Below are 576,716 nucleotides of genomic sequence, written 5' to 3' on the forward strand. Positions count from 1 at the left end.
AGAGCGGCAATGATCATGAAATAAATCGCGGGAAATCATTAGGGGTGCGCTACCTTAACTGGATTTTTGCTAAGAAGAGACTTTCTTTTAACGAAAAACATGAAAGCAAAGTATCGTCATTGATAAGCCTGTGTGGACTGCACAGGCTAATCTATGATGACACTTTTTGCACATGCATTAAACCCCCTTTTCCCAGACCGCAACCCTTTGAACTTATCCCAACAAAGAAATCTCATCAATGTTGTAATCTTGTCTAGATTAAAGCTACACATTTTGTGAAGGACCTTACTATCTAAATGATGTTTGGGACTGGCAACATGGGACTTGGAACACGATGCCAAATGTACAAACTTCAACTCATTTCAAGTTGTTTATGTATTAAACCATAGGAAATCTGATCTTGTATCCTACTATTCATTTAAGCTACTACAATTTTAAGTAGGACTTTCATTTTAAGAACTTTCACATCTATTTTATGGATAGCATGTATTTGTCAAACACAATTTTGCAAATTGCATGTTGACCATCATAAACTATTGAACTTTGCTTATGGCATTATTGTGTAATTTGCATGTTAAAGCCTGCATATAACTGGTATGGCCACAGCAATCATTCAGTATTATCCCTGCATATCACTTTGGTACAAGTTTAGAGTTTTAATATGAACCTTGACCTCAAAAATGACATTGAGCTTCAAAGTAGACATCAGGTTATTGCGTACAAAACACTGTGTTAAAAAGGAAAACACAAGTGCCAAATAATTTCTTAATCCTTCAATACATTGTATAGGATAGCTGTCAACCATGATTTTTTTTAATTTCAGCCTTGCTTGATTGCCTTGCTTTTTTCTATTACATTTTGTCTTACAATGCCAGTACTTGCAGATAAACCATTCCCACAGATATAAAAGTATTTTGACAGCAAACATTATGCAAACCATGATGGAATATTTAATTTTTTGAAAGAAAATCAGAAGATTTGTTGCAGTTAATTGTTTTTTTAATGCTTTTAATAATAATTTCATGCTATGACCACTCTAGCTCTAAGACATGTCTTAGCCCTTATAAAACAGACATGGTACTTTGATATAAAAGATTTACAAGAGTTGTTTAAGTGTGCTTTTCTAGTAATATTCAAGAAACACTTAAGCTTATTAGTCCCGTTTGTATATATTTCATAAAGTTGTAATTTTGGCCAAATCTAGTTTTTGAATGGTTTGATGTTTATTGTTGTTTGGGATCACCATAGATGCTCAGTGCCTTCCCCAGGAATTTTTTCAGGCGCCCCGGGGCCGATCGGGGGTGGGTTCGGGAGGGGTCTCCCGACGTTGATTTTTTTTTTAATTTAACGTGTCAATTCACGTTCTGTGGTGCGTTATAACTCAAAGAAAAACAGCGTCAAAAGACGTCATTTGGTGCGCTATGTGACTCTTCAAAAAATCCCCCAGTCATTTAAAAATATTTTTGTTTATATTGTTTAATTGTTTTAAAACTTTTCCGCACATATAGTAAAATCCCGACTCGAACGATTCCCCAATACATCCGTTTCAACCCGACTCTATTACTGTATACTTACTATTTTTCAAGTTTCTATTTATTTGCCGATAATCCCGTTTATTCCGTTTTTATCAATCTCTTTCTGGTAAATATTTACGATAAAAGCTTTCAGTTACTTCTTTAACACAAACCTTGCCATTTTTTAAGTGACTATTTATAGATTTGATGAAATATTGCCTCTGAATATGCGTCAATCCCCTGACCTGTTGTGTGCTTGTTAAAACGCTCAATACACGCCATTTGTATGCAATAGACGCGACGTTGTACATGCTGCATAATTTTCGCGCTCTTTTTAATTGAGAAAAAGATTCGACAAAAAAAAATTGTACTGCTAATTTGAAGCAAAAATATTTAACGTTGCGGTAACATTTACATTCGGAAGTGTGTTTCGGATTAAAAACGCGTTAACATCGACTTACGGGAATGGGTTTCGGATTACAAATTTAATTATTCCCATTTGAGATTTCAACATATATTTACCGTTGCGTTATAAATTCAACGATAATTTGTTTAAACACTTTACGAGTCGAATAAATATTTTGACGGAATTATGCATGAAATTCACGTTGTCCACGAGGATCACGACCGGTTGCCATCATCAGTCTTCTAACTATCGATTATCGACCGAAACATTTACAAGTGTGCGTAATTAATTCAACGAAAATTTGTTAAAGCGCATTTCGTGTCGAATAAATGTCAGAAAAACAAGGTGAATCAGTTCTATAAATGGACATGTTGAAATATACGTGTACTGGAATTAAATAAATTGTTATCGCATAATTGTAACCGAGAGTCATTTGCACAACTTACTCGCTATAATAATTAATTGTTTACCACTTGCAATTAATTTCTCGTATTAATTATGAGTCATAGGTAACACTTGTTTACAGTAAAAAGGTGTGATGATGATGCCCGAAACCGTCTTTACTTTAATGTTCTGTACTGTACTAATTATTGGTTTTATATTACTCAAATGGTACAACTTCTTGCTAATCAAGCTGCGATAAACTCTTACTTCATGCCCGACGTCAATCAAAAATAATGGTCGATAGTTAACCCCGCCCTCATAAGCATTCGCGTAACCGATTGGACGATGAACTTCACAGTTTGACGACTGGAAAGTAACCAGATACATCCTTGTCAGCATTTAAATGACCGTGTAATGTGGCTAGAATAATCGATACGCGCGTCATGCTATTCTCTTATCAGTGTATTATCCATTACCCCATGTGATGTTTATAGCGATTACTTGTGAAATTAGGTGCCGAGTGCTCTTTTAAAACAGGGAATATTGATACACTGATAGGGAGACCTTGATTTTTTTGGACAATCTCCACTTTCTTTTACTGAAGAATACACTGATCGGAATTTCAAGCGCCCCGGGAACTCTGATTTCGAAATTCAAGCGCCCCGGCAAGGGGCTCTTAAATGGCCTGGGTAAGACCCTGATGCGGTAGAAAAGACGAACAAAATTTGTCTCATTTGTAAATGTGTTTTGTTTTCTTAAAAGCCACCATTTTAAGAAATTCAGCCAAATCATACTAAATATATAACTGCAGTTTGAGAGCAACACAAATGTCACTGTTGGGTTATTAAACATACTTTTAATTTTTCCCTAATAGTTAAATACCAATTTTCATTTGGTTCATGAATTGGTACCAAAGACTGAAAGAACTGCTTCAAAGCATAAGTTACAGGTTTTCCCTGTTTTAGTTGTTCGCTTGGGAACGATTTATGGTTTCAGAGAAAAGCGTTCATGCGAAACACAACTTCTACAACTGATTGATGACCTGGCATATAATATGACATCTGGACAACAAACTGATCTAATTTTGCTTGTTTTGAGCAAAGCGTTTGACAAAGTGAACCATCTTAAACTGCTTTTCAAATTACAGGAACATGGTATGGATAAAGCTACTCTCTCATGGTTAAAATCATTTCTTATAGGTCGTACTCAACGTGTTTCTCTAGATGGAGAATTATCATCCGAGGTACCAGTGACATCTTGGGTACCACAAGGGTCTGTGCTTGGTTCGTTACTTTTTCTTCTCTATATAAATGACTTACCTCAATCTATTACTTGTCAAGTTCGCTTATTTGCAGATGACACTGCCGTATACCTAACAATACGATAGACAGCAAAAAATGCTTCATAATCGCTAAAACCGATTATAAAAAACAATTAAATATAACAAGAAAAATCTTTTTTAAAGGTATCGGCGTAAATTCTTACTTTGAAATTAAGTTTGAAATTTACATTTCTAAATAATTAAATTAAAAAATAAGTTTTACTATTGTGTATTATTGAAAAACGGGTTAAATGCATGTGTGTAAAGTGTCATCTGAGATTAGCCTGTGCAGTCTTTTGACAAAAACATCATAAAAGAGAAAAGTATTGTCCCTGAATAGCCTGTGCGGACTGCACAGGCTAATCTGGGAGGACACTTTTTGCACATGCATTAAACCTCCTTTTCACAGACCACAACCCATTTGTACTTTTCCCAATAAAGCAACCCCATCAATGTTGTCATTTTGTCTAGATTAAAGCTACACATTTTGTGAAGGACCATACTATCTAAATGGCGTTTGGTGACTGGCAACATGAGCCTGGAAAAAAATGTCACCTGTACAAACTTCAATTCATTTCAAGTCTTTTATATATTAAACCATTGGGACTCTGGTCTAGTATGTTACTAGTCATTTAAGAAACCACAGTTTAAAGAAGGACTTTGATTTCAATAAATTTCACATCTATTTTTATGGATAGCATGTATTTGTCAAACACAATTTTGCAAATTGCATGTTGACCAGCATAAACTATTGAACTTTGCTTATGGCATTATTGTGTCATTTGCATGTTAAAGCCTGCATATAACTGGTATGGCCACAGCAATCATTCATTATTATCCCTGCATATCACTTTGCTACAAGTTAACAGTTTTCATATGAACCTTGACCTCAAAAATGACTTTGACCTTCAAAGTAAACATCAGGTTATTGCGTACAAAACACTGCCTTATAAAGGAAAACATAAGTGGAAAATAATTTCTTAATCCTTCCAAAGCATTAGATAGGAAAGCTGTCAACCATGTTTTTTTAATTCATCCTTGCTTGATTGCTTTGCTTTTTCTTGTAAATTTTGTTGAACAATACCAGTGCTTGGGAAAGACTTCTAGATAACAAATTCTCACAGATTTGAAGTAAAATTTGACAAGAATTTCAACAACAAAGAGAATATTTACAAACCATGAGGGAAAATAAAATAAAAAAAGAAAGAAAATCAAAACATTTGTTGCAATTAATTGTTTTCTTGTTGCTTTTAATATTAATTTTATGCTATGACCACTATACCTCTAAGACATGTCTTAGCCCTTATAAACAGTCATGGTTCTTTGTTATACAAAATTTATGAGAGTTGTTTTAAGTGTGCTTTTCTAGTAATATTTAAGAATCACTTAAGCTTATTACTCCCTTTCTGTATATATTTCATAATGCTGTAGCTTTGTCTAAATCTAGTTTTTGAATGGTTTGATGTTTATTGTTGTTTGGGATCACCATAGATGCTGTAGAAAGGAATATGTGATGAATAAAATTTGTCTGATTTGTAAATGTGTGTAAATGTGTTTTTCTTTCCATGATTTTTTGATAGCCACCATTCTAAGGAATTCAGCCAAATCATAATGTTTATATAATGTTTATATTAATTTTATGCTATGACCGCTATACCTCTAAGACATGTCTTAGCCCTTATAAACAGTCATGGTGCTTTGTTATACAAAATTTACGAGAGTTGTTTTAAGTGTGCTTTTCTAGTAATATTTAAGAATCACTTAAGCTTATTACTTACTCCCTTTCTGTATATATTTCATACAGTTGTAGCTTTGTCTAAATCTAGTTTTTGAATGGTTTGATGTTTATTGTTGTTTGGGATCACCATAGATGCTGTAGAAAGGAATATGTGATGAATAAAATTTGTCTGATTTGTAAATGTGTGTAAATGTGTTTTTCTTTCCATGATTTTTTGATAGCCACCATTCTAAGGAATTCAGCCAAATCATGTTTATATAACTGCAGTTTTAGAGCGAAAGTCATAAAATATACTTAACTTTTTCCATAATACTTCTTCGAGATTAAATAACAATTTCATTTGATTCGTGATTCAAAGACTGAAAGAACTGCCTCAAAGCATTATACGGTACAGGTTTTCCTATATATGTATTTTCAGTGGTACAGTTGCAATACTTGCTCTGCTCATGCTTTCCAAACCTTATTTCTCAAAGTGGTAATATTTAATGTACATTTTATTATCCTCGCTATAACAAAGGAAAGTAATGTATTCTGGATTCACCATTAATGTTTGTTCGTATATCTTACTGTAGAAAAACAACTTTTTCAGGCAAAGGACTCTCAGCACTTTTCAACCAACAACATTTAAACTTGCATGTATTTTTCCTAACGATGCACAGCTGTGCATGTGCATTTTGTATTATCTTATGATCAAAAATCTTTATTTAAGTCCCTTTTTTCAAATAATCAGGCGGGGAAGACTTGTCACAAATGCAACACTAATATTTTACCATAAGCTGTTTTGATTCAGGTTAAATGTGATCCTTTGTCATTGCATAATCAGTTGTGTGTTTCTGCTTTATAAAACAAACAATATGTACTGAAATAATTTATTGCATATATTGCTTGTTTATAAAAATATAAAAGTATTGCATCTACACATCATTTAAAAAAAACTGATGTTACAAAGCTACAAGTAAACATACATGTATATTTGAACTATGGTAATAACTGCATAAGTACAAAATGCTGCTCAACTACAAATATGTACATCAAAAGAAAAAGATTTGAGTATAAAAAAAGAAATAAATACATAGTTGATGAACTATTCCTGACAAGCAAATACTAGTAATATCAGGGCGTTTTATGTAAAATGGGGCAAGCAATCAACCGCAATGCGGTCCATGATTCTGATGGCGCATTTGAGAACACTTGAAACCGTCTGCTACTGCATATAAGGGGAAAATAACATACTTAATTAAAACATGTTATTTCCTCCATTTTGATACATTCTCTTGGACCATTATGGTGCATGCAACATATTTTTTCAAGTTTGTTTATGCAAAATCAATAAAGTCTGCATGTTTTTTGTTCCACACAGAATGGCCGCAATCCTTGTGTTATCCTTTTAACACATATTTATACTTCCAATTTTTATTTAAGTAACTAATGAATCATCAGGGAACTACAATGCAAGGAATAGCATTAGCCCAAAAAGCACAATTATCAGCTGCCATTTCTAACAAAATGGAAAATCTACCTACCTTGTAAATTTAGATTTATAAATTAAAGTAGTATTAACAATCTGATGCAATATTCATCAATTCTGAGATTACATTAAACTTTAGATATTGCACTAAATAAGACAAGCATTATAAACGCCAATTGTTTGACATGCGGTACAAGATCTTGTACATGAAACACTAAAAAATGTAAGGAATTGCAAGCCTTAAAAGTATGGCTTGATTATGATATGACATCATAAATTAATGACATTTTGATTTAAAAAAAATGAAAATAATACAGTCAAAAAACATAGAATAAAACACAAAATGCAAGAGGAGACATTTTTGGTTTAATTATAAAAGTGCTCTTTTTAAATACAAACCTATGTTTCAAGTGTGCCAAATAAAACAAAGAAAAATCTCAAACTAGAGCTTTGTCACAGATGTGACGAATACCCCCACATGCCGGATGGACACAAAATATTTTGCATGTTGTCTTCACAAACAAACAGCAGACACCATGCTCAATGTTTAAAACGCACTAAGTGACCTCGTGACCTAGTTTTTGATCCGGCATGACCCATATTCAAAATTGGCCTAGACATCATCTAGATACAACTTCTGACCAAGTTTGGTGAAGATCGCATGAAAACTACTTGAATTAGAGAGCGGACACCATGCTCAATGTGTAAAACGCACTAAGTGACCCCGTGACCTAGTTTTTGACCCGGCATGACCCATATTCGAACTTGACCTAGACATCATCTGCAAACAACATCTGACCAAGTTTGGTAAAGATTGGATTAAAACAACTTGAATTAGAGAGCGGACACTTAATACGGACCGACAGACAGACCGACTGACAGACCAACAGATAAGCTCACTCCTATATACCCCCCTAAACTTCGTTTGTGGGGGTATAACTACTCAGACCTATGTTTTGTTATGTGAACTGAAACAAACTTATTTTGTATGCAGACACATCAAATATTAACATAAATTATTCATAAACATACATGTAAATGCTGTTGTTACAGTACACTGTAGGTTAGTTTCAGAACAACAATATTATTAACACTATTTTCAACTCCACTTGAAATATTGCAGGTGGAAAAGCTAGACATTGCAGATTTTGAAAAAAATCTAATATACAAATTAAAAAAACAACAACTAAACTATGTTAGCATGAACAAAGAAACTACTAATATTGATCCTATTTCACAGGTTAAATGGATTGCTAAGTTTATCAATATAGCATTAATAACTTTAGAAACAAAATTAAGTAATAACTGTATTTTTTCATATGCCTTGAAAAACATCTTGTTTACTGTTCCTCCTCATGTCGAATGACAGTCTCACCTGAAATGAATGAGAAATGGGGTATGATTCATAATCCTTACTCATGTATTACACTTTGATAACATTCCATAAAACAAAAACACAAAAATCATTTTGTTTTCTGATAACTAATCATTGATAATTTTGGTAGACATGATGTCTAAGCTAGAAGTGTGACAACAATGCCCCTAATCCCTTAATGTATTTGGACACACAGAAATCAGAGAAAAATGAGGGAAATGAGAGATGCTAATACAACATACAAAATACTTGTGTAAATATAAATACAGCAATATTTAAAAAAGGAATAATGACTGTAAAAAGGAAATATGTACCTTTCTAACTGTTGTTACCCTTCATGCCTATTACCTTATTGTGACCTTGACCTTGATCTTGTCCCACCTTATTTTAGAATCCCACACAATAATAATAAGCCAGACTCTAACATGTACTTGATTATTACCCATGATATGTCAGTTGGATAAGGTTATCAAAAAATTATTTCTTTTGAAATTCAAAAATGCACAATAAAGTTATGGTCCAGACACGAAAGTCTATGTTCATTACATCCATATAAGGAATAATTATGCACAGGCTCCAGAGTTCAGTGTTATGTTGACCTTTGAACTAATAATATGGTTGTTGCATGCCCACTACTTACTTATCATCTTCATACAAAGATCTGAACAATTTATTTTAAAATCCCATCATCAACAACATAAATAACCCTAAATACTTATAATCTCCTATAATCTAATTAAATAAATTTTGTTCATGTTTTGGGCAAGGACACTCCTCTACCTCAGCCACAAAAATTCTTAAGAACAATATTCCTGATTTGTTAGCCAATTCCATCAAAGTGATACACAATTAGTTTTTTACATGTGGCATGTGAAGTGTGAAAGAATCAGACATAAGGAAGACCTACACTTGTATTTCAACGTTTCTTTTGCTTCTGATTAATTGCAGCTTTTGTTCTTTTCATAGTTAAGTTTTCATTATCAATATATAGAGTCACAAAACTACCAACAACTTTGCTTCATGCCAGTGTTCGCAATAAGCACAAGCCTGAAGCCCTGCATTTGCAAATTTTGAATTTGGCTTGCTCATATATTTCTGCTCATAAAGAAGGGAATTGTTATATTTTCTTTGTCAAAAGAAATAATAAAACAATATAAGAATAACAGGAAAATTGGTCACACTGCTAATTTAAGTGAATGTAATGTTGTTATTAAACAGCAACTCTAAATGTTGTTTTCAAACCAATTATTCTGGATTCTCTCTAACCAAGTTCTCATGTTTCTTAAACATCATGTGCACAGGTTCTGCCCATGAAGCGAACTCAATGGTGACTATTTGATGGTCTGCCTCATAAGTGGAAAAAATAATTTCAGAACAATTTTGAAAGAAAACAATTTTATTTCCTTATAAAATTAGCATCTACATTACTGGTATCACCCAGAAAGTGGTTTTTTAGTCACAAATTATTTTATGCAGTCATACTGAATTTTTGTTTTAACAAACATACCATCAAGTTGTTTGAGCTGCCTGAGAGTTTTCTGTACAGTGGTCTGGTACGTTCCCTCGTCTGTAAGGCGGTCTGCAAGAGGATTCCCCATGAAGGTCAGCATCTCCAGGTTCTGTAACTCTGTCTGCAACGACCATACTAAGGTCAGGCAATTTTCATAAATACTAGTGTGAAAAAAGTAAAATTAGTGTTGCGCAAATTTTTTGAATACATAAATATTAACTTTTCACAGGGTTAGTCCTTACCATATATAACAATAAACACTAATTGTTGTGAGAAAAATACAACAACTTGGCATCTGCAAAACTCAAAATAAATCTTGTCTTCACAAAACATGTACAATGATGTGAAATTGACAAGAGGGCAAATATGACCCTAATATAAACCTAATACATTCACTTGAGTTCAAGGTACACCAATTGTTGAAAACTTGACCAGATGACCTAGTTTCTTAAATTTTCAAACATGGCCTTCATATTGCCAGTTAAAACATTTGACCAAATTTATGATCGAATCATTAGTATGGCTTCTAAAGAGGAATAAAGTTTATTCTAAGCTTCGACCTGATTTTGGACACATTAACAAGATTCCGGTGACCTAGTTTTGGGGCACAAAACAGCTTCATACTCATACTAAGCCTCATGCTAAGATTTTGTGAAGATTCACATTCTAATCAAATTTAATGGATATTAAGCCATACATGTGGATTTAATATGGTTACAATGATTTTCTATGATTTGATCTAATAACCTGGGTTTTATAACTCACATGACCCAGATTCAAACTCAACCTAGATATTGTCAAAATAAATTTGGACTTTACAGTAGTTACAAGGTTTTTTTAGGATTTGACCTAGTGACCTAATTTTGAGATTTGAACATGGCCGAGATATTATACATTTGAACATCTGACCAAGTTTCATAAAAATTCCATGAAAAATGAAGAATTTATAAAAGTAGCATTATAAAAGTTGAAGACACACACCACACACTGCACGGCGACTTCGTGCTCAGGGGAACACAAATTGGCCTTAACAAAATAAAATTTAAATGGAGTAACGTTCCATTTACGTTAAAATATATGGACATACTTCCATAATTTGATAAAACAACCTGTAGTTCAAACACTAAAACTGTTATTACCAGCATCAGTAGAGCGCAGGTACATCTTACCAATGTAAATGCTATGACAAATATATTTCTATGAACCTACCAGTTTGTTGAACTCTGTTAGATCTGCCACCTTGTTGTGGATCATATACAAGACCTGCAAAATAGTGCAGAAAATGATCAATACAAAATTTCTTGTTGGGAGTATTCTCACCCTTTTTACAAATATGGTAGTCACATTATTTTGTTTTTGATTTCATTTTACCAAATACTTTCATTCATTTATTGTTATCATAATGTGGCAAATGTACATAAATCATTTGAGCCTGACTCTGGGAATACTGCTTTATGCATGTGCCCGAAGTGTTGTCCCATGTTAGCCTGTGCAGTTTGCACTTTCTCAGTTGGGATTTTCATTAGAAGATACTTTGTTTAAATGAAAAATTCCATAAAAGTGTAAAGTGTCAACCTTGATAAGCCTGTGCAGACTGAACAGGCTAATCTGGGACAAGACTATATGCACATGCATTAAGCCCTATTTTTCCACAAAGAGGCTCATCAACATACATCACAATATGTCTCAGTACCATACAAAATGCTTAAGGACAAAACATTTATCTACATAAATTCATGTTTTATTTAAACAAATGTTGCCCATTCTTTGCCCACGCACCCTGAGTTTCTTGAGAACATTGATGCCTTTCAGCTTCTCGATGACGTTGTAGGAGATCCAGAGTTCCTCCAGTGTGTCACCTACAGCTTCCTGCAAACAAAAAGTGGGCCGCATTCTGGGAAAACTGGGCTTAATGCATGTGTGTCAAGTGTCGTCTTAGATTAGCATGTGCAGCACAAACTAATAAGGGACACCACTTTTCATCTAGACTGGAAGTCTGTTTACAAGAGACTTCTATAACAAAAACTTTTATAAAAGTGGAAAGTGTAGTTCCTTATTAGCCTGTGCACATTGCACAGGCTAATCTGGGACAACACTTAATGCACATGCATTAAGCCCCGTTTCTGGACAAAGAAACTGGTTTTCATGAACATGTTTCTTGTAGCAGCTTAGTATTCTCAGATTTTCCCTTTTTGTTGAATGCAGAGTAACTAATATAAAAAATGTTCAATCCATTTGATGTTATTTCTGATTTTTTACAATATGTTTGACCTTGCTGGTGAATATCTTTGATTTGTACAAACATTCTAGGCTGGTGTTATTAGAATCATTTGTATGAAATAATTTTGTTGAGACAAGAAGTGTGTTTCTGCTTAGTCAGTATCATCAAATAAATACTTACTAAAACAGGTAGATCATTACACTATACTCAATTTTAATATGAAAATGTTCAGTTTAAAAATTTCATGGCAAAAAAAGATCTGTAGCAAAATTTGAGAGCTTAGTACATTGCTATCAGGGAAAATTGTGTTTTTTAAGTAATGAACAACAATAATGTGGAAACTTGTTAATCTATAAGTCTAATTCATTTTAGTACTTGTATACATTTTGATAATTGGACAAACTGATATCAGTTTGGTTCATTTTTGTCATATGGACCCTTTAAAATAAATCCACTGAAATTAAGCCATTATGGCTTATCAGTGGACATTCTAAAAGAGGCCGGCAAAGAACATCACTCACCAGTCCTGTGAGAGACTTGATGTTATTTCTACCCAAGAAAAGGATCTTCAGGTTTTCTGAAATAATTTTTTTTTAGAATTTGTGAATTTTAAAACTCAACTTTTTCTTATTTAAGGAAACTTTTCATAGATTTTGGCATGTATTGAAGTTTGTCATTAAATGCTTTACATTGATAAATGCAAACATTGGATCTAAAAACTCCAGTAAAAACCAAGAATAAAATTAAAGAAAGAAAAAAAGTAACCCTCAATTGGGCTTGAACCCCTGACCCCTGGAGTAAAAGTCTAACGCTTAGACCACTCAGCCATCAGTGCTCATACAATGAATAAATATTAATGTATTTTATACTTTAAACATGTATAAGCAAACCTCATAGTGTCACAAAATAACGAAAACAACAGAACTCTCCAAATTATTTAATCCTTTCGCGTTGCAATTCTTTATAATTTTCAGGTTTTTGAATCGTCAAAAATTGCATATTATGAATTTTTTAGAGCATGGTAAATGTTAAGTATTACTGTTTCCTTACAAATATCATAACTACAATGAAAACTTGCAAATCTGAAACTATTTCTTTTAATTTTGTCAATTTGCCGAAACGTAAAAAGGTCCCTTGAAGGCAAAAACATAGTCTGTTTAAAAGTACAATTATTGTATTCTAATAAATACAAAAAAGTAAAGTTAAAATTATATTATAATGAAAAAGAAAGTTGCATACACATGCACTAAATTTTAATTCAGTTATGAAATTGATCGTTATAGTTGAATGTACCGGTATTAAACAATTAATTATAAGATGTAAAAAATAAGTTAAACCAATTAGAAGGAACACAAAATAAACAGCACTCCAAGGGCTGCTGACACTTTGATACTTACTGAGTCCATTCAGATTTGCAATTTTCTCGATCTGGTTTGTAGACAAAGACAATTGTCTGAAACAGGAAAATGTGGGCAAGTGTCTAGAAAAGGGATACATATTTTGGTCTCTTATTTTTCAAAGATGGAAAATAAGCAGTTGTTACAAGAATAAAGCAGATGTCTTAGCTTACATATCATTAAAATTCAACTTTGTTTTATATGGAAACTGTCAGAAATCAAGGGTTGAGGGTGAGACTGATGTGCTGAACATTTCTTTATTTGATACATATAGAAGTTGTACACTTAACCCTCAAAATGGGAATAACCCCTGGTCTAAAGATGTTTGCTATTATGGTAACTGTGATTAAACTTAATATATGTGATATCAACCTATTTGATTATAGAATCAAATTCTCTAGACTCTACACTCAAACTATGAATATTTCAATTTAATGTGTTATATATGGATTTTTAATCATTTCATTCCAAAACATTATCCGTTGCATGTGATGGATTCCTTTCATATTTTTCACTGGTACAATAGCAAAACCCACGTGAGTTGTTTTTAATAGTCTGAAAATAAAGATACAGCTTGGAAATTCATAGACACTATTAAGGCCTCATAAACAAGTTATCTCAGGCACTACATTTTTTATTGAGGCATACATTTCACATCATAAATCATAAATAATGCTTGTAATCAATAGTCACTTCAACAGTGATTATTTACAAGCATTTTATACACAATCCAGTTCACATTCCTTGCAAATTTGATCTACATATAATATACAGTAATCCAAATTTTCCTTTATTTCATGAAAAAAAAGAAAATTAATTTAAATCATAATATTATAGCAAGGTTAAACCTGAACACAACTTTAAAACTGTTTGTTGTAAAAAAAATGATCAATAGAAATGTTTGTGAAAACAAAAACAACCATTCAATGAAGGTAAATATTATTTCTTAAATATCAAATTCAAAAGATTGATTTTAATTTACAAATTCTGATAAGCTTAAATCAAAGAATATTCAACAAGTTTTACTTAAAAAGAATAGGACAGTTCTGTGGTTCAAGTCCAACAGTGTCCTATAGGACAATTTTGTGGTCCAAATCCAACAAAGTCCTATAGGACAGTTATGAGGTCCAAGTCCAACAAAGTCCTATCGGACAGTTATGTGGTCCAAGTCCAACAAAGTCCTATAGACAGTTATGTGGTGCAAGTCCAACAAAGTCCAATAGGACAGCTATGTGGTCCAAGTCCAACAAAGTCCTATAGAACAGCTATGTTGCCCAAGTCCAACAAAGTCCTATAGGACAGTTTTGTGGTGCAAGTCCAACAAAGTCCTGTAGGACAGTTTTGTGGTGCAAGTCCAACAAAGTCCTAGAAGACAGTACTGTGATCCAAGTCCAACAAAGTCCTTTAGGACAGTACTGTGGTCCAAGTCCAACAAAGTCCTATATGACAGTACTCTGGTCCAAGTCCAAGAAAGTCCTATCGGACAGTACTGTGGTTTAAGTCCATCAGTCCTTTAGGACAGTACTGTGGTCTAAGTCCAACAAAGTCCTACAAAGTGTGAGAAGTTTCTTGTAAAATGAATTGAAAACATTGAAAACCTTTTAAAATGAAAAGCTTTAATTACATATCCATTGTGAATTTTGTTTAGACACAAACATTACATAATGGTACTATTCCTGTTATTGTAGACAAAGTTTAGTAAAAAATCTGCCAAAAGATCTAGAAGCAGCAAAATAAAATCCAAAATACTCATAAGTCGGCCATTAAAAATTTGGTAGATTTAATTATGTAAAACATTGCAAAATGCCCTCCAACAAAAATTACAAAGGTTTACCAAATGCACTATTGCCATCAAAGTCATGCAATTTTTATCATGATAGAAACTCATTTGCCTCCTTTCATGTAAAAGTTCATGTAACTCCAAACTACTTATGACCTAGCTAGCAATTAGCAATTTTAATGTAACAAGTAACTTGCTCATCACATTAGTCACCTGCAAACAGATTGCACTTAAAATTTACAACATGGTGTGAAAAATAACAAAAAAACACACAAACAAGACTCTTATATGACACAACAACATCCATAAAACAATTCGTGAACTATAATAAGAAGCATGACTGACTGATGGAAAGATGTCGGCATAGAAAGGGTTATCATATGCCTTCTTTTTAGGATATAAAAAACATAAAGAACTGCTCCCTAACAAGCTCTGGTTTAGATCACAACAACACATAAATCTGGCAAAATACACTATTTTGCTCAAAAGTCCATAGCAGCCTGATAAACACAATTAATTTAAAATTTCAAGCCTGAAGGCATAATGATTTTTATCATGATTAATACTGGTATTATTCATAATATATAATAAATTATATTCATATTGTAAAGCACATCGAACACACATGAATAATTTCCCATTTACCAAATGAACCATTTTATTTAAAGCAGTGTTCATTACTGAGGCGAATCAGGCGATGGGTCCGGACTTTTGAAAAGGGTTCATGTGACTACCACACAGGTTCACAAGACATTTGTTACATACCTTGCTGTAACAGAAAATAAACAGGTTTGAGATCAGATATTATTGGTAACTATTATTTAAAGCAAATGAGGTAGGTTCATTTCAAGGAGTACAATTACAAGTCTTGTTGTGGGAAAACTGGGATTAATGCATGTGCGTTAAGTGTCCGCACAGGCTAAATTCTGCCTAAATTGGATTTTCCTTGAGAAGAACCTTCTTTTCAACTTTAAATTCCATAAAAGCGGAAAGCATTGTCCCTGATTAGCCTGTGCTGACTGTACAGGCTAATCTCAGATGACACTTAACAAAGATGCATTAAACCCAGTTTTCTCAGAAACAACGCTCATATCTAGCATGAATGACCATAAACAAATCCTAACTTAGTTGAAAAAACTTTTTATAAAAGGAGAAATTTTACAAGCTACAAGCAAAGATACAAGCTAAAATTATTAATATCACAATTCAATAATTTTCTAAGGTGCATAGTTTTCTTATTACAGTATTAAATATATTTTAAAAACTAAATGCATATGATAAATTCATTTTTTATATTGAAAAGCATATATAACTGCTGGAAAAACAATGATTTCTTTACACAGCAGTTATGGTGAATATTTAATATAGCTAAACAAGTGATATAAATGTACTTAATTTTGAATACTTTTTGGGTTTTCATAGACTTCTACGCACTAACAAGGTGATAAATGGCAAACTCAGCAGTGTATCCACTGGGGGCTGACGAGGTCAAAGCGTAGTCCGTTTCGCTACGACGTCGGGTATATGTTTTACTACGAAAACATGGTGTAAATACACTACTTTCATAGGCGAGTTTCATATTTTCTGGTGTTTATGGATTAGAGAACGGAACATCCAGTAATGGTAGGTACTTATTTTCAATAACAAACTAATAACAAATGCGCGTAGTTGCAACCTTTAAGTTTATTTTGTGCTAAAATCGAATTATTTTGATTTGAAGCAATGCATAAGATGGTTATTCTGTTAAAATAGCCAATTACGGTAACTTAAATTAAATAAAACTACATTTTACTTTGATTCAGTGTACATTACACATTTTAAAGTACAAAACAGGTTACGAACATATATTTTAATTATTCAAATGCTTTGTTTCGAAGGAAATTACAAGTCGCTTTATGTAAAGGTTTCGCACAGAGTATGTATTGGTTGCGCAACGAAGTACAAATATAATGCATAGGTTGCTCAACGAAGTTTCTGTATCCATTTCAGGACATATCACATGCAGTTTGCAGTTACTGCAGACTGCCATTTCCCAGTGCAAAAGATGCCGTGCTTCACTGTGCGCATGAACATCCAAACGAAAAGGTTGAACCCGGTGAAAGCCTGCAGAGTCCCGGCAGAGCCCCGGTAAACCGTCACTACGCCGGCACTCACCGGGGTTATACCGGCATCAGACCCCGGCAGAGCTGCGGCAACGCCCCGGTTTAACCGGGGACAACCGGTTCATCCCGGAGGTATTAAACATTTTCATACTTTCCCGGTGGAGCCCCGGTCGTCCACGGTTCATCCCGGTGGAGCACCGGTTCATCCCGGTAGGGCCCCGGCTCATCCCGGTAGATGCCTGATCACGCACTGGGGCTCCGCCGGCATCATAGTGAGACTGGGCCTTAACCGCATTGTAACACGAGGTAAACTTACCGGCCGTCTCATGTACGCAGTTAACAATAACCTGTGACAGAAACCCACTGCCACACCTTTACAACAATATATTGATTATGCAATTGCGGATTTGTGCCATTGGGGCCCTACTTTCCACACCTTACGGCTGTTACAGGTGTGGATTTTACAGGTACAATCATGTATACGAACATGAAATTCACCTCAAAATTAGTTGACGATAACCGATTTTCAAGAAAATCGCTTTGATATACAATGTAAAAATCAAAATCCGTATGAGATAAATAATGATCGAAGTTGGGACATGGGATTTACTTTGACATAAGCAGAGTTTCGAGATAAGCGAGTTGGGGATAACGAGAACCGAATGTTATTTGATAAAGAGTACCGTATGCTGAAAACCTATCGTCGGTCTCTATCAAAATAAACGTATAAGGGATTGTCACGAGGAGAAGATGAGTCATTTTTATTGAGACCGACGACATTAGGTACTCGACTCTCAACTGTCATCTTATATATGGATTTTCGAGTTTAATCGTTTCCTTTGGCCTAGTCGTGAATGTAATTATATCATAATAATGTGCATTACCATGTCGACTGTGCGCTTCGGATCATGTTGTGCCGTTGTTACTTACTCTGTCTCAAAGGAAATATCCAGCCACTCCATGACTCTATTAAAAAAATTTTTTTCTTTATTTTGCCTTTGAGAGATAACCAATACGTCTTCTGTGAGAAACGCATGCACGCTAAAGCGTTGTCGTAGCGAGGCATATACGTATACTGTCAGAGACATGATCATGCCTTATAATAATATTTAGCCTTTATTTATGATAACTGGGTCACCCTACACATTTCTAAACACACCAGTGGCTTAACAATACATAGATCAATATGGAAATTGTAAAATTGTGTCAATTATACACAGTTGTAAACCTTAATTGCATTTTTTAAAGTGAAACTTGACTTCGGTTTGATAAATCAGCGGTATATTTCATGTTTAACCGCATAAACCAGACACATCTTGGATTATAATTCGATGTAACAGACCTATGAAATGACATTGTGCTTAAATTCAGAGTTTTGTTATTACAAAATCATAATCTTACATGTTTTAAACAAAATGTTCGACTAATCCGTTCTCGATGTCATGTGTATTTAAACAATGTTTTCGTAGTAAAACATATACTCGACGTCGTAGCGAAACGGACTACGCTTTGACCTCGTCAGCCCCCAGTGGTATCTTTAATATTAAGTTATGAATATAAAAACAACACATTTATAGCAAAACTTTAACATGTCTGAATAAAACCTGTTATTTTAAGCAGTTCAGTTTGACATTCATATTTGCAGTTAAGAAACTAGCAGGAGTGATGTGTTTCTTATTAATTACTACATGTAGTATTTTTTCAGCTGGATGTGTATATATATATATATATATATATATATATATATATATATATATATATATATATATATATATATATATATATATATATATATATATATATATATATATAAAGTGAATAGTCAGATGTAATTTGAATCATCAAATATTGAGTAGTAAATAAAGCTAAGAGCAGTTGAACTGTTTGCCTCGAAGTATCCATATTTTCGCCATTACCAATACATTTACCAGTATATTGAAAAGAAACACATACTGCTTACAAGGGTGAAAATCTAGATACCAGAAAGAGTTGCCAAAAATAATTATTTTGTCAAACATATTTTGGCTTTAAAAAACAGGGTTTACAAAACTTAATTGAGTAAACACATGTTTATTAAAAGATGGTATAAAGTGGTTTGAGTTTAAAGAGTTCAGTGTGAATTTGGCAAGCTTCACCTTGTGTGTGCCTAAGTAAAAGTAAATATGAATACATGTAGTCAAGCCATATGTGTGCTAAAGTCCTAGAATAAATGTAAACTGTTCCACTTGCTTACGTGCAGTTTGTCAGAGTTGACAGAGAGGCATCCATTTTCTCTATCGATGGTATCTGACAAATCAGAGAAACCTTGGTGGCTTCATTCGCTTTCTGGCCCGTCTTTTCTTCCTATGTTAGTTGACGCAAGTTATGTGTTAGCCATATATTAGTTAACAAAATCTCAATATGTCCCCTTTAGCCATTAGTAAATTAATAATTGTTATTGTGAAACTGGGATGCAAAATTATATGACATAGACCATCTATTATCCTATAAGAGCATTCATAAAATCTGGCTCCATCCAATGATTGGTTATTTCTTACTTCTGTAATGAGTATAAATTTTTGAAAATATAAAATATTTATTTTTATTGGTGTTAAAAAACTAAGGTACACAAAACATTCCTTAAGGCAGTTCCTAAAAATTTAGAGACCCCTTCACATGAAACTAACAATATACTATTGCAGTGATCTTCGGAAAATCATATGTAAATAAATATAACCAGCCAAATGGAATCGATTAATGATAGCTTTTGCTTGTATATACCATGTGGTAAAGCTTAAATTATTACATGAGATACTTGAAACGTATTTAAAATAATTTAAATGATTTTTTTTTAAATGAAAGATACTCCTAAAGTGAACTTGAACCTCAAAGTCAAAGATAAGCATATGACATACTGTAGTATAAAGTTATAAACCTACAGAGTGCTTATTATGATTTGATGTTTGGCTCTAATCACTAATGAATTATGGTGTTTAAAATCTTTTCATAAGGCGCAACACAATTGAAAACTTAAACACATACTTTACATTTTGAGCAGGGAAGTATTGCATAAGATTATTTAATTGTTAACAGAAACTTATTTTTTTAAGCACTTACATGTATTTTAAAAAGCCATCAGATTATCATAATTGGCACTAATTGACATCATACATAACCGGTATGTTAATAAAATGTATCAAGACAAAAACTGCCAATTCATTGTATTGATTCAACCTTACAATGCTCCTTTTAACCACTTTCATCTACACATGAAATTATTGTCTGTAACAGTTATGAATGCCTATTTACCCAAACAAAGAGAATGTATTAAGTGTCCACTGACTTTTGTATACATCTGCCAGGTTTTATGATCATTTTGCTGAATTTGGTCAATTTCACTAAATTACCCTATGGTACTGTACATATATAAGTAAAATTGTTGAATAGAGATGCGGACGATTTCCGTCATTGAATAATGTTATAGATACCCATATTTAAGTCATTTAGGTAATAACATGAGCAGTGTTTTTCTGAATTTTGGAAATGGGACACGATCTTTTGCATCAATTGGGAAAAATCTATTTATTTTAAATATAATTGAGAAATTGAGTTGTTGTTCTTGTTTTTTGCTGACATAAAATGCTCTAATATCTAAAAAAAACAAGTGCTTGAAACATTATATGTGCTAAGGTTCAACTCATAGATCTGCATAGAGGAACTGAATGCTTCAATTATTAATTTTTTATTATTATTTTTAGGGGGTTTGGGGCTTCAATTTGAAATTTAGGCAATCAATATTAAGCAGTGATATGGATAAATATGTTATAAAAATTAATTTAATCTGCCTACCAACCAATTTTTGGAAGTTATAGTGGAACAGATAAGATACTTTTTGAAAGTTTTTCAACATGACCATTTGTAGCCAACACTTTCCCACATCATACACAGCTGAGGACAAATTTTAAGAATTGTCAGTGTTCTTATTAAATATATAATTAACATGCCTGTGCAAAATTAATAAGCGTTTTTCAATACAAGCAGTCATGTGTGCAAACGTTATTAAAAATATTATTTTAGCATTAGTATCGGATTAATTCAGTTGGGTATAATATACATGTGCACCGGGTTTTCAATTATTGCATTACTCACGAATTTGGCCAATGCTTCTTTAATTGTAGTCCCTTTCTGGTTCTGTAAAAAAAGAAGCTTACATTTCTTAACTGCACCAGTAAATTAGAAAGCAAGTTGTTATGAATCCATCTCGTAGAAGCGAAAGATAGTCGCGTCAAATTGTACGTACCATCTTAGCGTCTGATGTTGCTATTCAAACTGTGTAAAGTCCGGCTTCCCAAGTAAATATTACCCACTACTTCTCGAGGCTGTAAACACATGTTGTTCTCTTATAAACATTGAGGCAAGATTAATTTATTTTTAAGAATAAAAAACATACGTTGCTTAGATTTTATACTTGTTTGTGAATGTGTGAAAATGGTTGTAACATATTTTAAGTCGTTATGCAAGTATGCATTTGCAGTTTTCTTGTGGACGCACTTGCTCACATACAGTCTGTCAAGTACCTATACAAACTGTATGTATATGTAGTGAAACAAGGTCCCTTCCACCAGCTTTGCTGTGGGGCTAGCTCTTTAGCAAGGCTGTTAGTGTGTCTGACTACCACTCTGGAGGTCGCAGGTTCAATCCCCAGTTGGAGGTCAGGATTTCCACTTTAATGGCGATGAGTTGAACGATTCAGAAAGTGGGTGTGAGCTGTTTAATGATTTCTGGGAGAGTCATGCCGTGTCTGGGCCTTGAAACATTTAAAGAGGGAGGAGAGTAGTGAAATAAGGTCACTTATAACAGCCTTGCTGTGGGGCTAGCTCTTTAGCGACCCGCTTAGAGTATCTGACTTTAAGTAGGTTAATGACACAGGTATTTAATATGCTGTTGGCTCAAGTATTCACTAGGTTGGTAGAGACATATAATAACATACCATTGTATTTACTAGGTTGTTGACAAACATATTTACAAGCTAAGTTGAATACATAGGTAAAGAGATCAAGCCAAAGGCTTGATTTGTTATTGTCGGCTTGGGAACTACTTCAATGTATCGCAAGTTATGGAAAATATACTGAAACATACCTGGAAATTTTAATGCTAAATTGGTCGTTGTTGGCCAATTTATTTCAAATCAATTATGTTCATTTTTATGTCAATATTCTGTAAAATGGCCTCTATATCATCGAAACTCCTACTGAAAAAAAAACATGTTGATGCAGGTTTTGTTCAAATAGAATTTTGTTTCGTATTTTGTAGCGCATTTTACGACATCAATTTTTGGGCGGGAAAACAACTCCGGTACAGTCTTAATTTGCCGGGTATGTATTAGTATATATTTTTTGTACCCGGGGTACATTTAAGCATACTTAAGAGTAACCGGGTTACATTATAGTAGTACCCAAGCTGACAATGACCAATCCAGCTTTACTAAGTTGTACACATACCTATTAACTAGATCATGTATAGCCTTATGTTAATATTTTTTAAGTTATCGACATATGCATTAACTAGGTTGTAGACAAATGTATTAAGTAGGGTGTAAAAATATGCATATGCTAATACAAGGTTGTAAACAAATGCATTTTACTATGTATGTAAGTAGGCACTTACAATGGCGTATACATAGGCATTTGATATGCTGTACACATATGTATTCACTAGGTTGTAGACATGTGCACTGACTAGGTTGTAGAAATTAAAGGGTGTAGACATGTGTTTTTTCTTTGTTGTAGACATTGCCATGTACACGATTTTAGACATATAGGTATTTACTAAGGTGTACACATAAGCATTTTCTAGGGTGTAGACATATGCATTTTTGTTGTTGTAGATAAAGGCATTTTCAACATTATAGCACAGAGCAACTTTCTCCATTGTAGACAAAGCATTTACTAGGTTATAGACATAGGCATAGACCTGGCTGTGATTATACGTATTACCGGTAACTAGGTTGTAGACATTTGTAATTATTAGATTGTAGACATTTGCAAATACTAGGTTGTAGACTGGGTATTTTATATGTTGTATACATAGACATCCACAGGGTGTAGACATTGGTATTAACTTAATTGTAGAAAATGGTATTTACTAAGTTTTAGACACTATTTAATAGGATGTAAATAAAGGCATGTACTATGTTGAATACATATGCAATTACCAGTTTGTATACAACTGTATTTACAAGAGTGTAAACACAGGCATTTACGAGACTGTAGACATAGATGTTATGTAGGTTGTAGACATATGAATTTCATAGGTTGTAGACATAGATATTAACTAGGTTGTAGACCTATTATTTTACAAGGCTGTAGACGTATGAATTTACTAGGTTGTAGACATAGGCATTTACCTTGTCATGGACATAAGTTTTTACTTGGTTGTTAACAAAGGTATTTAATAGGTTATAGACATTATGATTTGCAATAACTAAAATATATAATTAATGAATAATTATGTTGTAAATTGTTTAATGATAATTGCATGCAAAATGTGAGAGTTGCACAAAGAAGATTTTATATGTATTTATATGTAATTTTAAACAGAGATGAATGACTCTTTTAATACATGTAGTAACATAATCATGAAACCTTGTTGCCCTTGCAGATAATGATTTTGCACAAGTTTTGCAAAGATCACACTAAAATCTAACAAGAGTTTCACAACCAAGCTTTCACATCTAATTTTAAACAATGGGCAGTTACTCTTTAAAAACACGATTACCAACATGCACTGTAGCACTTGGGTATAATCATTCTGTAAAAGATTATGACAAAAATCTATTGCAAAATTTAGTTGTGCAAAAAACGTTTTTATGAAATTTTAAACAATGGGCAATTACTCTTAAAAAATAACAAAATGGCAAAACCTTGAAAATATGAAATGTAGCATTTTAAGATAATCGTTCTGTTAAAGTTTGACACAAATATCATCCAACATTAGACAGACATAAACAAGAACACACATATGCATGCAGGCTTGTCTAACATGTCTTCATCCCTGTGCCTTTTGGCCAAAGTAAGTTCATTCATTATAATTATCAGCCAATACTTTTTCATATCTGCATATAAAACTTCCACTGCACTGACATCAAAATATCTTATTTTGGAAAGACTTCGAATAAATAATGCTTTAATACTGTAATGTTACTGCTAAACGTGATTTTATATTCAATCTTCCATAGTATTAAAAACATTGAAAGCCTTGGTCAAATAAAAGCGAGTAGTTTGGTAAAACGAAAAAAACAAAAGTTGGAAAAAATAATTTATTTTGTACTACAATGTATATATCTTTAACATTACAAAAAAGAATTATAAATGAGTAACATACACTCTGTCTTTAAATTAGTGGTTAATGTACATGAAAATATATTTTTTCGCAAAATAATTGTGTTAGTTCTTGCTACAGACATCAACTACATGTATACAGACATTTATTTGTTGCACTTTAATGAAGAAAGTTTGCTTGTAAGAACAAAATGTATTTACATGGAATTGTAAAGCACACAGAACAGTTATGAACACTAGCTTATTGTTTGACCAAAAGAGGCATAGAGGTACAAGGAAACATTAAAATCAAACTGGCGATACAGAAACATTTATGTCAAAAAACTGACATAATCAATAGAAGACTTGAGGACAATAAATATTATATAACAACAGAAATAAACTTAAATAGTCAAGTTAACAAAAAGCAAAATACCCAATTGTTTCCATAAACAAATAAAAATAGTGTGACATTTACTGTATAGTTTATTTTTCAGAATATTCAAATAAAGACAGAAACCCTTGGGCAACATCAAAATAAATCATTGTTATGTTCACAAAGAAAAAACTAAACTGTAAACAGGTATGATAAGGCCTTACTGATGAAAATAATCATTAATGCATGAAATATGAATGCATTCTGAATCAATCATGATTCAGCCTTTACAATAAAATGGCAGGTAACACAAGTCTATAGGGAATGGTTGGATCAACATCCCAATGGGTAATGGTGAGTGAAATGTGGTCTGTCATCTATTCATCATCACCATCACTGCGAATGACCGGCACACCTATAAATAAAGAGCAAGTTTCTAGTTATTCTAAACAAGCTTTCTTTATTTAATCAGTGACAGTTTCTGCAGCTTTTACTACATAAATAAATGCTAGTGCTTCTTATAATTGTGTCGAAAATTCATAGAACCAATAAAAGTCTCATATCAACATTTTAAAGTGTATATCATCTACAAGTGTTCATATAAATTATTTAAGAAAAGCAAATGGCAGTTTCTTTATATATTGAAAGCAGATAGGTATTACGTGTCTTTTACTGGTATCAGATATTTCCATGGAACATGCACTACACATATTATCCACCATAATCAAATTATCAAGTAATTTATCTGGTCTTTGTACTTGACTACTATTTTATTTTTTACTTAAATTATTACTTTAGCTTATAAAGAATAAAAAAAAAATATATAGTGAAATCAGTAATAATAATGAAAACTTTCATCCATATTTGAGTATTATCACATGTTCAAAGGTCAAGGGGAACATGCTTAAAGTGTGAGAAGTTCTTATTATCACTGAAATGAACTGAGTGTACATGTAATCAGCAACAAGACTGGGAAGGTTTATACCATCAAGTTTCTTGAGTTTCACAAGTTTCTCCTGGACCGTGGCCTTGTAGCCCTTCTCTGTGTTGTTGAGACTTTCCTCCAGGGGGTTCCCCGTGAACACAAGCTCCTCTAGGCATGGTAGGTCTCCCTACACAGAAACAATGATGGCTCATGTAGAGCTGGTGTAGGTCAATCAAGGTGTATAATACATCATTGCATTTGTGGTGTGATGCAGGAAAACTGGGCTTAATTCATGTTTTTAGTGTCATCCCAATTGTGTAAAGTTCCATCTCATGTGTGTTTGGTGTCATTCCATGTGTGTAAAGTGTTAATACGTGAATGCAAAGAATCATCACATGTGTGTTAAGTGTCAAAAATGTGTGTAAAGTGTCATCCCACGTGTATAAAATGTCAGCCTATATGTTAAGTGTAATCAGCAATCAGTAATGTTCCAAATCCAAATGTTTTAGGATTGTTAAGCCTAAGAAATATTTTACGCTATAAATGTATTTCCTGAGCAACAAAATCAATTGAATATTTATTGATGATAGAAAAAATAAATTCTTTAAAGTGAATAAACACACCACTATTGAGGAGAACAAAAAATATGAACACTTTGTGCTTAGATGAGCTTATAGGAAGGAATGCTGGATGGTCTTTTTTCGGTGTACGGAAGAAACCCCCTCCAGAAGAAACCCCCTTCGCTAAAAACGGCAGGGCGGAAGAAACCCCCTTTAATAGTTTGCATACACGGAAGAAACCCCCTCGCTAGTTTTGCAAAGGCGGAAGAAACCCCCTCGCTAGTTTTGCATAGGCGGAAGAAACCCCCTTCCATAGCGGAACAAACCCCCTTCCAGACGATTTAGTTACATTCAAACGCACGGTAATTGTTTACAGAAATTCACTTTCATTTTCAGAAAGTTCCCGGGAAGCATGATTGCATGATTCAAATTTTTTTTTTAAAGACGAATGCTTCGGTTATTGAAGGAAAATATGTACGAAATATCTTCGTCACTATCGGCTCTGGGCGCTAATTTTGTGTTTTTGTTATTTTTATCAATCTAGTACAAGTTAACGCATATAAAATGGTATAATCTCACCGAAACGAGTGCAAGACAAAAAAAATTTCATTGGAGCATTTAATTGGAAAATGACATAAATAGGCTGTTTTCAGTCTAATTTGTCTTTTGAAAATTTCATTCAATTAAAATAGTTACCAATTTTGAGAATTCTCCAAGGTCTTTGACTTCATTGTTTGACATGAATAACACCTGCAAACAGACAAACAATTTTGAAAAAAAATTAATTTACATTTTTAATGAACGAAAATCCATGTGAATAAACAGATTTAAAGAATACTTGGTAGTAGTGAAATAATACAAATTGCACTGTTTCTTTTTTAACCTGTACTATTTATGCAATACAAATTATTTATACTTTTCTTAAGAAGGTATTCTTTGCTTTAAATCTTCAAAATGCATAGTATGTACTGATTGGCTAAAACAATACTATGCAATTTGAAGTAATGAAGTCTATGAAAGGAAAACATGTTACCTTTAATTTCTTGAGCACATTTATACCCTTTAGCTTTTCAATTTTATTGTATGATATCCATAACTCCTCTAGAGTGTCTCCAACTGCCTCCTGTAAACATGACATACAGGTACTTTCACTAAACTGCTACATCACAATTTGAGTCCCAGACATTGGTTCCTATATTATTTCGACACACAGACAGTGGTCCTTATGTTATTTGACATCCCAGAAAGTGGTTCCTACAGCCCCCACCTTGGTTACTACAGTACATTGACCGCACAAATATTGGTTCTAACATTATTGCCCCCACAAACATTTGTTTTTGTGTAGTATTTAAGCCTTTACCACTTACATATGTATTTTGAGGCATGTGTAGTCCTTTAGAAAGTTATACATGTATTTAATAAAGACCTTTCTCACTTCTAACTAGATTCAAGTTTCTTAGGCTTCATCTCCAACCTTAGATACTGATGAGCAGCAAACAGCAAAAAACCTGTTACTCGCAAGCTGTTTTGGTTTTATGCTGTTTGCAAATAGCCATTTTCACTTTTTTTCTAAATATTTGTTGTAGTTATGATATTTGTGAGGAAACAGTAATAATGAACATTTACCATGCTAAAATATCATTTAAACATACATCTAAATATCCATTATATGCATCTTTTGACGATTTAAAAACCTGAAAATTATAAAGCGTTGCAATGTGAAACAATTAAATAGTTTGAGAGTCCTGTTGTTATATTTTGGGACACTACGAGGATTGCTCATATAAAGTATAAAATACATCACTCATTGTATGAGCACGGATGGCCAAGTGGTCTAAGCCATAGACTTTTACTTCAAGGGTCAGTGGTTCAAGCCCAGTTGAAAGTTACTTTTTTCTTTATTTAATTTTATTCTTGTTTTTTTTACTGAAGCTTTTTAGATCAAATGTTTACATTTTTACATTTATCAATATAAAGCATTTAATGACAAACTTCAATACATGCCAACATCTGTGAAAAGGCCCCTTTAATATTGGTTGTCATAAATACTGTATGTGTGATTTACTATGAAAACGATTTCTAGGCCGTTTTGTGAATATTTGCAACATATAATATAGAACTGGAAATTTATTTGAAGTCACCACACTTAACAAATAATAATGGATTATCTGTTTTTAAAATTACAGTTTGTCAATTTAATTTTTCACCTGTAACCATGTTCAATTTTAAATTCCTTGTAAATGTTGTTTGAATTTTGTGGAAAAAATGTTAGTTTACTTACCAGCCCTGTGAGGGATTTGATGTTGTTTCTTCCAAGGGAAAGGATTTTTAAATTCTCTGAAAATATACATCAATGATTACAATTTTGAGATGACAATAACAATGTTTAGCACACAAAACATTCTTAATATCAATTTAGCTACCAAAGTTACACAAACAAATAATTGCTATACTGCTTTCCAGAATGCAAGCGCTCACAAGTAAATTTTGGCAATTTAGAACAATCCACATGTTTTATAACACAAATTATTAATTTCCGAATGCTAATAGTATGACAGGCATCCATACCAGACAAATTTAAGTCGTAGTACAGGCATTTATATTTTCCAAAAATTAGCTTCCAAGTTGGAAGCTTCATGAAACCATGCTTCCAAACAAGCAAATTCGTTGAATTGATATCCCCCGCCATCATACTTCTGGATACAAAAGTTTTCAGGATGGATGGACAACGCCAACGTGCATCTCTTATCCATACTCATACCAAGCTTCAATGAAATCCGTCAAAGCACTTCCAAGATATGGCTCCGGACACACAAAAAAAGCATTTTTTCAAGATACAAAGGGCCATAACTCCGTTATTATCCGATGGTGTACAATGCCATTTGGCATGCATCATCCTCTTATCTCTATATATACTCATACTAAGTTTCAAGGAAATCCCCCAAAGTACTTCTAAGATATGGCTCCGGACACAAAAGTGCCGAAAAGACAGACAGAAGGACGGAAGGATGGACGGACGGACAACGCCAAAACAATATCCCTCCGCCTATGGCGGGGGATAATAATACAAACCCCAATCCTGTTAAAGAAAACAACTAAACAACTTTTGGGGGGTTTGGAAACTTTTTTTTTGAGCCAGCAGAAATGAGATGTCAGATTGAATGTTTGTCATACGTTTTTGGGGTTTTGTTTTGGGGAATTCATCATTCAGTTAAAAAATACATACTCAGTCCATTTAAGTTGGCAATCTTTTCAATGCAATTGGTAGACAATGAAAGCCTCCTGAAATTGAAAATTACATCTATAAATTATTAATATCCATAAAATATTAATATCCATAAAAGCATAAAGTTGACCATAGTTTAATGTATTGTGTTTTCAATTTGCTTTAAAAAATTAGAATAAAACAATTTTTTAGTGTAGACTTTCAAAAGATATCATTATGTGTGTGCTGTTTTAAGAGGTGTTGCTGCAAATTTGCTAATTTGTTTCTATCAAATAGATTTTGTTCAAAATGTTTATACCAGTAATACATGCACATACTGTATGAAAAGTGAAATAAAAACAGGTTCATTGGCTTTGTTTTGATTTTATTCAATATTATATAACCTATACTTTTTCATTAAAACTGAAAAATCTCTAATTGCGTCAAAATAATTAATAACCTATGAAATTGGCAACATGTACCGGTAGATATTATATACATGTAAGCTATTTAGATACATCACATACAATGTACCATTTAATTAAACCACACACTTCCAATACAATGGAGTACACAAGTTAAATTTTAAGAAATTGAATTTTTTTATAATGTTTATGTCACCCAAAAACTGGACAAAGTTTTACTATTTTGGATTGGAATTTTAAAAAGTTCTGTATCATAGAATTTGGCGAAACTCCTCAAATATGTTCATTTACGTGATGTCATCATAAAACAAACATAAAATAGTGGGTCACCGCATTTTAACAGAGAATATTTTTTTAACAATCACAACCCTCTATGTCAAATTTCATTTAATACTGCAATTTAGCAAACCCAAGTACCAGAACATACATAGCTAGAAATTATCATGCATACACATTGGAAATTGTTTACAATCTTAACTGGGATACAATAGCTTACCAAAAAAAAACAATAATACGTACAATATTTAATCACAAACATAAGACCTGCAGTTTCAAACTCGACCTTAATCATCAGTAACTTAATAGGACTTAGTCAAAAAACGTGTGCATGTTTCAAAGTTAGTGATTTACTGCTTGAAATTGATAAATGTTACTATGTAAGCAACTGAACTTAAGAGATCAGTTTAAAATAAGAATGAAATTAAAGAAAGAAAAACAGAAGAAATCAAAGTTTACCGCACCTGGGATAGAACCACTGACCTTTGTATAAACAAACCTTGAAATCTTGGCTTGTGATAATAGCAATAATCTGTGTTGCTATAAATATATGCTTGGCTTTTTATTTAATGCTCTCTGGTGGTTTATAGAGAAATATCAGTGAATTAAAACTGATAATTTCACTGTTTCAAACAGTGAAAATTATCAGAGAAAATTAATGATAAGTTTCATTGTTTATTGTGGAATGACGTCATTTTTTGACGAAATGACGTCATTATCCAAGCGAAATTCTTTGGTTAAACACTTTAACAATGTATATTAACTGTGAAAAAAAAGCATAAAATAAAAAGAAAATTTGTTGGATTCGGTGGAATATCGATTTTAATTCACTCATGATCATAGAAAAAATATATTTCATATATATGATCACTCGTGAATTAAAATTGATAATCCACCGAATCCAACAAATATCCTCTATATAAACTACAGCAACACCCCTTAAGAATGACGATTGGTCCCATTCACTGATAAAGTTTGCCGGACCAAGCAATGAGAGCATGGTGGATATTTTGCATTGTCCACTATTTAATCAGAAAAATTGATAAAATCCAAAAGACTTACGTGCACTTGACCAGTGTGGACAAAGATGCATCCATCTTTTCGACAGGCGGCAGCTGGGAAATGAGGCTGACATGCTCGGCTTCACTGGCCTTGACACCTTCCTTTTCTTCCTACACAGTCAAGACAGGTTTATACGATTTATCCACATTATAATTATTAAAAATAATGAAACATCGAGAGGCAAACAGAAGAGTTGATGGTTAATTCATCTGAAACAATTGTATCACTACCACTACCAGCTAGGACACTTTCACACATTGACAAAATGAAAATTTACACATGCTTGTTTCTGATTTAATCTGTATTCAAATTTCAAAGAGTTCAAATTAATACTCATGCCACGGAAATTTTTTGAAGAACAAACAGAGATAAAAACGAATTGAAAATGGCCAAAAGATTACCCGAACCACAAAAATAAAAAAGAGCACAATGTGTTTAATACTCACAAATTTCGCAATAGCGTCTTTGATTGTCGTTCCTTTAGACTGAAAATAAATGAATTCATTGAGCAAATAAAAAACTAAAAGCATGGGTAACTAACTAGTCACATTATATTTAAAACAAACCAAATATTGCATAAAGTCGAATAAGAAAACATTTCACTCACCATCTTGAACACTTGACGTTGTAACTAATGACAACAATAATTTGCTAAATCCCGTATTCGCCGGATTTTATATTACATATCAGGTACACACAAACACACACACACAGCGATTTAAGTGTATCGATAATAACTTAATGGAAATATGGCAAGCATCTGGTGGGTGGCAAGCTGGTAAACTTAAGTTTTATCATTCAGGCATGAGCAATAACTAACTGTATGATTCGGACAGTAACCTTTACTGACGTTGATAAAAGAATCTATTCTTTGCCCATGGAGAATTTCATATGTATACAATTGATTCTCACTTCAAAATATTTGTGAAGTGTTAAATTAAAATAATATGTTTCTTAAAAATAAAAATAAATCTCAGTAACTAAGTGATTACAACAGTATAATATTTACAGAATCTACACGTCAAGGTAAGTAAGTCCCTACAGAAAAAGGTCGAATCCAATGACCGAGATGTCGATGTGTACAAGGCATGGGATTGCTCCGGTTATTGCTTAACAACCGTGTGTTTATGTATTTATTTTATTTTTATTTTGTCCTCTTACTAATTTTATTATTTATTTATATATTTATTTATCAAAATCATGGCTGGAATATCTATTCCATGAAGATGCTTTAAAACACCAGTGGTGAATTGGGTGTTAGATCGAGTTGGTACTTTGTCCTTGGCAGCAGTTCCCTCGGAAATACAGGCACAACTGGTTCTCACATGACACTAAACCAAACAACACCTTGGCACCTGCTTCTGTTGGCGGGCGAAAGGAGGAAATGGGACTTGCACATTTCGTTCGACTGGTTCTAAATTATTGTAGAGATGGTCGCAGCTAAGATTGCCTAAATGCCACTAAAAGGAAATAGCGAGGACAAATCAAAAGAAAACTAAGCCGAATCGGTCGAAGTACTGAATGACACCGACCGCACCGTCCACGCCAGTCTCTAGGGTGGATGCAATAAGTTAGCTCCTGGGTATAATCCATTGATCAAGTTGGTGACAAAGGGAAAAACCATAGGAACATCGAATGTAAGAACACTAAATGCGTACGGCAATGTCCATGGAATGACGCAAGAGCTGAAGCTCCACCGCTGGGACATCTTCGGATAAGTCCATATCAACGGACACCCAGAGAATTCGATACTTTTTGCTATGACAGCTCTGGGAGTCCATATCCACCTCTTAATAAAAACATCCGCAGTTCACCGCACCGGATCAGTGCGCATCACTAAACAGATGGCGTTCGTAACAAATAAAGGAAAGCGATTACCAAACTTTAAAACACATTCAATTTACCTGAATGGTAACCAACGGAAGTTATCCTTTGCACGAACCCTTCAAAACACGACAATGTTTAACTACACTATTCGTGTTGACATTTTTATGGCGATATTTGGAACAGTGTAAATATTAGAAAATCGTTGTCGAATTAAGCTACAAAACAAATAATAATGTGCAAAAGATTGGTGTACTGCAACCTAACAGATAGCGACATTTTGAGTCGGCAACATTGCGACAGTTGTCCAATATGGTGGATAGAGCGTACGAAAGAATAACAAAGAAAATAAAAAGCAATTATTTCTTGCTTTTATGATACCACTTGCATGAGTGAGTGCTTAGACAGGTAAATGTTGTATCAGGGTTGCTTAGCCCTTGAAGTGGTGATCAAATTTTGCACCTTAGCGCAAACGAAAGCGTCTTGCAACCCCTTGGGTTATAAAGCTGAGAGTGGAATTATTTCAACTAATCATCGGACTAGCCGATATAAGGTGGCTAGGCTTCGGAGAAACATCAACAGACGAAGGGTACAAGATATGGTTCAGCGGTGAGGATTTTATGCATCGCAACAGAGTTTTTTTAATTGTTAGAAAAGAGGTTGTCATTAGCGTCATCAGTTGCACCCAGTCTTAAGCAGACTAATTTCCATCCTTATTTCAGCGAGACCTCACATCATCATCTTCCAGGTCTACGCACCGACAGCTGACAACAAAAACAAGGAGATTGAGCAGTTCTGTGAATAATTAGAGCGCATCATAGTCAAGATCCCAAAGAAAGACATCCTCACTGCCCAAGGCAACTGGATTGCCAAGGTTGGACTAGTCGAATACCAAGATTAGGTAGATTTAGCTTATGAGAGACCCATGACAGAGGGTTGAGAATTCTTGAATTCGCCAGAAGCCACCAACTCAACCTGGCAAACACACCCACACAAACCGTCCATAACAGCGACCTGGCATGCGCCAAACAGGCAAGTAAACAACCAGATCGATTTCATTGCGCCACAACGGTTCAAGTCCAACATCAACAAGGCGAACACAATAGCGTTTGCTGGCACGGCGCAGACATCGACAGTGATATGACTTGGTGCTCACCACCATCAAGCTGAAAGAGCAAGCGCATCAGCAAGAACCCTCGTGTTAGATTTGACTCGGAGAAATTGAAAGATACAGTGATAGCCGAGGTAATGTTTCAAGCACAGATAGGTGGCAAGTTTGCAGCCTTGAACATCTTGGACAATGGCATCGGCACCATAACCAACGACATCAAGGATGTCCTACTGTCATCGGTCAAAGAGTTTCTCATGAGAGATAGAAGGAAGAACAAGCCATGGGTGACGACCGAAATCATGGACCCTTGTGACAAAAGAAGAGAGCTGAGGCATGATGAGTACGGTACACCAACTTTAACTGTAGGCCAAATTACCAGAAAGCGAACAGGGAGGTTTGGAAGAAGATGAAAGGAGGAGTGGACTGAGGAGGAATGTATGAACAACGACAAAAAGAGATGACCACGGGCAGATGAAAAAAGGCCTACAGCACCACCAAGAATCTCATAAATACCAGTTAGCCCAAAGGCCAGTATTAAAGCAGACACTGACGGGAATCTCCTGATCGAAAATGCCTAAGTCCTAATCAGGTGTGCTGCAAACTTAAGTGACCACTAAAACTACCCGCTTGAACCAGACTCCATTCTCCTTCTGAACGATCCCATACCAGAAGCAAACAATCAAAATCCGCCCATACTCAAGTCAGGTGTGTTGGAGGCAGTACGTAGTTTTACGACAGGAACAACTCCTCCTGGAGTGGACAACTTCAATTAAGCACAGAGGAGAGGCAACGACTGCAACAATTACGGCACTATGCCAAAAGATCTGGGAGGAGAATAAGTGGTCCATGGAGTGGACTCAGTCACATGTTATTCTTATACCGAAAAAAGGCAACCTAAATTTGTGCGAGAATAACCATACCATCAGCCTTATCAGTCATCCCAGCAATGTCATGTTATGCATCATCATTAATCGATTGAAAAGTAAGGCACAGGAACTGCTGGCCGAAGAGCAGGCGGAATTCAGAGCTGTGGGAGAAAAGTGGGACAGATCTTTAAATAATTAAGGCAGGTCATTATCGAGAAAAACCTGCAAGACAACTTCATCGACTTTGAATAAGCTTATGACCTTGTGTGGCATAATATGGCCTCTGTCATATCACAGGTGGTTAGCGTGTGGCTATGATATTAATTAGTGAAAACATCATTTTGAATGATAAATTATCAAAAAATCACTATCATATATATATATATATATATATATATATATATATATATATATATATATATATATATATATGTATATGTATATATATATATATATATATATATATATATATATATATATATATATATATATATATATATATATATATATATATATATAATAACAAGGTATCCAACTCGAAATCACCCGAAAACGGGGTGCATCGTTTTGAAAAGCCATTAATTCATCAATTTTGCAGCGATTTTCATGAACCCGGTCTTATGCAACGCAGAAATGAATTTCCTTTTGTGTGTCATATAAAGATTAATCAACATTCACGAAGGGATGGTGCAAGTCATCCGGGAACTCTACGTGAACGCCAGCATCCTAAGTAATTCTTAATGGACAGCATGAGGACTTCTTTAGAGCATCTGTGGGCGTCTCTTCCTTATTCATGAGACTCTCCATTGCCACCACACCTCTATCTCCATCGGTGGAAGACTTATCTCCAACTTGAGATTCGCGGATGATATTTACGTCATGGGTGGCACCAACAGTGAACTTCAAGATGTCGCCAATAGAGACTCTATAAAAGAGCATGACAGAACAGACCTGAAAGGAAGATGATTTCTGTATCGTCGTCCCTCATTCCCCCCATCCCAACGCCCAGACCGGTAAATTGAATGATGATATGATGATGATGATGATGATGATGATGATGACGATGATGATGATGATGATGATGATGATGATGATGGTGGTGATCATGATGATTATGATCATGATGATCATGATCATGATTATGATGGTAAAAGCTTAAAGAGCTAAAATGCAGTTAGTGTGTTATTTGTTTTACACACTATAAAATATTCCAATAAAATAATTCATTAAATGTTTCATATCTGGATATATTTTGAGTTTATAACAACACTTTATTGATATCTATAATAAAACACTTCTTCTCAATCATTGTGTGGCAATCGTTTTACATATTTAGAAGTACTTTAAAAGTACAACATAAAAATATCCAGACAGCCACTTGACCTGTGCCCTCCTACAACAATGTTCTCAGTTAGGGCTTTTATGTTGAATGATCTCAAACAAATAAACAAATAATCACAATTGAGTGCATAATATTTTATTAATAACACCCACCCCCCCCCCCCCCGTTATTTCGCCATATATCTTTCTACCAAATAAGACGGTATTTAGAAACAGTGTAATTGTGTGTGTAACCTTAAAATGGCGGATTCTTCAAAGAGGAGAAAGAGTAAGAACAGTATGTATTCATTTAATTTATGTATAATCTTTTCATTGTGTACGACGATTATACACATAAGTTATGTCATACGTTGTTGCAATTAACTTAGGTATTTAACTTGTGGTTACATGGAAACTAATACTCCAAAACCTTGAAATGTGTCGCCTGAATTACGGTTAAAAAACACTTATTATAATCTTATATGTTCAATTACTCTTAGAGGAAATTTTACTTTGACATTTGCTGGGACGGTGCTCTAGATGTACACAAAATAGAAAAGTGATAACACTGACACAAAAGTGTCATTTGCAAATTATTAGAATTATGTTTTTATGTTTTATTCAGATGAAAGTCAATGGTTCCAGCCTTCAGCCTCAGGCGCAGATGCAGACCAGCTCCTCAGCTTTGAAAAGCTAGACAGAGCATCACCAGATCTATGGCCAGAACAGAGTACGAATGCAATTTGAAGATGATAAACTTGTCTTGAAATGGCATATTTTAACAAATAAAATCCTATGAAACATAACTAATTTTTCAGATATGACCAGAGCTCCAGATAAGGTTTTGTGAAATTCTAAATCTTAACGTTACTACCAGATTTTCAAAAATAATTCTTAACTCTGAAATTTTATTCTTAACGTTACTGCTAAGTTTTGGAAAATAATTCTTAACTTTTCTAAATGACCTTAAAATAAATAATATTGGTTATTTTCATGCAAAAAAATCAAAATATACATTTTAAACGAGTTCAACAGTGTCTATTCAGTATTATACAATTTTATTTTTCAAATACCTTCATATGCCCAAACTGTGCTTAGATTGCATGCCTTCAATGATGTTTTACATATTTCACAATTAAAACGGGTCTCCCCTTCAATCTTTTCAACGATTGGCCACAGGAATTGTCCCTTCCACTCGTTTAATGTTTTTTGTTTAAGTTTGGACCCGTCGTGTCGCGTTTTTTTAGCTTTTCCAACTGTTTCGGCAACTGAACATACAACATCGTATAAGATCTTTTCTATAATGTCTTAACATTCAACTTCGGCTCACTTTGCGTACAATATGTTAAAAGCTTGTTTTTGCACGCTTTGCAGTTTTTTAGGACGCTCTCTGGGCGCCGCCATTTTATATAAGCACCGAAAAGATCTTTAATGCGCGAAAAGAACTAAATAAAAATCGATACCAACTGATGTAAAAAAAAATATTCGTAACTTGATTTTGTAATTCGTAATGGTACGACAAGATTTTAAAATAAATACATAACAGACCTGAAAATAATTCGTAAATACGAAAATATGACCCTTATCTGGAGCTCTGTATGACATAATTATATATATATATATATATATATTGTGAAATGTTCCTTATTGCAATCTTCTTAGCCTTATCATGCAGCAATTATTTATATATATATATATATATATATATATATATTTACAGGGATCATATTTTCCCGCAACATTAATCGGTCCGGATTTAAATGGGGAAAAAGTGTCCGAAAATTTATATCTGAAATCATGACAAATTACGTTAAAATATATACCATTGATTTTGCTATTCATGAAGATGGTATAATAAATGTACAAGTTAAAGGCCCTAAGGCATTACTTTTAAAAGGAACATACGAGTTTTCTCATTTTGTTTTATCATTTACTAAGGGATTAAATGATTTGAAACCACGCATCTAAATTTTCGGTCTTGGGTTATTCAACAACAAACAATAAAGAACACGAATTATTTAGATTCTCACACGATTTTTACTGAAGATTTATACAATGTATATTATTTTTCTTGTGAACTATTTTATGTGATTTCCGCCCATAAAAACTTTCGGCTGTTCTGTCGATCAGATCCGCGACTTTTATTTATTTATTGCCGAATTATTACGCTGGTGGAAAATGTATCGGCATATTTTGTTTAATTACAGCGCGTGCTTTCAGTGTATGAGGTCAGCCCACAATTATTGCAGAATATCCGATTTTCTTCTTTGTTTATATGACAGTTTAGTGTATCATGCATGAAATGCACAATTTCCACGAGGATAAGATCGAGGTTTGTATCTCCGAAGTAACTGTCAACAATTTTTCCTGGACGAGTACACCTTACGGACCGATTGTGATATAAGTCAGTGAAATTATCGATTGATATTGACACGGGGTTTTCACGCGTGACTAATACACAGTCACGCAAATCTTCGAAGCTTGGGGCCATACTCTGATGCTAGTCGGCTGTTGTGCAATAATCTGGTCTTGACCGATTTAGAGACTGCAGCGAATGGTTTATCACACCTTATCGAAATAAGAATGTAATTAGGGTGTGCACTGTGTAATCGATTTCATGACATGGGAATTTAGCAAACAGAATCAGACCGACTGTTTGGGATTTTCAATCGGTCTTTCATGACCTCAATCGGTCAAGGACCGACAAAAATATGATCTCTGTATATATATATATATATATATATATATATATATATATTAGTGTTAGTTTTTTCCAGGCCGTTTTAGTGTGGCGAATCGCCATGCCCCTTTTTTGTAGCGCCGCGCTGCCCCTTTCAAAGCCATTTAGCGCCACGCTGCCCTTTTCAAAGGCCGCCGCCCTGCCCTTTCATGAGCACCCGCTGTTTTCTGCCCATATTGATAACATCTTAATTGCCCCTTGACCAAATTTCTAAGCCGACTAGTATCAGATTATGGCCTCCGAGGCAGCGCGTTTGTGAATTAGTCATGCGTGAATAACCCCATGTCAGTATCAATCGATACCACTAATCGGTCGGTAATGTGTACTCGTCCATGATAAAATCGTGGACTGTTACTTCGGAGACTTTTGATGAAAGCTCAATGTTATCCTCGTGGCATTTCATACATAATTCAGTTATACACATGTATCAAAACATATATTTTTACACATAATTACATTTAAAAACACAAATTAATTATTTATCGATATCGTCTTTAAGATAATTAATTATTGAATTAATTACTGAGACGTATACTAATTAAACAAAATGCGAATCGCGTATTAGGTGGACGTCTTAGACGATTTTACGTTGCTATGCGCACCTGTCGCTTACATCATTTGACATTTTGACAACATGGCGGACATACAGAATTAAATTGTGACTCGGCAAACATGGCAAATAACATCGTAAACGATCGAATTAACGATGGAGATTATACATTCTGAAGGAATTAATGAAATGTCTGTGATAATCAACGATGCATAAACATGTTTTTGATAGCAACAACATACTTATTTGTAATCTACTCAGTGGGTGTATCACGATATTTCACGGAGACGAGTGCTTGCATATTGTTTGCGATCAGTTTACTCGCAATATTAAACATCTGACAAGATTATCGTTAGAAATGGGATAAGACAAACATGGTTTCATTTATATGTTAGTGGATCTGTGTATAATCAGATTCATATGTTCAATTGCTTTATTATGTTTGTCGTGCTGTACAGTGTATTGAAACAGCATGGAACTTAAATGTACATTGCAAGGTAAATATATTAATATAAATCAAAGTAGGTTAAATGCATCAATTACTATATACCATTAAATGTGCTTGTTTATATTTTATGTTTTTCCACAACTGCCTCTGATGCGATTACATGTTTCTCCCTCATTCAGGTATTCATGGAACGTTTTTGCCCTTTTTTGCCTAAACTGCGCGCTTCAATGCCCTTTTTGAAAGTAAGGCGCCATGCCCCTTTGCCCTCCTGGGAAAAACAATATATATATATATATATATATATATATATATATATATATACAGTGCTCCAGCTAGGCCTATATTGAAGGGAGCCCCGCCCTGCCCTTCCTAGGGCCCCCCTGCCCTTTAAAAAAAATGTTAACAAAATTTACATATGATGATTAATAAATCTCTTATTTCAATACATTGTAATAAATTTATTCCTCATTGTAGACATTATATTAATTTTGAATTGTTTAATAATAATGGGAATAATATATTCTAACAATTATTAATAAAATATAAATTAACATGCAAGAGGAAGCATTCCAGAAACGCCCGTTTGATTATGAAAAAATGCTTTTTATGGGGGAAACCTTTTATTGGGATTTTTTTGAAGCAATTGGGAAATATGTAGCTTTATCCTAATTAAGAAAGAGCTGTTTTCCAGTACTTTATAAAGAAGGAAAATAATAGCTGTCATGGATAATATGATCAATTGATAGATTGAAATTAATTTTAAAGTAATGACTATACCATTTGTCATGAGTGAAAAAAACGCCAAGGGAAGTTATAGTTAAAATATTCCTATTTCATATTTGTAACGAATTTTTGAAGTAGAAAATATAATTTTTGCAAATTTTTTGGTTACCCTTTGGATATTGGCATTTATAACAGAACATTATTTTGCCATAAAAACTACGGACCACACTAAAATGTGGCAGATTCTTTAATTACACTTGATCAAAGAAAAGTTGACAGTTATATTTAAACTGGTAAACTTTTATTACCAATATTGTTTTACTTCAGTTCCAGGTGTGTCAGAATTTGCTGCTGAGAAAATGGTAGGTATTAACTCTGGCCTTTTCCTAGAAATAATGAGACAAAAGGTATGCAAAGAACATTGCTCTTCATGAACATATCAGTTTTTTAACCAGGTTTTCCGAAGGAAAAAAATGGTTCTTAGATTGGAGAATGTCAGCTGGCGGGCGGGCGGAAAAGCTTGTCCGTGCCATTACTTTGTCATTCATTGTGAGACTTTAAAATCATTTGGCACATTTGTTCACCATCATTAGACGGTGTTTCGCGTGAAAGAATTCCGTTGATACATGTATCTCCAAGGTCAAGGTCACACTTTGAGTTCAAAGGAAAAAATGGCCATAAATGAGCTTGTCCGGGCCATAACTATGTCATTCATTGTGAGATTTTAAAATCATTTGGCACATTTGTTCACCATCATGTGATGGTGTTGCACGAAAGAATTACGTCAATATCTCCAAGGTTAAGGTCGCCACAACTAAAAATAGATTTATTTTGAAACAAAGGGGGTTAATTATAAACAATCAGTTCAGTTTGAGTTGTCTCCCTTTATCAGACTTTTTTCACATTGAAAACCTGGTTTTGTGACAATTTTCAGGGGTGTGATTTTTCCGCGGATCCGCTGATTTCCGCGGATCGGGTTGTCCCGAATGTCACTTCTGAGATTTGCGTAAATTCGTTTTAAAAAATGTAGGGGAGAGGGGCTTCCACCGATTCCGCGGACGTATTTCATAAGCGGCCCGAAATATTCACGGCCCGCGAAATCCGTCCGCATTTTACACTGGTAGATTCTGCCTAAGCATTTTTAAAACAAGCCATATAATTGGCTGTCGTTTCCCATTCTTCCAATTAAAATCGTGTTCTTAAAATGCGCTCTGTGATTTGTTTGCAAATGGCGCCGTTGTGAAGAGAAAATTAAGATTATTGAAATAACAAATAGCAATCGAATAAACGACTGACATCACCTAGTCTGATCGGAATAATGAAATGTGTTTGTAAAAAAAAGACCAAGTTTTAGATACAAGCAACACATATTTTGTTAAGAAATGTGCCCACTGAATTTGTGTCACGGAAACCAGTGTTTGCAAATTAAAGTTTAGTCTACTCGAGAATTAGAACAATTTAGAAGAGTATCGTTCGAACATGGAAATAGACAAACATGATTTGATTTTTATATGTCTGTGGGTCTGTGTATAATCAGATTCATATGCATATTCTGCTTTATTATGTTTGTCACGCTTTTCAGTTAACTGAAATAGCTTTGAACTGAGTGAAGATGTGAAATGCAAGATATTGAAAGGTAAACAAATTAAATATATTAATTTAACTCAGTTAATACATCATTAACACCAGAAGAACACTCAAGTGTGTTTGTTTATATTTAGTCTATTAACTGTAATTTAATACATTGAAAAACTGCTGCTATTGATCACAATAAATACTTACTTAACAGTTTACTTTGCATCCTCAGTATGTTAAATGTGAAGTTTAACAGGTTTTTATAAAGAAATATTGTTATGAAGTTCAAAAAGTTGTTTATTTTAATGTTTGTTTTTATGTTTGTCATTGCGTTATGCGCGCCATTCGCGTAGTCAAAATCAGTCAACAGAATTTTCCTCCCCTCTGACTTTGCCTCAATCACACCCCTGATTTTGTCCCTTGTTTTCTGTTGTATATAGCAAATACATGTAACAATTTAGCATGGAAAATTGTAAGTTTGTTCTATACAGATTTCTAAAATCATCGATTTAAAGTTCTGTTATAGGGAAATGTAAAACTCCTTTAAATTGAAAGGACAATGCAAACATTAAAACATTTCCATATAAGGGTTCCAGCTATCCATCGCCATTGGCGCCAAAAGGGACAAAATAAAAATTCTGGCGACAAATTTCCTCAAATGGCAATTTTTCGATAATCCACATCTTTTCTGCAATATTTCCTTAAAATTACATAAGACGCTGTGATATATGCGATACTGCTGAAATCAATGGAGCATGCTGACTATCGCAAAGTAGCATGTAATGGTGACAGAGGTTTTTATCTGATTTTGGGGAAAGGGCCTGGCCTTTTTTGAGGGGAAAAAAATCGCGCAAAATGCCGGATTTTGGGGGAAAAAATCACGCGAAACGCCGGATTTTGGGGAAATTAAGGAAAGTCTTAAATAATCAATTCAACATATTTTGCTGTCTTTAAAACAAAATCAAGGCAACAGATAATTTAATTATGCAATATGTTATATTTTCTACACTGGATCAGGTTAACTAATGTATTTAAAGTTAAAAAAAAAAAAAAAAAAAAAATTTTTTTTTTTTTTTTTTTTTATTTAGGGGAAAAAATGAAGTCTGGGGGAAAATTTACCTGCTGAGGGGAAAGGGCCGATTTTCGGCGGGTCCCAAAGAAGGAAAAAAAAACCTGGGTGATATTAAGCATAAATAAGTTTGATATTTATCATATTGATTTTTTTTAAAAGGTTTCAACTTTTGTTGACTTATATTTGTTGAAATCTCATGACACAAAGTATTGTCTTGGTTCACATGTACAAGAAGTAAGCTTTTAAGATTTCACTTGCCTCTCTTTGTGGGAACCTCAGCTGTCTAGAGATGGATCGCCCCCCAAATGGATGGCCGACCTTGAAAATGAGGATATCAACCTCCTACAAGGTGAGTACACTAACAGCTATATTTAAGTTGCATTATCAGGGTGCTGGATGACATGACTTTGTGGGGTTTCACCTTTTAACTTTAATGGATTTAAACATGAGGGACAAAATGAAATGACGTGCGTAATGTCCATATTGCCATCTTTCCATGTTTCAAGAAAAAATATTAAGAACTTTTAAAGTTATCTCAGGATCCAGAAAAGTGTGACGGACACACAGAGGAGCGCAAACCGCAAGTCCCCTCCGGTGAAACCGGTAGGGGACAATAAGCTTCGTTGGAGTTAGAGAAAGGACTGTTTGTTTAAGGAAAAAAAATCACTGGTACAATAAACAGCTAGAGGTTTTATTTCAGAAACTGATCTGTCAACCACTGATGTCTTGAACTTGCGTGTCTTTATTTAAAAAAAAATATTGCATATATTTGTGTTGCTATACTATGCTAGTTATTATCCCCCACCATAGGCGGAGGGATATTGTTTTGGCGTTGTCCATCCGTCTTTCCGTCCGTCCGGAGCCATATCTTGGAAGTTCTTTGGAGGATTTCATTGACACTTGGTATGATTATATATATGGATAAGAGGATGATGCACGCCAAATGGCATTGTACACCACCTGTTAATAACGGATATATGGCACTTTGTATCTTGAAAAAATGCTTTTTTTGTATGTACGGAGCCATATCTTGGAAGTGCTTAGGCAGATTACATTGAAACTTGGTAGGAGTATATATATGAATAAGAGGATGATGCACGCCAACTGGCATTGTACACCATCTGTTAATAACAGAGTTATGGCCCTTTGTCTCTTGAAAAAATGCTTTTTTTTTAGTGTCAAATATAACACTTTTGTGTCCAGAAGCATATTGGCGGAGGAGATCAATTCAACGAATTTGCTTGTTGTTTATTATTTGTGCTTATACTTCATCATATTGAAGCTGAAATATACATACAGCATGTATCTAACATGTGTCATTATTTCTTTAACATGCTAATTATTATATCTATTATTTAAACTACAAATATAGCCGGTAATTTAACTTGTCTCTTGATCTGTACTTCGTCTTGAAATTACCGGTATATGTACAAACTTGTACCTGTAACTAAATCTTCATTGCAACATTATTTGTAAATGTGTTATTTATAATTTACTGTATATTTGTTTGTACTTTATCATATTGTTTCAGAGTTTGGGAGTCTGACCACAAAACAGCTGATGGAGAAGGTGAAAGGTTTGCAGAACTTGGCTTATCAGCTGGGACTAGAGGAAGGTGGGTTGTATTCCTTGGTGCATGAAACAATTGTGACCACTTATAAATAAAACAGCTGAACACCTTTTAATATAAAAGATGTTTGTAAATGTTATACCAATAAACAGTCTCTTTCATTAAAAGTGCATATTTTGTTTATTTTCATAAATCTTGTATGTAGTATTTCTGAAATGTATGTATGGTTACATGTCTAAGAACCAAAGTCTGGCTGCTGTTACACATGTTCAAAGTTTGAAGTTACCCTCTGTTCCACATTTTCATGATTAAATAGTAGACATACCAGTCATTTTATTTGAATGTTAGATGTATTCTTCATAACTTAAGCGAAATACAGGTAAATATTTTGTTGGTTCACCTTTTCATTATGCCCCCCTTCGAAGAAGAGGGGGTATATTGCTTTGCTCATGTCGGTCTGTCGGTCGGTCCGTCCACCAGGTGGTTGTCAGATGATAACTCAAGAATGCTTGGGCCTAGGATCATGAAACTTCATAGGTACATTGATCATGACTCGCAGATGACCCCGAATGATTTTGAGGTCACTAGGTCAAAGGTCACAGGTGAAGGTCACAGTTACTGGAAATAGGCATTTTAAGGATTTAGCATGGTTCGAACAAGGGAAACAACTACCGTTTATGCATGTTCTTTTTGTTACAGCATTTGCCTCCCTTGTAATATATTTAAATTTTACCAAATGTAAGGCAAACTGCATTTTTGTAATGCATTGTATCAATAACCACCACCGTTTATGCATGTTCTTTTTGTTTCAGCATTTGCCTCCCTTGTAATATATTTAAATTTTTCCAAATGTAAGACTAACTGCATTTTTGTAATGCATTGTATCAATAACCACCGCCGCCACCACCACCACCACCACCACAAAAAAATGTATTCACACAATGGCTGCTACTACAACTTATAGCCCATATAGGGGGGCATGCATGTTTTACAAACAGCCCTTGTTTTAAAAAGTGCTAATTATTATTTAAATATTTTTTCAGCTAGAGAAATGACTAGAGGGAAATACCTGAATGTGCTACAAAAACAGAAAAAATGAGAGGCAAGCTGTAGATAAGCAGGTACACCTGCCTGCAATCGACTAACTGACTGCTTATAGGTGTTGCCAACTCACCGGTCCCTGATGGAAAGACTGGGACCACATATCGCTCCAAGCAATGCACAGAGACTGAATCTTCATGTATAATATTGACAGATGACTTACGAGAAATGCAGAGTACAAAGACAACCATTTGTTCCCCATATTCATGGAAATTATTTCATTTTTTCATGTGCCAAGTAAATATTCATAGGTATTGAATTGACTATTATTAACATTTATATCTTGATAGAGGACATCAAGAGAAGGTTGGGGGAGCAAGAACTATTTTGAACTCAACTGTCCACAACATGCTCATGGTGAGCTTATGTGATCGCCTTTTGTCAGTCGTCTTGATATTGATATTAGTCAAGTTTCCGGCATAAAGTGTTCGAAGAATTAAAATTAAATTTCATTATAATCTATTATAATGATAAGACTTTAAAAGTAAGTGCAGAGTACAAAAACCATATCTTTTTCTTTAATATTTATTATGGGCTTGCTCACCCTTGTTTCATTTTATTGTTCAATACCGGTACATAAAAGTAGGTATATAACTGATTGTGTGGTGATTTTTAACCTACCACCGTTTTTACTTACCTTCATTTTTCTTTGGGTATATTGTTCCTTTTAGTTAATAAATTAAAAGCGTCCATTTATTTCCTGTAAGCATTGCCGAGGTTTTATTCATTGTTGAAAATATGCCTAGAAATGTATTGTTGTGTGTTGTTTTTATATCCATTTGTTTAATAAATGTATATTGCGTTGATTAAGACAAGAACCTCATTATTATGCTATATAATTAAGTCAAACCACTAATACGAAGATCTCAACTATATCACTTTGGAAATGTACGAGTAACGCTGCATGAGAAGACAGTATAAAAGCGCGCGATTTCTCTCTAAACGGTCAGTTCTGCATTTGACTTCCTCGAGTTAACATCGCAAAAATAGGTAATTATATTATATTATTAACATACATTAGGGACTTAGGGCACATAGAGACTGGCTATCCTTTTCTGACGTTCTGAGAGCCTTGAAGTTGGATTCCTACCCCTCAGCAGCCCGGGTCGCTAATTGTTGATATATAAGTCACATACCTTCACACAACACTACAAGGCTCCATACCTAGGGTAACGAGTCACACAGACTCGGAGTCATAACAAAGTGTCCCGAGACAAAAGGTCTCCATACATAGTCTCGAGGCATAGGTCTCCATACATAGCTCTGAGACAAAGATCCCCATACATAGTCCCGAGGCATAGGTTTCCATACATAGCTGCGAGACATAGGTCTCCATAGATATAGTGTTTTTCCCAGGAGGGCAAAGGGGCATGGCGCATTTCTTTCAAAAAGGGCATTTTAACGCGCAGTTTAGGCAAAAAAGGGCAAAAACGTTCCCTGAATACCTGAATTACGGGGCAACATGTAATCGCATCTGAAGCAGTTGTGGAAAAAATAACATATAAACAAGCACATTTAATGGTAATTGATGTATTTAACTTACTATGATTTATATTAATATATTTACCTTGCAATGTACATTTAAGTTCCATGTTTCAATAAATTGTACAGAACGACAAACATAATAAAGCAATATATGCATATGAGTCTGATTATACACAGATCCACGAACGTATAAATGAAACCATGTTTGTCTTATCTCATTTTCTAACAATAAGCTTGCCAGATGTTTAAAATAACATTGCGAGTAAATTGATCGCTAACAATATGCAGACACTCGTTTCCGTGACATACATCCACCAAGTAGATTACAAATAAATAAATAATGTTGTTGCTATCTAAAACATTTTTATACATCGTTGATTATCACAGACATTTCATTAATTCCTTCTTAATGTATAATCCCCATCGTTAATTCGATCGTTTACGACATTATTTGCCATTTTTGCAGAGTCGCAATTTAATTCTATATAGTCCGCCATGTTGTTCAAATGTCAAATGATGTAAGCGACAGGTGCGCATAGCAACGTTAAATTGTATACGCGATTCGCATTTTGTTAAATTAGTATACGTCTCAGTAATTTTTTCAATAATTAGATCTAATTATCTTAATGACGAAAGCGATAAAGAATAAATTTGTTTGTGTTTTTAAATGTAATTATGCGTAAAAATATATGTTTTGAAATAACTGAATAATGCATGCAATGCACAATTTCCACGAGAATAAAATCAAGTTTTTCATCAAAAATCTTCGAAGTAACGATATCGTGGAGGAGTAGATATACACATTGCCGACCGAAAAGTTCGCTTTTTATAACATAGCCTCTGGCATTATCGATTGATACTGACACGGGGTTATTCACGCATGACTAATTCACAGCTTTGGAGCAGTCTACCTATAAATCGAGCACTGTAATAGATTAAATCTGCTCAAATAATATAGTCGATTAGACGTTGACGTCTCTCGAGTAAATCAAGCACAGTCGGAGCGTCACAGACAATCAAGGACGCTGATTTTGCGGACCAAGTTAGATCGTAAGGCAATAAAGATGTTATCGATAAGGGCGCGTGGCCAAATTTGCCTTTGAAAAGAAGGGCGCGTGGCAAAATTTGCCTTTGAAAAGGGCAGCGTGACGATCCGGGAGGGCGGCGTGGCTTTTCGCCACGCTAAAATGGCCTGGGAAAAACACTACATAGATAGCTCCGAGACATAGGTCTCCATACATTGCTCCAAGACATAGGTCTCCATACATAGCTCTAGGTCTCCCTACATAGTCCCGAGACATAGGTCTCCATACATAGACCCCAAGGTCCAAGGCGTACATAGTGAGGTTCGAGGTCATTTGATTATAGCATTTGATTATACTTGATTAATTGTTTCAAACCAATCATTGTATAAATAGCCAATCATAAAGCAAGGTAGCTTGAGGAAAATCAAATACTATTGTATTGTGCTTTGAGTTATTGTCTGAGCCATACTATAAAGACCGACGCTCGGTCGAAGACACGCTACAATTGTTATAAAAATGTATATATCAATAGAGGATATCGACGTTTAGTTTTTTCACTAAATAATTCGAAAATCTGGGACAAAACAATACTTTGTGGACATTTGGCACTAGAGAAGAAAGTTACACAGCTAACAAAAAATACATGGTAATTTTTTATTATTATTACAATTTTCAATTAAGAATGTCAAATGTCAATAAGAGCGGTGTGTAGCAGAGTGGGGGTAGTGCCTGCTATCTGCGCCCACGTCTCTTCATGGCGGCGGTGCACTGGGGACAGTACCACTTTCTCTTGGGCGACTGACTCACACCCACACACTTGTAGTGGAACCACTCTATCAGGCACTGGGAAAAAATTAACTATATATTGAATTCTAGCAAGCGAAAAATACAGAGCTGTGGAATACAAACATAAATCAACAGCTAGGCAAAATGTACTTGATCAGATAAGGCATTGACTGAAAAACACCCATGGTACATAAAATGCTCAACGGTCAGTGTATTAGAAAGAACTTTACTAAAAGCACCATAAACAACATTGTGTAACACATATAAATTAACTTAAGGTCACCAAAGCATAATTTATAGTGTCCCCCATGCCAAAGGGAGGTAAAGGTTCCATCCCACTCTGGAAGTGTTCTGGATATCAGCTTTCAGGACAACAAAGTTTGGTTCTACCATTGAAACTAGTTCAATAATGTCTCAATAAGCCTAAGGCTATCCATTTAAGGTAGCGCACCTCTAATGATTTCCCGCGATTTATTTTACGATCATTGCCGATCTTCAATGATCGCTTATTTCCGAGAGATGCATTATATTTCTTTCAAACTTCAAATTTTGATATATGTTTAACTTATTCATTTAGAATACATTATTTTCACTATAAATATTGACTTTTATCCAATTATCATCTGAAAAATACGATTTCGCGATTTCTTCAAAGATCGAGCGAGCCTTTTTACCTGTTTACTTATGAATATTGAATTTAAAGTTGCACTGATGTGAAGTTGTCGTGGCCGAGTGGTTAAGGCGATGGACTTGAAATCTTTTGGGATCTTCCCGCGCAGGTTCGATTCCTGCCGACATCGCATACTTTTTGCGACACGTTTTATTTCTTTTCTAACGTAATTTGATTTAATATAGCACATAAGCTATGTTTATTGTTAAATATGTTGAAAATTGTATGCACATCCTTCAATTTTAAAATTAAAACAACGTTATGGCTAAATTGATTAATTTACTGCTGAAAATACGAATGATGCATGTTGCATTTTTATTTTTATTTAAAAAAGTAAACGGTAAATCTGTCTATTTTTTTGGTATTTTTTTCTGTATATAGTGTTTCTATAAAAACTAAGTTTAAAATATAACTTAAATGATACTATTTTGAATTTTATGACACTTTGTTTTTAACCGACTCAATTTTTACTTGACTGAAATCACTTACATTTCATGGCGCTATTTCATAGATTAAAATTTGTAAAAAATAAATGTCTGTAAAATAATACTTATTTCATCTTGTTTAAACTTTAAACACCTTTACTGCATCTGTACACACCAACTGCATGCCCATATTTGGAAATTTGAATGAATTATGGAGCTTTTATATACCCCAGGGGTGAAAATAAACTTGACAAAAGCCAAGCGTCAGGGTGGTTTTGAAAAAATCGGTATATTTTTTTAAAAAGCATGGAAAGCCTACCTACAAATTTGCATGTAGTTCAGTGAAATGATGCTGATTAGGAAAATAATTAATTAAATTATATTTGGATATGTGCCCATTAGAGGTGCGCTACCTTAAAAGCTAAACTAAATAGGCTTAAACTGCACAAATAAACATAAACACGTATGCTTGATCTGGAACTGCATAACATAGTAGCAATACATGTTACGTAGTGTTTACAAGTAGGTATGTTATGTAGGGCAAGAAGTTTTTTTAGCTCATCTATTTTTTGAAAAAAAATTATGAGCTATTGTCATCACCTTGGCGTCGGCGTTGGCATCCGGTTAAGTTTTGTGTTTAGGTCCACTTTTCTCAGAAAGTATCAATGCTATTGCATTCAAACTTGGTACACTTACTTACTATCATGAGGGGACTGGGCAAGCAAAGTTAGATAACTCTGGCATGCATTTTGACTGAATTATGTGCCCTTTTTATACTTAGAAAATTGAAAATTTTGGTTAAGTTTTGCGTTTAGGTCCACTTTTTTCAGAAAGTATCAATGCTATTGCATTCAAACTTGGTACACTTACTTACTATCATGAGGGGACTGGGCAGGCAAAGTTAGATAACTCTGGCGTGCATTTTGTCAGAATTATGTGCCCTTTTTATACTTAGAAAATTGAAAATTTTGGTTAAGTTTTGTGTTTAGGTCCATTTTATTCCTTAAGTATCAAAGCTATTGCTTTCATACTTGAAACACTTACTAACTATCATAAGGGGACTGTGCAGGCAAAGTAATGTAACTCTGACTGGCATTTTGACAGAATTATGTGCCCTTTTTATACTTAGAAAATTGAAAATTTGGTTATGTTTTGTGTTTAGGTCCACTTTATTCCTACAGTATCAAAGCTATTGCTTTCATACTTGCAACACTTATTAACTATCGTAAGGGGACTGTGCAGGCAAAGTTATGTAACTCTGACTGGCATTTGGACGGAATTATGGGCCCTTTATACTTAGAAAATTGAAAGTTTGGTTAAGTTTTGTGTTTTGGTCCACTTTACCCCTAAAGTATCATAGATATTGCTTTCATACTTGGAACACTCGCAAACTGTCATAAGGGTACAGTAAAAGAACAAGTTGCATAACTCTGGATGTCATTTTTACGGAATTATGGCCCTTTTTTGACTTAGTAACTTTGAATATATGGTTAAATTTTGTGTTTCGATCCACTTTACTGCTTAAGTATCAAGGCTATTGCTTTCAAACTTCAAATACTTTCATGCTATCATGAGGTTACTGTACCTGGCAAGTTGAATTTTACCTTGACCTTTGAATGACCTTGACTCTCAAGGTCAAATTATTTAATTTTGCTAAAATTGCCATAACTTCTTTATTTATGATTAGATTTGATTGATACTTTGACAAAACTACTCTTACCTGACATACCACAATAGACTCCACCCAAACCATCGCCCGTGCCCCCCCCCCCCCCCCGAATCCCCCCCCTATTTTTTAATTATTTTATTTTTATTTTTTTAAAGATCATCTCACAAATGACCACCACACCCTCACACTATACCCCCCCCCCTCCCCAATTTTTTTTTTAAACGGTTAGAAAACAAAACTATTTTGATTATTTTATGTTTGAAATACCGTCCAACCATCGCATCCAAGAATCCCCCCCTCCCCCCACCCGAATCCCCCCCCCCTAATTTATTTTTAATTTTTTTTTTTTTTTAAGATCATCTCACAAATTACCACCACACCCTCACACTATACCCCCCAACTCACCCCCCCCCCCCCAATTTTTTTTTTAAACTTAAAAAACACAAATATTTATTTTTATTATTTTATGTTTGAAATACCCTCCAACCGTCGCACCCAAGAATCCCCACCACCCCCCCCCCCCCCACCCCCCCACCCCCGAATTTTTTTTTTTCATTTTTTTTGCATTTTTGGAACATAATGTAATAAATGTCCACACCCCCACACAATGCACCCCTCTTCACTCCACCCCTCCCTCCTTTGTGATTGAAAATGAGAGTCCCTTCACCTTTAAAAAGAAAATAGATGAGCGGTCTGCACCCGCAAGGCGGTGCTCTTGTTTTATTTTGTCTTTTTTATTGCTTTTTTAATTAAAAAACAAATTATATTGTGTGTTTTGTTTTTACAGAAAATTGTCTTGAATTGGCAAAAAATGTTTATATTTTAAGTTTTTATGTGTCTTTTTTTGGACAATCCATACCTCTCCCTTATTACAGAAAAGCTTCCTTTACCATTCATGTTACCTCATGCTTTCTTCCATGTCAAATAGTTCATGTATTTTATTTACTAAAACAAAAATGAAAAGAGTAAAGCAAACACAAATATGAATGAGAACACTCAAATGTGATTTGCAATCCCCGTATAACTGATGTCAAGCAAGAAACTACTAAGTCAAGAAATCTCTATGTCTACAAAGATTGTCAAGAAGGTCATCATGGCCATGAAGTGCTCACATGAGTTCAAGATGAACCACTTGTTCGAGAGTTTAACTAATGACAAAGTTTTGCTCCCCACTTGACCCAGATTTAGATAATCATTCTGACCCTGTTTAATGAAGATTGAGTCATTAATGTGGCTTGCTACGTGGTTTTGGGGGTTTTCATAGGTTTGACCTCGTCACCCTAGTTTTTGAACATGCATGTTCTAGATTCAAACTTGGCCTAAATATTGTCATGACAAACATTCCTACCAGTTTTAATAGTGATTGAGGTATAAATATGGCCTCTAAAGTGGTTACAAGTTGTTGTTTTTTAGATTTGACCTGGTAACCTAGTTTTTGGATGTTTATAACACTGATGTAAACTCTGCCATGATATTGTCAAGATAAACATTCTGAATAAGTTTCATCACAATTGAGTCATTAATATGGCCCCTACAGTGGTAACATGAAATGTTTAAGGACCAGCCCTGTTGACCTTGTTTTTTGGATTCTTCATACTCGGTTAAGCTAAAAGTTTTTATGCTTTTTGCAAAGCTCTGGGCACAATATGAAGAGAATTTCTTATTACAATCCTCTAGTCAATTATTTAACAGAAAAAAAACAATTGCCTGTACAGTACAGGACAATATATACAATACAATATTAAACATTATAATTATTTCAGTACCATAAATAAGTTCCTATTCACATGAAATTACCCTGCAATAAAAAAGCACAAGGGTATACATACATCATCATTATAACATCCAACATGAAAATGATATTAGCTCAATAAATAACAAGAGTTCTGCGGTCGGAGACATATACCTGCCCCCCCCCCCCCCCCAAACTGGGCTTTGAACTAGTGACCCCAATTTCAATAAGGGTCATTTACTGTCCAAGGCCAATGCGCATGTAAAGAATCAAGCCAATTAGTTGATGAGTTATTGATTGGAAACAATTTTCACACTTATTGTGACCTTGACCTAGTGACCCCAATTTTGATAGGGGTCATCTACTGTCCAAGGCCAATGCACATGGGAAGTATCAAGCCAAACGGTCGATTCGTTGACGAGTTATTGATCAGAAATGCTTTTCCCACTTATTGTGCCAGTGACCATGAACTTTGACCTAGTGACCCCAATTTCAATACCGGTCATCTACTGTCCAAGGCCAATGCACATGAGAAATATCAAGCCAATCGGTGAATCAGTTGACGAGTTATCGATCATAAACAATTTCACACTTGGTGTGTAACAATTTTACACTTAGTGTGTAACAGTGACCTTTGACCTAGTGTCCTCAAGTTCAATAGAGGTTATCTACTGTCCAAGGCCAAAGCACATGGGAAGTATCAAGCCAATTGGGGAATCAGTTGACGAGTTATTGATCGGAAACGATTTCACACTTAGTGTGTAACAGTGACCTTGACCTTTGACCTGGTGATCCCAATTTCATTAGGGGTACCGTAATTACTCTATGTTTTCGGACACCCCTTTTTTAGCAAAAATAATTATTTTTCATGACTCTTAATTTTCTGACATACAGGTTTTCTTCCATAATTAATGTCTCTAAGTTTTTGGACAGTATATTTTACAGCGCTATTTTACCAAATTTCGGTCCAGTTTTCGATATCTAATGACATTTCGATCATGGGGTTTAACAACCAGATTAACATCATAAAACATGGCAGGTGCATGCCTGAGGGCAACGGACCATTACATTTGCGTAATTGGGTAAATAACCTTGTAAACCAGTATTAAACAATGGTTTCATCCGATAGCATAAGCGTTATGACAATTACCAGGGGTAGTGCCAATAAGCAGTTCAAATGTCTACCGCAATGGTACTACCCCGACTCGGTAAAATAACTGTGACAAATACTAAACACTTCAAAGTGTGATGCACCCTATTGCAAGTTTTACGAACAATGTTAGGCGTTAGACAACTATCGCAAAAACAAACAAACAAAAAATTCAAAGAATTCATAGTTTGCTTTATTTATTGCGTTAATTACTGGTTCATACTAGCGAGTTTCCTTACATCACATGCTCATCTTAACTCGTTGGTCAAAATACAACCTTGTAGTAACTTTCTGTCAAATAAATCAAAGACCTATAATATCTATAGGTCTTTGAATAAATTAAGCATTTAAAATTCAGTGCAAACATATATAACTGTAATTTATACTATACGGCATGGTATTTTACAAGCGCGTGCTATTACCGGTAGTCGTTGATACAATTGACGCTATTTTCGGACACTTCAATTTTCTACTAAGTTTTCGGATACCTGTATTTTGTGAATATTTTTCATATCTAAGTTTAATAAAAAAAATATTTGTAAGTGTCCGAAAATATAGAGTCATTACGGTAATCTACTGTCAAAGGCCAATGCACATGTGAAGTATCAAGCCAATTGGTCCATTGGTTGACAATTATTGATCATAAATGATTTTCACACTTAGTGTAATAGTGACCTTAACCTTTGACCTAGTGACCCCAAATTTAATAGGGGTCATCTACTGTCCAAGGCCAATGCACATATGAAGTATCAAGCCAAGCGGTCAATTGGTTGACGAGTTATTGATTGAAAACGATTTTCACACTTCGAGTGACCCTGACCTTTGACCTAGTGACCCCAATTTTGATAGGGTCATCTACTGTCCAAGGCCAATGCACATGTGAAGTATCAAGCCAATCGGTCAATTGGTTGAAGAGTTATTGATTGGAAACAATTTTCACACTTAGTGTTATAGTGACCTTTGACCTAGTGACCCCAATTTCAAAAGGGGTCATCTACTGTTCAAGGCCAATGCACATGTGAAGTATCAAGCCAATGGGTCAATTTGTTGACGAGTTATTGATTGGAAACGAACTGGTTGACAGACAGACAGACCGTCCAACATCCAGCAAAACAATATACACCTTCTTGGAAGATGGGCATTATTAGCAATTCACAAGAAATTATCCTATATTCAACCCACATAAGGGCATGCAAACATCATTATTATCATCAGCACCACTAAGAATTTCCAAATTACAATAAATTTGCCTACAATCAAACTGCAGATATGCATACATACATCATCGTTATCACATCCAACCATATCGCAGTACGAGACCTGATTGCACAAGCAGTATCTTGTTTCGTCTTGCCAGTTTACTGGCTCCCCGTTCTCATCAACAATCTGCAGCTCGTTGGTCGGCTTTTCTGCCGGCGTCGGCAATGTGTCAACAGACGTCGGCTGCTGGGACAGTGCCGATATCACCGTCTGTAATATCAGAAAGGATTTCAAAGTATGAGGTGGCAAACATGATTGCATATTTTGCCACACAAATGTAATTAGAGCTGAGAATCAAAGATGACTAATACCTTTGGAAAATTATAACAGCTATACATTATAACAGCAATAGTTGAGGGCAATTACATAGGACTGTGTGGATCAATGGGTGTGAATTTAACAAAAGCTTTGAATATTCATATTTAATGGTGACATATTTAACATTTCAATTATTCACTTAACAAAAAGTCCAGTTGGTATACAGATAACATACTAATGCCATGAATACTATGTTTAGCAATACCAGCATGTTCACAAATGTTTAGTACCTTTATTTAAATGTTCAGTGTACAATTAATACAGAATATAAGTACACGAGTCTGTGGCTTGAAATGCATCACAATATGTCAATATGAAACTAGTTTAATTGTATTAAACGAAATGTGAAGGCAAATGTGTTTTGTTACAATACTTTAACTTCCTGAACTTGGTATATGATGCACAATTCATTGCATGCTTGACGAGGCATTTCTCAGCTAAATATTGGAAGGAATTTAACTTATTTGTTTAGTATGTTTCATTTACAAGAGGGCCAAGATGGCCCAAGTTCGCTCACCTGAGAGGAGTCGGTTCATTCAATCTTTACCAAACGTCAAACTTGACCTAGATATTGTCCAGAAAAACATCCTGGTCAAGTTTCATCATTATTGAACCAAAACTCTGGCATATAGTGTTTTTGTAAGATTTGACCTCGTGACCTATATTTTGAGTTGACCCCCCCTTACCAAACAGCAAACTTTGCTTACAAAAATAAATATTATGACCAAGATTCATAAAATCTGAAACAAAATTGTGACCTCTAGAGTGTTTACAAGGATTTTGTAAAATATAATGAAAATTTGGACAATATAAGGGCATTAACTATGTGATATATATAAAACCAATCTTTGTACCAAGTTTCATGATGATTGGGCAAAAATTGTGACTTCTAGAGTGTTCACAAGCTTTTTTTACTATATAAATATAAGAAAACTGCCCCCCCCCCCCCCCCCCCCCCCCCCCCCGGCTGCCATGTTATTCCACTGACCGGACACATTTTCAAACTCAACTCTTATATCAAGGAAAAAAAAATCAGACGAAATTTCATGAAAATTGGGCCAAAAATGTGACTTCTAGAGTGTTCGCATGTTTTCACTATAAACATATAGAGAAACATTTCCCGCCCACTGGCTGCCATGTTTTTTCACCGATCTGGACCATTTTCTAACTCGTCCGAGATATCAATAAAACCAATGTTTTGACCAACTTTCATGATGATTGGGCAAAAATTGTGACTTCTAGAGTGTTTACAAGGTTTCTCTATAGCCAAATAAGGAAAACTGCCGCGCCCACAGGCGGCGTTGTTTTTCAACGGACTGGAACCACTTTTGAACTGGATCAACATATCATTAAGGCAAACATTTTACAAAGTTACATGAAGATTGGGCATGAAAAGTGACTTCTACAGTGTTTACAAGGTTTGTCTTTTTTTTTACCTAGTGACCTAGTTTTTGACCCAGCATGACCCAGTTTCGAACTTAATCAAGATATTATTGGGACAAATCTTCTGACCAAGTTTCATGAAGATCGGACATGAAATGTGGCCTCTAGAGTGTTTACAAACCAAATGTGGTAGACGGACGGACGGACGACGGACAAAGACCGGTCACAAAAGCTCACCTGAGCAATCAGGTGAGCTAAAAAGAGGTGCATTATCATTAACTGCTTTTTGGTATTTTTGGTTTGTGTTGGAATTTTTTTTGCTTTATCTCAAATGTCAACAAGGGCTGTTTGTAAAACATGCATGCCCCCCATATGGGCTCTCCATTGTAGTGAGAGCCATTGTGTGAATATGTTTTTTGTCACTGTGACCTTGACCTTTGACCTAGTGACCTGAAAATCAATAGGGGTCATCTGCCAGTCATGATCAATGTACCTATGAAGTTTCATGATCCTAGCCATAAGCATTCTTGAGTTATCATCCGGACACCATTTTACTATTTCGGGTCACCGTGACCTTGACCTTTGACCCTGTGACCTGAAAATCAATAGGGGTCATCTGCGAGTCATGATCATTCTACCTTTCAAGTTTCATGATCCTAGGAATAAGCGTTCTTCAGTTATCATCCGGAAACCATTTTACTATTTCGGGTCATCGTGACCTTGACCTTTGACCTAATGACCTGAAAATCAATAGGGGTCATCTGCAAGTCATGATCAATCTACCTATCAAGTTTCATGATCCTAGACCTAAGCGTTCTTGAGTTATCATCCCGAAACCATTTTACTATTTCGGGTTACTGTGACCTTGACCTTTGACCTAGTGACCTGAAAATCAATAGGGGTCATCTGCAAGTCCTCATCAATCTACCTATCAAGTTTCATGATCCTAGGCCTAAGCGTTCTTGAGTTATCATCCGGAAACCATTTTACTATTTCGGGTCACTGTGACCTTGACCTTTGACCTAGTGACCTGAAAATCAATAGGGGTCATCTGCGAGTCATGATCAATCTACCTATCAAGTTTCATGATCCTAGGCCTAAGCCTTCTTGAGTTATCATCCGGAAACCATTTTACTATTTAGGGTCACCGTGACCTTGACCTTTGACCTATTGACCTCAAAATCAATAGGGGTCATCTGCGAGTCATGATCAATGTACCTCTGAAGTTTCATGGTCCTAGGCCTAAGCGTTCTTGAGTTATCGTCTGACAACCACCTGGTGGACGGAATGACCGACCGACAAACCGACAGACCGACATGAGCAAAGCAATATACCCCCCCTTCTTCGAAGGGAGGCATAATAAATAATGTGGAATAAAAATATATTCAGTTACTATTCAGCCAATTCATGGTTTGTATCAATGTACCCCAGTTAGTCTAATTGTACTTGTTTTGTTTACTATATTGAGGAGCATCCGTTAGGTTCCCATCAAATCATCAACTTGGACTTTGAAAGTTAGAAGGTGTACTGAATCATCATTGTTTACTTAAAATTATTTCAATAATCGACATTTTCTTCATTAATAATATCCTGGTGCATGAAGAGTAAATGTTACAAGAGCACCGCAGAACGGGTGCCACGCTTGGCTACTGGTGCAGTTTTGAATAAATGAAAGCTTGTCAGATTTTTTTATTTTTTTTTAAAGGTCACAGTGACCTAGTGACCCAAAAATGGGTGTGGCGTGTAGAACTCATCAAGGTGCATCTACATATGAAGTTTCAAAGTTGTAGGTGGAAGCAATTTGATTTAAGAGCCAATGTTCAAAACCTTAACAAAATGTTAAGGTTTTAGCACGACGTGGACATCGGATGGCGGACAACGAGCTGGCTATGACAATACCTCGGGTTTTCTCCAAAAACACCAAGCTAAAAATTAGCACTACATAAAAAAACATATCTAACGAGGTTATTTCTACATTTACGAACACACAAAAAAACTGCTTAAAACATTTTCATTCTAAATGGTAAACAATTGTTTCAATACATGTACAGAGAGATCAGTGCATTTTTCATTTCATTGAAACCTCAAAGCGATTTAAATACCCTTTTTTATGAAAAAAATGAACACAACACGTAATTATTAATTTCTTCGAGGACTTTCAAAGTCTATAACATAAGTATTGTTAATGTTTTTATCAGATGTAAATTGGTCTTGTGATAAAGACCGCTCGTATGGTTTTGTTGAAGTTCGGTGTTGATTCTTCCGTTGTCTAGGAACTTTTGCCCCTTGTTGCTTACACTCTGTTGAATTTTTGTCCCTGACATTGTCTTGGAGACACTTTTGAGCATATTGTCTGTCAATGAAGTATTCCTCGTCAGAATGGGAGACATCACTGTCTGATCCACTGAAAGATTCCATTCTGTATTTGTCAATGCTATGGTTGTCCAACCTACGTTTGTAAATGTTATGTTCGTCGTCCAGCTTTGGTTTTTCAATCCTGCGTTCATATGACCCCTCAACACTAGTTTCATGATCTTTTCTCTGTTTTGCAGTTTTCTGAAAGGAAAGGCTTCGTTTTGCCTCCTTCCTTTTCTTGACTCTCATTTTCTCAATTCTTTGTGCTATCCCCAAATTCAATGATTTTGCTTCTGAGGCAGGTGTGCCATGAAACGCGAACCAGTCAGGATTAATGCGTTCAAATTTTGCTGCACTGTTTTGTACGTTTTTGCAATTAATACCTGACCACATGTTTTCAGAGATCCTCGAAGGCAAACCTGGAGAACCACCCTGGCTATGCAATCTGGTACTCAGGCTTCTTACCTCTGTATTGTCTTCCCCACCGGAGAGTGGTCTTGATTTTCTTCTGCCAGTGTTGGAAGCAGTATTCAGAGATGCTCTGGCAGAATCAGAACTGTAGGAAGAGTTTTCTGAAGAATATCGGTTGATAGAAGACTTCAGTCCAATAGAATCTACAGAACTTGTAATGTTTTTAAAACCACTGTCATTTTGATTGATAGGTGCTTCTTTCTTGTCGGTCAAAGGCCGTTTGTAAATTATTTCAGGACTTTCCAAACTGTAGGGCTTCATATATTTAACAGGTTTGATTGGTGTAGGAAGAACGTTCTGTGAAATTCCCTCAAACAAAGCTGCCTTGCTTTCCCTTCTCCTGAAAACTCCACTAGAGACAGTTTCATTGTTTTGTTTGTGGTGTGTGCGTTTTCTTGAATAATTGTCTACATTTTCACCTGACACAACAGGATTTGCTTCCGTGGACTGAAAGCCTGATGAAAGATTCCTTCTTTCTTGGATGCAGTTTTCATCATTTTGAGAACCACTGCATTCTGTTCTCATTTCTTGCAACTGTCTGGGTTTGTGCCCAGCAGTTGTCGCTGGATAGTTTGTCCTCTTTTTACCTGAGTGACTCCCATACATGTGTCTTTTCCTTTCTATCGAGCCACAGTCCGATGGCATCTGCTGCTTGCCTTCCTTTCCCATTGGCGGTGACAACAGATCTATGTACTCTGAGTCATTATCTACATCAATGCTCTCCTTTGCAGTGCGTTTTCTGCCGATTCCATTCTTATTTTGCACGATGTTCCCTCTTGCAATCCCATCATCAGTTTCTTTGCTTCTGTGAGCTTCAGATGCTTCAGTATCCACCTGTGTGACCATTTTTCTTTCCTCAAGGTTTTCAGTAAATAAAAGTTTTTTGTCTTCTCTGGCTGAACATGTAAATTGTGTACCCTTGTCTTCGAATGATCTACCTTTTGTAACCACAATCCCATACTTCGCACAAGGTCTTTCAACATTTGTTGCAAACTCTGTAAGCATGTTAAGTCTTCCATGAGCATGCTTTCTATCCAAATCTACTTCAGCCCAATTTTGTTCTTTCTTGATCTCTTCCAGAAGTTTTGACATCTTGTTTTTGATATTGTCAGAGAATTTTCCATGCTCAATTCCCTTGGACACATTTCTCAACATAGACAAATCACTTATAGCAGCTTTTTCCTCCCCTTGGCATGCAGAATAATTCGATTCATGGCTTTGGTTAGGGACTTTTCCTTTTACTGGAGATGGTTTTATGATGGTCACTTGATCTAAGGGGGGCAGCTCTGATGTACCCATTTTTAGTAAATCCATGGAAGTGGGTTGTCTTCTCTTTATATCAGGGGACACTTTTGGCTTGTATTGGTACACATCTGTCAGGAAAGTGCTCCTGGATTGATCCTTTGTACCTAAAATAGACAATACTCTGTGTGTAGCATTATCATTCTAGATATTTATATAAAAAACAAGAGATGTGTTTGTCAGAAACACAATGTTCCCTATTGCGCCGCTTTGATTTTTTTTTCATTTGGCAGGTACTGATAATTATCTCCCTTTAAAGCTTATTACTTCCCTTGGATTTGTTTTTGACCTTTGACCTTGAAGGATGACCTTAACCTTAACCTTTCGCCACTCAAAATGTGCAGCTCCGTGAGATACACATGAATGTCAAATATCAAGTTTCTATCTTCAATATTGTAAAAATTATCGCAAAACTTTAACTTTGGGACAGAATGACAGACAGACAGGCCCAAAACAATATGCCCCCGATCATTCAATCATGGGGCATAAAAAAAGCAATAACAGTTTAATGTTAGAACCACTTAGCTATAAAGTTTTTATTCACTTTATTTAACAATCCAAAACATAAATAAGTATCATTCTCTTTTGAAATCAGGCATACTCAGTATGTCTAAATAATGAAGGGCTTGTACGAGAGTCATCTTGTTTAATTTTAAATGGCATGGATATAAAACTGAAAGTAAATTACCAGGTAGCATATTAAGAAAACTCAGGGGCAGAGAGCTTGCAAAGAAAGGATGCCTTGATGCCTCAGCAGCAGTCAAACGATCCTCTGCAAAATGCAACAAACAAACATTGCCATGGTGTTCTTAGGGAAACAACCTAAATATTAGCTCTACGGTATAATTTGCACATGGTTTAAACATACTGGCAGCACGTTTAATTGTCATATTGCCTAACTAATGTCCATTTATACATGTGACAATTTGACATTTTTTAGATTTTTATATCCCATTACTCTGTGGACATGCACCTCAATTTCATATAAAAAACAAGAAACCGTCGGAGACGGGTGATGCTCCCCAAAAGTTTTTTTGTCACAATATTGCACTATATATTCAGATAAAAGGAAATGTCTTGAGGGCACAGTAGTTGGGGGGGACAAGAATTTTTTTATAGAAAATTTCAAAGGGCCATAACTCTGTGAAAAATCATCCGACCAGAACCCGCTGATAATATGCACATCTCCTCTTGGTAGTGAAGCTTCCCATAAAGTTTCATTGAATTCCGGTCATTAGTTGCTGAGAAATAGCCCGGACAAGAATTGCACTATATGAACAGTCAATGGAAAATTTTAAAAATTTCATTTCAAAACTTTTAAAGGGCCACAACTCTGTGAAAAATCATCCGACCAGACCCCGCTGATAATATGCACATCTCCTCTTGGTAGTGAAGCTTCCCATAAAGTTTCATTTAATTCCGGTCATTAAATTTTGGGGGAGCATAAAAACCAGACAAAACAATACAATTTTGCCACCTTGTGTTTAATGCAAAATGTTAACACTTTAGGTCTTTGAAATTCTTTATGTGTCATTTGAGTTTGGTAGTTGATCACTAGCAGTTTATGTTGAAGAACTATAATGGAAGCATTCATTTAACATAAGCAAGCTAGCTTTTATCCAATCAGCCTTAACCCTTTCCCACTAAGAAGCAAAGTGAAAATGGCTATGTGCAAACAGCATAAAACCAGAAAAGCCTGCGAGTAACTCGCAGTCTGTTCTGGTTTTATGCTGTTTGCTGCTCATCTGACATCAGTATCTAAAGGTTGGAATTGAAGCCTTTAACACTTAAATCTAGTTAGAAAGGTTTTCAATTAAATTTAACTTTAAGGGACTAAAAATGTGTAAAAATATGTATCAAAGTGGTAAAGGGTTAAACAACACAAACCACAAATCTGAATCAGTGCTCCAGCTAGGAATTAAAAAGGGCAGGGAGGGGGGCTATTTTGTCGTTTCTGAAATGCTCTCTGTTGCATATTCAGTTTCATATTAATAATATGTAAGGTTATATTATTTCCATTATTATTAAACCATGAAAAAAATCTACATTAAGGGATAAATTAATAACAATTCTATAAGTGAATAATTAATATTATATATTCCTCAATCAAAAACAAAAAATTAAATAAAAGGGCTGGGCGGGTCCTCAGAGGAGAAGGGCGGGGCATCAGAAGGGCAGGGCAGAGCGCCCTTCCATTTAGGCATTCCTAGCTAGAGCACTGTGAAGCAATCTATGATTAAATCCAGACCTGGTCTGTATGCTAACAGTCCAGCCAAGAGATTGGCAAAGCTGAGGTCACCACAGTTGAGATGTTCGTGTAGCCGTAGTGTGGCTGAAAACATCGATGTTAGAACATTAAAACACATGGACAATATTTATTAATTTCAACAAATGGAATAGAATTTCATGAAGTATAATTGGTTTTTATGAAAGTGGGATCAAAATAAACTAGGATATGGGTAACAGTAATTAAATACTTGTAAATCAAGACAAATTTCACCTGTTTTCACCATGTTCATTATAAAATGGATTATCCCTTCATCAAATGCGTGTTAAACACATTAGATAAGCTTGATACAGGAAAATATTTTTTTCGATTCCAAAGGATGTAATTTAAGGTTTTTCAGCAAACTCTTTCAATAGCCATTTAATGTTTTCATAAATCAATAAAATTTCAACAGATTGTAACATTTGTGTACTTTCACCGACCTACAGGGGTAAATGATAAGGAGCTGTACCAAGTATGCTTCTATTTTGCTCCACATCTCTCCCTAGCACTAATACAATTGAAGATACAAGTAGGTATACATGACAAAATATGTTGTTTCTTGGTGCTTATGAGGCTGGATTATGTAAAGTAAAAAACAACTGGGTGACATTATTTTGCCTAAGTAACAAAGGGTTACTATTTGATTTGAAAACACTGTTATACAAACCATTCTGCCCGTTGGTATCTTCTGTAAACTGCTCATAAGTGTGAAAGTACTTCCCACGTCTGAATACCTGACTAGGCAGTGGCCCGAGAAGTTTCACAATCTGGAAATACAAATACTTGTTCAAGGACTTGTTCATATACAAGAAATGTGTTCATAAGCTATATCCAAATAAACACCACTTTTCCTCACTAAAAGTCTTTAAATTCATTGAGCTTTCCCCCAAAGAGACAAACCATTAACAAGAGCACCGCCTTACGGGTGCAGACCGCTCATCTATTTTTCTTTTTAAAGGTGTAGGGACCTATCACAATTTCAATCACAAAGGAGGGAGGGGTGGAGTGGAGAGGGGTGTATAGTGTGGGGGTGAGGTCATTTATTACATTATCTTCCAAAAATGCAAACAAAAAAAATTTGGGGCGGGGGGGGGGGGGGGAGATTCTTGGGTGGGATGGTTGGACGGTATTTCAAAAATAAAATAATAAAAATAAATACCAGTATTTGTATTTTTTAACCATGTTTGAAAAAAACAAGAGATGTGTTTGTCAGAAACACAATGCCCTCTATTGCGCCGCTTTGAAACAAAAATTATTTTGTTGTTTTTTTTACCTTTGACCTTAAAGGATGACCTTGACCTTCAACTACTCAAAATGTGCAGCTTTATGAGAACGCCGCTTTGAAATATTATTTGTTTGACCTTTGACCTTGAAGGATGACCTTGAAGGATGACCTTGAACTTCCACCACTCAAAACGTGCTGCTTCAAGATAATGCCACTTTGAAATTTTTTTGTTTTGACCTTTGACCTTGAAGGATGACCTTGACCTTGAAGGATGACCTTGATCTTGAAGGATGACCTTGACCTTGAACTTCCAGCACTAAAAATGTGTAGCTTCATGATAACCGACGCTTTAAATTATTTTTTTGACCTTTGACCTTGAAGGATGACCTTGACCTTAATCTTCCACCACTCAAAATGTGTAGCTTCATGCCACTTTGAATTTTTTGACCTTTGACTTTGAAGGATGACCTTGACCTTGAAGAATGACCTTGACCTTGAACTTCCACCCCTTTAAATGTGCAGCTTCATGAGAACGCCGCTTTGAAATTAAAACAAGGGCTGTTTGTAAAACATGCATGCCCCCCATATGGGCTGTCCGTTGTAGTGGCAGCCATTGTGTGAATACGTTTTTTGTCACTGTGACCTTGACCTTTGACCTAGTGACCTGAAAATCAATAGGGGCCATCTGCTAGTTACGATCAATGTACCTATGAAGTGTCATGATCCTAGGCAAAAGCGTTCTTGAGTATTCATCCGAAAATCATTTTACTATTTCGGGTCACCGTGACCTTGACCTTTGACCTTGTGACCTCAAAATCAATAGGGGTCATCTGCCAGTCATGATCAATCTACCTATGAAGTTTCATGATCCTAGGCATATGCGTTATTGAGTTATCATCCGAAAACCATTTTACTATTTCGGGTCACAGTGACCTTGACCTTTGACCTAGTGACATCAAAATCAGTAGGGGTCATCTGCGAGTCATGATCAATCTACCCATGAAGTTTCATGATCCTAGGCGTATGCGTTCTTGAGTTATCATCCGGAAACCATTTTACTATTTCGGGTCACCGTGACCTTGACCTTTGACCTAGTGACCTCAAAATCAATAGGGGTCATCTGCCAGTCATGATCAATCTACCCATGAAGTTTCATGATCCTAGGCGTATGCGTTCTTGAGTTATCATCCGGAAACCATTTTACTATTTCGGGTCACCGTGACCTTGACCTTTGACCTAGTGACCTCAAAATCAATAGGGGTCATCTGCAAGTCATAAGGTTTCATGATCCTAGCCCCAAGCGTTCTTGAGTCATCATCCGGAAACCACCTGGTGGACGGACCGACCGACTGACAGACCGACCGACCGACATGTGCAAAGCAATATACCCCCTCTTCTTAAAAGGGGGGCATAAAAATAATAATTGACATTTGACCTTGAAGGATGACCTTGACCTTGAAGGATGACCTTGAACTAGAACTTCCACCACTCAAAATGTGCAGCTTCATGAGATACACATGCATGCCAAATAGCAAGTTGCTATCTTCAATATAAAAAAGTAATGGCAAATGTTAAAGTTTTCGGACGGACAGATGCCATATATTTGACATTTTACCTTGAAGGATGACCTTGACCTTCACCTTTCACCACTCAAAATGTTCAGCTCCATGAGATACACATGCATGCCAAATATCAAGTTGCTATCTTCAATATTGAAAAAGTTATGGCCAATGTTAAAGTTTTCGGACGGACAGACACCATAAATTTGACATTTGACCTTAAAGAATGACCTTGACCTTGACCTTTCACCATTCAAAATGTGCAGCTCCATGAGATACACATGCATGCCAAATATCAAGTTGCTATCTTCAAAAGTGAAAAAGTTATGGCCAATGTCAAAGTTTTTTTCGGACAGACGGACGGACGGACTGACACCCTACTGGGGGCATAAAAATTATTTTTTTGGGGTGGGGGTGGGGGGGGGGTATAGTATGAGGGTGTGGTGGTCATTTATTAGATATTCTTTAATTAAAAAAATAATAATGGGGGGGATTGAGGGGGGATTCGGGGGGGGGGGGGGGGGGGGCATGGGGGATTCGGGGGGCATGGGGGATGGTTTGGGTGGAGTCTATTGTAGTATGTCAGGTAAGAGTTGTTTTGTCAAAGTATCAATCGAATCTAATCAGAAATAAAGAAGTTATGGCAATTTTAGCAAAATTTAATAATTTGACCTTGAGAGTCAAGGTCATTCAAAGGTCAAGGTAAAATTCAACTTGCCAGGTACAGTACCTTCATGATAGCATGAAAGTATTTGAAATTTAAATGCAATAGCCTTGATACTTTAGAAGAAGTGGATCTAAACACAAAATGTAACCATATATTCAAAGTTACTAAGTCAAAAAAGGGCCACAATTCCATAAAAATGACAACCAGAGTTATGCAACTTGTCCTTTACTGTCCCCTTATGATAGTTTGCGAGTGTTCCAAGTATGAAAGCAATATCTATGATACTTTACAGGGGTAAAGTGGACCAAAACACAAAACTTAACCAAGTTTTCAAGTATAAAGGGCCCATAATTCTGTCAAAATGCCAGTCAGAGTTACATAACTTTGCCTGCACAGTCCCCTTATGCTAGTTAGTAAGTGTTGCAAGTATGAAAGCAATAGCTTTGATACTTAAGGAATAAAATGGACCTAAACACAAAACTTAACCAAAATTTTCAATTTTCTAAGTATAAAAAGGGCACATAATTTTGTCAAAATGCAAGCCAGAGTTATCTAACTTTGCCTGCCCAGTCCCCTCATGATAGTAAGTTAGTGTACCAAGTTTGAATGCAATAGCATTGATACTTTATGAGAAAAGTGGACCTAAACGCAAAACTTAACTGGACGCTGACGCTACCACCAACGCCAAGGTGATGACTATAGCTCATAATTTAAAAAAAAAAAAATGAGCTTAACATGTAAATCTTGATTCAGTTGTGCCACATGAAAGTTATCCCCAAATTTGGTTTTCAAGTTTATTTTTTCTGAGTTTTGAAGGCTCTGCCTCCCTCCCCAACTGCTTAAAAAACACACCTGTATATTGTTTGTCTTTTTAAATGCCATTCAATCTAACAACTTGACAGCATGAATAATATGAAAAATAATAAAGTTACAAAAACATACACACTCAACTATTTTGACTGATATATCAAGCTTTTCGCAATGGGGCTCAACAAAAGTCTAAAAAATCCTTTGAGTATTCCAAATAAAGCAAATGGCATATTTTCCACTAAACATCTATTTCCATCTAAACTGCATAAAGCAAAACCTAAATAAATGTGTTTATTTTATGCTTTCGGATGATTTATAGAGAAATATCAGTGAATTAAAACTGATATTTCACTGCTTCAAACAGTGAAAAATAACAGTGAAAATTATCGATAACTTGCATTGTTTTACCGGAACTTTTTTTAGATATCTTTGCTTTCCCCATAACGGCCCCCATGGGCGACTACTCTGCACTGAATGTTTATAAAAACATACGGATCAGCTTCCTTTGAAAAATACATGTAATAACTTTTCGAGGCGCCCAATGGTGAATTATATTGTCTGAAATGGCAAAAATACAAGAATAATCATTACAAAGCATAAAATAAAAATAAAACTTTTGAATTTTGTAGAATATTGATTTGAATTCACCCGTGAAAATATTATTTTCTATGATCACTTGTGAATTAAAATTAATATTCCACCAAATCAAACAAATATCCTCTATGTTTACCTTTATATATTAGTACAAAGTGATTAAACTCAACAACTTACCTGTGTAAGAATCTCATGTTTTGATGTCCCCAAGAATATGGGATGTCCTATGTACAGCTCTGCCAGGATACACCCTAGGGACCACATGTCGATCTCCGGACCAAACGGCAAACCAAACATCACCTGGAAATGACAGGGTGCAGAGAGAGGCTCATGCAGTAAGGACCAGCTGCATGAGTTCACTTAAAAGTTAAGTTATAGAGAATACATGGTTGGTGTGGAGATGGAGAAAGTTTATCCAGTGAGGCTTATTAATAGAAAAAGAGAATACGGCTTTAGCGAGCCCTATTTTAGGATAAACTTTCTCCATCTTCACACCAACCATGAATTTAATTTATCCTGCTGACACATTTTATAAAAGCCCATTAATAAATTTACATTACAAAATAATTATTCAGGTCGGGCCTCCTACTTGTACACATCATTCCGGACGGCCACCGAATAACTACTGATAGTGTCAGGTAAAAAATAGTTCCACATTAAATTTTCCTTTTAATACTTTCCTGTACAAAATATGATAAGAAATAAGAAACAAATTTAGTATGTGATTTTTTTTTAATCAAAATTGAAAAAAAGCAACAGCAAAATATAAACTGAATTATACTGCCCCACCTAGCCAGGCCAAATTTTCATATCTGAAAAAGAATCTGATCGCGCTTCGTCCAATAAACAAATGGGGTCCACATTCAGTCTTATCCAACCGTGATCAAAATCAAGTTGCAAAACAACAAATAAATAAAAAATGAGTAGAATTAAACATTGCACACAATTGCCTTTTATTGGATTAATGAAAAATCATCGATTGCAACTAAAACCGCACTGCAGATTAAATTAATTACTTTCTTTGGGAATAAACAGGAGTCATCAAAAGTCTGAATTAAGTAATGACATGCTGACCTCAATGAAAACTTAAATCCAATCCATACAACAATAAAATTAAAAAGATATGTACTTCCATATTCCGGTCTTCCATCCATTCACCTTACTTTATTATGAACCACACTATTTGTTGGAAACGTTTTTATCAAATGCTAACCATTGTGACTAACAATTTACTAAATCAAATTACTGGTTGGAACTATTAATTTTATTCCTATTGAAGTTTTTAATTAAGCATGACAAACACACAATTAAAAATGGATATGTTCCATGATTTAAAAAGATATTTTAATGTTAAACCACAACGTCTGATTTGTCGTCCTTAAAATTCTGAGATTCTAGCTTAAACTGCTGTGTTTCATCACAGAGATTATGTCACATAATATACTCCATATATTGCATATTCAATTAAATGAAAATAAAAGTACGGAAAGCTGGTTTGGAAATACATGTTAGTGAAGGAGCAAATTAGTATAATATTTATATAAATGCTAACACAAATCTGAGCTTAGCCGGACATCTGTAATCTTTAGCAGCATAATTGTATAATTAATTATATTAATCGGCGTGTAGGAATAATGACTGACGATAGATCACGGTCACATGATCTACTGCCCGATATAAACTAGTTTATTTGGTAACTGCTTTATTAGGTTACTGTTTGCAACATTAACAGGATAAATAAATATTAACAATTTTTGGAAGTAGTAATTGATTATTAAAGCCTAAAGTTTAACCAATCAACTGTATTTTATAACAAACCTATTGATTAATAGTGTTTTTTTGTATAATCCTATGGCTCAGTAAATAAACTAAACTAAATACAGTGACGCTGTTTTATTTTTAAGTATAAATTAAAACCCTACCTCAGGTGCCCTGTAGAGCGGTGTTTGCAGCTCAAAATCCTTGTAATACAGTGACATCTCGCTGTGCACACAGTGCAGGGTGTTACCGAAATCCACAATGTGTACACTGTCAACATCCCTAGCTGTAATGGAAATTTTCATGTATGAAAAAGTCGGGCATATCATAAACAAAGCGCTATCATAAAGCATTGATATGATAAAATATATCCCAACAAAATCGTGAGAATAAACCATTCTTAGAAGAAGTTGAAGAAATGTTAACATTTTAATACTGACACTTTAATGTTTAGTATTATCAACACTCACATTAAAGTGAAACAAATCAATACAACTTCGGCAATAAAAAATTTAAAATATTTTTATTTAGAGTAAAAAAACTAAATACTTTTCTGACAGCTTTTGAACAATGTTATTTAACAAATTAAAATACTCCATCATTCATATTATACCGGAATTTTAATTGCGCAGGTATCTTAACTACATTTTGATGAGTGTTTCTCACAGTTGTTCTAAAATACTTTAGGTTAAGATTTCACTACAGGAACAAAGGGGTATCAACTGTAATTCTAGCAGCCAGCATACATTTTGGAGGCGAATGCCTTGTGGAATCCTACTCATTAACATTACTGTCACATGACCAGCATCATGTTAAAATGGGTATTATGCCGTTTAAGGCCAGCATAGGTCCCAAACTGCCTGCACATCCATGCAGCCCGGTCAGTAGCTACCACGTCTGCTGACGAGACAATGAAACCGTGTGTGGCGTTAACCCTTTCCCTCTCAGAAGCAAAGTGAAAATAGCTATGTGCAAACAGCATAAAAACAGAAAAGCCTGAGAGTAACTCGCAGTCTGTTCAGGTTTTATGCTGTTTGCTGCTAATCAGTATCTAAAAATTGGAAATGAAGCCTTTATACATTGTACCTTGAATCTAGTTAAGAAAAGTCTTCAATTAAATTTAACTTTCTAAGGGACTACAAATGGGTAAAAATACGCATCTAAGTGGGAAAGGGTTAATTGAACACTAAACAACGTCACCATGTTTCAGCAGTATGTTGTCTGGTTTCAGGTCTGTGTGTATCAAGTTCTGCTGATGCAGGAAGCCCAGGGAGCAAAGGAGACGAAGCCCCACCCTCCTGATATCTTGGAGACGCTAAGATGCACAATAAAACAACTGTCATCACTTAATTATTTATTTATATTTACATTTTCAGTGTTGTTTTTTTCATTCAAAATCAGGTCCGGTAATCGGCCCCATTCCCAATGGACAACAAGTATATATTTTTCCCAAATGGAAGCTAAAAATTCCCAATGAAAGGTTTAAAAAAAATCTCAATATTTTGTTCAACTCCCATCCATATAAGTTCAACCTTAGGAAAAATAATACTGAAAACACTTGTATTCTCAATTTTGAAGCATTTTTAGCAAAACAACAACAACACTAATTTCCATATTTTGGTCAAAACGCCAGATTTTTCCCAATCCAAATGGTCCCGGCCTCATTCCCCAAATGGTGAAAAAACACACTGATTCTGACTTCAAATCTACTGTATGTCTACTTGCATTTTGTCAAAAATTTCATTCATAGTGAGTTGGCACGAAAAATCTACTGATAACCAAAGAACAGTATTCCCTTACACTCAAGATTGGGTCAAGAAAATACATTTCAAGATTTTGAAAACACTACAGGGGTCACACGAGGATTTAAAGATTTAAAGTCCAGAAGTGGACTCCTTACTTGAATAGTGTAGGCGGTGTTAATTTTCGTTCAAATTTGGGGCCAGTATTAAGTCCTATTCCAGGAGTGGACTCCTTATTTGAATAGTATAGGCGGTTTTAATTTTCGTTCAAATTTGGGGCCGGTATTAAGTCCTATTCCAAATAAATAAAAGTATATACATGTATCAGTGTTTTTTTTTTAAATTAAAAATTTACTCTTTTATATGTAATGATATTTATTATATGAATACACATGATGCATGAATGTAATATTCACAGCTGAATGTCTTTGTCCTTTTTCTTCAATATATATCAATGATTCTTTCAACATTAGTTTCAGACAGTTCAGCCTTCATGCACAGTCTTAGTTTTCCTAGCCATTTTGAGTCTAATTGGAATTTTTTAAATCGATAAAATGGAAAATTTGAGCATTTTTTATCAATAAAATGGACCAAATTGGAATGTTTTTATCAACGAATATTGACACAATATAGATACATCAGGCCTTTTCCTGGCCATTTTGAGAAAAAAATGCAATTCATGTTAAATTAACTGATTTTGGATAAACTAACTTAATATAACTCTTTATAATAATTCAAAATCATATTAATTATAGTTATATACTTTATTAGTTGTTTATGAAATAAATTTGAGATATATCAGGGCTCAACATTAACCGAAAAACAACTTTCCCTACCGGGCCAGTAGATCTACTTCCAAAATCTACTTGCACTGAACGTAAAGCAACATGCCCAAACATGAAATATCGCATCAACTGGAAACCTTATATTGTTTAATAAACCAAAATGATACACCACAAAACCTTTTTTATTTTTAAACATATAACAAAACGATTACAGCAATTAAAGTCTAAATTAAATGCTCTTTGTTCTTTTTTGCACTTTTCCGGGCAGACAACTAGATTATAAAATAACTTGCCCAGACCCAACTTTTACTTGCCAAGGGCAATAGGACAACCATTAATGTTGAGTCCTGCATATTTATCATAAGACAGTTATTTTACTTTTGGAGGGGATTTTTTCAAAAAAATGTGGAAAAAATAAATATTCTTTTTGAGGGGAACATCGGCCCCGAAACTGCCATAAAAAAACACTGTATATTTTCCCAAAATGGTGGGAAAAAACACTTGTAGAAGTACCAAATGGTGTCCCAAGAAATATTGCATGTTTCTTCCAATTTAAACATAAAAGATTTAAATATAAAAAAATACATGCATATAATATATTTCTTCGTTTTATTATTCATGACCCATATTACACAAGTCCTTTATTGAAAGTCAAGTATTTAGCTGTGATCAAGATTAATAACAATTTTTTTAATAAAGCGCCATAAATGAGTTCTATTTATTTAAAATGTTTTGATTTCACTGTAAAGTTGGTTGAAAAAAAATCATTTGCACAGACCCCTAAAACATATGATTGGACAAGTCCGACTTATGATTTGCCACCACTTCCCTGACGCACCACGACGTAATATCAAGCATGATGTTAATGAATGTAGAAATTGAAAATGGTATATTTTTCAAAATGTTTAAAGTAGAATGATACAAATCACACATGAAAGACTTCATTATTATAGTGAACAATGCCCAAAAGTTTGCACAAGTATGCGAAGCCTGTAGGCAAGTTTACGTCAATAGACAGTCCCACACACAAAGGCACAGTCTGACCCCCATGATGTTTTAAATATAACCCACTTTATTTGGTTACAAACGGCAAAATAAATAGGTTAATAATCAAACTAAGATATAGTAATTGACATCAATGTCATGCATACCTGAGACTGTGGCCTGTCTTGGAAAAGGCTGGTCAGTGGCATAGCCAGAAGTGGTTCAAACACCAGGCAGTAATGGCTGTCAAACGTCAGGGTAGCCTGTAACAACCCAATTGTGTTTAATGTGTAGAGTAAAACACTGTATAATGGCCATTATTTGTAGCATTTTAATGTTTAGATAAAAACATTGTATAATTGCAATTATTTAAAGCATTTTAATATTTAGAGTAAAACATTGTATAATTGCAATTATTTGAAGCATTTTAATGTTTAGATAAAAACATTGTATAATTGCAATTATTTGAAGCTTTTTAATGCTTAGATAAAAATATTGTATAATTGCAATTATTTCAAGCATTTTAATATTTAGAGTGAAATATTGTATAATTGCAATTATTTGAAGCATTTTAATGTTTAGAGAAAATTGTATAATGGGGATTTCTTGATAAATACTGACAATAAGGAGTAAATGAAGTCATAAAATACCGCCTGTAATATTCACTTTTCATAACTACATGTAACAATTTTATAACCTCATATAAATACACAAATCAAGTGATTAATTTCCAGTTGGCAACCAAAAAAAATGTGTTGTTACATTGGAATCAAGTGTAAAATTTAGCAAACAATATCTTTCTACAAAATTTACACATATCTAAACCAACAATTTTATAACCACAAAGAACAGTTTTTTTAAAGTTTTAAAGTTTTTTAAAACTAACTATTAATTAAGAAATGTGTACTGATGATTTGAATCAAGAAAAAATCAATCTTACTTTAGAGAATCACATAGTTCTGAGCATGTAAAACAACTTATGTTATTGTGGAATGTCATGTTAAACATTCTTGGTAGTAGTATAGATGTATTCTATTCTTAATGACATGGAGAAATCAGCTTTGATACATATGAGCCTTGCTCACTGAAAAAGGGGGATTAATGCAGGTGCGTAAAGCGACATCCCAGAATAGCCTGTGCAGTCTGCACAGGCTAATCAGGGACAACACTTTACGCCTTTAAGATATTTTTCTTTTTAAGAAAGTCTCTTCTTTGCAAAAATCTAGTTAAGGCGGAAAGTTTCATCTTTGATTAGCCTGTGCGGACTGCACAGGCTAATCTGGGACAACACTTTACTATGCACATGCATTAAACCCCCTTTTCAAAGAGCATGGCTCATTAACATGTACATACCACACTAATCAACCCATTACACACCTGTTCCTTAGCCTGCTGTTTGATATTGTCTACAAAAATGAAGATTTTAGAACAAAATTTTCTCCTAAATAGCTAAAGGGTAAGTTTAATTAGTGGACAAATCTCTGTGGCAAGTTACCTATTATGGGAACTTACCAACAGTCTCAGAGTCTGAGAATGATTGAGAGGGTCCATCCTTGCCAGTCTCTGCAGAACACTGCTCTCTTGAAAACCGAGAGCGTAGAACTTTGAATGCAGAACCTTCACAACGACATTCTCTCCGCCACGAAACAGATCCTGAAACATTTAAACAGCAACTCGTCAGTTTAGGCTGGTGTATTCAAACAAGTCTACTTAAGAAGTTTCTGCAAAAGTCACAAATCCATTATTGGCCACAAGGTCTAGTTTTCAAATATTAGATCACTGGCCCTATTTTTATTTAACTGGCCTGTAAAATAAACCTTAGGTAATTTACCAGAATTTGATCGCATTTACTGTGATTATTCTAGTAGAAATTATAAAACTAGAGCTTTGTCAAAGACGTGACGTATACCCCCACATGCCGCATTGACACAGACTATTTTGCATGCTGGCTTCACAACACAAGAGAATCTAATTTATGGCGATTTTTAAGAACTATAATGCCATTATCATTTATAGCCATTTTGACCTTTGAACTCTTGAATTCTTTCACATGACACGCCGCCCAATGACTGTGAACAAAATTAATATACACAGTCATTTTAAAATCTCATAATGAATGACATAGTTATGGCCCGGAGAAGATCATTTATTGATATTTTTTACCTTTGAACTAAAAGTGTGACCTTGACCTTGGAGATATGGACGTAATTTTTTCGTGCGACACACCGTCAAATGAACTTAAGAGCAAAATGATTTAAAAATCTTACAATAAATGACAAAGTTATGGCCCGGACAAGCTCACTTATGGCCATTTTTGACCTTTGAACTCAAAGTGTGACCTTGACCTTGGAGATATCAATGTAATTCTTTCGCGCGACACACCGTGCAATTATGGTGAACAAATGCGCCAAATGATTTTAAAATCTCACAATGAACGACATAGTATGGCCCGGAAAAGCTCATTTATGGCCATTTTTGACCTTTGAACTAAAAGTGTGACCTTGACCTAGGAGATATTGATGTAATTCTTTCGCACGACACACCGTCCAATAATAGTTAACATATGTGCCAAATGATTTTTACATCTCACAATGAACGACATAGTTATGGCCCGGACAAGCTCATTTATGGCCATTTTTGACCTTTGAACTCAAAGTGTGACCTTGACCCTGGAGATATCAAGGTTATTCTTGCACGTGGCACACCGTCCAATGATGGTGAAAAAATCTGCAAAATGATTTTAAAATCTCACCATAAACAACATAATGATAATTACATAGTTATGGCACGGACAAGCTCATTTATGGCCATTTTTTACCTTTGAACTTGAAGTGTGACCTTGACCTTGGAGATATCAACGTAATTCTTTCGTGTGACACAACATCCAATGATGATGAACAAATGTGCTAAATGATTTTAAAATCTCACAATGAATGACATATATTGGTACGGACAAGCTCATCTATGGCAATTTTTTATCTTTAAACTCAAAAAGTGACCTTGACCTTGGAGATATCAACATAATTCTTTCGCGCCACACACCATCCAATGATGGTGAACAAATATGCCAAATGATTTTAAAATCTCACAATAAATGACAAAGTTATGGCCCGGACAAACTTTCGGTTAAAAACGCACTAAGTGACCGCCTATCCTAGTTTTTGACCCGGCATGACCCATATTCAAATGCTACCTAGACATTATCTAGATACAACTTCTGACCAAGTTTGGTGAAGATCGGATGAAATTTCGGGACAGACAGACAGACCGACAACGTGACTCCTATAAAGCCCCCATTACCAATCGTAATGGGGGTATAATAACTGGCCCTCTTACATTTTTACTAGCATGGTTTTTGTTTTAGAATTTGTAGCCCTTATCAACACCAAACAAGGCAGTCCAAGAGACATCTTTATCCCACACCCTGAAGTGGTGACATTCATTTTAAGTCAGCATAATTGACTCATGACTTCTGTACATCTTCATCGATTTTTCCCTTGTTTATAAAGTACCGGAAAACGACATTTATCCAATTAGGAAAAACGACAAATTTCCCAATAGCTGTAAAAAAAATTCCCAATTTAAGATTTCTAAATATATATATATTTTTAGAAATCTTCAATTGCCTACCCTATGCAGCTCTACAGCTTGAACCTGAGTTAATATAATATTGACAACTTGACTGTATTTAGTTATCAATATTAAAGTATTGGGGTTCAAAACCTCAAATACACCTATTTCTCAATATAAAGACTTCACTGCCCAAATTTTCCCATTTTCAGTCGTTATTGTGCACAATTTTTAACAATTTGGCTGGTACCGGTACTATTCCCAATTGGGAAAAAAGCAGATATGACTAACTTATACCAGAATTTCATTGTCTTTATGGCCTAAACATTTAATCAGGTTTCATGAAAACCATTCAAAAGAAAAGCAAATATAAAATGGATATAAAGAAGAAAGGCTCAAACATTTGACCTTGAAATATGACATTGACCTTGAGTCTGCAAGACTGACTCAGGCTTTATCCAGATGGTTTTTATGACCTAAACATTTAAACAAGTTGGACCAAACCATTAACCAAGTTTCATGAAAATCATTCAAGAATAAAGGAGATAGGAAGATGACACAGAATTGATGGCTAGAACTTTGAATTAGAACCAAGAACTTGAGCTAGGATGACTAACTCATCCTTTCTGCATTATTTATCGTAACATTTGAGGAAAGTTTCATGAAAATCCCTCAAAGGGTACATGTCTAATGGAACAGAGACAAGTGTTATGGACAATCTAACAGACTGACAAATGGCATCAAAATATCCCAATTTGCTTTGCGAAAACGGATTTATCTTGCAGCTATTTTCCTTCTTTATAAAGTACCGGAATAGGGCACTTTCCCAATTAGGAAAAAACTACAAATTTCCACATTGCTGTCAAAAAAATTCCCAATTGATGGTTTCCAAAAAAAATAATTTTGTTTTTAAATAAATAAAATGCAAGATTTAGTTAGTTTCCCTATGCATCTCTATTGCTTGAAACTAAGTTAATATAATATTGACAACTTGACAACACTTAGTTATCAATTTTAAAGTATTTGGGAGCAAAAAGTCAAAAACACAAATTTCCCAATATGAAGTTACGCCGCAAATTTTCCTAATTTCAGGTTTTTTTGCCCTCATGTTTCCCCATTGGACTGATTCCGGTTCTTTTCCCAATTGGGGTAAAAAATTTGCTGTCATGAATAACATGTTAAACAAGAGGGCCAAGATGGCGCTAGTTCGCTCACCTGAGAGGAGTCAGTTCATTCAATCTTTACCAAATGTCAAACTTTACCTAGATATTGTCCAGACTAACATCCTGGTCAAGTTTCATCATTATTGAACCAAAACTCTGGCGCATTGAGTGTTTTTATTTGTGTAAGATTTGACCTGGTTACCTATATTTTGAGTTGACCCCCCTAACCAAACATCAAACTTTGCTTACAAAAATAAATATGACCAAGATTCATAAAATCTGAAACAAAATTGTGACCTCTAGAGTGTTTACAAGGATTTCGTATAATATAATGAAAATTTGGACAATCTAAGGGCAATAATTTTGGCATTTATTATGTGATTTTGCTCATTATCAAACTTGACTGAGATCTTTCATCAACTTTGATAAAGAATGCTTGAGAAATGTGAATGCTAGAATGTTTACACACCAAATGTGGACGAACGAACGGCTGACAATGACCAATCCTAAAACCTCACCTGAGCAATCAGGGGAGCTAAAAAGTGTGTTTCACAGATCGGAGCCATTTTTCAAATTGTCCGAGAAATCAATAAAACCAATGTTTCGACGAAGTTTCAAGATGATTACGCAAAAAATGTGACTTCTATAGTGTTCGATCACAAGGTTTATCTCTGGTCACATAAGGAAAACTGCCCCACCCAATTGGCGGCCATGTTTTTTGACCGATCGGGACAATTTGCGAACTCATCTGAGATATATATAAAACCAATCTTTTCACCAAGTTTCATGATGATTAAGCAAATAATGTGACTTCTAGAGTGTTCACAAGCTTTTTTTACTATATAAATATAAGAAAACTGCCCCTCCCCCGGCAGCCATGTTATTCAACTGACCGGAACCATTTTCAAACTCAACTCTTGTATCAAGGAAACAAATGTTCTGACCAAATTTCATGAAAATTGGGCCAAAAATGTGACTTCTAGAGTGTCCACATGTTTTCACTATAGAAAAATGCCCCGCCCATTGGCATCCATATTTTTTCACCGATCCTTACCATTTAAAATCTTGTCCGAGATACCAATAAAACCAATGTTTCGACCAACTTTCATGATGATTGGGCAAAAATTGTGACCTCTAGTGTTTACAAGGTTTCTCTATAGCCAAATAAGGAAAATGCCCTGCCCACTGGCGGCCATGTTTTTCAACAGACCGGAACCACTTTTGAACTCAATAAACATATCCTTAAGGCATACATTTTGACAAAGTTACATGAAGATTGGGCATGTAATGTGACTTCTACAGTTTTTACAAGGTTTTACTCTTTTTTTACCTAGTTTTTGACCCAGCATGACTAAGTTTCGAACTCGATCGAGATATCATTTGGAAAAATCTTCTGACCAAGTTTCATGAAGATCGGACAATAAATGTGGCCTCTAGAGTGTTTACGAACAAATGTGAACGGATGGATGATGGACGGACGGACGACGGACAAAGACTGGTCACAAAAGCTCACCTGAGCAATCACAAGAGCTAACAATTGCTTTGTAAAACAGATTCCTGTACCTGAGCCAATACCACCACGGATGACTGGCCATTAGAATCAAGGATCTTCTTCACTTTGTAACGCAGTCCCATGATGCAGCTGCTCTGCGGGGTAAAGTGGCCCGCAGCATTGGTGTGGATGCCATACTCTGCAAAATATAACATCTTTTTTTTTCTGAATTCAACCATTATAACAATTATATCATAAAACAATTATGATGAGCAATTAAATGGGCACTATTGTGTACAATCTTACATACCAGGGCTATTTAAGCGTAAAGTGAAACTAGGGTTCAGTGAAATGGGACATACATGGTAAATAAATTGTGTGGAAATAACAGTTTATGTATGACAGTATTCTACATGTATAAGTTTATTTGCACAATGATGTTTATTAAATTTTAATATAGTTATCCAGTTTATAGTGCCGTTGCATGGCAATAAAATTAGACTAACGCTGAAAAAAAAGCATATACATTCTAATAAAAAAGTAATTTAGAGTGTTATTAAATTTAAAATCATTAAATGTGAAAAATGTGTTCTGAATTTCTTTGTGTAAATGGCACCATATTTGTGAAGAAAATCACGGCTGTGAATGATATAAATTTGAACCATTAAAAAACAAAGCTTTACAAAAATGTCAAACCTGGAAGATCAGGCACTGTGTCTATTTTGATGAGGTGATAAAGTCTGTACAGTCCACCACCAGCATATGGCGCCAGACGAAATGCAGGGGCTTCCACATGCTTTGTCTCACCACCTCTGTAAAACATCATTTGAACTATGTGCTATTTATATCAGTCGGATTCGCTTTTTCGCATTTGCATGATTGCGAGCGTTTACGAATAGCGTTCTGAGAAAACTGGGCATAATGCATGTGCGTAAAGTGTCATCCCAGATTAGCCTGTGCAGACTAAACTTGATTTTCGGTACAGAGGGACTGCCTTGAAACTAAAAATACCATAAAATCGCAAAAGGTCGTCCCTGATTTGCCTAGGCTAATCTGGGACAACACTTTACGCACATCATCATGCATTTAGCCCCGTTTTCTCAGAATGCGTCTCATTTCAATTTGAATGAAAATCTGAGTTTACAAATGGATCAGCGCAGTGTAAGAAATATCACCGCATGTACATTTGACTGTTATATTCGATTAATTAATTTTATTAATCGCCTTTCCGCTAACATACAATGAAAGTACCAGAAAACCAATCTGAGTGAATTGAACATTTATTGAAAAATGTTGTCAACTTGAACAAAAAAACTAAATTAATCTTATTATGTAATTACAGGTTCCCTTCTTCCCTGCTGGGCAAGCAAGAAACCACCAAACATGAAATGACGTTTCACACCAAAAGGGCGCTAGACACGGGTGACATTGTCTATCATGTGACTCAGATCCCAGCTCCCATTTGGCTAAACCGTTACGCAAAATTAGGCAACCTATTACCATCCACCCCGCATTTTTGACTCAGGTTCAATTCATGAAACATTTTGTGTGCATAAAATTGCATAAATCAGCAGCGTGTGTAGATTTGACGCCTGCCTTAGAATTAAGAACAATCTGTGGAGACAATTTAATACACTCCGAAAATATACAAGTTATCTTGATTTTTCTATTAAAATAAGAGAGCCATGATGGCCCTGTATCGCTCCACTGTTTTTTTATAACTCCTTCTGAAGTGTTTGTTTTCGTTTTGAAAACAAGACTTCCGGTTTCAAAAAGGAGAAAGTGCTCATGAGAGTAATTTCTCCTTTAATCACAATGATTTCTACCCCACCCAGCCAATTTATAAATAGTTCTTAAAAATATTATTTCTCGTCTGCAATCTCTTTCAATTTGGGACAGTCCAAAATGTGTTGTTTCGTAAAGGGTTAACATTTATGGATAGTTAACATGTTGGTCTACCTTTCACGCTCGACATGTATGCATTTATCTCTTATAATTAAAAAGTTATTCCAAGTGTATTTTGATAAACTTTTAGTTTGAGAAGAAAATAGTTTATTCATCCCATAATGAATAATTAAAATAGCAAAAACGCATCAGGGCTCTCCGAAACGCTTAATTATGCATATTTGTACGCATAAATTTGAAAAAGGACGCATGTTCCAAACCAAACAAGAGTCCCTGGTACGCACGTTTTTTTGCAATAAAAATGTATAAAAGCATTGAAAATTGCGTCATGTCAAGCAGCTGAAATGTACCGAAATTGTCCGCCATTTAAATCTGGACTGGTTTTCAATTTGGTTTCATTGTCAGCGTAAGCATTTAAACAAAAAGTGAAACCCAGTCTGCACTATAGTAAGCGACCACACGTGACTTTTTTGTTATGGAAGCCCGCATGCTAGCTGGGCCAATCAATATCAATCTCGCTTACACCTGAGATAACTTTGTTGAATGAAATGTTAGAATGGACGGAGCTAACGGTTCATAATCTGAGTTAGACGCAATATATCGAGAGTAAGAAAGCACGTGCAACATTTATAGTTTGCACAATAATTTGACGGGGGCAAACTTATATGTTGGTTATTACTATCATATTGCTCTGAGGTGGCAGGAAAAAGCAGTGAAGATGCTAATGCGAATAAAAGAAGATGGCCCAGATGTGGAGCAATTCGCAGCATCAAGAAGTGTGCAGTTTTTTTGTGAAAAGAGGAAGAGAAGAAAACAAGAGCACCGCATAACGGGTACCACGCTCCGCTGCAAAAGCATGTCAGAATTTTTTATTTTTTTTAGAGGTCACAGTGACCTTGACCTTTGACCTAGTGACCCAACAAGAGATGTGTTTGTCAGAAACACAATGCCCCCTACTGCGCCGCATTGAAATAAAACATCTATTTATCATTTGGCAGGTATAGAAATCATCTCCCTTTAAAGGTTAATACTTCCCTTGAATTTTGTACAATCTAACCGGGGATCCCTTTTTAAAGCTTATTACTTCCCTTAAATCTGTAATTTTTACCATAGACCGTAAAGGATGACCTTGACCTTTTACCACAATGTGTTTGTCAGAAACACAATGCCGCCTACTGGGCCGCTTTGATTTATTTAACAAAAATATACGTGGGCAGGTCAGATAACTATGTCCATTTAAAGCTTATTACTTCCCTTTACTTTGTTTTTTCAACCCTAGACCCTGAAGGATGATGTTCACCTTGAAATTTTACCACTCAAAATGTGCAGCTCCATGAGATACACATGCATGCCAAATATCAAGGTGCTATCTTCAATATTTAAAAAGTTATGGCCAATGTTAAGGTTTAAGCACGACGCCTACGGTGGACGGCGGACAACTTGCTGGCTATGACAATAGCTCGGGTTTTCTCCGAAAACAGCCTCGCTAATAAAATGCTGACAAGACTGATTACCTCAAGGTGTTTGAAACTGTTAACCTTATGTGAATCTTATAATTGTTTAAACTGGAACACCATCAGAAGGGTTCATAACATTTTAGTATTATTTTAATATTATAGGTCAGAAAGTCAATTTTTTGTGTTGTGTTTCTTACTTAGTTTGTGCATGTTTAAATTTGATGTTTGACAATTTGTTGTAATGAAACAGACAGTGCTTGCTGATCTAAATATTACTATTAATTAATAAAGTGTCCAAACTATGTGCCCTGTTATGTTTTTAATGTGCACAAAAATGTATATGCATGGGGTTAATGGCATTTGATAAAAAATGTGTTATGTTAATTGTATCATGACCACTGATTAAAACTAGACATTCAAGTAAGGACTAGTGTAATGTGGGTTTTGAATAATAAAACCAATAAAAAAATATGTATATTTTGTTGAAAATTTGAAGATGTGTGCAAAATACAACTGGACTCCTACTTTTTTTTTTGGACTCCTACTTTTTCCAAGGAAGGAGTCCATAGACTCCTGTTTTAAAATCCTAGCAAGAGCCCTGCGCATAACATGCAAAGTTCAACGACTTCCTGTGGCCATGTTTATTGACGAATCAAATTTTCTTGAACAACTTTTAAATTGCCCCAGGGGCATAATTTGAACAAACTTGGTAGCGAACTATAAGATGTCACTACATACCAAATTTGGTAGCCCTAGGCCCAATGGTTATGGACAGGAAGGTTTTTTAAGTTTGCACAAAAGAGGCTTTATAAAAGGATATGTTCAATTTTGTGACCCCTGGGACAGGTTCAAATTTGAGCCCAGGGGAATAATTTAAACAAATTTGGCAGAGGACTATTAGATGTCACTACATACCAAATTTAGTAGCCCTAGGCTCTATAATTATGAACAAGAAGATTTTTAAAGTTTGCACAAAATAGGCCTTATTTAAGCATATGTTCATTTTTGTGACCCCCGGGGCAGGGTCAAATTTGACCCCAGGGGAATCATTTGAAAAAACTTGGTAGAGAACTAAAAGATTTTTATAGTTAATTAATACATACCAAATTTGGTAGAAATAGGCCCAATGGTTATGGACAAGAAGATTTTTAAGTTTGCACAAAATAGGCCCAATATAAGCATATGTTCAATTTTGTGACCCCTTGAGAACGGTCAAATTTGATCCCAGGGGCTTAATTTGAACAAACTTGGTAGGAACTATTAGATGTCACTACATACCAAATTTGGTAGCTCTATGCCATACGGTTATGGACAAGAATATTTTTTAAGTTTGAACAAAATAGGCTTTATTTAAGCGTATGTTTATTTTTGTGACCCCAGGGGCAGTGTCAAATTTGACCCAGGGGCATAATTTGAACAAACTAAGTAGGGAACTATTAATATGTCAATACATACCAAATGTGGTAGCACTTGGCCCAATGGTTATGGACAAAAATGTTTTTTTAAGTTTGCACAAAATAGGCTTTATATAAGCATATGTTCAATTTATTGTCCCCCAGGGCGGGATCAAATTTGACACCAGGGGCATAATTTGAACAAATTTGAAAGAGGTTCACCCCAGAAACATTTGTGAGAAGTTTTATCAGAATTGGACTTGTAGTTAAGGCGAGGATCTTAAAAGGAAAAGTTAACGCACGCACCCACAAACGCACGACGGACACAGGACCATGAGATAAGCCCCGCTCTTTTGGTGGAGCTAAAAATGCGTTCTATCAATGACAACCGCAATGTGACTGCGTTGTCATTATCATTCGTATTAAAATCCGAAAAAGACCATCTCCGAATTATATATCAGCGACACATAAATAAAAATATGCCTACCGATTCGGCGAATGAAATGCAGATTTCCAATTATTTAGACTCATCGACATTTGTTTTGTTTTTTACTTTGTTCATATATATTCAGTACTACTAAAACAAAACAATACATAAATAAAAACCAGATTGTTGATGTTTATGTTTCCCGGTAGGTGAGAAATATATTTTATTTATAAAATCTACTAAACGTAGGTTAAATATAACTAAAATAATGCTTATGGGTTACATAGAAATGCAACTCGTGGTTTTTGGAAACCGCTGAGATTTTTTCTTTGGTTTATGATATAACAAATTTAAAAGATTAAGGCAAACTGTATAGTTATTATTCTGTACAAGTCTAAAAACAGAAGATATAACAATTAAAATTCCCTAATATTCAAATACACTTGTAAAATATTTAACAAATAACAATCCGGGGAATCAATTGATGGAATAAAGCGAATTCCATGGAACATAACTGCCTCAGTTGATTAATTTTATTATTTTTTCGTTAGTTTTTCCCCGACTTTTGCATATGGATATTGTTTTGCCTTGTCCGTACGTCAGTCCGGAACATGTTTGTGTCTGGAGCCATACCGTAGAACTCCTTTTCCTAATGTTATTAAACTTGAAATGATGGTTAATATATATAAGATAATGATGCACGGTAAATGTCTTCGCAATCTATATGCAGAGAAGGGAGATGTGGCTCTTTTGTTTGCAAATTTCGGTCCGCCCGGGACACTTTTGTGTCTAGAGTCATACCAACCACCGCGCAGAGATTTGACTGGAAAGTTTGATCAAATTGTGTATAGGAACATGGAACGACAACTCTGCGTTAAGATTGGAGTCATACACCGACGTTTCCTAAGGCCGAATAACTTACTGCATTACCACCCGCCCTTAATATTTAATTTCATAGAAATAATGCGGCAACACGTTCGTATACAGTTTCTTTTCTTTATAAAATTAGTATTCGTCATTCGAGCAAACATACTTTAGTAAAAGCCTCTTTCCACCAGATGTTGCAACCATCATTGCGCTGTACATAATGAAACTGGTTATCAATTCGAATTGTTTAACCTTGGCGAAGATGGAAAGGGGGGAGCGCTCTGCTATAAATATAATCAATGCAAGATGTAAAACAGATGATATCAAACCTGGTATACATACTACCGCATACTTATATGACTTTCCGTGTAAGACATTGTAAGACGAATAATGTAAAAGAAGACCTTAAAGGGACCTTTTCACATATTTTGGCATGTATTGAAGTTTATGATTAAATGATTTATATTGATAAATGTAAACATTGGATCTCAAATCTCCAGTAAAAAACAAGAATAAAATCAAAGAAAGAAAAAAGGTAACCCTCAACTGGGCTCGAACCACTGACACCCGGAGTAAAACTTCTAACGCTAAAACCACTCGGCCATCCGTGATTTTACAATGAATGATGTATTTTATACTTTATGTAAGCAATCCTAGTAGTGTCACAAAATATAATGACAACAACAGACCTCTCAAAATTATTCGATCGTTTCGCGTTGCAACGCTTTATAACTTTCAGGTTTTTAAAACGTCAACAATATCTATAATGGATATTTTAGAGAATGGTAAATGGTCAGTATAACTAATTCCTCATAAATATCATAACTTCAACGAAAATTGCGAATCTGAAACATTTATTTTATTTTTGTCAATTTGCCAAAACGTGAAAAGGCCCCTTTAATAGCAAATGGTCAAATAGTGTTGTTTTCAGCTTCAGCGAAGATTGCATTAGATTAAACGTAAATAGGCGCTGCTGTTACCGATGATATTGGATCCAACGTACGTGAGGCCTTTTCCCTTTTGTTCTGATTTTCGATCGTGACAAGCTGCCGCCATTGAGTGTTCATCGGATAAAGGGGCCCCGATGCAGTTCGCAACACCTGTCACCGCCGTATGAATGCTTGTGATCGATTCAGTTTTCGTTTGTGAATATCTGCTCATAGTGACATAGTTTTCTATATCATCGTGTTAGACCATTTTGTGATCTCCAAATGAAGGAACGGCCCGGAAGTTTTAGCAGGCAAGATGGAAATTGGTTTCATCTCCATGGTAATAGTTGTGTGCGTATTTTGCACAGCCTCTGCGAGAGGTACAGCGTTGACTTTCGAAGTTCCGGACCAAAAGCGGTTCTGTTTAATTGAGCTTTTCGAAGGCCCGAAAGATTACGTGTTAGAATACAAGGTATTGAAGGGGGGTCAGCAGGATATCGACGTACACGTAAGAAGTCCAAACGGGAAAATAATTTACCGCCAAGACAAGGCCAGCGAAGGTCGATTCGAGTTTGAGACTTCAAGAGGGGATTACCAGATATGCTTTAGCAACGAGTTTTCGTCCTGGGTCCACAAGGTAGTTTACGCCGATTTGAGGCCAGCGGACGTACATTCGTTAGCAGGGGAAGCCAATCAGCAAATACCTTTCGTGCGGACTTCCGGTGAGAGCTCGTGCGATGAAATCCACGAGACTCTGACGACGGTGATGCGATTTCAACGTGACTTCCGGATTAAGGAATCCATAGGACGCCATATCGCGGAGACGTTACTTTCGAACGTCACATGGATGTCCGTCTTCCAGACGTTCGCCGTTCTTATTACGGGCCTCGGACAGACGTTTATTTTAAAGAGATTTTTCACAGACAGAACTTCGGAGCTTGGAATTAAAGAAGGGACATAACTCATGTTACAATACTAACATCCAGAGAATAGCTTTAGATTTAGCTTAGTGTTTAAAATATTATTCGGCGGTGTTGCAGTTTATTTCTGACTGAAGAATCAACGTGGACAGATTAATTTATAAGTTTCTACTTTAGAATAAATACCATACGTTTGTGAATCCAATCTGTTTTATGTTTGTTGTGATGTACATTTATATACTTAATTTGTCAATGAGTAATTCCATACCCAAAACGTGCTTTACACAATATGTTTGTAACCATGGCAGTGACTGTAAAATACGTTCGTTAAACCTTTTTGAAAACATTAATTTTATAAAATTCATTTGAAAGGAATTATTTAACGCTTCCGAAGTACATGTATACATTTTCAGAACCACCGTTCCATTTGCCAAATCTAAGTGCAAGCACCATGTAAGATAATTTATGTTGTCCTTTGAATGTACGTAACTAAATGCTAAGATTTTTTCATGTAACATAAATCATTCCTTGTTAAAACATCAAAGCATTTCTTGTACGACATTGGTTTGTCACACGGCAGAACTCAAGTGTAATGTATAGAAGAGTATATTTCTGTCGCAGTAAATCATTAAATGTTGTGGAAGAGTGTGTGATTTCAACACAGTTAAGCAAGAAGGTTTGCGGCCGAATCTTCATTCCTTCTTTTTTTCATCGTGATAGTACGTTATATTGTGATGTTGTGATAAAAATAAGGTTATTAAGGAGAATGTAATTCGTGTTGTGGACAAAACTTAAATGTTGTTGTGGTATGGTATTGCTTGTTGTATTATGTCAGATTTTTTGTGGAAGTGCAGTAGATGGTTTTTAAATGTTAAATTTGGTAAATTAGTTAGTTTTAACGTATTAATTGCATCAAATATGCATTGGATTGAATTACAAGTTTTTGCAACATTATCTGGATCCTCTCCCAAAAGTAAATTAGTTGTTGATGTGCTAGTATATTATTGTATATTATTTGTTGTTTCGGTAGTAAATAATTGCTGCTACTGTGATAGGAAACTGGTTATTGTCTTGGTAATATATCTGACTTACTGTTGTGGTAGTAAATAAGTTCCCGTTGTGGTATTATATTAGTTGTTTTTAGTATATTAATTGTTGTGTTGGTAGTATATTAGTTGTTGTTGGATATTAGTTGTTGTTGTGTTGGTATTTTTGTTGTTGTCGTTGTTATAATAGTAAAATAGTTGTTGATGTAGTAAATTGTTTGCTGTGGTAGAATATTAGTTGTTGTTGTGGTAGCAAATTAGTTGCTGTTGTAGTAGTAAATTAGTAACTGTTGTAGTAGTAAATTAGTAACTGTTGTATTAGTAAATTAGTAGTTTTGTAGTAATAAATTGGTAGTTGTTGTAGTAGTATAGTAGCCGTTGTTGTGGAATAATACTAGTGTGTGCTGTTGTGGACCATAAGTTGTTGTTTTATAATACCACTACACCAGTAACTAATTTCCTATCACAGTAAAAGCAACTTACTGCCAAAACAACAACTTTCCTAATAGGTTGACTTAATTTTATAGTTGTATTATACATTTACTTTATTTGTTTGCTGTATTTTTTTGTTTACAACCATTGATTGATTCACTCTATAAACTGATCTTCTTGTTGTTTTTTCAATATGTGTCATATTCACCAAAAATGACACTGAAAGATGCATCCGATGTTTTAGCATGCTGATTTAATATATTGTGACACTTCCCTGCAAATAAAGCCATGTAAAATCAATTGTTTAGTTTCTTATGTTTAACTATAAGCAGTTTGATATCGAGAGCCAACCCGCTTATCCCGTAATAAACATATCGGTACTGGAGATTGATATTGATAAATATGTGTGTGTTATATATAGTATGTTGGTGTGGTATGTTATTATAATACATGCATTAAAATGGATCGTTTCCCCTCGCCACTTTAATAACTGGTCGGAGGAAAATCTTACACCATATCGACGTAAGCCCGATTATGTCAACAACATGATTGATACACTTTCTAGTCCGTTTCCTGCGAATGATCTGTATACGCGATGTCTTTTCAGAAATCTGCAGCCTTTTCATTGTATATTTAATTGTTTCTTATGTCTTTTTTTTATGAAAGTACATTGCATGCCGTTGTTCCCTCCACGGTCGAGTTTTTCTGTCTACCAACAACGAGCTATTGAAGTTGTATGCTTGTTCAATTTTATCGAGAAAAAGAGAATAACAAAGCCACAGATATATTAGCAAGCGAGGAATTCTTATTATTATGTACTTTTGTTTAATGCCAGTGATGCTCGATTGGTAATTGTGGGCTCGGGTACTTCTTTAATGTATCCCGGGTACGGAAAATTTACTTAAATGTACCCAGGGTACGAAAAATATACTGAAACGTACCCGGGAATTCTAACGCTAAATTTGACGTTGTCCGCTATTTTTTTCGAATTAATTATGTTCATATTTATGTCAATATTTTGTTAAATGAACTCGATATTATCGAAACTACTATTCAACAAGAAACCGTCGGAGACGTGGGATGCTCCCCAAAGGTTTTTTGTCACAATATTGCATTATATATTCAGATAAAAGGAAACGTCTTGACGGCACAGTAGTTGGGGGGGGGGGGGACAAGATTTTTTTTTTTTCAAAGGGCATTTACTCTGTGAAAAATCATCCGACCAGAACCCGCTGATAATACGCACATCTCCACTTGGTAGTGAAGCTTCCCATAAAGTTTCATTGAATTCCGGTCATTAGTTGCTGAGAAATAGCCCGGACAAAAATTGTGCACGGACGAACGGACAGACGAAGCGGCGACTATATGCTCCCCCCCCCCACCCCCCCAAAAAATAAATAAATTTGGGGGTAGCATAAAAAGCATGTTGAGGCAGGTGTTGTTCAAAGAGAATTTTATTTCATATTCCGCAGCGCAGAATCCATCGGATTTTGGGCGGGAAGGAATCTCGGGTACAGTCTAAATTTGCCGGGTACGTGTTAGTATATTTTCCGTACCCGGGGTTAATTTAAGTATACTTAAGAGTACCCAGGGTACATTTTAGCAGTACTCGAACATACAATGACCAATCGAGCGCCAGTGACCAATTTCAGATGTCGCATTTGACAGGTTTCATGGATAGGATCGGTACTGTTGTTTAGAAACATCATTAAATCCAATTCTAGGATCGAACTAACATTTACGGTCGCAAAGTGAAAACAGTGTCAATCCCATTTATGCATCGTATACAAACTAAACAAATAAACCAAGTTTGAATTATATTTAACGATTCAATGTCTAATTCAGTTTGGGGCTCGTCGATTGGGCATCCGTTTTAATTAATTGATTTTAGATACTATTACATACTTCTTTATTTTATAGAGAGTAATTACGAAAGAAGTTTATCGCATTTCATGGGGGGGTGTCTGGAAAATCACTCCTTTAGCATAAGCATCGATGCATCAAATGGTAGTATGAATACAGTGATTGTACATCGGAAATGCCATATGTACATGTGAGGCGTTGCGTCTAAATATTCGGTACACACGCTCCACTCGACATTTCTCTTTTCTACATCACTACAAACACGGAGCATTGACAAATAACAACATTTAATGGAAGATTAATACTGATTGGTACAAATCAGACAATAGAAAATATTTTTCAAATGGAAAAATACCAAAAGGATGTAAAACAATTTAAGTTCTATTGATATATACGAGCAAAACAACTACACACCTGCAAAGACCATCGTTTAAACATTAAACACAAACCTCGTTTAACATTTCATAGAAACAATAAAACATATGAATTTTACAAATTGCCTCAATCCAACTTTTAAATTACAGATGATCGTGCATTTAGTGTATAAAAATTCCAAATGACAATACATTAATACCGCTATCCTTATTTTGACCAAAGTGCATTAATATGTTTTTAGGTATCATGTGTTCTGTGTAAGTTTACGTCTTTAAATTCGTGGTCGTAATTATGTATTTTCAGCATTAAAATAGCAACAATTCAAGCAATAATATACTTTCACACATTAACAGTGATAAAATAGACACTAAAAGGCTACCTCTTATACGTGCATGCATAGGTACACCTTAAACATAACGTACAATATACTTTATTCGAATTTATATGGACAGGCTTTATTGTCGCGTGCTATAGCCTATATATGAACGCGTATTCACGCAATTTAGAAAATTACAGTGTGGCTAAATATATGTGTTTTTTTTAATTTAAAGACAAAAACATGTTTATAATAAATATATTTTTCATTTTCATTTTCAATATTTCAAATTAAATAAAATCCATAATACTGTTTACATGCAAGTTGTAAAATATCGCTCTATACAAACATACATGTTAGAAGATAGTGAAACGTAGGTTACACATACTTCCAAAGGTAAATTTTCATTTGTGATTCTTAATAAATAACATTCAAATACTGTTTCTACAATAAGTTTGCCTAAAGAAAATACTGACAATAGAAATGAACACACAATAATTGCATCACGCAGACGAAAGATGAGATCGATGACGGCAGTTGGTGGAGTTAATGAAGTTTGAAGAGCCGATTCGTTAAGTGCATGTCATCCACATATCTGCAACGAAACAACGGGATAAAATGTGAAAAAGATACGACCAGATCCCATCCCTACCACCGACTTATAGGCAATAAGTTACCACTAGACAAATGGGTATGGTTGTAGGGCAAAGCGTTCTGTAGGCCGTTAGACCAACAGACCGACCGGTGGACAAATGCAAACCAATATATCTCGATTTCTTGGAGATGGCATGATTCATATTTTAAGTTTTTAATCTTTAATGTTACAATTTAGATTTTGCGATTACATAACATGATGATTGAACGAGCGGAAGTATTTAGTTATATTGGCATGTTCGCATTTTTTATTAAACATTATTATGTGTTTAGTGTATTGAAAAAGTACAGTATACACAATTCATAGAATAAATCTTTTAAAATATCACACCTAAGAAAACCTGGCCCGCACTAACCGGAAACATTTAATTAAAGCAAGTACCACTGTAGCGTTAAATGTCACAACGTTGCCGAAAGTTGACGTTTGAAAAGTAAAATAATGCACGAGATCGTTTGCTACCTCTTCGCGAAAGCGTAATACAATTTGTCAACATATGTTATTATTTGGTTCGCCTTTCCGGCAGGGACCTTTCGAAAGGACTTGTTAAAAAATAATGAATTGGAACGAACGGAGTATATTTAGATGTATAGTTTCCGGGGTATACATTTCAAAGCACTTGATATTAAGTGCAATTTCTATTTGATGTGTTGTACTTTGTGGGTTTGTATATCCACTCAAATGCGCCGTTAAATTGATTTTATCAACATTTACTTAATTCTTATCTGTCGCTGAACAGTAGCTACATTTCGTGTTGCGTAAGCTCTTGATTTCGGCCGATTTCAAACCAACTTTTTTCACAGGTACACGGCCAATGGATGCCTTTACATCCGTGAGGGTGGAGTTTATAATAGTTCATTCAATAGTATCCTTTTTGACATGGAATCATTTGTCAGAGCATAAATTAGGCGAACGGCGTGGAACAATCAAATACACGTATGCACATCATGTTATGGTTTTATTTCTTTTGGTATATAGTTCTTGAATAGTGAGACCAAAGTATGTGACAATTAAGTTTATTTGTGGAGGACACGAGTTTTTACACACATATCCTGTATTATCACATTCACGTGCTTAGCATGGCAAAAACAATAAAGGACAATGCTCTTAAAGAATATACAATGTCCGTACATTTGATCGAATATTTGACTGGGATTACTATCGACAATTGACTTTTTGCGATCAACTTAAATTTATTTTTGAATTGCAACAGATCTTTACAAATTGCAACAGATCGTAGAGTCTATTATTGCATAAAATCTTCCACGAACCCCAATATGTGAAGTAAAAAAAGATCATATTTGTCCCGCTGTATTAGGATATAATACGATATCAACGATTTGTTATGATGGTCAAATAAGCGACGATCAGTATTCTTTGCAAACGAACGACTTTAATTTTAAAAGATTTTCGATAGTTACGAAACTAGTACACTAAAAGTATGTGTGCAGTATTCCATCCGCTCGTCACATTTTGGCATTCATGTTTTCGTTTTCTATCTCCATATGTACATTTGATATAAATCGTTTCAGAAGCGCGATTGGTTTGTGATAATTTTAGGTTAAGTGTGCGGTGGGGCTAGACCTCAGTCAAGTTTCAACCTGCAATGGTAATCCACGATTGATTATTGTATTTTGATAGTTGTTGTTCTTTTATTAAAGGGATCTTTACACATATTTTGGCATGTATTGAAGTTTGTCATTAAAAGCTTCGTATTGTTAAATGTTAACATTGAATCTAAAAATCTCCATTAAAAAAAACAAGAATAAAATTTAAGAAAAAAAACGTAGACCTCATCTGGGCTCGAACCATTGACCCCTAGAGTAAAAGTCTAACGCTTAGACCACTCGGCCATCCGTGCTCATACACTGAGATATGTATTTTATACTTTATATAAGCAATCCTCTCGAAGTGTCAAAAAATATAACGACAACAACAGAACTCTCCAAATTATTCAATCGTTTCGCGTTGCAACGCTTTATAATTTTATCTTAAATCGTCAAAAGGTGCATATGATGGATATTTTAGAGCATGGTAAATGTTCAGTACCGGTATTAGTGTTTCCTCACAAATATCATAACTGCAACGAAAATTTGCGAATTTGAAACAATTTTTAATTTTGTCAATTTAACAAAACGTGAAAAGGTTCTTTTAAAATAAGAGATAAGTAAGAACAACATTCTTTTCCCGTAATAGAGTTTTATTGTCTGTTATATATATTAACAGGAAGCTAAAGACAGTAAATTTTTTATTTATGTAATTGTGTGTGCAAGTTCATCTAAAACAAGAAACCGTCGGAGATGGGTGATGCTCCCCAAAGTTTTTTTGTCACAATATTGCACTATATATTCAGATAAAAGGAAACGTCTTGAAGGCACAGTAGTTTGAGAGACAATTATTTTTTTATAGAAAATTTCAAAGGGCCATAACTCTGTGAAAAATCATCCGACCAGAACCCGCTGATAATATGCACATCTCCTCTTGGTAGTGAAGCTTCCAATAGAGTTTCATTGAGTTCTGGTCATCAGTTGCTGAGAAATAGCCCGGACAAGAATTGCACTATATGTACAGTTAATGGAAAAGTTAATGGAAATTTTCAAAGGGCCATAACTCTGTGAAAAATCATCCGACCAGAACCTGCTGACAATATGCACATCTCCTCTTGGTAGTGAACCTTCCCATAAAGATTCATTGAATTCCGGTCATTAGTTGCTGAGAAAAATAGCCGGACAAAAATTGTGCACGGACGGACAGACAGACAGACAGACGCACACGCGGACAGACGAAGCGGCGACTATATGCTCTCCCCAAAATAAATTTTGGGGGAGCATAAAAACAGTTAGAAAACTTCACCTTCATTCGTGGCACAATTGTAAATGCATCAATTGTTCGTGTGAATATCATGGGACCGTTGGTTGTGTTATCTTTAGTAAAGAGCATGCTATCAATAATTGAACAGCAGTAAAGAAGAACAAATCCTAGCTGTGTATACTTTGTCAATAAAAACGCTGATTAAACATGCAGCTATGAACATTGACCCGATATAGAGGCCAATTCAGAAAACGAATGGGCAAAATGTATTGATTGAATTTGAATCAACGTAAGTGTTAGTACATGCATTTATTTTAATTGAGTTGCTTACAAAGAAAACATTTCAAATTAAATCCGATAAAGTTTTAACACTACTTTAAATCGATTTTTATTTTTTGAATTACCGATATACATTTAATACATGTTCATATACATGAATCGATTTAGACTTGTTTTAACCACTGACTTTGCTGTCAGGTCTGTTAAGCATTCAACCATAGACTATTTGGACATACCATAATCAACCGAGTAAGAATTGATTGCATTCAATTGCACAATATTTGTTGCACTCACGCATTATTACTCGTATAGTGTATTTTATTTTAGCCGTGTCGCACAAAAATGGTTAGTTTGCCATATGCGGCCAGCGTATGGTCCAGCGTAGCTCCAGATCAGCCTGCGCATGCGCAGTCTGTCTGGTCAGGAGCTACAGTGTCTGCTATAAAGTCGCGCAAGGTTTCGTTATCTAATAAGCGGACATTATGACTCCGCATGAGTGTGAACTGGTGCAGAGACATATTTGGAGCTACAATGTTCGGATATGTCATAAGGACCATTTTCGCACGACGCGGCTCATTTTAAGTGGTAGTAAGAGTTGCTTCCAACTAATACATGTCGTATGAGCTTTCAACTTTATGTCAATCATACGACAGTCTTAAATAAATGTATGGTTCATAAGAACACTATTGTCTAAGTTTATCATGTTTAATACGCCATCATGTATGTTGTACCAATTGGAAATAATGGTATTAGTTTACATTGTTTTAGAGATTATTAAAATCGCCTTCGGACATTAACAAAATCCGTGGAATTTATCCATAAAATGTAAAAGAATGTTGCGGCGCATATGTATACGGGTTCTATGCTTATTATTACCGCATGCACGTTATTGTACAACTCTCCAACTCGTACCTACCTCGTCATAGGGCTGTTAACAAGAGGGAACCGTTTCGGGGAATTCTCCGCAATTAGGGGTGGCAGTGAATAATAGGTGCCCCAGTTGGGAGGGTTCAGCTTGTAGACGCTTCCTCGGGACGGCAGCATCTGCCGCAAGGTGGAGTAGTCCTCACAGCGCGTCGACGGATGTGACGTATAGATGAATTCAGAGTGCGCTCGCTCGAAGCTTCGGAGTGGCGGGTCCAGGCTTGGAATCCAGTGGCGGTCGGGAAACGGAAGTTGCTTAGGTGCCAGCAACTTGTGCCTCGGCACGGGAGCCGTTGAACGTAAATCCGTCGGAACGTATCGTTTTGTTATCCACACAGTCTCAACTTCCGGATTCTCCTCGCCTTCTTCAAGCTCCTTTTCTCTCTGTTCTAATTCTTGTTTATAGCGGCTGTAAGCTTGCTTGTACGCGCCAAACGCTCCCATACTGAGCGCCGCCATTTTGCTACTGTTGTGTCGTTAAGGCGACGTCGCTATTCGGAACAGTTCTTAAACGATCCAGTGTGACATAACGTTCACTATGCGCCGTTGAAAACTCAGACCTTTAAATCGATTTACTTACAGGAGATTAAAGAATTAAAGTATAAAAGCACGGTTGGGTTTTAAAGCATTTAAACCTACTGTTGAGCGATAATCGACCGCATTGTTCGATATTTGGGCTTTGACTAATGAATAAATTATATCTGTCGTTTGCTTAAGAATAAATTCGTTATAGGTATCGGCTGTGAAAAATTCTAACGCAACCTTTTGTTTGTAGTTTATTCAGTGATTGACGGTTGACTGTTGTTTATTACACTCACGATAACAGTATACAAGTAAACACTGACACAGACTGCTACTTTCAACAGTTACAAATTATTTCCATTATGACTGTAGCAACTAATAATAATAATAACAATAATAATAATAATAATAATAATAATAATAATATAATATAATATAATATAATATAATATAATATAATATAATATAATATAATATAATATAATATTATATAATATAATATAATATAATATAATAATAACAATTATAATAATTATGATAATAATGATGATAATAATAATAATAATAATAATAATAATAATAATAATAATAATAATAATAATAATAATACTTAAATATAATAATAATTATTATAATAATAATAAAAAAAATAATAATAATACCAACAACAATAATAATAATAATAAAATACTTTTTTAAGCCCATACTATGAAATGAAACGTTGATGGTGCGGACAAGATTGTAACAATATGTACGAGGTATTTTGTAAGCAATATTTCATGGTAAAGAACCATCCGTCGTTATATAAATAATGTGACAAAGTAACAATTCAATAGCTTTAAATCATGTAAATGATATGCACATGGTTCCCATCTGTCAATAAAAGCATGTGCGTAAAGTTTCGCCCAAGGTTAGCCTGTTGATGCCAATCAGGGGAGGCAATATCAACTTAAACTTGATTTTCGTCCAGAAGAATTTCCTTTAAACGTAAAAATGCCATACAACCGGAAAGTGCCGTCTATAATAAGCCCGTGGGGACTTCACAGGCCAATCTGGGAAGACACTTAACGCACATGCAACAATTAAAGCCCATTTTCCCAGAACAAGGTTCAACTATAAGTATTCGATTTCACACATGGGATGCAGAAGACGAATATCCAAGAGTAGAATACCGCGGTGGTGCCGATTGCTGAGATTCTTGGGACGAAAGGGATGATGACGAAGCAGCAGAAGACGGGCGTTTTTTGGACGAAACGAATCGGGGACGAATCGTATAGTGGAATAACGCACACAGACATGTTCCTATTACCAGGCCGACAGGATACCCGATAATTCCTAAATGTGAAACAGGACACATCAAAACACAGAAACTACATGTAGACAAACTGTTAAAGAATAAACACGAATTCTAACATGGTAACATATTGTAATGGAACCAATATTCACATATATTGAAATATTCCGATTTATTGACAAAGTCTTCCGCATCAATACTGCCCTAAACAACCAAAAAATGGTTATTTGAATCACAAGAACGATATAAAAGCTAAACACAAGAATTATCAAACTTGCTGCATGGAGCGAATAAAACGTGCAAGGAGAACATAAACGTTGCCCCAGTTGCGTCCCCTGCGCATTGCATTTCTTCTGATCAACGGAAACCATTTTGCTGAAGGGTTGGCTATTGCGCAGAGTTTTGAAAGAAAGCTGCGATTATTGCCGATTACATACCCGTCTCAAGATATCGTTCTTTCTCGTCGTCTCGGAAAGGGTCTGGCACCGGCACGTGGATTGGTTCCCCGTTCATCTGACACAGACAAAACGACTGGTCGCCGTCACAGACCTTAAAAGAGATCATTCAGTGAAAATAACGGTTTTTTTATTAAAGATTAATTACTACTGCACAAGCAATTCACGAGGCTTTATTGTTTTCTCACAATGGAAGTCCGCGTTTATTGAAATCGTGTTACACATGTAAGTTTCACCGGCTACCTGTTGAATAGGGAGCTCACAGTTGAGCCCTATAACGTCACCAGGACAGTCGCACACGTATCCGATACTATGACGTCGACAGACGCCATTGTTTTGACACGGCGATGGATCACAGTAATCGATTTCTGAAAGAAATAATCAAATTTATGATAAATCAATAATTTCAAAAGCAAGCAACATGTGAATTAAATAGAATTGTTCACCAAATTTCGCCAAGGAAAAAATTAAAGCTCGTCATTTCCCAGCCATAATTTGACCACACGGGTGCGCTTTACATTTTCTCGAAGTATTCAAGAACACAAGGAATTTAAAAGCTCTTCGTTAAACGCAATCGTCATTACTTATATTCAGTAAATAAATTACTAGTATTAGGAAAAAACGCTATGCAATACCTTGTTCACAGTTTTTGCCCGTATATGTATTCTGACATCTGCAAACGTAGTCGCCGACAAGGTCTTGACACGTGCCGTCATTCTGGCACGGAGAGCTTGCGCATGCGTCCTCATCTAAATATATAATAATTATATATTAATTCGCGCTCTGAGAAAACGGGGTTAAATGCATGTGCGTAAAGTGTCGTCCAAGGTTAGCCTGTGTCGTCCGCACAGTCTAATCAGGGACGACACTTTTCGCATTCACTGGCTTTTCGCTAAGAAGAGGCGACCTTAAAGCGAACAATACAATTTAAGAGGAAAGTCTCATCTCTGATTAGCCTGTGCGGACTGCATTGGCTAATATGGGTCGACACTTTACGCACATGCATTAAATCCCCTTTTTACATAGCGGTTCTCATAATGTATTTGAAATTTAATTTTAAACGTAAATTGCTCTACCTTGACCGTATTGTGCAGGCGACCAGAAAATGTTTCATTTTCTAAGGCTCGCGCTCCTAAAGTATAGCAATTTTCTTACAACGGAATAGTTCGTGTTATGATTCACAAACAACGCGTGATTGTTAATTTGAATAATTTCGATCATTTAGTGGCCCGCCAGCGGCTGGATCTGGGAGTACGCACTGTTGCCTGAGGAAATATTGGACAGAACACACTTAAAGCGAATTGCAATTTGATAGAGAATATGAGGATAAGGCCTCGCCCCCCGCCCCAACCCCCTCCACACACACGCTTTACGGACCCGTTCGGTGGTTACAAGTTTTGGAAGTTATGCTATGACATCGCTATTTATGTATGTATTAAAGATGTCCATTTAAAGACGAAAATAAATAATTAAAAAAATAATAAGCCCATTCTTATTCGTCATGTGGTTGTCGTGGCCGAGTGGTTGAGACGATGGACTAGAAATCCACTGGGATCTTCCCGCGCAGGTTCGAATCCTGCCGACAACGTAATTGTTTTGCCTTTCGCGGACACATGTGAAAATAAACGAATTTATAAGCGCAGTTATAATTGAAATAGAGAATACGAGTCGTGTTCTGAGAAAACTGGGCATAATGCATGTGCGTAAAGTGTCGTCCCAGATTAGCCTGTGCAGTCCGGACAGGCTAATCAGGGACATTTCCCGCTTTTATGGTATTTTTAGTTTCAATGAAGTCCCTCCTTACCGAAAATCAAGTTTAGGCGGAAAGTGTCTTCCCTGATTAGCCTGTGCGGATTGTACAGTCTAATCTGGGACGATACTTTACGAACATGCATTAAGCCCAGTTTTCTCAGAACGCGTCTCATATGATGATATGCCCCTTCCCTTCTACAGGGACGTTTTTTGTACAAAGATTGATTGAAAGTTATGCTATGAAATCGCTATTTTAGGTCAGTATAACAGATGTCCCTTTAAATAGTGAAAATACGTTGTTGTTTTTAACTTATGTTTTTTTTTTAAACAATTCATATTCAAAGTTTTTCTTTAGTATTCCGCTTTTCCGCCACATTCAATGCAGCCTCAATCTGTTGATCATTGAACATGCACATTTGGTTTTAGTCACACCTAAATTTGGGGTTTACTACTAAGCTGTGTGATTTAGTCTCTTTTTATGAGGTATGAATCATGAATTGCTGGAATAATAACAAGATTTTACATTGTAAAACTTTAAAAACTGTATAAAAATATCGCCGTACTAATCTGACAAGTAGCTCCACTGTAGCCATGGAAACAGTCGCAGTAGAATGACGTCACGTTGTGGCGACACTCGCCGTGACCTTGACACGGATTGGAGGAGCAATGGTCGGGATCTGAAACATGACCTTCAGGTTTAATTTCATGAACATGCTTTTTAAATGTAAAATTAATACTATTTAATTTAGGTTAAAATACCGTTCTGTTTTAATCTTAATTTTAATCACAATAAAACGGTCCACTTAAGACATCGCACCCATCGTCAGAACCGACGGTCGCTCAAATCCGCAAACTGAGCTTAATGCATGTTCGTTAATTGTGATTCCAGATTAGCTCTGCAGTTCGAACAGGCTAATGAACGACGATACTTTCCGCTTTTATGGAATATTTTATACAAAGGAAGTCTCTTATAAACAAAATTCCAGTTGAGTCGAAAAGTGTCCTCCCTTTGTTAGCCTACGCGGACTGCTAATCTGGGATGACACTTTACGAGCCAATCGTATTACATCGACTATCTCCGGATTCCTCCGTAAGATAGGCAAATTTAAGGAATACATCGTCTGCTGATCTGAGTGATTCCGAACATGCACTAAAGCCTCGTGTTCACGGAGAGAGGAGCGGTTGTAACGGAGAAGCGGTATATTCAGTACATTCCGACAATGAGAGCAAACATGTTTTTGAACAACAAACGTTGAAGATCTAGTATGACTAACATCCGATAGTCAATTAAATGCGTATGGCTTGCTTACCCGAACAGTTTTTGCCAGCAAACCCGGGTCTACAATGGCACGTGTAACTCCCATAAGTATTAGAGCACTGAGCGTTGTTTGTGCACGGGGAATTCAGACACTCGTCAATGTCTGAAATCAATGCAATATGCCTATGTGTGTCAGATGATAAAAGCGCGCATTTAGGTTAAGAACCCTTAAATCAATATAAGCATTACATTTGACTTAACGCAAATACAAACTTAATTAAGAGGCATTGTGACATTGTTGTGTGTTTTTTTCCGAATAATACTGACACATATTAAAACAAAATTCTGTCTCATATTGAAATAGAATTGCCCATCCCCGAAAATTATTTTGTGGTAATACCTCAGTCACCAATAGAGACCGATAACCGTCCGATCAGCGGACGACGTATTTTTCCGCTCATCGGGCTGGCGTCCGGCCGATGATCGCACGTACACCGGGCAATTTTGTCGCATCGGGCGGCGTCCGGATTAATTTTTAATCACACAGAAAATTTTACCCGTAGTCGGGTCCGGGAAGTTATCGAGTTGAGATCGAAAAGGATTGGACGATAAACACACGGTTATCGCTCGGCGTGCGCCCGACATAGGATTCATTGTACGTGTATTGAATCATAACGAGCGCCGTCCGGCGTCCGTCGGTCATCATGCGGAGGCTTTCCGGAAATCAGACGGTTTCCGGCCGATGTATAATCCCCAGGGAAATACATTGACTTTTGCTGATATACGTTCCATGAACCCACTGTCGGAAAATTTTACCCGTGGACGGGCCCGGGAAGAAATCGAGATGAGATCGAAAAAAGTTCGGAGATAAACACACGGTTATCGCTCGGCGTGCGCCCGACATCGAATTCATTGTACGTGTATCAAATGTAACGAATGCCGTCCGGCGTCCGGCGGTCATCGTGCGGAGGCCCTCTGGCAATCAGACGGTCGCCGGCCGATGTATATGCCCCTGCGAAATACCTTGACTTTTGCCGATACACGTTCCATGAATACGATGTCGGGCGATCTCCGGGCGATAACCGTGCGTTGTTCGTCCGATCTTTTTTTATATATCTCAACTCGATTCCTTCCCGGGCCCGACGTCGGGAAAAATATTAAGTGCGACTTAAAAATTAATCCGGACGCCGCCCGATGCTACAAAATGATCCGGTATCGTAGGGCTCATCGGCCGGGCACAAGCCCGATGAGCGGAAAAATACGTCTATTTGTGAATCTTTCAAAGTCAAAAATTTACATTTAGACTTTTGACAAGATGTCCAGCAAGCGGTTCCAATGCAGTCCGAACAGACTTATCAGGGACGACACTTTCCGCTTTTATGACAGTTTTCGTTTATATGAAGTCTCTTCTTAGCAAAAATCCAATTTAGGCGGAAAGTGTCGTCCCTGATTAGCCTGTGCGGACTGCACAGGCTAATATGGGATGATACTTTACGCACATGCATTGAACCCCTTTTTCACAGAGCACGGCCCATATTCTCACCGAGTTCACAGACTGTTCCGTTGAATCCGCCTGCACAGCTGCACGTGAAACTCGTGACAGAAGGCAGGCACGTGGCGGAGTTGAAACATGGCGTTCCACTGCACGGGCCTGGTGTTATCGGCAGGGTTGAACTAGTATTGGGATCTAAAATATTGTATAAAATGAGAATCTCAAATGCTCAGGTTTATATTTAATATACACAATAGATTATATAATACTATATAATATGCTAAAAGTTGTTTGATCAAATATAGCAGACAGACAGACAGATGGTTTATTCAGACTTATACAAATGAACATCATCTTCATCTTCAACACACACACTATTCTCTGTCACGCAACTAGACATAACAACATAACATTAAATAATAGTAATTAAAGAATACAAACAATACAATCGATGGTAAGAGAACGTAGGCTCTATCAAACACGGCCGTTAATAAACTTCTTTTAACAAAAGCTTCTTTGATAAATTTACACACATTTTATAAATCATGGATTTGTTACATTATAAATTATTGATGTGTCACATGAAACTAGTAACTTGTTGAATTTATATACAGATGGCTTATATATTTTTTATTAACTCAGTATAACAGCGACATATACATATAAAATGGTGTTCATCTTGTAAATCAAAATCATTAAAACATAGACAACAATGTTCATTTCGTGGAATGTTATTTTGAGCGTATCGCCCAGTTTGTACTCTCAAATTGTACTAATATTTATGCACAGACAAAATATATATTCATTTACCTTATAAGAAATTGTAAACACAGATATTTTTCAAAACCATGAACCTGAAACTTTATGAAAAAACCCTGACAAAGACGATGCGTTAACGTTAAACTGACAAAGTTGTTTGCGAGTGACCAAGATGCAATATTTGTTTGAAATAAATGTGCAAACAACATTATACAAAACGAAAGAAAATGCTGAATGATAAATGTCTTTTTTTATGATGTTATCTCTCTGACAAGGAAAGTGCGAAATAAGATAGAAATGATGATATATAAGTAAACGTACGTTCGTTTATCACAAGTAACAGTTAAGTTTTCAACGCTTAGTTAAAACAGAAAGCACTATTTAACTAATTGCTATATATAAACACACACAATTTGCAAAACAGTCACGTTGTCGGCAGGATTCGAACCTGCGCGGGAAGATCCCAATGGATTTCTAGTCCATCGCCTTAACCACTCGGCCACGACAACCACATGATAAGTACGCTGGACCACTTTCCGGATTGATAAGCATCTCTCTTCACTTCATATAATCAAAATTACACAAATAAAACTATTTAGAAAATATCTTTAACAGATAACACACACGCACACACGTACACATATCTATACACAAACGCACACGAATGATAAATGGAGAAATTAACCCATTATGTCGTGTGGATAATATAACGAAATAAATGCATACTTACATGTAGTGGTTGTAAAACCCGCACTGCTGTTAGCTAGAAATAACATCACAACAACCTTTAGAAGTCGAAGCATCTTTTGTATTATTTTGTAAACCCAAATATAAAATTAAATTATTTTTGAAGTTGCACAATTGTTTTAATTACTTGTATTTTCCACTAGACAAATGCAATAAAAGAATTAAAACATAAAATGTTTAAAATTACAATCAACTTTGGTAGACAAATATTGCTAACATATGTGTTTTTATGTATGTAAGTATTGTTGCTGTTTAGTCAACAAAGATGCATCAGTTATTTGCCGAGCGAATAACAGTCAAGCGGCAAAAATCTTTTTATATATACGCGCGAACTGATTTTCTGTATACGGTCTAAAAATAACATTTACAGAAGGTAATTTAACATCTTGAGTGGATTGTTTTAAGACGTTTGAACTCTTCCGGGATTCAGTACGTTCCTTTCCTTATCCGAATGTATTCTACTAGGAACGTGCATCAATCAATCTTCTGAAATATAAACGTAATTGATATATATGCTATACTAATCTTTACGGTATGTGCGGCTTAGCGCATTTGCGTAGTGTCATCCCAGATTAGCCTTTTTAATACGCACAGTCAAATCAAGGACGACACTTTCCGCTTGTATGGTATATTTCGTTTAAAGGAGGTCTCTTCTGCGGTAAAATCCATTTTTTATGAAAGTGTCGTCCCTGATTAGTGTGTGCGAAATTCGTAATATGCAGCAAATTGAAACGATAACGATAGCTCTAGGTGCGGTCAATTTGGACCCCAAAGGTTCAACACATTGTGTTCAGGATCTAGTGGACTCTCCCATCCTTCTAAATTGGATATTTTTTTCAAAATTAGGGATGTCTAGTATATTTATTTCTATATTTAGAATATTTCTTACAGAAATTCCTTTAAGCAAACAGCGCAGACCCAGATGAGACACCGCACCATGCGGCGTCTCATCTGGGTCTACGCTGTTTGCCAAGGCCTTTTTCTAGACGCTTGGCATAAATGGGTAAATATAGCTTATGATAGTAAAAATAACACCTGAACAATTTTATACCAACAGTAACAAAGCATGCAAGCTTTAATATTTTATACAATAAAATGTGCATACGTTGAAACGTATAGGCGAACTAACGACGGGCAAACACACAGACAAATCACATCTACTTCGTAACGATGATATGATATATTGTTTGACAACTCATTGCTGACATTTTCAAAATACAAGACGCTTGCGCGTGAAACAGAAGTCGGTGTACAGTTAGCGATTGGACAAAAGTTAAGCGTAAGTTATCCGGACCACTTCCTGATGGTTTCATATCAGCACGTTTTTAAATAGGTCTACTTATACGGAAGCCTCTTGTTCCTATTTACATTAGTTATCAGTTATCGTTTTTAAACATGTTCATTGAGACAGGGAAACACCCGTCTTCAGACAGGGTCGACATTTCAATGTAATGGCCCTTCAAATGTTACAAATTGGTTGTATCAGCATGAAAGTGTTTGGCTACAATTATCGTAAATCAAAGATTTTGAATGAAGATATTTTTTAAGATTTCCTGGGTCATAAGTTAAGTAACGAACAATTTTTTTTCTCTCGAGGGGAAGACAATTCCAATTGTTCAAGTTTTTTTGTTTTATTTTGTCTGCATACATTGCCTATGTTGGTGCGGAAATTCTATAGATGAAAAAAAAAACGGGCTAAAACACAATATATCATTTAGTGCAAGAAACTTCCTGAAAACTCCACTTACTTAACGGACAGCTTCTGTCAATGGTCGTTCACCCACACATTGATACGCGGCTACTGTTAGAAAAAAAACTATTCTCATTGAGGGTAAATGTCGTCCAAAGTCCGATTAGGACTAATACACTAAAAATAATATTAATTACAAGACTATTGCCAAGAAATAAAAGTCCCCTACCGGCTCCACCATTGTCAGAAATTTCACCATTGTCAAAATATTTTTTATTATTTGTTTCCATAGCAACCACAATTTTTGACGTAGGAACAAAATGAAATGACGTGCATAATGTCCATATTGCCATCTATCCATGTTCCAAGTTTCATGAAAAAATATTAAGAACTTTTAAAGTTATCGCAGGATCCAGAAAAAAACACCATTTTCAGCATTATTTCTAGTCTATTTGTTGCCATAGCAACCACCATTTTTTACGTAGAAACAAAATGAAATGACGTGCATAATGTCCATATTGCCATCTATCCATGTTCCAAGTTTCATGAACAAATATTAAGAACTTTTTAAGTTATCGCAGGATCCAGAAAAAACACCACAGAACTATTTCTAGTCTATGTGTTGCCATAGCAACCAGAATTCTTGACGTAGGAACGAAATGAAATGACGTGCATAATGTCCATAATGCCATCTATCCATGTTTCAAGTTGCATGAAAAAATATGAAGAACTTTGAAAGTAATCGCAGGATCCAGAAAACCGCCATTTTCAGCAGTATTTCTAGTCTATTTGTTGTCATAGCAAGCAGAATTATTGACGTAGAAACAAAATGAAGTGACGTGCATAATGTCCATATTGCCATCTATCCATGTTTCAAGTTGCATGAAAAAATATTAAGAACTTTGAAAGTAATCGCAGGATCCAGAAAAAAACGCAATTTTCAGCAGTATTTCTAGTCTATTAGTTGCCATAGCAACCAGAATTCTTGACGTAGGAAGAAAATGAAATGACGTGCATAATGTCCATATTGCCATCTATCCATATTTCAAGTTTCATGAAAAAATATTTAGAACTTTTAAAGTTATCGCAGGATCCAGAAAAGTGTGACGGACGAACGGACTGACGGACGGATACAAAACCATAAGTCCCCTCCGGTGAAACCGGTAGGGGACTAAAAATATTTACTAGTACTTAACACTTGAAAACAACGACAAGGGCCTATAATTCTGTCAATATCAGGTCCCAGCAAAAATATTCTACGATCATCTACACGTGTAGCTGTGAAAGTTTGAGCAACACACACTTAAAAGTTAAGAAGAGGTTGAGGACACACTATTTGGGACTAGATTATATTGTTAAAACTAACAAAGGGCCATAATTCTGCCAAACGTGTTTGCAACCATCAACTTCACATTAAGGATTAATCGAAATCCGCCGAACAGTTAGCGAAATTGAAAAAAAAGTTTGAGGGACACTATATTGTAAAAAGGCAAAATGTCATTATTTGCCAACAAATGATTGCAGCAGTAATTCATTTCCTTAAGGTAACGCACCCCGAATGATTTCCCGCGATTTAATTTACGATCATTGCCGATCTTCAATGATCGGTTATTTTCGAGTGATGCATTTTATTTTTTTCAAACTTCGAATTTTGATATATGTTTACGTAATGCCTTAAGAATACATTATTTTCACAATAAATATTGACTTTGATCCAAATATCATCTGAAAAATACGATTTCACGATTTCTTCAAAGATCGACGAGCCTTTTTACCTGTTTACTTATGGATGTCTTATTTAAGCTGGCACTAATGTGAAGATGTCGTGGTCGGAACTTAAAGACCTCGTGAAGAGGCCGGTAGGACCTGTAAATAAACTCTGATATAAAAAAAAATGATGTCGTGGTCGAGTGGTTAAGGCGATGTACTAGAAATCTTTTAGGATCTTCCCGCGCAGGTTCGAATCCTGCCGACATCGCATACTTTTTGCGACGCGTTTTATTTCTGTTCTAACGTAATTTGATTTAATATAGCATATAAGCTATGTTCATTGTTAAATATGTTGAAATTTGTATGCACATCCTTCAATTTTTTAAATTAAAACAACGTTATGGCTAAATTGGGTGATTTTCTGCTGAAAATACGAATGATGCATGTTGCATTTTTATTTCAAAAAGAAAACGGTAAATCTGTCTATTTCTTGGTATTTTTGCTGTATATAGTGTTTCTATAAAAACTAAGTTTAAAATAAAACTTAAATGATACTACTTTGAATTTTATGACACTTTGTTTTTAACCGACCCAATTTTTACTTGGCTGAAATCACATTTCATGGCGCTATTCCATAGATAAAAATTTGCAAAAAATAAATGTCTGTAAAAGAATACTTATTTCATCTTGTTCAAACTTTTAACACCTTTACTGCATCTGTACACATTAACTGCATGCCCATATTAGGAAATTTGAATAAATTATGGAACTTTTATATACCCCAGGGGTGAAAATTAACTGGACAAAAGCCGAGCGTGGGGGTGGTTTTGAAAAAATCGGTATATTTTTTTTAAAAAGCATGGAAAGCCTACCTACAAATTTGCATGTAGTTCAGTGAAATGATGCTGATTAAGAAAATAATTAATTAGATTATATTTGGATATGTGCCCATTAGGGGTGCGCTACCTTAAGGTCGTTCAGATGTGACAAGTAAAGCAAAATCGGCCTCACAGTCAAAAAGGAGTTCAAACAATAAAATTTGGGGGACTAAATATTCGATTTTCGAAAAAACATACAAAGGGCCATAATTCTGCCAAAATTGTTCGCAGTCAAAATTTCTTTATTCAATATCATCTTCACATGAGGTCTGTAAAAGTGTGAGCGAGATCCACTAGAAAGTCGAAGTGGAGTAGAAAACACAAGATTCGGGACGTTCTTACGAAACCGTTTTAACGACGTACACGTGCATTGCTTAATACCAACCACTTTGATAAATCCGTCGGTAAAAGATATAAGATTTAAAGTGGGGCTAGAAGTTTCGGGTAAAATCAATGAATAAAGAACGAAGCGTCAAGAATATAAAAATCGGTATAACACTTGATGCAGCAAAATCGCGATGGTGTAGTGGATGAGGTGTCCGCCTAGCGATCGGGAGTTCGTGGATTCGCTCCTTACTCGGGGAGCGTTTTCATTATCTCCTCCATAGACACCAAGTACTGGTTCTTCCCAGGAAACGGACTCGATAATGTCCATATCTGCTTATAATGCTCGTGCGCATGGCTAGATAAATCCTTGTTTGTAAACAACTAAGTATACGGCACTCGTTTTATCTGAAGATCCTCATTGAGCTGTAATGGGCGGAAGATTCCTTTCAGTTGAGGTGTTTATATTTAAAATGATATAAACTCATCATATTGACAAGACATTAACAACATTTGTACACGTTTGGAGAGCCACTCAATGTACTTAAGATAACCGTCAAGTATCTTATACTAATAGACAGTGTATGTTTAACCAGTGTTTGTTTATTGACGAAAGTAGGATTGAAGAATTCTACCCAAATATCATCAATGGCGATCAAGAACCGTAGTTTTAACTGCCAATTCTCTTTTAAAGTCTTAAAAAACTTAACTATTGCCGCAACAGATTCCATAGTCATCGCCTCTTACACGGCTTCACATCCCCTCATTTCACTGTCAACACAATAGCCAGTCTAACCTGTATGCTGTGTCATCTGCCCACACATAATGGTATTTAACCATACCATGTGTGCATACATAAATCCTTTCGGACACTCTGCCCCATAATAATCCTTGCACTCAACCGCGATGCCCACATCCCTTTTTCCACTCATAGGCGATATCTTTGTCCAAAAAATAGTGTTCCAGTGTACATCCAACATCATCAATCCATGTTCTCTAATCCCCCAGCTAAACCAATAAGTAACAACAAACGTTCCATGTGTATTCCCTGCTTTTATATTTGCGACCATATACAATGTATGTACATATTGACATTTTGTTGTGATACTTTTACAGGGAGCTATCAACTGCCTCCGTTGTAATCCATTAACAATAACACCATTAACAATAACAACATAAGCTAACTGCCTATTTATGTACAAAATAATTCATTATCACCTGAATGAAATACGAGATTTTTTATGTACATGGTATAAGAACGGAGCCTATTAATTCAGAAAATAGTATATTTTGAAAATACAATCACAAAGATGCAGTAATTTATCTTTTCATTCAGAAAATAGCTTAACATGTTCTTTTGAAAACACAATTACAAAGACACAGTATTTATCATAAATGTGAAATACCTGAAGTTCATCTGCAATATTTACACAAATGTTTCAACAACAACTCTGAGAAGTTTTTTCATGAACAGCATGATATTAGAACTGACATAGACAAGATGCAGTGGTTTGTGAGAACCCAGCACACACTTTATATTTCTGAATATATCTGCAAAGAAATACATGTACATATAACATGACAACAAATCACTGAATGATAGATGTCTGTGTCTTTGTATTTTAATCTCAATGGCAAGGAAAGTGTGTATACCATGTAAACTGATGTTGGATACATGTAAACTGATGCTGGATAAATGTAAACTGATGTTGGATACATGTAAACTGATGTTGGATACATGTAAACTGATGCTGGATACATGTAAACTGATGTTGGATATATGTACACTGATGTTGGATGCACATACAGTTTGTAAACTGATGTTGGATACATATAAACTGATGTTGGATATATGCCAACTGATGTTAGATATATGTATACTGATGTTGGATATATGTACACTGATGTTGGATACATGTACACTGATGGTGGATACATGTAATCTGATGTTGGATACATATTGAAGTTATGAATTTCTGAATATATACAGGATGAACAATTCACATAATGTTACTGAGATCTCGGGAAAATACATTTCCTATTTGATGACATATTTTTATTTTTACTTTTATAAAATCTTAAAATATAAACAAATTTTTAAGTATACACAATTCAAAATGATTGCCTAGGACTACTAAAACTTGTCATACAATTCTATAACATAGGAGCTATTATTTCATGTGTTAACAGTTAAGAAAATTAACTCTTTAACCACGGACTCTAGATCAATATACACTCCGTGCTTTAACTAATGAATTAATGAAATTGTTATTATCTACAGGATAAAAACCATGTATTTTATAAAATGCTCGAGTGTAAAAGAAGACTATAGAGTTGTGAACTGGTAAATGTTTGTTTGTTTTTGACAAGTATTACTGAAATATCTTCATGGTCAGTTTACCAACTCACAACTTTCCTGGGTTAGCTAGAGTACCAGAGCTTGATGCACTTAATTATGCCAATAACTGAAACTGACCTATGTATATGAATTCGAGGTATAGGAGATAACGGCCATAGAAATGATCTCATAACTATTCATAACACAAGTTGTGTCCAGGCCGGGGATCAAGCCTGCGTTCCTTGGAATTGTAGGCCAGAACTCTACCTGCTGAGCTAGCTTGACCCCTTACTTTTATATGAAAGGTAAACTCAATTGTTCTCTACTATTTCGCAAACTTCATAAAATGTTAACAGTAAATTATCGTAACATTTGGAGGTTTTAACTAACTTGTACGTGCGTATGTATGTAGAGACCCAATCATGAAGACAAGTTACAATTTGAATTGGTTTGCAAAACATAATATTTCACTTAAGGTAACAAATGAAGAATGATTCAATACCAGTGTGAATAAAAATACATTTCGATACACCAATTATTTCTTATGCAAACCTGTACAACTTTACTTACAAAGCTCCTAACGGACCCTGAACAGTGTCAAACAAGGTCAGTCAATTAATATTGGGCAAAGCACAGCTCTATCCAAATATATATTTGCTACCTTGCATCAATCCTTTGCAGGGTCAGTAAGAAGTTGTATAACAAAGTACGTGAGTGCCCTTCATTCTATATCATCAATGTAATAACAGGAGAAAAGTTCGCTGTCTTATAAAACGTATAAAATTTTTGGATCTGGATCTGGATAGGTACACAGCAGGACCTTTCGGTATACATCCATGACATCTTTTAACGTTACTTTCCTAATAACAAAAGCAACAACCCTAATATGGGCAGAAAAACTCAGAATGAGACCTCAGCCAATCTGAAACCAGATTTCTGAACAAGGTAAGATAAAGCCATTGCAAGAATCCATAGTCTACACATTTTGTACAAGAAAAGAACTACAAAAACCAGGATAAAAAATGCTAAAAATTTGAGTCCACATGCACTCATACAAGTACAAGGTTCGTTTCACAACCTCCCAATACAGAAATCAGCAGTTGAAATTTGCAACTGTAATAGTCAATTAACTTGTGGATTACTTACTGAAAGTGCAAAAATCCATGATATTTTTGGGGTGTTTAAAAGTGTCACAAGCTATTTCAACACATGTGATGAAACATTTACCAGCTAATTTTCATGCAGTGTATTTTATGTAAAAAGTATCTGGGTTTGACGTGTTGCAATTTGCCCTACATTTACATTTATACATGAATTGTACACTGTTTTGTTTTAGAAACTATGAATGTCACTGACATAATTCTTCAAATGGAAAAAAATGTTGCAAAAGTATTAAGAAAGATGCCATACAGTAAGATGCAAGATTTTGATTTATGAACACTAGCTGCGCATATTGTGCAGAAAGTTATCAAATGTATTAAACTGGTTCAATGTATGTTATACTCATGCACACTAGCACTTCTCACAGCAGAGACCTATTCCCCTCTGCATTCCATACAGTAATTTTTACCTACTTGTGACAAATCAGACCCTGGGGTGTGGCAAGTTTGACCTCACGGGCATTATCTGAACAAAGTTTGAAGAGAACCACTGATATATATTTAGTTATTTATCTATATAAACTTTTTGACCCCCAGAGTATGACAAGCTGATTCATACATTACATATTTACACACTAGACAACACACTGGACATAGAAAGCAATAATACAAGATAATATATTATAAATTCATTACATTACAATGTCCAGCAGTGTAACACAATGGCAAAGACAGCGTACAGTTCTGCGTTGAATCACTATCAGGAAATCGTTTCATTTTCAGAAATTCTCTCCGGACTCAATTTCTTAGATGCTACATTGCACAACCCTATTACGGTACCTACATTTCCCCCAGCCCCTGTGGTCCCAGAGGTGACCCCTGGGAATTCACAACCCAGCCCCTGGCGATGGGGCCGTATGGTAGCGGTCACAGGGGTTCTGATCCCCGCCCCATTAAGACCCAGCCCTTGACCCGGTGTCCAGCCCATCTGCTGTAACATACGGTTACCAAGGTTGCTCTCCGGAATGGGCTCTGACTGAATGCTGAACAAGCCTGAAGAAAGGAGAACATATATGACAAGTGTATGAATGCTGAAAAAGCCTGAAGAACAGTAAGAAAAATGTGAAAGTGTAATTGCTGTTAGCTTAATGGAGTTTCATTGAAAAGCAAAAGGTCTCAATATCATAAAAAATATTAATATCACTCAATTATTTTAATGATATTTAATATTCATTCTTTTATCAATTCTTTAAACACGGGTCATATGAACACATCCGAAATTAATTTCTAGAAGTCTGCATAGATAAGGTCACGATAGTGAATATCCAGCATGTCTATTAAATTTCCATATTATGTAAATATGTACCCACCATATTCTGCCTCATTGATAGGAGGCGGGGTTTTACGCTGTCTCTTACTGTCTGTGAGGGCGCTGCTGTTGCTGCTGTTGTTGTTGCTGCTAGCAATCCAGGCCCCTAGCTTTCCCTGCATGCTGTTCCACTTGTGTCGCTCCTGGATGAACCTCTGTACAGTGTAACCAGGTATCTGGAATATGTACAACAGTGTAACCAGGTATATGAAAATGTCTAAAAAAGAAGTAACAGCAGTTTGAAAATGTAAAATTTGTAACCAAGTATCTTAAAAATGTACAGGAGGGCCAGGGACCTTAAGGCGCTCACCTGAGACTCTAAGGATCTAAACTATTCTAACAAAGTGCCAGATGATTCATGAAGATTGGACAAAAAAGTGACAAGAGTATTCACTTTTTTTTTAATATGACCTAGAAACCTAGTTTTTGAGCTAAAATGACCCACTTTCAATAGGACAAATATTCTGACCAAGTATCATGAAACTTTTTGCTTAGGTGAGCTCAAAATCTTAATGCAAGCACTGCATGCATGCAGTGCATTGTCAAAGAGTAAGAATCAGCCATAAAGTTTAAATTAGCTGTAAATTAATATACAAATGTTAAGCACCAATCTTGATATAAAACATGTATTGCAATTACTCTAAATTTTCAGACACTTAAAAATAATTTATTTGTTTAGTGTTTGAAAATGTAGATACTGAAAATATTCCCAAATTACTGGTGTCAGAAAATTTAGAGACAAAAATTAAATGTTCGAAAATCATAATTATATTATTATACAGGGGTCAAAGTTGGAAATTTTGAAAATCCTGAACTTAAAGCTGGGGGCCTGGAGGCCCCCGGGAGCTCCTGGATTCGATGCATTTAAAGGGTGCCTGTAGCTGTTCTGGTGATTCTATTTCCTTATAAAAAACATACACAAATATTTAAAAATCTTCATGTATTTGATAAGGAACACACAAAAGTTAGTCAAAAGACAATTCATTTTCTATTTATATTTTCAACTGTATGCAAAGGAACTTTTTCATCATACTTAAGCAATAGTGACAAATAAAAACACTGTCTCATATAGTTTTTATTGCTTGCTAACTTATGTTACTAACATCCGTTTCTATTTACATTATTTACAACACCATATCTCTGTAGCATATTGTCAATGGCTACTTTATTATTCTCAACATCAAAATATTGGACAAGAATATTCAACACTGTCATTATTTTTTTTCGTTGCTTCGTCGAGATTTTTAGTGATACAAATCTGTTTTTCATTTTCAGCTTCAGTTCCTCCTTGAACGATTTCGCCAGTCTTTGTGGATTAATGTATGTCACACTGGTAGGCGACAAAGTAATTCTCTAAGGCTGGTTTGTCTTTGGCTAGGCACTTGGACAGTTCTAAAATATCACTCACAAAGGAAAATGGAAGGCAATGCTCACTGAGAAAAGCTGACACATGCACCCTCTGTCTGGCAACTCTGTCTTGCATGGACTTGACTGCAGGTGTTGCTTTTGAAGAGCACGGTAAAACCTGAAAGTCATTACAAATTACCGCATTATATTTTTCACACATACTTTAACAATTCAATAATACATATTTAATACATGCAGAATCAAATGGTTGTCACATTTATATTCACAGATGCATGCTGCCATAAGCGTCCACATACACCTAAGAAAATTGGGTATTGTGGCTTTTGCTAAACGGTTAAAATTGAAAATTTCGGCATGGGTTTCCCTGACTTTTGTTCAAATTTTTGTTTGTGATCGCTAAATAAACGTATATTTTTGACAGGTTGTCCATAAGTTTTACAAAAAGTAAAAAAAAACATTTCTTGCTGCTGGGCTCATATGTAGGGGACAATAAAACATTTCATTTAACTAAAAAAAGACCTGTCCCAGTCAGCAAAAATGGCGTATTTGGTCGTATTTTCAATTACTGTTAAAATTCTTTTCCTGTTTTATGCTTTATTCAAAGGTCAAAATGTTTTAAAAGCTCACAATCAATGAATCATAGGTTAGTAATAAAATATGTTGGCAAATTTGCTAGATATATCTTTAATGCAAACAAGCCAAACAGTAAACATTAGCAATAGAAAATACGACCAAATTCGGGGTGTTATTAAAAAAAAAAAAAACCTACCTGGCTGGTCTTGATGGTTCTTATATTCTTTATGTGATTAGGGTCCTCTGCGTGGAGACGGAATGCCTTCTTCTCACTTGACTGATAATTCAGGGTTTTCTTACAGACTTCAAAAACCGCTTTTCCACAAGATTCCACTTTCCTCAACCAGTACCCCCACTCCCAGCCCGTAGAGTCTTTCTCGTGTAACCATTCCCAGCGCCACTTATTTTTTGCGAATTATGGTCGCTTCGTGCCACTACCAGTTCGTGCCACTGATATTTCTGTTGAAAAGGGATAGCGTTTCGTCCCACTGATAATATATAGCCGGGTAGGTGTGAATAATACCGTGTAGGTGTTAATCAAAATGGGAAACTTTTGCACCTGTGATGGTCACCTCTGTGCCATGTAAAAACAACCTTTTTTTAATTTCAAGATTATTTATTCACTGAACTGCTAAACGTCCGCGTAACATTTCGTGGCTTTGTTTCTGACACTGCACGTCTAGTATGTGCGACCACCATCACTGCACTAGAAAAAAAAAAGACAATAAGTATTAACATTATTTATATAACAAGTAATAATTCATAATAATTGATATTGATACTAGTATTCTCATTTACAATGGTATTCTCGTTTATAATGGTATTCTCATTAATACTGAGTGAACATTTAATTAGTATGATTGCTTATAATGTACATACCTTTGCTAGTTAATAACTTTACTAATTGACCATAAAAGGCCTGGCTCGCTAATTAATTGTTTGCACGTCGCTACTATAACATTTGAATGCCTTTAGCGGCTAATTAATAGTTTGCGAGTTGCTAGTAAAACATATGCTTTTCTAAAAGTAAATGACCAACATTTTATTATTTCTTTATTGAAAATAAATTGTATTATTGTTCATTCATGCTTTCTAATTATTGTTAAATGTAATACATATACATGATGCATAAAATAAAACACTTCATGTTTTATATTTATTGGACATAATGCACATGGTGCCTAAAATAAAAATAAGAGCATGTTATGTTTTATATTTATTGAACACAATGCAGTCTGCGAACATAATATAATGATCGCAAAATTAAAATAACAGCACTATATATTTTTAATTTATTGAACATACATGTAATGCACATGGTGCATAAAAAAAAAACGACAGCACTTTGTGTTATAAATTTATTGAACACAATGCACTATGCAAACATATTTTAATAATAATAATCGCATAATCGGCAAAACATGCTTTTGGCAAAATAAATAATATCATTAATACATATACACAGTGAGATGAATATTAATAACTGAAACACAAAAACGGTAAAATAAACAAGAAAATATAATTATAATTGTTAACACTGTTGTAATTTGCTACATCAATATACACCCCATTATGATTCACACCTATACGGTATTATTCACACCATTCTGGCTATATATTATCAGTGGGACGAAACGACCAATCCCTCCCAGCCCCTTCCTACAGAAATATCTGTGGCACGAACTGGTATTGGCACGAAACGACCATCACCCTTTTTTGCACCTTTTTACTCGTCCTTGTCCGAGTTCTTTCACGTTATATTCGACAGGCAAGTATCTCATTGCCATTTTTCTCAACTAAATCTAAACACAACTTCTCATTTGGCATTAAATATACGCATAAAGTCCGATAATAACCAAGTAATACAAATAAAATTCCAAGAGAATATCTGTGATTCCATTTTCTATTGATATGTAAACACCGCGGTAATATAGACTTTTTCTATTGGATACATTGAATTATTTCGACCAATGAAATAACCCAATATATACATGAATGCTGAGAATAAACGCCGGACGTATGGGATGCATTAACGCTGGCATTATGGCCAATCATGTATCTATGGACATAAGTCCACAGTTATGTAATGAACCCTATCATTCACAAATTAGTACAGGAAAGAAATGATAATTATATCATTTAAAAAAAAACTTAGACAAATCAATCATTTGATTTATAAATAATCAAAATAAAAAATCTGTACAGTAACTGTGAAAAGAACTAAAATTCTTGGTAAGGAAATATATAATCTGAGATTTATAATTATATAAACTACTTTCCTTGTAAATAATTGTCTCTAACAAATCTCTATTTTTAGTAGCAAATAATTAAAAGCCACTACCGTGACTGTAGATTCACCACTCAAAATGTGCAGGTCCATGAGATACACATGCATGCCAAATATCAAGTTGCTATGTTCAATATTGAATAATTATCTCCCTTTAAAGCTTATTACTTCCCTTGGATTTGTGTTTTTGACCTTAGACCTTGAAGGATGACCTTGACCTTTTACCACGATGTCTTTGTCAGAAACACAATGCCGCCTACTGGGCCGCTTTAATTTATTTAACAAAAATATATAATTTGGCAGGTCAGATAATTATGTCCATTTAAAGCTTATTACTTCCCTTGGTTCTGTTTATTTGACCCCGTGACCTAGTTTTTGACCCGGCATGACCCATATTCTAACTTGGCCTAGATATTGTCTAGATACAACTTCTGACAAAGTTTCGTAAAAATCGGATGAAAACTATTTGATTTAGAGAGTGGACTCGAAGTGTGACAGACTGACAGGCAGTGCGAAAACTATATAAATAGTATAAATGCTTAAAAACATTAAACATACTTTGTCCTTAATGTTGGGTGAATCGATTGTTTTCTACCGGTATACATGGTTATTTGCCCAATTATGCAAATGTTATGGTCCATTGCCCTCATGCATGCGTCTCCCACGTTTTATGACCTTAATCCATTTGTAAAAATCTATGATTAACGTGTTACAAGATAAGCGAATACAGTGCCGAAATCTGTTAAAATAGCACTATAAAGTATGCTGTCTGAAAATTTAGAGTCATTAATGAAAGACGAAAACGCGCATATCTGAAAATTAAGTCACAATTTAAAAAAAATTTGGGCCAAAAAAGAGGAAGTCCGAAAAATGTGAGTGTCTGAAAACATAGAGTAATTACGGTAATCTGTAAAACTAGAATTTTACTTAAACTGAAACTTGCAATAAAATCTAACCATCTAAATGTTGTACTTACTTTGCCACGAAGCTTTCTTCTCCCAAACCGGATGTCCCTGCCACACTATAAACATAAAAAGAAATAATTTTATAAAACAAAACAACATGAGCTGCATAGTGAGAAAACCGGGCTTAATGCATTTAATGCTTTTTCCAAACCTAAATGAAGATTTCGAAACCTAAACACGGACCCTAAGTTCAAGGTCAAGGTCAAAATTTGTGTGCGCATGGAAAGGCCTTGTCTATATTCACATGCATACCAAATACGAAGGTTACATCTAAAACGACATAGAAGTTATGAATTTTTTTGAGTGGAAACGTAATTCTTAGATGATTCAAGGGCCTTAACTCAAAATTGCCAGGGTAAATTTGGCTCATTATAAAATTTAACCTAGATTATATTGCCTTACACATTTTAATAAAGTTTGTTGAAGATCCGATGAAAATTGCTGTAGTTATTGAGCGGAAACGAGAAAAAACTCAATTTTTTTATGATTCAAGGGCCGTAACTCAGGAATGTCTTGGTCAATTTGGCTGATTATCGATCTTGACCTAGATCTTATGACCTTACACATGTTCATGAAGTGTGGCAAAGATTCTATGACATTTGCTCGAGTTATTGAGTGGAAACGAGAAATTTTTTTTTTTTCTATGAATCAAGGGCCGTAACTCAGGAGTGTCTGGGTCAATTTGGCCGATTATCGATCTTGACTTAGATGATATTGCCTTACACATTTTTATGTGGTTTGGTGAAGATCTGATGACAATTGCTCGAGTTATTGAGCGGAAACGAGAAAAAACCCAATTTTACAATGATTCAAGGGCGGTAACTCAGGAGTGTCTTGGTCAATTTGGCTGATTATCAAACTTGACCTAGATTTTATGAACTTACACATGTTCATGAAGTGTGGCGAAGATCCTACGACATTTGCTGGAGTTATTGAGTGGAAACTAATCCGGACAGACGGACAGACTAACTAACTAACTAACGGACGGTGTGATTTTAATATGCCCCAGAACCTATGTTCTGGGGGCATAAAAATTCCATAAAAGCAGAAAATGCTGTCCCTGATTAGCCTGTGCAGACTGTACTTATCAGGGACTTAAGCCCCATTTTCCCCAGAGCTAGGCTCATATTAACATTAATATTTGCATGCTGGGAAATTTATCGTCTGCTAAAATGTTGTCTGCTTAATTTCTACAATTAGCATTTCTTCGCTTTAAAAAAAACAACAAAAACTATCAGAATAGCAAACAGTTTGGATCCAGATGAGACGCCACGTTCTGTGGCGTCTCATCTGGATCCAAACTGTTTGCAAAGGCCTCCAAAGTTCAGTTCCCACACTGAAAGAGTTAATTAATACCTGAGTAAATCCTCTGAAAAGAAACAGACTCCCATGCTGCCAGATTTTGTACAATGTCCATCAAAAACTCACCTTTCTCATAATGCGGGTCATACGGGCCTTGAAGCCGACCTGCGAGGACCGGGAAAGATGTTGGAAGGAGCCGTTGAGGATCTGCTGGAACTGCTTGTCAGACACCATGGGCTCATCGTCGCTGGTCACACCCTCGTTCTCCCACCATGGGATCACGCCCGGGATGCCACTTGCTGGGCCCGCCTCGTGGAAGAAATCACTCTGCTCGTCATCAGCTGGAAGTGGGGTGATTACTTAATCACTTTGATAGGCATGTTAACACATTTGTTTTCCCTTAGAAAATCTAATGAAATTAGAGACCCCTTATTGATAGATACAAGTCTTTACTGATCAGCAGCAAACAGCATAAAACCTGAACAGCATGCTAGTTACTTGCAGTCTGTTTTGGTTTTACACTGGTTGCATATAGCCATTTTCACTTTTCTTGTGAGTTTGAAATGAATATCATCCTTCGTTTTTAGAATGTTAGATAAAGTTGTACATAAAATATATATTATCCGAAAGGACTATATACTAATAATGCATGAGAAAATCAAAGCATTATTCTTAAGTGTTTTCAATCAAGTGGGTTTAATGCAATACAGGATAAGCTTTATTTTAACCTCAAGGGTTGAAATAGGCCCATTTTCTCTACACAAGTATAGTTTTATCAGGCAAGGTTTTTAATCCTGATCGTTTCATACCATGTACAGATGTTAATCAATCATAGCAAACCATGTGTGCCTTGCACCTGTGATTTAATTCTTAATCTAGGCCTTTTTCTTCTACTATCACAGTCAGATAGTCGGACCTGTTCAATGAACAATTATGCATTGTTTTTTCCCAGTATAAATGACAAACAAAATTTCCCACTGTTAAAACATCTGTATTTTTGTTTTCTCAAAAATGCAAATAAAAATGCCCATATGTTTAATCATTAAAAGCTTATTGTCAGACTGACAAAACATTTGGATGTTTTCAATTTTAATGTTGGATAAAAAGAACAGCACTTCATTGCTTGATTTGCCCCCAAAAAATAAATGTTGCATTCAATCTTAATTTATATTTTCTTGTAAATTTTTAGAATTTAATATGCCAAGCATCCATGCGCATACATCCTGTTACCTTATTTACTCATGACCATTATGAATACCTCATGTCTTGATTGGACAAAAAATAGAAACATATCCTGAATTCAGTAACTGATGTCACATGCAATGGTGTACCTGTATGTTTACCTCCAAACAATGGAGAATATTTGTTTTTAAAGAATCATTGTTATCGTCATTAATGCTGGAAACACTGTTAACAAGAGCATGGCATAATGGTTGCCACGCTCGGGTACGGGTGCAGTTTTGAATGAATGAAAGCTTGTCAGATTATTTTTTTTAAAGGTCACAGAGACCTTGACCTTTGACCTAGTGATCCAAAAATGGGTGTGGCATGTAGAACTCATCAAGGTGCATCTACATATGAAGTTTTGTAGGTGGAAGCACTTTGATTTTTATTTAGAGCCAATGTTCAAAACCTTAACAAAATGTTAAGGTTTTAGGACGACGTGGACGACGGACGACATCACGAGTTGGCTATGACAAAACCTCGGGTTTTCTCCGAAAACGCCGAGCTAAAAATGTACATCATTTGTGTTTATTGTTTTCTTACTCATAACGTCACAAGGTATGATGGCCCTACAATTTTTATGAAATGTCAAGATTTTAACGTTATCCATTAAGGCATGAAATTACACATTTAAATCCTTACTTTGGGTACTGTAATTGTAATTTAGTAATTTAAACACTATAACAAAGAATGTTACTTGTTTTCATACATCATTAAGACTAATACTCTACCCTCTGCAGTGACACAATATTCATCCCCTGACAGTGACTCTGTGCTGCTACTCAATGTAGAACTGCTGCTGTTGTCCCTGTAATTACATGCAAATGATCGTTCATTTGAGCCTCATTCTGGGAAAACTGGGCTTAATGCATGTGAGTAGTGTAGTCCCAGATAAGCCTGTGCATTATTGGCAACACTTTCCGCCTTAACAAGACTTCTCTGTAAGAAGAGACTTCCTTCAAATTAAAAGATTCATAAAAGCAGAAAGTGTCGTACCTGATAAGCCTGTGCGAATTGCACAGGCTAATATTGGATGACACTTTATGCAAATGCATTAAGCCCTGTTTATCCAGAATTAGGCTCATAATCTTAAATCATGAGACAGTAATCATAGTGCTGGTAGAGAATACTTACAACTATTGATGACTTCACAATAGTACAAGAAACATCTGATTTCTTACTCACATCATGATAAGAATAAGTCTAAGCAATGTCCTGATAAGACAAATTTGCTTCCAAAGTTATTGTATATAGCATACATTCAGCTTGACAGCAAAAATGTATCACACATTTTAATATCTTATTGTGGTAAATACCAGTTAACCTTTGTCAAGCACACAATAATTTTGCTTGATTAAATTGTAAATTTCAAAATGGAATCTTATTAATAAAACATAACAATTCCAACATACTGAGAGTTCATGGTTAGATCCAAAGAAGTTTCATCTTCTTTATTAAAGCAATCATCGGCTCTGAAATCAGACTTTCTGGAGCTGCGTTTCCTCTTGCCAGGTACGGCTTCCTCTGTACTCCCTTCTTTGGCAGTGTGGGGGAAGGTGCCCCCGTCCATGGGGCTTGTACCCATGCTGCAATGAGGCAGCTCCATTCCCTTGCTCCTGGGCCGTATGTACTTGGGTTTGCCTTTCACTGGAGAATCGTGCTGGGAGGAGGTCGGATCTGGATCTATAGCCATTGTTTTGTACTTTTTACGCCTTCTTTGCGGTCGTATTGGCGAAAACATGCATTCATTTACAGAGTCAGATTCCACCTGAGGTATGTGGTTGATTCCTAGTGGTAAAGTAAGCCGCACAATGTGTTTAGCAATAGTCAGGTCATCTGAATCACTCTGTGCACAGTTCTCCATGTAGTCTTTTAGCACCTCATCAATACTGCTCTGAGATGTCTCGCTGAAGTTTCCGTTTTCAGGCTGGTGGCGTTTGCGCCTCCCTCGACGTTTTCTCGGATGACGTCGTGAGCTCGACGAGGACGCCCCGTGACCCCCGTCACTCTTAGAGCGCTTGTGGGTCGCAGCGTCCTCTAGAGCCAGACTGAGATCATGGACCAAGTCGTCCATTTTTCCAATAGAGCTGGAGAACACTCGCAGCCTCTCAAAGTCATTCACAATGTTACTCTCCATCTGGATAGTTGCTTACTTCCCTGAAGTAATGATTATTTCTATAATAAATATATGCATTATAAATAAATACAGTAAATAAACAAAAACTAATTTCAATTCTATAGGTTTTTATGAAATAAAACAATCTAGATATACCTATATTTACTTTTGCAGGTTTCTCCCAAAGATATTTTATTTGAAGAATTTTATTAAAAATAAAATGTATAAAAAAATTACTACTATTTCTCTGAGGTGTATCAATCATGAGTACCATAACAAGAATAGTTTACCATATCTTCATTAAAAATGTCAAGTGCACTCAAAATAACGTGAATGCTTCACACATGTAAATAATTAATAAAATACAACAGCTAAAATCCAATCATTGTTCTTGGATTATCACATGTTCAACTATTAAATATCAGGTAGATTAAAATTGTCAGGACTTTCTCTTGACTCAACATCAAGGATAACCATAAAATAGTTCCTGAAAAGTCCCCAAACAATCTGCTAGTCTGAAAGGACAAGTGGAAAAACAAAAGGGCCAAAGACCCTACAAAGGTTGCTCAGCTGACAATTTAAGTAACTGCCGGTAAACAAAACAAGAGCTGTCAGAGGACAGCGCGCTCTACTATTCGAGTGCTTGACAGTATAACGTAAGCCATCATGGGGAAATTGTTCATATTCAATAATTTATAAGACGATCTTTCAAAAAAAAAAAAAAAAAATTTTTTTTTGGGGGGGGGGGGGGGGGTGAGGGGGGTAGGGGGGGGGGGGGTGAGAGGGGGGTATAATGTGGGGTGGGGTAATTTATTAGATGATGTTTAAAAAAAATCTATTTTTTTGGGGGGGGGGGGTGGGGGTGAGAGGGGGGTATAATGTGGGGTGGGGTAATTTATTAGATGATGTTTAAAAAAAAAATTGGGGGGGGGAGAGGTTGGGGTGGGGGGTCGGGGGTGAGAGGGGGGTATGGGGGTATAATGTGGGGTGTGGTAATTAATTAGATGATGTTTAAAAAGAAAAAGTTGGGGGGGGGATTCTGGTAGGCGCGTGGGGTATTGTTTGGGTGGAATCCATTGTGGTATTCAGGTAAGTGTTGTTTTGTCAAAGTAATAATTAAATGTGATTATAAATAAAGAAGTTATGGCAATTTAAGCAAAATGTTCAATTATCTAAGTTTAAAAGGAGCCATAATTATGTCAAAATGCTTGATACAGTGGTCTGCTCTTGTTTATAGGTTGGGGTCATGTTGGTAAACAAGTATGCAACATATAAAAGCAATATGTCAAAGGATATAGGAAATATTTGGAGTAGTACGAAAACTTTAACATAGATTAGATTTATCAATAATATGCATGTTCTAAGTATAAAAGGGGCAATAATTATGACAAAATGCTTAATAGAGTTGTCTGCTCTTGTTTATAGATTGGGGTGATGTTGGTAAACAAGTATGCAAAATATCAAAGCAATATGTCTAGTGACAATGAAAATAAAAAGGGTAGTACGAAAACTTTAACATTTGCTGAATATTTTAAGTGGAAAAGGGGCCATAATTATGACAAAATGCTTGATAGAGTTGTCTGCTCTTGTTTATAGGTTGGGGTCATGTTGGTAAACAAGTATGCAAAATATGAAAGCAATATGTCAAGGGACAAAGAAAATATTTGGGGTAGTACGAAAACTTTAACATTTGCACGCTGACACAGACGCTGGGGTGAGTAGGATAGCTCTACTATATATATTTCATATATAATAGTCGAGCTAACAAAGAATCGGTGAAATATCCTGCAATATGGCTAGATTTCACTTCCAAATCAAATAACCACATTTTACTGTAAAGTGCAAAGTATAGCGATTCTTACACACTTTTTATATGGTTCTGTTAACAGAGGAGATAAATCCTTCTTAACTTAAATTCATGCAAACTATTGAATATGCATTTGGTTTTTGGCTTTCCAAATATGCAAGTGGTTATATGTTGCAATGAATGTAATTTATGATGAAAGGAAAACACTCCTTAGAAAATGAGATCTTCTTGAATCATTTAAGCTTTTATGAGTACATAAGTACAGTTCAAAGTTCTTCATAGTAAAACCAAATTCCATTTAAAACAATAAGTCTTTAGTGTGTCCATAAAATCAAAATAAATCAACCTAAATACATGTAACAAACACAATGGTTACAATTGACATCAATTTGTGTGTCTTTGTTGATAAATGCTCAACACAAAAAGTTGATAAAAAAACAAAATAAAACTGTAAGCCAAAATTTTTAATTGATGATTCAATTTATCTTATGGTGGTTCCACAGATAGTCAATGTACATGTGTAACGTGATTGGTTGATAAGACAAGAGATCTATCTTGCTAAGGATTCGGCAGATAGTCAATGTATAAATAAGCATATTTTCACATTCAGAATACTCTGCGTTTTCTATTGGAAAAACTTAAGCATTTTCATAACCAGTTGACGTGTTCTAAATTTTAATTGATATCATCATTCTGTGAGCACACAATATCAAGTAATTTTTTTTTTGATAGGTATATGGACGATGCGGACCATGGACCAAAGGCCCAGACCATACGGCCCAGATTTGCGGATCATACTGCCCAGGTTTGTGGAATATACGGCCCTGATTTGCGGACCATATATATCTTTACACCATCTAGATTATTTTAATACACGAAATACTACACTGCTTAGTATGCTGCGATATTAAACATCAGTTATAATTAAAAAAACGGATAATGAAACGTTTGGATTAATGATTATTTCAATAAAATTATTCATATTAGCAGATTTGTAACTCAATTCAAATGTACATGGATCATCAATTATTCATTTAAACAGTAGGCATCATGCAAACATGCACTTTTATTGATAAATATATTTTTATTTTGATAAAATTGGACATTAATACTCATTAGAATTAATAAATGCCGCTTGGTGACAACGTTAATAAAAATTTCTTACATCACTAAAATATTTTTTCGAAAAAATAAACGTGTTTTATCTTAACAAATAAATGCAAACAACACATGTGTTAACCATGTTTCTTTATAAAACACTTGTTTATACATATATAATACATGTTATTAAAATTTAGCATTCAAACGTATATTTTAAAATGGCAATAGGAGTATAACACTTGCATTAATGACTCGGATGTTTACATCTCGAATACACCCTATTTATGACACTTACTGATTGATGTTATCTATTACAGTAGTTGAGAATATACCATAATTGATAAACACGTCTGTAACTACCAATTAAAGGTAAAGTGCGACAATCTTTATCATTGTAGACAATATCGGCTTATTTTTGCAACTGGGGTACGCACAATTTATGACACATATTGTTTGATGTTAACAATTACACTAATTGATGTGTCATTAAACGATGACATAATAGAACAATTGCCGTTTATTGCCACATCCTTTTTATATTTAATATTTTCTCACAATCCTGAATGAACATCAATTAGTATTTACTTATTGATTTTGACAATCCGTATGGTCCGTAAATGTTCAAATTTAAACAAGCAAGTTGTCATAAATGTCATTACAGCCACTTTAAAATTTAAACAACTATGTTGTCATAACTAGCATTACATCCACTTCAATATTTTTAGTTATTTATTTATAAAATACTGAGAAAGCGGAACACAAAATGAATATTAATTCAGACATGTTCCGTATGGTCCGCAAATCTGTGCCGTATAGTCTGCTTATCTTGGCCGTATAGTCTGCTAAGCTGGGTCGTATGGTATGGGTCGTATGATCCACAAATGGTCAAATTTAAACAAGTATGTCGTCATTAATGTTATTACAGCAACTTTTAATTTAATTTTTATTAAATTGATCGATACGTTATTGAAGGAAGTGGGACTGGGACATGAAATGAATATTAATGTAGACATGGTCATTTATGTCATTACATCAAGTTAGATATTTTATTATATGCATTAATACAATATTGATGGAGTGGTTTACAAAATTAATATTAATTCTGACATGTTCTGTATGGTCCGCAAATGTTCAAATTAAAAAAAGAATGTTGTCACTAATGTCTTTACATGAACTTCAATATTTTATTAAATGTATTAATACAAAATTGAAGGAGTGGAACAGGAAATTAATAGTAATTATGGCATGCTATTTACACATGTATCCGTATTTTTGTCATTGAACACCTGCCATTTATTGCAATGCCTTTTTTTATCAATACTTACTGATTAAGACATGATGCGTCTGCACATGTTCAAATTGAAACAAGTACGTTGTACTAAATGTGATTACAGCCACTTTAATATTTTAATTAATTTATTGATACAATATTGAAAGAGGTGAAACAAGAATGAATATTAATTCAGACATGTTCCATATGGTCCGCAAATTTGGGCCGTATAGTTTGCTTTTCTCGGTCAAATAGTCCGTGTTATTACAGCAACTTTTGATATTTTATAATAATTTTTATTAAATTTATTGATACAAAATTGAAGGAAAAGGAACGCGAAATTAATATTAATATAGACATTGTCCGTATGGTCCGCAAATCGGGGCCGTATGGTCCGCAAATGTTCAAATTTAAACAAGTATATTGTCACTAATGTTATAACAGCAACATTTAAATTTTTATTAAATTTATTGATACAATATAGCAGGAGTGTAACATGAAATGAAAATTAATTCTAACACGTTTCTGTATGGTCAGAAAATCTGAGCCGTATGGTCTGCAAATGTTCACAATTTTAACAAGTATGTAGTAATTGATGTCATTACATCAACTTTAATATTGTAGCAAATGTCTTAATACAATACAAATGAAGTGGAACATGAAATGAATATTAATTTTAACATGTTTTGTATGGCCTGCAAATCTGGGCCGTATAGTCCGCAAATCTGGGCCGTATGATCCGCTAATCTGGGCTGTATGGTCCGCTAATCTGGGCCGTATGGGCCATGGTCAGTATAGTCCCTGATTCTTTTGATATATTTATAATCTGTTTGTGGTAATTAATTCCACAAAAATAGTCTATGTTGCTCATTTACCCATTAAATTGCCACCTGCATTCCAGATGACTGAGTTTACATTAAAAATGCTGTTACCAGTTGCAACTCTCAGCAACCTAGTGGGTCAATGAATAGCTGGGAGTTGGATTATTGCACGGGTACGACTAAAATGCGTATATGACTCATATCCGCAGATATGACTGAAAAGTGCGGATATGAGCAAATAACGTTTTTTTTTATGCGTTTTCCTTTATTTTTTGATATGCAAATCATTCTATGAACAAAATTACACTATGTGCATGTATAATGTTTAAGTCAAATGAATTTTAAAGTGTTTTTCATTGGCATTTTAATTACAGTAACTCCCAATTCATATCTGCGAATATGAACGATCGGTCACCAATTCTGAAAGCAACATCCATACCGAAATTGAATCTGTATAGCCGATATGTGTACGATTATTATATAAAAACATATGGTCTATATCTTCCGACAAGTACATACTTTATTTCACAGGATTTACATAGGGAATGTCTTCATATTCGCAATTTTCAGTCATATCTGAGGATATGAGTCATATACGCATTTAAGACGGACCGTTATTGCACCTACTTAGAAAATGGCTAGGAAATGGAGTTACGTTTCGAAAAACACCACTTAGCGTATTTATTACCTCAATGTCAGCTTATGTTAAAAATGGCAACTCATAGTTCCTTAAGTAATGTTTATTTACAAAAAGCTGTGAAACAGTAAGCGGAGATTCGGAAGCTCCGGATTTGTTAATCCTTTGTTGGGTCCTTTATACCTTTCACACTCACTAATGTTCCTGACGAGCACCTTTTCCCTGCCTATAATACTCGAAGGAGCGGTTGGCAGTATACAGAGATAGATAGATAGATCGATAGATAGATAGTTAAGGACATATCCGAAATATATATTCCGAAACGTAACGATAGATTGTGCAAATATATTTATTTCGGATCGTTAAGACAATACACATTCTTTTTTTGGAAAAACATGTAAAAGATTTATGAACAAACCGTTTGCATATCTTAAAAAAACAAAACGCTCAAGCCAACATCATAATTTGTTCAGCTTTCGCGCAGAACTGTCAGATTTCATGGCGGCCATGTTAGCACGGTTTGATTAATACTATTTAATTCAGTACACTATCCGGTTGGTTAATCGATTTCATGGCCAAACAGTACACTTTCAAAAATGACAATTTTCGACCAAAATAATAACGACAAATAATGCAGTAATGAGGAACAGTATTGTTTGATTTATAATGAAGAACAAGTACATAAATTAACACAGTGCATTGTAGTATTTAAGAGCACATTCTGAAATGCCATTGGTTAATCATAGTTTGTGAACATTATGCCCGTGATTGATTACAAATCTATTTAAATTGATATATGAGGATAAATAAATAAATGGCGATGCGTGCGTTGGTACACACTGGTTGTGCCTTTTAATTAATTAGTGGTTAAACATCAATATAGCTACTTAGGTCGACACCGTTCTCTACGTATGATTTACAATATTAAATACTTCAGTGCACACAATGCCTTGTGAATGATTGACGAGGCACTTCAGTGCCCTGTGCTTGATTAAAGAAACACGTCTTGTGTCATGATAATAATTAGTCAAGCACTGCAGTGTCTTGTGATTGAGGCAGTCTGGTTAGTACACTGGTTGGAACACAAGATTCTAAGCTAGGCGACCCGGGTTAAATCCCCATTCATGTAAGCATGCAGATGATGTGAATTTGTTTCGTGGTCACCCTTCTTCTTCCCATTTATTGCAGGGCTCCTCTGGAGCATCATCACATATTTGACTATTCAATGAGTCTTTGACCTGGGTAGAACCCATACTTGGTGTCTATGGGGGAGATCTTAATAACAATCCCAGATGGGATTGAACCCGTGACCTCCTGATCGCTAGGCGGACACCATATCTGTTACATATTGTCAAGAAATATGTTAAAGGGACATTACTGCGTTACACTAAATACTAGATCCCATAAGAGTTATCTCTACTGTTAATCTTGTGTTGTTCAGATCGCACTGTGATTTCATGTTCAAAGGTACATTAAAAGGAAAAGACGAAGAAACCAAATGTAATTATTTAATGTTATGGGTCGGCGAAAAGGGTCGTTCAATTTACAGTACATGGACACTAACAAATGACCATCAGAAAGACTTGAAACATCATTTTGAACAATTTGAACAATATTGCAAACCAAAATCGAACAAAATTTACTCCAGATATGTTTTCAAGACAAGAATGCAAAAGGATGGAGAAACATTCGAACACTTTACTACAGATTTGCGATTATTAATAAAGGACTGTGATTACCCTGCTGGAATAATAGATGAAATGATACGCGACCATATTATATTTGGAATCCGTTCCCAAAAACTCCGCGAAAGAATGATCAGTGAAGGAAATGATCTGACACTTCAAAAATGTCTGGACATTGCCAGGACATATGAGTTGACGAAAAGCCAGGTGAAGTCGATGGGCATTAGTGGTATCCGTGCTGTGGCCAGTGCCAGTGGAACTAAACGTCCAACAACAACCAGCTTCAAGCCGAAATGGAAGGGACATAAGCCGAACAACGCAAACAGGGGAAAATGTGCAAACTGTGGTGGTAGCAAGCATCCTACAAAAGAACTTTGCCCGGCACAGGGAAAGAACTGCAATTATTGCCACAAAATGAACAATTTTGCGTCAGTGTGTTTCCAGAAGATTAAGGACAACAACACCAGAGCTAAACATAAAGCCAGAGTTAATGAGGTAAATGACTTTTCTGACTCAGATCAAAGTGACACGCATGATCAATACTCTATCAATTCGGTCATTTATGATAAGCAAAAGAATCAAGCTCATGTTAAACTGAATGTTGGTCCAAAAGAAACAAAACTAATGTTTAAAATTGACTCCGGTGCACAGGTTAATATCATTCCATTACGTAAATTTGCATTGTTAGGGATTAAAGGTCCACTCAAAAACACTCACATCAAGCTATCAGCTTACGACGGAACATCACTTAAGGTTCAAGGCACGATTCGTCTTCAATGTAGCTACGATGGTAAAAAGTCATATCTGGATTTTTACATTGTAGACAGCCCCTCCAGTCCCATATTAGGTCTAGACACATGCATGTCTATGAATCTAATCAAATTTGTGTCAGGAATTGAACATAAACATTTTTACACAAAAGACACGGTTGTATCTAAATACTCTGATGTATTTACTGGTCTAGGAACTCTCCCAGGGGAATCTGACATTTGCATAAAACCCAATGCTGTTCCAGTTATTCACCCACCTAGACGTGTTCCTGTAGCAATCAAAGACAGACTCAAAAGAGAGTTAAACAGAATGGTTAAGGATGGTGTCATAACCAAAGTTACTGAGCCGTCCGAATGGGTCAACAGTATGGTCACTGTTGAAAAGCCCAGTGGTGCTTTGCGGGTGTGTATTGACCCAAAAGACCTCAATGACGCTATAATGAGACCACACTATCCATCAAGATCAATTGACGACATTTTGCCTGACCTGACTGGCGCTAAAGTGTTTTCAAAATTTGATGCACGTACAGGCTACTGGACTGAAAAATTGAACAAAAAGTCATCTTTCTTGACAGTGTTTAATACTCCATTTGGGAGATATAGGTATCTCAGACTACCATATGGGATAAACTGCGCACAGGACATTTTTGTTCGGAAAATGGACGAATGTCTTGAAGGTTTACAGGGCATCAAGGTAATTGTTGATGATATTGTTTGTTTTGGAAGTAACAGACTAGAACATGACAAGAATCTCGATATATTGATGGACAGGTGTCGACAGATTGGTCTAAAACTCAATGCTGACAAAACTGAAGTCGGACAGACAGAAATTCCATTCTTTGGTCACGTACTGACAGAAAATGGACTGAAAATTGATCCTTCAAAAGTAAGGGCAATTCAGGAAATGCCATCTCCACAGTCAAAGTCTGAACTTGAGACAATACTTGGAATGGTAAACTATTTGCAAAGATTTGCACCAAATCTTGCTGAAATGACTAGTCCAATGAGACAATTGTTAAAAAAGGACAGTATTTTCCGGTGGGACCCGGAGCATGAAACTGCCTTAAACAAAATAAAAGAAGTTATCACTCAAAACCCAGGACAAATACTCTCGTACTTTGATCCAAAAGTTGATGTTGTGTTGCAAGTTGACGCATCACAAAATTGACTTGGTTGCGTTTTACTGCAAAACGACAAACCTGTTTGCTTTGCCTCAAAAGCATTGACGGAGACAGAGCGAAACTATGCGCAAATCACAAAAGAGCTCTATGCTGTGTTATTTGGCATGACGAAATTTCATCAAATGACATACGGACGACACATACTCAGTAATAGTCCAAAGTGACCACAAACCACTTGTTAGCATAACACGGAAAAGTTTGCTAGCAGCTCCGCCAAGATTGCAGAAAATGCTATTGCAATTGACCAAATATGACTATGAAATAGTGCATATACCTGGAAAACAGATTCCAGTGGCAGACACGCTAAGTCGCAATTTCTTGCCCGACGAACAGACTGACGTTTGCCAAGACATGGACTCATATGTTCATGCGATTATGCAAAACATTTCTATGAGTGATCAGAAAATCCAACTGATAAAGAGCAAAATTGAATCTGACTCTGAAATGCAGTCACTTAAACAAACCATTCTAAATGGTTGGCCTGATAAAAGACAGGAATGTCCAAAATGTTTGTTACCATATTGGAATTTTAGAGATGAATTGGCATTCATTGATGGTTTATTGTTTAAGGGAAGCAATGTCATCGTTCCAAAGGAACTCAGACAGTTGATGTTGGACAAAATACATGACTCACACTTAGGAGTTGAGAAATGCACACAACGGGCACGAAGTGTTATATTTTGGCCAAATATGACAAAAGACGTCAAAGACAGAGTTCTCATTTGTCCTATTTGTCTAGAGCACAGAAACAGTAACACAAAGGAACCTATGATTCCAAATCAAATTCCTGAAGGACCATGGCAAGTTGTCGCCACTGACATATTTCACTGGAATGATTGCAACTATATTGTATTAGTTGATCTATACCGCAGATATTTTGAATGTAGTTTACTGAACAATATGAGAAGTGAAACAGTGATACACAAACTTAAGGGTCATTTTGCCACACATGGTATTCCTTTAAAAGTGATAAGTGACAATGCAGGTCAATATACAAGCCAGGAATTCGACAGATTTTGTAAAGATTGGGATTTTGAGCATGTCACATCATCTCCATTACACTCCCAGGGCAACGCTGTTGCTGAAAGATGTATTCAGACAATCAAGAAGATTTTCACAAAATCTGTACAAGCCAATCGAGATCCTTATCTTGCAATTCTCGAATACAGAAATTCTCCACTTGCTTGTGGACAGTCACCTGTTTAATTACTCATGAGTAGGGAAACAAGATCAATATTGCCGGTAACACAAAAACATCTTGAGCCCAAAGTACAAAATCACAAACAGATCAAAGACAATATGTCAAAATCACAAAATACTTCAAAGGCAAGATACGACAAACACGCAAAACCACTCAAACATTTATCACAGGGCGAAACTGTCAGAATCCAACAAGATAAACGTTGGAAACCAGCTTTTGTAAGAAAACAAATACATGACAGGTCGTATATTGACGAAACTGAAGATGGTGGGGTTTATAGACGAAATCGTGGCCATTTGTTAAAAACAAATGAAAAACCATTGCATATTTTCGATCCACAATCACTACCTATCAGTGACAATCACAAAAATATCACACATAGTGACATACAACAACCACAGCAGCAACAACAACAACATCAGCAACAAAAACAGCAGCAGTTACAACAAAATGCATCGGTACCAAAAGATAGTAGTAACCGAATACAGGCAGATAAACAATATGTCACTAGATCGGGCAGAACCGTCAAGCCGCCTCAGAGGACAGACCTGTAAAATAACTGTACATGTAATTTGATTTTATAATATGTATGTTTAATATAATATGTGCATGTTTTTTTATCACAATACTTTTATATGTATTTTCATATGTATAAGTTATCATATTCTCATTCTGCAGTCTGCAATTATTTTGTGAAAGTATCAAAGTGTTAAGAAATCGGGAAATAAACAGGTGTATTTTGCTAAGTTTCTATATATTTCTTTTCCCGTGAGAACGTAATATTTTGGAATATATTTCTAGTGTTAATTAGATTTATCAACAATGTTAAGATGAGGCTAGAACAGCGCCACAATCTATGTCATTTTCGAGAGAACTTGAGCAGTGTTATCAGGATGTAAACATTCGCCAGCAGTGTGTGAGATTTGTAATCAGCGCTTTACCAATTAACGTTAATGTGAAACATTTGTTATACCGGGACACACGATTTGTAATACGATCACAATTGAGATACAGATTAAACATTTTCCCAGGAAAACATTTATTTGAAAAGAAGGGAGATGTTACATATTGTCAAGAAATATGTTAAAGGGACATTACTGCGTTACACTAAATACTAGATCCCATAAGAGTTATCTCTACTGTTAATCTTGTGTTTATATGAATATGCTTAATAGTTTGTTGCACACTTGTAGTTTGGATATGAATGAATAAACATGTAACCATATACGCCTTACGTTATATTAATAACACCGGCTAGACTACAACAATATCCACTACATCAAGGCGATCCCTACTGGACATTTGGATTATTTGTAAGGGTGCTCTGCTCCCCCACACAAGAAATCTTTCAGTGTCAACTAAATGGCTGGAAATTGCAGCTATAATTCAAAATTATAATTTGTCCCAGCTTTCTTGAGTTTAATAAGTTAGTTAGGTAGGAGTGTTGTGACACTCTCCAATCCAGACATAATGCACACTATGGCAAGAAAGGGCCCTAGGAACTCCAAGTACACACACTGTCCTGGGATTGATAATTCAAGCACTTCATAATTGATTAATCAAGAACTTTAGCACATGGTAATTGATTAAAAATTATACTTAAGCACACACAGTTTTGGAATGAGAATAACATTAAATTATATTCTTCTATTCACACTTTGCCTCAACTTTTACTAACATTACAAAACAAGTACTTCATTCAAAGATTATTAAATTACTACAGTACCGTAATTGTAATCCAGTGAACATCTTAATTTTGTGTGATTGCTGGTATGCTAAGACAATGGATTTGAACTGAAGTTTCAATGGTAAAAGGGAATTGATAGTATATTGAGTAATTAATATCTCTACGAAAGTGCTTCATGCCAGTCAGTGCCTTATACCCTAATAATTCAATAGATGTATTTCAGGGATGCGTTAAAAAAATAATTCAAGAATGCACTTTACTGCACATCACAGCTTTTTTAAAATGAACACTGCAATACAAAATTCACAGAAGGTACATACAACTTGAGTGTGTTCTAAGAAATAGAAATGAAGTCAAAATAAAAGTTTCAATTTTTTATTTGACATAAAAAACTGCATCTTCAGAAGTACCACAATAAATCTCAAATGCATAACACCAAAATAAAGAACAAAGTAATATCATTTTTAATTCATTATGATAACATCATTTTATTCTTCAAATATACCATAAACTAACATGACAGTAAGTGTATAACACTTCAAAAATTAATGGTAACAAACACACAGCATAAAGATCAGTGGACACTATAAAAAACACATTTTTATAATATGCCATCAGTATAAGCAAGACCCAAATGCTAATACATGTATCTGTTTCTAACATGAGGCAAAGCAGGTAAAGATATTATTGCAAATGTACACATTTATTAACTGATGACCCGAGATAATACAGGTAGCAGTAGCATAATATGTATAATACATGGAGTATGTTAAAAAAAACACAAAAACAACAACATATTGATCACAAATTATATTTAAAGAGGCATTATTTTACCTGATTACAAACATCTGAAAACCAACCATATTTGTGTTTATTAATTTTTTTTAAATTTAATCAAACTCTTATGAGAATAAAAGAATTATAACATCTGGAATATTAATTTTCAACTTTTCATTTAATAACAGTCAACTAATATCACTGTTGGAAATAAAGTATTATCAAAGACTAAAATTACCTGCTTTTAGCTGTAAATTATTTCTTGTGTGACTTGCTTTGCGTTTAAAATCTTGCTATACAAATACCATGCCTCAGATTCGTTACATTTATTCTATATCATTAACTGCCTGGCATTTTTATTACATAATGTCAATTAATGATCCAAACAACCTAATCCCCAATTGGCAAACTTATTTCCATTAATCCCAGGAGCACAATCCATGCTGCCACCCTCCATTGAGTAACGGTATTCCATCTGTGCTGATACTGTCCATACAGCATGATCAACACAGACTGCAGCATCTTCAGCTTTCTGACATCCCAGTCTGTGCTGATACTGTCCATAGAGCATATTCAACACAGACTGCAGCATCTTCAGCATTCTGACATCCCAGTCTGTACTGATACTGTCCATAGAGCATGATCAGCACAGGCTGCAGCATCTTCAGCATTCTGACATCCCAGTCTGTACTGATACTGTCCATAGAGCATGATCAACACAGACTGCAGCATCTTCAGCATTCTGACATCCCAGTCTGTACTGATACTGTCCATAGAGCATGATCAACACAGACTGCAGCATCTTCAGCTTTCTGACACCCAAGTCTGTGCTGATACTGTTCATAGAGCATGATCAACACAGACTGCAGCATCTTCAGCATTCTGACATCCCAGTCTGTACTGATAACTGTCCATAGAGCATGATCAACACAGACTGCAGCATCTTCAGCATTCTGACATCCCAGTCTGTGCTGATACTGTCCATAGAGCATGATCAGCACAGGCTGCAGCATCTTCAGCATTCTGACATCCCAGTCTGTACTGATACTGTCCATAGAGCATGATCAACACAGACTGCAGCATCTTCAGCATTCTGACATCCCAGTCTGTACTGATACTGTCCATAGAGCATGATCAGCACAGGCTGCAGCATCTTCAGCATTCTGACATCCCAGTCTGTACTGATACTGTCCATAGAGCATGATCAACACAGACTGCAGCATCTTCAGCATTCTGACATCCCAGTCTGTACTGATACTGTCCATAGAGCATGATCAACACAGACTGCAGCATCTTCAGCATTCTGACATCCCAGTCTGTACTGATACTGTCCATAGAGCATGATCAACACAGACTGCAGCATCTTCAGCATTCTGACATCCCAGTCTGTACTGATACTGTCCATAGAGCATGATCAGCACAGGCTGCAGCATCTTCAGCATTCTGACATCCCAGTCTGTACTGATACTGTCCATAGAGCATGATCAACACAGACTGCAGCATCTTCAGCATTCTGACATCCCAGTCTGTACTGATACTGTCCATAGAGCATGATCAACACAGACTGCAGCATCTTCAGCATTCTGACACCCAAGTCTGTGCTGATACTGTCCATAGAGCATGATCAACACAGACTGCAGCATCTTCAGCTTTCTGACACCCAAGTCTGTGCTGATACTGTCCATAGAGCATGATCAACACAGACTGCAGCATCTTCAGCATTCTGATATCCCAGTCTGTACTGATACTGTCCATTGAGCATGATCAACACAGACTGCAGCATCTTCAGCATTCTGACACCCAAGTCTGTACTGATACTGTCCATAGAGCATGATCAACACAGACTGCAGCATCTTCAGCATTCTGACACCCAAGTCTGTGCTGATACTGTCCATAGAGCATATTCAACACAGACTGCAGCATCTTCAGCATTCTGACATCCCAGTCTGTACTGATACTGTCCATAGAGCATGATCAGCACAGGCTGCAGCATCTTCAGCATTCTGACATCCCAGTCTTTACTGATACTGTCCATAGAGCATGATCAACACAGACTGCAGCATCTTCAGCATTCTGACATCCCAGTCTGTACTGATACTGTCCATAGAGCATGATCAACACAGACTGCAGCATCTTCAGCATTCTGACATCCCAGTCTGTACTGATACTGTCCATAGAGCATGATCAACACAGACTGCAGCATCTTCAGCATTCTGACATCCCAGTCTGTACTGATACTGTCCATAGAGCATGATCAGCACAGGCTGCAGCATCTTCAGCATTCTGACATCCCAGTCTGTACTGATACTGTCCATAGAGCATGATCAACACAGACTGCAGCATCTTCAGCATTCTGACATCCCAGTCTGTACTGATACTGTCCATAGAGCATGATCAACACAGACTGCAGCATCTTCAGCATTCTGACATCCCAGTCTGTACTGATACTGTCCATAGAGCATGATCAACACAGACTGCAGCATCTTCAGCATTCTGACATCCCAGTCTGTACTGATACTGTCCATAGAGCATGATCAGCACAGGCTGCAGCATCTTCAGCATTCTGACATCCCAGTCTGTACTGATACTGTCCATAGAGCATGATCAACACAGACTGCAGCATCTTCAGCATTCTGACATCCCAGTCTGTACTGATACTGTCCATAGAGCATGATCAACACAGACTGCAGCATCTTCAGCATTCTGACACCCAAGTCTGTGCTGATACTGTCCATAGAGCATGATCAACACAGACTGCAGCATCTTCAGCTTTCTGACACCCAAGTCTGTGCTGATACTGTCCATAGAGCATGATCAACACAGACTGCAGCATCTTCAGCATTCTGATATCCCAGTCTGTACTGATACTGTCCATTGAGCATGATCAACACAGACTGCAGCATCTTCAGCATTCTGACGCCCAAGTCTGTACTGATACTGTCCATAGAGCATGATCAACACAGACTGCAGCATCTTCAGCATTCTGACATCCCAGTCTGTACTGATACTGTCCATAGAGCATGATCAGCACAGGCTGCAGCATCTTCAGCATTCTGACACCCAAGTCTGTACTGATACTGTCCATAGAGCATGATCAACACAGACTGCAGCATCTTCAGCATTCTGATATCCCAGTCTGTACTGATACTGTCCATAGAGCATGATCAGCACAGGCTGCAGCATCTTCAGCTTTCTGACATCCAAGTCTGTGCTGATACTGTCCATAGAGCATATTCAACACAGACTGCAGCATCTTCAGCATTCTGACATCCCAGTCTGTACTGATACTGTCCATAGAGCATGATCAACACAGACTGCAGCATCTTCAGCATTCTGACACCCAAGTCTGTACTGATACTGTCCATAGAGCATGATCAACACAGACTGCAGCATCTTCAGCATTCTGACATCCCAGTCTGTACTGATACTGTCCATAGAGCATGATCAACACAGACTGCAGCATCTTCAGCATTCTGACACCCAAGTCTGTACTGATACTGTCCATAGAGCATGATCAACACAGACTGCAGCATCTTCAGCATTCTGATATCCCAGTCTGTACTGATACTGTCCATAGAGCATGATTAGCACAGGCTGCAGCAGCTTCAGCATTCTGACACCCAAGTCTGTACTGATACTTTCCATAGAGCATATTCAACACAGACTGCAGCATCTTCAGCATTCTGACATCCCAGTCTGTGCTGATACTGTCCATAGAGCATGATCAACACAGACTGCAGCATCTTCAGCATTCTGACATCCCATTTAGTTTCTGTCCCGTTAAGTCTGTGCAGAGTGCATCATCTTCAATATTCTGACATCCCCGCCCGTGCTTTTACTGTCCATTAAGTTTACTCCAAGCAGACTGCAATTTAATCAGCATGTTTCTACTGTTGATCAGGCCTGTGTCAGGCGCATCATCGCCATGATGACACTCCAGTTTGTGCTGTTCCATGAGACATCATCATCGACGCTACGGTCTGTGCTGTTACTGCCCATGCAGCCTGTTCCACGCAGACTGCAGCATCATCAGCATGCTAACATGCAGGTAGGGGAGACAACTGTGAAGCTGGGGAAGAGTTGGGGGCCCTGAAATGATACAGAAACAAACATACAAACTTATTTGTATTTTTTGAATGCATGTTGTTGTCCTTGAAATGTTCAATGAGTAGTAAAGGAAATATGCAAAACATAATTCTATACACCATTTAATAATAGGCATGAAATATAAAATATATAATCAAGACAGTGTTTTTTTCAAGGCTAATTGGGGGCAGATATTCGGCTCCAATCCCTGACTCCAAAGGTTTATACATTTCCCCCAATAATTACCTTTAAATTACCTTCTAAATGTTAACTTAATTTTGAAAACAAGATGAATACATTTTGACAATTACCAAGTTAGAGCCATTTTATAAATAATGCTGCTACCACCGTTAGTTTTCAATCAAATGAAGTTTGGAAGCAATATAACTTTGTATTTGTAGCAAAGCATTTTGATTAATGTTTTATAACAAAGCATAATATAAATATGTAATAATGCTTATCTGAATTATTTTTCCCTTGTGTAATAAAATTCACCATTTAAAGGGCCCTGGCACCATTCTTACATAGGTAATGTTGCATTTAATGAACCCAGCTTATTACCTTGGAGATTGAGTTGTGAGAGTTTGGTGCGGCAGGGTATGTTGTACCAGAGCAGAAGTGCCATGAGCCCTTTGTCAGCCCGACCCTGTACACTCTCTCCCTTCAAGTATCGAAGAAAGAAATCCATGTTATCTGAAAATGGACAATGGGCTCTTAATTGTATGTTACACACATGACATGGAACAGTGGTAGTTAACAATTGCAATGAACTCTTTTTTCCCCTTTAAGTATTACTACATTCACATCATGGAACTCAGGAAAAAGGAGTCAGAGTGAAACAATTGGTTTTGTTGTTCAATCCTTTCCCCCATAAGAAGCAAAGTGAAAATGGCTTTTGCAACCAGCATAAAACCAGAGCAGCCTGCGAGTACCGTTAACTCGCAGTCTGTTCGGGTTGTATGCTGTTTGCTGCTCATCAGAAACTAAGGGTTGGATATGAAGCCTTTTAAACTTGAATTTAGTAAGAAAGGTATTTAACTTAATGTAACTTTCTATGGGACTACACATGCATCAAAATACATATCTAAGTGGTAAAGGGTTAACTGTTGTAAACAGGGCCTTTTTTCCTTTCTAGTTCGGCCAGTTCAAAATCACTCTGAAAGTCTTTACAATCTGTCAAATTTTCCCTGAAACAGATTTTACCAAAGGATCTTTATTTTCTCACTATGATTTTTCATAAATCTAAAAAAAATCCCCATAATGAGGATTTAAGGTTACATCTCTAACAGGTGATAAAAGCCTTGAAAGAAAACAACTCTGTCTTGATTAGCCTTTAATTGGTTTCAGATGGCACATCAGGTTCTATATGACACAGATGGCACATCAGGTTCTATGTGACACAAATGGCACATCAGGTTCTATGTGACACAGATGGCACATCAGGTTCTATGTGACACAGATGGCACATCAGGTTCTATGTGACACAGATGGCACATCAGGTTCTATGTGACACAAATGGCACATCAGGTTCTATGTGACACAGATGGCACATTAGGTTCTATGTGACACACTGAAATTAATAGTTACTGTAAAATTGATCTTTTGGAATGTCACCAGTTTCCATAGGGAACACGTCTTGAAATGTTGCGATTAACTATGATCATGAGCAGTTGTTAAGATATATTTAAATATTGCATGACCCTGTAACCTTAACCTTTGACCTACAAATCAAATCTGCAAATCAATACCAGGCTTTCCTTCATGACTAAGCAGCATAATAATTTATATCATACCTATGTTAAAGCATTCCCTAGATATCATATTTAAATGGTTTTAATTGTACAACCCTTTACACCTTTGACTAGTTTACCTTAAATCTATTGTTGTCTTACTTTTACTCAAGGAACCTGATTCATACAAATTTTACATTTAGCAGGTCCAAGTCATGCAGAAACAAAATGGTCTAAGGACAGATCAATGATTTATCCAACCAACAGACTGGTACAAAGCAATTTAGACCGGCTTCTTTGAAAGTAGGAATAATTGTTATGATACCTACTGAGCTTCTTTTGCATCAATGTTGGTCCTTAGTTTATGGATTTTTGTTTATCAATTGTTTGATAGAGCCTCTTCCTTGCAAAACTGGGCTTAATACATATGCATCATCCCAGATTGTAGGCACATGCATATGAGGGAAACACATTACGCCTAAAGTGGAGCTTCCTTTAGAAGAGACTATCTTCAAACAAAACATTATATAAAGTGTTGTCCCTGATGAGTCTGTGCAGCTGCGCAGGCTTATTTGGACCAACACTTTATGCGTGTGCATAGGGCTAAAGTTTCCAGAACAAGGCTCAATAGATCATTTGGCAAATTAAATGTACCTGTCAACCTCTTATGGAATATGTTCTTCAGTTTGCTAGACACAGCAAGAATGAAGTCGGGCTTGAGGAGTTGTCTCCCTTGAAACTCTTCACTTCCTACCGTCTGGAACAGGTGACTTCCTCCCTCCAGGGTTAGAGAGTGCTCCATGTTGTAGTAGGCGAAGATCAGCTTCAGTTGGCTGATACCCATGGACGTGGACCGGAACTCTGCCCTGCGCGTCACCTGATGGTAAAACATGGAGGGTTGAAATTGAAAAATGCCAACACTTTCCTGGTAAAAATTGCTGTAGCAAGTTATAAAGCATTGTCACTCATTTTTAAGGAACATTTGAATACTTGCCCACTGTTGATCCCCCACTCTGCTCTTACTCTTGTTATCATGTATAATGTTATGAAGTTTCATTCAAATCACTTGACTACTAATGGATTGTACTATGTGCAAGAATTTTAAACAAAAGGCTCTTTTTCGCTATTATCCTTATGCAATGTTTTATTTGCAAGAGAGAGCACAGAATTTTGAAAGTACATGTAATGAAATCTGGTTTTAAAATAATTCGAAGTTTTCACAATAGTTTAAGTTCATTTTTACAAAATACTGAAGTCAGTATTAATACTGGACACTTTCATCCATGTATTTGAGTACACATTATGCTATTTATATCTCCAAACATTCAATTAGATTTATATAGTTAAGAAGATCAGTAAAACCTCATTCTGGGAAAACTGGGCTTAATGCATGTGGTGAAGTTCCTTCGCAGATTAGCCTGGCAGTTTGCACAGACTAGTCAGGGCCGACACGATATCTGCTTTTATGAATTTTCTCATTTTTAGGTCTTTTCTGAATGAAAATCCAGTTTAGGCAGAAAGCTACATTTGCTACACATGCATTAAGCCCCAGAATGACTGACCTGGTCCAGGTCTATGTGTGTGGAGATGGCCTCTGGTTTCTCCAGCGTGACACATTCATACAGTACGTCTGAGAGCACCTGCAACAGTCCGCTGGCCTGAAAATGATAACAGACAGCTGAATAGTTTGAGGACCTTATTAATGCATGCAGAATCACAAGTTGCTATTAACCTTTTACCACTTAGATATGTATTTTCACGAATTTGTAGTCCCTTAAAAAGTAAAATTTGATCGAAGACCTTTCCTACTAGATTCAAGTTTTAAAGCCTTTATTTCTAACCCTTAGATTCAGATAAGCAGCAAACAGCATAAAACCTGAACAGACTGCGAGTAACTCGCAGGCTGTTCTGGTTTTATGCTGTTTGCACATAGCCATTTTCACGTTGCTTCTAAGTGGGAAAGGGTTAACCAAAAAAGCTAGAGCATTTTGCATGCACATTTAAGGGCGGAATCTAGAATATTTTGCATACACATTGAAGGGAGGTACAAACATGTACATGATTAATGTACACATGGAAAAAAACACCAGCTAAAATTAACTTAACTATGATGTTTTTGTTGACACATGAACATTAAAAAAAATAAAAAAACATTTTGGAAAATGAAGACTACTCACATCATGTTCCTGGTCCCTGAAGAAGTAGTCAGTTAGTGCAAGCACCTTTGGATCTGCAGTGAATGCTTTGATCACATCAGGCTGGCAAAAACAACAGTAAACAGTTTAACTATAGGGTGCAGTAAAAAGCAATCTAAATTAGAAGGTTTGACCATGGAAGATCACATTCTTACATCCATTTGAGAGCAAAAAAGTGCTGTTAGAATCTGAGCAAACCTAGTTGGAATTCAGTTTGTCTAAGGAAGTGGGTATACTTTTATAATAAAACTTGGAATACGTGTTTATGTAGAATTTAGTTCTTAAAGTGAGAAAAACTCTTCATTTATTACATTTAAATATATAATAAAACAGATACAGATTTTTTTCTTGGCGAACCAAACCAAGTATATGTAAAATATATATATTTGAAAAGGTGTTACTTTGAGCAACAGTTACAGACTTACAGTAAATACATAAATAGTGCACATCTCAAATTGATAATGGAAATATACGAGCCCCCTTCTGGGAAAAGTGGGCGCAATGATTGTGCATAAAGTGTCATCCCAGATTAGCCTGTGCAGTCCACACACCCATATCAGTGACAACCCTTTCAGGGACGACTGTATGCTGACTGCACAGGCTAATCTGGGACGAAACTTTACGCACATGCATGAAGTCCAGTTTTACCAGAATACGGCTAATATTATGTTACAATCACGAACCCAGTACCTTCACACATGTCTGAGAAGACTGGTCAACAGTGAGAGACCTGGCCAGCATGCTCCTGTACCCGTTAGGATCCTCTACGTACGACAGATGCCCTGCCCTCTGCTTCACATACAGGGTGCCGTTGTGCTTCAACAGGGATCGCAGATTCTCCCAGTTCTTGTTACAGTTGAACACTATAGGCCAGTAGCGGGGTCCAAGAATTTTGATTTCAACTAAAAGATCTAGGTCTGGGAGGGTGCAAGGAGCCGTGGTTTTGTAGGATTCGTTGCTATAGTGTGGGGTGTCTTTAAACTTGATTTCTACGGGCACATAACAGGGATGCCCCGTATCGACATCCCTGGGCAACATTGTTCGCAACTCTGAAGCTAGCACGTATAAATGTCTGAAAGCCTGAAGGTGATACCGGTTATCGTTGCTATGGGTCGGGAATTTTGGAAAAAATGCACACAGCATGACGGCAATAGATTCCGGCCTAGTGCTGAGGGTGTACTTCCCTCCCCCCAGATACAGCAGACCGATAGCCATGCTGATGGCCATATGAGAGCCATACATCACATACTGGTTGTACGGGGGACCCACACGTGCTGAAAACATCCTACAGTGCCTCATCACCTCAAGGTTTCCCGTTCCTGCCATAACCATTGCCATAGCGACCAGAATTGTAATCATACAATTTTCCACGGTGACTTTCCCAGCCTGCTCCGTGAGGTGAGGTACTGTGGCCACTTTCAGTGACTGGGCCATGCACTGCAGCAGAGTCTCCAACGCCGTCTGGTTGGCGGAGCCAGCAAACTTTAGACCAATCACCATCGACACACCAGCCACAACGTTACAAAACGCGTGACTCATAGTTTCAAAATCGATGTTACTATCCTCGTCCTGAACGTGGTTCTGCTGGAAAGCATAGTCATACAGGATCTGGGGTATAGTCTGCTTCAGGAAGTCCATGGTGGGTAGGACCGTGTCCCACATGACAAGTCCGCGGGCCAAGGTCCGTAGCAGCAGGAAGTCCGGGCGGACCTGGTCCAGCATAAACTGGGAGTTGGGCACCTTCAACCACTCAGACACCGCACTGAAATACAGGATAGGATATATTTTGCGTATAAGTCTCCCTCTGAGAAAACAAGGTTCAATGCATGTGCGTACAGTGAAAGATACCATTACAGCGGAATGAATCGTCCTAGGCTAATCTCAGATGATACTACACACACATGCATTAATCCCAATTTTCCCAGAAAGAAGCCATAAAACGACACTTTCTCACCGATAAAATTGGCTTCCTTCGTCTAACTCAACATGCTAAACCAATCGCGTAATAGTACCAATTATTAGCAATCGTAATTACTCGGCATAAGCTTTGAAACAACAAATACATTTGTCTCTGCTTTCCGCTTAAGGCTGAGTAGTTCTGATATACCAATTTCCTGTACATTTCCAAAAAGTGGCAAACGTTTGTGTTTACTAAATTCTTAAAACACATTAATGGTCGAAAACGGCAACACTGAACAGTGTTTTGTTGGATTATTACTAGTTATAACATTGCAAGGACATAACATGTTTAACTAAACTAATATCTGGATTATTTGATATAATTGAAATGTTAAACAAGATAGTTGTTTCACAGAATTGGTCTATGAATTTGAAACTGACGATGAATTTACTTTAGTCCACATTCGTCTTTTTTTTAAAGACCAGTTTATTAAGAGACCACTTTTGGTTACTCCCCTTTGTGGTCTCTTAAAACAAGATTGATTGTAATTGCTTATAAACATAAAAACACATTTACAACTTTTTTTTTCTTTAAAATTGTAATAATTAGACAATCATACACGGAAGAGCTGGGCTGGATGTCTATAATTGGCCTGCTGCCGACATAACTGCCCTAGGGCCTTTAGCTGTTTGATGAAAACTGTTAAAGCTTAAATGAAGTCATAAATCTAATGTACAAGAGTTTCCGTTTCACTAGATATTTCCATTATCCAAATGTGCGCTATGTGTCATTATAATTATATTCGATTCTTTTGATGAGTTGTGGCTTAATTTTATTAATTTTATTGATCACCATTGGCTAAAACTTAATGTTGACGCCATTTTGTTCAGTTGAAGCCACGTGATTCGATTCTTTTCAGATATAAGCCATCAATATATAACAAAGCTATGTCTGAGACAGAAATTGTCAAGATGTATTGTGGCTAATGTTGACCTTCAAGAGATGAATTTGACATATGATTTTTGATCTCTAAGTGTTTTAGTGTGATCTTCACCTTTGAGGAAGGGGGATGGGTGTTACATGCACTATGTTGTCTCATGATTGTTTATATTTGTGTCAAGTTATTTCAAAATCCATCCAAGTATTGGCAAAGACCAGAATTTTAAAGCTGTTGTTTTATGACAAAATTTGACCTCTGACCTCTTATTGTGACCTTCACCTTAATTGAGGCAAAGAGAATGTTACCTGCAACATATCATCTTATGAAGAAAATTTATTATACTTTTGTACAGGTAAGTAAAATATCATCAATATATGGCACAATTATGTCTGGGAAACAAAATTGGTCACACTCAGAGCTACAGATAAGCTTTTTGGGGTAATTGGGTAATACCCTTCAAAATAAGAATGAATTGGGTAATGGAAAACGTGATTGGGTATCCAAAAGTATGATACCCGCTCATATAAAAAATAATTGGGTATTTGTACCAAAACAAACAACTGAATTGGGTAATTGCAATAAAACATGAATAAAGCATCTCAAAACCGTACCTACATAAAGTCACTGTTATGTATTCAATTGCAGTAGTATAGGTTGTTCCATCTTTCTGCTACCAGATTCAACAATCTGAAGCCAATGGAATTTCTCAACCTACTCATCGAATGTGTTTCTACTTGTTTTTGTTCCAATATGGGCCAGTACTTTCGTTTTGGAAACACAACACACCCCATCATAGGGGGCTGGAATGGTGTTTGAATAGTATAATATAGTGTATTTTGACCGAAAATGCCCAAAACCAAAATTAAATATAATAATAGTAACACGGGTTTCAACTCAATTTTTTTTTATTTTCTGACAGCCATCAGAGTCCGGTTGCATTGCCAAAAAAATAAAACAAATCAATAATGTCATTAACTATACCCTTTGCAATTGTTTTAGATTTGGATTTATTTACCACAACACAGGAATCTATATGTTTTTTTTTTTGTATTTTTTGCGGAACTTTTCGTCTGCTTCGAGATGCCATTTTGTTTGAATCGCACGTGTTATCATCTAAACGATTGGTAAATACGTTACCAGATAAAACAAGCGCTTGTCGATTAAGAATCGAGTCAAAACGGCCAAAACAAAACGGGATTTTTCATTACGCATATAAGGCGGCTCGAATTGGGTATCGGCGATTTGTTTTGCGTACCGGTACGCACAGATTTTGAAAAAATTGCGTATCCGACTCTTTTTGATTGCGTATTTACGCAAATACGCAGCTTATCTGTAGCTCTGGTCACACTAGAACAGACAGATGGACTGGAAAACAGTGCAAATGCTAAATGCTGCCTTATTTAAATAGGGGATAAAGTTGAATGTTGAAAATACAAAGTGAGCATGCTGTACTATGCCCAAATATGAACCCTGACCTTAAATATGACCTTTAAACTAGGGACATAAATGTTCCACATCACATATAACAAGACAAGATAAAATGGATAGGTGAATTCAAACCATGAATGTACGAATGGACAGAAAAGTACCATGCTTAACGCCTCCCACTTTTAGTGGAGGTGGGTGGGGGGGGCATAAAAACAGTCTCTACCTGTTCTTGGTGTTGAAGTACAGCATGCCAAGGGCCAGTGTGGCCCCCGGAGAGGTGACGTCCACATTCACCAGGTTCCCCTCCTGTATCTGGTAACTGGGCGTCCGGTACCGCTCCTGGCTGGGACCAGTGAGTGGCCGCTTGTGTCCGCCCACCATGAAGTGGTACAGGGTGTCAGCCATGCTCAGATCGCTGGTACCCACGGTTTCCTGACCTTTTCCAAACATGACAAGACCCAAGGCCAGGCCGGCTGCCAGGGAGTAAGACTCCCGATCTGTACAGTTCTCCATCTCAGGGCCAGGCGGTCGGCCTATAGATAGCACAGATTGTGTTTTTTTAATTAATATAAATGTGTATTATTCTAAATACTAAGCATTAAGCAAGAGGATCTTGAGGATCTTTGAATGCTTACCTGAGAAACTGTAGGCCTTTTAAACAACATACCAATCAATAGACCTGTTTTTCATTTCCCTATTAGCCCACCCAGTGTGCATATTTAAACATAAATATTCATAATCATTCTAATTCTTCATAAACAAGTTGTCAGATGATGTAAATACTTTCCGTGAAAAGTATTGGCATTCCTTTTCATTTTTCAATATAGCAATAGAAGTCATAGTTTCGCGCCAATATCACAGTATGCTGTTTGACAAAAATGATTTCAACAACTTGAACTTGGTTCATGTGCCAGTGTGGCCTTTAAAGTCTTAAAGTTGCATGCAATTTCACCTTTGATTTTAATTGTATCAATTGAATTGTATTTGTCTAAATTTAAATCAGTATATGAAATGTCTGAAAATTACCCCCCCCCCCCCCCCCCCCCCCAACCTTAAAGCAAAAACCGCAATGGCAATTAAGACAAATTTGGTCTAATTTTACCTTCACCCATGAAATGCAGAGAAATACTTGAACAAAACCTGTAAGAAGTCCTGCTAGAAATCCTATTTCTTTAAAACACGGCAATCCACACCCACTACTCACCTATTTCCTGCAGCAGGATGTCGGCAGTGTGCAGGTGGCCGGTCCCCTGGAAGAGGAGTCCAATACCCAAGATGGCCGCCACCTGCACGTTGTGGGAGACATTGAGCTCTGTGGAGGTGGGAGGCAGCATGGCAGGCAGGTGGATACTGAGAATCTTGCATGTGGCTAGATCCATCGTGCTGCGGCTGTTGGGAAATGGAGAAATGTATTGTTGTTTATTTTATCGCTGTTTTCAACAGTATTTTTGTCATGTGACGGTGGTCAGTAAAAACTCCTGGTTAAACCTTTACCACTTAGACGTATTTTGACGCATTTGTAGTCCCATAAAAAGTTACTTTTAATTTCGTACTAAATTTTTTAAAGGCTTCATTTCCAACCCTTAGTTACTTATGAGCAGCAAACAGCATAAAACCTGAACAGCCTGCGAGTTACTCGCAGGCTGTTCTGGTTTTATGCTGGTTGCAAAAGCCATTTTCACTTTGCTTCTTATGAGGGTTAAGCTGTTTTATGACAATAAGTGATCACTGTCCTACAGTACAGCCAATGCAGAACAAACATTATCCTCGCTCACGCCACGGCCAGAAAATTAGTACTCAGCGGCCGCGTCGTGTGTTCACGCGGCGTATCGCCGAGGCACTCGGCAACGATCCCCGCAATGCAGAGTCTGTATTAACCTCGCATACTTTCGCGGCATAAATCAGCCGCATAGGTACACGGATGATCAAGTGCAAAGATATACAACTACATGTACATTTGTGCTGCGTCGAAACCTAGATTTACGCTGCTTTCATAGTTATTATTTTCACGTTATAATAAGCGGATATGATTTTTATATGATGCTTTATAGACTATTTATATAATATCACGTCCTCAAATTTATTCGACATGTAATGCGCCGTAACAAATTATCGTTGAATTAATTACGCACAACTGTAAATGATTCGTTTGATTCTCAAATGAGCATTATTCAATATGTAATCCGAAACATGCTTCAAAATTTTAATGCTAACGCAACATTAACAATTAAATCATAGCGTCAAATAAACAGTGCTTTATCCTTTGTCTCTATAAAAAGCGCACAAAAATTATGCAGACACGTAGAACGTCGCATGGAAAGTGTGGGTGTATTTTGTGTTGTATAAAAACATGAACATCACGTCAGGCGATTTACACGTGTTCAGTGGAAAAAAAACGGCCCGATTGGACATTATTTCATCACATCTTTAAATAGAAACAAATGCCAAAATTTATTTGACACTTAAGAAAAATGGCGTATGTTTGTATTTCTTGAAATTCATGAGAACTTTTATCGTAAATATTTACCAAAATTTGCTTTTAAACTGGAGTAAACGGGACTATCGGGTAATGAGTAGCGACGGGAAAAATGGTAAGTATGCAGTTATAGATACATTAAATTAATTATGATTTTAGATATTATTATAATTGTTCTTTTAAAATTTATTGACTCACTTATCATTTTTAAAAGATGTTTATTTTATGATGCGCATCGACTCGGCATCATGTCGCCGATCGCTTCTTGCCTCAGCGGACATATGCGAAGCATCGTGGCGAAATGCGATGTGCCGCCGCGGCTTCAACAGCCGACTCGGCATCCACTTGTTGCGCCTTGACGCAGCGGATCGCGAAATACGTTTGTTCTGCATTGGCTGTACTGTACATGAATCAGAGAAAAGAGGGATAATGATTTCATGACCAATCCCATCACTATTATGTGGTTTTGCCAGGGATTAATCCCCAGATTTGTAGTCTATCTCTATACCTATATCTTAGCTAGCAGGCTTCGAAACGTATAATCAAGTAAGGTGTGCATGCAAAAACTAGCCTAAATGATCAACACTATGGAGGCATTTATTAAATATTGTCACATATTGGCTCCAGTATATTGTTTTGAATTTGAGAGTTTTCAGTTTTAAGCACATACTTCTAAAACTTTCCGAGTGACAGTCATTTATAAAAATGAGATTTTACATGACATTCATTTCAGTTCTGATACCTTAAGAAACATTGACATGCAGTCATAATTACTATACATGAAGTTTAACCAGGGCTATTTGTAAAACATGCATGCCCCCCATATGGGCTGTCCGTTGTAGTGGCAGCCATTGTGTGAATACGATTTTTGTCACTGTGACCTTGACCTTTGACCTAGTGACCTGAAAATTAATAGGGGTCATCTGCGGGTCACGATCAATGTACCTATGAAGTGTCATGATCCTAGGCAAAAGCGTTCTTGAGTTATCATCCGAAAATCATTTTACTATTTCGGGTCACCGTGACCTTTGACCTTGTGACCTCAAAATCAATAGGGGTCATCTGCAAGTCATGATCAATCTACCTATGAAGTTTCATAATCCTAGGCGTATGCGTTCTTGAGTTATCATCCGAAAACCATTTTACTATTTCGGGTCACCGTGACCTTTGACCTAGTGACCTCAAAATCAATAGGGGTCATCTGCAAGTCATGATCAATCTACCCATGAAGTTTCATGAACCTAGGCGTATGCGTTCTTGAGTTATCATTAAACAAGGGACAAAATTGTCACAAAACCAGGTTTTCATTGTGAAAAAAAATCTGATAAAGGGAGACAACTCAAACTGAACTTTTGAAATGAACAAACAAAATTAACCCCCTTTGTAAGTTTGTTTTAAAATAAATCTATTTTTAGTCGTGGCGACCTTGACATTGGAGATATTGACGTGATTCTTTCGTGCGACACACCGTCCCATGATGGTGAACAAATGTGCCAAATGATTTTAAAATCTCATAATGAATGACATAGTTATAGCCCAGACAAGCTCATTTATGGCTATTTTTTACCTTTGAACTCAAAGTGTGACCTTGACCTTGGAGATATTGACGTAATTTTTTCGCGCGACACACCGTCTAATGATGGTTAACAAATGTGCCAAATGATTTTAAAATCTCACAATGAACGACAAAGTTATGGCCCGGACAAGCTTGTTCCGCCCGCCAGCCAGCCAGCCCGCCCGCATTCGCCAATCTAATAACCAGTTTTTTCCTTCGGAAAACCTGGTTAAAAACCATTTTACTATTTCTGGTCACCGTGACCTTGACCTTTGACCTAGTGACCTCAAAATCAATAGGGGTCATCTGCGAGTCATGATCAATGTACCTATGAAGTTTCATGATCCTAGGCCCAAGCGTTCTTGAGTTATCGTCTGACAACCACCTGGTGGACGGACCGACAGACCGACCGACATGAGCAAAGCAATATACCCCCTCTTCTTCGAAGGGGGGCATAAATATCTATTTCACTAAAATTTATAAAATTACAAATGTGAACATGGGTATTACGCCATATGAAGCTTGTGTAGCTCCAGACTAGCATGTGCAATTGCTATAATGTCACACACAGTTTTGTGGCTTATCAGCAGACAAGGTCGGGAGCCACACATTTCGTAATACCCATTTTCGCATGATGCAGGTCAAATGAATGACATCAAACTCTGACATAATAACCACTGTGTCTAATAAGAAAAGAAAGAACAATCTGTACCTGGCTGCAGAGAGTCCTAACAACAGACCAATGGTTGTCATTTCATGGCCCTGAAATACACAACACAGTTCTAAACATGTAGATTAGGCTGTGGTCATTGATTCTTATTAACTCTTTTCCACTTAGATATGTATTTGAACGCCTTTGAAGTCCCTTTAAAAGTTAAATTTAATAAAGACCTGGCTTACTAGATTCAATTTTTAAAGGCTTTATTTCCAACCCTTAGATACTGATGAGCAGCAAACAGCATCAAACCTGAACAGACTGCGAGTCACTCGCAGGCTGTCCTGGTTTTATGCTGTTTGCAAATAGCCATTTTCACTTTGCTTCTGAGTGGGAAAGGGTTAATCCAAGTTACAAGGCACTAGCAGTATGTATAATTTGAAATAGGAGCTTCTCTTAAATAAATCACTACTAGGTAATAATTTAGGGCAAGAGATTTACCACAACCATAGTCACAATACATTACATATAAAGATTATAAATGGCCTTAACTAAGGCTTTCAACAGGTACTCATAATTATTAATTAATATACAGCATGCATTCTACTGTTTCCCATTTTAAGCAGTATCCAGGTGTGCAATGGTTACAAAGGTTTCAAGCCACTTGCATTGTCTTATAAAGGAACTTTTAAGCAAGTTTTTAGTCCAAAACCAAATTTTGTCGCTAATAATCAGCATGTTATTGGAATGGAAATGTCCAAAGAGACAATGATGTGAATTACAATAACTGAAAATAGGTAAACACACATAAATGCTGAACATTTAATCTTCTTTAATAATGAAGTTATTGGTCAGTAAGACACATGATGTTTAATAATCATGTATTATAAACCCTTAGTTAATAATAGATTTTGATTAGCTGATAGACCATAACGTGAAGATTGACAATAATCCCCTCATTTTCCAAAGACCACTCACATAAAAAAGAATTCAAACAATTTAGCCAGACAACATATACCTGGTACTCGTTAACTACATTGGCATTATTTTACACATGGATTGCTTCCTATATTTGCATTCAGTTAAGTTCATGCCCGTATTGCAAATGTTTGATGAGACCATAACCATTTATTTAGTAAGATACACTTCATTCAATTAACCCTTTCCTACTCAGAAGCAAAGTGAAAATGACCATGTGCAAACAGCCTAAATCCAGAACAGTCTGTGAGCAACACGCAGTCTGTTCAGGTTTTATGCTGTTTGCTGCTCATTAGTATCTTAGGTTTGGAAATGAAGCTTAAAAAACTTGAATCTAGTAAGAAAGGTCTTTAATTAAATATATTTTTTCTGAGGGACTACAAATGCGTGAAAATAGGTATCTAAGTGGTAAAGGGTTAAAGTGGCTTTAAAGCTCAAACTAATAAATTCTTTGCAATCATAAATTAATATATAAATGCATAAAGGTAATTGCCAGGTAAATATTGTCGAGCTGAACCCTGGCACAAATTTTAAATGAAATTTATGAGAAATCAAGGAATACCTTGCTGAGATAGTCATGCTTGTTGAGTATGTTCATCTTGACCAGGTGTTTGTTCAGTCCAAGCGCCATGAGGAAGCCTGCATACTCATTGGTCAGCTCGTTAGTTTGTGGTCTGTTGAACACGATCCAGGACGAATCTATCTGAGAGAAGTCTGCGATCCTGAGTCCAGCTGCCACACCATTGTGGAACTGGGGCCATGCGGTCATGTTGGGAGGGGTGTCAATGTGGGACAGGTCTACTGTAGTGTTCCTGGGGAAGAGAAGGATAGGGTGTAAAACATATTGAGAGGAGTGTCAATGTGTGATAGGTCCACTGTAGTGTTCCTAGGGGAGAAAAGAGTAGGGGGTATAACATGTTGAAAGGGGTGTCAATGTGGGACAGGTCCACTGTAAATTTCCTATAGAGTAGGGGAGGGGCAGAAACATATTGGAAGGGGTGCAAATGTGGGACAGGTCCACTGTAGTGTTCCTAGGGGAGAGAAGGCAAGGGTGTAAAACATGTTGGGAATGGTGTCAATATGGGGCAGGTGCACTGTAGTGTTCCTGGGGAGAGGAGGGGAGGGGGTAAAACATGTTGGGAGGTGTGTTAGTTTGGGACAAGTCCACTGTAGTGTACCTAAGGGAGAGAAGGCAAAGGTGTAAAACATGTTGGGAAGGGTGTCAATGTGGGGCAGGTGCACTGTTGTGTTCCTGGGGAGAGAAGGGGAAGGGGTAAAACATGTTGGGAGGGGTGTTAGTTTGGGACAGGTCCACTGTAGTGTTCATAGGGGAGAGAAGGCAAGGGTGTAAAACATGTTGGGAAGTGTGTCAATGTGGGGCAGGTGCAGTGTAGTGTTCATAGGGGAGAGAAGGGGAGGTTGTGAAACATATTTGGAGGGGTGTAAATGTGGGACATGACCACTGTAGTGTTCTTAGGGAGAGAATGGGAGGGTGTGATACATTTTGGAAGGGGTGTCAATGTGGGACAGGTCCACTGTAGTATTCCTAAGTGAGAGAAGGGGGTGGGGTAAAACATGTTGGAAGAGATGTCAATGTGGGACAGGTCCACAGTAGTGTTCCCGGGTAGAGAACGGGAGGATGTAAAACATGTTATATGGGATGTCAGTGTGGAACAGGCCCACTGTAGTGTTCCTTGGGGAAAGAAGGGGAGGTGTAATATATATTTGGAGAGCTGTCAATGTGGAACAGGTACACTCTAGTGTTGCTTGGGGAGAGAAAGGGAGGGTGTGAAACATGTTATGAGGGATGTCAATGTGGAACAGGTCCACTGTAGTGTTCCTTGGGGAGATAAGGGGAGGTGTAAACTATATTGGGAGAGGTGTCAATGTGGAACAGGTCAACTGTAGTGTTCTTTGGAGAGAGAACTGAAGGTTTAAAACCTGTTGGAAGGGGTGTCAATGTGGGACAGGTCCACTGTAGTTCTTGGGAGAAGGGGAGGGGGTAAAATATGTTGTTAGGGGTTTCAATGTGGGACAGGTCCACTGTAGTGTTCCTGGGGAGAGAAGGACAGGGTCAAAAGTAAGCTGCTTTATGGTCAAATTGGACCTTTAAACTTAAAGTGTGACCTTGATCTTTTAGTTAGGAGACAGTGTTTACATGTGACACATCGTCTTATGATGGTTACATTTGTACCAAGTTTATCCAAAATCGAAAAAGTAATAGCAAAGACAGGAAATTTAATGGTCAATTTGACATTTGACATTTTTGTGTGACCTTGACTTATGAGGTAAGGGGACAGGTGTTACATGCGAAATGTTGTCTTACAATGGCAGACATATGCACCACTTAATTTCAAAATCCAATAAATGTCAAAGTTATAGCAAAGGCAGGAGGTTCCCACAAACGCACAGAGTGACTACTATATGCTGCCTTCTTCCAAGGGAGGCCTCAATATCTATGTGGGTTTGACCATTTGTGTCTTTTGTGTGTACAAAACAATGAAAATTCTATAAATAACAAGAGCTGTGTTTGTGAAACACAATGCCCCCTATTTGCTTTGAAGCCATATATTTGACTTTTGACCTTGAAGGATGACCTTGACCTTTCACCACTCAAAATGTGCACCTCCATGAGATACACATGCATGCCAAATATCAAGTTGCTATCTTCAATATTGCAAAAGTTATGACCAAGTTTAAATTTTGGGACAGACACACACAATTACAGACAGACAGGCCAAAAACAATATACCCCCAATCATTTGATCCGAGGCATAAAACTTTAGTTTTAACTATAAACATTTAAAAAACAACAACATATAATCCTAGAATGGGGTCAATTTTGACCCCATGATTTGAACAAACTAGTAGAGGACCACAACGATGTCGCCGATAAAATATTAAAACCACTACAAGACCATGCATGCCAACTAACAAACCTCTGGGTCCTGCGATTTCAGAGATGATTTCTAAAGTTTTCAATATACACATATATTCAGACCCTAGAGGCATAATTTCAACAAACTTGGCCAAGAACCCCAATACCATGCTAAACACCAAATATCAAACACCTGACCCAAGTGTCTTGGTAGATTTTAAAATTTATTTACTACCTTTTACATGTATATGAATGTATATACCATGTACTACCAATGACAGAATCATAATTGTTAAAGAGAAGTTTTCATAGTTTAGACACCTGACAACTTTCTTCAAAATATTAATAGGCTAAAAAAATAATTGCTTTATTTTATTCACACAAGCAAAATAAAAACCATGCCTCATAAAATGGATGATTTATGGATAATTATCAAGCAATTCCGTACCATTAAAGAGTGTTTGTAACACCTTTATTGAACGTTTGGAAAATGTGTATATAACTAACATGCTGTTTGAATGTTGGAGTAAAGTATTAATGCCTCAGTGGTGTTGTTGAAGCATGTTAGATTTTGCTTCCTTAATCCTTTACCACTTAGATACATATTTTTACCCATTTGTAGTCCGTCAGAAAGTTAAATTTAATTGAAGACCTTTCTAGGTAGATTAAAGTTTTAAAGACTTCATTTCCAATGCTTAGATACTGATGAGCAGCAAACAGCATAAAACCTGAACAGACTGCAAGTTACTCTCAGGGGTTCTGGTTTTATGCTGTTTGCACATAGCCGTTTTCACTTCGCTTTTAAGTGGGAAAGGGTTAAACTTGGGCAAGGCAATATTTTGTATTAACCTTTTCTTCTTGCATTTATAATAAGTTAAGACCATTCCTGATATTACATTCTTACTATTAGACAATTGTTAAAATATACATTAAACAACTGCAAACAAGTCCCTTTAACTGAATACATGGTTAATACCACTGTTATCTGCCAAATGTTAAACGTTATCTATGAACAAGATCATTTTGTGACTTGACTATGGACCTTGTACTTAAGTGTGTATTTAAAGTGGGTTGTGATCTTTAACAGCCAATATTAGGCAGCCTTTACTAGCTTAAGTTTCAGTACATTGTGTATAATACTGAAAACTGTGCCTGTCGATTCGCAACACATTCTGGTTTTGATATCACAAATTGTATTTCATAAAAGTAGTCAAAATAATAGCGAAAACACTACTATTTAATAGAAGACAGTTCTCAACGCCTTTTGAGCATGGCAACTTTTGTAGATTCAGTTCATAAATCTTCAGATTCAGTGAAGGACTATTTGTGTGACCCTTGTGAAAGTAAAAATATAGAAGCCAGTGCTGCAATTTTTTGTGAAACATGTTTGAGGTGTTTTTGTGAAAAATGCATTCATTATCATGATCAAATATTTGTAAACCATTTGAAATATGGAAGAGGGGAAACAAATAAATGGCCTTTAACAAAGACCACGGAGGATTTGCTCCTGAAATGTGACCTTCACAACAACAAGAAACTGAAAATGTTTTGCCAAGACCACAGTCAGCTGTGCTGCTCTGATTGTGTTTTACTGAATCACAGGTAAGTAAAACAGGGAACTAAGCCAAGACCACAGTCAGCTGTGCTGCTCTGATTGTGTTTTACTGAATCACAGGTAAGTGAAACAGGGAACTAGGGCTACTGTAATTACTCTAATTTTTCGGACACAATTATTTTTTGTGACTCTTAATTTCGGATATTTTGGTTTTCGTCCAATGACTCCACATTTTCTAACAGTATCTTTTAAAGAGCTATATAACCAGATTTTTTGCCTGTTTTCGCTTATCTAGTGACCCTTCAATCATGTGTTTTTAACACCGCATTAATGTTTTAAAACACTACAAAATTAATATAATGCCTAAGCCCAATGGACCATTACATTTGCTTTATTTGGTAAATCACCATTTACACAAGTAATAAACGATTGTTCACCCAACAGCATTTGAAATGATATCGTTTTAAGGAAGCAGTAAGTTTTTACCCTTTAAATACCATTTGAGGTAAGAGATTGCAGAGATTTCAACTGTTTTTTTTTCAAAGCAGAGATAGAAGAGCACAAACCAATACAATAATTGCACATTAATTTATTATTTTTATTTCAATATAATTATTGACAAACAAACATAATATACCTGTCTCTGAATTTTGGGACACCTGTATTATTTTTTTCATTTTGAAGCCATATATTTTACCTTTGACCTTGAAGGATGACATTGACCTTTCACCACTCAAAATGTGCAGCTCCATGAGATACGCATTCATGCCAAATATCGAGTTGCTATCTTTGATATTGCAAAATTTGACCCTTGACCTTGAAGGATGACCTTGACCTTTCACCACTCAAAATGTGCAGCTCCATGAGATACACATGCATGCCAAATATCAAGTTGCTATCTTCAATATTGCAAAATTGTGACCTTTGACCTTGATCTTAAAGGATGACCTTGACCTTTCACCACTCAAATGTGCAGCTCCATGAGATATGCATGCATGCCAAATATTGAGTTGCTATCTTCAAATTGCAAAATTTGACCTTTGACCTTGACCTTGAAGGATGACCTTGACCTTTCACCACTCAAAATGTGCAGCTCCATGAGATATGCATGAATGCCAAATATCAAGTTGCTATCTTCAATATTGCAAAATTTGACCTTTGACCTTGAAGGATGACCTTGACCTTTCACCACTCAAAATGTGCAGCTCCATGAGATACACATGCATGCCAAATATCAAGTTACTATCCTTCAATATTGCAAAATTTGACCTTTGACCTTGACCTTTAACCTTGAAGGATGACCTTGACCTTTCACCACTCAAAATGTGCAGCTCCATGAGATGCACATGCATGCCAAATATCAAGTTGCTATCTTCAATATTGCAAAAGTTATGGGCAATGTTAAAGAATCGGACGGATGGACGAACAAACGGACGGACAGACTGACGGACAAACACACAGACTGACTGACAAACAGAAAGACGGACAGTTCAAAAACTATATGTCACCCTTCAGGGGCATAAAAAAGTTATGGCGAGAGTTAAAATTTTCGGACGGATGGATGCCATATATTTGACCTTTGACCTTGAAGGATGACCTTGACCTTCCACCTTTTTAAATGTGCAGCTCCATGAGATACACGTGCATGCCAAATATCAAGTTGCTATCTTCAATATTGAAAAAGTGATGGCCAATGTTAAAGTTTTCGGACGGACAGACAGACGCCATATATTTGACATTTGACCTTGAAGGATGACCTTGACCTTCACCTTTCACTACTCAAATTGTGCAGCTTCATGAGATACACATGCATGCAAAATATTAAGTTGCTATCTTCAATATTGAAAAAGAGATGTGTTTGTCAGAAACACAATGCCCCCTATTGCGCCGCTTTGAAGCAATATATATGACCTTTGACCTTGAAGGATGACCTTGACCTTTCACCACTCAAAGTGTGCAGCTCCACAAGAAGCAAGTAAGAGATTGAATAGAGAAATGTATTTTTTTTTTTTAATGTTTGACCTTTGACCTTTCACCACTCAACATGTGCAGCTCCTCGATATACACATTCATGCAAATTATGAAGTTGCTGTGTTCAATATTAAAAAAGTTATGATAAAACTTTAATGAAGGTTAAAGTTTTAGGAAAGAAAAATACAATGGTATTTGACCTTTGACCTTGAAGAATGACCTAGACCTTGACTTTTTACCACTCAAAATGTGCAGCTCCATGAGATACACATACAAGCCAAATATCAAGTTGCTATCTTCAATATTAAAAAAGTTATCAAACTTTAACCAAGGTTAAAGTTTTGGTGACAGAATGACAGACAGACAGACAGACAGGACAATAACAATATACCCTCGATCTATCGATCCTGGGGCATAAAAAGTTATGGCCAATGTTAAAGTTTTCGGACGGACGGACAGACGCCATATATTTTACATTTGACCTTGAAGGATGACCTTGACCTTCACCTTTCACCACTCAAAATGTGCAGCTCCATGAGGTGCACATGTATGCAAAATATCAAGTTGCTATGTTTAATATTGAAAAAGTTATGGCCATTAAAGTTTTTGGACGGACGGACATACTGACACACTGACTGACGGACAGTTCAACTGCTTAATGCCACCCTACCGGGGGCACAAAAAATAATTTTTAAGAGTCAAAAACTAAGATTTATTACAGTACATGTAGTTGAATGAGTACACACTATTAAAAAGGGAGGTTATTATCACTTACATCAATCAAATATCTTAATTAGGTAAAAGTTTCAAAGCTCACTTATTTAAAGAATTTCAAGAGTTGTTTTCAAAATTTTGAAATTATATTACTGGAATAATATTTGTGGACATTTTTTCTACACATCTAGATTAAAAAATGGGACATTCATTGTTTATAATTCACATTCTGTAATTAATGATGGTTTTCACTGGTAAGGGACTACTAAGAAAGAATTATATTCAAAATATACATAAATATGAACACGCCTACTTTTGAAGCACTGTCAATTTGACCCTTATTATGTATATAATTTATTTCACCTAGATATTTTATGTCTACTTTATAATTGATTACTGAGATTTATGTTGCTATTTCAGACAATGTAGCAATGTGGCTCTAATTTCTGAATCAGCCAAAAAGCTGCCAGTTGATATGAAGCTGTTGTCAATCAAAATTCAAACAATTCTTGCTGAAATAAATAATTTAAAGAGAACACAAGAGGACAGCCTACAGTCCGTGGAGGGATCATATGGTAAAAAACTGCAAGAAATCAGAGACCTGCGTAAGAATTTAAATGCTGCCTTGGATGCACTAGAAAAAACTACTTTGAAAGAATTGGATGAAATAAGGACCAAATTGCAAGTCTCTCTTAAGAAAGATGTTGACAACTGCAGCAGACTGAAAGATGAACTCCAACAACTCAGTGAAGCTGTACAGGGCCTTTGTGATAAGAGCAAGAAAGAAATGGAGTTCATAGCCAGCAGGAAATGTCTGGACAAAATACACGAGTCTGAGACATATCTAAGAGAAAACCCTGTGAAGGTTCAGAGTTCACTAATATTCCAAGCAAACACTGACATTGAGCTGTACCTGTCTCAACAGTCTAGTCTAGGGAGGATTGTAGACAGTATGCAGTATCTCACACTCAAAATGATTCTCGATAAGGTGATGAATGTGAAGAGGAAGTCCGAGTATAATGTGAAAATACCAAGTGACCCAAGTCAGACTTGCGATATTGAAGGCATTTGCAGCCTGCCTAGTGGTCAGGTCATTGTTGCAGATTACAATAATAAGAAGGTGAAACTGTTGGACAAAAGTTACAATGTGTCCGGTTACTGTGATGTGTCTGGTTGCCCATATGACATTTGCCAAATCACATCCAGTGAGGTGGCTGTAACAACATCTCCTTATGGTGCAGGTGTTGTGCACTTCATATCTGTGAGCAATGGTCAGCTGGTGACTGGGAGGAAGTTACAGTTACAACATGATGCTGTTGGCATTGCCCATCACCTGGGAGCATTGTACATCACCTCTTTCACTGCTCTCTACCACTACAATATGACTGGGACACTTGTGAAAAAGCTGTATGAGGATACAGGAGGTGCAAATGCAGGTAAATGTATTGTAAATAAATTTGAATATTGAAGACATTGAACATTTTATACACATTTATATATCATTATTTAAACATAAAATATGATTCCTGCTGTACTGTGAATATTAAAAACAACAATGAACTTTCATTACATTATTTTTAGATTTTTATAAAGTGTTTGTCATTATTTATTTCCTGTTAGTATCTAACATGTTGTATATTTGTAGTGTTCAAATGTGCAGTTAGTCCTGATGGTGAACGCATCTTTGTCATTAACCACACAAACCACAAGCTCCTCACACTGGCCAAAGATGGAGCCGTATTGTCGGCTTTTACTGACTCTGATCTACAGAATCCACGTGGTCTAAATGTCACACCTGCTGGACAGGTCCTTGTCTGTGCATACCGCTCCAATACTGTGATACAGGTGGATCATGAGGGAAGAAAGAAGCTGGCGACTCTTGTTTCAAATACAGATGGAGTGAGAAGACCATCGTCCATCTGCTACAATACCAACACTGACCAGATCATTGTGGGAGAAATGAATAACAACAAAATCATTGTTATGGACTTGCAATAGCTCTTCAAGTGGACAGGAACATATTGATATAAAAAGTATTAAAAAGTAATATTTCAATTTTTTCTGTGATTGGTTCATTAAGTGATGACAGTTTATATCTAGGTAAGAAGAAGAGCATATTCATAGAGTTTTTCTTTCATAATTAACAAGTTAATTAACTGTTTTTGAAAATAAAATATTTTAATGCACGTTTGTATGTAAGCCCCAATTAACACAAGCAAATTCGTTGAATTGATATCCCCCGCCAATATGCTTCTGGACACAAAACGTTTTCTGGACGGATGGACAACGCCCTTTGAGCTCAATGCATGACCTTGACCTTAGTCCCTAGGATTATGGGTGTTGAATGTGAAGCACCCCCAGATGATTGAGAATAACTATGGCAAGTTTCATGACTCTGGCTCATGTGTTAATGGAGATAAAGCTCTAAGCTTATATTCAAAAGCATTTTTTCAAGATACAAATGGCAATAACTCCGTTAATGACAGATGGTGTACAATGCCATTCGGCGTGCATCATCCTGTTATCCATATATATACCCATACCAAGTTTCAATGATATCCACCAAAGCACTTCCAAGATATGGCTCCGGACAGACAACGCCAAAACAATATCCCTCCGCCTATGGCGGGGGATAAGGCGGGGGATAACAAGCACGTATGACATCTATCTATGCTGATGCTGATTGGTAATTAGTCCCCTACCTATTTCACCGGAGGGGACTTATTGTTTTGTCTCCGTCAGTCCGTCACACTTTTCTGGATCCTGCGATAACTTTAAAAGTTCTTAATATTTTTTCATGAAACTTGTCACATGGATAGATGGCAATATGGACATTATGCACATCATTTTATTTCGTTCCTACGTCAAAAACCTGGTTGCTATGGCAACAAATAGACTAGACATACTGCTGAAAATGGTGTTTTTTCTGGATCCTGCGATAACTTTTAAAGTTCTTAATATTTTTTCATGAAACTTGTAAAAATGGATAGATGGCAATATGGACATTATGCACGTCATTTCATTTCATTCTGACGTAAAAAATTCTGGTTGCTATGGCAACAAATAGACTAGACATACTGCTAAAAATGGTGGTTTTCTGGATCCTGCAATAACTTTTAAAGTTCTTAATATTTTTTCATGTAACTTGAAACATGGATAGATGGCAATATGGACATTATGCACGTCATGTCATTTTGTTCCGACGTCAAAAATTCTGATTGCTATGGCAACAAATAGACTAGAAATACTGCTGAAAATGGTGGTTTTCTGGATCCTGCAATAATTAACTGTTAAAGTTCTTAATATTTTTTCATGAAACTTGAAACATGGATAGATGGCAATATGGACATTATGCACGTCATGTCATTTTGTTCCTAAATAAAAAAATTTGGTTGCTATGGCAACAAATATATATATAAAAAAAATCTGGAATTTCTGACAATGGTGGAGCCAGTAGGGGACTTATATTGCTTGACAATAGTCTAATTTTGTCTGGCTTTATGCCAGGTGTTGTTTGTCACAAAACAATTGCTATAATTACAGTAACATATAATTTATGATATATAATTATTGCGATCTATTAATATTCGAGTATTTGTGCCATTTTGGTATATATGCGCCAATGATAGCCTATTGAAGTCATTATTCTACAAAGCTAATGTTTTAGAAGAAGAATACTCTGGAATTCAATAAATTGTTACAATTAGTTGGACACATTTCTTGACAATTTAATGACTTCAGGCTTACATTTGTAATGTACAAGTGAATCAAAATATTGAGGTTTATTTTATCACTTAAGTAATACTATGTACAATTGTTTTTTGTTGCTGTTGCTTTCTTAATTTTGATGTCAAATCCAAGGCAAACTAAATATTAATTGTGGCAGTAAAGTTGTGTTCATTTTTTGTAAAATATATATTCATTGCAGATATAATTCTCAAATTAATACAAAATTATACTTTGTGGATAAGAAATAACATATATAACTAAAAATGCAATGGTTAAATGGTGGTTAGTGTTATGAATTATTATAATTGGGGTTATGAATTATTATAATGAAAAATGAAAAAAATACATTTTCATTTGAAACCATATAATTGCTGTTTTTAAGATTATACTTATTATATCTCAAAATTTCAATAATTTGTCTAATTGTTATCAATATTTGTTGAAATGAACTGTTAAATGGTAAACGTATTTTGTATATTTACTTACAATTAAGCACTTCAAAAATGGCTGTAGCAAAAAAAATAATTGTGGTGATCATTAAATTTCTTTAACTATATTTTATGCTGATATAGTTTTTATTGTTGTTATAAAATTCCAAGCACTTTTGTATAGAAGAAACAGAACTAGACATCATTAAGATAAAACTTGAGACCAAGTTTGATGAAGATTGGATGAAAACTCCCCTACTTGAATTAGAGAGCGGACACCATGCTGAATGTATAAAACGCACTTAGTGACCCCGTGACCTAGTTTTGGGCCCGGCATGGCCCATGTTGGAACTTGGTTTAGACATTATCTAGACCAAGTTTGGGGAAGATCGGATGAAAAATACTTGAATTAGAGAGCGGATACCATGCTGAATGTTTGAAACACACTAAGTGACCCTGTGACCTAGTTTTTGGCCCGGCATGGCCCATGAGGGCATAAAACGCTTATGTTTATTTTTATAAGCACTGCCAAATATAGAAAAGCCAAAACTTACATTTATTTCTAATTACAATCAAGTTTTACAATTGACAAATAACAACAATCCATACAGAATTCCAACACAGTATTGTGACTTTACTGATAAGATAAAAAAAAATCCTTACAACAATCAAGATAAACATTTTTGTGTGCATTACACAAGAGCACAAAACTTCATGTCACCTGGGAGGAGCCTTTCCAGTGAGACAGAGCTTTGGAACAGGAAGTGTTTCCGTGGGAACAGGGTAGTAAGTGCTCATCGTGAACATCCCTCTGAAAACATACAACTTCTATGCAAAATAAATGTGGCAGCTCATAGCAAACAGCAGAGAAGAAAATTAATTAGAAAAGTTTAATAGAACAAGGAGGTGGTATATATAATAGCAATAACATGAACAGATATCATGAACACTTGAAAATAAATATTTGAGTTTAAATACCCACTGTTATCTTTTAAGCTGATATTTAGCATATTTAGGCTGTCAACCAAGTATGATATGACTACTCACTTATATGAGCTTTTTAAAGCAAAGTGACCAAGAAAAAATCAACATACACATTTTTCATAAGCTGTTCACAAACAAATTTCAGATGCATATATGACCACATTTTGGTAAAGTATAGAAAACAATTTCAAAACGTAGAGAAAGTTGAAAATTAGTATTTTCAAATTATAGGATTTATTTAAAGAAATCATAGGAAAATATAGAAATAAAGGGAACTGTTGAGTTAATCAATTAAACAGCAAATATAAATCAAAATTTTATGTCATTTTAAACATACATTTTCACATGCTATCTGCATTTTAATACGGCGGTCCTGAGTTTCATTACAATCTTAGTTAGGCATGTTAATTTTGTGGGTGTGTTAATTGTTTTCATTTTTTATTTCATTTTCAACAATATTTAGGTCATAGGTCTTAGTCTTTGGGTAAGTTTACCTACTTTTTCTAGGTAATCTGGTTTGCCACTACTAAATGGCCATACTTATGTCAGTAATTGACAACTGAACTAATTGAATCATAAGAAGAGGGAGGAACATTTCCATGACCAATCCGTCCCAACAAAAGTTATGTGTCCGTTCCTTAAATACAATCTACCTAAATCTACATATAACTTATCCTCTAAATCAGTCTCCCTCTTTTGAAAACGAGGTTTAATGCATGTATGTAAAGTGTCGACCCAGATTAGCCTGTGCAGTCTGCACAGGCTAATCAGGGACAAAACTTTTTGCCTCTAGATTTTCATTTAGAAGAGACTCACTTAACAATTTTTTCCCCATAAAAGCAGAGTGTTCTCCCTGATTAGCCTCCAAATTGTACAAGCTATTTTGGAACAAAACTTGACACACATGCATTAGGCAACATTTTTCCAGAGCATGGCCCTAATTTCCCTTAATGCCCAATGGACAGTGCCAACGTGTGTAAGCAGATGGAGCAAAGGTGATCATCCTTCTCCTCAATGATAAGGAGCTTTAATGAATGTGCGTAAAGTGTTGTCCTAGATAAGGCTATTCAGGGGCGACACTTTCTGCCTAAATAGATATTTGCTAAGCAGATAATTCCTTTAGAAGAAAAATCCATAAAAGCAGAAATTGTCATCCCTGATTAGCCTGTGCCAGCTGCACAGGCTATCAGGGACAACAATCTCCGCATAAACAAATACAACCCTCACCTCCCAGTGGACAGTGCCATTGTACGTATGCAGATGGAGTACAGGTGACGCTCCTGCTCCTCTATGAAGTCGTGGTCGCTGATCTCCGGTTTCTGGGTAAGCGCTATGGTTACTGGCCTCGACGACTGCAGCATCCTACGTGCCTCCTGCACCCGCAGGTCCTCGCTGAACCGCAGCCGTAGGTACTGAAACACAAAACAACAGTACTAGGAAAACTGGGCTAAATGCATGTGCCTAAAGTGTTGTCCCAGATAAGCCTGTCCAGTCTGGATTTTGGTTTCTTTATATGGCATGACTTCAGAGCTTTTACTTCCATCCTATAAAATAGCTGTACTTCCATCCTATAAAATAGCTGATAGGTTTCAAGGTTTCGCTAACAATTCTAAAATACTTTGCAGCTTTGATTCCAATCTTACTCAACATTAATCAAGAAACATGTCCATGGCATAACACCTGGTTTTCAGTATTTAAGACATTTACAGACCTGTTTACCCTACCGATGGCTTCTCAGTAGTATTGAGGGCACCTCTCAGTAGTTTTGGGCTGTTGTCAGTAGTTTTAAACTTTTCAATCATTTTGAGCATTAAAACACCATGACTGGGTCACATATTAGTTTAACGGTACATAAAGCATTAGATGAATCTAGTTGCTAATAATCAAATCTGTTAAGTGATTGTTTTGCTTTGATTTGTAACAGCCTGTGCCATTTGGTTTGGGAAAATTAGCGCGATAAACCACGAAATTGGAAAAAATAGCGCGATAAACCATGAAATTGGGAGACATTCAGCATGATACATATGATTATAAGAAACAGAATTAAAATTGTTTTTAAGTGCATGTTTGACAGCATTTTATATTATAAAGTGCTGCTTCAATGTCTTCTTACAATGAAGACAATATTTAGTTTATATCCATCCACATGCATATTAAACTTGCAATAATCTATAGATTCTTAAATACACCATTTGATCATAAGCTGTTATAGAAAAGCTATTAATTTAATTCAGTATTTTTTATATTAATTATCATTAGGGGAAAACAAACAAATATTGACAAACATCCTTTAGTGTTCTTGTTGTGTTAATGATATATTAAATGGAGTTAAAATAATATATTTTATTTGTTTACCCAAAGACCTATAGAATCTATAGTTCTTTGGTTTACCTTTCAATATTTTGCACTTGACAACCTCAGTTCAATGCTATTTCATTAAACTGTACAGCGTAATAAATATAATAAAGCAGAATACGCATATGAATCTGATTAAACACAGATCCACTAACATATAAATCAAATCATGTTTGTCTCTTTCCATTTTCGAACGATACTCATCTAATTATAATAAATGCTTTAACTTTGACAATTTTCCAACACTCGTTTTCTTGACGCACATTCACTGTGCAGATTTCTGATAAATATTTTTTTTAAAACTCACATGTAGTTGACACACGCATTACATTATTCCCTAATGACCATATGATATCCGTTGTTAATTTGAATGGTATTTATTATTTTCGCCGTTAATCGCAATTTCTTGTCTGCTTGCCGCCATCTTGGACGTGTCTAAAAACAGGCGTGCTCAATCCTCATACGTCGACTATCGTCGGTATTCTCCGCAATAGAGAGAGAGATGTGTATACTGGATAGCAACGTAAAATCGTATATATTCGGTTAAATTCGCGAACCAATACGCAAGTCAGTTGTCGTTCGGTGACGACTCGACAAGCTCGATCAGCACTCGTTCCCCGGGAGGCTTGAATTTCAACGTTTTTACTACGCAAGCGCCAAAATGATTATGATCGATACATTACCCGTTAAGACCGAAAATAAGCGAAAATACAATTAAAAACTGACATTTTACCATTTTGATCGATGGATCCGTAGTTTTTCACTACAAATTCGTAGTGCGTAGTTTAGCCAAATAATCCGTAGTAACTACGGCGAATCTGTAGAAGTAAACAGGTCTGCATTTATTGAAATGATCTTACTACACAATTTTCAGGACATAACCTCCAGCCAAATTCAAATTGTTGATCTGAAAACCGTTTTTCCAATTAACCCTTTCCCCCAAAAGAAGTGAAGTAAAAATGGCTTTGCAAACAGCATAAATCAAGAACAGACTCGAGTTACTCACAGTCTGTTAAGATTTTAAGCTGTTTGCTGCTCATCAGTATCTAAAGGTTGGAAATGACGCCTTTAAAACTTGAATCTAGTAAGAAAGGTCTTTAATTAAATTTAACTTTCCAGGGGACCAAAAATGTGTCAAAATACGTGTTAAGTAACACTGACCTTTGATCCATCTGGTCCCAAATGCCATCCATGCTAGACTTGCAAGTTATCTACCTACACACACAATTTCAGTAAAATAACAACCATCCCAACTAAAGTTACAGGGAGTATACAAGTAACATTTTGGTTAAGTTAAAATAAATTTCTTGTTCGTAATGGTATCACAATGACAATTTTCAACATGCCCACCACGCACTTCATCATCAAAGTGTTCCATGCCATCATCCTCCTCCTTCGTGTTGCTAGGAGACTGGGGGTTTGGCTTGCGCTTGAAGATCCCTGGGGGTGGGACCACATCGTCCCGGGAGTGCAGGGACAGGAGCTTACTGATGTCCTCACGACCTTGAAATGTGAAGGAAAGTATATCACTGACCCTCGTACGACCTTGACATATGGAGGAAAGTAAATCACTGAACCTCATACGATCTTGACATGTGAAGGAAAGTATATCACTGAACCTCGTACAACCTTGACATGTTAAGTAAAGTATATGACTGAACCTCGTACGACCTTGATATGTGAAGGAAAGTATATCAATGAACCTCGTACGACCTTGACATGTGAAGGAAAGTATATCACTGACCCTTGTACGACCTTGATATGTAAAGGAAAGTATATAAATGAACCTTGTACGACCTTGACATGTGAAGGAAAGTATATCACTGAACCTCGTACAATCTTTACATGTGAAGGAAAGTTTATCAATGAATTTCATACGACCTTGACATGTGAAGGAAAGTATATCACTGAACCTTGGATGACCTTGACATGTGAAGGAATGTAAATCACTGAACCTCGTATGACCTTTACATGCGAAGAAAAGTATATCACTGAACCTCGTACGACCTCAACATGTGAAGGAAAGTTTATCACTGAACCTTGGATGACCTTAACATGTGAAGGAAAACTGGGCAAAATACATGTGCAAAATGTTTGGTACCAGATTAGCCTGTGCAGTCCACACAGGCTGATCAGGGACAAAACTTCCCACCTATACTGAATTTTGATTTAGAAAATAAATCCTTTAACAGAAAATTCCATACAAGCGGAAAGTTACGTCCCTGATTAGCCTGTGAGGACTGCACAAGCTAATCTAGGACAACAATTGACCAACATAAATTTAGTCCAGTTTTCCCAGAAAAGAATCAAATGATTGTTCATAATACTCTTTTATTTACACTAGCAATTACTTTGCCACTGTCTCACGGCTTATAACACAATAGAACAACAGAATAGGGTTTGAGGCAAACCAGATTTGTCACAGATTCCAACATTTAAGAACATTATTCAGAATGTATGAACGTTAATTTAATAGCTGACTACTGGTTTAAAATGTGTAGATAGTATAGCATCATAATCATATGATAGGATCATAATTTGGTCATACTGTGATTTATCAAACATTAGGACATAACACTTCTTTATAGTCTGTATTTGAATATTTCAAAATTTAGATAGACTGCTCCCTGAGATTCAAGATAAGAAAATGTTCAGCTGAAGTCTTTCAAACGTTTGTTAAACAGTAATAAGATTCTTTATCTTAACCCTTTCCCTTATCAGAAGCAAAGTGAAAATGACTAAATGCAACCACCATAAAATCAGAACAGCTTGCAGGTAACTCTCAGTCATTCAGGTTTTATGCTGTTCACTTCTCATCAGTATCCCAGGGTTGGAAATAAAGCCTTAACAACTTAAAAGTAAGAAGCAATACAATACTTTTTTTAACACAGCAAGTATTATGTTGGCATTATTCATTACCAATGAGGGTATAGGCTTCCTCAGGCCAATCGGAGGGAGGGTTACACCGGCAGTGGAAGATTGCCTCTCTCAGTGGCAGCACTATACCTACTGGCAGGTACATCAGCTCCTTCTCTGTCATACCTGAGGACAGAGGGGCAGTGTTCATGATCATGTTTTTTTTTAGTCTTTTTGTGAAGAGGAGTCTGGTCAAATCAGGATTTTTTAAAGCCATAAAATGGCAAATTTTGGAATTGTTATCGACAAAATGGGCAAAGGTGGGATTTTTTTTCCCAACAAATATTGACAAATCAGGCCTATAATTCAAATAAGGAAAACAAAATCATATAATTTAAGTTATATACTTTTAGCTGTTTATGATGTAAAATTGAGATATAATAATCATTAGACACTTTTTTCTTATTTATTTTTTTGGTAAATTAGGATTTTTATTTTTATTTTTGGTTTGGGATCGGGTCCATTTTACTTCTTTTATTATTTAGCACAATACTCCCTGATGATACATGATGTCATACCTTAGGAAGGACACAGGGGCAGTGTTCATGAGGGGCAGAGGTCATAAAACATGTTCAGCGAAATCTTATTGCCTCTCTGAATGGCAGTGCTATACCCACATATGCTGCTACATTAACTCCTTCAATGTCATACCTCAGGACATAAATATGTTTTCTTAATTGATAAACAGGGAATTCCACAGTCTCATTAAAAGAGGGAGGATAAGAATTTGTCTAATATTATAGTTGTAAATACAAATAAATTGATACTACCATGTGTTTACAACCTTGTTATCCACACAAAATTCTGAAATATAACTAAGGGAATTGACACCCTCTGTTACCCATATCAAGATCACCAATATTTTGTTTAGGCATTGTTTTTTAATTTGTGTTTACCATACCTTGCTATGCAAACTATCTTAGGGATTAAACACCCTCTTTTACTGATACATAGCTCTACAACAAAACTTCTGAAGTTAATGACACCTATTGGCCATAGAAGGATCTGCAATATAACCAATTGACTTACCACCAAGTGTTTTCCAATCCTTACTTTGAAAATAAAATAAAGAGTTAACAGCCAATCTCGGCTGTACTTGCTTTTCAACCTCACTAAGGGAATTTACACCACTTGTTTAGTTTAAACCTATTTATTTTAGCTTGATTGCATAGACAGCCTTAAGCTCATTGAAGAAAATGCTCTCTAGTCTGTTTCCTGGGACTAAGAACCAGTACTTGGTGTCTTTGGAGTAGATCTAAAGAATGCTCCCTCAGTTGGGACCCCGTGACCTCGCGGTTGCTAGGCGGACACCATTTCCACTACGCCATGGCAACACCACTTGTTTGGCATATAGAGATCTGCAACATTAATTAAGGAGCACACAATATGTTGTTCATACCCAGCTGTGTCATGTAGAGTACGACTCTCTCCAGGAAGTTCTGTGTGGGGCTGGATCTGCAGTAGCTCTTGGACATGGAGATGTCACAGGTCGGGGCCCGGTGACCTGCAAACATACAAGATAAGATTGATTGGTGGGGCAGAAATTATATTCAGTTCACAGATCAGAGCTACTTTAAACACCATAATTACAAATTCTATAATTATTTTCGAGTATTTTTGTCCTGATATTTTCATTCAAAATGTTCACTAAAATATTTTTTTTGTTCATTAGAACTCCAGTATGTTAAATTATTGCTATGCAAGTTTTTATGTTTATTTAAGAATTGTTCACTTGAGGCGCTAAAAAGAATTATCAAAGTCTAATTTCCCAACTTTTGTCGTTAACAGAATCATTCAATCATTGTATTAGTGTTTGTTTGTCAACACCAACAATTTAAACCAATAAAAAAAAAATTGTGCGATTTTCACAAATATATGAAGGCCAGTAAAAAATTAGTTCAAGATTGGACAAAGTCTCAATTGATTTCGCTTATTTTTACATTTGACATTACATGGTGACATTTACCTTTGTTTGTTACACTACATCTCATAAGGCAGATAATTTTTCAAGGTTATTTTAAATACTTAAATTTAACCTTTGATCTTCGATTTTGATTGTGATTTTGATTGTGAGCTTCAACAAAAGGATCTGGTTTTAGCACGCGACTTTCTGTCACATCATGTTTATTATTATATCATTTTCCAGCATGTTATTTGAAAATCTATCCATGCTGGACAAAGTTACGCTCAAGAAAAAGTAGAAATAACCTAAATTCGAGCTTTGGAACTATATCATGACCTTTAATTATCTTCAACCTTGGGACCTGGCTCTTGCACGCAAAACTACGTCTCATTATGATGATAATTTGAAAATCCATCCACCCATACTGTTGAAAAAAACACTAAATTTGACTATTTACCTTACATTTGTTACCTTTACATTGGGATCTGATTCCCATGCCTTAAATTTGTTACCTTTACATTGGGATCTGATTCTCATGCCTTAAATTTGTTACCTTTACATTGGGATCTGATTCCCATGCCTTACATTTGTTACCTTTAGATTGGGATCTGATTCCCATGCCTTAAATTTGTTACCTTTACACTGGGATCTGATTCCCATGCCTTAAATTTGTTACCTTTACATTGGGATCTGATTCTCATCAGACTAATTAATTATGCCAAGATATTTGAAAATCCATCAACACTGGACAAAGAATGCTCAGGACAAAGTGTCAAGTACAAATTTCCTAAATTTGACCTTTAACCTTGCGTTGTGACCTTGACCTAGGGACCTAGTCATTATATGTAACAATCTGTCAAATCATGTTAATCACAATGGTAAAAAAACCACAAATGATGGGACCAAAAATGTGACTCTAGTTTTAACAAAGTTTCACTATAGCCATAGAAATAAACTGCCCTGCCTCCGGGCAGCCATGTTTTTCAACCAAATCAGAACCATTTTCGAACATCTCTGTGATATCATAGGAACAAATGTTCCGACCAAATTTCATGAAGATCGGACACTAAATGTGGCTTCTAGTGTAATGAAGGTAAATGTTGACGATGGACAACCCAGGACGGATAAAAGGAGATCACAATAGCTCAAAAAAGCAAACAGCATGAAACCTGAACAGACTGCCAGATACTCGCATTCTGTTTGAGTTTTATGCTGATTGCACATAGCCATTTTCACTTTGCTTCTAAGTGGGAAAGGGTTAAGAAGCTCCTTCCAGTTATCTTGCTGATATAAAATTCAACTAATACTAGAGAATATTGAAATTACATGGCAAGTACAGGGTCTATAAAATGTTAAATTCTACCAATGTTATTGCAGTTGCAATTTTTTTATTTGAATGTGGATAGAAGCAAAATAAATAATGGTCATTATTACATTCTACAGTACAAAATTAGGAATTATAATGTAGTAGGTTGCCAAGATGGAATGATAGCTTTTGACAAGACATCATGATCTGACTCAAACAGAACAGATGCACAAACTTTAACACATTTTTGCCTATTAATATTGATCCTCTTAACTTTTTAAGGATACTGGAATAAATCATGCAACACACAAAACACTTCACCAAACTACACCATGATGATAGTGACACAAGCCCAGATGGATCAACGGAGATTGATGCATGCAATGCAATAAATATACAGCTTTTTAAAGCTTTAATCTATTTAAATGGATGGTTGCATTTAAAATGGGATGAGATAGATATTGAATGGCTGTACAAAGGATGGGATGAATATCGATAGGATGGCTGTACAAAAGATGAGATAAGACAAAAATGTAATGACTATACCACAGATGGGATGTGTAAATCTGTAAGAAGGCTGCATTTCATATGATAAAAGATACCTACAAAATGGCAGTAGATAATGCGGACAGAGATAGGTGCAGATAGCTATATGATGACTTCACCAATGATCATGAGTTAAGTTTAGAAGCTATGGCAGTATCAAATATTGAATGAGAAAGCTATAGGATGACAGCTTAAGCTATAAATACCGATGGTATTGTGTGTAGTTATGAATGCTGATGCTATTGGGGGTAGCTATTAATGCTGATGCTATTGGGGGTAGCTATTAATGCTGATGCTATTGGGGGTAGCTATTAATGCTGATGCTATTGGGGGTAGCTATTAATGCTGATGCTATTGGGGGTAGCTATTAATGCTGACTTATTGGGGTAGCTATGAATGCTGATTCCATTGGGGGTAGCTATGAATGCCGATGCTATTGGGGGGGGGGGGTAGCTATGAATGCTGGTGCTATTGGGGGTAGCTATGAATGCTGATGGTATTTGGGGTAGCTATGAATGCTGATTTTATTGGGGTAGCTATGAATGCTGATGGTATTTGGGGTAGCTATGAATGCTGATGGTATTTGGGGTAGCTATGAATGCTTAAGCTATTGGGGGTAGCTATGAATGCTTAAGCTATTGTGGGTAGCTATAAATGCTGAAGCTATTGGGAGTAGCAATATGCTGATGCTATTGGTGGCAGCTATGAATGCTGAAGCTGTTAGTGGTAGCTGTTAATGCTGGTGCTAATGGGGTAGCTATTAATGCTGATGCTATTGGGGGTAGCTAGGAATGCTGATGATATTGGGATAGCTATAAATGTTGATGCTATTGGGAGTAGCTATGAATGCTGATGCTATTGGGGGTAGCTATATATGGTGATGCTATTGGAAGAAGCAATGATTGGTGATGCTATTGAGGGGAGCTATGAATGCTGATGATATTGGGGGTAGCTATTAATGGTGATGCTATTGGGGGAGCTATAAATGCTGATGCTTTTGGAGATAGCTATGAATGCTGATGCTATTGGGGGAAGCTATGAAAGCTGATTCTATTCGGGGTAGCTAAGGATGTTGATTCTATTGGGGGCAGCTATGAATGCTGATGCTAGTGTGGGTAGCTTTGAATGCTAATGCTATTCAGGCAGCTATAAATGCTGATGCTATTGGGGGTAGCTTTGAATGCTGATGCCATTTGGGTAAGCTATGAATGCTGATGTTATTGGGAGAAGCTTTGTAGGCTGATTATTTTGGGTGTAGATTTAAACGCTGATTCTATTAGGAGAAGCTAAGAATGCTGATGCTATTAGGGGTAGCAATGAATGCTGATGCTTTTTAGGGTAGCTATGAATGCTGATGCTATTGGGATAGCAATAAATGCTGATGTTATTGGGGGAAGCTATGAATGGTGATGTTTTGCGGTAGCTATGAATGGTGATGCTATTGGAGGTAGCTATGAATGGTGATGCTATTGGCAGTAGCTATGATCGATGATGCTATTGTGGGTAGCTATGAATTCTGATGCTATGGGGGGTAGCTATGAATGTTGATGATTTTTGGGGGAGCTACAAATGCTGTGATGCTATTGGGGGTACCTATGAATGCTGATTATATTAGGGGCTAGCTTTAAATGCTGATGCTATTTGGGGTAGCTATGAATGCTGATTATTTTAAGAGGAACAATGAATTATGATGCTATTGGGGTAGCTATGAATGCAGATGATTTTGGGGGTAGCTATGAATGCTGATGCTATTGGGGTAGCTATGAATGTTGATGCTATTGGGGAAGCTATGAATATTGATGCTATTGGGGGTAGCAATGAATGCTGGTGCTTTTTGGGGTAGCTATGAATGCTGATGCTATTGGGATAGCTATAAATGCCGATGCTTTTGGGGGGTAGCTATGAATGCTGATGCTTTTGGGGTAGCAATGAATGGTGATAATATTGGGGGTAGCTGTGTATGATGATGCTATTGGGGTAAGCTATGAATGCTGAAGCTATTGGGGGAAGCTATGAAGGCTGATTCTATTGAAGGTAGCTATAAATGTTGACGCTTTTGGGGGTAGCAATATATGCTGATGTGTTTGGGGGTAGCTATGAATGCTGATGCTATTCGGGGGAGCTATGAATGCTGATGATTTTGAGGGAGCTATGAATGCTGATGCTATTGGTGGAAGCTATGAATGCTGATTCTATTGCGGGTAGCTATTAATGCTGATGCTTTAGGGGGTAGCCATGAATGCTGATTTTATTGGGAGTAGCTATGACTGCAGATTCTATTGGGGGTAGCTATTAATGCTGATTCTATTTGGGGTAGCTATAAATGCTTATGGTATTTGGGGTAGCTATGAACGCTGATGCTATTGGGATGTAGCTATGAATTCTAATGCTATTGGGGGTAGCTATGAATTCTGATGCTATTGGGAGTAGCTATGAATGCTGATGATTTTTTGGGGAGCTACAAATGCTAAAGCTATTGGGGGAAGCTATGAATGCTGATTATATTGGGTGTTAGCTGTGAATGCTGATGCTATTGGGGTAGCTATGAATGCTGATTATTTTTAGGGTAGCTATGAATTCTAATACTATTGGGGTAGCTATGAATGTTGATGCTATTGGGGTTGCTATTCGTGCTGCAACAATATGCCAATAAAAGCTGCGCCATGAGCGCATGATACGCCCGTCGTTCGCCAATGAAGTAGTAAGGTAATAAATAACCCTTTGAATCATTTTTTTACTTCAGTTTATTTGTATTTGAATACATGGTTTATTTTATAAGTACATGAGCATGGAAATCACGAAATTTTGACGAACAAAGTCCCATAACTCTGGAACGACAATTCAGAATTCCGTCAAAAACGAAAGGGGATCAGGGTTTATCAATATTAAGATTGTGTTGAAATTTGAAAAAAATCCATCGAAGGATATTTGAGCTACAGTAGGACATTCAATGAAATCACGAAATTTTGACGAACAAAGTCCCATAACTCTGGAACGACAATTCAGAATTCCGTCAAAAACGAAAGGGGATCAGGGTTTATCAATATTAAGATTGTGTTAAAATTTGAAGAAAATCTGTCAAAGGATATTTGACGTAGCGTACGACATTAACAGACGGACGGACGGACGGACGGACGGACAGACGGACGCGGGGTATACCATAATACGTCCCGTCATAGACGGGCGTATAAAAAATCCATCGGGGGATATTTGAGCTACGGTAGGATACATGAACAACAATAACATTTAAGGTCACAGTGACCTTGACCTTAGAATGAATGACCTTGAAATGACCAGTGGTCATCTAAGTGTGCTTGCAAACCTTCATGTCAAGTTTGAAGACTCTATGTCCAAGCATACCAAAGTTATAACAATTTTAACATTTTAACATTTAAGGTCACAGTGACCTTGTGTGACCTTGACCTTAGAATGAATGACCTTGAAATGACCAGTGGTCATCTAAGTGTGCTTGCAAACCTTCATGTCAAGTTTGAAGACTCTATGTCCAAGCATACCAAAGTTATAACAATTTTAACATTTTAACATTTAAGGTCACAGTGACCTTGACCTTCAAATGAATGACATTGAAATGACCAGTGGTCATCTTCTAGTACTGGCCAATCTTTATTTCAAGTTTGAAGACTCTAGGTACAAGCATACCAAAGTTATAACATGAAATAAGAACTTTAACATTTTTACATTCAAGGTCACAGTGACCTTGACCTTCAAATGAATGACCTTGAAATGTCCAGGGGTTACTTACTAGTTCTGGCCAACCTTCATGTCAAGTTTCAAGACTCTAGGTCCAAGCATACCAAAGTTATAACAACTTTAACATTTTTACATTCAAGGTCACAGTGACCTTGACCTTCAAATGAATGACCTTGAAATGTCCAGTGGTTACTTACTAGTTCTGGCCAACCTTCATGTCAAGTTTCAAGACTCTAGGTCCAAGCATACCAAAGTTATAACAACTTTAACATTTTTATATAGCTACAGTAGGACATTCAATGAAATCACGAAATTTTGACGAACAAAGTCCCATAACTCTGGAACGACAATTCAGAATTCCGTCAAAAACGAAAGGGGATCAGGGTTTATCAATATTAAGATTGTGTTAAAATTTGAAGAAAATCTGTCAAAGGATATTTGACGTAGCGTACGACATTAACAGACATACGGACGGACAGACGGACGGACGGACAGACGGACGCGGGGTATACCATAATACGTCCCGTCATAGACGGGCGTATAAAAACCGTATTGCAATATATTGTCAGTTCAAAAACCCGTATTGCAATACATTGCAATATATTGCTAACTTGTACCAGAATTAAAATTCGCCAGCTAATCACCAAAACCAACTTAATTACATGAACATGACCTTTGTATTGTATGTTTAGGTTCTAGTTATTATACCCTATTGGCAATTCTAGCCTTTTATACAAAATGCTTTATAAACACAATTAACTTTTGTTTGGCTTTACAAAACATTTTGTTATGAAAGATTAGTATCGTCATTTTTATAATATTTATCATGTAATTGTGTTTTTTTTCGTATTTCTGTAAGTGTCATCTTAAATTCAACAGTATGACATGCAAAAGCAGATCTTGCAGACTCCCATGTAACAACGCTACTCCATATAATAGACTTTTTAGAATGCTATTTATACGTTACAATTTATTTTTACTAAAAACTGATTTGTTTACCTTGATTTCATTATTTGTGGATTAATTTTTGTAGAATTTTCGTACCGGTATGATGAAAATCGTATCGCAATACAATATGCGGATTGCTTATTGCGATATATACCGATATACCGGTATATTGTTGCAGCACTAGTTGCTATGAATGTTGATGCTATTGGGGGTATCTAGTAATGCTGATGCTATTGGGGAAGCTAAAAATGCTGATTCTATTGGGGGTAGCTATGAATGCTGATTCTTTTGGGGGTAGCTATGAATGCTGATTCTAATGAGGGTAGCTATGAATGCTGATTCTAATGGGGGTAGCTATGAATGCTGATTCTAATGGGGGTAGCTATGAATGCTGATTCTAATGGGGGTAGCTATGAATGCTGATTCTTTTGGGGTAGCTATGAATGCTGATGCTATTGGGGGTAGCTATGAATGCTGATTCTATTGGGGGTAGCTATGAATGCTGATGGTATTGGGGGTTGCTATGAATGCTGATTCTAATGGGGGTACCTATGAATGTTGATGCTATTGGGGGTATCTATTAATGCTGATGCTATTGGGGAAGCTATAAATGCTGATTCTATTGGGGGTAGCTATGAATGCTGATGCTATTGGGGGTAGCTATGAATGCTGATTCTAATGGGGGTACCTATGAATGCTGATGCTATTGGGGGTAGCTATGAATGCTGATTCTTTTGGGGTAGCTATGAATGCTGATGCTATTGGGGGGTAGCTATGAATGCTGATTCTATTGGGGGTAGCTATGAATGCTGATGATTTTGGGGGGTAGCTATGAATGCTGATTCTATTGGGGGTAGCTATGAATGCTGATTCTTTTGGGGGTAGCTATAAATCCTGATTATGCTATTGAGATTGCTTACCTTCGGATAAAACTGTAGAATAAATATCACCACGTTATTAAAGATACCACCTTTAATCATTAAGTTATTTAAAATGTTTTAGTGATAAAGAATATTAATCAAAAAAAGAAATACAACCTTAAAAAACTGCACCTTTTATACAAGATCAAACTAACAATGCAACAAAGAAATACCCTCATCAAAAAGATGAACTTTGAAAGCTTCAAAAACAAAAATTAGCCCAAACCCTAAGTAAAATTTACAACTAAGACCAAGTAAAAATGTGTCACAGATGTGTCCACGTTACATATTTTGTCACAGACACTGATGTACCCACAACATAAAGTGTGAATAAATTCAACCAAGCAGTTAATGCTTTCGGCACGCTAGTTGCATATGTGCGAATTGTAAGCATTGTGTTCCCTAGTACAATCATAACAATATAAATTATATCATCATAGTGTGTAATCAAAATTAATCTTTATGATTGTGCAGCAATATTATCTATTGAATAAATGATATTGCTGATATGAACAACAAGAAACCGTCTGGGAGGGTGATGCTCCCCAAAGGTGTTTTTTTGTCACAATATTGCACTATATATTCAGATAAAAGGAAACGTCTTGAAAGCACAGTGGTTGGGGGGACAAGAATTTTTTTATATAAAATTTCAAAGGGCCATAACTCTGTGAAAAAATCATCCGACCAGAACCCGCTGATAATATGCACATCTCCTCTTGGTTGTGAAGCTTCAAATAAAGTTTCATTGAATTCCGGTCATTAGTTGCTGAGAAATAGCCCGGACAAGAATTGCACTATATGTACAGTTAATGGAAAATTTCAAAGGGCCATAACTCTGTGAAAAATCATCCGACCAGAACCCGCTGACAATATGCACATCTCCTCTTGGTAGTGAAAGTTCCCATAAAGTTTCATTGAATTCCGGTCATTAGTTGCTGAGAAATAGCCCGGACAAAAAATTGTGCATGGACGGACACACGGACGGACGGACAGACGAAGCAGCGACTATATGCTCCCCCCAATTTTTTTTGGGGGGGAGCATAATAAAATAAGGATAAACTATTAGAAAACATAATTTTCCAATCTAGCTCACAAAGATAAATGAACACATTTATGTTATAAAGTGTATGTAACTTTTATAATAACTGTTAAAATTATGTGTCTAAACATGATACTTTGATTTTTCTCTTAAAGAAGAAATTCATCACAAATAAAGTTTTTTTTTTGCTTTGCTCAAAATACATTAAAAACCAACAGTTAATATACTAGTACAAGAGGACCATGATGGCCCTGAATCGCTCACCTGACTTACATGATGGCCCTGAATCGCTCACCTGACTAACCTTACCACATCAACTTAAATTCTATCAGCCCATATACAATCCCAAGCCAGATTTCATTAATTAATACATTCTGACAAAATTTCATTAAGATGTGATGAAAACTGTGACCTCTTTCATCTACACAAGGTTTTACTAGCATTGGCCCCGTGACCTAATTTTTGACCCCAGTTGACCCATATACGATCAGGGCTCCCCCTGGCCCAAAAATTTCTATAGACAAAATTTTAGCCAAATATAATTTTTTTGTAGCCAAATTTTAGAAACTGTAGCCAAAGTTTTAGCAAAGCATTAGGAACCACCTGTTGTAAGTCTAGGGTGTAAAAGAAGAAACTACAAAACAAAGCTTTAATATGTTTATTAGTATAATCATCATGTGTGCATAACAAAAATAAACAGTTTACAACCAACCATTTATAGAAGTACATACATCATTACTCAAGTACATGTTCATAAAAAAGGAATATGATAAATTTACATTATATGAGCACGTGATATCCTGAACAGACATTTTAGCAGAAGGCCATAATCCACATCATGTGTGCATAACAAAAAAAACAACAGTACAACAAAACATTTATAGATATACACACATCATAACTCAAGCACATGTTCATAAAATAAGCACATGATAAATTTACATTACATGAGCACATAATATCCTGAACATACATTTTAGCAGAAAGCATAAACCGCCTCAACTTCAATCCAGCCCAAATTTTGAAAGCACGTTTGAAATCAAACTTTTCCATTGGTGGGCTGTCTATGGACAAAATCAACAAGTTCTCCAAGTTTTCAATTTTAATAGAATTTCTGAGAGAAGTTGAATGTCCATTCCCTTTCTACCAAGCAAATTAACTACATTCTCATATATGCTCTCTGCATTTGCTCTTTGAAGTTCAGCCACACCTAAAAAGTAAGTATGTGGCAAAGCCATTCCAAACTCATCAGTTTCCAAAAGTCTAACATAGGTCACTAAATTTTGCTTCACTGAAATGTCTGTACTCTCATCGATCATGATACTGTACTTGCATGATGTCTGTATCTTCTGGAGAAGATCACTCCTCAGAACGTCTGCCATACAGTTTTGAAATTCCGACACACTGGAGCTGTGTTCATATGACGTGTGGCTGTCAACTCGAAGGTCATTGAGTTGGGTTGCACCCTGAAAACATATTAATACTAATTTGCATCCTGAAAATATAATTTATGATTTCAAGTATATTTTGCTCAATATTTGTAGCAAACTTAAACAAAATCTAATTTTATCAATCAATTTAAAACAAATCAAATTTGTTTTAAAGATGTTTTATTTATTTTTTTACCTGCAAGACACACAATCTGTTCAGCGATGATGCGAGACTATAATGTGCAGCAAAGTACACATTGGTCATAGCCGACACTACAGCCGCTTCACTTTTGGTTATTGCTGCAGCCTGCGCATTTGTCATTGATGTTTTCAGACTTCAAGCTTGTGAGGCCTCTTTATGATCTGAAATAAACAAAATTAAATATGCTTAATTTCAAAACAAAAAGCTCATTTTTAAAAGTGTCAATATATATTTATTATGAACATAACAAAATAGTATTGTTATTTTTAATTTATTATTAATAATATAAAAATTGTTCATGTATATTCATTTTAATATTGATTGTCATTCTTTTGTATTACCTTTTGATTTTTCGTGTTTTGAAATGTTGTCTTTTTTCAACATACTACACCCAAAGTGAATGAATTTGATTTTTGAAACTGTATGCATATTTTGCGATACATTGTTTTTGATTTTTTATTATAGTCTAACCACTTGAATTCCGAAAGCCAAACATCTTTGAATGATCTATTATCAGATTTGATTTTTTTTTAGACCGTGTCATTAGATTCGTAGGAGTCCAAAGGACGCTTATTGCCTATGGTCGCCATAATGGCAGTCACAATTTCTGACACTTTCGCCGAAAATGTCAAGGGTTTTATAGACCAGTTCATTGTTATTGTTTTGATTCCGGATTTTCGCGCATGCGCATTGCACTGATGGGCAAAAGCACTAGTTACAGTAACTCAAAACATATGAATAACGACACTTGTTTAGTCAATAAATCGAAAGAAACTTCGAAAAAAACAACACCTAACTAATATATCAAAAATATAATATTTAGTGCCAAAAGTATGTATTAATACATTTATTTGCATCTTTAAAAATGCGCCATAAGTGTCAAAGTAAAGATGGTCTGAAGACTGAAAGACCGATAATTTGACACAACAAAGAGCTCAAAGCATTAGCCGTATTATTTTTTTGCAGGAAAGCTTCAATAAATTACAATAATAATACATCTTATTCTTTAATAATAATTATCAATGGCATGAGTACGCTAGTGTGATAAAAAATGAGTGGTAAAAAGTGTAAGGGGTGCATATTTACCCCCGTTGCTGTCAAACTTAAATTCTTGTTTTTATAATGTCGTTCGTTTATTGCCGTAACATTAAATCTTAATACGGATCGAATGACATCGTTTTAATTAACCGATACCCGCTAAATACGTTAACTTTTTTTAAGGTAAATTTTTTAATTATTAAATACTTTATTTTATATAAATTAATCGGGCTAGTATCTTTACGGTGTACAATTTCTGATAATCTTTATTGGACATGACTTTTAATTTGTACAATATGTAACATATCTAATTTAAGCAACTGTTAAGCATGTCAGCGTTAATTATTCAACCAAATGACTGCTTAATACTACCAGAAAGGGAAGACATGGTGGCGTCATCAGTTGTGTTTAATGACTAGACTGTCATCTGCCACCCAGTGTGGTTTATGACAACATGTTGTTAGTTGAGTCTGGACAATATCTGATCGAAACGAGATAATCGGTTTATGCAGAACAAAGGCACTTTGAAAGGGGCAATTAAACACTGGAAAATAAAGGCTTACACGATTTTAAGATTGATGCACACAATCAAATGAAAAATATTGCATTTAATTTAATTAAATGTTTATTTAAGGTGTCAACGTGTTTGTTTTCCCAAACAAATACCATTATGGTAAATTTTTATATGTTGTATATTTGAAATTGATCTATTTATTGCTTGTTTTCAATCTTACTTGTTTCAGTAAAGTAAAACAACTTGTTGGCATGTTGAAAAGTAAAATGTTAATATAATCGTTTAAATATAAACGATCACACTCTATTTCTCCCCATTGATTGTGTCTTTCTTTTGCCTACCAATGCAGTCTGGATGTAAACACGCAGGTGCGCGTGACGTCACTCGTGAACTGGTCTATACCCGTTCATCTATCGTCATTCACAATTGTAACACATTTAGCCTTTAATCATTACAAACATTACGAACTTCTCGAAATTAAAATCAATTATCAACTTCTTTACTTACGTTCATTGTGTGACTAAGTTGATAATTCGCTAACGGCTTTTACTCAAATTGATTGAAATTGGAAGCAATCTTTAATCTTTAATCAGATGTAATTGTTTATTTAAGCCAATAAGATGTACGATTACCCCATTGTTTTGTTTTCACACCAGTCATTTTCCTTTGTCTCGATGACCGGTTCTGACCTGTGTTAATGCCGCCTGCGTATCAATTTTTCGGGTCAATAACACGGCGATGTATTGAAGCACAGTCTACAGCTGAAAGAGTTTATTATCTGGGACGGCATTTGTCAGGAAAAAAATCGTTCGCCGAACGTTTTCGCGAAACGATTATTTTATTTGCTGAATTTGCTAAATTTTCGCCATTGGCGAACGCCAGCGAGAGCCCTGTAACGATTCAAAATCAGTTATTATCAGGATAAACATTCTGACCATATTTCATTAAGATCAGATGAAAACTATGACCGCTATTGTCTACACAAGGTATTTCTATGATTTGACCTAGTGACCTAGTTTTTGACCAAAGATGACCCAAATACAATCCCAACCCAGATTTCATTAAGATAAACATTCTGACCAAATTTCATAAAGATTGGATGAAAATGTGACCTCTATTGTCTACACAAGATTTTTCTATTATTTGACCTAGTGACCTAGTTTTTGACCCCAGATGACCCAAATACAACCCCAACCCAGATTTCATCAAGATAAAAATTCTGACCAAATTTCATAAAGATTGGATGAAAACTGTGACCTCTATAGTCTACACAAGATTTTTCTGTCATTTGACCTAGTGACCTAGTTTTTGACCCCAGATTACCCAAATACAATCCCAACTCAGATTTCATCAAGATAAACATTCTGACCAAATTTCATAAAGATTGGATGAAAACTGTGACCTCTACTGTCTACACAAACAAATTATTGACGGACGCACCGACACACGCACGCACGCACACACGCACAATGGACGCCGGACATCACACGGTCACATAAGCTCACTTCGTGACAGGTGAGCTAAAAAAGTAAGAGATTTATGTGTTTTACTATTGTAGTTAATATTTATTAGATTAATAAGAAATTAATGTGTGGCCAAAAGTGTCAGAGGAGATAAGTTTACACAACTTTTGGGCTTAAACATTCTATAGTTCAAAAACAGACACACTACCATAATTCTGCTGAAACTGATCATAGCAAAAGTTCTTTCATTATGATCATATACATATGGGCCGTGCTCTGTGAAAAAGGGGGTTTAATGCATGTGCGTAAAGTGTCTTCCCAGATAAGCCTGTGCAGTCCGCACATTCTAATCAGGGATGACACATGCCGCTTTTATGATATTTTTCGTTTTAAGAGTGCCTCTTCTTGGCAAAAAACAAGTTAAGACGGAAAGTGTTGCCCCTAATTAGCCTGAGCGGACTTCACAGGCTAATCTTGGACGATACTTTATGCACATGCATTAAACCCCCTTTTTCACAGAGCATGTCTCATATACAGATCTTCAGCTGTGAAAGTTTGAGCAAACTCTGCCCTGCTATTGAAGAGAAGTTAATAGCACAAGCTTTATAGCCGAGAAAAAGACAAAGGGGTCTAAATGCTGCCATAACTGGTCGCAGCTAAAATACCTTCCCATACGATCATCTAGACATTAAGGTCATTCAACTGTAAATGTTTGAGCGAGATCTACCTAGCATTTCAAGAGGAGTTGAAACAAGAGCACCGCATAGCGGGTGCCAACGCTCGGCTGCGGTTTTGAATAAATGAAAGCTTGTCAGAAGAATATTAGAGGTCACAGTGACCTTGATCTATGACCTAGTGACGTGTAGAACTCATCAAGGTGCAGCTACATATGAAGTTTCAATGTTGTAAGTGGAAGCACTTTGATTTTAGAGGCAATGTTAAGTGTTAAGCACGGCGGACGCCGGACGGCGAGCTGGCTATGACAATACCTCGGGGTTTCTCCAAAAACAGCCGAGCTAAAACGAGTTTCCAGATGTACCGGTATGTACGTACAAAGGGACGGACAAGTGCAATATTTGTGCCTTCCACTCATGGGGGCATAAAAATGTACCCATTATAACGGGCAACAAAATACAGATAAAGTGATGATTTTTTTGGAAAATAAATGTCAATCAACACACACAAATTAAATAGTGTACAATTATAATTAAATCATTTCCAAATGTGACACACTTCTAAAGGGGTACACCCAGCAAATATGCTACAATGATTGACAGTAGTTCAAAAGCATCTGTGTGAGTGTCTTTTACAATGGGAACTCACCTGAAGATGGCACTTTTCTGAGGCACTTGTCTATAGCCTGCTCTGTGCCCATGTGTTTGTTCAACAGTAATGCATACAGCTGAAATGAAAACATCTCATATTTAATGCCATGTCAAATAAGTAGCTGAAATGATTAATGGTGTATACAAAAAGCAATGTATAAATGTAAGGTTTGATAGAATTAGTCCATGTCCTAATGGCCAGCAACATGCTAGACTCAAAATCATATATACATTGTTTTCTTCTTTACATTTCATATATATCAACAAGGTTAGGTTGTGCATACTATGAATTATTATTCCTTTATAGTGTTTATACGCACCTAAAGACACTCAACATTGGAACATCTTTATAGACACCAAGGCCTTCGATATGTGGTTTTTTTGGCCGAATATTGGCCCCGTCCTCCATTAAAAAAGTATACTTTTTTCCCCTTTCTTTTTTTTTTAGAAAGAAGTTTCTCGTGAAAATTAATCTCAATTTTATTTCAATTTCATTAATTCAAAAGTACTAAATTATGAGAAAAAATGAATATAGTGCAAACAAGTACATAAATTGTGTAGTAATGAGAGAGTAAGTAAATCAAATTCCCCATACAAGAGACAAAATTGTCACAAAACAAGGTTTTCAATTTGATAAACAGTCTGACAAAGGGAGACAACTCAAAATGTGCATTGTTACTGATTGTTCATAGTTACCCCCCCTTGTTTCAAAATCAATCTATTTTTAGTCGTGGCGACCCAGGTTTTTTTTCCCACTTTTTGGGAAGATAGCCCATGGCTTTGGAATTGGGAATTTTATCGGCATTTTCATGAAATTGGGAAAATAAATTTATTAGCCTTTTTTTCACACGAAAAGTCAACTGATTAGGGAAATACTTAATTTGATATCACTCTTTATAATCATTCAAATTAAAAGAACACAATCATATAATACTTTGTTAGATGAAATTGAAACAAATTTGAGATAAAATACGCATATGACACTTCTTTCTAATTTTTTTTTTATTTTTTATATTTTTTTTTGGAAATTGGGAATTTTTTGCCACATTTTGGGAAAAAAGTATACTTTTGGGATTGGGAACATAGCCGAATTTCGGCTATAAAATCGGACAAAAAAAACCCCTGGCCTTGGACATATTGACATAATTCTTTTGCGTGACACACTGTCCAATAATGGTGTACAAACGTGCCAAATGATTTTAAAATCTCACAATGAATGGCATAGTTATGGCCTGGAGAAGCTCATTGCCATTTTTTACCTTTGAACTCAAAGTGTGATCTTGACCTTGGAGATATGGACATAATTATTCGAGCGACACACCGTCTAATGATGATGAACAAATGTGCCAAATTATTTTAAAATCTCACAATGAACGACAAAGTTATGGTCCGAACAAGGTTGTTCCGCCCGCCCACCCGCCAACATTCGCCAATCTAATAACCATTTTTTTTCTTCGGAAAACCTGGTAAAAAAAGGGAAACGCAGGGAAAATTCCCCCTCATGAGGAACCTGGGTACCTTCCCCTGATGGCCAGAGAGGGCCCTGGACACCATGCTCCATTTGTTACTGCAGACATAGAGATATTCTAACAAACACCATGTTCTCTTTGTTTTTGCACAAAAAAATAGATTGTCACATTTTAACTGTATGGTAAGCTTCTTATTGAGTAAAGGAGTAATATTTGCATTTCAAGAAAAACATTACTACAGAAATGGATGGTTGGAGAAAAAATAAGAGCCAAGACACAAACTTGTTTATTGGCAATATAACGGAACGTGTTTTACTGGATTTACAGTGTACTTACAGACACTATGTTCTGCATGTTGCTGCACACATTGGGGATGTAGAGCTGGGCAGGCGGGGACAAACCCTCCAGGGATTTCAGAATCCAGCTGTACACAGATGGCACTTCTGTGCTGATGAACACTGCTGGATACTGCATCTTGTCCAGTTGATCTGTTACCGTGGAAACAAATTTAAATAAGCCTCGCTCTGTGAAAAGCGGGTAAAATGAATTTCCATGTGTCCAAGTGTCAACCCAGACTGCACAGGCTTATCAGGGATGAACCTTAACACCTTAACTTTATTTTCTTTTAAGCAGTCATCCTTAAAAGGACAAGAGATGTGTTCGTCAGAAACACAATGCCCCGTATTGCCCCGCTTTGACATTTAATTATTTTTTTTGACCTTTGACCTTGAAGGATGACCTTGACCCTGAACTTCCACCACTCAAAATGTGCAGCTTCATGAGAACGCCGCTTTGAAATAAAAAATTTTACCTTTGACCTTGAAGGATGACCTTGACCTTGAACTTCTACCACTCAAAATGTGCAGCTTCATGAGATGCACATGCATGCCAAATATCAAGTTGCTATCTTGAATATTGAAAAAGTTATGGCCAATGTTAAAGTTTTTTTCTGACGGACGGACAGACTGACTGACATACTGACTGACGGACAGTTCAACTGCTATATGCCACCCTACCGGGGGCATAAAAATATAATAAAAGAAGAACAAGTTGTCCTTTATAAGCCTGTAAAAACTGCACAAGCTAATCTGGAATGACACTTGACGCACATTCACCTTTCACACAGTGAGGCTCAAATTAATTATTCTTACAAATATCTGAACAGTTAAGATTAGGACAATCATCTTTTTGACCTCAATAACCATTAATTTACAAACAATAATAGCCAACACACCTTGGATCATAGCCAACACACCTTTGATATTAGCCAACAAACCTTGGAATTTATTCTAGTTAGAAACTCAGATAACCTGATTTGTTAAAAACACCAGTATACCTTTAACCTTTTTCCACTCAGAAGCAAAGTGTAAATGGCTTTGTGCAAACAGCATAAAACCAGAACAACCTGCTAGTAACTCACAGTCTGTTCAGGTTTTATGCGTTTGATGCTCATGACTATCTAAAGGTTGGTAATGAAGCTTTAAAAACTTACATCTATTAAGAAAGTTCTTTATTTTTATTTGATTTTCTAATGCGTCCTAGTGTGTTTCTTAGTAGTTAAGGGTAAAAATACCAGCATACCTTTAACCCTTTCCCACTCAGAAGCAAAGTGAAAATTGCTTCTGCAAGTAACTCACAGTCTGTTCAGGTTTTATGCTGTTTGCTGCTCATCAGTATGTAAGGGTTGGTAATGAAGCCTAAACTTAAATCTAGTGAGAAAGGTCTTTAGTTTAATATAACTTTCTAAGGGACTACAAATGCGTTAAAATACGTTTCTAAGTGGTAAAGGGTTAATTACACGCAATGATCAAAGGCCTGTAAGTCAGGAATTATACCTAGACCATTGCTCAAATCAGGGATGTCAACATTGCAGTAGCAGTATTTCCCTCAAAAATAACTATGCCTTAAGATGAGAGTCTATAGACCCATGTATAATGCATGTATCAATGATACAGAAGACCGCTTTGTTTGCTAACAAAATTCTTAACTTGTTAGCTAACGAACAAACGTAAACACTGGGAAAATGTTATCATAAAAGTAAAGGTTCTTTTTTTTCTGTACAAAGCCCTTTAAGTCATGATAACCATAACTAGATGTGTTTCTAAGTAAATGGATGCTGATACCTCTGTTGGTTGTGAGAAACACCCATGAAATTAATACAGATAGGAACTCAAGCTGATGAAATGAAGTATGATATAGTCTGGTTGAGTCGTGGGTAATTTTCATAAAGTTGTTACATCACAAATATTTTATACATATATGACTATGAATCATTATGAAAATAATAATTAACCTTTCTTGTTTAAGATTTGTTGCTTTTTTCCATATGTTTATCGTCTTTTATCATCAAAATAATCGACTGTGTTGATAGTGTAATACTACCATCATGAAAATAAGCTTCCGGTTGATTCGTGGGTTCTGATTGGCCGCCAGAATTTCAAGATTTGCATACTATAAATAGCCTTTAAACTGACCTTGCAGGACAGGTTAATTTCTTGTGAAAAAATATCAACAGACGATGAAGCATGGTAAATACTTCTAAATAAACGATTTTGTGTTATTTTGAAACACTATATGAACAGTACATAAATGAGGAAATATTTCATACCGACCTATCAAGTTATGATGAATTACACTATTTACTTGTTTTTGACACATTTTTGATCGGAAAAAATAGTGACCGTGTCAAAACATTTTTCCGTAACGAACTGCATCATGTGCGAACATTCTATCGCGAGATTTCAGGCGATTTCTATACCCACGAATCAAACAGAACCCACGACTCAACCAGTAACAACCATATCATCACTACAGCAGCCATAATTTGTGAGTTCACCCATTACATAAAATTTTGACAGCTGGATGGGTAGCATGAATGTTGGACAAGAAAATATGAGCCTCAACCTGGGAAAACAGGGCATAATGCATATGCTTGAAGTGTTGTCCAATTTTAGCCTGTGCAGAATGCACAGGCTTATCACAGGACTACACTTTTCCCCAAGAGTGGATTTTGGTATAGAAGAGACTTCCTTCAAACGTAAAAATTCAATAAAGTCTGAAAGTGTAATCCCTGATTAGACTGTGTGGAATGCACAGGCTAATCAGAGATGACACTTTACACTCATGCATCAAGACTCATTTTCCCAGAGCAAGGCACATATCTTAATCCATCCTTAGTATTTAACCCATTTATGCCTTGCATCTAGAAAAAAGGCCTTGGCAAAAAGCGTAGACCCAGATGAGACGCCGCATGATGCGGCGTCTCATCAGGGTCTGCGCTGTTTGCTTAAAGGAATTTCTGTAAGAAATATTCTAAATATAGAAATAATTATACTCAACATCCCTAATTTTGGAAATAAATTGATCCAATTTAGAAGGATGGGACAGTCCACTAGGCATAAATGGGTTAAAGTAAGAACTGTAACCCATACTCTGTTGCCAGTGTTTGTACCTTCTTTAATTTGACTAGGAACAATGGGTAGAGCCAGCAGCTTGGGAAAGTCCCGCGTGTAGTAGTCCACGTAGAGGTGACAGCGCAGGTCATGTGACAGCTGCCATAGCAACACTGACAGGTGGTTGAGATCTTCAAACAGCAGGGTGTTCAATTTCAACTCCTGTAGAATATATTAAGATAACTGGAGTTTTATAATCAATTTATCATAATTTAAAACAAATGTTGAACCTTTTTTGCAACAAAATGAGACATTTTATTTTTTTGCTCCATTATTGTAACCAGCGAAAAGAGAGGCAAATTTTGATAAGCACATGTGTTCTGCAATTTTTTTTTTTTTTTTCTTTGTTTTGTGACGATAATTTTTTCCCATAACATTGGATAGCAGAGTTCCTGCAAAGGATACTATTATTGTGATTTTATCGCATTATTTTCACAAATATTGCCTTTCAATGGGTCTAGTAGCTTTTTATGTCGTTCATAAAAATGTAGGAGAATAATTCAAATGAATAATCCTCCATTAATTACCATACAAATAAGCCTTACTTCATAGACCAGAGACAAGGGCTTAATGCACAGGTGTCAAGTGTCATCACAAATTAGCCTGTGCAGTCTGTAAAGGCTTATCAGGGATGACACTTTCCGCTTAGACTGGATCTACAAACGCCTAAAAATACGTATCTAAGTGGTAAAGGGTTAAATGACCAATTCTATAAGCCTAACCTCATAGACAAGATGCAGGGCAGTGAAGCACGCAGGCATGTAGGCAAATAGGATCCCTGAAGTGCTGATGGTGGAGGCGTGGCTAAGAGGGGTGGAGTCAGGCACTGGTTGGCACGGCGACAGACCCAGGATATCCCCTACTGACTCCTCCATGAACTGGTGCAGTTCTCCACCCAGGAGGTACTCCCAGTCCTGCAGATATATATGATCCTGGCTCCAGGAAATCTGTGTTAAATGCATGTGCGGGGCATGTGCACAGGCTAATCAGGGACAACAATTTCAGCTAAGACTGGATTTCATTTCAATTTATTTTTTTTTAAGAAAAATTCCATTAAAGCAGCAAGTGTATTGTGCCTGATTAGCCTGTGCAGACAGCACAGACTTATCTTGGACGAAACTGCTAACATGCATTATGCCCCTATTTCAAGTCCTGCAGATACACACATGATGGACGAAATATTTTATAAAACTTTTCCTAGATACAATTTTTTTTAGTGTTAGTTGTCTCTAGTTTTAAAGGCTTCATTTCCAATCCTGAGATACTGACGAGCAGCAAACAGCATGAAACCTGAACAGACTGTAAGTAAATTGCATGCTTTTCTGGTTTTATGCTGGTTGTATATAGCCATTTTCACTTGGCTTCTGAGTGGGAAAGAGTAAGGACATATTTTCAGATGGGACTTTCATACAAAAATGCAAACTTGAATTTCATATGAGACTTATGTTTGTATTATTTCTTTGCCATGAAACTTTTAAACTCATCAATGATAACTATATCATTACACTCTGTTATCTAGGAAATGTGTATGGGGCATTTATTTGGCATGGTTTTTTATATACACACTAATGCTTAATCAATGATAACTATATTATTACGCTCTGTTATCTGGAAAAAATGTATGGGGCATTTATTTGGCACCGTTTTTTGTATACACACAATTATGCTTAATCAATGATAACTATATTATTACGCTCTGTTATCTGAGAAATATGTATGGGGCATTTATTTGGCGCGTTTTTTGTATACACACTAACGCTTAATCAATGATAACTATATTATTAAGCTCTGTTATCTGGGAAATATGTATGGGGCATTTATTTGGCATGGTTTTTTGTATACACACTAACGCTTCAATGATAACTATATTATAAAGCTCTGTTATCTGGGAAATATGTATGGGGCATTTATTTGGCACGGTTTTTTGTATACACACTAATGCTTAATCAATGATAACTATATTATTACGCTCTGTTATCTGGGAAATATGTATGGGGCATTTTTTTGGCACGTTTTTTTGTATACACACTAATGCTTAATCAATGATAACTATATTATTACGCTATGTTATCTGGGAAATATGTATGGGGCATTTATTTAGCACAGTTTTTTGTATACACACTAATGCTTAATCAATGATAACTATATTATTACGCTCTGTTATCTGGGAAATATGTATAGGGCATTTATTTGGCACGTTTTTTTGTATACACACTTAGGCTTATTGCTGCAAAACGGACACTCTTCTATGCAGGAAACACCTCATTAGTTGTGACAGATTAGTGTAAACTTGTCAATCAAGAATTGAGTTGACAAATATTTGTTTTTCAATTTAAAACTAAACAAGAGCTGTCACCATAGGGTGACATATGCCCCCTATAAACGCTTTGATAGAAGTAATAGCATTTTTCGAAACCTAAACGCAGATTTCGAAACCTAAACGCGGACCCTCAGTTCAAGGTCACAGGGGTCAAAATTTGTGTGCGTTTGGAAAGGCCTTGTCCATATAAACATGCATACCAAATATGAAGGTTATATCTCAAGGGACATAGAAGTTATGGGCATTTTTCGAAACCTAAACACAGATTTTGAAACCTAAGCGCGCACCCTTATTTCAAGGTCAAGGTCACAGGGGTCAAAATTTTTGTGCGTATGGAAAGGCCTTGTCCATATACACATGCAAACCAAATATGAAGGCTTTATCACAAGGGACATAGAAGTTATGAGCATTTTTCGAAACCTAAACGCAGATTTCGAAACCTAAACGCGGACCCTAAGTTCAAGGTCAAGTTCACAGGGGTAAAAAATTGTGTGCGTATGGAAAGGCTTTGTCCATATACACATGCATACCAAATATGAAGGTTATATTTCAAGGGACATAGAAGTTATGTGCATTTTTCAAAACCTAAACGCAGATTTCGAAACCTAAACGCGGACCCTACGTTCAAGGTCAAGGTCACAGGGGTAAAAATTTGTGTGCGTATGGAAAGGCCTTGTCCATATACACATGCATACCAAACATGAAGGTTATATCTCAAGGGACATAGAAGTTATGAGCATTTTTCGAAACCTAAACGCAAAGTGTGACGGAAAGACAGACAGACAGACAGACAGACAGACGGACAGTCTGATCACTATATGCCACCTTTTCTTCAAAAAGGGGGCATAAAAATACTTTTTAACTTTAAATTTGTTACCTTTACCTTAAAATTCAGTATTTCACAAAGCCTCGCATTGAGTTCTAGACATGCCAGAAATAACAAGACTATTGCTAAGCAATATCGTCCCCTACCAGTGAAACTCCAACATTTTCAGCAATATTTCAAGTCTATTTGTTGCCATAGCAACCAGAATTCTTGACGCAGGAACAAAATGAAATGACGTTCATAATCTCCATATTGCCATCTGCCCATGTTTCAAGTTTCATTAAAAAATATGAAGAACATTTAAAGTTATTGCAGGATCCAGAAAAGTGTGACCGACTGACTGACTGACAGACAGAGCGCAAACCAAAAGTCCCCTATGGTTTCATTGGTAGGGGAAAAAAAGCAATAAAGAATTATCTGTGAGATAGTGAACCAATCTCTCCTTACCTCATCAGTGCCATGGTCTGAGGTTCTGGCTCGTTTGGCTGACACAGGTGACAGGGAACTGGTCTCCAGCTCCTACAGAGAAACACATACATAGATTCTTCCAAAAAAGACCCAAAAATGGGCCATAAGACATTCCCGAACAGTGTACCTCCAGAAATGCCTCTGCTACCTTATAGTTATACTCTAATGGGGAGTCCGATAATGAGATTATGAAACCTGGTGGGACTTTAGAACGGACATTGAAGCTCTAGACCGTACTAACTGCAAATGCACAGGCTGGTCTGGACCATACGCTGGCCTCACATGTCTGATGAAACCATGAAACCTTGCTGGACTTTATAGACCTTGCGTGACTTTTTTTAATGGTATTGGCCCTTTGTATTGGGAAAGATCACATCCTTTTTATTAAAATTGGGTAATGCATATCATAAGTTTTGTTTACAAATAGAATACAATTGAGAATAAAAAGAGTTTTTGAGATTATAATGGCTTAGACTAAACTTAAAGAGTTTGACAGTAAAATGAACTGACATTTTAAATTAATTATATAAAAAACAAGAGCTGTCTCCATCGGAAGACACATGCCCCCGAAAACATTTTTTCGAAACCTAAACGCAGATTTTGAAACCTAAACGGGGACCCAAAGTTCAAGGTCAAGGGAGTCAAAATGTGTGTGTGTATGAAAAGGCCTTGGCCATATACACATGCATACCAAATATGAAGCTTACATCTGAAGCGACATATAAGTTTTTATAATGAGCAGTTTTCGAGCGGAAACTCAATTTTTTGATGATTTAAAGGCCGTAACTCAAAAGTGCCTGGATAAATTTGGCTGATTATCAAACATAACCTAGATTTTATTGCATTACACATTTTTATGAAGTTTGGTGAAGATCCGATGACAATTACTCGAGTTATTTAGCGGAAACAAGAAAAAACGCATTTTTTCGATGATTCAAGGGCCGTAACTCTGTCTGGGTCAATTTGGCCGATTATCGAACTTGACCTAGATGTAAATGCCTTACACATTTTCATGAAGTTTGGTGAAGATCTGATGACAATTGGTCGAGTTATTGAGCAGAAACAAGAAAAAACTTTTTTTTTTGATGATTTAAGGGCCGTTACATAACTCAGGAGTGTCTGGGTCAATTTGACCGATTATCGAACTTGACCTACATGGCCTTTCACATTTTCATGAAGTTTGGTGAAGATCCTATGACATTTGCTCAAGTTATTGAGCGGAAACGAGAAAAAACCCAATTTTACAATGATTCAAGGGCCATAACTCAAGTGTCTGGGTCAATTTGGCCGATTATCGAACTTGACCTAGATGTTATTGCCTTACACATTTTCATGAAGTTTGGTGAAAATCTGATCACAAGTGCTTGACTTATTCAGCGGAAAAAACACATAAATTTATCATGCTAAATGCTTGAAATGCACAAAGTGACCTTGTGACCTTTTTTTTGGACCCGGCATGACCCATATTTAAACTTGGCCTAGAAATCTTTTAGACACAACTTCTGACCAAATTTGGTGAAGATCGGATTATAACTTCTTCAATTAGAGAAGGGACACCATGATCAATGCTTAAAGTGCACTAAGTGACCTCGTGACCTTGTTTTTGACCCGGCATGACCCATATTTGAACTTGACCTAGAAATCATTTAGACACAACTTCTGACCAAATTTGGTTAAAATCGGATGAAAACCACTTAAATTAGAGAGCGGACACCATGCTAAATGCTTGAAATGCACTAAGTGACTCCGTGACCTAGTTTTTGACCCAGTATGACCCATATTCGAACTTGACCTAGACATCATTATGACACAACTTCTGACCAGATTTGGTGAAGATTGGATGAAAACTACTTAAATAAGAGAGCGGACACCATGCTAAATCCTTAAAATGCCCTTAGTGACCCGGTGACCTACTTTTTGACCCGGCATGACCCATGTTCAAACTTGACCAAGATATTGTCTAGATACAACTTCTGACCAAGTTTGGTGAAGATCGGATGAAAACTATTTGAATTAGAGAGCGGACACTGCTGTGGACGCCGCCCAGCAGCCGTCAAGGGTGAAACTATAATACGTCCGTTTTTGAAAACAGGTGTATAAAGAGACATTTCGTGAGGTTGCACATTTTTACACATACCGTGTTTTTGCACCATTTTGGGAATGGGGCTGGGTCCCTTTGCATAGGGGAAAATCACGGTGTTTTTCCTCAAATCAGGAAATTGGTGTTGCTGTTTTGCTTAAAGATGTTTCAAAATTGAGAATAAAAGTGTTTTCAGATTTCATTAACTAATATAGCTGGATCAGGGATGCACTAAATGTTGAGACTTAAACAAATTTTTTTCCCTGGAAAACTTCAAATGGGAATTTTTAGGTTCTATTTGGGAAAATATATATGTTTTTCCATAGAGAATGGGCCGAATTCAACTCCAAAAATTGAACACAAACAAGAGCTGTCTCCATCGGAAGACATATGCCCCCCAAAAAACGCTTTTTCGAAACCTTAACGCAGATTTGGAAACCAAACGCTGACCCATAGTCAATTTGGCTGATTATGTAACTTGACATAGATCTTATTGCCCAACACATTTTCCTGAAGTTTGGTGACAATTCCAGGACGATTACAGGGTTTTTTTTGGCCCGATTTTATAGCCGAAATTCGGCTATGTTCCCAATCCCAAAAAGTATACTTTTTTCCCAAAATGTTGCAAAAAATTCCCAATTTCCAAAAAAAAAAAAAAAAAAAAAAATTTTTTTTTTTTTTTTTTTTTTTTTTTTTTAGAAAGAAGTCTTATGTGTATTTTATCTCAATTTTAATTCAATTACATGTAACAAAATATTATATGATTTTTTTCTTTTAATTTGAATGATTATAAAGAGTTAAATCAAATTTAGTATTTCCCTAGGCTAATCAGTGGACTTTTCGTGTGGAGAAAAAGGCTAATGAATTTATTTTCCCAATTTCATGAAAATGCCGATAAAATTCCCAATTCCAAAGCCATGGGTTATCTTCCCAAAAAGTGGAAAAAAAAACCTGGATTACTTGAGTAGTTAAGCGGAAACGCAATTTTTTATGATTTAAGGGCAGTAACTCACAAGTGCCTGGGTTAATTTGGCTGATTGTCGAACTAAACCTACATTTTATTGCCTTACACATTTTTATGAAGTTTGGTGAAGATCCAATGACAATTGCTTGAGTCATTGAGCGGAAACAAGAAAAAACGAAAATTTTCGATGATTCAAGGGCCGTAACTCAAAAGTGTCAGGGTCACTTTGGCCAATTATCGAATTTGACCTAGATGTTATTGCCTTACACAGTTTCATGAAGTGTGGTGAGGATCCCGTGACATTTGCTCGAGTTATTGAGCAGAAACAAGAAAAACAAGCAAATTTGTTGAATTGATTACCCCTGCCAAAATACTTCTGGACACAAATATTTCTGGACGGATGGACAACGCCAACATCATCCTCTTATCCATTTATATACTCATACCAAGTTTCAATGAAATCCGTCAATGCACTTCGAAGATATGGCTCCGGACACACAAAAAAAGCATTTTTTTAAGATACATAGGGTCATAACTCCGTTATTATCCATTGATATACAATACCATTTGGCATGCATCATCCTTTTATCCATATATATATATATACTTATACCAAGTTTCAATGAAATCCACCAAAGCACTTCCAAGATATGGCTCATTACTAAAAAAGCATTTTTTTCAAGATACAAAGGGCCATAACTCTGTTATTAACAGATGGTGTACAATGCCATTTGGCATGCATCATCATCTTATCCATATATACTCATACAAAGTTTCAATAAAATCCGCCAAAGCACTTCAAGGAAGATATGGCTCCGGACGGATGGACAACGCCAAAACAATATCCCTCCGCCTATGGAAACAATTTTACGATGATTCAAGGGCCGTAACTCAGGAGTGTCTGAGTCAATTAGGCCGATTATTGAACTGACCTAGACATTATTGCCTTACATATTTTGATTGAGATTGTTGAAGATCTGATGACAATTGCTCGAGTCATTGAGCGGAAACGAGAAACTCCCAATTTTACGATGATTCAAGGGCCGTAACTCAGGAGTGTCTGGGTCAATTTGGCCGATTATCGAACTTGACCTAGATGTTGCCTTACACATTTTCATGAAGTTTGGTGAAGATTTGATGACAATTGCTTGACTTATTGAGCGGAAACTAATCCAGAGGGACGGACGGACCAACACACTAACGGACGGTGCGATTTTAATATGCCTCCAGAACCTATGTTCTGGGGGCATAAAAACACACTGACATACATACCTTTTCAGTAATTGGCAGCTTTCCAACATCATATCCCATCATGCCGAGCAGACAGGAAGTGAACATGGCCCACTCTGTCTGACTCCCAACTGCCCCGGGAGAGTTACGCACAGTCAACCATCGACCAATCATCTGCATGGCGAGGTCTCGAGGCAACATGTGCTTCAACGCTCGTAGACAGAGATCTATACCAGAGGAGTTTGTCATGTCCGGTAACGTACATCGGAACATGTGCCCATTCGACAGCTCAATGGTAAACCTGGCCTTCACATTATCCCTTAACGCGTGAATCAGTGCACAACCCAGTGGAAACTCTTCGAAATGTGACGTCTCATCCAGCTCAGTGGCAACCGGAGAGATCTGATTGAGCTGAAAGTCCTCGTCAAATCGCGTTTCCATGGCGCTAGAGGGGCGGCTGGACGTAAAGACGCCCCCTCGTACCGGGCTATGCAGCGGGGTGGTCTGTCTCAGCAAGCTGTTACACAGGCTACCAATAGGCAGGATGGGAACATGGAGCCTGTTAATCCTCGTTATCCCACTGTACACATAAAGCACCCCGCTGATGTCTAGAATTATCAACAGGTCTTTTCCTTCAATAGGAATTGCGTCTTTACACGGAATGATATTTACAGTCCCAAACACGATTCTTTTGAGATCGTTACTTTCCTCAAACTTCACACATCTCAGCTGCTGCCTGTAGGATATCAAGTAACACATGTACTGCTGCCCACACAGGTCCCGCGTGAAGAACGCTTTTGACGACTTCCCGAGAGACCCGTCGCGTATCGCTGGGGCGTTCTCCGTCCAGATATGCTCAAGACAGATCTCTGGCGTGATTGGTTCAGCCCATTCCGTGGCTATGGCCTCGTTGATGACGGACATGTTGGCTGGGGAGCGGTAGAAGCTGCCAGACGTACGTGGCGCCATCTGAGGGGAGGGCGTGTGAAGACGGTGCAGCGAGTTGTCCAGGAAAGGGGCTGGACTTTGGGAACGTCTGCAGAAAAATAGAAAAGTAAATTTGAGCCATGCTATTGGAAAAAGAGGTTAATTGCATGTGCGTTAAATGTCGTCCCAGATTAGTCTGTGCAGACTGCGCAATAAGGGACTACGCTTTCCGCCTAATCTGAATTTTTTTAAGGAGACTTTAAAAAGAACAAAAGACCATAAAAGTGTCCCTGATTTTACAACTTGAAATTAAATTAACATACTGAACAAATCTTAAGGCTAAGAATGATTAGATCTACACTCAATTCTTCCTTTTTGGAACAAATGAAACAGTATGCAATGGATGCTGAAAATGACAAATTACAAATGGAATAAGTCACTTGATTTGGATGTTTCTAATAAAATTGCTGTATCAATAAAAATCTCATTGAAATTTTCTGCAAAAAAATTGCACTGTGAACAAGAAACATACAAGAAACCATCGGAGACGGGTGATGCTCCCCAAACGTTTTTTTGTCAAAATATTACACAATATATATTCAGATAAAAGGAAACATCTTGAGGGCACAGTAGTTGGGAGGACAAGAATTAAAAAAAAAAAATTCAAAGGGCCATAACTCTGCGAAAAATCATCCGACCAGAACCCGCTGATAATATGCACATCTCTTCTTGGCAGTGAAGCTTCCCATAAAGTTTCATTGAATTAAGGTCATTAGTTGCTGAGAAATAGCCCGAACAAGAATTGCACTATATGTACAGTTAATGGAAAATTTCAAAGGGCCATAACTCTGCGAAAAATCATCCGACCAGAACCCATGCACATCTCCTCTTGGTAGTGAAGCTTTCCATAAAGTTTCATTGAATTCCTGTCATTAGTTGCTGAGAAATAGCCCGGACAAGAATTGCACTATATGTACAGTTAATGGAAAATTTCAAAGGGCCATAACTCTGTTAAAAAATCATCCGACCAGAACCCGCTAATAAGCACATTTCCTCTTGGCAGTGAAGCTTCCCATAAAGTTTTATTGAATTCCGGTCATTAGTTGCTGAGAAATAGCCCGGACAAGAATCAACTATATGTTCAGTTAATGGAAAATTTCAAAGGGCCATAACTCTGTAAAAAATCATCCGACCAGAACCGGCTAATAATATGCACATCTCCTCTTGGTAGTGAATCTTCCCATAAAGTTTTATTGAATTCCGGTCCTTAGTTGCTGAGAAATAGCTATGACAAGAATTGCACTATATGTACAGTTAATGGAAAATTTCAAAGGGCCATAACTCTGGAAAAAATCATCTGACCAGAACCCGCTGATAATATGCACATCTCCTCTTGGTGGTGAAGCTTTCCATAAAGTTTCATAGAATTCCGGTCATTAGTTGCTGAGAAAAAGCCCAGACAAGTATTGCACTATATGTACAGTAAATGGAAAATTTCAAAGGGCCATAACTCTGCGAAAAATCATCCGACCAGAACCAGCTAATAATTTGCACATCTCCGCTTGGTAGTGAATCTTCCCATAAAGTTTTATTGAATTCCAGTCATTAGTTGCTGAGAAATAGCCTGGACAAGAATTGCACTATATGTAAAGTTAATGGAAAATTTCAAAGGGCCATAACTCTGGGAAAAATCATCCAACCAGAACCCGCTGATAATATGCACATCTCCTCTCGGTAGTAAAGCTTCCCATAAAGTTTCATTGAATTCCGGTCAATAGTTGCTGAGAAAAAGCCCTGACAAGAATTGCACTATATGTACAGTTAATGGAAAATTTCAAAGGGCCATAACTCTGTGAAAAATCATCCGACCAGAACCGCTGATAATATGCACAACTCCTCTTGGTAGTGAAGCTTCCCATAAAGTTTCATTGAATTCCGGTCATTAGTTGTTGAGAAATAGCCCGGACAAAAATTAAGCACGGACGGACACACGGACGGACAGACGAAGCGGCCACTATATGCTCCCCCCCCCCACATTTTTTAGGGAGAGCATAAAAATCATGCTTTTTTCTTGATGTGAGTAAAAGCCTTGCATTCCATTTTGAGTAATAATTAACAGAATAAGTAATATATAGGGTAAGGTATTGTCCATTCTTAACTTGATACTGATACAAGCTTTTTCGTTTAAAAGAAATAATATTGACGGTTAAGGGCCTAAATTCAGCCCATCCAAAAGGAAAAACTCACGGAACATGTAAACCAGTCTCTACCAACCTGTCCATGCAGGGCTGAACATGTAAACCAGTCTCTACCAACCTGTCCATGCAGGGCTGAACATGTAAATCAGTCTATACCAGCCTGTCTATGCCGGGCTGAACTTGTAAACCAGTCTGTACCAATGTGTCCATGTAGGCTGAACATGTAAACCAGTCTATACCAACCTGTCCATGCCAGGCTGAACCTGTTAACCAGTCTATACCAACCTGTCCATGTCAGGCTAGACATGTAAACCAGTCTATACCAACCTGTCCATGCTGGACTTAACATGTAAAACCAGTCTAAACAAACCTGTCCATAACGGGCTGAACATGTAAACCAGTCTATACCAACCTGCCCATGCCGGGCTAAACATGTAAACATACCAACCTGTCCATGACAGGCTGAACATGTAAAACAGTCTATACCAACCTGTCCATGCCAGGCTGAACATGTAAACCAGTCTATACCAACCTGTCCATGCCAGGCTGAACATTTAAAACAGTCTATACCAACCTGTCCATGCCAGGCTGAACATGTAGACCAGTCTATACCAACCTGTCCATGTCGGGCTAGACATGTAAACCAGTCTATACCAACCTATCACGTACATAACATGTATACCAGTCTATACAAACCTATCCATGCCAGGCTAAACATGTAAACCAGTCTATACCAACCTGTCCATGCCGGGCTAGATATGTAAACCAGTCTATACCAACCTGTCCATGTCGGGCTAGACATGTAAACCAGTCTATACCAACCTGTCCATGCTGAGCTAGACATGTAAACCAGTCTATGCCAACCTGTCCATGCTGGGCTAGACATGTAAACCAGTCTATACCAACCTGTCCATGCCAAGCTAGACATGTAAACCAGTCTATACCAACCTGTCAATGCTGGGCTAGACATGTAAACCAGTCTATACCAACCTGTCCATGCCGGGCTTAACATGTTAACCAGTCTATACCAACCTGTCCATGCCAGGCGGGTTCATTATGAGAGGACTCTGGGAATGCGACATCAGGTGGGGGGTCCGGCCAGAGTAGCTTCGTAATGGCGACACCATCGGTGACTGGGCCGATAGGTTGCCATAGTAGCGGGACATGCTGCTGGACTGGTTGAGATTGTGCACTGGCGTGAACATGCTGTTGGTCTGCTCCCACATCGCTGCTATGGCTTCACATTCCTGAAAAACACAACAAAATGTTGGGATGGAGAATGGGCCCTTTATTGGATAGTCATCAAAATCGGCATTTTGACCATATCAGAATAATACTTCACAACACTAACACGTAAGGAACTGACTTATATTAAACCTAAGATCAAAGCAAACCTGGTTTGACATTTACTAGTAGAGGGCCTTCTTTCTAGCAAAACTTCTATACAAGATCTATATAAAGAACAAGAAAGGGTAAGCAAGGGCAGGAGACTGAGGTCAAAATGCAAGTTTCTAACCCTGAAAAATACATGTTAAAAATATTATTGTTCTTTCTACACAGGTAAATAATGGACATTCCAGTATCAGGGTCTACCCCAGGCCATTTAAGCGCCCCTTGCCGGGGCGCTTGAATTTCGAAATCAGAGTCCCCGGGGCGCTTGAAATTTTCCGATCAGTGTATTCTTCAGTAAAAGAAAGTGGAGATTGTCCAAAAAAATCAAGGTTTTCCTATCAGTGTATCAATATTCCCTGTTTTAAAAGAGCACTCGGTACCGACTTTCACAAGTAATCGCCATAAACACACACACATGGGGTAATGGATAATCCACTGATAAGAGAATAGCATGACGCGCGTATCGATTATTCTAGCCACATTACACGGTCATTTAAATGCTGACAAGGATGTATCTGGTAACTTTCCAGTCGTCAAACTGTGAAGTTCATCGTCCAATCGGTTACGCGAATGCACATTATTTTTTATTGACGTCGGGCATGAAGTAAGAGTTTATCCCAGCTTGATTAGCAAGTAGTTGTACCATTTGAGTAATATAAAACCGGTAATTATTACAGTACAGAACATTAAAGACGGTTTCGGGCATCATCATCACACCTTTTTACTGTAAACAAGTGTTACCTATGACTCATAATTAATACGAGAAATTAATTGCAAGTGGTAAACAATTAATTATTATAGCGGTTACAACTATGTGATAACAATTTATTTAATTCCAGTACATGTATATTTCAACATGTCCATTTATAGAACTGATTCACCTCGTTTTTCTGACATTTATTCGACACGTAATGCGCTTTAACAAACTTTCGTTGAATTAATTACGCACACTTGTAAATGTTTCGTCCGATAATCGATAGTTAGAAGACTGATGATGGCAACCGGCCGTGATCCTCGTGGACAACGTGAATTTCATGCATAATTCCGTCAAAACATTTATTTGACTCGTAAAGTGTGTAAACAAATTATCGTTGAATTTATAACGCAACGGTTAATATTTGTTGAAATCTCAAATGGGAATAATTAAATTTGAAATCCCAAACCCATTACCGTAAGTCGATGTTAACGCGTTTTTAATCCGAAACACACTTCCGAATGTAAATGTTACCGCAACGTTAAATATTTTTGCTTCAAATTAGCAGTGCAAATGTATTTTGTGTCGAATCTTTTTCTCAATTAAAAAGAGCGCGAAAATTATGCAGCATGTACAACGTCACGTCTATTGCATACAAATGGCGTGTATTGAGCGTTTTAACAAGCACACAACAGGTCAGGTGATTGACGCATATTCAGAGGCAATATTTCATCAAATCTATAAATAGTCACTTAAAAATGGCAAGGTTTGTGTTAAAGGAATAACTGAAAGCTTTTATCGTAAATATTTACCAGGAAGAGATTGATAAAAACTGAATAAACGGGATTATCGGGTAATAAATAGAAACTTGAAAAATAGTAAGTATACAGTAATAGAGTCGGGTTGAAACGGATGTATTGGGGAATCGTTCGAGTCGGGATTTTACTATCTGTGCGGAAAAGTTTTAAAACAATTAAACAATATAAAAAAATATATTTTTAAATGACTGGGGGATTTTTTTTAAGAGTCATAGCGCACCAAATGACGTCTTTTGACGCTGTTTTTCTTTGAGTTATAACGCACCACAGAACGTGAATTGACACGTTAAATTTAAAAAAAATCAACGTCGGGAGGGGACACCCCGAACCCACCCCCGGGCCGCCTGAACAAATTCCGGGAGAAGGCACTGAGTATAGTTTTTTCAAATAACAATTGTTCGTTTATATAACTACAAACACAAACAAGAGATGTGTTTGTCAGAAACACAATGCCCCAAATCGCGCCGCTTTGATTTTTTTTTTCAATATATCATTTGGCAGGTTTAGAAATTATCTCCCTTTAAAAGCTTATTACTTCCCTTGGATTGTATTTTTTGACTTTTGACCTTGAAGGATGACCTTGACCTTTCACCACTCAAAATGTGCAGCTTCATGAGATACACATGCATGCCAAATATCAAGCTGCTATCTTCAATATTGCAAAAGTTATGGCCAATGTTAAAGTTTTCAGACAGACGCACCGACTGACAGACGGACTGACGGACAGTTCAACTGCTATATGCCACCCTACCAGGGGCATAACAAACTCCAGTGGAATACGCAAACACTCACCGTCTGTAGGACTTTGCGGACCTTCCACGCCGAGTGTATGCCTACCATGGTATCATAGGTGAGGACGAGGGAGGGGTCGTCACTAGAGAACACGATGTGCTGGGTGTTGTCTGTCAGGTATGACGTCTTGTTGGCTCCCAGTGTTCCTGTGGGAATATTTGAGCCTTATTCTGGGAAAACTGGGATCAATGCTTTCAGATTAGCCTGTGCAAGCCACACAGGCTTTTCAGGGACCAAACATTCCGCAATGTTGGTGATTTAAAAAGTTCCTTCTAAGCAAAAAGCAAGTTCAGGAGGAGAGTGATGTCCCTTATTAGCCTATGTTGCCCGCTCAAGCTTATCTGGGACAAAAGCTTTTAGCCCAGTTTTTGTAGAATGAGGTTCATTTGTTCAACTCAATTTTCAAATGACTCTTGTAATAAGAGCTTGAAAATGTCACAGTAGTGGCAACCCCCCCCCCTTCCCTCCTTCCCCTGAACACTGCATGGTGTCATATAAAGTAAGTTGCAGTCAACTTATATACAAGAGCACCGCCTAGCGGGTGCAAACCGCTCATCTATTTTTCTTTTTAAAGGTGTAGGAACCTATCTAAATTTCAATCACAAAGGAGGGAGGGGTGGAGTGAAGAGGGGTGTATAGTGTGGGGGTGTGGTCATTTATTACATTATCTTCCAAAAATGCAAACAAAAATGCAAAATAAAAAAATTATTGGGGGGGGGGGGGGATTCTTGGGTGGGATGGTTGGACGGTATTTCAAAAATAAAATAATAACAAGGGACAAAATTGTCACAAAACCAGCTTTTCATTGTGAAAAAAAAATCTGATAAAGGGAGAAAACTCAAACTGAACTTTTGAAATGACCAAAAAAAATTAACCCCCTTTGTAAGTTTTTTTTTTTTAAAAAAATCTATTTTTAGTCGTGGCGACCTTGACATTGGAGATATTGACGTGATTCTTTCGTGGGACACACCGTCTCATGATGGTGAACAAATGTGCCAAATGATTTTAAAATCTCACAATGAATGACATAGTTATGGCCAGGACAAGCTCATTTATGGCCATTTTTGTCCTTTGAACTCAAAGTGTGACCTTGACCTTGGAGATATCGACGTAATTATTTCACGCGACACACCGTCCAATGATGGTGAACAAATGTGCCAAATGATTTTAAAATCTGACGATGAACGACATAGTTATGGCTCGGACAAGCTCATTTATGGCCATTTTTGACCTTTGAACTCAAAGTGTGACCTTGACCTTGGAGATATCGACGTAATTATTTCGCGCGACACACCGTCCAATGATGGTGAACAAATGTGCCAAATGATTTTAAAATCTGACAATGAACGACATAGTTATGGCCCGGACAAGCTTATTCCGCCAGCCCGCCAGCCAGCCAGCCCGCCAGCCAGCCAGCCAGCCCGCCCGCATTCGCCAATCTAATAACCAGTTTTTTCCTTCGGAAAACCTGGTTAAAAATAAATATTTGTGTTTTTTAACCATGTTTGAAAAAAACAAGAGATGTGTTTGTCAGAAACACAATGCCCCCTATTGTGCTGCTTTGAAATTTTTTGTTTTTGTTTTTTTTACCTTTGACCTTGAAGGATGACCTTGACCTTGAACTTCCACCACTCAAAATGTGCCGCTTTATGAGAACGCCGCTTTGAAATTATTATTTTTTTACCTTTGACCTTGAAGGATGACCTTGACCTTGAAGGATGACCTTGAACTTCCACCACTCAAAATGTGCAGCTTCATGATAACGCCGCTTTAATTATTTTTTTTAACTTTGACCTTGAAGGATGACCTTGACCCTGAACTTCCACCACTCAAAATGTGCAGCTTCATGATAACGCCACTTTGAATTAATTTTTCTTACCTTTGACCTTGAAGGATGACCTTGACCTTGAAGAATGACCTTGAAATTCCACCACTCAAAATGTGCAGCTTCATGAGAACGCCACTTTGAATATTTTATTTTGACCTTTGACCTTGAAGGATGACCTTGACCTTGAAGGATGACCTTGACCTTAAACTTCCACCACTCAAAATGTGCAGCTTCATGAGAACGCCGCTTTGATTAAAAAAAAAAATTGACCTTGAAGGATGACCTTGACCTTGAACTTCCACCACTCAAAATGTGCAGCTTCATGAGATACACATGCATGCCAAATATCAAGTTGCTATCTTCAATATGAAAAAATGTATGGCCAATGTTAAAGTTTTCGGACGGACAGACGCCATTTATTCAACATTTGACCTTGAAGGATGACCTTGACCTTTACCTTTCACTACTCAAAATGTTCAGCTCCATGAGATACACATGCATGCCAAATATCAAGTTGCTATCTTCAATATTGAAAAAGTTATGGCCAATGTTAAAGTTTTTGGACGGACAGACACTATTCTTGGGTGCGATGGTTGGATGGTATTTCAAACATAAAATAATAAAAATAAATATTTGTGTTTTTTAACCGTTTCAAAAACAATTATTTGGGGGGGTGGGGTGGGGGGGGGAGGGGGGTATAGTGTGAGGGTGTGGTGGTTATTTGTGAGATGATCTTAAAAAAAAAAAATAGGGGGGGGGGGGGGAGGGGGGTATTCTTGGGTGCCATGGTTGGACGGTATTTCAAACATAAAATAATAAAAATAAATATTTGTGTTTTTTAACCGTTTCCAAAAAAACGATTTGAGGGGGTGGGGTGAAGGGGTATAGTATAGTGTTAGGGTGTGGTGGTCATTTGTGAGATGATCTTAAAAAAAAAAAAAAAAATTGGGGTGGGGTGTGATTCTAGGGGGGGGGGGTGGGGGGGGGGGGTGGGGGGGAGGGCACGGGGGATGGTTTGGGTGGAGTCTATTGTGGTATGTCAGGTAAGAGTAGTTTTGTCAAAGTATCAATCAAATCTAATCATAAATAAAGAAGTGATGGCATTTTTAGCAAAATTTAATAATTTGACCTTGAGAGTCAAGGTCATTCAAAGGTCAAGGTAAAATTCAACTAGCACGGTACAGTAACCTCACGATAGCATGAAAGTATTTGAAGTTTGAAAGCAATAGCCTTGATACTTTAGAAGTAAAGTGGATCGAAACACAAAATTTAACCATATATTCAAAGTAACTAAGTCAAAAAAGGGCCATAATTCCGTAAAAATGACAACCAGAGTTATGCAACTTGTCCTTTTACTGTACCCTTATGATAGTTTGCGAGTGTTCCAACTATGAAAGCAATATCTACTAGAAATGGCGCGGCAGAGGCCGACGCGTATCCCCACGCCGAATGTTTGACCTAGGTGTGCCCCAGGGTTGGTAATGGGGCCATGCATAGCTGAGATTGACCGTATTGTCATAAGAGAAGTTCATCATCAATAAGAAGTGAATTGGTGTAGAAATGAAGAAGTTATAGTAAAAGGCAATTTTGGGTGGGTGTGACATATGTGGGCAGGGCGCCCCAGGGTTGGTAATGGGGCCATGCATAGTTGAGATTGACCGTATTGTCATAAGAGAGGTTCAGTATCAATTTGAAGTGAATCGGTGTAGAAATGAAGAAATTATAGTAAAAGGCAATTTTGGGTGGGTGTGGTCTATGTGGGCGGGGCGCCCCAGGGTTGGTAATGGGGCCATGCATAGTTGAGATTGACTGTATTGTCATAAGAGAAGTTCAATATCAATTTGAAGTGAATCGGTGTAGAAATGAAGAAATTATAGTAAAGGCAATTTTGGGTGGGTGTGGTCTATGTGGGCGGGGCCCCAGGGTTGGTTATGGGAACATGCATAGTTGAGATTGACCCTAATGTCATAAGAGAAGTTCAGTATCAATTTGAAGTGAATCCGTGTAGAAATGAAAAAATTATAGTAAATGGATTTTTTAGGTGGGTGTGGCCTATGTGGGCGGGCGCCCCAGGGTTGGGATTGGGGCCATGCATAGTTGAGATTGACCCTAATGTCATAACAAAAGTTCAGTATCAATTTGAAGTGAATCCGTGTAGAAATGAAAAAATTATAGTAAATGGAAATTTTTGGTGGGTGTGGCCTATGTGGGTGGGGCACCCCAGGGTTGGGAATGGGGCCATGCATGGTTGAGATTGACTGTATTGTCATAGGTGAGGTCCAGTATCAATTTGAAGTGAATCGGTGTAGAAATAAAGAAGTAAATGTAAAATAACCTAAAACAAGAGCGCCGCATGACGGAGCAATATACGCCCGATTCGTGTGCCATTGGAGATGATACACTGATGATTGATGTATTTGTTTTGGAAATAAGCAAAAAAAAATTTCAAAAATCGCGAAAAAAATAAACCCGATGAAAATATCGCAAAATAAAACTGGATAAAAATATTGCATAAAAATATTGCATGTGTTAATCGGTTGCATGTCTCCAATCAGACCTGACTGATATATAATCTATATACTACCTCTGACCAAGTTTGGTGAATTCAACTTGAACTAGAGCTTTGTCACTGAATGTGACTTATACCCCCATACCACTTTGACGCAGGATAAAAAGTTGTTTAAAAGTTTCGGATGAATACAATTTGAATTAGAGTCCGGACAAAGTGGCGCCGTTGAAAATGCACTAATTGACCCTATGACCTAGTTCTTGACCCGACATAACCCATATTCGAACTTGACCTAGATATCAACTAGATGCAACTACTGACCAAGTTTGGTAAAGATCGGATGAATACAATTTGAATAAGAGTCCGGACAAAGTGGCGCTGTTGAAAATGGACTAATTGACCCTATGACCTAGTTTTTTACCTGGCATGACCCATATTCGAACTTGGCCTAGATATCAACTAGATGCAACTACTGACCAAGTTTGGTGAAGATAAGATTTATACAATTTGAATTAGAGTCCGGACAAAGTAAAATGCACTAATTGACCCTTTGACCTAGTTTTTGACCCAGCATGACCCATATTCGGACTTGACCTAGATATCAACTAGATGCAACTACTGACCAAGTTTGGTGAAGATCGGATGAATACAATTTGAATTAGAGTCCGGACAAAGTGGCGCCGTTGAAAATGCACTAATTGACCCTATGACCTAGTTTTTGACCCGGCATGACCCATATTCGAACTTGGCCTATATATCAACTAGATGCAACTGCTGACCAAGTTTGGTGAAGATCGGATGAATACAATTTGAAATAGAGTCCGGACAAAGTGGCCCCTTTGAAAATGCACTTATTGACCCTATGACCTAGTTTTTGACCCGGCATGACCCATATTCGAACTTGGCCTAGATATCAACTAGATGCAACTGCTGACCAAGTTTGGTGAAGATCGGATGAATACAATTTGAATTAGAGTCCGGACAAAGTGATGCCTTCCGCCCGCCGCCCGCCCGCCCGCCAAGGGGTTTCACATAATACGTCCCGTATTTTATACGGGCGTATAAAAATGAGTGATAATTTCTGACGCGGCCCCACCCCAACCCCTATAACTTTTGACCCAGGGGTCAGATCAAAATTCCAAATAGTGCACCGTCGCACATATGCTCATAGCTACCATGTGTGTAAATTTCAAGGTTCTAGTGCTTTTAGTGTAGGAGGAGATAGTGGCCAGGACGGACAGACAGACGGACGGACAGACGGACGGACAGACGGACGGACGGCGGAGATCACCACAATATCCCCACCTTTTTTTCAAAAAGCGTGGGGATAATGATAGTTTAGGGGTAAAGTGGACCAAAACACAAAACTAAAGGGCCCATAATTCCGTCCAAATGCCAGTCAGAGTTACATTACTTTGCCTGCACAGTCCCCTTATGATAGTTAGTAAGTGTTGCAAGTATGAAAGCAATAGCTTTGATACTTAAAGCGGGTATATACGATTTTTTATATGCGTTTAATTGTAATATATTGATAAAATATGTTACAATAACACAAAATAGGCAAGAAAAATTATACATTAAAGCCGAATTTCATAAAATGCAGCAAGGACAATTTAGTGCCCCTAGCCGATAGTGACGTACATATTTTCCTACAATAACCGAAGCATTCGTCTTTGTATTATAAACCGTTAAACTACGAGGGGTGTTCTAGAAGTTCGTGGATTTTCGCTATAACTTATTAGTTTGCTGGTAAAAGTCAATGAAATTTACATATTATACAAACCAATTATCACGGACTTTGTATATAAGCTAAAAATGCATGAATTCCATAAAGCGCGTTTGAAACGCGTTGCCATAGAGACCTCAGTAACGACATGCGGCGCACGTGTGTATTTTATTATAAGTATGGGCGTTATGCCAATTTAAATTTGGTTTAAATGTCGTTGATAAACAGAATTTACGGCAAATTTCACGCTACAGCGCCTAAGTCCTCCTTACAGCCCGGATTTGGCCCCTATGGACTTCCGCGTCTTCCCGGAAGTAAAATCACAGTTGCGCGGTATTCGCTTTGCAAGTAAACAGGAACTAACAGTTGCAGCAAAGCGAATCGTGTTGTTTTTTGACGCTGACTGGTCAAGACACTTTTGACAATTGGATTTCCCGACACATAAAGTGCATTCGCGTTGGAGGTGATTATGTGGAAAAGATTTGACAATTGTTAACTTCATAACGTCATTGACGTTAATCAGAAACGTTACACGTGCGTCGGTGTGTGCATTGTGCACATGTTTAAATCTCTGATATATATTTATTGTTTTATGTATTTCCATGATATTTGGAGAGTAGATTTGGAAAGGACGAAATATTCTTAACATGCTATTTGTTTGTCCATTTATGTTACCAAATGAAAGTTATAGCAAAAATCCACAAACTTCTGGAACACCCCTCGTAAGTTTAGATGCACATCGTACATGTATGGTATACATGCTGGCAAATTCGGCTGAACAGCCGCTTTCAATTTCAGAATTAAATATCTGGCTTATTTCGCATTTTTCGACACATGTTCTTCTTAACTTTTATTTTAATTTATATTGAAATGTATATATAATAAGTTTTTTACACAGTTTATATAAATTCATAAATATTTGACAAAATTGTATATACCCGCTTTAAGGAATAAAATGGACCTAAACACAAAACTTAACCAAAATTTTCAATTTTTTAAGTATAAAAAGGGCACATAATTCTGTCAAAATGCACGCCAGAGTTATCTAACTTTGCCTGTCCAGTCCCCTCCTGATAGTAAGTAAGTGTACCAAGTTTGAATGCAAAAGCTTTGATACTGTAGGAATAAAATGGACCTAAACACAAAACTTAACCAAATTTTCAATTTTTCTAAGTATAAAAAGGGCACATAACTCTGTCAAAATGCCAGTCAGAGTTACATTACTTTGCCTGCACAGTCCCCTTATGATAATTAGTAAGTGTACCAAGTTTGAATGCAATAGCATTGATACTTTCTGAGAAAAGTGGACCTAAACGCAAAACTTAACCGCACGCCGACGCCGACGCCAAGGTGATGACAATAGCTCATAATTTTTTTTTCAAAAAATAGATGAGCTAAAAAATAATAATGGGGGGGATTGAGGGGGGGGAGGATTGAGGGGGGGGGGGGGGGGCGTGGGGGATGGTTTGGGTGGAGTCTATTGTGGTATGTCAGGTAAGAGTTGTTTTGTCAAAGTATCAATCGAATCTAATCATAAGTAAAGAAGTTATGGCAATTTTAGCGAAATTTTAAAATTTGACCTTGAGAGTCAAGGTCATTCAAAGGTCAAGGTAAAATTCAACTTGCCAGGTACAGTACCCTCATGATAGCATGAAAATATTTGAAGTTTCAAAGCAGTAGCCTTGATACTTTAGAAGTAAAGTGGATCTAAACACAAAATGTAACCATATATTCAAAGTTACTAAGTCAAAAAAGGGCCATAATGACAACCAGAGCTATGCAACTTGTCCTTTACTTTCCCCTTATGATAGTTTGCGAGTGTTCCACGTATAAAAGCAATATCTTAATGATACTTCAGGGGTAAAGTGAACCAAAACACAAAACTTAACCAAATTTTCAAGTATAAAGGGCCCATAATTCTGTCAAAATGCCAGTCAGAGTTACATAACTTTGCTTGCACAGTCCCCTTATGATAGTTAGTAAGTGTTGCAAGTATGAAAGCCATAGCTTTGATACTTTAGGAAAATAGTGGACCTAAACACAAAACTTAACCAAATTTTAAATTTTCTAAGTATAAAAAGGGCACATAATTCTGTCAAAATGCCAGTCAGAGTTGCATAACTTTGCCTGCACAGTCCCCTTATGATAGTTAGTAAGTGTTGCAAGTATGAAAGCAATAGCTTTGATACTTAAGGAATAAAATGGACCTAAACACAAAACTTAACCAAAATTTTCAATTTTCTAAGTATAAAAAGGGCACATAATTCTGTCAAAATGCACGCCAGAGTTATCTAACTTTGCCTGTCCAGTCCCCTCATGATAGTAAGTAAGTGTACCAAGTTTGAATGCAATAGCATTGATACTTTATGAGAAATGTGGACCTAAACGCAAAAACTAACCGGACGCCGACGCCAAGGTGATGACAAAACCTCATAATTTTTTTTCAAAAAATAGATGAGCTAAAAATAGATGACTGGTGCTGGAATGGCGAATGTTGATCAGGTCAGGCTTACATGATTGAAAATAGGGCAAGCTTTAGGGTTTACACTTTTTCTAATCCTGAACCTTCAGGCTATTATTTTTATCTTGTTTTCATCAAAATAGCTGCTTAAAAAGATGAATAAATGCTTAGCTTAAATATAGAGTTTATGCTGTGAAACTAACTTTAATTGTCTTGCATGTTTGTGTATTGCCCAAACATATATTTTCAGACTTTAATCCTTAAATAACACTAAAGAATGCTGTAAATATGTAAGTTTACTGTGTCCATTTTTGTTTGACTGCAGTATCAACTTTTAGAAAAGCCAGTGTGTCATGCTTACGTCATTCAGTTCAGTTTGCATTTGAAAAAGGAATTGATATGCAATCAGAATACAAATGTATTGATTGTAGTGAATGATTTATGCATTGACAGAGTATGGAGTGCTTGCCTCAAATCAAACCGATGATATTAGCCAGAATATATTTCAATTTTATGGAACATTACAGACAAATTAATGGTAATTTTGTGGATTTAGTCTTTTTACAGATGTGAGTTGATTCCCTGTAAAATTATATTTGTTTTTAAATTTTGGTGAAAAGAGTGTTCCTTCGATGGTTGTCTCTAATAAATTTGACCCATAAGGAAAAACCTTCTTTTATCGAGCGTCAATGAAATATAGGCTAATAAAGAGGTTGTATACAACTATTTAATGAAGGCCTCATTCTCAGAAAAACTGAACTTAATCAAGTTAATGCATTTATGCTTAGATGTGACTTCTTCAAATGAAAAATTGAATAAATGCGGAGTGTCATTCCTGATTAGCCCGTGCAGAATGCACAGGCTAATATGGGACGAGACTTAAACACACATGCATTCAGCCTGGTTTTCACAGAAGGTGACTAATATCATTACCATTTCACTTCTCAAGCCTCTAGACTAGGCTCTCGTACAAACCTGACTTGATGATGACGGGTGCCACTTCATCGAGAGGGTGTAACATGCTGAATACAGTGGTCTGGTTGGGAGCGTCTCTGCAATGAAAGTGGACAGAATCATTAGGTACACACAGAACTAAACGAGCCTCATACTTGGAAAACTGGGCTTAATGCAGTCCACACAGGCTCATAAGGTACAACACTTTCCGTCAACATTTGATTTTGTTCAGAAGAGACCTCTAGACCATAACTTCCATAAAATTGAAGTCCCTGATTAACCTAAGTAGATTGCACAGGCTAATCTGGGGTGACATTTTATATGCATTAAGCCCTATTTTCCCAGAACAAGGCTCAAATGGAAGTCAACAAAAATGTTTGGCCCAACTATTGCCTTGAAAATAAGCTACTTTTTTAATGGATTACTGATCCAGTTGATAATTTACAACAGCTTAAATTTAAGTTTACATTGTTATCTCAAAAATATTTGTGTATCCAACAAGCATATATTGATATCTTGTTACTCAACAATTCCATTTTTCTATTTCAAGAAACGGTGGCCTTGACCTTATGCATGTTGCGTTCAACGCTAGCAGGTATATACATAAGAAGTTTGATAATATGTTACCTGTCTACATATAGTCGAGCTAATAAGGGGCATAACTTTTATAATATTGAACTAAAGACGGTAAAAATAGCTCAATCATAACTTCAAATCTTACTTAACATGGAATTGTATTGTTTTACATTGCAATGTGTAGGAGAACGTCTATGAACAAAATTAGCTTCTACAGACAGAAGGCCGGACATCCTTGTTTTATCCAGTATACCACCTCTACTTTGCCAAAGGGGGTATGATTAAAATTGGGCTGTGTTCTGTGAAAAGGGTGTAAATGCATGTGCGTAAAGTGTCGTTCCAGATTAGCCTGTGCAGTACGCTCAGGCTAATCAGGGACAACACTTTCCGCCTAAACTTGATATTCGGTATGAAGAGACTTTCTTGATACGGAAAATATCATAAATGCAGAAAGGGTCGTCCCTGATTAGCCTGTGCCTACTGCACAGGCTAATCTGGGACAACGCTTTACGCACATGCTTTAAACCCCTTTTTCACAGAGCACGACCCATGTATAAGCACTATTTAATCATTTGTGCAAGCACTACCTACCTTTTAGATGTGTGAAATTCTGATGGGGACACTGTTCTTTCAAAGAGTAAACCATTCTTGATTGACCAAACGTTGGCCACCTGTAATATTAACAACATAAACTCATATATTGCCAAAATATACTTGTTTAAGTTTTAAACATTCCGCAATAACAATATACCACTATAATAATACAAGTTTGAAAGAAATCAGATGACAAAGATTTCAACCAGTAGATATGCTTAGTTTTCGAAGTATGGTTTTTGCCAGGCAAAGGACTAGGTTCACGAAAGTGCCTATTTGGCCTTGTATTTTCGAAAAAATCAAATGCAATGAAATGCTTTATTTGACACTGTTTTTATGTTGTCTAAGATTCATTTATACAATATATACAGAAACTTTTTGTGTTCGTCGTCTTTTCACCAATATGAACATGATTGAATTTTAGCAGTATGCCAAAAAAATCTGTTTTTTAGCAAAAATGCTACATGTTAAGGCTAAGAAAATGTGTTCAGCCAAATGCGACATCAAGATATTTCGTTCATTTAACCTATAATGTTACTTCTTTAAGTGGGTTAAGTTTGAAGGTGTCACAATTGGCAGAAAATATTTAAAACATTTGAATATTGTCACTGCTTATCGTGTTTTTAAATCCGCCGCTTCAGACGTAAACATGAATTATTACCAATTTAAATTTACACTAACCATTAGTATCAATGTTGTTCTTTTCCAAACAAAATTGAGTCTAATCGACACATGTTTATTTTGGTCACTGATTTTTGTTTCTGAAAATAACTATCCGAAATAATATTTTTCACGGGAAACAACTCTACTAGTCCGTGACTAACAGAGTACTGTACTGACTACAGTTGACAGCGTTGTTAGCAACCGTTTAACTTTGCATGATTTCTTGAATTTACCGCGATGAGACAATGAGGTAAACACTTTTTTCATACATTTTATTATAGTCGAATCATTAAAGCTCCTAAATATTTCAATCCATTAATCTATTTGTAAAGAACACTGTTTTTTCTTGCGTTGCGTATCGTTGCAGACGACAGGTATACTAGACATGATAATTTCTGTGTTACGCTTAAATATATGCTGATTTCTTTGCATTAAAGTGATGAAAACGTATTAAATTAGTTTGAGAAATGTAAAATAACATGTTTAAAAGAAAGAATAACATGTTTAAAGGAAAATTAAACGATACAAGTACGGTTTTCGTTTTCCTTTTTCTTTCAGCCATAACGATGTAGCGTTATATTTCATCTAAAATGTAATAGAGACCATGGCGTAGTGGTAGTTAGTGGCGCACCACGCTGGCGAGCATAGATCAAATCTCGCCTCCTGCAGGTATATTTTTCCAATTTTATTTTTATTTGACATTTACTCGCATTTTTAAGTTATACAAAAAAACACACAATCATTAATTGTTAAGTGTAAACTTTCTTAGTGTATTTAAGTACTCATTTGCAGTTTGAAAAAAAAAATCATAAAACAATTATTACAGTTCCTTTTATTATAAATACTGATAGGGTCGAACTAACTAATAGGGGTGTATTGTTTATATTTGAAATATGTTTTATTGCAGGATGCATCAGTCCAAGTGCATAGTTTGCAAATGCAAACTTAAAGTTCGTCAGAGACGGCCTGTCAACAAGCATCTAAGAAAGTATCTTAGAAAAACTTTCTTGATTGAAAGCAGCGAGTCTGACTTCATCTGTGGCAAATGTTCGCGACCTGCATACCGACAAGCTCCATTTCCGGTGTTACATCAGGCCAGTCTCCAAAATGGTGGACAAGAAAGTACGTGCTGTGCAGGAAGTCCGCCGTCTGTACGACTTCGAGTTCAGACAGCCTCGAAAAGCCACGCGTACTGCTTCATTTGTAAGAGGCCTGGGCCAAAACTTATCGTTGTGCCACAACAGCTAAGAACAGAAGTGTTTGTTAAGCACAATATTTTAATAACTGCTCATAGTAGATGCTGTCCATGCCATTTAGACTTTTCATTGTCTCAATTCCATCCAGATACATTTATTAACTTTAAATCAATGGACGACGCCTTTGTAAACAAAACAACAATTACAGAGCTTTTAGATACGGTACGTGAGTTTGCCATTAAATCATCAGTTAAACGAATGTCCTTTGAAAATATTGAAAATTACTCTGATATTGATCTTCAAAACATGACTGGCCTTAACAAGGAACAATTTTTGGACTTCCACAGCATGCTGAAAAAGCATATTAGAGAAACTCCAGCTAGATCGAAATCAACAACGACCGGTATTTTTTTGTTCAAAATGAAAACCGGAATCTCTAATAGTTTACTCGCAACTCTCTTTGGCATTTCAAAATCAAGTGTACGAAGGGCAATTGAAGCTGTAAGGACGATGTTAATGCAAAACTTTGTTCAACACTATTTAGGTTTTCAGCACATCAGTCGTGAAAATGTCATTGACACTCATACAAGGACTTTAGCTCAATCTCTTCTGGCCGAAAATAATGATCAAGTAATATTAGTTATTGACGGTACGTACATTTATATACAGAAAATTTCCGATTTTCAATTTCAACGGCGTTCATACAGTGTGCACAAAGGCCATTCTTTAGTAAAACCAATGGTTATAGTAACAACTACTGGATATTTTGTAAGCATACTCGGGCAATATTTTTCGAACTCAAAAAATAACGACGCATCAATTTTAAATCATATTCTTTGAAACAATATAGAAGAAATCAAAGAATGGATAAAGCCGAACGATGTCTTAGTTGTTAATCGTGGGTTTCGCGACTCAATAACGCTGCTTTCTAACATGGGATTTCATGCAGAAATGCCAGCTTTTATCAATAAGGGAGTTAAGCAAATGCCAACGGAGGATGCCAACACTAGTCGCTTGGTTACACAGGTAATCTATTTGAGAATGTTTTCCATGTAAACTCGGAATTTTCTAACACGGTCTCAGCATAAATTGTATGCTAATGTTCATATTATGTTTGTTGTCCGCTTTGAACTGTAATACATACAGTTTTTTATCTATTTTGCTGAAAATATAACTATGGAATTGTCGTCATCTAGCATTTCTATTTAAAACAAGATTCACACTTTTATGTATTCAGTCTTAAAACAATGCCGCCTATATAAGACATTGAATGACAACACATGCATGCAACTTTAATACTTGGTGTTTCATAGACAAATGGTATCGAAAGCGTTTAAAAATAGTAATGATTTAGTATTAACTTCCACGTGCTAAGCGGGAAATATGCTACTATTAGCGATATTCGCTTGTTGTTTGCTGGTTGCGTATTTTAAGACCGAATTATGTATGACTAATCTGGTTTAGACTGTTTTATCAAATATATGTGTTATAACCTAAATATATTTTAACAATCATTATTTAAGACATATTTATCAAACACAAACTATTATAAAATGAACAGTTTGCTCATGCTTATTTGTAGTGCCTAATATGTTTCATAAACATGAGCCACATGCAGGGACGTATTAAAATATTAATAATAGTTAAATACGGATTCTAACACGGCATGTGCCAAATTCGATATAAACAAAAAAGAAAATCGTCTATGGGTTATTATGCTATAATTATGGGCGGAGCTTATACACTGAAAGCACGCGCTGTTACTAAACAAAACATGCCGATACATTTTCTACCAGCGTAACAATCCGGCATTTTATGAATGAAAGTCGATCTGATCGACAGAATAGCCGAAAGTTATTTTTACATTGTTTAAATCTTCAGTAAAAACTGTGTAAGAATCGAAATATTTCCGATATAGTTTGTTGTCAAATAACCCGCGGCCGGAAGTTTAGGTACGTGGTTTCAAATCACTTGTGCTTCGCACTCGTGATTTAATCCCTACACCGTGGGTTATTTGACAACAAACTATAACGTACAAGAATTATTTCTTTAATAAAAAGCGTTTTTTACATTGAACATTGTCTTGCAGGTCCGATGGGTCGTTGAGGCTGCCAATGCACGAAAAAAATGTTGGAAGTATGTAGATAAGGTTCTTCCAACAACCCAGGTTCCATTTAGAGGAGACTATGTGCGCATAGTATGCGCCATTTCAAATAAGTATTTTACTCCCATCAATGCTACAAAGAATAAAGAGGAGGACCTGTTTATGGCTGCACGCATGCGAGAGTTGCTGAGCCATTCAAACGCGCTTCAGCAATTTGTAACTGAAAACAATATGGAACAGCGAAGTGTCGCCAAGTGGGTTGATACCAACCATGAATATCTTGACTTTCCATCTCTAGATGACAACACACTGCGGTTATTGACTTTAGGCACTTACCAGTTAAAACTCACAGGCAGTTACATCCAAGAGTACCTAGGCAGTGACTGCAATCTTCAGCTCTACCGAGAGATGGAGGGGTTGATTAGAGTCAGGTTGCAGAGCAGACATGTATCCTCCCGCTCGTATCTGATCTGGATATGTTACGATAGTGACCACATCATTGGTTGGTACTGTCATTGTAAATGTGGGTCACGAACTTTCGGTACTTGTTCTCATGTTGCATCAGTTTTGTGGTACCTTGGACAGCAAATCCTGTTATCTAGGGAACCAGGTGTGAAAGACTGGGGACAATACCTTGATGATGCGGCTGAAGTACCAGAGGCGGTTGATTCTTCTGACTCCGAGGAAAGTAATATCGAGGAGTAATGCTCTTTTCATATTAAATTGAGCAATGAATAGACTAATTATCCAAATGTTACTATTTGTGTGCGTATGAACTTAATTTTGAAATAACAATTACTGGCTGTGATTTCTGCTATTATAGCACCCATTTAGTAATATTGGGTAATATTTATTTACACATCATCTTTGTAAATAAAATGAATCAAAATGTTCCTATCACATAGTGTTTAGTTGTGTGATAAAGATCAATTTCATTCAATCAGACATCATTGTAGTTTGTTGTTGAAGTGTATGCATTAAACTTGTATATACTGTTTGCCATATATATTTATCTCGGGTTTATATAACATGTATTTCAGTGGATACAGTTACTATAGCAACCATATTATAACGTTTTTTTTTCACATCAACATTAACAATATGTTGTTGTTTTTTTTAGTGCAAGGGATGACCTTATCTTTGTTGACTTTTTATACAGTTTTGAGTTTGTAACTTGTCGTGGTACTGCACATTAACAATGTCGTTTATAAGCGCAATACTGGTTATATTATAGTTATTATGTTAAATTTAAACAGTTGCTGCAGCAACATCCATATTTATTTATATATTCATGAGAGTATAATGACTGCGCTTGAAAACTGTCAATTGATAAATGCTAAGTATCGACAACTCAATTGATATGTATATGTCTCAGCAAAAAAAAAGTTACCATGGAAACGGAGGTTTTAGAATTACTATGCTAACAATTCACATTTGATATTTGTATTGACAATAATATGTATTGTTCTTAATATTGCTTGTTAACATACTTAAATAATGGATACATGTATAATTATTATCTTATTATGTAAAAATGGATATGTGTGAATGTGTTGCCATGGTTACCATACCATATATGTTGTTACGGTTTTAATACATGTTTTTCGAAACTATACACATTAAATAATTATTTCAGGTAATTTTTGTTAATAAATTCCATAGGGCCATTTTCGACCCTTAGTGAACCTAGTCCTTTTACAGCAGTAAATCTCTTATGTCAACAGTAAGCAATAATCAAGCATTGTTCTGGGAAAGCTAGGCTTAATGCATGTGTTTTAAGTATCCCAGATTAGCCTTTGCAGTGCAAGGATGACTCCCAGATGAGCCTGTGCAGTGCAAGGATGACTCCCAGATTAGCCTGTGCAGTGCAAGGATGACTCCCAGATGAGCCTGTGCAGTGCAAGGATGACTCCCAGATTAGCCTGTGCAGTGCAAGGATGACTCCCAGATTAGCCTGTGCAGTGCACAGATGACTCCCAGATTAGCCTGTGCAGTGCAAGGATGACTCCCAGATGAGCCTGTGCAGTGCAAGGATGACTCCCAGATTAGCCTGTGCAGTGCAAGGATGACTCCCAGATTAGCCTGTGCAGTGCAAGGATGACTCCCAGATTAGCCTGTGCAGTGCAAGGATGACTCCGAGATTAGCCTGTGCAGTGCAAGGATGACTCCGAGATTAGCCTGTGCAGTGCAAGGATGACTCACAGATTAGCCTGTGCAGTGCAAGGATGACTCCCAGATTAGCCTGTGCAGTGCAAGGATGACTCCCAGATTAGCCTGTGCAGTGCAAGGATGACTCCCAGATTAGCCTTTGCAGTGCAAGGATGACTCCCAGATTAGCCTGTGCAGTGCAAGGATGACTCCCAGATTAGCCTGTGCAGTGCAAGGATGACTCACAGATTAGCCTGTGCAGTACAAGGATGACTCCCAGATTAGCCTGTGCAGTGTAAGGATGACTCCCAGATTAGCCTGTGCAGTGCAAGGATGACTCACAGATTAGCCTGTGCAGTGCAAGGATGACTCCCAGATTAGCCTGTGCAGTGCAAGGATGACTCCGAGATTAGCCTGTGCAGTGCAAGGATGACTCACAGATTAGCCTGTGCAGTGCAAGGATGACTCCCAGATTAGCCTGTGCAGTGCAAGGATGACTCCCAGATTAGCCTGTGCAGTGCAAGGATGACTCCCAGATTAGCCTGTGCAGTGCAAGGATGACTCCCAGATTAGCCTTTGCAGTGCAAGGATGACTCCCAGATTAGCCTGTGCAGTGCACAGATGACTCCCAGATTAGCCTGTGCAGTGCAAGGATGACTCCGAGATTAGCCTGTGCAGTGCAAGGATGACTCACAGATTAGCCTGTGCAGTGCAAGGATGACTCCCAGATTAGCCTGTGCAGTGTAAGGATGACTCCCAGATTAGCCTGTGCAGTGCAAGGATGACTCCCAGATTAGCCTGTGCAGTGCAAGGATGACTCCCAGATTAGCCTTTGCAGTGCAAGGATGACTCACAGATTAGCCTGTGCAGTGCAAGGATGATTCCCAGATTAGCCTGTGCAGTGCAAGGATGACTCCCAGATTAGCCTGTGCAGTGCAAGGATGACTCACAGATAAGCCTGTGCAGTGCAAGGATGACTCCGAGATTAGCCTGTGCAGTGCAAGGATGACTCCCAGATTAGCCTGTGCAGTGCAAGGATAACTCCCAGATTAGCCTGTGCAGTGCAAGGATGACTCCCAGATTAGCCTGTGCAGTGCAAGGATGACTCCCAGATTAGCCTGTGCAGTGCAAGGATGACTCCCAGATTAGCCTGTGCAGTGCAAGGATTACTCCCAGATTAGCCTGTGCAGTGCAAGAATGACTCCCAGATTAGCCTGTGCAGTGCAAGGATGACTCCCAGATTAGCCTGTGCAGTGCAAGGATGACTCCCAGATTAGCCTGTGCAGTGCAAGGATCACACTTTCAACCTTCATTGGATTTTTTGTTTAGAAGCCTTTTTTTACATGAAAAACTCCACAAAAGCCAAAAGTGTCGTTCCTGATTAGCCTGTGCTGACTGCACAGGCTGATCTAGGACAACACTCTACACACATGCATTATGCACAATATTTCCCAGAACGAGGCATAAAAGAAGCCCAACCTGGAATGGCAGTGCTGCCAGATATTCACTTCCATCCTCCATGTAGCAGCTTACACAGCTGGACTCCACCACACACACACCTGTCTGTAACTTGCCTAAAATTCACAAAAAGAAATACATCATCTTCTGTTGGGATTGTATCACATCATCATACCAGTATTAGGGGAAAAACAACCCATCTGATAGATTGTGGGGTATCCAAAAACATTGAAATACATGTTTTTTGTTTGAATTCCTGGTAAATCAATGTCATTTCATGTTAATGTGTTGTTTTCAGCAAGTTTGTATACCAAAATATGGACTAAGACAACAAATGCAAAATTGATGGGATTATTAGTTACACCCTTAGTAACTAATTGTGTAGGGATATACCAAAATCAGTATTCAGTTACTTCACACCATACAAGAGTGAAGCACTTAGAGCTCAGGTGAGCTCAACATTGTTATAATACGAATATTATGATTGCAATTAATACTGTGTTACCTTTTGTGTCCAGTGAGGTGCAGATTTCCTCATGATTCGACTTCTCAGGTATAACAAACTTGCACCAAAGTGCCTGAAATTAAATACGTATCACAAATGGAGAGATTGTAATTAGAGCTTAGAGTAATTAGAGTGACTTATTCCCAATGCCAATTGTGAGTTCATTTAGCTCTTTTGAATTAAATAATTTCTGTAACTAAACAATTGAAAACATAAGCTTCTATACCTAAGGGCAAAACAAAAAGGCACAAAGTAAGCCCATACGTGGGAAAAGTAGAGAAAAGTAGTTGTTGTTTTTAAACAACAATACATGAGTCCATAGGGCATGGCATGGATTCCCCCAGGTTCAACTTTTGTCTTAAAACTGTGCTTATTGCACAAACAGTTTATGGCAAAATTGAGCTTTCAACCTCTAAGTGTGACCTTAACCTTGGAGGAAATCAGATGGGTGTTACACTTGAAACTCTTTCTCCTCATGTTAGTCATTTGTGTTAATTTATTTGAGCCGCTCCCTGAGAGCAGGGGGCTTTATGCATGTGCGTAAAGTGTCAGGAACGACACTTTCCGCCTAAACTGGATTTTTGCTGAGAAGAGACTCTTTAAACAAAAAATATCATATAAGCGTAAACTGTGGTCCCTGATTAGCCTGTGCGGACTGCACAGGCTAATCTGGATGACAATTTAGGCACATGCATTAAACCCTCTTTTTACAGAGCACTGCCCATTTTAAAATTGCATAATGAATGACAAAGTTATAGATTGGACAACTGTTTTATGTGACAGCACTAGTAGATTTTGACCGTTCTAAGAAGGTGTGATTCATATCAGCCATTAAAAGGTTAATATTCAGAATGGTTGTTTTATCATTACTTAAGTTTCTGTTCTGGAGATAATGGTGTTCGACTTTATTGGTTTCAGGCACATCATGGCCGTGTTTTGTCAGTGCAAAGTTTTTTTCTAAAAAAAGATTCATTAAAATCAAAAGAGGTTTATTAAGGCTTTTATCAACTGCTAAAATAAAATTATAATTTTAAAATTCAAACAAAAGAGGGAACTTGTTTATGTCCTAAATTAATATTAACTATTTCTCATTACTAAGAACTTAATAAATGTAGCTGTTATGATACCAGTGTTTTTGACACACCAGATCCAGTCTCAAACTCTACTGAGACATAATCAGAACAAATGTTCTGATCAAGTTTTATTCAGATTGCCTGTAAACATATTTTTTGACCTCTTTAGACCCAGTATCGAAATCTGACAAGATAAAATCAGGACACGGTTTATGAAGATTAGACAATAAATGTGGCCTCTAGAGTGTAAGCAACACAAATGTTTATGACAGATGACTTGCAATTAATGATGGACAAAAGGCAATCACAAAGCACAAAAAGAGCAGGTTGTGTTCAGGTGAGCTAAAGAGCATGAAAAAGGAGAAAAAGCAGTGCCCACTTGAAAACCAGTTTATCATTTTATAACTTGTATACTAAAATATAAAACAATTAAAATAATTATTTCAACCAATATAACACTAGTTACTAAATAATAATATAATCATAGAGTTTCAACACTTCTGCACAAATTCAGAAAGCAAATTATACCTTAAGAAGAAAATTTGCAATATTCTTTGAACACACACCGCTTTCTTAGACCAAAGACCCATCCAGGTTACCTGTATGACAGGCGTATCCATGGTGAAGGTCTTAATGACAGATCGGCAACCATCTTGTCCCCCTCGACTCCAGACCACGATGTGTCCATTCACATACAGCTCCTCGTCAAAGCGTCCTCTGCCTTCTGTTGTGCTTGCACCGCTGTAGAAACTCCAGTGCTCTTTCTAAATGAACAGTTGGATATCTAAGTGTTATAAAATTGAGTCTCACTCTGTGAAAATGCATTTGTGTAAAGTGTTCTTCCAGAGTAGCCTGTGCAGTCCGCACAGGCTTATCAGGGACAATGCTTTTCACCTAAACTAGATTTTCGCTAAGAAGATACTTTCTTAAAATGAAAAATATCTGAGCAAGTTTTGCACACATGAGTCCTGGCTAAGGAGACCAATTCTTACCCTTCCATTGTCTTGAATGGAGATGTCCCTGAATGATTTGAGAAGTGGCAGTCCTGGGTCAGTGTGGGCAACATTCTGGACCTAAAGAACACAAGGCAATCTGACACAATTATCCAACACATTCCTATCATTTGACACACGTCATGCGAAATTGGTCTCGTGCCACAGCCAGGGTAGCTCCGGATATCATTTAGTGGCAATATGGATAATCTGTTTGCTTGTCTTCAATATTGGAGAATTTTCTGTTTAACAAATTAAAACATTTGAAATCATTTTAAATTAATTTCAACATATCTTTAAGTAATTAATAATTTACTGCATGGATTTACTAAGCTCTTGTCATAATTATTTGATAAACAGTTCAGCAAGTTAAATGATACACAGGAATATGCAGATACCATCAGTATATTGTCCGAATGTTTCTAAGTTTTCACAGCAATTACATCAATAAAGAATAATGGTTGCCAACTGAATAAATGAGCTGTATGTTTTTTGCAGTTACATGCATGCCATCGATAAATAGCTGCTTAAATATGAATTATAAGTGTGCATTGGAAAGACATTGGCAGCTTTTTCTTTTAAGTATAATAAAAGCAATTTTCTACAAAAATTCCATTTAAATCCTAATTCAAAAAATTGTATTTGATGGTTGTTACAAAAGTTTCAACATCACAAGTGTCCCTTTTAAAGTTATTCTGAGGAGATGCTTGAATATGGGCCGTGCTCTGTGAAAAAGGGTTTAATGCATCAGAGTAAAGTGTAAAGAATAATCAGAGATGACACTTTCTGCTTTTATGTTATTTTCATTTCAAGAAAGTCTCTTCTAGGCAAAAATCAAATTTAGGCGTAAAGTGTTTTCCCTTATTAGCCTGTGCAGATTGCACAGGCTCAACTGGGACAACACTTTATGGGAATGAAAGTTAATGCACATGCATTAAACCCCTATTTCACAGAGCACGGCCCATATAGTTTCAGGAAAGATCTCAACAAGTACAGGGTGATGATAAAATTTGGTAGGGCAAAAAGATAGAATAGTGTGTCAACCTTATCTAATAATCTTTAATTACATCAATTTCTTTATCTCATAATCATTTCATTTAAAAGTTATTATGTTGTTTTAGTTGTTATGTCCAAGAATACACATTTAACTATAAATTGGCATATAACACATGCTTTGTTTTTTTCACTTTCAAAATTTGTATGTTTATATGAAAATATGTTTTCATTAAGAGGGCCGATACTACGGAGAGACATGCTAAGTGCTTATGTATGTTTATAGTTGTTCATATTTTCTCCAAAACTGCAATTGACGCAGTAAAATATTCCCTTCAATCCTGCTTCTGGTCTTTTTTCTGCTTTAAAAGGGTCTGAACTTTTGCCAAAAGCAAGACCGAAAACACTTGATAGGCAAGTACATTGTATTTGCAGTGGTGTAAGGGATATAGTTTCTGCCTTGTGACTTGACCAAAGATACCAAGTCTTCTCTGGATACTAAATCGACAGCATTTCTATATTCCAATCTCTTTCAATACAATCAAGTTGAAAAAATAATATTTCAAATGTGTCGAAGGTTTCTCATTTTTTCACTGATGAACCTGTATTTGAAATTTCCCAGGATGTTGGTGGACATATTCGCGGCCAAATGGAACGAAATCCTGGGTGTCACAGGCCGTAATCATCTCCTCTGACTCCAGGGTGACAGTTTAATGAAAGCTCAGCAAAAACGACTTCAACCTGAAATGATTGACGCTTATTTTACACGGACCAAACTTCATACATAATTTACATGATAACTTGAAAAGACCAAGTGCATGACATAAATTTTGTAAAATACCATGTAGTGTTATCGTGCTGAATACGAATTATGGAGGTTTCGGCGAAACCCTAGTTCGGCGAATTGATTATAAATAGTAGGTGTTAAACCGGTTCGGCGAAATGATTTATAGTTGATTAAGCCTTTACATGACTTCTTAATAGGTGTGAATAGATCGATGTACGGCATTGCAAATTGTATATTTTAATTAGCGATATTGTTTTCACACTTATTATAAAGAAAGCTTGGCTCAAGTGAGGCTGTCAAACTGATGCCATCCACGACGAAGATTGCTAAAAGCTATGCTCTCATGTATATTGAAATGTCTGTGCTGTATCATTTGAAAATTGATTGCTTTAGTACATGTGTATGTGTAAATGCATATAAATATTGTGTATTCCAAGTGTTTCATGTGTTGTCATGTCATTGCATATATAATGGTGAATTGTATAAGTAAATAAGGTAATTAATGATTTGAATGATACATGCTCTTTGCTTTTCATGTGCTACTTTTATGTATATTATCATTTGTACTGGTTGCCAATAATAAAATAAAAGTATTCAATTATCAATTTTGTGAATGATAAATGTGTTTGGCTTTTGATGTACTACTTTTATTTATTAAGTATTTATATATGTATTAAGATTACAATATAACAGAATAACAATGAAAATTTATGATTTGATTTAGAAAATGTATTATGAGATTATGTGCTGGACAATGTTATTGTTATGTAAAATTGTATAAAAGTATAAATGTTGTTGTTAATTGGTCTAATTATTTGAGGAATGTGTCACTTGTGAAGAAGGACCCATTTGGTTTGGGATGTTTACTAAAAAAACATGACATTTCACACCTGGCATAGGTGAGGAATTCGAGCTGGTGAGCACCAGACAGTGTCATTAGTCTTCATTAGAGATACTGTAACCATTGCATAAGGTTAATTTCATTTTAGCTTTATCATTTTATTTTTGCTGTTGGAAATAAAACAATTAATGAATGTGAACACAATTTCAATTATAATTCTAATTGAGATTTTTTTTAAATTTTGTACATGGAATTTAGATTGCTACATTTTTATATTTAACATATAATTTAGCAATATTTTACTTAGTAAGAACTGAGTTACTGAGTTTTATTTAACTTTTTTTTTGTTCTTAACATTACATTATGAATTGTAATAACAAAATAGATATAACATATAATTCAGCAATATTTTACTTAGTAAGAACTGAGTTACTAAGTTAATCAGTTTTATTGAACTTTATTTCCAAATTGTCAAAACTTTTCTGAGAGCAAGAAATAAATGATTCAGTACAATGAATTGCAATGTTATAGTTGACAATATTTGATTAAGGTTCATGTAAAGTGTAAAAAGGCGTATTCTTCACATAGAAATACTTCAATAAATATTATGGCAATAAATTCAATTTATAAGTCAATAGCCTCGTAAACACTTGTAGAACATATAAGAAAATGCTAATAAAAAAAAATATGATGCAAAATGTTGCTTTTGAAGAAATATACAGTGCATGCATGAAATTATCAAAATAACAAACGGAGTTAAATTGAACAAATTCCTTTGGTCAAAATATTGTATACACTTAATGTTAGGTACTACAGTACAGGCAACGTGTACTTTGACAAACGCCACTCGTCGCGGTGTTCATTTTACGGTGTTCGCTTACCAAACGACCCCCGCGATGGGTGTTCAGATCAAATATTCGCGGGGGCCGTTTTCAATAAGGTGGACACCGCGAATCACCGCGGACCCATTATATCTACGCGGTGTTCATCGTGTTCGCTAAAAATAAAATAATTAAATATAAACGTAAATTATTGATCCCTTTCATTTAAAGCGGGTATATACGTTGTTGTCAAATATTTATGAATTTATATAAAATGTGTAATAAACTTATTATATATATATATTTGAATATAAATTAAAATAAAAGTAAAGAAGAACGTGTCGAAAAATGCGAAATAAGCCAGATATTTAATTCTGAAATTTAAAACGGCTGTACAGCCGAATTCGCTAGCATGTAAACCAAACATGTACGATGTGAATCTAAACTTAGTTTAACGGTTTATTTGAATTCCTGCAACGATATCTATTCATACGACACACGAACACTAACTCCGATCCTAATGCAAAGACGAATGCTTCGGTTATTGTAGGAAAATATGTACGTCACAATCGACTCGGGGCGCTAATTTTCTTTGCTGCATTTTATGAAATTCGGCTTTAATGTGTAATTTTTCTTGCCTATTTTGTGTTATTGTAACATATTTTATCAATGTATTACAATTACAATTAAACACATATAAAAATCGTATATACCCGCTTTAAAGCGATAATGAATACAAGTAAATATAGTCTATTTTTATGTACATGATGGTCGAAGGATATTTTAAGTATTTAACGTAATATTATGCGCATCTAACAATATATGCAATGTGTATAGGTGTCTATCGCAACCGTCGGTTATTTTTTGGTGTTGTCACTTTACATAAACTTATATCTATGAATGCAGCATCAACATTCTAAAACGATATCCCGGAAAAATCAAAAAATCATTTGAATATCAATTGTACTTTCGTTATGATTCGGGGTACGATGTGAACCTAAATTTCATTTTAGTGCAGATTCATTCATACGTCACAAAGACACAAATTTGTTTTACGGATCATTTCGGCTTAGAGGACTGAACTGTCATGAAAAATATCGAATATTATATTTTTTTATTAACCACTGGAAGCAAGACGAGTTGTAGATAATTGGTCAGTTACCATATTTTAACTAAATATTTTGACCAGTTTCCCTTTTTCAGCTCAATTCAACAGTCGAAAATGCGCATAATATCAATCTAAAACATATTGGCGACAACAAAATGCGGTGTGTTCTATCCAGAAGCCCTGGCGGAAAATGTATGGCGTGACAGTGTTGTGCCTAAGGTTAATGAACTTCTTCGCCGCCAGGGTAGAGAGGAGAGACGAATGAGGAGAGATGCGGGCACATCTGCCGACATCAACGGGTACATGGAGGACCTGCACGGCATGCTTCCCGAGATAAACACCTCATGCGACACTTCGCTTCTGTCGCTTCTGAACAACAGCATGTGAATACTTCTACTGAATGTAAATTATGTAAATACTGTATATATTTTTCTGTCGCTTCTGAACAACAACATGTGAATACTTCTACTGAATGTAAATTATGTAAATACTGTATATATTTGATATTCACTGTGCATTTCGAATAAATACCGACTTTATAATGTTGTTGTTATTACGTACATACATGTATATACAGGATTCTATCTATTAAATAATGCAATGTTATATGCTAAGGGGAAGACGCAGGAAAAACAAAAACAAACAATTAATTCAACATGAACGAATATCACGAGTTGTTATCAAATATTCATAACCTGATATGTAAATTTATAACCGGTAACAAATCTTTATAAATAATAACTAACTTGAAAACGAAGGATGACATGGGCTACGTTAGAAAGTAAATATTGATTAGATCAATATAAAATATCTTACATCAGATATTGTTCACAACTCGCCATGCAAAGCATTGAGAACAAGCGGAAATGTCAGCAGAAAAAGTCGGGAAGAAGCACAAAAAGTTACAAACGAACAAAACAACTCTAACGAAAATACCGCATGAAAGAGAATGATCCGGAATATCATTCTCTATATACATGCTATATTTACTAATTTTGAACTTCTTTCAAAGATCTTAAAGAACTTTATTTCAACAAACGAGTCCAGTGTTGAAATGGAAGAAACCTGAAAGACACAAAATATAATCTGTTAAAATACATGTATATGAATAGAAAAACCCAACAGTTTACGATTGCAGTCGTTGCAATCGACAGTTGACAATTTCTAAATTTCGTAGCATACTGATGCAGTACGTTATTTCAGACAGTACAGGCGGACGCAAATAAATTATTTAATACTCACTTTCTTTATAACTCTATATGTGTTGTTAAAAAACGGCGATTGAATTGCTTAACACCATACCAGTTAATAGACTTGATGATCTAAGCGCTTTAATTACGTTTCCGACTTTACGTGCTGTCCGAATTTAAAGTGATGGGCATTTTGTTACTGTTGAATTGAGCTGAACAGAAACGGGTGAAAACAATAAGTTATAATGAATGTGGTATCTGAAATTATCTACAACTCATCTTGTTACCGGTTGTTTATAAAAAATATATATTATTTTCGATATGTTACATGACTCACCCATCCCTCTAAGCTGAAATGATCCGTAAAACCAAATTGTGTCATTGTGTCGTATGAAAGAATCTGCATGAAAACTACATTTAGACTCGCATCGTACATCGATTCATTTCTGTCGTAAGTTGTCAAAACGAAAGTACGTTGATATTCAAATGGATTATTTTTCTTTTCGGGATATTGTTTAATTATGTTGATGCTGCATTAACAAATGCAAGTGTATATCGAGCGAAAACACAAAAAATAAACAACGGTTACGATACACACCTACATTGTATATTGTAAATACTGTTAGTTGCCCATAATATCACTTTAAGTACGCATACATTTGCACATACATGTAGTTTATTATGTTCATTTGTACATGTACATGTAAATTTAAAACTCTTGAATGACCATCGCAGACAGGTATTACATGTATCAATGGCCGCGCGGCATTGCGGTGATCACGGGTGTTCCAGTTAATGATGACGTGCAATCGCGGCGATTTCGGGTGTTCGCCGAACACCGCGGTCAGTAGCGTGTCCGCCCCCCGCGAAATGTCACCCATCGGGAAAATTGAACACCGCGGTAACGCGTTTTTGTCAAAGTACACGTTGCCTGTACTGTACAAATGAAAAGTCCACACAACACACACCAACAATCCTAAAATAAGGAAAAGAAAAACATAAAAAAATGTCAAAAGTTAACACAATAATTGGGAACTACTTTAAGTATGGTGGACTTACCAGTGAACCTTCATTTTCAAAATTACTTATTTATTCGCAATACAGTACTCATTATAGTCACAAAATGACACAATTACAAAAAATAAACTATATTACCAAAAGGGAAAACACTTTGATTGTTCATTTGAAATATATAGGACTCGGAAAGACGACTAATTGGCTACCTTAAAACAAATTACAACATGTTTATGTCACATCTCGAACTCCATACACGTTAGTTAAACATGTGGGGCATAAAACATCCGGTTTCAAGGAAGTCGACATAACAATATTTCAATTAACGATCTAGGCATAATATTTGTGGGATCGGAAAAATGAATTATACAAATGTTGGGCACAGGCACATATTAAACCAACTGAACACTTACATTTCTATAAAAACCTTGTCATCGATGAAAAAGTGCATTTGTTATTGTCTTGTCATGTTTACTTGTTCAGGAAGCCATTATTTGCCGGAAGTATATTCGAAAAATATTTCGTTTCAAAATCGCTCATTGATAAATTACTCACGATCCGTTTGTTCTAAAATTTGTATAATTTGTTTATGAGGTAATTTCAAGTTATGTTATAAAGTAAATATTTAATATAAGCAATATTTAACAAATTCCCAAATACGAATCAATACACATTTCTGACCAAGATGGACGACCGATGAAATTAAATCGGGAGGAGAGTCAATTATATCAAGATTCTTTTCAAATAGTGCGTTTCAAGTAAGTGTCATTGTTATGGAGATATTATGAAAATGATATATTTTCATTAATTTTATTTTATAAGATCATAACTCTTATTGATCGCATGCTATGCGCGCAGAAAGTTAGTATTTTTCCAAATCTATAAATAGCGACTCATGGCATTGACATGTTCATTTTGAAATACGCATAGTGTCTTTGTGGGGCTGTATTGACGCAATTCAATGCTCGGAGTACCTTACATATAACTTGCATATACTGTTGGTGTTTTTATTTGGTGCATTTGTGTTTTTTTAATGAAATTGAGAATTTGCCATACCTTGCAATATTTTTGATAATAATTACATTATTACTACCATTTGTGAGTGTTTTTTTTTTAATTGTGTACATATATGGAATAAAAATGTGATTATTGCAACCATATGTAAATGTCATCTATATGGGGTCATTTTGGGACTTTACATGAACCTTAACTCAAATTTGACTCGACCAACACTTATCTGCTAATGGGCAACACTATAGTGTTTGTTAACACTTCGCCGACAATTGGAATGTGATAGAAATGCTGTAGATCGATCTATTCACACCTATTAAGTAGTTATGTAAAGGCGTAATCAACTATAAATCATTTCGCCGAACCGGTTTAACACCTACTATTTATAATAAATTCGCCGAAATGGGGTTTCGCCGAAACCTCCAGTAACCCTGAATACATGTCATGAGTTTATTTTGATAGATAGAGAAAAGCTCAAGTAAAATCGAAATGATGCAAACCTATACACTATGTTGTTTGCATGTCTCGGTCTGAAGAAAATTTGATATTTGTGATAATTTGCCGCAATTCACTTTTCACTCAGAGTCATTGAACGCCTGAATGCGAAGACGCTTGATTCGACAAAACGTTTGAGTCAAAATCGATTGAAAGATAGACACATTTTTCCTGTTGGCAACGATTTTTCAATGAACTAAACTGGCTTCCACGCATTCATTAAGACTAACAATTTGAACCAGATAAATTATGACAACGATTTATCTAATTGAAGCAGGTCAATTTATTGCCGTTTTTGGCATGTTCCATTTTATATCACTCAAAATCAAGCAGGCAATACTCGCGCGTCTGGTGCACCACGAGCAGTAGACGTAAACGGATGTCACCCTTTATGTACCAGTCCCCTTATGTACCACCCCTTTATGTACCACTATCTGATCCTTTATGTACCATATATATAATATATAGAGATAAATAGTATATGGTTTAATATGAAGGTGTGTTAATAATGAAATGTATTTTGTGACATATTATTTATGAATTTAGAGTAATATATTGCCATAGATTATATTTTATGCCAGCTTGTGTGTCAGTGACTATCTTAGTATAATTTATTAGCCCCAGTAGTAATAAATGATTCATATTCTTACCTGAAATTAAAGTATATTATAAAAATCCATTTGTCACTATCTTATCCTGACTAAGTCTAACTAAACTGTAAAAAATAAAATTATTTCCTTTTTTAATCATATTTAGAGAATGACCTTAATTTTCAAACTGTGAAAAATCAAAAAAAATCCTTTAATCATGTTTACAAAAAAAATAACTGGTGGTGTCATCAAAGGATGTCTATTTGTGGTATAAATAAAGTTATTAGGTACCTATGTAATTATAAAATTATCACGTTCATTTTCAAATAAAAAATCAAAGACAGGATAAAGAGAAAGTTTTCACAGGTTTCAAGTAATTAAGGTAAGTGTTGTTGCTCAATTGTTAAAGTGTGTATATATGCTGGTGATATTCAATATGTAAAACCATACCAACATTATTTTTTATGTAAAATTAAATAAAAGTATAAAAGTTTAAATGTTGTTGTTAATTGGTCTAATTATTTGAGGAATGTGTCACTTCTGAAGAAGGACCCATTTGGTTTGGGATGTTTACTAAAAAAACATGACATTTCACACCTGGCATAGGTGAGGAATGTAGAGCTGTTGACCACCAGACAGTGTCATTAGTCTTCATTAGAGATACTGTAACCATTGCATAAGGTTCATTTCATTTTAGCTTTATCATTTTATTTTTGCTATTGGAAATAAAACAATGTATGAATGTGAACAAAATTTCAATTCTTATTCATATTGAGAATTTTTATTTTGTACATGTACATTTAAAATTCAAATTTTTGGTTCTTTACAATTGAAACAAAATTAGAAATAACTACTTCTGTTAACAATTTCGACTTATAATTCTATTTTTTAATTTGCTACAGTTTAGATTCAAATATAGATTCAAATTTTTGGTTCTTAACATTACATTATGAATTGCAATTAACAAAATAGATGTAACATATAATTTAGAAATATTTTACTTAGTAAGAACTGAGTTACTAAGTTACTCAGTTTTATTTAACTTTTTTTTGGTTCTTAACATTAAATTATGAATTGCAATAACAAAATAGATATAATATTTAATTCTGCAATATTTTACTTAGTAAGAACTGAGTTACTATGTTACTCAGCTTTATTTAACTTTTTTCCACATTTTAAAAACTTTTCTGATAGCAAGAAATAAATGATTCAGTACAATGAATTGCAATGTTATAGTAGACAATATTTGTTTAACTCAAATTGACTCAATCAACACTTGTATTTGCACAGGTAATTAATGCCCATTCATACTGCTATGAATGAATGGACAACACCTACACAATATATAGGTGGTACATAAAGTCTCAAAGTGGTACATAAAGGGACTGGTACATAAAGGGACTGGTACATAAGGGGTCACACCCGACGTAAACAACAACAACTCACGGACCAGGAAACAGGGTTTAACAATCATTGAAGCTATTTTTTAACAAATGGCTTCGCTTAACTCAAAAACTGCCATTTTTGTGGCTTTAATAGTTCTTTTATGTGCTTTACTTTACAAAAAACACACTGACGACTTAATGAAAGATAAAATGACACACGTTTTGCGGGGGTTGCTAAGAGCAGAGAAGAAAGTGGGAGTGGATAAGAATATCCGAATAGCTCTAGGTTTCGGTGGGTGCGAGGATATCATCGTAAATGCGCAAGACGTACTCCAGGGTCTAAATTATACATCTCCGGCGAATCCTGAGCATGTGGACGATATTGAATCAAAAGAGGACTTCAATAAAATTTTCACGTACTTCTTTAAACAAGGGGCAGCTGCAGAGTAAGGACACAGCACCACATTTTACTGTGCTCCTAGTGATAGTTTGACATAACCAATACAACCTTGTAAACGTTTTATATGATTGGAGTGATTTTATGCTTCTGCCATACAAAGTGACACTTGCCAGCACAATGTCACTCGTTATTTCTGACATTATGTTTGGCTGAATATGAAATGAATGTCTGTTGGGCATGATTTCTCTCTGTCAGACACCAGAAATTGTAAAGAGCACACAATAAAGTAGCGGATGTTCAAATGGTTATCATTATGTTACATTATACTAAGTCACAAACGTGTATTGATTTTTATAGCCTCTATAACCAAGAACATGTGATTATTGATCACACCTAGGAGGTAAAGGATCAAAATGTTTTTTTGATTGAAGGCCAAATCTAAAATTATGCTTCAACTATTTATTGGGGGAAGATGACCATCTTTCAAAGTGTTTCAAGCTATTCCTTTCTGCTCTATGTGCTAAAATTATGTTCCTTTTGTAAATTCTGACCAGTCCCCTGGAGTACCATGGTTTGAATAGCAAGAGTGCTTAAAAAATTGATTCTATAACAATATGGCTCAGAAGTTGAATATTTGACAAACAACACTATCTACTAGTACTCTTCAAAGTATGTTCTTTTATCAAATTGAGTTACGAATAAGACAATTTGATTTCAGACGATACGTTGAGAACGCCACTCTGTTTTCCGAAATTGCAAGAGTGGCTAGACAGACACCTGGAGCACGTCTTGCTATGGGTGGGAATGCCCCTGCAATGGCACGACGACTCGCAATGGAAGGAGCAGAAATACTTTTGGCAGCAAGATTTACTAAAGAATCAATGAAAACAATTCCTGATTCAATTAAAGGTTTGATATTTTAATTTCTGCCCCTTTTCGATGTTCAAAAGAAATTAAAGCAATATTAATTGACCATACATATTAAATACATTATGAGTCAACATACCTGATACTGATACATTATACCAAGAATAACATTTCTGCTCACTGAATGTTGGGCAATGGGACTTCATTCATCAGCTGCATTACCTGTAGATGCTTAATGTATTCTTATTTAGCAAGCATATGAGTGTCATTATCATTCTAATTTAAACAAAAGACTTCATAAAATAACATATTAAACAATTATGATTTCTTTTTTTAGTTCTTGGTAAACCACTTGAAGAAGACGAGTTACACATCTTGTTTGAATACAGTGCCGGAAGTACATGGGGCAACTATACAGCAAACAGAGCTAACAGGTACAAATTTGAATATTAGTGTACATGTGTATAAAAAACGTACATAAGAATGAAATTAATGCATGTTGGAATAAAATGAGTGATCTATTCTTCTATATCTAAATAGCAAAATAACACTGTCAAACAAAATAGACTTGATATTTTTCCCAAAAAATATCTTTTTTGTAAGGAAGGCATCTTAACAACATTTACAGTCTACCCGTTATCTCGAAGTCGGCGACAACAAGAAAAAATATTGAGATAACGAGAGCTTGAGATATCCGATTAGGCGTTTTCAAAGATTCCCCAATGCATCCGTATCAGCCCAACTTGTATCAATTACTGCATACCTACTTCTTTTCCCGTTGCATTTTATTGCCAGATTATCCTGTATTTAAATGCCTCAAAAGGAGGGCATATAGTGAATGCGCTGTCTGTCCCTCCGTCTGTCTGTCTGTCCGTCACACTTTGCGTTTAGGTTTCCAAAAATGCCCATAACTTCTATGTCGCTTGAGATGTAACTTTCATATTTGGTATGCATGTGTATATTGACAAGGCACACCATACACACACAAATTTTGACCCCTTTGACCTTGACTTTGAACTTAGGGTCCGCCTTTAGGTTTCGAAATCTGCGTTTAGGTTTAGAAAAATGCTCATAACTTCTATCAAAGCGTTTTTCAGGGGCATATGTCATCCTATGGAGACAGCTCTTGTTTAAGACGTGATTAATAATAAAAAACACACACTCGTGACCTGCCAAACGAATCGTTACTATTAATAATAACACCGTATTATTGTTCTGTGCGAGTTGTCTCCCTGGGAGAGTTGGACACAGAAAAATTTGCTTCTTTATACAAAATTCATTTTTAGCTCATCTATTTTTTGAAAAAAAATTATGAGCTATTGTCATCACCTTGGCGTCGGTGTCGGCGTCGGCGTCGGCGTCCGGTTAAGTTTTGCGTTTAGGTCCACTTTTCTCAGAAAGTATCAATGCTATTGCATTCAAACTTGGTACACTTACTTACTATCATGAGGGGACTGGGCAGGCAAAGTTAGATAACTCTGGCGTGCATTTTGACTGAATTATGTGCCCTTTTTATACTTAGAAAATTGAAAATTTTGGTTAAGTTTTGCGTTTAGGTCCACTTTTTTCAGAAAGTATCAATGCTATTGCATTCAAACTTGGTACACTTACTTACTATCATGAGGGGACTGGGCACGCAAAGTTAGATAACTCTGGCGTGCATTTTGACAGAATTATGTGCCCTTTTTATACTTAGAAAATTGAAAATTTTGGTTAAGTTTTGTGTTAAGGTCCATTTTATTCCTTAAGTATCAAAGCTATTGCTTTCATACTTGCAACACTTACTAACTACCGTAAGGGGACTGTGCAGGCAAAGTTATGTAACTCTGACTGGCATTTGGACGGAATTATGGGCCCTTTATACTTAGAAAATTGAAAGTTTGGTTAAGTTTTGTGTTTTGGTCCACTTTACCCCTAAAGTATCATAGATATTGCTATCATACTTGGAACACTCGCAAACTATCATAAGGGTACAGTAAAAGGACAAGTTGCATAACTCTGGATGTCATTTTTACGGAATTATGGCCCTTTTTTGACTTACTTTGAATATATGGTTAAATTTTGTGTTTCGATCCACTTTACTTCTTAAGTATCAAGGCTATTGCTTTCAAACTTCAAATACTTTCATGCTATCATGAGGTTACTGTACCTGGCAAGTTGAATTTTACCTTGACCTTTGAATGACCTTGACTCTCAAGGTCAAATTATTAAATTTATCTAAAATTGCCATAACTTCTTTATTTATGATTAGATTTGATTGATACTTTGACAAAACTACTCTTACCTGACATACCACAATAGACTCTTAAGATCATCTCACAAATGACCACCACACCCTCACACTATACCCCCCCTCCACCCCACCCCCTCCCCAATTTTTTTTTTAAACGGTAAAAAAACAAAACTATTTATTTTGATTATTTTATGTTTGAAATACCGTCCAACCATCGCACCAAAGAATCCCCACCCCCCCCTCCCCCACCCGAATCCCCCCCCCCCCCTATTTTTTTTTTTTTTTTTTTTTTTAAGATCATCTCACAAATTACCACCACACCCTCACACTATAACCCCCCCACCTCACCCCCCCCCCATTTTTTTTATGAAACGGTTAAAAAACACAAATATTTATTTTTATTATTTTATGTTTGAAATACCGTCCAACCATCGCACCCAAGAATCCCCCCCCCCCCCCACCCCCCCCCACTCCCCCCCCCCCCCCGATTTTTTTTTTCCTTTTTTTCGCATTTTTGGAAGAAAATGTAATAAATGTCCACACCCCCACACAATGCACCGCTCTTCACTCCACCCCTCCCTCCTTTGTGATTGAAAATGAGAGTCCCTTCACCTTTAAAAAGAAAATAGATGAGCGGTCTGCACCCGCAAGGCGGTGCTCTTGTTATTGTAAAGCATTTCACATATTGAGATACATTTTATATAAAGATAACTTAAGTATATATATTCTTTATTTCCTCCAAAATGCCAAACAAATTGTGCGTTTACCCTAAGTATATAAAGAAAAATCTTTGCGTGATTATTTGCACACATGTTACAAATAACTAACATAGCAGGCACTTATAGATGCGCGTGCATCTTCAAAATAACGGACCTGTGTAGTTTATGTGAGGTATATATATATATATATTATAACTATATATATATATAACTATATAACTATATATAACTAAACAATATATATAAAAAAATATATACTATTGACTTCAATAGGCAATCAAAAGCACACATACAAATATGGCATAGATATCAAAATACATTTTTTTTTAGAAAAGATTAAGTATAAATAACATTAAAACATTTCTTCCTGAACAATAACTAATGAATTATGAAAAACATCAGAATTTATAAATAATAAAATGTAAATACATTTTAATAATTACTTAACATAACTTGACTTAAGAACTAACCAATATCAACATTATAGACAGTTGTCATATATTCAAAATTAAAATGGTGCAATCTTTCGAGCATTGAAACAACTCATTTTTAAATAAAATTTTATTATTATTCGTTCATAACAAAATTAAACTGTATGAATATGTTTTTTCTTTACCTAGATATAAATTGCTGATACTGAATTAGTCATTCAAAGAAAAATGGGCAATTATGTTTATAAAAGTGTTTCAAGTAAATGTTTTCATCAAATTGAAGAGCTATTGCAAGTCCATAACAAAGATTTTAGTGTTAAGATTATATAGTCCCACAATCAACTGGTGAGTGTTGGTGTTGTAGCAGACAGAGGCTGGTAGGCAGAGTCCATCTCTTTGTGAAGCCAGAGTTGCTAGTTTCTTTTTTCCCTCATGATCCACTTGTATGACAGTTTGGGAGCCTTGTCCGCAGACCAATACATGTCCTGCAGGTGTTACGTGTACACCCCTGGGGTTTTGTAGTTCAGGGTGCTCAAAGGAAGATATCAGAGTCCCATCTGTAGCCAGAGTAAGGAGCTTGTGCTGTGTGTAGTTGGTGACATAGATCTTGTCTCCAGCAGGACTCACTGCACAGTAAAACACTGCAAAAACAATTAACATGTTGTATATAAGTAGATTAGGGTTATGATATATGCATTAACACTTTTGTTACTTTTTTTACATTTTTGTTTTGAAAAATAATTAAAAAATGTTTTGAGTTTTAAAGTATCATCAATAAATAAAATATTTTATATGTATTAATACAAAAAATACATTTACCTGTATGGGAGCCTCCAGCAACCTCAAACAGCTTTTTCACAAGTGTCCCAGTCATATTGTAGTGGTACAGGGCAGTGCCAGAGGTGATATACAACTTTTCCTTATGGTGGGCAATACCATAAACATCATGCTTTAATGAAATCTTTCTCCTACTCACCAGATTTCCATTGTTAATAGAGATAAACTGCACATCTTTATTTAAGGTTACAGCCACCTCACTGGATGTGATTTGGCAAATGTCCCATGGCATACCAGACACATCACAGTGACTGGACACATTGTATTGCTGGTTCAACAGCTTCACTTTTTTATTATGGTAATCTGTAACAATGACCTGGTCACTAGGCATGATGCAAATGCCAAAGATGCTGAAAGACTGACTTGTGTCGCTTGGTATGCTCACAGTGTACTCTAATCTCCTCTTTACAGTTAATACCTGGTCTGGATTCATCTTGAGTGTGAGAGACTGCATACTGTCTAAAATCCTTCCTAGTCTAGACTGTTTAGACAGGTACTGCTCAATATCAGTGTTTGCTTTGAATATCATTGAACTCTGCACATTTACGAGGTTCTCCTTTAGATATGACTCAGACTCATGTATTTTGTCCAGACATTTCCTGCTGGCTATGAACTCAAGTTCTTTCTTGCTCTTATCACAAAGGCCATTTACAGCTTCACTGAGTTTTTGCAAGTCATCCTTCAGTCTGCTGCAGTTTTCAACATCTTTCTTGAGAGAGGTTTGCATTGTGGTCCGATGTTCATTCAATTCTTTTAATGTTGTATTTTCTAGTACATCCAAAGCAGCATTTAGTTTCTTTCGCATGTCTTGGATTTCTTGCAGTTTTGCATTACATGATACCTCCACGGACTGAATGCTGGCCTCTTTTTTACTCTTAAACTTATTTAGTTCATCAACAATAGTTTTCAGATTGTTTGACAGCTGTCGCATATCCATTGACAGGTTTTTGGCTGACTCAGAAATTAGAGCCACATTTGTGCACTGTCTGAAATAGAAACAAGTATCAAAATTACCGCAAGAATCATTTGTGGGCATGCATTTTCTTATATTACAACATTACAACATAAACAACTATCAACTTTATGATTTGCAAAGCAGGTCATGCCTCGGCAAGCATTTTGAGTCTAAATAAAAAACTTATCATAAAAGAAAGCGGGTGCCAACGCTCGGCTGTGCGTGCAGTTTTAAATAAATGAAAGCTTGTCAGAAGAAAAGGAAGAAAGGTAAGTCATTAAGGTGCATAAACTCTGAAGGCTGTAGGTGGAAGAACTCTCATTTTAGAAGCATTGTGTAAATGAATTACCGTGGGTCACAGTGACCTTAACCTTTGACCTAGTGACCCAAAATTGGGTGTGGCATGTAGAACTCATCAAGGTGCATCTACATAGGAAGTTTCAAAGTTGTAGGTGGAAGAACTTTGATTTTAGAGCCTATCGTAAAGTTTTATATTAGAGGTCACAGTGACCTTGACCTTTGACCTAATGACCCAAAAATTGGTGTGGCATGTAGAACTCATCAAGGTGCATCTACATAGGAAGTTTCAAAGTTGAAGGTGGAAGCACTTTGATTTTAGAGCCTATGTTAAAGTTTTATATTAGAGGTAACAGTGACCTTGACCTTTGACCAAGTGACCCAAAAATTAGTGGGGCGTGTAGATCCCATCAAGGTGCATCTACATATGAAGTTTCAAAGTTGTAGGTGGAATCACTTTGATTTTAGAGCCTATGTTAATGTTTTATATTAGAGCTCACAGTGACCTTGACCTTTGACCTAGTGACCTAAAAATGGATGTGGCATGTAGAACTCATCAAGGTGCAGCTACATATGAAGTTTCAAAGTTGTAGGTGGAAGCACTTTCATTTTAGAGCCAATGTTAAGGTTTTAGCACGACGCAGACGGCGGACGAGGAGCTGGCTATGACAATACCTCGGGTTTTCTTCAAAAACAGCCGAGCTAAAAAATCATGATTCAATTTACACATCACAGTTTTATAAACAAGAATTTAACAGTTTTACAAACAAGAATTTTACAGCTTTATAAAACTAGAATTTAACAGTAAGGGTAAGCATACAGTCCTGTACCATCAAAAACCATATCAAATAAAGATTGTGCATAACAACTAATGTATGCCCTATTTTGTAATATACAGACATCTTAAAATAATCTCTCCAAACATTGCAGCCATTGACACTCTAATCCTGTTTAGATTTACTATAAAATGCATTTAACAACTGTGAAGTGCAGCTGAAGAATGAAAGACACCTATTTTATTGCTTCCAGTGAATGCAGCCTACTTTCTAAAACCCCAGTATGTTACAATGAAAATACTTAGATTGGATTGCGACATACATTGGAAATAAACTCTTAATATCAAGGTACAAACAAGACTTATCCTTAATGATCCCCTTAATGTTCCGAAGTTTGATTCATTCAACCAATAATGGTGGATTGGTACATGTATGTGGTATAATTATGGTATGTGATTGGGAAAGGATTTTAATGGGCCAGCTTTGTTTGTACCATAAGAGATTGGTGGGATTTCCCCATTTATTCCATGCTTGTGTGCATCTTACCTGTGATTCAGTAAAACACAATCAGTGCAAGACAGCTGACTGTGGTCCTGACAAAACATTTTCAGTTTCTTGTCTTTATGCAAATCACATTTAAGTAGCAAATCCTCCATTGTTTTTGTAAGAGGCCATTTATTTGTTTCTCCTCTACCATATTTGGAATGGTTTGCATATATTTGATCATGAGGATCAATGCATTTTCTGCAGAAAAACTTTGTACATGTTGCACAAAAATAATCTGCTCTTTCATAAATGTTTCTACTTTCACAACCTCCACAAACATAGTCCTTCACTAAATCTGAACTATTATGACCTGATCCTAGAGATGTTGCCATTTTACAGTAGATATTGTGAACTGTCTTTTGTTCTGAAATGTTTTGTATTCACTATTAGAATGATCCCTTCCCAACGTACAGAATGAGTATATTTGAAGACTTACACCACACAGTCTTTAAGTTAGTATATTAACCCAAATATACTTCATTTAACCTTGTAAATAGCGGAATTATGTGTCCTGTTTAAGCCACACTCCTTTTTAAATCACACTGAAGTAAAAATCCATAGTCAACCTACACAAAGGCTATGCATATAGTGAACTCTACATTACACTGATAATACAGGGACAAACCATTTTCTGAAAATGGGTGAAACATGATATTGACAGTTATAAACATGCAGGCTATTGATATTGGTAGTTACAAATGGTATGATTTAGCTTTATTGATTGTAGACTGAGTTACAGAGATAAACCGGCCTCTTACATGTATCTTAAAGTTAAAGCACAACATTGAGTTTTACCTACTCTTTCCCAACCAACCAATTAATACTCATCCTCATGTAATATTTTGCAGTCAGTATGAATTGAGAAATAAGGCCTACATTAAATTTATATGCAATATTTTGCAAATTTTTTAAGATAGAGAAAAGTACCTTTGATAGTAAGGTTAATAAAAAGGAGCCCAATACTAGAAGTTGATGGAAGTATATATATTGAATAGTTTTTAAATGTTTTATCAGATTAAAAATCTCTAACCTGTCAACTTGTTAAAGTAAATAAATAACCTCTCAACAGTTTTTAACTCGCCTGAGCACGAAGTGAGATATTGTGACCACCATATGTCTGGCATCTGTCTTCACATGGCCAGCCGGTATGTGCAAACTTAAGGCTTATAACCACTCTAGAGGCCAAAGGGTATTTGTGTAATCTTGATGAAAATGATGAATGTTTATTTTTAATGTTAATTTTCTTCAAAATTTTATTTTCAATATATTGTATTATATTACATGCATGTTATATAGGTAACTATCAGCTTCAGTACATTTACTTGAAGAGTGTATATAAACTTTAGAACGTTTATCAGGAAGATATCTAGGCCCAGTTTGAACCTGGGTCATGTGCGTTCCAAAACTAGGACACAAGGTTAAATCTTTTGAAAACCTTATAACCACTATTGACTTCACATTTACAACTTAGTATTGAGTAAACTTTGTAAGAATGTTTATCTTTAGATTTTCTAGAGCTTTTAAATTTAATATGGGACATAAGATAGTCATGACCTGTACAAAATTTGTTAAAACATGCATACTCTGGGTTCAAAACTGGACAAGCTCGGGTCTATTTATACTTAATATTTATAACATAATAACTAACTATATAATTACTTTTTTTGTGAAACCACAATTCTCAGAGGTGTAATTATTACTAGCCACACCGAAGGCTCACAAGGTCAATAACTTAAGACAGACTGTATAAGCAGAATAACCAAAATAATTTTCGTTCTCTCAATCCACATTTAAAACATTACTTAGGTTTGTGTAATGAAGGGCCATATCGGTCTTCTTGTCTTCTATTAAATATTTAAGTAATTTGTGTGTAGTTTTGCTAAAAAATTGAAATGAGATATCAAATTTACACATACACATGTAATAAAGATCACAGATGTTAAAAAATTTACATTAAATTAACATTCACAATTCAATATACATTTTGTATATCTATTTTTATGCCCCCGAAGGAGGGCATTTAGTGATCGCACTGTCCGTCTGTCTGCCCATCTGTCCGCCTGTCTTTTCGACACACTTTTTCGTTTAGTTGCGAAAAATGTTCATAACTTCAATGTCGCTTCAGATGCAACCTTCATATTTGGTATGCATATGTATATTGACAAGGCCTTTCAATACGCACACACATTTTGACCCATTTGACCTTGACCTTGAACTTAGGGTCCGGGTTTAGGTTTCGAAAAAAGCGTCCTTTGGGGGAATATGTCTTCCGATGGAGACAGCTCTTGTTTAATTGTAAACTCAAGAATTTCATAAACATAATTATTCGCCTTTTTTCTTAAGTAGCAAATGAATTTTGGCATATGTGACTATTTAAAGATGTGATGAAATAATGTCCAATCGAGACTGGGTTTTCCAACTGAACACACGTATGTCGCCTGACTTGCTGTTCAATAAATACACCCACACTTTTCATGTGACGTTGTACATGTCTGCATAGTTTTGGCGCGCTTTTTACTGAGACAAAGAAACAGCAGAAATACAAGAAGCACTATTTCTTTGAAGCTATAATTTGTTTATGTCGCTTTAACATTAAATTCAGAAGCTTGTTTCGGATTACAAATTTATTTATGCCAATTCGACTTAACATTTTTGTGGTAAGTAATGAATTCAACTTTAATTTGTTAAAATTCTTTCAGAGTCAAATAAATGATTTAAAAACAATTAGTCTTTTGGCCATCGGCAGGCTGTGTATTAATTGCAGTTAATTGCAGTTAAAATGACAGGCCTTACTCAAGTGTTCATGGCTAACGACATTAGACACGTGTGGTCATTGATGCAATTAAGGGATCAATTATCTACCGCACAGTATCGGGAGCAGCCAGGTGAAGTGGGGCGTTGAAGTATCAAAGAAAAAAATTCTCACCTTTGCCGACACAGGGACAGTGATGTGCACTTCGAGATAAACCACAGTAAATACATGTAAAATCGGGACTCGGGACCAATTTTTATATCGAATTATTTGAGGTAACGAAAATCGAGATGTGCGATGTTTATAAATATGGATAAAGAAGGAAAAAAGTTGGGACATTGAGCTTACCTCGACATATAAAATCGAGATATGCGATGTCGAGATTACGAGAGTAGACTGTACAAATATTCAAGAAAGTGTAAGGAAGGGTTTGGAGAGGCAGGTTATTTTCGGCACGAAATGGCCTGTCCTGCAAATTCAGGAGCATCAACTTGACACAAAATAACAGCATAGAGTAACTTGTTTACTTTATAAAAAGATATGAAGAATATGACAATGCCAGGGCATTTCAGTTTTCTGTCAGTACAGGTTTTTAACCAGGTTTTCCGAAGGAAAAACTGGTTATTAAATTGGCGAATGCGGGCGGGCGGGCTGGCTGGCTGGCTGGCTGGCTGGCTGGCGGGCTGGCGGGCTGGCTGGCGGGCGGGCGGAACAAGCTTGTCCGGGCCATAACTATGTCGTTCATTGTCATATTTTAAAGTCATTTGGCACATTTGTTCACCATCATTGGATGGTGTGTCGCGCGAAATAATTACGTCGATATCTCCAAGGTCAAGGTCACACTTTGAGTTCAAAGGTCAAAATTGGCAATAAATGAGCTTGTCTGGGCCATAACTATGTCATTCATTGTGAGATTTTACAATTATTTGGCACATTTGTTCACCATCATGGGACGGTGTGTCGCACGAAAGAATCACGTCAATATCTCCAATGTCAGGGTCACCACAACTTAAAATAGATTTATTTTGAAACAAAATTACAAAGGGGGTTAATTTTGTTTCTTCATTTCAAAAGTTCAGTTTGAGTTGTCTCCCTTAATCAGATTTTTTTTCACAATGAAAACCTGGTTTTGTGACAATTTTGTCCCTTGTTAATTTATAGCTTTATTCCATTGTTGCAGGCTTATCATACACAGTGTATTTTGTTATCGCAGGTTTATTATAAATAGTGTATTATGTAATTGCAGTTTTTATGCCCCCTTAGGGTGGCATATAGTTTTTTAACTGTCTGTCAGTCCGTCCGTCCATCCTAAAAACTTTAACATTGGTCATAACTTTTGCAATATTGAAGATAGCATCTTGATATTTGGCATGCATGTGTATCTCATGGAGCTGCACATTTTGAGTTGTGAAAGGTCAAGGTCATCCTTCAAGGTCAAAGGTCAAATATATGGGGGGACATAGTGTTTCAAAAAAACATCTTGTTGTATTATGTTTTTGCAGGTTTATAATAAACAGTGTATTCTGTATTACAGATTTGCATAATCAGCATATTCTGTCATAGCAGGTTTTTCATACACAGTGTATTCTTTTATTATGCCCCCCTTCGAAGAAGAGGGGGTATATTGCTTTGCTCATGTCGGTCGGTCGGTAGGTCGGTCGGTCCGTCCACCAGGTGGTTTCCGGATGATAACTCAAGAATGCTTGGGGCAAGGATCATGAAACTTCATAGGTACATTGATCATGACTCGCAGATGACCCCTATTGATTTTGAGGTCACTAGGTCAAAGGTCAAGGTCACAGGTGAAGGTCACAGTTACTGGAAAAAGGCATTATAAGGATTAAGCATGGTTCAAACAAGGGAAACAACTACGGTTTATGCATGTTCTTTTTATTACAGATTTGCCTCCCTTTAATTCATTCAAAATCTCATTTTACAGCAGAGTTTCCAAATCTGACCTGTAAATGAGCCCCATATTTACTGCCAGTGCTAGGTTACCTTTTCCCATTTGATCATTCTTAAGTATTGGTATTGTAATGCTGCTACTGCTGCTGCTACTGCTACTACTACTACTACTACTTCTACTACTAGTACTACTACTACTACTACTACAACTACTACTACTACTACTACTTCTGCTACTACTTCTACTACTACTACTACTACTACTACTACTACTACTACTACTACTACTACTACTACTACTACTTCTACTACTACTACTACTACTACTACTACTACTACTACTACCTACTACTACTACTACTACTACTGCTACTACTACTACTACTACTACCTTCGAAGAAGAGGGGGTATATTGCTTTGCTCATGTCGGTAGGTCGGTAGGTCGGTCGGTCTGTCCACCAAGTGGTTTCCGGATAATAACTCAAGAACGCTTGGGGCTAGGATCATGAAACTTCATAGGTATATTGATCATGACTCGCAGATGACCCCTATTGATTTTGAGTACTGGGGGGCATTGTATTTCTCAAAGAAATCTTGTTGTAAGTGTATCATACGCACTGTATTCTCTTCTTGTATTATGTCATTGCAAGTTTATCATACACACTGTTTCTGCTTGTATTCTGTCATTGCAAGTTTATCATACACAGTGTATTCTCTTATTGCATTATGTCATTGCAAGTTTATCATACACAGTGTATTCTCTTATTGCATTATGTCATTGCAAGTTTATCATACACAGTGTATTCTCTTATTGCATTATGTCATTGCAACTTTATCATACACACTGTATTCTCTTCTTGTATTCTGTCATTGCAAGTTTATCATACACAGTGTATTCTCTTATTGCATTATGTCATTGCAAGTTTATCATACATAGTGTATTCTCTTATTGCATTATGGCATTGCAAGTTTATCATACACAGTGTATTCTCTTATTGCATTATGTCAGTACAAATTAATCATACACGGTGTATTCTCTTATTGCATTCTGTCATAGCATGTTTATCATAAACAGTGTATTCTCTTATTGCATTATGTCATTGCATGTTTATCATACACACTGTATTCTCTTTTTGCATTCTGTCATTGCAAGTTTATCATACACAGTGTATTTTCTTCTTGCATTCTGTCATTGCAAGTTTATCATGCACACTGTATTCTCTTATTGCATTCTGTCATCGTATGTTTATCATAAACAGTGTATTCTCTTATTGCATTCTGTCATTGCATGTTTATCATAAACATTGTATTCTCTTATTGCATTCTGTCATCGCAAGTTTATCATACACAGTGTATTCTCTTATTGCATTATGTCATTGCAAGTTTATCATACACAGTGTATTCTCTTATTGCATTATGTCATTGCAAGTTTATCATACACAGTGTATTCTCTTATTGCATTCTGTCATCGCAAGTTTATCATACACAATGTATTCTCTTATTGCATTATGTCATTGTAAGTTTATCATACACAGTGTATTCTTGCATTATGTCATTGCAAGTTTATCATAAACAGTGTATTCTCTTATTGCATTCTGTCATCGCATGTTTATCATAAACAGTGTATTCTCTTAATGCATTTTGTCAATGCATGTTTATCATAAACAGTGTATTCTCTTATTGCATTCTGTCATCGCATGTTTTTCATAAACAGTGTATTCTCTTATTGCATTATGTCATTGCAAGTTCATCATACACAGTGTATTCTCTTATTGCATTCTGTCATCGCATGTTTATCATAAACAGTGTAATCTCTTATTGCATTCTGTCATCACATGTTTATCATACACAGTGTTTTCTCTTATTGCATTCTGTCATCGCATGTTTATCATAAACAGTGCATTCTCTTATTGCATTCTGTCATCGCATGTTTATCATAAACAGTGCATTCTCTTATTGCATTCTGTCATCGCATGTTTATCATAAAAAGGTTAATCGATTCATACTCTGCATATTCTGTGATTATTATCGAATACAGCCGTATTTTTTTGTTTTAGGTTTATTATACACAGTGACAAGAGCAACCCATTCCTTGACACCCTAGAGGACCTTGAGGCAGAGCTTCCCATCTTTGACCCCTCGGTTCTTGTCGTAGGAGGGCTTCAGATGATGGACAATTTTCCCTTCAAACAAGGTTCTGTAATGATGTGTTTTGTGTTATGGTATTATTATGAATGTTAAACATGTTCACATGTTCTTTGGCCAAGAGGATCAGAAAGTCCATGGTTTGTTTTACATTAGGAAGCATTTTGCCAATATATTCCTTAAACAATCCAAAGTACACTGGCTATACCTAGGAAACAAACAAGTAATATTCTAAATTAGCTATTGTTAACCATGTTTTCCGAAGGAAAAAACTGGTTATTAGATTGGTGAATGTTGGCGGGCGGGCGGGCGGAACAAGCTTGTCCGGCCCATAACTATGTCCCTCATTGTGAGATTTTAAAATAATTTGGCACATTTGTTCACAATCATTGGATGGTGTGTCATGCGAAAGAATTATGTCGATATCTCTAAGGTCAAGGTCACACTTTTGAGTTCAAAGGTCAAAAATGGCCATGAATGCTCTTGTCCGGGCCATAACTATGTCATTCATTGTGAGATTTAAAATAACTTGGTACGTTTGTTTACAATCATTGGATGGTGTGTCAAGCGAAAGAATTACGCCGATATCTCCAAGGTCAAGGTTGCCACGACTAAAAATAGATTTAATTTGACACAATGACTAGGAACAATCAGTAACAATGCACATTTCTCCCTTTATCAGACTTTTTTTTTTCAAATTGAAAACCTGGTTTTGTGACAATTTTGTCCCTTGTTTTTTATGCCTCTGGATAGAATGATTGGGGGTATATTGTTTTTTGCCTGTCTGTCTGTCATTGTATGTGTGTGTCTGTCTGTCATTGTATGTGTGTGTCTGTCTGTCATTGTATGTGTGTGTCTGTCTGTCATTGTATGTGTGTGTCTGTCTGTCATTGTATGTGTGTGCCTGTCTGTCATTGTATGTGTGTGTCTGTCTGTCATTGTATGTGTGTGTCTGTCCCAAAACTTTAACCTTGCTCATAACTTTTGCAATATTGAAGATAGCAACTTGATATTTGGCATGCATGTGTATCTCATGGAGCTGCACATTCTGAATGGTGAAAGGTCAAGGTCATCCTTCAAGGTCAAAGGTCAAATATATGGCTTCAAAACGCAGTAGGGGGCATTGTGTTTCACATACACAGCTCTTGTTCATTCAATTTATTTTGCTAAAATTAATGTTTTAATTGCAGGTGTCTTGTATATTGAAGGGGTTAAATGGTAGTTGACCTTACATGTGAAGGGCTTGATAAAGTTGACATCTTACTTTCTTATTAAGAGTGTATTTAATCTCACAAGGATAATTTGTTTTCCCTTTATTACACACAATTCAAGGACGTTCACCCTCATTTACAGCCACCATTCATTTTATTTATGAACAGTTTGTGAAACAATTTCTTGTTTGTTAGGATGTTATCAAAATTATTTTTGCCAAGTATTTGTGAATAAATCTGAAGATTCATATAAAAATGCAAAAAAATAAATATTTGTAGGCATTCTGTATATATTTTTTTTTTAAACAATGTAATATTTGTGTCTCTTTATGATTTTTTCAACCCATTTGATAGGCATACGTCAGGAGAGACTGAAAAAGCTTCAGGACCTATTGATTAAGACTGATCGCAGTACCAAGATCCATTTTGAGTTGGCCTCATTCAGTGATGAAACTTTAATGAAGGAAATAGTCGACCATGTCGTGTACTACTCCGACTCACTTGGAATGAATGAACAAGAACTGCCAAACCTCGTAAGCATTCTCACCGAGGGAAAGATTGCGCTTATCTCTGACTCCAGACCAAGAATCGCCTCAGTTCTTGACCAAATGAGAACTGTCTTCCATCTCCTGAATCAATCGAAGGACATGAATGGAAAGAGGAAGTTGACTAGACTTCACCTTCACACCTTAGCGTACCAGGCCATTCTAACACAGAAAGGCTCTGACTGGAAAAATACGATGTCTGCTGCAGCCAAGGCCTCGTTGACTGCAAACCGTCACGTGTGTGGGTCCAACTGGATTGATCCAGAAAAAGCTAAGCTGTTGATGGATGATTCCTTCTCCACCACAGCTAAGATCGAAGGAGCAGATAAAATACTTTTAGAGGAAAACCGTCCTGTGTCCTGTTGGGCGGAGGATGAGTTTGATATCTGCCTGGCACCTGTGCTGGTCTGTACAGAGGTGCTGCAGACGGGTGGTGGGGGAGACAACATTTCGTCTGCTGGCCTGCTTTATCAGCTATAAGAAACACAGTTACTCCCCTTGATAGATGTGGTATATAAAGTATAAGAAACACAGTTACTCCCCTTGATAGATGGGCTATATAAAGTATAAGACACACAGTTACTCCCCTTGGTAGATGTGGTATATAAAATTTAAGAAGCACTGTTACTTTCCTTGATAGATGGGCGCTATAAAGTTTGAGAAGCAAAGTTACTTCCCTTGGTAGATGTGCTATATAAAGTTTAACAAGGAACTTCCCTTGGTAAATGGGCAATATAAAGTTTAAGCAGCACAGTTTCCTTGGTAGACAGGCTTTATAAAGTTTTAGAAGCACAGTAACTGCCCTTGGTAGATGTACTATATAAGGTAAAAGAAACAGAATTACTTCCCTCAATAGATGTTTATGCCTTTAATTTATTATACCTTATTGAAAATTATATACCTTACAAAACTAAATAGTTAAAATAAGTATACAGTACTTTTTTCTTGAATGTTATTTTAAACAAAGCTCTTCTGTTTACAAAAATGTATGAAATAATTTGTCAATTATATCAAAATTATATTTAAATCTTAAAAATGGTGTAGGTCCTTTTTTCTAATTTTGTATTATTTACATGTATCCGTTTATGATAAAAACTATGTAAATACACACTTTAATTGAATAACTGTAATCACTTATACAGAAATCTAATTATCCCCACGCTTTTTGAAAAAAAGGTGGGGATATTGTGGTTATCTCCGCCGTCCGTCCGTCCGTCCGTCCGTCTGTCTGTCTGTCTGTCCCTCCGTCCTGGCCACTATCTCCTCCTACACTAAAAGCACTAGAACCTTGAAACTTACACACATGGTAGCTATGAGCATATGTGCGACCCTGCACTATTTGGAATTTTGATCTGACCCCTGGGTCAAAAGTTATAGCGGTTGGGGTGGGGCCGCGTCAGAAATTATCACTCATTTTTTTAGGTTATTTTACATTTACTTCTTTATTTCTACACCGATTCACTTCAAATTGATACTGGACCTCTCTTATGACAATACGGTCAATCTCAACCATGCATGGCCCCATTCCCAACCCTGGGGCGCCCCGCCCACATAGGCCACACCCACCAAAAATTTCCATTTACTATAATTTTTTCATTTCTACACGGATTCACTTCAAATTGATACTGAACTTTTGTTATGACATTAGGGTCAATCTCAACTATGCATGGCCCCAATCCCAACCCTGGGGCGCCCGCCCACATAGGCCACACCCACCAAAAAATTCCATTTACTATAATTTTTTCATTTCTACACGGATTCACTTCAAATTGATACTGAACTTCTCTTATGACATTAGGGTCAATCTCAACTATGCATGGCCCCATAACCAACCCTGGGGCCCGCCCACATAGACCACACCCACCCAAAATTGCCTTTACTATAATTTCTTCATTTCTACACCGATTCACTTCAAATTGATATTGAACTTCTCTTATGACAATACAGTCAATCTCAACTATGCATGGCCCCATTACCAACCCTGGGGCGCCCCGCCCACATAGACCACACCCACCCAAAATTGCCTTTTACTATAATTTCTTCATTTCTACACCGATTCACTTCAAATTGATACTGAACCTCTCTTATGACAATACGGTCAATCTCAACTATGCATGGCCCCATTACCAACCCTGGGGCCCCGCCCACATAGACCACACCCGCCCAAAATTGCCTTTTACTATAATTTCTTCATTTCTACACCGATTCACTTCAAATTGATACTGAACATCTCTTATGACAATACGGTCAATCTCAACTATGCATGGCCCCATTACCAACCCTGGGGCCCCGCCCACATAGACCACACCCGCCCAAAATTGCCTTTTACTATAATTTCTTCATTTCTACACCGATTCACTTCAAATTGATACTGAACTTCTTTTATGACAATACGGTCAATCTCAACTATGCATGGCACAATTACCAACCCTGGGGCGCCCTGCCCACATATGTCACACCCACCCAAAATTGCCTTTTACTATTACTTCTTCATTTCTACACCAATTCACTTCTAATTGATGATGAACTTCTCTTATGACAATACGGTCAATCTCAGCTATGCATGGCCCCATTACCAACCCTGGGGCACACCTAGGTCAAACATTCGGCGTGGGGATACGCGTCGGCCTCTGCCGCGCCATTTCTAGTTTCATTTTAAGACTATATGTATGTTTGGACATTAACCCTTTTCCACTTAGAAACGTATTTGGACGCATTTGTAGTCACTTAAAAAATTAAATTTAATTAAAGACATTTCTTACTTGATTCAAGTTTTAAAGGCTTCATTTCCAACGTTAGATAAGCAGCAAACAGCTGCATAAAACCTTGCAGGCTGTTCTGGTTTTATGCTGTTTGCACATAGCCATTTTAACTTTGCTTCAGAGTTGGAAAGGGCTTAGATTTTACTTACCCTTTATATTATTTAGTTTGTGAAATCGGTAAAAGGATATCTTACATGCATCTTTTCAATCAAGTGAAATAGTTTGTAATAGCACACTAACAATTTAATTGTGTGAAAACCATATTTGGACTGTGAATATAACTGTAGCTTATTAACCATGACATATGTGCTGGTTAATGTGAAAATGGGTCTCATGCCATATTTTGCCAGCATAAATCCAGATCAGCTTTGCATTTGCACATTCTGGTCAGGAGCTACCCAATCTGTTTTAAATTCAAGCAAGTTTTCGTGGTCTCATTAAATGATAAGGTAGCTCCTGACCCAACTGCAATTGGTCATGAGTTATGCTGGTCACATAAGACCCATTTTGGTATGATGCTGCTCAATAAATTAAATTTATATTTGCTTTGGAATATCAGCACTGAAAAATAAGTTGTTTAGAAACTCAAGACATGTCAATATTGTATATTGAGGTAGTGGGATGCCACCACTGTATATTACCTGTGAATTGTGTGAATGGTTTTACAAAATATAGCTAGCAGTTGATCAATTATATGTTTATTCAATTGACTAGTCTCCATGTGTATGGGTATTTCAACATTTTTTTTCTTTTTCAATCATTTTGACTGCAATTTGGTGTAAAATATTATGTTTAAACTATTATGCAAAGACAACAGATTTCCATGTCGAACAATTATGAATTCCACAAAGACTTTTTGCACGCATTGCCATTTAGTCGATGGAATGACGATGCATTTTTATTATTTGTTTTACAATTATAATTCATGTATTTGTTTGTCACATTTGTACAATCAATATATCTTCAAATCATGTGGACCAAATGAACTATTTGCTTGTTCACTCCATTTTTGTAATAATTATGAATGCCAAACATCCCAGTATTAATGAAATTAAAGGTATTTGATAAGAAAGGTGATTTTCAAAAATCTGTGTGTACTGTCCTTTGGTTGTACACTTTTATTGACATTTTGTTACTTGCATACAAATGACATAAAGAATAATATATTCAAGATGATATTTGAAGAACTTAAAATAAGTTAAGGGGTGTTGCGGCAGTTTATTTAACCGAGGATATATTTATAGCAACACCGATGATGCTATTATCACGACTCAATATTTTTGTTATCAGTATCATCAGAAATGACCGAGTTGGTTCATAATACAATTGTCAGTGGTTCGATTCCAGGCGGGGTTAACTTTTTTTTTTACTTTCTTTAATTTCATACTTGTTTTATACTGGAGCTCTTTAGTCCTGTTGTTTACATTTATCAATTTTAAGCATTTAAACACAAACTTCAAAACATGCCGAAATCTGTGAACATGTAAGTTATTAATGATTAAGGCCGAGTTTGATATTGTATGGTCAGAGACGTAGTTATCTACGTCTCTGGTATGGTATTATGTTTGTGATTAAATATTGTTTTTATTAATTTCTTTTGTGTTGTGATCCCAGTTAAGATTGTAAACAACTTCTAATGTTTATGCATATTTCTGACAATCTATGTACCGGTACTTATTGCTGTTTTTTAATGAAATTTGACGTCTAGACGGTAGGGATAATTAAAACAAAAAATCTCTGTTAAAAGTGCTGTGACCCCCTTTTTTTTATTTTTGTTTCATGATAACAATACATAAATGAACATATTTGAGAAGTTTCGCAAAAAGTTATGAGATAGAACTTTTTAAAATTTCATTTTTGTGGTAAAAAATAGTAAAAAAATGACGTTTTTTGGGTGACATAAAATTTATAAAAATTAAATTTCTTAAAAGTTAACTTGTGTTCTCCATTTTTTTGGTTGTTTGTGGTTTACTTAAATGGTATATGATATATATAAGCTTATATAATCTCTACATGTTTCCAATTTCATAGGTTATTAATCATTATTATGCAATTACAGATTTTTCAGTTTTAATGAAAAAGTACATATTATATGATGGTGAATAAAATCCAAACAAAGCCGGTGACCCTATGTTTTTATTGCATTTTTCATTTAGTATTTGTATGCAGTACTTGAATAAAAATTTTGAGCAAAAGTTATTAGATGGAAAAAAATCATCAAAACTGCAGCAACACCCCTTAAGTTAATTGCAAGTAAACAATAAAAGATTGTCATAGATAAATAAGGTGATAGAGAGAAGAAAATTCAATTTAAAAAGCATATGTCCATGTGAAAACTTCGAGTACAATGTGCATAATAAATGAAGAATCTCTATTTTTTATTGTCACCAATTACACTGTAATATAGAACAAGAACAAGAAGTATATGTAGCAAGTCTTAAAGAGACTGTTTTGCAGTTTCATTTTTCATAGATTCAAAAAAGAATGTATGCATTTTATTGAAGTAGCAAATTTGTTTTCTCCCTATCCTCTGTATTTTATTGCAGCATATTCAATAAATGCATACTAAAAGTCATTCATGAAAATCATTTTGTATTGAATCATGCGCATGTTGAAGTTGAATGTTAGTATTCATTAAAGCTATATACCGAACCCTGCTACATACACACACTTATCTTCCACGAATTTCCTACTGCCACTTGAACCATTTTGTGTCAGATGTCCCACAGCTGTCGTGGCAATAGGAAATTCGTGGAAGAATTTTTCAAATTTAGGGTGTGTGTTTAGCAGGGTTTGGTATAAGGAGAACTTATACTGCCTTGCTTTGATAATGACTTAGTAGTCTGCCTGATTTGAAACCGGGAGGTCCCAGGTTCAATGCCCATTGTGGTCGGGGATATTTTTGGCTGGGTAACATTTATGTGCTTGAACATTCATTTTGATTATACCCATGACTTTATGTCATTCCATGTTTTTGGCATGAAAGATTATTTTCAAGTATTTATAATCTGTTATTCATATATCTTTATTATGACACATGCATATCGACAATACTAATTTAATTATGTTATGATTATAACTATGTCATGCTGAAGATTTGTTTGAATATTTTCTCTTGCTTTCATGCAGTTTATTTAAGACTACCTAATTAAGCATATCGGTAGATATATCAGTGTCTGCCTAGTGTTCAATGTCCAGAAATGAAGGATGAAACGATGAAGAAATGGCATGATTTTCAAATACAGTGCGGAAATAAAATTGACCAGTTACAGAATATACAATAGTCTATACAATTTGTCTATTGTTCATACAAGGATTTAAAGTCAATTAGTTTTAAAATCGCAACAATGTGCTATGCTTGCAATAAAGTATAAACTATTTATTGCTCAACCATGGCTTAGTTGACATATTGCAGCTAGTCAATTAATTTTGGAACACTGTTAAGTTTATTAATAAAGTTGTAAGAAGAAGTTGAAAATAGCTTGGTGATAGACACTAACATGAATTTATTGATGTATTTTGTTGATTCTGTGATAATTTTGTTATGGGAATTCCAAATAAAGTTATTGGAGGGAACTCACCTTTGTGTTGTTGTACAATCTAATGGTACACAGTCATGTCACTTTGCGTTTAAAGCTCAGAAACTGACTGCACATGTTTGTTATAAGCTAAAGAACCAGTATTTATTGTCCCCTACCGGTGAAACCGGAGGGGACTTATGGTTTGGGCTCTGTGTGTCCGTCAGTCAGTGTGTCACACTTTTCTGGTTCCTGCGATAACTTTAAAAGTTCTTCATATTTTTTCATGAAAATTAAAACATGCATAGATGGCAATATGGAGATTATGCACGTCATTTCATTTTGTTCCTACGTCAAAAAATTTGGATGCTATGGCAACAACAAAAAATTCTGACAATGGTGGAGTTTCACAGGAAGGGGACCATATTGCTTAACAATAGTCTTGTTTAATTCGATCATGTTATCAGCTACATTAACAAGTATTTTTAAACTTCAAACTGACTCAACATATTCGTTATCAGCTACATTAACCATTATTTAAAAACTTCAAACTGACTCAACACGTTCGTTATCAGCTACATTAACCAGTATTAATAAACTTCAAACAGACTCAACATGTTGGCTGTCAGCTACATTAACAAGTATTTATAAACTTCAAACTGACTCCTCATGTTCGTCATCAGCTAAATTAACAAGTATTAATAAACTTCAAACGGACTCATCATGTTCGTTATCAGCTACATTAACAAGTATTTATAAACTTTAAACTGACTCAACATGTTCGCTATCAGCTACATTAACAAGTATTAATAAACTTCAAACGGACTCATCATGTTCGTTATCAGCTACATTAACAAGTATTTATAAACTTCAAACTGACTCAACATGTTCGTTATCAGCTATATTAGCAAAGTATTAATAAACTTCAAACAGACTCATCATGTTCGTTATCAGCTACATTAACAAGTATTTATAAACTTCAAACTGACTCAACATGTTCGTTATCAGCTACATTAACAAGTATTAATAAACTTCAAACGGACTCATCATGTTCGTTATCGGCTACATTAACCAGTATTTTAAACCTTAAAACTGACTTAACATGTTTGTTATCAGCTACATTAACCTGTACATGTATTTATTAACGTGAATTTGCTCTACTGGTTGTAACCTACATTTACATAATATAAGATTATAATATATATATATATATATATATATATATATATATATATATATATATATATATATATATATATATATATATATATATATATATATATATATTAGAGACAAAATATAAACTGTGCAGTGACAATCTTGTGTCAAGCTCGTATGTACCAATAGGGGTCGTCGTCAACCGGGTTTCATGTTTTAGTTGTATACGAATACCAGGTCACTTTTATCTACTGAAAAGCATTTAGAAAAACAAAATTATGAAAAAAATAGTGGTTGATGTATAACAACAAAAACACAAATAACACTATTAAAAAGTCTTATAAGCGGCACGTTGACCATATCTTGTGTCAATTTCATAGATCTATATGTGGGCTTTTAATTGCTAATTATAAAAAAAACAACAACAACAGATTGACATAATTATACACCGAAGTTTGACAGGGAGTTATGTAGGAATCACGCTGTTGGGCGGTCGGTCGATTGGTTGGTCGGTTGATTTGTTTGTTTGTTTGTCCGAATCATATGTTTAAAGTTTGTTGAGCGACTTCATTTGTCAAGCTATTGAATCGAAACTTGGAATATGTAATCCCCTTTAAAGTGAAGATGTGCGAGACACTTTTTCATGAGCAGTCATCCACACGTTCTTGAGTTATTTAGCCTTGATAGTAAACCTATTATGGCAAACGTATACAATTTTCTCCGTTTGTGAAGTGATCTTTTTCCATATTTCTCAAGCGATAGAATTGAAACTTGAAACATGGCAATAACATGAATTGCATCATGTTCAAGACACAATTTTGTTTGCTGTTTCAAAGTGGTGAGAGGGTATGTTAAGTCATGTTTGTGACAAAGCTGTAGTTTATGTACGTAAAATGCATCACGTATAACGATCATGAAGTTTAAACTTAATTAGTTTTAACCCAATTCCAAATCATGGAACAATTGTTAAGAGTTTAATGGGCAGATATATTGACGTTAATTTAACATAAATGAAAAAATGCGTATTGCCACTTTTAACCTGAACGTGTTTTAAATAAACCTTGTAAAATTCTACTTGCAAATTATCTGATAACCTGTGTACTTATTGTATTATGCTAGCAAAAACTGTGCATATTTGTTTTAAATGAGACACTCCACACATATATATCAGCACATGTAATTTAATCATGAATAAGGCACAATTCTAATATTGGGAGATTAATCTCCAAGTAGAAACGAATTTTGTTTGAAGAAAAAAAATGTGACTGTTCAAAAGCGCTTGGTGCGATATATATGTTTACTTATTTTTGCGTGTGTACTTAATCGATTAACTCTTAAGGCTTCTAGCGCAATCGCTTGTATAATTCTATCTATGCAATTAATTATAGCAAATTGTTCGTTATTCTACCGATTACAATGCGTTTTTTTTTCAGTAACGTGTTCATCTAAATCATTTTTTTCCAAGTGTGTTTGGAATTGGATTAAAGGTAGATCCAAAAGTGTGCTTCTGCTCGTTGGCGCTGTTCGGCAAATGTTGCAGTAATTTCACCCGACTTATATTTTAAGTTGTGTCCAAATACATCCTTGCTTGAAATTAATTCCTGAGTCAGACAAAAAAAATGTGATAACAGTCATAAAACTTATCCTCGGCGGTAAAACAATTTGGTCGCCTGTGAGAAGTTTGTTTGAAAAGCTCTCCAAAAACAAGGATATTATCATTAATTGTGGGAAATCTTAACCCTGCACAAATGTAAAGACCATTATCCCCATCAAGTAATATCTACTGATAGCATGTTCTGATTTCTTCGCCAAGCTGTTTGTTTTCACTGCTGATGTGTGCACAATGATTGTATCTTATCTGAGTACACATTGCTCACGAAGACCTTTTGCGACAATATTGTGTGCGTCGTCTGTTCGTTATCATGTACCATATTGACACTTCAGAGCACACATGGATTGCTCAATTTTCACGAAACTTTTTCAGCACATTTGTCGCAATGATATTTCGGACAACGTCACCAACGTCAATTTAAAAAAACAGGGCTTGTGAAAATCTAGAAGAAACATGTGTTACACAATCTTCATAAAACGTACCCAGAACATGTGTTTCTTATGATATATCAGCAGAGTGTTTGGAAACGATTTTTGTTCGTTAAAAACATGGCTGTCTGCGGGAGGGGGTAGCAGCTGTTATAACATGGGTATAGTCAAACCTTGTGACACTCTAGAAGTCTGATGTTTTGCACAATCATTATGAGACTTGCATAGAACCGTTTTTTCAAATGATATATCAGCATAGTTTGAAAATGGCCCTTGTCCTTTTAAAAAGATGTCCGCCGTTGGGTAGGGCAGTTTTCTTATGTGGCTATAGTGAAACAAGGAGGTGAGACAGTTGTTCGAGGATATAGTGATATATTGTGGACGCGCTAAAAGACAATCATCATTAATTTCAATCAGAACATTTTTTAATGATATCTCGGCTGAGTTTGTAAATGATTCCGCTCTGGTTTTTCTTCTTTTGCGTCTGGGAAACCATGTAAACACTTAAAACACACATCAGTTTGTTCAATGATCATAAAACTTGCTCAGAACATTAGTTCTAATGATTTCGAGGTCGAGTATGAAATAAGTTCCGGTCCATTAAAAAACACGCATAGCGGTTCTACTGACCTATTGTGTAGACAGCGATGTTTCAACAAAAGGGATTAAAATGTGCGAAAGCGACTCTATGCGGATAATGGAGCGTGTCTGTCAAAATCGTCAATACTATGCGAATCCTTGGAAATTTATGAAATTCTACGCTGGATAATAGTGTGCAATCGATAATTGCCGGGTGTAAAATCGGATGATTGATAACGATAGCAGAAGTGGCAAATGCGCGGTTATTTTCGGGCACTATTTTTTTCAGAGATCTTTTTTTTTACAAGACGAAAAAAAGTAGGGTCGGGACCAAAATCGTAGGTAGGGTCGGGTTACCCGAAACACACATCTTTTTTTTGTTTGGCCTAGTTGAAACTTCTATATCTTCAGACTCTAACTCTATATATCGCAAAGTGTAAGATATTGCTACTGCAATAAATGATGTAGCCATTATCGACAGATTGGCAAGTGTGCCAAATGGTGATCTTGTAGCCATTGAGGCACGATATCATAGAAAAAAGGTTGTTTGACTAAATACTACCAGTGTAATACTTATGCATTTTCCGGGCTGACACCCAATAAGGCCACTTCTGAAAACCAAACAATTTCATACACAATAATTGATGAGATGATTAAACATGAATTTGAGCATTCTATTGTTGTTGATAAAAAGGTTTTTTCTTTCCTACATTAAACAAACGTTTTGTTGAAATTGCTGAATCAGAAGGAAGTTCAAATGATGCAAACTCTTATAAAAGTTCCAATTTGAAAAGGTTGTTTGAAAAATTATGGCCAGAGGTATCCTTTATTCATCAGCATGAAAAGCCTGATCTAGTTTGTTCGTCTAGTTTGACTATTAATGATGCTGTCAGAAAGTCAAAGGAGATAAAACAGGTCATTCAAGATGACAATGAGTGTTCAAACGATGAACTACCAGAGTCAGAGGACGACACAGATGAAGCTGTAGTTCATAAGGCGATGGGTATTTTGAGAAGACGAATTATAGAGAATAATCCTAAATTTGATGACTTTTTTTACGCTCCAGAAGAAATCAAATTGTCAGATCAGAAGCAGTTTGTGGAGCCCTTGTCTTTCCAAGGCAGTGTGTTGGTTACATGACAAAAATGCTACAAGGAAGTTTCTGAGAGGACCATTACAATATGTCTAGCTGTTGCTTGTGACCTAACTACAATTGTCACGTAAAACCCATCCCCTAAACACCTGCGCTTAGGGATACATCTCAACAACGAGTTTGGCAGCCGCCATCTGATTGAAGATATGTACTCTCTTGTTTATTCCATCTCATATCCAGATCTTCGGTTGTTCTTGACATCAGCAGCCCAACAGAACATTGCATCACACAAAATAACAGACTCTGGTGGTATTGTACCAGACAATATACTACCTAGAGACCAAAGGGGGAAGCTTGAAGTGGCAGTTGCTGATAACTGGAATCTGAATGAGCGAACAGTTGATGGTTAAAGGACGACTCATGCGATGACAAGTATGTTGGTCAGCAGTGCGCCAGCCGAGTCAACGAGGATTCCACGACTTCCGAAAGCAACAAGTAGGACGTTTGACAGTCAGTCACTTCCTGGTTTACAGGAGTTGTTTTTCAGTGTTTGTAACTTAAAAACATAATTTGTTATTTGCATCATTTGTATTAGTAAATACAATGTAAAATCTCATAATTTGCAACATTTGTAAATAACGTTTATGAGTCTGTATCAAGCACTAATACCTGGTTAGATTTGATTGTTGAAAAAATATGATACATGGAACACTGCATAGCTGTTCTTTACATTTGCCTTGATAAGTCTTAAAGTATTTATTAAAGATTAAAAGCAAACTTATTAAACTTTATGGTTATAATGCCAAATGACTTTCCACGAACCAGGAAAATGGCCACATAGCGTATGTAATCTTGGTTATCATGGTTACCAACACAATTTTAGGCATTTGCTTTTTGTTTAAAATGAAGCTTGTAAATGTGGCTATATAATAAAGAGGTTAGTTATCTCAGCAAGTGTAAAGCATTTGAATTAAAAAAGAAAATGATATGTCAATACTCAAAGTTTCGTTTAGTTTTCCATTTTGACCATGAAATGACCTTGACCTTGACCTTTGGTGACCTTGGTGATCTGTTTGGTAGAAGCCCTATATCAATGGATTACTTCTATCAGATATTAAAGTCAGTACATATAGGTGTTCAATAGACGTATTCAATTCATCTTTATTAGTAATTGAACCATAAAACGGCGGCCATCTTGGACGCCATCTTGGATTTCTAAGCCCTCCAGCACTTTCCAGAAAAACGACATCTTGTTCTGAAATCTACAGACCCTGACGAACATTTTTGTATATTAAACCCTCTGTTTATGAGTTGTGGCCAGTTAGATTTTATAAAGCTTAACAAATTTGCAGCAATATTACATGAATTCAAAATGGCAGTTCATAATGATGGATGGTGTTTGTTAATTTGAATTTTGAAGACAAGATTACAATTGAATTTGATTCTTTGTTATTATTCACACAGGTGAGGATTCAATTTATGTTTAATTATATTTTTTTGATCAAAATAAAAATATAATTACTTATAAAACTGTTCTATTTGTTATATCCACGAACTTACGATAGACCAGGATACATAATTTACATGATAACTTGAAAAGACCAAGTGCATGACATTTGTAAAATACCATGTAACGTTATCGTGCTGAATACATGTCATGAGTTTATTCTGATAGATAGAGAAAAGCTCAAGTAAAATCGGGATTCAAACCTATACAATATGTTGTTTGCATGTCTCGGTCTGAAGAAAATTGGATATTTGTGATAATTTGACGCAATTCACTTTTCACTCAGAGTCATTGAACGCCTGAATGCGAAGACGCTTGATTCGACAAAACGTTTGAGTCAAAATCGATTGAAAGATAGACACATTTTTCCTGTTGGCAACGATTTTTCAATGAACTAAACTGGCTTCCACGCATTCATAAAGACTACTAACAATTTGAACCAGATAAATTATGACAAAGATTCATCTAATTTTGAAGCAGGTAAATTTATTGCCGTTTTGGGCATGTTCCATTTTATATCACTCAATCAACACAAAATCAAATCAAAATCTGTATCTACAGACATCTATGCTTGAGTAGGTTCAATTTTAGCAGTTTGCTCGGTTGATTGTTTTGTTTGTCTAATTATCTAAATAATTAATTGACTGACTGGTTTGATAAATAATCGATTTCGTCATCCAATGTTGTGTTGCCATGTATTGCTCATTTTTTATGTTTTAACTTTTTTTTAAATAATATGTCTCACGTTAGGTAGTTGTATACTATATGTGCTATTGTGTTATCATGTAAATGTTGAGTTTTTAAGTCGGTTTTAAAAGCTCTTCAGAGCTTGTGTTTATATGTTTATATACCCGACTTTATAAATAAATATTACTTGACTTGACTTGACTTGAATCAAGCAGGCAATACTCGCGTGTCTTGTGCACAACGAGCAGTAGACGTAAACAACAACAACAACAACTCACGGACCAGGAAACAGGGTTTAACAATCATTGAAGCTATTTTTTTAACAAATGGCTTCGCTAAACTCAAAAACTGCCATTTGTGTGGCTTTAATAGTACTTTTATGTGCTTTACTTTACAAAAAACACAGAGACGACTTAATGAAAGATAAAATGACACACGTTATGCGGGGGTTGCTAAGAGCAGAGAAGAAAGTGGGAGTGGATAAGAATATCCGAATAGCTCTAGGTTCGGTGGGGGCGAGGATATCATCGTAAATGCGCAAGACGTACTTCAGGGTCTAAATTAAACATCTCCGGCGAATCCTGAGCATGTGGACGATATTGAATCAAAAGAGGACTTCAATAAAATTTTCACATACTTCTTTAAACAAGGGGCAGCTGCAGAGTAAGGACACAGCACCACATTTTACTGAGCTCCTAGTGATAGTTTGACATAACCAATAGAACCTTGTAAACGTTATATATGATTGGAGTGATTTTATGCTTCTGCCATACAAAGTGACACTTGCCAGCACAATGTCACTCATTATTTCTGACATTATGTATGGCTGAATATGAAATGAACGTCTGTTGGGAATGATTTCTCTCTGTCAGACACCAGAAATTGTAAAAAGCACACAATAAAGTAACGGATGGTCAAATGGTTATCATTATGTTACGTTATACTAAGTCACAAACGTATATTGATTTTTATAGCCTCTATAACCAATAACATGTGATTATTGATCACACCTAGGAGGTAAAGGATCAAAATGTTTTTGTGATTGAAGGCCAAATCTAAAATTATGCTTAAACTATTTATTGGGGGAAGATGACCATCTTTCAAAGTGTTTCAAGCAATTTCCTTTCTGCTCTATGTGCTAAAATTATGTTCCTTTTGTAAATTCTGACCAGTCCCCTAGAGTACCATGGTTTGAATAGCAAGAGTGCTTTAAAATTGATTCTATAACAACATGGCTCAGAAGTTGAATATTTGACAAACAACACTATCTACTAGTACTCTACAAAGTATGTACTTTTATTACATTGAGTTACAAAGAAGACAATTTGATTTCAGATGATACGTTGCAAACGTCACTCTGTTTTCCGAAATTGCAAGAGTGGCTAGACAGACACGTGGAGCACGTCTTGCTATGGGTGGGAATGTCCCTGCTATGGCACGACGACTCGCAATGTAAGGAGCAGAAATACTTTTGGCAGCAAGATTTACTAAAGAATCAATGAAAACAATTCCGGATTCAATAAAAGGTTTGATATTTATGCCCCCCTTCGAAGAAGAGGGGGTATATCGTTTTGCACATGTCGGTCAGTCGGTCGGTCGGTCCGTCCACCAAATGGTTTCCGGATGATAACTCAAGAACGCTTATGTTTAGGATCATGAAACTTCATTGGTACATTGATCATGACTGTCAGATGACCGCTATTGATTTTCAGGTCATTAGGTCGAAGGTCAAGGTCACAGTGACCTGAAGCAGTAAAATGGTGTCTAACGTAGTCACACAATGGCTGCCACTACAATGGACAGCCCATTTGGGGGGGCATGCCTGTTTTACAAACAGCCCTTGTTTAATTTTTGCTCCTTGTTGATGTTCAAAAGAAATTATAGCAATATTAATTGACCATACATATCATATACAATATACATTATGAGTCAACATACCTGATACATTATATCAAGAATAACATTTCTGCTCACTGAATGTTGGGCAATGGGACTTCATTCATCAGCTTGTTTTACCTGTAGATGCTTAATGGTATCCTTATTAAGCAAGCATACGAGTATCATTATCATTTTTATTTACTACCGTACTAAACAAAAAGATTTCATGAAATAACATATTAAACAATTAAGATTTATTTTTTAGTTCTTGGTAAACCACTTAAAGAAGACGAGTTACACATCTTGTTTGAATACAGTGCCGGAAGTTCATGGGGCAACTATACAGCAAACAAAGCTAACAGGTACATGCATTATTGTACATGTGTACATGTGTATACAAATATTAGTGTACATGTGTATAAAAAACGTACATAGGAATGAAATTAATGCATGTTGGAATAAAAGGAGTGATCTATTCTTCTATTTCTAAATAGCAAAATAACACTGTCAAACAAAATAGACTAGATATTTTTCACAAAAAAAAATTTTTTTGTAAGGAACGCATCTAAACAACATCTACAGTCTACCCTTTATCTCGAAGTCGGCGGGAACAAGAAAAAATATTAAGATAACGAGAGCTTGAGATATCCTATTAGGCGTTTACAAAGATTCCCCAATGCATCCGTATCAACCCAACTTGTATCAATTACTGCATACCTACTTCTTTCCCGTCGCTTTTTATTGCCAGATTATCCCGTATTTTAATGCCCCCAAAGGAGGGCATATAGTGAATGCACCGTCTGTCCCTCCGTCTGTCCTTCTGTCTGTCTGTCCGTCACACTTTGCGTTTAGGTTTCGAAAAAAGCCCATAACTTCTATGTCGGTTCAGATGTAACCTTCATATTTGGTATGCATGTGTATATGGACAAGTCACACCATACACACACAAATTTTGACCCCCTTGACCTTGACTTTGAACTTAGGGTCCGCCTTTAGGTTTCGAAATCTGCGTTTAGGTTTAGAAAAATGCTCATAACTTCTATCAAAGTAGTTTTCAGGGGCATATGTCATCCTATGGAGACAGCTTTTGTTTAAGACATGATTAATAATAAAAAAACACACTCGTTACCTGCCAAACGAATCGTTACTATTAATAATATGTACCGTATTATTGTTCTGTGCGAGTTGTCTCCCTGGGAGAGTTGGACACGAAAAAATTTGCTTCTTTATACAAAATTCATTTTTATTGTTAAGCATTTCACATTTTGAGATACATTTTATATAAAGATAACTTATATATATTCTTTATTTCCTCCGAAATGCCAAACAAATCGTGCGTTTACCCTAAGTATATAAAGATAAATCTTTGGTTATTATTTGCACACATGTTACAACATAGCAGGCACTATTAGATGCGCGTGCATCTTCAAAATAACGGACCTGTGTAGTTTATATCGCAAAGAAGAAACAAATTTATGTGATGTATATATATATATATATATGACTTCAATAGGCAATCAAAAGCACACATACAAATATGGCATAGATATCAAAATACTTTTTTTTGTGAAAAGATTGTGTATAAATAACATAAAAACATTTCTTCCTTAACAATAACTCATGAGTTATGAAAAACATCAGAATTTATAAATAATAAAATGTAAATACATTTTAATAATTACTTAACATAACTTGACTTGAGAACTAACTAATATCAACATTATAGACAGTTGTCATATATTCAAAATTAAAATGGTGCAATCTTTCGAGCATTGAAACAACTCATTTTTAAATACAATTTTATTATTATTCGCTCATAACAAAATTAAACTGTATGAATATGTTTTTTCTTTACCTAGATATAAATTGCTGATACTGAATTAGCCATTAAGAGAAAAATGGGCAATTATGTTTATAAAAGTGTTTCAAGTGAATGTTTTCATCAAATGGAAGAGCTATTGCAAGTCCATAACAAAGATTTTAGTATTATTATATAGTCCCACAATCAATTGGTGAGTGTTGGTGTTGTAGCAGACAGAGGCTGGTTGGCTGAGTCCATCTCTTTGTGAAGCCAGAGTTGCTAGTTTCTTTTTTCCCTCGTGATCCACTTGTATGACAGTATTGGAAGTGTATCCACAGACTAACACTTGTCCTGCAGGTGTTACGTGTACACCCCTTGGGTATTGTAGTTCAGGGTGCTCAAGGGTGGATATCAGAGTCCCATCTGTAGCCAGAGTAAGGAGCTTGTGCTGTGTGTAGTTGGTGACATAGATCTTGTCCCCAGCAGGACTCACTGCACAGTAAAACACTGCAAAACAATTAACATGTTGTATATAAGTAGATTAGGGTTCTGATATATGCATTAACACTATTGTTACTTTTTTACATTTTTGTTTTGAAAAATAATTACAAAATGTTATGAGTTTTAAAGTATCATCAATAAATAAAATATTGTATATGTATTAATACAAAAAATACATTTACCTGTATAAAGGTCACCAGCATCCTCAAACAGCTTTTTCACAAGTGTCCCAGTCATATTGTAGTGGTACAGGGCAGTGCCAGAGGTGATATACAACTCTCCCTTATGGTGGGCAATACCATAAACAACATGCTGTAATGAAATCTTTCTCCCACTCACCAGATTTCCATTGTTAATAGAGATAAACTGCACATCTGTACTGAAAGTTACAGCCACCTCACTGGATGTGATTTGGCAAATGTCCCATGGAGAACCAGACACATGACAGTGACTTAACACTTTGTATTGCTGGTTCAACAGCATCACTTTTTGATTTAGGAAATCTGTAACAATGACCTGGTCACTCGGCATGATGCAAATGCCATAGATGCTGAAAGACTGACTTGTGTCGCTTGGTATGCTCACAGTGTACTCTAATATCCTCTTTACAGTTAATACCTGGTCTGGATTCATCTTGACTGGGAGAGACTGCATACTGTCTAAAATCCTTCCTAGACTAGACTGTTTAGACAGGTACAGCTCAATATCAGTGTTTGCTTTGAATATCATTGAACTCTGCACATTTACACGGTTCTCCTTTAGATATGACTCAGACTCTTGTATTTTGTCCAGACATTTCCTGCTGGCTATGAACTCAAGTTCTTTCTTGCTCTTATCACAAAGGCCATTTACAGCTTCACTGAGTTTTTGCAAGTCATCCTTCAGTCTGCTGCAGTTTTCAACATCTTTCTTGAGAGAGGTTATCATTGTGGTCCGATTTTCATCCAATTCTTTCAATGATGTATGTTCTAGTACATCCAAAGCAGCATTTAATTTCTTTCGCATGTCCTGGATTTCTTGCAGTTTTGCATTACATGATACCTCCACGGACTGAATGCTGGCCTCTTGTTTACTCTTAAACTTATTTAGTTCATCAACAATAGTTTGCAGATTGTTTGACAACTGTCGCATATCCATTGACAGGTTTTTGGCTGACTCAGAAATTAGAGCCACATTTGTGCACTGTCTGAAATAGAAACAAGTATCAAAATTTCTGCAAGAATCATTTGTGGGCATGCATTTTCTTACAACATTACAACATAAACAACTATCAAATTTATAATTTGCAAAGCAGATCATGTCTTGGCAAACATTTTGAGTCTAAATTAAAAACTTATCATAAAAGAAATAACAAGAGCACCGCATAGCGGGTGCCAACGCTCGGCTGTGGGTGCAGTTTTGAATAAAAAGAAAGCTTGTCAGAAGAAAAGGAAGAAAGGTCAGTCATTAAGGTGCATAAACTCTGAAGGCTGGAGTTGGAAGAACTCTCATTTTCGAAGCATTGTGTAAATGAATTACCGTGGGTCACAGTGACCTTGACCTTTGACCTAGTGACCCAAAAATTAGGTGTGGCATGTAGAACTCATCCAGGTGCATCTTCATAGGAAGTTTCAAAGTTGTAGGTGGAAGCACTTTGAATTTAGAGCCTATGTTAAAGTTTTATATAAGAGGTCACAATGACCTTGACCTTTGACCTAGTGACCCAAACATGGGTGTGGCGTGTAGAACTGATCAAGGTGCATCTACATAGAAAGTTTCAAAGTTGAAGGTGGAAGCACTTTGATTTTAGAGCCTATGTTTAAGTTTGATATAAGAGGTAACAGTGACCTTGACCTTTGACCTAGTGACCCAAAAATGGGTGGGGCGTGTAGTACCTATCAAGGTGCATCTACATATGAAATTTCAAAGTTGTAGGTGGAATTACTTTGATTTTAGAGCCTATGTTAATGTTTTAGCACGACTCAGATGGCGGACAAGGAGCTGGCTATGACAATACCTCGGGTTTTCTCCGAAAACAGCCGAGCTAAAAAATCATGATTCAATTTACACTTCACAGGTTTATAAACAAGAATTTAACAGTTTTACAAACAAGAATTTTACAGCTTTATAAAACTAGAATTTAACAGTCAGGGTAAGCATACAGTCCTGTACCATCAAAAACCTTATCAAATAAAGATTGTGCATAACAACCAATGTATGGCTTATTTTGTAATATAGACATCTAAAAATAATCTCTTAAAAAATTGCAGCCATCGACACTCTAATCCTGTTTAGTTTTACTATAAAATGCATTTAATAACTGCGAAGTGCAGCTGAAGATAGTTGCAATAATCCAACTCCCAGCTATTGACCCTCTGAGCTGTACGTATGTATTTTTAAAAGCTCAGAGCATTCGAGAAGAACTACAGCTGAAGAATGAAAAAAGACACCTATTTTCTTGCTTCTAGTGAATGCAGCCTATTTTTTGAAACTCCAGTATGTTACAATGAAAATACTTAGCTTGGATTGCGATATACATTGGAAATAAACTCTAATACTTAGGTACAAACAAGACTGATCACCTTTATGTTCCAAAGTTTGATTCATTCATACAATAATGGTGGATTGGTACATGTATGTGGTATATTGGTATGTGATTGGGAAAGGATTTTAAGGGGCCAGCTTTGTTTTTACCATATGAGATTGGTGGGATTTCCCCATTTATTGCATGACTTTGTGCAACTTACCTGTGATTCAGTAAAACACAATCAGTGCAACACAGCTGACTGTGGTCCTGACAAAACATTTTCAGTTTCTCCTCTTTGTGGACAGCACAATTTAGTAGCAAATCCTCCGTTGTCTTTGTAAGGGGCCATTTATTTGTTTCTCCTCTTCCATATTTGGAATGGTTTGCATATATTTGATCATGAGGATCAATGCATTTTCTGCAGAAAAACTTTGTACATGTTGCACAAGAATAATCTGCACTTTCATAAATGTTTCTACTTTCACAACCCTCACAAACATAGTCCTTCACTAAATCTGAACTATTATGACCTGATCCTAGAGATGTTGCCATTTTACAGTAGATATTGTGAACTGTCTTTTGTTCTGAAATGTTTTGTATTTACTATTTAATAGAATGATCCCCTTCCTATGAAAAGAATGAGTATTTTTGAAGACTTACACCACAAAGTCTTTAAGTAAGTATATTTACCAAAATAATATACTTAATTAAACCTTGTAAAAAGCTGAATTACGTTTCCTGTTTCAGCCACACTCCTCTTTAAATCACACTGAAGTACAAATCCGTAGTAAATCTACACACAAGCCATACATAAAGTGAACTCTACATTTCACTGATAATACAGGGACAAATCATTTTCTGAAAATGGGTGAAATATGATATTGACAGTTAACATGCAGGCTACTGATATCGGTCAACCTCCGTGCAGAGATTTGACGGGGAACCAGCATAGCTGAATCAAATTGTATGTGAGTGTAAGGAACGACAACTCTGCATGGAGATTGGATATTGGTAGATTGATTGTAGACTGCTCCTTAGCATTTTTACCAACTGTTTTGTTACAACTGGCAAATGTTTGAATCCTGATTTTTAGTTGTTAGCTTGCTAGCAACTAATAACTTGTGTTTTTAGGTTTAAAGCGTTAACTACGGTGTTAAACCAGTCTCTTATCTTGAAGTTAAAGCACAACATTGAGTTTTACCTACCTATCACCCAACCAAATTGAATACTCATCCTCATGTAATATTTTGCAGTCGGTATGAATTGAGAAATAAGGCCTACATTAAATTTATATGCAATATGTTGCAAAAGATAGAGAAAAGTACCTTTGATGGTAAGGTTAATAAAAATGAGCCCAATACTAGAAGCTGATTAAAATATATATATTGAATAATTTTAAAATGTTTTATCAGCTTAAAAATCTCTAATCGTCAACTTGTTAAAGTAAATTAATAACCTCTCAATAGTTTTTAACTCGCCTGAGCACGAAGTGAGATATTGTGACCACCATATGTCTGACATCTGTCTTCACATGGCGAGCCGGTATGTGCAAACTTAAGGCTTATAACCACTCTAGAGGCCAAAGGGTATTTGTTCAATCTTGATGAAAATGATGAATGCTTATTTTTAATGTTGTTTTTTTCAAAATTTTATTTTCAATATATTGTATTACATACATGCATGTTATATAGGTAACTATCAGCTTCAGTACATTTACTTGAAGAGTGTATATAAACTTTGGAACGTTTATCTGGAAGATATCTAGGCCCAGTTTGAACCTGGGTCATGTGCTTTCCAAAACTAGGACACAAGGTTAAATCTTATGAAAACCTTATAACCACTTTTGACTTCACATTTACAACTTAGTATTGAGTAAACTTTGTAAGAATGTTTATCTTTAGATTTTCTAGAGCTTTTAAATTTAATATGGGACATAAGATAGTCATGACCTCTACAAAATTTGTTAAAAACATGCATACTCTGGGGTCAAAACTGGACAAGCCCCGGGTCTATTTATACTTAATATTTATAACATAATAACTTACTATATAATTTCTTTTTTTGTGAAACCACAATTCTCAGAGGTGTAATTATTACTAGCCACACCGAAGGGTCACATTGTCAATAACTTTAGACGGACTGTATAAGCAGAATAACCAAAATAATTTTCGTTCCCTCAATCCACATTTAAAACATTACTTAGGTGTGTAATGAAGGGCCATCAAGAAATTGAAATGAGATAGCAAATTTACACATAATAAAGATCGTAGATGTTAAAAAGTTTACATTGAATTAACATTCACAATTCAATATATATTTTGTAAATCTATTATTATGCCCCCGAAGGAGGGCATATAACAATCGCACTGTCTGTCTGTCTGCCCGTCTGTCTTTCCGTCACACTTTTTCGTTTAAGTTTCGTTTAAGTTGCGAAAAATGTTCATAACTTCAATGTCGCTTCAGATGTAACCTTCATATTTGGTATGCATGTGTATATTAACAAGGCCTTTCCATACGCACACACATTTTGATCCCTTTGACCTTGAACTTGAACTTAGGGTCCGCGTTTAGGTTTCGAAATCTGCGTTTAGGTTTCGAAAAAAGCGTTTTTCGGGGGCATATGTCTTCCGATGGAGACAGCTCTTGTTTAATTGTAAACTCAAGAATTTCACAAATATTATTTAAAACATTCGCCTTTTTTCTTAAGTAGATAATGAATTTTGGCATATGTGACTATTTAAAGATGTAATGAAATAATGTCCAATCGGGACTGGGTTTTCCAACTGAACACTTATGTCGCCTGACTGGCTGTTCAATAAATACACCAACACTTTTCATGTGACGTTGTACATATCTGCATAGTTTTCGCGCGCTTTTGACTAAGACAAAGAAACAGCAGAAATACCCGAAGCACTGTTTCTTTGAAGCTAGAATTTGTTTATGTCGCGTTATTAAACATTAAAATTCAGAAGCATGTTTCGGATTACAAATTTATTTATGCCAATTTGAGAATTTGACTAAACATTTAAGTGGTATGTAATGAATTCAACTTTAATTTGTTGAAATTCTTTAAGAGTCGAATAAATGATTTAAAAACAATTAGTCTTTTTGCCATCGACAGGCTGTGTATTAATTACAGATAATTGCAGTTAAAGTGACAGGCCTTACTCAATTGTTAATGGCTAACGACAGTAAATACATGTAAAATCGGGACTTTGGACGAATATTTATATCGAGATATCGAATTATTCGAGATAACGAAAATCGAGATGTGCTATGTTTATAAATATGGATAAAAAGAAAAAAAATGGGACATTGAGCTTACATTTCAAGAAAATTGAGATATGCGATGTCGAGATAACGAGACTGTACAAATATTCAAGAAAGTGTAAGGAAGGGTTTGGAGAGGCAGGTTATTTTCGGCACAAAATGGCCTGTCCTGCAAATTCAGGAGCATCAACTTGACACAAAACAAACAGCATAGAGTAACTTGTTTACTTTATAAAAATATATGAAGAATATGACAATGCCAGGGCATTACAGTTTTCTGTCAGTACAGGTTTTTAATTTATAGCTTTATTCCATTGTTGCAGGCTTATCACACACAGTGTATTTTGTTATTGCAGGTTTATTATAAATAGTGTATTATGTAATTGCGAAGGGTGGCATATAGTTTTTTAACTGTTCGTCAGTCCGTCCATCCGTCCGAAAACTTTAACATTGGTCATAACTTTTGCAATATTGAAGATAGCAACTTGATATTTGGCATGCATGTGTATCTCATGGAGCTGCACATTTTGAGTGGTGAAAGGTAAAGGTCATCCTTCAAGGTCAAAGGTCAAATATATGGCTTCAAAGCGACGCAAAAGGGGGCATTGTGTTTCTGACAAACACATCTCTTGTTTATTATGCCCCCGAAGGGTGGCAAATAGTTTTTTAACTGTCTGTATTCTTTTTTGCAGGTTTATTATTCACAGTATTCTGTCATTTAAGGTAAATCATACTTTTTTATGTCCCCCAGACTATACTGGGGGACATATTGTTTTTTCCCTGTCTGTTGGTTTCTTTGGTGGTTTGCGTCAAACTTTAACATTGGTCATAACTTTTGCAATATTGAAGATAGCAACTTGATATTTGGCATGCATGTGTATCTCATGGAGCTGCACATTTTGAGTGGTTAAAGGTCAAGGTCATCCTTCAAGGTTAAAGATCAAGGTCAAAGGTCAAATATTGCATAGACAGCATATTCTGTCATTCCATGTTTATCCTGCACAGCATATTCTGTCATAGCAAGTTTATCATACACAGTGTGTTCTCTTATTGCATTCTGTCATTGCAAGTTTATCATACACAGTGTGTTATCTTATTGCATTCTGTCATTGCAAGTTTATCATACACAGTGTGTTCTCTTATTGCATTCTGTCATTGCAAGTTTATCATACACAGTGTATTCTCTTATTGCATTCTGTCATTGCAAAATTATCATACACAGTGTATTCTCTTATTGCATTCTGTCATTGCAAGTTTATCATACACAGTGTGTTATCTTATTGCATTCTGTCATTGCAAGTTTATCATACACAGTGTATTCTCTTATTGCATTCTGTCATTGCAAAATTATCATACACAGTGTATTCTCTTATTGCATTCTGTCATTGCAAGTTTATCATACACAGTGTATTTTCGTATTGCATTCTGTCATCACATGTTTATCATAAACAGTGTATTTTATCATGCAAGGTTAATCATACTCTGCATATTCTGAGATTATTATCGAATTCAGCCTTATTTTGTTGTTTCAGGTTTATAATACACAGTGACAAGAGCAACCCATTCCTTGACACGCTAGAGGACCTTGAGGCAGAGCTTCCTACCTTTGACCCTTCCGTTCTTGTCGTAGGAGGGCTTCAGATGATGGACAGCTTTCCCTTCAAACAAGGTTTTGTAATGATGTGTTTTGGATTATGGTATTATTATGTATTTTAAACATGTTCACATGTTATTTGGCCTAGAGGAACAGGAAGTTCATGGTTTTTTTCTACATTTGGAAGCATTTGGGCAATCTATTCTATTCTAGGATACAAACAAGTAATACATGTATTCTAAATTAGCCATTGTTTTAAGCTCGACTTTTCGAAGAAAAATGAGAGCTATACCACTCGTCCCGGCATCGGCGTCGGTTAAAGTTTTTTTATAAAGTCAAATAACTTTAACACTATCGAAGATAATTAAATCAAACTTGGAATACTTCTTTATGACAACAAGACAATTGTGTAGGTCAAGGTGCATAACTCTGTCAGCATTATTATGCTCCCCCAAAATTTATTTTGGGGGGAGCATATAGTCGCCGCTTTGTCTGTCCGTCCGTCCGATTGTGCACAATTTTTGTCCGGGCTATTTCTAAGCAACTAATGACCCGAATTCAATGAAACTTTATGGGAAGCTTCACTACCAAGAGGAGATGTGCATATTAGCAGCGTGTTCTGGTCGGATGATTTTTCCCAGAGTTATGGCCCTTTGATATTTTCCATTAACTGTACATATAGTGCAATTCTTGTCCGGGCTATTTCTCAGCAACTAATGACCGGAATTCAATGAAACTTTATGGGAAGCTTTACTACCAAGAGGAGATGTGCATATTATCAGCGGGTTCTGGTCGGATGATTTTTCACAGAGTTATGGCCCTTTGAAATTTTCCATTAACTGTACATATAGTGCAATTCTTGTCCAGGCTATTTCTCAGCAACTAATGACCTGAATTCAATGAAACTTTATGGGAAGCTTCACTATCAAGAGGAGATGTGCATATTATCAGTGGGTCTTGGTCGGATGATTTGTCACAGAGTTATGGCCCTTTGAAATTTCCATTAACTGTACATGTAGTGCAATTCTTGTCCGGGCTATTTCTCAGCAACTAATGACCTGAATTCAATGAAACTTTATGGGAAGCTTCACTACTAAGAGGAGATGTGCATATTATCAGTGGGTTCTGGTCAGATGATTTTTCACAGAGTTATGGCCCTTTGAAATTTTCTATAAAAAATTATTGTCCCCCCAACTACTGTGCCCTCAAGACTTTTCCTTTTATCTGAATATAAAGTGCAATATTGTGACAAAAAAGCACTTTGGGGAGCATCACCCATCTCTGACGGTTTCTTGTTTTTAGAGTTATGTCCCTTTTTATAGTTAGAAAATTGAAAATTTGGTTAAGTTTTGTGTTGAGGTCCACTTTATTTCTTAAGTATCAAAGCTATTGCTTTCATACTTGCAACACTTACTAACTATCATAAGGGCACTGTGCAGGCAAAGTTATGTAACTCTAACTGGCATTTTTACTTATTGAAAAATTGGTTAAGTTTTGTGTTTTGGTCCATTTTACTCCTATAGTATCATAGCTATTGCTTTCAGACTTAAAACAATCACTAACTATCATAAGGGGACTGTACAGGACAAGTTGCATAACTCTGGTTGGCATTTTGACGGAATTATGGCCCTTTTTTGACTTGGTAACTTTGGATATTTTGTTAAATTTTGTGTTTAGATGCACTTCACTTCTAAAGTATCAAGACTATTGCTTTCAAATTTCAAATACATTCTTTCTATCATGAGGGTACTGTACCTGGCAAGTTGAATTTGACCTTGACTTTTGAATGATCTTGAATCTCAATGTCAAATAAATAAATTTTGCTTAAATTGCTATTACTTCTTTATTTAGGATCAGAATTGATTCATACTTTGACAAAACAGCACTTACCTGACATACCACAATGGACTCCACCCAAACCATCCCCCATGCCCCAACCCAGAATCCCATGGTAAAAACATGGTAAAAAAACGCAAACATTTATTTTTATTATTTTATTTTTGAAAGACTGTCCAACCATCCCACCCAAACTATTCTATCAAACTTGAAATTTAATCATATTAGTTTTTTTTATGTCTTTACAATAGTTCAATATATATTGTGGAAAATATACCTGAACTCAGAATCTTCTATAATGTACCACTTCTTTAAAATATGTTTCAATTATGGTCTTCTTCCAATTAGAATTTGACTAAATTACCTTGACATTATTGAATATGAACAATTTCCCCATGATGGCTTACTTTATACTGTCAAGCACTCGAAAAGTCGAGCGCGGTGTTTTCTGACAGCCATTGTTTTTAATTTAATTCATTATGCTAAAATTAACATGTTTTAAGTGCAGATGTCTCGTATATTGAAGTGGTTAAATGGTAGTTGAAATTACATTTGAGGGGCTTGATAACGTTGACTTCTTACTTTCTTATTAAGATTGAATTATATCTCACATGGATGATTTGGTGTCCTTTAATTACACACAATTCAAGGGCTTTCACCTGCATTTCCCGCCACCATTCATTTTAGTAATGAACAGTTTGTGAAACAATTTCTTGTTTGTAAAGATGTTAGTAAATTATTGTTGCCAAGTGTTTGCAAATAAATCTGAATATTGAAATGAAAATGAAAAGACACAGTGTTCTGTGAATATAGGGTTTTGGCCCATACTTTCCGCCTAAACTGCTTTTTTTACTAAGAAGATACTCTTTAAACGAAAAAATATCATATAAGTGGAAAGTGTCATCCCTGATAAGCCTTTGTGGACTTCACAGGCTACTCTGGGACGACACTTTACGCACATGCATTAAACCCCCTATTCACAGAGCACGACTCGTATCTATTTTTAAGCGTTCTGTATAGTAAGTTTTTTGTGAAGCACAATGTCATGCTTTTGTCTCATGATTTTTGTTAACCCATTTGTTAGGCATACGTCAGGAGAGACTGAAAAAGCTTCAGGACCTATTGATTAAGACTGATCGCAGTACAAAGATCCATTTTGAGTTGGCCTCATTCAGTGATGAAACTTTTATGAAGGAAATAGTCGACCATGTCGTGTACTACTCCGACTCACTTGGAATGAATGAACAAGAACTGCCAAACCTCGTCAGCATTCTCACCGAGGGAAAGATTGCGCTAATCTCGGACTCCCGACCAAGAATCGCCTCAGTTCTTGACCAAATGAGAACCGTCTTCCATCTCCTGAACCAATCGAAGGACATGAATGGCAAGAGGAAGTTGACCAGACTTCACCTTCACACCTTAGCGTACCAGGCCATTCTAACACAGAAAGGCTCTGACTGGAAAAATACGATGTCTGCTACAGCCAAGGCCTCGTTGACTGCAAACCGTCACGTGTGTGGGTCCAACTGGATTAATCCAGAAAAAGCTAAACTGTTGATGGATGATTCCTTCTCCATCACAGCTAAGATCGAAGGAGCAGATAAAATACTTCTGAAGGAAAACCGTCCCGTGTCCTGTTGGTCGGAGGATGAGTTTGATATCTGCTTAGCACCTGTGCTGGTCTGTACGGAGGTGCTGCAGACGGGTGGTGGGGGAGACAACATTTCATCTGCTGGCCTGCTTTATCAGCTATAAGCAAAGCATTTGGGGTTTAAACCGGTTATAGAGCGCTCAACCTCACACTTGGCCCAGTAATATTCATAATACATTTACATGTAAATAAAATTTAACCTCATAGAATTGTAACTCAAATTAAACAATAATAAAAGGGAAAGTAAAACGCATTCAATTTAATGACCATTTAATTACTCAATAGTAGGGAAGATACCTGAGCAACAGAGTTACAACTTTTTGAGGATCGATGAAATAAAACTACGAACAAGTATCAACTACATTCCCTCTTTATAGAAAAAGATTTTAGAATATAGCGTCATGAAGTTAATATTTCAGATCATCATCGCGCAAATAAAGGAAGAAGCAGCAATAATGGTGTAAAAGATCCATATTGCACAGCTTGGTTGTTTATGTGACTGCAAAAAATAAATCAAACAAGAAACGCCTGTTAGAGAGAAAATATAATTAAAATTGAACGTTTTAAACTCAATGACCTATGCATGTAGATTAAAAAAGTTAAAGTATGTGGTATGAAGCATTATAAAAGCGATGACGTCACAAAAAATCAATGTAACAGAGCGAGAGTATCATATGACGCAATTGACAAGCGAAGACACAATGAAGTATATGTAGCAAGTCTTAAAGAGACTGTTTTGCAGTTTCATTCTTCATAGATTCAAAAAAAGAATGTATGCATTATATTGCAGTAGCAAATTTTTTTCTCCCTATCCTCTTTATTTTATTGCAGTATATTCAATAAATGCTGCATGCATAATAAAAGTCTGTCATGAAAATCATTTTGTATTGAATCATGCGCATGTTGAAGTTGAATGTTAGTATTCATAAAAGCTATATTCCGAACCCTGCTACACACACAAACTTATCTTCCACGAATTTCCTACTGCCACTTGAACCATTTGTGTCAGGTGTCACACAGATGCCATGGCAATGGGAATTTGTGGAAGAATTTCTTAAATTGAAAGTGTGGGCATAGCAGGGTTTGGTATAAGGAGAACTTATACTGCCTTGCTATATGAGCTAGCTTTGATAGTGACTTAGTAGTCTGCCTGATTTGAAATCAGGAGGTCCCAGGTTCAATGCGCATTGTGGTCGGGGATTTTCTGGCTGGGTTTCATTTATTTGCATGAACATTCGTTTTGATTATACCCAAGATTGTATGTCATTCCATGTTTATGACATAAAAGATTATTTACAAGTATTAATTTATTGTTACTTATATAGATCTATCTTTATAATGACGCATGCATATCGACAATACTAATTGAATTATGTTATGATTATAACTATGTCATGCTGAAAATTCGTTTGAATCTTTTCTCCTGCTTTCATGCAGTTTATTAAAGGCTTCCTAATTAAGCATACCGGTAGATATATCAGTGTCTGCCTAGTGTACAATGCCAAGGAATGAAGGATGAAACGAAGAAGAAATGGCATGATTTTCAAATACAGTGCGGAAATGAAATTGACCAGTTACAGAATATACAATAGTCTGTCTTTGTCTATTGTTCATGCGACTTAGTAACAAGGATTTAAAGTCAATTAGTTTTACAATCGCAACCATGTGCTATTCTTACAATCAAAGTCTAAACTATTTATTGGTCAATCATTGCTTAATTGAAATATTGCAGCTAGTCAATTAATTTTGGAACACTGTTAAGTTAATTAATAAAGATGTAAGAAGTTGAAAATAGCTTGGTGATAGGCACTCACATTAATTTATATATGTATTTTGTTGATTCTGTGATAATTTTGTTATGGGAATTCCAAATAAAGCTATTGGAGGGAACTCACATTTGTGTTGTTTTGTACAATTTAATGGGACGCAGTCATGTCACCTTGCGTTTAAAGCTCAGAAACTGACTGCACATGCTTGTTATAAACTAAAGGACCAGTATTTATTTTATTCGACTCATCATTTTATCAGCTAAATTAACACTAAACAAGTATTTAAAAAACTAAACAAGTATTTAAAAACTTAAAACGGACTCAACATGTTCGTTATCAGCTACATTAACCAGTATTTAAAAACTTCTAACGGACTCAACATGTTCGTTATCAGCTACATTATGCAGTATTTATAAACTTCAAACGGACTCAAAATGATCGTTATCGGCTACATTAGCCAGTATTAAAAAACTTAAAACAGACTCAACATGTTAGTTATCAGCTACATTAACCAGAATTTATAAACTTCAAACGGGCTTAACATGTGCCTTATCAACCAGTATTTATTAACTTCAAACGGACTATGCGCTTTATCAGCTACATTAACCAGTATATATAAACTTCAAACGGACTCAACATGTTTTTTATCAGCTACATTAACCAGTATTTATAAACTTCAAACGGACTCAACATGTTCCTTATCAGCTACATTCAGTATTTATAAACTTCAAACGGACTCAACATGTTCCTTATCAGCTACATTAACCAGTATTTATAAACTTCAAACAGACTCAACATGTTCCTTATAAGCTACATTAACAAGTATTTATAAACTTCAAACAGACTCAACATGTTCCTTATCAGCTACATTAACAAGTATTTATAAACTTCAAACGGACTCAACATGTTCGTTATCAGCTACATTAGCCAGTATTTATAAACTTCAAACTGACTCAACATGTTCGTTATCAGCTACATTAACCAGTATTTATAAACTTCAAACGGACTCAACATGTTCCTTATCAGATACATTAACAAGTATTTTGTAAACTTCAAACGGACTCAACATGTTCCTTATCAGCTACATTAACTAGTATATATAAACTTCAAACGGACTCAACATGTTCCTTATCAGCTACATTAACCAGTATCTATAAACTTCAAACGGACTTAACATGTCCGTTATCAGCTACATTAACCAGTATTTAAGCATGAATTTACTATACTGGTCGTAACCTTCATTTACAAAATATAACATATAATATATATTGGAACCTGACACATTATGTTTGCCTCAAGCTACATTAACAAGTATTTATAAGCTAGAATCTGACTAATCATGTTCGTTATAAACTTGATTCTGAACCAGCTACATAAGCTACAGTGACCAGTTTTATTTGCTAACCCTGGCAAAACGCGCTTATGGTTAGTTGCAATAATACAACTCCCAGCTATTGACCATCCGGGTCTGAGCTGTACGTATGTACTCATAAAAGCTCAGAGCATTCAAGAAGAACTAGCTTATGGTGAGCTTTTGTAATCCCCTATGTTTATTGTGCGTCGTCCGTCGTTAACATTTACAATGAAAGTACACACTAAAAGAAGTGTTTTAGTCAAATTTTCATGAAACATTGCTCTAATGATGCCTTAGTGGAGTTCAAAAATGGTTGCTGCCAGGGGGTGGCATTTTCTTCTCCAGATACAGCACTCCTTGTAGGTAGGTTTTATGCCGGCGTCTTACTGGTGAAGATGTAAAAACTGAACACAGGTGCTCAGTTGGATGTTAAAGTGATATTATGGGCATACATGTATAACATTTTATAGGTGTCTATCGCCACCGTTGTTTATTGTTTGGTGTTTTCACGTCATAAACACATATATTTGTTAATGCAGCATCAACACACTAAAACAATATCCCGGACAGAGAAAAATAATGCATTTGAATATCAACCGTACTTTCGTTTTGCAACTGATCACGCATGTACGATGTGAACTAAATTTAGTTTCAGTGCAGATTCGTTTATACGACACAAAGACACAATTTTGTTTTACAGATCATTTTGGCTTACAGGACTGGGTGGGTCACGTAAGATATCGAATATAAAATATATTTTTATAAACAACTGGTAGCAAGATGAGTTGCAGATAATTTGTCAGTAACCACATTTTAACTTACTCTGTTGACTTGTTAATTCTTTTCAGCTCAATTCAACAGTGAAAAATGCCCATAATATCACTTAAATTTAATTTAAGCTGTCTCATGTATATTGGGAGATAGTAAATTCCATTAGATGACTATTCTAGGGTATAATGAAAATCTATACGAGTCTTTTGATGGCTACTGCTCTGTCTAAAGAGGGGTCGACAGGAAAAAAGGTGATTAGGAGGAGTAATGGCAACTACACGATGAGAAAGAATTTCGTTCAATTTTTTTTAAGGGCATGCAAATTTAGGATGTATAATCATATTATTTATTGAACCTTAATAGTGATCTCTGTTTGTTACGAATCCAAATGCACTTCTTTGTACTTTTTCAGTTGGTTTATTGCTCATTTTGTGGGTCTTAGACAGTAGATGAGTATTCTAATTAAGGCTTCGCTGTTGATTTGTGAGCATGATTTGTCACTTTGGGCGAGTTAATTTTTAGGTTGTGGTGAATAAATCCTGATGCCTGTTTTGCATTACTTGTAATTTAACTAATATGTGTATACCATTTTAGGTAACGTTTGAGTGCAAGACCAAGATATTTGGCATGGTTTATCTTTTCTAGAATGTGGAGAAGATTATAAGATTTCTTTTCTGAGCAATCCTTAGGATGTTACATTTTTGAGAACGAAAATGCATTAACCAGTCCTCCCATCGACCAGCAGCTTCAACGTCTAGCTGGGGCTTTTTGGCGTCATAGAGGTTGTTTGATATCTTTTGTAAATGGTGTTATAATCTAAAAATAGTCTTAGGGAGATATGTTTGATGTAATCTGTAAAGTCGTTGATGTAGATCAGAAACAAGATGCGCCCCAATACAGTGCCATGTTGGACCCCGGAGATTATAGATACCTTGTTTGGCATGGTTCCCTCTAAGTCAACAGACTGGTTTCTATATGTTAAAAAAACAGATATCCAGAAGAACGCATTTGATTTTTCTCACATCGAATTTACATTTGTGTAGGAGGTGCTGTTGTGGCACGTTATCAAATGCCTTAGGAAAATTCATTACGATTATGTCAGATTACCATGTTTATTTGATTGAGTTAGGTTTTGGAGGAATGATATAAGTTGTGTTTCACGAGAACAGAAAGGTCTAACCCGTGTTTGAGGTCAAACAAATACTATTATTATCAAGGTTAGACATGATATAGATACGGATGTCATGTTCAAGTATTTTACAGCAAATTCATGTAAGTGATATTGGCCTCTAATCTAAAGCATTTTGTGTGTCTCCCTTTTTACAAACTGAGAATACATTTGGAAGTTTCAAATCAGTTGAGATTTTTACAAGAACTGGGCATTTTTAAAGACAGGATTCGGATTCGAGATATGTTTTGTATTGCATTCTTTAAATACCCTGCAGGATACTTTTTATCTGGACCTGAGGCTTTTTATGCCCCCTTTTCGAAGAAAAGGCGGTATATAGTGATCGGACTGTCCGTCTGTCCGTCTGTCTGTCCGTCTGTCTGTCTTTCCGTCACACTTTGCGTTTAGGTTTCGAAAATGCTCATAACTTCTATGTCCCTTGAGATATAACCCTCATATTTGGTATGCATGTGTATATGGACAAGGCCTTTCCATACGCACATTTTTTTACCCCTGTGACCTTGACCTTAAACTTATGGTCCGCGTTTAGGTTTCGAAATCTGCGTTTAGGTTTTGAAAAATGCTCATAACTTTAATGTCCCTTGAGATATAACCTTCATATTTGGTATGCATGTGTATATGGACAAGGCCTTTCCATACGCACAAAAAATTTTACCCCTGTGACCTTGACCTTGAAGTTAGGGTCCGCGTTTAGGTTTCGAAATCTGCGTTTAGGTTTTGAAAAATGCTCATAACTTCTATGTCCTTTGACATATAACCTTCATATTTGGTATGCATGTGTATACGGACAAGGCCGTTCCATACTCACACAAATTTTGACCCCTGTGACCTTGACCTTGAACTAAGGGTCCGCGTTTAGGTTTCGAAATCTGTGTTTAGGTTTCGAAAAAAGCTCATAACTTCTATCAAGCGTGTATAGTTTATAGAGGGCATAAGTCATCCTATGGTGACAGCTCTTGTTTATTTAAAAGATGTGTGATAGTTTTGTTATTCCATTATATTCTGTGATAAAATGAATGAGGGCAGGGCCTTTGTCTAGAATATTTGGGTGTGATTTGGGTGATGGCATCTTGAAGTTGCCTGTTCAGGATAATTTCTTGCTTTTTGGTCCCGATTTAAGGAGACAATTTCCCTAAGAGGTGGTACGGTTTGGCTTTCAGTTTTGTAATCTTCATGTACGCAAATACGTTGTTTGGAATTCCAGAGTGTTACAGGTTATCTTATTCACAAATTGGGTTGTGAATGATGAGGTTTTATATGTATGGTCAATATGCCTCTTTTGCCGAGTTAAGGTATTTGCGTTTATATGCGTTCATTATTGTCTTGAATTCGTTAGTTATCCTGGGAGGTTTGTTGTTGTTTATTTAAGTTTAGTTTGAATGTGTGTTTTTTTAAAGAATGTTTTTCATACTTAGCTATAGTGAAACGTTGTGAACACTCTATAGGTCACATTTAAGTGCAATCTTTATAAAACCTGGTCAGAACGTTTGCTTTAATAATAGCTAGGCCGAGTTAACAGTGGTTGTGGTTCGTCGACAAACATGGCACCAATTGGTTAGGTAGTTTTCCTTTTATGAGTATAGTAAAAAAAATGTTGAACACTATAGATGTTGCATTTAAAGTTGAATCCTCATGAAACTTGGTGTCAACATTTGTTCTAATGATAGCTCGGCCGAATCCGCAAATAGTTGTGATTCTTCTTAAAATATGATCTGCAGGGAGCATAGCAGTTTTCCATATAGGGCTATAAAGAAACCTTGTGAAAACTATAGAAGTCTTACGCTCATTAGACTTGGTAATAACATTTTTTTCTAACGATATCTAGCCAAGTTCGAAAATGGTTAAAAACATGGCCGACAGGTGGACTGTGCAGTTTTCCTAATATGACAATGATGAACCATTGTTAACACTATAGTTCTGATAATATTTCATTCGAGTAAAAAATGGGTCTTGTCTGTCGAAAAATATGGTTGCCACATGATGTTTTAGTTTAGCTTATAATTTTGGTGAAAGCTTTAATACAGATTGAAGTTTCTTCTTTCTGAAGCTCATTATAACGATTAAAATAAATAACGATGAAAGTGTGTTATTTAAGTTTTTATTGTTGATTACGATGATGGATTACAATTATGATTATGATTATTGTAATCACTTCAGCAGAAAATCGCATAGTGATAAAACCAATATAACAATAAGAACGGTTTCATATGAATCCCACTTGACATTTCATTTACAAAGCTAACTCAGTAATACTCTATTCAATGTTTTAACATTCTTTCAATACAACATAATTTATTGATGCCTTATGATATAACCATGTAATTTGGTTGTGTAACAGGCGAAAAGCTTAAACTTCCTATTATTGGCCATAAATGGTCCCAACTTGGAACTCGCACCAGAGGCCGACACCATTGATAAGTGTTTGTTTCGTCTTAAGACTGTTTGAGGCCTACAGTTTATAGATTAGGTCACATGCAGTCATTTGGTACGTTTGTTGTGATTTTAAAGCCTTGCGTTTTAACAGGTTTGATTATTGCTTGAACTGGAAATATCAGCGCAAGGTTAGTAAAAAAATTGTTCCGATTGTTTAAAATACTTTCTCCAAAATGTAAACACTTTGGCTATAAAACAACAACAATTGTTATAATCTCTTAAGAAACTCAGATACCGATTCTTTGAAAAACAAAGTTATGAGCGAGGCTGTTTTCGGAGAAAACCCGAGCTATTGTCATAGCCAGCTCGTCGTCCGCCGTCCGCCGTCCGCCGTAGGCGTCGTGCTAAAACCTTAAAATTAGCCATACCTTTTTAAATATTGAAGATAGCACCTTGATATTTGGCATGCATGTGTATCTCATGGAGCTGCACATTTTGAGTGGTAAACTTTCAAGGTGAACATCATCCTTCAAGGTCTAGGGTCGAAAAAACAAAGTCAAGGGAAGTAATAAGCTTTAAATGGACATAGTTATCTGACCTGCCCACGTATATATTTTTGTGTTTCTGACAAACACATTGTGGTAAAAGGTCAAGGTCAAGGTCATCCTTTACGGTATACGGTAAAATTACAAATTTAAGGGAAGTAATAAACTTTAAAAAATGGAGATAATTGTTCAATATTGAACATAGCCACTTTATATATATTTGGCATGCATGTGCATCTCATGGAGCTGCACATTTCGAGTGGTCAATTACAGTCACGGTAGTGGCTTTTAATTATTTGCTTCTAAAAATAGAGATTTGTAAGAGACAATTAATTTATTCAAGGGAAGTAATTTATATAATTATAAATCTCATATTATATATTTCCTTACTAAGAATTGAAGTTCTTTTCACAGTCACTGTACAGATTTATTATTTTGATTATTTAAAACTCAAATGATTGATTTGTCAAATTTTTTTAATGATATAATTATAATTTCTTTGATGTTCATTACATACCTGTGGACTTATGTCCAAAGATACATGATCAACTCTGGCTATGATTTTATGAAAAAGAAAAATCAAATCTGGCTATGATCTCTTTTAAACCACAGGCCTTGGTTGTCAGTGATGTCTGACATGGTCATAATTGACTGTGAGACCTTCCCCCCGGGATGGATTTGACAAAATTCAAGGGAAGTAATAAGCTTTAAAGGGAGATGATTCCTATACCTGCCAAATGATAAATAGCATTTTGTTTATAAGCGATGCAATAGGGGGCATTGTGTTTCTGACGAACACATCTCTTGATATTATTATCATTTCTTACCTGTTCTAATTTGTAAATGCTAGTTTTCATTAAATACCAGTGGACTTATGTCCATACATACATGATGAACTCTGGCTATGATCTCTTTGATAAACCACAGGCCTTGGTTGTCAGTGATGTCTGACTTGGTCATTTTTGACTGTCTACAGACCTCCCCCCCCCCGGTTAGATTGGACAAAATCCAAGGGAAGTAATAAAGCTTTAAAGGGAGATGATGTCTATACCTGCCAAATGATAAATATAAATTTTATTTCAAAGTGGCGCAGTAGGGGGCATTGTGTTTCTGGCAAACGCATCTCTTGTTGGGTCACTAGGTCAAAGGTCAAGGTCACTGTGACCTCTAAAAAATATTCTGACAAGCTTTCGCAGCCGAGCGTGGCACCAGTTATGCGGTGCTCTTGTTTTGGCAGTTGTTTTCGTGGCGTAAAAAGTATTTTTGCTGCAGGTTTCAAAGTGCCTTTCAATTACAAATAGTTTGACATTGGTTTGCTATAATAAATTACCGAATTCTTGTTCGTGTTGACTACTCTGTGTGAACATATGTGCAAGTTGTTTTAACTATGAGTTAGATCGGATGTCAGATGTTTAGCATCTTCAAATATCATTAATGTAGTATTTGTAGAAGAAACTTATACTCATTCGCTTCTTTATAACCAACTTTAATATATATTATATAAATTCTACATTTAGTATTTTAATATGCAAAAACTGTTTCATAAACTCTCCATATTTTGAAAACTACAGTTGTTGTCGGCATCTAAAGCTGTTCTTGCGAAAACAAGTTGTAACTAGCCAACATTTAGCATGCTGAGATGCTTATCTCGTGATCTGAAAAGCCCACATCAAGTTGTGTTAAAAAGTTGTTCCATTTTTTTTGTTTATTGTGTATATTATTTAATTACTGTGATTATATTACTTTGCTGCCATGGGTACCAACTGTCTATTTCAAAACACATAAATATACATGGAAAAAACAACAACAACATACTACGCATATTTATATATCTGCCAAAACAACAAACCATTCTTTTAACAAAACAACGTTAACCACACTTGTTTAACATACATTCTACTCTGGTGTGCGACGATGGCTCTCTTGCACATCTTGAATCCGACTAATAATTTCGTTATAAGCAACAGTTTATATAAACTTGCATCTTTGTCATCATGTTTGTTATTAGCTGCGTTAACCAGTGTTTGAAAACTTAATCCCAGTGAGGAAATGTGCATGTCATAATTCTGATTCGTAGTGTTACAACTATCTTCGTGACACACGCAGTTCTAGATACAAAATGGACTAGCAATTTGTTTTTAAAGTGTAACAAAATGAATTCAAACTATTTATGCTCAGACAGATTATGATTAGCTCTATTCACATGTTTACTCTAAATCGAGTAATGATCGTTACAAAAAGGCATATCTGAAGGTTATCTGAAATTTGACACCGAATATGCACCGCATTCTATGCAAAACATCTTGAATAAAGCATTTCTTTACAATTGGTACGCTGAAAATAGTGTAATATGACACTATTATACATGCCTTGTAGTCGGTAGGTTTTTAGCTATAGCGTTTTTATAACTGAAGCAGTTCATGCTTTGCACTGGAGTACGCTTTGCATTTAATAACAAAACATTTATGCATGTACCGTTTTGTGTAGTCTTCTGCTTTTAAGTTTAAATTGGTTAGTGGATTAAAAAATATGTTTAAGATATACTGCATCTTATAAGAACAGTCTCAATAATGGCAACTTCGTCTTTATCGGCGTCCGATATAATTTTGGACTACGGTTGTTCAGCATGTAAGGAGGAAGACCATGTAAAGCAGGCAGATGTGTATTGTGAAGAATGTCACAAGTTTTATTGTGTCAAATGTATCGACCTGCACTGCAAACTGTTTAAAAAACATGCCACTTACGGGAGAAGTGAAATGGTTAAATGGCCAGTTTCCAAGGTAACAGAAGAGTTTTTGGAGAAGTGTGAGACGCACCAAGGAGAAAAACTGAAACTATTCTGTGAGGACCACAGGCAACTGTGCTGCAATACTTGCATTCTACTTAATCATAGGTATGTTGGTCGAGGTTATGTTGTCTACAAATTTTTCTAGTTTGTATGATTTGTATTGCCCCAAAGAAGTGGTTTTATAAAATGTAAAATATGACCATGTATAGTTATTCAATTTCACATGGACATGTTTATCATTATTTTGCTTGCATTTTATACAATATTATAGTATTGATTTTTAACTATTTTAGACCGTGTTCAAAAGTGACCATGATTGCTGATACCACTATGTCTGCAACAGACCTTCAGTCCCAGTCAGCCAAGATTAACACTATTCTGGATCAACTTATGAAGCTGCAAACAAACTGGGAGAGCAACATGAAGACGCTGCAAACGTCATATGAAGAACAGTTGAAGGAATTGACAAGTGTGCGCCAGAAAATAAATGCCGCTTTAGATAAGCTGGAGAAGACCACACTGAAGGAAATGGATGAAGTGAAGGCCGTCTTGTATGCTTCTCTCAAGTCCGATGCTGACGAATGCTTCAGGTTTCGTACTGAGTTGACACGTCTCAGTGAGGCTATACAGGAAGCAGGCAAAAAGAGCAAGGAGCTTACCTTCATAGCATATCAGAAGAGTGAAGAGATGATCAAACAAGCAGACAGGTGCTTGAACCAGAATTCAATACAAACCGAACTGTCATTAAAGTTTATTGTTGACAATGACACTGAAGGGTGTTTATCCAACCTCTCACGCCTTGGTCATACCGTACATGTTACGAAGGGCCTGACAATACAGGGTAGACAAGACCTGGCAATCACAGTAGCTTCGACAACTCCCATTAGTGTGAAAATACCATGTGATAAAAGTACTTCGTATATTATCATGGGCATGTGTAGTCTGTTCAATGGTCAGATTCTGCTTGCAGATCATATTAACAATAGATTAAAGCTGTTGGACCTGCAGCACAACGTGGTCAGTTTTTGTGATATGTCTGGCTCTCCATATGACATGTGCCTGATCACCCCCTGCCAGGTAGCAGTGGCTGTGGGCAAAGGCATACAGTTTGTCTCTGTGCACAGTGGCCAGCTGGTGAAGGAGAGAGACATACAGCTACCACACGAATGTATAGGAGTAGCCCATCACCACGGGGACCTCTTTGTGACCTCCGGTACTGCTCTGTACAAGTACAATCTCACCGGCACACTGGTGAAAATGATGTATGAGGATACATCTATTTATTCGACAGGTAATTGTGATAAAAGTTTCATTCCTTGTGATTTATAAAAGAGGGCGATAGGTCATAGGCTGCTCACCTCGGTCTTTCGGGAACTTGAAATGTTCTGAGCAATTTTTGAGATGTTTTCAAAACCATTTTCGAAATCGGCAAAGATATCATCAGAACACTTATTCTGAACACGTTTCATGAAGCTTCGACAAACAAATGTGATTTCAAGATTGTTCGCAATGTTTCACTATAACCATATTAGGAAACGTTTCCTATTTACCACGTTTGTTTTCAACTTACTGAAACCTTTTTCGATCTCGGCAAAGATATCATTAAAACAAGTAAATCCCCACCCACTTATTGGGACTTGAGGGATGACTTTAACAAACGGATGACCACAGTACGATGTTGCATGACGAATACCAAACATCTTGGTCTTGAGCTTTAAAAGAAGATTGTTTAAGTGTTCAATATACATGTAGACATATACAGGAATCAAATATATTACGGGGCGGGTCAATCATCCCAAGGGCATGATTTGAACAAACTGGGTAGTTGACCATTATAGCATATGAGATACCCAATCCCAAACCTCTGAGCATTTCTATTTAAAAAATAAAGCTAGTTTATAACTTTTCACTATATACATATACGAGAAACAAGATTCAACCAGAATAGAGCAACTTTGACCAAAGTGGCTGTATTTGACTGAACGTTTCTATAGTAGAAGACAACCATTTGATGTTACCAGCCAAATACCAAATATATGTGTCTTACGGTTTCACATGCGAAATTTAAAATGATCACAATAAACAGTTTCTAGAGAAATAAGGTATAATACAGGGCGGGTTTAATTCTAATTAGAAGGGCAAGATTTGACATTCTAGGTAAATGACCACCATACGATGTTTAATGCTAAATGTTATACCTCTGATTCTTTACGTGTTATAGATTTTTGAGAGTAACCGGTATTCGCTGTAAAATTTTATATAAATCATGTGACCACTGGGGCGTGACAACGTTTACCTCAGGAGAATGAATTGAACAAACTTAGTAGATGACCACTAGACAATGTAACCAATTTTAAATCCATGACAGTTAGGCTTTCAGATAATTATTTGTTATGTTTTCATTCTACAAATGTTTTTTTTCTGGCGACAGCAACACGACTTAAACGGTTTTAACAACTTTGAAAATTGGGTCTCCTAAAGATCATATTCCCGTGAAGTTTTGGTAAATGGTATGTATTAAAGGCTATGAATTATATAATAAAACAACTTTTGATCGGCAATTATAGAGTTTTTTTTACGAGGCGTCCCAATGATAGAAATAACATAAAGAGGTATTTAATCTCATTATAAAAAACAAATAAATTATTAATATACATTCGAATGTTTGTATTTTAAAATGCATCTAATGTCTTTTTTTATTAAGTGTGTAACTTTATTGATTTATCTTTTTGTGAGATAATAGTGGCAGTCATGTTCTTCAAATGCAATTAGTCTTTTTTTATCTGGTAACCCAATTCCAGTTGTTTAAAAAATTATGTTATACTCTCTGGACATAGGAAAAACAACAAAAGACACCCACATCTAAGGAAAATGTAAAAAAAAATGAAACTTTCAAATTTCATACACATGATGCGGCGTCTCATCTGGGTCTGCGCTGTTTGCTTAAAGGAACTTCTGTAAGAAATATTCTTAATATAGAAATTAATATACTAGACATCCCTAATTTTGGAAATAAATTCATCCAATTTAGAAGAATGGGTGAGTCCACTAGGCATAAATAGATTAATTATATTACTTTTTATATTCCTACAGTCTGGTGGTGTGCAGTGAGTCCATCTGCTGACAAGATCTATGTTACCAACCATGTCGATCACAAACTCCTCACCCTGGCCAGCGATGGGACTGTTATCTCCACCTTCACTGACCCGGAAATGAAAGGCCCATCCGGTGTACATGTTACACCTGCTGGACAGTTGTTGATATGTTGTCTGTTATCCAATAGTCTCATTCAGGTGGACAGAAAAGGCAAGCAGAAGATTGCTACAGTGGCTACACAGAAGGATGGACTTAAAAACCCTCGTTCAGTCCTCTATAACTGGAAATCTGGCTCAGTCATTGTGGGAAATTCCAATGAAAACATTCTGGTGATGAATTTAATATGAATTTAATTGTGCATATGTTATAATACAAGATTTGTTTTGGACTATACTTTGCACTAAAATGAATCAATTATAATTCACCAGTGGTTAAAAGATCTATGTTATCAGGAATAGCCTTGACAGGCACAGGCCATTGATGCCCCTGAGAGATGGTACTGTTATCTCCAGCTTCATTGGTCATTGCATAATACTTCGTAAGTTTTATTGCATAAAATGTTATACGTTCGTAATGAAATTCGTTGACATAAATTTCTCAATACCAAAACTAACAATGAAATTAATATAACAACGTAAATTTAAGCTTTTTGTAAGCCATGACATATATTTTTATTTACATATTGTTAAAGTTTATTAGTCTACGCAAGTTCAGAAAATAAAAAAAAAATACAGTGAAACAATATATTTTATTTCAATAGATTGGGATTTAAATGTTCATAAAATGCACATTTTGTTAATGATGCAAACAAATAGCCAGTATTTTTTATATCAAGTGTAAATAAAACCACCTGGTTCGGAGTGATCAGATTGTTACAAGCTTCATCTTTAGTCATATTGGCAGCTTATCAATAAATATTTTCGAAGATTATATATGACGTACTCAAAATAAGTTGACTTTATTGCAAGTAAATAATATTAGATTGTCGTAGATTACTAAAATGATTACGAGAAATACGTTAAAAAAGCAGATGCCCATGTCAAGAGTCTCCTGCATAATACACCAAGAATCTATATATTTTTTATTATCACAAATATACTTCGTGCTGAAAAGTAAGAAGTTTACGCAGCAACTCTTATAAAGTTGCATGTTTGCAGTTTGGGAAAAATCGACATAGATTTATAAAAAAAAAGCATGAATGTATTTTATTCACTGCAAAGTAACACTCTTGACAACGAACAATCTTTCTGTCATCAATCACAATCAGTAAAATTATTAAGCATGTGTAACACTTTTTCATCAGAAAATGTACAAAATACATGCATTACTAACGTAGTGTTTTGAGTACACACATTATATGAAACGCATGGAGGATCCATGAGTAGCATGCTAGATTTTTCGTATGAAAGATAACTTTTTATTCCGTTTTTGTCTTGCTATTTTATTCTTTTTTATTCCTTAACATGCATACTTGTGAACAAGTCCTTTTACAATACTTGAATCACACATTATCAAGTTTTCTATGTTAATAATGATTGTCACTTGCATTTAATTCACTGTAGTGTCATTATATTTCTATGTCTTTCTCTATGTTCAATGTAGGTTAAAGTATCTTGGTAGCAATAACGAACATGTATTTATACATGTAATGATTATGATTTTGCTATGTGCATAGAAATTTAAACTTATGAAAGGAAACTCATATTTGTATTGTTTTGTAATAACTGCCAAGAATTGACCTTGCTTTTCAAGCTAAAAAGCTAACTCATCATGCCGTTATATAAACTACATTATCCAGTTTGCATAAACATGAATAAGACGGATTTTATTCGTTATAAACTACATTAACCAGTATTTATTAACTTTAGTCCCATTAGTGTAATGCACATGTATTCGTTGTCATCATTTTTATTTCAAGTGTAACAACTTTATTTACGACACACCAAGGTCGCCATACAAAAAGGACTCGCAGAGTGTCACAAAATGGATTCTACTAGCTTAATGTTCATTCTCATGCAGACTATGATAATCTATTACTCTATTCAATTCAATGTTAACAGAAAACTGCTTTTTAATTGCTATAAAAATACATAAATTTTGACGTTGATTTTATCGGGAGGTAAACTGAAATTTGACACTTGAATATGTTGAATATAATAAACCCTTTGGCTTCAACCTTGAGTACATTAATTCAAACAAGTAAATATTGATTACAGATTAGTAGTATCTCTATCCAGCGTAATGTTTGCCCAAATTTAGATTTTGTATCACTAAACGCTGGAATGTGAGGCTCAATTGGTCATTGTCGGCTCGGGTACTTCTTAAATATATCCCGGGTACTATTAAGTATACTTAAATGTACCCCGGGTACGGAAAATATATTAACACGTACCCGGCCAATTTAGACTGTACCCGAGTATTATTCCCGCCCTAAATCCGATTTCGTAAAACGCGCTACGGAATACGAAAGAAAAGTCTCTTTGAAAAAAATCTTCCTAAACATGCTTTTTGAGCAGGAGTTTCGATAATATAGAGGCTATTTTACAGAAAATGGATAAAAATATGAACATATTTAATTTAAAAAAATAGCCGACAACGACCAATTAAGCGTTAGAATTCCCAGGTTCGTGTTAGTATATTTACCGTACCCGGGGTACATTTAAGTATACTTAAGAGTACCCGGGGTACATTTAAGTAGTACCCGAGTTGACAATGACCAATCGAGCGAAAGGGAGCGGCATTTAAAAATCAAACAAAAGTAATAAAGGGTATAAAACGGCGAAAAATATCTGTGTCGGCATGGTCGTCGCCATTTTGATCGTCACGTGATTAACTCCTCTGGATAAAGACTAGAAACCTCAACGTCTTTTGATGTGTATCAGGAAATAAAACTGATAAAAAAAATTAGCATATGTCAACCAGTTAGATTATCAAAATACAGAATATATTTATAGTCCCACAAATTTAATATTGAAATCAGTCGGAACTATAATGCACCAAACCTTAAATATATTCGTTCCAGGCAAAGCGAAAATAAAACAGCTAAAAAATATTTTAGCAACATACTGTCATAATGATAAAACCTTTAAATTAAGAGACATATTAATTAAAAAGTTTACATTTGGTAGTTTATATATGTATATGTTTGCAAGCAATTCGAAACAAATACAAAATTATAATTATAATGTTGATAGTTTACGTTTGCACATTTAGATTAGTATAGCTTACTTATGTTAATAGATCTCGAGTTTTGCAAAAAAGGTTTTGACGTATCAAGCACGGTTATAATGTTTATGTCTGCAATTATCAACAATCCACAAGAGGTCAAATACAGTATGCTTGTATTGTTATTGATTTCGTTTGAACATGTGTTATTGGAAATAATTGTTAATAATCTTAAATGTCCAACCAATTAAAAAAAATAGTTCATTTTATTTAATATTAACACGTATAACACATGATTTATATTTGATTCTAACCGTGTGTTGTATATTTATATTTTCATCTGATTTAAATTTCTGACTGAACATTTGCCAAAAATGTGGCATCAATACACTCCCCCACATAGAAAAAGTATACAGCAAATATATCTACAATTTAATACAGTTAGTTTTAAGATTCAAGATTGATATTAGTTTTTCTTCTCTTTATGAATTGTTGTAACGCACAAATTTAATATTACAAAAAGCCACTTTGTCTGGCTTAAACGCTAGATTATCAAGGTTGTCGTATTTTTTGTGTTGTCTATATTTATCAAGTATGTTTTACCTACAGGTAAACTTTCAGGGTATGTAGTGGCTTAAACTATATTTGAATATAGAAGAATTGTTTGTAAAGGCACTATACTATGTATTTGCATTTGAAAACATTATACCACCTTTTTGTATATTTTCTTCGAGAAAACATGTTATATTGTAAACTCTCTGAAATACCATTTCGAAAACATACTGTGCGTCTTCTACATGCGGAGTATCTTCCCACCATTTTATAAGAAAGGTCAAATAAAGGTATCCAAAATAATACACTGTTTGGCCTTAACATTGCTTATCAAGATGATAAGATTGAAATTATAAGTTAGAATCAATTTAATGGATTATTTTACAATGGTAAGCCTTTCATAGAGAGACATGCTTTTATTATAATTGCGTGCGCAACAAAGTCGCCTCTCGTTAGGTACAACATTCGTCAAACAATTGTTTCTTTACAATATATATTTTAATTTGTGAACACATTGGAAAATGCATACTTACATTCATTTGCTGGTTGAAACCACGTCGGTTACGATATTTGTGCATATTTTACAGACGAGTACAGACGACTTGACAAAAATAAGTGACGAGGTGTTGACGCGGACAATTGTTATCGTTGGGAAAACCGGAAACGGAAAGAGTGCGACAGGAAACACGCTTCGTGGCCGAGCGGAACGTAGACACTTACCACTTGTGTTTAACAGTTGTCGACACACCAGTCTTGTTTTCTGGCCGAATATTGGCACATACAGTTTTGAAACTCTTGGAAGCAATACACTGGGATCCACGTGTTTTGCTCATTCCTTAAAGAAGGTCGAATCACCGATCAAAACCAATATACTGTGAACCTGTTAAGAATAATATTTGACGAAGGTCTTTTTAAACATGCCATTGTTGTTGTAACACATGGCAACAATTGTGACGAAGATGCAGAGTTTCAACAGTTTTTAAAAAGTCAGCATGTAAAGAAGCTGAAAGATTTGTGTGGAAACCGCGTCATATAGATTGATAATAAGGCTCAGAAATTTTATATTCCTGAATTCGTCGACATGTGAAAGATCTGACACAAATATTGGCAAATTCACAAATCTGTTATCGAGACGTATTTAAAGGAAAACAATGCTGATATATCAGTCGGTAATAAATTACAAGAAATGAGCAATGAACTTACTAGGCGGCAAATTCCAAGTTGGAATTGGAAACTTATTGGTGGAATTGCAGCACTGGGTCTGCTGGCAGGTGCTTTGATTCTGGAAGATAGGGATGACGTTGCAACTTTAGTTCAAGTAGATACTCATCTAGTAAATACTGCTGTTAGCGGTGCGGTTGAAGTCGGAAGAAGCGGTCGTTACTGGCGCGCTAGATTTTTAATAGAAAATGAATTATTAATTTTTAGAACAATTTGTTTTAGGATGAAATAAGCTTCATTTATGTTGTATTATGAATTTTTATATTATGCAAACACAGTTCTGTTTTAAACACATGTTCTCATAATACTGACCGACTTGTTCGTAAAACGATTGTATGTGCTCAGTATTTGCAATATGAAGACGGCATTTTCTTCTTAGTATTTTGAAAAATGAATTATGATGTATGTCCTGTTCAGATAATTTGCGACTTGGTTAAAATACGTTCCGTTAAATTATGTATTTGCATAATCTGCTTACGATGACACTAGAGGTTCGTGTTAACTATATATTTAAATCTGTTTTGTATTAAAAAGACGTATTGTTAAAACTTAATTTTACGGAAGTCTTTGCAAACTTATTATTAATTTCATGTGTTATGCAAAACTGCGTTTCAACTACTATTTTCAATAATGTTTTCTAGGCGGGAACTCAAACTTTACGCATCTTTATGTTTATTGATGTATGCATGTTTTGTTTATTCTATTGTCAAGTAGCTACTTTAGTAAATAGTTTCATTACTGCTGTATTAAAATGAAAAAAGAACTCAAATCATCACAAAACAGTTAACATCCAAACATTTGTACTAATTTTGTTATTTGCATCATTTATTGCTTATGTGTATTCTGCGCTTGCCTTTGGTTGGATTTTGATTTTCTCTAAAGTATTTAGGCAGGTTTAAACAATTGTGCAAATAAAGCTCACTGACATATGATGGTTTGTGTGTTGTTGTTCTTTTTTCTAGTAAGGTTATATGTTGCTGAGAACGACTTTTTTTAACCATTTGCCAACAGATGAATTTTTCTGCTAAGCTCATGTTATGAAAGACAAATCAAAAACTGAAATTTCAGCGCTTAATTTCTTTTATTGAAAATTTTCTTATGACAATGATTATGTTCTAAGCATTCGCGCCGATTTCGGACATTTTGTCAAAAAAGAGCAACATGAGACTCGATGATTTGCAGTACATGTAATGACATATTTGGTGATTGTATTTCTCACCACACATGCTTTTGTAAAAAGTAAAACACCTTAACATACATAAGGAAGCAATATATATATATATATATAAATAAGACAAAACATAAAACTATCATGTTCTTTATGGACACGAAAAGCCTATAAAGTTTATATATGTATAATGATTTAAAGACAATTTCAATAGCAGCAAATGTAAACAGATGTGTGCGATTTAGAATCAATCGTTGCAAAGTGAAGTTTACTTTTTTCACACTGAGAAATATACATTTTTCACAATTAGATAAGGTATATACAAAACAACACAATTTGTATACAGTACTGAGTGTATATAGACCAAGTCGTTTTTGAATTTTACGTGCAGAAACACAAAATGTATACATTAGATTTCCATAATATACTTTATCATGCGTAATATGTTGACTTATGGAATTGCATACTAATTAAAGAATATACAATTATGCCATTAAAAAACATGTTACTCTAAACCCTCCAGGTATGCACAGTTGACAGTGCATAGTCAATGTTCTAAATGAGAATGATGATATCATTCACAATGCTTATTAATTTCTTTAACATTTACGTATTCAATGCCGGCAATATATTGTTGCACAGCATCAACATCATCAAATTAAGCAATCACATTACTTATATATTCATTGAATTTGTCAGGACGGATGGAGTTGTGTTACATGGCTTTGTGGGATTTTACAAGCATGTTAAACACACATTTGATTATACAAAGCATTTTAAGTTACAAATTGTCAGTTGTCAACTGATCAACTGTTAAAGTGACATCTTTAAGTACATATTGCGAAAGTAGAATACGGAATGTAAATAAAGTGGATACTGACACAAAAAGATCAACAAATGATTCTTAAGCAGTAGTTTAAGATTTAAATACTCCGGGTAAAATAGACAATGACATATTGTCAACTATCTTCATTATGATCACCAAAACGGCTAATACACACAGTATGATAGATGGAATACTGTAATACAGCCATACCAGGGGTGTCAATTGGCCAAAATCTAAAATCCTGAAAATAGGCCTATCGTTTTGGGGCCAGAGCAAAAAAGGGTTAATAATTCATGTAACTTTGTTTACTTGTGTATATAACTTTGTAAACAATATGTAAACGTAAAATAATTTGTGTTTAAGATGACATTTTGTGACAATAATCTTAAAATTCCAGAAAAAAATCCTCTGATTTATATCAAAATCAAAATTGGTCCTTAAGGGTCAAAATCCTGATTTCAGGAATAATCCTGAACTTTGACGCCTCTGCATACTTTGCATTTGTGTACGAAACAAAACAAGAAGATAAATCCTACCTTGATAAAAACAGGACGTTTATAAAACATGGAAAATGTTGTTCTGTTCCCTATTGCATTGATAAACATATTCGGTGCAATTAAATTTACACTTTTGACAATCAAAACAAATAAGGAAAAAAACGGTTTCACAGACTAAATTATTTTGGTTTTGGTATAACTTAAAAACAAAAATAATGTTTATTGAAAAAATCGGTTGAAAATGTACGCAAAACTATGGTCACACCTTAAAGTCGTTTTACTCGGAAACGACGTCAGCGCCGAATAGATCGAATTGCCTTTCCTATCCACATATACATTTACTATTTATTCATGACTGGACTGTTATGGCGAAAACTTGTTTAAAGTTGCACAGGACCAAATGTTAAATATTAAAACATAGAAACACGACGTTTACTGTGTTTTTTTAATCTATGTTAACCATTTCTTTATGAATAAAAATAATCATTCAATTTTGTATTATGGAAAGCCTGTTCTTCTCTTAAATGTCTGTGTTGTTCATAATATGCTTGTGAAACAGATAAGACGAAACTACTATTGAAGCAATATCAAAGCTTTTGCTTTGGTTGTTAAATGGCATTTATTAAAATGCCAATAACATAACGCGGACATTTAACACAATATACATTTAACCACTATGTGTAAAATATATATACATCATCGCTATGGCAATTCACAATAGTATTGGGATCGCTGTTCTGTCCATTTACAGTTGTAGTGTAATCGATGCTGTCTAAATTCACATTAAAGGCGGGGGTCACATCAATTCGAAGTTGCCGAGGGATCGCTGGTATGTCAGTTCACAATTCTAGTGGGACCACCGTTGTCTCGATTCAAAATTGTATTGTGATCGCCACTATGACAATTTAAACTTGTATTTGGATCGGTGCTATGTTAATTCCATATTTTAGTGGAATACCTTTTATCTCAATTAGCAATGTTCTGTTCTGTTCTGTGTTCTTCTTCAACCCCCTTTGTAGAGGAACCAAACAATCGTTTGACAGTGAATAATCCTCCACCGAATATACACACTCTATATTACACGTTCACACTATTCACTCCTTAAATCACACACCTTTCACTAGAATATAAGTCTATCCACTGATCGCGAATATATGCGACTTAGAACTGTACGCGCGATTTTTCATTAGTTGTTAAAATATTAAATGAGATAAAAATAAAAATAAAACATTAAGTGAATTTACGGAAGGTCGGAGAGTGCTTCTGTACATACATTAGAATTGTATTGCCTTGAATAAAAATACCCAATAAACACTATTGCCAGTTTAATTAAGAATTATGCCCTTCTTTAGTTTTTTTGTGTGTGTTTGGTACGGGGTGGTCGCTGGCTTGCATTGGTCACCAAGAGCAACTGACGTGTCCTGTCCAGACCGTACAACAACCGTCCACAATGCTTCTCAAACTCGTGAAATTCTGTAGACAAATGGGTTTTCAGGAAAGTTGGCCAACTGTTGATGAGTATGTAGAGCTGTTCGTCTACGGGTAAAGTATTAAAGGAAGTCTCTGTTATCGCCCCCCACTGACGTTCTATGTCTGCCATAATTGACTGTCTAACACTGTGTAGGGCACTACACTTGAGCACAAAATGTTTTGCGGTTTCGTTCTCTTCACCACACATCTGACATGTTGGGTTTATATCATATTGGTTAAAGTTCTTACGTTTTGTTTGGAGCATGTAAGTCCCTGTGAGTAACCGTACCTTTGTTTTTAACCGTTCTGACTCTCTGGCCGTATATTCCAATGAGAGCAAAGGGAGAATCTTACCAGGCACATACTTATCTTGTCTCAGGAAAAACAATGTGGAATATAAGGGTGTTAAACTGTCTATTTGATCACTCCAGTAGCTATGAACCGCCTTGAGTACACGTGTCTTCCATTTTCCCTTCGTGGGTGTGTTGTCAGCTAAGTCAGCAACAGTCCCCAACTCGTACTTCCACATTATATGCTGCACTTGTATGAACCAGGATGAGCTGTCAACTGATTTAAAGCTTATCTGACGTACAAGTAGCGCCCACTCAATACTGTTTCTATCCTGCGAGCATATTGTATGTAAGAAAGTCAGTGCCTGTATGTGAATTTGTGCTTCGATCGGTAAAAGTCCGGATAGAAGATATACTGCCGCATTGGCTGTGTTGTCTGGTAGTCTAAGAATTTCTTTAACAAACTTTCTTTGGAATGCTTCGAGACAGTTTATAATGCGTTCAGGAGGTAATAACAGTTCCAATCCATATAAAAGCACGGGAAGAACATAAGATTTGTAAAGATGAATAATGGACAGTACATTTAGTCCCGCTTGCCCTTTGTAACCACTACCGAATATACTATATGCTTTTCTTCTTGCTTTTTTTAAATTTTCATCCACATTAGCTTTTTGGTTGTTTAGCATAGAGTCAGTTCGTATAATACCGAGATGTATAGCTCTTTGCACAGATGGAATTTCGTCATTGTTCATGAAGAGGGGAGTAGACACGCCCTTTTTACGTTGGTGACTAACATGGATATGCACGCTCTTGGTAGGTTGTAACAGGTATCGCTCCATATTGGCGAATTCTGCTGAAATGTTTAACAGCTCCTGAGCTTCATTGGCCGTCTCGGCACATATGCATATATCGTCCGCACAAGCACTGGCCGAACATTTGACGTCACCAATAGTGGATCCCACCCTGGCTACTTGTAGGCGATCAAGCAGCGGGTTAACGTAGACCTTGTAAAGGTCGGTGCTCAGTACTCCACCCTGCCTAACGCCCTGCTGAACACTGAACTCAGCCGAGACACGCCCCTTCCACTTAACTGCACTATGTTGTGTCATCAATGTTCGTCAAATTGATCAAAAATTGTATCATTACATTTTGATAGTGTGTTTTTTTTGGTTAAGATTTTCTACTAAAAATACCAATGTTGAATTAAAGACAAACAAAAACACTTTTGAATTATTTTTTATTACACTGGGGAAAATGGAGATAAATTTCACATAATTTAAATAACCCAAAAAACTTTTTGTACAATATCAATTAAAATATTTGTTTACAGCAATATTCACACGCTTGAAAAAGATCAACATAGAAATATGAAAATAAAGTACAGTATTTTAAAAATACGGACGCCATACACATATCATGCAAATACTTGCAAAATAAACATAAAAACAATAACAAATATAAATAAATTTAGAAAATAAAAAAAACTTTTGTGTCAGCAACAATTATATTAACTTCTAGCACATTTGGTTGGTTTTTAAAACAAAAAACTGCTTTGGACAAACATGAAAAATAAATTAAGTGGTATTATGTTAGATATTGCCAAGAAAGGTTCAATGTATTTCGATTCAAATCCTTTATTATGACATTATAAATATGGTAAAGCATTATTTCTTGTTTAAATGTTTGTATCCAGCATATATCAAACATTTAAATCATAAACAAAATCTCATTTCCACATCTGTTTTTATGTTAGCACTGAAAGAGGCAATTTTGTTTTATTGTAATATTACTTGCTACATGTCAAACATTCAATCAACCAAGTGGATAACAACATGTTAAAAACATCCAAAATTAGTATTTAAAATTTGTATTTAGTTTTCATTCTTATTCATTAACAGCTTTTTAGATGATAACCTATTTGAGGTAGGTCCTATTTTCTGATATATTTACAATACACTCCAGACAGACATACTAAATATCCAAACCATTATTTTACATAGGACTGTTGAAGAGAAAATCTTGAATATACCAAGTCTTCGGCTCTAATAATTATTTACATTTGTTCAGTTCGAGCACAACTTACAACTGACTTATGACAATTTAAAACTTGATTGATAACTGATTCTGTCATCAGCTATGCATTATGTAAGTATTACATTAATACAGAATTCATCAATTTTGTATGTTTTAATATGATTATTATTATTATAAAAGTTATTTTTCTCTTCAAAAGAACAAAGAACAAAGTTAAAGGAAAAAAATAACTCTTCAAATGCGATAAATATAACTTAATGTATTTTTTACATATTTATTTACTAATCAAATATGTATTACATTTCTTTGCAGAACTATCTTTATATAAATGAATCAATCTTAACTTATCCAAGCACTTAAGAAGTTAATTTGAACTCAGATTTTCAAATACAGAAATTAAATGTTTAATAAACCCAATTAAACTTTAAAATAAACATTTACATTATACCATTTAATTGTGTTCAGTATAAAGTGCTGAACAATCGTAAAGCATTCATACAAAGTTACATAAGAAAGGATGATAAAGTATTACACATTTGTTCTCACAATATCAATAAAGATACAAAATATGAAGTGAATGGTGTTTACAACATACATAAATGACTCCATATACAAGACAAAATCAAAATAAGAAACCAACCGGAAAAAACTGTTAACAACAATCCATTTAACTTGTGACTTAATAAGTTACAAAACAAACAATATAAAAATGAGGTTTTTAAATATAAGCCATAGGTGAGATGTTCATATGAAACCTAATGGCATATGGATGTAAATAAATATAAGGGAATGAAACCGCATGGACTTCCGATTACCTACCATTTTTTTAATAAAATATTTGATTTTTTAGATTTCACTGATTACAAAAGGTTATCTTCTTTACATTATCATTTAATTCAGCAAAAATATACAGATATTAAGCAAGTCAAGAAATGGTGTTAATTTAATGCTGTACTCTCTTAAATGTGTTGTCATTACAGGTCATTAATTTTGTCAGCACCGGTATATGTCATATTTAAATAAAATGTCTATTGCATTAGCACTGACTTTGGTTTGCTCAAGCTTCACACAAGGCTAATATCAAAATTGCCATACTCAAACTTACATATTAATCCTTTTCTAAGTTAACGCCAATTTTTTCCATATCAGCAAATTAGCCATCTTACATGGAAGCTGGGTGCCCAATTTAACACAAATGTAAACAGTAAGAATGCAAACTGGTATAAGAAGAAAAAGTACATCTGTAGGGAAATGCTTTTAATATAAATTTCAAAGAATAAAAAAAATGTTGTAAATATTAATAAGCGAATTCGCTCGTTGTATAATGTTGTGTTGAATTATGTTACCTATTGACAAGAGAGACTGAGATTATTTATATGACAATAACAGATCAATATGAATGATACATTTGTAAACAGGAATGGTTGATCTAAAATAAAAAGACATGCTACGACTGGCTCATTTCTTATGTTTAAGTACCATGATGATATCACATACTGCCAAACCTTTCTGATCATAATATATGTAAACATGACTTTAGTGTCAAAAACTTATATTTGAGAAAAATGTTTTTATTACTCACGAAAAAAAGCCATACAATAAATTAAACAAGAGGGCCATGATGGCCCTTAATCGCTCACCTGACGAACCAAATACAGTCCCAACCCAGATTTCATCAAGATAAACATTCTGACCAAATTTCATAAAGATTAGATGAAAACTGTGACCTCTACTGTCTACACAAGGTTTTTCTACTATTTTACCTAGTTTTTGACCTAGTGACTAGTTTTTGACCCCAGATGACCCAAATACAATCCCAACCCAGATTTCATCAAGATAAACATTCTGACCAAATTTCATAAAGATTGGATGAAAACTGTGACCTCTACTGTGAAAACTGCGACCTCTTTTGTCTACACAAGGTTTTCTATTATTTGACCTATTATGTGACCTAGTTACCTATTTTTTGACCACAGATGACAAAAATACAATCCAAAACCAGACTTCATCAAGATAAACATTCTGACCAAATTTCATAAAGATTGGATGAGAACTGTGCCCTCTACTGTCAACACAAACAAATTGTTGATGGACGCACACACGCACACACAACAGACGCCAAACATCACATGGTCACATAAGCTCACCATGTAACTTTGTGACAGGTGAGCTAAAAAAGCTTTTTAGAGGTGACTTTTTCTAAAATTTGAACATTTAAAAGTTTACTGTTCATTGGAAATATGCCAGGTACAAAGCTTGTCTTTAATTATACTGATAAAACAAAATATATATCAAACTAAGATGATACAACTTGAAAAATGTTAATGATGAATCAGCCTTCTTTTTTTCAAAATAATAGTATGCAAGAACTAATAGTATGCAAGAACTGTCCTTATGACATGCAATTCATGCAAACATCAACAAATATTATGACATACCAGTAAAAGCAACATATATTTATGCCAGTACAGGGATGAAACCCGATATATATAACATAAATACAAAAATATGAATTAAGTATATAAACTTGTTCAATGGAAAATATCGGTGAAACAGAAAAAAGTAGTAACACCATGTGCCAAACTACACTCAAGAAAAAATATCCGTATTAAGGAAACAAGAAGACCATGATGGCCCTAAAACGCTCATCTGACTTCAGGGAAAACAAATTGTTGAATATGACCTGATGATCTAGCTTAAACACTATTTGACCCACATTCAAACATATCTTTAATATTGTTGAGAAACATTGTGACAACTTTTCATCAAGATTGAGCATAAATGTGGCATCAAGTGGTAACAAGTTTGGTTTTTCATTTTACCTGGTCACCTATTTTGGATGCCCATGACCCGGACTAAAAGTTGGTCCAAATATTGTCAAAATAAACATTTTTACCAAGTTTCATCAAGATTGATTCATAAATATGGCTTCTAGATTGGTAAAACGGTTATTTTTTTCCTAAAATTTGACCTGGTAGCCTAGATTTTGAATGCAAGTGTCAAAGATTCAATTTCGATCCAGATGTTTTCTCTAACGCTTCATCTTATTGACTCGTTTATGTGGGCTCTAAAATGTTTATACAGTTTTTTAACACATAAGATCCAGTTTCAAAATTTTATAAAGATCAAGTCATTAATATGGCCTCGAGAGTGGAACAAAGGTTTTTGAAAGATTTGACCTTGTTTTTGGATGCGCATGTCTAATTTGGCTTCTAGCGGTAACAAAGTTGTTCAAATATTTGACCGGGTGACCTAGTTTTGGGCCATGCATGACCCAGATTAATATTCCGCCTAGATGTTATGACGATAAACATTCTGACCAAGTTTAATTAAGAGAGGATGACAACAATTGCTCACCACTAGCAATTTGTATTAACCCAGTGGTATATGTACTAAAACTCACAGAAATACCTTGAACATGCATTTGAAATTATCAAGTATTACCAGTATACCTGGACCAACTTTTTTTACGTAAAGCAAAAAAAAAAATTTTTGTATTTCTTCCTGTACATCCAAACAAAAATGACATACTCATGGTTTAAAACACTACCTGATAAATGGCAAACAATGCTGGTAGCAGTTGAGAAATGTCATGGAAATACAAAAACAGCCAAAAGAAAACAGCTCATAAATGAAAAAATGGAATTTGTTAAAGTCTAAAGTCACTATACGTCCACCACCATCTTTTTATGGACATCCATACTGCCTACCACCTGTAACGAGAATAAAAATAAATGGACCATTAATTGAAATGCTGATAAACTGAAGCATGAAACAACAACAACAAGATTTAAACATGTAGCTAGTTACATATCAGCAATCAAATATAAACAAGGTCATGGTAGCTCACCCGTGTTTTCTTTGTCATGCACCAAAAACTGTTTTAATGTAAACGTTTAACACTAAAAGAAATGTGAAGATTAAATATATATCATAATATATATTTCTTTAATAACTTACGGAACAAAACTCTTCAAAAGAGATTTTTCCGTCTCCATCCGCGTCAGCATGAATTATAGTTTTATCTACTATTTGTTGAAGCTGGTGATCCTTGAGGTTATTCCCCACCATCATCTTCAACACCTGATAGAGCTCCCCATTTGAGATGTAGCCGTCTTTGTCCATGTCGTAGATTTTGAATGCGACTGAAATGAAAAGCGGCAATCTCTGGGGAATGAAATTCTCAAGTCAACAACTTCTGAGCCTCAACTTATATTGAAAACGTAATTAATGAAAAAGAGAATGTTTATGACATTTTAACTGATCAAAAGATTTATTAATTGATGACATAATTTCTCAGAATTACTTTGTCTGCAGCACCATATTAAATACTAACATCAAAAGCAGTCAGCACTTCAAATGCAATTCAGACTACATATTATTAACATAGGACAACAAAAATTGGTAAGTTTCCAAAAACTAATTGTTTGCAAGAAAGCCCAACATTTTCAAACAAGTAGCCAAAGGCCCCAAGGTGATCATCCCAGACCAAAAAGAACTCAACATGTCTGAGCAGTTATTCACAAGGTTAAACAAACTGCCCAAATATCTGGACGACATTAGTTTTATTTAACCACAATCATGTTCAAACTCAGATAGGATATAATGACAACAAAGTTTTTCAAGCAAGTTTCACGATTTGAAAATTTGAAAAATGTGAGTGTTCTAACATGTTTACTGTATAAGGAAACATAAAGAAAACTGTCCCACCTCATGGTGACCATATTTTTTCAATGGGCATGAACCACAACTCACTCAAAAAAATGAATAAAAAATGATAAAAGCAAGTTTAAAGTAGATTGCATTCACAAATATGACTGGAGAGTTTCTTCTATCTGACCCAATACTCTAGTTTTTTTTCCTACATTACCCAGTCTCTAATCATCTGAGATATTATTGGGACAAATGTTCTCAACAAGTTTCATAAAAGATTGGGCAATACATATAGCTTCTAGTGTTCACACTATTTTTCTTAGCTTACACATAGTGACCTACTATTCGAAGCCAAGTCGCCAAGTGAAGCCAATATAAAGAAGAACAAGAGGGCATGAAAGGCCCAAAGTCGCTCACCTGAGATAACAAGAGATTATTAGGACAAATCTTCTGACCAAGTTTCATGAAAATCAGAAAATAAATGTGGCCTCTAGTGTTAACAAGGTTTTGCTATAGCCAAATAAGGAAAAATGCCCCGCCCCCTGGCAGCCATGTTTTTCAACCAACCGGGATAATATTTGAACTCGTCCAAGATATTATCGGGATGAATCTTCTGACCAAGTTTCATGAAGATTGGACAATAAATGTGGCCTCTAGTGTTAACAAGATTGTACTATAGCCAAATAAGGAAAAATGCCCCGCCCCTTGGCAGCCATGTTTTTCAAGCAAAGGTTACGATTCTCAATCTCATCCAAGATATCATTGGGATAAATCTTCTGACTAAGTTTCATGAAGTTTGGAAAATAAATGTGGCCTCTAGAGTGTTAACAATGTTTTACTATAGCCATATAAGGAAAAATGCCCCACCCCCTGGTGGCCATGTTTTTCGACCAACCAGCATCATTTTGAACTCGTCCAAGATATTATTGTGATGAATCTTCTGACCAAGTTTCATGAAGATTGGACAATAAATGTTGCCTCTAGAGTGATAACAAGATTTTACTATAGTCATATATAGCCATATACATGTACATGTAATGAAAGGCCCCACCCCTTGGCAGCCATGTTTTTCAAGCAAAGGTTACCATTTTTGAACTCATCCTAGATATCATTGGGACAAATCTTCTGACCAAATTTCATGAAGATCGGAAAATAAATGTGGCCTCTAGAGTGTTAACAATGTTTTACTATAGTCATATAAGGAAAAATGCCCCGCCCCCTGGCGGCCATTTTTTTCAACCAACCGGCATCATTTTCGAACTCGTCCAAGATATTATTGGGATGAATCTTCTGACCAAGCTTCATGAAGATCAGACAATAACTGTGGCCTCTAGAGTGTTCACAAGATTTTACTATAGCCATATAAGGAAAAATGCCCCGCCCCTTGGCAGCCATGTTTTAAAAGCAAATGTAACCATTTTCGTAATCATCCAATATATAATTGAGACCAATGTTCTGACCAAATTTCATGAAGATCGGACAATTTATGTGGCTTCTGGAGTGTTCACAAGGCAAATGTTGACGACGCACGACGGACGACGGACAAAAGGCAATCACAAAAGCTCACCATGAGCATGTTGTGCTCAGGTGAGCTGAAAAACACTGGTGACCTTGACCTTACCCAAATACAAACTAGGACTCCATGCAAGCTCAAAATCACCTTCTTGTTTCCAGTTTCCAGCCATACCCTTATCAAAAAAGAGCTTGTCACAGTAGTGCCAAATCCCTGCCGAAATGCATTTGCTTGTATGACAACATTTGTTTTAGAGAGTAGAATAGTATTTGTAAAAACAAATAAAGGGAGATAATTCATTATGCTCCGGACAAAAATTTACTTTGAAATTAAACAAGGGCTGTTTGTAAAACATGCATGCCCCCCATATGGGCTCTCCGTTGTAGTGAGAGCCATTGTGTGAATATGTTTTTTGTCACTGTGACCTTGACCTTTGACCTAGTGACCTGAAAATCAATAGGGGTCATCTGCCAGTCATGATCAATGTACCTATGAAGTTTCATGATCCTAGCCATAAGCATTCTTGAGTTATCATCCGGACACCATTTTACTATTTCCGGTCACCGTGGCCTTGACCTTTGACCTAGTGACCTGAAAATCAATAGGGGTCATCTGCGAGTCATGATCATTCTACCTATCAAGTTTCATGATCCTAGGAATAAGCGTTCTTCAGTTATCATCCGGAAACCATTTTACTATTTCGGGTCATCGTGACCTTGACCTTTGACCTAGTGACCTGAAAATCAATAGGGGTCATCTGCGAGTCATGATCAATCTACCTATCAAGTTTCATGATCCTAGGCCTAAGCGTTCTTGAGTTATCATCCGGAAACCATTTTACTATTTCGGGTCACTGTGACCTTGACCTTTGACCTAGTGACCTCAAAATCAATAGAGGTCATCTGCGAGTCCTGATCAATCTACCTATCAAGCTTCATGATCCTAGGCCTAAGCGTTCTTGAGTTATCATCCGAAAACCATTTTACTATTTCGGGTCACTGTGACCTTAACCTTTGACCTAGTGACCTGAAACTCAAAAGGGGTCATCTGCGAGTCATGATCAATCTACCTATCAAGTTTCATGATCCTAGGCCTAAGCGTTCTTGAGTTATCATCCGGAAACCATTTTACTATTTCGGGTCACCGTGACCTTGACCTTTGACCTAGTGACCTCAAAATCATTAAAGGTCATCTGCGAGTCATGATCAATGTACCTATGAAGTTTCATGATTCTAGGCCCAAGCGTTCTTGAGTTATCGTCTGACAACCACCTGGTGGACGGACCGACAGACCGACCGACAGACCGACATGAGCAAAGCAATATACCCCCTCTTCTTCGAAGGGGGGCATAATAAAGGGATATAATTCAAAAACTAAGGTAGATAGAGTTATGGTTCTTAGTCACTGCACTTCTCCTACTTGCCAACTGTTTAAGTTTCAAGTTTAAAGTAAATCCCTTCAGTAGATTTAGAGTTATGCTCCGGACTAAAAATTTACTTTAAAATTATATAAAAGGGGAGACAATTCAAAAACTAAGGTAGATATAGTTATGGTTCTTGGTCAATGCACTTCTCCTAGTTGCCATATGTTTATATTTCAAGTTTCAAGTAAATCCCTTCAGTAGATTTAGAGTTATGCTCCGGACAAAATTTACTTTAAACTTATATAAAAGGGGAGATAATTCAAAAACTAAGGTAGATAGAGTTATGGTTCTTAGTCACTGCACTTTTCCTACTTGCCATCTGTTTATATTTCAAGTTTCAAGTAAATTCCTTCAGTAGATTTTAAGTTATGCTCCGGACAAAAGTTTACTTTAAAATTATATAAAAGGGAAATAATTAAAACTAAGGTAGATAAAGTTGTGGTTCTTGGTCACTGCACTTCTCCTGGTTGCCATCTGTTCATATTTCAAGTTTCAAGTAAATCCCTTCAGTAGATTTAGACTTATGCTCCGGACAAAAATGTACTTTAAAATTATATAAAAGGGAGATAATTCAAAAACTAAGGTAGATAGAGTTATGGTTCTTGGTCACTGCACTTCTCCTAGTTGCCATATGTTTATATTTCAATTTTCAAGTAAATCCCTTCAGTAGATTTAGAGTTATGCTCCGGACAAAATTTACTTTAAAGTTATATAAAAGGGGAGATAATTCAAAAACTAAGGTAGATAGAGTTATGGTTCTTAGTCACTGCACTTTTCCTACTTGCCATATGTTTAAGTTTCAAGTAAATCCCTTCAGTTGATTTTGAGTTATGCTCCGGACAAAAATTAACTTTAAAATTATATAAAAGGGGAAATAATTCAATAACTAAGGTAATTAGAGCTGTGGTTCTTGGTCACTGCACTTCGCCTAGTTGCCATCTGTTTATATTTCAAGTTTAAAGTAAATCCCTTCAGTAGATTTAGAGTTATGCTCCGGACAAAAATTTACTTAAAATTATATAAAAGGGGAGATAATTCAAAAACTAAGGTAGATAGAGTTGTGGTTCTTGGTCACTGCACTTCTCCTAGTTGCCATCTGTTTATATTTCAAGTAAATCCCTTCAGTATATCTAGAGTTATGCTCCGGACAAAAATTTACTTTAAAGTTATATGTTGCGATCTGGAATGCAAATCAGTAAAAGACATGTATATTACAAGTACAAATTTCTAAATTGTCTTATTATCATTGTTTATTTTAAAAAAAACAACACCAGTATGTCATAAAGATATATTGCTATTCAAACATCCTGGCAAACAATTCGCTAACAATTACCTAATAAACAATGACAAGTCTAATATTATTATTATAAGCAATTAAAAGACTTGTGGAGAAGAGTTGAGAAATCAGTGAAGGCAATGGCTGCTTGTTTATAAGGGACTTTCCCTGTCCTAAACAGAATTTCAATCATATGAGTCGCATTCTGAGAAAACTGCGCAAAATGCATATGCGTTAAGTGCCGTCCCATATTAGCCTGTGCAGTCCACACAGGCTAATCAGGGTCGACACTTTCCACCTAAATTGGATTTTTTTGTTGAGAAGAAACTTCATTTAAATGAAAAAATGTCATAAAAGCGGAAAGTGTCGTCCCTGATTAGCCTGTGCAGACTGCACAGGCTAATCTGGGACAACACTTGACGCACATGCATTATGCCCAGTTTTCTCAGAACGCCGCTCATATAATCATGTCAGTTAGCCTGCTATTATTTGTCATGGGTAAGCTAGTAAACCCGTACTGAGTGCTCATACTTATAATGTCAGTACCTGATATCTGCCTCACTTAAATCAAAGGTAGGGGGAAAATGGCCGAAAACATAATTTCTTGACTAAGTAACACTGTTTTGAGGCCTGGCTACGCGTTTAACCAATATCCATGGATCTGTAATTGAACGCTCTACCAACTGAATTAAACGGCTTGGTTAGATTAAAATAAATTAACCTAAAACAACGTGTCACATGGAATCTTTCATTTAAATCATAATTCTGAACTAGGACTAGCTGTACTAGATACTCTCTTATTCTCACTTTAGAATTACCAGTTTTATTCCCCTTGACACATTTCTACACTGTTCCGCCATACAGTCATTTACAAAGAAAAATCAATGAGCGAACACATTTCTGATATTTGTGTTGTCCTCAAGGGAAATGGGTCTCCAAAACTAGTTCATATTGAATTCTGGTGAACGGTAAATGCATTTTTTCTCACAATGCTTTTAGTGTTTGCCCAAATCTTCTAGGAAATCAGAAACCAATTCTAATGCCTTTGTATGTTTATCTTATATTTGATTTATAAAAATTGTTATGGTGTTTAAATTTTATTAAAATTAATATCATGTTTAAAAGTTAACACATTTAACAGTAAACTCAACATTGCATGCACTTACAATTCAATGCCAAATTATGCAAGTTTATTCATTAATACAGGAGAGAAGAGGTCAATGATAACATGATAACAAGAGGTCAACTGGCACTAGGTCACTCCTAAGACTCAAAGGAACTTAACATTTCTAAGCAGCTTATTCTATGTTTGTGTAATTCATGTGGCGATTTCCCTTGCTTTTTAAAGTAGTATGCTAATTGGGAAAATCATGAGCCATCTGAAGTCTTCACAAGGTTTCACTATTGCAATATCAAGAAATCTGACAAGCCCCCCCCCCCCCCCCGCAGCCATTTTTCCACCAATTTTCAAGGTCGCTGTGGTGTAGAGGATATGGTGTCTGCCTAGCAACCTCCTGGTCACAGGTTGGATCCCCACTGTGGCAGCGTTCTTTAGATCTACCCCAATGACACCAAGTACTGGTTCTAGGCCCAGGAAATGGACTCGAGAGCGTTTCAAATAAGCCTTAGGCTTTCTATACAATCAAGCTAAAATAAATAGGTTTAAACTAAACCCAGACAATATATCATAAGAACAAATGTTCTGATAAAGTTTTATTCAGATTGAAAACAAAATGTAACATCTACAGTGTAGACAAGGTTTCACTAAAGAAATATAGGGAACACTGCCCAAGCCCCCAAACAGCCATGACTTTCAACCAAATGGAACCAATAAAGACGGGGCTTCTTCATAACAACACAATCAATTCTAAATGACAACAAGAGATGTGTTTGTCAGAAACACAATGCCCCCTATTGCGCCGCTTTGAAATATTATTTCAATACATCATTTGGCAGGTTTAGAAATTATCTCCCTTTTAAAGCTTATTACTTCCCTTGTATTGTATTTGTTGACTTTTGACCTTGAAGGATGACCTTGACCTTAAAGGATGACCTTGACATTTCACCACTAAAAATGTGCAGCTTCATGAGATACACATGCATGCAAAATATCAAGTTGCTATCTGCAATATTCAAAAAGTTATGACCAAACTTCAACAAAGGCTAAAGTTTTAGGACACACACATACAATGACAGACAGACAGACAGGCCCAAAACAATATGCCTCCGATCTTTTGATCCCGGGGCATAAACAAAGCTTTGGGGGGAAAATTCATATTGAAAATGGGCAGACTGATGCTCATTAGCTAAAGTATACAATTTATTTATTGATATGAAAGTCTTACAAATGAAGTTAATACAAAAGAAAACTGTTTTTATTTAATTTTGGTCCAGTGTGTTATTTTGAATTAGAGCATATCAAAAGCATACAGTCAGCCATTGCTAAGGGGGTGGACCCTATTAAAAGGGATATTGAATAGTAAAAGGGAAAATTTTCAGGAAATTTGAATTATACAGTGTATATCATGATTAATATCATAAATCATACTAAAAAATGAAATGGAAAAGCATTCATCAATTGTGTTGCAATTCTTTTCATTTAATTAATCTATTTAGGTCTATTGCAAAAACATTACATTTCTCATGAAATATCCTGTATCGCAGTCAATTTTGGCATAATTTTTATTTTTAAAGCATTTGAAAACAAGAGCTTCATGATAGTCTTAAAGCACTACCGTGACTTCAAGTGGTAAAACAATTATTGAAAATTGACCCTGTTCTCTTAATTTTAATTTATGGGACCCAATTTAAATTTGAAATTAAAATGTTTGTCTAGATATATTAATACAAACATTCAGCCTGAGTCTATGTCTCATCAAGATCAGAAATGACTCGTATAGTGTTTACAAATTTGTCGAAAATTTGACCTGATGACCTTGATTTTAACACATTTGACACTGATTACAACATAATGCCAGGATAAATATTCAAAGCTAGTTTCTTAAAGATTTAATTATTATATATTATACATTGGTAACAAGGTTGAGACACAAATGGGGCTCTAAAATGTAATAAGCCTTAAGTTGAAGACACACACTACATTATTTATTATTGTCAACAAATGAGCTTCTTACAATATTTTATATTGTTTTCATATTATACAATTTATGATGTCCACAAATCTCAAAATTATATGCATTTTTTAAACTGCCAACAAAACAAGCGATGTGTTTGTGAAACACTATGTTCCCATATATATGACCTTTGACCTTGAAGGATGACCTTGACATTTCACCACTCAAAATGTGCAGCTCCATGAGATACACATGCATGCCAAATATCAAGTTGCTAGCTTCAATATTGCGTAAGTGAACATTAAATGAGCGATTTTGACCCATATACTTGACCTTTGACCTTGAAGGATGACCTTGACCTTTCACCACTCAAAATGTGCAGCTCCATGAGATACACATGCATGCCAAATAAGAAACTGCTATCTTCATTATTGCAAAAGTTATGGCAAATGTTAAAGTTGGGCCAAACAAACAAACAAGAAACCGTCATAGACGGGTGATGCTCCCCAAAGGTTTTTTTTGTCACTATATGGCACTATATATTCAGATAAAAGGAAACGTCTTGAGGGCACAGTAGTTGGGGGGACAATAATTTTTTTCTATAAAATTTCAAAGGGCCATAACTCTGTGAAAAATCATCCGACCAGAACCCGCTGATAATATGCACATCTCCTCTTGGTAGTGAAGCTTCCCATAAAGTTTCATTGAATTCCGGTCATTAGTTGCTGAGAAATAGCCCAGACAAGAATTGCACTATATGTACAGTTTATGGAAAATTTCAAAGGGCCATAACTCTGTGAAAAATCATCCGACCAGAACCCGCTGAAAATATGCACATCTCCTCTTGGTAGTGAAGCTACCCATAAAGTTTCACTGAATAACGGTCATTAGTTGCTGAGAAATAGCCCGGACAAAAATTGTGCACGGACAGACACACTGACACACGGACGGACGGACAGACGAAGCGGCGACTATATGCTCCCCCCAAATTTTTTTGGAGCAGCATAACAAACCAAAACAATATGTTCCCCACTATAGTGGTGGGGGGACGTAAAAAGCTATACCTATTTATTATTAGCAGTATTTTGTGTGGCTCAGAATCAACACAACTTCAAAACATTATTAAAAACACAATGGGCTACTATAATCAAGTAAGGTTTTTGTCAAACCTTATACAATTCATAACATTATCAATCTAACAAATACTAACTTACAACTTACAAACAATACTTCTTATTTAATTTCTGGTCAATTTTCAACAAAGACAAAAAATGGATTAATTTATATTCAGAAATTAATAAGTTTTATACTTATTATAAATCATTATTTTTAAGTACAAAATGCTCACATTAATAATAACTGGTTTCATATAAAAAGTTTACAAACAGATTTTAATGTAATTTAAAGAAGAAATTACAAAGTAACAATAACAGACTAATAATTTATGTCAAAAAAGTTAAAGTGGTGCACAAGCTATGAAAAACTAATTGTGACTGCTGCTGTGCTTTACATGCCATTATTTTAACAACAAGAAATTCTGAAAAAGAAACAAGCATGCTGTAGCACATGTTAAGTGAAAAAGCTGCACACAATTTATGAACAACTCATAGATTAAATAACCAGAGTATTAAAACAAGAGCACCGCAAAACGGGTGCCACGCTCAGCTGCGAAAGCTTGTCAGATTATTTTTTTTAGAGGTCACATAAACCTTGACCTTTGACCTCGTAACCCAAAAATTGGTGTGGCGTGTAGAACTCATCAAGGTGCATCTACATATGAAGTTTCAAAGTTGTAGGTGGAAGGACTTTGATTTTAGAGCCAATGTTAAAAACCTTTACAAACCTTGACACGGACGGCGGACACGAACAGCTGGCTATGACAATACTTCGGGTTTTCTCCGAAAACAGCAGAGCTAATAACAGCATTCATTTATAATCATGAGGACTTTAACTTTCTTTTAAAGAGATGGACTGAAGAGGGAATCTTTCAAATTATGGAATTTAAGAAATCAGAAATAAAGACAGAAAATTTAAGAAAAAAGGTCATTTTAATAAGAGCTTCATGTTTTAAAGGGGTCATTTGAAAATAAAATGTTCAACCAAAATTCATTATTCAGGACTAAAGACAAAATGATGTGATAGGAAATGTGTAGAAAGCAAATTCAATAGTGGACTTTGTAAATGAAAATATGGGACAAGAAAGGGATAATGTACATGAAAATAGGTGGAAGGTATATAGAAAGGTATGCAAATGGAATATCAAGACCAAATATTCTTCCTAATGAATTTGGCTATATTAAAAGAGGAGAAGGGCATAATTCATATTAGAAGTTCAAACAATGCTGCTTAACTTAAACATGACATGATATGTACAAAGAAGCATTGTACAATTCACATTAAAAGTTCAAACATTGCTGAATTAATGGAACATGGATGGAGCAAGGTTCGTGTTACAAGACGCATTTAGATATGAACATGGTCGATAATAAATGCAGATGGTACATGGTCCTATGATGCGATTTTGCAACTATGCATATTGCAAGAAAAACTTTATCAGTCAAAACTTCAAGGTATTTTCATGGTTCACAAAGGTTTTTGTGGAAATAACATTTATATTTTTCTAGTGTATTACTTATTATTTGACACGCTTGACAAGTAAACACAACCATAAAATTGTATTGCAGTAAATGTACCCAATTTTTATTCTATTCTTGATTCAGGTTATTATCAAAGCATTTTTCCTTTTTTTTAAACTAAGGAAGAAAATAAATTTCTATCTACTCCATTAAAGCAATCTCTTATGAAAACCAAGATGCTAATAAGCATTGAAACAGCTTAAGTAAGATCATGGGGTATGTTTAGCAATTGCCAAAGCAAAGTTTTTAAATAAATAAGTAACCATATACATGTATGATGTATAATAACTACCAATCTAATTAAAACAAGAGCACCGCCTTGAGGGTGCAGACCGCTCATCTATTTTTCTTTTTAAAGGTGTAGGGACCTATCTCAATTTCAATCACAAAGGAGGGAGGGGTGGAGTGGAGAGGGGTGTATAGTGTGGGGGTGTGGTCATGTATTACATTATCTTCCAAAAATGCAAAAAAAAAATAATTTTTTTTTGGGGGGGGATTCTTGGGTGGGATGGTTGGACAGTATTTCAAAAATAAAATAATAAAAATAAATATTTGTGTTTTGTAACCATGTTTGAAAAAAACAAGAGATGTGTTTGTCAGAAACACAATGCCCCCTATTGCGCCGCTTTGAATATTTTTTGTTGTTGTTGTTTTTACCTTTGACCTTGAAGGATGACCTTGACCATGAACTTCAACCGCTCAAAATGTGCAGCTTTATGAGAACGCCGCTTTGAAATATTATTTTTTTTACCTTTGACCTTGAAGGATGACCTTGACCTTGAAGGATGACCTTGACCTTAAACTTCCACCACTCAAAATGTGCAGCTTCATGATAACGCTGCTTTGAATTTTTTTTTTTTAACCCTTTGACCTTTAAGGATGACCTTGACCTTGAAGGATGACCTTGAACTTCCACCACTCAAAATGTGCAGCTTCATGAGAACGCCGCTTTGATTTTTTTTTTTTTAACCTTGAAGGATGACCTTGAAGGATGACCTTGACCTTGAACTTCCACCACTCAAAATGTGCAGCTTCATGAGATACACATGCATGCCAAATATCAAGTTGCTATCTTCAATATTAAAAAAGTTATGGCCAATGTTAAAGTTTTCGGACAGACGGACGCCATATATTTGACATTTGACCTTGAAGGATGACCTTCACCTTAACCTTTCACCACTCAAAATGTTCAGCTCCATGAGATTCACATGCATGTCAAATATCAAGTTGCTATCTTCAATATTGAAAAAGTTATGGCCAATGTTAAAGTTTTCGGACGGACAGACACCATACATTTGACATTTGACCTTGAAGGATGACCTTGACCTTTCACCACTCAAAATGTGCAGCTCCATGAGATACACATGCATGCTAAATATCAAATTGCCATCTTAAAAAGTGAAAAAGTTATGGCCAATGTTAAAGTTGTTTTCTAAATGACAGACAGACTGACTGACATACTGACAGACAGTACAACTGCTATATGCCACCCTACCGGGGACATAAAAAATATTTTTTTGGGGTAGGGGTGGGTGGGGGTGGGGGGGGGGTATAGTGTGACGGTGTGGTGGTCAGTTATAAGATGATCTTTAATTTTAAAAAAAATAATGGGGAGGAATGAGGGGGGGATTCGGGAGAGGGGGATTTGGGGGGGGGGGGGGGGGTTACTAAGTCAAAAAAGGGCCATAATTCCGTAAAAATGACAACCAGAGTTATGCAACTTGCCCTTTACTGTTCCCTTATGATAGTTTGTGAGTGTTCCAAGTATGAAAGCAATATCTATGATACTTTAGGGGTAAAGTGGACCAAACACAAAACTTAACCAAATTTTTCAAGTATAAAGGGCCCATAATTCTGTCAAAATGCCAGTCAGAGTTACACAACTTTGCATGCACAGTCCCCTTACGATGGTTAGTAAGTGTTGCAAGTATGAAATCAATGGCTTTGATACTTTAGGAAAAAAGTGGACCTAAACACAAAACTTAACCAAATTTTTCAATTTTTTTAAGTATAAAAAGGGCACATAATTCTGTCAAAATGCCAGTCAGAGTTACATAACTTTGCCTGCACAGTCCCCTTATGATAGTTAGTAAGTTTTGCAAGTATGAAAGCAATAGCTTTGATACTTAAGGAATACAAGAGCACCGCCTTGCGGGTGCAGACCGCTCATCTATTTTCTTTTTAAAGGTGAAGGGACTCTCATTTTCAATCACAAAGGAGGGAGGGGTGGAGTGAAGAGGGGTGTATAGTGTGGGGGTGTGGACATTTATTACATTATCTTCCAAAAATGCAAAAAAAATGGGGGGGGGAGGGTCAGCGGGTGTGGGGGGGGGGGATTCTTTGGTGCGATGGTTGGACGGTATTTCAAACATAAAATAATAAAAATAAATATTTGTGTTTTTTAACCGTTTAAAAAAAAAAATTGGGGGGGGGGGGATGAGGTGGGGGGATATAGTGTGAGGGTGTGGTGGTAATTTGTGAGACGATCTTAAAAAAAAAATATATATATATATATTTAGGGGGGGGGGGATTCGTGGGGGGAAGGGGGTGGGTTGGGGGTTCTTGGGTGCGGTGGTTGGAGGGTATTTCAAACATAAAATAATAAAAAATAAATAGTTGTGTTGTTTAACCGTTTTAAAAAAAAAATTGTGGGGGTGGGGGGGGGGGGTATAGTGTGAGGGTGTGGTGGTCATTTGTGAGATGATATAAAAAAAAAAAAAAAATAGGAGGGGGATTCAGGGGGGGGGGGGCACCGGGGATGGTTTGGGTGGAGTCTATTGTGGTATGTCAGGTAAGAGTAGTTTTGTCAAAGTATCAATCAAATCTAATCATAAATAAAGAATTTATGGCAATTTAAGCAAAATTTAATAATTTTACCTTAAGAGTCAAGGTCATTCAAAGGTCAAGGTAAAATTCAACTTGCCAGGTACAGTAACCTCATGATAGCATGAAAGTATTTGAAGTTTGAAAGCAATAGCCTTGATACTTAAGAAGTAAAGTGGATGGAAACACAAAATTTAACCATATATTCAAAGTTACTAAGTCAAGAAAGGGCCATAATTCCATAAAAATGACATCCAGAGTTATGCAACTTGTTCTTTTACTGTACCCTTATGATAGTTTGCGAGTGTTCCAAGTATGAAAGCAATATCTATGATAATTTAGGGTAAAGTGGACCAAAACACAAAACTTAACCAAATTTTCAATTTTCTAAGTTTAAAGGGCCCATAATTCCGTCCAAATGCCAGTCAGAGTTACATAACTTTGCCTGCACAGTCCCCTTATGATAGTTAATAAGTGTTGCAAGTATGAAAGCAATAGCTTTGATACTGTAGGAATAAAGTGGACGTAAACACAAAACTTAACCAAAATTTTCAATTTTCTAAGTATAAAAAGGGCACATAATTATGTCAAAATGCACGCCAGAGTTATCTAACTTTGCCTGCCCAGTCCCCTCATGATAGCAAGTAAGTGTACCAAGTTTGAATGCAATAGCATTGATACTTTCTGAAAAAAGTGGACCTTAACGCAAAACTTAACCAAAATTTTCAATTTTCTAAATATAAAAAGGGCACATAATTATGTCAAAACGCACGCCAGAGTTATCTAACTTTGCCTGCCCAGTCCCCTCATGATAGTAAGTAAGTGTACCAAGTTTGAATGCAATAGCATTGATACTTTCTGAAAAAAGTGGACCTAAACGCAAAACTTAACCAAAATTTTCAATTTTCTAAGTATAAAAAGGGCACATAATTCAGTCAAAATGCAAGCCAGAGTTATCTTACTTTGCCTGCCCAGTCCCCTCATGATTGTAAGTAAGTGTACCAAGTTTGAATGCAATAGCATTGATACTTTCAGAGAAAAGTGGACCTAAACGCAAAACTTAACCGGACGCCTACGCCAAGGTGATGACAATAGCTCATAATTTTTTTTTTTTAAATAGACGAGCTAAAAATGGACCTAAACACAAAACTTAACCAAACTTTTCAATTTTCTAAGTATAAAAAGGGCACATAATTCTGTCAAAATGCAAGCCAGAATTATCTAACTTTTCCCGCCCAGTCCCCTCATGATAGTAAGTAAGTGTACCAAGTTTGAATGCAATAGCATTGATACTTTATGAGAAAAGTGTACCTAAACGCAAAACTTAACCGGGGGCCGACGCCTAGGCCTACACTGAGGCCAAGGTGATGACAATAGCTCATAATTTTTTTTCAAAAAATTGATGAGCTGAAAAAGGACCTAAACACAAAACTTTCAATTTTATAAGTATAACAAGAGTGCCAAACTGTCACAAGATACGCCCGTTCGGAGGTTTTGGACACCATGCTTAATGCTTGAAATGCACTAAGTGACCTCGAGACCTAGTTATTGACCCGGCATGACCCATATTTGAACTTGACCTAGATATCATTTAGATGTAACATCTGACTAAATTTGGTGAAGATCAAATGAAAACTACTTCAATTAGAGAGCGGGCACCATGCTAAATGCTTGAAATTCATTATGTGTCCGATCGTGACCTCGTTTTTGACCCGGCATGACCCATATTCGAATTTGATCTACATATCATCTAGACTCAACTTCTGACCAAATTAGGTGATGATCAGATGCAAACTACTTCAATTAGAGAGCGGACACCATGCTAAATGCTTGAAATGCACTAAGTAACCTTGTGACCTAGTTTTTGACCCGGCATGACCCATATTCGAACTTGACCTAGATATCAACTAGATGCAACTACTGACCAAGTTTGGTGAAGATCGGATGAATACAATTTGAATTAGAGTCCGGACAAAGTGGCGCCGTTGAAAATGCACTAATTGACCCTATGACCTAGTTTTTGACCCGGCATGACCCATATTCGAACTTGGCCTATATATCAACTAGATGCAACTGCTGACCAAGTTTGGTGAAGATCGGATGAATACAATTTGAAATAGAGTCCGGACAAAGTGGCCCCTTTGAAAATGCACTTATTGACCCTATGACCTAGTTTTTGACCCGGCATGACCCATATTCGAACTTGGCCTAGATATCAACTAGATGCAACTGCTGACCAAGTTTGGTGAAGATCGGATGAATACAATTTGAATTAGAGTCCGGACAAAGTGATGCCTTCCGCCCGCCGCCCGCCGCCCGCCGCCCGCCGCCAAGGGGTTTCACATAATACGTCCCGTATTTTATACGGGCGTATAAAAAGGGCACATCATTCTGTCAAAATGCAAGCCAGTTATCTAACTTTGCCTGCCCAGTCCCCTCATGATAGTAAGTAAGTGTACCAAGTTTGAATGCAATAGCATTAACACTTTATGAGAAAAGTGGACCTAAACGCAAAACTTAACCGGACGCCGACGCTGACACCGACGCCGATGTAAAGGTGATGACAATAGCTCATAATTTTTTTTTTTTAAATAGATGAGCTAAAAATGAAATTTTTGACAATTTAACAACACATACTTTTTGGATTCCAATACCTCTGAAGGACACTTGTTTATATCTAAACAACAAAAAACACTCTAGGAAACTTCAAAACAAAATATTTGCAAAATTCCCCTAAGCATCTACCGTCTACTGGGCCGCTATGATGTGAACATCAAAGCAAAAACAGGAAAAAACTTCTACTATCTACTTCTCCAAAATGTAAAGAACATCAAAGCAAATCACCACTTCATGATAGCCAGGACTTAGACAAGGAAAAGGACATCTTTTAGAAAACTTAACTCCATAATGTGATAACGTGAAAAGTAAAACATGAATGCCAAGATGACAAGTTGCCCTTGGCATGTTACAACACTTATTAAAGCTGCAGCCATGTCTATAAACATTTTACAAGCATTATAACAAATTTTTGTTAAGTTTTTACATATACACGAGTCAATTTACAGCTGTAAGTTGCCAATAAGCATGTTGCAGTAAAAGGGACAATAGAAATGTGTCATGAAACGTAATGTCAACTATTCCTGATGTTAAACATATGAGTCGAGCTATAGAAAAACCATGCTTAAAGCATTTGCACAAAGCAGTTAGCACAGACTTATTGGGCCACACTTTCTGCTTTTATGAGTTTTTGTGTGTGTAAAGGAAGTCTATTTTAAACCAAAATCCAGTTTGGTTGGAAAGTGTCATCGCTGATAATCCTGTACTGACTTCACAGGCTAATCTGACACATTACTTTATGCACATGTATTAAGCCTGGTTTTCTGTCAGACCGACTCAAATATGAAAAATGTGCGTCTAGTATGAATTCCAACCTGTAACAGAGTAACTGTTGAGTAGTTTTAAAGGCAGCCAAATCATTAAGTAAACATACAAAAGCAATTTATGAAGTGATTTATAAGTATCACAGCCCCCTCACCCACCCTCACCCCTTAAAACTTAGAAATGCAAAAAGAGACTTAAACAAATAACTAAAAATTATTGTTGGTACTTCAGTTATTCAATATAAGTTAAAATCAATGCAGTGTCATCATACATGAAATACAAATTTCAAGAAACAATTATTTTCATTCCATGAGAATACTTAATTTTGAATATTTTAGTGCACAATTTTGTAAATAAAATAGTGAATTGGTTCTTTATTTTAAATTTTAACTTTTTAAACATCAAGATGCAAATAAGTGAAAAAAGAATCCCATAGAAATGAGATGTTTTTAAACTTCATTTTAATATTATCTAAAATGAATTATGCAGTAATTCCCGCAATTGCAAGAGTCTCGTATAATTTTTCACAAGAAAACATTTGGCTGCACGTTGAAATTCATACTCCTGATGAGACGTGCATGCTACACTGTAAACTAACCCTGAATAAAAAGATACACCTTCAGATTATGCAAATGTCACATCATGTTACTACTGACCAGAATATTTAGTAACAAAGACCTAAAGACTTACTAAAATGACCTAATGATTAAATTTAATCAAAGACCTTTCTTACTAGATTCAAATTTTAAAGGTTTTATTTCAAACCCTTAGATACCGATGAGCAGCAAACAGCATAAAACCTGAACAGACTGTGAGTTACTTGCAGGCTGTTCTGGTTTTATGCTGGTTGCAAAGGCCAATTTCAGTTTGCTTCTTATGGGGGAAAGGGTTAAACGACCCACTGAGTACCTTACACTGAGTACCTTTTCAATCTCACTGATTATATAAAAATGAGAAAAGGAAACTTTCTAGACACCCAGTAGAACTGTTATGTGTTATAAGATTGCGTACAACTGTTATAGTTTTCAAATGCATACAAAAACAGTGAGCACAACCCAAATCTTAAACATTAATTAATCTATTTTGTGCAGGCCAAAAAATGGTGACAGATGATCATTTGAAGAAGCAGCATCTTTTGAAATGATCTGGTCTTTTGCAGTCACATGAAAGACAAATGCCAATCTGCTTAGCGCACACTGGTGTTGCATACTTACACCTAAGTTTTGACTCTTTGTTACACTTAACACTAAATTGCGAAACACCGTCTATGAACTCTGCAATAAAGAAGGTAACATGGCTAAACAACGATTCACAAATTGCCGCAGACATTTTACATACAGTGATACTTACAACGTAGTTTACTTTCTTTGTCGCCTTTCACACTAAATTGAGACACGCCTTCTATGAATTCTGAAATGCACAATGTCACAGGGTATCACACAATAACATGGCATACAGAATGAAAGCTGTTGTTATTCACAAAATGTTTGTTAAAATAAATCGCAGTATTTTAGAAATGGAAGTGGATGAAGTTAATTTGTGGTTAAAAGGGAAGTTTTGTAGCCATCAACTTCTGGATCCAGTTGAAGCATGATAAATGCAATTGTTTAACAATAAAATACATGTAACTATTTTACAAAAGTTGTATTTGGTACAATAATACTTCAGCCAAATAAAAACAATAAAACTATAAATTTCCACAGTTTTGTAGAGCAAATGGGAACTCTACATTTATCACCAACAGTCATACATGTCTTACCAGTAGTAAGAGCCCAATGGAATGTTGGAAGATATTTTAAACTCGTGCGATATAGTGAATATAATTGTGCTGTAGCAACTGTAATTGTTCAGCAGTCTGGTCCAGTGCTACCCTGTCTGCTAATGAAAGAACACCATCATTAATGACCTTATAGGCCACAGGTTAACTCCTGTGCACCAATGCGTAGGCTTGTCTGAAGGTACGCTGGCAGCATGTAATAAGACCTATTTTTGCATGATGACGCTAATATATTCTGGAGTGGACAGCAGTGTTTGGAAATGGATGGGCCTCAACATCCTGCTATCTTTTGGCCCTCTAACAGGTAATTATTTTATGATATATCTTAAAGAGTCTTGTCTGAGGAATGTGACAATTATTTTACCAACAACAATTTGTTAAATAGTGTAAAATATCATATAATATTATATAAGTTCCAAGTCAGTTTAATGCAAGATGCCAGTTCACAATCTCATGCGTTGACTTAATATACTTAAAGATCTTCATACCGACACTCCTGTACAAACATATCAACCCATGCAGAAAAAGATCCCATCAGATCACATTCAGGTACATTGTATCAGTTTACAAGTATGTAAATTTTCCACATACATGTTGAATGCAAATGGGAAAGTACACACCTGATAGTCTGAATACATAACGTGCATGCTTGTTCAACATATACAATGGATGCAACATTTAAGGGTTAACAATACTAGAAATACTAGATTTTTCAAGACATTTGGGACATAAATTCATTAAGATCACAGCAATGTGGGAAGAGTCATAAATATATTTGTCATGCCAAAACAATTGTAATCAATGAGTTTAATATTCTCTCATATTTATCTACTGCTATTCAACTGAAATCAAGTTTTTTTGGAATAACCAAAAGCCCACATTTTATCCATTAACTATGAACTTCTAAAAGGGGGAATGATTACATTCCATTTCAGCTTTTATTTGAACCATAATAAAAATTATCATTTAATACAAACTAACAATGCAAATGCCTAATGGTGAAAACAAATGCGGTATAGTACCAGTGATGGACATCACATTTTCAGAAGCGGAAATCAAAATGGCCTATTTAGCAAGATCGGCAACAAACATGGTGAAATATTCCCAATTAGAAGCAATTTTCTCCATACTGTAGGCTAGTGGGTGTGATTATGGGCATATTGATTCTTCACATGGCACAATTGAATTATTGTTCTCCTACACCACAATAGGCCACAATAGATTTCAATTGTCTCAGTAATCAATATTTGGAGATTTATTAACATTCTGTACTGTTACGTTACCACAGTACTTCTAAGCTAAGCACTAGCAGGTTCCTGTAATGCTGCAATATTAGTGCCTTATGATACCCCACCAGGGAGAAAGCATTGATTTTTAAGGCCAATCATCATTTAACAGTAAATTGAGGAAACTTACAATATATCCAAAGTATGACAAGTACACATTTTTTCTTTATACAATATTTGTAAGTCTCATTTGATTACAATTTATTAATTGTCTTATTCACCAGGCCAGACTAGTCTGTATTAATGATGCGTGTTGATGACTTGCATTTCTTGAAATTGTATTGAAGTTTTTTCAATGTTTTCAAGGTGTTCATATAGAGTGATATTGGTTACCTCTTCATACATGCAACTGTGAGAGCTGATAAAAGGGTAAATGGATAACATCCAAATAATACCCCCCCCCCCCCCCCCCCCGAAAAAAACTCAAATAATGCATCTGTGTGCAGGAAAAGCTGCAATACAACTGTCAGCCTACAATTCCCAGATGGCAGCTGTTGGACTGCTTTGTTGCAGTTTGTTAGATGTCAGTAGAACAACACATTAACAAAAGTCTCATGAAAAATGCATGCACGCACGTAGCTCTGTGAGGCTGGTATGGTGTCTCACTGCAGTGTTTGTGTACACTGGAGCCGATAGGCAGTCAAACAAAAATACAGCTGAAATATTAATGACCTTAAGTCCACGCAGTTGTACATGTAATCATAATTGTAACTATGCTTTAGGTATAATAAATACTACATGAAAAACGAGAGGCAAGACATTCAAACATTTTTTTAAAGTTTGTGCATATCATTCAAACATTTTTATTTATATTAATTAATAAGTTTTTGCAAACAAATAAAAAGAAAATTCTACAAGGTATACAAGCAAACTTTTAACTATAATTACAATGTGTGAACTTTAAGCAAGTGTGCAAATAAACTAACCATTCTTATAAAAATTCATTTGTTTCTGAATTTCATCAATTCAATAAATATTGTTTAATTCCACACAGGATGCAACGTTAATATAAACACATAGATAACAGCAATCCCCTTCACATAGCTAAATATAGTGCAGTGCTCCAGCTAGGATTTAAAAAGGCACGGGGGGGGCTATTTTGTTAAAAGGGCACTTCCAACACGCAGTATTTTGTTAAAAGGGTATTTTCAAATGCACAGTCGTATCCAGAATGCTCCTTGTTGCATATTAATTTTTATGTTATGAATAATTGTTAGAATATATTATTTCCAATATTATTAAACCATGCAAATCAAATGCCTACAATGAGGAATAAATTAATTACAAAGTCAATGTAATTAGAAATTATAAATTAAAATATGTCGAAACAAAAGATATGTTTGTCAGAAACACAATGCCCCCTATTGCGCGGCTTTGAAGCCATATATTTGACCTTGAAGGATGACCTTGACCTTTCACCACTCAAAATGTGCAGCTCCATGAGATACACATGCATGCCAAATATCAAGTTGCTATCTTCAATAATGGAAAAGTTATTGCAAACTTTAACCAAGGTTAAAGTTTTGGGACACACACAATGAATGAATGACAGACAGACAGGCCAAAAACAATATGCCCCCGATTTTTCGACCCGGGGGCATTACAAAAACAAGAGCACCGCCTTGCTGTTGCAGACCGCTCATCTATTTTTCTTTTTAAAGGTGTAGGGACCTATCTCAATTTCAATCACAAAGGATGGAGGGGTGGAGTGGAGAGGGGTGTATAGTGTGGGGGTTTGGTCATTTATTACATTATCTTCCAAAAATGCAAAAAAATGCAAACAAATAAATATTTTTTTTTGGTGGTGGGGGGGGGGGGGGGATTCTTGGGTGGGATGGTTGGACGGTATTTCAAAATAAAATAATAAAAATATATATAATTTGTGTTTTTTAACCCTGTTTGAAAAAAACAAGAGATGTGTTTGTCAGAAACACAATGCCACCTATTGCGCCGCTTTGAAATTATTATTATTAAAAAAAATTACCTTTGACCTTGAAGGATGACCTTGACCTTGAACTTCCACCACTCAAAATGTGCAGCTTTATGAGAAGGCTACTTTGAAATATTTATTTTTTTTACCTTTGACCTTGAAGGATGACCTTGACCTTGAAGGATGACCTTGAACTTCCACCACTCAAAATGTGCAGCTTCATGATAACGCCGCTTTAAAATTATTAATTTTTTTACCTTTGACCTTGAAGGATGACCTTGACCTTGAAGAATGACCTTGACCTTGAACTTCCACCACTCAAAATGTGCAGCTTCAAGAGAACGCAGCTTTGAATTTTTCATTAATTTTTTTAACCTTTGACCTTGAAGGATGACCTTGACCTTGAACTTCCACCACTCAAAATGTGCAGCTTCATGAGGACGCCACTTTGAATTTTTTAATTTTTTTTTAACTTGAAGGATGACCTTGACCTTGAACTTCCACCATTCAAAATGTGCAGCTTCATGATAATGCCGCTTTGATTTTTAAAATTTTGTTTGACCTTTGACCTTGAAGGATGAACTTGACCTTGAAGAATGACCTTGACCTTGAACCTACACCACTCAAAATGTGCAGCTTTATGATAACGCCCCTTTGATCTTTTTGGACCTTTGACCTTGAAGAATGACCTTTACCTTGAACTTCCACCACTTAAAATGTGCACTTTCATGATAATGCCGCTTTGATTTTTTTAAATTTATTTTTTGACCTTTGACCTTGAAGGATGACCTTGACCTTATAAGATGACCTTGATCTTCCACCACTCAAAATGTGCAGCTTCATGAGATTGCCGCTTTGAATTATTTATTTTTTTTGACCTTGACAGATGACCTTGAAGGATGACCTTGACCTTGAACTTCCACCACTCAAAATGTGAAGCTTCATGAGATACACATGCATGCCAAATATCAAGTTGCTATCTTCAATATTAAAAAAGTTATGGCCAATGTTAAAGTTTTCGGACGGACAGACGCTATATATTTGACATTTGACCTCGAAGGGTGACCTTCACCTTCACCTTTCACCACTCAAAATGTTCACCTCCATGAGATACACATGCATGCCAAATATCATGTTGCTATCTTCAATATTGAAAAAGTTATGGCCAATGTAAAAGTTTTCGGACAGACAGACACCATAAATTTGACATTTGACCTTGCATGCCAAATATCCAGTTGCTATCTTAAAAAGTGAAAAAGTTATGGCCAATATTAAAGTTTTTTTCGGACTGACAGACAGACTGACTGACATACTGACGGACAGTTCAACTGCTATATGCCACCCTACTGGGGGGCATAAAAAAAAAATATTTATTTGGGGTGAGGGTATAGTGTGAGGGGGTGGTGGTCATTTATTAGATGATCTTTAATTTAAAAAAAAATAATGGGGGGATTGAGGGGGGATTCGGGGGGGGGGGGGGGGGGGGGGGGGGGGGGGGGAGGATGGTTTGGACGGAAGTCAATTGTTGTATGGCAGGTAAAAGTTGTTTTGTCAAAGTATCAATCGAATCTAATCATAAATAAAGAAGTCATGGCAATTTTAGCAAAATTAAATAATTTGACCTTGAGAGTCAAGGTCATTCAAAGGTCAAGGTAAAATTCAACTTGCCATGTACAGTACCCTCATGATAGCATGAAAGTATTTAAAGTTTAAAGCAATAGCCTTGATACTTAAGAAGTAAAGTGAATCTAAACACAAAATGTAACCATATATTCAAAGTTACTAAGTCAAAAAAGGCTCATTATTTGGTAAAAATGACAACCAGAGTTATGCAACTTGTCCTTTAACTGTCCCCGTATGATAGTTTGCGAGTGATCCAAGTCAGTGCCTTCCACAGGAAATTGTTCAGGCGCCCCAGGGCCGATCAGGGGTGGGTGCCGGAGGGGTATCCTCTCCCGACGTTGATTTAAAAAAAAAAATAACGTGTCAATTGACGTTCTGTGGTGCGTTATTAATCTAAGAAAAACAGATATGAAGTGATTGGTTAGGATAAATGTTTACATTGTTTTAAAGTTGTATCCAAATTAAGAGCATCTTAGTTACATGTATTTAACACTCATTATTTTACCGATATTAAAACTGTCATATCATCCTTTCCGAGCTCTTTCAGGTAGACGACGAAGATAGGGTAACAACAACCAAGTTAGAAAACTGTCGTTATAGCAGTTGCTTCCCTTTGATAACAAATACACAAAGTCAAGCTGCTGCAACGATCGGGAACATTCTATTAATGACTGATTTAGCACCAAGCCCACGTTTCTGTCACACTGATACTTAACTTTGCATGCTGTGCCCCCAATTATCGGACATATAAAGAAACGTTGTGTTATCTGAGTAATTGTGTTTTTACTGTTGTTTTTACATTATGCTAACTTCCTCGAAGTCTTTTGTTTGACTTCTCGCGTTCACTATGTTCGGTGTGTGTCGGTAATGTGTGCAACAAAGATGAAAGAACAAAATATGTATAATAGCAAGTTCAGTTATTGACTCGCAACTTGACACGTTGCATTTATTTTTACAGTTGAGATATTAGGAGTTTTCTCGCTTCCTGACCCCTGTTATTGGTCGTTTATTGATGTAACATCAACATGTCAATAACATGCCAATTAGAAGTATAAACGGGTGCACAAAGGTGCGAATGCAAACGTGAGATTGTGGGTGTGTGAGGTTAATAAATAAACGATTACATGACTGTCAAACTTTATCATAGCGATGGACATTAATAATTTTAATGACAGAAACACATATTATTTACGGTGGTTAACCGGACATCACTAATAATATTTCAATATACTAATATATCAACACGGGAAATTCAATAATAAGCATCGGGTGTCTTCATACAGCATTCGTCTTGTTGGCTGCAGACCTGCATTACAATCTTATAACAGAAATGATAACATAGATGATGAACGTTTGCAAAATATAAGCAGTATCAATTAAATATTAAGCAACATAAATTGAAAACATATTTAAGTGCATATGGACATTGATTGTGGCAGGGGTATCCCCACTGAACTTTCGTAAAACACCTGACGTGATCTGTGCGCGTAGTTTTATGTTCGTTCAATTACAGTGACCAAACAACTGAATGTAAATTTAGAGTTCACGCAACATGTACATGTACAAGCCATTTTCTGAACACGGGAAAGTGAAAGTGTTTTTTAACTATTTGTTTGTATTTAAAAGGTCAAAATCAATTATATTTTGTGTCGTCTGTGTATGTTTCTTTGGTTTTCATTTCTATTTTAGCTCATCTTATGCAAATAAATGTCGTTATTTTCATTGTTTTCAATCAAGTTTGGTTTCCGAGATCATCTCTGGGATTTAACTGTGTAAGCTACTTAGTTGTGCTTAGTGACTAACAATATCATTGTTTCGACAGATGACACGCGCTTATCTAAATTTTGGATGTTATAATACACAAGCTGCTGGATGTTTGGTTGCTTGATTGGGCAATAAATCAAGACGCCTATTGAAGCGCATCTGTGTATTTAAACTGAAAGCTCCGTAACGACTGTCAGCTTGATTGAGCCGGTTAATAGGCCCCCTGACGATACCTTAATTATGTAACCTAGCAATAAATCAATGATTGAGACGACAGGCGTTCGCAAACTTTGAATAATCGCCAGATTGGGTAATTGCAGTTACTGATAAAACACACAGGTCGGAAAATTTTAATGGCCTGGGGAAAACCCTGTTCCAAGTATGAAAGCAATATCTATGATACTTGAGGGGTAAAGTGGACCTACATGTAAACACAAAACTTAACCAAATGTTCAAGTATAAAGGGCCCATAATTCCGTCAAAATACCAGTCAGAGTTACAGGGTTCGCCAAAACCGTCGGTCCGCCGGTCCTGACCGGCAAATTTTTCTAAGGACTGACAAGTGATTTAAGGTAATCGGTCCGACTGACCGACACAATCGGATGAAAAATGGTTTCAAAAAGATCACTCTAAGTGTATAATATACTATTGGATTAATAGAAGGTAAATGCTTTTTGTTCAACTTCTGTCAAAATCCTTTTTTTCTTACCTTCATTTTGATGTTTTGATGTTTAAAGTTGGATTAGAATTGACTATCACATGCGAGTTCAAAATCAACGGTCTTTGTTAAAAAAGCAATCGAGTGCGTCCGCCATTTTATTTGTTCCATTTAATTTCTCCACAACAAAAACCGCATGAAAACTTGTTTCAACAGGCATTTGTGAGCATTTCTGTTAAATAGTTCATTATTATATTGTTCTGGGAAGGATATATTTTAATTTACACACCAACAATTTCTGAAATCAAAATTAGATTTTTCACCCGATGTACTATATTTCGGATATTTTAAAATTCGGACATAGGGATATTTATGTTTTGATTTGTTGTTCATAGTTTGTAGCAATATGTGTTGTGTTATTTCAGACAACAAGAATGAATGGTGGTTATTATCATAGGCCTTTCTATCAAGAAATAGGTGTGAAAGACATTCATTTAATTGAACCTGGAAATCAACCACCTCAGCTAAGAGAAAATATTTTAACAATAGGTGTTGTTTTAGAACTTGTGAAATCAGCTAATAAACAGAAATTGAAGTCATCCAAAGTAGTGTGAATGGTTGTGTGCAATTAAGTCAAACTTGATTGGATGTCACCCTAACTTTTCAAGAACACGGATTTGTAGAGCTGTGCAGGCTAAGTAACAGTTTGACAAAAAGAAGTCTAAAAAGAATACCTCTGGTTTATTATTATTATAATAATTGTTTTATTATATCGACTTTGGACATGTTTTTATTGTATTTTAATGTGATCAAAACCAATAAACATCAAAAAGGTACTCTCTTTTGTTGTGTTTTGCTGTTATAGTTTAGTCAGACAGTGGGACTGACAGAAACTGATTCGGACTGACACAAAATTCAAGTCTGTCAGTCCGAATGACTGACAGATTTTTCAAGTTTTGGCGAACCCTGGAGTTACATAACTTTGCCTGCACAGTCCCCTTACGATAGTTAGTACCTGGCGTAGGGAGTGTTTTTGTTTTTGTAAGATTTGAAATGGTGACCTATATTTTGAGTTGATCCCCCAAACATCAAACTTTGCTTACAAGGATTTTGTATAATATAATGAAAATTTGGACAATCTAAGGGCAATAATTATGCCATTAATTACAGGTAAGTGTTGCAAGTATGAACACAATGGCTTTGATACTTTAGGAAAAAAGTGGACCTAAACACAAAACTTAACCAAATTTTCAATTTTTTAAGTATAAAAAGGGCACATAATTCTGTCAAAATGCCAGTCAGAGTTACATAACTTTGCCTGCACAGTCCCCTTGCGATAGTTAGTAGGTGTTGCAAGTATGAAAGCAATGGCTTTGATACTTTAGGAAAAAAGTGGACCTTAACACAAAACTTAACCAAATTTTCAATTTTCTAAGTATAAAAAGGGCACATTATTCCGTCAAAATGCCAGTCAGAGTTACATAACTTTGCCTGCACAGTCTCCTTACAATAGTTAGTAAATGTTGCAAGTATGAAAGCAATGGCTTTGATACTTTAGGAAAAAAGTGGACCTAAACACAAAACTTGACCAAATTTTCAATTTTCTAAGTATAAAAAGGGCACATTATTCTGTCAAAATGCCAGTCAGAGTTACATAACTTTGCCTGCACAGTCCCCTTACGATAGTTAGTAAGTGTTGCAAGTATGAAAGCAATGGCTTTGATACTTTAGGAAAAAAGTGGACTTAAACACAAAACTTAACCAAATTTTTAATTTTCTAAGTATAAAAAGGGCACATAATTCTGTCAAAATGCAAGTCAGAGATACATAACTTTGCCTGCACAGTCCCCTTATGATAATTAGTAAGTGTTGCAAGTATGAAAGCAATAGCTTTGATACTTAAGGAATTAAATGGACCTAAACACAAAACTTAACAAAAATTTTCAATTGTCTAAGTATAAAAAGGGCACAAAATTCCGTCAAAATGCAAGCCAGAATTATCTAACTTTGCCTGCCCAGTCCCCTCATGATAGTAAATAGTGTACCAAGTTTGAATGCAATAGCATTGATACTTTATGAGAAAAGTGTACCTAAACGCAAAACTTAATCGGACGCCGACACCGACGCCAAGGTGATGACAATAGCTCATTTTTTTTTCAAAAAAAAGATGAGCTAATAATTTATTTTTTTGTTAGTAAAAGGGCAGGGCCAGGGCTCGGAAGGATAGGGCGGGGGCTTCAAAGAGGCAGGGTGGGGCAACCTTCCATTGAGGCCTAGCTGGAGCACTAATAGTGATTTAATTGTACATGTAAACACATATAAATCCTGAAAAAAACAAGTCAATATTAATAATAACCATTAATAGCCGCTACACTCAATTGAAGTTGAACAGATAAAGGACTACCATAACAAGTACAAAGTAATTTAATTTTCCTCCAGCTAACATTATAAAATAATATGACAGTAAATGTTCATACTGTAAAGCCCTTAGAGAGTGCATTCATCTGGCAGACTCATTTCCACTACCAAATAGATATCCAGCTTGAGTAATGCAGGTTTAATTTATGTAAACAATATATAAATTAAAAGGCCCCATGGGCCTTAGGCCACTCATAAGAGAGTCTTATACATGGACTTTTAAACAAATTGCTATGGTTGCAAAGTAATGGCCAAATTTTTTTACTCAAATGACCAAGTCTAGAATTTCTTACAAAACAATCAGGTACACATTCAGCTGTGAAAATTTGAGCAAAATCTCCCAAGCCATCAGAGGAGGTCAACACATACAATTTTAGAAAAATATATTCGACACTGGAAAATCAAACAAAGGGCCATAATTCTGCCAAAGCTTATTGCAGCCAAACTTCCTTTTTTACAATCATCTAATCATTAAGGTATTTCAACTGAGAATTCAAAATTTCTCTTTTGACCTGATCCATCCAGTTGTTAAAGTCAGCGATTTTCCTTGTCCAATTGGGAAAAGTACCCGTACCGGTCCAATTGGGAAAAATCGAGTTGTGAAAACCTCAAAATTGGGAAAAATCGAGTCGTGAAATACTTTAAAATTGATAACCAAGTGTTTTCAAGCTGTCAATATTATATAAACCTAGGTTCAAGCTATAGAGCTGCAAAGGGAAACTAACTAAATGTTGCTTAAAGCGGGTATATACGATTTTATATATGTGTTTAATTGTAATATATTGATATAATATGTTACAATAACATATAATGGGCAAGAAAAATTATACAATAAAGCCGAATTTCATAAAATGCAGCAAAGACAAATTAGCGCCCCAAGCCGATTGTGACGTAAATATGTTCCTACAATAACCGAAGCATTCGTCTTTGTATTAGGATCAGAGTTAGTGTTTGTGTGTCGTATGAATAGATATCGTTGCAGGAATTCAAATAAACCGTTACACTAAGTTTAGATTCACATCGTACATGTATGGTATACATGCTGGCAAATTCGGCTGTACAGCCGTTTTCAATTTCAGAATTAAATATCTGGCTTATTTCGCATTTTTCGACACATGTTCTTCTTAACTTTTATTTTAATTTATAGTGAAATATATATATAATAAGTTTTTACACATTTTATATAAATTTATAAATATTTGACAAAATCGTATATACCCGCTTTAAAAAAAAATATAAAAAAAAAAAAATAAGTTTTTTTTGTTTTTTTTTTACCTTTTATTGGGAGTTTAAGGACAGCAATTGGGAAATTTGTATTTTTTTCGTAATTGGGAAAGTGCCGTTTACCGGTACTTTATAAAGAAGGAGGAAAATCGCTGAAAGTGTAGTTCAAAACAGCTGCTTCAGGACCTACGGACCTTTGGATGGACAAATGATGACAAAGCTACATGTAGTACAGGGCTTTTTTCCTGTTTTTGTGAAGCGACCTTGGCCCCCCCCCATTTTGTGAAAAAAAAATGAGTTGCACACTGTTCAAAATTGTGAAAAAATGAGTTGCAAACGTTCTAAAATTGTGAAAATTTGAGTCGCAAACTTCTTGAAAATGTGAAAATTGAGTCACCAACTTCTTAAAATTATGAAAATTTGAGTCGCGTATTTCCCACAATTGTGGCCATTCTCACAGAAGGAAAAAAAGCCCTGTAGTATCTAGCAGTACATCAACATTTAAAAACAACTGTTTGTTTCTCATTTCAGAGTAAGAACACATTTGAAGACAGCTTGGCGTTTAAATCTGTCTTCATACAGTGAACTCAGATATACTGTTTTGACAAGCAGATTAGACCATTTTATTCAAAATCGGCATTAAAGACAATCTCCAGGGGCATCAGTTGAGATATTACTGGTGAATTTGAAAGATTACAAGCAGAGGGGGTTATCCTTACAAACAAAGTTAAGATGTATTAAACATGATAAGCAATTAAGCCGGTTAAAAGTTTTGTTCCTTTTCTGTTTCTTCTTGTGCACACATAATACAATTTCCCCTTTTGGAGAAACAAACGTGTTTGTCACAAAACGCAACTAAAAACGCTTAAATATATGGCCTGAGTCCCTCTTGGCCGCCACTGCGGCCTTATAGTGAAATGACCCATGCTTTTTCTTTTACCAATAGTATACGAGGCTTTTCACAACTAGTTTTCTTGAGATACCTCCACTTTGAAGACAATACAGTGACTGAATTCTTGTGATAACAGGTGATTTTGTTTCCAAAATTGTAGCGTTTAATATTGTTATAAATACTGCTACATGAAACTTGTGAAATATCATGAATTGAAGTATAAATAAAAACGGTAAGGTAGATTTCTAGAGAGTAATAGGAGGGAGCTGTACCCTGCTAATTTTTGGTTCCCACCTTCTGCCCCTTTGGGATGGACAACAAAAAATATGAATATATGCCAAAATTCACATTTTCTCCTAATGTTAAATTACATATGAAACTCCTGTGCTAAAAACCTTTTATTGCATGCATTTTACTTGTGGATACCCTGGTCTGGATATAGCAAATTATAACAAGAGCACCGCCTTGCGGGTGCAGACCGCTCATCTATTTTCTTTTTAAAGGTGAAGGGACTCTCATTTTCAATCACAAAGGAGGGAGGGGTGGAGTGAAGAGCGGTGCATTGTGTGGGGGTGTGGACATTTATTACATTATCTTCCAAAAATGCGAAACAAAAAATTGAGGGGGGGGGGGGGGGGGGGGGGTTGGACGGTATTTCAAACATAAAATAATAAAAATAAATATTTGTGTTTTTTAACCGTTTCAAAAAAAAATTGGGGGGGGGGGGGGGGGTGAGGTGGGTGGGTATAGTGTGAGGGTGTGGTGGTAATTTGTGAGATGATCTTAAAAAAAAAAAAAAAAATTAGGGGGGGGGGGGGGGGGGGGTTGGACGGTATTTCAAACATAAAATAATAAAAATAAATATTTGTGTTTTTTAACCGTTTCAAAAAAAAAATTGGGGGGGGGGGGTGAGGTGGGTGGGTATAGTGTGAGGGTGTGTGGTGGTAATTTGTGAGATGATCTTAAAAAAAAAAAAAAAAAAAAAAAAATAGGGGGGGGGGGCACGGGCGATGGTTTGGGTGGAGTCTATTGTTCGGGGGGGGGTGGGGGGGGGATTCTTGGGTGCGATGGTTGGATGGTATTTCAAACATAAAATAATCAAAATACATAGTTTTGTTTTTTAACCGGGGGTATAGTGTGAGGGTGTGGTGGTTATTTGTGAGATGATATTAAAAAAAAAAAAAAATAGAGGGGGGGGCACGGGCGATGGTTTGGGTGGAGTCTATTGTTGTATGTCAGGTAAGAGTAGTTTTGTCAAAGTATCAATCATATCTAATCATAAATAAAGAAGTTATGGCAATTTTAGCGAAATTTAATAATTTGACCTTGAGAGTCAAGGTCATTCAAGGGTCAAGGTAAAATTCAACTTGCCAGGTAAAGTAACCTCATGATAGCATGAAAGTATTTGAAGTTTGAAAGCAATAGCCTTGATACTTAAGAAGTAAAGTGGATCGAAACAAAAAATTTAACCATATATTCAAAGTTACTAAGTCAAAAAAGGGCCATAATTCCGAAAAAATGACATCCAGAGTTATGCAACTTGTCCTTTTACTGTACCCTTATGATAGGTTGCGAGTGTTCCAAGTATGAAAGCAATATCTATAATACTTTAGGGGTAAAGTGGACCAAAACACAAAACTTAACCAAACTTTCAATTTTCTAAGTATAAAGGGCCCATAATTCCGTCCAAATGCCAGTCAGAGTTACATAACTTTGCCTGCACAGTCCCCTTACGATAGTTAGTAAGTGTTGCAAGTATGAAAGCAATAGCTTTGATACTTAAGGAATAAAATGGACCTAAACACAAAACTTAACCAAAATTTTCAATTTTCTAAGTATAAAAAGGGCACATAATTCTGTCAAAATGCACGCCAGAGTTATCTAACTTTGCCTGCCCAGTCCCCTCATGATAGTAAGTAAGTGTACCAAGTTTGAATGCAATCGCATTGATACTTTCTGAAAAAAGTGGACCTAAACGCAAAAGTTAACCAAAATTTTCAATTTTCTAAGTATAAAAAGGGCACATAATTCAGTCAAAATGCACGCCAGAGTTATCTAACTTTGCCTGCCCAGTCCCCTCATGATAGTAAGTAAGTGTACCAAGTTTGAATGCAATAGCATTGATACTTTCTGAGAAAAGTGGACCTAAATGCAAAACTTAACCGCACGCCGACGCCAAGGTGATGACAATAGCTCATAATTTTTTTTCAAAAAATAGACGAGCTAAAAACTCTAAGCTGTTGAATGTGTCTGAGATGAAGTAATAATTCTCAAATGCAGTAATAATTTTATTACCATAATAGGAAGGCAATATAAAGATATATTAAAACATTACAATAAAACATCTACATGTACAAGGTACTCACTTTTATTGTGTTTTGCTGTTATAATTAAGTTGGAATGACAGAAACTGATTCGGAATGACAAATATTTAAAGGTGTCAGTCTGAATGACTGACAGATTTTTCAAGATTTGACTACCGGGGTAAGTCTAACAAACAGTTGACCAATATGGGCTATGGTTTCAGATTTATTTATGACATCCTAGCTCTCTGCACATTACCTTTAAAATCCACTTCCCCATTACCGTCTGTGTCAAATATTTCTATAACTCTCTGTACAAGAGGATTCTGTTGCAATTCCGGCAATGACATGAACTCCTCTACACTCAATGCACCAGAATTGTCCAAATCCAACTTTCGAAAGCGCTTCCCTAATCGTTTTATTTCATCAGCATCAACTGAAAATAAAAAGGAAGAGTAAATATTCCTGGCTGCTTTGAACAGGCCTTTCCCAAGGATTTTGAACAGACACCAGGGGGACATACACCAAAGCAAAAACAAACATTTAAAACAAGAGATTGCCAAGCAATATGGTCCCCTACCGGTGAAACTGCACCATTGTTAGTATTTTTATATATTTGTTGCCATAGCAACCAGAATTCTTGTTGTACGAACACAATGAAATGATGTGCATAATCTCCATATTGCCATCTAACCATGTTTCAAGTTTCATGAAAAAATATGAAGAACTTTTAAAGTTATTGCAGGATCCAGAAAAGTGTGACAGACTGACAGACAGACTGACAGAGCGCAAACCTTAAGTCCCCTCTGGTTTCATCGGTAGGGGACAATAAGCTGCATTTTAAAAGGGTTTGTCCTCAAAGAAATGCTTTTTTCTCTCCCTGGTTTTGTTTAGGCTGGCCTGCTGTCACTTATTGGAATTTATTGCTTTGAAAGATTGATGTGGAATGTTTAGGCTGACAGCATAAAGATATAGAAATTTAGGCAATGCACATTGGCATCACTGTTAAAAGGCCCAAGAGAAAAGCCTGCTACCTAAAAATCAAGTGAGGCAAAACACTAATATAATAAAATAATAAAGTTAACAGTAACTTACAATTGGAACATAATTCCATAGGCAGAGAGTTTTCGTTCCCCTGAAAAGTACACAACAAATATTTAAAAATATATATTTCAAGCAAATACCATGGATATTTATTAATATTTCACAATGACAAAATTAATTACAGTACTAGTACTTTTTGTGGATTTCTGTGTTATAAACCATTATCCAAATAACTTTATTTGATACATTTTCTTACCTTAAATTAACAATCAGTTTTATTCAACTTTGCTTCTTTATATTAGCATTACTGCAAAATGGGGTAATAGATCACCCACTGATAAGAGATATTAGAGTATCGAATAATTAAGTCACATCACACAGCCTAAGCAGGGCTAGCGCTGGCCCAAAAAATGTTTGAGCCACCCAGATGAAGGGGTGTCCCCCCCCCCCGGAGATTTTTTTGGATCCTAGATTGTCTGTGGTGCGTCTTGGGCCTATTGCCAACCAGTTTTCGTTTGTTTCAAATAACAATTTATACTATAGATTTTTCATATTTCTTTTAATGACAACAAGCACATGTCACATATTATAATATACATCAAATCACAATTTTCATAGTAATAAAGATATTTTAATACAGCGCATTTTTAACAACATGATGAATGGCATGTAAAATACAAGCATACATTTCATTCACAAAATACATTGTTTTGCTGCTTTACTGCTTGCTGGCATCGACGGCATGAGTGTGATCTGAAAAAAAAATACATAGTCAATCTGCATATATACATATAGTTAGACTATAGCATTTCAAAGTAATTTCAAATTAAAGTTCCTCTCATCTTCAAAATCTTACCTTTAGACTTTGCATGTTTCGTCACCGAGTCTTTTTTCAGGATATTGCAACCTACAGTGAACGTGTTGGAATTCTGCACCTTAATGCATAGGTCACAGTACATTGATTTTGATTCATTCTCAAAGCGAAGCCAATTATTATCAACTTTCCATGACTCTTGGAATGCTCTAGTTTTTGTGTTTTAATTATTTTGTTTGTTTGTTCAGACTCATTTTCGTCCAAAGGACGCTTTAAGGTTAAAGAAGTCATGTTAGCGACTGTACAGACAAAGTGGTATCTTCCATTTATATAGTAGACGACATGAATTAGTCTTCCTATGCGTTACAAATTCGTAACTTTAATTAAATTTTAATTGCAATTAAACCGCGCGTGTTTTTCACGTTTTCCTTTGATTAAAATACGCCGCTGTTAGTTATCAGAGTGTGTGAGTAAAACGATCAAATTATTAATGAACACCTTTTCATTTCAATCGAAAATCGGCAGAAAGTTGTAACATCAACGACATAGAACTAATTATTTAATTATCACTCTTTAATTTGGATCGATAGTCAGCTTGGAAACAATTAATTTATTGTCACGCTTATTTTCATTTTTAATCTTATAATACGACATTTGCGACCATCCGCTATTTTGTTTGCAGACGACAATATTAACTGTGTATTCATAGCTCCACCCATTATTACGTTTCATTCAACAACGTCATTTCATGTGTAAGCCAGCTCAGTTTTGATTGGCCAGCTACCATGTGCACTTCAATAACAATAAGGTCAAGCGATGTCTCGATACAGGTGCAGACCGGTTTTCGTTCACTGTTCAAATTGCGAATACTTTCATTGAAACAAAGAGAAAAATATAGAAAACCAGTTTCGGGTTAAAATGGCGGCTGTTTTCAATGAAATTTTACGAGATTTTAGCATTTTCGCAAATCGGATTTTTCTTGAGCCAAATTCTCAATATTTTCGCAAATGGCTCAAGTGGCGAACGACAGCGCGAGCCCTGAGCCTAAGCCATGCATGCTAACACAGATGCACCACGAGAAATTCTCAGGTAACTTTCCAGTCACCAAACTGAGCAGTTCAGCGTCCTATCAGTAACAAGAATGCGTACAAGGGCAGGGTTAACTGGCGATCATTATTATTTATTGACGTCAGTCTTGAAGTTAGCTTTAATCACAGATTGATTTACAAGGAATCACAATAAAAAAAATTAATGTAATATCCAACAGTAATTGAACAGTAAATGAAACATGGTGTCGGGTATCATCATCACACCTTTTTACAGTAAAAAATTACTTAAACAACAAATGTTCCTTAATAAGAGAAGTTAAATGCAAATGATGATCAATTACAGGGTCATTACTTATGGTGAGTAAGTTGTGAAAACAATTCACGTTACAAATTGCATGTGGTAACAATTTAATTTCAGTACAAGTATATTTCATCATGTCCATTTATAGAACTGAATTACACAATTCTTCTAAAGCCACGTGGTAATATTATTTAAGTCCCTTAAAGGCTTTGTATGCATCTGCACCATTCACTTTACATAATGGGGGGATTGCCATGTAAAACACATGTTTTAATATGTCAGCGCAAAATTGTTGGTGTTAAGTTCCACGCATGGAATGCTTGCGTGTCAAAACAGAATGTGCGCCGTAACTATGTGTAAATACGCAAATAATAAATAAAATTAAAGATGCTCATGAGAATGGTTGCTAACTTGCGGGTCGCCCTAACTTGCTTACTAGAAATTAACAACATGTTTTCTCAATTTAATGGCATTCTTATTCATTTTGAATAAGTTTTCACCAAATTAAACATAATAACACTCTTATTCAAAGCAAGAAATACATTAATCGCTGACAAATTCCAAACTGATAAATGTTGACATATCTCCTGGAACCGCCAGAAATGCCAGTGTCACTTATCAAATTCTGAGGTTTTGTTTATTTTATACATTTTCTAACAATTATTCAAATATTATTGTCCATTACTAAACGATAACAAACAGTAAACAGAGTAGTATTTGTGTGATTTGTGTAAAATTAAATCACGTGTGTATCTCAAAAACTCATCTAATCATACCATTTTCGATGAAAATTAGATGCTAAAATTACTCCTGTAACTGCAGTCACATCCGGGTTCTTTCGTAAGTCGATTTCCTTTGCGCAAGATCGGAAGCAAATTCCACTTCCTTTTAGAACCGGTGTAATGGCGACTGGAGTGAGTATACGTTGAAAGGATATTAAAATCCATGTAAATCGGTGTAAATATGCAGTGACAGTTTTTATAAATACATTTTCCATAATTAAATTTATGTATAGTAAGTATGCAATAAATTATCTCGTGGTTTATTTCAGACATTGTACACTTACCCAGGCAATTTCAGGGCATTCAAAGCCCTGATTGCTGCAGAATACAGTGGAGCCAAAGTGACAGTGGATACAACATTCAAGTTTGGAGAAACAAACAAATCAAAGGCATTCCTGGATAAATTTCCATTGGGAAAGGTATCTAAAATATCTTAGAACATACATCTTCGTGACTTTGCTTTTGTTTGTTTGACAGCTTTGACTTAACTGACGCAAGCTCTGGAAATCGGCACAGTTCTTATTCAAACCATCTTTACAAACTTGCTTTGAGTCTAATGTAAGGTCTACATATTAAACACTATGCAGTTTAGTCCTCTTCATTAATTTTCCACATAAATTGCAAAGTGAGGCAGACAACTGTGCTAGGGTAAACACAACACTCATGTATTTGATTTATTTTTAAGACAATTCCTGTACTTTTTCCCTGATTCTAATGGAACAATCTGCTTTCAAATCACGAGAATAGGTAATCTGAAGATATACACATGTTCATTGGGTATACCCCTTCCCCATTGGATGCCAAATTTATAAAATCTTTAACAGTAACGTGGCGAAATTTTATTTGAACAAATTACCAATGTTTGTGTTTTTGCAATTCTTGAGCACTTGCGTGTCAATGTATTCAAAAGATTTTAAATTGTAAAAATGAGTTACAACAAAGTTTAATTACTTTTTCAGTCTGTACATATGTTCAGTGAATCGAATTTGCGAAGTTTTGTTGGTCTTATGCCTATTGCAATTAAGTACTCGCGTTTTTCGGATGTGATGTCTTGATACCAGGTAAACAAACAATGTGCGTAGTGGATGTAATTTACAGATGTACATGTATGTGGAACTTTTGGCTCTGCATGGTTAAACACGCTGTAAATAAACTATTTTGGCATGGATATAACTGGCATTAAATAAATCTTTAAAGGTAAATCGTGTATTGCAGCATTGTTTGCATTAATTCAGAAATTGTTATACTTGTTTCCTGTACTGCTTCCTGTACTGCTCGAAACAAGGTAATAGGAGGATACATTTGCTTACTTTTATATTGCTTAAAATACTTAAGCATCCAATCCATGAAAGTAAAAAAAATACAGACCAAGTGAAAGGTTTGTTTTGTCAATGAAAATAGGGAAGCATTAAAGTACCCATCATCTTGACTTCTTTTGGAATATGACGTATTTTGGTGAATACTAATATGAAATGGAAACCCAAACATCTAACGTCAGCCTTGATGCAGGGGTGGCGAAATCTCAAAAAACTATACTTGTCCACGGACAACCATTTAGGAAATTTAACTTGTCCGTTGCTGAACTACACTTGTCCGTCAATGTTTATATAAATTATACACGCATTTATTGATTAATGTAAAACAATGTGGAATATACCAAAATGAGTATGATTTGCTAGTTTTGTTTATAGTTGTATTTAAATAGTACATTTATTACAGCAGTATATTATAAACAATATAAAGACTTTCTAAAACTTTTAATCTTGCAAAGCTATTGTTATTAAAACATGTGTTGAACATAAGTACACCGTAATCTTAACAAATTAAACTAGTCCAATATGTGGACCTCATCAGACTGAGGCTCCGCATTGGTAGCAATTTGATTATCATCAGCTGGTAACCATTGAAAATCTGTGAGCCAAGTTTCTTGAAAAGTTCTGGTGCGTTTACTTAGATCATATTTTTTATCATAATCTTTCTTAGTTTTTTTGGGAGGTGGACTGCTCAAAGCTTCGGGTTTCTGCTCCGTTGTTGAAGATTTAAAAAAACTAAATGTTCCAATTTTACCATTAAAGTCATTTTAAATAACAAGGTAGACCGTGTTTTGATTACCTTACTTTGATACTTTTTATTTCCGTCTGATTGTAAAAATAAAGAAACCAGTCTGTACACTGTCTAACAGTCGGGCAAAATGTTTAAAATGCGGCATGCTCCTGGTCTCTTATAGAATAAGGGAGATCACTGCGCAGGGGAGTGCCCGTATTTTAGCTTGATTGCTCCACAAATAGCACTGGCAATGTAATCGCATGTCAACATCCGGTTTTGTAAAACTTAATTACGGCTTTAATACAATGTATTTTTTTGTATTACTGGACCCGACTTTTAAAAAACTTGTTGTCCACGGACAACTTAATTGAAAAAAATCAGTTGCCCAGACAAGCAAATGTACGACTCGGGCAACTCGGACATTTGATTTCGCCACCCCTGTGATGTACAAAGTTTGTAATTGATTTCAGGGCTTTCCACAGGCCATTTAACGATCCCTCGCCGGGGCGCTTGAATTTCTAAATCAGAGTCCCCGGGCGCTTGAAATTTTTCGATCTGTGTATTTTTCAGTAAAAGAAAGTGGAGATTGTCAAAAACATCAAGGTTTGAGATTGTCAAAAACATCAAGGTTTCTCTTATCAATGTATCAATATTCCCTGTTTAAAAAAGAGCACTCGGTTCCTATTTTCACAAGTAATCGCCATAAACACCACAGTGGGTAATGGATAATCCACTGATAAGAGAATAGCATGAAGGGCGTATCGATTATTCTAGCAACATTACACAGTCATTTAAATGCTGACATTGAAGGATGTATCAGGTAACTTTCCAGTCGTCAAACTGTGATGTTCATCGTCCAATCAGTTACGCGAATGCTTATGAGGGCGGGGTTAACTATCAACCATTATTTTTGATTGACGTCTAGCACGAAGAAAGAGTTCATCGCAGCTTGATTAGCAAGAAGTTGTACCATTTACGTAATATAAAACCGGTAACTAGTACAGTACAGTACATTAAAGACGGTTTCGGGCTTCATCATCACACCTTTTTACTGTAAATAAGTGTTACCTTTGACTCATAATTAATACGAGAAATTAATTGCAAGTGGTAAACAATTAATTACTTATAGCGAGTAAGTTGTGCAAATAACCTACGGTTACAATTATGCGATAACAATTTAATTGCAGTACATGTATATTTCATTATGTCCATCTATAGAACTGATTCACCTTGTTTTTCTGTCATGTATTCGACACTTAATGCGCTTAAACAAATTTTCGATGAATTTATTACGCACACTTGTAAATGTTTCGTCAGATAATCGATACTTAGAAGACTAATGATGGCAACTGGCCGTAATCCTCGTGGACAACGTGAATTTCATGCATAACTCCGTCAAAACATTTATTTGACTCGTAAAGTGTTTCAACAAATTATCGTTGAATTCATAAGGCAACTGTAAATATTTGTTGAAATCTCAAATGGGAATAATTAAATTTGTTATCCGAAACCCATTCATGTAAGTCTATGTTAACGTGTTTTTAATCGGAAACACACTTCCGAATGTAAATGTTACCGCAATGTTAAAATATTTTTGCTTCAAATTAGTAGTGAAAATTTATTGTGTGTCGAATCTTTTTCTCAATTAAAAAGAGCGCGAAAATTATTCAGTACAACGTCGCGTCATTTGCATGAAGCATGCGTGTATTTAGCGTGTTAACAAGCACACAACACGTAAGGGGATTGACGCATGTCAGGGTTTTTTTCCTTCTTTGGGACCCGCCGAAAATCGGCCCTTTCCCCTCGGATTTTTTTTCCCCTCAGCTGGTAAATTTTCCCCTAGATTTCATTTTCCCCTCACATAAAAAAAAAAAATTTTTTTTTTTTTTTTTTTTTACCTTTTTATATATAAGTTAACCTGATCCACTGTAGAAACTAGAAAAATATTGCATAATTAAATTATCTGTTGCCTTGAATTTGTTTTAAAAACAGTAAAATATGTTACATTGATTATTTTAGACTTTCCTTATTTTCCCCAAAATCCGGCTTTTCGCAGATTTTTCCCCCAAAATTCAACGTTTCGCGCGATTTTTTCCCCTCAAAAAAGGCCAGGCCCTTTCCCCAAAATCAGATAAAAACCCCTGCATGTTCAGAGGCAATATTTCATCAAATCTTTAAATTATCATTAAAAACTTAGTTGATACTATAGAAAAATGGCAAGTTTTGTGTTAAAGAAATCATTGAGAGCTTTTATCGAAAATATTAACCAGAAAAAGATATATAAAAACGGAATAAACGGGATTATTTGGTAATAAATAGAAACTTGAAAAGTAGTAAGTATACGGTAATAGAGTCGGGTTGAAACGGAAGTATTAAGGAATCGTTCGAGTCGGGATTTTACTATCTGTGCGGGAAAGTTTTAAAACAATTAAAGATTATATATATTTTATGACAGGTGATTTTCTTGAAGAGTCATAGCGCACCAAATGACGTCTTTTAACGCTGTTTTTTCTTTGAGTTATAATGCAACACAGAACGTGAATCGACACGTTAAATTAAAAAAAAGATCGTCGGGAGGGGTCCTATCAGCCCTGGGGCACCTGAAAAAAATCCTGTGGAAAGCACTGATTGATTTACAAACAAAGTATCATTATGTAGCAAAAACATTTTTTTTTTTAATTGCCTTAACTCTGACACAAAGTGTAAACAATGATTTTCGCACCCAACATTTACCTTTGAAATGAGTGAAGGTCGCAGGAAAGGAAACCATTTTCATATCACCCTTTGCTATTTCAGGTTCCTGCTTTTGAGTCAAAGAATGGTGACTGCATTTTTGAGAGCAACGCTATTGCTCACTATGGTATGGTTGTTGACAACACTCAAAACATCAATCATTGTTCTGGCAGGGTCGCAACCTTGCAATTTAATCACATACTTTTTTAATTGCCACAGAAAAGTTGGTCTAGGTTCAGTTATGGAAATTCAAGGTACAAATAACAGCTGTCTGATTATTGAATCAAATATAAAGCTACCATCCAAGCCAATCAATAACGTACAAGATTCAAGATATTTCTCTGCACTGAAGAGGTTTTTTTTCTTAAATGGCAAATAGGTTCAGGTTGAGTATATACATTAATTAGGATATGATCTTCTTGTAAACAAACACAACTTTTAAAACCCAGCTTTAGTAATAGAACTAAGTTGGTTTCATGCTGGCCATGGTAATAAAATTGATCACAATTTAGGTTATCTGAAAGAACCAAAAAGTACATGGCCGCAAATTTGATATAAAGACAACTGAACAAGAATTTCCAACATTCTATTTTAAATTGTAAGCTTAAAGAGTTCGGTTTGCTTTTGTATGATTGTAAAAAATAAAAGAGACTTATGTTATTATGATGTTACTTTGTTTCTTTACACGCACTAAAGTTATACGTTTATTTTAAGAATATTAAGTTGAAGTTTATTAGTTAATATCTCATAAGTATAGAAAATGTCACAATTTTCATGAGTTGTGAGACAGTATTTAAACCTTTTTAGAAACCTTGCCAGAACAGTGATTAATATTTTCAAGGAAAAATTGTGTTGCAACTTTGGATACTAATAAGTAATTAATGACTAATTAATGTTAAATTAGGCAATGACACTTGTAGTGTTTCATTGTTTATGCCCCCTGAAAAGCGGTGCATTGTTCTAGCTCCGTTTATCATTATAAGTATATCTGTCATATTGTCATTCTGCTCATTTTGGTTTCTGCTCCCTAACTAATTATTTTTTTGTAACCATATTTTGAAAACTAAGAAGAGTTATATACTTGAAGCTTCAGAAAAATATTTAGGAATTGAAAAGCTGGGACTTGGGGATTTGAATGTTTTGAAACCGTGTTGTTGTTTGTTTTAAAGAAACCAACTTGGGCCCTCAATTATTTCAAGTCAGATTTGATTTTGACAGTAGCAAACAGTATAAAGCAACTAAGACTCGAGAACAGATCACCTGTCCATGTGACGATGTATTGGGCATACTGAAAAAGACGCGTATTCCGTGGTAATTAATATTGCTATATTGTGTGGTAATTTCAGTCGGCAATGAACAGTTGCTAGGCAAGTCCCATACAGATGCAGCTCTAGTCCAACAGTGGATCAACTTTGGAGACAATGAGATCCTGCCAGCGTCATGCACCTGGGTCTTCCCATGCCTTGGTATCACACAGTTCAACAAACAGGTACTGGTTCCTACTTACATGCTATAGAGATTAGCATGTTCTTTCATGCTATTGGATTGTTGTTGTTGTTTTATATAAAAACACGACTTTTTAACAATTAGTTTGTGAAATATAATGCAATTTACTGTTCAACAAACGGGTCCTAGTTCCAAATAATATGATCTAGAGATTGGCTTGATGTTCATGCAATTAGCTTGTGTGTGTGTGTTTTAACACAATTTGTTAACATCTATGAAATGTTATGCATTTTATTTGATATGTTTGTTTTCATTCAATGTGAATGAGTTTATAGGTTTGTTTAAATTCAAAATAAAGTCGTGTACTAAAGCTAACAATTAACCAAAAATGTTACAATTTGGACTGTTATTATTGATTATTGTTAGTTTCGACGCACATACAAATTAAGCAGTTTAAATGCAAAATTGAATAATTGCAAAAAATATCAAAACAAGGCCGTAGATCAATGTTTTTATTTGCATGTAGTATCTGTAATTTAAAATAATATGTGTTATTTGGTAAAACATTCTCAAAAACTGCTGCAACATCCCTAAATGGGTTACTGTCAAAATTAGAGTTGTCTAATAAAAGGTTTTTTGATGCAGACTGCATAGTGCACACATGTCATTATGTTGTGAGTAAATTGTTCTTACCTTCTGAATAAGGCATGGTTGTTGACTTTGTCTCAGCTGTGTAAGAAATGAAGGGACAGGAAAGTGTCCAGTCACAGATTGATGGCAAGTTTTCAGACTGTCATTATTGCTGCTTGAACAAACACATGTAGTATCAAATTAAATGTGGTTTGCACAGACACTAGTCTAGTCTTGCATCAATTCAAAATTGTTTAAACCTTCTGAATAAGGCATGGTTGTTGACTTTGTCTCAGCTGTGTAAGAAGTGAAGGGACATTAAAGTGTCCAGTCAAAGATTGGTGGCAAGTTTTCAGACTGTCATTATTGCTGATTGAACAAACACTTGTGGTATAATGGAAAATGATGTTTTCACAGCAGTCATCAATAAAAAGTGTACTTACCTCCTGAATAAGGCATGGTTGTTGACTTTGTCTCAGTTGTGTAAGAAATGAAGGGACAGGAAAGTGTCCAGTCACACATTGATGGCAAGTTTTCAGACTGTCATTGTTGCTGATTGAACAAACAATTGCGGTATAAATCGAAATGACGTTTGCACACTAGTCTTGCATCAATTTAAAATTGTTAAAACCTTCTGCTTAAGGCATGGTTGTTTACTTTGTCTAAGCAGTGTAAGAAATGAAGGGACATTAAAGTGCCCAGTCACATATTGATGGCAAGTTTTCAGACTTTCATTATTGCTGATTGAACTAACACTTGGTATAATGCTAAATGATGTTTTCACAGCAGTCATCAATTAAAAGTGAACTTACCTTCTGAATAAGGCATGGTTGTTGACTTTGTCTCAGCAGTGTAAGAAATGAAGAGACATTAAAGTGCCCAGTCACATATTGATGGCAAGATTTCCGACTGTCATTATTGCTGATTGAACAAACACTTGTGGTATAATGCTCTATGTTGTTTGCACGCAGTAATCAATACAAAAATTGTTCTTACCATCTGAATAAGGTATGATTGCAATCTCCACACAGAGTTGTCGTTCCTTGCTCTCACAATCTCTGCAATCGCAAGAAAATCCTACCATGTACACTACGCGGCCCGTGATTTTTGCCTAAATCACCGATCACCGCGTTTGGGCCAACGTGGCAAATTGCGATGATTCGCCGCAAATCACGGTGATTCACCGTGATAACACTCTACGGGTGATTCGTGTTGATTCCGCCGTGATTTTACTGCGACCATCTCGCAATAAACATCAGCTGTTGAATCATCGCAAAACACCGCGAATCGCCGTGGTTGGCGTTGACTACTATATTTATATTTCAACTTATTAACTAATGTCATTATTATTGACGATCACATTTTATCGCGAACATGTATTCCAATATGAAAGTAAACACCGTACTTGCTGTATGTCGAATCCTGATTTCCAAACAATATCTTTATTTGTTGAAATAACAATTGTACAGTACGGCTCACGCAAAACCAACAAAGTTCGCGGCTACAGATTCTTTTGTTCTCGAAGTTTCTCTGCAGCCACAACGAGTATTCACTCTGAATCATGCCGAGGCACTCGGCGATAATTCGCCGATAAAAGAAACAGGTACAGATAATAACCTGATATTTTCTTCTACGCGATTGTTTTATCATTTCGTCAGCTTATCTGCATACTTCATACAATTACCATCGGATGTCATATGTCAATGATTTAGTAGGTCAGTAACCATATCGAAAAAATTTACATAGTTTAATCTCGGAAACGAGACTTGCTTTAAACGTTGAAATAAACGATATATATTTTCATAAAACTTGCTAAAATACACAGAGGACACAAATATAAAAAATGTCGACCATTTGAATAAAATCAAATGGTTTATTTGTAAAATGAATACTTTCACTTCGTCCCGATTTTCAGAAAATGACTTTTACATGTGCATCTAAATTCAAATTTACACATTGCTTCAGATGATGTACGCGTCTCCAATCCTGATTGGGCTGCTAGATCTATTTAATAAAATAGTAGCGTGTAAAATTCATTTGATGGAACAATAGTAAACGTTTGTCTTTACTATTTCTCGAGCAATGTTGAACGGCATATACTTTTGAAAATGGAAGCCGTGATCATTCGGAATTATCGTTATTTTAAATGTTTCAAACATAGTTTGTTACACTTAAAATTAGGCGGTGAATCGTTTGATTTGGTGGCATTCTGTTTCATTTCGGACCTCGTGCAATTTTTCAGTTCATATTCTCTGTGCTTTATTACTCGAACTTGTTAGTTTTTGACCACGTGCTACTGAAAGTAACCATCGGGCTGTGTATTATGGTCCGTGGAAGTTGCTTGGACCCGTGTTGATGATCCCTAAATGTTAGATAAGCATGTGCACTATCGATTAAGTTGGTAAGTACAAAAGTTCTACTGAAAACCGCCGACTACGTCTTTGTTTTATTATCCAAACAAGCCCCGAACATCTGTGTATTACCAGAAACAAACTTAAGATAAGCACGTGTCGTCTGTCAAAACAATGATTGTATAGCTGTTAACATATTGAAGTAGCTCACACATTTAATTCCCATATATGCTCTCGGAAACAGACTTGCATAAAACATTTAAAATAACGATATTTATTTTCATAAGAATTGCTAATATATATATATAAGTTTGACAATTTCAATAAACAGATATTGGTTTATTTTCACAATATTAACTCCCTTTCTCGATTCCCAGAAAATGACGTGTACATGTTGCATTAAATCTAAACTTAAATTAATTTGTTTATTGGTCGTTGAAGAATATTATGAACTGTAATCGACATTTGTGTGTAGTCAGTATACAATGCAATAATTGTTTCAATAACGAAGGAACTGAAACAGCGTAACGGTTACAAGACAGCGTGTTTTAATTATATTTTATTTAGAGGAAATGTCAATGCCAAGTATTTCGCGAGGTACCCCGGTAATTAAGTTGAAATTCACAACAAAACTTTTAATGGAAATTAAAATTAATGATATCAATGTTTTACCCATTATGAAATGTTTATTTACAAATAAATACACACGCCAATTTTCGCGCGCTTTTTATCAGAACAAAAAAATTAATTTAATTCACTTGCACTATGTATTTGTGGATAGAATTTGTAACCGAAAATAGCTGTACACGACGCGTGCAAACCGTGTCAGGTGATTTACGCATGTACAATACAACTGATCTGATTGGGCGCTTATTTCATCAAATCTTTAAATAGAAACATATGCCGAAATTCATTTGATAATTTGCAACGTTTGTGTATGATATTCTTTGGGACTCTTATTGTCAATATTAACCAGAATTCGCTTTTAAAATGGAAATCTGGCATATGTGGGATTATCCAGTAATGGATAAAGACGGAAGAAGTTGCATGTATGTGATTGAGACAGTTGAAACATATGTATAGGGGAATCGAGAGACTCGGAAAAATATGATCAGTTATGAGTTCTTCATGGCTTCAAACTGTTAATTGCATAATCAAAAATGCAATTATCACTCCTCCAGGTGCGGTATCATACAGCTAGGTGCGAAAACTGTTTTGTTTTATACGCAGCATTTAAAAAGACAAAAAAAAACTGTCGGGGACATGGGTGTGAAATACATGTTGACATTTTAAAAAGGATACTCAATTATATCTGCTAACAATGCTAATAATCCCATATTGCTATAATCTCTGTGAAGATTATAAATGTACATGTCACGTAGGAAAATCGTTCTTCACCACGTTGACCGGGAACGCGGTGAATCATCGCGGAGATTATATTTATCGCATTTGCGGTGATCATGCTCGACCTTGCGTGATGAACCACGCGAGATTGCGGTGATTTTTCACCCAAAATAAATAATGACCACCGCGTGTCGGTGATTTAGGCAAAAATCGCGGGCCGCGTAGTGTATTATATGATTAAAAGTAGTTTAATTTTCTTTTATATTTTAAAAATCGTGTAGAAGTTTATGTTCATAATACAAAATAAATAACCTGAATTAAAAAATATAATCTAACAACGGTACAATTATTGTACCACGTGGCTAGGCTAGCATCACGTGTTGGTTATGAAGGCAGGGATTTGATCCCGCTATGCTGGTTCCAGTCAAATCTCTGCCTGGAGGTTGGTATGATTGTTGACTTTGTCTCAGTTGTGTAAAAAATGAAGGGACATTTATGTGTCCAGTCAAAGATTGATGGCAAGAGTTCAGAATGCCATTATTGCTGATTCAAAAAACAGACTGTCATATAATTCTTAATGAAGTTTGCACACTTAAGTCATCAAACTCAAAATTGTTTAAAGCTTCTGAATAAGGCATGGTTATTGACTTTGTCTCAGATGTGTAAGAAATGAAGGAACATTTAAGTGTCCAGTCAAAGATTGGTGGCAAGTTTTCAGACTGTCATTATTGCTGATTGAACAAACACTTGTGGTATAAAATTAAATGTGGTTTGCACACTAGTCATGCATCAATTCAAAATTGTTTAAACCTTCTGAATAAGGCATGGTTGTTGACTTTGTCTCAGCTGTGTAAGAAACGAAGGTACATTAAAGTGCCCAGTCACAGATTGATGGCAAGTTTTCAGACTGTCATTATTGCTGATTGAACAAACACTTGTGGTATATATTGTTTGCACAGCAGTCATCAATAAAAAATTGTTTAAACCTTCTGAATAAGGCATGGTTGTTGACTAGGTCTCAGTTGTGTAAGAAATGAAGGGACATTAAAGTGTCCAGTCAAAGATTGGTGGCAAGTTTTCAGACTGTCATTATTGCTGATTGAACAAACACTTGTGGTATAGCTTTAATGTGGTTTGCACACTAGTCTGGCATCAATTCAAAATTGTTTAAACCTTCTGAATAAGGCATGGTTGTTGACTTTGTCTCAGCTGTGTAAGAAATGAAGGGACATTAAAGTGCTCAGTCACAAATTGATGGCAAGTTTTCAGACTGTCATTTTTGCTGATTGAACAAACACTTGTGGTATAGATTTAATGTGGTTTGCACACTAGTCTGGCATCAATTCAAAATTGTTTAAACCTTCTGAATAAGGCATGGTTGTTGACTTTGTCTCAGCTGTGTAAGAAATGAAGGGACATTAAAGTGCCCAGTCACAAATTGATGGCAAGTTTTCAGACTGTCATTATTGCTGATTGAACAAACACTTGTGGTATAGATTTAATGTGGTTTGCACACTAGTCTGGCATCAATTCAAAATTGTTTAAACCTTCTGAATAAGGCATGGTTGTTGACTTTGTCTCAGCTGTGTAAGAAATGAAGGGACATTAAAGTGCCCAGTCACAAATTGATGGCAAGTTTTCAGACTGTCATTTTTGCTGATTGACCAAACACTTGTGGTATAATGCCAGGCTTTTTCCGCTCCATTTTGGGAATACGCCACACTGGAATTTTGGGAATTTCGCGTCGTGAAAACACCCATTTTGGGAAAAAAATTATTCGCAAAATTGGCTCAATTGGGAAAAATTATTGCATGTAAATAGTGTTTCTTATATTTCAAAGAAGCCGTTAACTGGTAAATAACGACTATTTTGATAACTTATTATTAAAATTTTACAAAGTATTATTAACATGTGAGATAAGTGCAGGTTTTTTAATCTGAATTTGGGGAAAAGGCCTGACCTTTTTTGAGGTAAAAAAAAAGGTGCGAAGCGCCGGATTTTGAGGAAAATAAGGAAAGTCTTAAATAATCATTAACATATTTTACAGTTTTTAAAACAAATTCAAGGCAACAGATAATTTAATTATGCAACACTTTCTATTTTCTACACCGGATCAGGTTAACTTATATATTTTCAGTTAAAAAAAAAAAATTTTTTTTTTTTTTTTTTTTTTTTTTGGAATTGCAGTCTTCGAATTAGCCTATAAGCCCGAAGCCCGTGTCGATTCTTGGGTCAGTCGGTCGATCCTAAATGCTTATAAAATAGCCCGATCGGTCGATTAAATATTTGAGCGTCATATCAATAACCTGATTTATACGCGTTTTTAAGAAGCACGTTTAAATTTGCTATTTGAATGCCTAAAATGACGTTAAACGTTTTAAAGCATGCGGCCGCCATTTTTTTAAACTGTCGTGTAAACATCCGGGTATGTTGCTATTTAAAGTAATGATGCAATTGACGCCCAATCAAGATGAGGTTATTCAAACTGAACATGTGTAGATCACGTTCCGGGATGTTCGCGCATCGGGAACTTCGTAATGTTTTAAAATAATGACCAAATAGAAGCTTATTTAATTTTAGAAGCGTTTTCCGAAAATGTATTTATAATTCATGAAAAATGGACAAGCAATTTTTCAATAAAAATAAAAGAGTCTGTAAGGGATATTGTACGCATTGGGTTAAAACAAATTGATCCTCATTACAGTAAGGTTTCCATGTGTTTTAATCAATTATTTTTGCGTATTAGAATAAGTTTTTTCAATGTAGTATTAATAATTGTAGTACTTTCGTTTATTCTGTAATCTGACGTTCTGCTACGTGACCTATTTTGCTACTTATAATCTGTTTACGAATATACAATACTTTTCACGGTTGACACATGCTTATCAAAACATCGGGAGTAAATTAAAGAAGCAGACTTTGTCACTTGGTAGATTGGGCAATTAACACACCCAGTGGCCTGTTGTTCTGAAGCCAAATGCCGACAATTCAGAAATTCACCGGCGATTGTCCTAGTAATAATACGATAATAATCTGTTATTTTAATAGGCTGATGTATTTTTGAAGTTCTTCGAATTTTTTTTTAAACATGATAATAATTTGATTTGCTTTAAAATATAACCAAACACTGGTCAAACTGATTAATGGAATCATTGAATGAGAACATGTGTAATAATAAAGTTACAATAAACAGCATAATAATCTGGTGCATTTTGTATAAAATGCATTTCAAAATGAAACATTATACCCTTTATTACTGTAATCACATGCATCTGTTTTTACTAATGGAAGTAAATTTTATGATTGTTAATAACTATTTTGGTGTTCCTGGCCAAAAAAGTCATAAAATTTAAATTGACCCCCTCGGGCTATTGAACATGTCTTCGGGCTATTAAAAATTCCATCTTATTAGCCCGAAGGGCTATTTGGCTAAAATATTTAGCGTGAAGACTGGAATTGGGAATTTTTTTTTTCAATTGGGAAAAAAACAGCCAGATTTGCATTGGGAATGGGGCCGAATTTCGGACCCGTGGCATAGGGCGGAAAAAGCCTGAATGCTTAATGTTGTTTGCACACCAGTCATCAATAAAAAGTGTTCTTACCTCCTGAATAAGGCATGGTTGCTGACTAGGTCTCAGCTGTGTAAGAAATGAAGGTACATTAAAGTGCCCAGTCACATATTGATGGCAAGTTTTCAATGTCATTATTGCTGATTGAATAAACACTTGGCTTTTAATATTAAATGTGTTTTGCACACTAGTCTTGCAACAAATTAAAATTGTTTAAACCTTCTGAATAAGGCATGGTTGTTGACTTTGTCTCAGCTGTGTAAGAAATGAAGGGACAGGAAAGTGTCAAGTCACACATCGATGGCAAGTTTTTCAGCTGTTATCATGGATGACTAAACATATAGCAAAGTCTATTATATGTGTTATTAACTTGTGTGTTTCTTTGTTTTTATGCCCCCGGATCAAAAGATCGGGGGTATATTATTTTTGGCATGTCTGTCTGTCTGTCATTGTGTCAGTCAGTCATTGTATGTGTGTGTCACAAACTTTAACCTTGGTTAAAGTTTTATAACTTTTGCAATATTGAAGATAGCAACTTCATATTTGGCATGCATGTGTATCTCATGGAGCTGCACATTTTGAGTGGTGAAAAGTCAAGGTCAAGGTAATCCTTCAAGGTCAAAGGTCAAAAATCATTGTATTTTTCGTTCCTAAAACTTTAACCTTAGTTAAAGTTTGATCATAACTTTTTGAATATTGACTTGATATTTGGCATGCATGTGTATCTCATGGAGCTGCACATTTTTAGTGGCTAAAGGTCATGGTCATCGTTCAAGGTCAAAGGTAAAATTTATGTCTTCAAAGCGGCGTCTGTCCGTCCTGGCCACTATCTCCTCCTACACTATAACTACTAGAACCTTGAAACTTACACACATGGTAGCTATGAGCATATGTGCGACCCTGCACTATTTGGAAATTTGATCTGACCCCTGGGTCAAAAGTTATTGGGGTTGGGGTGGGGCCGGGTCAGAGGTTTTCACTCATGTTTAGCTCACCTGAGCACAACGTGCTCATGGTGAGCTTTTGTGATCGCCTTTTGTCCGTTGTGCGACGTCAACATTTGCCTTGTTCACTCTCTAAGAGGCCACATTTATTGTCCAATCTTCATGAAATTTGGTCAGAAGATTGGTTTCAATGATATCTTGGATGAGTTCGAAAATGGTTACGTTTGCTTGAAAAACATGGCTGCCAAGGGGCGGGGCATTTTTCCTTATATGGCTATAGCAAAATCTTGTTAACACTCTAGAGGCCACATTTATTGTCCGATCCTCATGAAACTTGGTCAGAAGATTCATCCCAATGATATCTTGGACGAGTTCGAAAATGATGTCGGTTGGTTGAAAAACATGGCCGCCAGGGGGCGGGGCATTTTTCCTTATATGGCTATAGTAAAACCTTGTTAACACTCTAGAGGCCACATTTATCTTCCGATCTTCATGAAACTTGCTCAGATGATTTGTCCCAATGATATCTTTGATGCGTTCAAAAATGGTAACCTTGTCTTGAAAAACATGGCTGCCAAGGGGCGGGGCATTTTTCCCTAAATGGCTATATATGGCTATAGTCAAATCTTGTTAACTTTCTAGTTTGCTCAATCTTCATGAAATTTGGTCAGAACATTTGTTTCCATTGTAGTAAAGTTTGGTTTTATTATGTCAATATTATGTGACATTAATTGTATTATGTAATTTTTCATTACACAGAATTTTCATAGTTAACATAACTGTTTTAGTCATTAACACTTATGATAAGCCTTTCAACTAAGAGATAACTGAAAGAAAGACAACATGTACATGATTTTGCAGTATTTATGCAGTATTTATCTCCCTTGTTTAACCTGGTTCAGTAATCTATTTTAAGTTCTGCTCTGGAATTTGGGAAGATATTGATCATTGATAAATGCACTGTTCTGAGGGAAAATTGACTACTCTGCCATTGAACTCTTCTGAACTGTATAAAATAAGCTGTTTTGGCTGATTTAAACACCTCTTGATGCTTTCTTAAAAAGTTAACAGCTCTTGAAAAAGGTTGGAATTTAAAATAATTAAACGCTAAATTATTTTTAACACCAACATCAAGACATTGTGGCATTATTTTCTAAATTATTTTTCTTATTTAGATTATTTTTATTTGGCATTTTCTAAGTTAGAAAGACTCTATTCTATTTCAATAACTTTAGTAAATTTTTCTTATTATGCCCCCCTTCGAAGAAGAGGGGGTATATTGTTTTGCACATGTCGGTCTGTCTGTAATCCTAAATCTATAATTATCAGTCCAATGAAACATCATCATTTGAGTAGAATAAAGTGGATCAGTAAAAATATTATCAGAATATGAGTTTATGTCCCCCACTGTAGTAGTGGCGGACATATTGTTTTTGCCCTGTCTGTTGGTTGATCTGTTGGTTGGTTGGTCTGTTGGTTGGTTGGTTTGCGCCAACTTTAACATTTTGCAATTGCTTTTGCTATATTGAAGATAGCAACTTCATATTTGGCATGCATGTGTATCTCATGAAGCTGCACATTTTGAGTGGTGAAAGGTCAAGGTCATCCTTCAAGGTCAGAGGTCAAATATATGTGGCCAAAATCGCTCATTTTATGAATACTTTTGCAATATTGAAGATAGCGACTTCATATTTGGCATGCATGTGTATCTCATGGAGCTGCACATTTTGAGTGGTGAAAGGTCAAGGTCATCCTTCAAGGTCAGAAGTCAAATATATGTGGCCCAAATCGCTTATTTTATGAATACTTTTGCAATATTGAAGATAGCAACTTGATATTTGGCATGCATGTGTATCTCATGGAGCTGCACATTTTGAGTGGTGAAAGGTCAAGGTCATCCTTCAAGGTCAGAGGTCAAATATATGTGGCTCAAATCGCTTATTTTATGAATACATTGCAATATTGAAGATAGCAACTTGATATTTGGCATGCATGTGTATCTCATGGAGCTGCACATTTTGAGTGGTGAAAGGTCAAGGTCATCCTTCAAGGTCAAATATATGGGTCAAAATTGCTCATGTTATGTCACTTCTGCAATATTGAAGCTAACAATTATATATTTTTTTGTATATTTTGTATATTAAATAGTGTGTTAATGTTTAATTTTGTTGATTAATATAAATATTAGCAGGACCGGGGGGGGGGGGGGTAATACACTATTATATCTGTCTTATATACAGGGGAAACAAATGCAATAAGTTAAAATTTCATGTTAAATAAATAGAGGATATTTGTTCATGTCAGTGTGAGATCATTTGTTATTTTTTTCATTGTCCCTTGACATATTGCTTTTATATTTTGCATACTTGTTTACCAACATCACCCCAACCTATAAACAAGAGCAGACATCTCTATCAAGCATTTTGTCATAATTATTGCCCCTTTTATACTTAGAATATGCATATTATTGATAAATCTATGTTAAAGTTTGCGTACTACCCCAAATATTTCCTATATCCTTTGACATATTGCTTTTATATGTTGCATACTTTCTTACCAACATGACCCCAACCTATAAACAAGAGCAGAAAACTGTATCAAGCATTTTGAAATAATTATGGCCCGTTTTACACTTAGATAATTGAACATTTTGCTTAAATTGCCATAACTTCTTTATTTATGATCACATTTTATTACGCGTGGGGATACACGTCGGCCTCTGCCGCGCCATTTCTAGTTAAGACATGACTTTACTGAGTACACCATGCATGTATTTTAGACATGACTTTACTGAGTACACCATGCACGTATTTTAGACATGACTTTACTGAGTACACCATGCATGTATTTTAGACATGACTTTACTGAGTACACCATGCATGTATTTGATACATGACCATACTGAGTGCACCATGCATGTATTTATCCCCACGCTTTTTTAAAAGCGTGGGGATATTGTGGTTATCTCCGCCGTCCTTCCGTCCTGGCCACTATCTCCTCCTACACTATTAGCACTAGAACCTTGAAATTTACACACATGGTAGCTATGAGCATATGTGCAACCCTGCACTATTTGGAATTTTGATGTGACCCCTGGGTCAAAAGTAATGGGGGTTGGGGTGGGGCCGGGTCAGAGATTTTCACTCATTGTTTTAGGTTATTTTACATTAACTTCTTCTTTTCTACACCGATTTACTTTAAATTGATTCTGAACCTCTCTTATGACAATACGGTCAATCTCAACTATGCATGGCCCCATTACCAACCCTTGGGCGCCCCGCCCACATAGACAACACCCACCCAAAATTGCCTTACTATAATTTCTTCATTTCTACACCGATTCACTTCAAATTGTTACCAACCCTGGGGCGCTCCTGGGTCAAACATGTGGCGTGGGGATACGCGTCGGCCTCTGCCGCTCAATTTCTAGTTTAGACATGACTTTACTGAGTACTCTGTGCATGTGTTTGAAACATGACAATACCAAGTGCACCATGCATGTATTTTAGACATGACTTTACTGAGTCACCTTGCATTTGTTTGCAGGACATGACATTACTTAGTACACCGTGTGTATATGCATGTGTTACAGGAAACAGACAAGGCCAAGGAGCAGATTCAGAAGGCCCTGGGGGTGCTCAACTCATACCTGACCACACGCACCTTCCTGGTCGGGGAGAGGATCAGCCAGGCAGACATCACAGTGGCGTGTGACCTACTCCTAGCCTACCAATATGTACGAACTAGATTCTATGATTAGATACATTAAGTTGGTGACAAATATTGATTATTATGCAATCCTGGAGGAATTATAGGGTGTACTGGAGCCACAATCAATTTCTGTTAACCTGTAGACTTAAAATTGTGCTACAAAGTACATTCACACTTTTAATGTTCAACATTCAATTTTCATGCCTTACTCCTTATCATATGATGTTGTGAATATGCAATTTGTATTAGCTTTTATCAACTTTGCTTAAGTTACTCAGTCTTTAGCTCTTCGGAGCATGAAATGGTCATGGCACTTTATGGTCAGCCATTCTGATCGTTACATCCGTCGTAACAATCATACATTCGCCATGTGGCATCAACATTTAGCTTCACCTTTTTTTTTTGTTATCACACTAGATGACGCATTTTTCATCCAATCTTGATAAAACATGCTGGGAATGATAAATCTTGAAAATATCTATGCCAAGTTCCAATCTGGTTTATGTGTGTCAAAAAACTAGATCACCATGTCAAATCTATAAAAAACAAACTCATTGTAGAGTCCACATTTATGACAAAATCTTGATTTAACTTGGTCTGTATGTCTATCTTAACAATATCTAGGCCCAGTTCCAATATGGGCCATTTGCATCTGAAAACTAGGTCACCGGGTAAAATCCTAGATAAACCTTCTAGCTATAGATACCCCATTTGTACTCCATCCTGATGAAACATTGTCAGACTGTCTATCTTCAAAAGATATAGAACTAGTTTAAATCTGGGGCATTCTTGTCCCATAAACTAGGTAATTAGGTCAAGTTGTCTCTAGTCCCTTTGTGTTTTTATGCCCCCTTTCAAAGAAAGAAGGGTATATAGTTTTCGCACTGTCAGTCTGTCACACTTTTCGTGTCCGCTCTCTAATTCAAATAGTTTTCATCCGATCTTTACCAAACTTGGTCAGAAGTTGTATCTAGGCAATATCTAGGTCAAGTTCGAATATGGGTCATGCCGGGTCAAAAACTAGGTCACAGGGTCACTCGGTGCATTTCAATAACTTTTATCAAAGCGTTTATTGGGGGCATATGTCATCCTATGGAGACAGCTCTTGTTTTTTTTTTTTTGTTGTTTTTTTTCGAATTTGGTTAAGCGCTTCAAGGCCATCCTGGCCTTCTTGTTTAACTTGGATATTACTGCTAGCTAAAAGCAGTCTTTGAATTTGGAATTTCACAGACTTGATACCAGAGCTCCAGATAAGGGCCGTACAGCCGTAAATACGCCTTTTTCATGAAGATTTACGCATCTATTTTTATAAACTGGACGTACAATTACGACATTAATATCCATTTTACGTATTTACGAAAAAAAATTGGTCGTACTGATACGTCTGCGTCAGCATGATTTGTTGGTCTCAAACCTAACGGCGCTTTTCGTTAATTTAAATTACCGAAAAGTTGTAGAGTGGGTTCATATATTATTGTCTATTCTGTCGCGTGATTTCCTGTAACTTGTAAATCCGTCAAAAACGATATGTCTGCGCGCAATTGAATGCCGGCTTACCGAAAGCGGCTCAAAACAACACTTTGTTGTCATATAATGACTACATACAGTGTCTTCTTACCATCCTGACATTAAATCTGTAAACCCAGAAAGACATTGTCGACCCGATATTAAACGATTTGATTGCATCGGTGGCGTAAAACGTTAGAAAACACGATGAGAAACGGATGAGACAGTGAAATAAGTGTTCATTTACTTAGCTTACTAGTTGGCTTGTGTTTTCTTGTCAAGAAAAATGAAGAAATAGTATTAGTCATGAGTTTTAATGTGTAGTTGTATAAGCATCATAATTCAGAATGGAAAACCTAATACAGTAACTGTTTAAGAAGCTACATATATTTATTATAATTGCTGCAAATGTTTCTATAAAGTCAGTTATACACCCTTCAATATCCAAGAACACGGGTAGTACAGTACTACCTGTATTTTTGGATATGGTAGTACAGGTACTAATTGATTTTAAGCGTTACTCCTTTTCTTTCTGTCAGTGGCAGTACCGTTACTTATTTCACAAATCCTTATCTGGAGCTCTGCTTGATACATCTAGGTACATAAGTGAATGTGCATAAAAATGTTGCTTGATAAGTTTCAAGAATGTGAAGCTCAACCTTTGAAATGCCTTCAATTCTGTTCATCGACTGGTAATCTCCAACAAAGGCAGGTTGATTCGTTCCATGGACCAACTTGTAACAACTGGAGATATAGCAAAATTTGATCGTGAACAGTTTAATATCCTTCATGATTATAAACGTTCATTTGACTCAAACATTTATTTACTGACATAGCTGAACCTCTTTTTGCTCAAGTTTACTTCCTTTTGAGAGAAAAGTTTTTCTTTTGTATCTTTTATTTGTGAAACAAAGTGAAGAGCATCAATCAATTAGAAACGCTATAATGCTGTGTGTGGGGCCATGCACTTCCAAAAAAATCAGAAAATGTCACACAATTATGCGTTTTAAGGGCTTTTAGAGGCTACTTAGGCACTACAGAGTTGTAAGCATTGAACATGTCTGTCTGTAGGTACATAGGCTTTAGCCATTTTGAAAGTTCAATTGACATTTTGTTTAACTCTTCTTTTTTTTTCAAAACAAAACTCAAATTAGGGTACACAAACTAAATGTGTATGAATGGGAAAAGTTTTATGTGTTGATTTATCTGTTTGTCCTTAATCATGCTGAATTTTGGACATGCAGTTGTATCAACAAATACAGGTTTTAATTAGAAGTAGGATCCAGTTGTATGCAATTTAAAGTTACTTTTATAATATAATGTAGCGATGTGACCCTATAAAAACTGTCAGCGATGTTGGCATTATTTATGTTAGTGTTGATTGGTTTAACAACACGCACCTGCTTGCTCACGTGACCATTATTGTTTTTGACTGATGCATTTCGATCACATTCAGTTCTTGTGGACAGTTTCTCTAGAAAGTAATCGAGTAGCTGCTTTTTGAATACATTATTTCAATCAAGTAATACACTTCCGTTTTCATCAATGACAACAAATGTCATTGTTGAAATAGAGGCTATGCAGTATCTAATGTATGTTGATGGGGCTAAGCCCGGTAAAGCACTTTCAAAATAGAAAATTTACAATGATTAACAGAAAAAGAAAGCCAAGAAACGGTACGAGGACACCGGAGAACGCTCTTTCCAAGCGCTCTGGTGTAACTATCGACCGTCTTTATTCTAGTGACTGATTAGGTGTCATTGTATTCACTACTATTGAAACAAATGTTCTGCTTTACTATATGTAGCATTTAAGTGCAAAAATGTTGTGGTTTGTTATATTTTTGGTTAAAAAAGTTTGGGCATGTAAAAAATATGTTTGGCATGTAAAAATTCTTAAGTAACTGGCCCGACTGGCAACTTTTCAAAGCTAATTTCGTAGACTGAATTAATTATGCAAAATGTGTGCACACAATAATTAACAAATTGTGTGCTTATAAATGAAATGCAGCTTATGCGTTAAAATTGTGACAACTATGTTTAATTTCACTATGTATTTTGTCAATAAGACAAACAATGCCTCCATAGTCCAATCAAGCATTTGAAGTTGCAAAATATAGTTGTGACAACTAATAATTATATAACCAAAAAGTTATGAAATCATATTGCTAATTTCTAACAATATTGGTTGAGGTCACACAATTTCTAGGTGCCCAACAACCAGTACTAATGGATCAAATGGGTTATCGGAAACAATTTCTGACAATTTTATTTTGGATTAACAGGATTGTAAAAATCTCGCGTTTTGTTGGCACATCTGGCTTATGAAAAACGATTGGCATTTGAGTTGTATGAAGTAGCGTCATTGGTCTGTTGGTGACTGCAGGTGCTGGATCCAGCATTCCGTGGCAGCTATGGCAACGTGAACAGGTGGTTTACAACCCTCATCAACCAGCCCCAGTTCAAGAAGGTCATCGGTGACTTCAAGCTCTGTGAGAAGATGGCGCAGTTTGATGGTGAGCAATGAGTTGAAATATCATCAAGATTTTTACAATCGGTATCTATTCTGATTCAAAGCAGGATCTTTTCTGGTCGATTTTATAGCAGCATTTTGGTCTTATTTCTTATGACAAAACATTTCATTTTGTGTCAATGTTTTTTAAACTTTTTTCTAGTTTAACTTTGTTTAGAAATTTGGCTCTGTTCCTCATCTCTTAAGTTTGATTTAATTCCACATAAAATATATATTCAAGTACACAAAGACACAATTCTAATATTCTCTTTGTCCCAAATTCAGAACTGCAATCCCCAATTGATGCTTTGACTTTCAGTTGTTTCGAAAAAGAGCTTTTATGTTAAACGTTTTAAATCAAAGCAATTACACTTTTTCCCCATTTAAAGTAAATTAACACTAAAATTCCTAATGTCATGGGTAAAGACATATTGGGGATAACTTTCATTTGGTAGAGAGTGGAGGCTATATTCGGCTAAAGCCGTATAATAAAAGGCCCCTTCTATTTTCAACTGTGTCATCATGAGGAACATTTACACTATTAATTAGGCTTTGTAAGAAGGTCAGTGCTTTAAGCTAAAATTTCTTTTATAAGAAAATGTTTGTGTAACAACATTTACATGATATATTTTTGTCTTTTTATCTAGGTAAGAAATATGCAGAGTTGCATGGAGGTGATAAGAAGAAAAAAGAAGACGGAGGGGACAAGAAAAAAGAGGAAAAGAAGACCCCTCAGAAAAAGGAACAGCCAAAACAGGAGAAGAAAGAGAAGCCAGCGAAGAAGGTATTGGGGAGGGGATGGACCAGATTTGACGTGTATGAATCATGGATTAATTATACACACATACATTTCTGTATTAATTTGCATGTGTATGCCCATGTCATCTACTACTGATGTTGTGAGGCATGTAGATGTGTATGTCCATAAGAAGTTAACCCAAACAGTCACTTTGGTATATCAACAATACTGCTTCCTACAAAGCTTTGATACTTTCATGGATGTTGTCTTTGAACACTATCAGCACATTCACATCACCTTGACCTGACATTGAACTACTTGTGGGCACATCCAGAAGGTCCAAATTCTTAGTTAACCCTTTGCCACTTAGATAAGTATTTTGACGCATTTGTAGTCCCTTAGAAAGTTAAATTTAATTAAAGACTTCTTACTATATTCAAATTTTATAGGCTATATTTTTAACCCTTAGATACTGATGAGCAGCAAACAGCATAAAACCTGAACAGACTGAGAGTTACTTGCAGGCTATTCTGGTTTTATGCTGGTTGCAAAAGCCATTTTCACTTTGCTTCTGATGGATAAAGGGTTAAATAACACATTTTGTCTAACTTCAATACTGCTTGCTACAAAGCGTGTATACTTGTATGGAGGTTTTCTAAGAACTTTTAACACAACCATGTTTAGTTACCTCATTTTCAACTATTACATTTATCTACTTGTAGGCCAAGATTGTTGGTGACTTTGACTGTTTGCCTATCATCAAATACTACTTAAAAGTGTATATAGCCTCTTTTCCTATACATTCGACCACCTAAGGATTGATTCTCGCGCATGCGCGTTGTAAGGAAATATGGTGAACTTATACTGTGCTCAATTCATCGCCTGACATTCATTTGATATTATTTCAACACAAAAGTTTAAAACAATCGATGCATAAGTATCTATTTACTTACCTTTTGACCTTAACAACCGGATATCAGAATCAGCTGAAGTTTCCTATACATTCGTTGCTTTTGATTGGCTCCTATATTTGCGCACTTTGGCGGGGTTCATGACGGGGAAATTAGTTGTGATGAAGAAGAACGGAATGCTATTTGATGTTTGTAATCAATTTTTGTAATCAATTTTAATAATCTAACGATAATGCGTAATAAACATGACCAGCAGTAGCTAGCAGACTTCACACTTTCAGTATTCAAACAATCTTTTCGTGGAGATAAGTTTAACAATAATAATAAAAACAATGCGGGTAGTAGTTTTCACACCACAAACCCACTTAATAACTTAGTAAACTTGAAAAAATACAAACATTTTGAAGAAAACATTGTTTAACAGTGGGAGCAGACAAAAGTGTCTCCCCTTCGCAACACAACCTTCTCATGACAGAAAGAAAGGTGTACCCAGTGACCGCATTTATCGCACTGTCCCCAATTGACAATTGTCAAGTGTGCGATCATTTAACCCTTCTGGCGAAAACCGTTCACAGACGCAACAAACTTCTGTGTCTTCCACATCAGACCACTCGTCAGACTCTGACAAGTCCATCTTCTCTTGCTGAAGGCCACTGGTGCTAGGTTTGGGGCTAATGTGAGAGCCCCCCCCACCCCCCCCACACACCCCCAAAAAAAATAATTTGTCTTTTCCTTTTTATATTTTTGAAAGATCATCTAATAAATGACCACACCCCACATTATACTCCCTCTCAACCCCCCACTACCCCCCCCCCCCCCCCCCCCCCCAAAAAAAAATTAAAAAAAATTTAGTTTTCCTTTTTAGCTAACCTGAGCACAACGTGCTCATGGTGAGCTATTGTGATCGCCTTTTGTCCGTCGTGCGTCGTCAACATTTACCTTGTTAACACTCTAGAGGCCACATTTATTGTCCAATCTTCATGAAACTTACTCAGAACATGTGTCCCAATAATATCTTGGACGAGTTTGAAAATGGTTCCGGTTGATTGAAAAACATGGCCGCCAGGGGGCGTGGCAGTTTGCTATAGTAAAACCTTGTTAACACTCTTAGAAGTCACATTTATTGTCCGATCTTCATGAAACTTTGTCAGAACATGTGTCCCAATAATATCTTGGACGAGTTCGAAAATGGTTCCGGTTGGTTGAAAAACATGGCGGCCAGGGGGCGTGGCAGTTTCCCTTATATGGCTATAGTAAAACCTTGTTAACACTCTAGAAGTCACATTTTTAGTCCAATCTTCATGAAACTTTGTCAGAACATGTGTGCCAATAATATCTTGGACGAGTTCGAAAATGGTTCTGGTTGGTTGAAAAACATGGCCGCCAGGGGCGTGGCAGTTTTCCTTATATGGCTATTGTAAAACCTTGTTAACACTCTAGAAGTCACATTTTTAGTCCAATCTTCATGAAACTTGGTCAAAACATGTGTCCCAATAATATCTTGGACGAGTTTGAAAATGGTTACAGTTGAATGAAAAACATGGCCGCCATGGGGCGGGACAGTTTTCCTTATATGGCTTTACTGTATGGTAAAACCTTGTTAACACTCTAGAAGTCACATTTGTGCTCCAATTCTCATGAAACTTGGTCAGAATATTTGAACTAATAATATCTGGGCTAAGTTCAAAAATGGTTGAGATCAGTTAAAAAGCATGGCCGCAAGGGGGCGTGGCATTTTTCCTTAAATGGCTATTTACTACAAAACCTTGTTAACACTCTAGAAGTCACATTTATTATCCAATCTTTATGAAACTTGATCTGAACATTTGTTCTAACAATAGCTTGAGTGAGTTTGAAAATGGTTATGGTTTGTTGAAAAACATGGCCGCCAGGGGGGGGGGATTTGTTCTTATATGGCTTAAATGAAAACTTGTTGACACTATATTGGCCACATTTATTGGCCAATCTTCATGAAACTTGGTCAGAACATTTGTCCCAATGAAATTTTGCCAGAGATTGAAGCTGGGTCATATGAGCTCAAAAACTAGGTCACAAGGTCAAATATAAAAAAACATGTTAAAAGTCACATTTTTGGTCCAAAATAATCTTCATGAATCAGCTTGCATTTTTTTCAGAATAGTCTAGTTCCTTTGGCTTTCAGGTGAGCGCCTTAGGGCCTGATGGCCCTCTTGTTTTATTTTTGAAAAATCATCTAATAAATGATCACAGTCCACATTATACCCCCCTCTCCCCTTTCAACCCCCCCCCCCCCCCCAAAAAAAAAAGAAATAAATTTGTTTTCATTTTTGAAAGATCGTCTATTAAATTATTGAATATGAACAATTTCCCCATGACGGCTTATGTTATACTGTCAAGCACTAGAATAGTCGAGAGCGCTGTCCTCTGACAGCTCTTGTCTTAGTTCTTAATCTAATCTTAATTCGTATGTCTCAGAATTAGTTTGTGAATACATGCCCTGACCTCATTTTGACACAGAAATTGATCTAACTTTGTACTCAGACTTGTTCATATTGGCCAGTTAATAATTACTGAAAAGCCTTCAACTGCAGACATCCATGTTTCTTGAAGAAAGCATTGTGTTTTATTTATTTTTATTCCTGTTTTGTTAGTGTCAAATATGATGCGGATTTAATCACAGATTCAGGGCCAAAAAAAAACTTTGCAAGGGGCCTGTTTTTCTTCCCCTTAACCAAAAAGGCCCTTTCCCCTACAGAAATTTCTTTAAAATCATGCATTTTCTCTAAATTTCCAATCTACCTCAGTATTTTTCATTCCCCAAAGCCAGAAAATTGTGTCTTTTTTCCCCCTTTTTCCCCGAAAAAAAGGCTGTGGCTCTTTCCCCAAAGTTGGTGTTTTTGCCCATAGATTAAACTAGCATAAATAATTATTTTGCTAGGTCTGATTCTCGAGCAGTAATGTTACATGTGTTTCTGTGTTTTTAAAGGATGACAATGATGAGGATGTGGATGAAGATGCAGAAAAAGAGGATACTAAAGACCCCTGGAAGGATTTGCCAAAAAGGTAAGTGGGACCAGTGGGATATGCTGCCATGTAGTCAGTTTTTATGCCCCCGATAAGTTGGCATATAGCATTTGAACTGTCTGTCCGTCCGAAAACTTTAACATTGGTCATAACTTTTGCAATATTGAAGATAGCAACTTGTTATTTGGCATGCATTTGTATCTCCTTGAGCTGCACATTTTGAGCGGTGAAAGGTCAAGGTCATCCTTCAAGGTCAAAGGTAAAAAATATAATCCAAGGGAAGTAACAAGCTTTAAAGGGAGATAATTCATATTTATCATTTGGTAGGTACAGATCAATTTTACAAGGAAAAGTAATATTTTTAAAGGTATAATCAATAACAAAAATAAATTAAAGAGTTGCAGTAGGGGGCATTGTGTTTCTGACAAAAACATCTCTTGTTCTTCCTTTTCTGACTCTTAGTACAAAATGAGTGAAAAACTTGTTAAAAAAAAAAAGAGTAATATTTGGTTCAAATATCAAATGACCAATCACAAGACTATGCAAAAACCTTATATAACAAGTGTAAGACTTAAAATCCTTTTGCATTTAGCAAATAAATTGAAATTGTGTCCAGACTGTCCCAGTTTTCCTGCCTACCCCTTTTAAACAGCATGCCATCCCTATGTACGCCAGGCTGAATATCTGCATGTACTTTTTTAGCCCCTTTGACTTTGATGCCTTCAAACGGTGCTACTCCAACGAAGACACTGTGACTAAGGCTCTGCCATATTTCTGGGAGAAGTTTGACAAGCCCACCATGTCCATCTGGCACTGTATCTACAACTACCCAGGGGAACTCAAGAAGATCTTCATGACAAGCAATCTAGTGGGAGGTAGGAATAGGTCTTGGACTGAAACTTGTCATTCATCGTACAGTGTTAAATAATTATACACAAATGCTTACCATGTGAAGACAAGGTATAATATGGAAAACCTTTCTCCCTGTCTCAAAGTTCACATTTAAGGCTCAATCTGAATGAAACAGTCAGGATGCTTATCTTGAAAGATTTTAAATCCGAGTCGCATGTGACTGAAAACTAGGTCAAATGCTAGCGAAAAAAAATTGATAACTTTTTAGAGGCCACAATTTTTTATTGAACTTTTTTGAACCCTGGTCATAACATTTAACTTGACAGTATCTAGGCAAAGTTTTAATCTAGGTCACATGCTGCAAAAACTAGGTAAACTGGTCAAATTAAAGGAAAAAAACCTTGGTTAAGTGTCTAGAAGCCACAGATACAATTAAATTTCTATGAAACTTACTAAGAATTTTTATCTTATATCTCGAGTTTGAATCTGGATCAGTGTGTACTAGAAACAGCTCCAGAAGCAACAAGTATGACTCAACAAGGTATATGAAATTTGGTCAGAATGTTTATATTGACAATATCAAGGCCATCTTTGAATATGACCCAATTGTGGTAAAAACTTGTTGACCAGGTCAGGTGTTCGTCTATTGGTATACCTTGAACTCATTTGAGTGTTGTTAAGTCATCATGTCTTTAATTCTCAATTAAGATTCAATTTTATGGCAATAAAAAAAATAGTTTGTATACATTGCTGTTAATGAGGAAAATAAATGTTTGATATAAATCCAGATTGACAATTTATGATGAAGAGGCTAATTAAATTCCGAGGCAACTTATTTTTTTATCAGCAGGTGAATTTAAAAAAAAGTAAGACGAAGGTGTTTCCTTAGCAACAGTAAGTGAATAATAACCTTTTCAATAGTTTCCTCACTACAAGAGATCGGGGCCTGTCTTTGTTGTGTTGCAGGTTTCATTCAGCGTATTGAAAAGATGCGCAAGTTCTCGTTTGGCAGCATGTGTGTGCTAGGAGAGGACGACAAGAACCAGATCAGTGGTGTGTGGTTCTGGAGAGGCCAGGACCTCGCCTTCCCCGTATGTAGCCTTCAGAGAGACATTGCAATAGTAGTTATAACTTGCAGTTCACTACCAGTTGTAGGTAGTGATAGACACAAAGTACTGGTTCTAGGCCCAGGTAACGGACTCGAGAGCGTTTCAAATAAGGCTTTCTATGCTATCAAGCTAAAATAAATAGGTTTAAACTATAGGTAGTTAACTGTACATGATATCCTTTTATGATAGTTTGTACCAGCTCAGTTGCTGATTACTCTCAAAAGATCACATTCAATCCCACCCCCCAATAAATTTAATATTGTTTTCCTCTGACTGATTTTGTGTGTGTCATGAAATTGCGTAATTATGTGATTTATATTTGCTCATCTGTTGTCACAATATATGCATGTTCATAGTATACTGTGACCTATGAAGCATAATAAAGACCTGTTCGGTTCTGGTTGCTTTTAGTGTCGGTTGAAGTTACCAAATTTAGGTAGTTTTAAAAAGATTCTGCCATTTGCAAAGCTTTCAGACATGTATTTTTGTTTCAGTAACATAAAAAAAATGCAGATCTCATTTAAGATTTTCTCATGATATCCAAAGATATCTATCATAAGAGTAAAATTTTAATTGAGCCTTGATCAGGGAAACCTGGGCTTAATGCACATGCAAGTGTCACTCCAGATTAGCCTGTGTAGTCCACTAGATGAAAATTTTGGTTGAACCCTTTCAGTGCGGGAACAGAATTTTAAAGGCCTTTGCAAACAGTTTGGATCCAGATGAGACGCCACAGAACGTGGCGTCTCATCAGGATCCAAACTGTTAGCTATTCTGATAGTATTGTTTGAAAAAAAATCAAAGAAAATGCTAATTTTAGAAATTCAGCAGACAACATTTTAGCAGACGACAAATTTCCCAGCATGTAAAGGGTTAATTGAAGTGTGTTCTTAGTGAAAATGCAGTTGAGGTTGACAGTGACATTCCAGATTTGCCTGTTTGGCTTAAAGCTCACTTTTCCCAGACAGCATATCTGGTCTTGTATCAAAGGCACATTAACTGTTTTGTTTGCAGCTGCACCCAGATTGGCAGGTTGATTACGAGTCCTACACCTGGACCAAGCTGGACCCTGATGATCCAAAGGCAAGGAAGATGGTGAACGAACACTTCGCCTGGGAAGGCGACTTCGATGTCTGCCCTGGACTGAAATTTAACCAAGGAAAGATCTATAAATGAAAACTGTTTTAGCTGAGACGGATTGTATTGTGTTATTTATAAACCCCCAGTTGTGAAGACCAGGACGCAAGAAGCGAGTGCTATCTATTTATTGTTGAATAGATGCAAAAAAAATAAACAAGAAAAACCTGTATTGTTTTATTAGCTGGCATTTTTCTGGCAGAGCCCATAAGGTTCGATATGACATCATGTACCTATACTTTCTCTATTGTGATTATAGAGATTTACCTATAGCAGAGTAGCAGAATTGCACAGGGCTTTCCATTTTTATGGTCAACCCTTAAATAAGTCTTGCCCAGTTTTGTGACTACTTTATTTGTCAGTGTTCTGGCAAACACATAAATAACCTTTGTTTTTATTGGCTACTGACAGATTGATAGAGTAACAATCTCAATGCATATATATCATATTGTATTTAAAAAATATACCTTATGGAATTCTGCTGAATGGATGATAGAATGTAAGCACTCAAGTGGAAAGGGGATTATACAGTCTCAGTGCACAAAGAATACAATCTTACACATTTTCTAGGAAGGTGACCCTGCTATTTTGTTTGTCTGGCTTTATACCAGGAATTAATTATTCTTGAGTTGGTCCATTCTGAATTGTTCCAGAGTCTCAAATACTGTGTGCCAAGTAATTGTAAAACTATTCACGAGATATCGGTCAACAGAGTTTTGCTTTTATTATTTCGTTAAAAACATGAATTCAGGCTCCCTTACATTAAAACAGTGGTCATTTCAGGCTATAATGCGATGACACGCAATGTGGTCTGCTATTTCTTGTACTACAGGTATACCACATTTCTGGAAGGTTGATGATGAAACAAGAAACCAGGTAATGTAAATAATTGTGAAATCCTAAGGTAGGCTGCATGAAAGCCAGGGCTTGACACTTAACTTTTTTTACCTACTGACCCAAAGGACCACCGGCTTTCAGAAATTACTGGTCCTCCAAGATTTCAAGTGGTCCGACAATTTCTCTGTTATTTTACCTAGATTTCAACTTACTTTCCGGACTATCCACAATGTATTACCAATTACCTATGTTTTCAACTGGTTTCCACAAATTCAACTGAGTTCTTATTGTAAATGTAGTCCTAAGTAAACTTCAATGATGGTTATTGTGTTCAAGACATGGAATTAACAAAAACTTGTTAACAACTATAATTACAAGGGTAAAATATAATTTCAAAGAAATGCCTTACAAAACTGCACATTCATACGGCTTATCTCGAGAGGAAATCCACACCTTCCAGTCAGCTTTTTGCTTTACTATTGTATTGGCCTTTCCTTGAAATTTTACTTAATAATATCTTTATAACCATGCATTTGTCCTTTGATTAAGTTTGAGTTTGGTAATGTGTGTTATAATTATATTGTAATATCAGTTATGGAATTAAAACATAGAGAATAATAGGTTAGTGTTGATTATAGATCAGGTTTATCATGCGAGGCTTACAAAACAAAAAGCACAAGCCTCGACGAGTTTGCATTCTCCTAGCAGAGTTGTTGTTCGTTGCTCACCATACATTAAGGAAAGATCTCGGATCACAAAAGTTACAGAACTGGAAAGATCTAAGATCACAAAAGTTACAGAACTCTGCTGCTAAACCAGTAAAAAAGCAGGAGGGTGGAAATTTGGATCAGACAATGACATTATCTTATTTATGGCTATATACAGGAAACTATCCATATTAAAGTCATATGCATGTATTAAATGGTTTTAACAACTGAGCATTTTTTCTTGTTGAGCATAACACAATTTATTTCTTGCCAAGGCTCTTGCTTTTTGTTTTCTAAGCCTCGCATGATAAACCTGATCTATAATCAACACTTGCCTATTATTCTCTATATTATTGATGCACTTGGCAAATGCAGGTGACGAGGTGCGTGGGAAAAAAGTTGTCCCGGTTTGGCAGTTGATGACGTCATTTCGTGCCGTTGATTATAGATGAAATTTAATAAACACGGCTTTAATCAACCGAATTCGCTGTGAAAGTGAGATAAATTGTATATTTTTACCTTTTACAGAGTAATACAATGTTAACATCAAATTGTATTTAAACATAATTTTACATATGATTTAAACTCTTCCACAAAACAAGAGAGCCAAACCTGTAGGGTGGCATATCAAGTGCGAGTTTCGCTCCGTTCCATTGATTTTTGGCAAAGTTATGCCTCATGGACTTGAAAGAAATTGTGTCCAACCTTCATTCCTTTTTGTGGAGTTTTTGAATGCGCGTCTAGCTATACAAATTACAGATGTGTGAGTTTTGTTCTGGTCCATTGATTTTTAGCAAAGATATGGCCTTGGACTTTTCTGTAAGTTTAAACAGGATGTGTTTGTGAAACACTTAATGTACCCTCATATATTTGACCTTGAAGGATGACCTTGGCCTGACCTTTCACCATTCCGAATGTGAAGCTCCATGCCAAATATCAAATTGCTATCTTCAATATTGCAAAAGTGTATATAAAATGAGCGATTTTGACCCATATATTTGACCTTTGATCTTGAAGGATGACCTTGACCTTTCACCACTCAAAATGTGCAGCTGCACGAGATGCATGCCAAATATGAAGTTGCTATTTTCAATATTGCAAAAGTTATTGCAAATGTTAAAGTTTGACGCAAACCAAAGACAGGACAAAAACAATATGTCCCCCACTATAGTGGTGGGGGACATAATAGAATTCAGATATTTAGCTGATTTTTATGCCCCATGATGGAATAATCGGGGGTATATTGTTTTCGGCCTGTCAGTCATTCTGTCCCAAAACTTTAACCTTGGCAATAACTTTTGCAATATTGAAGATAGCAACTTGATATTTGTTTGGCATGCTTGTGTATCTCATAGAGCAACTTGATATTTGTTTGACATGCTTGTGTATCTCATAGAGCTGCACATTTTAAGTGGTGAAAGGTCAAGGTCATCCTTGAAGGTCAAATATATATAGCTTCAAAGCGGCGCAGTAGGGGGAATTGTGTTTTACAAACACAGCTCTTGTTGTCATGCGAGTCTACCTACATGATATACAGAGGAAGTGCGAGTTTTGGTCTGGTCCATTGGTTTTTGACAAAGTTAGAAATTCTCTTTAAAATAACATTTCTGATTTTTTTTCAAAAACGCTTTAAGATAATTACAAAGGCCCGTAACTTTGTCCAACATCAATGGTCCATAACTAATTTTTTTAAAGGGGATATAGCCACTGGATCGCCTCAAAGTGCAGTAGGAGACACTGTGTTTCACAAACGCAACTTTTGCGACTATAACCACATGGTTGCCATGTTTTTCAATGGACATATTTCAATCGTTGAAATCGCTAGACAACAACTGTTGTAAGTTTATGAAGAATGGGCAAACAAATGGTCTGAGCAATTTCATAAAGAGTTCCTTAATTAGACCTTAGTGACCTAGTTTTTGACCCTGAGTGACCTGAAAGAGGAAGATTCCGTAAGGGAAACTGTTTTCACAAAGATGGGAATAAATGTTGCATCTAGTGTTCGAAAGGTAAATGCTGACAACAAACCACTGACAAATCTTAGGTGATTACATAACACATTTGGAACTTTAACCCTTTCCCACTCAGAGGTTAATTAAGTGAAAATGGCTATGTGCAAACAGCATTAAACCATAACAGCCTGCAAGTAACTTGCAGTCTGTTCAGGTTTATGCTGTTTGCTGTTCATTTGTATCCGAGGGTTGGAAATGAAGCCGTTAAAAGTTGAATCTAGTAAGAAAGGTCTTCAATTAAATGAACTTTCTAAGGGACTACAAACACGTCAAAATATGTATCAAAGAGGTAAAGGGTACATTATAAACAAGTGTCAAGTGTCATTTTATTTGTCTACAAACATGCACTATAGAGACAATAATAATAAATACAACATGATCAAATAAATTCTCATATTATTTTGTTCCTGATTCATAGTCAACATGTTTCAAGCTAAATTACTATAAATTCAACAGCACAACAATTGGGGAAACAAGTCAATAATAATTTTTTAAACAAAACATAGTCTGGTTCTTCTATACTCGACATAAATCCCAAACAGTTTGACATGTAGAACATCAAAGTAAGCGTTTGTAAGCATTCAAGTTAATACATTATGTTAAATATTAGTTGCGAAAATAATCTATATTGATAAGATTTACGCATTTAAGTTTATACATTATGTATAATATTTGTAAGGTGAAATGGTTTTGACCTGTTTTTGTATCAAATTGCAACCACATTTGGTACATTAATCATAACTGAAAGAAAGCACTATTTAACCATATAAGAAGCAATTTCGTTTCTTATATAATAACATATTAAAACAAAGAAATTAATAGCAATAATAGATGTTTCTACAACACAACACTTATCCATTAAAGAAAAGAAAACATTTGATTCAAGACAATACAAATACAGCATAATGCCATTGAAAATATTTTCAGACACAAAATGAAGAGGTAAATAAGTGGAATTCAGTATTCATTCAATTAGTGCTAAATATTTGATCATTAAAATTGATACAGATGTTAGTAGTATTCATTCAATTAGTGCTAAATATTTGATCATTAAAATTGATACAGCTGTTAGTAGTATTCATTCAATTAGTGCTAAATATTTGATCATTAAAATTGATACAGCTGTTAGTATCTACTAATAAAACATATTCAAATGTAACCAAATGGATAAAATATTTTCTGTCAGTGTCAGTTGTTACATAATTGAAAATGTGTATGAATATACAAAGAGTTGATATATTTACATTCCTTGTAATGTAGCTTGCTGGGTTTAATGCATATCAAAAACATGCATAACCAAAGAAATGCTGATGAGAAAAATAAGAGAATGACATGGAATTATGACTATTTGTTGATTATTTTGTCCGAGCTCTCTTCCCCGTGGTGGGCCCATTTGCGGCCGCAGATTCCTCAAGGTTTTTCATGCGTCGTTCAAACAGTTTTGACATGGACACACCTGCCTTGAATTCCTGGGTGTTTCGGCGATTGTATTCGACACAGTTGGTGAATATTTGTCTGACGTCGCTCACCAGTTCGCCGGGATCCGAGTACATGAACTTGTTGATCTTGTTTTTGATCGTCTGAAAGTCCATTGGCTTCTTGATGACCTCATAGTAATCAGGGGCCTACAAAGACACATATTCATCAGCAATTTTTTAGCCTTGCTTGGGGAAAACAAGGCTTCATGTACAAGTGTACTATTTCATCCCACTTTCCTCTTTTATGGTATTTTTTCTTTAAAGGACATCTCTTCTTAGCGAAAATCCAGTTTAGGCAGAAAGTGTCATCCCTGATTCTTTTCATTTCCTGCACAGGCTAATCTGTGATGGCACTTTACCCAAATGCATTATAAGCCCCGTTTTACCAGAGCAAGGCTCATTTGTTATATTTTCTACAATTTGTAGGTTTAGAGTGAAATTAGCATACCTCGAACAGACATGTTCATAAACATCAGTTTTCCATTCACCCTCGATTTACAGGCCGTCAACTGACTTAAGGTGAAAATATAGGAAAAAATATAGGAATTTTTGCATCAAAATAAAGGAGGTTTGGGCTTGTTTAGAATTAAAATATGGGAATTTTATGGTAAAAAGTAATGTTCTAGAGATATGTAGAGAACATCTTACTTGCTTGTTTTCCTTCAATAATCATTAAATTCATATTTACTTAACAAAACAGTCCCTCATCTTCACCACCAAGGCAGATATGCTGATGCAGCAACACACTGTGGTCATCAATGTGGACACCTTTGAAATGGTTGTATTTTTCTTCATTAAAGGTGTCCATATAGATATCACAATGGTGTACAACAGCACTCCTGCAAGATGGTGATGCTTTGGAAGAGGAGGGACAGCTTTTTACACTGTAAATTAAAATATCTAAACGCAGTATTACTTCTTATAAGTATTTTTAAAAAAGGGGGGAAATTTTCAGAACAAAATAAAGGAAACAAGTAAAAAATATAGGAAATATAGGTTTTTAAAAATATGGGAAAATTCTCCAAAATATAGGAAAATATAGGAATATAGGAATCAGTTGAGGGCCTAGCTTTATTATATATTTTATTTATGTGTTTTCAGATGAAACAATAGTATGCATTTTCAGTGAAATATAGAATTTTATTGGTGATTTGAATTCAGAGAAAAATAATTTCTTTTTTTTTCACTGAGGGTATATTCAAGAACAATCATAATATATTTCAGCAAATGCATGGGTCTGACTAAGTCACTTTGTATTACAAATGAAAATGCATTAAGAATATAGTAAGAATTTTTTAACAAAAATTCATTAAAAATATTAACAAAAATTTAAATCATCAACAAAATTTTAGTCTTCATATAACACACACATTAAGACATTTTCTTCCCACAATCCTAATTTATGAAGTTGTTTAGCACATATGTTGTTGTCATTATACAACAAAGCACGAAGTTTTAATAGAAAAGGTTAGAAAAGGTTAATTTGTTAGTATAATTGTTGAGATGTTTTTCTGCTGTTTTTTCAACAGTATATATATGATGTCTTGGCAGTAAGTTAACCAACTCACACTTCTTCTCTGTTAAATGGTTAAACTGTTCTACGTGCACATTTGTATCACAGGAACTGATAACTGGCTGACTCAATCAGAGGAAGATTGAGAATGACCATAGAGAAGATTGCATGACCAATGCCAACACAAGTCATGTGGCCAGGCTGCGGATTATATGAAGTCTGGCAGGCTTGAAGTAAATTACTCCCAATCTTCTGTTCATGCAAGTCATGTTAACTCTAAAGAAGGGTTGATGAATAAATACCCGCCTTACATCAAACGATTGGTTGGTAAAGGCCTTTAGAATAAGATTGGCTGGAAATTACAGGCTTTTGTCAAACGATTGGTTGATGAATACGACCTTTAGTCAAACGATTGGTTGGTGAATATGGCCTTTAGTCAAAAGATTGGTTGGTGAATATGGCCTTTAGTCAAATGATTGATTGATGAATATGGCCTTTAGTCAAATGATTGATTGATGAATATGGCCTTTAGTCAAATGATTGATTGGTGAATATGGCCTTTAGTCAAAAGATTGGTTGGTGAATACGACCTTTAGTCAAAAGATTGGTTGGTGAATATGGCCTTTAGTCAAAAGATTGGTTGATGAATATGGCCTTTAGTCAAATGATTGGTTGGTGAATATGGCCTTTAGTCAAATGATTGATTGGTGAATATGGCCTTTAGTCAAATGATTGATTGATGAATACTACCTTTAGTCAAATGATTGGTTGGTGAATATGGCCTTAAGTCAAAAGATTGGTTGGTGAATATGGCCTTTAGTCAAATGATTGATTGATGAATATGGCCTTTAGTCAAATGATTGATTGGTGAATATAGCCTTTAGTTAAATGATTGATTGGTGAATATGGTCTTTAGTCAAATGATTGATTTGTGAATATGGCCTTTAGTCAAATGATTGATTGGTGAATATGGCCTTTAGTCAAATGATTGATTGGTGAATATGGCCTTTAGTCAAAAGATTGATTTTGAATATGGCTTTTATTCAAGATTGATTGTGAATACGGCCTTAAGTCAAAAGATTCAATGGTGAATACAGCCTAAAGTCAAAAGATTGGTTGGTGAATACAGCCTTTAGTCAAATGATTGTTCGGAAAATACAGCCTTTAGTTAAAACAAGATGTGTTTGTGAAACACAATGTCCCCCTATATGATGTTTGACCTTGAAGGATAACCTTGACCTTGTGAAGGATGACCTTGACATTGACCTTTCACCACTCAAAATGTGCAGCTCCATGAGATGCACATGCATGCCAAATATCAAGTTGCTATCTTCAATATTGCAAAAGTATTTATAAAATAAGCGATTTGGGCCACATATATTTGACCTCTGACCTTAAAGGATGACCTTGACCTTTCACCACTCAAAATGTGCAGCTCCATGAGATACACATGCATGCCAAATATCAAGTTGCTATCTTCAATATTGCAAAAGTATTAATAAAATGAGTGATTTTGGCCACATAAATTTGACCTCTGACCTTGAAGGATGAGCTTGACCTTGACCTTTCACCACTCAAAATGTGCAGCTTCATGAGATACACATGCATGCCAAATATGAAGTTGCTATCTTCAATATAGCAAAAGTTATTGCAAAATGTTAAAGTTGGCGCAAACAGACCAACAGACCAACAGAAAGGGCAAAAACAATATGTCCCCCACTACTATAGTGGGGGACATAAAAATTGGTTGGTGAATACGGCCTTTAGTCAAATGATTGATTGGTGAATATGGCCTTTAGTCAAAAGATTGGTTGGTGAATACGACCTTTAGTCAAGATTGATTGTGAATATGGCCTTTATTCAAGATTGATTGTGAATACGGCCTTAAGTCAAAAGATTTGATGGTGAATACAGCCTTAAGTCAAAAGATTGGTTGGTGAAAACAGCCTTTAGTCAAATCATTGTTCGGAAAATACAGCCTTCAGTAAAAAAATTGGTTGGTGAATACAGCCTTTAGTCAAAAGATTTGTTGGTGAATATGGCCTTTAGTCAAAAGATGGATTGTGAATACGGCCTTTAGTCAAGATTGGTTGGTGAATACAGCCTTTAATCAAAAGATTGGCTGGTGAATACAGCCTTTAGTCAAATGATTGTTTGGAAAATACAGCCTTTAGTGAAAAGATTGGTAAGTGAATACAGCCTTTAGTCAAAAGATTGATTGGTAAATAGGGCCTTTAGTCAAAAGATTGGCTGGTGAATACAGCCTTTGGTCAAATGATTATTTGGAAAATATGGCCTTTAGTCAAAAGATTGGTTGGTGAATACAGGTTTAAGTAAAAAGATTGGTTGGCGAATACGACCTTTAGTCAAAAGATTGGCTTGGGAATACAGCCTTTAGCCAAAAGATTGTGAATAAAGCCTTTAGTCCAAAGATTGATTGTGAATACGGCCTTTAGTCAAAAGATTGAGTGTGAATACGGCCTTTAGTCAAAAGATTGGATGGTGAATACGGCCTTTATTCAAAAGATTGGATGATGAATACAGGTCATGAGTGTAAAAATTGCTTGGTGGATATGACCCATTAGTCCATATATTGGTTGGTAAATATGGGCTTTAAGTCAAATGATTGCTTGTTAAATAAGTCAAAAGATAGGTTAGTGGATATGGGCTTTTGTCAAAGGATTGGTAGATTGGAAGGACTGCAAAGGCTAATCTGGGATAACACTTTATGCACATGCAGTTTTTCCTATGAAACCAGCCTATCACACTCACGTCTTTCTTGTTGACAGGCCTGAGGAAGGGCCACGCCTCCTCATCCTCCATTAGTCCCAGCACGACGTCCTCCAGAAGCTTCAGCTGCTGTACCTGACTGTTACCACGGGAACTGCTCACATAGTGCTTTACATCGTCTACAATACACATGGGTAATGTGAGAACCAAACAGACTATATTGCCTAGTATAACACTGTTCTTTTCCAGCTATATCTACGGATCCTTAAACCGACCCATTCCCATCATTTCGATGAACAAATAACAAATTTGAATTTTTTCCAAATTTCTTTAAAGAAATGACATGATTATTATACCTAATTTTTGTCAATAACATCTAACAAAGTATATAACTGTAATTTATATTATTTTGTTTTTATAATTTTGATGATTATAATGTTATATCAAAACTAGCAGAAAAAATTCAAAATCTCAAAATTGGATATTTCCCAAAATGGCTCGCAAAAATCCTTTGATACAGAACAGATATTTTGTAAATAAACAATTACATATTAAATTTTACAAAATGATCAGGATAGTGCATAATCACAAATTTTGATGCAAAATCCCTGCTGCATGTCATAGCAAAACTTTCTTTTACAGAAAACAAAAACTATAAATATGTGAAATCAGACTATACCAGTTTTAAAATCCTGAGCAAGTTTTGACATAGACTTCCCACTTTTCTTCATTTTTGGGTTTTCTAAGACCAAGGGAGATGATTGTTTGCGTTTCTTCCCACCTCCCACTGTTACAGGACTGTCCCGGGGACTTCCTTTGCGAGACGACTGGCGACTCGAGCTGGGGGTGAGTTTTGGACTAGTCTTCTTCTTACCACCTGGAAATGATAAGTGAAGATTTTTAACACTTGGATACGTATCTTTACGCATTTGTTTTCCCTTATAAAGTTAAATTTAACTAGAAATGGCGCGGCAGAGGCCGACGCGTATCCCCACGCCGCATGTTTGACCCAAGGGCGCCCCAGGGTTGATCATGGGGCCATGCATAGTTGAGATTGACTGTATTGTCATAAGAGAAGTTCAGTATCAATTAGAAGTGAATGGGTGTAAAAATAAAGAAGTTATAGTAAAAGGCAATTTTGGGAGGGTGTGGCCTATGTGGGCGGGGTGCCCCAGGGTTGGTAATGGGGTCATGCATAGTTGAGATTGACCGTATTGTCATAAGAGAGGTTCAGTATCAATTTGAAGTGAATCAGTGTATTAATGAAGAAATTATAGTAAAAGGCAATTTTGGGCGGGTGTGGTCTATGTGGGCGTGGCGCCCCAGGGTTGGCAACGGGGCCATGCATAGTTGAGTTTGACCGTTTTGTCATAAGAGAGGTTCAGTATCAATTTGAAGTGAATCAGTGTAGAAATGAAGAAGTTAATGTAAAATAACCTAAATTTTTTTTATAGTAAATGGATTTTTTTGGTGGGTGTGGCCTATGTGGGCGGGCACCCCAGGGTTGGGATTGGGGCCATGCATAGTTGAGATTGACCCTAATGTCATAACAAAAGTTCAGTATCAATTTGAAGTGAATCCGTGTAGAAATGAAAAAATTATAGTAAATGGAAATTTTTGGTGGGTGTGGCCTATGTGGGCGGGGCGCCCCAGGGTTGGGAATGGGGCCATGCATGGTTGAGATTGACCGTATTGTCATAGGTGAGGTCCAGTATCAATTTGAAGTGAATCGGTGTAGAAATAAAGAAGTAAATGTAAAATAACCTAAAAAAATGAGTGATAATTTCTGACGCGGCCCCACCCCAACCCCTATAACTTTTGACCCAGGGGTCAGATCAAAATTCCAAATAGTGCACCGTCGCACATATGCTCATAGCTACCATGTGTGTAAATTTCAAGGTTCTAGTGCTTTTAGTGTAGGAGGAGATAGTGGCCAGGACGGACGGACAGACGGACGGACGGACGGCGGAGATCACCACAATATCCCCACCTTTTTTTCAAAAAGCGTGGGGATAATTACAGACCTTTCTTACTAGATTCAAGTTTCAAAGGCTTCATTTCCAACCCTTAGTTACTGATGAGCAGCCAACAGCATAAAACCTGAACTCTCAGACTGTTCTGGTTTTATGCTGTTTGCCATTTTCACTTTGATTCTAAGTGGGAAAGGGTTAAGGTGAATGAACATGATGTTAGTTTTGCTTTTGTTTTAAATTTGACCCGGGCTCTGGGAAAATGGAGTTGAATGCTGTAGTCTGCACAGAATAATCAGGGACTATACTTTCTGCCTAAACTTGATTTTTGTTTACAAAAGAAACCATTTTTAAACAAATGTTCTGACCAAGTTTCATGAAGATTGGATTATAAATTTGACTAAAAGAGTGTTTCACTATAGACAAATAAGTAAAACTGAACCGCCCCCTGGTGACCAAGTTTTTCAACGAACCGGAACCATTTTCCCTCTCAGTTGAGATATCATTTGAAAAAATGTTCTGACCAAGTTTCATAAACATTGGACAATAAATGTGGCCTATATAGTGTTAACAAGGCAAATGGTAGACGACGCAGAACCTACAGACAAAAGGAGATCACAAAAGCTAACCACCAGGTTGTGCTCAGGTGAGCTAAAAAGGGGTATCGTAATATGACTGGAGTTTGGAAGGAGGTATTGCACTGAAACTTTGTGAGTAGGTGCTTACATGCAAACCTTGTTTGGGACATCAGTTTGGGCCAGTTTGGTCAAAGTCGCAGTTACAAAAAAAAAGTACAAGCTAATTCATTGAATTGATATCCCTTGCCGAATAAATTGTGTTTATGGATGGGTGCAAATCCCTTGATAAACGGTATAATTCTAAAACAAATTAGTGAAGGGTAATTGTTTTTTGCAGTGAAATTCTCCTCATTGATATCTATACACCAAGACAGTGTCATGTTGAAATCTTGTAGGGTATCTGAGATATAGCCCTGAAAAGTAACATCATACAAAAATAACAAATGGCAATAACTCTTATTTAAGAAAGTGTACAGTAATGGCTCTTGTGCAAGGCAATTTTCGTTATTGGCATCTATACACCAATAAAGTTTCAAAAAGTGAATTGCAATTGATTTAATTCAACCTGCACAACCTATTTCCAAAAGATAAAGGAAAAGTAAGAGCAATTATCCTCAGAATTATAAATCTGCATTTGTATTTAAATCGTCAACATTATGTAAATATCTCTTCCTTTACCTTTGCCAGTCATCTTTCCAAGACTCATCTTGATCTTTCCTGCCTTTTCTGAAAATTGGAAAAAGAAGAAAGCTAATTATCTGAGAATAATAAACCTGCATTTGTTTGCCATTTAATAATCATAATTACTTGTTCTGTCTCATCTGTGTCATTAAGGGTTCAGACCCATATACAATCCCAAGCCAGATTTCATCAATTACTACATTCTTACAAAATTTCATTAAGACGTGATGCAAACTATGACCTCTTTCATCTACACAAGGTTTTACTAGAATTGGCCCGATGACCTAAGTTTTGACCCAAGATCACCCATATACGATCCAAAATCAGATATTATCAAGATGAACGTTCTGACCATATTTCATCAAGATCAGATGAAAACTATGACCTCTTTTGTCTACACAAGGTGTTTCTATGATTTGACCTAGTGAACTAGTTTCTGACCCCATATGACCCAAATACAATCTCAATCCAGAGTTCATCAAGATAAACATTCTGACAAAATTTCATAAAGATTGGATAAAAACTGTTACCTCTATTGTCTACACAAGGTTTTTCTATTATTTGACCTAGTGACCTAGTTTTTGACCCCAGATGACCCAAATACAATCCCAACCCAGATTACATCAAGATAAACATTCTGACCAAATTTCATAAAGATTGGATGAAAACTGTGACCTCTACTGTCTACACAAGCAAATTGTTGACGGACGCACGCACCCCGAGGACGCCACACGATAACAAAAGCTCACCGTGTCACTTCATTACAGGTGAGCTAAAAAGTTACTCATAGCACACAACATTGAAATACATATGAGCCATGCTCTGAGAAAAAGGGGTTAAATGCATGTGCGTATAGTGTCTTCCCTGATTAGCCTGTGCATTCCGCACAGGCTTATCAGGAACCACACTTTCTGCCTAAGCTGGATTATGCTAAGAAGAGTTCCTTGTAACAGAAAATATTATAAAAGCGGTAAGTGCCATCCCTGATTAGCCTGTGTGGACTGCACAGGCTAATCTGGGACGACACGTCACGCACATGCATTAAACCCCTTTTTCACAGAGCACAGTCCATATCATTTTCCTCACCTTTGCCAGCCATCTTCCCCAGATTCATCTTGATCTTTACAGCCTTGGTGTCTTCCTCCTCCTCCCCCTCCTCATCACTCGCCTCATCCTCTGCCTCCATATCTTCCTCACCATCACTAAACAGCAATCACATGGACATGTAACATGCTTGATTTAAAAGGAAGCCTCTTTTCAACAAAAATCCGAGTTAAAGCGGAAATGTTTTCCCCTTATCTAGGACGACACTTTACGCACTTGCATCAAGCGTTTTTTACCTTTTACCACTCAGATACACATTTGAAACCATTTTTATTTTATGCTTTCCATTGGTTCATATAGAAATATAAGTGAATTATAACTGATAATTCACTGTTTCAAACAGTGGAAAATAACAGTGAAAATTATCGATGTTTTACTTTGAAATGACGTCATTTTTTGACGAAATGACGTCATTATTCCAGCAAAATTCTCTACTTGAACTATCTTTCAATGTAAATAAACAGTGAAAAAAAGCATAAAAACAAGAAATGTGTTTGTCAGAAACACAATGCCCCCTACTCAGTACTGCGCCGCATTGAAATAAAAAAAAATATTTATCATTTGGCAGGTATAGAAATCATCTCCCTTTAAAGGTTATTACTTCCCTTGAATTTTGTCCAATCCAACCGGGGGGGGGGGGGGGGTGGGGGGTCTCACAGTCAATTATGACCATTAGAAGAGATCATAGGCAGAGTTGATCATGTATCTATGGACATAAGTCCACAGGTATGTAATGAACATCAAAGAAATTATAATTATATCATCTAAACAATATAATTGAAAAATCAATCATTTGGGTAATAAATAATCAAAATAATAAATCTGTACAGTAACTGTGAAAAGAACTTCAATTCTTGGTAAGGAAATATATAATATGAGATTTATAATTATATAAATTACTTCCCTTGAAAATAATTGTCTGTAACAAATCTCCATTTTTAGTAGCAAATAATTAAAAGCCACTACCGTGGCTGTAGATTCACCACTCAAAATGTGCAGCTCCATGAGATACACATGCATGCCAAATATATAAAGTGGCTATGTTCAATATTGAATAATTTTCTCCCTTTTTAAAGCTTATTACTTCCCTTAAATCTGTATTTTTTACCATAGATTGTAAAGGATGACCTTGACCTTTTACCACAATGTGTTTGTCAGACACACAATGCCGCCTACTGCGCCGCTTTGATTTATTTAACAAAAATATATACGTGGTCAGGTAAGATAACTATGTCCATTTAAAGCTTAATACTTCCCTTGACTTTGTTTTTTTGACCCTGGACCTTGAAGGACGATGTTCACCTTGAAATTTTACTACTCAAAATGTGCAGCTTCATGAGATACACATGCATGCCAAATATGAAGTTGCTATCTTCAATATAGCAAAAGTTATTGCAAAATGTTAAAGTTTTTCAGATGGACGGACAGACTGAAATACTGACATACTGACTGACGGACAGTTCTACTGCTATATACCACCCTACCGGGGGCATAAAAAGAAAATTTGTTGGATTCTCGTGATCATAGAAAAAAATGTATTTTCACTCCTGGCTGTGCCACTTGTGAAAATATTTTTTTCTATGATCACTTGTGAATAAAAATTGATATTCCACCGAATCAAACAAATAACCTATATGTAATCACAGGGGTTTTTATCTGATTTTAGGGAAAGGGCCTGGCCTTTTTTGAGGGGAAAAAAATCGCCCGAAACGCCGTATTTGGGGGGAAAAAATCACACGAAACGCTGGATTTTGGGGGAAAATAAGCAAAGTCTTACAGGGTTTTTTTTCCACTTTTTGGGAAGATAGCCCATGGCTTTGGAATTGGGAATTTTATCGGCATTTTCATGAAATTGGGAAAATAAATTCATTAGCCTTTTTTTCCACACGAAAAGTCCACTGATTAGGGACATCCTAAATTTTACATAACTCTTTATAATCATTCAAATTAAAAGAACAAAATCATATAATACTTTGTTAGTTGTAATTGATATAAAATTGAGATAAAATACGCATTAGACACTTTTTTCTAAAAAAAAAAAAAAAAAAAATAAATTTTTTTATTTTTTTTAAATCGGGAATTTTTTGCCACATTTTGGGAAAAAAATATGCTTTTTGGGATTGGGAACATAGCCGAATTTCGGCTATAAAATCGGGCCAAAAAAAACCCTGTCTTAAATAATCAATTAAGCATATTTTACTGTTTTTTAAACAAATTCAAGGAAACAGAAAATTTAATTATGCAATAGTCTACTATTTTCTACACTGGATCAGGTAAACTTATATATTTAAAGGTTTAAAAAACAAAACAAAACAAAAAAATATTTTTTTTTTTGAGGGGAAAATGAAATCTAGGGGAAAAGTTACCAGCCGAGGGGGAAAAAAATTCAGAGGGGAAAGGGCTGATTTTCGGCGGGTCACAAAGAAAGAAAAAAAACCTGTAATCCCCTAGAAAATTTAATTTGATTTAAGAAATTTCTTAACGGATTTTAGTTTTAAAGGCTTCACTTCCAACCCTTAGATACTGATGAGGAGCAGACAGCATAAAACCAATTACCAATTTACTTTATCTATTAATATCAGGCACTCTGGGAAAACCAACAACTGAATAGGTAACTTGCTAATAAGAGCGTTGGTAAAAAAGTAGGGCTATAGTATGGGTCAGTTGTTGCTTTTTACATATTTATTTGCTAAATCTAGGTTGGCGCTAAGGAAAAAAAATTAGTAGCCAAATTTCAGCACTACGATGACGACCCACATTATAACCTTATTTGCTCAATGAACCACATAATCATTATCATGAATCTATAGGTATCAATAATGACTGTATTAAATTATCAATGAAGACACATTTAAATAAATTATTTGTTACGTGAAATCAAATAATTTCATGTTTTTTTTTATTTCCATTTATATTTATTTTCATGCACTGGCATAAACTGTATACAATGTAAGATCTTTCAGATTTGCCCCGGTCTTTAATTGGGTGGGTCTTGCGTAACTCCTATTCACCCCCCCCCCCCCCTTCTCCCAATAATTTTTGCCGTAGTCTGGTGCTTCTTGATTCTTGAAAAATACATTTAACTCAATGTATTCTTGAATTGACATATTTTTCCATAGTTGCAATATATAATTTATTCAAACGTACCGGTAAATTTGTAAGTCTTAAATACTCCATGTACTGAGCGGCTAGGCTATTTTTAGTTACACATCGTCTGTTTTTAAAAAAGCATGCTTTGCATGCGTAGAACTTGGCATTGCAGACGACAGCAATTATTTCGCGCTCTTTCTTATAACACGGGTTCTACATGGCATACCGGTATTAATGCATAGTGGATAGTTATTATCATGTGGCTGTAGAAAAACGGTGTAAATCAGTTCTACAAATAGACCTGATAAAATATACATGCACTGGATTTAATTTGTTACCGATCAAATTATTAACGGGTTTTGTTTTTCACAACTTACTCGCCGTAAGTAAATTTACACTGCTCACCAATTGCAATTAACTTCTCTTAATTAATGGTTGTTTACAGTACGGTAAATAGGTGTGATGATGATGCCCAAAACCTCCTTTAATGTACTACTTTATTTACCGGTTTTATATCACATATTAATGCTACAACTGTGATTCATTGTTAATAAACCTGCGATAAATGCTTACTCTGTGACCGACGTCAATCAAAAATAATACTCGCTATATAACTCCGCCTCCATAAGCATTCTCGTAACTGATTGGACGTTAAATATCACAGTTTGGCGACTGGAAAGTTACCAGAAAATTTCCCGTGATGCATCTGTCAGCATACATGACTGTGTTATGTGGCTTGAATATACGATAAGGGCATCCGGTTATCTCTTATCAGTGGACTATCTATTACCACCTGGAGCTTTTATGGCGATTACATGTGGAAATCGGTACCGAGTTCTCTTTAAAAGTAGGGAATATTATATACTTATAGAGAAATATCAGGGTATTTTGCAATCGCCATTTTAATTCACATTTTAAACTTAAAATCGCCGGCTGAAAGATTCAATCGCCTTTGGCGATTTTGGCGATCGGAAACGCTAACATAGGCTAAATCCTGCTTTGAATTGCTTAATCATGGGTTTAAATTTTTTTAGATTTATTAAACAGTGCAGAACATTCTTAATCTGTTACAAAACAATGTTCTTATCAGGGTCGTTACAAAACAATGGCCAAAACCTGTTCAATAGACAATTGTTACAGTACAACTGTTCAAGACAGGGTTGTTAAAAAACATTCTAATAATAAGTGTTGTTACAAAACAAAGACCTGATAATAAGAAGATAAAACCATGTTCAAGTAGCAAAACAAAGGCCTGTTTATAAGGTGGTAATATCAAAACCATGTTCAAGACATGACCGATTGTAACAAAACCAAGTCCTGTTCATAAAAGGGTTGAAACCAAACCCACACCTATTCATGTGAAGGCTGCTGTAAAGTCCTGTTCATTACAGTTTGTTTTTTCCATAATCAAGTCCTATTCATGAGATGATTGTAACAAAGCCTAGTCCTATTCATTAGATGGTTGTAACAAAACCAAGTTCTATTCATTAGATGGTTGTAACAAAGCCTAGTCCAGTTCATGGGAGGGTTGTTACAAAACTAAGTCCTGTGCATGAGAGGGTTGTTACAAAACTAAGTCCTGTTCATGAAAGGGTTGTTGCAAAACTGAGTCCTGTTCATTAGAGGGTTGTTACAAAACCAAGCCCTGATCATGACAGGGTTGTAACAAAACCAAGCCCTGTTGATGAGTTTTGTTACAAAACCAAGCCCTGCTCGTTAGAGGGTTTTAACAAAACCAAGCCATGTTTAATAGAGGGTTGTTACAAAACCAAGCCATGTTTGTGAAAGGGCCCTAATAAAACCAAGACCTGTTCATGAGAGGGCCCTAACAAAACTGTTGTGAATGTAACGTAACGTCATTTGCCGCGCCGCGCTTAAGTGTATTACGTCCCTGACGTCACGCCATATTTGTTGTTGTTTATATACGTCATTGTTTATATTTGAATCTGAAGTAAAAGGAAGAACCTGAACACACAACGCTTTGTACCTTTATTATCCCACACGATCGCGATATTGGTGCCGTTACAAAAAATGAATCTACAGAGAATACAGATACAGAGAGAGGGTCACCGCCGTTTCATTGAGAAATATTTGGAGAAAATCGAACAATCTAAGGAGAACGATTCATTGACCGATTTTCACGCTATTCTAAACGCTATTGAAGCGAAAGTCACGATTATAGAGACACTGAATGAGAAAATACTTTCACAGACGGAGATAGAGGGATTGGAGGAAGAAATCTTTCAAACAGACACGTATTCAGCGGAACTGGATATCCAGCTGTGTCGCTTACAAGCTCTCCGAGATCAACAGGAGAAGAGAGTAGCCCCGCATGCTACCGATCTACCACGAGATGACCAGAGAAATTTAAGTAATCAGCAGCGCAACAGCAATGGTTTGAACCCAGACGCTTCTTCTTTCTTTCCTGACAGAACTGTGACGCCAGGAAGTGTGGCGGCGAACTCTAACAGCCTGGCTCCCGGCGATGTTGTACTGAAGATAGGAAACGTGAACGCCACGAACATCAGCCACAACCAGGCCCAGGAGGTGGTCTGCGGGGCCACAAACATCCTGCAACTCACAATCAAGAAAGGTCCCGGAAAAAGCGCCTCTATGTCACCCACGCCCATCGGGTCCGGTCAGTTTTCGACCCCTCTGGAGCAACGTGATAAATACTCTACACTGCCAGATTATCGTATCGGAACTGGGTACCAAGCACTTAATTATGTATCTAGTGGATATAATAACGGCCAAGAAAGTAGTGCATATGACATGCGTCAGTTGGAACAAACTCCGCCAATGTCTGGGCAACAATCACAACAGAATAAGTACCCTTATATATCGAAATCTGGTATTCAGTTACAGTTGAATCCACCAACTCAAATTGATATACGAAATGACAACAGCTACAACCAAAGAGGAGATTATAACGATGGTGGTAGTTACAGTCAGCCAATGTCGCATGTGCAATATACGAACGGAAATAGGACTGAGTCCCCGTATCAAAGGCAAACATCGGTAGGTTCTAATCGCCAATATCCTTATTCAGGTCACCCTCAAAGTTATTTTAAAAAACCTACTCCATTTTCTCCCGGTTGTGCAGATAACTTCACCGACAACAGCCCACAGCATCCACGTGCTCAAAGGCAGACGTCGTCCGGAAGTCAGCAAGTTGGTAATGTGTACGACGCGACAATTAGCCCTGGCTTTCGGTCCTGCTCTTACATGTCGGACGAACCTCCGCCTACCCCACCCCCACCTGACCTATCAACCGACTCGTTCCTTCAAGCGTTCCGGAGATTTGCCAGCCGGAAGTCGTTGCCCACGGTGATGGTATTAGACAATGCTACGACTTATATTGCTGCTTCCAATCACCTAAAGAAGCTATTCAACTACCAAGTCGTACAAGAAGAACTTAGCAAACAGTGGAACAGAGTGGCGATTTATTCCCAAAACGTACAACGTGCAAACTCTAACCATTAGAGACAGTCAATGATATTGAATAGAAACCATTTAAGTATTAAAAGTTAAACGCGCAATTGTGATTGAAATACTGAAATAGACAGCTGAGTGTACATGTAATTGAAATACGAGAGACAGTTAAGAAATTGTTATTCAGAAACTGAGTGATAAACATTTGATATTAATTTCAAATTAACGTGTATACTCGTGATCAAATTAGTGTTTCTGCAATCTTACGATTGTCACGAATGATTCAGGATTTCATAAGTAATGATACATATTCTCCTCTGATTGTAAATAATTGTCACTTTTCGCGGCCCCCAGAATGTTGTGAATGTAACGTAACGTCATTTGCCGCGCCGCGCTTAAGTGTATTACGTCCCTGACGTCACGCCATATTTGTTGTTGTTTATATACGTCATTGTTTATATTTGAATCTGAAGTAAAAGGAAGAACCTGAACACACAACGCTTTGTACCTTTATTATCCCACACGATCGCAATAAAAACCAAGCCCCGTTTATGAGAGGGCCCTTACAAAACTAAGTCCTATTTATTAGGATCCTTCCATAAAATGATGTTCTAGTGTTAAGAGGGTCGTTACAAAACAGGTCATGTTTATAAGGATTTTTGCAAGACCATGGTGTTCTAGTCTTGAGAGGGTTGTTATAAAACCAGTGGCTGACCTGCCCTCCTCCTGGGTCTCCTCTTCCTCACTGGAGTCCTCCTGACTGAAGGCACGGCGGCGACCTTTACGGGGTGACTTCAACTCCTTGGGGCGACAGTCCGGGCAGAACCACTCTCCCTCTGGAACAACCTGTATGCAGGAAGAAAGCAGTGGTTATGAGGTGGACAAAACAATTCACAAATTCATTGGGAAGCTGACCTCTGCCAAATAGACCTGACCGACTAATTTTGAGCAATGCCATGCAAACAGGCGTTTAAACTTATAACTCTGAAATCCCAAGGGTTACACCTGCACAAATCAAAGGTAGGTTGGCAATGGCCGTAGAAATTATTTTGTGACCAATCCCACACAAGTAATGTGGCCAAGCCGAGGATCCAACTTGTATTCCTCTGATTTATAGTCCAGCACTCTACTATATGAGATGACCCACCTGGTCACTCAGGAATGATTAAGTCTGGGAAATGTGGAGTTACCATTTTATCTGGGTTGCTTTTTTTACACAAAATGCTTAATGATGCAAGAAAGTGACAAAACAAAAAGAAGCATGGAAATAAAGAATTAGAAAATAAGAACACAAGAATAAGAAGTTGGAACGGTAAAATCAAAAGAAAACAATCACAAGCAAATATAACAAAGAACAAAAAAATCAAGCCCAACCTTGAGCTGTGGTTTCAGACAGTACATATGATGGCCGCGGTCACACTGATCACACAGCAGGATCTTGTCTGGGTCACTTTTCTTGCGACAGATGCGGCAGCGCGTATGCAGGATGGACTTGGACCAGATAATTGACTTGTCGAGGGTGGAGAGGTGCAGGAACACCTGTGCCAGGCTGGTACTGGTCAGACAGGAGTCCTCCCACCGCTCTATCAGGGGCCGTCCCAGGCCAGTAGAGCCCCTGGCTACCATGTCTGGGTCCTCATCTGTAAAATGGAGTGCAATTTAGATAGGTGTTTGTGTATTGTGAAGTTTATGAGGTCCTTCTGGCATAAGGCTGCATTATGTGCAGACCCATAGTGTTTATGAGCACATTTAAGCCTTTGCATGCTGGGAAATTTGTCGTCTGCTAGAATGTCGTCTGCTGAATTTCTAAAATTAGCATTTTCTTCGATTTTTTTCAAAGAATATTATCAGAATAGCAAACAGTTTGGATCCAGATGTGACGCCACGTTCTGTGGCGTCTCATCTGGATCCAAACTGTTTGCAAAGGCCTTCAAAATTCGGTTCCCGCACTGAAAGGGTTAAACTTCTAGATCATACCATCACTGTCATCCTCTTTCTTCTTTTTCTTGTGTTCTTTCTTTGAAGCGTCTGCTTTTTGTTTCACTTGTTTTGCTTTTTCCGTATCACCTAGGAAAAAACAAGGATATCGCATATTCATGCAAATCACCTCCTGCTAATGCCTTAACATTGACTAGCTATCCAATAGTTATTTTTATGACATGAATGATATTTTACAAATGTAACATGAGAACTATTTGGTCTGAGGCTATCATTGAAAACATTTTGTGTGATAATCCGACCTACCCATCCATATTGCCCCTACCCATATTATGGGATCAATAGAATACAAGGTTAATGCTAATTAAGGCTAACTTTATTTATAGGCAAAGATTTGTTTGGCTTTATTCAACTGTGACCTAGAATCAACATATAATTTTCTGAAATACAAAGGGGCACAGTTGCAATTAAAAAGAAGTTTCTCCACGGTTACCTAGCTAATGGTGACCTTTCTTCTAGTGGTGGTTGCATGTATTTCAACTCTATTACCCGTGCAATTGTACCTAATGGTGGCTGCATGTATTTGGGCTCTATTCCCCGTGCAATCTTACCTAATGGTGGCTGCATGTATTTCGGCTCTATTTCCCGTGCAATCTTACCTAATGGTGGCTGCATGTATTTGGGCTCTATTCCCTGTGCAATCTTACCTAATGGTGGCTGCATGTATTTGGACTCTATTCCCCGTGCAATCTTACCTAGAGGTGGCTGCATGTATTTCGACTCTATTACCCGTGCAATCTTACCTAATGGTGGCTGCATGTATTTCGGCTCTATTCCATGTGCAATCTTACCTAATGGTGGCTGCATGTATTTCGGCTCTATTCCCTGTGCAATCTTACCTAGAGGTGGCTGCATGTATTTCGGCTCTATTCCCCGTGCAATCTTACCTAGAGGTGGCTGCATGTATTTCGGCTCTATTCCCCGTGCAATCTTACCTAGAGGTGGCTGCATGTATTTTGACGCTATTACCCGTGCAATCTTACCTAATGGTGGCTGCATGTATTTGGGCTCTATTCCCCGTGCAATCTGAATAACAGCCTTGGCCAGGTCTCGTGCAATTGCGATGGTGAGATTCTGTTCTTCCTTGGACTGGTCGCCTTCCTCAGCCACACTGCAGGGTACCAACATACATACACGGGTAACATACTGCAAGGTACCAACATACATACACCGGTAACATATTGCTGGGTACAACATACATACAAGCAGGGGACAAAAATTCCACTCGTCCGCTCGTATTGACGAGTGAAATCTTGAAAGGACGAGTGAATTTCCCTAAAGCTCTCGTCCTACAGGATGAGTGAAAAAAAACTGATGTTAAAATATTTTTTTTCTGACCAGTAAGACTCTTTTTCATTAAATAAAATCATTTCTTAAAGCATATCTATTCCGAAAGTAGAACGCGAATGAACCGGAAATCGTAATTGTAAATTTCATACAGCAGGTGCGCGTTGTTATGCGAGACTGTGTCCCGAGTAAATATTGGCTTTTTGGTGTAAACTTTGCGCGTCCATGTTGACAGGGAACCATCTGACTTCATTCACTGTAAGTATTGATTTTTTAAAGAATTATTTTACTGCGAAATACGGTTTTAAACCAGTCTGAATTTCATCTGAAAAATGTCTGACATACGAGCGTTCTTTAAAGGGGGCAGGAGCGATGTTCAACCATCCGAAATGGAAAGCACACAAGCATTAGAAAAAGGAAAAAACAAATTTGTCTTCATTTATTTATTTTGTGTTCCTCATAAATAAAGTAAATTAACATTTCTTCTGTGATCAGCTGGCATGAATAACTAAGTAAGCAGCATTTTAGCAGTGATTTAGGAAACATTGTTAGTCATATCAGTCCTTTGCAATCTTTCATTCACACATATTTGAAGGACAAGTGCATGTGTTTGCAGGACGAGTGAAAATTTTAATGCACTTGTCCTGCAGGACGAGTGCCATTTATAAATATTTTTGTCCCCTGATACAAGGGTAACATACTGCAGGGTACAACATACATACAAGGGCAACACACTGCAGGCTACAACATACATACAAGGGTAAAACACTGCAGGGTACAACATACATACAAGGGTAAAACACTGCAGGGTACAACATACATACAAGGGTAACACACTGCAGGGTACAACATACATACAAGGGTAACACACTGCAGGGTACAACATACATACAAGGGTAACATACTGCAGGGTACAACATACATACAAGGGCAACACACTACAGGGTACAACATACATACAAGGGTAACACACTACAGGCTACAACATACATACAAGGGTAAAACACTGCAGGGTACAACATACATACAAGGGTAACACACTGCAGGCTACAACATACATACAAGGGCAACACACTGCAGGCTAAAACATACATACAAGGGTAAAACACTGCAGGGTACAACATACATACAAGGGTAACACACTGCAGGGTACAACATACATACAAGGGTAACACACTGCAGGGTACAACATACATACAAGGGTAACACACTGCAGGGTACAACATTCATACACTGGTAAAACACTGCAGGGTACAACATACATACAAGGGTAACACACTGCAGGGTACAACATTCAGTAGCAAATATTTTGTTTATCATTATTTATTTTATGCTTTCTGAGGCTTATAAAGAAATATCAGTGAATCAAAAGTGATATTTCACTTTTTCAATCAGTAAAAAAATAACAGTGAAAATCATCAATAATTTTCATTGTTTGACTGGAACTATTTTTAGATATATTTTGTTTCCCCATTGTGACCCCAAATTTTACCAAGGCAATAACTCTGCATTTAATGTTTATAAAAACATACAGATAAGCTTTCCTTGAACATAGTAATGTGTAATAATATTTTTTTTTTGTTGCGCCCAACGGGGAATTATTATGTCCTGAATGGCAAAAATACAAAAATATTAATTTTTATAAGCATAAAATAAAAAGAAAATGTGTTGGATTTGTTGGAATATCGATTTTAATTCACACGTGATCATAAAAATGATATTTTCACGAGTGGCTCAACAAATATCCTCTATATATTTACTCAATTTCCCAGCTGCAAAAAAATCAAATATCTTATATTTTTCACTGAAATCAATTGTTCTTTCACCAATAAAATTTTATATTCAACTGAAAAGTAGGTAATACAAGAGCTGTCACCATAGGATGACTTATGCCCCCTATAAACACTTGATAGAAGTTATGAGCTTTTTTCGAAACGTAAACGCAGATTTCAAAACGTAAACACGGACCCTAAGTTCAAGGTCAAGGTCACAGGGGTCAAAATTGTTGTGCGTATGGAAAGGCCTTGTCCATATACACATGCATACCAAATATGAAGGTTACATCTCAAGGGACATAGAAGTATTGAGCATTTTTCAAATCCTAAACGCGGACCCTAAGTTCAACGTCAAGGTCACAGGAGTCAAAATTTTTGTGTGTATGGAAAGGCCTTGTCCATATACACATGCATACCAAATATGAAGGTTATATCTCAAGGGACATAGAAGTTTTGAGCATTTTTCGAAACCTAAACACAGATTTCGAAACCTAAACGCGGACCCTAAGTTCAACGTCAAGGTCACAGGGGTCAACATTTTTGTGCGTATGGAAAGGCCTTGTCCATATACACATGCATACCAAATATGAAGGTTACATCTCAAGGGACATAGAAGTTCACTATATGCCCTCCTACCGGGGGCATAAAAATTGCTTACTCCATGTTTTCCTCCTTATTTTCCTTGAAGGGTGCGTCCTCAGTGCAAGGTTCATATCCACCATTCTCCAAAGCCTCTCGCCAGGAGTTGCGGTCACTCACCTGAAAACAGGCAGCACACATTGCAATGTGTTTTATTGCTTTTTGTCTTATTTAACCTTTACCACTTGGATACGTTTTTTTACGCCTTTGTAGTGCCTTAGTAAGTTAAATTTAACAAGACTATTGCCAAGCAATATATTTCCCCTACCGGCTCCACCATTGTCAGGAATTTTTTTATTTGTTGCCACAACAACCAGAATTCTTGACGTAGGAACAACATGAAAAGACGTGCATAATCTCCATATTGCAATCTGACCATGTTTCAAGTTTCATGAAAAAATTGGATCCAGAAATGTGTAACAGACAGACAGACTCACAGAGCGCAAACCATAATCCCCTCAAGTGAAACCAGTAGGGGACAATTAAAGACCTTTCTTACTAGGTTCAAGTTTTTAAGGCTTCATTTTAAACCCTTAGATACTAATGAGCAGCATACAGCATAAAACCTGAACAGACTGCGAGTTACTCGCAGGATGTTCTGATTTTATGCTGTTTGCATATAGCCATTTTAACTTTTCTTCTGAGTGGAAAAGGGTTAATGAACACGTAAATGATTGAAAATCGCTCACAGAATGTTTTTAATGACATTTTAGCCTTTTTTTCAACTAATTACTGGCTTATTTTGGCTAGATTTGTAAGCGCGTTTCACCTGCCTAAATTCATATTAAAACCAATTATGTTTGTCAACACTAATTTTCATGGATTTTGAAGCAACAATCCCCACAAATTCAAATGTTTTATGAAAGTTCATGTCGGAAGTCTTATATGCAAAATATATCCAAGAAGTTACGACGGACGTCAGACCAAAGAAAGGTAATGTATTTGCACCCTTTATGCACATTTCAACTCATTAGAATAACGCTTCTAAGAAGAAACTAGAGTCTGACTCTCAGAAAACTGGAGTTTTAGAGGTGTAAGTACAGACGAAAACACATTGAACATGTATTTTGAAGGTTCTTGATAAACATTAGGAATCCATGAATTAAAGATCAGCATTACTTTATAAATTCAAAAAAATTCATGTCAGCAATAAATAAAACTTAAGTATTTTGCTTTTTTAAAACCAAAGTTTAACAAAACGGATCACCTGTTGGGGAAAGGTGACAGGGTCCTTCAGATTGATAATTTGATGACAAAAGGGAGGTTTTACATTTCAGCAAGATAGATTTTTCTAGTTTGTCATAAAAAAATTATCAACTTATTTGCTATAAATGGTTAATGAGATAATGCTTGATCTTGGTTTGATGAAAATGCTGGACTATTTTCAAACTGGTTCTAACTTTTTCAATTTTTGCCAAAAATTGTGTTTTCTTTTTTCTCTAAATAAAGCTTTCATTGAAAATGGAATTTTCATAGGGGCAAAAAATATATATATCTTTTGAGAAGCGAAATGGGCTAAATTTCTGCAAAAACACTAGTCACTGAAAGGAAACATGCCTATTCACAGACTTCAGTTTAACTTAATCAGTGTGTGCCACATTGATAAGTGTAGAGCATTTGCAACAAAACACAACCATGTGTTGGTAAATTAGCAAATGTGTGTAAATTATTGTACAGTTAACAAAACCTTCTGAAGTGTGACAGCTTACCCTAAGATATCCCAGAGTTCCCACGTGTATTCTCTCCTCCAGATCTAGAACCATTTCTCGAAGGTTCAACTCCAGATCCTCATGTGCGGAGTCATTCTGTGCAGTGTACGTAACGCTCTTCCCTCGCATTTTCACCTCTGTTGTCGTCAACTTGGCATCGGCTTTCTCTTTCAACTTCTCCACGTCAGATTCAGGAATAAGCAACAAATCTGTGGGAACCTTTGATATGGTGTCTAAAATTGTAATTTTTTGCTCCATTAATGCCTGTCGTAGGCTACTTTCTCGATAACCCCTGTTGTTAAGCGAGGCAATTAATGCATCAACATCCTCTTCAGTTACAAACACTGACCATTTACTCCTATCAGAAGACATGATTTGTTTAGTTGCAGGGGTTTCAATGAAACCCTCAATTAGCGAGGCTTTAGATTCTCTTGAGTCTTCATCACTAATAACAATTGCATCGCCATTAAGTTTTGGACCAGCAGTCTCAGTGTTTGTATTGTTTGAGGTATTGGAAAGACCAGTAATTGCATTCGCATTTGAGACACTGTTATCATCAGCACTGCTAACATTAATACTCGAGGCATTCAGTGAATCATTCTCCTTGTCACTTCCATCTTTTTGCTCAGTCTTCGACACTTCACCCTTCAGATCTCCTTCGTTTTTCCCTGAACTCACTTTACCTTCAACCAAAGGTCTACCAACTGGAAGTGTAAAGGGATTATTGATGTCAAACCGACTTCCCCCGGGGTTCTGTTTGCAAGGCTTTAACGCCTCAGGGGACACAAGTTCCTCATCGTCCTCTACAAACAGCCCCGGTATGGTCTTGAACACCCAGTAGCGCCTGTAAAGTCGGTCTCGACCCAGCGGCGTCACACAGAAACCGTGCTGAAGGTTGAGAATGTTCTGCAGGAAGTCTCGCTCCTTGTGGACGTAGTCCGCCTTCCTGTCTGCCTCCACGTCATCCTCTTCCTCCCTGAGCCGGTCCCGATCCTCCTGGGACGGCATGCTGGCCTCTAGCTCTGCCACGTCCTTCTCTAGTTTCTGAATGTAATACAATATCCTGATTAAACGATTACAACAGGGGGCATAATCATGGTTACAGTTATAGATGTTGCTAAGTGAATGTTCATTTAGATGCTGAACACATATGCTAAGTTTTATTGACATATCTTAGTATTATAGAGATATGACAGTGTTTTTCTTTCAAATTCGGGGCTGTTTTACATCCCAATTTCCAATTAAAGGTTTCCCTAAAAAAAAATCTTTTTTAGATCTTTACATTAAATTCATCTCCCATCCAGCTATATAAGTTAAACCTAAGTTAATATAATAGTAATACACTTTTATTCTCAATTTTTAACCTATGTAAGAAAAACAAACAACAACACTTATTTCCCAATTTAAGTCAAAACGTGACAAGTTTTCCCAATCCAAAGGGAATGGCCCAATTCCAACTAGAGCTATGTCACAGACGTGACGAATACCCCCACATGTCGCATTGACACAGAATATATTGCATGTTGTCTTCACAAAAAACAGCCGACAACATGCTCAATGTTTAAAACGCACTTAGTGACCCAATGACCTAGTTTTTGACCCAGCATGGCCCATGTTCGAACATGACCTACACATCATCTAGAAACAACTTCTGACCAAGTATGGTGAAGATCGGATGAAAACTACTTGAATTAGAGAACGGACATCATGCTGAATGTTAAATAACAAACTCAGTGACCCTGTGACCTAGTTTTTGGCTCAGCATGGCCAATATTCAAACTTGGCGTAGAGATCATAAAACTTCTGACCGAGATTGGTAAAGATATTGGATGAAAACTACTTGAATTAGAGAGCAGACATCATGCTGAATGTTTAAAACGCACTAAATGACCCAATGACCTAGTTTTTGATCCGGCATAACCCATATTCAAACTTGATCTAGACATCATCTAAATACAACTTCTGACCAAGTTTGGTGAAGATCGGATGAAAACTACTTTAATTAGAGAGCGGACACCATGTTCAATGTTTAAAACGCACTAAGTGACCCCGTGACCTAGTTTTTGACCTGCCATGACCCATGTTCGAACTTGGCCTAAACATCATCTAGATACAACTTCTGACCTAGTTTGGTGAAGCTCGGATGAAAACTACTTTAATTATAGAGCAGACACCATGCTCAATGTTTAAAATGCACTAAGTGACCCCGTGACCTAGTTTTTGACCTGCCATGACCCATGTTCGAACTTGGCCTAGACATCATCTAGATACAACTTCTGACCACGTTTGGTGAAGCTCAGATGAAAACTACTTTAATTATAGAGCGGACACCATTCTCAATGTTTAAAACGCACTAAGTGACCCAGTGACCTAGTTTTTGACCTGCCATGACCCATGTTCGAACTTGGCCTAGACATCATCTAGATACAACTTCAGACCAAGTTTGGTGAAGCTCGGATGAAAACTACTTTAATTAGAGAGCGGACACCATGCAAAATGTTTAAAACGCACTAAGTGACCCCGTGACCTAGTTTTTGACCTGCTATGACCCATGTTCGAACTTGTCCTAGACATCATCTAGATACAACTTCTGACCAAGTTTGGTGAAGCTCGGATGAAAACTACTTTAATTAGAGAGCGGACACCATGCTCAATCTTTAAAATGCACTAAGTGACCCTGTGACCTAGTTTTTGACCCGGCATGACCCATATTCGAACTTGACCTAGACATTATCTAGATACAACATCTGACCAAGTTTGGTGAAGATCGGATAAAAACAACTTGAATTAGAGAGCATACACTTAATACGGACCGACAGACAGACCGACAGACTGACCGACAGACAAGCTCACTCCTATATACCCCCCTAAACTTCGTTTGTGGGGGTATAAAAATGGGGAAAACACACGATATGGAATACTTGCATGCAAACATAAACGTTATTTTCTATGTACAAAAAAGGGCATAATTATTCTAAATTGCAAGTCTGAGTTATGGTACTAGGTAAGTGACCTCACACATTGACCTCAAGCCCCGAATAAAGTTTCAATTTAATACCTGTAGCGGAAACATTGATATGAGGATTTGCACATCTACCTTACCAGGTATTACAAGGACGCTGAGGCCGACATTTGGGTGTGTAGTAAACTTCAGACTACTCAGAGTTAAAATAAGGTAACTAATTAATTATATGAACATCATTTTGCGAAACCTGGGCTTAATGCATGTGCTTCAAGTGGCGTCCCAGATAAGCCTGTTCTGTCCGCACAGGCTAATCAGGGATGGTAGTTTCTGCTCTATTGGATTTTTTTTGTTTATAGAAAAACTCTTTAAAAGGATAATTATGTTTAAGTGGAGTGTTGCCCCTGATTAGCCTGTGCTGACTACAGGCTTGATTTCTCCTGACTTATGTATCCCAGTAATTCCCTAATATTTGCCCATAGACTACTCCCTGTATCCACATTTTTAATACAACTGGAACATTTTAAGGGTATTGTTATAAGACATTAAAATCATGATTATTTCATTTGTTTGCCCAGCATTTAAAACAATACATTTACTTCCTGTAATCATAAACAACCAGAGAAACAATGAAATACTGATTTGTCTCACTGATATGCTTCTTTTTTTACCTAGCTAGAATAAAATAAAAGATGTGTTCATTGTCTTCAGAAGTTTACCTACCCAAGCACAAATATTTTCTGTCTGGCCACTTTCTTCCAGAAAGATTTATACAAATATGCACCAAATGAACAAGTTATTATAAAAAGCTTATTTATATCTTTAAATAATTTTGAGCTAATGTCTAATATTTGTGTAATGCTTAAACAAGAAAAGGTAATTTACTTCAATATCTGTAGCTAAGTTCTTGTCTTCTTCACTTGGTTCTTTTCCGCTCCTGAAAGCATATGAATAAAAACGTTTGTCAAACTCGACTGATTGCACTGTTTTGGTAAGTGCATTTCAGCCTTGTAGCTTTGATCATACAATTATTTGTGCAAATTTATTGGAAATTTCTTAAAGAATGACACAGTTTTTAGCAAGACACCAAATTTACCAAACACACTGAAAGGGATAAAACTTTGTAAACCCATTTGCCACTATTACAGCCGGGCATACACAAACATTTCAGGATGGCAGAAGACATAAATATATTCAAATGCGTGACTGTGCAGGTAAAACTTTCAAATCACATGGACAAGTAAATGACAAGTGATTTAATCTTATATTAAAGTATAACTTTAAAAAGATAAGCAAACAGTTTGATGTTTCACCCATTTCCAGGTCTAAAGTTTGGACAAGTGATTTCAGCTTATGGGTAAGTAAAACATTCCATGGACAGGCTAATATCCAATAACACTTTCCTTGACTGGATTATTGCTATAAAGAGACTTCATTGAAACCAACAATAACACAAGAGCACCGCCTTGCGGGTGCAGAACACAATGCCCCCTATTGCGCCGCTTTGAAAATTTGTATTGTTTGTTTTTTTAACCTTTGACCTTGAAGGATGATCTTGAACTTGAACTTCCAACACTCAAAATGTGCAGCTTTATGAGAAGGCCGCTTTGAAATTATTTTTGTGTGACCTTTGATCTTAAAGGATGACCTTGACCTTGAAGGATGACCTTGACCTTGAACTTCCACCACTCCAATTGTGTAGCTTCACGATAATGCAGCTTTGAAATTACTATTTTTTTTTACCTTTGACCTTGAAGAATGACCTTGAAGAATGACCTTGACCTTGAATTTCCACCACTCAAAATGTGCAGCTTCATGAGAACGCCGCTTTGAATTTTTATAAAAAAAATTGACCTTTGACCTTGAAGGATGACCTTGACCTTCCACCACTCAAAATGTGCAGCTTCATGAGAACCGCTTTGATTTTTTTAAATTTATTTTTTACCTTGAAGGATGACCTTGACCTTGAACTTCCACCACTCAAAATGTGCAGCTTCATGATAACGCCGCATTGAATTTTTTTATATTTTGTTTGACCTTTGACCTTGAAGGATGACCTTGAACTTCCACCACTCAAAATGTGCAGCTTCATGAGAACGCCGCTTTGAATTTTATTAAAAAAAATTACCTTGAAGGATGACCTTAAAGGATGACCTTAAAGGATGACCTTGACCTTGAACTTCCATCACTCAAAATGTGCACCTTCATAAGATACACATGCATGCCATTTATCAAGTTGCTATCTTCAATATTAAAAAAATTATGGCCAATGTTAAAGTTTTCGGACGGACAGACGCCATATATTTGACATTTGACCTTGAAAGATGACCTTATAGAGTGAGGGTGTGGTGGTCATTTATTAGATGATCTTTAATTAAAAAAAAATGGGGGGGGATTGAGGGGGGAGTTCAGGGTGGGGGGGTGGGAATGGTTTGGACGGAGTCTATTGTGGTATGTCAGGTAAGAGTTGTTTTGTCAAAGTATCAATCAAATCTAATCATAAATAAAGAAGTTATGGCAATTTTAGCAAAATTTAATAATTTGACCTTGAGGCAAGGTCATTAAGGTCAAGGTAAAATTCAACTTGCCAGGTACAGTACCCTCATGATAGCATGAAAGTATTTGAAGTTTGAAAGCAATAGCCTTGATACTATAGAAGTAAAGTGGATCTAAACACAAAATGTAACCATATATTCAAAGTTACTAAGTCAAAAAAGGGCCATAATTCCGTAAAAATGACAACCAGAGTTATGCAACTTGTCCTTTACTGTCCTCTTAAGACAGTTTGCGAGTGTTCCAAGTATGAAAGCAATATCTATGATACTTTAGGGGTAAAGTGGACCAAAACACAAAACTTAACCAAATTTTCCAGTATAAAGGGCCCATAATTCTATCAAAATGCCAGTCAGAGTTACATTACTTTGCCTTCACAGTCCCCTTACGATAGTTAGTAAGAGTTGCAAGTATGAAAGCAATGACTTTGATATTTTAGGAAAAAAGTTGACCTTAACACAAAACTTAACCAAATTTTCAATTTTCTAAGTATAAAAAGGGCACATAATTCTGTCAAAATGCCAGTCAGAGTTACATAACTTTGCCTGCACAGTCCCCTTACGATAGTTAGTACCGTAAATTTGCGGCCATAAGTCGACCTAAAAACGCTCCTAAAATTGACTTTAAAAGTCAACTCGACTTATGGATGAGGTACTAAATAAAAATAAAAAAAAATATTTCTGTGCCGTTTTTTTTAAAGTAATAAATCTCCGAAGCGGAGGAATGATGACTGTTTACGGTAAGGCCGACTCGTCTTTTACTTAAATGTCCGCCGATAAAAAAATACTCATGTTTACATTGGTTTTTGAATTCATTAATCTTCATAATAAGTCCAAATAAAAACATGTAAAAATAACTACGAAAATATTAAACATTTGTGACATACAGTAAAGTGGCGAAAATTATACATAGCAATTTGTCTATCGATACATCGTCCGTTGTCTGCTAAGAACAATAGAAAATCAACTGCTGACACTTGTACCCATTTAAAGTTAATCCGTGTAAATACAAACTGTCAACAGGTGCAGGTGTCTTTATGCCACCAATTATCGCTTCTCGGCCTTTTGACTAAAATCAAAGTGTAAAATGTAGTGTTGGCATCCTTTCGATCATTTGTCTTTATTGCGTTACGCCTAAAATAGTTATCCGTTAATGATATGCACAACGGTTCTGCTACAAACTACTTCTGACCAATCAAAAATAATTACTCGATCGTTGGATACGCCTTTAACCAATCGCTATTGTTCAACTTCACATGGTATATTTTTTGATTGGATGAAGGTGTGGTTTCGTTGATTTATTCACAACTGTCCCACAATTAATGCATAATCGTTTCGTAAATAAATAGATCTTATCTGAGTGAAGATTTCATTCATTGTTTGATTATAATAATATTACGCACTCACCCTGGATTATTAAAAAGTGTAATTGGACATATTAAATACACAATTACTTTCGATTATCTGCTAAGTATTATTAGATGAGACGTTTTTCCAGAATGCAGAAAATATTCCTCGGGTATCTCGTGATTTACGAATATGTATGTTGAAAAGCGAGCGATGCGAGTGTTGGTAAATTCACGTGTTTCACGTATAATGGCAAAAGCGTTGTTGATTATTTGAGAGCAAGTTACAATTATTTTGACCATATAATGAATTTCTGCGTTCAAGATTTTACAGAATTTTCACATCAACAGCACTAACATTTGAATACAAAAACATCTGCTCATAATATAAACGCTGAAAGTTATTACATTAAATGGGATAATAATTTTAATTTGTGAAATATATATTAAGTTCGAAATAATGAATGATATTATGATTTTGAACAATAAAATATATTTTTCGTGATAATTAGTAATTGAAACGTTAAATGTATCGTTTTAAATATATTCTTATTATTAATATCCCAAAAAATGTCAACTGCCGGTACAAAAGCCCTCAGAACCATGACTAAAACGTCACTTAAACATGTCCGAGATATTAAGGAAATTAACCCCCCGACTTATGGCAGAGTCAAGGCAAAAAACCAAGTCTTTCTAGCCACATTATACCCCTCGACTTATGGCCGAGGTAGACTTATGGCCGCGAATGTACGGTAAGTGTTGCAAGTATGAAAGCAATGGCTTTGATACTTAAGGAAAAAAGTGGACCTAAACCCAAAACTTAACCAAATTTTCAATTTTCTAAGTATAAAAAGGGCACATAATTCTGTCAAAATGCCAGTCAGAGTTACATAACTTTGCCTGCACAGTCCCCTTACGATAGTTAGTAAGTGTTGCAAGTATGAAAGCAATGGCTTTGATACTTTAGGAAAAAAGTGGACCTAAACACAAAACTTAACCAAATTTTTTAATTTTCTAAGTATAATAAGGGCACATAATTCTGTCAAAATGCCAGTCAGAGTTACATAACTTTGCCTGCACAGTCCCCTTATGATAGTTAGTAAGTGTTGCAAGTATGAAAAGCAATGGCTTTGATACTTTAGGAAAAAAGTGGACCTAAACACAAAACTTAACCAAATTTTCAATTTTCTAAGTATAAAAAGGGCACATAATTCTGTCAAAATGCCAGTCAGAGTTACATAACTTTGCCTGCACAGTCCCCTTATGATAGTTAGTAAGTGTTGCAAGTATGAAAGCAATAGCTTTGATACTTAAGGAATAAAATGGACCTAAACACAAAACTTAACCAAACTTTTCAATTTTCTAAGTATTAAAAGGGCACATAATTCTGTCAAAATGCAAGCCAGAATTATCTTACTTTGCCTGCCCAGTCCCCTCATGATAGTAAGTAAGTGTACCAAGTTTGAATGCAATAGCATTGATACTTTATGAGAAAAGTGTACCAAAACGCAAAACTTAAACGGACGCCGACATCGACGCTGACACCCATGCCAAGGTGCTGACAATAGCTCATAATTTAAAGTACTGTTCCTTTATAGCCTGTGAAGACTACACATTTTAATTTGGGACAACATTTAACATGTATTAAGCCCAGATTTCCCCAAACGAGACTAATATTTCCCCAGCCCTGTCAAGGGTCCATGCCCTACTTCTCTGCCTCCTCCTTGCACAGCTGCTGGGCCCGTTTCTTGAACTTGAGCACCCTGCGTTTTTCCATCAGGTCCCTTTCCCTCTGTTTCTCCTCCATCTTGGCCCGCGACCTGAAGACAAACGAAGGTTTACTTTACATGAACACTGATAGATGTGAGCCTTGTTCTGGGAAAATTAGACTAAATCAATGTGCGTTAAGAGTCATCCCAGATTAGCCTGTGCATTCCGCACAGGCTAATCAGGGATGACACTTTCCGCATTTATGGTATTTTTCGTTTAAAGAAAGTCCCTTCTTAACGAAAATATTGTTTAGGCGGAAAGTGTCGTCCCTGATAAGCTTGTGCGGACTGCACAGGCTAATCTGGGACGACACTTTACGCACATGCATAATGCCCAGTTTTCTCAGAACCCGACTCAAACGAAGGTTTACTTCACATGAACACTAATAGATGTGAGCCTTGTTCAGGGAAAATTGGACTAAATGAATGTGCGTTAAGTGTCATCCCAGATTAGCCTGTGCAGTCGGCAAAGGCTGATCTAGGGCAACACTTTCATCGTTTATTTGTTTAAAGGAAGTCTCTTCTAAATGAAAATCCAATGTAAGCAGAAAGTGTTATTCCTGATTAGCCTGTGCGGACATCACAGCCTAGCTAGGATGAGAAATTTACGCACATGCATTAGGCCAAGTTATCCCAGAATGAGGCTTAAATGTTTATCTGATGGTAATACCATTCCTCTTTTTGAAAGAAGATGGCAGTAAGACTTCTAGGCAGCTTGTAAATGTTTATCTGATGGTAATACTATTCCTCTTTTTGAAAGAAGATGGCAGTAAGACTTCTAGGCAGCTTGTAGCTCAACACCAGTTTCTTTTCCATAATAAGTGAATATGCACTATTTTTGCTTATTAATTTAAGTAATTGTGCAATCCTAAGCTAGATCTACATTGCAGCTACTACACACAACATTTCAGAGTCATACCTCATAGATCTACATTGCAGCTACTACACACAACATTTCAGAGTCATACTTCAATCCTAAACCAAGTTACTGAGTGGTGGAAACCATTTTTCTATTTTTAGTTACACTAACCTTGACCCGTCAAGCTAGGGCTCCATAAAAGTTTCATAAAGACTGGTGAATGCAAACCAAATTTACGGAATGGAAACAACCCTTTGGTTGCCAACGGCTCGTCATCAACCAAAATTATCGATTACATGACATAGCATATGGCACAAGTATTCTACAGTTCCTAAGCAACACAGAATGCAATATGGCAACAATTAACTTTTAACAACAAAACTTTAACAGATTAAAATAAACCATATAAAGCAATTTTGTGATTAAATCAATCCATGAAAACATGAGAGTAATTGCTTAGAACCTTTTCTGTATAGTAAATGCCATGAAATAGTCGTATAATGACTTAAAAATTCTTACAGTGAGACATCTTCCATCTTAAACAAGACTATTGCCAAGCAATATATATGTCCCCTACTGGCTCCACCATTGTCACAATTATTTTTATATATTTGTTGCCATTGCAACCAGAATTTTTGAAGTAGGAATAAAATGAAATGACGTGCATAAGGTTCATATTGCCATCTAGCCATGTTTCAAGTTTCATGAAAAAATATGTTGAACTTAAAAAAGTTATCGCAGGATCCAGAAAAGTGTGACAGACAGACTCACAGACAGACAGACACACAGAGTGCAAACCATAAGTCCCCTCCAGTGAAACCGGTATGGGACAACAAAGCTTTCTTGCAAATAAAGCTGAGCAATATTAACACTCATAAGAAATAAAATGTGAATTAAGCCCTAAGTGAAAAACTGCCACTGCCATTTGAGGCCATTTTAGCCATATCTATGGGTCCCTAAAACAGACCCAAAGTAAAATGGTGAAAAAAATTCCTGATTTCAAAAAAATAATTCCCAGATATTATTACATCTCAATTTAATTTCAATTACATCAAACAAAGTATATAACTATCATTTATATAAGATTTCTATGTAAAAAAAATTCCCTGATATGTTGACTTTCCGCGATAAAAATCCCAATTCTGCAATGCTGTTTCCCCAAAATGGCCCCCTAAGCCTGCTATTTTCACCTGGTGGCAGTTTCCTCCCGTTCCCTCTTCAGTTCCCCAAACTGCATCTGCTTAAGGTCGATCCTCAGCTGTCTCAGCTTCTCTCCGTTGTCCTCCAGGATATCTCGCGTGGCTGCGTACGTCAGGAACTGGTCTATCACCATCTTCAACAACTTCAACTTGTCATCTGTTGAGTGCAGCAGATTCTTCACATTATTGTATTTTTCCATCCAAGTAATTTTCGCAATCGAGGGCAAACATGTGGAATCTCAGTAAGAGTGACTTCATATATTTCTAATTTTCTAGTCGCTCAAAATTCATTTCATTAGCTCTGTGCTGTCAAGTAACTGGTTAGCGTTAAGCTTGATAATATCATTATAATTTTACTTTAAGTTACAAACAATAGTCAGTGAGTTAACTTTGATACAGTTATCTGCTTGTAATGTGTGAATGAAAATTTTAAAAACACCATACTGAGTTAGATTTGTATACAAAACAGTAAAATCTGTAAAATACTCCTTAACAAGGGCTGTTTGTAAAACATGTATGCCCCCCATATAGGCTGTCAGTTGTAGTGGCAGCCATTGTGTGAATAGGTTTTGTGTCACTGTGACCTTGACCTTTGACCTAGTGACCTAAAAATCGATAAGGTCATCTGCCAGTCATGATCAATGCTCCTATAAAGTTTCATGATCCTAGGCCTAATTATTCTTGAGTTATCATCCGGAAACCATTTTACTATTTCGAGTCACTGTGACCTTGACCTTTGACCTAGTGACCTGAAAATCAATAGGGGTCATCTGCCAGTCATTATCAATGTACCTATGAAGTTTCATTATCCTAGGCATAAGCATTCTTGAGTTATCATCCTGAAACCATTTTACTGTTTCAAGTCACTGTGAACTTGACCTTTGACCTAGTGACCTGAAAATCAATAGGGGTCATTTGCCAGTCATGACCAATGTTCCTATGAAGTTTCATGATCCTAGGCATAAGCATTTTTGAGTTATCATCCAGAAACCATTTGACTGTTTCGAGTCACTGTAACTTTGACCTTTGACCTAGTGACCTGAAAATCAATAGGGGTCATTTGCCAGTCATGATCAATGTACCTATGAAGTTTCATGATCCTAAGCCTAAGCATTCTTGAGTTATCATCCGGAAACCATTTTACTATTTCGAGTCACTGTGACCTTGACCTTTGACCTAGTGACCTGAAATCAATAGGGGTCATCTGCCAGTCATGATCAATGTACCTATAAAGTTTCATGATCCTATCCCTAAGCATTCTTGAGTTATCATCCGGAAACCATTTTACTATTTTGAGTCACTGTGAGCTTGACCTTTAACCTAGTGACCTGAAAATCAATAGGGGTCATCTGCCAGTCATGATCAATGTACCTATGAAGTTTCATGATCCTAGGCCTAAGCGTTCTTGAGTTATCATCCGGAAACCATCTGGTGGACGGACCGACCGACCGACATGTGCAAAACAATATACCCTCTCTTCTTCGAAGGCGGGCATAATAAAGATTTGTTATTGTGCTCTGCACTTCTACTTAATGAGATCATTCTTATTCTATATATGAAGTTATAAGTTAATAGCTTTGAAAATCTTACAAGCATGCTTAAGTAACAAATGACTTAATAAGAATGTGATGCAAAGCAACTGTTCTTGAACATGGCACTTCCTCTACCATTGCAGCTTTATTTTCATAACTTGTATCTATCTAAGAGTTATGCTCCATACAAGCAAAAGCAAATGCCAACAATGCATAAATCACAAGTAACACATATATTTCAACAAGTAAGCCTGAGCAAAAAATTGTTTCATTCACAACACACGGTTTTCATGTTTTTTTTATTAATTTTTTAAGTGCTACAGTCATTTATTTGAGTTAATGTTTACATAATAGAAGGCAATTGGAAAAGAGTCTAGGTTTCCAAAACTGTAATTTATGTCTAATTTAAAGTAACAATTAAATCACGTCTGTCCAAGCCCCTATCAATAGCCTTTCATATTAGGGCTATAAAGCAATATTCCCACCTGGTGAGAGATCATAGATATTCTCCACGGCCAGTTTGCTCACAATCTCTGGTTCCCTCCTCTTGAAGTCCAGCCCTGCGTCGTCTATGGGCATGTAGCCTCCACGCTGCTGGTACCGGAACTTGGCGTCCCCCTGGCTCCCTGCGGCTCCCGAGGCAAGTATGTGCAGCCTCAGTATCTCCGTCAGAGTGAAGTTGTCCAGCGGAAGCTTCCTTAGGCTTGTTCCTGGGAGAACAATTACTCTACATTACTTTACATTGCTCTACATAACTCTATATTAGCACTTCATAGTTCGCTTCAATACGCTCAGCAAAACCTGTAAAAGCAATGTTGAGGCACACGAATTGTTCACTAGCCCGACTATATAAATCCCTTTACTTCACACACACACACACACATAATGAGACAATAAAAAGCATCATCCAACACAGACAAGCTCCTGATTATAATGATGTTTTCCCATAAAACTGATTTAGACCCATGATTCTTCAAAAAAAGTCTCCAGAAAGTTCAAAATGATGTTACATCCCCTAACTGGGCGCAAAGAGCCCTCTCAAAGTCAATAACAAGCCCACATACTCCATAAAATCCATTACAGCTCAGTGAAAATTCAGCGTCAGCATTTAGAATATTTAACAACAGATGAGTATGTAAGAAATGCTCCCTATTGCGCTGCTTTTAAATAAAATTTCAACATATCATTTAGCAAGTTAGAAATTATCTCCCTTTTAAAGCTTATAACTTCCCTTGGATTGTATTTTCGACTTTTGACCTTGAAGGATGACCTTGACCTTTCACCACTCAAAATGTGCAGCTTCATGAGACACACATGCATGCCAAATATCAAGTTGCTATCTTCAATATTCGAAAAGTTATGACCAAACTTTAACAAAGGGTAGAGTTTTAGGAAAGAAAAATACAATATTTGACCTTTGACCTTGAAGGATGACCTGGACTTTTCACCACTCAAAATGTACAGCTCCATGAGATACACATGCATGCCAAATATCAAGTTGCTATCTTCAAAATTGCAAAAGTTATCAAACTTTAACCAAGGTTAAAGTTTTGGGACAGAATGACAGATAGGCCGAAAACAATATACTACCTCTACTTCGAAGAAGGGGGCATAAAAAGGACCATACTATCTAAAGAATCTTCTAGAAATTGACCTGTAAATTTATTGCATTGTTGCCTAAATTGAAGGGCACCGACCCTACCCTTCCGAACCTCCGCCCTGCCCTTCTTAGGGCCCCCCCCCCCCTGCCCTTGGAAAAAAAAATAAAAAAAATTTGCATATGATTATTAATGAATCTCTCATTACATTGTAATTAATTAATTTCTAATTATACACATTATATTTGAATGGTTTAATAAAAATGGGAATAATATATTCTAACAATTATTAATAACATATAAATTAACAAGCAACGGGAAGCATTTCAGAAACACCCACGCCCTCGAAAGTGCCTTTTTGACAAAAAACTGGGCGTGGAAAGTGCCATTTTAACAAAAAAGCCCCCTTGCCTTTTTCAAATACTAGCTGGAGCACTGATATCCATATGCACATATCAAAACATAACTCATTCAATCAGTTCTGGTTAACTCTTTGCTGCATTTATCCTCCCTGTAAGCAAAATACAAAAGCTTTCTTGCTAAAGCTTTGTTAATTTATTCATTTACCTAATGTATACCTTAGACACATATTATTTTGTTTTTATTGGGGCATAATGAAAAATTAAATACAAATTATTCGGAAATGCTGATTATCTGGAACTGGTTGACAAACTGTATTTTTACGAAAACAAAAAGAGAAGAGCATACCCTGGGTGAGAATTGGTACATGTGACATTGCATTGGCCGCGTCAATCAGCTGATTGAGTGACATATCACCCATGTTTTCCTCTGGACCCACATCTGTGAAAACAAACAAACATTTTGCTATAGCTCTTGTAATATGAGACACGCTCTGTGAAAAGGGGGTTTAATGCATGTGCGTAAAGTGTCATCCCAGATTAGCATGTGCAGTCCACACAGGCTAATCAGGGACTACACTTTCTGCCTTTGTGCTCACAAGAGACTAAAATGAAAAACATCAAAAAAACAGAAAGTGCTGTCCCTGAATACCCTATGTGGACTGCAAAGGCTAACCTGGGACAACACTTACAGGCTAACCTGGGACAACACTTAAAGGCTGACCTGGGACAACACTTAAAGGCTAACCTGGGACAACACTTAAAGGCTAACCTGGGACAACACTTAATGGCTAACCTGGGACAACACTTAAAGGCTAACCTGGGACAACACTTAAAGGCTAACCTGTGACAACACTTAAAGGCTAACCTGGGACAACACTTAAAGGCTAACCTGGGACAACACTTAAAGGCTAACCTGGGACAACACTTAAAGGGATCTTTTCACGGTTTGGTAATTTGACAAAATTGAAAAAAGTTGTTTCAGATTCGCAAATTATCGGTTTAGTTATGATATTTGTGAGGAAACAGTATTACTGAACATTTGCCATGGTCTAATATAGTCATAATATATGCATCTTTTGACGTTGTAAAAACCTAAAAATTATAAAGTGTTGCAACGCGAAACGATTGAATAATTTGGAGAGTTCTGTTGTTGTCGTTTAAATTTGTGAAACTACGAAGATTGCTTATATAACGTATTAAATACGCATCTTATCTATGCTTGGCAAAAAAGCTCAGTTGGCTAATGCGTTTTTACTTCAGGATTCCGGGGGTCACTGGTTAGAGCCCTGTTGCGGGCTACTTTTTTTTCCTTTTTTTAAATTGTATTTTTGATTTTTTACTGGAGCTTTTAAAATTTAATGTTTACATTTATCAATATAAAGCATTTAATGACAAACTTCAAAACATTTCAAAATCTGTGAAAAGGCCCCTTTAAAGGTTAACCTGGGACAACACTTAAAGGCTAACCTGGGACAACACTTAAAGGGTAACCTGGGACAACACTTAAAGGCTAACATAGGAAAACACTTAAAGGCTAACCTGGGACAACACTTAAAGGCTAACCTGGGACAACACTTAAAGGCTAACCTGGGACAACACTTAAAGGCTAACCTGGGACAACACTTAAAGGCTAACCTGGGACAACACTTAAAGGCTAACCTGGGACAACACTTAAAGGCTAAACTGGGACAACACTTTAAGGCTAACCTGGGACAACACTTAAAGGCTAACCTGGGACAACACTTTAAGGCTAACCTGGGACAACACTTAAAGGCTAACCTGGGACAACACTTAAAGGCTAAAACTGGGACAATACTTAAAGGCTAACCTGGGACAACACTTAAAGGCTAACCTGGGACAACACTTTAAGGCTAACCTGTGACAACACTTAAAGGCTAACCTGGGACAACACTTAAAGGCTAACCTGGGACAACACTTAAAGGCTAACCTGGGACAACACTTAAAGGCTAACCTGGGACAACACTTAAAGGCAAACCTGGGACAACACTTAAAGGCTAACCTGGGACAACACTTACAGGCTAACCTGGGACAACACTTAAAGGCTTACCTGGGACCACACTTAAAGGCTAACCTGGGACAACACTTAATTCACATGCATTTGACCTTCTTTTCACAGAGCGCGACTCATATGTCAGGTATATATATATATACAAACTGAGAAGTGTAAGGTATACAGTCAAAACTGACCTAACGGCCACCTGAATTTACCGGTCACCTGCAGACAACGGTCAGTATGGAATCCCCCCGACAAAAAACACTATATATCACCTGAATTTAACGACCACCTGTCCATAACGGCCAAAGGCCACTATATTTAACTCTGAAATTCATGTTTGAACTGAAATCAACGGTCACGCGTCAGTCGTCTCGAGTCGCGAAAATAAAAAACACTGCACATCATTTGTCCGTCTATTTTGTGGTTAAAGCGTTTTATAGCGGTAATTGCCTTTGATATTATAAAAGCGGCCCGCTGCGAGTAAACAAATAATAAGGTGTTGAGAAGGTTTGTTTTCTGGGGATAATTGTGGGGGTTTCTTCAACAGAAAATATGTCAGAGTTTTTGACACGTTTAAAGTAATAATTGCTAATTATATGACCGCTAATTAGTACATTCAAAATAACATTTTCGGATCATTCTTTAAAAGAGCTTTCTAGCGTTCACAGCACTTTTAAAAGCAATCGGAATAATAAATCACGGAATAACAATAAGTGGTAAACTTAAGTTCCTCACATTAGAGGAGCGAGTCAAATGTTTAAAACTATTTGCATCTGGAAAAAGTTCGTGTGTAATAGCAAGTGAGCTCTGTGTTGGACTTACGCAAGTATAGAGTGTGTTTAAGCATAAGCGAGAAATTATGGAGAAGTATGAATCGAATGCAAATGTGAGTTTGAAGCGTTGTATTTTGTATGAGGTTGTTGAATTAAAATGCTTTTTGTGTGATGTTTGCGTACGAATAAATTTTAACAAACTTTTTGCTTTTTTTTCTTTGAATTAGATTGGTACAATATCACCGTACTATTGGTTTATGAAATCGAATCCGCTTTTTAGACTTGTACGGACGTGACGTAAATGGCACGTCACAAGTTTTATTTACTGAATGATCGAGATGCATGAGTAAACAATTATACTAACATTGATAAATTCATTGTTTATTGTTAATAACAATATGAATTTAAATCAATATATAAGATGTTATTATGTATTATTCAATGTAAGTAAATTCTGTTATCATGCTTAGTTAACGGCAATGAGCATCTGTATGCTAACGACTGGGTGGGGTAACGAGGTAGCACTACTACCAACTGACAAACCATCTTAAAATTGTGATCCGAATTCAAAGGTCACCTGTGGACAACAGTCACTTTGGCCATTTCCCTTGACTGACCGCTGAATTCAGGTTTGACTGTAAAAACTGCCCTCCAGGCAAGGCTACAGCTGACAAAATCAAGTTGCCCTTGTTTTGTTTGTATCAGTCCTCAGTCACATGTTGTTGACAGTCAATCCTACCCAGACATTATTGTTCAACAAATTGCATACGAATACCAAGCAGTTTTTATATTTGTAGCAAAATAAACTTGTCAAGGTTAACATCACCCCTGAAGTCAAAGTAAATATTACCCCTGAAACAAATAAATTGACTAGTTTCTGTTACAAACAGTATGCGGAACATTTAATTTAGTATCAAGAATCAATATATACTGTAGCTATATGGCTCACAGACATGTAAATGTTAATAAAAACAAGCCTTGGCTGACCTGAGAATTGGGTCTGACTGATAGAGCAAATACTTTGGACCTATATTTGCATAGGAAAAAGTTTTAGTCCCAAATTCAAGTGGGCAACTGAATTTTACATCATGTATACAGAGTAATAATACTCAAAATTCAAATAGTGCAATACATTTTGTATCAACGTTTTGAAAATCATTTTGCTCCTACCATTGATGTTCTAAAAAATTACTAACAGTGAAGTTCCAATAAGCACATAAGTACCGGTTTGTATTTGTTCACTTGTACCACTTAGATATAGTTAAATTTAGTTAAAAACCTTTCTTACTTGATTCAAGTTTTTAAGGCTTCATTTTTAACCCTTAGATACTGATGAGCAGCAAACAGCAAAACACCTGAACAGACTGCGAGATACCCACAGGCTATTCTGGTTTTATGCTGGTTGCAAAAGCCATTTTCACTTCACTTCTTATGGGTCTTATGGGGTAAGGGTTAAAAGTCTTGCTTTTTTTTTAAGAAATCAAAATTTGCATACATTTCAAGTAGGGATGGCAACGAAAACCGATTTCGGTATTCGAATATTCGGTCACCCTTCCGAACGAATATTCGGATATTCGGTCAACATCTGTTGGAAAAAAGTCAACTTTGTTTACCGTACCATTACTCCATGTATTCTACTTTCGTTTTTACCGAAACTTCACCGGAAGTGACTAAATATTGACACAGCGTTGCCGTCGCTAATTCGAAGCTGATTTTGTTGATTACTTTTTAAGTTTTTATTGTTAAAATTGAATGACAAAAACTGTTTTTAAACTATTAATATCGTACATCAACAATAGAACGAGAAACATAATATTACATGACAACAAAATAATAACATGACAAAACAGTTATATCTACATATAATTAAAGCTGAACTTAAACGAATTAGGTACATAGCCACAACACACTTTGAACCTGTTAAACAGACTAAACAGTCAGTCTTTTAAAGTTGCCACGTTTAAAAGACACTTGGATCGGCGACTTCTTATCGGATGATGTCGTGAAATACTTCCAAGCAGCGGAAGGCGTATGTGGCATTTTGCTTGGACAGATATTTACTTTATGCGTGTAACAATTATAATATTTTCAATTAAATGAGGGTGCAATACCAAAAACATTTCTTTAAGTATAATACCTGATTGAATATTGAGTAATTAATTAATGTTTGAACCATACGATACGCAAATACTCATTAGAGGTTGAGTAAATTATTTTCTAAAAGCTTTTTTGATTGGACAACGTGATTAAAACCATACGATCTGTTTTGTTTTTCACACCAAGTCGGCTCTTTCTTTACTCATTTAATCTTTGATCATTTTAAATGTAATTCGAGTTATTAGATCAAGACGGGTCGGTGTTTTAATTGCCATACGGTCTTATTTGTTTTTTACACAAAGTTGGCTTTTCCTTTACTCATTTAATCTTTGATAATTTTAAATGTAATTCGAGTCATTGGATCAAGTGCAGGTCGGTGTTTTGATTGCAGACGCGATTTGCACCTATCATAATTTTGACACAAAGTGTCTGGCTTTGTTAGCGGGATTTATGACCGGTATACTGTCATCACCATAGCGACGCATTATCGCGCCAACCGGAATAAACATTATGACACGGGGAACAACTTTTTTGACAATGTTTGAAGCAAATTTTACGAATACAAAGTCTTTGAAATTACTCGATTTTTTATTTTTTCTTCCGAATATTCGATTCGGAAAACAGTATCCGAATATTCGGCCCAGGACCGAATATTCGGATATTCGTATATTCGTTGACATCCCTAATTTCAAGCCTTCAAGCTCTGCACCAGTAAAATTGTTAAGGGTCTCATTTAGGAGAGCTTGACACACTTTCTTGGTAATAATAAACAAATAAGAGCTTGCTCAGATAAAATGCTTATCTTTATGATGGTTGTTAAGTGTCCTATTATTTTTTCAATTCTTAACCCTTTACCACTTAAGATATGTATTTTCACACATTTGTAGTCCATTAGAAAGTTAAATTTATTTAAAGACCTTTCTTACAAGATTCAAGTTTTAAAGGCTTCATTTCCAACCCTTATATACAGCAGCAAACAGCATAAAACCTGAACAGACTGCGAGTTACTCGCAGGCTGTTCTGGTTTTATGCTGTTGGCACATGGACATTTTCACTTTGATTCTTATGGGGGAAAGGGTTCAAAAAAACATTTCCTACGCCCCCTATTTCCCACCTTGTTCTTTTTCCTGCTTGTTAAGTTCAGCTTCCTCCTGCTCCTCCTCCTCTTGCAGAGAGAATATGGCCGTCAGCATCATGAGTAGCAAGTCTGCCATCAGCCCTCCAGCGTCTGACTCCAGCAACGCATCAAACAGGACCTCTACACCATGGGAAAATGGGGCTTAATGCATGTGCATAAAGTGTCTCCTAGATCAGCCTGTGCAATCCACACAGGCTAATCAGGGACGACACTTTCCGCGAACACAGTATTGTCGTTTAGGAGAGACTTCCCTTAAAAGAAAAATCCCATAAAAGCTGAAAGTGTCGTACCTGATTAGCCTGTGCATAGTACACACTTTGCGCAAATATGTAAAGCCCCATTTGCGCAGACCACGATTCATATAAAATTGGCTTACTTGTACTTCAGACAAATCTGATAAAACTTGCTGATAATATTTATATATCTGATAATATTTCTGAAACTGTTTGACCTCGTGTCTGACAAAAAATCACAACAATATCTAGAACTTTCATTTAAAATGTACACAAAACTTACAAAATTTTTTTTAAAGGACTGGTTTATATTTATTGTTCTTCGATAGATAATTTAACTACAAAATAAAACAGATTACCAACCAGTCCAACTGGCTAGCTTTCCTGGTTAAATAAAAAAAACTCCAAGCACCATTCTTACAACCAGTCCCATATTGTTTTGTTAACACGTATTGTTAGAATTGTTAAACATGAACATCAAAAGAATTAAAACAAGGGACAAAATTGTCACAAAACCAGGTTTTCATTGTGAAAAAAAATCTGATAAAGGGAGAAAACTCAAACTGAACTTTTGAAATGAACAAACAAAATTAACCCCCTTTGTAAGTTTGTTTTTTTTTAAAATCTATTTTTAGTCGTGGCGACCTTGACATTGGAGATATTGACGTGATTCTTTCATGCGACACACCGTCCTATGATGGTGAACAAATGTGCCAAATGATGTTAAAATCTCACAATGAATGACATAGTTATGGCCAGGACAAGCTCATTTATGGCCATTTTTGACCTTTGAACTCAAAGTGTGACCTTGACCTTGGAGATATCGACGTAATTATTTCGCGCGACACACCGTCCAATGATGGTGAACAAATGTGCCAAATGATTTTAAAATCTGACAATGAACGACATAGTTATGGCCCGGACAAGCTTGTTCCGCCAGCCCGCCAGCCAGCCCGCCAGCCAGCCAGCCAGCCCGCCCGCATTCGCCAATCTAATAACCAGTTTTTTCCTTCGGAAAACCTGGTTAATAAAATGAACTCTACAAAAGGTATTTTCTATTGTTAATTGAAGAAGAATGAGGTTCGATACAATCTGGTGAGGTCCGGTAAATTTTAAGTTATCAGACATCATGTCTGGTAAGATTTTTTGGGTTCCTCCTATACAAAACGGAGAGTTGATTTTGCAAAATCTTGAAGGGTTGACACAAACAAATTTAATTGTTTTTAAGTAAGTTTTTTACTTATTCTGCAAGTCGAGAGTTATGAGTAGAGCGGGAGACATTCAAGTTAGTTAAATGGGTCCCCATAAATATGTTAAATACTCTGCACACAAGAGCAAGGCTTATAATACCTTTAAACAGCCTAGTGAATTCCATGTTTATTTCACACCCTCCCAAATGTCCTCTTTCCCCCCTGTGTCACCCTGCTTTTGCAACAGTGCGGAAAACTTTAAAATGGCTTTCCCGCAAAGTATCAACATAGCACTTCAATTGAAAAAGTCCACTTTACACTTTAAGAGGTAAAAAAAGATGACTGTAGTTGTGGTGTCCATAAATTGTATACAAGACTCTACATAAATGTACAAGAATGTGAAAAATGTAGCAACTATCAATGAATTTAATGCTAGATCCACATTTATCTTAAAGTAGAGTTTTGTCACAGACGTGACGAATACCCCCACATGCCGCATGGACACAGAATATTTAGCATGTTGTCTTCACAAAAAACCAGCAGACACGATGCTCAATGTTAAAAACGCACTAAGTGACCTCATGACCTCGTTTTTGACCCGGCATGACACATATTCAATCTTGACCTAGACATCATCTAGATACAACTTCTGACCAAGTTTGGTGAAGATCGGATAAAAACTACTTGAATTAGAGAGCGGACACAATGCTCAATGTTTAAAACGCACTACGTGACCCCTTGACCTAGTTTTTGACCTGCCATAACCCATGTTCAAACTTGGCTTAGACATCACCTAGATACAACATCTGACCAAGTTTGGTGAAGATCGGATGAAAAAAACTTGAATTAGAGAGCGGAAACTTAATACGGACCGACAGACAGACAAGCTCACTCCTATATACCCCCCTAAACTTCTGTGGGAGTATAATAAACACTCATCGTAACTGCTACAATCTTTTGATGTCAGATAAAAAAAATGATGTTGTTCAAGAATTAATTTGTACAGTACGATTAACACCAGACAAGTTGTCAATTCATGTGATGCCAGCAACACTTACTAAGATTAAATCCCTTAGGAAAGCTTGCCCTCAGGTCAAACAGGGAACTGAATCCATTGAGGAACTCGACCACCATAACTGCATCTCCAAATAGGTCCGCTGGAATCTTGCACCGTACTGGCTTAGGTTCTGGTAAAACCTGATAAAAAGGAAACAATTCGCTTACGTAAATGGTTTCTTAAAGCAGAACTTTTCAAATCAAACTTTGCTCTTGGCCTGGGATTTTATTCCACTTTCATGGGCACACTCATAATTACACTTGTCTCTCATGAATAAAAAGTTTCTTTCGACTTTCATTTAATTAGATGATAAGGCAAGAATTGTAGACTATCAGCATGTAATTGCTTATTTATATTAAGTTTTTCATTAACGACAGGACCATTTTTAGGTACAATTAATGTGTTCATAGGGCATGAATGCTTTTGACTCGAAACTCCGCTAATGTCAAACAAGCTTTTGTTGAACTGCCTCATGACTTTTGACCTCTAAGTGGTGGTCATTAGTGATAAGATACTTTTTAATTGCATATTGAATGACTACGCAACAGTCTGAGGTGTTTTATGGCCAAATATAACCTTTGATCTCTGAGTGTGACCTTGTCATTCCAGTTTGTCTTATTATGTTTTAGATTGTTTAAGTTATTTTAAAATAGTCAATTTATGGCCAATTTAATATTTCACAGGAATATTTCATTTTTTTTATATGAAAACATTTGACCTGTGACCTTAGGAGTACCCTAACCTTTATGAAAGAGAGAGGTATGTTACATGCTACGCATTGTCCTATAACTTGTACCAACTTAATTTAAAACCAATCAATAAATGCCAAAGTAAAGGTTGAGACAGGAGCATCAAGCTTTTTAATGGTCAAATTGTATCTTTATCCTCTATGAGTGGCCTTGACCTTAAAGGTAGGAAACAAATACTTTTTAGAAACCTTCATTAGAGAATTTTTGGTCCCATTGGGAAAACATATGATATTTTTCCATTGGAAATGGGTCCTTATAACAGGCCCAAATTTGGACGAAAAAACACATCCCTTCACCCACCTGAAGGTCATCACAGTCCATGTCGTCCCTCTGCCGGCTCCACTCACGCCACATCTCAGCCTGCACACGACGCTCCTCGCGCTTCTTCTCCATCTCCTTGCAACCATAATGGTGTACAAGCGTTGAATGTACCGTAATCACCCTATGTTTTCGGACACTATAAGTTTTAGGACACCCCCGTTTTTAGCAAAAATAATTATTTTTCGTGACTCTTTATTTTCGGACACACGAGTTTTTGTCCATTATTTATGTCTCTAAGTTTTCGGACAGTATATTTTACAGCCATATTTTACCAAATTTCGATCCTGTTTTTGATATCTAATGACACTTCGATCATGGGGTTTTACAACCAGATTAACATCATAAATATTGCGGTTGCATGCCTGAGGGCAATGGACCATTACATTTGCGTTATTCGGTAAATAACCCTGTAAAGCGGTATTAAACAATGGTTTCTCCCGATAGCATAAGCGTTATGACAATAACCAGGGGTAGTGCCAATTAACAGTTCAATTATCTGCCGCAATTGTTCTACCCCTACTCAGTAAAAAAACTGTGACAAATACTAAATGTTTCAAAGTGTGATGCACCCTATTACACGTTTTACCAACAATGGAAGGTGTTACACAACAACTATCCGAAATGAACAAAGAAAGAATTTATAGTTTGCTTTTTTATTGCGTTATGTACAGGTTCATACAAGCTTGTATCGGTACATCACATGCTCATTTTTTAACTCGTTGGTAAAAGTACAACCTTGTAGTAACTTTGTGTCAAATAAATTAAGCATATACAATTATTTAAAATGCAGTGCATACATGTATAACTGTAATTTATACTATACAGCATGGTATTTTACAAGCGCGTGCTATTACTGGTAGACGTTGATACAATTGACACTATTTTTTGGACACTTCATTTTCGACTCTAAGTTTTCGGACACCTGTACTTTGTTAATATTTTTCGTATCTAAGTTTTCGTACACGAAAAAAATATATTATTTTTTAGTGTCCGAAAACAAAGAGTAATTACGGTAGTAAAGTACATATGCGAGCCTCCCTCTGGGAAAACAGGGCTTAATGCTTGTTCATAAGTGTCATCCTAGATAAGCCTGTGCAGGCTTTTCAGGGACCACACTTTCCGCTTATGTGGTATTTTTCATTTGAAGGAAGTATATTTTTAGCAAAATTCCTTTTTATTATTATTTTTATGCGAAGAGTGTCGTCGCTGATAAGCCAGTATGGACAAAACAGGCTAATCTGGAAATGAGACTTAACACAAAAGTATTAAGCCCTGATTTTCAAGAGCGCGGCTCATTCATTTAAATCCTCAGCATGTACCCAAGTTTTATCTTCAACCCATTTATCGTATCACAGAATGTATAACTATCATTTTCACCCATAGTCAAAAATAGACATAGATATCTTTCATTTTCTAATCACGCTACCTGTACGCGCTCCAGTTTACGTTTCTCCTTCTCTTCCTCAAATTTCTTCTTGATTTCCTCGCGCTCCTTGAGTTTCTGTGCCAGTTTCTCCTCCCGGTCCTTCTCCTTTTGCAGTCTCTCGTGCTCACGTAACGCCTTGATCTCCTCCATCGTAAGGTTCGGTAACGAGTCAGACTTACCTAAAGACAAGCAAATGATGCTTAAACATGACAATCGTATGAGCTGCACTCTATGAAAATAGGGACCTAATGCATGCACATAAAGTGTTGTCCCAGATAAGCCTGTGCAGTCCTCACAGGCTAATCACATACAAAAGCCTGTGTTGACTGCGCTTTGAGCACATGCATAAAGCCCCATTTTCCCATGGTGCAACTAACTTTTTTTTACTATATAAGACAATCATGGCTTGCAGAAATCATGTTTAGCTGTTAAAACATTTTATACTAAAGTACCTTTGAATTTCGTTTGTGATTTTTAAAACAGCATGCAATGATGTTTGAGATTTTGGATGAAAGAAAATTAATCTTTGAACAAAACATGGGAAGGAGTTTAAACTTTTCTTGGAAAATATCCGATCCGTCTATTGTGCATGACCTCTGTCAGTCTGAAGAAGGCCAGACAGGGCATTACACCAGTAAAATAAGAGTAATTATACCAAAACAAAACCCAACTGCACTATCACGCCTTCTTACACTTCCTTATGGTCTAACAAATGTTTATCAAGTAACTGCCTGCACAAATTGAAGGGACTATTGCAAAATGCACTCCCTACAATATGTAGCCTTAACAGAGTGACAACCATTTCCAAAAGATACTTCAGTTTTACCCCACAGCACAAAACCACATCTGTTGAATATCTAAGTAAAAACCAAATAGCTATAAATTGCAGATATGACTAAATATTCATCACAACTTTCTTGTGTCTAGTGAACATAGTAAGATAGGAGTGATGAGACAGTCCAAATATCTCAATTTGCAGCCTCAGGCTAGGCAGGACCCTATTAACTTCTAAATACACACCCACAATATGAACAAGGGATCAAAATTAACAAAAGCCTGCAGGCCTATCACCAGCAAATTTTGAATCATGCTTGCCCAAATATTTATTTCAGATAAAGGGGTTTGTAACATTTTCTTTGCGTTAAGTTTCAATATAAGACCTCATACAAGCTAACTTCAATTATGTGCTAATTTTGATGACTTATTCGAACAACCACTTTTAATAACTGGATAATTTTCATTTCATTGTTGACAATATGTAAGAAAGTTGTGAAGTTCTTCGTGTTTTGGCTTTCTTACATTTGCATATGAAAATATTAATGACAATTAGCCCCTCTGTATTATCTACACTGCATCTATTACATCATTTACTATGGCGTCTTTCCGTGCATATTCAGCCACTTCAGAGCTAAATTGACTTTTCATCCTTAATACACACATTTCTTTCAACACCAGTGTAGGTTGCAGTGGTGCAGTGGATATGGTGTCCCCTAGCGTTCAGGAGGTCATTGGTTCGATCCCCACTGTGAGAGCGTTCTAAATAGGTTTGAACTAAACTTACACCAGTGATCCTATGTAATGAGAACATGGGTCTTCTACCATACGCAGCCAGCGTAGCTCCTGCCTTCACATCAGCACAGTCAAGTCACATTTGCACATGAGTAGCATTTTTTATATAAATTTTACCTAAATTTTATTTTTCTCAGACAATCTATTTAGTTCACATTTTTGCCAAAAAAAAACACATTATACATGTATATCACAAATATGTGATCAAACACTAAGAGATTGCCTGCTTTTTTAGGAATGGATGAACCCATAGGAAAGTATAAATTTAGCCTTATAAAACAACTTATCTTATGACATTAATCTTATGAAGAACATTTTATGTCTAATGACATCGCTAAAAAAATAGGAATAATCTACAACAGATATATAAAATGTATTACCTTCTTTCTCAACTTTCTCGACAGATTTTTCTTTCGGCTTCTTGGGAGCAGCTTGTGGCGACACTTCTTTCTCCGTTTTCTTCGGTGCCACTTTCTTCACTTTGATCTCAGAGAACTCAAACTTGGGCAAGGGGCCGGAGAACACTTCTTCAAATGTCACGGTTTCAAGTTTGAACTTCTTCATTTTTGAGGGCTAATAGATGATTATGATAACATAATACATGTCAATCATAAAGGCTTATTTTCATGTTAAATGCAGCATTTAGATTTGCATTATAAATATGGTCAGAAATATTCTCATTTATCAAATGTTAATAGCAAAATCAATGCACATTTATTTTTTTAATTTCACCTGTACAATAAAACATAATTTAATTTATTTAAACAAATATACTTTTGTATTAGTAGTTAGTTGATTTATACTTGATGTGACATTAAAGCAATTTACATCTGTGTTAATATATTAGAATTACAATTATTTCATAAATACGTTGGAAAGAAAAATGTGTTAAGGTGTCTATAAATGAGGTGCCTAATCTAAGGGAAGCACTGAAATTCCTACCTTCACCCGCCAAGCTCCGTCCACATTGTCACAGGACTGCTTCAAGAACAGCTTGCACTTGTCTCTCGTGAACAAACCTTTCTTTCGACTGGAAAAACAACAATTTTAAGCTACAATTTAGTTTTAATCATAGTTAACATGCTTTCTGCACAGAATGCAGGGTGGGCTCATTCTGAAAGAAGTTATTCCAAATCATTTCCCAACTATACAATTTTACCTTAGAACGCAAGTTATGCGTCCCACTTACTACTATTAAATATATAAAGCCAGCTAAAACATATTCAATGTGAGTCTAGCATTTGAACATTTTTTACATAGATCAACATTTAATAATTGGCGGTATTGTTAATTTACCTTATCATTTTAAATTTCACTGTGTGATCTGCAGTTTTTCCTTGCTCCTGAACAATATACTGGAATGCTTCTGGGTTACTTGATGACTTTTTATCAGGTGTCCTGCAAAGTTAGATTCACACCATTGGATCATAAACTTGAGTACAAATTATTTATTCAAAGAACACTCGATAAACATATCAATTTATAAAAATTTAAGTGGCAAATTCATCGTAAGTCTTCCTTCATAGTATGTAAACATATCTTGCATTATCCATGCTTAGCTAGCTACTCATTATCAAATAATTTTCTTCATCTAAAGCAATAATATTACAATGAAAGCTTACTAGGTGAAACTTATCATTTCTAAGTCTTACTATCAACAAGAAAATCAACAAAGCAACATATAAATCATTCATTATTATCAAAAAAACTTCTTCCTAACAAACTAATGTTGTGTAGTCCCCATGGTATAGAGGATAAGTGTCCTCATAAAGGAGTTTATTTCCCACTGCAGGAGTCTTTTTTTAAGATCTCCTTCAAAGACACCAAATGAGATTTTGATTGAGAAAAATTATAATTTTTGGTGTAAATGAAACCAACTTCATTTCTCCGCTGGAACTTGGTTGAGAGAATTCTACCGAGTCTCCATTGAGCACTATGGGGGATTTCTGAGATGAGCCAGGCGACTTTGGCACAGTAGATTTGGGTGTTGTTGCACCATGTGGGAGGACACCGACCACTTTGCACACTTTTCTGGAACATAAATCATAATGAGTAAACACTATCTTATAAATAAATCTTTTTGTAGAAAACTAAAATGGACATGTACCACATCTACAAGTGATATATTAACAGCTGCATTTAGTAACAATTTCTAACAATGTTAAGACTATGCAACATCATATTCAAGAACTAATACTGGTGCTTGAATTTTAGAACATCCTAACAAATTATTTTGCATGAACCACAAGGGCATGAAGTGTTGTAAGTGCTGACCATATAGCAACAGATATATGCTAACTAATTCCAATGAGACAACCAGCAAAACATATGCTGTAATATCATAATGCTCACTTGGATTGGCCAAACAACACATCGACCATCTCCCCAATGAAATATCTGTCCTTTGCAAAGACGAACACATCATCATTGAGATCAGATAAACGGCTGCGCTGAGTTTTAGTAGCCAGATAAAGAATCGGCTTTTGCAGGTAGGTTGGGAATGATGCCAGCTGTTTTAAAGCCTTTTCTTCGCTCTCTTCAGCCTCCTGGTATGTGAGACCTGCCTTGCCCGTAATAGCGCAAGACCACACCAGGCTATTACACAGGATAATTCGTTCGAAAAATTTTCTACAAATGAAAACAATAAAAAGTAACTTTCAGAAAAAGATTCATTTCTAAATTTGATTATATTATGTTTATCTGCATGCGTTTATTGCTAAAGCGCATGCATTTATCATTAAAATTAACTGATAATGTACCCGTTATTTCTTATTGTACTCAGTTATTATTTTAATAGCTCAAGATAATTTCTGCATTTAACAACATAATACATATAACAAATATTTGCATCTGATATGATGTGGTGTTAAATCACATTTATTTTTATTATTTCTTGAAAATTTTAACAAACACATGTTGAAATATTTTCTATGTAAGTCATATTTATTAAAGTGAAAGTAGCTTTTCAAAGTGAAAGTAGGCAAAATCCTTACTCATAGTCCCTGAAAACCTCTCTTGTTAGTTTACAGAAGAAAACTTCTTCATCTGGTCGCAAATCGGGAGGTGGTTTCTCTTTAGCAAATGGCTGACGTCTGAGAAGTGGCATATTGTCACTTGGATTTTGGAGGGAAAACCGACTATTAAGCTGTCTCTATTTTTTAAATAGGTCACTGGAATATAACAATGAGAAAATGTCATGTTTTCAATGTGAAAATGATAACAAAACCAAATCATATAAAAAACTACGTCAGTATTTTCGATTATCACCTCGTTGTTGGCGCGTCTGAACTGCGATTTCAACAATGGAGGTCGCTTTGTGAAAAAAGTAGACAGCAAGCGTGAAGGTTAGGGCTAACATAAACACGAATTTCTTGGTGAATTTAAATGGAAGTGTGCTAATTAAAGTACTTTACTAAAGTTAAATGTTTATCTTACGTAAATTTCCACTTGTATGGACAAAATCTTGTGAAGTAAACATAAATATTTATCTTTATTTGTGAGTGGCAGACGAAAGCCGATCATCTAAGACATGTGTAAGGCGGGGCTTACTCGACAAAATCAAGAACGCCGATTGGTTAAATTCTGGTATGATTGACAAACCAAGCTCATGTTAAAGAGTCGAACAGGGAAGTAACTCAAAGGTCAGAGGATACTATTATAGTTGAACATATGGCGAAAGACCGTTTTGTCTCAACAGCTTTGTACATCAACAAATGAACTGTCTGAAAAAGACAATATAATTAACGGCCAACCATTTAGACATTAATAAGGTCAGAACTATTTCCGACAGTAAATTTACATTGAAATAGATGGAAGGCTTTAGTTTTCGTTTCTCAAGTTACGTACGTGTTACTTCAGAAATATTTGTCCGATATATCTGAATACAGCGAACCTTTGACATGTTACCTTCATGTATATATAAAAATGTTATATCGCCCTCTGGGTGAAAAACGGTACCATGTGACATTAAAATTAGAAGGCACATGCTACCTTTTTGCACGAATGGTGCGATATAAATCTGAGGGCTTAGAAGTTATGACATCCTGCCGCGCCTTGGTAAGCATTAGGGTTAAAGTTTATTATTCTACTCCGCAAATGTACACATGCGATTATAACACATAAAAATTATAATATACGAAGTAAAACTGCGAATGTACATATTGATTCCTCTATGTACGAGGCCCAGAGTGTGTCACAACATTATGTATACGGCCCAAATTGTGTCACAACCATATACATAATTAAATATATCAGATACTCCCAAAAATTTGGAACGGAAGTTGAGCTGCAGGAACATTTCATTTTTTTACTGAAATATGTTTTATTTTTGGATGTGGTCCTGTGATATGTGGGTAAACCAAAGTAAACATTACCTATGGTGACCACTCACATGCCATCAAATGCGTGAACAACAACCAAAACAGTCCTTATTTTCTGAAGCACCAAAGCTCCCTAAACGGTATGTCGAACATATTAAATTAAAAAGGGGTCGAAGCAGAAAAGCATGTTTTTCAATAATAAACGTGAATATGGCTGAAAGTTACATTAGAATTATGAGCCACTAACTTCAGTGCTGTTGTAACTGTAAGACGTTTTTATTGATTTTTCCCCAAACATAATCAATTTACCAAAACACAAAATCATCCGTATGGAACGGGATTAAAGTAAATATTAAATACATGTATATGACTATTTATCGATTATAAATGATTAATTATGGCGTATAGACTACATTAGTATTACAAAGCCATTACACGTTTCTTACAAACTATTGCGTATAGTTTTGAATTATATTCGCAATACCGGCATTTGAGGGTACACCAGTTATAAATGGCAATTTATTTAGCTACAAGTCCTAACTTAAAAGTCATTTTTTAAGTATACTGCAGTAGTGTTAACTGTATTGGTTTACATAATACTTCTCTTTTAATATTTTTGATCTCTTATTGAAAATCGATATGGTTATTTCTGCCGTTAGATCTACTTTGTGAATTTAATAAACTTGTTAATGATTTATTAAATTTTGATATTTGTGTTCATAAAGTGCTTCGTTACAAATGTTTGCTTGCAGATGGTATTCGCAAGTCTTATTTGTACATATCAATTCCCATGAAATCGAGATCTAAATTTTTTAGGTATAGTCCGTATAACCGCCGGAATTTTCATATGTATGCACTTCGTATTAGTTGCAAAGTGAACTTTCCATTATAAAACTCATACCAATATATAAGGGAATTTTAATTCGACTTGTTCACAGTTATAAAAAAGCCATTTTTTAAAACAATTTTCAACAAGCAAACTATTACTCCTGACTAAGAAATATTTTTTAAACATTGCTCCATTAATTGATGGATGATCCTCATTCGAAATCGGTACAATAATAACCGTTTGAAACTCTTTTTCGAAATTTGGAAAATACGTTGAGTGTTAACAAAGCTTAAAGGTTTTACAATAAAACCAAAGACTGCGTGGCGCAGTGGGAGCACATAAGCTTTTGCTTCCGAGGTCCAGGATCAAATCCCGGGGGTTGAATTATTTTTATTCAACCTTTTTCTGCTGTTATTAATAGTTTAAGACTATTCAAAACATTATAAATATATAGGTTTGTTAGTTAACATATTTAAGTACACTAAAAATACAATCCCTTTAAGTAAATATTCGATTAATGTAAATTATGTGCCGTGCGTATATATGACTCATTCGTGCATATAGATTACATTTGTTATCCTATTTACAAATCCATTTCATGTACTTGACTATTATTGTCGTTAATTCATCTGCATTTATTTCAATGAACATATTATAAACAATAAATGTGAATTGCTATCCTAGTGTATAAATTCAATGGTTCCGACTACGGATATTACCGGTAATCATCTTTGTTGTTCTTATAGAGTTACGATCCTCATGAAGAGTTGTCGTTCCATGCCCATACGATTGAATGTAATTAAAGACGAGTTGAAAAGTGACGTCACGCGCACATGCAAGTTAAGACTCCGCCCACTTGTTGGCACAAGGTTGTTGCATTCATATACATGCGCGTTGATATAATCATAGAATATACAGATATTCAAAACAATTCAAAATATATTAAAGGGATCTTTTCACGCTTTGGTAAATTGACAAAATTGAAAAAGTTGTTTCAGATTCGCAAATTTTCGTTTTGGTTATGTTATTTGTGAGGAAACAGTAATACTGAACATTTACCATGCTCTAATATAGCCATTATATGCATCTTTTGACGATTTTAAAACCTAAAAATTATAAAGCGTTGCAACGCGAAACGATTGAATAATTTGGAGAGTTCTGTTTTTGTCGTTAAATTTTGTGAAACTACGAAGATTGCTTATATAACGTATAAAATACGTTGGACATGTCTACCCGTCGGAATAGCTCAGTAGGTTAAAGCGTTTTTACTTCAGGACTCTGGCAGGACTCCAGGGGTCACTGGTTCGAAACCTGCTCCGGGCAATGTTCTTTTCCTTTTTTTAATTTTATTCTTGATTTTTTACTGGAGCTTTTACGATCCAATGTTTACATTCATCAATATAAAGCATTTAATGAATAAGTTAAAAAAATGCAAAAATCTGTGAAAAGGCCCCTTTAAATATAACGTTACTAAGACATTTATATGAAAGAAAGTGTATGTTTAAACGTTCATGTTGTTATTAGTAATCGTTTTTACTGTAAATGAACAAGGTATTGAAAAAATAACATAAATATGTATAACTTTTATAAGCTCGGTTTCTATGAAGACAAAAGCCAAAGGCCACAAAGATAACTCAGTTGTGTACATCTTCGTGTTCTGTGTCCGCGTCACGTTTCCAGATCGTGAAGCCGTACAGAAGGATCGAGACTACGAGGGACCTGCTGGAAAGCTGATAGAGCTGTTTGTCCACAGTTGCTCAGTGTGGCCATTGCTTCTGTCACCATGGCAATACTCATTCGGACCTCAGCAGTTCTAAAACCATCCTTGGAAATGGTTGTTCCTGAGTACTTGAAGCTGGTCACGTCTTCTAGTTTCTCACGTCTTCTAGTTTCTCGTCGTCCATTACCATGTCTGCACTGGTGTTGTTCGTGCTATTAAACACGATCTCCGACTTCTCCGTGCTGAGCTCCATCCCGTATGCTCCTGCGCATTCATAGAGTCTTTTTCGTGAGGTATTTGATTGCACTGCTGATGCCAACTATCAGATCAATGTCATCAGCGAATCTTGGATATGAGTCTTCCACCGATGGAGATGGAGGTGTGGTGGCCTTAACTATTCACAGAAAAGGTAAAACAGAACGGGGGAGCAGACATCCCTGATAGACGCAAACCGATGTCCTGATGAAGTTACCCATATGTCCATTTTACTGCACCGGTTGAGTTTCCAGAGAGTTCTTGCATGACTTGCACCAGCTCTTCGTTAATGTTGAATCCTCCCAGAACCTGCCATAAGCCATCATGCCAAACGCGGTCGAACGTTTTCTTAAAGTGGACGAAGTTGTGAAAGAACTCGAGTTTGTGTTGCAGGTGTTTCGCTATAATCAGCTACTGCCAAGACAATCACTTTCTAACATTCTGGTGACATTAACCACATGTGAAAGACGAATGTTACGTGGTCATGTTACACAATGTTGGCACATCTCTGTCTTCTTAAACGCGAAAATACTTTACTGTTGCATTAATTACATATGTTACATACGGTAAAAATAAAAATCATTTGTCCAAAAACAGATTTTCAAAAACTATGCTATGAATAGAATCTAGCCAGTTTAATCATAATAAAAAGCGTTTAATAATTATACATTTTAAATATTTTACAATATTTACTGCTAAACAAGTGCACGTAACACATTTAGCGAGTACCGGTAAATTAAAACTCCATCGCAACTTCTGGAGATGGTACGTGGCGGAAACTAACGAAACAACATCATTAAAAGAAGCAATTACGTTTGACCACATGAAGGGTACAAACATTTACAGAAAATAAACAATTGATACAATTGGCATATGAAATAAATTGTTTGATAGTTATCACTCTAATTAACAAGTAAAGAGATTACAATATCCATGTATCAAACGTTACACGTAATTTTGCATCATTGTTTTTTTTTCAGTGGTTAAATGAACAATTAATAAGAAACAACTAATCAGTTTTGTCATACAATTTATAAGTAAATTAAACTTACATTTAAATATTGTTCTGTACTTTGCTTTATGGTTGATTAAATGCATCGAATGCACTTTTAATCGATCACTTAAAAATAACACAAACTAGCACACCATACCATTAATAATTAAATTACATAAATGGCATCTAGATTGTCAAGCTTCGAAATATGTATTATTATTTGTGTAATTTAATTTATGTTCTCATACAATGCATAACAATGTATAGCTTTGAATAGTGAAATACTCGGTGTTTTGCTGTGGGACCACATTTACACTGTTGCTTATGGCGAACTCACTTGTACTTTGATAAAAAATAAGCGATGTGTTTATGAAACACTACATCCCCATATATTTGACCTTTGATCTTGAAGGATGACCTTGACATTTCACCACTCAAAATGTGCAGCTCAATGAGATACACATGCATGCCAAATATCAAGTTGCTGTCTTCAATTTTGCAAATGGGTACATTAAATGAGCGATTTTGACAAATATATTTGACCTTTGACCTTGAAGGATGACATTGACCTTGACCTTTCACCACCCAAAATGTGCAGCTCCATGAGATACACATGCATGCCATATAATTATGAAGTTGCTATCTTCAATATTGCAAAAGTTATGGCAAATGTTAAAGTTTGCACAAACAAACAAAGCAACAAACCGACAGACAGGGCAAAAACAATATGTCCCCCACTATACCGGTAGTGAAGGGGGACATAACATATTACTAAACACTTTTGTTACTAATATGATGTATTTGAAATAATATTTACCGATTAGATATGTTTTGTATATTTCTGAATGTCTTATCGATTTAGACGTGCGATAACAATGAACATAATGTGAGGAATTTCCTAGATGATTATTTCAACCTGAATTGCTTCCACGATTTTTAACCCATTTATGCCTAGTGGACTCTCCCATCCTTCTAAATTGGATCAATTTATTTCCAAAATTAGGGGTGTCTGGTATAATTTTTTTCTATATTTAGAATATTTCTTACAGAAATTCCTTAAAGCAAACAGCGCAGACCCAGATGAGACGCCGCATCATGCGGTGTCTCATCTGGGTCTACGCTGTTTGCAATGTCCTTTTTTCAGGACGCTAGCATCAAGCATCAGAACAGAACTACCGTGTTCAGGTTTCCAAGAAAAATTAATCGGTGCATATCATTCGATCAATACAATATAATGGCAGTCTCGCAACTGTATTGTTTCTATTGATAAGCGTATGTTTGCTCATGTCTGGATGTTATCCGTTCTATGGTAAATTAGCCCTTTAAGGCCTTTATCCATATACAGTTATGTTGTATCAGCGGAAAGATTCAAGCGATTCGTTCTGTACTTTTTGGAACAATATGCTTAAAAAGGTTACACACATTTCATTAAAAAGTATAATAAAAAACACTCAAAATTATACCCCATGAAAATTGCCTGACGCTGCAAAAATTAATTTTACCAATTTAGGTCAATGTTACCCGGTATATGTACGAATAGCACATTACTGTGACATACGTGATCATTTGCGATTTTACAGCTTTTCAAGTGAACCAATTAAGTGTTATTTTGCATCTGTATTAAAAAAAATGGAAGTAACACTTCGAAGAAAAATGTGACGATCGAAAATTTTACAATGTCAATATATTAATGGGACAAGCTTCTTGTATTCTTTTATTCGCTAGTTTGTCTATTTAATTAATTACCCGTGCACACAGTTGTGTATAAAACGCTCAGCAACATATGTGCTTATACGAATATATATTTTTATACACAACAAGGTGAAGTAATAATAAAGTAAATTATTTAAAGTATATTTTAAGTATGCAATGTCTAAGATTGTAAAAAACATCTATGATAAGAAAACAAATATGAAAAACAATTTTATTGATGTAGAGAAACAATAACGTGTGAGAAATCAATATTTACATTTACATTTCTGTCAGTTCAATGAATATTTCAGCTAGAAGCAAACTGTGAATCAATGCGAAATATGGACCGGTGAACTCTGGAGCGTGGTATACAGCGAACATTAAATATAATAAAGCCGGTACTTTATTGATTCCTCAGTCGGAATCTGACTGACAAGTGGTACAATTTAGTGCAGATGTATAAGTATCATGTTAAGCATGCATTTATTTAATATAAATTGGTAACGGCGAATGTGAGTGTATCCCTTTTGCGAACAGTTGGAAATACATATGTGTTGTTATAACGCCATAATATGAAAAAAAGCATCTTAAAGTCTTCATGAAAAAGTACAAATGTAAGAGCCTGATGGTCAAAAGCGTCGTTCTGAACTAGATCTTTAAAAGTATACTTAAACTAAGAATTACGAAATAGATCATTCTGCTTTTTAGTGAAAGGAACATACATTTCAGAAAAAAAAGATATAAAACAGCAGTGTTACAAAGTGATATATGGACACAAGCAGACTTCAAAGTTGACTTGTTTAGAATGATTAAAAGAACGCGTAAGCTCAAGGAGTCCGGTGTGGGCAGTCTCCGCTTCGAGACACGTGCTGAGCAGAAGTTCCTGGGCCTAATAAGGCGTCTCGACCGCGCGCAGAACGCAGTTCTAAGAGGTATAACGGCGGAAGAAGATTTATTGACAGCAAAGTTAGAATCATATGGGGCGGGAATGACAAAGTTAAGCTCGTATTTTACTAAGAAGAAAACGGATGTTAACACAAACGTTATCTGGTTCCCCCTGGAACGATCCTCCTCAGATTGGGAACCAAAACCTTGCTGCATTGGAGTGTCGTCAAGTACCAAGGAATGCGTTCACTTCCCGTGCAGGAATCTTACTTCATACCATTTCATGTTCAGAGAATTGCCGCAATGGTTGCTGGATGTGGCGGACGACAGTGTAAAGAGGAGCAAGCAGAGAGAGAATTTACCAAAGATATTTTCGTCTGTAAATACGGCGTCCTCATTTGAGTGTCAGAAATCCGTTGAAAAGAACCCAAGGCTCGATAATGTTTTCAGAAAACCATGGCAACAAACCGACACAGTCAAACTTCCAGAACTTGATTTGCCCATAGGAATAACGCCAAACGAGAGACGTCTGAAAATAACAATAGCGAAAAAGCGACTGCAGAATGAGCTGGAAAACAAGCCAGTAGAGAGGTGCGTCAATTACGGTAAACCAATGTCCGTGCGACAACTGCAGCGTCCGGTCCGGACCGTCGCGCGCAGGTTGGACGTGAAATATCAGAACGCGCTTTAGTTTGGCATTTTCGGAGTGAGAGTTGTTCAGTATATTACAATAGTATTTAAATCATTAATTCTGATTTGTTTTAGATGATTACTTTCCAGAGTCAGCTACGAGACTGACGTCACTTCCAACTTATTAACATGTTCTATTATTTTGCACACTCACAGTGTATATTGTATGCTTTAAGTTGCTAAAACTCTTACATGAATCGATACTTATATTCTGAATGATCATTATATAACTAAAATAATAATTGAATTTTAATTGATAAACTTTAATTTTTAGTAGGTACAACTTTGAATTATTTTGCTATAATGAAATACGTGGAGAAACGTATCTTTAATCATTACACAAGCAGCCGGTAAAAATATACCTGCGAAAATTATGTGTTACTGGTATATGAAGTGTGTGTTATGTGTCATGTATTTAACGTTGCTACTGAGTTATTTAAGAGAGATAAGCGTGGAATTAAAGCATAAAGTTATATGCTGTTTCTGTTGTAACATTGTGAGGCAATAGGTGGCGGTGTTGTAATGGATAAGGTGTCTGCCTAGCGACCGGGTGATCAAGGGTTCGATCCCCACTGTGGGAGCGTTCTTTAAATTTCCCCCAAAGACACCAAGTACTGGTTATAGGCCCAGGAAACGGACTCGAGAGCGTTTCAATAAATCTGAGGCTTTCTATAATCGAGCTAAAATAAATAGGTTTAAACTAAGCAATATGTGATTTCAAGATTAATGGGCTGTTACCACTCTCACCACAAGTTTTTAACTTGTATAGTCTTTCGTGAACGCAAACGCGAATGTTAACGTCATCATCGACTAGTTATCCCCGGAAGACGATTCCCGGCGCCCGCGAATTTGAGTTCCCTGTTGTTGTTTTTTTCATCGTGTTTGATTTCGTATAGAACAGACGAATAGCAATAAAGAAATACTTTACTTCTTTTCTTCATTCTCGGTGTTCTTGTTAAAAGAAGACAAAGACGCATGCGTATACACATTAAGAGAATACTCGAATCTCTTTTTACAACTGTATATGCAGGCTGTTCCTAATAGGTTGTCAGATAGTTCGTATTATATATACATTCCTGTGCTCATTTAATGCGAAATACTATGTGTTTAAAGTTTTCATTATAATTCTATTCAAAATGCAAGTTTTTCTGTCGAAAATAATCCCCCCCCCCGCGGCATGCTCTAGCCTCTGCGGTTCTGCTGTAAGTTCCAGTGATAACAAGAGATGTGTTTGTCAAAAACACAATGCCCGCTTATGCGCCGCTTTGAAGCCATATATTTGACCTTTGACCTTGAATGATGACCTTGACCTTTCACCACTCAAAATGTGCAGCTCCATGAGATACACATGCATGCCAAATATCAAGATGCTATCTTCAATATTGCAAAAGTTATTACCAAGGTTAACGTTTTGGGACACACACAATGAATGACTGACTGACTGACACAGTGACAGATAGACTGGCCAAAAACAATATACCCCCGATCATTCGATCCGGGGGCATAACAAACAAGTAAATCGCTCATTGAGCGACGTATATTGTACGCGAAAGGCGTTAGAGTTCAAGCAACGAACATATGGAATACAGCCAAAAAAATCAGTGTCGGGCTATTTTTTATGGTAAAAAACTTAAACGTGAACGTGTGCGATTACCGGTTGTATTGTTTAAACGATTTTAAATCCAAAACTGACGTCCGTATTTAAGCAATTTCTCCTCGTGTACATGTCCATGAAATAAACATCGAAGTGCTTTGAACAGCATAGGATTTAAGCATCTCACATTGACTTCATGTTTCCCAATAATGTACTTCTGAGAGAACCAGTTAGAATGAAACCTTAGTAGAACATGTCGAATGTAAAGAGGGTGACGTGTGTAATCAAAGACAGTTTTCTTGCAGTTTGTGCCGATATCTTAAGGTATAGGAATAAATCCTTGAATACGTCTGAAATCGGTGACAAAATATCACGTTGCATGCAGCACAACCGTGTATATGAATTCATTATACATTTTTTAATAGGCTTATTAAATAAAGTAATTCCGATGTATTTCACATTGCCATAAGCAGCATAAAAATCTGCCTTTTATGCACTAGTTGAAATTCTTAAGAAAAAATGTTTGAAGTTATTTGAAAAAAACAGCACTTACCGAAACACAATGCCCCCTACTGAGCTTTGAAGCCGCACAGCAGCTATTTTACATGAAATTGTTAAGTTCCATGCCCATAACTTCGCCAAAATACAATTCACCGTAAAGATACTCACACTTTTTCTGTAAAACATGAAGGTAGACTTACATACCAAAAATCAGCTACAGATCTAAAAGCGTTTTGAAAAAAAAACAACACTCCGAAATTTTTTTGAAGTCCTATGCCATTAGCTTTGCCAAAAAATGGACCGGAAACTCAAACTTCATATGTTAGGCGTGTAGGTAGACTCACGTAACACAAATCAGCTCAATATCTGGAAGAGTTGCGTAAAATAAATCTGGAAAACAGAAAATTTCTGTAAGTAAAGTAGATAGAATCACATACCAAACATCGGCCACATATACGAAAGCGTTTCGTAAAAACCTCAGGGCAACGGCAAATTTCAAAGTTAAGGACCACAACTTCACCAAAACAAGAGGACCTGAAAGGCCCACTGTCGCTCACCTGAGATTCACAGGAACTGATCTGCTCTGTGCAGCCCATGATGTCATTAGAACAAATGTTCTAACCAACTTTCATGACTAGTGAACACCCTGGCAGCCACGTTTTTCAACATACCAGAACCATTTTCATTTTCATACACATCCAAGATATCATTTAAACAAATATTCTGACAAAGTTTCATGAAGATTCGTAAGGACAAATTACACATGGTGGCCATGTTGTTGAAGCAACTGGAACCATTTTCGAACTTGCCAGAGATATCATTGGGACAAATCTTCTGACCAAGTTTCAAGATGATCGGACAATAAATGTGGCTTCTAGAGTGTTAACACGGTTTGACTATACATGTAGCTATACAAGAAAAAATGCTACGACCCCTTGGCGGCCATGTTTTTCCACCAACCGGAACCATTTTCAAACTCATCCAAGATATCATTGAGGCACATTGTCTGGCCAAGTTTTATGATGATCGGACAATACATGTGGCCTCTAGAGTGTTAATAAGGTTTAACTAAAGCAATATATATCCATATTAGAAAAAATGCCCCGCCCCCTGGTGACCATGTTTTTAAAGCAACCAAAACCATTTTCGAACTCATCCAAGATATCATTGGGAAAAATCTGGCGGCCATGTTTTTCAACCAACCGGCATCATTTTTGAACTCGTCCAAGATATTATTGGGATGAATCTTCTGACAATGTTTCATGAAGATCGGACAATAAATGTGGCCTCTAGATTGTTAACAAGATTTTACTATAGCCATATAAGGAAAAATGCCCCGCCCTCTGGTGGCCATGTTTTTTAAGCAACCAAAACCATTTTCGAACTCATCCAATATATCATTGGGAAAAATCTTATGACCAAGTTTCATGAAGATCGGAAAATAAATGTGGCCTCTTAGAGTGTTAACAAGATTTTACCATAGCCATATAAGGAAAAATGCCCCGCCCCCTGGTGGCCATGTTTTTCAACCAACCGGCATCATTTTAAAACTTGTCCAAGATATTATTAGGATGAATCTTCTGACCAAGTTTCATGAAGATCGGACAATAAATGTGGCATCTAGAGTGTTAACAAGATTTTACTATAGCCCCGCCCCTTGGCAGCCATGTATTTCGAGCAAACGTAACCATTTTCGAACTCATCCAAGATATCATTGAGACCAATCTTCTGACCAAATTTCATGAAGATTGTACAATTAATGTGGCCTCTAAAGTGTTAACAAGGTAAGTGTTGACGCCCCACAACGGACGGCGGACAAAAGGCGATCACAAAAAAAACAATGGAAGGAAACTCACAATTCATCGGTAACTCATGTACCAACAAGAGCTGTGTTTATGAAACACAATGCCTGCTACTGCGCGTCTTTGAAGCAATATATTTGACCTTTGACCTTTCACCACTCAAAATGTGCAGCTCCATGAGATCCACATGCATGCCAAATATCAAGTTGCTATCTTCAATATTGCAAAACTTATGACCAAGGTTGAAGTTTTGGGACAGACACACAGACACACATACAATGACAGACAGGCCAAAAACAATATACCCCCGATCATTCAATAAAAAATTAAGAAGATGGGCTTTTATGACAATGCCTTTTTTTTCACTTTTATATAACATTTTTTATGGTTATGGGCTAGACATCAAGTGGTGTTCTTAATATACAACAAACAGAACAATATAGTCTTGAAATGTTTTTTCTTCAAAATATACATGTATATATGAACACAGGTTTGTAAATCTGTTCTTTCCTGAACACAAGATGAATACACATGGCTTTAATACATATAACACATAAATACAACATAAGAAAGTCTTCAACTAACACTGGCAGTGTCAATATAATAAATAACTAAGTCTTTAAAAAATTAGATTCCTTAGATTATGCTGCTTTATTAAAAATCACTATAAACAACTAGAAACTATAAAACAGAAGCAACTAGAAACTATAAAACAATTCTTCCCCATGATGGCTTATCATATACAAACCTTAGCAAACTTCTGGGCTTGAATACTACTATGTTCTTGAATGCTTTTAATCGTTTGTTTATTACCAGGTGTTATTTGTAAAATGCAAAACCTTAAATCTTTAAACAAATAAATGCAAATTTTAAATAGTGTTCTTTCATATACATGGGGAAAAAAAATCACACATGTATTACATACATTTTTTCAACGGAACATACAATAGTTTGTATCAATGCAAGTACATGTAATCCATATTGCTATTAAAAAATCCACAATAACGTTAGTTTTTGACAGGTTGAATAAATTGCTATATTATCTTCTTGTAGTTGTACATTAATACAATTAATACTGAAATAATCTCCGCAGCAGTATGTCTTATCTATGTACATGAGTAAGATCCCATTAACAATCATCCATGACAAAAACAAATCAATGACAATACATTATTATTTTGTTTTAACTGAGCCACAATCTGGGAAAACAGGGCTTAATGCATGTTAACCCTTTCGGTGCGTGAACCGAATTTTGAAGGCCTGTGCAAACAGTTTGGATCCAGATGAGACGCCACAGAACGTGGCGTCTCATCAAGATCCAAACTGTTTGCTATTCTGATAGTATTCTTTGAAAAAAATTGAAGAAAATGCTAATTTTTGAAATTTAGCAGACAACATTTTAGCATACGACAAATTACCCAGCATGCAAAGGGTTTAGGGTCGTCCAAAGGCTTATCAGGGACACTGCACAGACGGGACAACAATATCCGCATAGTATGACTTTTTTTTTAAAAGAGGATTCTTCTAAACCAAAAATAATATAAAAGCCGAAAATGTTTTGTCTGATTAGCCTATGCGGACTTCACAAGATATCTGGGATAACACGTTATCCACATGCATTAAGTTTCATTTTCCCAAAAGATGCTAAAAGATCAATCTGTTGAACATTTAAAAAGACTACTAGCATAACCTTTATCATGTATTTTGATCAATCATTAATCATTATTATTCATTTAAAATTAAATTTCAAAAATCCAAAAGGTATAACTAAAATATTTAAGATAGTATACTACATGTAGATTATAGAGTTTAAATTCAGATCTTCTTTTATCAGTGCCGGCACTGTTAGAACAATTTTATTAAGCAATAATCTATCATGAAAATGCAATTTAGTAAATGCAGTATTGTAAAGTTAGCTTACAATTATTTTGTGTATCATGAATATGGTTTAATGAGGCATTTTCAATGCAAAACATGATATGAGATGAAAATACACTTGTTCACAGAAATATTGTATAAATATATAATATGTTCAAACATGTGGATAAAAAACATATAAACAAAGAGGATAACATCTTTTCATGGAAGTATACAAAGAGATGTAGCCAAACATAAATATACTTTAAAAAGCAATACAGTTTGTTAAGTTTGTTAAGATATCAGAGATGTTTAAATGGGTTTTATAACAATTATTATAAAAACTAAAAGAGGTCATCTTAATAATAACAACACAAAGTTGCTGATACTGCATTTGAGTCCCTGTCCTCTAAAAATTAAGTATGCTGAAATGGTCTCCTATAGAGGTAACCCTGTATGACTGTCCGCAATTATCATGACAGGGGCATACAAATTATAATGATTTTACAACAGCATAATGCCAGGAATTCTTTTGAAACCAGTATAAACAAGAGATGTGTTTGTCAGAAACACAATGCCCCCTATTGTGCTGTTGTTTTTTTTACCTTTGACCTTGAAGGATGACCTTTACCTTGAACTTCCACCACTCAAAATGTGCAGCTTCATGAGAACGCTGCTTTGATTTTTTTTTTGACCTTTGACCTTGAAGGATGACTTTGACCTTAAACTTTCACCACTCAAAATGTGCAGCTTCATGACATACACATGCATGCCAAATATCATGTTTCTATGTTCAATAATGCAAAAGTTATGGCCAACGTTAAAGTTTTTTTTCGGACAGACCGACAGACTGACATACACACACACATACTGACTGACGGACAGTTCAACTGCTATATGCCACCCTACCGGGGGCATAAAAACGATTTGAATCATTCAATACCAGAAGTGAAACCTGAAAATAAAATACAGAACATGGAAAAAAGAATAATTTAAACAAGGGCTGTTTGTTGTATGCATGCCCCCAATATGGGCTGTCAGTTGTAGTGGCAGCCATTGTGTGAATACGTTTTTTGGCAGTGACCTTGACCTTTTACCTAGCGGCCTGAAAATAAATAGGGGTATTTTGCGAGTCATTATCAATGTACCTATGAAGTTTCATGATCCTATGCGTAAGCTTTCTTGAGTTATCATCCGGAAACCATTTTACTGTGTCAAGTCACCATGACCTTGACCTTTGACCTAGTGACCTGAAAGTCAATAGGGGTCATCTGCGAGTCATGATCAATGTACCTATAAAGTTCCATGATCCTAGGCGTAAGCGTTCTTGAGTAATCATCCAGAAACCATTTTTCTAAGTTGAGTCACCGTGACCTTGACCTTTGACCTAGTGACCTGAAAATCAATAGGGTTCATCGGCGAGTCATGATCAATGTACCTATGAAGTTTCATGATCCTAGGCATAAGCGTTCTTGAGTTATATCCAGAAACCATTTTCTATTTCGGGTCACCGTAACCTTGACCTTTGACCTAGTGAGCTGGAAATCAATAGGGGTCATCTGCGAGTCATGATCAATGTACCTATGAAGTTTCATGATCCTAGGCATAAGCGTTCTTGAGTTATCATCCGGAAACCATTTTACTATTTCGGGTCACCTTGACCTTTGACCTAGTGACCTGAAAATCAATAGGGGTCATCTGCGAGTTATGATAAATGTATCTATGAAGTTTCATGATCCTAGGCATAAGCGTTCTTGAGTTATCATCTGGAAACCATTTTACTATTTCGGGTCACAGTGACCTTGACCTTTGACCTAGTGACCTGAAAATCAATAGGGGTCATCTGCAAGTCATGATCAATGTACCTATGAAGTTTCATGATCCTAGGCATAAGCGTTCTTGAGTTATCATCTGGAAAAAATCTGGTGGACGGACGGACATATGGACAGATCGACATGTGCAAAACAATATACCCCCTCTTCTTCGAAGGGGGGCATAATAAAGCAAACAAATAGAATTAACGTGTGTAAGATTTGCCTTTGCTTTACCTATACATACTTATAAAATAAAAGATTTGAAGATTTCATTCACTATAAAAACTATTAAGCAACACATCAGAAACAATATACACGAGACATGAGACAAAAGCTATACAACTTTATCACTTGTCAAGATTTAATATGTTGCAACACAAACCTCATATTTCTCTAATCAAACAAAAGTTGTGGTCTTTTCTCTTTAGGTTTCCAACATTATTACGACTAGAAATTTTAACATTTCCAAAACTTTTTGATCAGACTCAAGCTGATAAGACATTGTTTGACACTTCTTCACCTTTTTTAAAGACCCAACATTTCATGCGATTCTTTAAACCACAGGTGTTGGGCGCATGTTCAAGTCACTTAAACACTCTCAATGTGTCATAAGACAACACTTTCATTAGTTTGACCAAAAAAATATTCTGATATAATATATGCATAAATTATATCAGAATTTTTTGTGGCGAAGTGATGACAACTTTGTTTTATGACACATTGTGTTTTATTGACTTGGCCATGTGCCCAACACCTGTGCTTAAAAATGACACAAAACTGAACAATTATCACAACACATAGTCACAAATACTATTTTGACACATGATACCATATGAGTCATCACAGACCAATATTGGTACTCACCATCTACATCTATATTGTATGGCGATAAGCACATAATATATAAATGTACAGCACTACAATTGTAAACAAAAGATGTGTTTGTCAGAAACACAATGCCTCCTATTGCGCCGCTTTGAATAAATTTGACCTTTGACCTTGAAGGATGAACTTGACCTTGATCTTTCACCACTCAAAATGTGCAGCTCCATGAGATACACATGCATGCCAAATATCAAGTTGCTATCTTCAATATTGCAAAATTTATTGCAAAACTTTAACCTTGGTTAAAGTTTTGGGACACACACAATGCCAGACAGACAGGCCAAAACAATATACCCTCGATCTTTCGATCCGGGGGCATAAAAACACTACTTTTGTACACAACATGGCATGTCATTAAGTGATTTCAATAGTTGTCAATGACGTGTTTGATCTATTGCTCAGCATATCACCACCATTATAGTATGCAATCGTGGAACTTTGTCCAAATGCTTTCAAAATGGACAAAATTTAGGACAAAATTCAATATGTCACTTTGTGTAACAATTTACTATGAGTTGCTAAGATATGTAAATATCAAATTCAAAATTGGCAATTTTTGTTTTAAATTTTCCACTATTTATCGCTAAGGGGATATAGAAAATTGATAATTAAATACAGCAGTTCATGAACTGCAAAAATGTATAGAAAATTGGTGATTATTAACCTTTGAGTTGCAACATTCACCATTTAACATGTCAAAGAAATATATCAAGATAATCACAACCAACATGGCTGTAGCCAGTGTAACACAACATGCTATAACAGGCCAAATCTGCATATCTTAGACAACTGTCATCATCAAGTCTGAACAATGTTTTTTTTTCTTAATATCAACACAACCAGAATATATATAATTATTTATATTAACTGGGACAAACTGCGTCTCAGCATGTTTGGCCATGTTTTTTCAGCAACCAAAACCATTTTCGAACTCATCCAATATATCATTGGGAAAAATCTTATGACCAAGTTTCTTGAAGATCGGAAAGTAATCGTGGCCTCTAGAGTGTTAACAAGATTTTACTATAGCCATATAAGGAAAAATGCCCCGCCCCTTGAAAGCCACGTTTTTTAAGCAAACATAATTATTTTCAAACTCATCCAAGATATCATTGAGACCAATCTTCTGACCAAATTTCATGAAGATTGGACAAAAAAATGTGGCCTCGTTTTACTACAGCAATATATAGCCATATAAGGAAAAATGCCCCGCCCCCAGGTGGCCATGTTTTTAAAGCAACCAAAACCATTTTTGAACTCATCCAAGATATCATTGGGACAAATCTTCTGACCAAGTTTCATGATGATCGGAAAATAAATGTGACCTCTAGAGTATTAACAAGGTTTTACTATAGCCATATAAGGAAAAATGCCCCGCCCCTGTGGTGGCCATGTTTTTCAACCAACCGGCATAATTTTTAAACTCCTCCAAGATATTCTTGGGATGAAAAATGCCCCGCCCCTTGGCAGCCATGTTTTTCAAGCAAACGTAACCATTTTCGAACTCATCCAAGATATCAATAAGACAAATCTTCTGACCAAATTTCATGAAGATTGGACAATAAATGTGGCCTCTAGAGTGTTTACAAGATTTTACTACAGCCATATAAGGAACAAGACTATTGTCAAGCAATATAAGTCCCCTACCGGCTCCACCATTGTCAGAAATTCCAACATTTTCAGATTTTTTTTATATTTGTAGCCATAGCAACCAGAATTTTAGACATAGGAATAAAATGAAATGATGTGCATAATGTCCATATTGCCATCTATCCATGTTCCAAGTTTCATGAAAAAATATTGAGAACTTTTAAAGTTATCGCAGGATCAAGAGACAGTGTGACAGACTCACAGATGCACAGAGCGAAAACTATAAGTCCCCTCCGGTGAAACCGGTAGGGGACTTAAAATGACCAGCCCCTTGGCGGCCATGTTTTTCAACCAACCGGCATCATTTTTGAACTCGTCCAAGATATTATTGGGATGAATCTTCTGACCAAGTTTCATGAAGATTGGACAATAAATGTGGCCTCTAGAGTGTTAACAAGATTTTACTATAGTCATATAAAGCCCTATAAGGAAAAATGCCCCGCCCCTTGGCAGCCATGTTTTTCAAGCAAAGGTTACCATTTTTGAACACCTCCAAGATATCATTGGGACAAATCTTCTGAGCAAGTTTCATGGAGATTGGAAAATAAATGTGGCCTATAGAGTGTTAACAAGGTTTTACTATTGCCATATAAGGAAATATAGAGAAAACTGCTCCGCCCCCTGGCGGCCATGTTTTTTCACCGATCTGGACCATTTTCGAACTTGTTTGAGATATCAATGAAACCAATGTTTTGACCAAGTTTCATGATGATTGGGCAAAAATTGTGACTTCTAGAATGTTCATAAGGTTTCTCTATAGCCATATAATGAATACTTCCACGCCCCTTGGTGGCCATGTTTTTCAACGGACCGGAACCATTTTTTAACTCAACCAACATATCATTTAGACAAACATTTTGACAAAGTTACATGAAGATTGGGCATCAAATGCGACTTCTACAGTATTCACCAGGATTTTCTTTTTTTTGACCTAGTGACTTAGTTTTTGACCCAGCATGACACAGTTCCAAACTCAGTCGAGGTATCAATGGGACAAATGTTCTGACCAAGTTTCATGAAGATCGGACAATAAATGTGGCCTCTAGAGTGTTCACAATGCAAAATGTTGACGCCGCACGACAGACGACTGACGACAGACAAAAGGCAATCACAAAAGCTCACCATGAGCACGTTGTGCTCAGGTGAGTAAAAAAATTTTTTTTTTAAAGTTGTTGGTGTTACATATATGAACCATCCTATTACCAGCACTGGCATATATATAGGACTGTTACTGTAGCAAGTGGTGCTATATCTACTATAAGTCCTTTATTAACCCATTTATGCCTAGTGTCTAGAAAAAAGGCCTTGGAAAACAGTGTAGACCCAGATCAGGGTCTGTGCTCTTTGCTTAAAGGAATTTCTGTAAGAAATTATCTAAATATAGAAATAAATATACTAGACATCCCTAATTTTGGAAATAAATTGATCCAAGGATGGGAGAGTCCACTAGGCATAAATGGGTTAAACACACTAGACAACATTTCGGGAATTCCAATGTAGGAAATGGCACTGCTGTGTTAACAATCCTCCTTCTCAGGGATGGGGGCAAGGGGTATGGATCTGTTGCCTGCGCTGTCATCGCTCTCGAAGACATCATCTGCACTCTCTGGCAGCAACCTACGTTTGGGCTTGTAGCCTCTAAAAGGATTAAAACAATAGTATTTATATAACATCTTCAGTGTTGTTGTTTTTTTTTGTTTAAAATTATGGACCATTATATAAAGGGCCATTTCCCCAATTGAAAAAGTACATACATGTAGTTTCCTAAATGGGACCTAAATATTCCCAAATGAAAGTGAAAAATACATTTTAACAAGAGATGTGTTTGTCAGAAACACAATGCCCCCTTCTGCGCTGCTTTGAAATAAAATTTCTATTTATCATTATTTGGCAGGTATAGAAATCATCTCCCTTTAAAGCTTATTACTTCCCTTGGATTTTGTTTTTTGACCTTTGACATTGAAGGATGACCTTGACCTTTCACCACTCAAAATGTGCAGCTTCCTGAGATACACATGCATGCCAAATATCAAGTTGCTATCTTCAAAATTGAAAAAGTTACGGCCAATGTGAAAGTTTTCGGTCGGACAACTTACAGACAGACTTACGGACTGACAGTTCAACTGCTATATGCCACCCTACCGCAGGTTGCAGGGAGGGGGGTCTGTAGACAGCAAACAATGACCAAGTCAGATATCGCTGACTACCAAGGCCTGTGGTTTATCAAAGAAATTATAGCCACAGTTTGTCATGTATCTATGGACAGAAGTCCACAGGTAAGTAATGAAACCTACCATTCACAAATTAGTACAGGAAAGAAATGATAATTATATCATTTAATTTTTTTTTTTGACTAACCAATCATTTAAGTTATAAATAAACAAAATATAAAATCTGTACAGTAACTGTTGATAGAACTTAAATCCTTAGTAAGGAAATATATAATCTGAGATTAATCATCATATAAATTATTTCCCTTAAAAATAATTGTCTCTATCAAATTTCAATTTTAAGTAGCAAATAATTATAAGCCACTACCGTGACTGTAGATTCAAAGGTAACCTTAAAGTACCTAAGATGCTTGTATGCCCAAAAGTATCATTGTGTGCTTGGCTTGACCATAAAATGTCATTTTGATTATGCTTCAGTTGTATGGTTTCATATTATTATATATTATAATTCTCTCCCTTTAAAGCTTATTACTTTCCTTGGATTTGCATTTTCGACCTTAGACCTTGAAGGATGACCTTAACCTTTTACCACAATGTGTTTGTCAGAAACACAATGCACCCTACTGCGCCGCTTTGATTAATTAAAAAAAAACAAAATAATTTGGCAGATCAGATAATTATCTCCATTTAAAACTTATTATTTCCCTTGGATTTGTATTTTTGACCCTGGACCTTGAAGGATGATCTTGACCTTCAAATTTTACCACTCAAAATGTGCAGCTCCATGAGATACACATGCATGCCAAATATCAAGTTGCTATCTTCAATATTGCATAAGTTATGGCCAATGTTAAAGTTTTCGGACGGACGGACGGACAGACAGACTGACTAACGGACAGTTCAACTGCTATTTGCCACCCTACTGGGGGCATAAAAATCAGCATTTTGTTCATTTCCCATCTAGCTTTATGCGTTGAAAATAAGTACAATTATAATATTGAAAACAACAAGATTATTTCCAAACACAATGGACCCAGCGCCATTCCTGAAATGGTTAAAATTCAGAAATCTTTAAGCCAGTTCAACCCACCTGTTGTACTGTGTGATGCCAGGTTTGTACTTGACTAGGACGTGTGTTGGCTCTGACTCCGCCTCCCTCTCCTTGGGGGTGGGGCTTGGGCTGGCAGGGGGTGTGGCACAGTTGGGGATGAACTGATGTATCACCACATAGCCATTCTCACTGTCGTCACCTGGGGGGAATGGAAATTAGCAAAAAAAACTAAAATTAATAATATTATTAATTTAATAAATATTGTACAGACATATTTTATTTAAACAATATAAAACTAGTCATCAATTGAAACTCTAGATACTAAGAGAAATGTGATATTCATCCGATTTCACTGTTCTCATTCAGAGCAAATGTTTGTGTGTGACATCAATCCCAAATTCTAGCCCCTTTTTTGTGACAAATATAAACACCAATTTGCCTAAGCTAAAGAACACTGTGCATGTACAATGTATGCAACTTTCAAACATTACAAAAACTACATGTCAAATAATTTACCTGCGTCATTATTGACTGTTTTGCAAAACCAGCCTGGGTAATAGCGAAGTCCATTCAAACTGAGGAAGAACAATACTGCTGCCGCAACAACCAACAAACAAATAATCCCGATCAAAGCGAACGCCAGTGTACGCCACAATCGCTCTTCCTCCACGGCATTCAGCACCTTTGGCGTCTTTTCTGGAACATCTTCCTTGGTTTTGCAATCCGCTTTGGGCTTTTCTTCCGGTTGTTGAAGGAAAGAGAATCCCTTGGGTTTTTCTTGTGGTTGTTGAAGGAAAGAGAATCCCTTGAAAATCATGAATCCATGGCACAATGATCCACATGGAACTAATTCTGGCATGCATGCACTACATGATAAGCAACGTCCAAACTCCACGTGATAGAACTCCCCGTCTTTGCATTGGACGTCAGTGCCTTGCGGCTGAACTGACCGAGCAACCGTCAGTGTCAAATAGACACCGATGTATATCACTGCCACAGGTATCAAGTTCTTCATCCCTATAACAGAGAGCAAAAATCAATCAAACTCAATTCAATCTTCATAGATCAGCAATCCCCACTTAGTCACAAGTGATGAATTTATGCTGAAACAAAATTCTGTAGTTTTGAAATGTATGACAGGGTTCATACAAATTTTCTCCAATGAAATTCAAGCACTTTTTAAGCACTTTTCAAAGGAAAAAATCCAAATTCAAGCACTTTTTTAGTCCGACCTACTGAAAACTGTATATTATTCTGTGGCCAATACTGACAATATTTTCGCTAAATTGGTCTCTTCTTGCCTAACATTCTATGTGAATTTCAACAGTCTGCACTACCCTGCTACAGTAACAACTGTTTAATCAAAAGTAAGATATTTTATTATGATATCGTAATTGACCAAGGCATTACACATACCAAACAAGAGGGCCAAGATGTCCCTAGTTTGCTCACCTGAGAGGAGTCAGTTCATTCAATCTTTACCAAACGTCAAACTTGACCTAGATATTGTCCAGACAAACATCCTGGTCAAGTTTCATCATTATTGAACCAAAACTCTGGCATATGGAGTGATTTTGTTTTTGTAAGATTTGACCTGGTGACCTATATTTTGAGTTGACCCCCCTTACCAAACATCAAACTTTGCTTACAAAAATAAATATTATGACCAAGATTCATAAAATCTGAAACAAAATTGTGACCTCTAGAGTGTTTACAAGGATTTTGTATAATATAATGAAAATTTGGACAATCTAAGGGCAATAATTATGGCATTAATTATGTGATATATATAAAACCAATCTTTTCACCAAGTTTCATGATGATTGGGCAAAAAAGTGACTTCTAGAGTGTTCACAAGCTTTGTTTACTATATAATTATAAGAAAACTGCCCCCCCCCAGCAGCCATGTTATTCAACTGACCGGAACCATTTTCAAACTCAACTCTCAAACAAGATTTCTTTGAGAAATACAATGCCCCCCAGTAAGCCAAAAATGACCCCAAGCGTTCTTGAGTTATCATCCGGAAACCACCTGATGGACGGACCGACCGACCTACCGACCGACCAATTGACCGACATGAGCAAAGCAATATACCCCCTCTTCTTCGAAGGGGGGCAGGTGGTGGTGGAGGAGGAGTAGCAGTAGTAGTAATAGTAGTAGTAGTAGTAGTAGTAGTAGTAGTAGTAGTAGTAGTAGTAGTAGTAGTAGTAGTAGTAGAAGTAGAAGTAGTAGTAGTAGTAGTAGTAGTAGTAGTAGTAGTAGTAGTAGTAGTAGTAGAAGTAGTAGTAGTAGTAGTAGTAGTAGAAGTAGTAGTAGTAGAAGTAGAAGTAGAAGTAGTAGTAGAAGTAGTAGTAGTAGTAGTAGTAGTAGTTGTAGTAGTAGTAGTAGTTGTAGTAGTAGTAGTAGTAGAAGTAGCAGCAGCAGTAGCAGCATTACAATACCAATACTTAAGAATGATCAAATGGGAAAAGGTAACCTAGCACTGGCAGTAAATATGGGGCTCATTTACAGGTCAGATTTGGAATCTCTGCTGTAAAATGAGATTTTGAATGAATTAAAGGGAGGCAAATCTGTAATAACAAGATCCTAGGCAAAAGCGTTCTTGAGTTATCATCCAAAAACCATTTTACTATTTCGGGTCACCGTGACCTTGACCTTTGACCTAGTGACCTCAAAATCAATAGGGGTCATCTGCAAGTCATGATCAATCTACCCATGAAGTTTCATGATCCTAGGCGTATGCATTCTTGAGTTATCATCCGGAAACCATTTTACTATTTCGGGTCACGGTGACCGTGTCCTTTGACCTAGTGACCTCAAAATCAATAGGGGTCATCTGCAAGTCATGATCAATCTACCTGTGAAGTTTCATGATCCTAGGCATATGCGTTCTTGAGTTATCATCCGAAAACCATTTTACTATTTCGGGTCACCGTGACCTTGACCTTTGACCTCGTGACCTCAAAATCAATAGGGGTCATCTGCAAGTCATGATCAATCTACCCATGAAGTTTCATGATCCTAGGCGTATGCGTTCTTGAGTTATCATTCAAAAACCATTTTACTATTTCGGGTCACCATGACCTTGACCTTTGACCTACTGACCTCAAAATCGATAGGGGTCATCTGCGAGTCATGATCAATCTACCCATGAAGTTTCATGATCCTAGGCGTATGCGTTCTTGAGTTATCATTCAAAAACCATTTGACTATTTCGGGTCACCGTGACCTTGACCTTTGACCTAGTGACCTCAAAATCAATAGGGGTCATCTGCGAGTCATGATCAATGTACCTACAATGTATGAAGTTTCATGATCCTAGGCCCAAGCGTTCTTGAGTTATCGTCTGACAACCACCTGGTGGACGGACAGACCGACCTACAGACCGACATGAGCAAAGCAATATACCCCCTCTTCTTCGAAGGGGGGCATAATAAAGGAAACAAATGTTCTGACCAAATTTCATGAAAATTGGGCCAAAAATGTGACTTCTAGAGTGTTCACTATATACATATAGAGAAAAATGCCCCGCCCACTGGCGGCCATGTTTTTCCACCGATCTTGACCATTTTCGAACTCGTACGAGATATCAATAAAACAAATGTTTTGACCAACTTTCATGATGATTGGGCAAAAATTGTGACTTCCAGAGTGTTTACAAGGTTTCTCTATAGCCAAATAAGGAAAACTGCCCCACCCACTGGTGGCCATGTTTTTCAACGGACCGGAACCACTTTTGAACTCAACCAACATATCATTAAGACAAACATTTTGACAAGTTACATGAAGATTGGGCATGAAATGTGACTTCTACAGTGTTTACAAGTATTTTCTTTTTTTGACCTAGTGACCTAGTTTTTGACCCGGCAAAACCCAGTTTTGAACTCGGCATGACCCAGTTTTGAACTTGACCGAGATTTCATTGGGACAAAGCTTCTGACCAAGTTTCATGAAGATCGGACAATAAATGTGGCCTCTAGAGTGTTTACGAACAAATGTGGACTGACGGACAGATGACGGACAAAGACCGGTCACAAAAGCTCACCTGAGCAATCAGGTGAGCTAAAAAAACCTTTTTTTTGTATTGAATATCATTATGTATTCTAAATGTTCATAGCAGATATTCCAGTGGTATAATATAGCTGCTATAAAATGTTAAAGACAATTATGCATCTGATACAAATTAATTCTGAAGTAAAAATAGAAAACTACAAACGTACAGAATCTCGCAATGGCAATATAAAATGCCATGTTTTAATTGAGGTTTGTAAAAATTATACTTATTAAGTAATTTTCTACAGCAGGTACACATGTACATGTATAAACTGTAATAGATGCAATAGTGTACTGTGTATGTTCAGACTGAGAGTCTGCACTCATGTAAACAGATTGCAGTTTCTTCACAGTATCATCTAATTTATTTGACAATCAGTCAAGTGCAACTTTTTTGTCTTTTGTCTTTTGCAGTACGTCTGAATGAATTGGGTTAACCAAATGAATTTGCTTCACAGACAAACTGCATTTTAGGTGGCCTTTCAACGCCGATTCCCCTATACTGGCGATCTCTATACCTGTTCTGCGTTCTTTACAAGATGCTTTGACTTTAGAATCGGCATCGTCAACAACCCAAACTAAGGATACTTCCAACAGCTTTGCCATTGAGCTCTTAAGAGACGTCATAAGAGTGGCTGGTTACCACCATTGGAACTCAGGATTTTCCCCTTTCAGGGCCAAAACACCCTTTTTGGGGAAGGAGCCCCAGCCTTTTTTAAGGGGAACAAGAGCGCCGCATGACGGAGCAATATACGCCCGATTCGTGTGCCATTGGAGATGATACACTGATGATTGATGTATTTGTTTTGGAAATAAGCAAAAAAAACAACAACAACTTATATAACTGATATATTCATATATATGCATTGATATCAATAAGTGTATCAATAAATATTGCATGTGTTAATCGGTTGCATGTCTCCAATCAGACCTGACTCATATATAATCTATATACTACCTCTGACCAAGTTTGGTGAATTCAACTTGAACTAGAGCTTTGTCACTGAATGTGACTTATACCCCCATACCACTTTGACGCAGGATAAAAAGTTGTTCAAAAGTTTCGGATGAATACAATTTGAATTAGAGTCCGGACAAAGTGGCGCCATTGAAAATGCACTAATTGACCCTATGACCTAGTTCTTGACCCGACATGACCCATATTCGAACTTGACCTAGATATCAACTAGATGCAACTACTGACCAAGTTTGGTAAAGATCGGATGAATACAATTTGAATAAGAGTCCGGACAAAGTGGCGCTGTTGAAAATGGACTAATTGACCCTATGACCTAGTTTTTTACCTGGCATGACCCATATTTGAACTTGGCCTAGATATCAACTAGATGCAACTACTGACCAAGTTTGGTGAAGATAAGATTTATACAATTTGAATTAGAGTCCGGACAAAGTAAAATGCACTAATTGACCCTTTGACCTAGTTTTTGACCCAGCATGACCCATATTCGGACTTGACCTAGATATCAACTAGATGCAACTACTGACCAAGTTTGGTGAAGATCGGATGAATACAATTTGAATTAGAGTCCGGACAAAGTGGCGCCGTTGAAAATGCACTAATTGACCCTATGACCTAGTTTTTGACCCGGCATGACCCATATTCGAACTTGGCCTATATATCAACTAGATGCAACTGCTGACCAAGTTTGGTGAAGATCGGATGAATACAATTTGAAATAGAGTCCGGACAAAGTGGCCCCTTTGAAAATGCACTTATTGACCCTATGACCTAGTTTTTGACCCGGCATGACCCATATTCGAACTTGGCCTAGATATCAACTAGATGCAACTGCTGACCAAGTTTGGTGAAGATCGGATGAATACAATTTGAATTAGAGTCCGGACAAAGTGATGCCTTCCGCCCGCCGCCCGCCCGCCCGCCGCCCGCCCGCCCGCCAAGGGGTTTCACATAATACGTCCCGTATTTTATACGGGCGTATAAAAATAGCGCGATTTTTTCTTATTTGGGGAAAGTAAGAAATTTGTATTTCAATTGGATAATGGAGTTGATACATGAAATAAATTATATTGGGTAGCCAGAAACATTTTTGTTGGTTTTCGTATTTACTTCCGCAGTGCTCCAGCTAGGATTTGAAAAGGGCAGGGTGGACTTTTTTGTCAAAAGGGCACTTTGGATGCGCAGTATTTTGTCAAAAGGGCACTTTCGAGCGCGGGCGTTTCTGGAATGCTTCATCTTGCACGTTAATTTATATGTTTTTAATAATTTTTAGAATATATTATTCCCATTATTATTAAACAATTCAAATATAATGTCTACAATGAGGAATAAATTAATTACAATATATTGTAATACGAGATTTATTACCGTAGGTTTCCACGTATAGCGTGCACCCGTGTATAGCGCGCAGGCTGTTTTTTAAATGCAAAAATGGAGAAAAAAATATTTCAAGACAATAAAACCACCAAATCGGACCGAAAATGGCCGCCATTTTACTATTACACAGTCCAATAATCCGGGGCATTGGAAAGCTTAATTAAGCATTCAAAATAGGAAGCGTCATTATGATTAGGAGCAGGGGTTGCATAGCACTATACTTTTCTGACAATTTTATAATTTTCTTGCAAAAGATTAACAGTCCACGTGCATTTCGTGAAAAACGTGAGAAAATAAGAATTAGTGTACATCGTGTGATTTTTCCTCGGGGAAAGCGTGGGCATTACCGGTAAATTTGAATTACGCATAGAAGACAGGGATACAATTGTTGAGGTATGCGGGCGAAGGACGATGTCAATATCTCTCTGTGTTGTAGTTCAGGCGATTGCTAACGATAGTTTGAAACACCACAGTTGAACGTTGAATATTTATACACACAAAATGCAATTGCATATTGTCACAAGTCGTGGCACATATTACTCAATATCATCTGCCAATTACGAAGTGCAAAATGATCCCCTTTCACACCTACCGTTACCCGTAAAAAGACCTCGTTCGCACCTACCTTTGCCTGCTCTCGACAACAATCCCCATCGGAATTCATCGAAAAGGAAGTGTTAAAACACAAACAAAGAAATGTCCGCAAGTTTATTCAAACAAATTTATTTTGACAAAACTTCTTCTACAGCGTTCATACCTACCAGTAGCGACTTATGGTTGTTTCGACAATGGCCCCTCAGTCAGTAAGATTATAGGGTGGTGGTTTTCTGGAAAAAAAACATGGCGGCCATTTTGATTATTTACGATTACACAACATATTTTTACCAATTTAGCAGCCAGGATAGCGTTGTATCAATGTATAACGCGCATCAACTTTTTAATTTGATTTTTGGAGGTAAAAAACTGCGCGCTATACGTGGAAACCTACGGTAATCATCATAATTTTTTAATGTAAAAAAATATATTCTTTTTTTTTTTAGGGCAGGGGGGGGGGGCCCTAGGAAGGGCAGGGCGGGGGTTCATTAGGGCGGGGCGCCCTTCAATTAAGGCCTAGCTGGAGCACTGCTTCCGTGACCTTGGTCGTAAAGCGTCCGCATGAAACATGTATGTCGTAATTTAAAGCAAGCTGTAAAAACAAGAGCAAATCAAACACATGAAAATAGGCACTGTAAAAGCACTAAAAGGAATAACTTACCCAGTATTTCTTAGTTGATACAATAATATTCCAAAAATAACCACATGACTGAAAATATTTTGAGTCGTTATATTTTTTATGTTATCTATTTATAGCTCACAGGTTTTTTTCCACTTTTTGGGAAGATAGCCCATGGCTTTGGAATTGGGAATTTTATCGGCATTTTCATGAAATTGGGAAAATAAATTCATTAGCCTTTTTTTCCACATGAAAAATCCACTGATTAGGGAAATACTAAATTTGATATTACTCTTTATAATCATTCAAATTAAAAGAACAAAATCATATAATACTTTGTTAGATGTAATTGAATTGAAATTGAGATAAAATACGCATAAGACTTCTTTCTAAAAAAAAAAAAAAAAAAAAAAAAATTTTTTTTTTTTTTTTTTTGGAAATTGGGATTTTTTTGCCACATTTTGGGAAAAAAGTATACTTTTTGGGATTGGGAACATAGCCGAATTTCGGCTATAAAATCGGGCCAAAAAAAAACCTGTAGCTTTTGAATTTGGCTAGTTCCCTCATTTGTCGATTGGTGACTTGGTCACAAATGACAAACTTACGTGATGTTTCGTGAAGTACCGTAAGCACAACTTGTTTGATCAATACGCATACCCCTCTAGGAGAATAATACGGGCAAAAGCCCGCAAAGCGGGCGTTGACCATTCATACATATGGAAATTTAGACAAAAAATTACATAAGAATACCACAAAGGGAAGCGTCTAAAAAAAAATTGCCACGCAACATATATTTTCGCGATGCTATTTATGACCTTGAACAAATCAAAAACACTTTGTCATAGGCTAAATCACATGTAAATACATACCTCAGGAAAAATTATATCAATGACATCATAATTGTGAAGAAATATCACACTAAAAATTCTCGCATTATTTGTTTTTCTTCGCAACCGTTCCAGAATTAAGTCATTACTCAATTATCTCCCCTGAATACTCATCTTCAGTGGGTATAAGCCAAAGACTGGTTCACTTCATATACACCCCAGGAAACCCGATACCTTGCGGGTCGTGTAATACCATAGGGGACAATGCTGTGCATTTTGCCACATTTCGCTCATTTTTTAAAGAAAATTTGTCAGGATTTTTTCTACATGTAGGCCAATACCTTTGTTATCAATGTTAATACACGGTTGTTTCAAATTTGACTTTGAAAAATTTAATTTTTCCAATTTACTTACCCTATGTAAGTTCATGCCAAAATGCACAGCACTGTCCCCTATGGTATTACACGACCCCCAAGGAATCGGGTTTCCTGGGGTGATATAGTGACAGTCTTTACCAAACACAATTTATGTGAACATAACCCGTCTTAAATATATTGCAGAATCTCAGATTTCTGTCTAATTTATTTGCTTTGATCTTTTTGATATCTTATTGTTATTATTATCCTGACAAATCACAAACGCTTGTTAAAAAATTATTTGTTTTAAACATTTTAGTTGGCATCTCTATTCTTCCAGTATTCTCGCGGTATTTCAATAACGACACACTACTGTTTATTTGTCAGAATTCGTGACGCATTTTCCATTCGCTCTCGATTTTAAGATATTCTGATCTAACTTTTTAGTCTTTTAGCTTTAATTTATAACATATTTACACCTCGTCTGCTCGCACTTTACCGATATCCCGAAAGGTTACATATCACTATAATATGTTTAGGCCTAACTAAAACCACAAAATCCGATACCGTTGGATTTTCGTACCAAAATCTTACGTAAACAAGGGCTGTTTGTAAAACATGCATGCCCCCCATATGGACTGTCCGTTGTAGTGGCAGCCATTGTGTGAATACGATTTTATCACTGTGACCTTGACCTTTGACCTAGTGACCTGAAAATCAATAGAGGTCATCTGCGGGTCACGATCAATGTACCTATGAAGTGTCATGATCCTAGGCAAAAGCGTTCTTGAGTTATCATCCGAAAATCATTTTACTATTTCGGATCACCGTGACCTTGACCTTTGACCTTGTGACCTCAAAATCAATAGGGGTCATCTGCAAGTCATGATCAATCTACCTATGAAGTCTCATGATCCTAGGCGTATGCGTTCTTGAGTTATCATCCGAAAACCATTTTACTATTTCTGGCCACCGTGACCTTGACCTTTGACCTAGTGACCTCAAAATCAATAGGGGTCATCTGCGAGTCATGATCAATCTACCCATGAAGTTTTATGATCCTAGGCGTATGCGTTCTTGAGGTATCATCAGGAAACCATTTTACTATTTCGGGTCACCGTGACCTTGACCTTTGACCTCAAAATCAATAGGGGTCATCTGCAAGTCATGATCAATCTACCTATGAAGTTTCATGATCCTAGGCGTATGCGTTCTTGAGTTATCATCCGAAAACCATTTTACTATTTCGGGCCACCGTGACCTTGACCTTTGACCTAGTGACCTCAAAATCAATAGGGGTCATCTGCGAGTCATGATCAATCTACCCATGAAGTTTTATGATCCTAGGCGTATGCGTTCTTGAGTTATCTTCCGGAAACCATTTTACTATTTCGGGTCACCGTGACCTTGACCCAGGTTTTTTTTTGGCCCGATTTTATAGCCGAAATTCGGCTATGTTCCCAATCCCAAAAAGTATACTTTTTCCCAAAATGTGGCAAAAAAATCCCAATTTCCCAAAAAAAAAAAAAATTTTTTTTTTTTTTTAATTTTTTTTTTTAGTTTTTTAGAAAGAAGTCTTATGCGTATTTTATCTCAATTTCAATTCAATTACATCTAACAAAGTATTATATGATTTTGTTCTTTTAATTTGAATAATTATAAAGAGTAATATCAAATTTAGTATTTCCCTAATCAGTGGATTTTTCATGTGGAAAAAAAGGCTAATGAATTTATTTTCCCAATTTCATGAAAATGCCGATAAAATTCCCAATTCCAAAGCCACGGGCTATCTTCCCAAAAAGTGGAAAAAAACCTGTGACCTTTGACCTAGTGACCTCAAAATCAATAGGGGTCATCTGCGAGTCATGATCAATGTACCTATGAAGTTTCATGATCCTAGGCCCAAGCGTTCTTGAGTTATCGTCTGACAACCACCTGGTGGACGGACCGTCCGACCGACAGACCGACATGAGCAAAGCAATATACCCCCTCTTCTTCGAAGGGGGGCATAAAAATCTTCCAGATTCAAAATCAACAGAAAACAAGACATTTATAAATTGTCTGCATTATTGATCAAATTTTAAGATATTTGTTGGTTTTCCGTTTTTAGAACCTGTTCACTTTTATACGAAGTATGTAAAAGCACTAAGTACCAGTTGTGATCATTTTTAGTAAGATAGTGTAATTCTAAACAGTAGCAAATAGCTTGTTTAGTAAATGCATAATGCAATTAATATGATTTCCTTTCTATTGTGTAATAAATAAATTGGTTGTTACTTGTTAAATTGTTAATTCATGGTAAATGTTTTATGGCTAGTACAAAACCAGCATTGTTAATTTTGTAAAAGGTAATAAAATAACACCACTTTGTAATTTCATATACGTAAATATTCTTGTACTGTAGGTTGATGACAGTGAAATTAGTATTACTTATCTTGTAACTATTATTTTATGTGCAAATAAATGATGTGAAGTGTTTTGTATCTCCACACAATACCACATACCATTTTATATATGTACTGTGTTATGTGTTATTTGAATGTTTAAATAAAAAAAATTGGATGATATAAAATGATGCATTCTAATATTTGCATTCAAATTGTAACTATAGAGTTAAGTGTATGCAGTTTAGACTGTGATTTAAGAATTGCTACAAAATGGCTAGTTTTTAAGTGGCGACAAAATTTAAACTATTCAACAATAGTTTGCGAAAGAAAATTAGAAACCTGCAAGATACCTGTATCTATTCAATATTTTAATTGCGAAACAAGTATGTTATTGTGCTGTTACACATAATTATAAATTGATAATAAATAAGAAGATAATTTAAATTAGCGGTGTTAACGTTTCCCAACAGTAGAAATCATTCTTCTGATTAAGTCAGTGGTATACAGACGAAAGCTCCAGGTATGGCTTTCAATACGTAGTGTGTGTAATTTGACAGTCCAAAACTTGTTGGATTAAAAAAAATCCTGCCAAATTTGTCAATCAAAATTGATTTGACACATCACATGATTTTGATTATGTTAAATCAGTGTACTGTATGCTAAATGCAACTGCTTTAGCAAGCTGTCAAGTTGAATTGAGACATTTGATGAAACAAAATGTTTCCTGGGTATGACCAGTATTTAGTGTCTATATGACGTACCATGACGTCGAAAGTCTACAAAACCTACTAGGTAGAATGAGAAATGTACTTCGACGTACAATTTTCACCGACCCTTGAGTGTTAGCCAATCAGAAGACACCTTATATCGGTTGCTTTTAGAGATATTTGACATTGAACATTATTATCATTATTATTTATACCAAATTATGCGACTATTGACCGCTTACTCATAGATATTGTGCGTATTTATTAAACATTATTAGTATTATAATTTATACCAAATTATGCGACTATCGACCGCTAACTCATAGATATTGTGCGTATTTATTGACCTGGCGTGGCGGAATTAACCTCTGACAAAATACGACCAATGGGGAGGTTATTTATACATTATTTATCCCGTTAATGTTTGGTAACTGTTTGGTTACCGTTGGGAATTTCCTACACAGTTATGCGCTGGACGGTAGTGATAATCCGCCCCGCATGATCAATAAATACTCACAATATGCTGAATAATTTTAATTTTAAAAAGGTAACAATTGAATCTTCTTCAAATTTGTATATAATCTATTTCAATGCATTAAATACTTGAAACTTTTATGTGTATTTTTTTTGCCATTCTGATATTTTTATTCATTTTGTCCTCAATTGACGGCTCAAGAGACAAGTGTTTTGATTGGCTGTTCAGAAAATGTGTATGTCGAAGTACAAACATGTATGTCGAAGTACAAATTGTACTTTGACGTACAAATATATACTTCGAAGTGTATTTTATATTTGTATGTCGACGTACAATTATTGTACATTTCTCATTTTACATTGTAGGTCTTCTTGACTTTCAACCCAAATGGTACGCCATAGTATGTCTTTAGGGCTATCTAAAGAATGCTCCCACTTAAGGGATCAATACAGAGACCTCCCAGTGACTAAGCCAGTTAGCAGACACCCCATCCACTATACCACAGCCACCGAACCAGCTTTAAATTCCTGTGGCTAGAAAACAATTTTTTTTATAAGATGCTAGATCTTTAAGCTAGGAACATGTAACTCGTTTTAAGATTGATTTTTTTGGATGCATTACTTAATTATTCAGGCTTTTTCCTCTCCATTTTGGGAAAACGCCACACTGGAATTTTGGGAATTTCGCGTCGTGAAAAAGCCCATTTTGGGAAAAAAATTATTCGCAAAATTGGCTCAATTGGGAAAAGTTATTGCATATAAATAGTGTTTCTTATATTTCAAAGAAGCCATTAACTGGTAAATAACGACTATTTGGATAACTTATTATTAAAATTTTACAAAATATTATGAACATGTGTGATAAGTGCAGGTTTTTTAATCTTAATTTGGTGAAAAGGCTTGGCCTTTTATGAGGTGAAAAAAATGGTGCGAAGCGCCGAATTTTAAGGAAAATAAGGAAAGTCTTAAATAATCATTAACATATTTTACAGTTTTTAAAACAAATTTAAGGCAACAGATAATTTAATTATGCAATACTTTCTATTTTCTACACTGGATCAGGTCAACTTATATATTTTAAGGGTAAAAAAAAAAAAAAAAAAAAAAAAAAAAAATTTTTTTTTTTTTTTTTTCAATTGGGAATTTTTTTTCAATTGGGAAAAAAACAACCAAATTTGTATTGGGAATGGGGCCGAATTTCGGACCCGTGGCATAGGGCGGAAAAAGCCTGTTATTGCAACAATAACAAGAGTTCCGCGGTCGGAGATGACCGCATTGAAGCCGGATTTTTGATTTAAATGACAGGAAAGTACCTTTCGTGTTTTTGTCAATGCAATACTTAAATTACTGAAATATTGTTCAAAGGTCAAAATGAAATGTAAGTACTTTTCAAGGCATGAGCAAACCTTGTGTTATGTTTTGAATGCATGCATATACATGAACAACAATAACATTTAAGGTCACAAATATGAACTTGAATTGACAATTAGGAAAGTCACAGTGACCTCGACCTTCAAATGAATGACCTTGAAATGACCAGTGGTCATCTAAGTGTGCTTGCAAACCTTTACGTCAAGTTTGAGATTCTAGGTCCAAGCATACCAAAGTTACAACAATTTTAACATTTTAACATTTAAGTTCACAGTGACCTTGACCTTCAAATGAATGACATTGAAATGAATGACCTTGAAATGACCAGTGGTCATCTAAGTGTGCTTGCAAACCTTTACGTCAAGTTTGAGATTCTAGGTCCAAGCATACCAAAGTTATAACAATTTTAACATTTTAACATTGAAGGTCACAGTGACCTTGACCTTCAAATGAATGACATTGAAATGAGCAGTGGTGATCTTCTAGTACTGGCCAACCTTTATGTCAAGTTTGAAGACTCTAGGTACAAGCATACCAAAGTTATAACATGGAATAAGAACTTTAACATTTTTACCTACCAAAGTTATAAGAACTTTAACATTTTTACATTCAAGGTCACAGTGACCTTGACCTTAGAATGAATGACCTTGAAATGACCAGTGGTCATCTAAGTGTGCTTGCAAACCTTCATGTCAAGTTTGAAGACTCTATGTCCAAGCATACCAAAGTTATAACAATTTTAACATTTTAACATTTAAGGTCACAGTGACCTTGACCTTCAAATGAATGACATTGAAATGACCAGTGGTCATCTTCTAGTACTGGCCAATCTTTATTTCAAGTTTGAAGACTCTAGGTACAAGCATACCAAAGTTATAACATGAAATAAGAACTTTAACATTTTTACATTCAAGGTCACAGTGACCTTGACCTTCAAATGAATGACCTTGAAATGTCCAGTGGTTGCTTACTAGTTCTGGCCAACCTTCATGTCAAGTTTCAAGACTCTAGGTCCAAGCATACCAAAGTTATAACAACTTTAACATTTTTACATTCAAGGTCACAGTGACCTTGACCTTCAAATGAATGACCTTGAAATGTCCAGTGGTTACTTACTAGTTCTGGCCAACCTTCATGTCAAGTTTCAAGACTCTAGGTCCAAGCATACCAAAGTTATAACAACTTTAACATTTTTATATTGAAGGTCACAGTGACCTTCACCTTCAAATGAATGACCTTGAAATGACCAGTGGTCATCTGTTAATCCTGGCCAACCTTCATGTCAAGTTTGAAGACTCTAGGTCCAAGCATACCAAAGTTATACCATGAAATAAGAACTTTAACATTTTTACATTCAAGGTCACAGTGACCTTGACCTTCAAATGAATGACCTTGAAATGACCAGTGGTTACTAACTAGTTATGGCCAACCTTCATGTCAAGTTTCAAGACTCTAGGTCCAAGCATACCAAAGTTATAACAACTTTAACATTCTTTATATTGAAGGTCACAGTGACCTTGACCTTCAAATGAATGACCTTGAAATGACCAGTGGTCATCTGTTAATCCTGGCCAACCTTCATGTCAAGTTTGAAGACTCTAGGTCCAAGCATACCAAAGTTATACCATGAAATAAGAACTTTAACATTTTCGAGCACGCCGCCACCCCGCCCGCCCGCCCGCCCCCCCGCCCGCCTGACAACATCAATCTATAAGCCGAGATTTTTTCGAAAAAAATCCGGCTAATAATATTTTGAACACAATCATGTCCATATATTTATTAAAAATACATGGTTAACAAAAAAACTTAAAAAGCTTTTGCCCCTAAATTAGGTAGCACCTATAACCATATTACGGGAGGTAATGAAAGGCATATTCAACCAATACGAATACCCCCCCCCCCCCCAGGAGACTTTTTACAGCTCTGGGTTTTTCCAGCCTAATAGAAGGCTAGACAAGTAAACAATTTTCTCTTTTATACTAAGTTTAGATATTATTTTTGGGGGGGAATTTTTCAGGTATTGTGGAAAATTTTGGTCAAATTAGGGGATAAAAAGTGGTTACTTTGATTGGGGAAGTGGTCAATATTCTGCTTCTTCAAAGAAAGTTTTTTTGGCCCTTACTTTACCTCTCAGATATTTATCATGCCCGTTTAATGAATGGTCTTCAATTATGCTCTGTGTGCCTAAGTTCGATCATGTTAAACTTTGTCTCTGCGCATGCTCGACATCAACAACGTTTACTGAAAACTTGCTATGGTATTTAGACAGAGTATTCAAAACTGTATCCAAATCTGCCAAAAAAATGAAATATAAACAAACAAAACGGTCGTAAACGGTTAAAAACTATTAATTATCCCCACAAGATATATGTCACTGAGAAGCACTCCTAAGTTCGACCAGCTGTCTTCATGACGTCACAAATGGGGGCTCACATGGGGTAGATAAATAGTTATTTGCTCACACGAATAAGTAAGCTAGGAGCGAGACATTCTAAAATTGTTTTTTAGAAAAGAAAGGTTATTCATATATTTTGAAGATTATTGTAAATTTGTAATGCGTGTCTTAAATATTTATTAAAATTAACAACAACTAACAATTAAGAAGGTAACAGAAAAGAACATTAAACACTTATAAACACACATTTGTTAAATTACCAAACATATTTACATTATAATACGATATTTTTCCGAAACACAATGTGGACATACATAGGAATGTCTCACCCCTTCTAAAAGCCAGTTTTTCGTGGCCAGGGGTTTTTTTTAGAAAGAGGGGAAGACGCTGGACGCTGGGTAAAAGGGGAAAATCGAGCGCGAAAGAGACATATTTGGGGAAAAAATAAAAACTGTTCATTTCAATGTCTATAACTCGCCAACAGACTTCAGGGGTTTTTTTTAAGAAAAAGAGGCATGTCTCTGGCCTTTTTGTTCTTAAACACATGAACAAGTATGATATTAAAGTCAAAGTCCTAAATAAAGTTGCAGGTGTAGATCTAATAATGGGAAATGTTTTCAACTGGGGCCGGGAAACGATGTCAATATTATGATTTCAATTTCATGATGAATGGGTTTACAATCTAGATCAGCTACAGTATTGGAAGGGAAAGGTGCGGCAGGTGCCGATTGTCTACTTTCACTTTCACAATAATCCGACAGTATTAATCGATGTTGATTACATGTACCTCCGAATCCTGCTGGGTTTCAACGGTTTTTGATGATTCATTCTTAAAAAATGCGTCAACTCAATTAATATTTTCCGAGTCCGAACGTTTTATTTTGTTCGTGTATGAACGCCAATTGTGAGACTTTTTTCTGTTTTAACGTTTATATCTTGGCTTTCACATAACCCGGATGAAAATTCGAATGGTTTCCGGTAATTAATTGACGAAACACCCTTCTCCCGCAAGACAGGAATCCAGTAAAATAGTCACATGATTAATACGATTAGTTGCCCGGTTTCCATGACGTAATTTAAGAGCTATATATAGAATCACTGGGATTCCCAGATTTGAGTGTTCGTCGGGAGAGAGAGAGCGAGATCGTTGTACATAGTACAAATTGGATAAGTGTCGACTTCCCAAAAGAAAAAAAACATTTCTTTGAGGGTAAAATATTATATTTTGGTGAAAAATTATATTTTTGGAGGGGAAATGGTATTTTTAGGGGAAAAATTCTGGTAGGGGAAGACGCCGAATATCGGCGTCACTTTCTTAGTAAAAAAAACCCCTGGTGGCAATTGCGCTGCAGTAAAGAGCTTAAATTTAACAATAAACTTCTTAATTGGACGCCTATTATCTTAAAATGTAATGCGTCAATCTAATTTATGAATGCCCCCTTATGAGCCCCAGGTAAACAAAGCGCTTCTTTACGGAGAATTGTCTTACCTTTCCTAAATACTGCAGCGTCCCTGGCAATTTAGAAAATAGTAGTTTGATGGATGTTTTATAAATTTAATGGTGATTTAAAGAATATAAGTGCGATAAATGCATGGAAAATGAGGTATCAATAATTGACATAATTTAAGCTTTGTTATTCATAAAGACCTGTTTAAACCGCATTTTTACGAGAGGTTGACGGAATTACGACTTCTGTTATGAGTTTTCGCAGGAAGGCTGGCGCGTGCTGTAAGTGCTGGTATTCGAAAATACGGCATAAAAAACTGATTAAACATACATGCCATACGTCCCGGATTGTCCGGGACAGTCCCGGAAATGAAGAACTTGTCCCGCTGTCCCGGAAATCTGTCAATTGTCCCGGAATTTACAAAATCCATATATACATGTACCTTATCTTAGGCTTAACTGCACCTCGAATCTGTGTATATCTGCAGCGTCTCCATGACAATGCCTACCTGAATAGGCAGACTACGCTACGTGTCAAAATCGATCAATTAACAGGGGTCCTGTTATCATATCGATTGTCTCACGTTCGCGGTCAAACCGAAAAGGCGACATTGTTTAATGTGGTTGTTAATTGACTTTAATCTACTACGTCATTATTTTCCGCTGCGTAAGGGCAAAGGATAGTTGTTCACACATCTAAAGTCCAACATCGCTGAGTAAAAAATTAAAAGCAGTTTATGTTAGATATAACGGTACTGTATTGTTGTATTTTTTATTATATAAATGTTATAAATGAATAAAGGCGTATCAACAACTACGCGTTACACACCGGTCTTAATAACAATAACGCAGTGACGTCACCATCTATGTTTAGAACGCTTACACTGAAAACACGTGGCTTGTATCTAGTAACGGAAGTAGTAATGTTTAATTTGACGTTAATAGATCAAGTGTATTTCGGATAGCCTTTTCGAACTTTTGCAATTAACGATGCGAACAACAAAAAAACGTACCAAAATGCATATGTCTATAAATATCGCAACATTTTATACATGTCCCGGAAAATCGGCAAAAGTCCCGGACAATTTAACTCAATGTCCCGGAATTGGTCTGAAAAATTATGGCATGTATGGATTAAAATTAGGCACCTTGTCGAAATTAGGCACACAGAGGATATGATGTTTTAATGGTAAAATGTTATTGCATTCTTGTTAGAAGTTCTTGCATTCTTGTTAGAAGTTCTTGCATTTTTGTATTACTCAGTTGCTTTTTAACACAGAGCAAATGTCTCATAACGACCGGACTAACGCCATGCAGGTGGCAAAAAATGCTAGTGACAGTAGGATTAACAACTTTCGCAATGCTCGCGAAATCACATTACAAAATACAATCCATGCATTTACAATCAAATAACATACAGCTCAACAAATAATACGCTTACTTGAACACAGTTTCACCCTGACTTGTACAAAAATGCCTTAAACCCTCGATCATGAATACTTTCAAAATTAATTAAGTTCTGAAACTTCGTTTTTACCTTTTAATGGTCACGTGACATCCGATGATTAGCAAAGTTGAGGTCAAGCGGAATACTATATTTTTAATAAAACCAAAATATCAACCTCCGCTTAGAGATTTGGCTGGAAACAGCATAGCTGTATTATCACGACCGTTAATCACGGGCGCAACATCTATTTTGCGATGCATTTATAAAGAGTTATGGAGGTTTCGGTAAATGATAAGTGTGTGTGTGTGTTGTAGTTTATTTACAGGTCTTTTCCGCGTCTTCACGACTACATTAGGTATCGATCTGCCCCTGTGATGTTTCAGGGGAGACAATCTCCAGAAAAATTCTTGTCTGGACGCAGCTCCGCCGAGGGAGTGCAGCAAGCAGCTCTGCCTTTATGGCCACTCTCGTCACCGGCCGTCGTCTTCAACCCCGAGACAGTTTCCCCAGTGCGTTGAGCGCACTGAGTACCGCCGTCCCGGGTCCACTCTCTAGGGCCACACCCTCGATGTTCTGATGCCAACACCAGGTCCACCCCGTACGTCCTCCACACTGGTAAGCTCCGTGTCCCGCTCTCTCCAGTCCCTCTCTTGGAAAGTATAGTGTGAAAGCCACACTACCTCCTAGACCCTTGCATACAGAGTGGCTCGGGCCCCCGGTCTTCAAGATCCTGGAGATAGCGAACCCCCGTCGATTTACCAGTCCCTCTCTTGGAAAGTATTGTGTGAAAGCCACACTACCTCCTTGACCCTTGCATACAGAGTGGCTCGGGCCCACGGTCTTCAAGGTCCTGTATCAGCGGTTGACGAGACCGCTGTATCTTCGGGGAGACAGCGAACATAGCAGTGTAGAACACAGCTGGATTAGCAGAGCCGCCCGCAGAAGTTCCCTCTATAAGGAAATATGTACAGGTGAGAAGATCTTCTGCGGGTGACTCTCGCCTCGGTCGCGACGCGCACGCTCCAGCTGCTGACCGAGGGTAAATGATAAGTTCGGTAAATTGGATTTATATAGTAAATGCCGTGGAGGTTTCGGTAAATTGGTATAAATTGGCATTATCACACCTTTCGTCGATAAGCGTGTACATTAATTGAGTTGTTTAGCACTTATTAAATTATCTGATTAAAATGTACGGAGTTGATGTTATCAATTTAGAGATGTTTGCAAAGTGTTAATATTAAATATCAAGGCTTAAGCCTATTAATAATTATTCTAATCAAGGGAGGTAATTTATATATTAAAAGTTTATCTTTAGGTCATGATTTTTTTTAATATATGTTTTTATACAATAAGTTGGAAAAACCTTAATTAAAGTGTATCAGATGAAATTAATAATAATTTTATCCAATATATATATATATTTAAAAAATAATGAAATGAATATGTCCTATATATATTGTATACATGTTTTAAATGTGTCTTATTTTTTAATATATGGTTAATAAAACGGATTGCAAAGTTTATCAGTATTTTTTATTCAAAGGATTTGGTCGAGCAAAAAATGAAATCAGTTATTTTGGCCGTAAATCCCATTGTTCCAATACAGTAGCCAGGTGCCTGTGTATTAAGCTGATAAGATAGGGATCACCACAGCAGGTTGCTAATACACAGTGTATTCATTCGGGTCTGCTGGCCTTATGTTAGATGTCATTTTTATCAGTTTTTAATTATGTGTAATTTATTTCGCATCTCTTCGCTTAACTCAACGTTCAATGGCACGCGCACTTAACAAAATTATAAAACATAACGCATTTTTTTTAAATCAGAGTTTATTTACAGGTCCTACCGGCCTCTTCACGAGGTCTTTGAGGTCCGACCTAAAACATAACGCGCATCATTATATTTCTTTTTATAAATTACAAGAGGTGGTCTCCATGTAGCAAGAGCTGGGCAACATATTCATTATGTTGGCAAACTATCTCATGTTTATATATATATTGAGAAATTAAGTGCTTTTCAGTGGTCTAAAATACTATGGCGCTTTATATTTAAACTGAAATCGTTTTTAATAAATAATGTCTACAATATTTTACAATAACCTTTTTAATAGCATTAAACTTAATTGAAGATCTTACATTGATTCCGTCGTAAATCATCATTTATTATTACTATTATATTATTTAAATAAAAGCACCAATTATAAAAAAAGTATTGAGTTATTTAAATCGTAAATTTACTGTCAATAGAGTTACATTTTAAATTCAATCTATATTTTTTTTGGTTTGGTACCTACAATTTCCTAAAAGAGTTCGTTTTAAAAAGTTCAGAGGTAGCTCATTCATGCCCCTTAATTCTTTACCGTAGGCATAGCGTTAATTACTCAACTCAAAATTAATCCACAGTTTGCAAATATATGCCCCTGATGTTATTGTAAGCCAATAATAGGTGTCATTAACACCTCATTGTAGGTATACCACCTCTATAAATACCAATTTACGGAGACCTCCACGGCATTTACTATATAAATTCAATTTACCGAACTTGTCATTTACCGAAACCTCCAGCACCCTTTATAAATGTAATTCAACTTCCGAGGTGGCGTTAAGGAATCGGATGTTATGAAATATGTTTTGTTCAAGATATTTCGCAATATTTTTAAAATCAAGCAATGTAGTGCGATTAGCGAACATTTGTTCATCCACATATGTACAAAACATATAATAACAATCCATTTGGAAACATGATGGCCTCTATAAGAGTAAAGTTTTTTATAAAGAAAATCGATGTATTTTGCATGCGTGACGAGTAAATTTCCACCAAATGAAATCGCTAATAACATCAAACAATTTCTTTATACATTTGTAAGTTGTTCCACGCACAGAGACATTGGCTTCTTCTCGATCTAATAAATAATTTAATAGTCTTCCAAAAGAGATGGAGCCAATGCCAGTAAGGTGGCGCTAATAATATGAGGTGGCGCGAATGCACAAGGCTATTTTAATTTTCGATGCCGACAATACACTTAATATGTCGTATTCCATGTTGAGTGTTCGATCTTTTGTCTTCATTCGATCAAAATGAAATGTAATCAAAAAGTAAAGTCTACACACATTTTGAAAAAAAATGTGTTGTAATAGATTTTGAAGACTTCTGTTATTGAATATACTACAAAACCGAAAAGAAGCTTGAGGATACTAAACAAAAAGGTCACGATTAAAGCCGAATCTATCCTATTTTTTGCAGATATTAGTAGGAACAAACGACATCATGTTAGCCTATTTATGATTCATTGACCTTTGCCATAATTTTAGTGAATTAAGCAATTGTAATATTGGGCAAAACGCATCGTTTCAAGCAGAGGTAGCATCTTTTAATTACTTCGTGAAATTTGTTTTTGTATAAACACATTTGTTGTAGAAAAAAAGTTTGAGAAAGTTGAGAATTTATTTATTGGATTTATTGAATATTACATATTTTGGATTTATTTCGTACACTATGTTTTTTCTCTTCAGGTTATTGAATTATTAATTGAGTTGGTTACTTATATATTAACATACTCGCATCTTTAATATATAATGTGTAAATGTTCTGTATAGATTTGGGTTGAAGTATTTACGTTGAAAATTAGCATAAAAATGAAAAAGAACATTCAGCAAGTGATGATTCATATATCGTGAATGTGGTCCCACCAAGAAGTAAATGCTTGTATGCATGCAGCAACTAGTTTATGTTGAATACAATCTTTTGACGAATGGCGAATAAATCGGGTGGAAATTTGCTCGTCACACAGGCAAAGTACATCGACTTCCTTTCAAAAACCAAGTCGCAACGTATTGAGGTCCTCAAGATTCTAAATGGGTTGTGGTTGTATGTTCATGTTCAGTTGTGGATACATTAGTATTTAATTAATATTAAATTAATATTCGCTTAATAACACTACATTGCCCGATTTTTAAAATATTGCGAAATATGTTGGTATAACATAAAACCTACTCATCCTGAAGAATTTTCCGTGTTCAAAACACCCGGTCCTTTATTAGCCCCACATCGGAAGTAGCAATTATTATTGCATCGTAAAAAGAGGTGGAGGCCCGCGAGAAACGACCGTTATTATATGTGAGACAAATCTGCATGTTGAATTCCAAAATACGTATGGATAGGCGTTCCTTGGTGAGGTAGATTGTGTATATAGGTACACAAACTTTCTAGAGATTTACCAGGTTAAGTCAAACAAGTTCCGTAGCAACAGTTTCCGGCATGCGGCTGCAGGTCTGTGGAATTCCTTGCCAGAAAGCTTCAGAAAAGCAAGTAATTTCAATCAACTTAAGAGCTTTATTGCGCCCTGGAATGGCAAATAATGTAAATACTCAGCATGCAATGTCTCTATGGACTGCTGTGAGCTGGACGCTCGAGTACAGTAAGACTACACTTCTAAGATTTCTCGATGGAGAGGTGCTCCAGGTTTACTTCAGGGGATCCCTTGGTCCTTTACATGATTTCTGGTCTTTTGACCTCCATCTCTTACATATTTCTTTTGGTTTCCGTTCATGCTTTATTACTGCCTGTATATTATGAATTACTTTTTTGCATTGACTCTGCTGCTGGTTCAGCAGCAAATCTATACCATTCTATTTAACTGTTTAATTTATATATATATATATATATATATATATATATATATATATATATATATATATATGTTTTAGGCTGGTCTGGCGTGGCGTTTATCATGATAACCATGCAAACGATTTACATCAAATACAACACTCAAATAAATTCATTTTCTCAGGTTCGTCATGTCTTAACGAAAGTACGGAATTACATTCTGATGCATGTTTAAGTCAATAGTTACACTAAATTTAACGCATAGTTTGCGAATACCACTTACTTAACAAAATGTCAACATTGAATGTATATAAAATATGTTTGATTATTCGATTTAAAATAATATAAAATTATTGTTTTATCTCAAATAAGGCCATAATATAACAACAATTATATTAACTAAACTATATTTTTGTTTAAAGCAATCCTATTTGTCTTTAGATCCTAAAATAGGATCCATAAAATAAAAGATAGGCTATATTATTGTTTATGTGTCATAATAATGTAGGGCATAAAAGTGTAGGCATAAACATATATATATATATTACCCCATGCGTGCCATGATGATGATATTACCATGTCTTTCATTTCCCGTCCTAGTGCAATACCAGCAGGAAAGTCAGGAATGTGTCAATATTGACTTGTGTTGTATGCCTTAAATTGTTTTGTTTGATTATGTATTTGTATTTCTATATCCATGTAAACGTGTCTTTCTTTTATCTAGCTTTTTTACTATTGTTTTACTGTTTACATTTGTTATATAGTCGGTTCAAAAGCTTTGCAGCTTATGTTATTTGTTATTGTCTTACCGACTCAAAATAAAATTTATTTGATAGATCTATTTGATTTTATAATACATTATAATTGATAGTACCGCACAACTGTTGCTGCTAGTCTGTTAGAACTACGACTTCTGCAGCTGATACAATTTCTACATATTCTGCTGCTGCAATATCTACTATCAAGTTAAAACTGTTCAATCTATTTACAAATAAAATATTTTGCTATACTACTTGTCAGCTGCAGCATCAGCTAAGCTTGTTGTTTGCAACCAGTTAGACTTTGAATCGTTTTTACTGGATGTCACCCTTTATGTACCAGTCCCCTTATGTACCACCCCTTTATGTACCACTATCTGATCCTTTATGTACCATATATATAATATATAGAGATAAATAGTATATGGTTTAATATGAAGGTGTGTTAATAATGAAATGTATTTTGTGACATATTATTTATGAATTTAGAGTAATATATTGCCATAGATTATATTTTATGTCAGCTTGTGTGTCAGTGACTATCTTAGTATAATTTATTAGCCCCAGTAGTAATAAATGATTCATATTCTTACCTGAAATTAAAGTATATTATAAAAATCCACTTGTCACTATCTTATCCTGACTAAGTCTAACTAAACTGTAAAAAATAAAATTATTTCCTTTTTTAATCATATTTAGAGAATGACCTTAATTTTCAAACTGTGAAAAAAAAAAATCCTTTAATCATGTTTACAAAAATAATAACTGGTGGTGTCATCAAAGGATGTCTATTTGTGGTATAAATAAAGTTATTAGGTACCTATGTAATTATAAAATTATCACGTTCATTTTCAAATAAAAAATCAAAGACAGGATAAAGAGAAAGTTTTCACAGGTTTCAAGTAATTAAGGTAAGTGTTGTTGCTCAATTGTTAAAGTGTGTATATATGCTGGTGATATTCAATATGTAAAACTATACCAACATTATTTTTTATGTAAAATTAAATAAAAGTATAAAAGTTTAAAAGTTGTTGTTAATTGGTCTTATTATTTGAGGAATGTGTAACTTCTGAAGAAGGACCCATTTGGTTTGGGATGTTTACTAAAAAAACATGACATTTCACACCTGGCATAGGTGAGGAATGTAGAGCTGTTGACCACCAGACAGTGTCATTAGTCTTCATTAGAGATACTGTAACCATTGCATAAGGTTCATTTCATTTTAGCTTTATCATTTTATTTTTGCTATTGGAAATAAAACAATGTATGAATGTGAACAAAATTTCAATTCTTATTCATATTGAGAATTTTTATTTTATTTTGTACATGTACATTTAAAATTCAAATTTTTGGTTCTTTACAATTGAAACAAAATTAGAAATAACTACTTCTGTGAACAATTTCGACTTATAATTCTATTTTTTAATTTTCTACAGTTTAGATTCAAATATAGATTCAAATTTTTGGTTCTTAACATTACATTATGAATTGCAATAACAAAAAAAACGTTATAGTAGACAATATTTGTTTAACTCAAATTTGACTCAATCAACACTTGTATTTGCACAGGTAATTAATGCCCATTCATACTGCTATGAATGAATGGACAACACCTACACAATATATAGGTGGTACATAAAGTCTCAAAGTGGTACATAAAGGGACTGGTACATAAAGGGACTGGTACATAAGGGGTCACACCCGTTTTTACTTACGGCCGAAATAAAATGCAATGTTTACCGTGCAAAAACGAGTTACGTCCCATGTAGTATTTTAATAACAAACATGGCGTACTGGTTCCATAGGAATCCTCTCAAAGCTACTAGCCCTGTTACATTTGAATTGGCAGGAGTTTCCACAAATGAAGCTACACGGAAAATATTCAGGTTAAACTTCACTATCATATTGTTAATGCGTTATTTAGTTAGATGATCACGTCTTGTAAATATTCTCTAGTGATGATCATGTTACTTACTGTTGTTTATATTTTGCAATACCATTATGGGACACTTTATTTACATTCATTCACTTGTTATACATTTTGTAGTATTTTGTTATTAAGATCTAACGAATATGCTTGCTTATCAAAATGGGTTATTATTACCTTAGTTACCATATTGACTAGATTCTATCAATTTATTACATTCTTGATTATTATTTGTATGTATCATGTCATGTGAAAATGAGTCATATGTTTAAAATGTTCTACATACATGTATTTTGATTCAGAGATAGTTCTTTTTATATCATCATTTTTTTATGTAAATACAAAACCATATTTGAACAAGTAACGGTCTATCAGACGGGCGTTCCTAAGGCTATTACAGCTATACGCATGATCGAAGCTGCGAGTGGGGGGGTAGGTGAAGGAGGTTGTCTCCCCCTTCTGCTGGGGGGGGGGGGGGATGGGGGATATGGGGGTTCTCCCCCATGAACATTTTGGAAAATTCATTGCAGATGGTGCGTTTTGGTGTTCTCTTTGAGTCTTTCAGCCACGCTTTGGCAATTTTATTCATCAATTTCTTGCTTGAAAAAAGACTTGTAAAACTTAAAAGGTCTTTAATTTAATTAAACATTGTCAACAGCAAAATAAATATACTTTTGATAATAATGTAATTTTAAGTCTAAATGCTGAAAAAATCAAGAAGCCTTATTGCGAGGGAGAATGGATTCGTAGTTGCATAGGTGTGCGAGGATGTTCAACTCTATTGCTCGCGGGAGTGTGGGGTCCTCCACTAGAAAATTTTGGAAATTTCTTTGCAGAAGGTGTAATTAATTGTTGCTTTTCAGGCAAATTTTTGCAGTCTTTATCCTATAATTTTAGCTTGAAAAAATAAAAAATAAAAATAAAATTCTATAAACATTGCAAACTTCAAATATACCTTTTGTTGTGTTGTGTTTTGTACCCAGTGTTATTTTCTTAAAGTGGACGTCTTGTTTGCTTGTTTACATAATTATACCCCTAACAACCCTTAGCCTTCAATTTTTATTGCATTTATGCAAATTTTAAGAGTTTTCGTTTTTTAGCTCATCTATTTATTTTTTTTAAATTATGAGCTATTGTCATCACCTTGGCGTCGACGTCGGCGTCTGCGTCGGCGTCCGGTAAAGTTTTGCGTTTAGGTCCACATTTCTTATAAAGTATCAATGCTATTGCATTCAAACTTGGTACACTTACTTACTATCATGAGGGGACTGGGCAGGCAAAGTAAGATAACTCCGGCGTGCATTTTGACAGAATTATGTGCCCTTTTTATACTAAGAAAATTGAAAAAAATGGTTAAGTTATGTGTTTAGGTTCATTTTATTCCTTAAGTATCAAAGCTATTGCTTTCATACTTGCAACACTTACTAACTATCATAAGGGGATTGTGCAAGCAAAGTTATGTAACTCTGACTGGCATTTTGACAGAATTATGTGCCCTTTTTATGCTTAGAAAATTGTAAATTTGGTAAAGTTTTCTGTTTTGGTCCACTTTATTCCTAAAGTATCAAATCTATTGCTTTCATACTTGCAGCACTTACTAACTATCAAAAGGGGACTGTGCAGGCAAAGTTATGTAACTCTGACTGGCATTTTGACAGAATCATGGGCCCTTGTTATGCATAGGAAATTTAAAATTTGGTTTAGTTTTGTGTTTTGGTCCACTTTACCCCTAAAGTATCATAGATATTGCTTTCCTACTCGCAAACTATCATAAGGGGGCAGTAAAGTTGCATAACTCTGGTTGTCATTTTTTTGGAATTATGGCCCTTTTTAGACTTATTAACTTTGAATATATGGTAGAATTTTGTGTTTAGATCCAATTTACTTCTAAAGTATCAAGACTATTGCTTTCAAACTTTTAATACTTTCATGCTATAATGAAGGTACTTTACCTGGCAAGTTGAATTTTTCCTTGACCTTTGAATGACTTTGATTCTCAAGGTCAAATTATTAAATTTGGCTAAAATTGCCATAACTTTTTTATTTATGATTAGATTTGATTGATACTTTGACAAAACAACTCTTACCTAACATACCACTATAGACCCACCCACCCCCCCAAATTTATTTTTCATTTTCTTTTTTGCATTTTTGGAAGATAATGTAATAAATGACCACACCCCCACACTATACACCCCTCTCCACTCCACCCCTTCCTCCTTTGTGATTGAAATTGAGATAGGTCCCTTCACCTTTAAAAAGAAAAATAGATGAGCGGTCTGCATCCGCAAGGCAGTGCTCTTGTTTAAGTCTGCCGTACACACCTGTCAGATACTTTTTTACCCAATGAGTGTAGTCTCATTGAAAATGTTATTTTGAAATGATGTAATATTGCGTTTTTAAATAGATTCAAATTTATATGTAAGAGAGAATTAAACTGTTTTTAGCTCACCTAAGCACAACGTGCTCATGGTGAGCTTTTGTGATCGCCTTTTGTCTGTCATGCGTCGTGCACTGTCAACATTTGCCTTGTTTACTCTCTAGAGGCCACATTTATTGTCAAATCTTCAGAAAATTTGGTAAGAAGATTGGTCTCAATGATACCTTTTTTGTCCAATCTTCATAAAACTTGGGCAGAAGATTCATCCCAATAATATCTTGGACGAGTTCAAAAATGATGCCCTTTGGTTGAAAAACATGGCCACTAGGGGGCGGGGCATTTTTCCTTATATGGCTATAGTAAAACCTTGTTAACACTCTATAGAGGCCACATTTATTTTCCGATCTTCATGAAACTTGGTCAGAAGATTTGTCCCAATGATATCTTGGATGAGTTTGAAAATGGTTTTGATTTCTTTAAAAACAAGGCCACGAGGGGCGGGGCAGTTTTCCTTATATGGCTATATATGGCTTTTGTAAAACCTAGTTAACACTCTAGAGGCCACATTTATTGTCCAATCTTCATGAAATATAGCCAGAAGATTTGTCTAATTGATATCTTAGATGAGTTTGAAAATGGTTACGTTTCCTTAAAAAACATGGCTGCCAAGGGGCAGGGCATTTTTCCTTATATGGCTATATATGGCTATATTAAAATCTTGTTAACACTCTAGAGACCACATTTATAGTCCAATCTTCATGAAACTTGGTCAGAAGATTTGTCCCAATAATATCTTGTTATCTCAGGTGAGAGACTTTGGGCCTTTCAGGCCCTCTTGTTGTTTTGCCTTATTTGCATTAGTGATTAAACGTTTTAAGGTTCACCATATTAAATACATTTATACCAACAGACTGATATTATTGAAGTGTGCCTTATATTTCTCTTTGGAATTGCAACATGATTTCACATTATAGGCTAAACTATTCATCAAATAGTTTTAGCTAAGTGGTAAAAGGTAGTTTCAGCAGCTTCAGCCTCTGTGTCTGCGTAATGCTCTGGTTAAGATGAACAAACAATATCTCCATATATCTGTTTCTAGTGCAAGTGATTTTTTTTCGCTTTATATTTTACAGGTTTCGGTGCAAGATAAAATTCATGATTTGGTATGAGTACAACAAGTACATATCTCTGTAACTACTACAGATATTTTATTGATGATTCAAACAAGTCTCCAGAATCATCGTGTTAGAACTTTGATAGAGTCTTATAACTCTGACCTTCCAATTCGGCAGAATAATGTCACTTTTGGTACTTAAAAAATTCAGGTTAACCACGTTTCCATGCAACAACTCAATATTTACTTATCTTCTAGAGACATTTAATTAAATATCAATTTAGCTTTCAGAAGCCATTTTGGTCACTGACCAGAGGTCAAAACTCTGACCTGCAATTTATTATAATAATGCCCCTTTTATTATTATTATATATTATTATTATATTATTATTATAAAATTTAGTTTAAGGTTTGTGTTTGCATCTCAATGACTGAAGTATGCATTGACCAAACTTGATGAAACTTTTACTTCCTTGGCTAGGTCTGCATGTAAGCTACATCCTTTTTAAATTGCATATTTATTGGTTGGCATTAAGGTCAAGGCTACTGTGCCTAAAATATAGCAAAATGTATTCCACTGAATTGTTTGAAAATAGATTGAGTAATATTAATTAAACCTTTTGCATTTATAACTCATATCCAGACTTAGATTTGGGTATTGCATCTGGGGTGGGTGGGGTCTAGTTAAGGATCATTTTTAGTAAGTAGAGAAAAATTGCTCAATAACCCAGACATACATGTACATTAAGTTATTGTAATGAAATTAAGTATGTACATACCTTATACCCAGACCTCTTTAGGATTGAATGTGGTGTGCATGTGTACAAGATCAAGGTCACTGACTGTTACTAAATGTAGAAATATGGAGTCCACTTACGGTAGTAACTAAAAACATATTGCATTATTGGAATGTCAGTGCTCCAGCTAGGATTTAAAAAGGGCAGGGGGGGGCTTTTTGTCAAAAGGGCACTTTCGACGCGCAGTATTTTGTCAAAAGGGCACTTTCGAACACGGGGCTTTTCTAAAATGCTTCCTGTTGCATGTTAATTTATATGATATTAATAATTGCTAGAATATATTATTCCCATTATTATTGAACCATTTAAATATAATGTGTACAAAGAGAAATTAATTAATTACTTGAAATGTAATAAGAGATTAATGAATTATATGTTTAAAAAAAAAAAAAAAAAAAAAAAAAAAAAAAAATTAAATTTAAGGGCAGGGCGGAAGTTCGGGAGGGCAGAGCGGGGCGCCCTCAAATTTAGGCCTAGCTGGAGCACTGAATGTAGATAAATAAAAACCGTAATTACTCTAAGTTTTTGGACACTTAAATTTAATTATTTTTGTTCGTATCTGAAAATTTAGGTACGGAAAATATTTACAAATTACAGGAGTCCCAAAAGTATAGAGACAAAGAATTAAATGTCTGAAAATTATATTGAAATAAAATCAATAACTCAATGCACAATATTGTTTCTTCTTTGAAATAAATACAACTTTACAGCTTGGCTCAATCTTCCCTGAAATGATACAGAACAAAAAAGTAAAAACATTAAAGTTACTGCTTCCTGCATAAGAAGATATCATTTAAAATGCTGTTTAGTGAAGCAATTATTTTCTCCCAGTAAATGCATACATGGTTATTTACCCAATTATGCAAATAGTATGGTCCATTGCCCTCAGGCATGCATGCGTCTCCCAGGTTTTATTATCTTAATCTGTTTGTAAAAATCCATGATCAAAGTGTTAAAATATAAGTGAATATAGTGTTGAAATCTGTTAAAATAGCGCTGTAAAATATACTTTCTGAACATTTTGAGTCTCTTATGATTTATAAAAACATGGAGAAAATTAAGAGTAATTACGATAGATGTGCAACATCAAAACTTCATTGTAGATTGCAGATGGGGCTAAGGTTACTGTTACTAAATATTGATACATGGTGTTTAGCTGAATTACTCAATAACTAATTGAGCTATGGTTTTGAAACCACATACATTAGTTCCTTATATCTTGATATAGCATTGGATTGCATATGGGCTGTGTTGGATGAACGTCAAGGTTTCAGATAGCTGATATTGAATAAAAGTTTGTACTCAATAGCTTGAAAACAAATTGGTCAATTGTAATGGAACTTGATACATAGATTCGATATGTCCAGGGATTGCACGTAGTTTACAGTTGTGATCAAGGTTGAGGTCACTGTTTTTAAATATAGAAAAATGGTTTTGGTTTAAGATCTAGAGATTAAATTGAGCTATTGTGATGCAAGTTTGTATACATTGCATAAAGACTTTTATTTTGTTTGCATATAAGGCATATAGGATCAAGGTCAACAGTCAAGGTCACCATTTATAAATAGTTATAAATACTTGAATAAAATCAAGGCTTTATATGTGCCTCAAAGGATACTAGTTTTGAAATTAAAAAAACACTAAATTATTTGATAGCGAAGCAAACTGATGTCATGTTAAGCATAGATGGATTTTTACAAAATTTTCGAATAACTGATCAGCATGATGAAAGGGAGTCATATCCAAGAACCAGGTCACTAGGTTTTAGGTCAACATACCAGATCAAGGTAAAAGGTCAAAACATATACTGCAGAAAATTGAGCATTTGAAGACACTTTGCAGTAGATACAAGGATACTGAGTAGCACACACTATGACAAGGTGCAAAAGTAAAAGGTCACGGTCAAACAAGAGAAATCATTTTAGACTTTGTCAAATCATTACCCTTTATTACTGAAGGATGTATCTTTATGACCTTGGAAACTTGTTCATAAATGACATATAAGGGCAGATTCAATCACAAATCACTGGAAAAAAGCAAGACTCGTCTCAAAACCTGGAGTCAGCCGCCCCCATTCAGCAGTGTTTGTTTCATTTGATTTCAGTGACTTGCGGCAACACAGAAACAAGCTATTAGAGCTGCTGACAGATCCAAATCATGACAAAAACACCCTGGACAAGACATCCAATGATTATTTCTCACTTCTGATTGGTCTGATGAAACCATTAGAAGAGGGTGAGACAGAGAACAAGCTGCGACAGGCTGTGAAGTTCAAGTGGACAAATACCCTGCTTGGAAACACACCAACGTAAGATCAGTTTATTGATATAAGTTAACCCTTTACCACACAGAGACGCATTTTGACGCATCTTAAGTTCCTTAGAAAGTTAAATTTAATTAAGAACTTTTTTCGAGATTCAAGTTTTAAAGGCTTTATTTCCAACCCTTAGATACTGATGAGCAGCAAACAGCATAAAACCTGAATAGACTGCGAGTAACTTGCAGGATGTTCTGGTTTTATTCTGTTTGCACATAGCCATTTTCACTTTGCTTCTGAGTGGGAAAGGTTGAACAAAATAGTTTTAATTTGAAGCTGTTCAGACAAACTCATGCTCAGTTGTTTACTTCACCAGTAGTTCTTACATGTACTTTCATGCTTATTGCTTTGATTGTATTCGATAAATCACCTCAGGAAGTCAACTGTTGCAAACAATTTTAAAAGTAACTGTGACCAATTGCTATTTACTTACTGTTAGATTTTACATTTATATAGTAAACAAAATCAGGGTTCAGGATCAATAGGGTTCACAGGGGTTTACACACGGGCTGGACAGAATGTAAACACACAGTTAAGAACTTTATTTTTGCAAAAACCTCAGTTATTGAAATTTATTTGCAAATAAATCTAATGCATAAAAGACAGTTTTTCTTGCAGTTTGTGCTGGTATATTAAAATTTAAGAATACATCCTTGAATAGCAAAATACGTGTGAAATTGGTGCCAAAATTTCACATTGCGTGCAAGATAATCGTGTACATAAATGTCAAACACATTGAAATTTTTGCCAAGAACACAGGCTTATTAAATTAAGTAATTTCTGATGTATTTCAGATTACCATAAGCCACATAAAAACTGTCTTTTATGCACAATTTGAAATACTTATTCATCTTTTTTTATTATTTGAAAAACAGCATCACTGACCAGTGTGTTTACATCCATTAAAATCCATTTGTGAACCCCACAAAGTCATGTGATTTTGCACCCTGGAAATACAAATTGTGATTTTAAGAACGAAAGCCCTTTTGTGATAGAATAAATTTTCCTGATTAAGTCATGTTTACATAGTTCTGTTACTGTACCATAAATTCTATTTGTATGCCCCACGTCATTGAAAATGGTGGTCAAATTGTTAAGCTTATTCTATGTCTGCAAATCGATTTTATTTTAGTTCTTTAAGTGCTCTAGTTTTCATTTACTCGTAAAAATCTTAATGAAAATGTTTATCTTCATATTCTCTTGGTTAAGTCCCATTATCAGCCTCAGTATTTTTGGAGTTACCGCCCTAAAATAATCATGAACCCTTTCCCACTCCGAAGCAAAGTGAAAATGACTATGTGCAAACAGCATAAACCAGAACAGCCTGCGAGTTACATTTGTTCTCGCAATCTGTAAAGGTTTTATGCTGTTTGCTGCTCATCAGTATTTAAGGGTTGGAGATGAAGCCTTAAAAACTTGAATCTAGTAAGAAAGGTCTTAAATTAAAAAATAACTTTCTAAGGGACTACAGAGGCATGAAAATACGTATCTAAGAGGTAAATGGTTAATGGGCGTCTTTAGCCATCTTAGCCATCATCAGTATCAAATTATTACTATTTCAGGTTGCTGAAAATGATTGTTATGTGTCATATTACTATGCAATCCCTTCCTTGCTCTAAATAAATGACCACATGCTATTATAATTTTCCCCATTTGCTGTTGCAGCATAAGTTTCACTTCTTATATTTGTGGGCACACAATTGTAGAGTTTGATAACTATTGTGCCCTACCAACTCTGGATTTATGGAGTCATATTATTTACGCTGTTTGGGATTTTGCTGTTGCCGGTATCTATGGCCATCAGTTTTGATCAGGTTTTCAATAATCATTACACCTCACACATTTGTCCACCAGTTCTCATATGATTATCTCCAATCTTATTTGTTAAAAAAAATTGACCTAGAGAGGTATAACTGTTAAAAACAAAGTTTATTAATTTGATGCTAGGGCGCAGGCATGCTTGTACCATTTGAATTGAAGTATTTTTATACAATACTATCAAGTCCTCTTATGCTTTATGTGTAGTTTATGACATGTTTCGATTAAAAGAAGTTTCTTATTTCAGTGAGCAGCAGGATGCAGTGTATGAGATGGCCTGCATGGCCATCAACCTGGCCCTCTGGTACACAAAACACTCAGCAAAGTTTGCAGCAAAAGAAGAGTAAGTGCATAAACCTCTCTCTCTACCTCTCTTGTACACCAAACACTCATCACAGTTTGCAGCAAAAGAAGAGTAAGTGCATAAACCTCTCCCTCTCTCTCTGGTACACCAAACACTCATCACAGTTTGCAGCAAAAAAAAAGTAAGTGCATAAACCTCTCTCTATCTCTCTGGTACACCAAACACTCATCACAGTTTGCAGCAAAAGAAGAGTAAGTGCATAAACCTCTCTCTGTCTCTAGTACACAAAACACTCAGCAAAGTTTGCAGCAAAAGACGAGTAAGTGAATAAACCTCTCCCTCTCTCTCTGGTACACAAAACACTCAGCAAAGTTTGCAGCAAAAGGAGAGTAAGTGCATAAACCTATCTCTCTCTCTCTCTGGTACACAAAACACTCAGCAAAGTTTGCAGCAAAAGAGGAGTAAGTGCATGAACCTCTCTCTCTGTGGTACGCCAAATAGTGAGTGAATTTGCAGCAAAGACGAGTAAGTGCATGAACCCCTCTCTCTGGTTCGCCATTCACTCAGTATGAGTAAATTTTGCAGCAGAATACGAGTTGGTACATATGGCTCTCTGGTACACAAAGCACTCTTGCACCAAAGATGAGTCAGGACTTAAACTACAAACCGGTACACCAAGCTATCTTGCAGCAAAGATGAGTAAGTACTCAAGCCACAAACCTGTCTCTCTTGTCCACCAAGGGCTCACATAGTTTTCAGCACAGGATAAGTAGGGACATGTGGATCAATGGTGCACCAAGCACTCCGTAAAGTTCACAGTTTAAGATGAGTTAGTACAGAAACTAAGCTCTCTGGTATACCAAGGCGGTGAAGCACTCAAGAAAGTTTGCAGCAAAAGAAGAATAAGTATGCAAATTCCAGTAAGGACATATGAAGTTCTACAATGTTAAAAATAGAGATCAATAATTAAACTAAACATTTTTCAAAACATTGAGAACAGTTGCAAATTTGAATTTTTACTAAGAACACAGCCAGTTAATTTCAAAAAATGATTTTATAATACATTTTTAGCTCGGCTGTTTTTGGAGAAAACCCCGAGGTATTGTCATAGCCAGCTCGTCGTCCGCTGTAGGCGTCATGCTAAACCTTAACATTGGCTCTAAAATTAAAGTGCTTCCACCTACAACTTTGAAACTTCATATGTAGATGCACCTTGATGAGTTCTACACGCCACACCCAATTTTTGGGTCACAAGGTCAAAGGTCAAGGTCACTGACCTCTAATATAAAACTTTAACATAGGCTCTAAAATCAAGTGCTTCCACCTACAACTTTGAAACTTCATATGTAGATGCTCCTTGATGAGTTCTACACGCCACACCCATTTTTGGGTCACTAGGTCAAAGGTCACTGTGACCTCTAATATAAAACTTTAACATAAACCTTTAAATTCGCTCTTAAATCAAAGTGCTTCCACCTACAACTTTGAAACTTCATATGTACATGCACCTTGATGAGTTCTACACGCCACACCCATTTTTGGGTCACTAGGTCAATGGTCAAGGTCGCTGTGACCTCTACAATAAAAGTGCTTCCACCTACAACTTTTAAACTTCATATGTACATTCACCTTCCTCATTTCTACACGCCACACCCATTTTTAGCTTGGCTGTTTTCGGAGAAAACCCGAGATCTTGTCATAGCCAGCTCGTCATCCGAGGTCCGCCATCCGCCGTAGGCGTCGTGCTAAAACCTTAACATTGGCTCTAAAATCAAAGCGCTTCCACCTACAACTTTGAAACTTCATATGTAGATGCACCTCGTTGGTACCCGTTATGCGGTGCTCTTGTTCTGTTTTTTCATAGCTTTTCTTGCTTATTCCAATAAAATTAACACAAGAAATATCTTTTAAAAAAGAAATCGGGCGTTGATTGTGGTTGGAGTTGGTGAAAGGTAAAGAGTTCAATGATTGAGATCAAAGATGGTTAATGTCTTTTTCTGTGCAGTTTTTAGCTGCATCACACGCAGTACTTGATGTTACGTGGAGTTTTCGCGACTTATTTTACATAATTACATATTGCTGGTCATAAACCTATAGATGCCAAACAGAAAACCAAAATAAGAATGGAAGTGAAATTAAAACATGTGAGTCAACCGGCCACAGGCGAAGTATCCGTACTTATTTTTAATATTTTTACGCTCATTCTTTGAACAAACCTGTCGGCCATTGCTATTTGATTCGATTATTAACAGTATTGAGAATCATTGCGCTCATGCTTAATACATTAGTCATATGGTGGAATAATTCTTGTAAAATTAATAAAAAATAATATTTATCATGGTATTGTTGAAAACACATTAAGAATCTATTATTGACATACCATAATTATATCGCTGAATATCTTCATTTAACATATATAACTGACTCTGATACCTTGCGGGTTGGAATGCAATACATTAAAGTGAGGCCACGCTTCCACTGCTGGAACGACGACTTGTTTAAAACTTTATACTTTTACATGTTAAATGTTCCATTTCGAAAACAATTTAAAATGGTTTGGCCAAAACGAATATCAGGATAGGGAAAAACAATACTTTTATGAACATAAATATACTAGTACACAGACAGGAATATGGAAGTAATTACTAAATATGAGAACATAGCCTTAAAGTACAAACACTGTGGCGCTGGCAATCCTCTGAAACTAAAAGGTGCACGTACAAACTGTATTGATGTCAAGAGTTGAGTGTAAAACTGTTCTATATATCAAGCCTTTAGTAAAACAGTGTTACAAAGACGCGGTCATGTTTCCAATGTTCTGGTGGTATGCTCAAATCTGCCAATGGAATAAATGAAGTGTATTCATTCGTGTCAAGCCGCAGGGAATTTTATTTGAACTTTATTAAACACTTACAAAGGTCAGGTAAGGTCAAATGTGACGTTAAACAGCTACGCCGAAAAATAAAGAAAAGAAATCAAAATGTTATACATGTACATTGTAATATGTTCATCAAGAGTTTTCTTTGTTTCAGAGTTGACATGGAGGAGGCTAAAAATGTTCACAAATGTCTACGTATGGCAGCTGGAGTATTCAATTATGTTAAGGCATGTGAATCATGTTTATTTGTAGATATTTTGCTTTACTTCCTTTGAAAAGGATTTGCCTCCCTTGATGATAGATAAAGTGTTCTTATTTATGAGTAGTTTGAAACAAGTATTTAGTGAAATTTGTTTTTGAGACACAGAACTGCAGTTTCGATAATTAATCTCATTTATTAATTTACAGTACAAAGCTGATCATTGACACAAATACTGTTGTGTAAGTTCATTTGTCTGTATTTGTCTGCAATTGTTTTTAACTCATCTGAGCACAACATGATCATGGTGAGCTTTTGTGATCACCTTTTGTCCGTCGTCCGTCATGCGTTGTCCGTTGTGCGACGTCATGTGCCTTGTTCACTCTCTAGAGGCCACATTTATTGTCCAATCTTCATGAAATTTGGTCAGAAGATTGGTCTCAATGATATCTTGGATGAGTTTGAAAATAATTATGTTTGCTTGAAATAAATGGCTTCCAAGAGGCGGGGCATTTTTCCTTATTTGGCTACAGTAAAATCTTGTTAACACTCTAGAGGCCACATTTACTGTCTGATCTTCATGAAACTTGGTCAGTTGAGTCATCCCGAAAATATATTGGACGAGTTTAAAAATGATGCCGGTTGGTTGAAAAACATGGCCTCCAGGGGGCGGGGCATTTTTCCTTATATGGCTATAGTAAAACCTTGTTAACACTCTAGAGGCCACATTTATTTTCCGATCTTCGTAAAACTTGGTCAGAATTTGTCCCAATAATATCTTGTTATCTCAGGTGAGCGACTTTGGGGCTTTCAGACCCTCTTGTTTGATGAAATCATATAAAACTTTTTGATGGAATATGAGCCATGCTCAGTGAACACCTGGCAAAATGCTGATGCGTAAAGTATTGTTCCTGGACAGCCTGCGCAGTCCGCATAGACTTATCAGAGACAACACTTTCCACTTTTTTGGATGCTTTTTTTGGTAAGAAGTGTCTTAACAAAAATCCAGGCCCGTATTCACCAACCGATTCTTACACTTAAGAATAAAGAATAGACTTGGAACCAAGAAAAATGTGTTCAGTGTTTGAATATAATTATACAGGCCTCCACTGGTGATTATGTCATTAATAAAATGATCTATATGAAGAATAATAATATAGATAGAGATGTTTACTGCAAAGTTTGACTCAAAATTAAATAAATTCTTGAATATTCTAATTTAAAGAATTTTCTTTATTCTGAGACTTAAGTCTAAGATTTGTTTGGTGAATACGGGCCCCAGGTAAGGCGGAAAGTGTCGTCTCTGATTTGTCTGTACCGACTGCATAGGCTAATCTGGTACAATACTTTAACCCTTTCCCCATAAGAAGCAAAGTAAAAATGACTTTTGCAACCAGCATTAAACCAAAACAGCCTGCGAGTAACTCGCAGTCTGTTCAGGTTTAATGGTGTTTGCTGCTCATCAGTAACTAAGGGTTGGAAATGAAACCTTTACAACTTGAATCTAGGAAGAAAGGTATTTAATTAAATGTAACTTTCAAAGGGACTACAAATGTGTCCAAATACGTTCCTAAGGGGTAAAGGGTTAAGCATTTTCATTAACCAATTTTTCCAAGCGCAGCTCATACAAGTTTGAATAGGTTAGTATGTACTATAGTGGGGAACATATTGTTTTTGCCCTGACTGTTGGTTGGTTGGTTGGTTGGTTTGTGTGTTTGTTTGCTCCAACTTTAACATTTTGCCATAACTTTTGCAATATTGAAGATAGCAACTTCATATTTGGCATGCATGTGTATCTCATGGAGCTGCACATTTTGAGTGGTGAAAGGTCAAGGTCATCCTTCAAGGTCAAAGATCAAATGTATAGCTTCAAAGCGGCACAGTAGGGGACATAGTGTTTCTGACAAACACATATCTTGTTTTTCAGACGGAGCTTGCTCCTAGGTTGACCGGCGACCCTAACAAAGACACTGGTCCTGCTGATACCGACAGTCGAGTGCTGGATGCGTACATCAACCAGTGTACTGCAGAGGCACAGGAAGGTACATACATTGCAGCCTCACTCTGAGAAATATGGAGCTTAATGCACGTGCGCAAAGTGTCGTACTAGATAAGACTGTGTATTTTGCACAGGCTAATCAGGGACAACACTTTTTGCTTATCTGAAAATTTTCATTTAAAGGAATCACTTGTAAATGACAATCAAATCTAGATGGAAAGTGTCATCCTGATAAGCCTGTCCAGACTACACAGGCTAATCTGGGACAGCACTTTACACACAATCTTAAAGCCTTATTTGTTTCCGGAGCAAGGCCTTTTTTGCACCTGAATGGACCCATCTACAGCTTTTATCAGACATTTCATATGTCCATTCAGAAAGCCTCAAGTTCATGATTTGTCTGAAATGTCTTGTACAACTATAAGTTTAATGTACACTTTATTTGTCAGAGATTGACGTTAGCAGGGGTGGTTAAAAATAAAAAAGCAATTGGTCAATTTCCCAGTACATTCAGTTTTCTAACATAATACCTGGAGGCAAATCATAAAACAAAGCTTTGTTAAACTATCCAATAAACAAAAAAGAAGTACCAAGCATAGCATACCGTAATTGTTATATTTATTTTATATTTTACATTATTTTCTCCTTGTTAATGATTATTTGCTGATAAAAAAAAGATGATTTATTGCATTACTTATATTGATTTTGATTTTCACCTTTATATTTTACTTGATTCAGTTGTTTCCATGTTCCATTAATTTCATTGTAATTATTTTACTTTTTTTGTATTTTAAAACTAATTCTTTGCCAAGGAAATATTACTTTTTAAGATCAAACAAGAGAATGGATTAGATCTTCCTTTAAATTTCTTTCACATTTTCAGCATTTTTTTCTTGAACTAAATTATTCTTTTTTTGATCCAGTATTTCCATCTTACATTTTGTTGCAGTGACTCTGGCACGTGCAATAGAGCTGAAGCATTCTGCAGGGTTGATTGCTGCCCTGGCCAATGAGACGGGCCAGCTTTTCAAAAGGGCAGGTAAATGCAGCCACAATGATTGCTCATATAGACATTACAGCAGTATTTACGAAATTAAATTTGGAATGTGTCTTTATCTGCGAAATCTTGGTCATTGGCCAAACTTGTAAAAATATAGTTAAAGACAATAATGTTTTGGTGAAATGTTGATTAAAATTTAACAGATACCATAAACATTATTATTTTCATGTGTTCCACTTTTATAAATGCATAAATGTATATACATATTTATACCATGACTTGTACAAAGTTGAAAATTCTGGTCATTTCATATGGGTAGGTTATCTTGTTTTTTATGCTGAAATTTATTTTATTTTAAATTGTCTGATTTCAGGCTTCAAATGAAAAGTTCACTTAATGATGTTTTACATTTTCACTGTTTTTACTTAACCAGAGCACACCGAGCACAATGTGCCAATTGTGAGATTTTATGATGGCATTTTGTTTGTTGTTTATCCTGAATCTTGTGGAATAAACATTTACATTGTGAACAATCTAAAGGCCAAATTAATTTTCGGATATTTATGAAACTTTATCATTTGTCGCAATGATATCTTGGCAGAGTTCGTAACTGGATCACATAAGGTAAAAAACTAGGTCACTAGGTCAAGATTTTAAGGCCCCCCTTCGAAGAAGAGGGGGTATATTGTTTTGAACATGTCGGTCCGTTCACCAGATGGTTTCCGGATGATAACTCAAGAATGCTAACGCCTAGGATCATGAAACTTCATAGGTACATTGATCATGACTGGCAGATGACCTCTATTGATTTTCAGGTCACTAGGTCAAAGGTCAAGGTCACAGTGATTCGAAAGAGTAAAATGGTTTCTGGATGATAATTCAAGAATGCTTAGGCCTAGGATCATGAAACTTCATAGGTACATTGATCATGACTGGCAGATGACCCCTATTGATTTTCAGGTCACTAGGTCAAAGGTCAAGGTCACAGTGACTCGAAATAGTAAAATGGTTTCTGGATGATAACTCAAGAATGCTTACGCCTAGGATCATGAAACTTCATTGGTACATTGATTTTGACTGGCAAATGACCCCTATTGATTTTCAGGTCACCAGGTCAAAGGTCAAGGTCACAGTGACTTGAAACAGTATAATGATTTCCTAATGATATCTCAAGAATGCGTTACGCCTAGGATCATGAAACTTCATAGGTACATTGATCATGACTGGCCGATAACCCCTATTAATTTTCAGGTCACTATGTCAAAGGTCAAGGTTACAGTGACTCAAAACAGTAAAATGGTTTCCTGATGATAACTCAAGAATAATTAGGCCTAGGATCATGAAACTTCATAGGTACATTGATCATGACTGGCAAATAACCCCTATTGATTTTCAGGTCACTAGGTCAAAGGTCAAGGTCACAGTGACATGAAACGTATTCACACAATGGCTGCCACTACAAGTGACAGCCCATATGGGGGGCATGCATGTTTTACAAACAGCCCTTGTTAAAGAAAAAGCTTGTTTACACTCTAGAAGTCTCATTTATAGTCCAATCTTCTTAAAACTTGGTCTGAACATTTGTTCTAATGATTTCTCAGCTGATTAAGAAAGTGGTTCTGGTTTGTTGACAAACATGGCTTCTGGGGGCAGGGCAGTTCTCCTTATAAGGCTATGGTAAAAGTTTGTTAACACACTAGAAGTCACATTTAGTCCAATCTTCTTGAAACTTGGCCAGATTATTTGTTCTTCTGGGTATAGTTTGAAAATGGTTACAGTACATGTAAAAACAAGGCCGCAAGGGGGGGGGGGGGGGTGAGTTTAAGAATAAAGATGTGCCTAGAAATTTTTTATGTTTAACCCATTTATGCCTAGCGTCTAGAAAAAAGGCCTTGGCAAACAGCGTAGACCCAGATAAGATGCGGCATCTCATCAGGGTCTGCGCTGTTTGCTTAAAAGGAATTTTTGTAAGAAATATTCTGAATATAGAAATAAATATACTAGACATCCCTAATTTTGGAAATAAATTGATCCAGAAGGATTTGAGAGTCCTCTAGGCATAAATGGGTTAATAAAGTACTTTAATTATTCTGAACTCCACCTCAGAATAGCTTAGTTCTTAGGGGACTCAGGTGAGCACCTTAGGGCTCATTGCCCTCTTTTTTCATCAGTTTGATTGTCAGTGTTAAAACAAATGAATAACTTATTCCATTTCATTGATATACAGCCTGTGTACATGCAATTAGTTAATACTAAATATGCTAACTTCGACACAAAAGTTTTCTATATCATGCCTTTTGAAATGCAATTCTTTCAATTGTTTAAAAAAAAAATTAATTAAATGAGACTCTTTTTGGGAAAAGGAGCTTAATGCATGTGTGATAAGTTTCGTCCCAGATTAGTTGGTGCAGTCTGCACTGGCTAATACGGTACAAACTTTCTGCCAAAACTGGATCTTTGCTAAGATGAGACTTCCTTTAAATGAAAGGTACAATAAAAGCGTAAAGTGTAGTCCCTGATTAGCCTGTGAAGACTGCACAGGCTTATCTGTGACAACACTATGCACATGCATTTAGCCCTGTTTTCCCATATCAAAGCTAAAATATAAAACCATATTACAGATGATGCTCTTGCCAGCCTGGATGCAAAAATAGTTGGGAAATGGCGCAAGTACTTTCAGTTGAAGTCAGATTTCTACATTGCCCATGTAAGAGAACACTTTGGATTTACGTTTTTCTAGATTGTAGGAGTCAACTGCCATTTTATTCCATGCAAAATAATTAAGTGTCATCCATTACATTTATAAATAATGATTTTACAATGGTGTGTTGCAAAATTGTTTTCATTTTTTATTTGCCTTTATTGGCGATAAGGACTTCCTAAACAATTGTGCTGTAGATTAATGGAAGGTATGTCGAATTTCATTGCTTTTACTGCTGTAATCACATCTGATTCTGTTGTTATTACATTCTGCTCGTGACAGTAACAGGTGTAAAATTGCAATTACTCCTTTAAAGATGAGGGATTATAAATGTAATCTAATGAATTGACATTTTCAATGAGCATTTAAATATGTTATTGACGATGTTAACAACTAAAAAAAGAAATGTATGATAAGCTAACCACATAACCATATGAGCTGTGTCAAGTGAAATGGGTCTTTTGCCAGATGTGGCATTTGCGCAGTCTGACCTAGAGCTACTTCGTGGGCTCTGAATTCAAATACAGATTCATGGTCTCATTGGACGAAAAAGAAAGCTTGTTACTAGACCTCCCTCTTGATAAACATTTTTTGGTTTGATTCTTTTTATTTAAGCTCAATTTCATCAAAAGTCTATAGTTTACAGGGCACTCAATTCTGTTTCCTGAGTAAAATCTGAAATTTTTATGTGCCCCACTATAGTAGTGGGGGACATATTGTTTTTGCTCTGTCTGTTGGTCTGTTGGTTGGTTGGTCTGTTGGTTTGCGCCAACTTTAAAATTTGCAATAACTTTTGCAATATTAAAGATAGCAACTTGATATTTGGCATGCATATGTATCTCATGGAGCTGAACATTTTGAGTGGTGAAAGGTCAAGGTCATCCTTCAAGGTCAAAGGTCAAATATATGGGTCAAAATCGCTCATTTAATGTACACTTTTGCAATATTTCAATATTCAAGATAGCAACTTGATATTTGGCATGCATGTGTATCTCATGGAGCTGCACATTTTGAGTGGTGAAAGGTCAAGGTCATCCTTCAAGGTCAGAGGTCAAATATATGTGGCCGAAATCGCTCATTTTATGAGTACTTTTGCAATATTGAAGATAGCAACTTGATATTTGGCATGCATGTGTATCTCATGGAGCTGCACATTTTGAGTGGTGAAAGATCAAGGTCAAGGTCATCCTTCAAGGTCAAATATATGGGTCAAAATTGCTCATGTAATGTCACTTCTGCAATATTGAAGCTAGCAATTTTATATTTGACATGCATGTGTATCTCATGGAGCTACATATTTTGAGTGGTGAAGGGTCAAGGTCAAGGTCATCCTTCAAGGTCAAACGTCATATACGGGGAAATAGTGTTTCACAAACACATCTTGTTTTTGTTAGAAAGATCTTGAGAATGCTTCCCAAGTGGGGATCATACCCGGGTTCTCCCAGTTGCAAGGCAAACACCATATCCATGACTCGTTACGCTATGTTTATTGGGTACTTTAACAATAATGATCTGGTCATTGACTCTACAAAAGTCAGTTAGTTTTAGCCTGACAACATTAAAATGATACTTGTGAAAAGTAACTCTGTTGGTAGAAATTACACTGTTGAGTTGTGTTCTAAACTTACACTAGGCATGTTTTCGCAGATGTTTTACGAGACAAATGACAGCAAAGCTGTAAGATAGAGAGTCGTTCTGGTATCTCTTAAATATGATAACGGTATGAAAATAAATGTATTTATCAATCATAATTTTATGTCAATAAACTCATACACAGTGTCAGGTTAATGGTGGAGAAATGTTCTTTAAAATGGAACCTTGCTCTGGAAAAACTGGGCTAAAGGCATGTGCATAAAGAGTCTTCCAAGATAAGTCTGTGCAGTGTGGACAGGCTTATCAAGGACAAAGCTTTCCGCCTAGTCAGAGTTTTCCTTTAGATCAGACTTCCTTTAAAGGAAAATTCCATAAAAGTGGTAACTGTTGTTCTTGATTAGCCTGTGTGGACTGCACAGGCTAATAGGGGATGACACTTTAAGCACATGCATTAAGCCCTGTTTTTCCAGAATGCCGCTCAACGTGTCTGGTATTTCAGGCCCACTGCTACAATGCAGAGAGTCTGCTGGCACAGGACAAGTGTGGAGAGGCTATCAGAGGGCTGCAAGAGGGAATCAAATGTGAGTACCTTGACATAAACTTGATGTTCATGCAACCAAACTCTTTTTAAGTCATGCTCTGGGAAAATGGGGGCTAATGTAGGTGGGTAAAGTGTTGTCCCAGAGGGTTAATGTAGGTGGGTAAAGTGTTGTCCCAGAGGGTTAATGTAGGTGGGTAAAGTGTTGTCCCAGAGGGTTAATGTAGGTGGGTAAAGTGTTGTCCCAGAGGGTTAATGTAGGTGGGTAAAGTGTTGTCCCAGAGGGTTAATGTAGGTGGGTAAAGTGTTGTCCCAGAGGGTTAATGTAGGTGGGTAAAGTGTTGTCCCAGGGGGTTAATTTAAGTGGGCAAAGTGTTGTCCCAGGGGGGTAATTTAGGTGGCTAAAGTGTTGTCCCAGGGGGTTAATGTAGGTGGGTAAAGTGTTGTCCCAGGGGGTTAATGTAGGTGGGTAAAGTGTTGTCCCAGGGGGTTAATGTAGGTGGGTATAGTGTTGTCCCAGGGGGTTTATGTAGGTGGGTAAAGTGTTGTCCCAGGGGGTTAATGTAGGTAGGTAAAGTGTTGTCCCAGGGGGTTAATGTAGGTGGGTAAAGTGTTGTCCCAGGGGGTTAATGAAGGTGGGTAAAGTGTTGTCCTGGGGGGTTAATGTAGGTGGGTAAAGTGTTGTCCCAGGGGGTTAATGAAGGTGGGTAAAGTGTTGTCCCAGGGGGTTAATGTAGGTGGGTAAAGTGTTGTTCCAGATTAGCTTGTGTGTCTGCACAGGCTAAATAGGGATAACAATTTTCACTTTATTGCAATATTTTCTTGTAGGAAGTCTCATCTCAACAAAAACCCAGACTTAGAAAAAGTGTCGGCCCTGATAAGCCATGCGGACTGCACAGGCTAATCTGGCACAACACTTAACACATGTGAATAAAGACCATTTATCCCAGAACTCTGCTTATAAAAGGAAATATCTAGAGTGAAAAAGCAGCGTGTTGTGCACTGCTCCTTTGTGCTTCCCCTCAGCTGCCACTCTGAATTGATGAACATAATTTCTTTTTGAAAATACATGGACAATTGGTATATTTTGCAGCAATTGGATGGCAAATGAAAGGTCATGGGTAAAAGCCTTATTTCAATTCTTAGACTATAGAATTGCTTTGACTGAGCATTGAATTTCACCTGACTGGTAAGCTTTCCACCCTGGCCGTTTTAACAGCACACATTTCCTTGTCAGTATTTTATAGGTTTCCACATGATTCTCACAAATGTTATTGCAGTTTATTCCTTTGAAAACTGTTTCTTATCTACAGAGAGATTTGTGTACTTAAATTATGTACATTTTGGAGTTTTTCTGGAGGCATCACTAACTATTGTTTATTAAATGTATCTTGGATACGGTTTGAAATAAAATCCGTGTCTGTTCAAAGGGTTTACCAGTAAATTGTTATCCCCAGCCAAAGGCGGAGAAATATGGAAAGTAGCATTGTTCCTCTGTCAGTTCGTCCGTCTGTCAATTTTTTTATTCTGGGGTGGGGGTGGGGTTGGGGGGAATATCATTTAAACAGATGTGCTTGTTTACTTGTAAATTTATGTTTTATCTGAAAGAATGTCATGATAAAGTGTTTTAAATATGTCTCCATCTGAGATTATTTACTTGTGAAATTGGATAAATCATAAGGAAGTTTCAGCTAGAAAACACTTTTGAACCTTGTATACGGGTCCTGTTTTCACAATGGGTTGAATTGGTAAATCTTTGTTTTAGGGTCAGAGTCAGATAACTAAGTTGTTTTAGCATTGAGCTTCGAGGATCAGGGGTTTGTTTCCTAGCTTGACCTAGTGTGTGGGTTATGAATTTATGGCTATTCTCCTCCTACCTCATCCTTGATTACGGAGTGTTACGTAAACTACATTTATCATATTGAGTGTAACAGTAAGGCACAATACATAGTGTTTGACAATGCCCATACATCTGATTCAAATATGGAGGTTGTCAGTTACTAGCATAAGAATGTGTACTTAGTATTGGTAAATCAGTTTTTCCATGAAAAATATTGAATAGATAAATGACCACCCTTATATGATTTAAATAATATTAAAAATGGTGGACAATCCAAAGAAACAAAGTATCAATGTCGTTTCTGTCTGTTGCAGGCTATGACAAGGCAGCAGAGACTTGCAAGGAGTATGCAAGCACCAAGGGGCCAGGTACGCAGGCTCGGCCCCTAAACCACCTGTTCTTCCGTCGCCTGGGGCCAGTCATGAAGAGGACCCTCGACAAGTGTGAGAGGGAGAATGGACTTATGTAAGTAATGAGGATTTATTGAGATGGAGAATGGACTTGAGTACGTAACGAGGATTTACTGAGAGGGAGAATGGACTCATGTTAGTAATGAGGATTTATTGAGAGGGAGAATGGACTCGAGTACATAATTAGGATTTACTGAGAGGGAGATTGGACTCATGTAAGTTACGAGGATTTTCTGAGTGGGAGAATGGACTCATGTACGTAACGAGGAAATACTGAGAGGGAGAATGGACTCATGTACATAAAGAGGATTTACTGAGAGAAAGAATGGACTTGTGTACATAACGGGGATTTACTGTGAGGGAGAATGGACTCATGTACGTAACGAGGATTTACTGAGAGGGAGAATGGACTCATGTACGTAACGATGATTTACTGAGAGGAAGAATGGACTCATGTACGTATCAAGGATTTACTGTGAGGGAGAATGGACTCATGTATGTAACAAGGATTTTCTTAGAGGGAGTATGGACTCATGTACGTAACGAGGATTTACTGAGAAGGAGTATGGACTCATGTACGTAACGAGGATTTACTGAGAGTATGGACTCTTAAGAAACGAGGATTTACTGAGATGGAGAATGGACTCAGCGACAAGTACGTAACGAGGATTTACTGAGAGTATGGACTCTTAAGCAACAAGGATTTACTGAGTGGGAGAATGGACTCGTGTTTTTAATGAGGCTTTTCTTAGAACCAGTTTAAGTTTACTCCAAAATCCTTTTGCACTGATCACAGGTTCAGTCAGTTGCATGGACTGTTTTGAAGGCAGTGCCCTCAGTTTTATTGATTTATTTAATGTGGTTGAAAGAGGGATAATTCAAATCACACTGTCCTTCCTTTGGGGACTAGGTTGGTTGGGTAAATGGATGGATGGGTAGGTTTTTATCCATTTTTTTAGCTCACCTGATTGCTCAGGTGAGCTTTTGTGATCGGTCTTTGTCCGTCGTCCATCCGTCCGTCGGTCGTCCATCGTCCACATTTGGTTTGTAAACACTCTAGAGGCCACATTTCTTGTCCGATCTTCATGAAACTTGGTCAGAAGATTTGTCCCAATGATACCTCGATCAAGTTCGAAACTTGGTGATGTTGGGTCAAAAACTAGGTCACTAGGTCAAAAAAAAGAAAAACCTTGTAAACATTGTAGAAGTCACATTTCATGCCCAATATTCATGTAACTTTGTCAAAATGTTTGTCTTAATGATATGTTGGTCGAGTTCAAAAGTGGTTCCAGTCCGTTGAAAAGCATGGCCGCCAGTGGGCAGGGCAGTTTTCCTTATTTGGCTATAGAAAACCTTGTAAACACTGTAGAAGTCACATTTCATGCCCAATCTTCATGTAACTTTGTCAAAATGTTTGTCTTAATGATATGTTAGTCGTATACAAAAGTGGTTCCGGTCCGCTGAAAAACATGGCCGCCAGTGGGCGGGGAAGTTTTCCTTATTTTGCTATAGAAAAACCTTGTAAACACTCTAGAGGCCACATTTCTTGTCCGATCTTCATGAAACTTGGTCAGAAGATTTGTACAAAGGATACCTCGATCAAGTTCGAAACTGGGTTATGCTGAGTCAAAAACTAGGTCACTAGGTCAAAAAAAAGAAAAAGCGTGTAAACACTGTAGAAGTCACATTTCATGCCCAATCTTCATGTAACTTTGTCAAAATGTTTGTCTTAATGATATGTTGGTTGAGTTCAAAAGTAGTTCTGGTCTGTTGAAAAACATTGCTGCCAGTGGGCAGGGCAGTTTTCCTTATTTGGCTATAGAGGAACCTTGTAAACACTCTAGAGGCCACATTTCTTGTCCTATCTTCATGAAACTTGGTCAGAAGATTTGCCCAAATAATACCTTGATCAAGTTCGAAACTGGGTCATGCTGGGTCAAAAACTAGGTCACTAGGTCAAAAAAAAAGAAAAAACCTTGTAAAAACTGTAGATCAAGTCACATTTCATGCCCAATCTTCATGTTACTTTGTCAAAATGTTTGTCTTAATAATATATTGGTTGAGTTCAAAAGTGGTTCCGGTCCGTTGAAAAACATGGCCGCCAGTGGGCGGGGCAGTTTTCCATATTTGGCTCTAGAGAAACCTTGTTAACACTCTTGAAGTCAAAATTTTTGCCCAATCATCATGAAACTTGGTAAAAACATTGGTTTCATTGATATCTCAGACTAGTTTGAAAATGGTCCAGATTGATGAAAAAACATAGTCGCCAGTGGGCGGGGCAGTTTTCTCTATATGTATAAAGTGAAAACATGTGAACACTTTAAAAGTCACATTTTTGGAACAATTTTTAGGAAATTTGGCCAATCTAATATTGCTCTAGAGTACTGAATTTTCAACTAAAGCAATGAACAAGGCCTTGTAAAAAAGGTGAGCGAACTAGGGCCATCTTGGCCCTCTTGTTTTTTTTTTGCTTTAACCTTTTTAAGCCTTGAGGGATTAAATTTAGATAATTATACACAGGATTTGGGACCATCAAATGTGTTCAAATCATCGATGCTTATATTAAAGCTGGTGATTTCATATTGAAGTAGTAATTCACTGGACTAAGATTGCAGAAGGTTACTGCTCAAGTGAAAAAGACATATAGTGTAATATCTCCAGTGACTTCAGTAGGAATCTAATTTGATTAATATGTGATTACCGTAATTGCTCTAAGTTTTCGGACACTAAGTTTTTGGACACATCTGTTTTTAGCAAAAATAATTATTTTTCGTGACTTAATTTTCTGACACACGAGTTTTTGTACACAATTAATGTCTCTAAGGTTTCGGACAGTATATTTTACGGCGCTATTTTACCAAATTATGGTCCTGTTTTCGATTTCTAATAACCCTTCACTCATGGGGTTTTACAACCAGAATCATAAAACATGGCAGGTGCATGCCTGAGCGGAATGTACCATAACATTTGCGCTATTGGGTAAATAACCTTGTAAACCGGTATTAAACAATGGTTTCGCCCGATAGCATATAGCGTTATGACACTTACCAGGGGTAGTGCCAATTAACAGTTCAATTATCTACCGCAATAGTACTACCCCTTGTCAGTAAAATAACTGTGACAAATACTAAATGCTTCAAAGTGTGATGCACCCTATCGCAAGTTTTACGAACAATGGAAGGTGTTAGACAACAACAATCGGAAATGAACAAACAAAGAATTCATAGTGTTTTTTTTTAAATTACGTTAATTACAGGTTCATACTAACGAGTATCGGTACATCAAATGCTCATCTTTGAACTCGTTGGTCAAAGTACAACCTTGTAGTAACTTTCTGTCAAATAAATTAAGCATTTAAAATTATTTAAAATGCAGTGCAAACATATATAACTGTAATTTATACTATACGGCATGGTATTTTACAAGCGCGTGCTATTACCGGTAGTCTTTGATACAATTGACGCTATTTTCGGACACTTTAATTTTCGACTCTAAGTTTTCGGACACCTGTATTTTGTCAATATTTTTATGCCCCCCTTCGAAGAAGAGGGGGTATATTGCTTTGCACATGTCGGTCGGTCGGTCGGTCTGTCGGTCGGTCGGTCCGTCGGTCCGTCCACCAGGTGGTTTCCGGATGATAACTCAAGAACAAGAAAAAACTTGATAGGTAGATTGACCATGACTCGCAGATGACCCCTAGAGATTTTCAGGTCACTAGGTCAAAGGTCAAGGTCACGGTGACCCGAAATAGTAAAATGGTTTCCGGATGATAACTCAAGAACGCTTATGCCTAGGATCATGAAACTTAATAGGTAGATTGATCAAGACTCGCAGATGACCCCTATTGATTTTCAGGTCACTAGGTCAAAGGTCAAGGTCACGGTGACCCGAAATAGTAAAATGGTTTCTGGATGATAACTCAAGAACGCTTATGCCTAGGATCATGAAACTTGATAGGTAGATTGACCATGACTCGCAGATGACCCCTAGAGATTTTCAGGTCACTAGGTCAAAGGTCAAGGTCACGGTGACCTGAAATAGTAAAATGGTTTCCAGATAATAACTCAAGAACGCTTATGCCTAGGATCATGAAACTTGATAGGTAGATTGATCATGACTCACAGATGACCCCTATTGATTTTCAGGTCACTAGGTCAAAGGTCAGGTGACGGTGACCTGAAAAAGTAGAATGGTTCCCGGATGATAACTCAAGAACGCTTATGCCTAGGATCATGAAACTTCATAGGTACATTGATCATGACTCGCAGATGACCCCTATAGATTTTCAGGTCACTAGGTCAAAGGTCAAGGTCATGGTGACCGGAAATAGTAAAATGGTTTCCGGATGATAACTCAAGAACGCTTATGCCAAGGATCATGAAACTTCATAGGTACATTGATCTTGACTGGCAGATGACCCTATTGATTTTCAGGTCACTAGGTCAAAGGTCAAGGTCACTGTGACAAAAAACATATTCACACAATGGCTGTCACTACAACTGAGAGCCCATGTGGGGTGCATGCATGTTTTACAAACAGCCCTTGTTGGTATCTAAGTTTTCGGACACAAAAAAAAATTATTATTTTTAAGTGTCCAAAAACATAGAGTAATTAAGGTAATTTATTATGCCCCCGATAGGGTGGCATATAGCAGTTGAAATGCCTGTCTGGTCTGTCACGTCTGTCGGGTCTGTCTAGTCCGTCCGTCCCTCCGTCCGTCCGTCCGAAAACATTCACATTGGCCATAACTTTTGCAATATTAAAGATATTAAAGATAGCAACTTGATATTTGGCATGCATGTGTATCTCATGGAGCTGCACATTTTGAGTGGTGAAAGGTCAAGGTCATCCTTCAAGGTCAAAGGTATTTATTTTGTTAATTCAAAGCGGTGCAGTAGGGGGCATTGTGTATTTGACAAACACATCTTTTGTTTTTGTAACTGATTTGAGTTCTATGTTTCAGTTACCACCAGAAGGTGGCGTTTGACCCCCCAATACTGGAGTTGAAGGCCACGTACGGACTCGTTAGTCCAGAGGACTACAAACCTCCCGAGCTGAGCCCACTGTGGTCTGTGGAGGTGTACAAGAAGATGGATTCAAAGATGGCACCCAAACCTGGGCCACAGGTGGGACTTCAGTTTGAAACCTGATGCATATGCGTAAAATGTAGTCACAGATTAGCCCGTAAAAACTGCATAGGCTTATCATGGACGACACTTTCTGCATTTATGGAATTTTTCATTTAATTTTTCATTATACAAAAATTCAGTTTGTACGGAAAGTGTTGTCCCTGATAAGCCTGTTTTGACTGTACAGGCTTATCTGGGACAACACTAAATGCTTATGCATTAAGCCCTGTTTTCCCAGAGTGAGGCTCATTTATTAAAGCGTGTTAGGGATACTTTAATGTCTGTTTTCTCTGTTGAACCACCACTTGTGTCTTTAGAGACTATCCTTAGAATGATGCCACAGTAGGTATTAAAATAAAACCTCGCATTGATTGGTGCACATCAAATCCACTGCATCACTGATACTCAAGGAGAAATCGCACTGTAGAAGAACGTGATTGCCTATGCCTTTCTGTTTGTTTTGAGTGATTAGCTGTAAATTGATTTGATGTTTGTGTTACATGTAATTTCACCAGTTTTATTTCAATGACTAGTTGATTAATATTTGTATCAGTGTTTAACATTCAGTGTTAAGCACAAACTCTCTGATAAATTGTTATTGAAACACACAGACTAGTGCCCTTGTGATTAAATTTCTTCACATGGGAACTCTCGCAACACTCCCTATTACTCAATTATGCTGGAATGCGCTAGATTTTCGAAAAGACATCCCTTGTTCAAGTGCCCATTTCAATATTTTTTTATCACAAAACAAATTAACTGTATGTATTTCAATGAAACTACCTTTAGTACAAATAAGAGGGCCATGATGGCCCTGTATCGCTCCACTGTTTTTTTTATGCGAAAAAAGCATGCAATGCGCATGGGTTGAAATGTACTCAAGCATGTGACTTTCTCTTTCTTTCCCTCATCCCACTGGGCGCTTAAAGTTGGAAGGGTGAGCATTTTTATATATGGAAAACGTTACTACGGTGTTAACTAAACAGACTAAAAAGCCCGGGAATTGTCGCACAGGTCCTTTGCTTATAACGTAGGTACATTTATCTCTCCAAAAGATATTGTCCTTATTTCTATTGCAAATATTTTTAGATGCTGAAGATCAAATCTATGCATGTTCTACAAGATCAATGAAAGTTCCTTCATTCAATCATGAATCTTTTTCCAAAATTCCAAAAAGTGTTTATAGGTTTCAAAGTTTCTGTTACTTATATAGTTCATGACATATGCAAAATACCTAATGACGTAGATCACCTGAACTTTACTTCATTCTTGAGGCATTAGTGAGTGTAGCAGGTTTGTTAACGTGGTGATGAAATTGTTTATTGTACAAAGAAGATATTTGCCTGAGGAAACATAAAGTTTTTCAGGTTCATGAGGTGCCGAAAGGCAGTAGGAATGATAACTTTGTAGAGGTTGTTTGTTAAACAAAGTAAATGTTTATGAGACAAAAAATTGAATTATAATTCATCAAGATGCTGCGATCATGGCAACACTACTTGCATATGACGTGAGGTTTAAAGAGATATCATGACAAACAATTAGCTTGACCTAACTTTCCTTTACTTTTTCCATCTGACGTTGGTTACCTGTCATGTTTGTTTTTGAAAAATACTAGGGTTGCCATATATTGAAATAAGGTATCTGATCTATTCTCTGATAGGTTGCTAGTAATAGACTTAGCGGCAGTCATGTTATAAACAAGGAGATTGTTCACGGCATCGGTTGAATATACTTTTAATAGATACATCTTTTTTAAGTTGGATTCTCCTTACTTTTTATGCCCCCCTTCAAAGAAGAGGGGGTATATTGCTTTGCTCATGTCGGTATGTCGGTCTGTCGGTCGGTCTGTCGGTCGGTCTGTCCGTCCACCAGGTGGTTGTCAGACGATAACTCAAGAACGCTTGGGCCTAGGATCATGAAACTTCATAGGTACATTGATCATGACTCGCAGATGACCCCTATTGATTTTGAGGTCACTAGGTCAAAGGTCAAGGTCACGGTGACCCGAAATAGTAAAATGGTTTTTGAATGATAACTCAAGAACGCATACGCCTAGGATCATGAAACTTCATGGGTAGATTGATCATGACTCGCAGATGACCCCTATTGATTTTGAGGTCACTAGGTCAAAGGTCAAGGTCACGGTGACCCGAAATAGTAAAATGGTTTTCGGATGATAACTCAAGAACGCATATGCCTAGGATCATGAAACTTCACAGGTAGATTGATCATGACTCGCAGATGACCCCTATTGATTTTGAGGTCACTAGGTCAAAGGTCAAGGTCACGGTGACCCGAAATAGTAAAATGGTTTCCGGATGATAACTCAAGAATGCATACGCCTAGGATCATGAAACTTCATGGGTAGATTGATCATGACTCGCAGATGACCCCTATTGATTTTGAGGTCACTAGGTCAAAGGTCAAGGTCACGGTGACCCGAAATAGTAAAATGGTTTTTGGATGATAACTTAAGAACGCTTTTGCCTAGGATCTTGACACTTCATAGGTACATTGATCGTGACTCACAGATGACCCCTATTGATTTTGAGGTCACTAGGTCAAAGGTCAAGGTCACAGTGACAAAAAACGTATCACACAATGGCTGCCAATACAACAGACAGCCCATATTTTGTATATTTTGTATATTAAATATTGTGTTAATGTTTAATTTTGTTGCTTAATACAAATATAAGCAGGACAGGGGAGGTAATACACTATTATATCTACCTATATACAGGGGAAACAAATGCAATAAGTTTAAATTTATTGTTACAGCATTTGCCTAACTGCATTTTTGTAATGCATACTACTACTACTACTACTACTACTAGTGCTGTTGCAGCTGCTGCTGCAGCTGCTGCTGCTGCTGCTGCTGCTACTACTACTACTACTACTTCTACTACTACTACTACTACTACTACTACTACTACTTCTACTACTACTACTGCTACTAATACTCTACTACTACTACTACTACTACTACTACTACTACTACTACTACTACTACTTCTACTACTACTACTTCTACTACTACTACTACTACTACTACTACTACTACTACTACTACTTCTACTACCACCACCACTACCACCACCACCACCACCACCACCACCACCACCACCACCACCACCACCAGTGACAAAAAACGTATTCACACAATGGCTGCTACTACAATTTATAGCCCATATAGGGGGGCATGCATGTTTTACAAACAGCCCTTGTTGTTTTTTGACAAATCAAATTTTCTTGAACAACTTTTTAATGGGAGCCTTCAAGGGATAAATTTGGCCCCAGGGGTAGAGAACTATAAGATGTCGCTACATACCAAATTTGGTAGCCCTAGGCCCAATGGTTATGGACAGGAAGATTTTTAAAGTTTGCACAAAAGAGGCTTTATATAAGCATATGTTCAGTTTTGTGATCCCCGGGGCGGGGTCAAATTTAAGCCCAGGGGAATAATTTGAACAAATTTGGTAGAGGACTATTAGATGTCACTACATACCACATTTAGTAGCCCTAGGCTCTATAATTATGAACAAGAAGATTTTTTAAGTTTGCACAAAATAGGCCTTATATAAGCATATGTTCATTTTTGTGACCCCTGGGGCAGGGTCAAATTTAACCCCAGGGGCATAATTTGAAAAAACTTGGTAGAAAACTTTAAGATTTTCGTACATACCAAATTTGGTAGAAATAGGCCGTATGGTTATGGACAAGAAGATTTTTAAAGTTTGCACAAAATTGGCCCAATATAAGCATATGTTCAATTTTGTGACCCCTGGGGAAGGGTCAAATTTGATCCCAGGGGCTTAATTTGAACAAACTTGGTAGAGAACTTCATACTACATACCAAATTTGGTAGCCCTATGCCCTACGGTTATGGACAAGAAGATTTTTAAAGTTTGCACAAAATAGGCCTTATTTAAGCATATGTTCATTATTGTGACCCCCGGGGCAGGGTCAAATTTGACCCCAGGGGCATAATTTGAACAAACGAAGTAGAGAACTATTTAATGTCACTACATACCAAATGTGGTAGCACTAGGCCCAATGGTTATGGACAAGAAGATTTTTACAGTTTTCACAAAATAGGCCCAATATAAGCATATGTTCAATTTATTGCCCTCGGGGCAGGGTCAAATTTAACACCAGGGGCATAATTTGGACAAATTTGAAAGAGGTTCACCCCAGGTATATTTGTGAGAAGTTTTATCAGAATTGGACTTGTAGTTTAGGAGAAGAAGGTGTTTAAAGAAAAAGTTGACGCACGCACGCACGATGGACACAGGACCATGACATAAGCCCCGCTGGCCTCTGGCCAGTGGAGCTAAAAATGAGATCTTAACAAGGGTTTTTCATTTGTCTATATAAGCACATGATGTGAACTAGTCTTCAGTAATTAAACAAACGTTAATCAATAGTGGGAAACCATGCAAGCTCTGCCCCTTCCATGACCTTGTCAATCTGTAATTATTTCTAGTGGTATTAACTTTTCTCTGATTTCAAATTCATATCAAATTATTAATTATATTCATATTAAAATTTCGAATTCATATCACTATTGCTATTATAGTTCTTTAGTGGATATCAGATTTGTTTTACAAGTGTTGTCAAATGAAGCTTTCTTTGCATTCATTGTTGTGCCATATGGTGTACAAGTCTTATAAATTGTGTCATTATCTTGTCTGGTTAATCGTTTCCATTGTGAAAATGAGAGTAATAGACTTGAACAATTGTATGGCTGTTTATATGATTAAAGCCTCTATAAAGGTGAAGATACGTAATTATTTACAGATTTTTAGCTCATCTATTTTTTGAAAAAAAAAATTGAGCTATTGTCATCACCTTGGCGTCGGCGTCGGCGTTGGCGGCCGGTTAAGTTTTGCGTTTAGGTCCACTTTTTTCAGAAAGTATCAATGCTATTGCATTCAAACTTGGTACACTTACTTACTATCATGAGAGGACTGGGCAGGCAAAGTTAGATAACTCTGGCATGCAATTTGACATAATTATGTGCCCTTTTTATACTTAGAAAATTGAAAATTTTGGTTAAGTTTTGCGTTTAGGTCCACTTTTCTCAGAAAGTATCAATGCTATTGCATTCAAACTTGGTACACTTACCAACTATCATGAGGGGACTGGGCAGGCAAAGTTAGATAACTCTGGCGTGCATTTTGACAGAATTATGTGCCCTTTTTATACTTAGAGAATTGAAAATTTGGTTAAGTTTTGTGTTTAGGTCCACTTATTCCTACAGTATCAAAGCTATTGCTTTCATACTTGCAACACTTATTAACTATCATAAGGGGACTGTGCAGGCAAAGTTATGTAACTCTGACTGGCATTTGGACGGAATTATGGGTCCTTTATACTTAGAAAATTTGGTTAAGTTTTGTGTTTTGGTCCACTTTACCCCTAAAGTATCATAGATATTGCTTTCATACTTGAAACACTCGCAAATTATCATAAGGGTACAGTAAAAGGACAAGTTGCATAACTCTGGTTGTAATTTTTCGGAATTATGGCCCTTTTTTGACTTAGTAACTTTGAATATATGGTAAAATTTTGTGTTTCGATCCACATTACTTCTTAACTATTAAGGCTATTGCTTTCAAACTTCAAATACTTTCATGCTATCATGAGGTTCCTGTTCCTGGCAAGTTGAATTTTACCTTGACCTTTGAATGACCTTGACTCTCAAGGTCAAATTATTAAATATTGCTAAAATTGCCCTAACTTCTTTATTAATGATTAGATTTGATTGATACTTTGACAAAACTACTCTTACCTGACATACCACAATAGACTCCACCCAAACCATCCCCCGTGCCCTCCCCCCCCCCCCCCCCCCCCCCCGAATCCCCCACCCCTATTTTTTTTTTTTTTTTTTTTTAAGATCATCTCACAAATGACAACCACACCCTCACACTATACCCCCCCACCCCACCCCACCCCCCCCCCCCAAATTATTTTTTTTGAAACTGTTAAAAAACACAAAGATTTATTTTTATTATTTTATGTTTGAAATACCGTCCAACCATCGCACCGTAGAATCCCCCCCCTCCCCCCACCCGAATCCCACCCCCCCCCCTATTTTTTTTTTTTTTTTTTTTTTTTTTAAGATCATCTCACAAATGACCACCAAACCCTCACACTATACCCCCCCCCCCACCCCACCCTCCCAAATTTCTTTTTTAGTTTGAAACGGTTAAAAAACACAAATTTTTATTTTTATTAATTTATGTTTGAACTACTGTCCAACCATCGCACCCAAGAATCCCCATCCCCCCCCCCCCCGATTTTTTTTTCCGCATTTTTGGAAAATAATGTAATAAATGTCCTCAACCCCACACTATACACCCCTCTTCACTCCACCCCTCCCTCCTTTGTGATTGAAAATGAGAGTCCCTTCACCTTTAAAAAGAAAATAGATGAGCGGTCTGCACCCGCAAGGCGGTGCTCTTGTTAAATATTTTTTTCATCTTTTATTTATGAAGGTTATCAAAAAACTATATATATATGCTATTGGACATAATAATAAAAAAATGAGCAATACAACTTGTTTTGAGCTCAAAATAAAGTGTCCTCCAAGTCAATTGTGTTTACAAACAATCAGTTTATTTACATCGCTGTTTACTCGCGAAAGAGAAAGTGAAAGTGACTCAGGTCACCAAAAATATAACGATGACTTTTAACGTTTTCCGGTATCACTCACAAAGAAGGTCTCTTCTAAATGGTTAAAACGTTTGTAGTGATCTAATAAGTTACTTTCTGCTGGTAAAAAGTTGTTAAAATAGAATTAAAATTGAATTTTCTCTGGGCTATTTTAAGCATATGTCAATGCTCTGAGGCTACACATCACGTTAGTTGCAAAAATGTAAACATTTCTTCCAATTATGAAACGGATTTATCTTCCATAATTCTTGACAACGTTGTACCTAACCTGTGTTATTAGAAGTTTTTATGCAAGAGTAACTGAAATCCGGTAAAAATTAGACCAGTTGATATGCATAATAATTGGATTTGTGACCTTTATAGAGCCTTTAAAAAAAAGATAAAAAAAAGAACAAGGCTCCCGGTAACATCCTTGAGGTCCTGTAAAATTTCCTAGTAACAGTACCTCATGTTCAGTGGAACTTTTTTTGTCTTGTGCATGGGTTGATTATATGCATGTATGATTGTATTCTTATATTATGAAACAAACACGTTTGTCACCAAAAAAGAAATATGCATAGTGTTGTCCCAGATTAGCCTATGCAGTCTGCTTTTACTGAGTTTTTTTAGTTTCAAGGAAGTCTCTGATAAACAAAAAATCCAGTGTAGGCGGAGAGTAAATCCCTGATTAGCCTGTGTGGACTGCCCAGGCTAATCTGGGATGAAACTTAACCCATTGAGCGCTGGAACCTGATTTTGAAGGCCTTTGCAAACAGTTTGGATCCAGATGAGACGCCACAGAACGTGGCGTCTCATCAGGATCCAAACTGTTTGCTATTCTGATAGTATTCTTTGAAAAAAATCGAATAAAATGCTAATTTTAGAAATTCTGCAGACGACATTTTAGCAGATGACAAATTTCCCAGCATGCAAAGGGTTAACACACATGCATTAGGCCCAGTTTGCTCAGAACGATGCTTAAATAAATACATGTAGGTTGATTGATTAAAATTAAGTATACTTTTTCTACATCTGAATGCATATGTTTACATTATAAGCATGTATGATTTTATACTTATATGAGAAAATAAGTACTATTTTATTCCAACAAAACATCAAAATATTGCAGTTGCCAGGAGAAAAGGAAGAGAAGCCGAAGGACCTTCCCCCTGTGAAGGAGAAGGAGGTGCCAATGTCTGACAAGGACCCAAAGAATGCCAGTGGATGTGTAGTCTCGTGATTTCTGATGCAAACCAGTGTGGTTACATGTGCGGGTCTCATGGAAATGCTCGCAGAGTTACGGTTCTTTGGTTGGCTGTGAAGTCATCTTGGAGATTTCCAGATAATCAACCATGAGCACTGATATTTTTTTGTGAGTTATTACGTAATATGTCAAATTTTGGATTGATAAATTCTTACAGTGAAATACTCGTATGTGAATCTAAATGTTTTAATATAAACTGTTCAAAGACCAAAAACCACTCCCAAAGTCACAAATTGTTTTAGCAGTTACAGACTTTAGTTGCGAATTTTATTAGTCAACATCCATTGTTAATGTGCAAGTTAAGGACACTATCTAAGGTTTGAATTTATCAGTCATTCAGTGTGGATAAAAAAAAACATCTGAAAACTACTAATTATTTTCGATATGAGCATAAGTGGACCAAGTTACAGTATGGCTGAAATCTTTCACAACATTGGAACCTGGTGTTTAAGCCAAGCAACTTTATATGGTCACAGCTGGTGCCATTCGCGACTGAAATCTGGTTTCCAATTTCCTATTTAAGTGATTGTTCTGCATTTTTATACTGAATGCCATTCATTCAAGATGTTTAAAGTACCATTTATAAAACCATTAGTATAATGTTTTATTTTTATATTTTCTCTACAAAATCAGATTGTCATTTAATAAAAGCAGTTTTAGATTTGCTTTGTGTAGAATATAATACTATTTGTATTTAATTGAGCTTAGGAAAGGCAGAAGTATAATCTTATGGGAAAAAGTTGTCAGTGTGAAAATAAAGGGTAAATTTTAAATAATTTAAGTATTCTTTTTGTCTTGTATTTCGGTATTTTTATGTTTTAAAATATGATGTTGTTAATAAGCAGGATAATAGGATTTGCTGCTGGCTAAGGCAACAACAATTATTGAAGTTTTCTTGATAGTTTATTACTCATATTGACACATGTCTGCTGTAAATGTTTTTCAACTTCAAAATTTCGTGAGTGAAAAATACCACTTACTACCTGGCATATCCATTCCCAAAGCAGTGAAAAAATGCTGTTGCAAGTACTGCAGTGAACCCTTTGGGCTATCATCATTATTATCCCCTGCAAAAGGCGTTGTCCATCAGTCTCTCAGGCTGTCCGTCTTTCACAAAATTGTGTTAGGGCATGAGAGATTCTCATGAGAGAATCTTCATGGTTGTATAGATATCAATGGTGATGGATATCAATTCAACAAATTTGCTTGTTTTGTTTTAGGATTTTATTCATTCACTTTCATCCACACTAATAACTGTGATCTGATGATTATCAGTAATACCGCTTTCTATGTGGTCAACTTTGATTTTTATGTTTATTTTAAATCTAAGCTTATATTGTTAAGGCCAGCATTGTTTTGGTGATATGATCACCCTTTAAGTGACTTGTTGAGGTAACTTTTCTCTCAGAATTGGAGGAATGTAAAGACTGAAAAATAAATAAACACATGTTGATATATATGTCAATTAATCGCAATTGTTTAGCGTTAACTGTGAACAAAGGTGCAAATAAGAACAAACTGTAACATAAACCTTCAGATGTGATATTGAAGATTTAAAGTTGCTTGCTCACAGATGAGTGAATGCAAAACACTTAATTATTCCCTCGAATAGATGTTAACTTCTAACGTTTAAAGTTGTAAAGTTGTAATCTCCTACCTCCCTACGCAGATACAGGAGTATTATTCTGAGTATTTATAGACTCACCATTCTTTTATGATTTTATTTGCAATAATTAACACAATAATGCTTAAAAATTGCTTGATTTTTACTTGTGTCAAAAGTAACTATAATCACTGATAAATGTTGAAACTTGCAAAATTGTGTTTGTTTGTAAATTTGAGTACACCTTTTATATTGAATGAAAAAACACATAACAAATAAAATGCATTAAATTATAGAAATAATAAGAAATCAAAGTTTTATCAACTCTGTATGTCTACTTTTCAATATGTTCCCATCATAAAACAAGATGATAAAATTTAGGACACCCAACCATTTGGTAATAACAATTACAAACTGTGCACTTACAACAAGTAAAATTATGCAAAAACCAAAGTGCACACTGTCTGGAATATATTCATGCAATTTAAATAAATGTTTAATTCCATTCTCATAAATGTTACTAAAAGAGCTCACAATAAAGAAACAAAAAGTAACATTAAATTACAATATGATTTACTACTTGTATCTCAAACTTCCTCAAATTCACAATAGTTTTTCCTTAACAATATGTTTGTATTTAAGAAAGACAGCTTACTGTTTTTTTATGTCCTTCGATACACATTTTAAATGTTAATATTTTTATGTTTATTTATTAAAAAATCATGACCTTTATTCTTCTGTTATTCACAAAAATTATCTTGGCATTTTGTTAAAATGATGTAATGTGAATTTTTTTTGCAAGATTATGATGTGATGTACAAATCTTAATTAGCATGCTTTTCCTGTGTTTTTTCTATGATTTTTTTGTATGTTCATATTTCAGGAGAACATGTTAAAAAACAGCATTATACAACATCTTTTGATATTATTCTGTTTATACAAACCTGTTCTGGAGTAATGTACTCAAATGCCTAATTCTTACATAACTTTATGTTGATCACATTTATTGTTTTTTATAGGATCTTGCATGAGTGGTCGTTTTGTATTGAATTTATTAAACAAGTCATCTAAATAAAGATAAAAACGAGGCTTGCCGAGTTTTTATCTTTATTTAGATGACGAGTTTAATAAATTCAATACAAAATGACCACGAATCTAAGATTCTATTTATAACATGACCAACACATTTTATTTTTATTTAATGCTCTTTTCACGGTTTATTCAGATTGTAAAAGAGTTTAACTGAAGAAATTCGCTGGAATAATGACGTCATTTCACAGTTATATAACTAGTGTAATAACACCCGTGTGATAAACAAAATTTAGCACTATGTTATTTCACTCCTGGAGCGTGGGTCATGTTATAAAAAATGTTATAAAATGGGAATATGTCACAAACCATGTCAAGAAAAAACGGGTCTCATGTATTTGCACAGTCTGGGCCCCAGCTACTCTGTATGCTTTAAAGTAACGCAAGGTTTTATGGTCTCCTTAGCGGACTGGAAAGCTCCTGACCAGACTGCGTGACTGCGCAGGCTGGTAAGGAGCTACTCTGGCTGCATATGGCATAAAGCCCATTGTCACGTGACGCAGGTCATATTAAAATAAGTGTGATTATTTGTCCACATTTAAGTTCAAGGCTCCACACACATGTCAGTGTCTTGTACACTGACTTTAATGATAGCTGTTAATATGTGGATATTGTTATTGAATCTTGTTATGTTATAAATATAAATACATGTAATTGTGGATGGTTATATATTTATTATTTATATGAATTGTTAATGGTTTTCAGCATCAGTTAATTATGTCTTTAAATGTTTAGTTGCTAATTGAGAATAAACTTCAACAAGTGACACTGAAAGTTATGATTTGGATTGAAAAATGAAATAATTTGTGTAAGATTGTAACATTTGACATGTTATAAATAATAAATGTTTATTCTATATTCACTTCAAATTTCAATGTGGATTACCTATTGGTGTAGTGATCATTTCAATGATTGATTTTAAACTATATTGAATTACTTTCCTATAACTGTGCCAATAAATTTATTTGTTTCTTTATATGGGTATTAATAATATTATGTTGTGAGCATTAAATAAAATGCAATATTTTTAATCTTTCTATAACAACTTAACTTTCATACATTAATTTGTATGCCCCCACTTTGAAGAAAGTGGCATATAGCCACCATACTGTCCGTCTGTTGGTCTTTCTGAATGTATGTCTGTGCAAAGTTTCCTGCATCAGCCTTAACTTTGCCAAAAATTGACGAATTTTTAAATAACTTTTGATAAATGTCTCCAAGAATAAGACCTTTGTTGCCAATAACATGTGTCTCCCTAGCTACAAGGTCAAGGTCACACTTAGAGGTCAAATATTACAATTTTCTGTCTCAGCCATAACTTTGTCATGTATGGTTGGATTTTGGAATAACTTGACACAACAGTTCTCCATTATTAGAGTGTTGTGTGTATCACCTGTCTCCATACCTCAAAGACTGAAGTAACACATAAAGGTCAAAGGTCAAATTTGGAAACTGCTTGAAAATTGAAATTGAAAATTCCTTTTTTTTAACTTTGCCATATATACTGATTAATTTTTATATGATTTGGCAAAAATAAGAACGCTCATAACATGGAAGAATTGTAAATTTAAATTCTCTTGTACAATTATTAACAACAAATGACCACCATGAGGTGAAGGCATTTCCTAGACTCAGATGTTTCGGTTCCCTTTAAGGTCATATTTGGCAACTTAAAACACATGGTCAGGGCTGTAACTTCGTCATTCATCATGAAATGTGAAGATAAGTTACCACAAATAACTATGATGAGAACTCTTGAATGTCATGTGCTTCACCTCATTCTCCCAAAGGTCAAGGGCACACTTAGGGGTCAAAAGTCAAACAGCTTGTTTTTGACATAGGCAGAGTTGTGAAAAAAACAGTGGAATAAGTTGGCATCTGTGCCTGTTGGATGCACGAGTTTTTTTTTGTATACAATTAAATATGTTTAAATTAGGCTTGCGTTGCTATCGATTGAATGTACATTTTGAAATAATTATATATTATTAGGAATTATTGTTTTTTGTTTATTTGATCTAACACAATGCAGAACAGCATTCTCATGGAGACCTTTTGTGATCTCCTATTGTCCATTATGCATTGACAATATATTCTCATAAGCATACTAGAAGCCACATTTATTGAACAATCGTTATTAAGCATGGTCAAAAAGTTTGTACTCATGAAGTTTTGTCAGTTTTTAACTTAATCACACGGGGTCCAAAACACGGTTACAATTGCTGATTGAAAAAAGCATAGTAATTTGAACATAATCCTCTTTAGAAGTGTTTTTTTTTATGTAACCTCCTCAGAAGAAGTTTTAGATCCTGAGCAACAACGCGCATAGCTGAAGTCTTGTATATAAAGATACGCTATATTGGCGAAAATGTACGCCACAAATATCAGGAAATAAGGTATTCAAGTGATTTCCGCCTTTGAAATACCCATATAACACCATGCAGGAAAAACCCATATTAAGCATGGTCCGATGAACTTGAACAATATGCTTATGGTGAGCATTTGTGAACGAGTTTGTAATAGATCTGATTTCGGTCCCTTTAAAAACATGGCTGTCATGAGAACAAACACACTCTTTAATTACAAAAAAACCAACATATTCTTATGCATCAAATAAAAAACAACTGAAAGCCAAACAATACCACCTCTTAGGTAAAATGGTCTCCATTAATTGGAACCACATAACAAAGCAAATATCCTCAACAGACATATTCCAGATGTTCTCACCCCAATCAAATATTAAAGTATACCAGACAAAGGCGCCAGACCTCATCCATCCATGCCAGAAATCACAGAAAATTGTATAACAAAATTATTACATAACCTTAAACTCCACAAAGCCTCAGGTTTAGATAAAATACCAAGCAGAGTATTAAAGGAATGCTGTGCAGACATATCCCCAATCCTAACTTATATTTCAAACATTCTCTTTTTCTTGGAAAAATCCCAACTGAATGGCAACGTGCAAATGTATGCCCAGTGTATAAAAAGGGTGACAAACATACTGCCATTAATTAACGACCAATATCTCTTATATTCTTAATATCTAAGTCTTATATGCATTTGGTGTAAAATACTTGAACATGTCATCGCTAGCTCTATCATGACTCACCTTGATAACAATAATATCTTATATGACATCTAACAGGGGTTTAGACCATCCCATTCTTATGAAACAAAACGTACATCATTCCTTCAAAACTAAGACTATCAAACAATCAAGGTATACACACTGACATCATCATTATGGACTTAAGCATTCGATAAAGTATCCAACCAGCACCTCATATACAAACTTAAATACTATGGAAATAATTCTAATGTTTTCTTCTAGATTTCTTACATAATTAATAGATAGAACCCAGACTGTTGTCCTTGAAGGAACCATGTCAGACAATGTACTTTTTAACCTCGGGGGTCCCACAGGGCATTGTCTTTAAAGGCCCATCTTGTTTCTGATCTACATCAACGACTTTTCTGAGTACATCATATGGGCAAATAATGTAAACCAGGCGTTAGGATTTCTTCACCGCAACCTCAAAATTAACTCATCAAAAGTAAAATATCAAGCATGCAAAGACATAGCCTGACTTAAATAAGTGTACGCCTCCACTGTCTGGGACCCACATACACAAGTTCCAATGAGTCGATTAGAAAAAGTACCAAGACGCGCAATCACATTCGTAACAAACAGAGATCACTATTCAAACTCAGTAACAAATATTATAGAAACATTGATTGGCCCAAACTTGAAACCCGCATAACACAATTCCCTCTCATATTGAAGTTTTCAGCACTCCTCATAATAATCTCCTTGTTCCTTTCGACCCTAGATACAGACTCAGCAGTATCAATTGTTTTAAACAAATCAAAACTTCAAAAGACTCGTATGTATAATTTCTCATTCTATCCGATAACAAAGTTCGCATACTTTGCAAGTGCGGCACCAGGAAACCACAAATGCACGTTGTTCAGAAATGCCGGTGGGTAATTTATTTAAATGATATTTGGCCTGGAGCGTAGCCCTAATGCCATAGCAATGATACAAATTTCTGAGACAGTCAGAATTGGCTGGCTGCCAAATCCCACGAATGAATGAATTCCCAAAAGTCCGATTAACCACTTATGGTAGCGCACCCATAATGAGCACCTATCCATATATAATCTAATGTATTATTTTCTTAATCAGCATCATTTCACTGAACTACATGCACATTTTTAGGTAGGCTTTCCGTGCTTTAAAAAAAATACAGATTTTTTCAAAACCACCCCACGCTCGGCTTTTGTCCGGTTTATTTGCACCCCTAGGGTATATGAAAGTTCCATAATTCATCCAGATTTCCAAATATGGGCATGCAGTTGGTGTGTACAGATGCAGTAAAGATGTTTAAAGTTTGAACAAGATGTAATAAGTATTCTTTGACAGACATTTACTTTTTATAACTTGCTATTTATGGATGAGCGCCGTGAAATGGAAGTGGTTTCAGCTAAGTAGAAATTGGGTTTGTTAAAAACAAAGTGTCATAAAATTCAAAATAGTATCATTTAAGAAATATTGTGAACTTAGTTTTTATAGATACACTAAATACTGCCAAAATACCAAGAAATAGACAGATTAACCGTTTACTTTTTGAAATAAAAATTAAAATGCAGCATGCAAGATTCGTATTTTCAGCAGTAAATCACCAAATTTAGCCATAACGTTGTTTTAATTTAAAAAAATTGAAGAATGTGCATAAAAATTGCAACATATTTAACAATTAAAAAAGCTTATATGCTATATTACATCAAATTACGTTTGAAAAGAAATAAAACACATCGCAAAAAAGTATGCGTTGTCGGCAGGATTCGAACCTCCGCGGGAAAATCCCAAAAAAGTTCAAGTCGATCGCCTTAACCACTCGGCTACGGCAATTTAAAACAGGCCCTTCAGTCTTCGAAGAAATCGCGGGAAATCATTATGGGTGCGCTACCTTAACTGCGCGGTAATTCATGCGCAATCAAAGAAGTTCTTCGCAGATCTCAATAACCCGCCTTGTAAATACAGAACATCACTATATAACATGACAGTGTAATAAAACGTGTAAAAAATATTATTGAAGCAAAATTGTTAAGCATGGGCTACGACATAGTTTTTATTATTGTTTGCATATTCATGCGAGAATAAGTTCCTCACTTGACGGTCTAGGCCGAAAAGATACGAGTGTCTACGGAGACAGTAAGAAGAATTTTTTTCTGATACATTTTTTGAAGACATTACATTTGGTATTTATAAACATATTTTAAGATATTGTTATTTTATTAAGGCAACGCCCCGGTGAATGCCGTTAGAGTCCCGGTATAGCTACGGTATATAAGAAAACAGGCGCTCTGCCTGAACGCCACCGGCATTCACCGGGGCTCCGCCGGGGCATTACCGGCGACGACCGGGGTAAAACCGGGGCGTTGCCGTAGCTCTGCCGGGGTCTGATGCCGGTATAGACACGGTGAGTGACGGCGGTGTTACGGTATACCGGGGCTCTGCGGCTTTCACCGGGGCTCTACCGGCGACAACCGGGGCAATGCCGGGACGCTGCCGGCTTTCACCGGGGCACTACCGGCGACAACCGGGGCTTCACCGGGATAAACCGTAGCCAGTCCGGGTTGACCGCGACTTTGCCGGGCTGTTGACCGGCTTCAACCGGGGCGGCACCGGGAAATAGTGTGACTGCGTTCATAAAATTCTACGAATCATTCCGATCTTCGCCGGTCGACCGGCGTTAGCAAACCGGGATGGACCGGGGCTCTACCTGCAAAAGTGGACTTGGGCTTAAGTGGATTTTCTTTTGTATACACATTACAAAGGAAGTATGAGTGTTTTCCTGATCTGTTAAGTATGTAATAGAAAGCTATTTTAGGCTATTGAAAGTGATTTATGTGACGCCAACAATAACAGTTTTTTTTTGCGGCCATGTTGTTGTTGTTGTATATCTTCACTGCCTATGTAGACGAACCTTTATCAGATCTGTAGAGTTGAACAAAAGGTTATCGTTCCCACAACCAGTATCGTGTTGTCCTCCACCGTCTATGTACACTGTAGTATATACACAACTATTGTCTTGTCTTACAGTCTCTGAGCTTCTGCACTCAACCGCTAGGGTCAATCCGTATAAATTCGGACAAAGGGAGAAATTTGGACAAAACATCGTAAATGCATTTTACGTCACACTAAACCTAGCCACAGGCCTTCAGTGCCTACAGCGCTTTGATTGTATTAACTTTCCTTACACACAAACATGTGTAAAATTTGAAATTAACATCTTTAACCGTGTTTGAGAAATACGAATTATAAAAGGGTTGCGTTAGTATCGCATTATATTGTAAATACGTCTATTTTGTCATTATACTTTAATTGAAATATACTTTTTATTTGGAACATGTGATTTACACGTAGGGTCAGTCCAAAATCCCAAATGAATACACTTGCTGACGTATTTTGATTTTTGTTACATAATTCATTTAAATACATTTTATTTTATTCTAATGATTTAAATGTTTTCTTGTTTACAAGTATATATGACGTTGTCATATTCTCGTGAACTGAGGCGTTGGTCCTTATTATAAAAGAAGCAGATAACATAAAAATCCATTCACATTTACTATTTGTGTTTGTATTGATGCTTTTGTGTAACCTTTAGCAATGTTAAAAAAGAAATGCCTTTTTTAAAAGACACACGGCATTGAAATAAATATTGAGATTTCCGTTTTACCCCAAAATAATGAGTGACTGAGTGACGGTAACTGATTCTCGGGTCAAAGATTGCTTTGTCGCCACTCAGAAAACATCCAAAGAAAATGTTTCTGACCCAAATTAAATGTTCTCCCCAAGGTGAATATGCAACACAATTGTAGTTATTAAGTTGGATTATGCAACCACGTGTAATTATTTACCCGATGAAATTTTTAATCAAAATTGATCCACATAATTTTGATTGCGTTTAATGTATTACTCAACTTATAAAGGTTCTCACGTTTATAAATGAATTGAGAATGTATTTTTCTGTACATTTTTAGATGAATTAATCTTCGCTGAATCGCACTACTTTCCCCGATTTAAAAATAATTCGAAACATGTTGAAAAAAACTTATAAAACCTTATCACCCTGTAAAAATCCATGAAATTTCAAAACATTCGGGCCTGAGCGCCACCTCGGAAGTTGCATTGGCTCATTCATTAATGCATCCCAGAAAAGAGTTGGCGCGCGAGATTAACGGCCGTTAACAATTTAAAGAAATCAACTTTTGATTATTGTTTCGTAATATCCATTAAGAAAAACTATTTAGCAGGTTTTTTGTTATAAATGGTAATCCTCGCACACGTGCTTTTTTCCACACTCACGAAGAGCCTTCTATAAAAAAATATATAAAAAGGTCCAAAGGTAACCGATTTTTTCTAGATACTGCAAATTTCTTAAGTGGTCAAGAGTTCCGCCTGTGTATCAATAAGCTTCCAAATGAAATATGTTTTTCATTTTAATTTAAGTATTTTACAAATAACTGTTCTTTAAGCGATGTTTGTTGTGAAATTCTGTACGATTTGGTACTCCACTGAGAAGAAAGTGGTTTGCATAAACCAATTATCGAGAAGGCGACCCATTACTCGTACAATCAATGATATATACACTTAACGCTAATTCATTTTAATTCTTATAAGATCTTAGCAAAAAAAGTACAAATCTTGTTCATTTCTTAAATCCCGTTTCTCTGCAGATGTATCCCCAATGCGGGTTCACGTCTTGCTTGCACTCAACATGTGCTTCTTCCAACTTAAAATCTAAACGTACCAAGAATTAATAATTATTGTTTTGCGATCAGAGATAGAATAACGTTGTTAAAATGGGTTTAAAAAGAGTCACGGACGACAACAAAATAAATAGAAATATATTTCAGAGTGATATTGTTTTACGTAGCACCACAACTGGCAGTGTGCATAATGCTTAATACATATACATATATATTCGACGTAACTGTTTTGATTTGTCCGTTACAATTTAAATAAGAACAGATGATGTGTTTGAAAGCGGTTAATAATCAATGCAATTTGTGTTTGCTAACTTTTGCTACGTTTGCTTTAAGATACTTCGAAACTACATTTTTCTTTGTCAACTTATAAATACGTGCCGTTGTTAATAAACTTTCCATTCAATTATAAATCAGATAATTGTTTAAATTATTGAAACAGAAACAGATGGTGTGATGAAAATGTTAGCCATAATGTTGTGTTTATTATTGCTGCTGGATCAGATATGGGTTTTGTGTTGTTTTAAAAATCGTCATAAGGTTTATTGAAATTGTGATAGAAGGGGACTTGCCCGACCCACATATAACAATGTAATGGAATTACAAACGATTGGATCCGTTCGTAGCAGTGTTTTATAAACTCGATTAGTATTTTTTGGTGAAAAAATGACGTTTTAAAACGGCGTTTTCAGAATTGAAAAGTATATGGTCATTTAATATATTAAGATGTAAGTAACAGTGACCTCAGTATGGTATTCGGACAAGTTTAAAAATTAATTAGCCTAGGCCGATTTTCGATAATTAAGGTAACTGTTACGTAGAAAGGTATATAACGAAATTAATAATGATTTTGCTGTAATATGTTTATGCCTACACTTTTATGCCCTACATTATTATGACACATAAACAATAATATAGCCTATCTTTTATTTTATGGATCCTATTTTAGGATCTAAAGACAAATAGGATTGCTTTAAACAAAAATATAGTTTAGTTAATATAATTGTTGTTATATTATGGCCTTATTTGAGATAAAACAATAATTTTATATTATTTTAAATCGAATAATCAAACATATTTTATATACATTCAATGTTGACCTTTTGTTAAGTAAGTGGTATTCGCAAACTATGCGTTAAATTTAGTGTAACTATTGACTTAAACATGCATCAGAATGTAATTCCGTACTTTCGTTAAGACATGACGAACCTGCGAAAATGAATTTATTTGAGTGTTGTATTTGATGTAAATCGTTTGCATGGTTATCATGATAAACGCCACGCCAGACCAGCCTAAAACATATTTATATTTATATATATATATATATGCTGAGAAGACGTTCGGCTGATTAGCACAATAAGGCTAGCAACAATGATGACACAGATAGTTTGATAAACGAAGCAAGCTGCGTTATTTAAAAAGTATGAGAACAAAAATGGATGATGGACCTTAGGAGCTCTTCAAAACTGAAATTAATCGTGTTTGTTTGGAGAAAATCATCAAAGTAGTAATAATAGTAATAGTATTGTCATATTACTAAACAGTTAAAAAGACGAAAAACACGACGAACGTGCCAGTGCGCAGCATTGCTCGTAAGAACACTACACTCTGGATCAGCAGACAATTTATTCCATGGGCATTTTTACGTTTTGGTAAATTGGCAATTGTATTTTAGACTCGTGTCTAATATTTTCATATAATAATATAGGTTTAAGTCATTGCGACGTTATTTAAAGGGGCCTTTTCACAGATTGTGGCATGTATTGAAGTGTGTCATTAAATGCTTTATATTGATAAATGTAAACATTGGATCTAAAAAGCTCCAGTTAATAAACAATAATAAAATTAAAGAAAAAAAAGTAACCCTCAACTGGGCTCGAACCACTTACAGCAGGAGTAAAAGTCTAACAATTTGACCACTCGGTCATCCGTGCTCATACAATGAATGATGTATTTTATACTATATATAAGCAATCCTCGTAGTATCACAATATATAACGACAACAACAGAACTCTCCAAATTATTCAATCGTTTCGCGTTGCAACGCTTTATAATTTTCATGTTTTTAAATCGTCAAAATATGCATATAAATGGATATTTTAGAGCATGGTAAATGTTCAGTATGGTTATTTCCTCGCAATATCATACCTACAACGAAAATTTGCGAATCTGAAACAATTTTGTTAATTTTGTCAATTTACCAAAACGCAAAAAGGCCCCTTAAAGCAGTGTAGAGAACTGGCTTCAGAGACATCCAGAATCGCCAAACAACCGTGTTGTCAGCGGGCAGGTTGTCTATACTGGATCGGTTTCATTGCTACTATTTGTGTGTATCATGCATTGTCAAAGTTCTTAAAATCTCAACTTCGAAATATGTAAGTGTTCATCAATAACCAGTCTCCTTAAAAATGCTGCTTAAATTTCACTTTTAAACACGGTGCCTATACCACGTGACTTTTTAAGATCTGTGTGGGGAGTTAAATGTCAACAAAAGCACGACAAAGGTAAGATTTTTAAGGATAACTTTTTTAATATGTCATCATTTTCAATGAGATAAAGTGGAGAGCCCGCTCATTCATGAAAGTTTTCTATAGGTATCATGATTTTGTAAAACAAATGAATATTTTTTCAGTAAAGTGCAACCGCGCGTTTGAACGGTTAGAAAAAGGTAGGATCAGTGTGGGGACATTATTTTTGTATGACACAGAAACATCACCTCTCGTGAAATAAAGCAATAAACTTTATGGGCGGAGCTTATACTATATCATTTTGCATTCTTTTTTCAGGTTTCTTTCATATATTTATGAAAACAGAATCAAGAAAAATATCCTAACACTAATATGATCTGTGTGGTATACGTGTTTAGAAGGATCTGTGTGGTATCCGCGTTTCTACAATTTACGGATAAATTGAGATAATAACGACAATAGATATATTTTTTTAATTAATTTCAATTATTTAAATACAACGATTACTACTACTACTACTACTACTATTACAACTACTTCTGCTGCTACTACTACTACTAATACTGCTACTACTACTACTACTACTACTACTACTACTACTACTACTACTACTACTACTACTACTTCTACTACTACTACTACTACTACTACTACTACTACTATTACTACTTCAGCTATTACTACTACTAGTAGTAGTAGTAATAGTAGTAGTAGTAGATCTATTATTATTATTTAAAAATTCATTCATTTCAGTTATCACCTATTTGGCACTAGTGAGCGGACAAGGGTTAAGGGAAGAAAAAATAGAGGAAACAGTTTCACGAGACAGGAATGCTATACAGAAGGGGACACTAGGAGTAAGGTGGGAGCGGGCGAGACGAAACGATAGCAAACTGTTGCCAACAATAAGAATGCGGATACACGAACACAATGGACATTTTAATTCTGACACAAATTCTGCAATATAAATTGTGTCAAATATTACACAGGTTGACAAAAAGCAAAGGCATGTTCTTTCCTGAGTAATACGTATGTTTTAAAATCAAATTTGGAATACAAACTGATAAAACAGAATCCACCAGACGTATTGGCTTGTCATTTTGTTGTTATTTAAAGTTTAAGGTAAACGGTATGTTTATTAAAAACAAAATACTGGTCATCGTAGAAACATATATATATGTGTGTGTTTGTGTGTTTTATTTCATATATGAAATTCATATTGTTGCTTTAGTTCATTACATAGTATAGATATTGACAATCATTCGCCATGTGTTGGTGATAATGTCATGTTATAAATTATGTCGTTGTATTCAGTGTAACAAGTGTATGCTTATCTTTAGCGTTAATTATTTTGAAATGAATATAAAAAGTAAATGAATAAATATTATATTATATGATTATATATGTACGATTCTCCTCTTGTGTTGTGGATGGATGCAGCTCTGAAGAATGTCAAGACGTATTTCGAATTAAGGAGTATTGTATTGTATACACAACCACATTGCATACATTGTTTACTGTCAATTACCACGGCCAAGAGTAATTATAAGCAGGCAGTTAATTATGTAAAGCAGTCGTGAAAATCCCTAGTATTAGAAACCCTGGCTGCTTATGATTATCGAACTAGCTCGTGACAGCGGTATTTAAAATTGAAACCAACGAAAAAACATCGCAAAACTTTAATCAAGTTATAAACAAAAAAGAATCACAGATTCGATAATACAAATCACAGATGCGATATATTAATGAATAACGTAAATCCAAATTATTGCACAATTATTTGAGAATAATTTCAAACACACAAACGAACTAAACGAAACCTAAAAATTAATCAAATTCGGATAACTTTAGAATCATTTTGAAAAGCAAAGTAAAAGTAAAACAACGAATAAAATAACGTAAAACGATAATGAAGTTACACAGACAAACTGTAAACTATTATGATTTTTAATCAGTATTCACGGATTTATGTGAAGTCCTAACGTATCGAGAAAGTTTTGTTTTGCGTTTGTACGTTTTGAAACACTCCTCACTACTGTAACACTTGTCATGCATGTGGGTATTGACGTGCTCTCTAAGGTCATTCTCACTCCTAACTGCCAACACTGGTAACATTTCACCAATCCCTCTTTTTTGCACTTTTCTCTCTAGCCACGAGTAGGTACTTGTCCGCAAAGCTCCTGTCGCACTGTACACACACGTGACATTGGGGTCCTTTGTTCGTTGAAGCATTCTAAGATTGTAGGCATCCTGAGAAAAAAACAACATTTTATTCACGTGACATTTCAATGCGTAAACACGCTATTTCAAAAATGTTAGTATCTGAGGAAACGCGTTCGTTAGTTTTAAATTACAAACGATTTGACGATTATTGAGCTATTTCAAAATATATGATAACCTGAGATATGTGATATATTGCATATTTGTGTTGTTTCAAGAAAATCCGTTCATCTGTTTGTTAGCATAACTGTATAAAAATGTAACTATTTTTAAGGTATTTAATCTTACCTGAAATGCTTTCCCACACCAGTTATAGTTTCTAGAGTTAGCGTGTCCCCTAATGTGGCGCAATAATCCAGCTCTGGTCTTCGACATTTTTCCGCATTCGGAGCATTGAGCCATACCTTAAAGCAAATATAATATCAAAAATAATATACGATACATTACTTCACCTGACAGTAGTGTTTGGCGCCAAAATTAAAATGGACTTTGATACAATAACATAAAGTGTACACTTATTTAAGGTAAGCATGGACTTGTCATCGATTTAAGATGCTCCAGCGTAAGATTTTAATATTATAATGGGGATTGTACAGCATGCCTGTAAATCATAATTATGGATCAGTTCAACAAGCGGTGCAAGCGTAGTGTATAGCCATTATGTGTTTTACATGCTAGCGCATTTAAAAATCCCGTTTCAAATACATTGTTGACAAGCATTTTTTAAACAACTATTTTTAAACAACTAAATAGAACTGAAAAACTTAAAAACAGTATACCACACAGATCCGTTGAAAAACGTATACCACACAGATCATATTACTGTAAGAATAGTTTTCTTGAATTTTGTTTCGTAAATAAATAACAATAACCTGAAAATGGATGCAAAATGATATAGTGTAAGCTCCGCCCATAAAATTTATTTCTTAATTTCACCAGAGGTGATGTTTTTGTGTAAAACAAAAATAATGTCCCCACACTGATCCTACCCTTTTCTAACCGTTCAAACGCGCGATTGCACTTTACTGAAAACATACTTATTTGTTTTATAAAATCATGATACCTATAGAAAACTCTCATGAATGAGCGGGCTCTCCACTTTATCCCATAAAAAATGGTAACATATTAAAAAAGTTATCCTTAAAAATCTTACCTTCGTCGCGCTTTTGTTGATATTTTACTCCCCACACAGATCTTAAAAAGTCACGTGGTATAGGCACCGTGTAAATGCGATCTGCATTCATTGATAAACGCTTGAAAAAAAAAACTTCACTATGCAGGTCTCAACATTTTTAAAATAACGGCCTATACATGGCGGTATAATGTGCAGATATTGAGAATAACAGGTTAGTGCCTGATCTTTTTGTAATATATCAGGCCAGGCTTAGTATACTATAACGGCGAGGCTTGCCGAGCCGTTAATTTATTCGTGCCGAGCCTGTTATATTACAAAATGATCAGGCAGTAACCTGTTTTTCTGTTTATCATACCGCTACGTCCCCGATTTTAAAGAAATAATGAAAAAATCGCTAAAAAAGCTGCAGTTTTAGCGGGAAAGAATATGACTATTGTCGTTTGACATGTTAATAATGGCGTCAATAGCACGCGCGCTTAATATTTGTAAAAAATGTTTTTGCTGTTTGTGTTGCATTTTGTGTTTAGAGTATATTACATTTTGGTATCAAATTGTTTGTTTTGTTGAATCTGATTCGATTTTACTAAAAATGTTGACTTTATAGTTGATTCCGAGTTATATGACCATCCCCCACACATGACTGATATAAGAAATTCCTGTTGACCATGGTATAAAAAATATATCAGGCAACGTTATATCAGGCAGATATCAATGCGGTGGTATGATAAAATGCGATATTATTGCTTAAACTATTTAAATCTAAAACAACATATCATATAAACGTGTTACATTTAGTGCCGTATTACACAACTCATTCAAATACAAAACGGCAAAAACTATCTTTCATTCCTTTTGCAGATTAAACAGAGTTGCAAAACATTGTATTATTGAACGTTTATTTCATAAATGAGAGCACAAATGTTGTTTGTTTTGTTACAATTACTCGATGAACGTTATGTTTTATGAATCATGAAAGAAAGATAATTGGTCTACACAACAAACAGCGGTAAGGATTATATACATGTAGACCTTTCACCGATCAAATACTCATGTATCAGTATTCGCTAAATGTTTAGCATTCATAAATGATTTGGGATAACGCTTTCAGAGATTGAATGACTACATGAGTGTCTACAATAAATTACAAACGGTTAGCAGTGTCTAGCAATCTATTCGGGAGAACGGAGTTTTAAGGTAAACGTCTATAACTTTGAAGAAAAAAACAACATCCAACTGGCATCGCCACCGTATTTTATTCAAATTAATTTCGGAATATTAAATAATTATATAGGATCATTACTAGCACAGTCAAAGTGTAGCACTGCTGACGAAACCTTTCAGCGTTAGATAGTTCAAAGTTTATTTCCAGATTACGTTGTCGTTGTTTATTGTGATGTGACGCAGCCGTCCAACACGCTAATATACAAATTAATAAAATTTATCTGCGTTACTGTTTGTTGCATTACTTTATAATGTATATGCCGTAAATCGTGAGTATTTTGAAGTATATATGTGTTTGAAGTATATATGCAAATATTTAATCATCTTCAAGGGACAGGCCATAGGCATGCGTGCCTATATTACAATTGACTTCATTGTAACATCTTGTCTTTATATATGAACATTCGCTGTTATGGCATTTAAAGCAGATGCCTTTTCAATACGTGGCAATTCATTATAGGCAGAATTTACCAAATGTCTTTAGCTAGGTTGAGAGAATCGAACGGTTCATGCATATGGGTTACGTCCGTGAAAAGTAAGCCTACATTTTACACTTAGAGCAACAATTGATTACCCCATGTAAACAAACTGTAATATCATAGCATTGCATTTCAAATGGTACAAGTGGCTGAGTAGACTTTCCATTTGATTAACAAACTAATAACTTGTTTAATTCTTATAAGAGACACACACTTTAAACATTCTGACAAAAGATGGATTTAAATAAATACGGATTTGAGTTAAAACACGAACTGCTCTTATAATTCGCAGCGCAGTAGCATCAACATTAATCAAAGTCTCAAAATGTTAGCATACATGCAGTTGTGTCCCACATATCCTGACCGTTTACGCCTATCAGATGTTCATAATTAATAAACGCGTTTTATTTTAAGTTTAAAAATTGTTCTGCTGTAGGGGACGGTATTTCAGATACATTTAAATACCTCATTACTTAAGAGTCGGTATTGTAGCATCTGTTCACAGTTCATTCGATATAGTACAGGGCCGATGGTATTAATCTAAAACTGAGTATAATAGAAACAAACATGCATCATTTTTTTGCTCACTATTCGGGATATCAACGATAAGATATTTTAATGAAGTCTTTTCATTTTTGACATTTATTTATTACTAATCGTGGTGATGAATTGATCATAACTAAACGCGTCCACGTTGATCGCATGCGCTGTGACAGATGCAACATGACTTTGGGCTGTTTTTGAATTATCAGGTAGTTAAGTTAATGTTACCGACAGTAATTAAAAGCTTTTGATATAAACGCTTGTAATCAATCACAATATATACATGATATTACAGAACAATTATATATTACACGTGATTATAACACACTTATATAGTACACGTGATATGTTGTCTATGAAAAGGTAAACATAAAACAGAGGAGCTATGTATTCGTTTAGGATTTGACTAGCACATTTAAGGTGTTGTTGCCACAATACTGATTAAGGTTTGCAATATTACAAGACCAATTGTTTTAATCGATAGTTTAAGCATATATTTTCACGGAAGATTTCGAGATTTAAACTACAAAATATATGAATGTTGTTAAATGCGATGCATCTGTGGCTTTGTCAGCTCAATAAAATAACCGACGATGTTTGTTTTGTATAAGCTGTTAAATGGCTTCCAGCCATTTATTACTCAAACAGAGATGTCTATTGTAGCTGCTTACACAAACGCTTCCATCGTTATGTTACGTATTCGTTTTGTTTTACAATTTGTTCAATAACTGTAAATTGTGATACTTGTAGTTGTACAAATGTTGTTGTATACTCAATACATCTCAATACAGTATACTGATTGCTTTATCGATTGCGTGTGGTCTTTATGGTGTCATACTCTAGGATCCAATCAAATATAACAGCCATGCTGAATATTTTACATTATTTTCTTCAACTTAAAGCAATTTCGATTTCATTTGACACCTTTTGCTTGACTCGACCTTGTTAATTAGGCGATATATGATGTGCGACTCTTTGAGAAAAAACTACGTCACTACTTAGTGAAAACAACAGTCAGTATATAAAGTCAAACTTGTATACTTTTACCCCAGAAAGATGGCATTAAATCGTCTGAGAGTGGGTTGGCAATTGGATAATTGGCTATATGTGTATGTTTAGTAAGGTTGGCTATGACTACTTAAACATGACGTATTAAACTTAATTATGCAGTCATACATTTGAAAACGATCATATTCAAACAGCGAAACAAAATTTCTCATTAAAACATTTTCAAAATGTTTTGTATTTGTTTCCTTGTGTTCTTCGTGCTTTGCTTTACCTCTTAGGATTATTTCATTTAGGTGTTCATGGTAAATATCTTCTAAAACTTTATTTTTTTAATGATTATACATTCAATCGCTGCTTTGTCGATTGAATTTGTATTCGGTTATTGTCTTTCTAATGTGTTTATATCATGTTATTTTTTTTCTTAAAGTTTGCGTGTTTCGTTTCGTTACATGATGACCATCGTATTGATGTATTTCGTACGTTACCTTTTATAATCTCCCATTAAGAAATGGGTTTGCATTTATGCTGTTATGTACTGTATGTGTTATATCCTGGGTATTTGGTCTTGCTTTTGTGCATCTGATACAATGATGTTATATAATGTGAAATAGCCCGGCCCTCGTTCAGACTGAATGTTAATAAGTTTAAGTGCAGCAAGAGAATAATCGGTCATGAAACCTGGTTTGATGCTACAGTTATCGATAATATTGAATTGTGATTCTGATATATGAAAGTAGTCTAGCCTGCAAAATGTAGTTTCTTTGGTGTTTGAATGCCATGTAAATTTGCACTCTGATGGATTTAAAATACGCGGAATTTCTAACAGGTTACAGTTTTGAACTATATTATTAAAAAATGGCCTATTTTTTAGATGTATATATAAATTGCAATTTTTCCTATCTTAGAATGGATTAACTACAGTATTGAAGTCTCCGCCAATTATTATCGGAGTCAGGACCGTACAAGTTAATTAATGTTATTTGTTTTTCGTTTATTGTGATGTCAAGGCTCCTTAGTCTTCCAATTATTATATTTTTAAAGTTGCTGACCTTAATATTTGAGTTATTTGTTTTTAGAAATGCACTTTTCTTTGTGTGTATTTATTTGTATTATTACACTCTCAAAAAGGCCTGGTTTTCCAGATGGCTTGCATCTAACCATGATGTAGTAAACATGAAAATTTATTTATAATTTAAAAATAATGTTATTATTATTATTATTATAACGGATTTATATAGCGCCCTTTTCATGCAAGAGTGCACGTTCAAAGGCGCTTTACATAAGAACATTTGACGTATCGCAGATACGAATACATTTTGCAACACTGTTTCAAAATAAATCGATCAAAACTACTCAATTATACTATAAAACTACTCTATTATACTATAAGTACTACGTAAAAACATGCACAGTAACCATTGATTAGAAAGATCAACAAGACACTATAAAACTACTCTATGTGTATAGCTATAAGACAATTAATGAAACAATAAAATCTAAAACTTAAACAATAAGTACTACGTAAAACAAAAAAACATGCACAGTAACCATAGATTTGAAAGATCGGCAAGACAAACCAGAGACAAAACAGAGACAAAACAGAGACAGAGACAAGGGTAACGTCAGGATACCATTACCACGAGTCCACAAACCCCCAAAGGAATAATTATGCTTCCTTTAAAAGGGTAAATTCAAGTTCATGCTGATTGAGACAAGGGTAACGTCAGAATACCATTACTACGAGTCCACAAACCATCAAAGGAATAATTATGCTTCCTTTAAAAGGGTTAATTCAAGTTCATGATGATTGAGATTTTATATAATGAATTGAATAAACCAGTGCTTATGTTGCATAAGATTTGAGGAAGAGGTGAGTTTTCATTGCCTTTTTGAATGAATTCAGTGTAAAAGAACCTCGAATGTTTGATGGAAGTGAGTTCCAGAGTTTGGGAGCAGCGTACATAAAACTTCGCTCCCCGTATGATACGGATTTAATCTTCGTTGGAATCACTAATGAAGTCGCTTCGTTCTTTGATCTTAAGTTTCGCATTGGTTCGTAGACTTCAAGTAGGTTTTTCAGATATACAGGCGATTGTCCGTTTAAGGCTTTGAACGCATTGGTAAGTGTTTTAAAGTGGATTCTTTTTTCTACTGGGAGCCAGTGTAATTCTTTAAGGATCGGTGTTATGTGACTATAGCGGGATGTTCTTGTGATAACACGCGCCGCAGTGTTTTGAACATTTTGTAGTTTCTTGATAGCTGATGTTTGTGTTCCATACAGCAGTGCATTGCAATAGTCTAGCCGAGGCGTGACAAGTGAATTGACTAATGATTTTGTGGCATTTGGTGTAAGATATTGCCTGATGTGACCTATTTGCCTAATCTGACCGAAACATGATCTACTTATAGCATTAATATGGTGTTCCATGTTAATTCTTGAATCAAACCAAGCACCGAGATTTCGAACGTATTGCGATGGTTTAATTGTCGAGTCCCCTACTTTAAGAGTTAAACCATCTATGTACTTGGCGTTGTTTTGACTTGAAAATACTATGACCTCGGTTTTTTCGGTGTTAAGTTTGAGCATATTTGTATTCATCCACGAGATGATATCGTAGAGGCACTTTTCAACTCGATTTAGTGTTTCGTCTTGGGCTGTTCCATCGGTGGGTTCAAAGGAAAGGTAGAGCTGCGAGTCATCGGCGTAGAAGTGATGCCCGAGTCCATGTTTTTTGCAAATTTCCCCAACAGGTTTAGTATACATAGTATAACATTTTGGGCCTAACACAGATCCCTGGGGTACGCTGAAGGTCAGCAGCACTGGTTCTGATACCTTGCCGTCAATGCTCACCGTTTGGAAGCGGTCACATAGGTAGGAAGCTACCCACTGTAGTTGTTGTTCAGCAAAGCCGAACTGTTGTTCGAGGCGGTTTAAAAGGGTTATGTGGTCGATGGTGTCGAAAGCGGCAGAGAGATCCAGCATAACAAAGACAGTGACCTTTTTCTTATCTAATGATTGTAGGGCATCGTTTTGAACTTTTAATAAAGCTGTTTCTGTTGAGTGAAACTTCCTGTATGCAGACTGATTTTCTGAATTTAAATTGTTTTCTGTCAAATGTTCATCTATTCTTTTGCTGACAACTTTCTCCAATAATTTTGAAACATATGGCAGATTCGAAACCGGGCGATAGTTTTGTAGTGTTTCTTTATCTAAGGTGGGCTTTTTAAATAAAGGTCTTATACGTGATGTTTTAAAGGATCTTGGCACACTTGCTGTTTACATCGAAAGATTGATGATTTTTGTCAGTATTGGTAGCAGTTCAGTTTTGCATTCTTTCAGGAGCCAAGTTGGAATACGGTCAAGCTCGCAAGATTTATTTGGGGATTGCATAATGATTTGTTCAACTTCTTCCTCAGTTGTCGGACGAAAATGTGTCAAACTGCATGTTTCTGCTGTTGGGTTATTATCATTGCTATGTTTTGAATTTGCTTGAGATAGGGCATGTTCAGAGATATCTTTTCTGATACCTTCAACTTTATTTATGAAAAACTTATTGAAATCTTGTGCCAACTCATCGGATGTTTTGCCAGACGGGAGAGCTATTTCAGATGGGCCATCTAGTAAGTGTTTTGTGATTTTGTGCATGCTCTTTTGATCACGGCCACAGGATGTTACTTTATCTGAATAAAAATCTACGCGTGCTTTTTTTCAACATTTTGTTCATTTTTGCGCACTGGTTTCTATAAATTTTATGATCAATAGTGAGTCTCGATTTTAGCCATTTTCTTTCCAAATTTCGTTTGATCATTCTAAGTCGCAAGGTTAAGCGCTTAAGGACATGAACATAAACCATCTTCCAGCTACTTAAAGATCAAATAGAGTGTCCGAAGTAAACCAAATGCATTCATCCTCAATAAGTATTGAGGTGTTTTTTAAGTCCTGACGCAGATTCGCCCAAACACTAATACAGACGAGTGTATCGTATGTGTTGCAGAGCCGAACATTCTTTCGATATGTAGTTTGAACATAATTATCTGCACTTACTAGCGGAAAATAATCTAACTGAGCGCATTTAAATTATACATGAATAGTTTTTGACTGTGTATACAGTATATACCATTGGTAACGGTAGTACATAAAGCACTTCAGATAATCATATATTTTAAAAGTATTTGAAAATAAATCGAAACGACTGACATGAATCCAGTGTTTTTAAACGTTAACTGCACGGGATAGTCTGGAAAAAAAACACGATTTAAGTAATAAATAATACATAAAGCACGTAAATAGTGCATTCGTTATTAGCGTACATGATCTGTAAATTGAAATGACTGATACGCATTCAATGTTGCAAAACTTGAACTTATATTGCTTTAAACTCAATATAGCCCAGATCGATTCAATCATTATTACCCTTGTGTAAATATGTTCAAACGTTTGTTTTCGTTTCTTTGTATTGTTACACTGTATCTAATGAAAGGTCCTCGTGTATAATCATGATACTCATGAAGGCTTACGAAAATATTTATGCCATCATACAAAATTAATGAGTATGAAGTTTTTATGTTTTACGTTTTTAGAGCCTGCATGTCCGAGTAAGGCGTGAACCTAACCACAGCTGTTTGCCACAAGGCAGTGCGCATGCGCAGAATTGTAATCAGTAACAATGAAGTTGCCTATATATTGTCCTCCAACATTACTAGAGCGCTATCCTGTCAGCTTCTTCGGAAGCAAGGTATGTTGTTTTGGAAATAACGAATAAAATTTTCGTTCAATAATACTTCGTACGTTTACTCCTTTCATTTTATTAGTTATCGCACGTTTAGTCTCTCAGCCAAGTACCCAAAATTGAGGTGGAGTGTACCAAAAAGGGGGGCAAAACTACACCTATATTTCTTGGATGATGCATGCCAGTAGCATATGAAAATGGTTGATAACAGTCTGGTGCTGACAGCTTTTGGTATTTTTTATGTCCCCCACCACCATAATGGGGGACAAATTGTTTTTGCCTTGTCCATTGGTTTGTTTGTTGCCCCAACTTTAACTCTTTTTTGTCATAACATTTGCAAAATCGAAGTTAGCAGCTTCATATTTGGCATGCATGTGTAGCTCATGAAGCTGCACATTTTGAGTGGTAAAAGGTCAAGGTCATCCTTCAAGGCTAAAGGTCAAATATATGGGTCAAAATCGCTCATTTAATGTACACGTTTGCAATATTGAAGCTAGCAACTTGATATTTGGCATGCATGTGTATCTCATGGAGCTGCACATGTTGAGTGGTGAAAGGTGAAGGTCAAGGTCATTCTTCAAGGTCAAAGGTCATATATATGGGGACATAGTGTTTCACAAACACATCGCTTGTTTCTCCTTTGAAGATGGGACATCAATCAGCTTAATTTTCATAAATTGTTTTAGTAATGGGATGCAAAACCAAAAAAAAAGCATATGGAAACAGAGTCAGTATAACTTGATTTGTTATCAAATTGTACAAAACACTTTGGTTTTCAATACATTATGAAAAAACATAATTATATTAGCTAAATAACATTATTTTGCTAGTGGAAAGACTTAGTTCGACCCCTTGAAACTGATAGTTTCATATGTGTGTGTACATATTGAGAAAAAATATAGCTTTAATCAATGCACTGAGGCACACTGGACCGACATATGTACACAGAATATCAATTTAGAAAACAAAAACTATTATAATTTTAAAATTCTGTGATTCTACACAGTTTAGCCATTAATGGGGCGTATTTCGTGTACTCAGAGACAACAACAGGAAGTTAACAAGTGCCATTAATTCATCTAATGCCGGAAACATACTTAAGTGTCTGTTTATACCACATGAAGGCAATAGTTGTGCAAAATACAATGATCTGAGCTTACTTTTAATGAACAAAATCAACACATTTTTTAAACTTGCTTGTATTGTCCAAGTTTTAAAACAAGTACAATAAGGAAGAATGACGCAGGAGATGCCACATAAAATATTAATATCAACCCAAGAAGCAGAAAAATGAAAATTCAAAATAAAAATGCACACTCTCATTTACTCCCACAGGCAAATAAGACAGAGCACGAGCGCTAAACAAGATAAACACCAATAGTCAAAAGGCAGCACACATACATAAAGCAAGTGAAGGTGGGCGGACCGCCTTGGAACTGTCAGTAGCTAATGTCAAAATGCACTGCGTTTCAGGCGAATTGTTTTGAAGTAAATTGTGTGATGTTCACATACGTTTATATTATAAAGTCTATTTACACTGCATACTATTTAGATAAAACACAATTAATGAATGCGAATTTGGGAAGACAAGTAAATGCCGATTGTTGAGTCTCTGCCATGAATACGTGTATATAATATGCTAACTATCAGTCTGTCGGTTATGTTAATCACATATCGAATAATATAGACACGTGCCCAGATGATTTTCGACATTATGGGGATTATAATGTATTGTCTGAAATTACGAAAACTAATTAAACATGTATTAATGATTATTGTCAGCAAAAATGCCTATAAAGTTTACGCTAGAAACACCTATCCATGTTTCTAGAGTCCAAATTAATATCGTTACAACGAAAATTTACCAACACATATCTACGGAATGTACAAGCAACACCCCAATGATCGCATTCTTTAAGAGCCACACTGCTGTTGACCATTATATCTTCACCCTTTGGTTCACAAAACTATTTAAAAAATTATTAATAAAATCGTGGTTGTTTACACCAAGAAACTGTTTTCAGAAATTCAGGATTTTATTAAATAAATTAAATGCAAGCTATTCAGCTAAAATATCAATGTTGTGAACAAAATCCGGACTTGACCTCTCGCCTAGATTTTCCTTTCCAATTTATCTTTAATACCAGGCGCTCTGATTTCGCAATGTAGGCAACCGTGTGACCAGAAAACTTAAGGTTGTCCGCTACATTTTAATAAAATATGCCATTAAGGATTGCGTATTTGAAAAAAAATTACAGATATTCATTTCATGATCTGAACCAATTTCCTTCCGAAATTGGCAAATGATCTGTCAACCACATAAACTCCCATGAATACAGGAAAGCCATATGTAGATAAATTATCATCGACGGAATTTGTTTTATTATCTAGAGTTTTCGAAATTATACTTCATGTATGGATTGACAGAGAAATGATGGCTCTAAAACTTTTATTTAAATCTTACTAAATGTTTGTCTACCCTGTAAGTACACACTTTTTGATTACGAGAAAAATAATACTTCTAGGAAAATAACAATAAAAGTGTAAACGTTCAGTTTTTCAATCACAACTACATTGACTTACTAATTTAGATATGTTTACCTTAACATAGAGCAATGATGCCAATATATGATGAATATTAATAGCTAATCGTTTTGTGTTTGTCTTAGACGATATCATGTATTTAACAACATTAACATGTAAAAGTTAATTTATTATTTGAAAATTTAAAACAGTGATTGTCGAAAAAAGTGGTGACTGTCCCGATGGCTGGTTGTTGTACAAGGACTCATGTTAACTGTTTGCAGTTGAGACCAACGTTTACTGGGAGGCGGCCATTATAAGATGTGCAATTATTACTTAATAAATTCAATATAAATATCGTATATAAAACACATTAACATCTCTCAATGTATAATTGGTAGTTTTGCATAGGAATGCTTGCTTGTTGCTTTGCTTGTCTGACATGACTTGCGTATAGGATGTCTTGACTGGACAACGTTGAAACGTTGGTCATACAACTCTATGATTGCGCACATTGGTTTATAAATCAGCGTAATGTCATATCGGACTCACGTAGACTGACTTTCCCGAAACTTGTTTGGTAATTTTGTGATTTTTTTGTATGGGACTTTAGTGACGTTGATGTTAAATTATGACTCTTGTGAGCTTGTTTTGGTGAGTCACATGGACCCTCTTTATGGGAACATAAATACATACATGTACTTCTTTTTGGGACTCACTTGCGCTCTCTTGCTGGTTTCCCATGTTACCTATCATACTGGTATTCTTCCATACGTACTTACTGGATCTGACATTATATATCAGTTTAATGCTTTTAACAAAATACAGGTTGTTTCAATCGTTGAAATAAATCCCGTATTATGCTACTCGCTGTTTTCGATTCCGTATTACCAACCATAATAGCCGGACTACTTTCTTCGACCCATTTAATGACGTCACATTACGCGCACCGAAAATAGGAAACCCCTATTTTATATAACGAAATATATAACGTAGTACAACGTCAGACGTCATTTCTGTGACGATACACAATAGTTTTATTTAAACTCTCTGGAATTTAAGGACATGTCGGACGTGGTGGTTTTTAACAGTAAACTATTTGTTTAAAACATCGAACGTATTTCGGAGTATGTGTTCATCATGCATAAATGTAAATTTCGATAGGAACACAATTAAATAGTGTGGTTTAAACTAAGTTTCGATAAAGACGTGGAATAATAGAAGTGAAGGTGCATAACGTTTCATCGTTTTTGTTATAAACATCGGATTTAAGTTGTCAACTTAATTGTTATAAACATTGGATTAACGATGTCATTAAGGTAAGCGTGGCGGATACCCGTGTTTTCCCGGTTCAAATGTTCACACGGTAATTTACATAAACTGTATTCATACGCGTCTTAAATAAACTACGGCGTACCGTAAGTCATTGTTTTGTCAGTTTTGTTAAAGCAAAAGAATACAATTTTAAACTGTTTTCTTTAGTTGTTGTATATAATAAAAGTAATATTACGCTAGTCAATTGTTCAAAGAGTTTGTATCAGTCTCGTGGCTTGCGCTATTTCGCATCACATTCGAGGCTCCGCCTCTCGTGTGATACATCATCACACAAGCCACTCGACTGATAGAAACTCTTGGAACAATTGACTAGCGTAATATTCCGTATATATTCAAACAGTTATTTTAATCTACGGATGTATCACGTGATTACTTACAGGACTTCTGTGAGTCTTACAGCGATGCACACCTTGCTACAGTGGAGACCAGAGATGAAGACACAATCCTCAAAGATCATGCCCGTAGATTATTCAAAGGTACCCACTGGAATAAGAATAAGATATTATAATAAAATGAACGAACACTAAGTCATTCCATATCTTTTTGTTGTGTATACATAGCTGCGTTCGGTCGACAAGCAAATGAAGCGAACTTTCGGACTTGACGAGACATTTTAACGCAGTTTCTTTATTGTGAAGTAACTGCTGATCGTGAAGATACTGTATGCCAACAGATTGCACTGATATCATAATCTGGTTGGTTTCAGGTCGTCTCGCTGGCAAGCAAGACGATTCGGCCTCCTTCTGGCTGGGAGCCTCTGCTGCTGAGGTGGAGGGTAATTGGGTCTGGTACACCAACAACCATATGGTAGACTACTCTAGTTTTGCGAGCGTTGCTGAGAGCCAGACTCCGGAACAAGATTGCCTCGTTCTATGGGGGGACTTCAACATGGAATGGGCTGATTACATATGTGGAAGGGAAACACACCCGATCTGTGAAATTGAGTATGTTTTTTTTTTCGATTAGAATAAAATACATATTTGTTTCAGATTTATCATTTTACTTCAATTGGTAGTTCCCAATCTGCGACATTTTGTGAGATTCCTTTAAAATGTCTTATTTCTTTTTGCAAGTTTCAGGTTAATATAAATATAAATACAGATGTTCACAGCACAATATACGCTTTCGAGCTGTTTATATTAACAAAACCATAGGATTAAATACGACTACACATAACAGAGAGCCTTTTGTCAATTACTATTTATGAATACTTGAACATGTGGTATATTTGACACTAGGAATTAATTTACCGAACATTCATTGAGCATAACTGTCGATTTTGGTAATGATGTTTATATGACCTTTATAATTATAAACATAAATTTGACAAGAGTTGATATTGGTTATCTATATCTTGTAGTATGATAAAAGCAGACATGCACTATTTGTTATTAAATTCCTCTTTCAATGGTGTTCCAGTCGTTGACGATTAAATATATTACGCCACCTTAGAGAGATTCAGATTGTAGTAGTGAAGATTGAATCAATACATATGGCCGATTCTCTCTCTCTTCTCTCTAGCGAGCGAGAGAGAGCAGAGAGAGAGAGAGCGAGAGAGAGAGCGAGAGAGAGAGAGAGAGCGCGAGAGAGAGAGAGAGAGAGGAGAGCAGGCAATGAGAGAGAGAGAGAGAGAGAGAGAGAGACGAGAGGAGCGAGCGCGGAGAGAGAGAGAGAGAGACAGAGTAGGATCAGCTGCGCTCGCTATATCTTATTCTCTTCTCTCTCTTCTCTCTATCTTCCTCTCTTCTATCTCTCTCTCTCTCTCTCTTCCTTTCTCTCTCTCTCTCTCTCTCTCTCTCTCTCTCCTCTCTTCTCTCTCCTCTCTCTCTCTCTCTCTCCTCATCCTCTCTTTCTCTCTCTCATACTATACTTAAGTGGTCAATATTAAAAACGGGGGTCTGTATACAACCCCGCGTTCTAGGCGTTAATTACTATGAGGGGTTGTAGGGGAGGTAATGCAATCAAATGTCACAATAAGGTCTTATATCGAACACCACAATCACGTCTTAAATTGAAATTGTGTATACCTCGCAATTAAATGTTGCTATATATTTCCTTGTATGAGACGTTAAATAAATGACGTATTTATATATAATACTATATAAGGTAACCCTAAATACCTTAATTCGTGTTAATATCGGATAAAAAAGGGTATGGAGATACATGTATTTAAAGTGGGAACCCCGTGATCTATTTCTAAATCAGATACTCCGAACAGTTAACACAATGCCTTGTAACTGCATGTCATGACGAAGCCTAAACCTTAAAACATAAAGCGTAGCTTGTTTTACTTATCTAAAAAGTTAAACCCCTTTTTCACTATTGTAAAAAATAAGTTCTTTCACATCTGTGCCCAATATTTTCGTATTTTCGCATGCTTCTAATAATTAAAACTGATATTTGTAACTGAAGTTAATATAAAAACATCTTAACACTCGGTTGAGTGTGATTTTGGTAGAAAATTGCCATTTGGTTATTTTTTTTTTTTTAGTATAAACATATCGACGAATATAACGTAGTCACGTTCCTGTATCCCAGGAATGGAGTATTCTACTCTCTGTATGATATAGAGAATACTATGTAAGACTCATTGTGTATTTGAATTCATCCGACGAGTTGAAGAAAGGTTTTCAAGGCGAGGCTTGCCGAGCCGTGTAAGCCTTTCTGAGACGAGTCGTATAAATTCATGTTCACAACGACACTTACATAGTATTCTATTTATCCTACACTTTTTTATATTTAATTTGTTCCTGATGCAACCAAAAAAAGTAGTCTTTAATTGCTTTAAAAAGAAACAACCGATTAAATTTACTGAATCTAACCCTTCGTAGTAAAATTGTTTGTGATCTTTCCCGTTTACGATTCTCGAAATAGTCCGTAAGAATTCCACGCAAAAGCAGAGTTACAAGACAAAATATCGCTATAAGCCTCGATTCAAATTTAATCAGAATTTAAAATAATACACTATCAAGTAGAGCACAGGCGGTTTTGTCCGAACTTACATTCTTGTTCCACCACTGCAAAATACAAAAAACAACAACAACGGCTTCCATTTTGAACTTACAAAAATGTATACCCCTTCGTCAAGCATGATTAAGAATTCATCCCCGCCGATATTGTAAATTTTAGTATTTTTTAAGTCTTTTTACAAACTTTTTTCTATCCGGCATAGAAGAAGCCAAACATCTATACTGGCTCTCGTTATACTCAACAATGCTGTGTAATAACTCCGTGTATTTTCGTCCAATTTTGTGTGCTTCCACTATGAGTTCAAATTATGAACACAACTGAAAATGTGCATTTTTTCATCGTTATCCATTTTTTAATTTTAAAGCACTTGGTGTAAGCAAGCAATTGTTTTGAATAGAAATTATTTGATCGATTGACAAAGGAACGACCTTTTCCTCAAAGAAATTGCCCTTTACATTCAATGTCGATTTCCTTCGAAAAGTGAAAGAACATTTCACTGACTCTTTTCTTAATCCGTCGATTGTTTAAGAAAACAGCACGCTATTCGAGTACATTTGACGTTTCAAAGAAATCGAAAACTGCAGTCTCAACGATTTCATTCGAGTTTATTATTTCAACACTGTAATTCGCATTGTTTCATAATAATCAATGTGAACACACACACAATCGTTTTTATTAAGATGACTGCGTTCAAAAAGCAGACATTAATGTCCTTGACCTGAATGTTGCAATCGAGTGATTTTTATAAGCAATTTAGTAAAATAAGTTCCACTTGTGCAGTTTAGTTAGTTCTTCAGCGTCGCGGTTAAAGTGTCTGGTTACCACGCCTGAAACCCCAACCTCCGCGCAGTGATTTGACGGGAACCAGCATAGCTGGATCAAATCCCTGCCATCATAAGCAACCACGTGATGATAGCCGAGCCACGTGATACGATAAATAATGGCGCCTTACAGTATACACTTATAAAACAATATAAAGTGTTTCTTTATTTCTGTTCCTTAAGGCTTAGAAATTGCTTGTAACTAAGTTAGTTATAACTGTAAACTATTAACTGATTACTAGTGGACAGAATAAAGTCGAGAGCGCCCGCTAATAAAATAAGTTTAGAACTATGTTAACATATGTTATGTCTCATCGAAATTCAGGCAGACGACGTAGAAATTATAGATAACCATGTGTACGCCGAAGAAAAAGGTGCCGGAGAATTGTTTCCTTTGTGAAAACAAAAGAGTTTTTAGTTTGACTGGAAAAAAAGAATCAAATTATAATGAAGCCGTCTCTTATTTATTAAATCGTCCATTTAAGGATTTTGTATCTGCAAATCAAGAGGCACAAATTGAATTAGGAGTTTGTAGAGGGTGTGACGCCCAAATTCAGTCTGCTCATGAAATTGTAAGAAAACTGGACCTGGCTTTGAGTGATGGCATTCAAATAACAGACTCAACTCGATTTAAGCGTGGCACAGTCTCGCCCATAACCCCAAAATTATCTGCTACTGTGAAGCGTTATTAACATGCTCCTACTGCTAGTAAAAAACCTGCAAGGCGTTCACTTGGTGACATGGCCATACCAGGTCCTTCCAAGGAGACTTCAGAGATTGAAGTTGTTGTAGGTCATTCTGTGCTCATAAAAGATCATGATTATACGTCCACAGCCGTTGGGTCAGGTCATGACTACACCAGGGCTTCAAACACAGATATGAAACCACATGACATTCATGCCATCCCTACAATCACTGCCATGGACATAATCAAGCGGCATTTGTGTGAGACAAGTGGGAGCACTGAAATAGTGGATGAAATAGTTGATATTGTCGCCAATAACAAGATTTGTACTAACAATTACTGATAATAATTTGCTTCTTCATTTATAATTTGTACCATTTTATCAACTTAAATCTGCATATTGGAAGTGTTGATAAAACATTTTAAATCAGGAACTGTATTGAATATAAGATGAGTGTTAGATAGAGATGAACTTTATCATGTGAGGCTTAAGGTTCATTCCACAGCATGAAAGTCTTAATTTGTATCCACCACTCATCACATTTATTCAAAGCTACTTATCCAATTATGCTGTCATCAAAGTTCAAACATGTTAGTAAACTGAAAATAAATGCAAATACTTTCAGATATATTGTATTAGGCATTATTTTATTTTGTTGGTTTCAAAGTCACCATGTGGATTTGTGTCACATTTTATTAAATCATGGTAGAATAAAAACATGGGCTTAAAATAGCAGCGGGATAATTATATTGTTTACAAATTATTTGAACTGGTTTTGATTCCTCTAAGAGAATGTAGAATAATCCCTTATAAATTGTACATATTCTTATAAGGACCAGCTATGAAATTAAACAGATAATTTCCCTTTTCCACAACAATCGTTTTTCTGTAAATAGACAGCAACTATGTTATTTAATATACCAGTAACCTTTCGGTCTATTGTAGACATTATCCAATCGAGTTCAAGCAAGATTCTTGCAACGTCTGCGCACGATTGTCTTCTAGAAATGCTGCATTTAACAGCATTCTTCTGAAAAAGAAAAGTGTCTCACAGTTGATGCAGAATGGGGAAAACATTATTCCAAAAATATTACAGGAAATATCAGAAAGGTAAAGACTTAAATGTTGCCATACATTATTAAGCAATCTATACAAAAAAATGTGAAACTGTAAAAATTGATACTATCTGGTGCATACAACTCTAGTAGTAATAAATGTTTTATGAATGAAAAGAACACGAAAGTACACCTAAATGTGCAAGTGCACTAGCTGTTCTTCCTAAGTTATAACCCTACTTCTGTTTAGGAAGTTTTCATTCATCAAAGTGGATTCTGTAGGCATTACTTAAACATTAACATTTAAATTATACCTTGATTTAAAAGATTTAAAAGATTTTCTTCTTCTATATTTTGAAAGTTCTCCATAATATGTTGTATACATTACTATATACATGTTTGTTTTTTGTGTGAGTTTATGATTAGAACGAAAGCTTTTCCACTTTATCTTATTGAATCATCATTTTCACTTTTGTGTGATGAATACAGAATATAAAAACTTTTTCATTATATTTCTCTGTCAGAAGTGGATGTATTTAGTATTGCGTTCTGTTTCTTTTTTCGTTTTACACGTTGTATGTGAGAGCAAGGGACGACAACTTTGCATGGAGATTGCTGAAACCCTAGTTAAATCCCCCGCAAGAGCTCAGATATTTTCTTTTAGCAGGCAAGCGCATGAAATGTACCGATTTGTTTTTTTATCTATTTAAACGAAAACAAACGCTACATTGGATTGATAATTTACGGCTTTCATTTGAATAGGGTTGATTGATTTGAAATATAAACATCAAATGCATGTATAAATCCTAATTTAAGAAGAATTGAACGAGAAGATAAAGACAAAAAAAGTCGTCCCTATGTACATGTACTAGGTAATGTAAATATGCAAGCTGTTGTATAAACCTACAATTTATTCAACGGCTCGAAATTGATTCTATAAAATCATTTAACAGTAGGATAAAATACGGTTTGCACAGTATAGTCATTATCGACTCCATTGATTTTCGAAATCGACTATGTAGTTAAGTGCGATGCATTACAATGAATGTGCAAGATAAAGCAACACGGATAATTAGAATCTATTCAATGTTTAAAAAGAGTGTCAACGGAAAATGTTTAAAAACATAGAATGTTATATGTTTTTCAATTAACCATAACCGATACATATGAAGAATACAATTAGTGTTTAAAATCATGTGGAAGGTATTGTTTTATGCTGTTTCGTGTTATCAATTTACATGTAAAGGATGCTTATAAATACACACCAGTTTGTGCTGAATATAGTGTTATTTGTAGTACTGAAAACATGCTTATTTATTAATTCATGTATACATTACTTAACTTAATTCCCTATAACCAATCCTGATTACTATTATTTGACTTTTTAATTGCAATATAATAATTTAAGTGAGGATTTTTAATCTAAAAATATGTTCCCTACCTTCATTGTTTGATCAGGTCTAAAAAACTTCTGAACATATTTTGTTCACACCAAAGATGGGGACTTATAGAGTGTGTAGAGGTCTTGACACGCATGTTTTACGCCATCAAAATAACAGGGCGCAGGGTTACTTTATGGTGTTCTCAAATGGATGTTAATGACTGTAAATACACCGGTAAGTGGTGCTTTCATACCCGTAGCCAGAGGGGGGGGGGGGGGGGGTGCGTTCGCACCCAATCTTTTTTGACGAGTAAAAAAATTGTACTCTAAGTTGCACCCAACTTTATTGGACGCAAAAACGGAAATTTATTTGTTCCAGGAACACAGTGAGTCTGCGTATTTAAGCGTTAAAATAATGTTGTATTCAATATGCAACCGACAAGATTCCATATAGTTATTTTTTTGATTAAGTCATTTCCAAGATAGTGCGTGATTTTTAGCTCATCTATTTTTTGAAAAAAAATTATGAGCTATTGTCATCACCTTGGCGTCGGCGTCGGCGTCGGCGTTGGCGTTGGCGTCCGGTTAAGTTTTGCGTTTAGGTCCACTTTTCTCAGAAAGTATCAATGCTATTGCATTCAAACTTGGTACACTTACTTACTATCATGAGGGGACTGGGCAGGTTAAGTTAGATAACTCTGGCGTGCATTTTGACAGAATTATGTGCCCTTTTTATACTTAGAAATTGAAAATTTTGGTTAAGTTTTGCGTTTAGGTCCACTTTTCTCAGTGAGTATCAATGCTATTGCATTCAAACTTGTTACACTTACTTACTATCATGAGTGGACTGGGCAGGCAAAGTTAGATAACTCTGGCATGCATTTTGACAGAATTATGTGCCCTTTTTATGCTTAGAAAATTGAAAATTTTGGTTAAGTTTTGTGTTTAGGTCCATTTTATTCCTTAAGCATCAAAGCTATTGCTTTCATACTTGCAACACTTACTAACTTTCATAAGGGGACTGTGCAGGCAAAGTAATGTAACTCTGACTGGCATTTTGACAGAATTATGTGCCCTTTTTATACTTAGAAAATTGAAAATTTGATTAAGTTTTGTGTTTAGGTCCACTTTATTCCTACAGTATCAAAGCTATTGCTTTCATACTTGCAACACTTATTAACTATCATAAGGGGACCGTGCAGGCAAAGTTATGTAACTCTGACTGGCATTTGGACGGAATTATGGGCCCTTTATACTTAGAAAATTGAAAATTTGGTTAAGATTTATGTTTTGGTCCACTTTACCCCTAAAGTATCATAGATATTGCTTTCATACTTGGAACACTCAAAAACTATCATAAGGGTACAGTAAAAGGACAAGTTGCATAACTCTGGTTGTTCATTGTTACGGAATTATGGCCCTTTTTTGACTTAGTAACTTTTAATATATGGTTAAATTTTGTGTTTCGATCCACTTTACTTCTTAAGTATCAAGGCTATTGCTTTCAAACTCAAATACTTTCATGCTATCACTGGGTACCCAAACCGTCCCCCGTTGCCCTCCCCCACTCCGAACCCCCCCTCCCTCCCCTCACCCCCCCCCAACCTCCCACCTCTCCCCCCTATGTTTTTTTAAAGATCATCTCACAAATGACCACACACACCCTCACACTATACCCCCACCCACCACCCCCCCCCACCCCCCCCCAATTTTTTTTTTTTTAAGATATCTCACAAATTACCCACCACACCTCACACTATACCCCACCCCACCCCCCCCAATTTTTTTTTGTAAACGGGTTATGTTTGAATACCGTCCAACCATCGCACCCAAAAATCCCCCCCCCCATTTCGCCCTTCCCCCCCCACCCCCACCCCCCCACCCACCCCCCCGCCCCCGATTTTTTTTTTCGCTTTTTTGGAAGATAATGTAATAAATTTCCACAACCCCACACTATACACCCCTCTTTACTCCACCCCTCCCTCCTTTGTGATTGAAAATGAGAGTCCCTTCACCTTTAAAAAGAAAATAGATGAGCGGTCTGCACCCGCAAGGCGGTGCTCTTGTTATCTACAAGTTTTAACCGTACAACTGTTGAAATCATTAGAAGTAGTGAAAGCAAAATTTGAAGATCTAAGAAGCCGGTCCCCGCAAAATCGAATTGGAATCTTTGTTACAAATAGATATTTGTTTTCTGTGTAATGCAAAATTATTAACCTGGCACTCTAATCCGTATACAATTAATACTTATTTATAAATATTTGATACTAAATGATTGTTTTGTAACTTTTGTAATCGTTTTTAATGTCTGTTAAAGCTATAACTGCAAGAGATATCATAACAAAATGTTAAAGCCTACTTATTGTGGGTTGAAATCCAAGTCCAATAGCCTTTTCGAAAATTATCTAAATGGCTGGAAAAACAATTTGATTAACTTGAATAAATAAATAATCTTATAAACAAGAAAATATAGTTTAGGTGATTATTATTTTTTGAATGACAAAAAAACAAATCATTGTTACAAAGCAATGTAGCTTTTTTTCTATTTACCAACACTTAATGGCATCTGTTCTGCTCCACATACAGAACATTCCACAATGTTTTAATTATGTCAAACTTCACACTATGAATGTCCTACTCATAAACAGTTGTTATAGTGAATTCAAAACGTTATATGATCAGCTGGACGTTAACGTTTAATTTTCATCACCTGTGACGGATCTTGAGCATATAATGGGCAAATAAGTACTTTTTTTTTGCTTCAACGTCCTGGTATACATTGTTTAGGTCTTTCGAGACCATAGGGCCAGTAGTTTGTAGTTATATGGTCTTTATGAAGCCTAAAGAGTTCGTATGTGTCCGAAATTCGTTTTGAAAAAGATAATTTTTGGTTAAAAATAGTTAGAAAAATAAATAAGTAACCAATTATACCATTTTGATTTCTTTTTAGAATTGGTGCACATTAGAGAAGATCCAGTTTTGTTAATCAGTGTTTGCTGTCAAATACACTATTAGCACGTTTTGAACAAATGCTAGGCCTCTGGTACTTTCCATAGTAGCAGACAAATAATTGTTTTGTAAAAAAGTCAAATATTTTCATTTAATTTGCTCGATTTATGAATGGTAGAATGTAAGAATGGTAAAACACACCAATTTTATCAAGATTCCAAGATTCCAATAAATAATGATATTTGATACCGTTCTTATTCTTGATTTCACATTCTATACATTTTTGTTGCATAGGTAAACAAAGTGTGTGCGCGCATACTAGTGTCGGGTTAAACACCGTATAAAATGATGTATTCCCGTGACTGATCGAAAAAGGTGGTTATTGAAAAACGTGGTGGGGAATACATGTATGTTGTATCATATTCATGTAGATCAGTCACTGAGTATGGTCAATGAAAGTGAATTTTCATATAAAATGCTCTATAACTAAAGTCTCTGAAAACATTTTAAAAAATGACCAGAATGCAGGAGTTTACGTTTCAATATCCCCTCCCGCACACACTCCCTTGTCCACTTCGTTGCTCAGTAACAATCGTCTATGACAAAAATTCGCAAACCCTTTTCAAAACCCTGGCTACGGGCCTGGCTTTTTTCAACTTTTTAACACAATTTTTCTTAAGAATTTCGATTAGTGCTTACAAGACAGTTTTTTATGCGGCTTATTGAAATGTGAAAAAAAATCAGAAATGCTTTATTTAATAAGCATGTGGTCTTGTCCAAAAACCGGTTTATGCAATACTCATATACACAGTTATGCTGTACGCAACGTGCAATTTTGGCACCGATTTTAGACGTATTCAATGATGCATTCTAAAATCTGAAGATAATGGCATTAACTAGAAAAAAACTGTCTGTTATGCACTAAAGATACTTTCAAATATATTTCAATAACTACAGATATTTACAAAAATAAACTTCTTAATGGTGTGTTTTCATTCTGTCCAGCCCGTGTATAAACCCCGTTGATTCTGCACCCTGTAAATAGAGCTCAAGTTGATCGCGCTAAGAATGAATCGAACTTAGTTTTGTTATTTTTAAAATTTAAAGCGAAATAACAGTAATTACAAATATGAAACATGCATATCCTAAAGCTTTGTGTATTCGCCGAAACCACAAGTAATAATTACCATGTATATTGTAAACAATGCCTTTATTTCTATAAGATAGCACATGGTTGTGTGGATTACCTATTGGACACATTATTAAAAACATGTATAGATAAGGCCTGCTCTAGCATGATGTAAACACTATCAGTTTCGTAATGTATGTAATCCAGGTGGTTGAGGGACACATGACTGCATTATTGAATCGTCCATTGACGTTCCACGGCATATAAACACGGAATAAAGATGATTCGAAAACTTGTTATTTGCTATCGCGCGGACATGACCACTCAAACTAGAACTTATCTTAGTAAAGTTCTAATAGATCAGCACTCAAAAACATTCCTATGAACTGATAAACACCGACATATAAACAAACATGTTGATTTGGTACATTTATGATTTCACGTTCGATGGGGTTTATTAACAGTTTATTTTAAAGTATGCATGGGTCATCTAATCTGATTACTTAAGAAAGATACAAGCAAACAAGACATGCGTAATGGGACGTAGCTTGGTATAATGATTGGAGAATCGAGTCTTTCGAAGGCAGGATCCAACTCAAAATTTACTACCCTTTAACGAATCGCATGGACATGATACATGAAGCTAAGCAAATGACTTCGAAACAAAAAAATAAAAATTCAACATGGTTATAAACTAGACAAAGATTATGATGAAACAGATACTGATAATAATATATAATAATAGCGACGTCGTTGATTACAAAATGGAAATCATGCCGTGGGGCCATTAAGTTCAGTGTATGCGTTTTAGATGTTGATTTTTTGTTGAAAATGTAATAATTATTATGACACTTTGAATATATTTTTTGTTAAATATATTTTTTCTAAACTATTTCAGTTTCTTATTCTGTCTATTTCTCTATTCGGATGCATAAAATATATACATTATGAAGCCAGTCTGCGAATGTATTGAAGAAACAATGAATTCAAGGTTTGAACTTCAACTTAATTCGTGCTTGCGACTGCGTGCATGTCATATATACTAACTTCTAAAAACGCACGTTTTAACGATACACATTAAGCGACGGTTAATATAGTTAGTTAACTTTTGTTTTAAAAAATGGTCTTATTGTTTAGGTAATTTATTGTAAAAATAGTATTTAATATAACAAGAGATTGCCAAGCAATATTGTCCCCTACCGGTGAAACACCACCCTTGTCAGTATTTTTTAAATATTTTTTTGCCATAGCAACCACAATTTTTGACGTAAGAACAAAAGGAATTGACGTGCATAATCTCCAATTTGCCATATGTCCATGTTTCAAGTTTCATGAAAAAATATGAAGAACTTTTTAAGTTATCGAAGGATCCAGAAAAGTGTGACGGACTGACAGACTGACAGACAGACTGACAGACTGACACACAGAGCGCAAACCATAAGTCCGCTCCGGTTTCACCGGTAGGGGACCAAAAACAATATTGCCATACCATCGGCTGCCGTTAACTGAACCTTACGACATATTGGTAATGATTCATAATTTTATTTACACACAAATGTCATTTACTCAAGTTAAGTTTATTCACTTTAAAATTAGCGATTATGATCGAATAAAGCGATTATGATTGCAAACTTAATTTGTATATTTATAGAATTTTATTACTTTAAGTAAACTTAAAACCACAAAACCACAACCAGTAGCTACACAAACCACAACCAGTAGCTACAAAAAAGTTAAGATCGGTCATTCTAGTATATATAAATAATTTTCTTACACCTTACCAGTGTTGAAAAAAAACACACGCTTGAAGGTAACCTTAATAATCATGTCCCCTCAAAATAATTCGGGGCATTTTTAATGAACGTGCGTGGATTTCAATTTGCCCGTAAAGATATTTATATCGTAAAAAATCCATTTATTTTAGTGTATGTTCGAAAGCGTTTGGCTGAATGACATACATTTGCAACTGAAAACTTGGTTCAAAGGTTGAATATTTACTTGGTTTAGTCCTGATATATCACATACATGTGTACTACCTCTCTACTATAACTAATACTGTTGAATTGCCCGAAGAGATGCAAATTATAATGTATTGTGTTATTATTATAAGCATATTGAATATTTATCTGCGAAAAGCAAACAGCACGTTTATATACATGTTAAAAGGCCTGAGACTACATCACATTTTCCACATTAATACACCATGATATAACTGAGTGATCAGGAATATTACTTGTAATGATATTTGCAACTCCAATATTACTCAAAAGATCAGATAACATGACTTTTAACGGTAACACACACAACAAGCAAACACAAAGATGTTAATTTCACTGCAAAAGCGTGCAGTATCTACATGTATCATTTATCAAAACGTCGCTGTGAAAAGAAACTTCATTATTTAATTCGCGTAGTTTCGCTGTAATATGTAAATTATAACGTTACTTACTACATAAATAGTACTAATATCTTTAGTTCGTATCTTTACGATGGATTCAATAAAAGTTATATAATAATATTTTATTGCACTTAAACGATACTTTTAAGAAGACCCAAAATGAAGTCATAATAATGAATGTGTTTTTGTTTTCAATAATCTCTGTAATAGTGTTGTTTGCGCTAAAATGCACCTAATAACGTCATTTGGTTGTTCGTACGATGCGGTTGCCGGAAAGTAATACTAAATAATTTGCAATGAAAACTTACTGTAACCAAATCACTGTTATATGTATTATCGGATGTATATAAATAAAGCACTATATGTTTCCACATATTCAAATAAATAAATACAAATAATTGAAACGAACAGGAAACATCACTATACAATACACATTTTATAAGTGTATGTTGTGTATATATTATAACGCTTTTCTGCTAACTTTTATAATTCTTTGGAATAATCAACCACATTGGCATTCCCTTTAAGTTGTGTTAATTCTTCAAAATGTTGTGTATATCTCATGCAGTTAGGAAACATATAATATGTAGATTTAAAAGTAGAATAATGTTAATATGCATTGAAAGAAATTACCACGAACAAGCATATCATAGTATCATTTCAATACTAAACTGCAATTTGTTCCCAAATAAAACCAATACAAACTGCATATAATAAGTAAATGCATAATAATGAGACTGTTGAATAAGGGATTTAACATGCATCTGCATCATTTTAAACACTACTTATTTATTGAAGTTAAGTGCCGCTGGAATAAAAACAATCAAAGAAAATGAAACTGGTCAATAGCACCAAATGCTGCTTTAAATATATTTATTTAAACAAGCTGATATCAAACTCTTAATTATTCATTTGAACACGTTCTTATGACAGTAGCACAAATTCTTTATTCCTATAATACGTTCTTGAGTTTAATTTTCACTATTATTTTACAACGTTCTCTCCATAACATAAAAAACACATTGTTGTCGAGCAAACAATCGTATTTTGTGGAAAAGAGTAATCAATACAGGACTGTAGTTAATTCTCAAGAAGTACAGATGCTCGGAAAATCAATATAACCTTAGTTTCGAATTAATTTAAGACAAAACTTTCATCAATATAAAACCGCATATTAAGTTAACATATAATTTCAGACCGTTTTTATAATTCAGCACTAATCTACCTTTTAAACAACGCTACGCTGAATTTTTGTCACACACAAGCGAAGAAACTTACTATATAGAATAGCACCAAACGCTGCAATAAACATTTCACTGTTCAAAATACATGAAAATATTGTACCGGACGTTGATATTATGTGCATAACCTTAAGTTAAGCTCGAAAACGAGCTCAACGACAATTTTGTCGACAGAGCACTCATATTTCAATTCTTCGACTGCAATGGTTGAAAATTAACCCATTTATGCACAGCGTCTAGAAAAAAGGGATTGGCAAACAGCGTAGACCCAGATGAGACGCCGCGTGATGCGGCGTCTCATCAGGGTCTGCGATGTTTGTTTTTAGAAATTTCTGTAAGTTATATACTAAATATAGTAATAAACATACTAGACGTCGCTAATTTTGGAAATTAATTCATCCAATTTAGATGGATTGGAGAGTCAACTAGGCATAAATGGGTTAAAATCTATTATTTGAGGGTAAACAATCATTACGCGAAGCATGATATCAAGCTTTTGCCGGTGGTTGTATATGTAAGTATGTTGAATAGAAATTGAAAGCTTCAACCTAATTCTCGTTCAAGATTTGGATCGAATTATTTGTCGGAGAGAACAACAGCAACGGCGTAATTAAATGAAGTAATTCGATAAGGCGGTAAGCAAAAATTAAGTTTATCTGCTCAATACTTAACATCCATATCACAGTATTCATACTTCACAAGATAACAGTTATAAAACAAGATAACAGTTATAAAACAAGATAACAGTTATAAAACAAGATAACAGTTATAAAACAAGATAACAGTTATAAAACAAGATAACAGTTATAATACAAGATAACAGTTATAAAACAAGATAACAGTTATAAAACAAGATAACAGTTATAAAACAAGATAACAGTTATAAAACAAGATAACAGTTATAAAACAAGATAACAGTTATAAAACAAGATAACAGTTATAAAACAAGAAAAGTATTGATGCAAAGCATCAAAGGGCGTCTGGAATTTCAGTGCAAAAGGCACTCAATGAAGTTACATGGAACGATTTTTTTTCTACTGTAAATATTAATATATTGGCCGATTATTTTAAACAAAATAGAAAAAGATACTGGTATAACCATTATCTATAATTTTGTGTTATAACCCCCAAATAACCATTATTTATGATGTTGTTTTATAACCCCCGAATAACCATTATCTGTGATATTGTGTTGTAACCCCCAAATATTTCATAGTTCATTTTATTACATTGGTTTCCCTTTTTTTACTGGCATATGTGTGCAGTTTTCATTAATGGAACAGAACTGTGTAGGTTTTAAAAAATCTGTTTCATCTTGTAAGCGTAATTTCATATTTTTCTCAACTTTAAGGGAAGATGATTCAGAATTTATTCTTACGTTGCCCATTTACGATAGGGGTTGAGTACTCATTGATATGAAAACACAGTAAAAGGTTGAAAAATTTTTGAATGAAAACTGTAAATTGCATAAAGAAGCTGCATTTCACCATAATTTGAAATTCAGTAAAAGATCATAATAGATTTATTGCTCCGATATTCATCATTTTCAATAGGGTTCGAGTAATACTGATATAAAAACACTTAACAAGTTTGGAACGATTCAGACGAAAGTTGTGAAATCTTTGAAACAAGTGGAATATGTTTATTTTGTCAAATTTAATAGAAGAAAATTCTGGACTTATTGTCCCGATGTTTCTCATTTTTAATGAGGTAAAAATGCTCATTGATATGAAGACACTGTAAGTTTGGAAAGAATCTGATGAAAAATGTTGACATAATCACCTAACCAAGCAGTTTTTCACTTTTATTTTTAAATTGAAAGAGACATAATTCTGGACTTTATGGTCCGATATTGCTCATATAGAGAGTTTGGGTTGGGTCCTCATTGATAAAAAAACTGTGCAAGTTTGGAAATAATCGGATGAAAAAGTTTGGACTTCGAACAACGATTTCAAAATTTCTCAAATTCTAAGGAAGATAACTTTGAACGTAATGGTCGGATAATGCTAAAGGGCCCATACCACCTGGATAGTAATACGTGTCGCGCTTCGCGCTCTATATATGGTTCTTAAAAAAAACTCCGAGGAATGTTTGACTCTAGGGAAACGGGTTGCTGGGACACAGCTCCTCATTGATAAGCGGCTGCTTCCTTTATCGCAACTCATTGTTACAATCAATAATACGTGTCGCGCTTCGGGCTCTATATGTGGTAGGGATGGTACTAAGGGCCTATGATAGACAACCATAAAAATACATGGATACTAGATGTGTTGTTTGCATTTATTTGTTAATATAAAAACACGTGTATTTTTTATAAGATATTTAAGTGATGTGAGAAATATTAATTAACGTTGTCACCACGCGGCATCCATTAATACTAAAAAATGTCCAATTGTAGTTAAATGGATTTTAAAATGTCTACATAAAATAAAGCTTAATTATATTATTTAACCTGACTGAAAAAAATTGTCAGCCGCCGAACTGTTCCGTTCGTGCCGGAACCCGGGATTAAACGGGGGCCTTTAGATGATTGTTGCGTAAACCACTTCAGTCTAACGCTCTCCCAACTGAGCTATTCCGGCTGACATCATTTATGTACTGCTATTTGGTAAAGTTGTGTATAGCAGCGATCGTTAGTATATGTCTATTAATAAACTAATACATTGTACGTTTTCGTACCACTACGCCTTCCAATAAACTTGCTTGCGCGATAGGTCGTCAAATATTGTACTACATTGATTCTCCACTAAATAAGCAAATTAGAAAAACCACAAAATAAATATATTTTGATTATGTTTTGTTTTTATACAAAACCAGAAAGTTTTGCGTATTTGCCCAGTCCCTGTGATCTTTCCCCTGTGATCAGCTGTGGATCAGTTATTAATTGAAACAATTAGCTTTGTATAATTGGCAATAAATGTTGTAATAAATGTAATAGGCACAAATGCAGTACTTATTTACACTTATTTACACAAAAATCACCACTATGCAAGATATTCGTAAAACAAAAATATATACATTGATCCGTTAAATAACTTCTCCTCCCATAAGCGAAAAAAAATGCATTACATACAAGTCGCCGCTCTCCAGAGCGACGCCAATAATGTATAATTGCACTTCACGATACTTTTAAAAAGATCCAAATTGATGTCAGAATAATGAATGTGTATTATTTTTTAATAAGCTCTGTAATAGTGTTTTTGCGCTTAAATGAATCTCATGACGCCATTTGGTTTTTCATGGGGTGCGGTTGCCGAAACGTTGGGCTATTTTGCAATGAAACCATCAAACACATTTTTATTTGTATTATCAGTTAAAAATCAATTCAGTACTATATTGTTTCCACAAAGTCAAATTAAAAAAAAAACAACAAAAAAACCCCCAGAAAATATCATCGTAAGATACAAATTTTATAAATGTACGTTTTGTATGGATTATTACTTTTTTGTAAACGTGTTTAACTTTTTGTTATGTTAATGCTTTAAAATGATTTCTATATCTTATTCATTTAAGAGACATATAATTTGTAGATTTTACAATCTGATAATGTTGATATGCATTGAAAGAGATAACCACAAAAGTATGCTTAAGAATCATTTTCAAAAGTAAAAGGCAATTTGTACACATATAATACCAATAAAAAATGCAAATAATAAAAAAACTCAGAGTATTGAAACTGTGAAATACACAAGAGATTACATAAACAGCTACATCATTTAAACACTGCTTATTTATTGAAGTAAAGTGCAGCTGCAATAAAACTAACAAAGAAAATCAAAATGGTCAATGGCACCAAATGCTGCTTATTATATATGTATTGGAACAAGTCCATACAAAATAAAATAAAATAAAACGTACAAACTCGTCGCTGTATTAAAATGTCTTAGGTACTAAACATGTTTCGGCCATAGCCTTCATCATTAGTACATTCATATAAACAAATACAAAGGAAGTGACGTCAACGTCATACAATAACGTAACGTCTTGAGTTGTAAACGTGGATCTTCAGAAGATGCCATTGTACGATAGTCCGATGAAATAATAAAATTAAATAAATCGTACAAACACGTCACTGTTTATTAAAATGTCTTAGGCATTAAACATGTTTCGGCCATAGCCTTCATCATTAGTACATTCATATAAACAAATACAAAGGAAGTGACGTCAACGTCATACAATAACGTAACGTCTTGAGTTGTAAACGTGGATCTTCAGAAGATGCCATTGTACGATAGTCCGATGTAATAATAAAATTAAATAAATCGTACAAACACGTCACTGTTTATTAAAATGTCTTAGGTACTAAACATGTTTCGGCCATAGCCTTCATCAGTAGTACATTCATATAAACAAATACAAAGGAAGCATTGTTTTTTTATAAACAAGTCCATTCCAAACTCTCAATAATTCATTTTGAACACTTTTCATGACAGTAGCAAAAATGCTTTTTGTCTATATTACATGCTTTAGTTTCAATTCCACTTTCTATACCATTGAAACACCGCTTGTTTATTGAAGTTAAAGAAGTCTGCAATGAAAACAATCAAAGACATTGAAACTGGTTAATGGCCCAAAGAATCCTTTTACAAGTTTTGTTGGAACATGTTCTTACCGAAATCTTTAAAAATGTTCGATGTCCAGATAATGTGTTTTTTCCAAATCTACAGATGTATCGATATGTTTGTTCACTTTTAACCCCTAATAACATTAGTATATGTATTAAATCACTTTTGTGGTTCGAGTCGTGTAATCACAAAGGACTTAATTAAAGCCAAGTTTGATTGCCGAGAACAATGCAAAGTACAAAACGTCATTATGGTTTGAATGAATGATCTTTGAATTTTTCCAAATAATAAATAAATCACAGGATATATTTATGCGAATTAAATGTAATTAATTTAAAGTCTTGCTTCACAAATGAGTATGGTTTCTTTCAGACGTAATGTAAGACACGGCAACTTTTACATATTAATTAAAACGACATAATATATTAAAAAGTGTGTAATTATATTAGCAATATAAATATAACTAGCACGATACATGACGAATTTAATTCAAGTGAATCTAGATATTTTCGATCATGGAATATTCAATTTCTTTAAGACATTATTTCCACTTTGTTAGTTAGTACCTAAAAATAATAAACATAGGAATTTTTTAAATGATTTTAGCACTAGGAAGCACCATTATGTCTTTTGTATGCAAACAAGTCTTAATGAGCTGTTAATCTCGTTGTTTTATATGATTTACACGCACATTTTCGCTCGCATTGCCTACAAGACCCATGTACAGAAACTTTTGTTTTTGTGGTACAAATCGGTTAATAATGATACAGATGCGTTTTTGTCCTTGATCTTTAATTTGTAAGTGTTCTTTATGGTTACATTCCACTAAATCAGTCTGTATCCCTCCGTGGTCGAAAATAGTGGCTATTTCTAAAGAATTTGTTTTCTTCTGGTTTAAAAGCCGTTTAGCGATTGCACACATGGTGTTTATGGTTATTTCCTGCATACAACGTGTGTCTGCAACATGTTTGTGCATTTCATTAGGGATTTGCTGCCTCGTTCGCAGTGTACTATATATCAGCTGACAAATTGATTATATAGAATATCAACACTGATAATGTCCTGTCTTAACTCAAATAAGATCAATGTCTATCTCTAATAAGTTTTTTTTTATATATTTTATTGTTATGTTATATTAAAAAGACCTTGTTGGGATGTATTGAAGTTTGTCATTAAATGCTTTAAATTAATAAATGTAAGCATTAAAACTTAATACCTCCAGTAAAAAAATCTGGAATAAAATTAAAGAAATAAAAAAGTATTCCTAAACTGGACTCGAACCACTGACCATAGGAGTAAAAATCTAGCAGTTAACAACTCGTCCATCCGTGCTCAAACAGTGAATGTTGTATTATTTTATTTATATAAATGATCCTCGTAATTTCAAAAAATATAACACAACAACAGAACTCTCCAAATTATTCAATCGTTTCACGTTTGTAACTTTCATGTTATTAAATCTTCAAAACAATATGCATATAATGGGTATTTTAGGACATGGTTCGTGTTCAGTATTACTATTTCCTCGCAAATTTCATTTCTACAACGAATTTGTGCAAATCTGAATCTTTTTTCAACAAACAAAAACTTGGCGGTCCCTGTAATACATATGCTACTTTTCTTGTAATATCATGAATGTTTCTTGTGGACATAGATGTATGATATTGCATTTTCTAGTTCAACGGCAATTTGCTATTTTACTTGTGATATTTTTGCTTGAAAGACATTAAATTGTTTGCATGATTATAAATTGCTTGAAAAATATAGAAAATAAAAAGCTTCATAAAATACATGCATGAATGCAATTGTTCCACAAATCTGTGACGAGCACATGCAAATACGGGGTATTTGTTGGTTTCGGTAGATAATCGATTTTAATTCACATGTGATAACATATATTAATATGACCTTCGAAATCCTGTGGTAGCTTAAACGGTATATGGATTACATATTTGTTTGCTAAATAATCAATGAAGAGCTTAACACATGCTTTAGTATTTTCCGTATTCAATTGATTATTATTATTAGTTTGCCAGACTGTGAACAAGTCCCTTTAAACTTTTAAAGGAGTGAAACTGGAGAATTTCATTTAATAATGACAAGAGATTCAATATTTATTATGCCCCCCCTTCAAAGAAGAGGGGGTATATTGCTTTGCTCATGTCGGTCTGTCGGTCTGTCGGTCGGTCGGTCCGTCCACCAGGTGGTTGTCAGACGATAACTCAAGAACGCTTGGGCCTACGATCATGAAACTTCATAGGTACATTTACCATGACTCGCAGATGACCCCTATTGATTTTGAGGTCACTAGGTCAAAGGTCAAGGTCACGGTGACCAGAAATAGTAAAATGGTTTTTGAATGATAACTCAAATACGCATACGCCTAGGATCATGAAACTTCATGGGTAGATTGATCATGACTTGCAGATGACCCCTATTGATTTTGAGGTCACTAGGTCAAAGGTCAAGGTCACGGTGACCCAAAATAGTAAAATGGTTTCCAGATGATAACTCAAGAACGCATACGCCTAGGATCATAAAACTTCATGGGTAGATTGATCATGACTCGCAGATGACCCCTATTAATTTTGAGGTCACTTGGTCAAAGGTCAAGGTCACGGTGACCCGAAATTGTAAAATGGTTTTCGGATGATAACTCAAGAACGCATACGCCTAGGATCATAAAACTTCATGGGTAGATTGATCATGACTCGCAGATGACCCCTATTGATTTTGAGGTCACAAGGTCAAAGGTCAAGGTCACGGTGACCCGAAATAGTAAAATGATTTTCGGATGATAACTCAAGAACGCTTTTGCCTAGGATCATGACACTTCATAGGTACATTGATCGTGACCCGCAGATGACCCCTATTGATTTTCAGGTCACTAGGTCAAAGGTCAAGGTCAAAGTGACAAAAATCGTATTCACACAATGGCTGCCACTACAACTGACAGCCCATATGGGGGGCATGCATGTTTTACAAACAGCCCTTGTTTAATTTGTTATTAATTGTATTACATTATAACTAATTCATATATATTATTAATTTGATTATTTATTTAATGAATATATTTAATGACATCAACACGTCAACAAACGACGTATTTCCATAGCTAAATTGTGAGAAATGTCACACTTATATTTCAATGATTGAAACATTCATTTTTTTAAATAATAATTTTTCCATATTAACACAAAAAAGGCATGAAATGCATGTATACATTTCTGCTTCAGATGTGATATACTAGACATTTCGACGTATTTAAATCACGCAGGGTCCGTTTTTAAATTGAAAAGTCAGGCCCAACAATAAAAATTTACAAAACCAATGATATTGAAGAATAAAAATAACATACCAGGCGTAACATCCATGTAATAGTTTATTTAAAGTCTTACTATTTGATATAAATAAAATTCTAAGAAATATATTCCATAACATTAGGTTCTTATTTTTGGCTTTTATTTTTTGCTATGTTGGTCCTAGCCACGAGAACAGAATGAAAATCCAACCAAACGACACCAGTCTCGCGAAGGTGGAGCAATCGCAGATGACCGTTTTTTTGTCTTAAAGAAAAAGTTAAGCGTTTCTTCAGATGGTGGCATTGTGTACGGTGAAACGGCCGAAAAACCGAGAACTGTTTTCATTATGAACTCGTTTTCATTCCAGCTGTCAGACCTACGTTTTCTTAAGTAATCAAACGGCGATGTTGGGTTTAGTTTTCTCTGAAAGTGTCTTCTTGTATCATTCCTGTGGCTTCCATACATCAAAGAATGTTCTTTGAAATCTGAAAACAGTGATATCATATAAATAATATAATCTTCACTTTTAACCCATGCAATAGCGGCAGGGCGCAGATTCATTTGAACACCTTTACAAACATGGCCACAATGAACGTTATTTTGTGCTGGTTTATTTTAAACCCTTTTTGTAGGACACATGCTATATTGGCACATTTGTATGGCCTCATAATTTGAACATGTACTTAACAGTCGAAATTGTGGCGTATTATATATGCGTTACAACACATGTAGCAAAATCGTATTGGATAACGTCGACATACTGTTCTGGCCATAGTTGAAGTGAGACTTCCTATGCCAACGCGACAATGACTGATACGCCATGTTCTGGAGTAATTGCGCATGGAGAGCGTGCCACTGAGCAGCGTTTGGTCTTGTATCTGAAACGGATGTTAAGGTCTATGTGCACAACTGGTCATTTTTATTCCGATATATATATATTGGTGTCATTCTACTGGAGCTTACATAAATTCGACGCATAACTTTGTGCGACCGCAGGCTCTTCATTATTAATCAAAATTCTGAAGGCGTAGGAAGACAAGAAATTTAAAAGCATCGAGTCGTATCTACTTTATTATAAGAACGCAATTAAAGAATTTACAGTTCCTTTTTTTTCTTAGAGTATAAATACTGCGGTTGCCGTATTCCGTATTAAGTGTGCATTTTCCAAAAATGTTACTTAATTAAATACATGTATATGTTCAACCTTTTAGCATTACTATATGGCTAAGGGCTCCGTAATACACATGAATTTGTTAGAAAAAAATGTCTGAGATAAGTGTCAAATGCATACGGAATTGAATAATGCATGTAAATCATTTAAACAGAATTAACAAATGCAGCGTTTTCTATTTTATAAGTGCATCGTAGCCTACTACGTCAAAAGTAAGACATGCAATGCGAGATCGATTATGTAAATACTATGCATTTAAAAAATAAGTGCATTTTAGTAGTTGCCAGTGGTAAATCCCCCCCCCCCCCCACCACAACCAAGACAACAACAATAATAACTGAAAAAAATATTTTTAAAATTTTTCAATTATTGTCTTAACAGATGTATGTCTTATTACAGCACAGGAAAAAGAAATAAAACAATCGGTCGCACACAATAAAGTAGCAAAAAAGTGTATTTTTACTTTTACAGCTGAGGAGAAACTTTACTTGCAAAAATACATATGTCATGACCATTACAAACTATTATTTTTTCTCTTTAGATGTGAATTTCTTAGTTCAATATACTGGGTCTTTGTAAGAAAGAGAACGGTCTTAAAACGATATGCCCTGCAGTGTAAAGCCACATACATTGCCTCTGACTTTGAAATGAAATACATGTTCATCAATACATATAGATGCAATTTTAAAGTGTGCAAAATTGTCATTAAATCTATAGCCTAGTTAGCAAGTAATTAATTATGTTTTAAACGGTACCACTTTAAAACCCGAAAGTAGGATTTCTAGACGTATACGTCCATTCATTTCGACAAACGCGATTATTTTTAGGTTTTAAAGCGCAAAAAAAGACGGATTTCTACCTTGTAACCACCAGATATATTCTAATTGGCATAGATAAAATTAAATCTATAGCCTCGTTAGCAAGTAATTTATTATTTTTCAAACGGTACCGCTTTTGAAATCGAAAGAAGGATTTCTAGACGTATACGTCAATTTCGACAAACGCGATTATTGTTTAGTTTTAAAGCGCAAAAAAGACGGATTTATACCTTGCAACCACCAGATATATTCTAATTGGCATAGTTAAATATGTTTCTGAATTATACTTAAATTTACTATGCCAAATAAGGTGTGTGGCTTTAAGTCGAATGACAGGATAACATTCTACAAACTGACAATACACCTGCATCATAGTTCAAACTTCAGTACTTCAAAGTATGTAAAACAAACAGGCAGGCTTTTTTATCACTAAGGTAAATGTGGTGTGTAAATTGACCAGTTAATCACACGTATGACGATTATTACGGTTTCATGTAAATTTTCGAAGCATGCATTTTTCGCAAAAAAAATATGTTTATATAATAATTCACGATGATAACATACTAAGCTTTATGCAAAAATATTGCAAGGTATTGTCGTATTACATTTATTGTTATATGTTTGAATTTTGCATAACCCTAAAAGCGTTTACTATAAATACATATTTATAGCTCATGATGATGACTTAATACGCGGACATCATTCAAGTAATTCATATATTGAATATTCAAATAAAAATGTTCTTACCTCGAGTATCTACGGTGTAACCACTTTCAGAAATAATCATATTCCACATGAAAATTGCAAACACATTCATGCTAAAAAAAGAAAAATTTACTATTTACAAAATAGAATTGATGTTTACAATTATTTTGTGACCACTTTATTTAACAAAACAGTATTTTTTGTTAAAAGAAATTGTATTTAAAATGTAACTTAATGAAAACAACTATGATGCAAAAAATTTGATCTAATAAAATACAAGCTGATTAATTGACTGTGATTAAAAGCAACTGTCGTTCTTTGTTATCTTACACGATACGTAAATATATATGAACGTCAAATTCCTAGTTATGTTAATCCTTTAATTGAAAAATGTTGTTCTCTCGGAACTGCACCTCTGCATATTGTTGGTCTGCCAACGTCAGTTTAGGAGATGACACGTTGACGGTTGTAATCCTATAGAATTTCTAAGTATTTCAATTTCCTTTTCACAGGTGTATCTCCATTTGAATAAAAGGATGAAGAAATAACTATAAATGCTGCTATTTATACGATCGTAGATCCGTAACATGATGTCTCTTTTCATTATACTGAACAAATAATGACCTAATATGGTTTAGATTTAATACATGATCATTTGACTTTCAATAAAATGTCAGATGGCTAATTTCTTGAACGAAATTAATACAAGAACTTAACGTATTAGAGCTATCTGCTTCAGCGTAACATGCTCATGGAACTATTACCATTATTATGCGCCCCGCCCCTTCGAAGGCGAGGGGTTATATTGTTTTGCTGGATGTCGGTCCGTCTGTCGGCAGAGCAGTTCGTTTCCGATCAATAACTCGTCAACGAATTGACAGATTTTCTTGATACTAAAATGTGCAGTGGCCTTAGACAGAATATGACTCCTATTGAAATTAGGGTCACTAGCTCAAAGGTCAAGGCCACTGTCACAATAAGTGTAAAAATCGGTTCCAATCAATTACTCATCAACGAATTGACCGATTGGCTTGATACGTCAAATGTGCATCGGCCTTGGACAGTAGATAAACCCTAATGAAATTCGGGTCACTAGGTCTAAGGTAAAGGTCACTGTCACAATAAGTGTGAAAATCGTTTGCGGTCGATTACTAGTCAAAAAATTGACAGATTGGCTTGATACTTCCCATGTGCATTAACCTTGGACAGTGGAATGCCCCTATTGAAATTGGGGTCACTATGTCAAAGGTGATTTTCACTGTCACAATAAGTGGGAAAACCGTTTCTGATCAATAGCTCGTCCACAAATCGACCGATTAGCTTGAAACTTCCCATTTGAATTGGCCTTGGAAAGTAGATAACCCTTATTAAAATTAGGGTCACTAGGTCAAAGGTCAATGTAAGTGTACAAATAAGGGTGA

At 35.8% G+C, this 576,716-nt stretch overlaps 17 protein-coding genes, 2 long non-coding RNA genes, 3 other non-coding genes and 1 pseudogene across 40 annotated transcripts; 9 read left to right on the plus strand and 14 right to left on the minus strand.

Moving 5' to 3' along the window:
- Positions 1–6,243: 6,243 nt before the first annotated feature.
- LOC127874868 (dynein axonemal light chain 1-like) lies at positions 6,244–21,557 on the minus strand. Of its 2 annotated transcripts, XR_008047136.1 has the most exons (10): positions 21,496–21,557; positions 21,345–21,386; positions 19,450–19,559; positions 13,335–13,390; positions 12,459–12,514; positions 11,496–11,585; positions 10,926–10,979; positions 9,714–9,837; positions 7,555–8,206; positions 6,244–7,397 (listed from the first exon to the last, which is right to left on the minus strand). XR_008047136.1 is itself a non-coding variant. In XM_052419533.1 (9 exons), exons 1-9 carry the CDS (start codon positions 21,496–21,498, stop codon positions 8,172–8,174), a joined length of 570 nt encoding a protein of 189 aa, XP_052275493.1. In that variant the 5' UTR covers positions 21,499–21,557; the 3' UTR covers positions 6,244–8,171. The 2 variants fall into 2 exon arrangements, 1 of the variants encoding a protein (XP_052275493.1); XM_052419533.1 differs by having other exon boundaries at positions 6,244–8,206.
- A 2,942-nt stretch (positions 21,558–24,499) lies between these two features.
- LOC127874867 (dynein axonemal light chain 1-like) lies at positions 24,500–32,058 on the minus strand. 2 transcript variants are annotated; one of them, XM_052419531.1, is made up of 9 exons: positions 31,951–32,058; positions 31,790–31,828; positions 31,344–31,453; positions 29,602–29,657; positions 28,657–28,712; positions 27,409–27,498; positions 27,072–27,125; positions 25,876–26,002; positions 24,500–25,305 (listed from the first exon to the last, which is right to left on the minus strand). In XM_052419531.1, exons 1-9 carry the CDS (start codon positions 31,951–31,953, stop codon positions 25,268–25,270), a joined length of 573 nt encoding a protein of 190 aa, XP_052275491.1. In that variant the 5' UTR covers positions 31,954–32,058; the 3' UTR covers positions 24,500–25,267. The 2 variants fall into 2 exon arrangements, with proteins under 2 accessions (XP_052275491.1, XP_052275490.1); XM_052419530.1 differs by lacking the exon at positions 31,951–32,058 and adding an exon at positions 31,910–31,941.
- A 4,626-nt stretch (positions 32,059–36,684) lies between these two features.
- LOC127874872 (protein lin-52 homolog) lies at positions 36,685–47,047 on the plus strand. 2 transcript variants are annotated; one of them, XM_052419538.1, is made up of 6 exons: positions 36,685–36,762; positions 37,090–37,194; positions 41,253–41,287; positions 43,852–43,921; positions 45,104–45,187; positions 46,186–47,047. In XM_052419538.1, exons 1-6 carry the CDS (start codon positions 36,726–36,728, stop codon positions 46,239–46,241), a joined length of 387 nt encoding a protein of 128 aa, XP_052275498.1. In that variant the 5' UTR covers positions 36,685–36,725; the 3' UTR covers positions 46,242–47,047. The 2 variants fall into 2 exon arrangements, with proteins under 2 accessions (XP_052275498.1, XP_052275499.1); XM_052419539.1 differs by having other exon boundaries at positions 36,714–36,753.
- Positions 47,048–50,257: 3,210 nt separating this feature from the next.
- On the plus strand, positions 50,258–50,339 carry Trnas-uga (transfer RNA serine (anticodon UGA)). The gene has a single exon. It is a non-coding gene; the product is annotated as a tRNA-Ser (tRNA).
- Positions 50,340–55,495: 5,156 nt separating this feature from the next.
- Positions 55,496–86,283, minus strand: LOC127874854 (serine/threonine-protein kinase dst2-like). Of its 3 annotated transcripts, XM_052419511.1 has the most exons (13): positions 86,136–86,283; positions 81,589–81,704; positions 80,964–81,091; positions 76,180–76,320; positions 74,835–74,930; positions 72,357–72,471; positions 71,321–71,442; positions 69,576–69,698; positions 65,211–65,310; positions 64,523–64,606; positions 62,963–63,046; positions 60,967–62,381; positions 55,496–56,655 (listed from the first exon to the last, which is right to left on the minus strand). In XM_052419511.1, exons 1-13 carry the CDS (start codon positions 86,183–86,185, stop codon positions 56,359–56,361), a joined length of 2,871 nt encoding a protein of 956 aa, XP_052275471.1. In that variant the 5' UTR covers positions 86,186–86,283; the 3' UTR covers positions 55,496–56,358. The 3 variants fall into 3 exon arrangements, with proteins under 3 accessions (XP_052275471.1, XP_052275469.1, XP_052275470.1); XM_052419509.1 differs by lacking the exon at positions 55,496–56,655 and having other exon boundaries at positions 60,141–62,381; XM_052419510.1 differs by lacking the exons at positions 55,496–56,655; positions 62,963–63,046 and having other exon boundaries at positions 60,141–62,381.
- Positions 86,284–93,065: 6,782 nt separating this feature from the next.
- LOC127874869 (uncharacterized) lies at positions 93,066–98,169 on the minus strand. Its single transcript, XM_052419534.1, has 2 exons — positions 97,482–98,169; positions 93,066–93,418 (listed from the first exon to the last, which is right to left on the minus strand). The coding sequence occupies exons 1-2, from the start codon at positions 97,946–97,948 to the stop codon at positions 93,370–93,372; spliced, it is 516 nt and encodes a 171-aa protein (XP_052275494.1). The 5' UTR covers positions 97,949–98,169; the 3' UTR covers positions 93,066–93,369.
- A 510-nt stretch (positions 98,170–98,679) lies between these two features.
- Positions 98,680–106,042, minus strand: LOC127874865 (fibropellin-3-like). The gene is made up of 8 exons (XM_052419526.1): positions 105,752–106,042; positions 104,314–104,457; positions 102,823–102,933; positions 102,076–102,189; positions 100,396–100,509; positions 100,004–100,128; positions 99,743–99,854; positions 98,680–99,346 (listed from the first exon to the last, which is right to left on the minus strand). Exons 1-8 carry the CDS (start codon positions 105,822–105,824, stop codon positions 99,141–99,143), a joined length of 999 nt encoding a protein of 332 aa, XP_052275486.1. The 5' UTR covers positions 105,825–106,042; the 3' UTR covers positions 98,680–99,140.
- Trnas-aga (transfer RNA serine (anticodon AGA)) lies at positions 101,267–101,348 on the plus strand. The gene has a single exon. It is a non-coding gene; the product is annotated as a tRNA-Ser (tRNA).
- Positions 105,449–105,530, minus strand: Trnas-aga (transfer RNA serine (anticodon AGA)). The gene has a single exon. It is a non-coding gene; the product is annotated as a tRNA-Ser (tRNA).
- Positions 106,043–112,618: 6,576 nt separating the features above from the next.
- Positions 112,619–131,179, minus strand: LOC127874859 (G patch domain-containing protein 2-like). 3 transcript variants are annotated; one of them, XM_052419520.1, is made up of 8 exons: positions 131,067–131,179; positions 124,309–125,053; positions 123,628–123,704; positions 121,799–122,013; positions 120,382–120,426; positions 115,179–115,353; positions 114,653–114,861; positions 112,619–113,630 (listed from the first exon to the last, which is right to left on the minus strand). In XM_052419520.1, the coding sequence occupies exons 2-8, from the start codon at positions 125,031–125,033 to the stop codon at positions 113,622–113,624; spliced, it is 1,455 nt and encodes a 484-aa protein (XP_052275480.1). In that variant the 5' UTR covers positions 125,034–125,053; positions 131,067–131,179; the 3' UTR covers positions 112,619–113,621. The 3 variants fall into 3 exon arrangements, with proteins under 3 accessions (XP_052275480.1, XP_052275478.1, XP_052275479.1); XM_052419518.1 differs by having other exon boundaries at positions 112,619–114,861; XM_052419519.1 differs by having other exon boundaries at positions 112,619–114,861; positions 124,309–125,071; positions 131,067–131,157.
- A 6,352-nt stretch (positions 131,180–137,531) lies between these two features.
- On the minus strand, positions 137,532–238,780 carry LOC127874850 (anaphase-promoting complex subunit 1-like). 2 transcript variants are annotated; one of them, XM_052419501.1, is made up of 32 exons: positions 238,450–238,780; positions 231,780–231,918; positions 230,185–230,265; positions 229,792–229,956; positions 228,120–228,192; positions 227,636–227,730; positions 220,043–220,122; positions 218,897–218,973; positions 209,398–209,543; positions 206,734–206,948; positions 202,619–203,612; positions 198,282–198,353; positions 195,411–195,602; positions 194,688–194,850; positions 191,573–191,724; positions 189,766–189,844; positions 182,757–182,768; positions 174,822–174,926; positions 173,426–173,548; positions 171,864–172,009; positions 169,379–169,563; positions 167,889–167,978; positions 156,455–156,704; positions 154,972–155,021; positions 151,433–151,617; positions 150,452–150,761; positions 146,651–147,722; positions 145,943–146,023; positions 145,328–145,423; positions 144,420–144,642; positions 142,597–142,728; positions 137,532–142,038 (listed from the first exon to the last, which is right to left on the minus strand). In XM_052419501.1, the coding sequence occupies exons 2-32, from the start codon at positions 231,861–231,863 to the stop codon at positions 141,938–141,940; spliced, it is 5,829 nt and encodes a 1,942-aa protein (XP_052275461.1). In that variant the 5' UTR covers positions 231,864–231,918; positions 238,450–238,780; the 3' UTR covers positions 137,532–141,937. The 2 variants fall into 2 exon arrangements, with proteins under 2 accessions (XP_052275461.1, XP_052275462.1); XM_052419502.1 differs by lacking the exon at positions 182,757–182,768.
- On the plus strand, positions 159,815–167,284 carry LOC127874856 (uncharacterized). Of its 2 annotated transcripts, none has more exons than XM_052419515.1 (3): positions 159,815–160,445; positions 163,431–164,446; positions 164,656–167,284. In XM_052419515.1, the coding sequence occupies exons 2-3, from the start codon at positions 163,486–163,488 to the stop codon at positions 165,006–165,008; spliced, it is 1,314 nt and encodes a 437-aa protein (XP_052275475.1). In that variant the 5' UTR covers positions 159,815–160,445; positions 163,431–163,485; the 3' UTR covers positions 165,009–167,284. The 2 variants fall into 2 exon arrangements, with proteins under 2 accessions (XP_052275475.1, XP_052275474.1); XM_052419514.1 differs by having other exon boundaries at positions 159,815–160,372.
- Positions 188,186–351,272, minus strand: LOC127874870 (calcineurin subunit B type 1). 4 transcript variants are annotated; one of them, XR_008047137.1, is made up of 7 exons: positions 351,166–351,272; positions 348,277–348,316; positions 347,441–347,617; positions 332,657–332,716; positions 314,488–314,672; positions 312,255–314,240; positions 188,186–188,236 (listed from the first exon to the last, which is right to left on the minus strand). XR_008047137.1 is itself a non-coding variant. In XM_052419537.1 (6 exons), exons 1-6 carry the CDS (start codon positions 351,166–351,168, stop codon positions 314,193–314,195), a joined length of 513 nt encoding a protein of 170 aa, XP_052275497.1. In that variant the 5' UTR covers positions 351,169–351,272; the 3' UTR covers positions 309,716–314,192. The 4 variants fall into 4 exon arrangements, 2 of the variants coding, with proteins under 2 accessions (XP_052275497.1, XP_052275495.1); XR_008047138.1 differs by lacking the exon at positions 188,186–188,236 and adding an exon at positions 188,345–188,381; XM_052419537.1 differs by lacking the exons at positions 188,186–188,236; positions 332,657–332,716 and adding an exon at positions 332,521–332,580 and having other exon boundaries at positions 309,716–314,240.
- On the plus strand, positions 240,471–257,968 carry LOC127874860 (ADP-dependent glucokinase-like). The gene is made up of 5 exons (XM_052419521.1): positions 240,471–240,865; positions 241,538–241,728; positions 242,024–242,120; positions 255,195–255,331; positions 256,848–257,968. The coding sequence occupies exons 1-5, from the start codon at positions 240,528–240,530 to the stop codon at positions 257,516–257,518; spliced, it is 1,434 nt and encodes a 477-aa protein (XP_052275481.1). The 5' UTR covers positions 240,471–240,527; the 3' UTR covers positions 257,519–257,968.
- On the minus strand, positions 244,626–249,147 carry LOC127874857 (uncharacterized). Its single transcript, XM_052419516.1, has 3 exons — positions 248,481–249,147; positions 245,889–246,892; positions 244,626–245,710 (listed from the first exon to the last, which is right to left on the minus strand). The coding sequence occupies exons 1-3, from the start codon at positions 248,810–248,812 to the stop codon at positions 245,355–245,357; spliced, it is 1,692 nt and encodes a 563-aa protein (XP_052275476.1). The 5' UTR covers positions 248,813–249,147; the 3' UTR covers positions 244,626–245,354.
- Positions 270,951–285,523, plus strand: LOC127874871 (ADP-dependent glucokinase-like; annotated as a pseudogene).
- Positions 296,539–300,911, plus strand: LOC127872348 (uncharacterized). Its single transcript, XM_052415681.1, has 2 exons — positions 296,539–297,499; positions 299,302–300,911. Exons 1-2 carry the CDS (start codon positions 296,539–296,541, stop codon positions 299,649–299,651), a joined length of 1,311 nt encoding a protein of 436 aa, XP_052271641.1. The 3' UTR covers positions 299,652–300,911.
- LOC127874874 (uncharacterized) lies at positions 314,799–319,325 on the minus strand. Its single transcript, XR_008047142.1, has 2 exons — positions 317,763–319,325; positions 314,799–317,617 (listed from the first exon to the last, which is right to left on the minus strand). It is a non-coding gene; the product is annotated as an uncharacterized LOC127874874 (long non-coding RNA).
- On the plus strand, positions 351,199–381,883 carry LOC127874863 (elongation factor 1-gamma-like). Its single transcript, XM_052419524.1, has 11 exons — positions 351,199–351,303; positions 351,441–351,590; positions 356,014–356,077; positions 357,297–357,439; positions 369,827–369,970; positions 373,837–373,966; positions 374,610–374,746; positions 378,578–378,654; positions 379,318–379,490; positions 380,434–380,558; positions 381,591–381,883. Exons 1-11 carry the CDS (start codon positions 351,292–351,294, stop codon positions 381,750–381,752), a joined length of 1,317 nt encoding a protein of 438 aa, XP_052275484.1. The 5' UTR covers positions 351,199–351,291; the 3' UTR covers positions 381,753–381,883.
- A 3,700-nt stretch (positions 381,884–385,583) lies between these two features.
- On the minus strand, positions 385,584–439,581 carry LOC127874851 (bromodomain adjacent to zinc finger domain protein 1A-like). 2 transcript variants are annotated; one of them, XM_052419504.1, is made up of 27 exons: positions 439,438–439,581; positions 438,996–439,172; positions 438,355–438,630; positions 437,881–438,033; positions 437,299–437,400; positions 436,945–437,032; positions 436,383–436,575; positions 434,434–434,612; positions 432,987–433,082; positions 431,939–432,077; positions 429,434–429,577; positions 423,779–423,871; positions 421,958–422,182; positions 419,932–420,097; positions 417,823–417,933; positions 413,101–413,152; positions 409,254–410,297; positions 407,564–407,664; positions 404,827–404,954; positions 403,823–403,912; positions 403,220–403,485; positions 402,561–402,691; positions 395,306–395,421; positions 394,217–394,264; positions 391,670–391,867; positions 391,033–391,169; positions 385,584–386,894 (listed from the first exon to the last, which is right to left on the minus strand). In XM_052419504.1, exons 2-27 carry the CDS (start codon positions 439,106–439,108, stop codon positions 386,625–386,627), a joined length of 4,659 nt encoding a protein of 1,552 aa, XP_052275464.1. In that variant the 5' UTR covers positions 439,109–439,172; positions 439,438–439,581; the 3' UTR covers positions 385,584–386,624. The 2 variants fall into 2 exon arrangements, with proteins under 2 accessions (XP_052275464.1, XP_052275463.1); XM_052419503.1 differs by lacking the exon at positions 439,438–439,581 and adding an exon at positions 439,270–439,390.
- Positions 423,910–425,490, minus strand: LOC127874873 (uncharacterized). 3 transcript variants are annotated; one of them, XR_008047140.1, is made up of 3 exons: positions 425,333–425,490; positions 424,972–425,091; positions 423,910–424,321 (listed from the first exon to the last, which is right to left on the minus strand). It is a non-coding gene; the product is annotated as an uncharacterized LOC127874873 (long non-coding RNA). The 3 variants fall into 3 exon arrangements; XR_008047139.1 differs by having other exon boundaries at positions 423,910–424,345; XR_008047141.1 differs by having other exon boundaries at positions 423,910–424,345; positions 424,972–425,163; positions 425,429–425,457.
- A 12,142-nt stretch (positions 439,582–451,723) lies between the features above and the next one.
- Positions 451,724–479,958, minus strand: LOC127874866 (uncharacterized). Of its 4 annotated transcripts, none has more exons than XR_008047134.1 (5): positions 479,836–479,958; positions 461,228–461,728; positions 460,751–460,910; positions 457,165–459,127; positions 451,724–456,838 (listed from the first exon to the last, which is right to left on the minus strand). XR_008047134.1 is itself a non-coding variant. In XM_052419528.1 (4 exons), the coding sequence occupies exons 2-4, from the start codon at positions 461,724–461,726 to the stop codon at positions 459,007–459,009; spliced, it is 780 nt and encodes a 259-aa protein (XP_052275488.1). In that variant the 5' UTR covers positions 461,727–461,728; positions 479,836–479,958; the 3' UTR covers positions 451,724–459,006. The 4 variants fall into 4 exon arrangements, 2 of the variants coding, with proteins under 2 accessions (XP_052275488.1, XP_052275489.1); XR_008047135.1 differs by having other exon boundaries at positions 451,724–454,796; positions 454,936–459,127; XM_052419528.1 differs by having other exon boundaries at positions 451,724–459,127.
- A 6,877-nt stretch (positions 479,959–486,835) lies between these two features.
- On the plus strand, positions 486,836–526,657 carry LOC127874864 (BRO1 domain-containing protein BROX-like). Its single transcript, XM_052419525.1, has 11 exons — positions 486,836–486,994; positions 493,431–493,634; positions 495,709–495,804; positions 498,798–498,870; positions 500,770–500,884; positions 501,791–501,880; positions 504,463–504,548; positions 506,635–506,716; positions 508,828–508,978; positions 513,887–514,049; positions 521,839–526,657. Exons 1-11 carry the CDS (start codon positions 486,894–486,896, stop codon positions 521,947–521,949), a joined length of 1,272 nt encoding a protein of 423 aa, XP_052275485.1. The 5' UTR covers positions 486,836–486,893; the 3' UTR covers positions 521,950–526,657.
- Positions 526,658–576,716: the final 50,059 nt, after the last annotated feature.

This window comes from Dreissena polymorpha, chromosome 3, assembly GCF_020536995.1.
Source record: "Dreissena polymorpha isolate Duluth1 chromosome 3, UMN_Dpol_1.0, whole genome shotgun sequence".
NCBI lineage: Eukaryota > Metazoa > Mollusca > Bivalvia > Myida > Dreissenidae > Dreissena > Dreissena polymorpha.

What these genes read in the sequence shown, in the direction of transcription:
- LOC127874868 (XM_052419533.1), bottom strand. An exon ending in TGCAAATCTGAATGGACTCA is followed by an intron (nt 12,515 to 13,334) that starts GTAAGTATCAAA and finishes AAATTATTTCAG; the next exon opens with AAAACCTGAAGATCCTTTTC. An exon ending in GCAGCTCAAACAACTTGATG is followed by an intron (nt 8,207 to 9,713) that starts GTATGTTTGTTA and finishes CATTCATTTCAG; the next exon opens with GTGAGACTGTCATTCGACAT.
- LOC127874867 (XM_052419530.1), bottom strand. An exon ending in TTGGAGAATTCTCAAAATTG is followed by an intron (nt 26,003 to 27,071) that starts GTAACTATTTTA and finishes GTTTCTGTGTAG; the next exon opens with GGAGACCTACCATGCCTAGA. An exon ending in GAAACTCAAGAAACTTGATG is followed by an intron (nt 25,306 to 25,875) that starts GTATAAACCTTC and finishes CTTTATTTATAG; the next exon opens with GTGTGCCGGTCATTCGCAGT.
- LOC127874872 (XM_052419538.1), top strand. Translation starts at nt 36,726, where the DNA reads ATGGCGGATTCTTCAAAGAGGAGAAAGAGTAAGAACA. An exon ending in GAGGAGAAAGAGTAAGAACA is followed by an intron (nt 36,763 to 37,089) that starts GTATGTATTCAT and finishes TGTTTTATTCAG; the next exon opens with ATGAAAGTCAATGGTTCCAG. An exon ending in GGATATCAACCTCCTACAAG is followed by an intron (nt 43,922 to 45,103) that starts GTGAGTACACTA and finishes ATATTGTTTCAG; the next exon opens with AGTTTGGGAGTCTGACCACA.
- LOC127874854 (XM_052419509.1), bottom strand. Translation starts at nt 86,185, where the DNA reads ATGTCGATGAGTCTAAATAATTGGAAATCTGCATTTCATTCGCCGAAT. An exon ending in CGCTCTACAGGGCACCTGAG is followed by an intron (nt 69,699 to 71,320) that starts GTAGGGTTTTAA and finishes TGTCATTTCCAG; the next exon opens with GTGATGTTTGGTTTGCCGTT. An exon ending in TTTTCTTAATATGCTACCTG is followed by an intron (nt 62,382 to 62,962) that starts GTAATTTACTTT and finishes TGTCTATTTTAG; the next exon opens with GTACAAAGGATCAATCCAGG.
- LOC127874869 (XM_052419534.1), bottom strand. Translation starts at nt 97,948, where the DNA reads ATGGCGGCGCTCAGTATGGGAGCGTTTGGCGCGTACAAGCAAGCTTAC. An exon ending in GTTAACAGCCCTATGACGAG is followed by an intron (nt 93,419 to 97,481) that starts GTAGGTACGAGT and finishes GTTTCGTTGCAG; the next exon opens with ATATGTGGATGACATGCACT.
- LOC127874865 (XM_052419526.1), bottom strand. Translation starts at nt 105,824, where the DNA reads ATGCTTCGACTTCTAAAGGTTGTTGTGATGTTATTTCTAGCTAACAGC. An exon ending in TGGAGCTACTTGTCAGATTA is followed by an intron (nt 100,510 to 102,075) that starts GTACGGCGATAT and finishes TTATATATTTAG; the next exon opens with ATGAGGACGCATGCGCAAGC. An exon ending in GTGAGCTCCCTATTCAACAG is followed by an intron (nt 99,855 to 100,003) that starts GTAGCCGGTGAA and finishes ATCTCTTTTAAG; the next exon opens with GTCTGTGACGGCGACCAGTC.
- LOC127874859 (XM_052419518.1), bottom strand. Translation starts at nt 125,033, where the DNA reads ATGGAGAGTAACATTGTGAATGACTTTGAGAGGCTGCGAGTGTTCTCC. An exon ending in ATATTGTGTCACTGCAGAGG is followed by an intron (nt 122,014 to 123,627) that starts GTAGAGTATTAG and finishes CCCCACTTCCAG; the next exon opens with CTGATGACGAGCAGAGTGAT. An exon ending in TGACCCGCATTATGAGAAAG is followed by an intron (nt 120,427 to 121,798) that starts GTGAGTTTTTGA and finishes TTATGTTTATAG; the next exon opens with TGTGGCAGGGACATCCGGTT.
- LOC127874856 (XM_052419514.1), top strand. Translation starts at nt 160,041, where the DNA reads ATGGCAACTTTTGTAGATTCAGTTCATAAATCTTCAGATTCAGTGAAG. An exon ending in TGTGTTTTACTGAATCACAG is followed by an intron (nt 160,373 to 163,430) that starts GTAAGTAAAACA and finishes TTGCTATTTCAG; the next exon opens with ACAATGTAGCAATGTGGCTC. An exon ending in TACAGGAGGTGCAAATGCAG is followed by an intron (nt 164,447 to 164,655) that starts GTAAATGTATTG and finishes GTATATTTGTAG; the next exon opens with TGTTCAAATGTGCAGTTAGT.
- LOC127874850 (XM_052419501.1), bottom strand. Translation starts at nt 231,863, where the DNA reads ATGATTACGGCCTGTGACACCCAGGATTTCGTTCCATTTGGCCGCGAA. An exon ending in TGGCAGCACTGCCATTCCAG is followed by an intron (nt 220,123 to 227,635) that starts GTTGGGCTTCTT and finishes TTAATATTACAG; the next exon opens with GTGGCCAACGTTTGGTCAAT. An exon ending in ACCCGTCATCATCAAGTCAG is followed by an intron (nt 209,544 to 218,896) that starts GTTTGTACGAGA and finishes ATATTCCCACAG; the next exon opens with GAACACTGGGAGCCAACAAG.
- LOC127874860 (XM_052419521.1), top strand. Translation starts at nt 240,528, where the DNA reads ATGGCTTCGCTTAACTCAAAAACTGCCATTTTTGTGGCTTTAATAGTT. An exon ending in AATTCCTGATTCAATTAAAG is followed by an intron (nt 241,729 to 242,023) that starts GTTTGATATTTT and finishes TTCTTTTTTTAG; the next exon opens with TTCTTGGTAAACCACTTGAA. An exon ending in ACAGCAAACAGAGCTAACAG is followed by an intron (nt 242,121 to 255,194) that starts GTACAAATTTGA and finishes TTTTTGTTTTAG; the next exon opens with GTTTATTATACACAGTGACA.
- LOC127874857 (XM_052419516.1), bottom strand. Translation starts at nt 248,812, where the DNA reads ATGGCAACATCTCTAGGATCAGGTCATAATAGTTCAGATTTAGTGAAG. An exon ending in TGTGTTTTACTGAATCACAG is followed by an intron (nt 246,893 to 248,480) that starts GTAAGATGCACA and finishes TTTCTATTTCAG; the next exon opens with ACAGTGCACAAATGTGGCTC. An exon ending in TGCTGGAGGCTCCCATACAG is followed by an intron (nt 245,711 to 245,888) that starts GTAAATGTATTT and finishes TTGTTTTTGCAG; the next exon opens with TGTTTTACTGTGCAGTGAGT.
- LOC127872348 (XM_052415681.1), top strand. Translation starts at nt 296,539, where the DNA reads ATGTCTGCAACAGACCTTCAGTCCCAGTCAGCCAAGATTAACACTATT. An exon ending in TACATCTATTTATTCGACAG is followed by an intron (nt 297,500 to 299,301) that starts GTAATTGTGATA and finishes ATATTCCTACAG; the next exon opens with TCTGGTGGTGTGCAGTGAGT.
- LOC127874870 (XM_052419537.1), bottom strand. An exon ending in TGGGGAAGTGGATTTTAAAG is followed by an intron (nt 332,581 to 347,440) that starts GTAATGTGCAGA and finishes TCTTTATTGCAG; the next exon opens with AGTTCATAGACGGTGTTTCG. An exon ending in CAAAGAGTCAAAACTTAGGT is followed by an intron (nt 314,673 to 332,520) that starts GTAAGTATGCAA and finishes TTTTCATTTCAG; the next exon opens with TCGCATTCAAAATCTACGAC.
- LOC127874863 (XM_052419524.1), top strand. An exon ending in ATAAATTTCCATTGGGAAAG is followed by an intron (nt 351,591 to 356,013) that starts GTATCTAAAATA and finishes TTGCTATTTCAG; the next exon opens with GTTCCTGCTTTTGAGTCAAA. An exon ending in GAAGATGGCGCAGTTTGATG is followed by an intron (nt 373,967 to 374,609) that starts GTGAGCAATGAG and finishes CTTTTTATCTAG; the next exon opens with GTAAGAAATATGCAGAGTTG.
- LOC127874851 (XM_052419504.1), bottom strand. Translation starts at nt 439,108, where the DNA reads ATGCCACTTCTCAGACGTCAGCCATTTGCTAAAGAGAAACCACCTCCC. An exon ending in TATCTATGATCTCTCACCAG is followed by an intron (nt 420,098 to 421,957) that starts GTGGGAATATTG and finishes TGCACTCAACAG; the next exon opens with ATGACAAGTTGAAGTTGTTG. An exon ending in GGGGAAGATGGCTGGCAAAG is followed by an intron (nt 394,265 to 395,305) that starts GTGAGGAAAATG and finishes TCCAATTTTCAG; the next exon opens with AAAAGGCAGGAAAGATCAAG.
- LOC127874866 (XM_052419528.1), bottom strand. Translation starts at nt 461,726, where the DNA reads ATGAAGAACTTGATACCTGTGGCAGTGATATACATCGGTGTCTATTTG. An exon ending in AACAGTCAATAATGACGCAG is followed by an intron (nt 460,911 to 461,227) that starts GTAAATTATTTG and finishes CATTCCCCCCAG; the next exon opens with GTGACGACAGTGAGAATGGC. An exon ending in GGCATCACACAGTACAACAG is followed by an intron (nt 459,128 to 460,750) that starts GTGGGTTGAACT and finishes TAATCCTTTTAG; the next exon opens with AGGCTACAAGCCCAAACGTA.
- LOC127874864 (XM_052419525.1), top strand. Translation starts at nt 486,894, where the DNA reads ATGGCGTACTGGTTCCATAGGAATCCTCTCAAAGCTACTAGCCCTGTT. An exon ending in GCTACACGGAAAATATTCAG is followed by an intron (nt 486,995 to 493,430) that starts GTTAAACTTCAC and finishes ATTTGATTTCAG; the next exon opens with TGACTTGCGGCAACACAGAA. An exon ending in CAGATTTCTACATTGCCCAT is followed by an intron (nt 504,549 to 506,634) that starts GTAAGAGAACAC and finishes CTGGTATTTCAG; the next exon opens with GCCCACTGCTACAATGCAGA.